Genomic DNA, 529640 nt, shown 5'->3' on the forward strand with positions numbered 1-529640 from the left:
ACACCCTTCTAGTTCTCAGGTCTGGGCTCCCAACCCATATTCTAAGGTTACTGGAGCCAGAGGCCATCCTGCCAATTCGTGAGATACTCAGACTCTTGCAGACAAGGGAACGCAGAAATACAGAGCAAGCAAAGCACTAGCCTGGATGCCTGCAAAGAGAAAGCCGATGTATATTTCAGAGGCAAGGAGTCCTCACCTTTCCAGAGCCCCCAGCCTCCCACTCCCCACAAGGCCCTCAGCCCAACAGGATTTACACTAGAGCCCTTTCACCTGGCAGGTCAGGTCTGTAAACATTTCCACTGCCGACTTCTGAAAGAACACATCTTCCTTCTAAGTCGAGAGGGAACGGAGCCAGCTATCCTTCACACCAGAGCTGCTCTTGAAAATACGAGCTTATTAACCTCTGAATAGGCGAAGGGAAGAATAAAGGGCACCTGGGACAAAACTCAGGCAAGAGAGACTCCAAGGGTAGGTCTTGTTAGCGATATAACCTCTTCCTTCAGGAATCTGATGAGGAGCTGTCGGCAGCAGAGGCCTTGGCAGCAGAAACCGCCCTGCTGATCAGGATCTGAAGGCCTCTGTTTGAAAGCATATTCTCTGCAGGGACTTGATGTATTTTTAAAAAGACAGGCAGGAATTACTTATTCCTCCCAGCATATGATTTCTCATTTTTCTTTCAGCAGAAATGGGGAATGGATTGCTCTGGGATTTGAAAGCTTCCCGAGCGTTCGAGGGGGTGGCAGTTAAGAATGACAGTAATGACTTAGGTCTCCTCTGAGGGTGGTCCCTTCATTACTGGGACAGGCAGGGCTCTGGCTCCGTCATTCACACCCTGCCATGCCACCCACCGCTCTGCTTCCCATTTTGTCCATCACAACTCCCCCTGCAAGCTGGCCTCTCTCCAGGACAGCCTTTTGGCCTCACGGGCCACCCCCCAAATGGGGCCCAGGCTGGAGCAAACCGTACAGAGTGCCATCCCTCTCCTTCCCTGCCGACACACACACACACACACACACAAATGCACAGGTACATGTACACACATGTGCACAGGTGGACGGTCAAGAGACCTTGCACCTAAGTGAACATTGTAAGCTATCCGAGAAGTGAATAATGACTCTTACGGAGAGAGGTGGGGCGTGGGGAGAGCTGGCCCCGCCCACATGAATCTGGGGAGGGGTAAGGAGCCAAGGTAGCTGGTCAGTTAGATGCACCAGGACTGCAGAGCAAAGGAAGGGACTGAGTTTCGCAGTCTACTCGTTCGCATCTTTGCCACATCTTCCTAATAGACAGTCGGAGAGTGACCAGCTAGTGCTACACACAGCGATACAGAAGAATCTCATAGATGGAATCTTGAGCAAAAGACAGAAAACACAAATGAGAGCCGAGTACTCTTTCTTAATGTAAAAAAAAAAAAAAAAAAGGGCGGGGGTTGGGTGGGGGCCGTTGGCCAAAAAGAGACAGGAAGGGCTTCTGGAGGCTGGTCACGTCCTGTTTCTTGTTCCGGGTGCTGCTTACATGAGGGTAGCACATTTGTGAAAATTCATCACTTGTCTGCATGAAACCACAACAGAAAGCTGATCCTGTCCCTCCCCTGCTTCAAGGGATTTCCTGGCTGGCCATGGTGGATATAACAGATTCTAAATACCCAGCTCGCTCCATGAAGCCTTCCTTGATTTCCGTCATCCTTCCTCACTCAGTTATAACAGGGACTCCATCACATGGCTACATGTCTGATCTTTGGGTGTGTTTCCAATTAAACCCTGAGTATCTCTAGGGCAGCAACTGGGTCTCACTCATCTTTTGGGTCTGGGTGCCCAGCACAGGACTTGGCATAGAGTAGACACTCTATAGATAATGTTTGATAAACACATGGATGAACAAATGAATGAAAGTCTTCAGAGTCCCTTAGAGCCCGGCTCGTCTTGGTCTTGCTGCCAGCACGGGGCCACGGGCACGGGGTGGGGATGGGGGGTTAGAAGTCAGCTTCCTATGATCATGGCTCCCTCTCCTTGATGCACCACCCACACCGTTGGGCTCACCCCCATCTGGCCTCTCGCCCCACCACCTCACTGAAAGATCTCTAGCTTCGGTCAACAACAACCTTATAAACGTCAAATCCAATGGACTTTTTTCGAGCTTCATTGTGGGGAATCTCTCTGAGGCATCCAGGGTTGTTGAACGTGTCCTCTTCTTCTGAAAACATCATTCTCTGCCAGCCTCTCTGGCAACGCTGTCTCAGGTCTCCTCCTACCTCACTGACAGTCCCTTCTCAGGCTCCTCTCCTGGCCCCTCAATCTTCACTCCCAAGCACACAGGCCTAAGGCCATCTCCCACCCCTACACGCACACACCCAGCTCCACATGTCCCTGTCTCTCAGCTCTGGGATGCTGAGGTCCCACCTTCTACTGGAGAGCTCTTCCTGTGTGCCCCAGACATCCAAGGTCCAATACCTGACACTGAACTTATCTTTTTCTCTCCTAACCGTATTCCTCTTCTTTTGTGAAGACCCTGTTTTGGGAGAATGGCATCACCAGCCACCTCTACCCAAGCCGTAAACCTGGGGGTGATGTTCCCTGTCCCTCACCTTTCCTAACAAATCAGCTCTGAGTCCTAACATCTCACCTACCTGTCACCTCTTCTTTACCTTCATTATTATGGCTTTCGTTCTGGTCCCTGCCCAGGATTTTGCAATAAACTTGTAATTATCTCCATTTCTAGCCTTCATTCTGCGCCAGCAGGATCTTCCTGAAATGCAAATCAGATCACATCACTTCTCTGCTTCAAATCCTTGTAGAGCCCCTCTACCTACAGACTTATACCAAAGTCCTTAGCATGGACTGCAAAGGCTTTCAGAGATCTGGCCTGGCCTGTGATTTCCTCTCTAGCCTTACCTGGCACCACACTCCACTTCCTCCTCAGCATCTGAGAACTTACTGCTTCTTTTAACAACCCAGAATGATTGGTGTCTCTGCCCCTTTGTTTTTGCTCTGAGTACTCTACGTCTGGTTGGAACACCACCCTGTAAGCCACTCGACCCGAGTGTCTCCCTGCTGAACCTCTACCAACCCCATCTTTCCAGGTTCGACTCAGGGTCAGCTCCCGGAAGATGCTTTTCTCAAGCCTCCACTGCCTTGGCAGACCTGGCCATGCTTCCTCCACCCCGCATTCCCCCGGCATATCTCTCCCACAGCACGAACCATACTGACTGCTGTTGCTGAGTTCCACGTCTACCTTCCCTTCTAAACCTTAGTGGCCATGATGATGTATTTGTGGCTTTGTGTTGCAGTGAATGTCCTCTCCACCTCTGGCCTTACCAAGCCCTCCTGGCTCTGCCGCAGGTTGGCCATCCCCCGAATGCTCCCACATGATTGCTTCTCCCTCTTGTATGACTCTTCAGGGCTACTTGGATGTGGATGTGGCCTCCTGCTTCCTCTCAGACCCCTTCATCTTCCTGGGATCCCTTTCCATCCTCTGAGGCTTTCCTTCCACCTTCTATTCCAACTACCTTCTTTCTTCTGGACGGCAGCATCAGTAATCTTCACCCAACCCTACCCTACCCATCCATTCTCCACCAGAGTAGCACAAATACTCATGCCAAAATGCAAACGGACTGCTCCACTACCCCAAGAATAAAAGTCTAGCTCCTTACCTTGGCTAGAGTTCTAAGATCTGCAGCCCAGGCCCCATCTCCTGCATCCCTGCCCTTTTTCTATGCTCCAGCCATTCTAAATGGCCTCTGCCCAGAACCATTCACACTCTCTTCCTCCCTTTGTCTCCCTGAATCCCCACTTACTTTTCATGACTCAACCCAAGTGTTGTGTCCTCTAGAAAAGCCTCTCTGATCCCCTGATTCTTGTGCATTGTCCTTGATATACGTGCCCAGAGAACCGGGTATCTGTGCTCTACCCTGCTGATAGCCTGTTTCCTAATTGCCTTTTAGTTGTCTGTTCTCTGTCCGTACGCAGGGCAGGGCTTGTAACTCATTCTGTTTGCACCACTTAGGATGCTGTTAAGCTGCAAGTTACAGAAACTACCCAAACAGTGCTTTAAACAGACTAGGAGGTTTGTTTTTCTCATATACCAAGAACTCTGGAGGTCCATTTTGGTGATCTGATGATGCTGCAAGTGACTGATTCTTTCAAGATTTTTGCTCCAACGTCTTTAATATAGTCTTTGCCCCTCATGTTCATTTCACAGTCCTAAGGTGGCTGTTCCACTCGAGCATCCCATCTACTTTCCAGAGATGGGGGAGGATGAAGAGCAAAGGAGCCTGCAGGTCGAGCCAGCCCCCTCCTAGCTGCAAGGAGGGCTGGGCCACGTGGTTTGTAACCAGACATGCTGCTGCCCGGAACAAAATCATCATTTTCTTAACAGCAGAATGGACAGCAAGAGGCCGCTGTTGATGTCTGCCGTATCTTAGAATCCTCAGAACTTAACCGAACCAGCCAAGAGTAGAGCTCAGTAAATCGGGGTTGAATGAATGAATGAGCTGTAATAAATACACACAGCCAGATCATTGGGGACCTAGAAGAAACGCATCAGAATCGGACAGGTGGTGCTGGTGGGGGTAGGGATTAAATCATCCCTGCTTCGGCCGCGAGGGAGACCCTCTCACACTCGCTCCAGGGCCTTCCCTCCAGGTTCCTGCTATCAGGTCTCAAAGTTCTTCCCTCGGCCCTGGGTGCTCACGTGGTGCCCTTCATGGGGCAGCCCTGGGGCTCGATGGTATCTGAGACCAGGATGATCTTCCCAAAGTGCTCTGGGCTCTGAGGTACTCCTCCTCCAGGCTGAAACTATTTCTCCTGTGGGGAAATTTGAAAATGGAAATGTGCAAAAAAGACAAAAGCAGAGACTTCTGCAAAGCAATCAACATTTTGAGGCAGTCTTCTAAACGTTCTCTGTATATAAATTTCATAAAATAAATTTGGAGTACACACTACATACTGTTTTGTAATTTCCCGATTTACTTTATCGTAAACATCTTTCCACGCTAATTAACAAGTCCTGGCCATAATTTTAAGTGTTGCTACCTTGGATTCCATTGTAATGTCTTGTTTATGCTTGATCTTCACTTTCCACCCACAGCTCCATGGATCACCCCTCAGGGCTTAACTCCAATATGTCAGCTTGCATCCTGTGAGGAGCAGATGCCAGGATGGAATGGAAAGGCTGAGAAGTTTCCTGGGGGAAATGCCTGCAAAGAATAAAAAAGGAGAGGGGACAGGAGTAGACGAAGAGAGGCTTCAGAGCAGATACAGGCCTGAGTCCTGTGAAAAGAGGGAGGGAAGCGGAGGGGGTTGGGGTAGGGTGAGCCTCAGACTGCATTGCATCTCTGAGAAAGTCACAGCCAGACCACTGGGGAGCCTCATAGCAAGGGTTGCTCATTGAGAGACCCCTGGCAGAAATGACCTGACTCAAGTACCCTCACCACGTTTCATCATTTGCCGGCAGCTGCATGGTCTCAGCGTGAATACTGAGTGGATCTGAAGTTGCAGCAGCTGGAGGCTCTCAGCCAATAACATTCCTCTCAGGAGGTTCTCTGATAAACACCCTGGATGCCTTAGGCATGCTCTCAGGGATTCAGTTATTTTCAGCAGAGTATGAAAATGGAACATGACCTAATTAGTGTAAAACAATGGGCTAGCCATCCTGTGCCCAGAAATGAAGCTCTTCTGCTGGGGCTCATGTTGAGGAAGGCACCTCCCAACCCCATGCTGGCAGCAGTCAGGGATCATATTGGTTTCACAGTGTTGACTGTGGATGAGCTGTTTGCCCAGCTGATGACAGAGGAAGGACCTCCAAGAGAGGGCAGGCAAAAATTAGGAGGTAAGTAAGCCCATGGTGTATGGGACAAAGAATCATGTTCTTGCTTACAATAGTAACTCTCTCAGGCCACTGCAGGAATGCATTCTGGGTCCCTCCTGATACCCATCAATCTGACAGCCTATATTGATCTCTGAAGCTTGACTGTGACTACTTGAAGCACGCCTCTTCTGGCTGGCTAGGTACTACGGCCTTGCCTGGTAGAGAAGTTCTTTTTTAACGGTTTCAGCATGCTTCAGTTCTCCCTCTAAACCAGGGATTGAAGACTCAGGGGCTTTTGCCCTGGACGCTGTACCTGGTACGGGAATTTTGGTGCATTTGCTTTGCTGCCGGGGCACTCTCAGGAGAGGGAGTGAGGGGGGAAGGGCAGAGCCGGGGAAGAAGCCGAACTGGGTATGGCCTCAGCTGGAGTGGAGCTTCGGCCTGATACCACGGGGAGCTCTGGAGCAGGAAATGTCCCACAGGGCTGGTCCCCCCTTGAGGCAAGGAAGCAGAGGGGGATGGGGTAGGGTGAGCCTTTTGCACGCCTGTGTCAGTCCATCATTAGCTAGGAGAACACCTGATAGGAAAGGGCACGTGACTTCTTAGGAGGCAGCCCCCATTTAGCTGAGAAGAATGATTTGGAGACGGGAAGAGCTGTGAACTGTAGTCTTCACAGGAGGTGGAGGACGGGACACTGGACGGGGTCACAGCCAGCATCCACTACACATCTTTGAGGGAGGTATATCCCCAGTATTAAGAAAAGGGAGAGGTGAGTACTGTGGCAAACAGAGACTACAGGCTCTGTCTGAAGGAGCCACCTGGACCTCGGCTTTGGCCAATTGTGGCTGGCTTGGCATTGCCAGTTATTTGATGACAGCACTTGAAAGTCTGGATTTTTAAACGTTGAGCAAACACTAGGAAGGCAAACAAAACCCTGTGTGGGCCTCCAGGGTACCACTTCTGTGGACTCCTTCCTGCTCAGCACATCAGAGTCCCAGTCCTGATCACGCTTGCTTCGTATCACGGCTAGGAGCTGAATGGGGACACAGGGTCAAACACAGTTTTAGTGAAGCCATTAGAACTCAGTGCTGCTACACGTGGCAGGAAACCAAAAATAACAATGGTTGAAAGAAAACAGAAGTTTGGGGACTGCCCTGGTGGCGCAGTGCTTAAGAATCCACCTGCCAGTGCAAGGGACGTGGGTTCGAGCCCTGGTCTGAGAAAATCCCATGCACCACGGAGCCACTAAGCCTGTGCACCACAACTACTGAGCCTGCACTCTAGAGCCCGCGAGCCACAACTACTGAGCCCGCGTGCCTAGAGCCCGTGCTCCCGCAACGAGAGAAGCCACCGCAATGAGAAGCCCCGCGCACCGCAACGAAGAGTAGCCCCCGCTCGCGGCAACTAGAGAAAGCCAGCACGCAGCAATGAAGACCCAACACAGCCAAAAATAAATAAATAAATTTATATATAAAAAAAGAAAATAGAAGTTTTTTCCTCTCTAATGTAAGTAGAGTCTAGTCTAGCGATGAGGTCCTCAGTGCTGGCGGGGCATCTCGATAATGTTCAGGGACCCAGGCTGTTCCTACTGTGTACTCTGCCATTTTTAAAGCAAGGCTTTTTTCTTCTGATCTGAAACTGTGCCACCCAATGCAGTAGCCACATCACAGAATCTCTGTGGAAGGGTGGCTGGTCCTAACTGATATTTCAAAGACTTAGTATGATGCAAAAAATATTTTATTAAAATTTAATTTGCCTGTTTCTTTCTACTTTTAAAAATGCGGCTGGGCTTCCCTGGTGGCGCAGTGGTTGGGAGTCCGCCTGCCGACGCAGGGGACGAGGGTTCGTGCCCCGGTCCGGGAAGATCCCACATGCCGCGGAGCGGCTGGGCCCGTGAGCCATGGCCGCTGAGCCTGCGCGTCCGGAGCCTGTGCTCCGCAACGGGAGAGGCCGCAACAGTGAGAGACCTGTGTACCGCAAAAAAAAAAAATGTGGCTACTAGAAAATTTAAAATTGTGCGTATGGCTCTCATGTGTGGTTTCTGGTCGTAAGAGCAGGAGCTGCAGCCATCACATCCTCCCACATTGTCCCCAGCAGGAAGGAGAAGGGGCAAAGAAGGGCATGCGCCTGCCTCTTGAGGATGTCTCCTGGGTGCTGCACACAGTAGTTTGACTTATGTCCTATTGGTTAGAACTAGTCACATAACTACAACTAAATGCAAAGAAGGCTGATAAACGTACTACACAATTTGGACACAAGCTACTGTTCCCACTTTATTTTCCACCACCATTGGCGTGAATTTGCTTATTCGCTAACTCGCACACTCACCTACACTTACTCTTCAAAATATGTATTAGTCCCTATTTTGTGCTGGACCTTGTACCACCCATCAGGTTTGCCAAGGTAGGTAAGGGCTCTCACTCTTGAGGAATTTCCATTTAATAGGCGTGGGCAACCTTGTGAAACGAGCGAGAGCTACCAACTATTACAGGCGCTAGGATGGACATTTATAAGAGAGACAAAGGCTTCTTGAGGCAGCCAGAAAATATTCATCAAGGACCTGGCCCTTGAGCTGAGGGTAGGCAGCCAGCCGTGTCCTGGGACTGCTGAGCTGGAGTTACAGCCATCCTGAGACGCCAGCCAGGTTCTCATGCCTCCTCCCTCCCAAGGTAGATGGAGCTGAGAGCCAGGAGTCGCTTCTACCCCCGGGCCATGGGGGAAGGGGGGGCCTGGAGGGCGTCCCTTCTTTATTTACCTTTGTCCACTTGACCGATATTCTTTTTTTCTTTCCCTATAAGCACCTCGCGTTAAAGACAGCTTAGGTGAGCACATCCGTGTGGGCGGGCTACAGAGAACTGAGGCAGGAACACACTGATCTGTTCTGCTCAGTCCCGGCAAGATTCCAATCGCCAGCTTTGAACGGTGCCCCTCAGTTTTCCTCTCGCCCAGCTCCCTCCCTTCTTCCCTCCCCAACGCCATCAACTAGAAAACCTAGGGGTACATTTTAATTTTTATACTTATGTTTTCCACCGTTGGTCTTGTTTAGACAACTTATTAGCTACATGGTTTGTTGGTGCCCTCTAATTTCTTGAATTGGGAACTTAAACTTTTATTCTTCTTTGAATAACTTATCAATTAACATAAATATTTAAGGTTACATATTTTTCTCTGAGCTCTGTGGTTATCCTATATGAACTGATATGTGCTCTTTTGTTATTTTTAAGAAAGAAATTGTGTAATTTTGGTTTTGATTTCCTTTTTGTTCCAAGAGTTGTTAAGGAAGTTGAAAAAATATTTCTACGGTGTTCTTCCCCTTTGGATCAGAGAATTTTATCTGTGCTATTTCGACATCTTGGGATTTGTTGATTTTCTTTTTTGAGGACTAATAGATGGTTAACTTTTGTGAATGTTCCAAGGTTCTTAAAAGGACAATATAGTCACCTAAAACTTGTATAATATCGTAAATAAACTATCCCTCAAAAAAAAAAAAAAAAAAAAAAGGAAACCTGGGGTAGAATCAGGCTGCGGTAGAAACATAACTAACGCAGGCTCTGTACCATCCTCTCCTTGACTTGGGAGGGACCAGACCAGGAGGTAAGAGAGACCTTTCTCCCTACGTGATCCTTCGGTGACCTCCCACGTTTCTGCACTTTCTCACCCCATCCTCGGCCTTTTGCCATGAATGAGAGCTGGCTCACTCCATTCCTCACCATGCTGGACCTTTAAGCCCAGGTTAGCCTCCCTTTCCATCTCTGACTAAAGCACAGGAAAAATCCCTTTTAATTCCTGGGTCAATCAACAACATTAGGATTTTTCAAATGTTGCATTTATGGGAAACCCAAGGAAAATAACGGTGACCAATAGCAAAACAAGGAAATCTAGGCATGAACAAACGTAGAGAAGGCAGCTCTGGGCCTGGCGTGGGTTAGACCCACCGAGTATTGAGGGCTGAGCAAGACCCAGCCCCACTCTGAGCTGCCAGGGAGTTGGGCCAGAGATCCAGAACCAGACTGCCTTGGCTCCAGTGGCCTCATTCATGGGGTCCCAGGCAAGTCAGTAAAACCCTCTTTGTTTGTTTCCTTATCTATCAATCTAGCACCCACTTAGAGGGCAGGTTAAATGAGTTAAGAGTTTAATGTGTGAAGGATTACATAAGCTAATTCACGTGAGAGTTCTTTCCCCAGATCCTAGCCACAGTAAGTGCTAACTAAATTTAGTTATGATGATTATTATTACTAAACATGAGACAGAAGCATGGCCTTGGATCCACCTTGACCTATGCTATTAAAACTTTCTCTGAAGGCTGAGGAACTAGTTGATTTTTTTACACCCCAAGCATCACTGTCAACAGGCTTTGCCCTGAGCCAGTATCAGCCTTTTAAACCTGGAGAGGAAACTATCAGCTTTGTGTGGACTTTTAAGGCAACCATGTCTTCCTCCTTTCCACAGAATCCTTTGGAGGGAATGTGGTCCCCTTCTCACAAAGGAGTTCCTTGTCCCTCTCTGAAGATCAGGGCTGGACTTTGTTCTAAAAGAGATGATGCCCTCATGTGGTATTCATTCTGTCTCTCATCATCTCATGCAGCTGCTTTCTGCAGAGGGCTATGCTGGCTTTGGGCAGCTAGCTCCTTCCTTCCCTCCCTCCCTCCCTGTCTCCCATCCTTCCTCCCTCTTTGTCTGTCTTTCTTCTGATTTTGTTTTGTTTTTGCTTTCACGATTATTCTGTAGGGGAGGAAAAATAACTTTCCTTCTATCCTAAGTTCTTGGCTGAGATGCCCCTCTAATAAAGGATAGATTAACAGGAGAAAAAGAAAAACAATTTTTATTATGTAGGTACAGGAGCCCCACAAAGATATGAGATGGTTGAGGCTTATATACCATCCTGAGCTAAGGAATGGGTTGAGGTCTGGGGCTTCAAATCGGGGGAGGTGAGAAGAGGAAATGTTTAGTAAACAAAGGTTGCCCTGCCATGGCTCTAAGTCTCTCAAGCAAAAAGTTATCTCTGGTTATAGTAGCTCTCTTCCTGGTAATGTAAATTTCCCTTATAAAGGGGTAATTTATACTGTTTTTAGAGCTTCTCCTGTGTCTGCAGTTTCTCAAAATAAGCTATTCAGAATAGTCCTTATGCCTCCAAAGAGACATATTTGGGGATGGCATAATCTATCTTCAGTTCCCAACTTTTAAAAAGCTACCAGAAAAGAGCCAGCAACCCATTCTTCATGCTCAGCACTCTGCCCTGACTCTAGGTGTGGACACCAGGCACTTCTCAAACAACTCAGAACACCACAGAGGCAGCCAACAGCTCATTTGTGTGTGAATCACTCTTTGTGGATTTTTAGCCTCATTTTCTCTTTGGTATTCGGCCCTGGAGTGGTTCAACCCCTCAATGTTTTTTTTCTCTGATTCCCATGGCTCAAAGGGAACTTCTCTAACTTTAGATGAACTCTAGGAGGTTTTAAATGGATGTTTCCCAATGTATATTTCAAGGGTATGCTTTCTAGTAGAGTAATGGACATTCACATAATAGAAGATTCTATGATCAAATAAATTTATGATTACTGTGTTGGACAGAAATTTTAAAAAATTAGCTTGCAGGACACGTTAAAATCTTTAAAAGATTAGTATGCCTTGTAAATCTGCATAGGATTAACCTATAATTTGAATAATTCACACACACACACACACACACACAAATGAGAAATAGTGAACACATCTCAGAGAACCAGTTCTCACTGAACACCCTTTTGAGACCAGAAGGAAGGGAGCAGCCACAACCATTAAAAGAATGAGGAGGAGAGGCTAGAGAAGACAGAAGAACCTGACCACACAAGGCCCTGAATACCTACCTAGCTGCCCAAAATCGACGTGACCCTATCGCACTGGGGAGCCACGAAGGAATTTGAGCAGAGCAGAAATCCCTCATCTCCACTTGTTCCTCTTTTCCCTCAGTACCTCATCCAGTGCTTGAAAATCCCAACACTCCGCCCAGTCTCCTTCCTCCTTGGTTGGGGCAGGGGTGTCTGGTTTAACCTCACGGCCCAGGACTACGTCATCCAGATTGCTCGAGGTGGCATCCGTCTCTGCTTGTCTGGTTTCCAGGCTCTGGACATGCCTCTGCCCACAGGGTCCTTCTGGACCTTCGACGATGTCTTCTTGGGCAGCTAGGTGGCTGTCTTGGACAGTGGCGACAGGAAAGGTGGCACCCCAGAAGGGCTAGCACGCTATCGTGATCACGGAGCAGGACAGCAAAGGAGTGGGTTCTCGCAGGTGCAGTTCTCCAAGTAACGCCCTGGTTAGGCGCATGCACACTGGGTGCTAGCCGAGGCCCTGCTACTCAGTAAAACCCCACTATTTCCACTGAAAAAAAAAGAAAGAAAATTAAAAAACAGGATACAGCAAGAACTGGTTAGAACCAACTACGCCCAAGATGGTGGAGGATTTGACCTCCAGGAGACCTCACGCCTCATTATACGCTCATTGTAATAGATTACCATCTAAATGACACACCCATTGGTGCCATGACAGTTGCAAAGCCAACCATAAAGGGCTAAAAAGTAAGTGTGGCCCAGTTCCTGGAAATCCCCGCCCCCTCCCCCAAAGTATAGATGATGAGAATAATCCTCCCACTCCTTAGTGTATGAAATTACCCAGCCCATAAAAACTAACCACCCACACACCCGGGGCCACTCTCACCTTCTGAGATGGACCACATTCTGCCTATGGAATGTGTATCTCTCTAAATAAACCTGCTTTCACTTTACGATGGCTCACTCTAGAATTCTTTCCTGTGCAAAGCCGAGGACCCTCACTTGGCAGCCAGTCCCAGGAACTCACCCAAGACCTGGAACATGACCGTTCTCTCACTCCCCCTTTTCCTGTACCACTTTGGGAAATGAAGATCTAAACAGTGGAATACCATACAACCACTAAAAAGGATGCAATAGGTTTATGCATGATTTCTTAGAAGGATGCCCATGATACAGTAGACAGAAACAAAAATTTCTCAACAGTATGTAGGTGAATGTAAATATGTGAGTGTCAATATGCTTGATGGGCATAGAAAGGGGCTGGAGGTGTGTCTATCACAGGGGAGAAATGCCGCCCATGGAGTGGGGAGGGGGTTGGAGAGGTGGGAAGGAGAAGTTAGTTTTATTTATTTTACCAATAAATAAAATAATTATGAGAGATTATGAATGATTTTACTCTGTGGGTTTTCTATATTTAAACAATAGAAACCTTAAAAATTCATAACAAACACATCTAGTAGAGGTCCTTGATCACTATACCCTTACACTTCTGCTAATACCAAGGGTCTTGATGAATTGAAAACAATGTACACCCAGTGCTGGAGCTTTGGGCCTTATTTTTATCATGAGGAAAGTTTGTCACTTAAATTTGACTCATTAGAGTTAAGGTTCTCGGAAGACAAAAAAAAATTTACATCATGAGGAATGTTTGTCTGTCACTTAAATTTGACCATTAGAGTTAAGTGTCTCGGCAGACAAAAAAAAATTTACCTTTCCCAGCTTTCCAATTTCAGGTGAGAATGTTGGCCGGAGATAAATACATAAGGGAATAAGTGAAGAATAGGTGTTCCTGGCTGATATCTCATTGCTGCAGAGCTAGGGAGTAGAAAAATGAGAATGTTTCTAAGGAATCTCTTCTTTCTTCCCCCGACCGATCTGTCTCACATCAGCCAAAATGGAACAATTTGTTGGTTTTCTTTCTTAACTGTACCAGGGAGATGTTTTAATGACCCTTTGTTGGTGAGCTCTTGGTACTCCCAGTATGTTTCCCCTATCAGCCAATTTTGTCTCCATTGTTCACAGAACTGCTGCTCTGTCTTCTGAGAAATTGAAAAACTGTTATGGTTAAGTAATAAAGAGATAATGCTGGGTGACAAATGCCTGTGGAAGCAAGAGCCAGAAAGATTTAATAATATCCAGTGAGTTATGACTATAATCATGTTTTCTATTTGAAACAAAGAAAACTGGTAGCAGATGTCCTGCAGCAAATCTATATATCTCTTCTCTTTTTTTGTACCAGTTGCCTGGTTCCCAGCTCTTAGATCATGACAGTGAGGGCGCATGGACCACCCTGAGACTGAAGACATTGCGTAGGTTAGGGTGGTGGCTTCTGTGGAGTTGCCCCCAGTCCCTCCAAGCAGAGCCTGAGATAAGGCTTTGAATGCAGCAGCAGGGGAGTTGGCAAGTAAGATGGGCAGGGAGGGAGGCAATCCAAGGGGTGTTATTTGATCAGGTTGCTTCTCCAGTGAGTGGCTGGGACTCAGTCCTGCTGGGATCATCTGGGAGACTGCGGAAAACATGCCTCAGAATTGATGTACCCAAGAGACAAGGAAACTGGGACATTTATCCTCCAACTCTCATTTCTTTTTGGCTGACAGCTGCTCCTGAGTATGCCCTCAGCACTTCCAGACAGTTCTGTGGGTGGACTGAGCATGCCAAAGGGGAGCCTGTAGTGTGCTCCAGGTGTTTGAAGAGCATGCATGGAAAGGTGAGTGCCAAAGGGATACAGGCAGGGCGGGGACAGCATCCTTCACAGGTTGAATGCACAAGGGGCAGATCTGTGATGCTTTCATGTGATCCCAAAAGTTGGATTAGAGTATCTTTCTATTAACATTACGGTAGAGCTCAGGCAAAGGTATAAAAAGGGAACACGAGAGAAGGAGACAGAAGAGGGATGAAAAAGGGGCAAAGAAAGGTGAGGGGACAAAGAAGAAGCAACATAAGATGGAGGAAGTCCCAAGTGGCAGACGGTGTAGCAAAGTGTCTCTGCACTGTAGGCCAGTTGTATCGTCAACATTTTCACTCAATTACATGGTAACAAAACAGGTAGAGCTGATAAAGGAGTGAAGACAATTCTTGCTACCCCTTAATAAGAACCTGTGTTGCCGTCACTTAAAAAGGACCAGGCCTTGGGGCTTCCCTGGTGGCGCAGTGGTTAAGAATCCACCTGCCATTGCAGGGGACATGGGTTCGAGCCCTGATCCGGGAAGATCCCACATGCTGTGGAGTAACTAAGCCTGTGTGCCACAACTACTGAGCCTGCACTCTAGAGCCCATGAGCCACAACTATGGAGCCCACACATCACAACTATGGAGCCCGTACATCACAACTAATGAAGCCCATGCGCCTAGAGCCCATGCTCTGCAACAAGAGAAGCCACCACAATGAGAAGCCCGCACACCACAATGAAGAGTAGCCCCAGCTCGCCACAACTAGAGACAGCCCACGTGCAGCAGCAAAGACGCAACGCAGCCAAAAACAAATAAATCAAAAAAATAAAAAAGGACCGGCCAGGCCTCATGTTGGTTGTTTCACACAGGTTAACTGTAATTTTCACATGGAGCCTGTGATGTGGGTATTATTGTCCTATTTTACAGTTGAGAATACTGAGGCATGGAGGAGTTAAGGGATTTGTAAGCCATTGTTCGTTTCGGAACTAGCTCCAAAATTTACGTTATTTCCTGTACAGAGTGTTACACTCTGCAAACCACTAAGAAGAACGACTCTGTTTGGCAAAAACTGCACTTGGAGTCAGGTTGAGCACATGGGCTCAAGCAGCCCATCCCTTGACATTTAAGTCTTCGGCTCTGACACACACAGGAACATAACGAGTTTGTTTGGGCCTGATGTGTTAGGTGGATAGCAATTCCCAGGCCCCCAAGGATGGAAGCACCTCGTCCAGGATGGAGGCCCTTCTAGCCGTTCCAGGATGGCCTGTGCATTGTGCTCCGCTCCCCAGCTTCCTGCACAGAGCCCAGCTTCCAGAGGATCGTAAACTCTGAGCACGTCTGGTGCTGCCATACTTAGTGTGGAGACATTTATGGAAGTGGACCCCTCAACAGCAGGTGATGACGGCACCTAACTCCTCTGGGGGCACCTCTAAGGATTCACTTTGACACCTTGTAGAAATAACTGATGTCTTAGGTCAGGTTCCTTAAAAGCAGCGCCTGAGACAGCTTTCAGTTGGAAGGTAATTCACAGGGATGAGGAATAAGGTCTTCTGACTGTAAGAGGTGCTGCTAAGCCAGAAGACATGTTGCCTACAGGAGTCATAAGTCAGCTAGAGCAATCAAAATAATCCTGACTAAAGAAGATGTGGTACATATATACAATGGAATATTACTCAGCCATAAAAAAAGAACAAAATAATGCCATTTGCAGCAACATGGATGGACCTAGAGATGGTCATACTGAGTGAATTAAGTCATACACAGAAAGACAGATGTCATAAGATTTCACTTATATGTGGAATCTAAAAAACAGGGTACAAGTGAACTGATTTACAAAACAGAAGTAGAGTCATGGATATAGAAAACCAACTTATGGTTATGAGGGGATGGGGCAGGGGGAGGGGTAAATTGGGAGATTGGGAGTGACATATACATACTACTATATATAAAATAGATAACTAATAAGAACCTGCTGTACAGCATGGGGAACTCTACTCAGTACTCTGTAATGGCCCATATGGGGAAAGAATTTAAAAAACAACAATAAAAAAAGAGTGGATATATATGTATAACTGATTCAATTTGCTGTACACCTGAAACTAACACAACATTGTAAATCAACGATACTCCAAAAAAAATTTTTTTTAATTAATCCTGAAGCTGGATAATTGAGTCAAATAAATACCTTGAAAAAGATTGCTTGCTACATGACTATCTGTGTATGTAATAGGCAAGAAGCAACTGAACTTCATCTTTGTTTTAAAATGGGGTCTGGGCCATTTAGATTAATTTGTTTAAGGAAGCAGGGAGGAATTCAGGAGAGACCTGACCCCTTGGGATCCCAGAGAAATTTGGCCAACAGGATTTGTTGCACTAACAACCCCATGTAGAACTCCTTCTAGGCAACTCAAGTTATCGGATCCTGCCCATCTCATAGTGACCCAGGGATACCAGGAAAGCACACAGAATATTCTTTCCCCAGGCAGACAGCCAGTCTCAATGCCATACAGAGCAATGTTGTTTCGGCTTTACTGCTCTGTACAATGGATACCAGGAGGAGGTGACTTCCCCATGGAAACAGTACTCTGTCAGATTGCAATACCCAGTCTAATGTACCCACAGAGACCACTGCTTAGCTTGCTTGACTTTTTTCTTATTTAGTTTTAGCTCCTTAAGGACAGGAGCCTTGTCTAGCTTAGTATTTGATCCTCAACACATTTTTGAGGAATGAATGAATGAGGGAGTGAGTAAGTGGGTGCTGAGTACCTGCCTCTGACTGTTGCTAGGCTCTCGGCTCCAGACCCACCAGTCTATGCTCTACCTTTGGATGCCCGGCCCGGTGAACTCCATGGCTCCTAGTCAGCTGGCTTCTGGGCAGGTTCTGCTAAGCAAAGGCTCTAAGGGAGAGTGGAAGGCTGGAGGTGGGGCTCAGCAGGGCAGGGGGAGGGAGACTTCATTATTCCTGTCTTGCTGCTATTCTTGTCAGCGTGGTCCCACCATAGCACTTTCCCCAGGGACACTCGTTAGCTCTAGTTTTCAGCCTCATCCTGCTCTCCCAGAGCCTGCCTCATATCCCCTTAGAAGGACCTGCCACAGCTGTGGTACGCCCACCCTCTTTAAAGATCTGGGTGTAGATCCATGGGGCTCCTCCTCCTAGAAACTCTCAGAACTCTGATTTCTTCCCTTTGTTCCTCTGGCCCTAAGGAGGTAGCTGCTTCCTGCAGTTACTACCCTAGTATTTCCTTTTGCTTTCCTCCAGTATCTGTGTAATTACATTCTCTCTTTTAAAATCCCTTATGTGGCTTCTGTTTTCTAGACACTGACATGATCTTTTAGCAACCCTGTGATGTGGGTATTACTGTCTCCATTTTGCAGATGAAGAAAGTGGTGCTGCAAGGAATTGTAGCATTCCCAAGTATTCGCATCCAGGACATGTTGGAAAAGGCAGTATGTTGTGGTCAGATAATCTGAATTTGAATCCTGCTCTTATGGTTTATATTGATTTTTACTTTTATTATTACTTTTTAAAGATCTATTTATTTATTTAATTTATTTTTGGCTGCATCAGGTCTTAGTTGCAGCACACGGGATCTTCACTGAGGCATGTGGGATCTTTCACTGTGGCGCTCGGGCTTCTCTCTAGCTGTGGTGCACAGGTTCCAGAGTGTGTGGGCTCTGTAGTTTGCGGCACACAGGCTCTCTGCTTGAGGTGCGTGAGCTCAGTAGTTGTGGTACACGGGCTTAGTTGTTCTGCGGCATGTGGGATCCTAGATCCCCCGAACAGGGATCGAACCCGCGTCCCCTGCATTGTAAGGCGGATTCTTTACCACTGGACCACCAGGGAAGTCCCTGTTTTTTACTTTTAAATTTACATACAGCAGAATTCATCCTTTCTAGTGTATGGATCTATGAGTTTGGACAAACAAATATAGTTGTGTTAACCCCTCTGCAATCAACAGAATAGTTCCATCACTCCCCAAAATTCCCTCACACTGTCCCATTATAGTCAACTCTTCCCCCACCTCTAGCTCTTGGCAATCAATGTACATTTTCTATTCTTATAATTTTGTCTTTTCCAGACTGTCATATAAATATGCTCAAATAGAATGTAGGTTTTTGAGTCTGGTTTGTTTCATTTAGCATAATTTATATGAGATTTTGTTTTTGCACAAGTTCATTCCTTTTTGTTACTGAGTAGTATTCTTTTATGTGGATGCATAATAGTTTTTTTCATTCACCAGTTGAACGGCATTTCGATTGTTTCTAGTTTTGGATGAAGACAAATAAAGCAGCTATAAATATTCACTTATGGATTTTTGTGTGGACATAAATTTTTATTTTTCTCGGGTAAGTACTTAGAAGTGGGATGTCTGTATCATGTGCTAATTGTATATTTAACTTTGCAAGAGAAATAGCCAAATTGTTTTCTAAGGGGCCAAATCATTGTGCATTATCACCAACAGTGTATGAGAGTTCCAGTTGCTCCAAATCCTTGTCAGCACTTGGCATCGTCAGTTTTTGTTTTTGTTTTTTAATTTCAGGAATTCCAATAGGTTTGTTGTGATGTAGTACATTATGAAAGCATATGGATGGGACTTTGGACCATGTACATTTACCTTGAAAGGCTGCAGAGCATCGTGGCTAAGAGTCCAGACCTTGCAGTCAGCTTTAGTGCTCACTACCTTTGTAAACACAGGTCTCAGTTTCCTTATCTGTAAGATGAGGATAATAATAGAATATATACTTTAAAAGGTTGTTGTGAAGGTTAAATTAGTTAATATATGTAAAGCACTGGTACAGAGTAAGTACCACCTAAGTGATCATTATTATTGCTATTATTTTACTCAGGGCTGGACCACTGCTTAGCTACCTGGTGCCCACATTTGCACAAAAGCAAAGCTGAGAGGTCATACCTTGGGCTCCAAACAGCAAATCTTGAAGCTTTTTGATTGCATCTTCCATCTTCTCAAGTTTCTATACTACAGTTCTTTTTAGAAGCCATTTTGTGTGTAATGCAATGCCCATCCTCACTTTGCAAAAGTCCAATTTTAAAGCCAGCATTTGAACTTCAGTGATTAAAGAAAGCATTTGAATTGTTATAGATTCCCATCTCCGTCCAAACAATATGCTTTTAATAGGAACACAGCTTGTGATTCACCCTGTTTCACTTTGATCTGCAGTGCAGTATGCATCATCAACATTAAGATGAAATTACTCTGCAATCACACACATGGAGCTCATACTCACAGTAATTGCACAAAGAAAACCTCATTATCCTGCAATATGCGCTTCAAAAACAAACATACAACCTTTTCTCCCTCTAGTGGCACATTTAAAAAGCAACCTCAAGTATCACAGAGGCCAGTCTTGCGCATTAAAATCAAGGGAAGCCAATAGAGAGTTTACCCAAGACTTGGGAGATTCATAATATTTGTTTATTATTGACTGTGGGGAAAAGTTTCATTTTATTTATGCCAGATAATATTGCTGTCAACACAACAGGCTGGATTATAGCCATAGGAGTTTTGTGATTTATCCTCACTTGGCACTTTATTTTGTATTAAAAACAATAAAATAGAAGTCTACAAATATTGGGTAGTCAGGGATTCTGATTGCAGGCAGCCTCTTGGGAGAATGAGATACTCCCCCTGCCCTTTAAATGTTTATCATCTCTGAATAGTGATGCTTCACTGCAGTCAGTTGGATAGTGTCACCCCCAAATTCAGGTCCACCCAGAACCACAAAAGGTGACCTTATTTGGACATAGGGTCTTTTTTGATGTTAGTCAAGATGAGGTCACTCTAGATTTTAGGGTGGGCCTTAAATCCACTAACTAGTATCCTTATAAGAAGAGGAGAGGACACATAGGGAGACAGACACACAGGGAAGAAGCTCGTGTGAAGACAGAGGCAGAGACTGGAGGGAGGCATCTACAAGCCGAGGAACGCCAAGGGTTGCCAGCAGCCACCAGAAACTAAGAGAGAGGCATGAGAGGCTCTCCGTCAGAATATTCACAGGAACCAACCCTGCTGACAACACCTTCATTTTGGATTCTGGACTCTCAAACTATGAGAGAATCCACTTCTGTTGGTTTGAGCCACCCAATTTGTGGTAATTTGTTGCGGTCACCCTAGGAAACTAACACAATTACTCTGATGGGTAAGAACAGGGACCCTTTCCATAGTTACTATTGTGTGCCTAGGCACTCAGAAGCAGTTTATATAATAGATTAACTCATTTAATTCTCATGGTATCACTGGGATAGCTACTATTATAATATGTGGTTTGCACAGGAGTAAAACTGACTCTCTGAGAAGCCACGTGACTTACTTAGGGTCACATGACTTGCTATTGTTTAGATGTGGCTGCCACATGTTCTTTTACGCCTGGTGAGTGTCTGAGATTATTCTTTTACTATTTCACTTAAATCATTCATTTGTTAGTTTTAAACTTTGTTTTATTGAAGAATATATTACATATAGTAAACTATGCAAACTTTATATCTATCTATATCTATATCTAGATAGATAGATAGATAGAGTAGTGAATTTTTACATATGTGGATACCACCCAGATCAGCACCCTAGAAGACCCTGCCATGACCCTTCCCATATAACATTTTAATATTAAATATTACAAAAGTCATATAAATTCTTTATGACTTTAAAATGTAACAAAGCTATGAAAATTAATCATTTCTCTCTCACATTATCCCTTATTCCTACCTCCAGCATATTAGTCATTGTTACTGTGTATGGTGTATATCCTTCTAGACTTTTTCTATGTTATATTTTTATTTATGTATGTGGATACATGCATAGTCTTATATAAGTATATATGTTTTGTACAGGTATATATGTGTGCACACACATGCACAAACACACATTTATACGCACAAACACACACTTATATGCATGGCCACACACATCATTCTCCCAATACGGTATAATTTTATAAATATCCTGTACCTTGCTATCTTTCCACTTGTCAATGAAAATTCAATTAACTATCAAGTTAAGAAGAAAAAAAGAGAATTTTATTCGAGCCAAACTGAGGATTATAACCCGGGACGGAGATTCTAAGAAAGCTCTGAGAACTGTTCCGCCTGTTAGAAGTCGAAGGCACAGTCATATACATTTTTTTAAATAAATTTATTTATTTTATTTATTTTTATTTTTGGCTGCGTTGGGTCTTCGTTGTGGTGTGCAGGCTTTCTCTGGTTGCAGCGAGCGGGGGCTACTCTTCGTTGCGGTGCGTGGGCTTCTCATTGCAGTGGCTTCTCATTGCAGTGGCTTCTCTTATTGTGGAGCACGGGCTTTGGCGCGCGGGCTTCGGTAGTTGTAGCACGCGGGCTCTAGAGCACACGCTCAGTACTTGTGGCGCACGGGCTTAGTTGCTCCGCGGCATGTGGGATCTTCCCGGACCAGGGCTCGAACCCGTGTCCCCTGAATTGGCAGGCGGATTCTTAACCACTGAGCCACCAGGGAAGCCCCATATTCATTTTTGAGACAAAGGATGGTACATCAAAATGACATACTGACATTTTATATAAAGTTCACCAAGGACACATAGTCCTGGTAAGCACATACAAAGCCACCAGCAAGTCACCATGACCTCCTACAGAGCTGGGAACGAATGTTATCCTCTTTTTTTTTTTATTAATTAATTTATTTTTGGCTGCGTTGGGTCTTCGTCGCTGCGCGTGGGCTTTCTCTAGTTGTGCTGAGCGGAGGCTACATTTCATTGAGGTGCGCGGGCTTCTCATTGCAGTGGCTTCTCTTGTTGCGGAGCACAGGCTCTAGGCACGTGGGCTTCAGTAGTTGTGGCTCGTGGGCTCTAGAGCGCAGGCTCAGTAGTTGTGGTGCACAGGCTTAGCTGCTCTGCGGCATGTGGGATCTTCCTGGACCAGGGCTGGGACCCGTGTCCCCTGCATTGGCAGGCAGATTCTTAACCACCGCACCACCAGGGAAGTCCCAAACACTATTCTTTTAAGAAGTTACACTGCTAGCATCAGAAGAAAGAAAAAAAATTGATCTTCACACAAAAAAATTGACCTTTACCGTTGAGCAGGCATTCCCGTCTTTGAGGAGCTCTGGTTAATGTGTGATGCTGATGCACACTGCACATTAGGGAGGGAGGAGGAGGCCCAAACAAACACAGAGAGAGAATGTGATGTTTCATTTTTTTCTTGTCCTGTCTTAAAATATAAATTTTATTTCATCACACCATTAAAATTCCTACCATTTTAAAAATAGACCTACCTGGAAAGAGTAGCACCTGGGCTGCCATCAGCCATTTCTACTTTTGTGGGAAAGAAGTCTCTAAATGAAGACACTGGGCAAGAAAGCAGAGCGGAGCAGATGTTCCAGTCTGGCCCACTCCACTCCACTCCGTTCCACCTCGATAGCCTTAGTGCTAGAGGTTGGAAAGACAAAGCCCACATTTGAAAGACTCCCTTGCACTTCCAGGAGACACCTGCGGTACTTGGAAGGCAGAAGTGAAACAGAGACTGTCCAGCTCCATCTTTCCCTCTTATGTTTCTGCAGAGAGATGTGGTCTTGGCAGTCGTAGCTGGCCAGCCACTGCAGCAGTAGAGGTCCCAGGCTCTCAGAAGGCAGGCCACGAGGGACCCATTTATCAGGATGGGTCACAGCCGAAGGGACATGTTCTTGGCAGTAAGGGTGTGGTGATGGCTTCCTGACAGCAGGTCAGTTCAGAGCCTGTGTGGCCCAGGGACCAAGGGTAGGGTCTGTGGCTTCCTGACCATGGCCAGGAAGCAGCCCCTTTGGGAGAGCTGTTCTGGAAGTCATTCCTGGAAACTCAGCCAAGAGCCCTTCTGCTTCTCCCAATGGATTTGTAGGCATCTACCTCCCTGTAGTAAATCCCTTTCTATATAAAATCGGGTGGCTTCTGACAACCATAATTAAACTACAGGCTCTAGGCATGTAAACAAGAGAAGCCACCGCAATGAGAAGCCCACCCACCACAAGGAAGAATAGCCCCCGCTCACTGCATCCAGGGAAAGCCCGCGTGCAGCAACAAAGAGCCAACGCGGCCAAAAATTTTTTTAAAAAGCATTAAAAAAAAACATAGCTTACTGTATGTTATATGGCAAAATGAAATTTTTAAAAAAAAGAGTTTAAGTGCAGACTCTTCCAGGCCCTACTCCATGAAGACCCTCAGCATCCTCAGTCATGGCAGGTACGAAACATTCCACACTGCCACCTCCGTCCTAGAAATCCACTCCCTTTAGTTTAGTTTCTATTGACCAGAGTATTTAAAAATAAATTTTATAATTTAGAGAGGAAAACTATGACAGGCCAAATTTGGTACAGTCCTCAAACTAATATATATAATATATATAATATTTTAATATATAATATATGTATATGTATATGCAAAATACATTATATAATATATAAAGACATGAATATCTTAGATATATATATCTAAGATATTAGATATCTTAGATATATATATCTAAAAGAGATACATACACTTAAAATATATACATATACCTAAAATATACATATGAAATAGATATATGTATATCTTACATATATACCTAAAAGAGATATACATACTTAAAATATATACATATGTGTAAAATATGTATATGTATATATTTGTATATATGTAAAAATATATATACATACACATATATATGAGACATACACCTAAAGAAACTGAAGGTTTTCAGGACGAGCCTCCCCAAAACGTGCCACTTTGGCACGCAGACTGTTTTGAGATGAAGGCATTCAAGACCCAGCAGATTCAAAGAAAAAAAACAAAAACAGTCTTTCACCCTAAGCTACCTAAAAGAATTTAGATAGGGACCTGGCCCAGAAAGAGAGCTATTACCAAGAGATAACTTTTTATTTGAATGACCCATCTCTATGGCAGGGCAGACATCTAATTACCAAAGCTCTGCTTTTCTTATCATCCTGTGAATCACCCTCCTCCCTTTCAAAGCCCCGAGCCCCTAGCCCATTCGTCAGCTCACGATGGCATATACTTCGCTCTCCGACTCGTCCTTGGGTCTCATAATCCTTGTGCGGTCCGTGTATGTATGTAATTAAAATTTTTTTTTCTCCTGTTAATCTGTCTTATGTCAATTTGATTATTAGATCAGCCAAAGAACCTAGAAGGGTAAAGGAAAAACTTTTCCTCTCCAACTATGTACCTATATACCTAAAAGATAGCCTCTCATGTGTCACCTCCAGTTGTTCGGTAGTGGATGTTTGGACCTATTAAGTTGTGTTTAAGGCTTGGCCTGAATGCAATCTGGAATCGATTAGTGATGTTCCAGTGTATGTCTGCCCTCCTGGACAGACCCTGTGAAGCACATTTATTTGGAAGCTCTTCTCCCCATAGTTTATTTTATGGGACCAGCTGCCCACATTATGAAGGACTGGATGGTGACAGTTGCCTCCATGTGACTGGAGTCGTGGCTCTGAACTCTGTTGGCTCATTTACCTAGGAGAGTGACCAGTATGCACCGCCCAGAGTCCTGGGCTGACCCTGCCAGGATGACGACAGTGCAGGACGTCCAGTCATATGATGCCCGGGGCAGATTATGGAATGCTTGTACTTTTTGTTCTTCTTTTCTTAGTAGGGATACACAGGATACTTCCAGTATCCACCTGTATCCCTTCGCTTTGTATGAGTGGCAGCTTCCTAATTCCGACTATGAGCATGTTGGACTCTTCCTGAGGGCTTTCTGTGAGCCCTTCAGGAGCAGGCTGGGCCTCTGTGCAGGGCAGGGTGGGAAGCGCTGGGGAGTTCATGCCTAGGGAATAACCCAGAGCCAATACATACCCCAGCTTTCTCACCCCTTAGATGTGACATCTCTGATGTGTGTTCTACACAGCCTCCTAGAGTTCACCAGTAGTTTTAAGCTCAATTTTCCCCACCCTCCCACTCTGAACTGACTTCTGTGTTATCCATGAAAATGCACCTCTTAGATCTCTGACCACAGACAGTGTGGAAGACCCACGTCCCACTAATGCGCTCTGAAATCCATCACTGTGTTGGCTCCACGTCTATGCTTCCCATGGGCTGTGTGCTGCCAGGGTCTCAGCACAGCAAGGAAACTGAGGCAGGCCCAGTCTTGGGAGACACGGGGCTCCTCTGACAGCTGACTGTGGCTCAGGGACTTGCCACTAGCTTTGCCAAAATGTCCTTAGAACTCACCGCAGTCTCAGACTTTCCCATCCAACACTTCTTCCTTCCTTCTGCTCTATAGGGGTGATACCTGCAGCTCCATCTGCATTTTTTTCTTAATTGAAGTAATGTTGATTTACAATGTTGTGTCAGTTTCAGGTGAACAGCGAAGTGATTCAGTTACTCTCTCTCTCTCTCTCTCTCTCTCTGTCTCTATATCTGTATATTCTTTTTCAGATTCTTTTCCATTATATGTTATTACAAGATGTTGAATATAGGTCCTTGTGCTATACAGTAGGACCTTATTGTTTATCTATTTTATGTATAATAGTGTGTATCTGTTAATCCCAGACTCCTAATTTATCCCTCCCCCCTCCCTTTGGTAACCATAAATTTGTTTCTATGTGTGTGACTCTGTTTCTGTTTTGCAAGTTCATTTGTATCAGTTTTTTAGACTCCACATATAAGTGATATCATAGGATATTGGTCTTTGTCTTACTTCATTCAGTATGTAAGTAAGTAATGACTCACTTCAGTATGATAATCTCTAGGTCCATCCATGTTGCTGCAAATGGCAATATTTCATTCTTTTTTATGGCTGAGTAATATTTCATTGTATGTATATGCCACATGTTCTTCATCCATTCGTCTGTTGATGGACCCCTAGGTTGCTTCCCCATCTTGGCTATTGTAAATAGTGTTGCTCCATCTGCATTTTTTTTTCTTTGCGGTACGCAGGCCTCTCACTGCCGTGGCCTCTCCCGTTGTGGAGCACAGGCTCCGGACGCGCAGGCTCAGTGGCCATGGCTCATGGGCCCAGGCGCTCTGCGGCATGTGGGATCTTCCTGGACCGGGGCATGAACCCACGTCCCCTGCATCGGCAGGTGGACTCTCAATCACTGCGCCACCAGGGAAGCCCCTCCATCTGCATTTTTAACCTCACAGGTGGTTTCCCCATATATCTCGTGCATGTCTGACCCTGTCTTTCTTGGAGGACCCAAACTAACGCAGCTTCCTTCCCTTCCTTGTCTCGCTCCTCCCCTCCCCTATGGAGGCTTCCTGGGATCACCTTCCAAACGAATACTTACACCTGGGGGTTTGCTTCTGTTGGGGCCCCAGCCTGTATCACACTCCATAAGTGTTCTTCTCATATTGTGTTTACCAGGCAAGCCCAGGCTGACCAATAATTTCAATCTCCTACACTTCAGATGCCCATCCCAGACTTCCTTGGGAAAACCCACATTTTGATGGCCTTGATGAGGGAAATATAATGACAGCAGTCTGAGTTGTAGTATTGTGGTGTTTCAGCATCAGGGGTTCTCACAAACCTATTAAATCAATTGTGGCCCTACGGCCATCTTCTCACTGAACTGAGTATCTAAAAGGCCATCTTCTCATTGAACTGAGTATCTAAAATCAGTATCAGTAGCTTGCAAATTACTCTTCTCTGCGTTACTTTATGTAGATTGAATAACAAGAATCCATTGTCAATATTTGCCCTGCATGAAACTCATCAGCATGGAGCAGAGAAGCAGAAAATATTCCGTACAGAACAGACCCGTAGATAATCAGACCGTGAACATATTCTTTCAAGAGACTCGTGATTATTATTCCCCTTTTAATGGTTCATAGAACGCTAGCTTAATTGCAGATGTTATATAAACTGGCTGCAAAAGCTACTAGTTTAACTGCATTATGTTATTTCCTGTTGACGTATTTTTAAGCTTTCTTTCTCTCAATACTACACCTGTTTGGTACTCAAAAACCCAAGTGTTCTGAAAAACTGAAAGATAGCCAGCAGGAGCATAAATCTTGCATGATATATAACTTTCTAAATAAAAAAGGAGCTGGAATTCATGACAAAATGAATTAGATATCAAAATGTTGTCTGATGTCAAATCTGTAACTTTTGGAGGTATTGTTAATTCTCAAGCAATTATCGTCCTAATTCAGAGAAGTCAATAGAGCTTTTTTTTTTCTTATGTGAGAACCAGATATTTACCTTTGTGGCTGTGTGGGGAATACAAGTCTTAAGATGGCTAGCTTTTTCTCTGTGAGTTGGCAGGATAGTTCAGCCAACCAGCTTCTTGGCAAAGTGGCTGGTGTGCTTAAGAACCAGAAATACTCCATTAGTATTTGTTGGTAGTGTATGAGTGTGTGTGTGTGTGTGTGTGTGTGTTTGGGGGCATTGGTCTTGCGCCAATGTTTGTCAGAATGGCTATGGGCTAGAGAATTACAGTACCTTCCTGAAACACTCCCTCGTCAATTTATTCTTTCATTCATTCCTGGGTGGACATACTTCCCACCTTTAATATCTCTTCTTCCAGTCCCCATTTCCTCTGTCGTGACCTAACCGTAATATTCCACACTGGTTTCAACTTCCTAAAGAAATTGTATTTCTGTGGCTAGAACAACTGGGTGAAAGGCTAAAGGCTGAGGGGACCTTTTATCCTCCAAAGCCACAGGTCTAGCTGGGCTGGGAGAAGATGCGGAATAAGTGTTGGAATGTTCGTAAATATAAATAAATATATTGTTCCATAAGAACATTTTAATAGAGGTTATCACTGAAAAGTAATCCTACCATGATTTTTTTTAATCTGTGGAACGTTAGATTGGAAGGTGTCGTAGAGTCATTAAGTCCTGTTTTTATCTTGTGAGAAAATTTAGGAGTTGTTGGAGTTTGTCTGGGAGGAAGGAAAACTTTCCTACCCTCTTAGGGTTAGTAACGGAAGCCTGCAAATTAAACCGACAGAAGACAGATTAACAAAGAAAACATACAATTTTAAAATTGAGGGGCTTCCCTGGTGGCACAGTGGTTAAGAATCTGCCTGTCAATTCAGGGGACATGGGTTCAAGCCCTGGTCCGGGAAGATCCCACATGCCACGGAACAACTAAGCCCATGAGCCAAAACTACTGAGCCTGCACTCTAGAGCCCACGAGCCACAACTACTGGGACCACATGCCACAACTACTGAAGCCCTCACGCCTAGAGCCCGTGCTCTGCAACAAGAGAAGGCACTGCAATGAGAAACCCATACAATGCAACGAAGAGTAGCCCCCGCTCGTCACAACTAGAGAAAGCCCGGGCACAGTAACGAAGACCCAACGCAGCCAAAAATAAATAAAGAAATAAATTTATTTTTTAAAAAATGATGTTAATCTTTTTTACGTGCATGGAAGATTCAGAGAAAAGAAATAAAAACTCACAGAAGAAGTTAAACCGGGGGTGGGGCTGCTTATATACCATTTAAACAAAGGGTAATAAACTGTGGAGAAGCAACTAGGAAAAGGAAAGAGGGTTTGGGCTCTTAGGGGTGATAAATTGTGGGAAAATGACTAGGAAATATATAAAGAAATGTATTGGAAGAGAAGTGTTATTTTAGTAAAGTCTGTTTATGCAGATTCATCTCAATGTGACCACTCCTCCACCCCATCTCCAGAGATAAGAGTCAGTCTCTTTGTCCTGGTACAGGGGGACAACTTCCTCAAAAAAAAATTAATGCCCTGCTTTTTGGCAGATAAGGAGTGGGTGGAGAACTTTAACCACATCAGTTGCCTTCAGCTCACAATAACCCTTATGCCAAAGTGGCATATTTGGGGGTGGCATCTTCTGATCCCCTTCAGGTTCTAAGACGATCCAAGAGAAATGAATTAGATAGCAGGTAATCCTGACACATAGAACATCTGGTTCAAACCTTGGAATGAAGGATCGGAGGGGAAAGCTCATCCACCTTGAGAGTCCAGGAGATGAAACGCAGAGATGAATTAGGGACTTCTTCATTGTATTCCACAGAAGAGAAATCAGAAACTCCAAATGTCAAGGTTAAAAGGAAAGGAAGAAAGACTTTCCTTCAACTTGCCAACTTTGAAGATGAAGCGATGGGAGTCTAGAGCAATTAAGTGATCTGTCCACAGGGACCTAGACACATAGAACAACTGACTGTAGTGGTAGAACCCAGTAACCACATGTACCAGTGAGGGAGCTTCTAGCTGCAAGAAACACAAAATCTCAATACAAAATGCCTTGAGCAGGGCTTCCCTGGTGGCGCAGTGGTTGACAGTCCGCCTGCCAATGCAGGGGACACAGGTTCGTGCCCCAGTCCGGGAAGATCCCACATGCCGCAGAGGGGCTGGGCCCGTGAGCCATGGCCGCTGAGCCTGCGCGTCCGGAGCCTGTGCTCCGCAACGGGAGAGGCCACAACAGTGAGAGGCCTGTGTACCACAAAAAAAAAAAAAAAAAAAAAAGACTTGAGCAGTGAGGGGATCATTACCTCTCACAAGGAGTGTTGCCAGAGAGTGGCACCAAAGTTGACTAATTCAGTGGTTCCACGAGGTCATCAAGGATCAGATTCCACCCTCTTTCAGATCTTCAGGTTTTCCTTTTTGGTTCCCAAATGGCTCCCCAGTGCCACGCCTTATTTGCAGTTAACTGTTCAATGGAAAGAAATGAGGCTATTTCCCTCTGTCTAAGAATCCTTCCCAAATGACTTCTCTTAGACCTCACATTTTATTAGCCAGGATTCCTTAAATCACACATTTTATTAGCCAGGACTACTTAAATCACTGTCAAGGAGATTCCCCTCCTTCCGACTCCCTGGGGCCAGAGACAATGTCATCAGAGGAAGGTAAATACAGGAATAGATTCAGGAATCTTGCTTCAAGGAAGAGAGGGAAAAGAAGGAATTAGATAAAGGACCAACACCTGGGTCTGGAACCCAGCACCCAGGAACCTTCATGACCCAAACAAAGTTTAGTCTAGAATTTGGGGACACATCCAGCAAAGGTCACTGGACCTTCAGAACAATGTTTTTGGATGATGAAGCTGAAATGTTTCTCGAATTACTGAAAGGGCTCAAGGCTGTCACCTAGAATCTCATCAAGAATATATCACTTTACACTTAATTAATTCGAGATAAACTACATTCTTGGAGACTGTAGCAAGTCCATGCCCAGGGGCTGTTTGGGGCTGATAATAATGCAATGGAAAATGAGAGAGCTGAAATGTTTGCAGTTTCCACCCACATGAAGGACAGGGTGCCTGCCTTATCTGGTCCCAGTTTTGTCCTTCTGTGGCAGAGTAAATCTGCTAGATTCTGCCATGTGCAGGATAAATGATCACACAAGACCTCCCATATCCCTTTGCTCTGACACTCTGCCTTCTCATAAAACCTGCAGGCAGCCTTCTAATGATTGCGTTAGCTTTCCAACTACCTTAATCCTGGGAAAGAGACATCTTGGATGGTGAACTTGTATTGTATGCTCTGAATACTGAAAAGGCATCTTCTCTACAGCAAATTAATAAACTGCATCATTCTAACCTTTGATGGGTTGGGTTTGTGATCAGAGTGAAAAATAAACAAGTCAATCTTGGATGTCCACAGATGAGGACTGGACCACAAGCGCATGTTGTCCACGTCAAGGGCAGACAGCTTGGGAGGTCTTGCTAGGGCAGCCAGCCTGCCAACCCACGAACCCAGCTTGCTGCCCTCTCTTCCTCTGTTGCTTGGTCATCACTGCACTCTTGGGACAGGGCTCTGCAAGCTGACATGTATCAAAACCGAGTTAGCTGGGCTTCCCTGGTGGCACAGTGGTTGAAAATCTGCCAGACACGGGTTCGAGCCCTGGTCTGGGAAGATCCCACATGCCACGGAGCAACTAGGCCCGTGAGCCACAACTATTGAGCCTGCATGTCTGGAGCCTGTGCTCCGCAACGGGAGAGGCCGCGATAGTGAGAGGCCCGCGCACCGCGATGAAAAGTGGCCCCCGCTTGCCACAACTAGAGAAAGCCCTCGCACAGAAACGAAGACCCAACACAGCCATAAATAAATAAATAAATAAATAAACAAACAAACAATAAATTAATAAATAAATAAATAATAAATAAAAAGGCCAAGCATTTGAAGCCCTTTAAAAAATAATAATAATAACCGAGTTGGCTCCTGGGGGGGAGGTTTCCTAATCCGCAACCCCCCCCCAGCCGTATCTCCTCTGTAGTCCTGCTGCCCCAGCTTCAGACTCTCAGTTCCCCCGTCTTCACCGTGGGCTGCTCAGACTCAAAGACTGATAACTTCACTGGGCTGAGGGAAGCTCTGCAGAGCTCTGGCCTCCTGGAGGACATCAATTTGGCCCCCCCATTTCCCTTTAGTGGTAATTGAACGTCAGGATAACAGATGGAGGATCGGGAGAATGAACCAGAGTTTTACTTTCAGGGCTTTGTGGAGGAAGGAAGGGTTAAGATTTCCAGAGTTCAAGACTTTTCAAATTCTAAGTGATTGTGGTGTCCGCTCTTAACAGTTTGGGAAGTAAAGAAAATGCAAGTAATCTCAATTTCTCAACTCTGGTTTCTAAAAATTCTCTTTCTGGGACTTGACATACACCCATCCAAAGAGAGGTCTCCAAGACAGACTGTAGGGAACCAGAAAGAATTCTGAGACAGTGGTTAAAGCAGCTTCTCAGACACGTATTCACCACTGGGAGTCTAAGTAAGTCATCTTGACTTGCCCACAAATACTAAAATGTCCTACCTACAGTACCACGTGGACTTTGGTTAATTTGATATTTCATCTTCATCCCCCTCCAGGTAAATTATCTTTGCATCATGGGTGGAAATAAATGAAATAAACTAAAGTAAGAGAAGAGAGAATGACTGGGGGATGGTTGTGCTATTTTATCCTGTTATCAGGGAAGCCCTCTTGGAGGAGGTGATGTTGAGCAGAGACATGATGGTGTCATCTGAACATTGGTGCACTGACCCAGCTCACACTGGCTCCTGAGAACAGATGGGGCACATCTCTTCAGTGACCTCACATTGGTAGCTTAAAATCAGCCACAGTGGGAGGATTTGCATACCAGAAATCAGCAAATGCTATGAATCAGGACTTTTTTTTTCAGATAGTCAGTCATTAAGTATTTATCAGCACTCAATTGCATGAAATATCCAGGGAAAGCATCTTCCTGGCAGAAAGAACATCCATAAGAAGGCCCTGGACTGGGAGAGTCCTTTATATGTTGAGACATATCAAGAAAACCAGCATTTCTAGAACAATGGTTCTCATCACCTGGGAAATTTTTAGAATTACAAATTCTTGGCCTCTACCTCAGAACTACTGGATCAGAAACTCTTGGGACAGATCCCAGAAATCTGTTTTGAAAAGCTCTCTAGGTCCTGCTACACAGGGACATTTGAGAACCGCTGGTCTAGACTGAGCACCATTATCAGGTAGGAAGGTCGAAGGAAGGAAGCGTGGAGACAGGGGCTGGGATTTGGTGGGAGAGGCAGAAAGGATGAATAACAATGTGACGGGGACAAAATCTGAGCTTAAAGCTGACAGAACTGGTTGATTGCATTAGAATTCTTTTTTTTTTATTTATTTATTTTATTCATTTATTTTTGGCTATGTTGGGTCTTTGTTGCTGCGCTGGGGCTTTCTCTAGTTGCGGCGAGTGGGGGCTACTCTTCATTATGGTGTGCGGGCTTTTCATTGTGGTGGCTTCTCTTGTTGCGGAGCACAGGCTCTAGGAGTGTGGGCTTCAGTAGTTGTGGCTCGCAGGCTCAGTAGTTGTGGTGCACGGGCTTAGTTGCTTCGCCCGGACCAGGGCTCGAACCTGTGTCCCCTGCATTGGCAGGTAGATTCTTAACCACTGCGCCACCAGGGAAGCCCTGAATTAGAATTCTTGAATTTATAAATGAGAGCCCTCCTACTCCAAGAGGCTTCTATGGAAAAGAATTTGTTGACTCGAGTAACAGAAAAGTCAGGTGGCAGGCATGGTTGGATTCAGGAACTCAAATAACATCATCATGGCTCATCTCTCCCTTTCCTCATGGCCCATTTCCCCCCCTCCTCTATGACATAATTCTCAGGTCAGCCACCTCATCTTCAAGCTTACATCCTTTCTTTTTCTTTTTTTTCTAAATTAATTAATTAATTTTTTGGCTGCATTGGATCTTCGTTGCTGTGAGCAGGCTTTCTCTAGTTGCAGCGGGCAAGGGCTACTCTTCGTTGCAGTGCACGGGATTCTCATTGTGGTGGCTTCTCTTGTTGCGGAGCACGGGCTCTAGGCACGTGGGCTTCAGTAGTTGTGGCACACAGGCTCAGTAGTTGTGGTGCACGGGCTTAGTACCTCCACGGCATGTGGGATCTTCCCAGACCAGGGCTCAAACCCGTGTCCCCTGCATTGGCAGGCAGATTCTTAACCACTGCGCCACCAGGAAGTCCCAAGCTTACATCCTTTCTACAGCTAGCAATACCATAGGGAAGATGGTTTCTCTTTTCCAAGTGGTCCAAGAGGAGTCCCAGAATTAAGTGAATGGCTCACTTTGGATCCTGTTCCCATTGCCGGACCAAGTTTGAAGGAAATCAAAATATGTCACCCCCAAATATGTCTCTTTGGTATAAAAATTATTTTCACCTGAAAGCAATTAAGAAACAGTAAATGCAGAAAAATCTCCTCTTTTCTGCCTAAAAGCAGGAAATCAATTCTCCTTTTACTGGAGATAGACTCTTATCAGCCCAGAGATGGCAACAGCGGAATCTGCAAACAGATGTTGTTAAACTTACCTAGTTACTTCTTCACCATTTACTAACCCCAGCCCAAACCCCTGTATCTTATCAATTCTTCACAAATTTATTGTTTCTTTGTCTAAAAGATTTAAAAGCTGCCTGTTCTGTTCACTTCCTCAGGTCTTCATTCTCTTGTGAAGGCTCTCATGCACATATAAAAATTAGAATCCCATTAACCATGGAAAGAAACAAATATTTTAAGTCAAATCTCTGTCCCAGGGTCTGCTCCTGGGAGAAACTAAATGAGCCACAGGGCTAAGGGGTTATGACTATGTGTTTTGGTTGCTGAAGTTCAGGAACTTAACAGTTGGGGAAGCTAAGACCTTCACACAAGTTTTGAGAACGCAAGGTTGATAAGGCTAAATGCCTACAAAAAAGTGTGTATAGCAGATATTTGGAGGGAAAACCAAGAAGTCAGAATTTCACAAAGTGTGCTGAGGATCAAGGGCAGATTCCCAGCTCCCTCTGTGTCTGTAGAGTTGCCATGTCAGACAGTGTCTCTGAAAAGGAGAAGCTGTGGGGGGAGCCTGGTGGGTGTCAGCCCAAGAAATAGGGGTAGTTCATCTGCATATCTTTTAGTGACCTTCCGGAATGACAGCCAAGCCACCAACGCTTCCCTGTTTGCAAATGATAGAGATCTCATTTCTGGGGACATCGGGATTGATGCGGCGGCCACAGTGCCATTAGACCTGGAAGATGCTCTGTTCTCATTACTGTCTCTTGGCAACATAGCACCAGATGCTGCCGTGAATATTAATGATCCTCATTCATGTAACCTTTAGCGCCTTCCTCCAGCTCCTCCAGGCTGCACTGGGGGACCGCTGCTATCTGCTTCTGCGGTCTCCATCTCAACAAATCTTTTCTTCTTCTTCTCTTGTTTGAGAAAAGAAAATATTAATGAGATTTTTATCTAAGGAGAGGGTTTTTACTTCTCTATGGAGACGCTCACTTTCCAAGCCAGATCCCATTTTCTAAGAAAGATAACGGCAGTCCCATTCTGCTGGAGCTTGTCTGTGATGGCTTTCGTTGACTTTATCTGCTGGTTGGAATATGTAATTTGTCTAATATCTTTGCTTCCTCGTGTGCAGGGTTTAAAAATAAATGTGGAATTGGACAAAAGGGGAAATCAAATAGTACTAAAATCTCAATGGGTTTCTTTTTATAAAATTTATTTATTTATTTATTTATTTATGGCTGTGTTGGGTCTTCTTTGCTGCGTGCTTTCTCTAGTTGTGGCGAGTGGGGGCTACTCTTCATTACGGTGCGTGGGCTTCCCAATGTGGTGGCTTCTCTTGTTGTGGAGCGTGGGCTCTAGGCACGTGGGCTTCAGTAGTTGTGGCACGCAGGCTCAGTAGTTGTGGCTCACGGGCTCTAGAGTGCAGGCTCAGTAGTTGTGGCTCACGGGCTTAGTTGCTCCATGGCATGTGCGATCTTCCCAGACCAGGGCTCAAACCCATGTCCCCTGCATTGGCAAGCGGATTCTTAACCACTGCGCCACCAGGGAAGTCCTCAATGGGTTTCTTAGCTTTTATCAGCTTCCAACAACTTCAGGGCTGGAGTGATGTGTGTAATAGTGGTCACTCCAGGCTTGTCTGACTGCTGTCCTTTGGCTTCTCGTGCTAAGGGGCCTACCCTTGACAGCAAGGAATTGCTCCAAGCTGAGCTGCCTAGTTCCTTTAGCTCTTTGTTTTGTTTCTTTAGACCTCTAAAATATTGGCCAGAGGTTGTTCTTGCGAGTAATTCAAGGCACCGCAGAGAGTAGAATCTTTCCCTTTCCTTTCCTTTTCCCTTCTTTGCCCTAATATTTAGTGAGAGGTATAATTAGTGGTTTCAGAACACAAACTTTAGAGGGATCCAGGACAATGTATGGCTCCATGATTTCCTATTTGTGGATTCCAGGGCTTGTTGCTCAATCTCACTTCTCCTCAGTTTCATATCTGTAAACTGTAGCCAAAGGCACCCAAACTCCCCAGTTTGTCAATAAGTTAAATGACATCAGATATGTGAAATGCTTAGCCCAGTGTCTGGCACATAGTAAGGACTCAATAAATGGTAGCCTGGAACTGTTTAATTGTGTAATCAGTGGCCCCCAATGACACATACCTCCTCCACACTCCTCATTCATGAGAGTCTAGAGGTTGGCTGTGTGACTTGCCTTCACCAATGGGACATCAGCAAATGTGGCTGAAGGAGAGGCTTGATAAGTGCTTGTGCACTGGGTCTTTCCCTCTGGGAAAGCTGCCCCCACCATATGAGGAAACCTAGTCTAACCCACTGGAGAAGGAGGGGCCACATGGAGAGAGAGACCCTGCGAACCCTGAAGCTGAATGCAGCTGCCCAAGCGAGACCAGCTCAGGGCAGGAAAACCATGAGGCTAACCATGGAATTTTGAGAAAAAAATTTTTTACTTAAGTTACTAAGCTTTGGAGTCATTTGTTATGCAGCAAAGGCTAACTGATATACCTAAAGGCAGCTGCTTTCATAACTGTTGTCTTATTTAAATCACACAATAATCCTGTGAGGTGGATGATGTTATTTTCCACTTTACTGATGATGAAGTGGAGGCTCAAGGCTCAGGTATGTGTCTCCTTGGTTGTCCAGATCCTTCAGGTAGTTGCTGAGGAAGAAGTGCAAGGTACAGGGCAGATTTACTTATTTATTACTTATTTACTTATTGAAGTATAGTTGTTTCACAATGCTGTGTTAGTTTCAGGTATACAGCAAAGTGATTCAGTAATATATATTCTTTTTCAGATTATTTTCCATTATAAGTCATTACAAGATACTGAATATAGTTCCCTGCACTATACAGTAGGTCCTTTTTGTTCATCTATTTTATATATAGTAGTGTACATCTGTTAATCCCAAACTCCTAATTTACTGGCCCCCTTCCCCTTTGGTAACAATAAGTTTGTTTCTATGTCTGTGAGTCTGTTTCTGTTTTGTAAATAAGTTCATTTGTATCATTTTTTTAGATTCCACATATAAGTGATATCATAGGATATTTGTCTTTTTGTCTGACTTATTTCACTTAGTCAGAAATCTCCAGGTCCATCCATGTTGCTGCAATTGGCATTATTTCATTCTTTTTTATGGCTGAGTAATATTCCATTGTATATATATATATATATATATATATATATATATATATATATATATTTATATATACACCCCACATCTTCTTTATCGATTCATCTGTCACTGGACACTTAAGTTGCTTCCATGTCTTGGCTATTGTAAATAGTGCTGCTATGAACATGGGGTGGATGTATCTTTTCTAATCAGAGTTTTCATCTTTTCTGGATATAAGCACAGGGCATATTTAAATGCTGTTCTTAGATGAAACAAAATCTTTTCACTCAGGTAGGATCCTATGTGGGATCTCTTGGTATTTGATAGCTGTTCTAAAATACAGTTAAGGAAGCATGATTGAGCTGAAGAAATGAGCTTACAAACTAACCCTGCTATACTCTCCTGCCTTAGCAAAGGAGGCTGGCAACAGTTTCTCATCTGACATTGCTAATCACCGTTGTTGGCTTTGCAGATGCACTGGTGTCACTTTCCAGGCCAACAGAGGAATGGAAGATTCCAGTGGCCACTGGTCCTAGGAGCTTAGATGCAAGGTGATCTTTCTGATGGCCTCTCAACCCTGATTCTGGGCTGACTTTGTCTTTCAGTGGAATAAGTTACTGCACACCCAAAATGGCCCCCAATTTCCATCATCAGAAACACATTCCTTTGGTTAAACTTTGTAGTCTCTAAAAGCCTCCTAGAAATTTCAAATCTCCCCAAAAGGACAACACATCAAACCAGTTAATTCCTTACTGTGGAGCAGGACATAGAGTAGATTTATATTCATTGGTGGTCAGTGTTGATGCATTGGTCTAGAGCAGCAATGTCCAAGAGAAATAATGTGAACCACAGATGTAATTTTTAATTTTCTAGTATCTATGTTGAAAAGTATAAAGAAACTGATGGAAGTAATTAAAAAAATTTTTTATCTAACCCAATTCCAAACTCTTTTTATTTCAATATGTGGTGAATATTTTTAAAAATTATTAATAAGATACTTACTTTACATTATTTTTCTTACCAAGTCTTCAAAATCTTGGGTGTGTTTTGGATTTATAGCAGATCTCAATTCCAACTCACTACATCCCCAGTGTTCAGTAGCCACATAGGGCGGGTGGCTACCATGTTGACATCACGGATCTAAAGACTCAGTTTACTGGATTGTAAAGTGGGGACAGTAAGCTGCCCTCATGATGTGCTGTGCAGATTAAATAAGATCATATGTGAGAGTTCTATGTCATTCCTGCAGGACCTCACAGGGTGGCCCAAAAGTCTTCATGCAGTTGTAAGCTTTAACAACCTCAGAAGTATCAATGTTACAACCTACAAAAATCATCCTTTGGAAGTTTGATTGTTTACACTTACTTGACACATTTACTTTCACAAGTTTTAAACAATACATTTTAAATTTAATATTTTTATGCCACGTTTTCTGGGTGACGGTTTTTCAGGCTGGTGGCTGTGTCATCACCTGATGTAGTCCCATTAGGCTGTTTCTTGCGGGAGTCACGTCAAAACTATCATGTATGAAATGAAGCCTCAGTACCGGATGATGACAGAACAGCCACTGATGAAAGTTTACAATGTTCGAAAGTTGACTAGAGCGATACATAGCACAGGATGGTGGGGAAGTTGAATTTAATAGGAACATATGACTATTGTAAAATTTTAATAATTAATCTTTCAGATGCTATTTGTTGTAGGCTTATAGCATTTACACTTCCCATGTAATTAAAGCTTAAATTGGCACTAGCCTTCTGGACACCCTGTATTTACGTTACTCGCCAAAAAGGTGATTAGAATTGTTTCCCCCAGTCAATCCTAGCCTGTCTCCACAGAATGATCCCCCAAAGGGCTGTGCTGCAAAGGCTACTTTGCTAACTCTGAGGGTCAAGAAATCTGTGGTGATGGACAGTTCTTACATGGCCTGGAAAATTCCTCACTCCAATTTGTCTGTGAGAATTAAGACCTACCTACCTCAGCGATCAGGCAGCCATTTTCCCTGCACTGTGGGACAACTGGGCTGCTTTGCATTTTTCTGGAGGCATTGAGGGGAAGGACCCTGCAACAATGCACAGAGATCCTAGGTATTATATACAAACTGCCATATCTTGGTGAAGCACAGTAGTGGAATTGGTAATAGTGAAAAACCCACCAGGAAAGCCTAAATAACTTGTTTTCAAAATCAGAAGAATTCATGCTTTTGGAAGGCTATGGCTAAGATTTTCATTAGTCCATCCATCCACCTCTGTGTTTACTAAGAAAAAGTGTCCCTTCCTCTGAGACAGAAATAGCCCTGCCCTGGAGCACATGGCTTGGTGAGTGGAGTATCGCTGGATTTCAATTCAACTACTTGATTGGGTGTCTTTGTAGACAACCTGTACAACTGTACACGATGGCCCTGGTTACTATCTGTTCACATTGCCTCTCAAGACTGAAATGGTACAACAAGTGGGGCCGCAATCTAGCTGGCTCACAGACCAGTTTGAATAGGCTATGCTCCATTGTTGGGCTATGGTCCATTACCTTACCTTTAAAAATTAATCACATAGAATACTCACCTTGTCCTTTTAAGGACAAGAAAGAAAGAAAAAAAAAAGAATCTAAAAGTCCTTAAGGTTATTTAGAAACAATGGAACTCAACTTCTATCCTAAAAGACCACTAAAAGACATTTCACTTCATTAATATTTTATGCCCTTTTCCTTAGAGCAATTGAATATATCACATATCACAAGACCAAATTACATTTATTCCCAATAATTTAAAACTGGAATTTGAGCCAGGAGAACCCAGAAAGGAAGGAATGTTTTTTTTACCACTGTCTAAATGAGTTGTACTGTTCCTGAGTGAGGCTATGGCCCTTCAGACCAGAAGAGTACACAAAATTACCCAACAAATGAAGAAATAACACTGATATTATGTCTAGTTCACTTTCTCTGGCTTTGATTAGAGACTAAACAATTCCCAAAGAATGGTAAAAACAAGAGAAAATATATATTCCCCATGTGTTGGAGTAGATGGCATAAGGAAATTCAACGAACTGTTGATAAAAATACATACCCATAGAATTGACACTTATTGGTGTAAAGAGAATTTTGAAAATCTAATTGGCCTTGATGGACACACAATCATTTAGCTTTATTATTCTAAATAAGATGGAAAGAGAACTTGTTCCCCAGTTTCAAACAGAATTTTAGCACTACTCAGACACTTCCTATAATTGCACCATTACTTTTGGTGAAAATGACAGGTCAGGAAATCTTCATTTTCTTATGCCATTTCTGGACTGGTGAACACTGCCTTTCCTCTCTCCCTGTCACATACATGCACAAATACACCTGCTTCAGTCCGCCATAATTCAATGTAATGGTTAATTCCTTTCAACCTAATTCTCTCCTTCACATCCTATGGTTATAATCTGAACTCATCCAGAGAAATGGGGAAAGACAAACTGCCTTTTCTTTCAACTTTGCTCTCAGGAGTTCAGAAAACCTCTAATTTCAGCTGCTGTGTGCAGCAGACACTGTTGGTCTCCTGCCCATCTCCTATTGCACTCACCATCCCAATACTTGTTGAGAGCATTCTTCTGCAAGATTGCTACTCTCTACTTGATGGCTTTCTCTCAGCCTGTGTCTGGACCAAGCCAGAAATGCCAAAGAGTTAATGCCATCAAGAGTATCACTTTGTCAGTGACGGATGGGAGCTGGAGGATAAATGCCCCAGCTCCCTCATCCCTTGAACAGGACAAGGTGTGCTCCAGATTGTTTTCTCATCTGGGGGCCTGCAGACAAGGGTCACTGGACAAAATACAGGATGTCCAGTTAAAACTGAATTTCAGTTAAGCAACGAATAATTTTTCAGTTAAGTCTATCCTAAATATTGCATGCAACATTCTTGAACCAAAAAAAATTATTTGTTGTTTGTCAGACATTCAAATTTAATGAAGTATTTTTATTTACAAAATTTGGCAACTCCACCCAGAGAAACTGAACCCCAGTTGCCCACATGGTTACCTGTTGATACTGCAGAAGGTTTTGGCCTCCTTCCCTGTAGCATTTCACCTTTCTCCTACCGATGCTTCCTGGGACTCCCTCCCACCTTCAGTTTCCCTAGAAGGAGAGTGTGAAAAAGGGGTTGTTACACAAGTGTTTTATTGAGGGAGTGCTCCTAGGAGAAACCTGGAAGTATATAGTGAAGCAGGATAGGGGAGGGGAAGGGGCTGAGCAAGGGTGTGGTTTTAGGAGGAGTCTGTCTTCAGCCAGATTCCATGGGGTGCTCTGGAGAGCATGACTGACACCACAGGGTTATTGTACCCTGAGTTACAAGGGACTGACTTTTGCCAACTCCCCATCCCCACCCCACCCCCCACTATTCAGCTGTTGGCTGTTTACCCAGATGAATGCAAGGTAAAAAGGTATAGGCAGATACCAACAACATCTACAATACCTCCCAGACAGCTTGCCCTCACATCTTTGTCTCAGGGTTAATTTCTGGGCAAGCTGAACCTAGAACACTAACTATTAGTAAAATCGTTGATGGTTCCTATTCCTCAAGGATAATCATTTTCTTAGAGATTAAATTATGTAACTCCCTTGAGGGCTGGAACTGCAACTTATTGGCAACACTTCACACATAATACATGGTCAATAAATATTTGTTGAATTGAATTGCACATGGAAGCATAACGGATGGAAAGTATCAGTAACATAACTATTAACAAAAATCATACTTCTGTTTAGTGTCTACTAAACTAAACTAGGCACTCTTAGGTTACTCACTCTTAACAGCAAAAAAAAAACCCAAAAACAAAAACAGCACTGCAATCATGTCTCAAAAATACTCTGGAACTAGCCCCAGCCTTGTTAGATCTTTAGTGAATTAATAAAACATGGGAACTCAGAGTCTTGCTAAATGTTGCTGAAGCACAGATGAAGCAGCTTAGAGATGGGAGTTGAGGGATGATAAAAGATCTGCCTTCCCAAAACATTTCCCCTGGTGATGGTGAGCTCTCCTTTTTGTGTAGGCAGCCAACTATCTCAAGGACATGTACAGCATTGCCAGAGCCCTTGATGAGAACCAGAAGGCCCACTAGTCAAAGTTGTCATTGTCTAGATCTCAAGACACTGCCTCACCCAAAGAAGCCACTCAGCCCTACTGACACTGCTTGGTGGGCACTGAACCTTCAGAGGATGGGTGCCGGGGAAGAAGGAACAACAGATGGGACACTGAAGCATTACATGTTGATGCAATCAGTTTGGATGGGACAATGCAACTTAGCTCTTATAGGGCAGTGGCAGTGGCCCTGGGACACTGGACACACTAGATTTGATGGACCTCAGTCAACACTGGATTGGGTCAGACACAAAAGAGAATGATCAGAACTCTAGGCATGGAGTCACAGCAGGAACAGAGATAACGTGCCATTGAGTCTTTAAGTGCGCTTGTTTGAAGACAGACTTGATCATAGAGGCAATTAGCCAATCATCTTGGGAAATGGAGAAATAGAGGTAGGTTTTCAGAAAATATTTGTTTTTCAAAGGAAAATGTGCAGAATATTTGATATTGTGCAAGGTCAGGGGGTGTGTATATCTATGTAGCCAAACCCTGGGCAGTCAGAGGCATTTGGCAAGCTTGGAGCTCAGGGGTGTGGGATGTGGTGATGGAAGGGGGTGAGGATTAGACAAATATGTAAGAGTGAAGTAGGAATAAGGGAGCATTAAAGAGAAAGCTAATGGTCAACCACGTTGGAAGACTCTTTGGTGGTATCCAGGAAAACTAAGCATTTGAACACTCTATTATCCAGAGATTCCACTATATTGTATATGCCCAACAGAGAATTTACACGTGTTCAGCAAAAGTTAAATACAGAAATGATCAAGGCAATATTATCTGTGACAGCCCCAGACTGAAACAACCCAAAGTTTCATCACAGTGGAATGGATAATTGTGGTATATTCACACAGTAGAATTCTACTAGCTGATAGTATTATCAAATACTAGTAGTATTATCAAAATAATACCTCTAAAAATAGTAGTAATATCAAAAGAGATCTACGATTACAGGCAACAACATGGGTGACTCTCAAAAGCATAACATTGAGTGAAAGAATCCAGGCATCGACAAGTACTTACTTTATGATTTCATTGCTATAAAGTACAAAAGCTCCAGTGAAACTAATTACACTGCTAAATGTCAGAAGAGTGGTGACTTTGCCTGGGGACAGGATAGTGACCGAAAGTGGGCATCATGGGGCAGCCGATGGGGGGGAGTGGTGTTCTATTTCTTGACCTGGGTTTGGTTACTTTGATAAGCTGGTAAGTTCAATTTGTGAAAATTTGTGGAGTTGTATACTTAGGATTTACTCTGTACGTATATTATTCTTCAATAAAATATTAAATGTAATGTAACAAAAGAAAATTATGGAAGGGAGAAGACAAAATTCACCTATGTCCTAACTTTGCCAAGTGGCAAACTCCACCCCACTCTGTCATTGTTTTCTACAGAACATGTGAAGGAGGGATAATGTAGGTAGTTGAATAGTCCTTGGCTTTCAGAGTGTGGAGGGGCAATGGTCAGCTCCTTCTAGCTCCCCTGGGAGCAGACAGCCCCACTATATCATTCCAAACAGGTCATCCTAGGGATGACCTAGGGATGACATTTAGATGTCCTGTTGTTTGAGAGATAACCGTTGTTTGAAAATATGCACAAACAAAAATGCAGATTCATAAGACAATTCCAGAGACACCAGCTCAGGGATTCCTAGATCTTCATGCTGCCATGAATGCAGCTCAGTTACACACTGATGGGTCTACTTTCCACCTCATCATTTTCTTCAGATTGTCTACTCCCTTGTAATCTCTGCTGGAACATGGCCCAGTAAGGCTTCTTTGGCCTTAGTTCTATGATCTAAAATATGTGTTTCTCCAGGGTGATTAATTCAAATTCCCAAGAATCCCTAAGATGAGCTTTTTGTAGGTTGACGACAAACCCATGAACAGACGGACCTTGAATGAGATGGCTTCTCCTCCATGCATCAGCTGGGGTGCTGGTGAGTCAGGGTCACATGATAGAAATCATTTGGCCATTTTAGCATCACGGGACTCAGGGCAGTTTTTTCTAGAAGGGGGTGGTCTTCCCAGGACTCAGACCTGTAACTCCTCTACCCTCCCCTCTTCTTTAGTCTCCAAAGTCAAATTCTCAAAGCAATCGTGTACAGTAAATTTTCTTTTTGCCTGTCTGGTCTGAGTCTTGTCTTACTTCTGACCTATGTATAGTCAACTGTCAAGTTTTCATATGACAGTAATAAGAAGAGCCCCCCAAATTCTCAGAATATCCTGAACCTGCATGTGGGGCATGAGTTTCCACGTCTCTTTCATCCCAATCATTCACCAGGTCTGTTCAGCAGTGGCGACAATGGTGGGTTCGTGGTTCAGCTCCTTCAATTTCCTCTGCTGCCTACCTTCTGGCAGCGATGTTAGCAAGCAGTGAAATGGTCAGAGAGTGGTGGAGTGGAGGCCGGATCCAGGGTGCTGAATAATGAGCTTTTGAGTAGCAAGACTTGATTGAGCCACGGGCTTTCTGAGGAGACTGGAAGGGGAGGATGGGCCCCTCTTGGCTGGGAGAGCGGATGCCCAACTGTGGGGAAGCGCCATGGGATCCACTGGCCTTGGCAGGGTTATAAAGGCTCCGGTTTCACTTGAATAAACTCTTCTTGAACACCATTTCCAGTGTATTTCCACAAATCTGTTTTCTCAGAGTGTTCAGAATTCATTCTTTTTTGGTTCTCCTGCTACACAAAGCAAGTAGAAACCCAAGGGATCCAGCCTCTCAATGTAAGATAAACACAATTCTTTCTGGACCAGCTGAGCCAGAAGAAAATGAGGCCGGAAAATGAATAAGACGCAAGGTTAAAGCAAGCCAAATTGTTCTCAACCTTCTCTCACATGCCTCTCTCTGCCTGGTGAGTGAATGGAGGGACACATCACATCCTCTTTCCCCAGCTGCCAAGAGCTAGTCCACGTGCTCTTACCTATGATGCACTTTCTTATAGTTTTGCTTTCAAAGGCTTTTCTGTCCTGAATCATCGTCCCTTCCCCTTCACCTACACACCTTCAGCCTTCCTCCACCTGCCCCATCCCCTCTAATCTCAGTGATGATCTAATACACATTTGCACGCCAAGATGGCAACGGCTGATGATGTTATAAACGATTACTGCTTCAGGGTCACCTCCAGCATCCTGGCCACTGTCAGCTGCTATTAATGATGGGCCTTGGCTTTCCAGCCCTATTCCAGACCACTCTAACAACTCAGATGTTTTGGACAGAGCCCACTGGAGATGTACTGCCAGCCACAGCTGGGATCCAGACCTCAGCCAAGCTCTGAGCATCCATGCTCTCCTAAATTGGAGCATCTCCCCTCTACCAGAGATAATGCCTGAGGCCCGGCCTTACCTTCTTCTGTTGGCCCCATCAGTCCATTGGAAGCTGCTGCCCTGAATGTCTAGGTGCAGCACACCCAATTTCTGAGCCAGTCTGACCAAAGGCTGTCAGCTTCCATGTCCCACCAGCAGCAGGTGGGTGGTCTGGTTGAGTTAGCCAAGTGTAGCCAGAGGTAGCCCAGAGCCTGAAGGTGGAGCACACAGTGACACAGCAGTGAGACAAGGAGCTGTGCTTCTGCCCTCCCAGAGCTCACGGATGGAAAATTCAGCCAAAACTCCAGCTGGAAGGGAGCTATGTGGCATTAAGAGGGCCTAGAACAGAGGGATTTGACCTGCCCAGGGAGGTCAGAGGGTGCTTGCCTGTAAAACTGGAAATCGAGCTGAGATCTGCAGGGAGAGGGGTTTACAAGGAACATGAGGGGAAAAAGTCCCAAGCAGAAGGAACAGCCTGCCCTGGGGAGGGATGGGCACAGCTATTCAAGGAGTTGAAAGAAACATCGCTGGTTGGTGCACCCGGGGAGAGGGGATGGGGCCACATCTTGGAGGGCCTTTTGTTCAGGACTGGTCCTGATCATAAATGCACTGGAATTTCCAGATGGAAAAAGACAGAGGGACTGGGGAATTTCCAGCACAGCCAAGAGCACTGTTGCAATGATGGGTCATGAGATCTAAAGTGGATAAAAAGGCAATTGAAGCAAAGAGAAGGTTGATAGGAGAAAATGGAAGGGCTGTGGACTTGATGCTCTTGTAAAAGAGAAAAGTGGCCATGGTGAAATAATTCAAGTAGGGAGTTCCCTGGTGGTCTAGTGGTTAGGATTCTGGGCTTTCACGGCCGTGGCCTGGGTTCAATCCCTGGTCGGGAAACCGAGATCCCACAATCTGTGCAACGTGGCCAAAAGAGAAAAGAAGAGCAGGGCATGGAAATGCAGAGCTGGGAAAAGCAGGGCATAGAGATGCAGAGCTGGGAAGGGAGAAGGCAGCGTGGGCAGGCGTGGCTGAGAAGTTAGCACCTAGAAGCAGGGAGGCAGGGGAGTGGGGACAGGGAAGGAGATTTTCACAAGAATCCATTTGCTTGGCTAGCTGGAGCTAGGGACACTTTTTACATTTTGCTTATTTTCCTCTTATTATTATAGAAAAATATAAATATACCTATTTCTATTCACATACTATTCTTGACTAACATTTTTTTCCCTGAGGGAGATTCTTTAAAAAAAAAAACTTTGGAAATAATATCCAATCCACAGTGATGGTCGTGGCAGATACCACGGAGGGTGGGAGCACCCATACCTACAAGGTGACTGATTGCCGAAGTCATCAAACTGAACAGTTGAGGTATAAGCATTTCACTGCCTAGAAATTTTACCTTCAAACTATAAACAAACATTGATGTCTAGCTAGTAATGCTCACACTGAAGTGTTTAAGGGTGACCTGTACTGATATCTGCAACCTACTAATAAATGCATCAAAAGATAAGATGGAATGTTAGATAGGTTAGTGATAAAGCAAATAAAGGGTCAAAAATTGTAGAATCTAGATGGTGGGTGTCTGGAGCTCATTGTACAACTTTTTCCAATTTTTTTTTTTAATGTTTGAAGGTTTTCATAATAAAACGGTAGAAAAAAAACGTAAGCAAAGTAATTACTGTTTCAAATAAAACAGCAGTCCCCAACTTTTTTGGTACCAGGGACCGGTTTTGTGGAAGACAGTTTTTCCCTGACGGCTGGATGGTTCAGGTGGTAATGGGGAGCAATGGGGGGCAGCAGATGGGGAGTGATGGGGGGCGGCAGATGAAGCTTCACTCTCTTGCCCACCGCTTACCTCCTGCTGTGTGGCCCGGTTCCTAACAGGCCACAGACCGGTACCAGTCCACGGCCTGGGAGTTGGGGACCCCGAAATAAAGGATATACCACAGAGGAAATAAAATTATTTTTGATGAATAAAACATTTGGTTATCTACAATAAATGCACACATGTTTATGAAAACAGATGACCAACATTGAGACTAGGGAGGTAGAAAACGTGTCTAAGTGGGTGATTTTTAAAAAGTGGATTTTAGGGCTTCCCTGGTGGCGCAGTGGTTGAGAGTCCGCCTGCCGATGCAGGGGACACAGGTTCGTGCCCCGGTCCGGGAAGATCCCACATGCTGCAGAGTGGCTGGGCCCGTGAGCCATGGCTGCTGAGCCTGTGCGTCCGGAGCCTGTGCGTCCGGAGCCTGTGCTCCGCAACGGGAGAGGCCTCAACAGTGAGAGGCCTGCATGTCGCAAAAAAAAAAAAAAAAAAAAAAAAAAAAAGTGGATTTTAAACAGTGTCAAGAACGGGTTAAGTGGTTATCCAGCGGTGTGGAAGGATGAAGTGGGAGAGGTCTGGTGAGCATGGAGGAGCTCTGGGGCATTGAGGGTAGAGAAGGAAGTGGGTACAAGAAGCCTAACCATTGTAGCTCAGCTTCCTGGTCTGCAAGCGGCAATCCTACCTTTATTTGATTACACTAAAGATTAGAGCAATGGTTCTCCAAGTTGTGTGTGCCTTGCAGTCTCCTGGGAGACTTGTTAAGACACCAGTTGCTGGACTCCACCTCCAGAGATTTTGATTTCGGTAGGTCTGGGGAGGGGGAGGGGAGGCTGAAGATGTTGCGTTTCTAAAAAGTTCCCAGGAGTTGCTGCGGCCTCTGGCCCAGGTTCACGTTTTGAGAACAGGCCCTCAGTAAGAAATTGCTACTATTTTAGTCACTCACCCCACATACACCTTCTCTTTCCATTCTCAGTAACTCCACAAGTAAACAGATCATTTTTTCAGGCAAATATAATTACAGGCAGAGACTCAGGTGTGAGGAAACCTACACAGGATTAATCTCCAAGGAACATGTATATAATAATTTTGGTCATCGTACCTGCTTTGTATCCTTGCATTTCTATTAAAATGTTACAATTTTCCCTTTTCTGAGGAGTACATATAGTATCACTTATGTGAGAAGATACTTGTTTTGTTCTTACCAGATGTATACATTTTTAAGAGCTTATATTTTATATGAAGGCATTAATTATCCATGTTAACTATAGTAAAAGGCATTTTTCAGAGGCTGTAGTTAGTTTTGAAGGGTATGTCCTAAAACTGGCAAAAGGGGAAGATGCCCTAGTGGTGATTATAGCTAATAACTCTGTACTATGTACCTGGACATCGCTAAGCCAGTAGATCTTCAGTATTCTCACCACAAAAAAGAAACGGTAATTATATGACAGGTAGGAGGTGTGGTAGTTAATGGTGATCATTTTGCAATATATACATGTATCAAACCATCACCTTGTACACCTTAAACTTACAGTGTCCCATGTCAATTATGTCTCAATAAAGCCAGAAAAAAAAAAAAAGAAAACCAAAAAAAGGGAGGGGATGCTCACTTACCTAATCTTTCATAAATGTCACATGTAAATAGAAATCCCTGTGTATACATGTTAAATACATGCATGCACACACGAGTGCACACACACACTAATGCGTTACAGGCAAAGGGCCTCCCTGAATTTGAATAGTATGGTTTTTTTCATATCTTAACTTGGAGATTAAAGAAAATGTTTGATGTCGTGCCTATTCCCCCCTCCCAAACCCCACCCCACTAAATAGACAATAGAAGACAGTGGTCACTGCTGACAACTGAATTAGTAGCTGGGAAGGTGAAGCACAAAGTGAAAAAATTGCTCTCAAAAAAGAAAGAATAATACAGAAATAGAAATCATAAGGAAAAAAAAAATGAAAGATTTGGAGGTCAGATCTGAGAGACCTAAACAAGACTAATAGGCGTACCAGATGGAGTAGGTGGGACACACGGGAGGGAGTTAATCACTCACATAATTGAAAACTTTGCTCATTTGACAGAAGACTTGGTTTGCAGGTAAAAGTGCTCACCGAGTTCCAAATGTGATTAATGAAAAAATACACACACTTCTGCACATCCTGGTAAAATTATGAATGAAGGAGAAACAGTAAAATGTTCCTTTTCCAAGCAGAGGGAAAGGATAGCATTAGCATCGTGCTGTTGCCTGATATGGGCCAATCCCACATTGCCTCTGTTTCTGGAACTTTCAGGACCTAAAAGAGAGTCTGCTTTCTCTTCCACTTGCTCCACTTTGTGTGGGAGATTAAAGATGAATGCAGATTCTTTGTCACTTGCTTTTGAGAGGTGGATTTTTTTTCTCCTACCCTGGAATCTGGGCTGGCCCCATGGCCGTTTCAGTGATAGAATGTGACAGAGTGATGCAGGGCCTGTTCCAGGCCTGGTCTGTAAGAGGACCAGCTGCTTCTGCTTCCTGCTTCATAGAATATTTGCTCTTGGAATATTCATTCTCTGAACCCAGGTGCCATGCTGTGAGGGAGCCCAAGCCACATGCAGAGGCCATGAGCAGGCCTTCCTGCTGACAGCCCAACTGAGTTTCGATTCTGGGAAAGATAGTGAGTGGTTGGAATCGGAATCTTCTTTAGTGGACTGGGAGGGAAAATTCTAGAATAGATAGGCTTTAGTAATCCTACCAAACCTTACCTCCTTGGCCAGGCTCAGAGGGGTCCCTTAAAGGAGAGATCTAATAGTTTTTCTATAAGCAGAGAATTTCCTTATCTTCCTATTTCATCCTTTATATAGGAATTATGCATAATTTCCCCCCCCAGTTTTATTGAGGAATAATTGGCATACATCACTGTATAAGTTTAAGGTATACAGCACGAGGTTTGATTTATATACATTGTGAAATGATTACCACAATAGGTTTAGTTAACATCGATCATCTCATACAGGTAACTTAAAAAGAAAAAATTATTCTTATGGTGAGAAATCTTAGGATCTACTCTTAACTTTCCTATACTATATCACACAGCAGTGTTAACAATTGTATAGGTATATGTATATTTTTGGTATACCTCTGGAGCCTTGTGATAGCGTTTAATCCTCTGTATTGCTGAGACCCAAGTCTTCTGCCTAGATATTACAGAATGTAGTTTTGCCAATAGATGTCCCTGATTGTCTAAGACAAAGGAGAGTGTTGAGCTCTTAGGCTATGAAATGGCAACCCAATGAGTGTTGTTACCATAAGATAAGCTGCCCCCCCCCAAAAAAAATCCAACCAGGAAGGACATGGATACTACTGGAGTATTGTATTAACCCTGTCTTTTTTTTTCTGTATTCTGATGCTTTGACATCTGGGGTTTTGCTGACCCTTGAAGTGTTAGCCAATTCCTAGAGCTAGTAAACAACTCACCCAGGAGCAAAACATGCTTTTCAAATGCAAACTAACCAATCTAGAGCCCATACCCACCCCCTCTTTCATCAGGCTCTCACACTCTGGGCCACTACCCATCTGCCCTCATCACCCCAGGACCAGGTACCAGACAACCAGGGACAGCCTCCATGTCCCAGAACCCACTGAAATTATTCAAATTAGCCAGTCCTACACCTGCTTACCCTGCCTTGCCCACTCCTTGCAGTGGAAACCACAGTAAAGGCCCTTGGTCACAGCTGCCTTCTTTCTCTGTATGTGATCAACCTCGTTTTCTTGTGCAGCTCCCCACGACATGGCATGCTACCTCCTCCTGGGAACCGTGAGTAGCAAACTATCTTCTCAGTGACAACTGTCTCTTGATCCATTGTTTCTATATCTCAAAACTTTTATTAATAAATTATATTTTAAGCAAGCCTCTAGACATGGGAGCCAGGCTTCACTTTCTTCTGGATATTGAAAGATTATTATCTTAGTGATCATGCTACACGCTAGTGATAGAACAGCTTTGCCATGGATGATTTTAATCATCATACAAACACATTCTAGGTGGCTTGTGGCAGGTTCTATTTTTCGAAGAAGGCTGAAACACTATCTTCCATTTCACAAGCTTTTCTGAATAACGTGATTTTATGCTCTTCCCACTTATTTCCTCCCCTTGAATCTTGTGATTGTGGCAGAAGTGATGCAATATGACATCTGAGGCTAGGTCACAAAAGACGAGAGAGCTTCTGCCTGGTTCTTTGATGGAGCGGTCACTCTAAGAACACTGCCACCATGCTGCAAGGAAGCTCAAGCAGCCTGTGGAGAGGACCACATGGAGAGTAACCAAGCCTTCTAGTTCAAAACCCTGGCTGAGTTCCCAACCAACAGAGAGAATCACCTTGCTAGCCATGTGAGTGTGCCATCTTGGAAGTGAATCCTACGGTCCCTGGGTGAGCGGTCCCAGCTGATGTTTAGTAGACCAGAGGTGAGCTGTCCTTGCTGAGCCCTGTCAAAATTGTGGATTCATGAGCTAAATAAATACGTGTTGTTGCTTTAAGCTACTGAGCTTTGGGGTTTTGTAACACAGCAGTACATAACTGGAAGGCAGCCACATCACAAAGCCTCCTTTCATCCCTCACTACAATATACAGGAGGTTTATGGCCACATGTCCGTGTCTGGGGCTGAAGGAGATTTGCTAAACAAAAACTCATTCTCAGAGATTCTGATTTAATTCAGATCAAGTGATCCTAACATGCAGCCAGGTGATTCTAACTCACCTGCACCTAGAACAATTAAATTAGAAACTATGAGGTTGGGACCCAGGCATCTGGATGTCTTAAAGCTCCTTAGGTGGTTCAAATATACGACCAGAATTGAGAACTTTATAACTAACCTATCTACTAAGAGAACGTTAGAGCTGTGCTTCTCAAACTGTAATGTGCATCTCAATCGCCAGAGGATCTTTTTTTTTTTTTTCACTAGTTATTTTATTACCAAATCATCTGGTCAAAGCAACATATATTGGGCATTTACTTGTTTCTTACTTTAAACTTAACTAACTACATTTAAATATTAAATTAAACACACTAAGTCTCGTGTCATTCTTCTGGAATGGTGTAGGTGCATTTCTAGGAGCAGTGTATCAATTAAAAAAAGTTTGAGAACGTATTTTGTCTCACAAAACGGGAACTCCTACCGTTGACTCCTAGTTATTACAGTTGATTTTAAGTTATTTTGTAATTTTACCCCAGTAGGTGTCAGTACTGAGTTAAGGCAAAAATCCTTTTTCCAAGTGTAAAATTTTAATTAAAAGACTGTAAAAGGTTCAGACGATGATGAAGAGACTGTTAGTGACATCTTTTATTTCTAGAGGGTTCAAAACTCATTCATTTCTGGGGGTTCAAAAGAGACGGGGTCTCGCTATGTTGCCCAGGCTGGAGTGCAGTGGCTATTCACAGGCGCGATCCCACTACTGATCAGCACGGGAGTTTTGACCTGCTCCGTTTCCGACCTGGGCCGGTTCACCCAGAGGATCTTTAAAAAAAAAAAAAAAAAAAAAAAAGCCAATTCTGACTCAGTCATTCTGAGGCAGGACCCCAGGTCTGCAATTCCATCAAGTTTCCAGGGGATGCTGATGCTGCTGGTCCCAGAACCAACTTGGAGCAGCTAGAAGTTAAAGTGCTCAGGAAGAGGGAAACAGAAACATCTGCAAAGTGTCCACAAAGTGTCCACAGTGGCTTGAGGGCTGAGGGCTCACATTGGCCCCCCAGGCAAGAAGCATAGGCACTGGCGAGGGGTCTGGGAACTCAGTGTTGCCAACTCAAAGGTCACAGTGAATGGAGAGGCTACCTCCTGGCCCCGGGCTTAGAACTGAATGAAAACATCACCATGAGGAAGGGGTACTAGGCTAAAATATACGATGATCTGAAATGAGCCATTTTCCTGTTGATATAATCCAGGCTGTGCTCTGCTGCAGGAAGGCTTTAGGAAAGATATCTTGTGGGTTCTGTGGTCCAGACCAACCTACTATGAGACAAGAGCTCTTCAAAGCCACAGCAGTTGGGCCTCTGGCTATTGATGTCTCTTCACCAATAACCTCACTGAGGAATGTTGGACTGAGAAGCCGGAAAAGAACCACTTTCAAGTCTCCAACAGCATCCAAAGAATGCTTGAGTAAATGGTCCTGTTGAATTTTGCTCCGGGTTATGGATTAGAAGGCAAGCTCTTTCTGTAATATCTCCAGCTCCAGATGAGAAGGATCCAGAGCAAAGTGATTAATGCTCTAGACCAGGGGTTGGCAAACTATGTCCCAGGGGCCAAATCCAGCTTGCAGTCTGTTTTTCTATGGTCCTTGAGCTCAGACAGCTTTACATTTTTAAAGGTTTGTAAATGAACAAACAAATAAAAAACCAAAGATGAATACATGACAGAGCTTGTATGTGACCCACAAAGGCTAAAATATTTATCAGCTGGCCCTTTACCAAAACAGTTTGCTAACGTCTGTTCTAGATTAAAAACTCAAGTCCCCTACTCAGTTGTCTTCCCTGCCACTAGAAGAACAAGGATCCTCCAGGCACATTTTTTAGGAGTAAATAGGAAATCTACCCATGAGAAATCTGGAATAATCCTTGCACACACCATCATCATCAAGTGGGCTAAAAATAAAGATCTAGGAGAGAAGAATTTCTAATTTTTAAATGCGGAGGAAGCAAGAAGTGAATGAACACTTTTCATCATAATACAAACGTGTTTCCCAGTTCTTTCATAAATTCACTTTTTTATTCCTTTATTTATTTTTATTCAGGGGGCTCAATTTTCTTTTCCTATGCTGAATAAATCATTTCCTTAAGTGGGGAAAAAAGAAATGAGGAAAAGGTACTCTTTTGCCACATTGGACTCTCCCTATAAATCTTTGTTTTGAAAAACAGAGAGACCCAGGAACCCAACCGTATCAGTCAGGGTAGGGCAGCTGCTATAACAAATATTCCCCAAGCCCTCATGGTTCACTATAATAGAAGTTTATTTCTTCTGATATAAAGTCAAATGTGGATATCTCCGGTCATGTCTCCCACTTGGTCTGAGCAGTATCTCAGGAATTCAGGCTCCTTCAAGCTTGAACACTGCCAGTCGCCACACATGCCCTCTAGGATCTTCACAGAAGGGTTGGGGACAGTGCGGAGAAGACACACTAGATTCTTACCACCTGTGCCTGGCAGGGACACATATCATTTCTCCTTACATTCCATTAGCCCAAACTAATCACATGGCCCCACCGAGCTGCAAGAGAGCCTGGAAAATGTAGTTCCCAGCTTGATGAATCGCATACTGTGTGAAAGGAGCCAGACACAAAAGAGTACATGTGGCATGATTCCGTTCATATGACGTTCAAAAATCAATAAAAGGAACCTATTCTGCTAGAAGTTTGGATAGTGGTTGCTGATAGGTGAGGTAGTAGCTGGAGGGGCATTAGGGGGCTTCTGGAGGTCTCACAGTCTCTGTCTTGAGCTGGTTTCTAAGAACATGGATGTGTTCGTTTTGTAAAAATTCACTGGGCTGTGCACTTAGAATTTTTGTACTTGTCTGTTATACTTCATTTTAAAATTTGACACTAAAAATAGGGCTACTAGAGAGGATGTTTGGAAAATAAAGGAAAAAATTAACCCTAAACTCACTTTGAACTCTTTTACCATGGGTAAGCCACTTTATGTCTCTTAACCTCAGCTTTCTTATGTGTAAAAAGAGGTAATAATAGTGACTTGGCTTGGATGGTTTGAGGAACATGGGGCCGTGGAAACAGTGCTTACAATACAGTATGGAAGAGATCCTCAGCCACTAGAGCCAGGACGTCTCTTTGTAGGGTTCCTGTTTTGGCTGTGGTTGGAAGAACACTTCTAAGGGCTGCTCTGACATAAAGGGAGGTGAGAATTGGGGGTGGGGGGCTTCAAGGCAAATTGCCTTTGCAAGAATCTTGACTTTGAGGACTTCAAGGCTGATTAAGATTATGTAAGTGCGCTTATAGTCTAAGAGCATAGAAACATATTGTACATAGAACTAACCATGATAATATAGCGCAGTGTATAATAGTATACATCATATTTGCATTTAACTTATATGAGTTCAACTGTACATATTTGGCAAATACACCCACACACAGAGAGCTCTGGAAGGGAGCATGAGTTAGGAGATGTGTATCATACGTTCCCAAGTCCCACTCGGCTCTCTATGTGAGACCTCTCAGTGACAAGTGTCATTCCAATGCTTAAAGAAACACTAATCTTCATACTGCACAGTCCCTAAGTGCACTCTGACTCTATTTCAATCACTCGTGGCCAGGCAGTGGTGCCGAAGTGACCATCACTGTCTGGTGCATGTATTAAGACTTGCAGAACTGGTAAATGAGAAAAAGTTTCCCTTCATAGAAACCTTCAGCCATTAAGTGAAGAGGAATTATAGATTTGGAATATCACCTTTTTGCAACTTCTAGTGAACTAATGGATCCTGGCATTCGACCTCAATGGCTACTAGCATCACGAGAAGAGACAACCAGACATTAGATGCCTCCTGATGGAAGAATCCGGCACCATCTATGAAGTGTTCCTGCCTCAAATTCAAACCTATCTGTGATCAAGTTTTTAGATCAAAAAAACAATTTACAGGAAATACAAGGGGCAAAGGGATATTTTAAATACACCACAGGGATGAAATCCACAAAATTCAGAGGGCGACAAACTCTTCCTGGGCAAACAACCCAATTTCTTCAAGAAATAAATTTCAAGGGGAAAAAAAAGAGAGCATGAAGGGGATCCTGTTGTTTAACAGGAAAAAATACGTATCGAAAAACTACCATGGGGCTTCCCTGGTGGCGCAGTGGTTGAGGGTCCGCCTGCCGATGCAGGGAACACGGGTTCGTGCCCCGGTCTGGGAAGATCCCACATGCAAAAAAAAAAAAAAAAAAAAACTACCATGTGAAAACATAATTTGAATCCTAATTCTTTTTAATTTTTATTTGATATTGGAGTATAGTTGTTTTACAATTTTGTGTTAGTTTTAGGTGTACAGCAAAGTGATTCAGTTATACATATGCATCTATCTATTCTTTTTCAGATTCTTTTCCCATTTAGGTTATTACAGAATATTGAGTAAAGTTCCCTGTGCTATACAGGAGGTCCCTGTTGTGAATCCTAATTATTTTTTAAAAGGTTAAAGGTCCTGACATTTATGAGGTAGTTGGAAATTTGAATCTTGCCTGGATATTTAATTATGTTAAATAATTATTTTCTTTGGGTTTGAAAAGGTATTGTGGTTATGTTAAAGGTAATCCTGTCTTTTAAAGATACATACTAAAGGATTTGTGGATGAATAATATTTCAGACATATGTCAGATTGATGTGTCATATGAAATGATATGTCAGACATTTGTTTCAAAATTATACAGGAGAGGAGAAGGCAGATGAAGCTGTGAAAGAGTGAATGGTGGTTGATGGCTGTTGGGTAATGGATACACAGAACTGCGGTTCATTATTCTATTCTGTTGCTTTTGTATTTGCTCAAAATTCTCCATAATGAAAAGTAAAAAAAAAAAAAATTTTAACCTTATAATATGGTGTCAATGGCTTGGAAGAAAACCCAGTAGACAATTGTGGTGCACACATTTTAAGAAGTGCCTCATAACCATTCTTTTGGCACAAAAGATAATATTGATACAGTCACTGGAGAAACGGAGTCGAAAGTGATTCAGAATTAAACTCCAAATGTGAAGAATTTTTAAGAGTACTATAAACAATTTTTCCTGTATACTTCACTTTTCTACTGTGTGAGAGTAAGACATGATATAAAAAATGCTTAAATGAATCTAATTCATTTAATAGGGCTAAAAAATTCAATAGGGATACAAAAAATTCTCTTTCATCAGGATAAAAAATTCTAACATAAAAATGCATCATGTCTGAGTTGGAATTGGTGGGTTATTTTCTTGAATGGTACATAAAATAATATCATGTTATTGATAACTTTTTAGTTTTGATAAAATTTGAAACTTCATCAAATGGCCTAATTAGCCTCAGTGATTTGTTCCAGTGTCAGATGGGGAAAGAAACTGGTTTTAATGGGTTGACAAATGACACTGTGCTATTCTTACTTGGCAATTTAACAGTTTTTAAGGGATTCTTTTGCCAGTTACAGATTTGAGTATATACAATGATCTTACCTAAAGTCTGGTCAAGATGGGGAAGGTTCTGGGGGACTTTCTGGTGGCAACTTTTGTGGCAGCTTTTACGTCGCTGCTCATATCATTTCTCTTGCTTAACCACTTAAAATAGGAGAAGAAAATACCAGAAAAGGGCCTTGGTGTCAGCTAAGGACTCCAATTCTATGGAGGTAAGCTTTGCAGTGGACGCCTTAGTTACAAAAGAAATATGGGGGTACTGGCCTGGCTAGTCGGACACATGTGGCTGTAGGAGCAGGCTAGAGCTTCAGAGGGCATCTGACGGCCACCATCATTTTAGAGGTGAGGAAAATGATGCCCAAAGGTAAATAGCAAGCTGGACCATGGCTAGAAACTGTGTCTCCTGGATTCTAAGATTCTGATCAGTCCTAAAACTACATGCTTCTAAGTTTCCCTAGAAGCAGAGCCTGGGACGGATATTCTTGTGAAAGTGATTTGTTGAGGAAGACCTTTCAGGAGAAAGGAAGAGAGAGGAGCTGGGCAGGACAGGGAATAGAAGCTAAGCAAGAATGTGGTTTCAGATGCAGACAAGCTTCAGCCTGACCCCACTGGGAGCTCAGGAGCACACATTCACCACCGAGTCGGTCTGACCTTGAGGCAAGACAGCCGACCTTTTGAACTCCGTATCAGCCATTGGCTGTGGGCAGCTGGGGATTGGGTCGCCATGGTGCCCTTTTGTTATGGGCTTAATTTTGTCTCTCCCAAATTCATGTGTTGAAGTCCTGACCCCTAGTCCCTCAGAAAGTGACTGTATTTGGAGATAAGGTCTTTAAAGAGATAATTAAGTTAAAATGACGTCATTAGGGTTGGCCCTAATCCACTGTTACTGGTGTCTTTATAAGAAGAGGAAATTTGAACACACACACACACACACACACACACACACACACAGAAGACCACCAAAGACACCAGAAGAAGATGGCCACCTCCAAGCCAAGGAGAAAGACCTGAGAATGAAACCAATGCTGAGGCACCTGGACCTTGGACTTCTGACCTTCAGAACAATGAGGAGATACATTTCTGTTGTTTAAGCCACCTTCTCTGTAGAACTTTGTTATGTCAGCCCTAGCAAACGAACGCACCTTTGACCAATGGCAGCTCTCTAGAGAAGCTGGACACAGCGTTATCCGCAACCACACCCAGTCCTGGTTGGTAAAGGGATCCACCCTCTTAGGTTATGGAGTGGCACCAAGGGATGTCTTCGAGGATGCTCTGCAAGCTTTAGGAAACCAGCATTTATTTACCTTCTAACTGGGTCACTCTCAGAGGACACAGAGGGACAAGGGGAGGATGGAGATGGATCACCTGATTGCTATGGTCTTATAGACCAATGCTTTCGTCTTTTTCCCAGAGCAGAAATGGAAGGAAGATGGAGCCTGATGTGAAGCAGAGGAGGGGAAGGAAGGTGTGCCTTGTTTTTGTTAACTGGGAAGTGTGGTGGGACCTGCTGGGTAAGGAGGGGCCCCTACAGCAACCTGCCGCCTCTCTTTCAATCACCAGATGAAGTATGAACCGTATTAATGACACAAGGAGGGCATTATGAGACGGGCTGCCTTCCTCGCTACCATGGTCTACTCTTTCCCCTAATGTTTTTTGCAGTACACGGGCCTCTCACTGTTGTGGCCTCTCCCGTTGTGGCCTCTCCCATTGAGGAGCACAGGCTCCTGACGCACAGGCTCAGTGGCCATGGCTCACGGGCCCGATCCTCCCGGACTGGGGCACGAACCCGTGTACATCGGCAGGTGGACTCTCAACCACTGCGCTACCAGGGAAGCCCCTCCCCTAATGTTTCTACCACATCTTTTACTCTTGCTGGCTGGATGAGAAATTTTAAGGAAGGCAAATTAAATAATTGCTGAGGTTTATTGAGTTGATTTTTCCACCCAATCACTTTCCGTGCTTAATAAAGCAAAGTTATTGATTAGAAACTTCTCCAGGACACTTATGAGCAGGGTAGCAAAACATAATTCTTTTTAATAGTCAGAAAGCTGGCTACTTCAAACCTGCAGTATGATTTTCAACAGTGAAACGGAACTCACTTCTTCAAGTATTTACTCCACTTTACTTTCCACCAGCTGTATTAAATTGCTACTAAGCAAGACAAATTCCTTCCATAATTTGAATAGCATATTTTAGGACAAGATCACATAAATCGTGGTGTGACAAGGAAGCTTCCATCACCCTGATATAGCAAGGCCATCATAAAAAAGAAAACAGTTATGCTGCCTGAATGGGGAAGAATGCTAAATGGCTATACTCAGCAGAGTCGAGTCTTCCTACGTGTGAATAAAACAGGCAGAATTCTAAGACTTTGTGTGCACAGAGGCAAATCCACTGTAAAGCAAATGAAGCTTAAACTTAGGGGCCCCCCACTTACATGAGCACTTCCATGGCTCTGTACCTAATACTTTATTCATTGAAGTCTGTATTCCTTTCTTCTAAAATGGAATCCCACTTTTTTTTTTTTTTTTTTTTTTTGGCTTCACCGGGTCTTAGTTGCGGCACGAAGGATCTTTGTTGCTGCATGCGGGATCTTTAGTTGTGGCACGCGGACTTCTTAGTTGTGTCATGCATGTGGGATCTAGTTCCCCGACCAGAGATCGAACCCAGGACCCCTGCATTGGGAGCGCAGAGTATTACCCACTGGACCACATGTGGCATCCCTGGACCCCACACTGAATCCTCTCCAGGCTCCCCAAATCTGCAACTGCCCCTTATTGGATATAATTTTGCCAGAAGAAATTATTATAGGTGAGACACTTGGGCCAACACCTATGGAGCAATACAGCAACAATCTATAAGGGGAAATATTCAGTACACACACCTGCTGCTTTGAGTGCACAGGACAAACTTCCTTCAACAATGATTCCCCAAAGTGAGTATTGTATGGAAACTTCTATCAGCCATTTAGCTGGTCCATTTGGGCAGCCATGCGAAGATGGCACTCCATAAAATAATTTTATGAATACTTAGTCTATCTGTTGACCAGTGTTTCCCAGATGGGGGCAATTTTGCCTTCCACGGAACATTTGGTAATGTCTGGAGACATTTTTGATCACCATGACTGAGAGGGTGCTACTGGCATCTAGTAGGTAGAGAGAAGCCAGGGTTGCTGTTCAACATCCTGCAACACCCAGGACAGCTCTCTGAACCAAAGAATTATCTGGTTCCAAATGTCAGTGGTGCCACAATTGAGAAACCCTGCTAGAGAGAGTAGAGGTGAAGATTCTGGCGTCAGGGTCCATAGATCTGAACTGAAGCCTCAGTTTCCTCATCTGAAAATGGGGGTAATAATTAGTATCTGTCTCCTAAACTTGTTAAGAGGATTCCACAAGGTTAACAGAGGTGAGATGCTTAGCACAGGGCCTCACCTATAGTACTCATAAAGTGCTGGCCACTATCGCTATTATTATATTTAAATCCTAATATTTCATATACTCTGAACAATAATAAATCTTTACTTACTTCCAAGGGTTAACCTCTTAAGAACTGCACTCCTCCGTCTAAAATAAGAAGAAGGAACTTGATCAGTGGTATTTAGACTCAGCTCAAAGGAGTCAAGGGATTTAGTGGTGACACCCATTCTCCCATTACCCTAGAAGCTTCCATGGGGTTCGGGGGTGGGGGCAGGGGGAGTCAGTGTGTGGAGATAGAAACCTCTGCTCTAATTCACGTAGCTGAGCTCAGCTTTGATCTGTTTCGTTTCTGCTTTGAGGAACAGTTTTTTTTTAAAACTTTGAAAAGGGCTTCCCTGGTGATGCAGTGGTTGAGAGCCCGCCTGCTGATGCAGGGGACATGGGTTCGTGCCCCGGTCCGGGAAGATCCCACATGCCGCGAAGCGGCTGGGCCCGTGAGCCATGGCCGCTGAGCCTGCGCGTCCGGAGCCTGTGCTCCGCAACAGGAGAGGCCACAACAGTGAGAGGCCCGCGTACCGAAAAAAAAAAAAAAAAAAAAAACTTTGAAAAATTATTGAGCGAAAAGCTTCGTTCCAACAAAAACATGTCATGATTATGTAATAATTTTAGATACTTTCAACTTCTGTAAGCCCAAATAAAAGTCTGAAGCATCTGGGTAAGACACAAGATATTGAGGGACATCTTTTCCCATGGAACTTTTTATGTGAAGCACAATGAGACCAGAGAGAAAAAGATCTCATTAAAATTGAGTCTGGGAGAGATATTCTTTTTTTTTTTAAATAAATTTATTTATTTATTTATTTATTTTTGGCTGTGTTGGGTCTCTGTTGCTGCACGCAGGCTTTCTCTAGTTTTAGCGAGCGAGGGGCTACTCTTTGTTGTGGTTCGTGGACTTCTCACTGTCATGGCTTCTCTTGTTGCGGAGCATGGGCTCTAGAGCTCAGGCTCAGTAGTTGTGGCACAGGGGCTTAGTCGCTCCGCGGCATGTGGGATCTTCCAGGACCAGGGCTCGAACCCGTCTCCCCTGCATTGGCAGGCGGATTCTTAACCACTGCGCCACCAGGGAAGTCCCTGGGAGGGATATTCTTTACCTGCATTTTCTTCTCTTCATATAGGAACCACCTCATCCAGGTGTCCATGTGTAAACATATGTACAGAGGTCGACTGGCACACGGACTTGTAGTGTGGAGTGAGAAATCTGTGCCTCGCATTGGGTAAACGTATGTGGCACTGAACAGAAAGATGCTTCAGTGGGTTCTGAGATGCAGCTCCCACCTTTAACCAGGGCAGGTAAGGGACATGCTCTAGGGCGGAGCGGGACTTTTTCAAGTACTTTCCTGGAATCACAGGTCTGCTCTGCCCCTGGAACGTCCTCTTTGTGCTGGGTTGGGTTTGTGCCTGTGGCTCCCAGAAGGACTCACTCTGCAGATGCTGACAGCTCTGTGTCTGCTTTCTCTCTGGAGGGACAGCGGTTATCTGGGGCCTGTATCCTCCCAGTGTGCAGTGTCTTAAAAGACCCTCTGCTGGGAACAAGCTCTTGTGCCTGAACACTGGACCGAAAAAGAATCACACCTTTGGGCCGGACTGGACCCCCCTGGGAGGCAGCATGAAATAACTTCCCAGCTGCACTCACTCAGGGTGTCCTGGTCACTGGCCCAATGCACCATGTCCGTGGGCCGCCTGCCTTTCATACTTGTTGGACGCAGCAAGGATGCAGGTGGAGACCCTCAGCCTGTCGTCTGCCTCCTCGGCTTCTCACCCCCGGCCCCATCCTGCACAGCAAGGGACCTTGTACCAGTACACGTGGACACCCGGCCTACACGTCGAAGCCCCACTCATATCCCCCACAAAAAGCCACCCTTCAGGCCTAGGGGTGTATAACTTAGCATAGTCACGCTTGAGAGTAAAGACCAAGGGAAGAGGTCCATGCTGAGGGTCCCAGGGTCTGAATGGAAGCACAGGGTGTCTGGGTGGGTATATTCCCTGAGCCCTGCACACACCCACTCTGGAAAAGGGGCACAGCAAGGCCTCTAAAGTACAAGGCCCAGGGCAAGGGGGCCTCTTGCCTGGGTCCAAGCATGGTACCATATTCCCCACATGGGATGATATTGTACCTATTTTCTGTTTCTTACTTTACTCATTCAATAACACTGTACGGAAACCCTTACACATCACAACTGGTTCTCTTGTAATGCCTGTATACTTTTTCATGGTGTAGACGCATCCTAATGTAGCCTTCCTCTTCTCTGTTAGTGGACACTGACTGACCCATGTCCAGTTTTCAGTTATGAACAACGCTGCTACAAATATGAGTATTTACATAACGATGGTAGTATTTCTTTGGATTTTTATATTTCCAGGAGTGGAACTGATTTATCAAGAATATACAATTTAGGGCTTCCCTGGTGGCACAGTGGTTGAGAATCCGCCTGCCGATGCAGGGAACACGGGTTCGTGCCCCGGTCTGGGAAGATCCCACATGCCACGGAGCGGCTGGGCCCGTGAGCCATGGCCGCTGAGCCTGCGCGTCTGGAGCCTGTGCTCCGCAATGGGAGAGGCCACAACAGTGAGAGGCCCGCGTACCACCCACACACACACAAAAAAAAGAATATACAATTTAGACTCTGTTGGACACTGCCAAATGGTTAACACACATATGAAAAGATGCTAAATTCACTAGTCATCAGGGAAATGCAACTTAACCTAATAACGAAGCATTACTTTACATCCATCAGATTGAAAAATTGTAAAAAAAAAAAAAGAGTTATAACATCAGTATAACTCTGGGGAGAAGCATCATACATTGCTGATGGAACTATGAAGTGCCCCAGCCTTCTTAGAAGGCAGCTCACAGCTCATTTATAGGGTCACAGAAATAAAACAGAAGTCCCTCGTCCTTTCATGTTTCTTTCCACTTCTGTGAATGAATACACACATGATGACACTAAAAACTTCCTCCTTTGTAGATTCTCCCCTCTACCCCTGGGGAGTGGAACAGGAAGGCTGAAGGGTAAGGACCTCGGGTACCTCCAGCAAACCTCAAATGAGCTCTTAGAAACTCATCTCCGGTTGGTGGTGGCCGATGTTGTTCATCTTGGACACAAGGGGATGGAATGAAAGCGTGGGAATGTTGAGGGAAGGAGACTCAACAAGTAAGCACTGTGGACAGCGCCCCTTTCCTCGATTTAGCAAGTTTTCTGTGCAGAGGCCCCCAAACTAGGCTACCTCCAAAGTCGCTGTCTGGCAATGCAGAAGCCCATGATTCTTTTCCAGAGGGTTCTCTCCAGCTAAGAAATTTCTAGCCATAATTCAATAGTGTCCTGTGTTTTCTTCTGGGTCAAAGAGGCTGTGAGCCTTGGTTCTCCACTCCACTCCACCCGTGCGCACACTTCTGGAAACGCTATAGATTTTCAGCATGGTTGATAAAACAGAGAGATAAAAAGCCCAATTTTTCTTTTTATGATAGATATGACTAATTAACTATAAATGTCAAGTATCCGCAACTTAATTAATTCCAGTTCATTTAACGACTGTAATTAGATTTTTTCCCAAACAAAGCAACAGTCTGTTTTCGAAGGTCATAGACTAATACTACAATGAACAAGGCTGAAAGGCATACACTTTGGATGAATGGTAAGTGATGGCTGGTGCCTGTGGGGAAAACAGACCACACAAAATAAAAAATAATTGGCAGGCTGATGAATAGAGTTTGTTTGAAATGTATACATACTGCATCTTTGATTAATAGCACCAACAAGTACTTGAAATTAAGCCTTTAAAATTTTTAGAGACTTTTCATTATAATGAGAAAATTAAAAAAAAAGAAATCTGACTGGAGTTTGAGTCAGAGAGACCCACAAAAGCTAGAATTCTAATTAGTGGGAAATTTCTCTTTTGTTTAAGAAAAGCCATTTTAATGGGCATATTTGGTTATATATACGTCAAGCTCTCCAGGGCATAATCTGGATGAGGAGGGATTTAATCAAGGAAGCGTTAACATGTTTGCCTTAAAAAATAAAACGCTTAAGAAAGTTTGAAGAGGCTGGTAGGGGCTTCTGGTAACTGGGAGAAGGGTTTTGAAGGATATTTGAAAGGAGGGGGGGAAAGAAAAAGGGAAGGAAACCCAAGATACATGGATGGCGTGTATTCATCCATCTGTAGATAATGAAAATCCACCAAAGATGGAAGAAATTTCCCAAGGAGTCAATGTGGTCAAAGTAGTTCAAAATGGAGATTCTACCATTCAATTTTAATTTGTTTTTTTTTGTTTGTTTTGTTTTGTTTTGTTTTTTGTGCTTCCTTCTGCCACCATTTCCCCAAGAATTCAATTAAAGTGTTCCAAATGGAACTGGCTTGTGACAATGATGTGTTTGGGGAAAGAAGGAAGCCAGCATGGGCTGAGAACATGGAAGGAAGGTTGCAGCTGTGGGAGCCTTCCCACAGGAGGAGCTGGGTGTCGAAGGCAACAGTGGGGAAGGAAAAGCATATGGCAGGGAGGATAACTTCGGGAGAAAGAACGCCTCCCCGACACCCCTCAGAGGTGACTGGCCAGGATCTGGACCTCTGTTAGTGCATGGTGGGGGGCTGTTGACCTGAAACAAATAGACGGCCAGATATTCCTCCAGCAAAGATGGGTTTATTCAGGATCAGCAGAGAATTGCAACTCAGGGTCTGCAACCATGATGAGCCATGTGCAAAGTCCCCAGACAACAAGGCAAGGAGAGTGCTTTTATAGAGAGGACAAGGAAGTTGGAAGGGCTGTAGTAAACAAGAACCTATGATTTTTCATTGGCTGAGTTCTTGCCAGGAAAGAAGTCTTTCTGCTTCCTGTTGGGCTCTGCTACCGTCACAGGGTGTGAGAGCTCCCCATTTTTGGTCGCCCAACTCTATTTAATTGAGGTTTCTGTTTGTTTATTTTTTACAGGGCACAGGACTTTTTCATACTTTTTTATTGACTCATTCCCTTTATTTACCAGTTTTCAAAACGGTGTGTTGGTTCACTTCCACCCTTCAACGGTTTCCAATTAAATTTTTAAATGATTATGAACTCATGTATTTAAACAAATTTGTCATGTTATTATATTTGTTATTATATTATATTATATTTGTAGTTATTATCTTTATTAGTGCTCAGATTGCCCCATCTCTGGCCCAAGTGAGCCTCTTGAAATTGCACAAGCCATTCTTAAAAATTTAGATATAATTTACATATAACATTATATTATTTTCAGGTTTACAATGTAACGACTCGGTATTTGTATGCATTGCTGAATGATCACAGCGTAAGTCTAGTTAACATCTTTCACCATACATTGTTACAAATTTTTTTCTAGTGATGAAAAATTTTAAGATCTACTTAAATGATTTTTAAAACATCACAAGGCATTTTTAGTATGAAGCCATTTTTAAGCCTTGTTTTTTAATATGGAGAAAAGGGTAGCTGTAGAAAGCTAGAATCTCAAGGATATCAAGGCAGCAGACATCTGTGAACTGACATTCTTCTGGCTATTACTTCCCTGGTGGCACAGTCGTTGAGACTGTGCCTGCCAATGCAGAGGACACAGGTTCGAGCCCTGGTCGGGAAAGATCCCACATGCCGTGGAGCAATTAAGCCCGCGCGCCACAACTACAGAGCCTGCACTCTAGAACACGTGAGCCACAACTACTGAGCCTACATGCCACAACTACTGAAGCCCGCACTCCTAGGGCCCGTGCTCTGCAACAAGAGAAGCCACCGCAATGAGAAGCCCGCGCACCACAACAGAGTGGTGCCGCAACTAGAGAAAGCATGCACGCAGCAGCAAAGACCCAACACAGCCAAAAATAAATAAATTAATTAATTAATTTAAAAAAAATACTCTTGTCCTCCAGATAAAAATGATCCTGATACCCAATCACTGAATGACTCCCTAGTATTGACAGGTCCCATCCAAAAGTGTCACCCCCAACTTCCTTCAAACTTCCTAGAAACACTCACAACAAGACCAATCCCACTACAATCCCATCCTAATTCCTTCTTACTCAGAGGTCTATGGTTTCTCTGGGGTGTGCTCTCCTTTGCTGCAGGAAACTAAATAAACCTAAACATTTGGACGATGGTTGTATTCCTAGTGGTCTTTGGATGGTGGGCTTTAGCTTCTGCAGCAACTGTAATGTGATATGAAAATACCTGTGTATGTTAAATTAGACACCTTCACTGTTGGAAATATGGATTAGGCGGCTTTAAGTGAATATTGGTTTTCCCTTTGGTATATAAATAAAATTTTATCCAAGTTAAAAAAAAAAGACAATATAACTGTGGAGCTGAGATTCAAATCCAGGCATTCTGGTTTTAGAGATTGAACTCTTAACCTCCATCCTCCATAGCCTCTAGGCATAAAGAATTAGAAAGCACAAAACCTAAGTAGTTACACACCCATGATGGACTTACAGACCTATGATGGACTGTTGCACAAACAACATCCCTAAGGGCATGCACGAGTTAGAAGTTTTAGCTGGTACTAAAATAACAACCATGACAACCAGTCATGGTAGAAAAGGACATAAGTAACCACAACAACAATCTTCCACTTTTTCAGCCCTTTATACTTTACTGGACCATCTGCATATGAGCCCCAGCACAGTGAGGGCAGACCCCCCCAGGCAAGGTCTATTCAGGCATAGCCTAAGTCTTTTCTTTACCTATAGGATCTAAAAAGAGACATAATTCCTGTAGGAGAAGGAGATGGGTCATTCTCAGCTCATCGTCGAAGCTCTACTATTTATATTCAAATAATATTTATTAAATGCTGTTATTGACTGAATTGTGTCCACCTCCCCTCCAATTTCTGTGTTGAAGCCCTATCTCCCAATAGGACTATATTGGGAGATAGGGCCTTTAAAGAGATAATTACGGTTAAATGAAGTCATAAAGGTGGGGTCCTAAACCAATAGGATTGGTGTCCTTGTAAGAAGAGGAAGAGACACCAGGGATGTGCAAACAGGAGAAAAGGCCACGTGAGGACATAGCAAGGAGGCTGCTGTCTGTAAGTCGAGGAGAGAGGCCTCAGAAAAAACCAACCCTGCCAACACCTTAAACTTGGGCTTCCAGGTGCCAGAACTGTGAGGAAATATATTTCTGTTTATTTATTTATTTATTTTATTTATTTTTGGCTGCGTTGGGTCTTCGTTGATGCGTGCTTTCTCTAGTTGCAGCGAGCGGGGGCTACTCTTCATTATGGTGCACGGGCTTCCCACTGCGGTGGCTTCTCTTGTTGCAGAGCACAGGCTCTAGGTGCATGGGCTTCAGTAGTTATGGCACGCGGGCTCAGTAGTTGTGGCTCACGGGCTCTAGAGCGCAGGCTCAGTAGTTGTGGCACACGGGCTTAGTTGCTCCGCGGCATGTGGGATCTTCCTGGACCAGGGATCGAACCCGTGTCCCCTGCATTGGCAGGTGGATTCTTAACCACTGCGCCACCAGGGAAGTCCCTATTTCTGTTGTTTAGTCTCCCATTTTGTGGTACTTTGTTATGACAACACTAGCAAACAAACACCGAATGACTATGCTAGATGTTTTTACACATTATTTCATTGAATCATCACGTCCAAGAGATTGCTGGAACCGTCTTCTACTGGCTTGTGAGAGCCAACTTAAACAATTTTAAGAATTTTGTAAGCTGGTTTTTAAGTCATCCATTATTAAAAATTAAGTTATATACAAACTTAAAATGAAACGAATTGCGTTTTTACAATTTTTACAAAGGGTGATGAATATACAAAACCCATCACTTCCTAACTATTTTACTACATCTTACTGGTATCTATGTCCTTGTAGTTATGTCTGTTGTATCTGAATGATGGAAACACTGCATAATGGCATGCTACCATAGGTTGGTAGTTTGAAATAGGCCAGGGTGGGGGTATTTACACCACGGAAATGGGCAAACCGTACAAATCAGGTTTTGTACCACCCCAGATAGCTAGTTGTTAGACATTTACCTGCATATCCCTGATCATAATAACTTCACAAAGAAGGCCATCTAATTCCAGATTTACAAATGAGGAAACTCCAGCTACTAAAACACAAGACTCAAGCAAGAACCAGGACTCCTGGCGCCTGCACTAAGGCTCTTTGCATGATACCACACTGCCTCTCTATGCACCCGGGAGGAACTGCTCTCGCTCTGCATCTCAGCCAGGCTGCCCAGCAGAAATCGGATTACAATGGGCTTGTGCACTGGGTGAGGGTCCAGACCCCGCCTCCTAAATTTCTCTGCCCAGCATGGGCATTGTGTAATTCTAATACCCAGGAGAATGAAGACCACTTGCTATAAATCCCAAGGCACTGGGAGAAAGCCGTGGGTGGAGCTCTGTTTTACAACCATGATTTGCAGTCTGTTGTAAAGGACTTTAATTGCTACACTGTATAGGACTTGCCTGTGTGTTTTTGCAGCATGGTAAGACCAACGGCAGCAGAGGGCTGAGTCCAGGCACCTGTGGCGTTAGGAGCAGCAGCCCTGACCATTCAGAGATGGGTGTACAGAAATGTGGACTGAAGACCCAGCAGGAAGTCTTCAAACTAACTCTCAGAGAAGCTTCTTTGATGAGCTGAGGCAATTCAGCAGCTTCTGCACCGTGCATTCATGCTCGTAAATCACGCAGCTTTGCAGGCGTTGTAAGACATCTCCACCATGCAGTGAAAAGACATGTGCTCGCAGCAGTAGCACTAATGATCCACTGCCAGTTATTTTGCTCAGGTACCCTCATCTTAAGGGACAATTTGATTTTTGTTATTATTGATTATTGGGTGCACACATGTTTAAAAAGGCTAATTATTGAACCACTCCAAAAAGAATCTTGGGGAAGTCATTTTCCCTGGAGAATATATCCAGGAAACCTTTGAAGGCTTTAAGTGTGCTCTTTTAAACTCTGCAATCGAGAGGATCTAAAGCCCAGTTTACCTAGCCTGTGGGTGTGAACCACCTGTAGAGCTTTAGAAATCCTGATGCCTACATCCCACCACCCAGAGATGCTGACTGAAGGGGTCTGATCTGGATGTTTGGATGTTTTAAAGCTCCCCGGAAGACTCTCATGCAAGGTCAAGTTGGAAACGACTGTTCTAAAACTTTGCATCTCAAAGTGTGGTTGATCTGTGGACCAGCAGTATCAGCCTCACCAGGAAGCCTATTAGAAATTTTGCCCCAGGCACATTGAATCAATCTGTATCTTGATACAAGCTCTAGATGGTTCAACTGTGCAGCCAAAGTTGAGATTGTCTAGAATCCAGAAAAAAAAATGCTAGAATCTGATCTCGTGAAGGACACTGCCCACTTTCCTTAATTCAGGCTAGAAATGGTATTTTTTTTCTCTCATTCCCCATATCTAGTTAGGTACCAAGTCCTGTTGATTTTCTTTTCAGATACATCTCTCTTGTGTCTCACAAACTTCTCCCCCACCAGCCCCTTCTGTCTTCCTTGAGGGTTGGAGCTGAAATAAATCCTTTCACTACCTCTGCTCAAGAAATTTCCATAGACCCCTATTTCCCATTATTTCAGATGCGAATTTCTCCACCTGAATCCAAGGCCATCCCAAGTCTGGCTCCAGGTGACCTGTCTAACCTGATTTCCCCCATGTGTCCCTCTGGTGCCAGCTGGTCTTTTCACCAAGTGACAAGATGCCAGCCAGTTCCTCTGTATCTTGGCTTCTGGAAAACCATTCCCTTGCCATCTTCCCTCTGCCTTTCGAAACCTCATTCATCTTTCAAGGCCACTTCCTTTTGCTCTGAATGCCTCCAGCACTTATAACCTGAAATAATTATTAGCTCATCATCTTACATTGGTCACCAATTTTAATGCACCTAGTACCAGCTGAGCATGGAGCTCGAAAACAGAACTGAATGGGGACTTCCCTGGTGGTCCAGTGGCTAAGTCTCCACGCTCCCAATGCAGGGGGCCCAGGTTCAATCCCTGGTCAGGGAACTAGATCCCATGTTTTAGTTGTGGCACGCAACTAAAGATCCTGCATGCCGCAAACTAAAAAGATCCCGCAGGCCGCAATGAAGATCTCACGGGCCGCAACTAAGACCTGGCACAGCCAAATAAATAAATATTTTTTAAAAAATAAAATAAAACAGGACTAAATGTACCCTGGAGGTGAACTCAGCTTCTCTCTGTTTAGAATAGGCTTGGGTTCCCTCCTTCCCCCCGGGAAGGCACCCCAACTGATGCCGCCCCATGACCACACCTATGATTCCCCTTTGCTCCCAGCACTTAGGTGAGGGCTAGTGGTTTTGCCTCTTCCATCAGACTAGGGGCCCTCAGGTTCAGTCTGGCAGCCTCTCTGGGTCCTTAGCAGGTCACCATGCCGGGTGGTGGTGGTGGAGGTGGGTGGAGAGAGGTGGGGACAGAGATGATTCACGGAGTAATAGCAATAATAACTCTCATGCATGGAGGGCTATCTATCTGCTGAGCACGCTTCTAAGTGTTTTATATATTATTTCTTTATTTTTAAAAAAACCTTTCTACTATAAAGTAAAACAGAGACAGAAAATCAAATAAAACAAATAATGAACTATTGTAAAGCAAATACCCTTAGGAACACCACTCAGCTCAATAAACAGAACCTCACTGGTGACCCTGGATCCTCCCATGTGTCCCATCCCAATCAGAACCTCTTGTTTCCTTTCCCCACAAGACTAAACAATTATTTTAACTTTTTTAAATTGTGGTAAAATACATAGCATGGAATTTATTTTATGCCATTTTTAGCATACAATTCAGTGGCATTAAACACATTCACATTGTTGTGCACCCATCAGCACTCTCCATCCCCAGACTTTTTTCATCTTCCCCAGTTGAAACTCTGTCCCCATTAAACAACACCCCATTTCCCCTCCACCAGCCCCTGGCAACCACCATTCTACTTTCTGTCTCTATGAATTTGACTACTCTAGGTCCTTCATATAAGCAGACTCATACAGTATTTGTCCTTTTGTGACTGTCTTATTTCACTTAGCATAGTGTCTTTAAGGTTCTTCCATGTTGCAGCATGTCAGAATTTCCTTCCTTTTTAAGGCTGAATAATATTCCACTGTATGTACGTACCACATTTTGTTTATCCATTCATTTGTCACTGGACACTTGGGTTGCTTCCACCTGTTGCCTATTGTGAATAATGTTGCCAAAACATGGGTGTACAAATATGTATCCTGACCTTTATAGTAAATACCTTATTAATAGTTTTATCATCCCATTGTACATTTCCAAGCACTTTCATCTGGTCTTGACCATTCCTTGCAATTTGATATTTCTTTTAGTTCTCTTTTAATATACATTTTAAAAATGCTATTTCTTGTCCTGGCAAACCCTGTACAATAGGTATTATTACTGCCCCCACTATGCAGATGAGGACACTGAGGTTTCTCAAGGCCAAAAAGCTAGAAGGTGGTGGAGCCAGAATTAAGATACAAATATATTGATTCCCACAAGTGCCTTTTTAACTACACTGGCCATTTTTTATAACTTCGGGTTCATTACATTAGCACAGACATTCAAGACCCTAGATGCATATTAGCATCACCTGGGCAGCTTTAAAAACAAAATCATGAAAGGGGGCCACCCTAAACCAATTAAATTTTGAACTTCTTGCTTGTGGGGTTCCAATGTGTTTGAAAAGCATTCCAAGGGATTCTAATAATGCATTAGTGGGACTTCCCTGGCGGTCCAGTGGTTAAGACTCTGAGCTTCCACTGAAGGGGGCGCCGGTTCCATCCCTGGTCGGGGAACTAAGATCCCGCATGCCCTAAGATCTCACATGCCGTGCGGTGCGGCCAAAAGTAAAATAAAAGCATTAGTACCTTCCTCATCCACCTGAGAAAGCCTTGATTATTTGATAAGCATGTACATTTCCATTCAGGACTTCCAATAAAAAAATTCAGGAAGTAACACTTGCCTATTTGAAGTTAGAAAAAAATCCCCATCAAAGCAGTCCTCTTGCACTTCAGATATACCCCTGTATATTTGATGAACCTAAGAGTCAGGCTTCAGTTGTCATAGCAACAAGACAGGTGGGAAAGGAATGACCAAATACACCTAGAAGCCTTAACTCCCCTCTGCCATCCTGCAATAAGCTGAGCCTTTGTTTCACCCATTCAGACAAATTATTGATTAACTGAGCTTTTCTAGGGCAGATCCATGGAGACTGCTCTCTGAGGCACTACTTGTTGTGGTTGTCATGACCTGACCAATTAGGGCCACCTGGTCCTGGAGCAGTTGCAATTCTAACTTCTTTCCCTGGAAGCAACAGACTGAAGTGCACTTGCAAGGATGAGGTCACGCTTTATGGGATTTTGTGCAAAAACAGAAAAAGAAGTTAGACTTAGTTGCCTAACTAACATTTTCTGGTTATCTTCTAACTTTAAGCAGCCACATTTCAGAGATGCATTCCCTGTGCCAACCATTACTTATTGCAGTAAATTGTTTGCAAAAATAGCCACTATGATTTCTCTTGCTGTACCCACACCCCCGATGCAATGTGACTTTGCAGCGTCTTTCATCAAGAGATGAAGGCCTTGAGTCTGGGCTGGTCTTGGGACTTGTTTGGCCATTACGAGGTGGCAGAATTTGCAGTGTGCTAGTTCCAAGCCTCGGTGTCAAGGGGCTTGAACACTTTTTTTTGCTCTCTTGGGATCCTTTCCATCATCACCATGATAACAAGCCCAGGTTAGCCTCCTGGAAAATGAGAGATCATGGGAAGCAGAGATGAGCACTTGAAGTGCCTCTAGATCAGCCAACTCAGCAGCTGACTGAGATGCACGGGTAAGCCCAGCCAAGACCAGAAGAACCAACCAGCAGAGCCCTACCCCCAGGGCTAACCCACAGAGTCATAAGCCAAGTATTCATAAATGGTTATTGTCTTAAGCCACTAACTTTGGGGTGGTTTATTACACAGAAAAAGCCATGTGATATGTGTATATGCACTAACACAGTAAAGTCTTCATTTTCTTTTAAGTTTAAGAGACTTCAAACATTTACTGAGTGGATGTCCAGACTGTGATACAGAAAGAAAGCGAGATTTCATCCTTACCCTTCAGAAATTAATGGAATCTTTTGCATAACGAGGCACCCTGGGCCTTTTGCCATCTGGACAAACCAGTTCAGACCTGCTGAGGAGTCCTAAGAAAGATTCAAACTGCCAAAACAATTCCACGTGGCAATGATTTGAAGGTACTAGAGAGAGAAATGTGGGGCTCACCAGTACAGAAGGGGTGGGGAAAGCTAGGCAAGTGAATACATACTCTGGGAGACAAAGCATATACATAATCGGGTTTGGGCTGGAGGCTACGTCAGGTGACATAGCCATAGAAAGCCTCTCTGATGAGGTGGCATCTGAGCTGAGACCCAAATGACGAGAAGTAACGCTCACGGATCAAGCCAAAGAAAAAGGATTCCAAGCAGAAAGATCGGCAAGTGCGGAGGGCCTACGGTGAGGAGGCAAGCTCCTCAAGGAACAGAAGAGTTGGTGTGGCTGCACCAGGCTGATCAAGGGGCAAGCAGGAGAGCCAGTGGAGAGGTGGGCAGGGTCGGTCCTGTTGCCTGTGGTAAGGGCTCTGGATTTTAAGTTAAGTGCAATAAAGAGGAAGTCACTGGGCTTCCCTGGTGGCGCAGTGGTTGAGAGTCCGCCTGCCGATGCAGGGGACGCAGGTTCGTGCCCCAGTCTGGGAAGATCCCACATGCCGCGGAGCGGCTGGGCCCGTGAGCCATGGTCGCTGAGCCTGCGCGTCCGGAGCCTGTGCTCCACAACGGGAGAGGCCACAACAGTGAGAGGCCCGCGTACCGCCAAAAAAAAAAAAAAAAAGAGGAAGTCACTGAACAGTATCAGGCAGAAAAGTAGCATGATGTAAGGTACATGTTAAGGGAATCATGTTGTCTGCCGGGTGAAAACTGGATTATGGGGAGCAAGAGTTCTGGGTGCAGTTAGGAAACAGAACAGTCTTGAGGAGGATGGTGGAGGCTTGGAACTGGGGGTGGTGGGTCATGGAGAGAAGAGGGTGAGCTTGGGAAATAGAAACCAGTAAACAGAGAAGGCACTTTCAGTCTTCAGAACTCAGTATTATGAGCTCCTCAGATGAAACGTAACATAAACACGCTATAAATACATAACGACATGGATATCTTTAAAGGGGACATTTCACCCCATCATTTTTTAAATTTAAGTGGTAAGAAATGGGAAGTTGATTGAATTATTCCAGCTCTTCAAATCCTTTGAAGACTATGATGATTCCAAAGGGAAATGATTATGTTTGGTGATGAAAGTGTCAAAGTTTTCATTTATGGACCAATTGAAATGGGGAGTAATTTTCCAAGTAGAATTTTCCCTTCCTTCTTTAGAGAAATTAATGCTGCTCAGTGATGTCATTATGGTAGAAACAGACAAAGAGATTGGTATGATATGAACTGGGCAGAGAGTGAGTTGCTTTCTATTGTATACTGAATGAGGTTGAAAATGTGGTCAATAGCGGGACCTGCCTTTTGAGTGTGTACTCTCTTCTGGGCTTGCTTTATGGCTAATCTGGTGTCATTTAGCATCGTACTCCTTGAACTCAAGAAACAGCATATCTGACAGGATGAATATCATATAAAAATATTGTGATTAAAGCTATTTCCCTTGGACACAGCCTCACTTTTGTGGTATGCCTGCCATAAATACTGAATGACTCTCATCATGAGAAAACACCAGACAAAACTAAATTGAGGGACGACCAGCCTATCCTCTTCAAAATGTCAAGGTCATAAAGAACAAAGAAAGGCTGAGAACTGTTCCAGATTAAAGATAAATGTCAGCTATATGCAATGTTTGATCGGAGATGAAAGAACATTATTGAGAGAACTGTTGCAATTTGAATATGGGCTGTCTATTTGATCATCACATTTTACCAATATTGTAAAATAACCAGGATTTGATAATGGTATTGTAATTACAGAAGGGAATGTCATTGTTCTTAGGATATGAGGGCTAAAGTTCTTAGGATATGAGAGGTAGAGAGTTATGATGTCTGAAGTTCTGAAGTGGTTCAGCAAGAAAAAAAAACAGGAAAACATACATAGAGATGTGTGGCACAGCACATTTGGTAAATCTAGACAAAGGGTAAACAGGTGTTCATTGTTTCATTTTTGAAACTCTTCTGTAAGTTTGAAATACGTAGTTTAAATAGAACGTTTAAAAAGTTAAAAAAAGAAAAAGCCATTTTCCTTTACAGGTCACCTCACAGACCGTAGTTTCTATGTTGGGCAGACACCAAAATTAGGTATTTCTAACTGCGACTGCTCACACAGAAGGAAACCACAACAGCACAAGGAGAAACTGCTCAGGAATCACGGCAGAAGGTTCTGGGATTGCTCTCATCCAGACCTTCTGCGTGTTGATATCTGAACCTATTCTGTCCCATGTACAGCCTCAGTTCTTCTCCTTCTGGATTTTTTCAGGATCTCTCTGTTCTCCGTCTATGATTGTTCTCTGGTTTTCTCCCCTCCGCATCTCTTTGAACGTCTGATGTCGTGCATTCTGCTCTTGGAATCATCTTTGATTTTAGCACCTTAAAAAAAAGCCACCCGTAGTGAGTCGCTGTGGCACACTTAAAGACACTCCAAGCAGTGATTTACGTGCCGGGGCTACAGGACGTGGAAGCGTGCCCCGCAAGTCACTCCAGAGGGACAGTGCAGCCCAAAGACTTGCAGGGAGTAAGGAGCACTGCTGAGAAGCTGCAGGAGTCATGTCCTCTGATGTTACTTTCTACAGAGCTGCAGTGGGATCCAGAAGAGCTGAGTTTCCATCTTAGCTGTTTCAGGGTCCAGCTCTGTGACCTTGGACTTCTCCCTTAACCTCTCTGGGCTTCATTTTCCTTACCTGTAAAATGAATGCTGAGGCCCTCTCGGGTTTAAATTATTCATTATGACCCTTCAAACTCTCTGATGCAACTCCCTCTTCATGACATCATAGGGTGTTGCAACCTGAGGACTGTCCGTGAGATGTGAAATCATTGATGGATCACTGAGACATGGTGAGCAGGTTCTATGAGCCCAGGCCTCTTCACAGTGGTTACAATTCAGAATCCTGTATCAATCAGACCTACTTTCAAATAGTGGTTCTTCCTGTTCTTAGTTGCTCTCAGAATTTGGACAAGTTATCTACTCTGCCTAAAACCTCAATCGTCTCATCTTTAAAATGGGATCTGCAATGGTACTTATTCTAAAAGGTTATTGAGAAGATTAAATGAGATAATGCATAGAGTGCCACATAATGAGCATTCATTAAAAATCGTATTTCTAAATACTATTAATGATATTCTATTAGAATGTAAGAAAAATCCCTTCCATCCAGGATACTCTGATTGAAGTTACATGATTGAAATTCATTTAACAACCCGACAACAGTGCAGAAAGGCAAGAAATTTAGTGATAAAGGCCGTGTGGCAGAGACAGACAAGATTCTAGTAGGTGAAAAAGAAAGTTTTGGCCAGGATCGGAATTATTCCTGGCTTAAATATTCAAAGTACTACTAAGTACAGAACACCTTAAAAATATATATGTAAAATCTTATTTATTTTTAAAATGTATTAAATATAAAACTAATACATGGATACATCTAACTTGACAAAATAATTTGAAGTAATACAGAGTTAGGAAAAGTCTTCTTTATTGTTAACCAAGTCTCACCCTACTCCCCAGATGTAATCACTGTTATCAGTTGGGATGAGTTTTTTGAAAGATTTTGTCCTTCTATTTATTTTTGTGTAAATATTCTAAAGCTGGGAAATAAAGGGCCTAGAGTTTGTGACTGTTATGTTGGTTAGTTGTCCCCTTTATCTCTATGAAATATCTCTTCGGGACTTCCCTGGCAATCCAGTGGTTAAGTCTCCGTGCTTCCAATGCAGGGGGTGTGGGTTCAATCCCTGACCGAGGAACTAAGATCCTACATGCTGTGCAGTGCGGCCAAAAAAAAAGAAAAAGAAAAAAGAAATATCTCTTGTCCCTTGAATGCTTTTCAATTCTAACTTTGCCTAGAAATGTTGTTTTTCAGTTCTATTTTGGTAGCATTTACCTCCTATAGCTTTTATATCTATTTATTTTCAACCTTTTGACATGCTTATACTACTGATACATCTCTTGTTCATAACACAAGAGTTGGGCCTCTTCAACTTGAGTGATGTGTTTCTTTAGTTCTGTGATTTCTTTTTCTAGTATTGCTTTCAGAGCTCTCACTCTATTCACGCTATTCTCTCCTAAAATTCTTATTAGATGTTGGCACTTCTGACTTGTTCCTCCAAACCCCTTAATTTTTCTTCTATACCCCATAATATTTTTGCTTTTTAAATCCTGCATTCTGGTAGAATTCCTCACCTTAGTCTTCCAGGCCACTGGTTCATGTTACACCAATGTCTATTTTGCTGTTCAGCCCATTACTTAGCTGTTAATTTCAACAATACATTAAAAAAAAATTTCCTAGACCTCTAACTGAGCATTTTTTATGGCTACAATATCTTCTTAGATTTGTCTTAGAATAGGGATTATAATCATTCCCAAACCTTTTTCTGTTTACCGTATTAACTCTGTTTCTTTCTTTTTTTTTTTTTTTTCCGGTACTCTGGCCTCTCACTGTCGTGGCCTCTCCCGTTGCAGAGCACAGGCTCCGGATGCGCAGGCTCAGCGGCACTGGCTCACAGGCCCAGCCGCTCTGCGGCATGCAGGATCTTCCCGGACCGGGGCATGAACCCATGTCCCCTGCATCGGCAGGCGGACTCTCAACCACTGCGCCACCAGAGAAGCCCAACTCCGTTTCTTAATTTGTTGAGTTTGGTGCTGCTTTTTCCACTTGCTGATCCACTCAAATGTTTGCATATTCTTGCCGATTTCCTATTGCCCCAACTCTGTGACTATTTTGTCTTTGCCATGACAGCCCATTCAATGATTCATTCATTATGTTGGGTAAGGGGGATCTGCTTCTAGGTGGGGTGGACCGCAGCCTCTCTCCAGGTTTGGGAGTAGCAGGTGGGCACAGGATGTGTTGTTCAGCAGGGCACGCCACCTTCTGGACAGGAGCAACTTCCAATACATTTGGTCACCATCCTCCTGAGTGTTGGCCCTCCTGTGCCATCTGAATGCCAGGTTCTTCTGCTCAGACTAAGATGGTCCTGTTGAGCACTTTCTAGCTCTGCCAAGAGTTGGAGGGGGAAGACGAGTCAACCGTTCGGTTTGTCTGTTGGTGGCATCCCAGCCAGCGATCCAGAAGCCCCCACACCCCAGGTCCCCTCCCACTCCTGTCTTTGCCACCTCTAGGCTGGAAGCTCCCCACATTGTACAGAAGTCCTCTCCTACATGGGTTTTCACTTTGTATGGTACAATTTTACTTTCCTTCTGATCTACCAAAAAAACCTCTTCTTGTTTTCCATCCTGATTATATATTTATTTTTAAATACATATTTCTCCTATAATTTCTAAGATGGTGCCATGGGAAGAAGTTACAGAGTATTGTCGGGAGACTATCTCTTTCTGAAGCGACTTTAAAAACTGTTTTCTTAAGTTTTATTCTCAAAGAACACAGGAAATAGTGTTGTATTTATTTATTACAACGAGTTATCTTTATATTCTATCAGGGTTATATTTCAACTCCTTGAAAGCATATTCATTATAGAGATGCTCTTGTGAAAAGAGAAATCTTTGAAGAATGTCAAGGGTTATCTTGGCAGAAACCCACAGTAAACAGAGCTCTGGCTCAAAAAAGACCACAATAAGCAGTTTTCCAGATAAATGACCCTGTAAGAGGAGGCACAATTCTGCATCTGACAGTGTTGCGTGTGTGTGTTGCACGTGCATACATACGTGTTTGTGCTCTTAATAGAAAGTCTTATTTGCAATTTCATGTTAATTAGTGACCAGTTATTGGCCAAGACTTGATATTAAATTAGGAAATAAGTGTAATGAGAACTTGTATCCATCCCATGAGGAAGATTCTCTTACGGAGAAAACAAAATATAACTTCTGCCTTTTCCTCCATAAAATAGCAAATTCAGCATTAAGGTTCGGCTCTCTTGTATATAAAGTCTAGGTTTCAAAAGAAACCTCTGGGGGCTTCCCTGGTGGCGCAGTGGTTGAGAGTCCGCCTGCCGATGCAGGGGATACGGGTTCGTGCCCTGGTCCGGGAAGATCCCACATGCCACGGAGCGGCTGGTCCCGTGAGCCATGGCCGCTGAGCCTGTGCGTCCAGAGCCTGGGCTCCGCAGTGGGAGAGGCCACAACAGTGAGAGGCCCGTGAACCGCAAAAATATTTAAAAAAAAAAAAAAAAAAAAAAAGAAACCTCTGACCATTTACTCTGACTGGCAATAGTATGTTCTCCCCTCTTGAACTCACTTCTATGCTTATCATTCATTCTTACATTCACTGCAGTAGCTAATTTTTGCTTTGCAATAAACCACCCTAACTATTATGGGGCTTAAAACAACAGTCATTTATTTAGCTCAGGCATTGACCGGGTGCTCTTCTGTCTGGGTGGGGCTTGGCTGAGCCCAGGTGGCCTCACTCACGCATCTGTGGTCAGTGGGTGATTTGGCCGAGGGCTGCTGGGCTACTGGCAGAGGTGATGGGGATACTGGTCTGACTGGTCCACTCATCTCTCATCAGCTTGCAGCCTAGCTTCCACGCCTTCACGGGGAGGCTGGGACCCAACAGCAGAAAGAGGGTAAAACCGAAAGCATGCGCCCCCCTGAGGCCTGAGCTTGCCTCACACTTGTTAATGTCCCATTGGTTAAAGCCAGTCAGTCACAAGGTAAAGAATATATTCAAGGAGTGAAAGAGGGAAAGAATTTGTGGCCATTTTGCAATCTATCAAGTCACATTATAGTTAATTCTATGAATTCAATTTACCCAGACACATTTAAGATTTCTCTACAAAATTCAAGCGACGAAGAAAAAAATATCATGGGGAAATTACAGCAATTACATAGTAATTTCTTATTCTGAAATAACATGAGATTGGGTAGGAAGACTGAGCTCTAGACCCAGTCCACCATTTTTTTTAAATCAATGTGATTTTGGGCAAATCATGTAGTTTCAGAATTAGATTTTTTAACATTTAAAATGAAGGGGTTGGGACTTCCCTGGTGGTGCAGTGGTTAAGAATCCGCCTGCCCATGCAGGGGACACGGGTTTGAGCCGTGGTCTGGGAAGAGCCCACATGCCGCGGAGCAACTAAGCCCGTGCGCCACAACTACTGAGCCTGTGCTCTAGAGCCCACATGTCACAACTACCGAAGCCCACGTGCCACAACTACTGAAGCCCACGCACCTAGAGCCCGTGCTCCACAACAAGAGAAGCCACCGCAATGAGAAGCCCGCGTACCGCAGCAAATCGTAGCCCCCACTAGCCAGAACTAGAGAAAGCCCGTGCAGCAACGAAGACCCAACGCAGCCATAAATTAATTAATTAATTAATTAATTAATTAATTAAATTTTAAAAATAAATAAAAAACAAAATGAAGGGTTTGGACTGGATTATCTCTGAGGCCTCTCTTCTCACTCCATTATTAATAAGAAGAAATTTGACATAAGGTGTATAAAAGCAAACAAATTCTTTATCTGGAAGAATTTACATAAACAAAAATCCTTCTGCACCCAGCAAAAGTATAGGAATTTCTATTCCAAGAATAGAAGTATTCTATTTGGACATACTTAATACAATAAGTATTCCCAGATTTGGACTTTGGATACTTAATCCCCAAAGAAAAACTTTCATCTCTCTTTCTCCAGCCTGTCCACTCCATCTTTGACCAGATTTCCTATGACAAGATCAAACCAATGGATTTGGGCCTGACCTTCCTGCCTTGCTGTGCTCTCCCACCTTAGGTTACCTTTGACCTCGTTGAGACAGACTGTGTCCTCTACCTTCTTCATGTTCCTAGAAGTTAGTGTCACATGTCAATCATCAATAAACTTTGGTTGAATGAATGGAATACAATTGAGCTGATTTTCCACACTTAGATTCTGCCTATGTTTCCTTGAGGACCAGAACAGCACATTTTGGGGGAAGCTGGAAAACAGTGGCAGCTACATCTACAGGCTCAGTTAGAGGCTTTCTACCACCAACATGAAGCGATTTGCTATGGCCATGGGAGTGGGAATGCACTTTGCTCTGTAAGATGGAGGAGCCTTGCATTCTCCAGAACACGAATCAGAGATCCCATTCTGTTTGGAATAGAAGAAGGTGGTAAGGAACTCAAGGTTCAGCCAGCACCTGGGCATCACTGATCTGGAGCGCGAAAGGCACTTGAACCTCAGCTCTCTAAGGCTGAGCCTAGGACTGGTGCCAGCCCTCTCAGCAGCAGGGAGGCAAGTCCGTTCATGCAGCCCTGTTGTCTACACGTGTATACTCCAGCCCATCTCCCATCAACGGCACGAGCACCAGGAGGGAGACGGGGAGGAAAACAGTCTCATCATATTCTCCCAACAAAACCAGCATTTGGATAATCAGCAGGTGACCAGCGATATTTTTTTGAAAGTCATTGACTTTCCATCCAAGGTCTGTCATTATTCTGTCCTGGGTTTTGGCCAAGATTATCTCTGAAAGTAAAAGATGGAAATAAGCAGACTCATACTGAACAATGGGATTTCTTCCATTTAACTTAAATAAGCAACAAAAACAACAACAAAATTCAGTAGCAAAGGAAAAAAAATCCCGGTCATTTTCATTGACTCACGATAGAGCTACTAAATTTAATGCAAGATAACTTATTGATTAACCCAGTGAAGTAGGTACTAGAAACAAGTCTTGCAGGGGAAACAAAATATCTGATTTGGGAAAAATTATATTCAAGAGATTCATGTTCATCTTAAACCTCAAAGTGTGACTAGTAATGAAAAATTGAGGGCTTAAGCTTGTGATTAAAATTGATTTAGGAGTGGCCTTACCCAAAGCCAAGAAAATGCAGTAGGAGTCCTTATTATCTCTCTTGCATGGCTGTTCTCCAGTTAATTAATTAACCCTTAATTGTTCCACACCATACTCCTGTGAGAGGGAAAGCTGGTGAAGTCCTGCCATCTTAATAAGAAGGAACGGGAGAGGCCTCCCTGGTGGCGCAGTGGTTGAGAGTCCGCCTGCCGATGCAGGGGATATGGGTTCGTGCCCCGGTCCGGGAGGATCCCATATGCCGCGGAGCGGCTAGGCCCGTGAGCCATGGCCGCTGAGCCTGCGCATCCGGAGCCTGTGCTCCGCAACGGGAGAGGCCACAACAGTGAGAGACCCGCGTACCGCAAAAAAAAAAAAAAAAAAAAGAAGCAAGGAACGGGAGGCAATGGGATGTAAAATGATCTCTTAAGTCATAGAAGGATCCATGTTAGAACCAGTGCAGAACACACGTCCTCCCAGCTTCCTCTCCTGTGCAAAGAGGGGCGTCTCTGAGTAAGCAGATGGTTGTCCTTTGTTCTCCACCAAAGGCAGGCTTTTTTTTTTTTTTTTTTTTTTGCGGTTCGCGGGCCTCTCACCGCTGTGGCCTCTCCCGTTGCGGAGCACAGGCTCCGGACGCGCAGGTTCAGCGGCCATGGCTCACGGGCCCAGCCGCTCCGCGGCATGTGGGACCTTCCCAGACTGGGGCACGAACCCGTGTCCCTGCATCGGCAGGCAGACTCTCAACCACTGCGCCACCAGGGAAGCCCTAAAGGCAGGCTTTTTGACTTAAAGCAAGAGGAAGTTAGACTCTGCACCACATTTTCTGCAGCCTTTCAAGACAAGCAGCTATGATGCCATGTACAATAGTACCTGGATTTCCCAGTGTTGACTATTTACAAAGGGTTTGAAAAGGAGTGAGAAAAATGGCTGTATGTAAACATACACTGATCTTTACTTTCTCATGACTGGCTGCCTTCCAAAGGGAACTAGAAATTTAAAGTTGGGAGCAGATTTTCAGAGCACTGTGAAGGTAATGCATTGTGATTTCCCAGCCACATTTACAAACATTTTTAACTGGTTCTTCCTCAATGTCTCGAGGGATGGAAGTAAATAAAGTAAATGTTTTGGTGGATATAATACACTATTGGGTCCTAAAGCTCTTTAGTTCAAGATTAAGAAGACTAAGAGAAATTGTAATCGGAATAAATCCGGAAAACTGGAAGGAGTAGGTGCTCTTAATAAGTTTGCAGATAGACTGTGAAATCCCATTCGAAGAGCAGGAACAACTTGACTCCTAGCGCTACCTTCATTCAAATTCATGGAAGGATAAATCAACAGTGTTTGAAGTGCCTCAGAGGAAGTATGTATGTGACAAGCACAAAAGAATTACTGAAGGCAGGAATCCAGCTCTGTGTGGCAGGTTTACTGAAATCCACTTTATTCACCTTTGAACCATTCAAAGGAAAAAAAAGAAAGAAAGAAAAATATAGTATAAGCAGATGTTTCCTTTTCAATGTTTTTAGCAAACGCTCTGAGCAATTGGACACAGCTGCTTCCTTTGGCCCACACAGGCCACCATTGTACTGCAGGTGGTGGACGGCTGGATAACAAACAACGTGGGGGATGCTTCGGTGTAGTTCACCCGCCGCACTACTCGGGCACTCCGAGTTCAGACCTTCTTGTGAATCTTGATGTTGCTGGGGAAAAGGAACCTTCCAGCCCCAGCTTAGAGGGATGAAGTTAAGGTCCCACTATCTTGGTCAAAGGAATCAAATCGTCTTCCCAGCTGTCATGGGATGACTTGTGTCCATGCCCTTCCCTCTTTCATACGTTCAGAAAGTGACTCTATTTGGAGATGGGGTTTTAAAGAGGTGATGAAATTAAAATTATGCCAAGAGAGTAGGCCCTAATCCAGTTTGACTGGTCCCCTTATAAGAAGAGGAGATTAGGACACAGAGACATCAGGGATACACAGCACAGAGCAAAGGCCACGTGAGGACATGGAGAGAAGCTGGCCATCTGCAAGCCAAGGAGAGAGGCCTTGGGAGAAACCACATCTTCAAGGACTTCCAGCGTCCAGAATTGTGAGAAAATAAAATTCTGCTGTTTAAGCCACCCAGTCTGTGGTACTTTGTTAAGCAGCCCAAGCAGACTAAGGCACCAGCTCTTGATCCTGCACTCACCTGCGGAGGAGCAGACCCCCTATATCCAGGCAAACAATAGGAGAAATGTTTGTTGAATGAATGAATGAATGAATGAATGAAATGGACATGCCTATCCTTCAGTTTCCTTATTTCTCTAAAAGAGGCACAGTCCAGTAACTCCATCACAGTACTGTGGTTGGACATATCAATCAAGGGCTTAGCACATTGTGGCCGGCACATGGGAAACCCATAAAAGTGTTTGCTCTTATGACCTTTACTATTAAGCTTTGAATAGTTTTCATCTTTCGGTGGCTTTATAGACAATGAGCCTTAACGTAGGCAGTGAGATGCATTCTTGAGCACCGGGAGCATTTTACTTCATGCAGTTCCAATAGAACTCGGGCTGTTTTTCTCTATTATGCTCAGTTGGTTTGTGGACCAGAAAAATCACAGAAATTAGAAATGGATGCAACGGGTCCCATCACATCTGTCTCATTCTTTGATGGTTGGATTAGGTTGTTTTATGACTGTTTGGTGTTTTATATCAGGAGTGGGAATGGAGGGAAGGAATGAACCCATATTCTTTACTTTCCCCACTCTTCCACCTCTAGAGTCCCCGCAAATGCACTGGACCCAAAGCAGGCAGAGCTTGGGTCTGGACTGTGCGTTGGGTGGAAGAGGGTGGGGTGGGAGAAAGGCCAATTTCCTACAACAATGCTTGTAGTATAATGAGTGTTAGAACATTCACGATTTTTGTCTTAACGCTTCCAATATGGACTAGATTTTACTTATCCTTACTCAAAACTTTCCTTAGCTTCACACGATTACATTAGTTATCTCCCTCCCTTCTACAGCACAAGCCCCCTGGTTAAGCTAACAGAGCCAACTCTTGGGATCCCTGTATTTCATGATTATGGAGCCAGCCTTCTTCATGCTCCATTAATCTGTCAAACCAGCCTCAGACTTGGGCTGCAATGAAAGTGTTTCCAATTTTAACCTGTCTGCCTGCCATGAAGCTTTGTTTATGCGATGCTGTCTTGGAGGGCCCCATGCCCCTTTTGTGTCCCTGTGTCAACTTCATTTCGTCACTGCATTATTATTAATTTGAGATTTCTCACTGCTGATTACCTATATGTTTGCCCGCATCCGGCATCCCTGTTAGGTCAGGAGCTTGCGGAGAGCTCACCTGGCAGGGTTTGCATTTTCTGTAACCCATGTGTGAGCAGAGAGTGCTTACTAACTAAGTGACGGGATGAGAGGGGCCAGTCACCCATCCATGTCTACCTCTGATCCCCCCGCCCATCTGTAGCACCACGATTGTTTATTTTCTCCCTTGATTATTCTTTTCTGAGCAGTCAGTGTAGTGTAGCACATTGAAATTGACAAGTATTCCACTGAGGGCTAAGGCAGAGAGGGAGAGTGTTTCAAGTTTTAGATTTTGATGCCGTGTGCCTCCAGGAAAAGCTAACAGGGCAGGTTCGGCTGTTAGGTGGGTGGGGAACACGGCACACAAAGGATGCATGAGCTCACAGCAGCAGCCATAATAAGGTGAATCGAGGCAGGTGCCAACAAGGGAAGAGAAAAGGGGGAACTTGTCCCAGCCAACTGTCAGCCCTGAAAGCAAAGGTTGCCAGCCAGGAGAGCTGTTGACAAGGGAAGGGAGAAAGAGGATGATGGACGAGAAGGTGAAGGAGAAATCTAGAAAGTACGGCTGCAGCACAGCCTCCCGCCTCTCACCTCTTCAGGAAAGGATGCTCTGGCCCACCACACACTGCTTGCCCCCCAGGACGTGGGACACATGGATAGTCAGCTCAGGCACAGAGGGCTGGCTGGTCCCAGGGTCCCCTCCCTGGCAATCAGAATTTCCTACCGTGAACTAAAGTCAAAGAATTTTCTTCTAGTCTTTCCAATGGAATCATAGAAGCATAGGATATTAGAGCTACAAGCAAGTTGGAGATTTTCTTATAAACCCTTCATTTCACACTGCCCAGTAGCACACAGGGAAGTTGGAATGGGTGATTACCCCATTTGCCAACCACAGCTTGCCATTTGTGTTTGTTTTCTAGCATGCTTTTTATTGAAGTATAACATCCTCAGATATAATTGCCCAAATCGTAAGTACATGGCTCAGTTTGTGTTTCACAAAGGGAATATATCTACCCATGGAACCAGCATCCAGAGTAAGAAATACAATGTCCCCAGCACTCCAGGGGCCCTCATTCTGACTCTTTCCCAGGGCAACCCCCTCCACCTCAGGCAACCTCCATCCTGATTTCTAATTTCTAATCCATTTAGCAGTTTTTGAAATGTATATAAATGAAACCAAACAGTAAGACCCATTTTATGTTTGGTTTTTTCCACTCAACATTATATTTGTGAGATTTATCCATGTTGTTGCATGTAGCAAGAGTTGGTCCATTTTTGTTGTCATATAATACTCCATTGTGTGAATATATACTTACTCAATGTCTTTAACCATTATACTATTGAAAGACATGTGGGAACTTTCCAGTTTGGGAATACTATGAGTAGTGCTCTGAACCTTCTAGTGCATGTTTGTTGTTTTGTTGTTGCTGATTTTGCATATCTTTATGCATGTCTATTGAGCATTAAACTTGGAGTGGAGTGCTGGGTCATAAAATATTCCTACATTCAGCTTTAGTGGTTACGGTCAAACAGTTTTTTCTTTTGTTTTTTGGGGGTTTTTTTGTGGTACACGGGCTTCTCACTGTTGTGGCCTCTCCCGTTGTGGAGCACAGGCTCCGGACGCACAGGCTCAGTGGCCATGGCTCACGGGCCCAGCCACTCCACGGCATGTGGGATCTTCCCGGACCGGGGCACGAACCCGTGTCCCCTGCATCAGCAGGCAGACTCTCAACCACTACGCCACCAGGGAAGCCCGGTCAAACAGTTTTCAAAAGTGGTTTGCTCTGCCTGGGGAACTCTCCATTGCCTTCCTCCTACTTACTATCTTTCTAACTGCCTGCTCCTTCTTACTTTTAGGTCTATAAAATCTTTCCCTCCACCTCTGCTTTTTTCTTTCCTTCTTCCTCTGGTAGATTGCATTTTCAAAGATGGTCATATAGAAGATTCACATATCACCCACCTTCCAATGGCCCAAGACACTGAAGCTCTGAAGGCAGCCCAAATATCCTCAGAAGAGTCCCCCCAGGAGAAATAAGCTTAACCATGATGGCATCATCAAGTTCCCCCTGACCACTGAGTCAGCCATGTGAAGGAGATGGAAGACAACAACTCACTTGTGTTCATTGGGGATGTCAAAGCCAAAGAGCGCCAGATCATCAGGCTGCGAAGATGCTCTATGACCTTGATGTGGCCAAGGTCAACACCAGATCAGGCCTGATGGAGAGAAGAAGACATATGTTCGATTGGCTCCCTTCTATGATGCTTTGGATGTTGCCAACAAAATTGGGTTCATCTAAACTGAGTCCAGCTAACTCTAAATATAAATTTTTTTCACCATAAAAAAAAAAAGATGGCCATAATGGTAGCCTCCTTTCCACAAGCTTTCTACAGTGTGAATTTACCATTCCTACAGCAAGAAATAGAATTCAGTTTCCTTTCACTTGAATCTAGGCTGGCCTTATGATTCACTTGTAACCAACAAGAAAACGTTAAAAAGTTTTGTTGTGTGATTCTCCAGTCTAGGTCCAAAAAGGCCATGAAGTTTCCACCTAATTTTCTTGGGATGCTTGGTCTGGGGGAACCTGGCCCCTGTGTAAGAAATCCAACTACCCTGAGACCACCAGGCTGGAAACACTGTGCCTCGTCGCTCCAGTTGATGGTCCCTTGTGAGCTCAGTCTTTTAGCCACTCCTGCCCCCAGACACGTGAGTTCAGCTGTTGGGAGCCTCTAGACCAGCCCACCCACCAGCCAAGTCCCACAGAGTGTTTCAGTGGCTCTAGGAGTAGAAGAATCACCCAGCCACACCCTGACTCTGAATTCCTGACCCACAGAGTCCATGAGATATAATCAAACAGTTGTTGTTTTAAACCATTAAGTCTGGGGGTAGTTTGTTATCCACAGTAGCTACTCACAACTCACAAACATTGACTTATTGGGCTGCACCTCCGAGAAATCGGAAGCTCTGTGAGAGCAGGTGGCACATCTGTGTTGCTCACTGCCGCGTCTTCAGCAGTTAACACAGGATGCACAATGTTATAGGGGTTCAATAAAGGTAACAGGGTCCCAAAGTCTTGGTGCACAGACTTCTGGGCTACCCTGCACTGAGTGAAGCAAGGGAGGAGCTCTTGTCTTAGCCACTTGTAATGGAATCTGACATTTGCAATTTCAGTCGTGAGGAGATAACTTAGAACTAATTTCTTTTAGGTTTCTAAGCTGACCAGTCTTATTTAGAACCTTCTACTGAAATGATAAAATGTATTATAAGCTATATTAATATCTTTCAGTAGCTGAAGTAATTTGGTAATTTTAAGTGTCGGAAAGTAGCTTCATACTAAAGCTGAAAAAAAAAGGCTGTGATTAAAGGGAGACTATCCAATATCCATAAGAGATAAACACTATTTCTTATTTTTTTTCACCATCCATTTTAATAAAGTCATTAACCCATGTGATGATGTTTCTGCCAGGGGATATTGAAGAAACTTACACATTCACCTTAAACAAAATAGAATAGGAAGTACCAGCCTCATTTACATAATTGTTTTGGATTCCCCAGATAGAAATAATTTTCAGGGTTGTCTTGTCTGAACATAATCTGCAATTTAAACTGGAGGCTTCATTTTTTTTCTTTCAAATTGTGATAAGAATCCAAACTGTCTCATAATGTTAAATCTTGCATGAAATGTTTTATACATATCCTGGTCCCTTGTTGCAAGATGATTCTGACACCCTAAAATTAGAATGTGAACATGACATCTCTTTATTTCTTCAGAACCCTTCTCTGAAGGTATCTGAAAATGCTACCAGCCACTAATGCTTCTCTCAGCTAGGTTTCAAGATATTTTCTTCTTGAAATTTTTTTTTTCTTGCGGTACGCAGGCCTCTCACCACTGTGGCCTCTCCCGTTGCAGAGCACAGGCTCCAGACGCACAGGCCCAGCGGCCATGGTTCACGGGCCCAGCCGCTCCGCGGCATGTGGGATCTTCCTGGACCGGGGCACGAACCCATGTCCCCTGCATCGGCAGGCGGACTCTCAACCAGGGAAGCTCTCTTCTAGTATTTTTTTAAATATGTGAGTTTTTCAGAAATAGACTCACAGACATAGAAAACTAACTTATGGTTATCAAAGGCAGGGGGGGAGGGATAAATTAGGAGTTTGGGATTAATAGATACACACTACTATATATAAAAAGATAAACCACAAGGACCTATTGTATAGCACAGGGAACTCTATTCAATATCTTGTAATAAGCTATAATGGAAAAGAATCTGAAAAAGAATATGTATATATATCTGATTCAGTTTGCTATACACCTGAAACTAACACAACATTGTAAACCAGCTATACTTCAATTTTAAAAAGTGAGTTTTTGACATCTGACTTCTGATATGACCCTCAAGAGGTGAATTTGGTTATAAAGGAGTGATGCTTGTTTCACAGTTCATCTAACCAAAGTTTGGGTGTTATAATGCTCTTAATATAGCTACGTAACCAGGTTGTGCAATGCTACTCACAAAACCAGAAAAGCTCCTTTCTTCCCTTCTTTTCTTTCCCAGTCCTACTTTCAATGACTGTTTTCTCCAAATCACTCAGGAAACCATTGAGGACCATTAACAGGCTATTGGAAAGCCCAGAGCAACCGCCCAAGGACAGGAAAATGCACGGGCTCTTTTAGAACCTGGGAAAGAGCCTGCAGATCATTGCCACTGAGCTGGCATTAGAAGATTTCCTTCTCACGGTGTAATGTATAGTAGCCATTGTTCAGTGATTAATAGAACACTACAAGCCCCCTGTCTTTAGGTCTCTGCATTTCCTGTGGTATTTTCTGCCCAGGTAGTGTCTTTGCAAAGTCTTACCTTACCCTTTTTCAATAGTTATAATGAGCTCTTAGCCAGATCCACTTATATAATACAGTATTGCCATCCTCATTATCATCAAACAGAATTAATTGATTGCTCAGATGACCAAACTAATGTGCAGGGCAGCTTGTCTTTTGCTATTCAGAAATGTTTTTATTTAGTTTATATTCTCTTTTAATGCTTTAAGGATATTCTCTTTGTATTCTCTCTAACTCCTTAACTGAGGCAGGACTATTTACATTCCTTCAAATTTTTATATCTACATAATAAAATACTGCTTTTCTGTGATTGCTTAATATTATTTCTTACACTTATGTGCATCTTCCTAACACATCACATTTGTTCAGTGTTGCCTAATTATCCATGAAGCTTCATTCACTTATTCAATACATATTTATTATCATCCACTTTTCTGGTTACTGAAGGTACTTCAGTGAACAAAGCAAAGAAATATCCCTACCCTCAAGAAGCTTACATTATTTTAAAGTTGCTGCACTTCTAGGTGATCTTTTAAAATAAAAATCTCCAGCTTAAAAAACAAATCTGTTTGGCCTCTTTATCCACATGTCCAAGCTATAGCTAGCATTTGGAAATAACACTTATGAACCAGTTATTTGGTGCCTGGCAATGTGCTGATTACGTCACATTTTGCTCACTTAATACAATAACTCCAGGAGGAGGTACTGTTATGATCCCTAGTTTACAAATGACGACAGTGAGGCTCAGAGAGATTAGTTAAGGGGAAGATATAAAATTTGATTTTTCTTAGCTCTCAACAACCATTTTACATTCTAGATGATGCTTTACACACATTTCATAAGTGGATGAATGAATGCATGTACATTTTGGAATTCCCGTTCAGCTTGCCAATTAACACCAACAACTTGATGACGTTAGAACAGTCAACCCGTTCTGTGGGGAGAGAAGAAGGTGGGAAGGGTGGTAGGGAATTGATTTTTTTTTCAGTGAGTTTAGGCAGATGATTTTGTCAGTGTTTGGTTATTACTGGAGGTGGTTGCCTTATCAGGTGAGAAGCTGGACAGAGACATCAATTCCCTCCACTTTGGGCCTCAAATTAGCTGCCTCTGGGATTCAAGCTCTTCAGTAAAGCGTTGGAGAAGAGTTCCCTCAGAGCCCCAAGAATTAGAGAAGACTTGAGGGGTGGATACTGGCCACCCTGAAGGTGATGGTAAACTGGGGGCAGCCTGAGCTCAGAGAAGGATGAAACCAGGGCATCTGCCCCTACATTCAGCATTAGGAGCTGCACTTGTAAAACTTTTCAGAGGGGCCCCAACTTATGATGGTTCGACGTATGATTTTTTTGACTTTATGAAGGTGTTAAAGTGATACGCATTCAATAAAAACCAGACTTCAAATTTTGAATTTTGAGCTTTTCCTGGGCTAGTGATATGCAGTAGATACTCACTGTGTCCTAATGCTGGGCAGCAAGCCACAGCTCCCAGCTGAGACAGGAAGTAAGGAGCAGGGCACAACCATTAAAAGAACGACACAGCCATCGAAGAGACAACAAAACTGGTTAGAACCTACTAGACCCAAGATGGTGGAAGATTTGACTTCCAGTAGACCTTGGGTCTTATTACACGCTCATTGTAATACATTAGCATATGCTAAACGACACGATAGTTCTGAGGCCAAGTAAAAAAGGCCCCAAAATGGGTGGTACCCCAAGTCCTGGAAACCCCCACTCGTTCCCCAAAAGAGTCGAAATAATCCTCCTACTGGTTAGCCTATGAAATTACCCAGCCCATAAAAGCTAACCACACCCACACCCGGGGCCACTCTCGCCTTCTGAGATGGACCGCATTCTGCCTATGGAATGTGTATCCCTCTCAATAAACCGGCTTTCACTTCACTGCCACTGCTCTTGAATTCCTTCCTGAGCGAAGCCAAGGACCCTCACTTGGCGCCCATCCCAGGGACTCGCCCAAGACCTGGGACGTGACCATCCTCTCTGGCCCCATTTTCCTGCAACACGGGGCAGCCACGTGATCATGAGGGCGAACTACATTCTGTACCCAGACTACCACTGTGTTTTTCACTTTCAGTGCAGTATTCAACAAATTACATGGGATGTTCAACACTTTACTGTAAAACTGGCTCTGTATAGATGATTGTGCCCAACTATAGGCCAATGTGAGTGTTCTGAGCACGTTTACGATAGGCCCGGCTAAGATGTGATGCTGGGTAGGTTAGGTGTATTACATGCATTTGCTTCTTATAGTTTTCAACTTACAGATGGGTTTATCAGGACGTAAATCCATCATAAGTCTAGGAGGATCTATACAGGATTTGGAAAGATGGAAGGCACCTGTTGTTGCATGGGACAGAACAGCGCAAACTCATGGTGAGGGAAATGACCACCGCCTTTCCCTATGCTCTTACTCCGCGGCCCCAGAATTCCAGTTTAACCCCACAGGATTCCCACAAGCCTCCTTCCCTTTTCTCGGCTCCCCTTCGCACCTGTTCTCGCCGCCCGCCATGTGTGCGTATGCGCGGAGCGATTCTCAACTGCTGCTTTGGAGACCGTGGGGCATCGATCCACTCCGGGCTCGGCTTCTTGACTTGTCGGCCCTCGATTGAGGCGCCTGGTAGCGTCACTTCCGGTGCCTGGCTCGGCTTCCGGCTTCCGGCTTCCGGCTTCCGGCTTGTGAGTCGTACGGGACGCCGCAGACGCCTCCGGTGAGTTGAAGCGCTTTCTTCTTAACTTTCTCCGCTTTCCCGGCTGCGGGTTGTCACTCGGCCATACGCTCTCCTGCGGGAGCTGGGGGTGGGCAGGGCGCGGCGCCGGGGCCGGAACGTATTCGCGGAGGGTCGGCGAGGAAGCGAGGGAGGCATGGAAACTGACGCTCGGGTCTGGCGAGGCTCCTGGACTTAGGAACCTTGTCTCTGGCGGGACGGGTCGGAGCCGGGGATCGTGTGGCCACTTCCTGGGGCTTCGGGCTGGGGCCGTAGGCGAATGTGCCTGCGTCTGGAGAGGCGGGGACCCTCGCGCATATGAAGTTATGGATAACTGGTGTTTTTTCGCTGGTGCGAGTCGTTTACAGCTCGCTCTGAGCCTTCAAGTGCTTGCCAGAGGCTCCCTTTTGCATCCGGGAGGCGACTCCCGGTACCCCAGCACTAATCCAGGCCACCATCAAACCTCGCGTGAGATAAAGCGAGAACTTCCCCTCTGATCTCTCTGCCTTCAGTTTGATGCTTGTCACTTCCTTCTCGTCGTCGTTCGCGACCCCAGTCCCCCAGGTTTCAGTTTAGGGCGTCGCAAGCCTCTGAGAAGCGTTACCTTTCACCTGTTACCCGCACAAGTACAGCCCTTGTCTGTGGGCCCTTTCCTTGTCAGTCATCCTATGCTGTGCACATACTGTGGGTGTAAATGTTCATCGAACGAAGAAATATGCGGGGCACCAAGGAAATAAAGCAAGGCCACAATTTGCAACTAAAACAGTGGGAAAAATGAAATCGTGTGGTGGGTGTGAAAAGTGCAAGACACAGAAAACAAGGGCTGAATTCTCAGGCCTCCTGTTTATCAGCTGTGTAACTGTGGGCAAGGACTTGCATTAACCTGTAAAAGACATTAGTAACAGCTGCTCGAAGTGCTTACTTCTGATTCCAGAGCTGCTAGAACTTTATCTCATTTAGCCTTTCTAGCTCTACTGGGTAGATTCTGTTACCATCCCCGTGTTACAGATTTGGACCTGGGAGATTAGAACTTGCCCTCAGTCAAGCAGCTAGTAAGAAGCATAGACAGATTTGAATTCAGATCCGGCTGGCTCTAGAATCTGAGCTCTTAACCATCAGGCGGTACCGCTCCAGCCTCTCAAGTCCATTAGAGGTGAATTTGGAGTGAGGGCTGTTGGTGATAAATTAAGTAATAGTATGAAGGGGCTTTGTAAGAGTATCCATGAAAGAGTTCTTGGCAAACTTCATTAATGTTCTTTTTTTTAAAAAAATAAGTGTACTTATTTACTTATTTCTGGCTGCGTTGGGTCTTACTTGCTCCACGCAGGCTTTCTCTAGTTGTGGCGAGCGGGGGCTACTCTTTGTTGTGGTGCGTGGGCTTCTCATTGTGGTGGCTTCTCTTGTTGCGGAGCCCTGGCTCTTGGCACGCGGGCTTCAGTATCTGTGGCACGTGGGCTCAGTAGTTGTGGCTAATGGTCTCTAGAGCACAGGCTCAGTAGTTGTGGCGCAAGGGTTTAGTTGTTCCGCGGCATGTGGGATCTTCCCAGACCAGGGCTCAAACCCGTGTCCCCTGCACTGGCAGGCGGATTCTTAACCACTGCGCCACCAGGGAAGTCCATTAATGTTCTATCTTTATGATTTTTACTGGATATACATTTGCTAGTTTCTTTTTTCATTTTTCTTCAAATCTCAATTTTTAAATTTTATTTAAAAAGAAAAGTTATTAGGTAGATGGGAGAACAGTATCACTTGTCATAAGTGAAAGATAAGTATAAAAATAAATAAATGTATGGAATAAAAGAATGTTAGTAAAATCTGACTAGATAATAGTGCCCCACCAAGTTTTCAGCCTGAGAACTGTTCTCCTTTTGTTTAAAAAAGAGGGCTAGGAAGTCCTCGAGAGGTTTTAAAGACTACTGCCAAACTGATATTTTCTGACATTGGGGGTTGAAAGAATTGAAAAGTTAGTTCCCTTGTGCTGTGTCCTTAATGCCAGACTATCATGAATGAATCCTCCCTGTTTAATAACAGAATATTTACTGTCTCTTTAGGCTATTTGAACAGTTTAACCCACAACATGGATATCAGACCAAATCACACAATTTATATCAACAATATGAATGACAAAATTAAAAAAGAGGGTAAGTGCTTTTTAAAAAAAAAGCTAAAGTGTGTTTGCTTACTACCATCTTAAAAATTATACAGCTTCAAAATTTCTCATCTAGTCATCTTTCACAGTGCCTGAAATAATGGTTTATCCCTTATTGTGTAAGGATTTTAAGGCTTTTTAAAGATAAAAATAGGTAGGGGCTGAAAATGTGTTGAATCTGTTTTCACTCATAGATAAATGGTTTCAAAAACTTAAAATTAGACCGCTAATGGGAATAGTATGATGTTTTTATTAAAATATGTAACTTTGTACAAATAAATGAGGGGGGGCACTCAGTGCCGTGTCATTTTATGAAGAATCTTGTCATAGTTTCATTCACAAATAACTGGTTTCCCCTCTAATTTTGTGCAGAATTGAAGAGATCCCTGTATGCCCTGTTTTCTCAGTTTGGCCACGTCGTAGATATTGTGGCTCTAAAGACCATGAAGATGAGGGGGCAAGCTTTTGTTATATTTAAGGAACTGGGCTCATCCACAAATGCCTTGAGACAGTTACAAGGATTTCCATTTTATGGCAAACCGATGGTAAATCAATCTTATTTTGGCATTAATCGCTATTAATGGTATGATAGATTTGTAAATATACCCTTGAAAATATGGCTATTGCTTTTTGCCTTCAGTTAAGAGTGGGTTTGGGTTTATTTTATTTATGTATTTATTTTTATAGAAACACAGTAGTAGAGCTTATAATTCACTTCTTGATTTATGGTAGTTCAAATAGGCAAAAATGTAGATGTAGAGATGTAGAATATTTTAAAAACAATGGCAGTATAGGCAATATTCTCATCTCAAAAGAGCTAGAAATTAGTAATTACTCAGAAGATTAAAAAGAAACCTCTGTAAACTTGTAAAACAACACAAAACAAAAATCGTGGGTCAAAGAGGGAATCCAGTCTGAAGTTTCAGAAAGTAGCATAGTGAAATACTGCATGTCAGAAGCTATGCAGTCAAAGCACTGATCTGAGGACAGTTCACAGATGTAAAGTCATAGGTTTTATTAATGAATAACAATGAAGGGAAATGAAATAGTCACACATGGAAAGTTTTAAACTCAGGAGTGACATGAGATTTCACATTTAGCAGCTGGATGAAGATTGGATTGTGGGAAGGGCAGAAGGGAAGTAGGGAACTCAGGAGGCATTGGTATAAGTCAGGGATGGTAGAGGATTGGATCAGGGTGGAGACAGCGTATATAGCAAGGGGCTCTAGGTGTGTGAATAGGTACCTAGGGAACTCAGGAGGCATTGGTATAAGTCAGGGATGGCAGAGGATTGGATCAGGGTGGAGACAGCGTATATAGCAAGGGGCTCTAGGTGTGTGAATAGGTACGTAGTACCTTGGGTGTGGATTTCAGTGCTTTTCTTCCAGAACTGGAATGTGATGGGAAGGGATGTTGGGGAAAGAGCCGAGGCCCAGAGTGTCAAGGACCCATGTTCTCATTCTAGTTTTGCCATTAACTGGCTCTGTGCTCATGTTCACTTTCACCTGTTAAAAAAAAAAAAAAAATATATATATATATATATATATATAAGCAAACTGGATATTCTTTGGTCTAATTCAGAAGCGAGCAAAAACTCTATAAAGGACCAGATAATAAATATTTTAGGCTTTGTGGGCCACATACGGTTTCTATTGCATATTCTTGTGTGTGTGTGTGTGTGTGTGTGTGGTTTTCTTAAACAATCCTTTAAAAATTGTGTTTAAAAATAAAGAAAAGAAGAAAGAAAAAAGTACTTAACTCATAAGCCATACAGAATCAGGCCATGGGCTGGATTTGGCCCATAATCTGTAGTGCAGACCTCTCATCTGATCCCTTTTTTTTTTTTTTAATACAAATGAAGAATCAGGCACAGAAAGCTTATGTTGCTGTAACCAGTGGCATCATCAGGACTTGAAAGCTAATCTCCTGGACACCCAAAATTGTGATTTTTCCCCCCTAAACTAGGATTCAGCACCCTATCTGTAAAAGGGCCAGACTAAATATTTTAGGCTTTATGAGCCAGGTAATCTCTTTTGCAGCTACATAACTTGCCTTTAGGGCCAGAGAAGCAGCCACAGAAGGTGTGCAGATCGATGAGTGTGCTGTGTCTCAAGAAGACCTAACATACAACATCAGGCAGTGTTGGCTGTGGTCAGTAGTCTGAGGACTTTGGTACCACGCTGTTTAATTCAGGCCTGAGCGCTGTTTGTCTGTTACTGGAGCACATTTTCTTCCCATCCTCCGTCCAGCTCTCCTTTTCCCATCATTTCCCACCTGACTGGGCACCATATATGTGGAAAGTCCTATTGCAGAAAACTGGGGGATAGTACCTGCATACCCCAGTTTTCAGTAAATTGGCATTTCCTGAGACCAGTTTATCTTTCTCAGTAGTGTAAAGAACTAGCATAAGTGAGATCTCAGTTGGCAGTAGCGTAAGACTGGGTTTTAGTTTAAATCTACAATTACATTAGTAGGAAGGAACAGTTTCTTCTCGTAGAGGGTTTTAGGGCTGTTTTGCTAAGTTGGGATGACAGGTTTGCATGTGCCTGTGACTGAGATCCAGGAAAGCTGGAAATTGTTTGCTGCGTTTGGCACTGGCTTCACCTTGCCAGCTAATTATTTAAAATCAATGGAGAAAGCCCATTAGACTGATCTCATATTGAAGGTATTTTAGGAGGTCTGTTCTCTACCTTCACTAAAGTAGTAGATACTGGCAAATCTCCCACATCCTGGAAGAAAGAAAAGAATGTTCCTTGAGCTGTCTTGTTTATACTTACTTAGGTGGTTTCAGTTGCCAACACACCAGATCAGAAATGAACAAAATTTTCTATAACTTGGAACTCAGAACAAAATTATTCTCTGTGATTCAAGGGCATTTGGTCATTAAATTCCAAAAATACCTCAGTAAAGTGGAACCATCTTCCTAAGGACTTCTGTCGTGAAACCTTAGGTATAAATGTAAATCTTGCACCTTCTCTAAGCTGTGGGTGGACTTTTATCCCTGACCAGTATTTAGTCTAGACCAGGGTTTTCAACACTGGCACTTTTGCCATTTTGAACTGAATACTTTTTTATTGTTGGGGCTGTATCGTTCATGGAAGAGTGTTTAGCAGCATCTCTGGCCTCTGCCCTCTTAGCATGACAACACGGTGTCTCCAGTCGGCAGTGCCAGCTGTCTCCGCGTGGGCAGATTCTCCTGTGGTTGAGAACTGCTGCTCTAGACCAGCCAGCCAAGAGCGAGGGCTGAGGTCAGAAATTTTCACAGGTCATAGGGACAAATACAAGATCACCCAAGATCTGTTCAGGTCAGGAAGAAGGGAGTTGGGAGGGAATCCCTGGGAGCAAGTCAGAGTTGGTCCAAAACTCTTTCTTTTGGTTAGATGATGACGTGCAAGACTAGCGGAGTTGCTCGCAGGGTAAATCCACTTGGAGCTGCCATGGTCCAGCAGCCAGAGGAAGCCTCAGGGACTGAGGTATCGTGGGAGGCCTGCCGCCCCTGCCTCGGTTCCCCCGATCATTCAGCTATGCGATAATGCTTTAGGCCAGGGCCATACTGCTCAAAGTGTGGGCCCCACCATCCCCTTTGTGCTTGTTAGACGTGCAGAATCTCAGGCCTCACCAGACCCCCCGCATCAGGATCTGCACTCTTACAAGCTCTCCAGGTAACTGGAATGCACATTGAAGTTCATGAAATGCTGTCCTGGACCAGTGTTTCTCACCGCTTGTTCAGTCGTGTGTGCCGTGCCTGCTGGCCATGGCATATCACTCATGCAAGTGACCTGGTTGCACGAGCTGTGACGCCGTCTTTTTGTTTCCTTTCAAAGCTTTTTAACTTTAAGCGGATGCCACTGTCAGTCATTTCACTTAAAAATAAGAGACCAGATTCAAGGGAAAGTCATTCTCAATCGTTGGTACTTCAACTTTGGAAGTAACAAATTCCACGCATATATGGACTCTCTGTGGAGTGTTCCTGTAAGGGACAGAGAGCTTTCCAATGCAGTTTTCTCTGTTCTTTTAAATGGAGAGGGGCAGGGGTGCAGATATTTCAAAGTCCTGTTTTTCTCATATGAAAATCTATGGCTTTTTCTTACAATAAACACAGTTGAATCTAACTTTGTCTCAGTTGTGAATCATGAGTCACGATTTATTTTCATTCGGTGCTCAGTATATTTGATAGATTTCCTTGAGTATGTGTTTAAAATCAGCTCATATTTGCATAATGAAATTTGAAATATTAATGACAAGTGTAGAAACAGCCTTCAGCATGATGAAAAGTAACTTGTTTTCAAATAATTAAAACAGCGAATCCAGTATGCAAAAACAGATTCTGATATAATATCTAAAATGCGTGGCACTTTTGCTGACAAAGAAAAGAAAAAAGAAAAGAAAAAAGCCAAAACCGTGGAACAGACTGCAACAACCATGAACAAAAAACCTGGTCAGGTAAGATGGGCAAAAGTTCATTTTTTTGTGTGTGTGTTACAAATTTGATAGAGATGTCTGTCTTCCATTTGAGGGGTGATCTTTGAGGCACGCATGTGCACATGTGTGTGTTTAAAGGTAGATTTTTAAGAAGCTGGAATGGTTGAATTCTAAAATTCCAATATTTGTGTTTAAGCAACAGATTAAAATATAAACCTTTACATATGCAGATTTATATTGAACAGTTTTATTTGAATTTGCATGACATTTAGTTCCATCATTCTCCAAAATTTGTTAATTTCTATTGGCTTATTTTTCAAGTTCTGTGTATAAATAATACTGTAGATGTTATCTTTAATGAGTATGCCACTGAAAGCTGCTTTCTTTGAACAGTTCAGGAATTCAAAATCTAATTTAAAATACCAGATAAAGGTGAAATTATCATCCAAAAAGTAGTTACTTTGGGATTGAAAGTGATTAGAAATCAGTTGTACTAAGTATAATGCTTGACTTCTTTCTAGTTGTTTTAAAAAAAGAGAAAGACTGGTCCTTATATTTATATATCTCCATAATTTTAAAGCTTAGAGGTTGAACTTTCTGATCTAGACCTTTCAGAAACATTTGACAAGTTAAATACATAAATGTTTGAGTCAGAGTTTTAAGATGTAAATTCTCAGTGAAAGTAAAGTTAAATAGATTTAAAAGTCTGTCTGTTAATCTTATTTTTATGAAGCAATTTAAAATATAAGTACCTGCTGCTTTTTTAGAGGGGTTGGAAATGTTAACTGTTTCTCTATTTCTTTGGGTTAGGGAACACCAAATTCAGCTAATACCCAAGGAAATGCAGCACCAAATCCTCAGGTAATATTTTTTTCCATGTGATACTTACTTTAAAATAAAATTACAAAACAATAACAATAATTACAACAACATGCATGTCTCCAAAAACTGAAAATGATTCCATGTATAAGCCACAATAACGTGGAAACTCACTCCTCAAAACATTTTAATTTTCTTTAAGAGGGAGAAAACAAAACCTGACTTTATTCCTTGCTTCCCATGGTGAGTCAGTGACAGAATCAAAACGATAGATTCTAAGCTCTGTGAGGTCAAGGAGCAAAATGGTTGTTTTCCGCACAGTACATGGCCCAGAGCTTTCCAGGCTTGTGGCTTGGTATCCATTCCCATTGGCTGAAGCACTAACCCATCTTTTCTGATAGAGCAAAGTTGTTTTACAGTTGCCTTAGCTCTTATTTCCACAGCACATATATATTTAAGTCTCCTGATACAGACTTATCAGGAAACTCTTTACCAAAGAGTTTTAGAAACTCTTTACCTAAGCTTCCCAATGAAGACCTCAAAAAGAAAGCCTGAGTTATGTTCTAATAGTTTCCGATGAGCCCCTTGGGTGCTAGGGTCTGACAGGGTCTTCACATCCAGGGAATTCCTTGCACCACTGAGGTTTTCCTCCTCTGATTTTAAGTTATTTGCATTTTCTTGCATTGTCTACTCTTCTGAAGTCTTTCAACAATTATAGTCCAGTTCACAAATGCCAGCACTTAATTCTCTAAGCCCTAAGTTGGTCTTTACATTTCATCTTTTTTCTTCCACGAAATTAGCCTGAAGACAGAGGCTCTTACATATAAAGACCTTTCCCTATAGTTCCCCATAACAGTGTGTATCCACTTACTGTATGTAACTAGATGCCATGTATATCTCATTTACTCAGGAAAAAAACCATTAAAAATTGCCAAGCAGTGGTTCTAAGTGGAAATCTTTCTATTTCCAGATTTTCTCTCACACTGGGAGGTAGTAAGCGATAGTGCAGAGCATTGAATATCTGAGGGTTAAGCAGCTGAGGATGGGTGACACCGATTCCTTCTCTGGTTTGTTAGGATCGGTTATATAATCCAGACGACAGAATCCTCCCGTTCCGGCTGACCTCCAGATGCTTAAAACTTAAATATTGTTTTAAATACCGTTAATTAAATACTTAAAAACTGTTAACAAGATTTGTAATCTTCCATATATTTATTAAGTGACTTGAATGTCTACCTTGTTTGGTTACTGTTAGGTTTTTGCTTATTTCTCTGGTGTCACTGTTTCTCAGCTTTAGTGTTCGATGTAGTAAGATTTCACAAGCCTTAAACGGTGGAATGTAGTTTTCTGAAGTTTAGATTTTAATATAAGAGCCAAATGGTTTACTGTACTTTTTATATTTACAAACTAACTTTGCCTTTTATTTTTAATAGGTCCCTGATTACCCTCCAAACTATATTTTATTCCTTAATAATTTACCAGAAGAGACTAATGAGATGATGTTATCCATGCTGTTTAATCAGTAAGTGTTTTCATAAACAAGTCTGTGTTCTGAGAGTCTCCTGACTGGACAGAGAGCACTTCCCTGGGTTCAATCCGTTTGTATATCACACAGTAATTCCTTGCAGCTTCATTGAGTTGCTCCAGGATTAATCATGAATTGAAGCCAGTCTGCAGATTTAGCAAATAAAAAGCTAAATTACCTGTAATGTTTGAATTATTAATTCTAGTTGATGAGTAAAACAGGAAACAAAGCTTTGATGAAATGACAAAAACAGAATTAGCTTACATGATTCCTGCAGTTTTTTTCATGGTATTAATTATGTTTTAGGCTCTTTCATCCCACTCAGGATTCTTTCTGGGATATGATACTTTTCCTGGACTCATATCAGGAAGTTGCTTACCAAATTTAAACACAGACATTTACGTATTTGATGTCATTTCTGTATTTACATGTATATAAATTGTTTACATATGTAAAAATTGTTTTAATTCTTTATAGGTTCCCTGGTTTCAAGGAAGTACGTTTGGTACCTGGGAGGCATGACATTGCTTTTGTTGAATTTGAAAACGATGGACAGGCTGGAGCTGCCAGGGATGCTTTACAGGGATTTAAGATCACACCATCCCATGCCATGAAGATCACCTATGCCAAGAAATAAGATTTGGGAAAGCTGCCTTTAAAGGACTTGGTGTTATGTATAGTTTTCGTTTTGATAACATTTGGTCAGGCCATTTTAATAGTTGGGGGTAGGGGAAAGTGTATGTGAAATTTTTGTAAAGGATTTAAAACATTACCTAGTCTTTGTTTAGCCTTAGTGAACTATGATGTGAAGGCCTTAATTTTGTACAATAAATTTTATTTGTATTCTGTATATAATATTTCATTTATTGGCCCACTGTCCTATCATCAAATGCTTATGCTCGTCTAGAACACATCTTAAGGTATATAAAACTGTAATAGGATGCTTTTCTTATGTTATTTTGGAGTAGCTAATGGTAGATGCTTTTCTAGTGTTATTTTGGAGTAGCTAATGGTAGAGAAACATTGAACCACTTTAATAAAAGTAAAGGAGAGTTAGATCAAGCACTTGATTATATTTTCTGTAATGTTTTATGCGTATGAACTACCATCCTAGAATTCATTTTTTCATTTGTTTTTGTTTGTAGGATTTTTGTTTGTTTGTTTGTTTGTTTGCTTTGGGCGCACCACACCGCTTTCGGGATCTTAGTTCTCCGACCAGGGATCGAACCCAGGCCCCCTGCAGTGGAAGTGCTGAGTCCTAACCACTAGACCGCCAGGGAATTCCCTGTTTGTGTTTTTTAATGATTCTTTTACTAATGATAAAAGTGATATCCTGGATATCAGAAGAAGGCGGGACCTGGGCAGGATCTCAATTCATCTTCATATTCAAATACATGAGCATAGTATTTGCTGGTAGTAGACATTTCACAAGTCTTTTCATTCAGTTTTTAATTGAATAAAGGTCATTTAGGAGTAACTGTACTTACTGTTTTCTGGGAAAACAGATGGAAAGGGAATATTGTCTTTAGACTTCACATTTTATGCTCTTACCCTCTTGAGGCAGGATCGTTCCTAAGGAATACCTGCTCAGTTATTAACCTCGTTATTGAACGACCTCCAAAGGAAAGATTTTTAGTCGGTAATCTTTTTGAAGACCAGTAGGCTGACTTGCACAGGTTGCCAATCCTAATCTTGCCGCCTCTTTGTGCTTCTTGAACGCTGATGCTCAGGTATTTCCAAAGCTCATTTTCTGTAGTGTTGGATGTCTACCTAAGGCTATTGATTCAAGTCCCCTGCTAGCAAAACCACAGGTGTCTATAGAAGTGGACGACTTTTTATGTATAGTGCATGGTAAAGTGACTATTAATCACTTCTTGTGTCTCTGTTTTAATATTTCCTGCAACAAGAGTTTTCCTTATCACATATTTCTTTATGTATTGAATATATATGGAATACATATTTATAGGAAGACTACTTTCAGAGTTTCGTAGATTTTTATCACATCACTCTTGTGCATACATAAGGAGGAAAAGCAGAATAATTTTTATCCCTTAACTTTCCACCTGCAGAGTCTGATTCTTATGAATAACTTTTTAACTTAGTTGTCAAGTTCATGTATGTCCATAAAATGTATGAACAGTGAGTTACTAGGAAAAAGACCATGCTGTTGCATGTTGACAGCAAGGCCAAACGCTGATAACATTTTCTAACTGCTTGCTCTCAGTGACTGCCCTTAGCTTGTCTCAGAAGATGTCTCACAGGACTTTCCTGGTGGCGCAGTGGTTAAGAACCCGCCTGCCAATGCAGGGGACACGGGTTCGGTCCCTGGTCCGGGAAGATCCCACATGCCGTGGAGCAACTAAGCCTGTGTGCCACAACTACTGAGCCTGCGCTCTAGGGCCAGCGAGCCACAACTACAGAGCTCGCAGCCCCCGCTACTCTTAGTACTCTTATCAATAGTTGATGAGTTTTGGCAGTTGTATAAGCTGTGTGAGGGTCATGATATAGAGCATTCTGTCACCCCTCAAAGACAAGAGCTGCCTTGTGCCCCCATCCCGACCCCAGGCAGCCACCCATCTGCTTTCTGTCAGTGCGACTGTGCCCTGTCCTAGTATGCTTTTGAGATTCATCTCTTGCGTGGATCAGCAGTTTGTTCCACCAGTGGATGGGCATTTGGGTTCTTTCCAGTTTGGGGCCATTAGGAATAAAGTGGCTCTGAACATTCACATACAAGTCTGTGTTGGACATGCGTTCTGTTAGAAGAAGATTTCAAGCAGAGGAGTGACATTTGATTACCTTTGAAAGCTTTTTATTCTGAAAAGTTTTCCAATTTATATAAGAGCCGAAATAGTACGCAGAGCTCCCATACATATTTTTGAACTGTTGAGAAATTTCCCCCTCCACCCCTCCTGAGTTCTTGTGGCTGGACTAATAATGAAATTGATACAAAACGGATTAACGGGAAAAAAAATTTTTTTAATTCATGCAGACAGAGGTCTCATAGAAATGAGACCTAAGTAGTGGCCAAAGCAGGCAGCTTTTATACCTTCTAGAGAAAGAAACTAGAGGTGAAGTGACGCCGCAAAGAAACAGGTTTGGGGTGCTCAGTAAAGAATCTAAACAGTTTGACCCTGGGGTAGTAAAGGAGTAACAAGGTTTGTTTAGACAAGCTTCTTGACCTGAATTCCCTATCTCTGGTGAAAGGGGTGTCCTACCTCTAGATGCAGGGGGTGCATCTTTCACATGAGAGATTTATTTCCTGCTTTCTGGGAGACAGGAGGGTCAGGGTGTCACTTTTGCATTGGCAGTTTCTTAAGTAACTAATTCAAAATAATCAGTATACCTTATTTCGGGGAGGCCCACCCTGAGCCCTAGCAGAACCATTTGACAGTGTGTTGACCTGATCGCTTGTTACCCCTTAAAACTTCAGTGTGGATTTCCTAAGTACAAGACCACTCTTCCACATGACTTCTAGATGACCAGCAACATCAAGGAATAACATTCATCCAATTTATTTTTTTGTATTTTATTATGTTTTATTCTTGGCTGCATTGGGCCTTCGTTGCTGCGCGGGCTTTCTCTAGTTGTGGCGAGTGGGGCTACTGTTTGTTGCGGTGCGCAGGCTTCTCATTGAGGTGGCTTCTCTTGTTGCGGAGCATGGGCTCTAGGCGCATAGGCATCAGTAATTGCAGCACGTGGGCTCAGTAGTTGCGGCATGCAGGCTCTAGGGCATGCAGGCTTCAGTAGTTGTGGCTCACGGGCTTAGTTGCTCCGTGGCATGTGGGATCTTCCCAGACCAGGGATCGAACCCGTGTCCCCTGCATTGGCAGGTGGATTCGTAACCACTGTGCCACCAGGGAAGTCCCCATCCTATTGATTGATGTCCCAATCATGACCCGAGAATCCAATCCAGGATCATGTGTTGAGTGTAGTTGTGCCTCTTTAGTCTCCTGTCAGTTCCTCAGCCTGTCCTAACCTTTCAGGATCTTAATTTTATATAGAGGTATCACATCTATATATCTATGGGTATATCTACTCAATTATACTAAAAATAATGAATTTGCAACAGTACCTCTGATTGCAACCCAATAGCACTGAGTTTATTCTAGCCTTTCCCCTCTCCTTACTTGTAACTTATTCTTCTCGAGGCCCATTAATCTCCATGTATTTACTAACTATATTTTGAAAAAGATTCGATCAAACTAGGATCTTCTGACCATCCTTAACTTCCTGATCTGTGGGAGTTGCACGGAGGGTCTAGAAGGAGCAGATGTTGTTATCCATTAAAGATAGCAGTTTTCAACTTGAATTTAACTTTCAACTTTGGCTGCATATTAGAATCATCTGGGAGATATTTTCAAACACCCATGCCTAACCTACACCCCAGATCAATTAAATCCCAATCTCTAGGGGTGAAACCCAGTCGTCAATATTTCTTAAGCTCCCCGATTGAGTCCAGCCTGAGTCAAAGTTATGAACGAACAAAGCAGATTTCTACCTTTATGAAGTGGCTTATATGATTAGATTATTAGTTCAGATTATATTTTTCAAAGGTAGTCTATAGAAGATAGCGTCAAAATGGAAACTATTGGGAGAGTCTCACATCTCCATTTTAAACTTAAAGGCTTAAAGTATTTTGTTTGGGTACTTAACAGGCATTTTGTCCCTTGAAAGTGTTGTATCCAGCAGACCTGATGACAAATGTGAAATCCTGGCTAAAAGTCTATGCTGTATTTGATGTGCCGTTGAACAGCACTTCTCAAACTTTAATGTTCATACGAATCACTTGTATCTTGTTAAAAAGTCGGTTCCGATTTAGCAGGACTGGGGTGGGGCCTGAGAGACTTTATGAAGTGATGCTAAAGTTGCTGGTCTGGAGACCATGCTTTGGTGGCAGGACCCCGGCGTCTCTGCCCTAATGATTTAGTCAATGAGTCTTAATTTGAGGGGTGTAATGAACATCTCTTTAGGCCTGATAAAACCTAGGGACTTTCCCCAGAAAAAGAGTACACATGCATGTATACACCTAAGCATATAATTTCAGGGATCATGCAGTCATTCAATGAATACCTATTTATGAGTACCGAGTATTTTTCTGGGTGCTAAAGATAGAGCAGTGGACGTCCCCACCTCGTGGGGCTTTCATTGTGGTGTCAGGGGGACAAATCACCAAGTAAGTAAACAAGGCATGTCAGGTATGAAACGTGCATCAGAACAGGGTCCACTGGTCGAGTGATGGACGGATTGGGTTGCGGGAGTGCGGGGCTGGCTCTGTTAAACTGGTCTGTCGGTGGAGACATCCTGACTATCAGAGAGCAGAAGACCAGTATCTGGAGGAAACGTATCCCAGGCAATAAGCTTGGGCCTAAAGCAGAAATGCTCTTCGCGTTTTCAAGTGCCTGGTGTGCCGGGAACAGAGCCAGTGAGGGGGAGTGACAGAAGGTGACCTCAGAAGGGTGGAGGGGTCAGATCATGCAGGGCCTTGTAGGTCAAGGCGAGGAGGCTGCTTCCACCCCGTCCACTTGTCCAAGACTTTTTTTTTTTTTTTTTTTTTTGCGGTACGCGGGCCTCTCACTGTTGAGGCCTCTCCTGTTGTGGAGCACAGGCTCCGGAAGCGCAGGCTCAGCGGCCATGGCTCACGGGCCCAGCCGCTCCGCGGCATGTGGGATCTTCCCGGACCGGGGCACGAACCCGCGTCCCCTGCATGGGCAGGCGGACTCTCAACCACGGCGCCACCAGGGAAGCCCTCAAAAATGATTTCTAATTCATCCCTTCCTTGAAGTGAAACAGGAAATAAAGAATTTAAAACCCCAATTCTAAGTTGACAGTGGATGCATGGAAACGGCACTGGACCACAATCCCACTGGCTGACGCTTGGAGTGGTTAAGAAAGGCAGCTCTGGTCTCAGCTTCCTCTTCTATAATGAAGATACTGGATTTCACAAGCTTCCACATCAGGGCCAGCCGTGTAAGCGATTCTCCCTTGAAAAGAACACACCACTCCCACCCCTACACCACATACACCCAAACAGTAAAACTTTGTTACATACACACACATCCCTAAAACAATCAAACTTTTTCATTGTACTATATTTTGCTTTCCCAGTTTATCCCTTGAAAAATTGTTTTGTACCTATTTTGTAAGTTGAATGCTCGTCCCTCATTTTGTCAGGTGACAGTGTTTCGGGGGAGAGAAAAGGAGGTTCTGCTCTAAAACTTTATCAGCAACCAAGTTCGACAGGGCAGCCTGACAGGGCCTCTAGTCTAGAAATAATGAGGGGGCGGGGGGCCACCTTATGAGAGAAAAAAAATCCCAAACACCCTACGACAAGCAGAAACCTATTGTCTCCTTCTCCCAATAGAAAGTAAACCCTTGGGCCCAGACCTTTTTTAATTCACGGCTATGTCTCTAGCGCCTACAACAGTGCCTGGCACATAGCAGGTGCTCAGGAAATATTTGTTGACTAGGTGGGGACAGGTATTAGCGCTTCAACTTTGTCCTTTTTTTTTTTGACCACATCACGTGGCACGCGGGATCTTAGTTCCCCAACCAGGGATCGAACCCTCACCCCCTGCACTGGAAGCACGGAGTCTTAACCACTGGACCACCAGGGAAGTCCCAGCGCTTCAACTTTAATGACTTGTAACTGTGCCCCTCTTCCCATGGGAAAGATGCCCTGAAGCAGGCCAGGCAGGCATGGGGGTTCGAGGAGAAACAAACCTCCAGCTTTACTCCCTTCTCTATGAGCCATGAGCATTTTGAGACTGAATTTCAAAAATCTCCGAGAGAGGAGGCAGAAAAAAAGCCTGTTCCATTTTTCCCAACCCACCTACTCCTTCTCCCCGCCACCACCCCCCATTAGTAGGGTCTTGATGTGTTACAGTCCATGCTTGCCCCAACAGACATGACTCCTAAGAATCCTATCGTGAATGAGTTGTAAATGTAAGCATCCTTAACTTATCTATTATATAAATCCAGATGTTTATTAAATGTTTAAATCAAAATTATTTGTATTAAGGGTATAGATCTCACATCTTCAACAGTTTCCTACAGTTAGCACATCTTTGCTCATACATTGAAAGAATATGAGGTTTGAACTAAAAACATTTTTTAAATGACTTAAAATTCTCATAGTTCTTTCAACAGTGTCTTCCTGATACAATAAACCACAGCGAAAGTGACTTTAACAACGGTGGACCATTTTGGATACCATTTGTGTGTAAAAAAGACACAGAGTTTGAGTCTCTTTGGGAAATCAGATGCTAAATAGCCCCTAGAGCCCAGTAGCTGTTATGAAAGCAGAGGAACGGTAGCCACCTCCCCATTGGCCGGGGGACTTACCCAGATGTCTGGCTTTCACATAAAAGACAGGAAGCACTGAAGTCAGTCTCCACTTCCACTCAAAGGGCAGAAGCAAAACCAGCAAAAAAGGAAGATGGCAAGACTATTGTTACTTTTCCTCCCAGGTCTTGTGGCCACATGTGCCGTGCATGGAATATTTATGGACAGACTTGCTTCCAGGAAGCTGTGTGCAGATGACGAGTGTGTCTGTAAGGACTTTTTTATGCCTTTCATTACCTTTCTATTATATAATCAAAAAAGAAATATGCAACAATACCATAAAATCTGATTGTACTTGTAAGTGAATTTTCTCTAATGTGCATGTGATTAGCATTGTTTCTCCTGGCCCGTGCCTCTTGTGTCTTACCATGAAGAATTCACTTGGCTAAGATTCTGCTGGGTGCTGCTTTAATACCTTAGTTATCTTCTGGAACTGAACATGAGCTATAGATTAGGAGGTATTAGTCACTCTGATTTCCTAGTTCTCTTATATGCTCTGCCTTTTTGCTGTGATAAAATCCAGGAGCCAATGTTTTTTTCTTCGAGATAAACATTTCAGTGTTTTTTTCTTCCAGATACTATTTCTCTGGCCCGAGCTCAAGAAGATTACAGTGCCCCAGACTGTAGATTCATTAACGTTAAAAAAGGGCAGTGGATCTATGTTTACTCAAAGCTGGTAAAAGAAAAGGAAGCTGGAGAATTTTGGTCTGGCAGTGTAAGATGAGATTATTTAAAATATATACACATCTTGACATATGTTGCTCTGAATTTTTCCTGTTACCTATCTGCAATGCCTTTTAACATTTAAAACTAGCTGTTAAGAACAATATAGATGCTGTGGATACAAGTGCAAAAATTCATATATATTTGCTTTTATTGCATTTTGAAGAAACAAAGAAAATTTCATAACAAAACCAAATGTAGGTTTATTTGATGGTTTGGCAAGAGATCTAGTCAAACACATGGGGGCTTGAACATCCCAAAGAGTTTGAAACTTATTCAAAAATATATGAGTGGATTTGCCAAGTAAAAGGCATGTGTACTGGCAGTCAGGCTACGTTTCAATATTTTTAAGGAAACTTTAGCACTGTCTTTAATTCCAAAGAATCTGCTTTCTTCAGTTAAAACATGCAGGGGTGGGCCCTAGGGAGGGATGAAGCCGGGTTGATTTACCGTCCTCCACTGCAGCTGCAGCTCCAGCTCCAGAGATAAATTCTCAAGTAATAAAGAATTAAATCTTAGATTCACTTAAGACCCGTTCATTTGAATTTTTAAAAATAGAGAGAGTCCTTTAAAAGTCCTTTAAAATAACAGTGTCTGTTTACCTTTTTAAAAAAGGTACAGCCTTTATTTATGGGTTCCAAAAAAGATTTCAGGCAGCTCACAAGATTGCATAGAGAAATGCTAAAGTAGGGACACAGTAAGATTAGGCCACAAAAGAACACACACACAATTTCTGTGGGTTGACTTAGTTGCTGTGAGCAAACTCCAAATTTGGGTCTGAGCCCCCCAGAATCCAGACTGAGAAGCAAAGCACTGGCAGTTATGTAATTCTCATGGATAGCAAAGAGGATGCCTGAGGGTTTCTAAAAGAGGACTCACATCAGCTTTCCCCTCACTGTTACACTTCTGGGCACTCAGGTTTATGGCGATCACCCTGAGGACGAGATGGGAACTGTGGGTTATTTCCCCAGCAACTTGGTCCAGGAGCAACATGTGTACCAAGAAGCCACCAAGGAAGTTCCCACCACGGTAAGCATCCTGGGGGTGCCAGGGAAGGACTCAGATCTCAAGGTAATGTAGATGTAGGCAGGTGTGAATAATGCATCATGCAACTTACAAGGTGCATCAAGCAAAGCCCCCCGACACTTTCAGTGGTGACATCTCTAGACAACGAGATCTGGGGGAATATTTATACCTACTATCAATGTTGAAAGGTTAGTGAAATTTCTCTACCAGCCCCCTTCGTGTTAGATGCAAGTTATCCTGGAAAGGGCTCCATGTCACAAAGAAAGAAACATAATACTAACTGACTCTTACTGATAGGTACACTTGTTGACTAAAGACTTGGGCTGAGAAAAATATCAGCACCTGTATTTGACAAAACCAAAACATTCTGGAAAATTTTTGAATGCCTACTTTTGTGACAGATAGACTCTACTTATGCATGAAAAAAGAAATTGTACTCTTCCTAATGCCCTGGGGTCTTGTATACCCAGAACAGAAATAAAAGATCCCCTTTGAGCTACTTTGCAAGGTGGTTGTTTTGAAACGATTCTCCTGGAGCTAACTGCTGTGCAAAGTAACTTCAAAACATTGCCCGACCTACATAAATGCGACTCACTTGTCATCATGTCTTAGCATTGAGCTTGAGTGTGTCAAATAACCGTAAATTAAAAGTGTATTTGAGAATCTTCACTTTAAGTAGTTTTTGACTTAAAGTAATACTTGTGTCATACTCTCTGGGGTTCAGACGTTGCTTATTTGAAATCCAAATTTCCCTTTGATTACATATGATTTGAAATAAAGAATCTACATCTGTTTTCTGGCCCTGCATGCTCAGCTCAATCTTTTTTTGCTTTTGTTTTTTTCCAGGATATTGACTTCTTCTGCGAGTAAGAAGTTAGACAAATTTGCAGATAGAAAGGAAACACCAAAAAACAAAGAAAAAAGCGAAAATAACCAAAAAATACATGTCCCTAATTTCTGACTTTTGTTTCAAGGGTTTCGCTTGGGGCTGGAGATGGCAGATAAAGGGGAGGGGAGGGGGGAGGGGAAAGGAAGGAGGGGGAAAGGGCAGGGGGGAGGGGGTGTTCTCCGAGCCTGGTCTTCCCACCCACTGGGACAGGGTGACCTTTGCCTAAGTGGATGAATTGAAAGTAGAGAATTATTTTTCAGCCTAGAGAATCTTCTCTTACACAGGGATCATATAGAAGAGAGTTCATTTATAGTTATTTCTAAATAGTAATTCTTCCAAGCTCTTTGGAGCCCCATATAAACTTAGGTCATAGGTCTTTTCTTTGGACATGATGTTTTCTACTTATTTGTCTCTCTGGCCAGTTGGAGTATTATAATGTACCCAAAGGGGCTATGTCATCAAGGAGTATTCTAGGATTGTTGTTACTTTTAATATTTGATGCCTTTGGGATGTGAAGCTGTTGGGGAAGAAAAAGAGCTGTTTGGACTCATAGATGTTTGGACTATGCCTCTAAATTTCTCTTTAAAAAAATGTCTCACAAATTATTTCAGTTGAATCATTTTACTTTCTAAATGATCAACTTACCTCTTCCCAAATTTTAAATAATTTAAAATTTTAATTTTAATAAATTTAAAAATTTAAATTTTAGTAAGTGGTGGTGGGGTGCTTTATGAAATATTTGCAGTGGAATAGTTTCTCCTTATTATGTGCTGTTACTGGATATTATTCAATCTTCAAGTTGAAATATACAGAAAAAAAAAAGTATATGGGTTATTTTCTCCACTTCTATTTCAACTTCGAATTTCCTCTTCCTGTGCAAATTCCCCCAGTCAAGGGTGATGTGTTAAGAAATCTGGTGAGGGGATACAGGTTTGGTGGTCCTGATGGACCCACAAGTTTTTCTACATTTAACTGGAAATCGGCTTTGATTGTGTATTACTAATGTAATCCTTTTGATGTAGTCATGAGCTTTTGTTTGTTTACATGTAATGTAACATGTTAAAATGTCTGTACTACACTCAAACATTTTTTCACAATTTCTGAGTTTAAAAAATTTTTTTAAAAACACTTTCACCTTGAGGAATAGAAAGTCTGGGAGGTGGGGTTTGGGAATGGGGTTTGTTCCTCAGTTTTCTGGGGTCTGAGCATCCCACAAGCATGAGGAGAAGGGCATTTAGGACGAGTTGGAGGCTTGGACCCCAGAGTCATTTTCCAGCTCTGCCCATTGTGACTTTAGGTGAATATGTTTTTGCCAAACTCTTAGGGAGGTCAGTCAAATAAAATGGTACCCCACCCCCAAGAAAAAGCCCCCTAAACCCAAACCCACCTACTGTTTTTTTTCTATCTCACTTTATTCCATAAAAGATTTCATGCAACATCTAGAGCTCTCAACACAATTTTAAGCTAAGAGACATTTATCCAACCTCTGTTTCTATCTGTCTCTTACTTGCTGGCCCTCCATTCCAGACACCCCATCGCCCCTCGAGACACGCAGCACCCCCATTGTGCCCTCACTTTGTCCAAAGCCCCTACGTGTCTGGCTTCAGGCATCCAGCCTGGAGTGCCCCAGGCACAGGGCTTCCAGCTATAGGCTCCCTCCTGGCCCAAATCTGCTCCCACCCCCAGGACTGGTCTCATGTAGGAGTTCAAGGTCATTGATTGATTTAAATCTCCGGGGGGCTTATCTGCAGTAAAAGAATGAAAGCACTTGCAGGAACTTTAAACACCATCTTTAGGCTCTGGGAAAGCAAAATGCCATCCCTGGACCAGTAGCAGGATGGCCTCACCTGGAAGCTGATTAGAAAGCAGAGTCTCAGGGCCCACTGCAGACCTTCTGAATCAAAATCTGCATTTTAACAAGACCCTCAGGGATTCATGGACCCATGCAGGAAGGGAAAAACTTCCTTCTACTCTTCTAGGCTCTGTGGCTGGACATAAGAGTTAAAACTGGTGTAGGACAGATGAATAGGGGAAAAGCATACACATTTAATTCCGTAAGACTTCTGCTTATGGAAGTATAAGGAAACAATATGGGGAGTGGACATGAGTAGCATAGACAAGTCGATTCCATGAGCCCACTTAGGGCAAGTGGGAGACTGCCTAGAGCAGGGCTACTCAGAGTGGGTACCAGCGCAGGACGAGGCCAGTACAGAAAGCCATCGAAGGAGAAAAGAGTCAGGGCATGGTGGACGCTGGCAGGCAAAAACCTGAAATCTTGTTTAAGGGATGTGTGGAATTGGTGGCTCCGAAAAATTGGGTGATGAGAACAGAGCCCAGGGCACCATGGAAGAATGTGGGATGTACATGTCAGTGCCGCCGTTTCCTAGCTGTGCATGCCTGAAAATGGTTCTAACCTCTCAGGACCTCTGTTTTCTTGACTATAAAAGTCCTTAGGGACTTCCCTGGCGGTCCAGTAGTTAAGACTCCGCGCTTCCACTGCAGGGGGCGCAGGTTCTATCCCTGGTTGGGGAACTAAGATCCCGCATGCCCTGCAGCACGGCCAAAAAATAAAAGGGGTTAATGACAACTTCGTGGCTGAGTTGTTACAAATTTTAAATACAGTGTGTGCAAAGGGTTTGCACATGGTAGGACCCCTACGTGGCAGCCACTATTATCTGACCCAAGAGGGCTGCATGAGAATGGCCGTCACTCCTGGAGCTGTGCTCTAACCCTCCAGATGCTTCACTGATCAGAAACTGCACTTCCCCATCGGACCATCTGGAACGTCTACATCAAAGGTATTTGTAACATTTTCCAGATTGCGTACTTTTTTGTAGTTTCATTTTTTTAAAAAAAAATCACCTGAAATTCTCATAGTCCCAAGTCATTCCACCAGCCATTCAGGGATATGGTATACACTATACGTGTATAATTTAGATTTGAGATCCCAGTTCTGGCCACAGCCCTTCATCAACACCAGCATGTGAGGGTCACCACACCTTATAAAGATCAACATATATAATTTGCTCACCCATGAAACCTAGAGCCAGATGGGTTTCAGCTGTAAACTAATCGTATTTAGGCTCAGCCAATAGGGTTGTCTCATTTGTATATCGCCATCCTAGCAGGGGTGTAAATAACAATGCCTCTTGGGAAATCCACCTCAGAAAGGGGGTGCCCCACCAGAGCGTGAGTACTTCGGGTCCGCACCTTGATGGCACTTGCTGTATCTGCAGAGCCGTACGCTGTCTCTCTGCTCTCTGGATGCTGGAAGTTCAGGTCTCTGGCCAGACATTTTGACCCTCACTCTGTTGAGAGCCTTGTACAAGACCCAGAGCACATGACAGTGCAGGCAGCCTACTGGGAAGAGAGGACGCCTCCTCGGATCACAGCAGAGACCCAGCTGGAGACTGAGGTACTGTGGTTTCCACTCCTTCTTGAAAAATGTATGCATGAGCAGAATGTATCCTAATGAGGAGGTTATTCTGTATAGATTACTAGAGTACATGATGTTATATTGGATACACTTTTGTTATGTCAAATATAATAAATACAAGTAATCCAAACAGGCTGCACTTGGTTCATGCCTCATGTTGTGTCAAAGCCAGTGGAATTCCTGCAATGGGAATCATTGTAGATTTCAGACCCCTTGTGCCTCTTCCATATCGTGTGGGACGAAGGCTCAGACTTCTGTTGTTTGGGTCACATGTTTGTTTCATTTAACCTCTTGCTTCCCAATTTGCACATCTACACGTGGGAATAATAATGCCTTTGAGGATAATAATAATTAACTTTGAAGGTAATTATGAGGATTAAATTAAATGAGATAGTGTTTGTAAAATCACACAGCACAGTACACAGCAGGCGTGTAATAATTGCTAGTAAAATTAACTTTTTTAATTTAAGAGGCTTTTAAAATATTTTTGAAACCTTGGAAGAACTACAGATTTTTTTTTAAGTGAACCGAAAGTATATCTTGAGCATCTTTTCTTTCCAGAACACTTCTGTTTTTCTCCCTAGGTTTTCTGAAGTTGTTTGCAAGACATTCTGCAAATACTTAGCACAAAGATGCAGACACACAGGCACGTGCGCGCGCGTGCACACACACACACACACACAAGCTTGACAAATGTTATATTTAATGTCTGGGATGGTACCTCTTCCCTGCCTTCATGACCAGGGAAATTCTCTGGTGCTCTGGCAAAGAAACATTTAAAAACACCTGGGCACCAGGGAGATATTGTCCCCTTATAAGCCTCAGTGCTCTCTTTCTTCAAATCCTTCCCTTTCTCACCCTCCTGCGTCCTCAAAAGATGTTGCAAATGGCAGGAGGCCATCAGACTCTCCCTGATGTCTGAGGCCCAGCCAAGAGCGACTTCACTTGATTTCAGCCGCTCCTTTTGAGTGCCTGCAATTGTGACGTATCCTTGGGATGACTAATAAGTGAGTGGCTAGAGGTCTTTTGGAGTAAATCCCTGCAGTCCTGCAGAAACTATTAAGGTTGACCTAATTAACGAGTCCATTGTTCTGCAAGGCACCTCATTTTCAGAGTACAGTCTTCAGAATTCCCTCTCTTGGCTATTTCCCTGGAACAAACATTCAGCAAAAGGCAAGAAAAGGCAATTTAAGACAAGGCTTCGATTACCTGCTGAAAGCACCATGAGCTCATCTCTCCCCACCACTGGGCAGCATATTACTAATGTAATAGCGTTCCTTTTTGTTAAAAGTCATACCTCTTGTTCAAGGGGCTGGTGGCTGGGTGAGCTGCTTTTGTTTTTTTAAGTAAGTCTCTCTCTCTCTTTCTCTCTCTCTTTTTAAAAAAATATTTATTTATTTTATTTATTTATTTTCTCTTTTTTTTTTTTGGCTACCTTGGGTCTTAGTGGCAACACACGGGATCTTTTAGTGGCGTGAGGGATCTTCTTCGTTCGGGTGCGTGGCCTGCTCAGGTTTCTCTCTAGCTGTGTAGTGGGCTCCAGGGCGCATGGGCTCTGTAGTTTGTGGCACGTGGGCTCTCTAGTTGAGGCGCACGAGCTCAGTAGTTGTGGCACGTGGGCTTAGTTGCCCACCCTCCGGCATGTGTGATCTTAGCTCTCCAACTAGTGATCGAACCCACGTCCCCTGTGTTGGAAGGCGGATTCTTTACCACTGGACTTCCAGGAGAGTCCCAGGCAAGTTGCTTTTGCTCTCTGCAAACCTGCAAGAGGTAAATCAGAATCCCCATCAGATATTAAGATTAGAGATCCATCTTTTCAATTCCTGGCCGTGAATTCATAAGACCCTTTCCTAACCAGGCCTAACAAGGGTTTTTTCCAACTTGCTATGTGAAATGGCAAAGTGAAATGGAGTAACTGAGGGGACTGACTGTCAGGATGGTCAGGTCTCCAGTCAACTTCTACTACAAGCATCCATATTTTAGCGTCCCCACCCACTTCCCTGCCCCAGTGGCTTTTGTGAAGACACAGTTTGTGCAAAAAATACTTGAGTCACAGTTGACTTGGTTCATCGTTCACAGTGTGGTTAAATTCAGCAGCTCCTTTTGTGCAGTCAAGTTTTAGAAAACCCTAGAATATTTCATAGGCTTAGAAAAAGGCAAATTGAAGGTGTCAGTGCCTTGAGTGTCACGCGCTCCTGACCCTTGATAAGTGTGGGCATTTATTGCTTCTCGTGTTTATTGGCTGTGCCCTCGTGGATCCAGTTCAATACAGGGAGATAGTAAGCTAGTTCATGTAGTATTTAAACAAATCTCTGGAGGGAGTGGGTATTTCAGCTCTGAATGGAAAGAAGACATAGGAGCCAGCACTAGGAAGAAAAAAATCTCATTTCTTCAACAAGCAGACTTATCCATCTGAAATGCTGGAAGAAAAAGAGAGAAAGGAAAATCACACAAACTAATACTATTCCATGTCCTACCCTTGAAATACAATTTTCGTGACTTAAAGGCCTTTCCATGCTACTACGTCTTCTCAGCTGTATCACCTACAAACACCGTGGTGTAGCGGTAATTTAATCAGGAAAATGATCTATTGATCCACACGCTTTATATAACCTACACTCTAACCCATTATTAACAAAGACAGGGAAGGCTCCCCAACCCATGATTTAAACATTTTTCTAAATGGAAATGACTATTCTGTCACATGTGAGCAATTGTTTTAATCTTTTTTCTCAAGAGTATGCTACGCTAAAGTCAGTGTGTTTTGGAGGTAAAAAATGAGCTTGTGTTGTTAACATCTCCCCCTCCTCCCCCACCCCGCCCCCATCTCTTTTTACCCCTTCTCTCCCTTTTTCCTATTTGCTGCAGCATGTGAATTTATTCTGGCCAAATGAGTCAGTCGAGATGGGAATGTTAATTTGTTTGAGCCATCCTATGTCAAGCTGGAAAAAAAAAAAAAAAAAAATCGCATGCCGGCTTTTCAATTTCTACAAACCCAAGACAGAAAACCTGAGTCATGGTCCCTGGACCCACTGTCACTCAGCCCTTGTCAATGCTCTCCTGCTGTTTCTCCTCTCTTCTGCCCCTCCTGACTCCAAAATGACTGAAGGGTCGTTTAATCTGCTCCTGGATCTTTCCCTGAGCCTTAGGTTACTCGTATCAATGCCAGCATAAATGGATCAGCAGACAAAAGCTTGAATCTTGACTCCCAAGGACCACAAGAGACACACTGGTTCCCAGAACCAGCCTCAGCCGGGCTCAGAGGGACAGGAGCCAGAGAACAGGTCAGCTGGATAGACTCGCGATGCTGGTCTTCCTTCAGGAAAAGGCAGCGGGGCGCTGGGGCCACTCTGGGTAATTGAGTTCCCAAATCCCACTGTTACCTGAAGCAGACAGATAGATAGATGATCACGGGGGAAAGGAACCAACTTTTTTGCGCATCAACTGTAAACCAGTGTCTTAGATGAGGTTCCCCAGAAGCAGACCCTGAGATGAGGTTTCACGTACAGTGATTTATGGAAGAATGACTTCCAGGGGAAGCAGGTGAGGGAGACAGGGGCAGCAGGAAGGTGGCGGGGGGGACAGGGGGGACAGTGCGGAGGGGTGCAGTTCAACAAGGAACAAACCAGGCAAGGCCTTGAAGCCATTGCTCCAGCCTCGACCCACCCAGGGCTCAGGTGCAGGAAGTGACATTTCGGGGGCCACCCAGACCGAGTCAAGGAAGCTGAGCATTCTTCTGGCCCATTGGTCATTGCTTAAGGGTTGCAGTGGTGGGACATCATCTCCAGGCAGTTCTGGTTCTCTCTGCCTTAGGGCAAAGCAGACTGGAGGAGGCCATAGGCGCTAAGATGCGTGAACAACACCACAGTGGCGTTCAGGGGCGTTTTGGGGGAGCACCAACTTCAGCTGCTGTAGCCCCAGCTCTGCACAAGGTGCTCCATTTCACTTCATCCTCACAGCATCCTATCCCTACTTTATCCTTTGTGACCAAGAGGAGGCTAATCGTCTCTGATTTCCTCCTCAACCTGCTTCCGTGGACCCTGAAACTTTCTGGTGTGTGTCAGTGAGAAACTTTGGTGGGACCAGGGTGACATCTACTGGTGAACTTGGGATCTACCTACAGAGAGAAGTTCCTAAACTTGAGCCTGCAAGTCAGGGTGTGAGCGTCCTTCACAGCATTCAGAATCAACAGTATGGGGCGCCTCCTGAGATGGACTCTACTATACACTCCACCCCTCCCCTCCATCATACACACTCTAAAAATCTGCTTGTCCCATGGCATAGATCGGGGTATTAATACACCATTACTGCTGACCTTGTAATAAATTCAACTGATTTAAAAATTCACACATTGGGGGAACACTGACTTTTCACTTTCAGATTCACTTTTCATGTTTGCCTTGGATATGGAGCCCTGCAGAGTTTATAGATTGTTTTAGTTGATTTAATTCATTTATATAGGAAAATAGAAATAGCACCTTGAGGCCAGAGTAGAAGCTTCTCTAGAAAACAGTTAATACAATACAGCCCCCTCCAGGGGCTGAAGGCATAAGACTCAGCATCCCAGATCACTTTTTTGTAAAATGTAGGGGCAGGGATCTATAGCCAGACAACCTAGCTTCAAGATCACAGGCCGTCCTCGGCACCACGCTGGAATAAGTTTAAAGGAAAGAAAGTCTGGATTTCTACTTGATCTAATAGGGTGGCTCTCTACTGAGGGTACTTTGACCCCATCCCCCAATCTTGGAGACATTTGACAATGTCTGGAGACATTTTTCTTTTTATCGAAGTATAGTTGATTTACAATGTTGTGTTAGTTTCAGGTGTACAGCAAAGTGATTCAGTTACATATATATTCTTTTTCAGATTCTTTTCCATTATAGGTCACTACAAGATATTGAATAGAGTTCCCTGTGCTATACAGTAAGACCTTGTTTTGTTTTTGTTTTTTGTTTGTTTGTTTGTTTGTTTTTTGCGGTACGCGGGCCTCTCACTATTGTGGCCTCTCCCGTTGCAGAGCACAGGCTCCGGACGTGCAGGCTCAGCGGCCATGGCTCACGGGCCCAGCCGCTCCGCGGCATGTGGGATCTTCCCGGAACGGGGCACGAACCCGTGTCCCCTGCATCGGCAGGCGGACTCTCAGCCACTGCGCCACCAGGGAAGTCCTAGACCTTGTTTTTTATCTATTTTATATATAGCAGTTTGTATCTGCTAATCCCAAACTCCTAATTTATCCCTCCCCCACCCCCTTCTCCCTTTGGTAACCATGTTTGTTTCCTATGTGAGTCTGTTTCTGTTTTGTAAATAAGTTCATTTGTATCTGGGGACATTTTTGATTGTCACAACTGGAGCAGGGTACTACTGGCCTCTAGTCGGCAGAAGCCAGTGATGCTGCTAAACATCCTATAAAGTACAAGAAAGCCCCCAACCAAGAATTATCCAGACCCAAACGGCAATAGCGTCCAGGTTAAGAAAGTCTACTGTAAGGGGTGATATTCATTGATAAATGAAGTTTGAAAGAATAACAAATCCTAGGAAAGCCTAAGCAATTACCTTGGGTTGTGCTTGTTTCCCGAGTCCAATCTAGGTTGTATTTGTTTTGTAAGGAACCATTAGGTAGGGCTGGATACCTGAAAAATGGGTCTGTGTGAACTTATCCTGACACGCATACCCCACACCTTATGACACAGCACAGAGAACATCCATTTTGCAATGGGCCTGTTACAGGTGACCATTGGCAAATCCCTTTCTCCATGATCTTAAGCACAGTCTTTTTGCTTCATGCTCTAGCTCTGCACGCCCCTGCTTCCCATGTAACATTTCACCAAATGACCTTCATCAGCTCTGGGAGGGCTCAGGGCTGGAGAAGGGCTGACACATGATGGGGGCTGCAAGCTATTTGCATTTCTTCCAGCATTTATTTTCAGTCCTAGAGGGCTTGGAGACTGCTTAATTGCTTTTCAAACAGCTATCATGTCCTCCTAGCTTTACAGCTTCTTCCAGAAGATGATTATAATACCCTATTATTTCTCAAGCAAAAATAGCGCTCTCTTACCCTTCAGGAATGCATGCATTGTCAATTTCAACAGCACCAGCTGCCTTTACCTAACGCGGATCTCTCTTCCCCTTTACTTCTCCTCCTTTGCTATTGTCTTCCTGTTTAACCTTTCTCGGGGGAGCTTCCTAGGCACACAGTTATACTTATAGAGTCTTTGTACATTTGTGGCTACAATTAAAATTTAAACACAGCACATTTAGCCTAAGGTTGACATTTCTCATTCCATAGAGGAAGAATTTACTTAAACACTGATAGCTAAATGGGTGATGGACTTTTCAGTGTGCACTTCAATTCTGAGAAGGGGAGAAAGATATCACACAGCTCTCATCTGTTAGAATTGTGGGTTTGTTTAAAAAAGGTATGTAATTGGAGACCTACAGCCGAATTTGAAATTGGTTACTTTATCTCACAGAGGAAGCATAAATGAATGTAGACTTTTGAATGAAATCCAAACTTAACCTCTGCTTGTCATGGCTCACGAGCTTGAACGGGGCTGCTGTGATTTTTTTTTTTTTTTTGGAAGCTGCTATTGAATTTAAGTTTAAAAGAAAGAAAACATTCCTGCCCTTCTCTGTAAAACCTCCTGCCTTCATGTAACAGAATACTATAATTTTCAAAATGGACAATCTGAAAAACAGGAAAGCAAAAGATGGCTAACATACACACTACAGGCTGGAATTTAGGTTTGGGTCCTGCAAATCCTACACTCCATGCCTTCTCCCCTCCTGAGACTCCTGACAAGGGAGGGGCAACCACAAGGTGAAAGAACCAGGTGAGTTGCAAAATATCAGCTTAATTAACCACCAGGCAAGCATCCAAAGATGCCCCCATCTCTAGTACAGGGCTTCTGAGGCACAGGCGGGACAGGAGAGTGTGGCTCAGATGGGAAGTCAGGTTTCTGCATTGCTGCTTCCTTGCATCTCGGTCACCTGGGTCTGTGGCACAGGATTCCACTGACCGTGTGGACAAATGGCGGATCCCACTCAACTACACATGGAGAAGTCCTGCAATAGAGAGAGGAAGCAGAGCAGATGCTCCTGACACCTGACCCATGACAACTGCATCTCTTTGCCTGCTGGCCTTTTTGGTCACTGGAGTTGGCTCTACAAGTTCAGGGCTGTCTGGAAGTACCAGAGGACTGACACCCCCTAAAAGGATACCTTAACAAGTGATGGATGGGGGTTGGTGTTTCATTTATCAGCACTCCACCCTTGGAGGGGATAACTCCTAGATGTAGAGTCTACACTAGATGTCCCAAGTGAAACTGAGGTCCAAGTGCCCACAGGGATGACTCCCTTGATAACACACCCTTTGTGACCATCTTCTCCTCCCTGCCTCACTTTCCCACTTCCCTATCTTGAACCCTGGAACCACCATTCCAAAGAAATTACTTCCACTCTTATCCTGAAACAGGGTCTGTTTCTTGGGAAACCTAAACCAAGACAAAAAGGATGACTGGTTCCATCTTTAACAGGCAGGCCCTCTCCAAAGAAGCTGGAAGCAAAACTGAACATAGGAAGAAGGCCTGGTGTGCAAAGATGCAGGAGGCGAAAAAGAAGGTCGGGCAGAGCTGTATGTCTTCCAAGCCCAGTGGTCCCCACGCACTAGTAGAACTTGGTTTACTGAGCATCTCAGCTTCAGACCAATAAGATTTGCAATTCCTTCTCCACTCAGGGAAGAGATGGTGGAAGGCAGAATGGTAGAAATGTTGGGATTTTCCCCTCAGGCCCCGATCCCAGCCCACCCCCCAAAATAGAAAAAAGCCAAAACAAAAGGATTCCCCTCCCAACAGCTCAGGTTTGTCCCAGGCTACTCCCACTTCAGAGTGGCAAACATTCCAAGCTGTCTATGGTCAGAATCCCCTGCAAGCTCCTACCCCTGCAGGAGGATGGAATAATATTTGACTTCCAGACACCTATCACTTTCAGATTCATTGCAGTGGGACTTACTATTCAAACAAGATAGTTCTTCAATTCCTCCCCTTCCTGGTATGAACAGGATTCCGAGCTATGAAAAACTTCTACTGCAGCCTTTTGAGTGTGTTTTATTAAAAGGTAAGATTATGCTTGAAGCCAAGTTTAGGCAAACATTGGCTTAACGCCTTAGTACTCAACAGGCAGGGAATATTTTCTCAAGTCAGGAAGCTGAATCAAATGGCTGCTAGGTTAAGAAAGGTCTTTACTTAAAGGTCAAACCAAAATATAATGGGAAAGATAAAAACAGTTTGAAATAGGATTATTTTTAAGAAAAAAAAGGGGGGAAACTTGTTCTGGGTGGAGATTTATTTCTTCTTTCAAAGTTTCAAAACTTCATGCATCCGTTTTATTTATTTTTATTATTTTTATTTTTTTTGCGATACGCGGGCCTCTCACTGCTGTGGCCTCTCCTGTTGTGGAGCACAGGCTCCGGACGCGCAGGCTCAGCGGCCATGGCTCACGGGCCCAGCCGCTACGCGGCATGTGGGATCTTCCCGGACCGGGGCACAGACCCATGTCCCCTGCATCGGCAGGCGGACTCTCAACCACTGCGCCACCAGGGAAGCCCCATGCATCAGCTTTAGAAATACAATTATTCTCAAAGACAAATGCGTAATTGCTCCTTGTGCAGTTAAGTTGGTCCTCAGCGCCACCTCAGATTTAAACAGGAGAAAAGCTCCCAACCAACCCCTTTCCGAGCACGACCCAACTAAGTGCCCTGCTTCTTAATGGCACCTGCTCCCGTGTTCCAGATTGCCAGACCTGGATCCCATTTCCCCAGGGGACAGGTGGACTGGGGACCAGAGCAGCCATTCTTTAACCTGTTATGGTCCAGAAACTTGATGTTTCACAGGTACAACTAGCACAGGTGCTTTTCTGCCAGAGGAAGGAATGGCAGAGGCTGGCAGGTTGCTGGGGAGGACACCCAGGTTTGGGAAGCTCCTCGGTTTTCCTAGTCTCAAGTGTACTAGGTCACCAATACTTGGAGCAGGCTCCAGGCAATGCACATTTGTCCTGTGACCAAATGAACGAAGAGGCGGGGATGCTCTTTGGTGCTTTCCTAAGCCTTTGGCCACACTCTCCCATAAGAAGTTCCAGTACCTTTTCTCATCTTCACCTGATTTAATCAAAGCCACTCAGAAATTTGTTGGACTTGTTACCTGGTATAAAAATGACCTTCTGATATACCTGGATTTAACAAATGGTTGTGCCTCTCAGAGATTTATGGTAGGTGATGAACTTTTCCTAGATTCACTGGTACTAGTTAAATTTTTGAAACAATGCTTTACTGGTTGGTAACTAGTCACTGTCCTTAAGCTCTTCAAATGTCCTTTCACTGCCACCCCCGCCTCACAACTCCTCCCCTGGGATCACCAAGACCTCTAACAGTTCCAAGTTTCACGCCCAGAACCGCATCTGTCCTCAGGACTCCGCTCCATTCTGATAGGCTAGTGTCCACACAACCTCAGTTGTACTCATTTAGTGGGACTCCCCTCTCTGCACTTCCCTTCTCTCTGGGATCTGGCTCTTCAAGTCCTCATCGCCTTGGTAGCCCTCTGATGACTCAAACATATTTCATATGTTTTCTCCAGCTTTTCTGGTTGTTCTTGGTGAGAGTGCTGGTGGGCAATAAGCTAGTCTATCACTACTAGAAGCAAGAGCCACCTGTGGACTTTTTATGTGAAACAGATGAATCACTATTCGATAAGCTACTGAGAGTTTGGTTACTTGCAGCCCAATGAATTCCTCACCGATAAGCTTGTTATTGCTAGGACCCTGCCATGTGTCTGATCCAAGCTCATTTGATCTTTGGGACATCTTTGGCATGCGGGCTAAAGGGAGGAGACTCAGCAGGCTGCCTAATTGGAGGAGAGAACCATAAAAAGCAGAATCTTGGAATAAGTAAGTACTTCAGGGTAATCAGAGGAAGATAATTTGGATTTCTTCATTCTGGAAAAAAAAGAGAGAGAGAGAGAAGAGATCCATAAAGTGTACTAATGGGATGAAAGGGTTATTAAAGAGAAAACTCTGGAAACTGCTGAGTGGTAATATTTCTAATGCAAATTAATGATGTGCTGGGAACCCAAGAGGAAGGCATTTCGTCTTAGCTTTGCCATTAAGCACAAAGCCAAAGCTTTTGGCACATGATTTATAACCCTGAGAGTTCTGCAGATTTCATTAAAAAGTACTAAATAAAGCCTGACACCTTCCAAGGTGTCCCATAGCCTGGGATATGGAGAGATAAGGGGCTTTTTCCAAGGTCAGGCTCCAGGCAGAAGGGAGCCCATGGCTATGAGTAGGTTAAAGGAGAAACACAACACACACACACACACACACACACACACACACACACACACACACCACGATATGGGCAGTTGGTAGGAATCTAAGTCTCATGCCCTCAGTGAAGGACTGTATTTTCTAAAGATGGTCCCATCATCATGTCCCACCCTCCCCCATACTCTTCCTTCAATGAGCACAGACTCTCCTCCATCAAGAGGAGGGTCTCTGTTCCTCCTTCACTTTGCATCCTGGTGGTGCTAGTGATGCTATGTGACTTCCAAGGTCATAAAGGGCTGCGTTGCTTTTGCTGGCCCTTTTGGGATCCTGGACCTGAGAATCCTGTCACCAGCCACATGGAAAGGCCACTGTAGATGTTCTGGCCACAAGCCCAGCTGACAGTCAGCCTTGACCACCAATCATCAATATCAGCAGCAGCAGCAACCACCATGTTGATGAGTGAGGCTTCAAAGATTCCAACTTCCAACCTTTGAGCTGCTCCAGGGGAGCAATGTGGAGCAGAGATGCGCTGTCCCCGCCAAGAACTTCCCAAACTGCAGGCTTATGGACAACAAAATGTTGTTTTGAACCATTAAGTTTAAGAGTGGTTTGTTATACAGCAAAAACGAGCCCTCCTTCCCTGCCTCTGAGCGTAATGCTTGCAAGAATTGCTCAGATCTCATTCATGACAGAAAATGTACCCGAAGAGACAGGGTCTACCAAATGCATGAGCTGGTCCAAGTGGATGCATGAAGGCAAAGTTCTGGGTCTTAACAAAGCCTCAAGCTAGCCCGAGATCTTTCCTTATGGGGATGATTGGCAGAAATGCTGGCCCCAGCCTTTTAGTGGTCCTGGGTTTAGCTTCCCTGTTGGTGACTTTATTTTTGTATTTGTATATGAAGTGATATTTCACTGTAGCTTTCATATGCATTTCCCTTATAACTAACAATATTTAACATCTTTCCATGTGCTTATTGGCCATTTGCATATCTTTTCTTTTTTTCTTTTTTTTTTTTTTTTGCGGTACCCGGGCCTCTCACTGTTGTGGCCTCTCCCGTTGCGGAGCACAGGTTCCAGACGCACAGGCTCAGTGGCCATGGCTCATGGGCACAGCCGCTCCACGGCATGTGGGATCTTCCTGGACCGGGGCATGAACCCATGTCCCCTGCATCGGCAGGTGGACTCTCAACCACTGCGCCAGCAGGGAAGCCTGGCCGTTTGTATATCTTTTTTTGAGAAATGACTGTTCAAGTGCTGTACTTGGTTTTTCATTGAATTGTTTATCTTTTTGGAGGGGTTCTTTCTATATTCTGGTTTCTGGACTCTTATCAGATGTATGATTTGCAAATATTTTCTCCCGTTACGCGGGTTGTCTTTAAAATGTTGTAGGCGTGCCTTTTGATGCACAAAAGTTTTCAATTTTGATGAGTCAAATTTATCTCTTTTGTTTGTTACTGCTTGTGCTTTGGTGTCATACTTGAGAAACCATGGCCTCATCCAGGGTCATGAAGATTTATACCCATTTTTTAAAAAGTTTATTATTTATGTATTTATTTTTGGTCGCGTTGGGTCTTCGTTGCTGTGTGCGGCTTTTTCTAGCTGTGGCAAGAGGGGTCTACTCTTCGTTGTGGTGTGCAGGCTTCTCACTGTAGTGGCTTCTCTTGTTGCAGAGCACGGGTTCTAGGTGCGTGGGCTTCAGTAGTTGTGACTCGCAGGCTCTAGAGCGCAGGCTCAGTAGCTGTGGCGCACGGGCTTAGTTGCTCCGCAGCATGTAGGATCTTCCCGGACCAGGGCTCAAACCTGTGTCCCCTGCATTGGCAGACGGATTCTCAACCACTGCGCCACCAGGGAAGCCCTATTTTTCTGTGATGAGAAAACAGACATTTTGAGGCATTTTACGGTATGACAATCCTGCTCACATCCAGAGTCTGGACGTTTAGATAAAAATCTGAGCTTAGGATACCCACCCCAATTTCCCACTTTGCTCTTCCCAGGAAAATTACTAAAAGTGACCACTTAGAGTTGAACCCAAGAAAAGTCTGCCCCCACCAACATATGCTTACTACCCTGCTCTCTATCTCCGGCTCACTTGTAACCTGAAGTGGAGGACTGCCCTTCCCCCAGCTCATTGTGTCCCCCTCCCCCGCATTTCTGGGATTTGTAAGTAATAAATCTTGTAACTTTACTTCCCTTACGTGAGTGTATTGAAACTGTGCCTTCAATGAAAATGACCCTGGGGTTTCATTTCCCCAAAGTGGGAGCCTGGATGCTGAGGGAGCTACTTGCCAACCCCCATGGGTGACTTGTGCCTCCTCATGCAGCAGGTCATGATCTGTGTATTCTTTTCTTTTTTTTTAAGTCTCTATTGAATTTGTTACAATATTGTTTCTGTTTTATGTTTTGTTTTTTTCCGCCGGGAAGCATGTGGGATCTTAGCACCCCGACCAGGGATCGAACCTTCACCCCCTGCACTGGAAGGCAAGTCTTAACCCCTGGACTGCCAGGGTAGTCCCGATCTGTGTATTCTGAATTTAATACACCAGCTATGGGCTCCCTAACACAATTTCCTTCCACAAGTTTTAGTGTGAGGTAGGAGACCAAATTCATTCTTTTGCAAGTGGGTATTCAGTTGCCCTGGGAACATTTGTTGAAAATAATATTCCTTCCCCATTGAATAATCTTGGCACTTTTGTTGGAAATCAGTTGACCATAGATGTATGAGTTTTATTTCTGAACTCTCTATTTTATTCCATTGATCTGTATGTCTACTTTTATGCCAGTAACACAGTTTTGATTAGTGTCTTTACAGTGAATTTTTAAATCAGGAAGTGTGAATCCTCCAATTTTGTTCTTCTTTTTTCAAGATTATTTTAGCTATTTGGGTTGCCTTACAATTTCATATAAAATTTAGGATTAGCTTGTCTATTTTTGCAAAAAAAGGCAGTTGGAATTTTGATAGGAATTAAATTGAACCTATAGATCAGTTTTGGGAGAATTGCCATCTTAAGAATATTAAATTTTCCAATTCGTGACCATGAGTTTTTCCCATTTATGTAGTTTTTCTTTAATTTCTTTAGACAATATTTTGTAATTTCAATGTAAAGTTCTTGCAATTCCTTGGTTAAATTTATTCCTAAGTATCTTTTTCTTTTTGATGTTACTATAAATGGAATTATTCTCATAATTTTATTTTGGTTTGCTCATTGCAAGTAAATAAAAATACAATTGATTTTGTATATTGGTCTTGTATCCTGCAACCTTGCCAAACTCATTTATTAGCTCAAATAATTTTTGCATGAATTTTTAAAAAGTGTTTTCTATGGGAAGGAAATCCAAAAAAGAGGGGATATATATATATATATAGGTATAGCTGATTCACTTTGCTGTACAGTAGAAATTAACACAACATTGTAAAGTAACTATACTCCAATAAAAATTAATTTTTTTTAGAAAAAGGTGATTTGGGACTTCCCTGGCAGTCCAGTGGTTAAGACTTCGCCTTCAAATGCAGGGTGTGCGGGTTTGATCCCTGGTCGGGGAGCTAAGATCCCACATGCCTTGCGGCCAAAAAAATAAAACATAAAGCAGAAGCAACATTGTAACAAATTCAATAAAGACTTTAAAAATGATCCACATCAAAAAAATCTTTAAAACAATTTTTTAAGCTGTTTTCTATATAAGATTATGTCTTCTGCAAAAAGAGATCGTTTTACTTTTTTCTTTCTAATCTGGATATGCCTTTTATTTGTTTTTCTTGCCTAATTGCCCTGACTAGAACTTCTAGTACAATGTTAAATAGAAGTGGTGAGTAGATATTTTTGTCTTTTTTCTGATCTTAGGGGGAAAGCATTCAGTTTTGTTCACCGTTAAGCATGACGTTAGCTGCAAGTTTTTAATTGATACCCTTTATTAAGTTAGTGGCTCCAAGGTTTTTTCAACAATACTGACTGAGCACCTACTGTGTGTGCCAGGCACTCTTCTAGGCCCAAAGAAAATTATGGTGGGAAAAAAAAAAGAATCTAAGCGGGGGGTGGGTTGAAATAGGTGAAGGGGATTAAGAGGTACAAACCTCCAGTTATAAAATAAATAAGCCCTAGGGATGTAATATACAGCATAAGGAATATGATCAATAATATTGTACTAACTTTATATGGTGACAGATGATTATTAGACTTATCGTGGTGATCACAGATGATTATTAGACTTATCGTGGTGGTCATTTCATAAGGTATGCAAATGTCACTATGTAGTACTCCTGAAACTAACATAACTATATTTCAATTAAAAAAACAAAAACAAAATAATGGTGCCCAAGCTGTTCAAGGACAAATTTAATGCAGATAAAATCATGACTCACAAAGAAATATAAAATGAAAATGAGTCTAAGATTTTAACTCATTAGTTAATACGAAAACGAGTAAGAGGCTACAATTTGTTCAAAAGAGAATTCCAAGAATCATATATGTATAGGCAGTAAGTAATACTTAAAGCGAATTTCCAAATGAATGCAAAATTGCTATACCTATTGGGCAATAACTAATTGCATTCTACAGAATATAATTCATTTGCATGTGTATGGCCAAGAATAATTTGCTTTGTTATCAGTTTTCTATAAATTACAGCATTATGAACTAGTTCAAAGTCAGTGAAAGGCAGAGAAAATTCAGAGGCAATCTCTGGAAGGACACTCTAGAAGCCCCCCACCCCCCATTTCAAAGTCTTTCCCAATTTTCTCAAGTAATATTCAATAAATAGTTGTTCAATGAATGGGTAGTGAACTAGAAACAAAGGAAAAACATATTTCAAGAAGAATAGTGTGATCAACTGTGGCAAATGCTGCTGTGAGTATGATGAGACTTGAGAATTGACCACTGGCTTTGGTAACTTGGAGGTTTTAGTAGGATTCTGGGGGTCAAAGTCCAATTAGAGTGGGTTCAAGGACAAACAGAAGCTGAGGAAGTGGAGAGAATTAGGCCACTCTTTGGGAGTAGTTTTGCTATAAAAGGGAGCAGAGAAATAGGGAAAAGTGAGGTCAAGAGAAGATGTTTGTTTGCGCTTTTTTGTTGTCGTTATTGGGTTTTTTGTTTGTTTGTTTGTTTTGATTTTGGGGGCATTTTTTGGCCACACCAAGCATCACGTGGGATCTTAGTTCCCCACCAGGGATCGAACCCGCACCCCCTGCATTGGAAGCACGGAGTGTTAACCCCTGGACCGCCAGGGAAGTCCAGAAGATGTTTTAAAGGATGAAAGATAATGCAGCATTGGCATGCTAAAGGTAACTCAGCAAAGAAGGAACAAAAGAGGGCATAATTGGAAGAGGGAAGTTCAGGAGTATTTATTCATTGCAAGGGGGAAGGAGACCCGTATGCAAGTTGAGAATTGCCTGAGATTGAAGAATAGACAGTTCATCTGTTAAATATCAGGATAGTAACTGGAGGTTTTTTTTTCCTTGCCTCTGAAAAAAACAGGAAATTCCTTGGCTGTCTAGTGGTTGGGACTCCACAATTTTGCTGCTGAGGGCCCGGGTTTGATCCCTGGTCAGGGAACTAAGACCCCTTAAGCTGCTCGGGGCTGCCAAAAAAAAAAAAAAAAAAAAGAAATAAAACAAGTAAAAACCCTAAGTCTGAAGACCATCTAACAAGAGTCACCAGACACACCTCAAAGGAACATAAGAGATAGTGGCCATCCCACCCCTACCGGGCGGCTGTGCTCTACCATCTGGCAGCTACCAGCCACATGCAGCTACTTAACCGTAAACTAATTAAAATTAAATACAATTTGAAAACTTCAGCTCCTCAGGTGCACTAACTACATTGCGTGTACTCAATGGCCGCCTGGAGTTAGCACTACTGCATTGGACGGCACAGACGTAGAATTATTGCCAGCATCGTGTAAAGTTCTATTGGACAGCGTTGGTCTACAAGAATTGGTGGAGGAAAAATAGCTAGAGTAGGGGGTTCTCAGCCTACATGGAGAATGCCGTTACGTTCCCCCACTCTGTTGCCTCGTTGATGTTTTTCCCCCATTATTTGTTTGGACGTGATTCAAATCTGCTGCTCTTCCCTGGGCCGATCTGAGCAGGAAAAAGGAACTGGAAAGAGATGTCGGGTGGTGAGAGGACAAGGAGGAAGCAGCCAGACAGTGATGGAGAGGCTTTCTCTTCCAACTGTTGCAGGAAGGGGGACCCCTTCCAGGGCCCGAGAGTGGGCTCTTGTCTAACACTCGGATATGAATTGTCCAAGGAGACACATGTGCTGACAAAGCAAGAGACTTTATTGGGAAGGGGCGCCCGGGCAGAGAGCAGGAGGGTGAGGGAACCCAGAAGGACTGCTCTACCACATGGCTCGCAGTCTTGGGTTTTACGGTGATGGGATTCTTTTCCAGGTTGCCTCTGGCCAATCATTCTGACTCAGGGTCCTTCCTGGTGGCTCATGCATGGCTCAGCCAAGATGAATTCCAGCTAGAAGGATCCTGGGAGGTTGCGAGCACATATGGACTGGCGTCTCCTCTCCTTTTGACCTTTCCCGAATTCTTCCGGTTGATAGTATCTTCTTAGTTCCGCATTCCTTACCAGGGCCTCCTGCTTAAGATAACTCATGCAAGTCGTTACTATTGGGCCTGGCCAGGGTGGGCGGTTTCAGTCAGTGTTTCCCCTAACGAATAGGGTTTCCTGAGCCACACAAATAAGTAAAAACTGGGAACTAACATTCAAGGGCTAATAAAAAAAAATAGTGATTTTGCTCTGGGTTTAACTTCTAAACTCAGAAAGAAAGTCTTTCCTGAATGCCTTATACAAGCCTTTGAAGGCATGATAAATTAAACTCTGAAGTTCTAGAACATAGAACTCGTTGTGGTCTTAAAAAATGCACAACGTGAGAGTTGTGAGTTAAGTTTTATTTGGGGCAAAATGAGGACTATAGCCTGGGAGACAGTATCTCAGATAGTTCTGAGAAACTGCTCCGAACAGTGGGGGGAAATGTCAGTATATATGTGATTTTGCTGAAGGGGGAGTACATGCAATCAAGCACATATTTTTTGCCGAAGGTTTCTGCTAGTCTGTTGAGGGTTACTGCTAGTCACGAGGAGCAGACATCACCATGAAAGATTTTAGTGCTTTTCTACATATGAGGAGATATAAGAATTGGGCTCATAAAATCAGCTCCTTAAAGTATCTAACTATCTGAAGACCTGTTCTGCCAGTTTTTCCCAAAGCACAGAGGGCCTCCTTTCTGCTCTCCACCCTGAACTCCTTTCAGGGGGTGTTGAAAGTCATCAGCTGCAGCAGCACCTGATTTAATCCTTGTAGAAGTAGGTGGCAAGTGCCAATTTGTAGTTGACATCATAAACTTCAGTTTAGGTAGAAATCTTCTCACTGATATAATATATAGTTGGACAAACCAATGTTTTCGTATCCTTTCGGTGACAGACCTGTTCTTTGGGGAACTAAAAGCAACTGTCTTTCTCTTGCAAATCTCTACAAACCAGAAATGTAAATACAGGCCCAAGGACCTGGGACTGAGCCTCATTAGCTCAGTCAGGCAAGACCTGAAACCAAGAGAAAAAAAAATGACAAAGTGGTAGTTTTAAAATTCAAACCGCTGGGAATGCTACCTCAGCCAAACTTTACAAATAGTAAAGCCTTGGTCATCTGAGCAAGCAACTTTAATGTATTCCAACTGTTCTCTGTAAATTAGTAAGTTTATATTGTAATACCTGATTCATAACTAAGTTGTTTTTTTTTTAAGTGAAGCCATGAGATCTCTAGTTTTGTCTGTTTATATGTCTGTGTGCACATCATACATATGAGATATCTCTACCTCTGGAAGGTATTATCAAAGTTGAATTTATAAAGAGCTCTATTTAATTTAAAAGAAAGCGCTTACAAATTAAATATAAAGAAACCAGCCAGGGGCTTCCCTGGTGGCGCAGTGGTTGGGCGTCCGCCTGCCGGTGCGGGGGACGCGGGTTCGTGCCCCGGTCCGGGGGGATCCCGCGTGCCGCGGAGCGGCTGGGCCCGTGAGCCGTGGCCGCTGGGCCTGGGCGTCCGGAGCCTGTGCTCCGCGGTGGAGGGGGTCACAGCAGTGAGAGGCCCGCGTACCGCAAAAAAAAAAAAAAAAAAAGGAACCAGCCAAAATGACTTTCAGGTTCACATGAACTGGGAAATATTCAATATTAATTTGATACCGGGTATTAAAGTTTGTTTGTTGATCTATTTATTATAGACATGTCTTTAGAGTCATTAACATTAAGTATAATAATTTATTGTACCTAGGTTTAACAGATGTCAAATAAGACCTTATATCTGTTGCAAGGAAAATAACTTGATATGATGAGACTTTATATGTAAATGAGACAAGAGCTTTTGGGTAAACTCTTTAAAACTATATTTTAGAAATGTCTACTTAAGATGATCTTTACAGATATTTGGTAACTTAAAGTTCTAGAGTTGTGCTAATTTAAGTGATGGAGGTTTATTGAATAGCTATATAATTTCCAAAAAAATAAGGTACTGAGATATCAATTACTAAATAGAGAAACTAAAGATATTTAGGACTATTAATGAAAATGTTTGGTGCCACCTTGAGATGTCCTCTATAAGAAAATGAATGTATTGAGAAATTACCACTGGTATTTATGTTCACCAATCTACAGAATGCTAATGTAAAAGAAAGTTCATAATTGCTTACTTCTTTTTTTTTTTTTGTGGTACGCGGGCCTCTCACTGTTGTGGCCTCTCCCGTTGCGGAGCACAGGCTCCGGACGCACAGGCTCAGCCGCCATGGCTCACGGGCCCAGCCGCTCCATGGCATGTGGGATCTTCCCGGACCGGGGCACGAACCCGTGTCCCCTGCATCGGCAGGCGGACTCTTAACCACTGCTCCACCAGAGAAGCCGTGTTGTGAATATTTTTTAAGTCGACAGGTGCCAGGCTGGAAACATCTTACCAACAGGTGGAAGGGGGAAGTGCTCTCAAGCCCCTAGGCTGGGAGGCAAGTTGCAAAAGTTCAAAGATTGGGCTGGGCAGAAACTCTGGGCCAACTGGTTAAGAGCATGGCCTTTACAGTGAGACTTTGGACCTAGGCTCCATCACTTTGAGAAACGTATTTAAACTCTCAGTTTCCTCATTTGAAAAAGATGGGTAAAAAATAACCACTTAATAGGATCATTGTGCGGATTGAATGAGGAAATCTTGTACGACACTGGGAACCATCTATGGTGTATATTAAATGCTCAATACGTGTTAAGTATTACTAATAGTAAAACCTCATTATTCCAGAGGCACAAAGAGGACAAACTTTCTGCTCAGAGTCAGTATCATGTCAGGATAGGCTGTGTTCTGATACCTACACCCTGGGTCTATTCTTAGGAAGCTGCCCATAGTTCTTTTCTTCTCTGACAGGACTAATATATATATTTTTTAAAACAAGAGGAGGCCATTCCCCAGGCTTGGGAATTTCCAGGGACATTCTCAGGATCACACCCTTTTTTAGCCTCTAGTTCTACTTCCTCCAATGCCTTGCCCACCCAAGAGAGGACTCTCTGCTAGGGAAAGGGAGGACAGCCCAGCCTCTGGTGGGTACTCCTAAACTGTTGCCTTCCTGCAGTGCCTTCTCTGCTCAATACAATGGTGGGTGTCCTTCGCTCATGTCTGACATCTCGTGACCCGCACTGTCCCATCTGGGGCTCAGCACCTCAGCTGGTTCTCGGTCAACTAGGCCTCTTCACAAGGAATATTCCCCAGATCTTATGCCCTCATTCAGGACACTTCCAACATTGTCCCAGCACTCCTTCTCTCAGCACTTTATTCAGGCTGATGCACTCCTGGTATAGACATGGTCTTGTGGAAAATGATTGTTAGCATTTACAGAGCAACTGTCCTGACCCAGGTAATCGTTGCCATATTTTACCCTCTCAACCAACCTGCAAGTTAGGATTGGAATCTCCATTTTGCAGAGGAAAAAAATCATGTGTTAATGAGTTAGAATAATTTTTTAAATAAATTTATTTATTTTTGGCTATGTGGGGTCTTCGTTGCTGTGCGCAGCCTTTCCCTAGGTGCGGTGAGCAGGGGCTACTCTTCATTGTGGTGCGCGGGCTTCTCATTGCATTGGCTTCTCTTGTTGCAGAGCACAGGGTTTTAGGCGCATGGGTTTCAGTACTTGTGGCACACGGGCTCAGTAGTTGTGGCACACGGGCTTAATTGCTCCGCAGCACGTGGGATCTTCCCGGACCAGGGATCGAACCCGTGTCCCCAGCATTGGCAGGTGGATTCTTAACCATTGTGCCACCGGGGAATTCCTAGAATAATTTTTACTTTATCTAACATATATGGGATCAGATAGACCAGGTTGTACAGCAAGCTGTTTTTGGTTTTTGTTTTGTTTTAATAATACTGAGGTACGTAACTTAGACATTTAACTTTTAAAAAATAAATTTATTTATTTATTTTGTTTATTTTTGGCTGCGTTGGGTCTTCATTGCTGTATGCAGGCTTTCTCTAGTTGTGAAAAGTGGAGGCTACTCTTCCTTGCGTTGCACAGGTTTCTCACTGTGGTGTCTTCTCTTGTTGTGGAGCACAGGCTCTAGGTGCGCAGGCTCTAGGTGCGCAGGCTCAGTAGTTGTGGCACACAGGCTTAGTTGTTCCGCAGCACATGGGATCTTCCCAGACCAGGGCTGGAACCTGTGTCCCCTGCATTGGCAGGCAAATTCTTAACCACTGCGCCACCAGGGAGGCCCTAGACATTTAACTTTTGCTTATCCTATATGTAACAATGACATCATACTGTAGTTTGGATTTGCATTTCTTAAAATACAAGTGTGATTAACCACCTCTCAAATGCTTATTGGCTTCACTTTTCTATTCTCTGGCCAAGCTAATTCTCAAGGGATCAGGGGAGCTAGCATTTTATGAGTCATCAGCATATAATATATAGATGGTATTCAAAGTCATGCAAGTGAATGAATGAGATTCTCCAAGGCAGTGAGTGTAGTTAGCAGCCCTGGAGCCTTTCTACGAAGTGCCAGATAGTAAATATTTTAGGCTTTGCAGGCCATATGGTCTCACTTGTAACTATGCAACTCTGCTATTGTATGGCAAAAGCAGCAAAAGACACTACATAAATACTATTTATGTACACTAAAATTTGAATTTCATATAATTTTTACGTGTCATGCATACTTCTTTTGATTATTTTCTCAATTATTTTAAAAAATGTTAACAACCACCCTGCTCACAGATCCAACAAAATCTGGTGGCAGGCCAGATTTGGCCGGTGGCCCTTTTCTACCTGATAGACAATTTCTGGTCACTGATGATGACCACATGTCCAAATTTCGGTAAGGTTACCCAACAGAGACAATTTAGACAGAAGATTAGAGATTAGTTCCGCGATCCTTATTCTGCTAACAGCAGGAAGCAAACAAACAACTGTTACTGACCTTCTGCAGGTTTAACAGACTCTCTAGGTACCTCAGCCTCTGGCTATACCTGAAAATCATCCAGGTAAAAAAGACACCCAGAGACCGGAAAATGCAAGGCTTCAGGAAAAGCCATCAAATCAAGGTGGACAAAACATCGGGCAGACACTACGGAGCCCTCGGTCTTCAGGCAGAGCCGTCAAACAACGGCTCCAAAATCCAGGTTACACCTTTCCAACACGTCCCCCAGCTCTGAGCCGGCTCCTGCCATCCAGCGGGGCCGCAGACTCGTAACCACACACACACCCCCGACCCGGCCACGCTCGGAAGCCGCCGGCGCTGCGCGGGCCAGGACATCCGGTCCGACCGGAAAAGCCCCTTGTTCCGTCTCCTCCCGGTCGCCAGAAGGCGCAGAAAACCTCCCGCGGGCAGTCACGACGTCCTCCTCACGCAAGGAGGGCAAAATGAGAAAAGAGATAAGCACAGATAGGCACCAAGAAGGAAGCCTCGCTTCCGACCACCCCTACACTTCAGCGACTCAGACAACCGCTCGCACCGTGACGGGGGGGAGTCCCCGGCCCTCCCTAGGACCACGATTCCGGAGTCTCGCGGGACGTCGCTGTTCCGCACCGCTCAGGTATGGGGACATCTCGCGGGAGTTCCCCGACGGTGCGCAAGGGTCGGGGGGCCTCGCAGCTCCGCCCCGGTATTTCCCGTCCGCCGGCCCGTTTCGCGCAGGCGCGCGCGGCGGCGGCGAGTTGGCGCGTCGCGCAGGCGGCGGCGGCGGCATGGGGCTGAGCCGGGTACGGGCAGTATTCTTCGACTTGGACAACACGCTCATCGACACGGCCGGGGCTAGTCGGAAGGGCATGTTGGAGGTAACGTTCCGGCTACCGCTTCCCTCCGGCGAGCCCGGCGCCCCGCCCCGCGCGCTCTCTCGCCCCCTTGGCCCCCCGGCCCACTGCCCTGTCGGCTCCCTCCGCGCCGGCGCCCCTGGTCCCGGAGGCCCTTCGTGCTGGCCCGCGGCGGCGGCCCCGCTCAGAGAGCGGGGAGGCTGCAACCTGAGGGCGCTCCCAGCGCTAGGGCTCCCGGAAGGATGTCGCCAAACTGCCACGAGGGCAGAGTCGCCTCCGCACAGAAAGGCGGCCGCGCGCCAGGCGCCTGGCTTTCTGCCGGGACAGGTTTGGACCCGCCGGGACGAGGGGGCACCCGGCTCTCCGGGACTGACCGCGGGAGGATGGTCTCCCACCGCGTGCTCTTCGTTGGACCTTTGAGCCTGGACTTTATCGACTCGAGGGAGTTTTCTCCGCAGGTGTTCCTGCCGTGGGTGTGACCCTCAGTAGGTTTACTTTCACGAGGCCTTGCTCCGCCGCATCCTCCCCTTTCTGTACCTACTGATGCTCTTTCAGACCTTTCCCGTGCTGTTCAAGACCCGAAGCCACCCCTGCTTTCTTTCGTCTGCATTCAGCTTTAAAGAGAAAACTAAGGATTACCATATCTGAAAACCCCACTTTCAGAAACTAATCCTTCCAGCCCTGAGTGCCCCGTCTTCTTCATGCTTTATTAGTTAGGTTGTGTCTCCCTGGATCTTCAGCCTCTTCGTCCTCTTTCTTGGTGCATTCCACTCCTGCTGCGTTTTCGGATCTGTCCAATACTCAATTTTTTATTTTTTTTTTTTTGCGGTACGCGGGTCTCTCACTGTTGTGGCCTCTCCCGTTGCGGAGCACAGGCTCCGGACGCGCAGGCTCAGCGGCCATGGCTCATGGACCCAGCCGCTGCGCGGCATGTGGGATCTTCCCGGACCGGGGCACGAACCCGCGTCCCCTGCATCGGCAGGCGGACTCTCAACCACTGCTCCACCAGGGAAGCCCCTCCAATACTCTATTTTTATTTGTTTGATAAAGATGTCTTTACACTCTCTTATGATACTCCATAAGCAATGTAATCAATGTTTAATCATATATAGTCAGCTTGCACATTTCTTGGGTTTGAATCTTGGCTCCACAATTTTCTCTGAGATCTCGGGCAAATAATTCAACTCAGTGCCTCAGTTTCTCATCTGTATTACAATACGACACTAGGGCCAACTTTAAAAGACTGTTTTGGGGCATTAATTGAGATAATGTGTTTAACAGTTTAGCAGAATGATTCTCCAAAATATGCATTGGAAAAATGTTAACGATTATTTTATACAGTTATTGCAAAAAATAAAAAAAGGGCAGCAAACCTATGTCAATTTTTGAGCTTAAAAAAAATAAGCAAATGTGAATAATTCATGCAGAATCTTTTAAAATGCCCAGTACTTTAAAAAGAAAGCTTCTCTTGGACCCTTCTTTCTCCACAAGATATTACCTCTCTTGACAGCCATGTTTTTCAAGAGAAATCTGTACCATTATCTCCATGTTTCTACTACCTGTGTATTCCCAAAACCACTGTAGTGTGTTTCTTTTTTTTTTGCCACTAGGATGAAATAAACTCACCATCTATAGGCACCTCCCAAATTGCCAGAATCCTGGACATCTTAAGTCTGTCTTAATGACTTGACCGAAGTATTATACACTGTTGACTGTCCCTTCATGCCTTTGATCTTGACCTCAGGGGCACCATCCCCTGCTATATTGTCTCCAGTATCTCTAGCTGCAAACTGTACATATTTACCTGTGTGTTTTTGGCAGGCCAAGTCCAGTGTGTTGTCATTAAGTTCTTGTTTTATTCCAATCCTTGCTATAGGCCAAGAGTTTAGGCTTTAAAATTAGACAGTTGAGTTTGAATCACAGCTCTCCCAATACCTAGGTGAAAGCACCCGAACAAGTTAATTAACTGCTCTAAGCCTCAAATCTTTAAGTAGTGATAGTTGAACAGTGAAATTAGTTCTCAAAAACCCTATCAGCTAGGTTTAATGTAATGCATGGGAAGTACATACAGTCCAGTGTTCCAGAATTATACCACCGTCCACTCTGTCACCAAATCTGTCTTCTCCTGCACATCCCCTCTGCCCTTGTCTTAGTTAAAGCTGGACTTGTCTCTCACCTAGACTGTTACTACGGTCTTGATGCCAGGCTTACCATGTCCAGTTCATCCTCCACATTGCAACTCACATGCCCACAGCTAAATAGTGAGCTTCCTAAGAGGGAACAAACTGTCTTATTCATCACCCTGTGTTTGACACAGGGTGAATGTTGAATGGATGGATAAAAGTCCAGTTCTCTAGACTTGGTTCTCTTACCATTTGCTTTATAAATATCCTATGAAATGTGCAGAATTAACTATATGAGGATCTAGGATCGCTTTATCACATAAGAATACAACACCCACAAATGTTAGTCTATTCAAAAGTAACATGCCAGCTTTCTGAATCACTCTGAATGATTTATGAAAGGAGGAAGGGGGAAAGGTCCAGCCATTGCCTTGGGCTTGAGGAAAAGGAGTCATATACTGACTATATATCAGCTTTAATTTTTTTTCTTTTTTCAGCCTCTTTTTTTTTTATATACAATTTTTAAAGATTACTTTCCATTTACAGTTATTACAAAATATTGGCTATCAGCTTTAATTTATTTTTAAATCATCTGGGAAAGCTATTTCCACCCTCTTTCAGTGTCACTACGCAAGAGGAAGCCTTCTCCAGAAAATTGGGGTTTCTCAGAGAACAAAGCAAAAAAGATTTCTGCATTTTTGAGTTTGCTTTCTAATGGGTATGACAGTGAACATAATAAATGTGCTTTTCTTTGTAAGTGTGTCAGAAAAAGTGGAGGGGAGAAAGAATTGCATTTTTAAAATAGGTTGGTCAGATTAGGCGACATAGAGTAGATGATGTTTGAACAAAGACTTGAACTAAAAATAACAGGAGGGCTGCTTGAATTGTTAGTCTGTATGCAGCCATCACGTTTTGTGAGCATGTATTTTTTAAAATAGTTTTATTTAGGGCTTCCCTGGCGCAGTGGTTGAGAGTCCGCCTGCCGATGCAGGGGACACGGGTTCGTGCCCCGGTCCGGGAAGATCCCACATGCAGCGGAGCGGCTGGGCCCGTGAGCCATGGCCGCTGAGCCTGCGCGTCCAGAGCCTGTGCTCCGCAACGGGAGAGGCCACAACAGTGAGAGGCCCGCGTACTGCAAAAAAAAAAGATAAATAAATAAATAAAATAGTTTTATTTAGAATTCAGCCACTTCATATCTTTATCATATGTGTAATATGGTTCCCACACTGGCCCTCAAAAAGTCTTTTTAAATCACAGCTAAACACTAGTACTAATGGTATTTAAGTCTGGGTCCAGAAAGTAGGAAGTAGAACAGAGTTTCCTTTTTGTATGTGTTGAGATAGAGCCTTAAATAGAGTTTTGAAGTAGATGGAATTTGAGTTTATATTGTGTCTAGAAACTGATCTCCCCTCTCTCACTATCTTAGCTCTCCCTTCTTGAGGCCTGTACATGCCTAGTGGTCTCATTCTACTCAGAATCCTTTTCAGGCCTGACTTACCCTTACGCAAAATGTCGTCACAGCTCTAAATTAGAGATCTTTTCCCTCCATCCCCAATTAAATTTAGACTCCCATTCTCTCAGTGCAGGTGTTAGGAGAGTTTGCACCAGTAATGTGGACTGATCCACCTTAGGTATTATTTCTGTTTGAACTAATATTAATATGTGAATGACTGATAAACATCTTTCCCAAAGCTGTTAATATTATTAAAATGCCACTTGTTGTTCCAAATGAATATGTATAGTTTGTGACAAAATGGCAAAGTTAATTCAGGGAATGTAATGGGAGGCAGTTTTGAAACTTGGGAGCAATGTACCTCTACAAGAATCTCCCCTTTAAGGTGAGCTAATCTGCTTTTTCAGATCCCAAGAATGTGCTTAACAAACTGCCAATTGCAGTTTATAGGAAACTGGATCTTTACTGGGAGTTTTCATCTATGAACTGTGAGCCAGTTCCTGTTGAATCTCAAGTACTGTGGAGTCCTAGAGGCCTGTGTCCTTTTATTGTGTAGCAGTAGCGTTGCTAAAACTGTACAGTGACCTTCAGTTATAACTCAGGAGTAATTCAGTTGACATTGCTAGAAAAGATGGTGACATAACTATGGAGATTGAAAAGGCTTGATTTGTTCATTGGAATTTAGCTTTATAAAGCAGGAAATTTCCACGTTTTCCCTTCACCTAAAATTCTGAGGGCTGGTTTATTTTTCTCCAACTAGTAAGACTTTTCTTAACTATTATGTTTTGTGATTAACACAAATACCTTGAAAAATATTTCCTTTACCTTTGGTGTGGTTTTTATACTCTGGAGGAAGAATGTGTCTCTTCAGCTCTTTCCCCTTTTCAGTAGGTGAATTGAGTGTCTGGTGTGAGTAGCAGATCATTTATTCCCTATAGCGTTTAGGGTAGCAATTTAACTTGACTTTGACTGCTTCACTTCAACAACAGAAAATCTTTAGCCCCAGCTGTGTGCATTGCCTTCATCCTCAGAGATCCAAACTTGCCTTGGCATGATCAACTTTCCCAGATGTCCCTGGGACAGGCGGCTTCAGGTGCAAGAAGTTCACTGGGAAGGTGACCCTAGGAAGCACTGTAGGGGGTGGTGGAGTCAGACAGGGAAGGGAAGGAATCTAATACAGGCTGTTTTCATGAGCAGGGAACTGTGTGAACGGTTGGGGACTCTGGGAGACACATGTAGACATACTTTACTTGTCCCTTCCAAGGGGCAACCCACCAATATCTGCTGCTTATTGGTTGAGACCTGCTCCTTGGGCTATACTCTGGCTCCAGCCTATGTGCATGGGTGCCCCTATGGCGAGATAAAGCTCCCAGGCAGAGAAGCCCAAGCACGTGCAGTATGAAGCCTTTGGCATGTATGGGCATAAGGTGTGCCAAAGGAATTTCGGTAGCTACAGCCCACCCAGCCTCATCTTTAGCACTCGCCCTCACTTGCCTTCCATTGTGGCTGAACTCAGCTTCTTGCTTTTCCCAGTTCACAGAATTCCAAGTACTGTGTCTTTGTGCTGTTCCTTCTGTCTAGAATGATTTTATCCTCCTCCCGTCCCCACCTTTGGGCGTGGTAACGCCTTGGTTTAAATGTTCCTTCCTCTGCCCTCCTTACCCAGCAACCCTGGGGTTGCTCCTTACATTTTATTTCCAGTTTTTTGTGTGACTGTCAAGGCACTCAACCCAGCACTTGTGGTGGTTATTTTCCCCACCAGATAAGTTCATGAGGACAAAGGGTCCAGTCTCCAGTGCCGAATACATAGTATAAAGGCAAGCATGTGGCCTGTGGAGTTAGGCAACTATGGGCTTAAATCTCAGCTGGGGCAAGTTATTTATCAGTTCTAAACTTCCATTCCCTCATCTCAGAAAGGAAATTCCCTTGCAGAGTTGTAGGAAAGATTAGAAATAATACATGTGAGTACTGAGCATAATGCCTTGCCACATTAGCATCTTGGTAAGAAGATAGGCCAAAGGGATAAGAACCTAATCTAATAAAAAGTCAAGATAAAGAGCTGTGGGAACATAAGAAGGATTATGATAAGGGATTCAGAACCAGTGTGACCAAGAGGGAGACTCAGAACTACTTGAAGTTTTTTATCTGGAATCCTAAGTTTGGAAGAAGCACCGTCATTAAACGGCTGAGGTCACAGAACATGCCTGATTCCATTAGAGCTACATATACCTGTTTTTAAAAGTACAGAATTAGGTCCCCTTTAGGACCTAATTTAGGCCTTCAGAACGTAAAATGGATAAGATGAGGAAAGGTTATGTGAACTAGCGTTATTTCTGGGAAGAGTCTAAATATCAGTTGTTAGAAATTTTATGTTTTACTAAATACAAGCACAGTTTTATTTTCATGTCTTCATGACCAGAATGAAAGGTGGTAGACTTAAACTGACAAATGAGGGATTTTTATTAGCTATATATATATATAAAGAATCTTCTTAGAAAAAATTGGTTAAAAAATATGAATGAGTTGTCTAGAAAGGTTGGGAAATCTTCACTCTTGTGTTCTTTAAAAATAAGACCAATCCCCAACAGAAATGGTGTGGTAATAGAGCTTCCTTAAGACAGAGGAGTGGAGTTAGAATCTGTCTGTGCTCTGGGTTTATAGGCTCACAGGGTAAGTATTAAAGACATGAAGTATGTTGATGGAGTTGTTTTCCTTTATTTAGGTGATAAAGCTCTTACAATCAAAATACCATTACAAAGAAGAGGCTGAAATCATCTGTAACAAAGTTCAAGTTAAGCTCAGCAAGGAATGTTTTCATCCTTCTAAAAGCTGCATTACTGACCTCAGGACTTCACACTGGGAAGAAGCAATCCAGGAAACAAAAGGTGGTGCAGCCAATAGGAAATTAGCTGAAGAATGTTATTTCCTGTGGAAATCTACACGTTTACAGCATATGACATTAGCAGAAGATGTCAAAGCTATGCTCACTGAACTTCGAAAGGAGGTCCGCCTACTTTTATTAACAAATGGAGAACAACAGACCCAGAGGGAGAAGATCAAGGCTTGTGCCTGTCAGTCCTATTTTGACGCTATTGTTGTAGGTGGAGAGCAGAAAGAGGAGAAACCGGCACCTTCCATATTTTATTACTCCTGTGACCTCCTTGGAGTGCAGCCTGGGGACTGTGTGATGGTTGGTGACACGCTAGAAACCGATATACAAGGAGGCCTCAATGCAGGGCTGAAGGCAACAGTCTGGATAAATAAAAATGGAATGGTGCCGTTGAAGTCATCCCCCAGGCCGCATTATATAGTTTCTTCTGTGCTAGAGTTACCTGCTCTCTTACAAAGTATAGACTGCAAAGTCAGTGTGTCTGCTTAAAGCACAGAAAAGGGTATGCTTACGAATTTTAGGGTCAAATTACCGGGTTTGAACTAAGAAAAGTTAAGTCATTCTATGACCCAGTTCTAAGGATAATTATACTTGTCATGTAATGGCCAACCAACCATTGACTGGTATTTATATCTGGAAATCCAGAGTACATTATTATAAGTTATTTTTAGTAGTGTAACCCAGAAAACTTGAGGAAGTATATTTGTCAATCTGTGGCTTGAGATTTTTTTAAAAAATTATTTTGTTAATCTCTTAGCATCTTGGATCTATGAAGATACCAAGGAGGATAACTTATACATGGATGCACAAATACAGATTTTATGTTTTGGCTTAAAAATAGGTATTTTTTTAAAATAGTTATTCTAAAACATATATACTAGAGATTTATTAGTCTGGTTAATATAAGTACCAACTCGCAAATCAAGGCATTTCACAGTGAAATTATTTTCATATTTTCTGTTTCAAGAACATGCACCATAGTTTTGCCTACTTTGAACGTATACTTCTCTTATGAATCTAATTTTTATGCATTACCTTTGGGGTGGGGGGGGATAATTTTCCTATGGTATGTACATGACCAATAACTTCCTCCAGTAAAAAAGCTGTTAAAATCAGCATATGGTGCTCCTTTTCCATTACATTTTCACACCTTTCCAGGGTGAGCTTATAGGTTCCTGTTAGTCTTTACCTCTTACGGAAGTACTTTTACTATCTTTTCCCAGGTACGCAGTGAGGTTGAGGGACCAGTCTGTCTTGCTGTGGATGAGTGCAAGCCACATGGCCCCAGAAGTCACTTTCCTGGAAGTTGCCTTGGTGTGGCCTAATCATGCTGCCCGCATCTGTTGTCTGCTGACTGGATAGTTTCACCCATATGATGAAAACTAATAGAAAATTAGGTTTTGCTATGAACCATTTCCAGAGTGCCATTTTAATACTTGACTGGCTCTTTTTGGTGTTACCATCTGCCTTAAGTCTCCTGTTTTTCAAATTTTGGGAGCTATGTCATTGTTTCACAAATTTCTATATCCATTTCAGAGTTTGCTTTGAGCTTAGTAATTAAAACTCCATAGGGAGGCATCTTACAACTAGAAAAATTTCTCAAGACCATTAGGCTAGAAAGTCTCTTGATTTCACCAGCCAAACTTAGAGTAAAATGGTTAATTAAGGAAAAAATAAATAATGATTAGGGTTGTTTTTTGGTAGGGTGTTTTTTTTTTTTAACTTTTGTATAGGAAACTACTAGTGTAAGATGTTCGTTAGTTGGGGTATATTTAGCTAGGGCTCCTTCAAGTATTCTACGAAGAACAGGATTCTCTGCCATTGTGCATGTGCCTGTTGCACTTCTCACTCTTAATTTTTAAAAATGTGATTGTGCCCTTGACTGTTCGCTCTGAAGCTGAACGTTTGTGGACAGGGAATGTTTGTGTATAGCTCTTCCAGGTACGGTGTCCATGTGACCACAATTATATTGTAGCTATTTGAAAATTGTTAAGTTGGAGGATGTTGACAGGAAAATAGTTGTGTGCATGATTTCTCCAGTGGGCTGAGTGTGATGCTGAGAGCTTGACCTTTCAGCTCACCCACAGGATGGGTCTAGACATGGCACGTTCACTGTGCTCACTGAGAAGGCTCATTGCTCCCAGATCACGGCAGCAGATCTCCTAGGATGTTATGTGAACAGTTCGTCAGCAAAAGTGATCTGGCGGGGAATGAAATAATTGAGTTTTTTGTAATATAATATTACATTCCATTTGCACTTTTCCTTAGGGAAGAACTTTGTGGTTTTCTGCCTTCTGAGTGGAATGTTACAGAAGATATTAAGAAATCTTGGAATAGACCTATTTTATTAATAATGTTTTTGTTTTAGAATAATATTTTGTTTTTCATAGTTTCCCATACTCCTAGAAAGCCATAAATTCTCAGTTGTCCGGAGGCTCGCTCAAACACTCATTACAGAGGAAGGCCTAGAGTAGACACGAGTGGACGCTGCCCCTGGAACACTGACACAATGATGGATGTTTTCTGGTTCCATACACATGTCCACCCACTGGTGCATGAACATCTTAGATATGGTGGTGCCCAGGACCCAGCAAGTGTGAATATTGTGGGAAAGACAATTTTCTTAGTTACAGAGGTACTTGGTTTAGCACTTTCAGATTTCTTTGCAACCCACAATAGGAAACATTTTCTGTCACAATCCATTAAACACATTTATAGTGAACATTTAGTTAATATCAGTGTGTGTATATTAAATATATATTTAACAAACAAAACTACTTCCTTGCTATGCATGATGCTCAGGTTTTTTTCATTCCATCATTTTTTAAATTGGGGAATATATTTTTTTCATTTTTGAACAAGTACTTGTGGTACTTGTACAAGCATATGTGGTACACAAGTCAAAGAATGAAAACGTGAATAGCAAAAAGTCCGTCTCATCTCTTTTCCAGCAACCCACCTGCCCTAAAGGCCTCTGCTGTCAGCAGTTTCCTGTGTATCTGCATATATAGGTAGGTATGAGTATATAGAATTTCTCTGATTCAGGCAGGTTTTTATTCCTGCTTTTCAGTTTTGGGAGGCAGTGATCTTGCTAAGAAACTGATTTAAAAAGTTATGAAGCTTCTGTGCGTCGTTCATGTTAGGAGCATACATCTTTGATCTCAGCCATCCACTGTTGTTGATAAAGGTGATGGTTCCATTGGCTTTCACTGGGCCAGTTGTTCACTTTGAGGTCAGTGCAGCTGTGAAGCCCTTGCTTCTGCCCCAGTCTCATTGCCCTCTTCTGGTACCTATCACCACCCTGGAGATTCCCTTTGCCTCTTAGGTTGGATGTCCTGTGCCCTGTGTATTCCCTTTTTGATTTGTTCCCCCTTTGGTGGCATGCATCCTCGAGTAGTTTCCCTATAAATGTGAGAGATAAAAATATTCAGATCTTAAGTGTCTGAAAACGCCTTTATTCTCTTCTCCCATCATTGATAGTTTAACAGCATGTAGTTGGATATCATTCAGAATTTCAAAGGCATTGCTCTGTGGTCTAGCAGCCACTTTAAGTGACAATTTTCTTTTTCTCTTGAAGCTCTTAGAACTTTGGCGTTTCCCCTGTGGTCCATAATGATGTATCTTGTTATGCTTTCATGCTCTACTCTTGGCACTCTTGAACCTTTCCCAACAAAACCTTATGCTCTTTGTCCTGGAAAAATGTAATTACTTAATTGATAGTTGCTTCGCCACTGTGTTTCCCGCTTCCTTTTTCTGGAGCTCCTACTATTCGGGTGTTGGACCTCCTCTACTGACCTTTCACTTTCTTTTCTTTTCTCTCCTATTTTTCCATCTCTTATTTAGTTCTATGATGCTTTTTGGAAGGTTTCTTCAACTTTACCTTTCAATCCTATTGAATTTTTTTTCCTGCCTGGCATCATGTATTTCAATATCCAAGTTTCTTCAATTTTCTAAATGTTCCTTCCCTTTTTAAAAAAAAGTTTGTGTTGGAGTATAGTTGATTTACATAAATGTTCCTTCTTAACGGTCTTTTATTTATTTATTTTTTTGGCCGTGTTGGGTCTTCATTGCGCGCGGGCTTTCTCTAGTTGTGGCGAGCGGGGGCTACTCTTCGTTGCAGTGCGCAGGTTTCTCATTGCGGCGGCTTCTTGTTGCGGAGCACGGGCTCTAGGCATGAGGGCTTCAGTAGTTGCAGCACGTGGGCTCAGTAGCTGTGGCATGCGGGCCCTGATTAACATTCATTTTTGTTTTGAGTGGAATATTACCTCTCAAAAATTTTTTTTAAGTTTTTGAAGAATCCACGGAATCCACTGTATCTTCCATGTTGCTCTGATCTGTTTATTTGGGTCTATTTGTTCACCTTCGAGGCTTCCCTTAAATGCCCAGTGAACCATGTTTATCACAAGAGAAAGGATGGAAATGCTGATTGGAAGCTCTGCACGAGTGGCTGGGTCTTGTAAACTCAGAGGTTCCTTTTCTATAGAGTATCTGGGTAGGCAGTTATATGAAGAACCCCTGGGGTCAGTGTCTGAAGGTCTTTCCTCTTGATCTAGCTCCCTAGCGAAGAATCTCTGACTCCTGACTGAGGGTAGAGGTCTGATGTCAGCACCTGGGAGCTGAGTGGGAAGGAGGTGTGTGGTGGGGGGAGAGGCATATGGTCACTTAATCCCTGTTCCTGGTTGTACCTGAGCCCAGTTGTGTGTGCTCTCTCCCGGTCTAGAGACCCTCTGTTTTACTCTTTCCATTGAAGCATTGTGACTTCTGTTGAATGAGGACTTCAGGTTGGAGGGGGCAGGGGTCTAGGGATCTATTTGTATTTGCATGTTTTCTTTCTTTTTCTTTTTTCTTTTGGCCACACCGCGTGGCTTTCGGGATCTTAGTTCCCTACCCAGGGATCGAACCCGGGGCCCTGGCAGTGAGAGCACCGAGTCCTAACTGCTGGGCCACCAGGGGACTCCCTCCATTTGTATTTGGAACACTTTTACCCCATCCTCCTTACCTCAGCTCCCTCTTCTCCTTCATGACTGAGGCATCTGGTGGTATCAGTGCCTGAATCTTTGGAGGAGTCACTGTGCACCTCATGATTTCTCAGCGTTTAGAAAAGCTGGTCTAGACTCAGCTTTCTTGAATCTACTAACTCCTTTGCCACTTGTCCATATGCTTTCTGGCTTCCACAGTTTTGTTGTCAGCGCCTGTTTTCCTGGTTTGTGTGTTTAAATTCCTTTATGATAGTTTCCATGGCGTTTGGGGTAGAAGCAATATTAGATGGGTACTTCCTCTTTTGCCTTTATTGTGGAAGCTGTTCTTTTCTAGTCTGTGTTCCATGTAGGTCAAGTGCCTGTGCCTCATAGTCACTACCCACAGCTTGAGAAAGGCTGCTCATTTGAAATGGAGATTTACAGCATGCCCACAACTTTTTTTTAAATTATATATGCAGCTTATTTCTTAAGATCTTTTCCCGAACTTCCTTATTCTCTGTACTCTTGTATACAGCATTCCTTCTCTGACTTTCATCATCATGGTGGGTCTCCTTATGTTCTGTGTTTCTGAATTTTCAACATTGCTTGTACATAGATATTTATTTTGATTGGCAACTCTGTTCCTATGATCACTTCTAAGATGTAAACTCAGATTTCTTTATAATAAAATCCTTCTGAGTGCAGTACATTCAATTTATACTTTTACAATGAAGTTTAACAGTATAGGGGATTCCCTGGCAGTCCAGTGGTTAGGACTTGGTGCTTTCACCACTGGGGCCTGGGTTCAGTCCCTGGTCAGGGAACAAAGATCCTGCAAGCCTCGCAATGTGGCCAAAAAAAAAAGTACAGAAAAGTCACATGACCTTGATGGGTCAAAGCATATTTTTTTTAACCAGTCTTCACATATGTGACATTGACAATACAGTTATTTCCATGGATTTCTTGGAAGATGTTATGATTTTTTTTTTCTGGGCATCAGCCTGACCTATGGAAAAGATCCTCAACCCAGGCTTTTTTAAAGTGACAGATGATAAATGACTTAATTTACTGAAACGGGAATGAAGAGCGTGACTGCATTATGGATACAGAGTTTCTTTCTGGGATGATGAAACTTTTCTAGAACTAGATAGTGCTGATGGTTTCACAGCATTTTGAATGTACTAATGCCCCTAAATTGTACAATTTTAAATGATTTAAAAGTTAAATTTTATGACGGTTTATTTGTTGGTTTATATCACCCATATTATACTTGCTGAGTTCCTAATAATTAGAGATGTGTGTTTAATCTTTTTGTACATCTCCCAAGTTTGAAATCTGTGCTTGAAAACATAATAAAGTAAATAAAATAATAGTTGGCAAAATACACTTTGAAAATCACACATATGGTGCTTCACTGAGTGTCCAGCAGATGTCATTGAAATAAGATATTTACAGTGCTCCTCTGAAAACAGCGCTGTTGTTACATTTAACTCCTTGGAATGAGCAAAGTTTGTGGAAATTCAGTGGGTTGACTCCTCCCTTAAAGAATGATAAACAACATGGAGCCAAAGTAAGAACAGTCGGTACACTGGGTACACACCGCAGCTGGTGAGACAGCCCGTCTACCACAGCATGAGAGGGGGGCCACATCCAGTCCCCCTCCCCCAGCTCTGCCAGATTCCCTGCTTGCCCAGTGTTAACTCCCGAGTCAAGTGTCGGATAGTGTGGCAGATGAAAGAAAATGCAGGCGCCACGTTTGAAACACCCGGTAGTCAGACATAAAAACTAAAGAACTTAGTAGGAAACATGCATGTAACCAGCATGCTGAGCAAGGAGGACACTGGGATGTAATCATAATGAAACTTCCCTGTCACCTATTGTTCCTTTAGCCTCGACTCAGGGGCGAAGCTTTCTCCCTGCCAGTGGGCAAAGACCAGATGGAAACTCAGACATGAAGAATGTCCAGCCTAACAGATTAGTCCACACTGCCATGTTTGGTCAAGAGCAGGCTGGGGGCTGCAGGATGGTGGAGGAGGATGGTGTGAGGACAGGGTGGTTGTCGCTTAGCTGGAGCCTGCTACCGTCCTGAGTTGGCTCTGAGGCCTGCAGGCCTCACAGATTTTCTCACGTGACTACCTTGTGGGCACTGCCAGGGCCTCTGGAGGCCCTCGCTAGGCTCCTCCAGCTGCTGCTCCTGGGCCCCTTCTCCAGCGGGCTGCCCCCTGGCCCTGGTTATCTGGCAGGCCTTTTCACCACTGACTCTCACCAGTGGGATCCCCTTCCTCTCCCAGGCAGCCCTCCTGGGATGAGAAGGACTCTACGTGGGTCCAGATCAGCCTCTTTCCCATGTCCTTGCCCCAGCATTAGTGAGAGTGGAGTTACACTCCCACCCACATCCCTCCACTGTGCTGGCTACCCTGCTAGGACCCTTGAACTTGCATGCTTTCCACAGTAAGTGCATGTCAACCTGTCTCTCTGAGTTTTATTGTTGGATCCCACTCTCTTAAGTTTGAGGTCAAGGAGATAGTTCCTCTGCCACTCCCCAAGGTGATGGGACGGGCTGCAGTAGCTCTCTCCAAAGAAACCCCATAAATTCCCTTCCACCTCCATCTCTACTTTCTCAACTTTTATGTTTGTGAAATGGGTGAGGGAGCTCAAAAGTCAGGAAACAAGTTCTTGACTAATTACCTTGAAAACTCTTCAGGGAGTCTCACGCTCACTTTGGTGTCTAATATCTACTGACTTAGATCACACTTTCAACTTTAATATCCTGGAACATAAGGAAGAGGGAGTATAGTGCAAAACAGATGAACACTTCCTTTGTTTTTTATATTTTTGGCTGAGCAGCTTGCGGGATCTTAGTTCCCTGACCAGGGATTGAACCGGGGCCCTCAGCAGTGAAAGCGCAGCATCCTAACCAACAGGGAATTCCCAGATGAGCACTTCCTAACAGAATATCAAATAAGGGAGCTACCGTGCGGTGGTTTCATTGAGGATGCGAGCTGGGTATTGTAGGATGTAAAATATTTGGCCGTGCTGCGCAGCATGTGGAATCTTAGTTCCCTGACCAAGGGTCGAACCCGCACCCCCTGCATTGGAAGCATGGAGTCTTAACCACTGGACCGCCAGGGAAGTCCCCTTGAAGGATGTAAATATTTGGGGCGAAGAAAGGAGAGAACATTTACAGAGAGAATTCAGTTCAACACCAAGTTATTGGACCCCTCCTGAGTGCCAGGCACTGAACGCTAAGCAATCGGGAGGAGTTCACAGTCTCCAAAGAAGGAAAGTGATCAACCTGGCTGAAGAAAGGGACCTCAGTAGGGATTGGTTACAAATGAAATTTGGACAGGTAGGAAGGACAGTCCTGGATGTGAGGCTCAGGGGTGGGGAGAGCATTGTCACCAACGTTTTAGAAAAGGAGGGATAAAACTTGTGTGTGTGAGTTTATGGGTTTGTGTGCATGTGTGTAATGGGACAGATGAATGTGTGTGGATATGGGGGTATGACTAGTGGGGTAAAAGTGTATGTGTCTGTGTGTAGAGGTGCATATATGTGAAGTGGGTTGCATATATGTAGTGTATGTACATATATGTAGAAGGGGTGTAGATATGTGTGCATAGTGAGGTGTGTGTGTAGTGGGGTGTGTGTGAGTGGTGGGGAGTGAATACAGTGGGTGAGTGTGCATGGGTGTGTGAGGCGTATGCGTGCAGTGGGCTGTGTTCATGTGTATATGTGAGTAGTGGGGGGGTGTGCAGGGGGTTTTGTGTGTATGTAGTAGGCTGTGTGTAAGCATTGGTAACTGGGGTAGGAGTGTGTGTGAGCACTGTGTGTGCTGAGTACTGCAGTATATGTGTGTGAGTTGTATGTGCAGTGCAGTGCTTATCAGTGGGTTGTGTGAGTAGTGAGGTACGTGCAGTGGGAGGTGCTTGGTGGAATCGTGAGTGGTGGGGTGTGTATGTTTTGGGGTCGTGTGAGGAGAGAGGTTGCAGGTGGGGGTGTGAGTAGTGAGTATGCGTTTGCCTAGTGGGGTATCTGTGTAGTGGGCTTGTGTGTAGTGGGGTGTGTAGGTGGTGTGGGGTATGACTAGTGGGGTGTGTGTGTGTGTCGTGCTGTATTGTTAACAGTGTGTGTGTGGTGGCCGAACAAGAACAACGTGAGAAAGAAATGGTTCCTTTACCGGGTTAATACATGCCTGGGTGAGAGAGACAGACACAGAGAGAGAAAGGCTGGGAATCTCCTTTAAGATGTGGACCAGGGATGCCAATTATTTCTTTGCCAGTCTTTTCCTCTGAACCTCCAAAGCTCCTTCTTACAGGGACTCCTGTCCTTGGCTTCTTCTCTGAACTTCTCTGGCTGGGGAGGTGGGGGGAGTCGGCAGCCACCAAGTGAGCCCAACTGTGAGGGTCAGATTCTTCTTACAATTTGGGACTGAGAGGGTCTAGTTTGGGGGTTCCACTCATGAATGCCCATGGGAGCCAGGCCAGCCTGAGCAGGAGCCAGGGGGGCTGGGGTGAGGGCACAGAGGTGGTGTGGACTGTAGCAAACCCAGAAGGGGGTGACCCGCAGGAGGGCCAAGCAAAACAGGTCTGAGGCGAAACCACGGGCCCCAGGATTGTGAACTCAGCACATTCCACTCTCTTGAGTGAACGCTTAAAAGAGCGAATGAAGCAAAACCACAGAAAAAGAGAAAGTGGGTCCATGGAGAGAGAAGAGAAAGAATTACGTATGTAAGGAGAAGGAGGGTGAGGGACCTGCAGGTGAGGAGCGGTGTCCGCACTGCATTGTATTTCCCCAAAGCCCTAACCCCTAATGTGACTATGTGGAGACAGGGTCTTTAAAGAGGTGATTCAGGGGACTTCCCTGGTGCTCCAGAGGCTAAGACTCTGCGCTCCCGATGCAGGGGCCTGGGTTCGGTCCCTGGTGAGGGAACGAGCTCCCACATGCTGCAACTAAAGATCCTGCCCACGGCAACAAAGATCCCACATGCTGCAACTAAGACCCGGCACAGCCAAATAAATAAATATTAAAAATAAAACAGAGGTGATTCAGATTAAATGAGGTCATAAGAGTGCACCCTGAATCCGATAGGACTGGTATCTTTATAAGAAGAGGCAGGGACATGCATGCCCTCAGAGGAAAGGCCACATGAGGACACAGGGAGAGGACAGCCATCTACGAGCCAAGGAGAGAGGCCTCAGGAGACACCAACCCTGCCAACACCTTGATCTTGTACTTCCAGCCTCCCATAGTTGTGAGGCAATAAATTCCTGTTATTTAAGTCACCCAGTCTGTGATATTTTGTTAACGGCAGCCTGGACAGATTAATACAGGAGGTAATAGCTGTTAGACTTGCAAGACTTGGTTATTGTATCATTCAGCCAGCGAACATTTGAGCAGTGCACACACATACACACACACACACACCAGGTGTGTGTGTGCGTGCAGTGGGGTGCCCTGGGCACTGAGTCCACAGCAGGGAAACAAAGGAGCCCAGCTCTATTCTCGTGGAGCTCACAGGCTTGAAGCATGTGGGATACTTCATGGAAACTTTCAGTATATTCCCTCTGTTACGAAAGCCCCAGTGTGTGAACAGGACTGCGGGCTCTCAGTGATTCCCAGCCAAGACAACAGCCCAGAGGCCCTGGACCACTTCTGGGTGTTCTGTCCAGTGGATGCTTGGGGCTTGGGGCTTTACTCCACTGGGGTGCAATCTAAACTCTTCAGGAGCCAAAACTAACCCAGGGTTCTGGGCCCTCAGGAGCCTTGACTGTAGGCAATCGTACATGCCTTTAAAGGGAAACTTTATTCTAAATGAGAAAATTCCAGGAATAAAAGAAAAAAATCCCATAGCAAGAACATCTTAGACTCCCTCAGTTCTCAATTACTTCCTTTACCTTTTTCTCTAGAAATTAAAGATCTTTAAAATACAATTGAGTAAATTTAATGATTTTATTGGCTTTAAAGTGATTCATAAATCGGGCAGCATCCAGTCCAGCAGATAGAAAAGGGCTCCCAAGTGTTGTACAAGGTGGGAGATTCTTATAGACCAAAGTGAGTGGGAACAAGGAAGTTATCCTGGGCATTTGCTGATTGGCTAAGTAGGGTTCCTTCCTTCTGTGGAGCAAAGGGCAGTCTTGGAGCAGCTCAGGTAACTTGTGCCAGGCAGGGAAGTGTGATTGGTGGACCCAGGCCTGCCTTTTCTGGGAGAGCTGAGCCTTAGCTAAGTTTTGGTTTGCTGATGTGGGGCTTAGCATGAGCAACTCCATCTTGGGCCTAATCTGGTTACTTTAACGCCTTCAAACTGGAGTAATTTCTAAAACATGTTCTTCTGTCAACAGCATTTTGATTCAAGATGATAAGTATCTATATTTTGACTTACTGTGGTTAAAAGATAAACTGAGGTATATTAAAAATTTTAAGTTTATTTGAACAAAAATTGATTCAAATCAGGCATCACCAAACTGGAAGTGGTAGGAGTGCCCCACTGACAAGAGCTGGGGAAAGACTTTTATAGAGAAGATGTGGAAGCAAAGCAAGAAAATTATTTGATTGGCTATAGTGTTAAGTGGTTGACTTATTTGGGAAAGCCTGGTTGGCTGTTTGTGATTGGTTGTCCTTAGGTGTTGATTTCTTAACCTTGAGGCATTTCAGGCTTAGGTTTTAGTTTGTTTACATAGGCTGCTAAGGCATTAGAACCACCTCAGTTTATTTACTTTTATTTAATTTAAATTTAATTTACTTTTAAAAAATTATTTATTTATTTATTTATTTTGATTGAGCTGGGTCTTAGTTGCAGCATGTGGGATCTTCGTTGTGGCATGCGGGATCTTTAGTTGTGCCATGCGGACTTCTTAGTTGCAGCATTCAGACTTCTTAGTTGCAGCATGTGGACTTCTTAGTTGTGGCATTTGGAATCTAGTTCCCTGAACAGGGATCAAACCCTGGCCCCCTGCACTGGGATTGCAGAGTCTTACTCACTGGACCACCAGGGAAGTCCCTTAATTTCCTTTAAGTAGGAGACATCAGTATGAACTCATATTCAGTTTAATAGGTAAATTGAGATAGATAGATAGATAGATAGATATAGATAGATAATTTGTAATTATGTTAGTATGCACGGGTCATTATACTTACATATATTACCTGAAGCTGTGTCCTGAGAGTGCCTAGAAGCAGTGACAGCTCCAATAGCAGTGAGCATACCCTCATCCAGATTTTGGTTTCTAAATACCATTTTTCAATGCAAAGAACCAGGGTTCCTTGGGGACATGGCTGATACTAGGGCTGGGGCAGGCAAAGTATAAACTGAGTCTGGAACATCTTATGGTGCCAGAAGCTAAGGAAGTGCTCCAAAAGCAAAAGGATGGGGGCCTGTCAAAGGGACACAGAAGTTAATCTGAAAGAGCTCCCAGTGGCCAAAGCTGGAAAAATTTGAGCAATGAAATAAATAACATAGCATTGGATTATAACCAAGAGTATAAAATAAATAACACATGAATCCATACTGATATAAATAAATGATCAAATAAATAAATGACGGATCTTCCTTATAAAGAATTCTAAATAGGGCTTCCCTGGTGGCGCAGTGGTTGGGAGTCCGCCTGCCGATGCAGGGGACTCAGGTTCGTACCCCAGTCCGGGAATATCCCACATGCTGTGGAGAGGCTGGGCCCGTGAGCCATGGCCGCTGAGCCTGTGCGTCCGGAGCCTGTGCTCCACAACGGAGAGGCCACAACAGTGAGAGGTCCGCGTACCGCAAAAAAAAAAAAAAAAAAAAAAAAAAACTAAATAAAATACGTAAATACTTCCCTCTCCAGGAGGTAGAGTTTGATCCTCCCCTTCTTGAGTGTAGGATTGACTTAGTAACTTGCTTCCAAAGAACAGAGTATGGAAAGGAGAAATTGAAACTTTGCAGTGGAAAGATCTGGCAGACACCAATTGAACAAAATGATCAAGATTAACAATACCAATAATGTTCAGAGGATGTCAGGTACCCCTGATATGATGCTGTGAGAAGGGTACTTCACCTCTGTGTGTTCTTCCCAAAAGCCACATTACCAGTATAATCATGAGAAAACAGCAGACACAACTAAATTGAGGGACATTCTATGAAATGCCTGACCAGAGCTTCTCACAACTGTCATGAAAAACAAGGAAAATGTGAGAAACTGAAGAAACTAAGGACACGTGATGACTAAATGCCATCTGAGATCCTGAATGGGAGCTTGGAAGAGAAAACGTACATTAGTGGAAACGCTGCTGAAATCCCAGTGAAGTCTGTAGTTTAGCTAACAGTCATGTCTTTAGTAGTTAATTTCCTAATTCTCATCATTGTACCATGGTTAGGTAAGATCTTAATATTAAGGGAAACTGCGTGAGAGGTATATGGGAACTCTCTGTACCATCTCTGCAATTACCCTATAAATCTAAAATATTCCAAAATAATAAGTTCTTATTAAAAGAAAATGAAAGTGTAATTTACTGCAAGGGTTAGATATAATCAGACTGAGTTAACCTGGGCCTATGTGAGTTATCAAGGCTCATCAAAGGGTAATGAAGCAACAATATCCACAAATGAATATATTTTCCAAACGTGCTGAGGTCAGCGCTTAGCCATGACTCCCAGGGAATGTTCTAAGGACCTGAATATGGCAAATCTTTCCTTTACAAGGATAAATCCTTTAAAAGGAGTAAAGGATAAAGTTCTCTGTTAAGTCATCTGATTGTTGTTGTTTTAAGTTGAACTAAGAAAAATCTGTGTGAGTTAATGCTATAAAAACAAATGCAGTGTCTTGTGGCTGTTTGCCAAAGCATAGCCATTCGAGGGTTTGCTGGCCATTCTCAACTTCCTGCATGACACTAGAATTCATAGATAGCAATTTCATGATAGGTTATCTAAGAAAAATTAGGATATCTATATCACAGAGAAAAACTATGCTTTTCCACTCAACATTAATTGATACAATTGCCAGAAACAAAATCAACCTGAGAATCCAATAAAATAATAAACCCTACCACTTACCAGGCTTTCTACTAATGTGTTGTGGGAGATGTAAAGACATAAAAATCATCGTGTCTGACTAGGCGTTTATAATCTAGCTGGGATTTGGATTTCCCTGGTGGTCCAGTGGTTAGGACTCTGTGCTTCCATTGCAAGGGGCACGGGTTTGATCCTCGTCTGGGAACTAAGATCCCGCAAGCCACATAGTGTGGCCAAAAATAAAATAAAAACCATATATATATATCGTGGGACTCAAATAAGAAGGCCGTACCAGTGGAACTTCAGATAGTGACATAAATAGGACACCAGAACAATTGGCACAAAGCAGAATAGGACTATTACTCAATGGCTGGGACAGAGAGGCGGTGCTGGGGGTTTCTCTCTGAAGTGGCCAGGCTGGAGCACAACCTTGACCAATGAATAGACTCAAGCAGATAGAAAGGAGACTTGCATGTCACAAACATGAAGGCAGTAGTGCCAAGGGCACTCTCAGGGGGCTGTCAGTACATGGCTTTGCTGGAGCCAGGGGTTCATGAGGCAAGAGATGGAAGCTGGAAAGGTGGGCTGCGATGTCTGAATGATCCTGCACAAGGGACATGAATCTGGATTCCCTATCTAGTAAATGTGGAGTCACCAAAGGCCTTGAGGAAAGGAATACATGGTTACGGGATGTTTGGGGGAAGACGAAAGTCATTTTGTCACAGCACATCGAGAGATGGGAGGAGAAACATTTGGGAGGTGGGGGCTTTGGGTGTAACCTGGTAAGGCATATCTTATGCTTTTTTTTTTTTAATATATAAAAAACATGTTTATTGGGGCTTCCCTGGTGGCGCAGTGGTTGAGAGTCCGCCTGCCGATGCAGGGGACGTGGGTTCGTGCCCCCGTCCGGGAAGATCCCACATGCCACGGAGTGGCTGGGCCCATGAGCCATGGCCGCTGAGCCTGCGCGTCCGGAGCCTGTGCTCCACAACGGGAGAGGCCACAACAGTGAGAGGCCCGCGTACCGCAAAAAAAAAAAAAATATATATTTATTTATTTTTGGCTGCATCGGGTGTTAGTTGCGGCACGCGGGCTCTTCTTTGCAGCGCGTGGGCTTATTTGCCCTGCGGCATGTGGGATCCCAGTTCTCCGGCCGAGGATCAAACCCGCGGCCCCTGCGTTGGAAGGTGGATTCTTAACTACTGGACCACCAGGGAAGTCCCCAGACATATCTTATGTTGTGAGTGGTCTTCAGAACTCTAGAACCTGGCTTCTCTCTTTCACATCTCAAGTGGGGGGTGACACCCACACCCCATGTCTTGAATGTTCTTGCTCTTGCCTCGTTAGTCTCTCCAGACGTCAAGTATGCTCTAGAGACAGACTAAAACTATTTCTCATAGGACAAGATTTACAAACTACCCAACAGAATTTTCCCAACTTCATTTACTGACCTACTGCCCTCAGTTTTTCTTCTAAATCCAGGCCATGGGCAAGATAATGGGCTTCTAAATGAAGGCACTGGATTCTACCCCTGAGCCTCATCTCTGGTTAAATTTAAACAATACTCAGTTTATAAAACAATTACAGTCAATGTTCCACTAGCAAGTCATGGCGAGAACAGAGCACATAATTTCTTCCTAAAGTGTTGGGCAACACTGCAACTTCATCTTCCACCTAAGCAAGACACCTTGGAGACATTTCTGATTTTTTTAATGTATTTATTTATTTATTTGGCTGCATTGGGTATTCGTTGCTGCACGCGGGCTTTTTCTAGTTGCGGCAAGCAGGGACTAATCTTCATTGCAGTGCACAGGCCTCTCATTGAGGTAGGTTCTCGCTGCATAGCACTGGTTCTAGGTGCGCAGGCTTCAGTAGTTGTGGCACGCAGGCTCAGTAGTTGTGGCACGCAGGCTCTAGAGCGCAGCCTCAGTAGTTGTGGCACACAGGCTTAGTTGCTCCGCGGCATGTGGGATCTTCCCGGACCAGGGCTCGAACCCATGTCCCCTGCATTGGCAGGCAGATTCTTAACCACTGCACCACCAGGGAAGTCCATTTCTGATTTTTTGAATAAGGTCTTCAGTTAATAGTAATGTACTGATGTTAAATTCCTGGTTCTGATAACTATAACATGATTATGTAAGATGTTAATAGTAGGGGAACCTGGGTGAGAAGTATATGGAAACTCTGTATACTATTTTTGCAAGTTTTCTATAAATTTAATGCTAATTCAAAATTTAAAAGAAGTTTTAAAGTAGGAGAGCCACATGGATGTGATGATGTATTAAATATAGGGTAGAAGAGAGGTAGTCAAGAGTGACTCAAAGTTTCTTTCCTGAGCAAATGAAATCAGAATCTCTGGCGGGTAGGACCTACCCACTGGCATTTATATTTTTGATTAGCTCCTTTAAACTTAGTACACGCTTGTGCAGTGGTTTGTTTGTTTGTTTTTGGCTGCTCTGCTTGGCTTGTGGGATCTTAGTTCCCCGACCAGGAATCGAAACCGTGCCCCCTGCAGTGGAAGCACGGAGTCTTAACAACTGGACCACCAGGGAAGTCCCCATGCAGTGGTTATTTTTTATCAATAGATTTCCACTTTACAGATGAGGAAACTGAAGATACTAGAGATTAAGTGACTGGGTGGTCCACAGTCAAACAGCCAGTAAAATGGCACTATGATTTGCATCATCTGACCCCAAATTCATTCTCCAACTGGTGAGTGAAAATCCAAGCAGAGAGTAAGGAACATTAGAGAAAAGACATTCTTCACTCTGGCAGCATGCACCCCTGGGAATTTAATACCATCAACTGCAATCAATCAGGGTCTTGGCAGCTTGACCACCTCTGCATGGTGTGGCCTGCCGCTGTGCCCCTCCCTGGCTGAGGAAGTTTGCAGGCACAGCAGAAGGGCTCCAGCCTCACGCAGAGCAGCAGAGCGTGGTGTGAGCACATCTTCACTAACCCCCTCTGGTTGCCATTCACTCTGTGTGAAGTTTGCTACTTCCCCTTGGTCCCTTGCCCACAGTTTCCTACCCTTTTCCCCCAGCGTCTAGCTTTCTCCCTACCTCCTTCCCAAACCATTTTGCCCTATATCTTCACATCTTTTAAAGTGGAGTCCCTACAAAGTACATACCCCTTCCCCATGCTAGATTACAGCTTATTTCATCATACTGATGTATTATTATGCTACTAAGTCTTCCCTTTCCACATCAGCAGTGGGAGGAAAGAGCAAAGAGTCAGAGGAGCATCACTAACAAGCTCAAAGAGGGACGGTGTCAGCATAGCCCACTTAGCAAAGCAAACAACGCTTGCTGGATTCTAGGCACCGGCGGCAGGCAGAGGCAAAAGATGACTCTTGCCCGCAGGAGCTCAGAAACTGCCAAAAGAGGAAACTGATGTAGAGATTATCGAAGTAAAGAGTGATACAAGTCTGGAAGTGAGCATGGGTGTCCTGGGAGGACCGAGGAAAGGGGCAAACACAGGTGGGGGAATTTCTGGGTTGAATGCTAAAAACTGGCCAAGAGGTTACCAGGGTGTCTGCAACGCCCAGGGTCGGCCTCATTCACAGAGAACCGGGAAGGCCCCGCTGCCTGAAGACTGTGTGAGCTGGGCAGTAATGCTGGAAAGGTGACAGGGCCAGGTCTAGAAGAAGAATTTCAGCAGGAGAACTTGCAGGGCTTTAGGCAGGAGAGGGACAACACAGGTGTAAGTTTTAGAAAGTACATCTGGCCACGGCACGGAGGTGGCACGCACAAAGTGCAGACAGTGTGGTCTTCAAAGCTTTAGCAGTCCTCCTGCGGTGGTCCTGGGAGGGGATCCAAGGGCCTGACACAGGGGGTGGTGTGGCTGGGATTTGAGAGAGAGGACACAGAAATCTATAGGACCCGGCAACCGAGTAAATGTGAGTAAATGTGAATGGCTGTGACCTTCATCAACGTGGGGAACCCGTAAGAAGAAGCATGTTTAAGGCAAAGATAAATATTTCAGTTTGAGACCTGTTGACTGGTTGCGTTTAAACTGTGTGTGGGGCACGGAAGTAGAATATCCAGTTGGCAGTTGGATGTTTGGGGCTTTAAGAGAGAAAGAGAGAAAACCAGAGTAACAGACTATAAAGACCCAGGATGGTGTAACCAGCTGGTCCCCCAGAGTTGTCTCCTTCCCTCACTTCTTCTGGCCTTTTGACCTTCCCACTGACCTTTGCTGGCCAACCTCCTGCAGTCCTTAAGCTCCTCTCCTACTTTGCATTTACAACTATCTAACGTTTTTATATATTTCCCTTAAGTTTTTCAATTGTCTTCTAGCGTGTAAACTCCACGAGGGGCAGGGATTGTTTTTGCCAACGTCCTCCCCCCATCGTCACTGCTCTATTCTCAGCCCCTAGGACAATGCCTGGCACTAGTAGGTGCTCAATAAATATTTATTGATTGAATACATGATGGAAAAACAATAACCGAAAGTTTTATGTCTTCCGGTTTCCTCAACTGCGATTTGGGGTGTTGCCTGGCTGGCCTCCTCGGCTTGTTTCCAAAAGAGGATGCTAGACAGAGACCTGTGAACAACGGTGTATCGCTTACAGAGATCACTAACGCCCCCGGGGTTCATTCCCTGAGGCTCTAAACTTTTCCGAGATGCCCCTGGGGCGGCGGGGCAGCCCCAGCCAGCGTTAGCATCCCTACCCATCATTATTTCCGAAGAGGCCCCACCACTCCGGACCCGCCCACCAGGCCCCACCCACTCAGCACAGACCACGCCCCTCCGACGCCCTTAAGATGGCCCCTCCTCTGTTGGCCCCAGCCCCTCCTGCCTAGCCCCTGGTTTTGTCCCTGCAATGGAGGGTACCCGCGTCGTCTTTGCCCCGCCCACTCTACCGCCTCTCCTCTTCGGCCCCGCCCCTGAGTTCGGCCCCGCGCCTGGTTCAGGCCCCGCCTCCTCTGGCCCCGCCTCTCGGCCCCGCCCCGGGCTCGGCGCTCCGCGTCCCGCGCCTGCCGCAGCCTCGGCGCCTGAAGGCCGGGAGGAGCGCGGCGCGGGGCCCTGCAGACACAAAGAGCGGCTGCAGGACGCGGGTGGGAGAAGAGTGCCCACCCGCTCCCTTGGCCTGCACGCGCGCAGGCGGAACCGGAGACGCCTCCACGCCCAGGTGAGCCGGCCGCGGGGCGTGATAGCGCATCAGGGGGCGCACAAGGGTGGGTTGGTAGGGACCAAGTGCCGGGAGCCCGCGCCTCGCTCCGCCTCCGGGCCTGGGGGCCCCTCGGGAAGTCCGGCGGGACCCCGCTTCTCCTGAGACCCTGGAGCGCGGGGCGGGTCCGGTAGAGCCAGGCCCTCCGGCGGGCCGCGTCTAGTTTGGCGCTCCGGGACCTTGGCTCAGGTGGCCGGCGGGCGACCGGCTGGGGTCGCGAGGCTGCCGGGCCCGTCCTCTGGGCGGCTGCTGGCGTCCAGTTACTGCACGGGATGAGCTCTGAAAACATCCCCCCACTATGCCGAAGCTCTAGAACCTACCTGCTTCTTTTGGTGTATCAGGAGTTTGCACATGGAAAAATTGTTAGAAATAGGGACTCACGCTCTGGGGCGGAAAAGTCTGCTGCGAGTTTTGTCTGTCGTGAGTTGTTTGCAGAAGCGCAGCTTTCCTCCCGCCAGTGCGCTTAGTCGCAGAACCCATAAATCGTGCTTATTACTGGGAGCTCCGCGTAGGGAGCTCCGTGTATTTGCACAGGATGGAAGTGAAGAAGGTCGCTGGGTTCCCTAATGCAACTGGAGACTTAGGCCACGCTGTGGAACAGGGAGGGGTCGGGGGCAAGAACTGTGGAGCTGGAGCGCCGGGAGGGTCGAGTGACGCTCGCACTCCCACAGCCAACACTGTCGATAAGACGGAGCGACTCTTGAGTGACGGTGAGCTGCTCCTTAGAGGCAGCTGCTGTGATTTCCAGGTTTTCCACATCGGACTTAGGATACTTCTAAAAGCAGAAAATAAAAAAAATAAAAAAAAGGGCTTCCCTCGTGGCGCAGTGGTTGAGAGTCCGCCTGCCGATGCAGGAGACACGGGTTCGTGCCCCGGTCCGGGAGGATCCCACATGCCGCGGAGCGGCTGGGCCCGTGAGCCATGGCCGCTGAGCCTGCGCGTCCGGAGCCTGTGCTCCGCAACGGGAGAGGCCACAACAGTGAGAGGCCCGCGTACTACAAAAAAAAAAAAAAAAAAAAAAAAGATAGTTAAAACTGGTCGGTTAAACAGAAGGCTAAGTCAGCAGCCTCTCAGTTTTATGAACCGAGTGCAGGAATAAGTGTATATTAAAAAAAGCTAAGGCGGTTAGGGAAGCGGCTACCACCACGCTGTCCCTTTTCTGTTTGATTTACACATCATCCGTAGTGGTTTTTTTTTTTTTTTTTTTTTTTTTTTTTGCGGTATGTGGGCCTCTCACTGTTGTGGCCTCTCCCGTTACGGAGCACAGGCTCCGGACGCACAGGCCCAGCGGCCATGGCTCACGGGCCCAGCCGCTCCGCGGCATGTGGGATCCTCCCGGACCGGGGCACGAACCCGTGTCTCCTGCATCGGCAGGCGGACTCTCAACCACTGCGCCACCAGGGAAGCCCCGTAGTGGTTTAAGCTATTACAGATTGAACTGGTCTATATGGCAAATAACAAATATATAGCTCAGGTTCAATAAAAAATAGAGGATAATCGTTTTTGCAGAATGGTAAAATAACAAATGGTAAAAATAACAAGCCATCTCCAAAGAACCTGAACTTCAGATAACGTTACATCATCAAATTAGAAAGAGAACATTTTATGGAAAAGTTGGGGTCTTAACATTTTTTCAATTGAGGAGTTTATGTTTTTATTTTTTATTTTGGCCGTGCCGCCGGGCTTGCCGGGATCTTAGTTCCGTGACCAGGGATCAAACACGTGCCCCCTGCAATGGAAGCACAGAGTCCTAACCACTGGACCGCCAGGGAATTCCCTTCAACCGAGGAGTTTATATAAACTTTGATGGAAAGCTGTTTTTCTTTAGCTCATGTTTACCCCAGACATTGCGGTTAGCAGGGCTGCTCGGAGGTGGGCGAGCTGTGCAATTGCTGATGCCATGCTGTGAATCCCTTAGCGTTAGTGCGTCTTGGGTTCTGTGTCCTTAGCCCTTGTAAACATCTGGTGGTGGGAAATAGAGTAACAAAAGAGTTGCAAAGTTCTAACTGTAAGTATTCAGGGTGTTCAGATCCTGCCCTTTTATTATGAGTAGCTTTAGGTGCTGGTTACTGGACAGTTCGTTTCGTGTTTTTTTGGAAGATGGCACACGTGGCGTTTGGGACTTGGGACATGTGAGAGAGCCCTCTGACCACATTCTTTTCACCTTGGATGCTTAGCTTTGGATCTTGCCACAAACAGGTGGTTGCTAAACATCTCTCTCCTTCCCTGACTCAAGACAGATCTAGAAGAAGAAGGCAAAACAGTGTCTGGCGTGGCCTGGAAGTGGACGTTTCAGAGGTGGAGTCAGGGCTGTGGTGTGGCTCCTGACTGGAAGGAGCAGTGCCTTCCGGCCTGGAAGGGTGTTTCCAGTGCCGTGGCCACTTTGCTCTCCGATTCCATGGTCATTCCCTAAAAAGTTGAGTAGCGGTGGCTGTAACTGGACTTTAGATTTGGGCTTAGCTTAGTCCTTGGCTTCAAGTACGAATTAGGAATTCAGGCTCAAGGCCAGCAGTTTGGTTAATCACAAGCAGGAGGCCAAAACTTTGGGTCAGACCCTACCTGGAGCTATTTGGAGGCAGGTGACAGCAGAAGGCTTTCCTTCCCCCACCCTTGAGGTAACCTTGAGCCCCTGGTGAAACCTCTCTACCAAAGGATTCTGACTGTCGTCATCTTTTGGTTTGTGAACCGTGGGACAAAGGAGTCCTTTGGAGCATTCTGTGTTTTTAACCTCTTGATGGAAGTTGGAGTTTGCATCTGCTGCTGGTGGTTGCACTTTTCTGTCTCTCTCGACCCTGGATTGTCCTTCCTTAGACTTCAAGGGATGATGCCTTCTCATTTCTCAAGACTGGTGCATAGTCTCAAATGAACCACAGCCCTGAAGGTGCTGGCACATACCAGCTTTTGTGTGTTGACAGTTATTTTGTATTTCATGAGAGGAAACTGGCAAATCCTTGTGATGTGACACATGCTCTTATAACCCAGTTACCTTGTTTGGGCATCTGCTTTGCTTAATAAGTTAAGATTTTGGTATGTTGGAGTTTCTCAAAATGGTCATCATTTACTGTGATTGTTAAAGATCTGAAGGGAAATCAGTCTTCACAATCTCTAGGTTTTTAAGTTTCCAGTGAAGAATTTTACATTTGTAGGTATACATCAGTTATGTTTTTAGCTGCCTGTGATAGACAGCCTGACTCAGTCTTGGCTTCAACAAATAGAGGTCCCAAAAGGAAAGTACAGGCTTCAGGATGGGTTGTTCCGGTGGCTGAAGCAGCCTCTGGGGCCAGGTTGCCCCTCTTCCTCACAGTGTCATGTTGGTGGTGGCTGTCTCACTCACATCAGGAGAGAGAGGGAGTTTGGCTTCCATGGCTCGCTTTAAAAATGAGGAGTGGGGACTTCCCTGGTGGTCCAATGGGTAAGACTCTGTGCTCCCAATGCAGGGGGCCCGGGTTCGATCCCTGGTCGGGGAACTAGATCCTGCATGTGTGCTGCAACTGAGTCCACATGACGCAATGAAGATCCCGTATGCCACAACTAAAACCTGGCACAGCCTAAATTTAAAAAAAAAAAAAAAAAAAAAAAGAATGAGGAGTAAAATGCCTGTTGGCCTCCGGGCCATTTGAACCAGTCACTGGCTGGGAGAGGACCCCCTCCCCGATCTGCGTCAGGTCCCCCCACTTCCCTGCCACTACTCCCTGAAGCGGGGTGTGTGGGGACTGCAGGGGGCAGGCTTTGGGTGCCTGGTCACCGGAGGGCTTGTGTGGCTCGCCACACAGGTGGCATGTCCCCAGTACCTGAGCTCGTGCACTGGCCAAGCTACTGTTGGAAATGGAGCCCCGGTCTCTTGATGATCTGTGTTTAAATTTTGGCTGAGCACTCACTGTGTGCCAGGCTCTGTTCTCAGTGCTTTGGGTAAATTCCTTTGGGTGGTGCTCACAGCAAGCAGTCGGCTGAGCTGGGGCGTGCTGTCTTCCCCATCTCAAAGACTGTACCTCACTGCCTCAGTGACAACATCATTTCTTTACATTAGAAAGAAAATGAGGAGTTTTCAGTGTTGATACAAACCTGTGACTTACATGATCTGTCTAGACACGTGAAGTGTGGGGCAAGAGAGGAACTGTCCACCCAAATTCCGCCTGTGGGCAAGAGTGTGGATGGCTTAATAAATTGGGCTTTGCCTCCTGTGGGCCTCGTGGCTGTGTGTGCCCTCGGAAGTAACAACGACAACTAACAATAACAACAGAAGAGTCTGATGCTAGGATCGGGCTGAGCCTCTGCCAGCCCCGCCGCGGAGGGCAGTGGACTGGTCCTGCCAGGGCGGATCCGTCGGAGCGCGGTTCACACAGGGCCGTGGGGTCGCTCTCAGGGTCACAAGACGGCATGAACATAAGAGCCAACATCAAGTAATGTAATGAAACATTCACTGACTTGGAGTTTAGTTTCAGGGCACAGGAATTTTGTAAATGGTTGTAAATTCTTTAAAAACCAACAAGGCAGTCTGCTCAGTGGAGAGTTTGACAAGCAGGCTGTCACACCCCAGGGAGAGCTCACCGGATCTAGAGTATGTCCACCTGCCCTGCACTCGGGTGGTCCGAGGAGGGAGGTGTGGCACTGTCCGTCCACGTGGCCTCCTGGCTTCCGGCTCCTTCGTGGAAGTGGACAAAACCAGGCAAAAGTGGGCAGAATCGTCAGTTCTGCAGCTGGGGAGGGACGGCTGAGCCTTGGACAGACGAGACTCCTCCCCTCACACTGGGGAATGTGTGACCCCGTGATAACGGGGAGGGCGGTGCCTTCTGTCCCAGGGGGGTGATTCCTCTGTGCCGACTGCAGCTCCACCGGGTAGCTCCCCGGGCCCAGGTGACCGATTCTGTGGTCTGGCTCCAGTGAAGTCTCCGCTCTCCGAGGATCTAGACGAGGAAAGTGACAGGGCGAGTTTGCCCCCTGACTGGGCCAGAAACATGAATGCCCAATTTCTAAACCTCATAATCTACATTAATGGCCCGTTCTCGCCGCTGGTAGCACTCCTCAGAAAACCTCTTCAAACAGGATGTTTGCAGGGTCCTGTGTAATTCAGACTTAGCCGGCCCTGCTCTGTAGCAAAAGAGTAAAAAAATAGCTGATAGTTCATGCAGCAATGTGGCTTAAAAATTAAGCAGTTCTTGATACATTTTAAATTCTTTTTGAATTTTCATTATTCCAAATTGTATACATAAAAGAAGACTTTGACTGCCCTGCTGTGGACGCCCCTTAACTAAGCAATCAACGTTAAGGTCCCAGTTAACCTCCTGATAAGAGGTACAGACAGGGCTTCCCTGGTGGCACAGTGGTTGAGAGTCTACCTACCGATGCAGGGGACACAGGTTCGTGCCCCGGTCTGGGAGGATCCCACATGCCGCGGAGTGGCTGGGCCCGTGAGCCATGGCCGCTGAGCCTGCACATCCGGAGCCTGTGCTCCGCAACGGGAGAGGCCACAACAGTGAGAGGCCCGAGTACTGCAAAAAAAAAAAAAGAGAGAGAAAGAAAGAGGTACTTGCCTGGGGTATTCCCGCCGTAACCTGAATCTCATTTTGCGGAGACCTGAGACAAACTACATTTGAGCCACATTCTATAAAGTAAGTGGCCTCTGTAGTCTTCAAAACTTTCACGGTTTCAGGGTAAAGAAACACAAAGACTGAAGAACTGTTCCAATTGAAAAAGTGCTAAAGGGATCTGACAACCGTATACAGTGATTTTTTTTCTTTTTTTTTTTTTTGGCTGCACCGTGCGGCATGTGGGATGTTTGTTCTGCCATCAGGGATTGAACCCACACCCCCTGAATTGGAAGCACGGAGTCTTAACCACTGGGCTGCCAAGGAAGTCCTCTGTATACAGTGCTTCACCGTAGACTGGATTGGGGAGGGAGTGACTGTAAAGGACATTATTGGGACAGTGGACAAAATATGAGTGTAAAGGTAGATTGGCCAATAGTATGTTAGCAATGTCATATTTCCCAAGTTTGATCATCATACTCTGACCATGTCCTTGAGTTTGTAAATACATATGGAAGTCTTTAGGGATAAGAGGGCACAAAGTCTGAAACTCAATGGGGGAAGGGGAGAGAGGGTGGGAAAGAAAATGATCACATGGACATGATAAATGGGCCAAAGTGAAAACAATTAATTGGTGAAGCTAGCTGGGTAAAGAGTATTCGAGAATTCTTTGTACTGTTCTTACAACTTCTCTATACATTTGAAATGATATCAGAATAAAAAGTTACAAAGACAAATGTCCACCCTGGATTCACTGCAATCTAAATACCTTCCACCAATAAAAGTTTGCAGTATTTCATCTTTTCTTTTGTTTTTTCAAAGTCTTTATTGAATTTGTTACAATATTGCCTCTGTTTTATGTTTTGGTCTCCTGGCCGGGAGGCATGTGAGATCTTAGCTCCCCAACCAGGGATTGAACCCACACTCCCTGCGTTGGAAGGCGAAGTTTTAACCACTGCACCGCTGGGCAAGTCCCATATTTCATCTTTTCTAAGATGCATTTTTCTTCAATCTTATAACATCTCTGAATTTGGGGTGCATCTTATAATCAATGCTTTCTCAGAATTCATTGTGTCAGGCTTTGACATCAGTTTTTCTTTCTTAGTGATTTGTCTTAGAATCGGTGGCATCGTGGATTTGATGAAATATGGTATTCTCCCTGGCTTTGTCTGAGAAGTGGGAAAAAGAAGACAGTGCTTCGAGTAGCTTCATGTGTAAAGTTTTTTAGTCTCTCAGCTCGCGTCTTTGTTCCAGGCCAGATATCCGGCTGCATTTGCTCATTTCCACCTCCGTGCCTGCTAGATATTTCAAACTCAACACATTCCAGGCTGGATTTCTGTCTTCACCTCTACCAACCCAAACTGCTCTTCCTCTGGGTTCCCTATCTCAGGGAGTGTAAACCTGATTTTTAACCAGAGTTGGCTCCAGAATGGCCCCATGGGAGGAGAACAGGGACCTGTCAGTGCTTATGGAGATGGGGTGTGTGTGTCCCAGTCTCACCTGGAACAGAGGCTGCTTTTTTTTTTTTTTTTTTCTTTTTTGGCTCTGTTGGGTCTTGCTGTGCGTGGGCTTTCTCTAGTTGCGGTGAGCAGGGGTTACTCTTCGTTGCGGTGCCCGGGCTTCTCATTGTTGTGGCTTCCCTCGTTGCAGAGCACAGGCTCTAGGCGCGCGGGCTTCAGTAGTTGTGGCATGTGGGCTCTAGAGCACAGGCCCAGTAGTTGTGGCGCACGGGCTTAGTTGCTCCATGGCATGTGGGATCTTTCTGGACTAGGGATTGAACCCATGTCCCCTGAATTGACAGGTGGCTTCTTCACCACTGCGCCACCAGGGAAGTCCTAGACTGCCTATTTCTTGAAGTGTCTTTGGGCTCCAAACGTCTGTGCCTCATTTTCCCCATTTGTCAAATGAGGATATTTTTCCCAAGTCTGTCAAGATAATGTACAAGGCAAGTTAAGTTACCATAAAACTCTGAAATTCTGTGACTTAAAAGATGAGAGCATTTTAGGAAGACTTTAAATTAGAATCATTCAAGTGTCCAGTTCCCGCTAGGTAGACCCTGCTCTGAGCTCCTGCAAGTGTATGGCCGACCCTGCTGCTCCCTGACTCCTAGCACTTCCTCCCAGGTTTCTTTCCCGTACGGTGTTCAGTTCATGGGTGAGTCGGGTGGGGTTGGTTGTACACCGGGTGCTGGCAGGCTCCATCAGGAGCAGGTGCGTTTTATAGAACTGGCCGTGCCTGGTGCTTCTGGGCTCATCTCCACGCTAGGGCCACTGTGAGTGTGGTTGGAACTTCTGTAGCACCACAGTATCTCACTAGTTCTTGAACCCCTGTGTGTCAGATGTGGGAATGGCTCCATCTGAGTCTTTGTAGCGCCATTTGACTTGGGAAACTTTGAGTCAGCCCAGGATGGTAACATTTTCCTTTATTTTGTTTGGCATGGACTTACTGCAGTAGCAAAATACTGTGATTTCCCCGTGGCCTAGTTTCTCCACTACCATGTTTCATTTGCATTTTGGGTGATTACTTCTTGGTGATTCTGAATCTGCTTTGGGGACCACTGAGTTGTTGGTGTTGATAGTGACCTTCACAGCAGGCTCATTCTTTAGAAGGAGAAACCCAGGGTATTCAGGCCACTGCTGGATTCTGTGGACTTTTAAATATGTGTAGAGAACAAACAAGATCAACAGTTTTGTGTGATGTGCCTTTAGGCTCCTAACTTCATGGCTGGAATTTAAGATAAGAATGGTAGGATAACAGTGAGCAGGGGGCAATTTGTTCACAGGGTTTTCTGAATTGATTTTGTGGTCCGTGTTACTTCATTCTCTTGTTTTCTTTATTATCAACACAACACAAGAAAGGTTCTGGCACAGAGAAAGTTTCCTAACAGATGAATAGAAATGGACTGGGGCACGGAATGTTTGGTTGAAGTACTGCTTTTTAATTTGGGGGACTATCCAAGTTAATGTTCTCTCCTTATAGTTAGGTTTCCTAATACAAAATTCTTGCATAACATTAGGACTTTCTAGTTTGGTTTAGAGCTAGAAGAGACATTTTCCTATCTATTCTGGATTTCAGATTCTTGCACTTATTCATGGAAAAACTTTTTTTTTTTTTTTTTTACTATTCAAAACTGCTTTGTGGGTTTACATGTTATTAGTAGGCATGAGGTAGTATGTTAAGGTTGGTAGCTCTAACTGTGTGATTAGACCTCAGTGTGTGTTCACTTACTAGCTCTGTGACTTTGGGCAAATTACCTAACCTCTCTGTGCCTCATTTTCCTTGCTTTTAATAGAAGGTTGATAATAGTGCCTCCCTCACAAAGCTAAATTCCTCAGTGTTTAGGAATGTGCCCATTACAGGATGAGTGCTTAAGAAATACTAGTTTTATATTGTCCCAAGATTATTTAGCAAAAGCAAGCATCCTATGGAGGTGTCAAAGGTCGAGACATATCTCCAGTGGCTCTGACTGTCCACAGAAAGTAGACTCCAGGGCTTGCACAGCTGGGAGTGGGGTGTTGAGAAAAACTCCTAGAGCCCTTTTCATTTTTCTCTCTCAACCTTTAAGGTCACTTGACTGAAATAAAAATAAATTGCAACAATTATCCCACAAAAAGAAACTACTCAGAATGGCAAACAAAATATACACACATTTCAGAAAATGATAAACATGGGTAACTTCAAGGAAAAGAATATGTTCACCAAGACGTTACCATTACCTTGAAGGTTCTGTTCTCATTTCCTCCCGTGTGGATGAACGTATTGTGTGGAGTTGTAATGTGTGCTAGACTTCTGTCTTTTTCTGCTAATTTCTGTAGTGTTTTATCTTTAATTTAATTTGGCTGCCCCGGTCTTATTTGCGCGGCACACAGGATCTTCGTTGCGGCCTGTGGGATCTTTAGTTGCAGCACGTGGGATCTTTAGTTTCAGCATGTGGACTCAGTTGCAGGATGCATGCAGGATCTAGTTCCCTGACCAGGGGTCGAACCCAGGCCACCTGCGTTGGGAGCGTGGAGTGTTACCCACTGGGCCTCCAGGGAAGTCCCTGTAGTTTTGTAAAAGATGAGCTTTGTGTGTTCATGCAGTTTACAAGTCTGTCCATTTTCACTGCTGTTGAAAACATTCACCTGGTGTGCTGAGCTATTCCCTCTGGTCAGGCTTCTTGTTTTTTTCTGAGCAGTTAGGGACTTTCAGATAACATTCAGTGAAAAATGTCAGGCTTCCTATTTTCTCTCTCTTTGGGTATGAAAGCACGCTCCTCTCTTCTTTCCTCCAGCCCCGCCACTGCTCCTTTATGTGGCTGGTGGGACGAGCGTGCAGCGGGGTCTCTGACCAGAACATCCTCACCAGCTCCTCCCTGCGAGGGGTGTGGGAGAGTCAGCCCTTGACCCCAGAGGGCCAGGCAGCTGGAGTCAGCTCACGTGCACCCTGTGGTGGAAACCTCTTGCTTGTGTTGTTCTAATTTGGTTTCTTTAGTGATTAGCAAGATTGTGCCTATTAAATGTTTGCTTATTTTTGATAAAGAAAAGCAACATCATGCCCTTAGGACTCAGCCTGTGTTCTTGGGTATCTTGACAGCATTGTTCTGGCAGGTGCGGGACCCTGAAGCCAGCAGGTGCCCCTTGCGCTGACCTTCCGGTCTGTTCTCTGACTAATGCGTGAACAAGGAGCCTTCACAGTAACATCCACTCACCTCCAAGTTTGGATCTTAAACATTTTGGAAAAGAAAAAAAAGTTAGTGTTTATGTGAATTCTCTCCTAGAATTTCTAGCTGCGATAGAAAATCAAATGCTCCAGCTGGCTTGCTGATAAAGCTCTAGGTGGTTCTGTGACCACTAATAACATTTCTCTAACGATAAGGGTCATGGGGCTCACAGCCTTGGGTGTCAGTTGTTCATCCCATTTGGGAAAGCCTCTGCTCTGCCTGCCTTCCTGCTGGCTCCAGCGTGCCCTCGCCTCTCACTTCAGGCAGAGAAATGTAGGTTACTCGTTTGTCTCTCAGAATGCATCTGCACCCACATCTCTCCTCCACAGTGGCCTCTAGGGAGAAGGTGACCTGCCCACCTCCATTTACTGGGGCTGGTCCTGTTCCCAGGGTTAGAGACTGGGTGAGAGATGAGAGGGAATTGCAGCTTCACATTCCACACCTTTGCTGCTCAAACGGGAGTGAGGTTGAAACCCGTTGGGAAGTTAATAACAGACCCTCAGAGGAAAACTGAAGTGATTTTGTTTGGTCAGGCTAGCTATACGTGCCTTCGCGTTTGTAAGCCTGTAGCAGGATAATTTATTGAAATTCAATATGTGTTTTAGGGACTTCCCTGGCGGTCCAGTGGTTAAGACTCCGCACTTCCGCTGCAGGGGGCGTGGGTTCGATCCCTGGTGGTCGGGGAACTAAGATCCTGCATGCCATGTGTCCCAAACAAACAAACAAACAAAAAACCCACAATATGTGTTTTATATGTTTTTCCCATTCCAAGATGGTACCAGACCTTGGTGTTCCCTTGCCTCCAGGGGACTTATGTTAAAGGGCTGAAGGCAGAAGTTTCTGGAAAATGACCTCTCTCTCCCTTTAAAAAAAAATTGCTTACACAAAAATTGACTTATATGTGCATGCATGTGTATAGTTCCAAGAGTTTTAACACGTGCAGATTTGTGCAACTGTCACCACAATGAGAACACAACAGCTCCATCACCAAAAACACGTGCTGCCCTTGGGTAGCGCTAACCCTGCCCGTGTTTGCTGACCCCATAGTCTTGCCTTTTCCAGAATGTCACATAAATGAAATCTTACAGCACGTGGCCTTTCTAAGCTGGCTCTTTCTCTCAGCGTCGGTGTGGCTGCACGGATGCTTGTCCTTTCACTGAGAGCAGCATTCCAGGTGAGGGTTACCACACCCGGTCCATCCATTCACCTGATGGAGGACATTAAGATAGTCTCCACTTTTTGACAATTATGACTGCAACTATTGTAAGCATTTGCATTTGTAAACATTTCATTTTCCTAGGGTAAATACTGAGGTATGGGATTGCTGAGTCTCTTTGTTTAATTTCATAAGAAACTGCTTTCCCAGAGTGGCTACACATTTTGCATTTTCAGCACCAATGTGTGAGTTTCATTTGCTGTCCTTGCCAGCTCTGGGTATTGGAATTTCTTAAACATTTAAATTTTAGCTATTCTAATAGGTGTGTGTGGTGGTATCTCATGGCAGTTTAATTTGAATTTCCCTATTGGGGAAAGATGTTGAGCATCTTTTCTTTTCTGTTTTTTAAAAAATTTTTTTCGCTGCACCTTGTGGTGCAGATCCCCTGCATGTGGGATCTTAGTTCCCTGACCAGGGATCGAACCCGTGCCCCCTGTAGTGGAAGCAAGGAGTCTTAACCATTGGACCGCCAGGGAAGTCCCTTGAGCATCTTTTCATGTGCTTATCTGCCATCCATGTATCTCCTTTGGGAGTGTGTCCATTCCAGTGCCTTGCAAGTTTTTTTTAAGGGTTGTATTCTAAATGTTCAGTTATAGGTTGTTTTTTTTTTTCTGGCCTTGCCATGCGGCTTGCGGGATCTTAGTTCCCTACCAGGGATCGAACTTGGCAGTGAAAGCTCCAAGTTCTAACCACTGGACTGCCAGGGAATTCCCCTTAATAGTTCTTTTTATATTATTTGTGCTAGTCCTTTGTTGAATATGTAATTTGCAGAGATTTTCTCCCAGTCTGTGGCTTGCCTTTTCATTATCTGAGCAGTACCTTTAACATCAAAAAGTTTTAATTTTGCTGAAATCCAATTTATCGGTGTCTTAAATGGATTTTACTTTTTGTGTCCTTTTTTTTTTTTTTTTTTTTTTTTTTTTTTTTTTTTTTGTTACGTGGGCCTCTCACTGTTGTGGCCTCTCCCCTTGCGGAGCACAGGCTCCGGACGCACAGGCTCAGCGGCCATGGCTCACGGGCCCAGCCGCTCCGCGGCATGTGGGATCTTCCCAGACCGGGGCACGAACCCGTGTCCCCTGCATCGGCAGGCGGACTCTCAACCACTGCGCCACCAGGGAAGCCCTCCTTTTTAAGAACTCATCTAACTCCAAGTGATAAAGATTTCCTCCCATGTTTTCTTCTGAAAGTGTTGTACTATTATGTTTTATGTATAGATTAATGATAAACTTTGAGTTAATTTTTGTATAAGGTGTGAGGTTTTCGTTGTTTCTTTTTCCTGCATATGGATATTCCATTGTTCCAACAGCGTTTGCTGCAAACACTATTCTTACTCTATCAAATCGGTTTTGCAACTTTATCAGAGATCACATGGCAATATTTGTGAGTCTATTTCTGGATTCAGTTCCATTGATTTAGGTATGTACACAGTTGTCCCTCTGTATCCACGCAGTTTGATCCACAGTTGGTTGAACTCCCGGATGCAGAACCCTGGGATGTGGAAGGCCATGGAGGGTCGACTGGACTCTGCCATTTTATATGAGGGACTTGAGCATCTGCGGATTTTGGTGTCTGCTAGGGTGTCCTGGAACCAATCCCCTGCAGATACCAAGAGAGGACTGTTTGTGCTCATCCCTTCATGAACACCACACTGTCTTGATTATTGTAGACTTGAAATAAGTCATAAAATTAGGTAATATGAATCCTCCAGCTTTATTCCTTTTCTTTTTTTTCGGCCGAGCTGTGTGGCTTGTAGGATCTTATCCAACGAGGGATTGAACCCCGGGCCCTCAGTACAGAGCCCTAACCACTGTACTGCCAGGGAGTTCCCGTTATTCCTTTTTTTCAAAATACTTTGTCTATTCTAGTTCCTTTGCCCTTCCATATGCATTTTAGAATCAGCCTGTCCAAATAAAAAACTCTGCTGGGATTTCTTTCGGAATTATGTTAAATCTACATGTCAGTTTGGGGAGCATTGACATCTTAACTATATTGAGTCTTCTAATGCATGAAAATGGTATGTCTCTTCATTTATTTAGATCTTCTTTGATTTCTTTCATTAGTGTTTTGTAGTTTTCAGCATACAGATCTGCATTATAGAATTATACTTAAATGTTCACTTTTTTTGCAGAGGTGTTGTAAGTAGTATTGTTTTGTAAATTTCAGTTTCAACTCCACTGAAATATGATTGATTTTGTATGTTGACTTGTATTCTATGATTTTGCTAAACTTATTAGCTTTAGGAGTTTTTTTTTGTAGATTTCTTGGGGTTTTTTACATAGACAATCATGTAATCTGTGAATAGGGAGTTTTGTTTCTTCATTTCCAATCTGAATGGCTTTTGTTTCCTTTTCCTTCATTGTACTATGTCTTCCAGTATGATGCAGAATAAGAAGGGTGAGACTGGACGTCCTTGCTTTTCCCAGTCGTACAGAGAAAATATTCAGTGTTTCACTGTTAAGTATGGTGGGTTAAGCTATGGGTTTTTTAATATATGCTCTTCATCAGCTCAAGGAAGTTCCCTTTTATTCATAGTTTGCTGAGAGTTTTTGGCATGAGTGGATATTGAATTTTTGAAATGCTTTTTCTGCATCCACTGATGTGATCGTGTAGGTTTTTCTTTTTAGTCTGTTGTTGCAATGATCAATCATTGTTGTTGGGAGGGGAAGGAGGTGGGGAGGTACTAAATTACTTTATTCGAAGGATTGGTACAAATGAAAGAAGTTAAGTAGATGTTTTGGTACTATCTTTGATTGATTTTTGAATATTAAATCAGCCTTGCATTTCTGATATAAACCCACTTCATAAGTGTATTATTATTCTTATATATTCCTGGGTTTGATTTGCTAATATTTTGTTGAGGAATTCTGCATCTATATTCATGAGAGATATTGACCTAAGTTTTTTTTTTTTTTTTTTTTTTTTTTTTTTTGCGGTAGGCGGGCCTCTCACTGTTGTGGCCTCTCCCCTTGCAGAGCACAGGCTCCGGACGCGCAGGCTCAGCAGCCATGGCTCACGGGCCCAGCCGCTCTGCGGCATGTGGGATCTTCCCAGACCGGGGCACGAACCCGTGTCCCCTGCATCGGCAGGCGGACTCTCAACCACTGCGCCACCAGGGAAGCCCTGACCTAAGTTTTTTTCTCTTGTATTGTCATTGCCTGCTTTTGGTATCGAGATAATGCTGGCCTTGTAAAATGAGGTGGGAAGGGTTGTCTCTTTTATTTTCTGGAATATATTGTATAGGACTGGTGTTATTTCCAACTTAAATGTTTGGTAGGATTTGCTAGTAAAGCCATCTGCACTTGGCAATTTCTTTTTTGGAAGTTTTTAAACTACAGATTAAAGTTCTTTAATAGTTTTAGAACTATCATTTAGATTATCTACATATTTGATCTTGGGGAAGTTCTGATACTTTGTGATTTTCAAGGAATTGGTCCATTTCATCTAAGTTGTTGAAGTTATGTGTGTAGAGGTATTTGTAGTATTCCTTATTATCCTTTTAACATCTGCAGAATCTGTAAAGATATTCTTTTATTTCTAATGATGAAAGTTTGTGTCTTCTCTCTTTTTTCTCTGTTAGTCTTGCTAGAGGTTTATCAATCACCTCTAACAAAAATCAGCTTTGAGTTTTATTGGTTTTTCTCTATTACTTTTCTGTTTTCAATTTCATCGATTTTTCCTTCTTATTATTTGCGCTCTTCTGCTTGCTTACATTCCTTTTGCTCTTTTTTTCTAGTTTCTTAAGGTGGAAGCTGAGAATACTGGTTCAAGACTCTTCATCTTTTCTAATATAAGTATTTAGTGATAGAAATTGCCCTCTGAGAACTACTTTAGCTGCACCCTATAGATTTTTATATGCTGCACTTTCATTTCCATTCAGTTTAATATATTTTAAAACTTCCCATGAGATATCCTCCCTGACCAATAGATTATTAAGAGTATGTTGTTTAATTTCCAAGTGTTGGGAGATTTTCCTCCTTCTGTTACTTACCTCTAGTTTAACTCCATTGTGGTTAGATAGGATGCTTTGTGTGATTTCAGTTTTTTTTTTTAATTTGTTGATGTATGTTTTATGACCCAGGATGTGGTCTGTCTTGGTGAGTGTTCCATGTGAGCTTGAGAAGAAGATGCATTCTGCTATTATAGTCTATGAATACTGATGAATCTTTTTTTTAATTGAAGTATAGTTGATTTATAATATTGTGTTAGTTTCAGGTGTAGAGCAAAGTAGTTTGGTTATACATATGTATGTATATATCTATATTCTTTATTAAAATTATTTTTCATTATAATTTATTCCAAGATATTGAATATAGTTCCCTGTGCTATACAATAAAATCCTTGTGTTTTGGGGGGTTTTTTTGGTCGCTCTATGAGGCTTGTGGGATCTTAGTTCCCTGACCAGGGATTGAACCCAGGCCACAGCAGAAGTGCCAAACCCTAACCATGGGACCGCCACTTTTCTTTTTTTGAATATTGATGAATTCTGATGAAGTATTCTAGAAAGGTTCATTAGGTCCACATAACTGATGATGCTCTTCAGTTCAACTACATCACATCCCTAATGATTCTGTGCCTGCTGGATATGTCAGTTATAGATAGAAGTGTGTTGAAGTGTTGAACCGTAATAGTGGAGGTGTCTGTTTCTCCTTGTAGTTCTATCATATCTTGCCTCTTGTATGTTGTACTCTGTGGTTAGTCCATATGTTCAAGGATTGTTATGTCTTCTTGGAGAATTATCTCCTTTATCATTATGTGATGTCCCTCTTTATCCCTGATAATTTTCCTTGTTCTGAGTCTGCTTTGTCTGAGATCCACATAGCTACTCCAGCTTTCTTTTGATTAGTGTTAGCATGGTAAATCTTTCTCTATCCCTTTACTTTTTTAAAAAAATAAATTTATTTTTTTAAATTTATTTTTGGCTGTGCTGGGTCTTCGTTGATGCTCACAGGCTTTCTGTAGTTGCGGAGAGCAGGGGCCACTCTTTGTTGCAGTGCGCGGGCTTCTCATTGCGGTGGGTTCTCTTGTTGTGGAGAATGGGCTCTAGGTGCTTGAGTTTCAGTAGTTGTGGTGCACAGGCTCAGTAGTTGTGGTGCGTGGGCTTAGTTGCACCACGGCATGTGAGATCTTCCCGGGCCAGGGATCGAACCCATGTCCCCTGCATTGGCAGGCAGATTCTTAACCACTTCGCCACCAGGGAAGTCCCTATCCCTTTACTTTCAATCTATGTGTGTCTTTATATTTAAAATGGGTTTCTTGTAGACTGCATATGATTGGGTCTTGTTTTTTTATCCACTCTAACAGGCTCTGTCTTCTTTTTTAAATTTATTTATTTATTTATTTATTTTTGGCTGCGTTGGGTCTTCGTTGCTGCATGCAGGCTTTCTCTAGTTGTGGCGAACAGGGGCTACCCTTCGTTGCAGTGCACGGGGTTCTCATTGTGGTGGCTTCTCTTGTTGCAGAGCATGGGCTCCAGGAGCACGGGCTTCAGTAGTTGTGGCGTGCGGGCTCAGTAGTTGTGACTCGCGGGCTCTAGAGCGCTGGCTCAGTAATTGTGGCGCACGGGCTTACTTGCTCCACAGCATGTGGGATCTTCCCAGACCAAGGCTCCAGCCTGTGGTTAAGAATCCAGCAGATTCTTAACCACTGCACCACCAGGGAAGCCCCCAGCCTCTGTCTTTTGATTGATGTATTCAGACCATTCACATTGAAAGTGATTATTGATATAGTTGGATTAATATCTACTATATTTGTAACTGTTTCCCATTCATTGCACTATTCTTTGTTTCCTTTTAAAAATATATTCCCCTTTTTTCCTGTCTTCTCTGGCTTTAATTGAGCATTTTATATGATTTCATTTTCTCTCTTCTCTTAGCATATCAATTCTTCTTTTGAAAAAAAATTTTAATGGTTGCCCTGGAGTTTGTAATATACATTTGCAACTAATCTATGTCCGCTTTTTGTTTTTTTATTATTTACTTATTTATTTGGCTGCGTTGGGTCTTAGTTGGGGCACGCAGGATCGTCATTGCCGCGTGCGGGCTCTTCTTTGTGGCACATGGTTGCAGCATGCAGGATCTTTAGTTGCAGCCTGTGGGATCTTTAGTTGCGACATTTTAATTCTTAGTTGCAGCATGTGGGATCTAGTTCCCTCACCAGAGGTCGAACACGGGCCCCCTGCATTGGGAGCGCAGAGTCTTAGCCACTGGTACCAGGAAAGTCCCTATGTACCCTTTCAAGTAACTCTGTACCACTTTACAGATAGTGCAGGTACCTCATAACAGAGTATTCCCGAGTCCTCCTTCCCGTTCCTTATAACATTGCAGTCATTCATTTCACGTATCCATAAGCTATGATCACCCAGCACATTGTTGCTATTTTTATTTTGAACAGTTATCTATTAAGTCAATAAGAAAAATGAGCGAATTCCCTGGCAGTCTGGTGATTAGGACTCCATGCTTTCACTGCCAAGGGTGCAGGTTCAATCCCTGGTTGGGGAGCTAAGATCCCGCAAGCCATGCAGTGTGACCAAAAAAAAAAAAAAAGAAAAAGAAAAGTGAAACACTTTATTTTACCTTCATTTATTCTTTCTCTTATGCTTTCCCTTTTTAAATGTTGATCTGAGTTTCTGACCTATATATATTTTCCTTTTCTAGGAAGAACTTTTAACGGTTTTTGCAAGGCAGGTCTCCTGGCAGTGCATTCCTTCAGTTTTTGTTTGTCTGAGAAAGTCTTTATTTCTTCTTCACTTTTGAAGGATAATTTCTCTGGATATACAACTATAGGTTGGTGGTTTGTTTGTTCAATGCTTCAGATGTGTTATTCCATTCTCTTGCTCATGGCTTCTGAGAAGTCGGATGTAATTCTTTACTTTGCTCCTCTACAGGTGAGATTTTTTTTCCCTCTGGCTTCTTTGAAGATTTGTCTTTGGTTTTCTGCAGTTTGAATATGATATGCCTAGGTGTAGTTTTTTGGATATTTATCCTTGTTGGTGTTCTCCAAGCTTCCTGGATGTGTACTTTGGGATCTATCAGTAATTTTGGAAAATTCTCAGCCATTATTACTTCAAATGTTTCTTCTGCTCATTTCTGTGTTTCTTCTCCTTCTCATTGTTTAAAAAAATATTTTTATTTTTTTATAAATTTATTTATTTATTTTTGGCTGCATTGGGTCTTCGTTGCTGCACATGGGCTTTCTCTAGTTGCAGTGAGCGGGGGCTACTCTTTCATTGTGGTGTGCGGGCTTCTCATTGCAGTGGCTTCTCTTGTTGTGGAGCACGGGCTCTAGGCACGTGGGCTTCAGTAGTTGTGGCATGCGGGCTCAGTAGTTGTGGCTCACGGGCTTAGTTGCTCCGCAGCATGTGGGTTCTTCCCAGACCAGGGCTTGAACCCGTGTCCCCTGCATTGGCAGGCAGATTCTTAACCATTGCGCCACCAGGGAAGCCCCTATTTTTATTCTTATTTTTTTTTTCTTGGCTGTGCTGCACAGCATGTGGGATCTTACTTCCCCAACCAGGGATTGAACCCATGCCCCCTGCAGTGGAAGTGTGGAGTCTTAACCACTGGACCGCCAGGGAAGTCCCTTCTCATATTTTAATTATGCATATGTTACACCTTTTGTAATTGTCTCACAGTTCTTGCATATTCTGTTCCTTTTCCCCCCCTCCATTATTTTTTCTCTTTGTTTTTCAGTTTGAGAAGTTTCTAGTGATGTAAATTAAAGCTCACTGATTTTTCCTCAGCCATGTCCACTCTACTGATGAGCCTATCAAAGGCATTCTTCATTTCTGTTACTGTCTTTTTGATTTCTAGCATTTCCTTTTGATTCTTTCTTAGAATTTCCATCTCTCTGCTTATATTATCCATCTGTTTTTGTAGGTTGTCCACTTTTTTCCATTACAGGTCCTAGCATAGTAATCATAGTTAAACTTCAAGTCTGATAATTGCAAAATCTTTGCCATATCTGAGTCAGGTTCTCATGCCTGCTTTATCTCCTCAAATTCTGCTTTTTCTTGCCTTTAGCTCACCTTGTAACTATTTGTTGAAAACTGGACTTGACATATTGGGTAATAGGAACTGAAATAAGTAGATGTATAGTGTGAGGTTTTGTGCTTTTCTGGCTAGAAGTCCTAACTCCTACTGTGTTTGACGTTTGCTGAAGTGGTAGGGGCTTCAGATTCTTCAAGTGTCCTATGTTGTCTCCCTACTGTCTATAGGTTTCCCCAGAAACTCTACCTGAAATGGAATCTGTGTCTTGCAGCTCTCTTGGCGTAATGAACTGTTTTTCTACTGGAGCCCTGTGCATGTGGTGATGAGTTGCTAGGCGAGGAAAGCACTCTGTAATCCTGTGAGTCAGACTGTTTTTGTGGGCCTGAGGTCCTGGACTGTGCCCTTCAGAAGTTTCTTAGTTTTTCCTTTTTTTTTTTTTTTTTTTTGTTGTTGTTTTTCCTCCCTGTTGTAAGACAGGAAGGCTAGAAGACGCTCCAGTTGTCAAGTTGCCCTTCCCCACAGGTCTGATAAGGCTCTGATAAAATAGTTTTCTTTTGAGGCAAGGCATTTGCTATGGGTGGTTTTTCAAAAAGGTTAGTTTTCTCTGGGTGCATTTCAAAACTGTAAGTTTTCCTCTCCTCCCTGTCCAAATTATGAGAGATTTTTTTTTTCTCCAGTCTTTACCATGAAGACCTGGTGGGGATCCTGGAAGTAAAACTCATGAATGTGTGTCATCTCTTCTCCCTTCCCCCAGCCCAGGAGTTTTAAACTCCATCTCTCCATCTCCAGCCTCCAGCAGTTGTCACCTACTGTTTATGTGTTTCTATCAGTTACTGGCTGCAGAGAATTTTGCCCCAGGAAAGCTGTGGAACTAAAAAAGAAGTTTGTTCTGTCCATTTTTGCTTCATGTATTTTGTTGGTCTAGTTTTGGGTGTATCTACATTTAGGATTATTATGTCTTCTTGGTGAGTGGACATTTTGAAGTCATTTAATGCCCCTCTATATCTCTGGTAATTTCCTTGCTCCAAAGTCTACTTCTGGTGTTAATATAGCCACTTCACATAAAGAAATATTGTTTGTATGGCTTATTTTACCCATCCTTCTACTAAAAAATGAAGTAGATTTCTTGTAGGGAGCATGTATTTGGGTCTCATAGTCCCTCTCTTTTAGTCAGTGTGTTTAGACCATTTACATTTAATATAAACATTAATATGTTTGGATATAGGTCTATCATTTTATTATTTGTTTTCTGTTTGTCCCTGGTGTGTGTGTGTATGCTTTTTGAGGTACAGTTGACATATAACTGTCCTCTATATTTTTATTTCTCTCTTTTCCTTTCCTGGATTACTTGAATGTTTCTTAGTATTCCTTCTTTTTTTATTACTTCATTTTTTTCTTCCAGTTTTATTGAGATATAATTGACATACAAAACTGTGTAAGTTTAAGATGTACAGAATGATTTGACTTATATACATCATGAAATAGTTACCACAATAAGTTTAGTGAACAGCTATCATTTCATATAGATACAAAGTAAAAGAAAATGAAAAAATAATATTTTTTCCTTGTGATAAGAACTGTTAGGATTTACTCTCTTAACAATTTTCATATATAACATACAGCAGTGGGGCTTCCCTGGTGGTGCAGTGGTTAAGAATCCGCCTGCCAATGCAGGGGACACGGGTTCGAGCCCTGGTTCGGGAAGATCCTACATGCCGCAGAGCAACTAAGCCTGTGTGCCACAACTACTGAGCCTGCGCTCTAGAGCCCGTGAGCTACGACTACTGAGCCACATGCTGCAACTACTGAAGCCCACATGCTGAAGCCCGTGAGCCTAGAACCCATGCTCCACAAGAGAAGCTCATGCACCGCATCAGAGTAGCCCCCGCTTGCCACAACTAGAGAAAGCCCACACGCAGCAAATGACCCAACGCAGCCAAAAATAAATAAAATAAAAAATTATTTTAAAAAACACAAAAAAATACAGCAGTGTTTGTTAATTGTGTTTATCATGTTGTACATTACATCCTTAATAATTATGTATCTTATAACTGGAAGTTTGTACCTTTTGGCCACCTTCATCCAATTCCCCCTCCCCATACCCCTCCAATAACCACAAATCTGTTATCTTTTTTCTATGAGCTTGTTTGTTTGTTTTTGAAGTATAATTGACCTACAACACTATGTTAGTTCCTGGTGTACAACATAGTGATTTGCTATTTCTGTACATTTCAAAATGATCACCGTAAGTCTAGTTACCATCTGTCACCATAAAAGATATTACATTATTATTGGCTATATTCCCCTACATTATTATTGACTATGTTATTGACTATATTCTTAGTGTCCCATTTTAATCACTCTTGAAGTTTTTTTTTTACTCTTGAAGTTTTTAACCATGTATCTTTGTATAGCTATTTTACTGGTTGTTCTAGAGATTACAGTACTCATATTTAGCTTTTCCCTGTCTACTTGAAAATAAGATTGTGCCACTTCAAGGAGAACATAGAAACCACACCACCACTTTGTGTTACATCTTCATGCATCAGAAACTGCTTCAGTGTTAGAAGTTTTGCTTTTTGCTGTCATACATCCATCCATCACATGTACATACAAAATAGTCTCATATTTACATAGTTATTTGCCATTTCTATTGCTCCTCCATTATTCCTGAAATTTGAGTTTTCCCTCTGGTATTATTTCCTTCCCATCTGAAGAATTTTCTTTAACGTTTCTTTCGAGCAGGTCTGCTAGAGAGCTCTCCTCTCCCCTTAGTGCAGATGGTACAGAAGGTAAGGATTCAGCTCAGTGCTGCCGAACGGTGAGTCTCCAGGGTGCTCAGCCACTGCTAAACTGTCTTGTGTAAACATCATGGTTAGTGTACTGGAATTGCCTGGTGTCAGCCGCACAACCTAAGCACCATGCAGCAGACAGCTGCTCTGTCCTGCACTAACCAGGCAGAGGTAGCTGAGCCTGGACGAGTGCCGTCTGATATCCCCCTTTGCTCCTCCTGACTCAGTGACCCCCTGTCTTCTTGGAATTGGTGCCCCCCTTCTCCTATGACAGAGCAAAGCCCAGCCATCAGCCATATGCTTCCATGGTCGCCTGGTGACATGGGAGCACTGCCTGCCAGCTTTTCCAAAACCATCAGATATTCCTCTTTGAGAGTATGTAATTAAATAGGTTTTTTTACACCCTCATTAAAGGAATTTCAGGCTTCAGAAGAAGGCAGGGGAATACTCAGGGGTTCAGAGACCTCCTGAAATCATTTGAGGCCAACCTGGCTGGTTGTGAAGCATATGTATGCGGACCAAGGGAGGGAACCTTCAGGCATGCAGAAAGGCTACCTTACAGGGAGGCCTTCCCAGTCCCCCCATTTAAAACTGTGAGCCAACTTCCCCACCGGCTCCTACTTTGTTTCTCTTGTACCACTTAGCACCATCTAAGATAGGATTTGCTTATTTGCCGAGTTGAGAGCATTTGTCTGTTTCGTTAGTTGCAGGGTCCCAAGTGCCTAGAATGGCACATGCTCAGTAAATATTTCTTCTTTTTCTTTTTCTTTCCTGGCCTCGCCGTGCAGCTTGTGGGACCCTGGTTCCCTTGTCAGGGGTTGAACCCGGGCCCTGAGCAGTGAAAGCATGGAGTCCTAACCCCTGGACTGCCAAGGAATTCCCTCAGTAAATATTTCTTGAATGAAAGAATACAGTTTTGCAACTTGCTTTTCTTTCTTCCTTTTTAAAAATAAGCTGTCCCTGACATCCTCCCATGGTGTACATAGCCCCAACGGGTACCTCCTCTTTAATGTTCTCCCTGCTGTACTAGCCTGGTCCCACAGATGCAGAGCAACTTGTATTACCTGCGAGTGGTTTGAGGGAGAGGACGTGCCCTGGGGCCCTTGATCCTTAGGATGGAGGAGCATGAGCCCCCAGCGTGGCCTCGTCCATGTGATGGAGGCTCTCTGGTGTGCAGATGCTCTGGACATGGGGCTGTCTTTTCAGGCCATATGCAGGTCGTTACGTGATAGTCACTTATGTTGAAGGCGGTTGTACGGGTCTCTTGAGGCAGAGCCTGGCGGATAACTGCTGAAAAGCAACAGTGTTATGGAACCTAAGACTCTGGAGAACATCACAAGGCGTTGGCGGTGAAACAACCTCCTGGGAAAAGCAGGAGACTGCAGCTCGTGCCTCAACTCTGCTGCTTGCTGTTAGGAAATGAACAAATGCCTTCCAGGTGTCCGCTGCCGTGTGATGAAATGAGGATACAGGCCAGGTCCATTTTTTGCTGCGTGGTGTTTGCAGCACTCAAAAACCACCCGCCTGGATACCCCCTACCTCTGACTGACCGCTTGTGATTGACCCTCAACAGATTTCTGAAGGGAAGAAGGGCTTCTTATCAAAACCACGTGGGTTCTGGGGAGTAGAGAATTTAAAAGTCTAAGAGGAAAGAATAAGGGGACTGTGCCTTGGGGGAAATGGATGGTTTTGAATGAATCTTCGTGTTTGGAAAAGGATGTTAAGAAGGAAGAAGGCATCAGTGCAAATTACCTTGGTCAGCTTCTTTACGAAGACTTAAAGATTTCAGACTGCTGAAAGATGCTTATACGTTCTGAGGAGAATGACTGCTTAACCACTGCTCACCATACTCAGCATATTTATTTTATGTATGTATGTATGTATTTTTGGCTACATTAGGTCTTTGTTGTGGTGTGTGGGCCTCTCATTGTGGTGGCTTCTCTTGTTGCGGAGCACAGGCTCTAGGCGCGAGGGCTTCATTAGTTGTGGCACGTGAGCTCAGTAGTTGTGGCTCGCGGGCTCTAGAGTGCAGGCTCAGTAGTTTTGGCGCACAGGCTTAGGTGCTCCGCGGCACGTGGGATCTTCCCGGAGCAGGGATCGAACCCGTGTCCCCTGCATTGGCAGGCAGATTCTTAACCACTGCACCACCAGGGAAGTCCCAGCATATTTACTTTTAGGCAAGGTAGTCGATGGTGTTGTGTAGGTCATCTGTATCGTTAGTGATTTTTTTGGGGGGGTGGGGAATCTAGTTCTATCACCTGCTGAGAAACTGGTTTTAAAATTTCCAACTATAATTGTGGAATTGTCTATTTCTATCTTTGGTTCTTTCAGTTTTTGCTTTGTTTATTTTGAGACTCTATTGTTAAGCATGTGGATACTTATGACATGCCTTCCTGCTGAATTATCACTATGAAAAGTCTATCTTTGATAATACGCTGTCTCTAGAAGTCTATTAATATGGCCTCTTCAGCATTCTAATGTTTAAAGTATGCATGGTATGGGTTCTAACCAGTTACTTTTTAAAAATTGCAGCTTTGCTCTAAAAAAATGACAGGCTTTAATGAGATATAATTCACATACCATCAATTCACCCATTTAATATGTATAATTCAGTGGTTTTCAGTATATTCACAGGGTTGTGCAACCATGACCACAACACATTTTAGAACAGTTTCATCATTTCTAAAGAATTCCACATTAGCAGTCACTCCCCATTTCTTTCTGACACCCCACCCCCATTAGCCCAGGGCAACCACTAATTTATTTTCTATCTCTATAGATTTGCCTATTCTGAACATTTCATATACATGAAGTCATACTATATGTGGTCTTTTATGACTGGCTTCTTTCATTAGGCATAATGTTCTCAAGGGTCATAAATGTTGTAGCATAATCAGTATTTTATCCAACCATTTTTTCTGTTTTCTTAAAAAAATTTTTAATAGACATTTTTTTAGAGCACTGTTAGGTTCACAGCAAAATTGAATAAACAGTACAGAGAGTTCCCATATACTTCTCCCACCCCATAGCTTCCTCCACCATCAACATCCCTCACCATTGTGGTTACAGTTGATGAACCTACATTGACATCATTATCACCCAGAGTCCATAGTTTACATTATGGTTCACTCTCTGTGTTTTACATCCTGTGGGTTTTTTAAACGCATAATAACGTTTCCACCTTTACAGTGTCATACAGAGAAGTTTCATTGCCCTAAATTCCCTGTGCTCTGTCTGTTCAGCCATGCTCCATCACCACCCCTGGCAACCACTGATCTTTTTACTGTCTCCACAGTTTTACTTTCTCCAGAATGTCATATACCTGGAATTATATAGCATGCGGCCTTTTTATTTTATTTATTTATTTATTTATTTATTTATTTATTTATTTATGGCTGCATTGGGTCTTCGTTGCTGCACGCGGGCTTTCTCTAGTTGCGGCGAGTGGGGGCTACTCTTCGTTGTGGTGCGCGGGCTTCTCATTGCAGTGGCTTCTCTTGTTGCAGAGCACGGGCTCTAGGCGCATGGGCTTCAGTAGTTGTAGCACGTGGGCTTAGTAGTTGTGGCTCGCGGGCTCTAGAGTGCAGGCTCAATAGTTGTGGCGCACGGGCTTAGTTGCTCCATGGCATGTGGGGTCTTCCCGGACCAAGGCTCGAATCCGTGTCCCCTGCATTGACAGGCTGATTCTTAACCACTGCGCCACCAGGGAAGCCCCAGCATGTGGCCTTTTTAGATTGTCTTCTTTCACTTAGTAATGTGCATTTAAGGTCCCTCCATGCCTTTTCATGGTTTGATATTTCATTTTTTTAAAGTGGTGAATAGGGACTTCCCCAGTCGAAGACTCAACACAGCCCAAAATTAATTAATTAATTAATTAAAGGTGGCAAATAATATTCCATTGTATGGATGTACCACAGTTTATCTATTTACCCTTTGAAGGACATTTTGGTTATTAACAAGTTTTGGCAATTATAAATAAAGCTGCTGTAAACATTTGTGTGCAGGTTTTTTTGTGGACTTAACTTTTTATAATTTATTTGGAGTTAATATTCTTCCACTTTCACATGTAATATAGAAATCCTGCAAATGTATACATCCATCTCACCCATTTTATGATAGTTTAGATTTTATGTGTATTACATCTGCGTATGTTATAAATTTGACAAAACAACGTTATGATTATTTTACTTTAGTTGTTTGTATTTTTTCCAAGTTTAAGACTTTTTTCTCTTATTTTACTCCAATATTTACTTTTCTGGATGCTGTTTATTCCTTTCCGAAAATATGTTTCCATCTGGTATAATTTCTCTTCAGCTAAAGAGCTTCCTTTACCATTTATTTTAGAACAGGCCTGCTGGCATTTCTCTTAGTTGCTTTTTTTAATTCAAAAATGTATTTATTCTATCTTCACTCTTGATGGATTTTTTTGTGTATGAAATTATAGTTGGACAGAGTTTTCCTTTTGTTTTGTTTTTAAGCATGTTAAAGATGAAGTTGCACAGTCTTCTGGAGCCGATTGTTTCTGATAAGAACTCAGCAGTCATTTTGAACTGTTGTGTCCTTATATGTGATGTGTTGTTTTTCTTTGGCTGTTTTCAAGGATTTTCTCCTTATACTGGTTTTTATCAGTTTGACTCTGATGTGCCTGGGTATAACTTTATTAACATTCATCCTAAATGGGGTTTACTGAGTTTCTTGAATCTGTAAATTTTTGTTTTTCACCTAATTTAGGATAATCTATGCCATTTGTCCTTAAGATTTCAGGTATTGTGTTTTTTAGTTCTCAGATTCCCATTTAGCTCTGTTTTATAGTTTCTGTTTCTCTGGTGAGGTTTTCGATATGTGCGTTCATTAAGAGAATCTTTTCTTTCACATCCTTGAGTATAATCATGCTGGCAGAGGATTTTAGAGCAGCTCATTCCAACATCTCATTCATCTTGAGGCTAATCTCTGGTTGTGGTTTCTCTTGAGAATGGCTTACTCTTTCCTGGTTCTTCATTTTTGTGAATAATTTTGGATTGTATCCTGGACATTGTGAAGTTGTGTTGTGGAGAATGAAGGTTCTGTTATATTTCTCTGAAGAGTGTTCATTTGTGTTTGTTTTAGTAGGCAGTGAGATTGGACTCAGACTGAAAACTCTGCCTCTTGAAGCAGCTCAAATTTCATTTCAGTTCTTTTATTCTTGTCTGAGCTGCTTGGAGGCTGCTCCACACATGCATAGTCCATGGGTTTTCTGGAGAGTTAGGTAACATTTGCAGAATTCAGAGCTTTGTCTCTTTGGTGTTCTCCTTTTCAGGATTCCTCGCTCATTTTTCAGTTGCTGTGGTTGCCTCAAACTCTGTAAGCTATCAAAACTGTGTTTTTCTATCAAAGTTTTAGCTACTTCACATGGTGTGGGCTGGAGCTTCCCTCAGCCTAGAAGCTGTGAAAATGGGAAATGGACACAGTGTCTATCACTCCCTTCCTGAATCTCCCTGCTCTTTGTTGCTCTAGCAAATTAAATAAACCCAAGGAAAGTGTCATTAAAACCTCCAGTCTATAACCTCTCAGTCAGAAGCACAGATGATGACCTGGACTTGCATTTGGTGCCTGAAGAAGGTGGGGGGGCCAGTCTTATAGGACTGAGCCCTTAACCTGTGGGGTCTGATGCTGTCTCTGGGTGGATACTGTCAAAATTGAGTAGAGGGACTTCCTTGGTGGCGCAGTGGTTAAGAATCCACCTGCCATTGCAGGGGACATGGGTTTGAGCCCTGGTCCAGGAAGATCCCACATGCCACAGAGCAACTAAGCCCGTGCACCACAACAACTGAGCCTGCGCTCTAGAGCCCAGTAGCCACAACTACTGAGCCTGCATGCCACAACTACTGAAGCCTGCGCGCCTAGAGCCTGTGCTCCACAACAAGAGAAGCCACCGCAATGAGAAGCCCATGCACCACAACAAAGAGCCCCCGCTCGCCACAACTAGAGAAAGCCAGCATGCAGCAACGAAGACCCAGTGCAGCCAAAAATAAAATAAATAAATAAATAAATTAATTTTAAAAAATTTGAGTAGAATTATAGGACACCCAGCTGCTATCAGAGAATTGCTTGGTGGTGTGGGAAAACACACACACAAGCAACACAACACACACACACGTTGGAATTGGGTGTTAGAATCATTTTATTACTTTTGTGGATAATGACTAATGGGGCCTTCTGTCAGTGTCTTCTTATTCTGGATGGTAGTTACATGAGTGTGTTCTCTTTGTAAGTATTCCTCGAGCCATACTTTTATGATTTGTGTACTTTTATCTTTGAATATTTATTCTTTATTTTTTTTGGTCACACCACATGGCAGATGAGATCTTTCCCAACCAGGGATCGAACCTGTGCCCCCTGCAGTGGAAGCATGGAATCTTAACCACTGGACCACCAGGGAAGTCCTGAATATTTATACTTCAGTATAAATTTTACTTAGAAAAAGTGTGTTAGTGTTCTGTTTATCTACCTGGAAAATTATTCATGATATATTGTGAATTGAAAAAAAAGTTGCAGTAATATATATTATATTCTCTTGTCTTGTAATTTTAAAAATCCTAAAAAAAAAACCCAAAAGTATAAATAAAAATACTTGTAATACTGTGTTGATGAGGGTATGAGGACACAAACTGCTGGTGTGTCCCATTTAAATTCGATGCAGAGCATTTGGCTATATCTATCAAAATTGTAAGTGTGCAGATCCTTTGTCCCAGTGTTTTCATCATTTGTAGTAATACATCTTTCAGATATGCTAATGCATGTGCTCAATGACCTATATATAAGATTATTCACTGTAGTATTGTTTATAACAGCAAACTATTAGAAATAATCTATGCTTTGCTCTTGGATTGGAAGAATTAATAATGTTAAAGTGACCATACTACCCAAAGCAATCTACAGATTTAATGCAGTCCCTATCAAACTACCCATGACATTTTTCACAGAGGTAGAACAAATAATCCTAAAATTTTTATGGAATCACAAAAGACTTAGAATTGCCAAAGCAATCCTGAGGAAAAACAACAAAGCTGGAGGCATAACCATTCCAGACTTCAGACAATACTACAAAGCTACAGTAATCAAAACAACTTGGTATTGGGACAAAAACAGACATATAGATCAATGGAACAGAATAGAGAACCCAGAAATAAACTCACACAGCTACGGTCAATTAACCTTTGACAAAGGTGGCAATAATATACAATGGAGAAAAGACAGTCTCTTCAGCAAGTGGTGTTGGGAAAGTTTGACAGCTGCATGCAAATTAATGAAGTTAGAACACTCCTTCATACCATACACAAAAATAATCTCAAAATGACTTAAAAACTTAAATATAAGACATGACACCATAAAACTCCTGGAAGAGAACATGGGTAAAATATTCTCTGACATAAATTGTACCAATATTTTCTTAGGTCAGTCTCCCAAGGCAATAGAAGTAAAAGTAAAAATTAACTAATGGGACCTAATCAAACTTATAAGCCTTTGCACAACAAAGGAAACCATAAACAAAGCAAAAAGACAACCTATGGACTGGGAGAAAATATTTGCAAATACTGCGACTGACAAGGACTTAATTTCCAAAATATACAAATAGCTCATACAACTCAATAATAAAAAAACAAACAAAAAAAGAAATGGGCAGAAAACCTAAATAGACATTTCTCCAAAGAAGACATACAGATGACCAATAGGCACATGAAAAGATGCTCAACACTGCTAATTATTAGACAAATGCAAATCAAAACTACAATGAGGTATCACCGCACACTGGTCAGAATGGCCATCATTAAAAAGTCTACATATAACAAGTGCTGGAAAGGGTGTGGAGAAAAGGGAACCCTCCTACACTATTGGTAAGGATGTGAATTGGTGCAGCCACTATGGAAAACAGTATGGAGGTTCCTTAAAAAACTAAAACTAGAGTTGCTATATGATTCAGAAATCCCACTCCTGGGCATATATCTGGAGAAAACTCTATTTTGAAAAGATACATGCACCCCAATGTTCATAGCAACGCTAGCAGCACTATTTACAACTACCAAAACATGGAAGCAACCTAAATGTCCATCGACAGATGAATGAATAAAGAAGACATGGTATATATATACAATGGAATACTATTAAGCCATAAAAAAGACTGAAATAATGCCATTTGCAGCAAAATGGATGGACCTAGAGATCATCATACTAAGTGAAGTTAAGTCAGAGAAAGACAAATATTATATGATATTACTTATATGTGGAATCTAAAACATGATACAAATGAACTTATCTACAAAACAGGAAGACTCACAGACATAGAAAACAACCTTATGGTTACCAAAGAGGAAAGATGGGGGGAGGGATAAATTAGGATTTGGGGATTAGCAGATACAAATTACTATATATGAAACAGATAAACAGCAAGGACCTACTGTATAGCACAGGGAACTATATTCAATATCCTGTAATAAACCATAATAGAAAAGAATATGAAAAAGAAATATATGTATTATATATATATATATATATATATATCTGATCAGTGTATTCTCATTGATAGGAAATTGGTTAAGCAAATGTGGTACATGTAGCTGTAGCAAAGAACAAGGAAGCTCTTTCTATAACTGAATGATGTTTACATTTGCATCTTAATGTATTTGTGCATACACATATGGAATAATATCCAAGATAGGTTATTCAGTAAAGAGAATTTCAGGTAAAACTTCTGTTTCTAGGTTATTTAACTAACCAAACCATCCCTCATTTTGACTGGGGAATGTAGTAGAAGTATTCCATTTACCTGCAGTGGCTTGTAGTATAATACAACTTCTGTGGTTCAAAGAATTTGAAATCTTGAATGTAGTTTAAGATTTGTCTCAGAAGACCCAACACAGCCAAAAGTAAATAAATAAATTTGTTAAAAAAGGATTTGTCTCAGATTGTTATTGCCCCCAGAAATCTATTGGCAGAAGCAAATTGAACATTTTCTCCAGAGGAAGATTTAATTATCCCATACATCAAAAAATAATACCCCAAGTAATTTTTCATGTACAGTGTTCACAGATAGTCAATTATAACCAGACACACAAAGAAACAAACAAGATACTATGAACCAGGACCAGCAGGAACAAAAGACAACAGAAACAGAGCCACAAAGACATGAGATATTAGAATGATCAGACAGAGACTTTAAAACAAATATCCTAATCATAACGAAAGAAATAAAAGCCAAGCTTGGAAATTTCAGCATGGAATTATTCAGTAAAAAATAATAAAAAGTAACACAGCAAATTAGAAAAGAACACAATTGAAATCCTACAACTTAAAGATACAGTGACTAAAATTAAGCCATCGATATGGACATGCTTCACAGTAGATTAGATGGAGCTGGAGAAAGAATTAGTAAACTGGAAGGTGGGTAAGTAAAAATTATACAGAATGCAGCATGTAGAACTAAAGAAGTGACGGGAATAAGTGACAGAGTGGCTTGTTGGAAAAGTTCTAACACATTTTGATTTGAGTCTTAGCAGGAAAGAGACAACGGTGCAGAGGCAATAATTGAAGAAATAATGAATGAGAATTTTCCAGAACTAATGGTACATCAGCCCACAGAGTCAAGAAATCAGTGAATCCCAGGCAGGATAAATTAAAAAGTACATCATAGTGTAAATGTATTGATAGAAATGAGAGAAAACAAACTAAAATAGAGATTATTAAAAGCAGCCAGAGAAGAAAGACAGATTACTTTAGGGGCAACAGATAGCCCACAACTGTCTTTTCAACAGTAACAATGAACAGAAGATGGATGACTTTCAACATGATAAAGGAAATCTATGTCCAGTGGAAACATCCTTCAAGAATGAAGGTGAAGGACTTCCCTGGGGCCACAGTGGTTAAGAATCCACCTGTCAATGCAGGAGACACGGGTTTGAGCCCTGGTCTGGGAAGATCCCACATACCATGGAGCAACTAAGCCTGTGTGCCACAACTACTGAGCCCACACGCCAGAACTACTGAAGCCCATGCACCTAGAGCCTGTGCTCCACAACAAGAGAAGCCACCACAATGAGAAACCCGCACACTGCAACAGAGTAGCCCCCACTCACCACAACTAGAGAAAGCCTGCACGTAGCAACAAAGACCCAACTCAGCCATAAATAAATAAATAAATTAATTAATTAATTAATTAATTAAGGAAAAAAGAATGAAGATGAAAGGAAGAAAGTTTAAACAGACAAAAACAGTTTGCCACCCGCAGACCCAAAATAAAGTTCTAAGTGCTATACTCCAGGCGAAAGAAAGATAGTTCACAATGGAAAGTCAGAAATGCAAGAAGAGGGACTTCCATGGTGGTGCAGTGGTTAAGAATCCGCCTGCCAATGAAGGGGATATGGGTTCGAGCCCTGGTCTGGGAAGAACCCACGTGCCGCAGAGCAACTCAGCCCGTGTGCCAGAACTACTGAGCCTGCACTCTAGAGCCCATGAGCCACAACTACTGAGCCTGTGTGCCACAACTACTGAAGCTCTTGCGCCTAGAGCCCGTGCTCCACAGCAAGAGAAGCCAGCTCAATGAGAAGCCCGTGCACCCCAATGAAGAGGAGCCCCCACTCACTGCAACTAGAGAAAGCCTGCTCACAGCAACGAAGACCCAACACAGCCAAAAATAAATAAATTAATTAATTAAAATTAAGGGAAAAATATTGTAAAAAGTGCAAGAAGAATGGGAAAACAAAAAAACTAGTGAGTATGTGGGCAAAGCAGTGAGCCTTGACTATAAGTAGGGTTGGGAACTACCTTAGAATGTAATCATGTCGGGCTGGGTCATTTAGATTTCCTGCTGTAGTCAAGTGGAAACATCTGGGCAGACTGCTTTTAACCATCACTCGAAGACCCTGGAGAGCTAGGAGGCAGTAAAACATGAACAGGTCAAGCCCTGGAGGGGGTGAAAGCCCAGGAAGGGCAGTCTGGCCTTTGGGGCTGCATCGTTGTGGGACCGTCGTACATTCTGAAGGACGCGAGAAGGCTGAGCAGCACTTGTGACAGCCTCACGGGGTCGGGTGGACGGACACTGGGGCCCAGACCTCACCATGGTAGAGCACCTGGCAAACTGCTTGCGTTTAGGTTAGGACCTGGAAGATCGTTCCCAGGAGCAGGAGTGAGCTGGAACAGGTTGGCCTTCTCGGGAACCAAACCTCATGTGTATTCATCTCAACCTGTGATCTTGACTTAGGATGTTATCAGAGTGCTGAACTATTCCAAAGGGCATAATAGTTTATAAAAGAATTAATTAGAGAAATTAAAAACTGTAATAACGAACGTTAACTTAGTGGATATGTTTAGAATATGCACCAATGAAGAAAACGTTAGGATCTGGCAGAAAACACCCAGAAGGAAGTATGTAGACAAAAGGAGCAAAAGTGTGGACTAGAGAGGAGTGTTAGGGACACAGAGGATGGCATGAAAGGGTCTGACACCCCTGTCCTTGGAGTCCTGGAAGGAGAGGAGAGGGAATGGAGCAGAAGCAATATTTGAAGATATAATGGCTGAGGATTTTCCAAAACTGGCAAAAGGTCTCAAATCATGGATCAAATCCTATGAGCCTCAAAGGAATATACACCTTCAAATATAGTGAAACCTGTCGTTTCTCACCTGCAAAATGGAATAGGGTTGTATTTAAAGAGTTTCAAACCGTGTAACAGTAATGTGACCTGAAATGTTGATCACATGACCTCCGTCCACAAGCTATGAAACAAGGAAGGACGCCTCCTGCCCATGCCACCTAATGGATTATCGGCATCCACACCCCCAGCCTGCCAGCTGCTCCCCCAGCTATCCCCTCCCCTACTGGTCTCTCTTCCATGCTGCTGCAGAGTTGATCACAAGCTTTGTACTGCATATAAATTACAAACCTTAAATTCAGGTGTGTAGGGAGTGTCATTCTGTCTACAAAGCACCATGGTTGCTTTCACGAGCCCACATTCACCTGTCGCAGGTGTGTCACTGGGATGCTCTTTCCTTCCCCATTGTCTTCCCCGTGGGGAAAGGCGTGGGAAGGACAGTCCTTCTCAACCCAGGCTCACACAATCCGGGGTGCACGGTGTGTATTTTTCATTAAGGGAATGAGGTCTTGTTCAGGCTTTCCTCGTGACCTGTGTTTCCCCACTAACCCAGCTGGAATTTCTTCAGGCCAGTTTGCACCGCCGTTGAACCAGAGGAACGTATCTTCACTGTGGAATGATGATTCTTTTTTTTTTTTTGTGGTACGTGGGCCTCTCAATGTTGTGGCCTCTCCCATTGCAGAGCACAGGCTCTGGACGCGCAGGCTCAGCAGCCATGGCTTATGGGCCCAGCCGCTTCGTGGCATGTGGGATCCTCCCGGACTGGGGCATGAACCCGTGTCCCCTGCATCGGCAGCGAACTCTCAACCACTGCGCCACCAGGGAAGCCCAATGATGATTCTTTTTCTCAAAGTTGTCTCTAACCATAAAGGAAATGAGAAAAAGCCTTTCCTGATGTTGCCCACAGGCCACCGGTTAGGGACGCAGTTGCTCAGAGGAGTCGGGACACCCAGGGCCCATCAGCTCACGGCTCCATTTAAAGTGCCATTCCTCCCGCCTTTGCCTTAGATCACACGCTTCTTTTCCCAAAGTGCTTCTGGGGCCAGTTAAGATTCTAGCATAAAGCAAGGATGAGAGATAACTTCTGGCAGCAGGGGGTGGAGGGACTGCAGGTCCCTGAGGCCTGTGTCCTCACGTGCAGCCGTGGGGAGGTAAGTGAGTGTGCAGCTGCTCTGGTTCAGGGGGGCTCTCGTCAGAGGTGAAGTTGCTCATTTATTGGATCCCTGAGCTAATGGCGCACCAGGGGGACCCATCCAGAACATGTCATCGAAGCTGTGAGAACTGACCAGAGAGCTCATTTGAATTCCTCTGTGTCTCCTTCCTTTTCCCAGGACCTGCTCCGTCCCTCTGTTTCTCTCTCCTGGGCCTAGCCTGGCACCTGGATCTTTCCAGCCTCCCGAGGGGGCGTTTCTAGACCTGGATGAGTTGACTCTACCCGAAGGCCTTGGCCAGGCGTGGAGCCCACCCTGATTCCCACAGAAGATCGTTGGGAGGTGGTGTCTGTCTGCATTGTGTCAGCCTGGCTTGGAACAAAACCTCTGGAATCCACTTCCGTGTTTGATTAATAGGGTAAAGGTGCAGTTGGCCTCACAAGCCCAGAGGATTACGTATTGCAGTTATTTTAGATCTTTTACTTGAGTGGAGGAGGGAGAAAACAAGAGAAGGCTTAAGGGAAATGGCTTCATAATACATTCACTTTTCTATGTCTGTTGGGCAGTCCCTTTTCCTTTGAGTAAATGTGATGTGATCCAAAGTGTCTGGAAAAGAGAGACAAATGCCGTCCGTTATTTTATTTATATGTTCTTTTTCACTGTCCTGTCAGCTTTGAGTCCATTTCTGATCCATGTTATTTTCATCTTTGGCTGCATATTTGTGGATGGCCACGTGTACAGCGAGTTGGGCTAGAGCCTTGTAAATACCGTCTTTCATGTTCTGAGACTGACCTGACTTTCAAGTTTTATGTAGACACATTTTAAAAAACATTTTAGTGTGTTTAGGACATTGTGAAGTTGGAAAGAATGACAAACGTAGTTGTCATTCTGAGTGTCTGAGTGTCATTCCAGAATGTCGATTCTGGAGCTCCAAAGTATCAGGGCGTTTCCCTATTGATGTTTAAGACGGGGTCTGTTTAGCCACCATGCACTGTGCTCCAGTACCTCTGGTTACATAATTAGTGTTCTGCTAATGATGCATAATGAGTTTCTGCCAGTCTTTGCATGGATGTCAAAGAAAAATTCATGTCGCCTTTTCCCCAGCCCAGAGCAGGAGAGGGAGAGAGAAAGTGAGACTCAGCAGACGTTGATCCAGAATCCGTGCAAAGGCCAGAGGGAGACAGGAGACAGTGTCTGGGCAAAACTTGGTTCTGGGAGTTCCGGCTGTGGGAGGCGTGGACCCGAAGGCCCGGTGTCTCTGCGGCCTCACCCCTGGACACCTGCGGAGTGCAGTGGTGAGTGGAGCCCAAAGACATCATGCTGGACCGGAGAGAACTAGGATGTCAGAGCATGGAAGGTGCCTTGGGCCATGAGGTTTGGCCTCCTCATTTGGTGTTTCAGGAAGCCCAGGCCCTGTGAGCTGAAGCACCTTGACGGAGGCCACACAGCTGCTTCCTGACCAGACCTACCAGCCGGGCCATCCCAGGAGCTGCAGCAAAATTCTTGAGGACCTTCTACTTCAGACTTGTAAGATTCTCTGTTCAATAAACCGTGGACGTCTCTGTCGCTGTATCTGGGGTCTTTCTTCAGTCTTGCGGTGGGGCAACTACAAGGCTTGCAGGCCCTTCAGGGGTGCAGCCCAACAGGTGGCTCTAGTCCAGTGTGACTGGTGTCCTTACAAGAAAAAGAGATTAGGATCCAGGCAGACACAGAGGGACGACCATGTTGAGGACACAGCAGGAAGGAGAGATACTCCAGAAGAAACCAACTCTGCCGGCACCTTGGTCTGGGATTTCTAGCCTCCAGAACTGTGAGAAAATACATTTCTGTTGTTTTAAGTCACCCAGTGTATAGTACCTTGTTATGGAGCCCCGGCAAACTAATCCACAATCTGATAAGTGGAAAGTCATATGTCATTGTGCTTTGTTTGTATTTCTCCTGATGAGTAAGTACAGGTAAGCATCTCTTCACATGGTTAAGAGCTGTTTGTGTTTCCTTGTATGCAATGTAGTTCCTTTGCTAGATCACTTAAGATGTAAGTCTTTTTCATTATTGATTTTAGGGGCTCTTTATTAAGTAAATTAGCCTTTTGTTGTGATTTATATTAGAAGTTTTTTTGTTTGCCATTTATCTTCTGATGTTATTCTTTTCATAGAAATTTTGACTTTTAAGGCAAGCTTCCCACTCTTTTAAGGATGATGCAAAAGCTGCATTTCATTCCAGTTGTTTTATAGATTAATTTTTTTTGGTTTAAATTTCTGATTCTTCTGGAATTTACTTTGCTGAAAAGAATGAGATAGGTATCCAAAAAAAATTTTTTTTTGACATATGGCTAATCAGTTCTTTGGGTAGTACTACCTTGTTTAAATTATTGCAGCTTTGTAATTGTTTTAACATTTCATAGGGTTGGTCGTCTCTTATTCTTCTTCCTTTTCAGAAAACCCTGACTTTTCTGCTTATTTATTCAAACCTTGGAAACAATTTGTCTATATCCCCAAAATACCCCATTATATATATATATATATATATATATATATATATATATATTTTTTTTTTTTTTTTTTTTTTTTTTTTTTTTTTTTCGGTACGTGGGCCTCTCACTGCTGTGGCCTCTCCCGTTGCGGAGCACAGGCTCTGGACGCGCAGGCTCAGCCGCCATGGCTCACGGGCCCAGCCGCTCCACGGCATGTGGGATCTTCCCGGACAGGGGCACGAACCCGTGTCCCCTGCATCGGCAGGCGGACTCTCAACCACTGCGCCACCAGGGAAGCCCCCCCCATTACATTTTTACTGCAGACACGTTAAGTGTATAGATGAAGGAGACTTGATATTTATATAGTGAGCCTCCTTATGCAAGAACGTGGTGTCTCTTTGCATTTGTTAAAGTCTTTTCTCTGTGCCTTTCAGGAACATTAAAACATTTCTTCATACAGATCTTGCACATTCCTTAAGCTTATTCCTGTGTATTTATTTTATTTATTTATTTACTTTTGGCTGTGTTGGGGCTTTGTTGCTGCGTGCGGGCTTTCTCTAGTTGCAGGGAGAGGAGCTTACCCTTCGTTGCGGTGCGCGGGCTTCTCATTGCAGTGGCTTCTCTTGTTGTGGAGCACGGGCTCTAGGCCTGTGGGCTTCAGTAGTTGTGGCACGGGGCTCAGTAGTTGTGGCTTGTGGGCTCTAGAGTGCAGGCTCAGTAGTTGTGGCGCATGGGCTTAGTTGCTCCGTGGCATGGGATCTTTCCAGACCAGGGCTCAAACCAGTGTTCCCTGCATTGGCAGATTCTTAACCACTCTGCCACCAGGGAAGCCCATCCTGTGTATTTATTTTAATGTAAACAGGCTTTTTCTTCATAATATCTACTAACTGCTTGTTATTTGACTATAGGAGTGAAGGTTACTAATTTCTTTGTTATTAATTTTGGAACTAGTCAGATTAGTGAATAGTTTTCATTCAGATAATAAAGCATTTGCTAATACATTTGAATCTTTAAAAAAATGTTTGTGACAAATGTAGCAATGAATTGCAAAGCTCTGGGGAATCTAGCAGTGCAGGTCCATGTCTGATTATGGAGACTTTCAAAAATTTAAGACGAAATCTGTGGGGCAGGCAGGGGTCTGCGTTGTTCCTCCTGCCCCGGTGTAGACTCGATGTCTCCCAGCCCCACAGGAGGTCCCATCACAGGCAGTGCCGAGCAGGGCCTCCCCTCCCTCTGCTGACAGGATGCCACCCAGCCTGCACGGCGTAGACCCTGCAGCCCCCATGAGTTTCTGCTCATCTGATAGTTCCCATCTTTGTATCTTCATGGATTTCTAAAATTAATGATTCACCTGGACTAAGTCAAGCATCCGTGCCTGTTCACAAGCCAGTTTTCCTCTTGGTCGGCTGTGTTTTCATACCCAACCAGCCCATCTCACGTGCTGCACAAACTGGTCGTCTCTGCATGACCAGTTCCTACCCGGACATGGTTGAACCTCCCTCTGCTGGTGGCGGTGTCTCCAGCCAAGTCCTTTGTCAAGTTAGAGGCCTTTCCAGTGGTCTCTTCATTTCCATCGATTTCTGCCTTGGAATCATGGCAGCAAAATCCTTGCTCCTCACATTAGTTCATGAGAGCAGCATCTGGGGTCTAGCATATAGAAGGGGCTTAGGAAATGTCTGTTCATGAACCTTTCTTAATCAGTCATTTGGACTTCCCTGGTGGTCCAGTGGTTAAGACTCTGTGCTCCCAACGCCGGGGGCCTGGGTTCGATCCCTGGTCAGGGAACTGGATCCCAAGTGCCACCGCTAAGACCCAGCACAGCGAAATAAATAAATAAATATTAAAAGAATAAGAAGTCTTTTACTTTATTTCCTTCCATATGTGAAAGATGAAATACATATTCTCAAAAGCTATTAAATCTGTATGATTCTGTTTGGGCTGCCGTAACAAGTACCACAGACTGGATGGCTGAAACAACAACACAAGTTCATTTCTCATTGCTGTGGACCCTGCAAGTCGGAGATGCAGGTGTCAGCAGGGTTGGTTCTGGTGAGGACTCTCCCCTTGTTTGCAGACGACTGCCTTCTTGCTGTCTGCTCACATAAATCATCTTAGCTCACCTGTGGGGAGAGAGCTCTCTTGTGTCTCTCCTTGTAAGGACATGAATCTTACTGGATCAGGGCCCCACCCTTGTTACTTCATTTTACCTTAATTACTTCCTTAGAGGCCCCATCTCCAAATACAGCCACACTGAGGGGTTAGGCCTTCAACATATGAATTTCAGGAGACACAAACATTTGGTTCATAATAATATCTTAGCCACTTTACCTTGTAAGCTTTCTTTTCCCTTAAATAAGAGTGCATGGTATAATTCACAAATGGTGATGGCTGAAGAAGTTAGCTTTGGAATGTTGAGGAAGTTCTAGAATTGAGCTTGGAAGATACTCCTGTGGTCTGAGTGTGTGTGTTGCCTAGGTTCATATGTGGAATCTTAACCCCAGAAGGTGATGGTGTCAGGAGGTGGGGTCTTTGGGAGGTGCTGAGGTAGGTCAATAGGGTGGTGCCCCACGAATGAGATTAGTGCCCTTATATGGAGGCCCCACAGAGTTCCCTCATCCCTTCCACCAGGTGAGGACACAGCAAGAAGGTGCCAGTGTAAGACTCAGGAAGCAGGCCCCACCAGAACGTGACCAGGCTGGCGCCTTGATCTTGGACTTCCAGCCCACAGAACTGTGAGCCATAAGTTTCTATTGTTTATAAACTACCGTCTATGGTATTTTGTTATTGTAGCTGTAACAGACTAAGAGAGATATGGTCCCCCATATCCTGTTCCTTACATGCAGGCTATTTTAATATCCCCAAGATTCTTAAGGACAAGCCCATAGCATTTTGTTGACTTTAATGAGGGTATGTCAGAGTCACTTTTCATTTCTTTTTATTTATTCTTTTTATTGCTCCATGAAGAGTACAGCTAAAGTATGATTCACTTTTAGACAATTTGTCAAGTGTGTCCTATTTTTCCTGTCTTGGACAGTGTCTGACTTTGTAGCATCTGTGAGAAGCGGTTTAGCCCACATGATGTGCAACTGTTTACCCAGCATGGACTCCATGGCTTTGCATGTTTTTGGTTCCGTCACACCAGTGGAGTGAAGGAGCCAGAGCTGCCAGGTCTTATGAAGAGTCTTGCAGAAAATACTCATACAGTTTTAGAAATCACCTGGGGGGAGGGGCAACAGGAGTGGCTTTGGGGAAACAGTTTGCAGGTTTGCTTTGTTTTGCTTTATTTTCCTAAGTGCTTCCTGGGCCTTTTGTTTCTCATTCAGGCCCTTTGTTTCCTTTGCCCTTTTGGGAACGTCTGTCTTCTAGCCATGACAAAGCAACAGGAGTCCGTCGTACCTGCCACTGTTCCAGGAGGTGGGTGTGGAAGGTCAGCGTTTTGTTTTTTTCAAATATTTATTTATTTATTTGGCTGTGGCGGGTCTTAGTTGTGGCAGGTGAGATCTAGTTCCTTGACCAGGGATCGAACCCGGACCCCCTGCAATTGGGAGCGAGGAATCTTAACTGCTGGACCACCAGGGAAGTGCCGTCAGCGCTTCTAATACTCTCCCTCTTCACTGTTTGAAGTTGGAGTGTAATGTACGGAAGAAAAATGCACAGAGGGGCTTCCCTGGCAGTCCAGTGGTTAGGACTCCGCTGCAGGGGACGCAGGTTAAATCCCTGGTCAGGGAAGTAAGATCCCACATACCAGGAGGCGCGGCAGGCATAAATAAGTAAATATATATATATATATATACACACACACACACACAGAAAAGTGCACAGATAATGATGAACTGTCACAGTGAACACACCCGTGTAACCACCATCCCAGTCAGAAGCAGAGTATCTCAGGAACCCCAGAACAGCCCCTCATATGTTCTCCTATTTATTATTCCCTCCCTGCCATCCACTATCTTAACTTCTAACACTATGGATTGATTTTTCCTGCTTCTGAACTTAATGCAAGTGGAATCATGCAATATCTGCTTCTTCCATCATGTCTGTAAGATTGAGGTTGTCATTATGTAGTTCATTCCTCTCCATGGCTTTACAGTTTCCCAGAATATGCCACCAATTACTTATTTTTACTACTGATGGATATTTAGATTGCTTCTAGTTTGGGGTGCCATGAATAATGCTGTCTAAGAAAGTGTGTCTTTTGGTACACAAATCCATGGTTTCTGTCGAGTAGGTACCTAGGAGTTGGATTGCCATGTTGTAGAGTGGATATGTATTTAACTTTGGTAGATAAAACTGAGCAGGTTTTTAGAGCTCTTGTGCCATTGATACCCCCACTAACAAGATCTGAGAGTTCCAGTTGCTCCATGTCTCTACCAATACTTGATATGATCAGTCTTTTATATTTTAGCTGTGGTGTAGTATACTGATAAAGCTTTCACAACTGCCCCCCAAGCCCTGAACTGTAGCATTTTCCAACGACTATGTGTAAATAGTCCCACCAGAGCAGATTTTAAGCTACCAACATGATGCCATTGAGACAGAATTGGCTGGAGCTGTGAACAGTCAGTGTGAGCAGCTCTGGCCTCCTGGTTTTACCCATTTGGTACCTCTTGAAAGCCATCAAAGTCTAAGACAGGAGAAGAGGACAGCAGGGAACCCATGGGGGATGCTCCTCAGTTACTGAGCTGTATACAGTGACTGTGTACAGTTATAAGCATCAGCAGGCATTTACATGGATAAAAGGTCTCACCTGGAGATTAAGGAAAGCACCACACACTTGGAATGGCAGGGAAACGTTCCCTTTGCACCCTGCCTGTGCCCTTGTATGCTCCGTCCACATTCTTCAGCTGACTGAGGAAATCCACCTCTGTGCTTACTTATAGGATATCAGGTCCTCATCTGTGAAATGGGTGATTGAATGGCTCTCTTTGGGACCCCTCTTCTGACTCTGATGTTCTGTAACATTATCCTCAGATTGAGAGTCACAGGCAAAGTAAGAAAGCAGCTTATCCAGGGGAAATCTGGATTGAATAACAAGGTTAGAGGAATCACTCGTAAAACATCCAATAAGAGTCCACATGAGGAAAACAGTGAGGGTGGGCCATGGATGCCAGATCTGCTCAGTGTTGAAAATTCAAGTTTCTACTCATTGAGATAATGAGCTGTTACTCATCACCTTGGTTAAATGTCCATCTGCTGTAACAAATGAAGCTTGAAGACAGACTTGTTTGTTTAAAAATTCATCGTGTTGGACTTCCTTGCTGGCACAGTGGTTAAGAATCCGCCTACCCATGCAGGGGACACGGGTTCAAGCCCTGGTCCAGGAAGATCCCACATGCCCTGGAGCAGCTAAGCCTGTGCGCCATAACTACTGAGCCTGCACTCTAGAGCCCGTGAGCCACAACAGCTGAGCCCTCGTGCCACAACTACTGAAGCCCATGTGCCTAGAGCCCGTGCTCTGCAACCAGAGAAGCCACCACAATGAGAAGCCCGCACACCGCAACGAAGAGTAGCCCCTGCTCACCGCAACCAGAGCAAGCATGTGGGCAGCAATGAAGACCCAACACAGCCAAAAAATTTTTAAATAATTAATTAATTAATTTAAAAAAATCGCGTTGAGGGAGATTGGGCAGCAATGATTAAACTGAATAAAAGTTAGTTTGGGGGTGCTTGAGAATCAGAAGTCTGTTTTAGCAAATGCCCTTCCCTTGCACTCACCTTGGTTCCTTTAGGAGGAAAAACTGTTGCTTTGTATTCTATGCAAATGCTATTTAATATTTTGGTAGAAGTGCAGAGAGTTGAATTTATAAATTCTAATATAGGGAATTCCTTGACGTTCCAGCGGTTAGGACTCCATCCTTCCATTGCAGGGGGCACGGGTTCGATCCCTGGTCAGGGAGCTAAGATCTCACAAGCCGTGCAGCGTGGCCAAACATAAATAAATTAAATAAAATAAAACGGACCACACTGCCTTAAAAAAAATGAAATTCTACTGTGAAAAAGACTCCAGCGTGTGTGTTTCTTTGCATGCTTTGTAAGTTTTTGTTGAAATCTAGACGTTCTGATTCTCCCACACCTCAGGGATTAACAATTTTTACTAGTTGAGCGCTGCAGCTGTCTTTGCGATTTTTCCAAGCTGTTTTTGCAAAGTGTATTCTTTGTTGTGCATGGTGACTGAAATTTCCGTTCTGCTATGTCTGCGGTCAGCCAGTGACCTGACAAAGGTCCCCCCAAATGTCTTCTCCTAGATACTCTGAGGGAAGCTGCTGCAGCCCAAGGAGGCTGACCCCAAGGCCAGAATCTGCTCTAGCCCCTCAGTCACCAGACCAACCAAAACACACATCCCCAGATTATGGAGGACATGGTCCCCACTGCCCACTCTGGCTCCAGCCAGACACTCCAGGACTTTGGACCGCTGTCCTCACGGCTGTGGTCCCTGAGGCACTGAGGGTGGTAGATGGCTCCTGCTCGCTGCTCTCTTACAAACATCAGCAGCCTGTTTTCATCACCTTGCTCTAAGTGTCTGATCTGGTTCCAGAGTTTCAATATAGTTCCTTCCAGTCACTCTTTATGGCTCAGTTTTGCTTTGGTGGAGTGTCGTCCCCTGCCACTTTGCATGACGTCACCTCTCCCCAGTGTTTTTATTTTTATTTTTATTTATTTATTTTTTAGGCTGCACCGTGTGGCTTGTGCGAATCTTAGTTCCCTGACTAGGGAATTGAACCCAGGCCCTCGGCAGTGAAAGCACGGAGTCCTAACCACAGGGAATTCCCTCCCGACTGTTTTTTTTCCCTCCCCACTGTTTTTAATCATACATTAATGATCCTTACCCTATCACCTATTACAATGGGGATTCAAAATTGTAATTTTCCAATTCTGTCATTTCTTCTATACTGTTATTGGCTATTTTTAGTAAAGAAGAGAAACTATTGCTTTCTTTATGGTCGAATTTTCTAGTTGAATTTAAGTTAGAAGTTGATATTGATACTGAGAGTAGGTTTTGTACATTTGCATATATGTAATGATACATATAGAGAAAGCTCATTTTTTTGTATGTAGAACCTTATGTGGATAACCTTGTATATGTATAACTAATTATGTATGTATAATATGTATAACTACAATTATGTAGATGTTTTATAACCATTGGGTCTATAGCTATAGTCCTAGCACAAATATAAGTACATGTGGTTATAAAAGTCTTTAGGAGCTAAGAAGATATTGGCCAAAGGGTACAAAGTTATTATGTGAGGTGAGTGGGTCCCACAACGTTTTCTTGAGGAGACCCTAGAAAGCAGGTTTTCTAGGACAATTTTAGAGTTTGATATCCTTATAGTTTTTAGTCTAAATATCTACTGTGTAGGAAGAGCAAATACTATATTGATTGCCAATTAAATGACACATCAGCTTATTTTTATATTGTTGGGATTGGAAAATCCCTTTGATAAAAATGATAGCTTCTCAAGCCTTATCACTGAGATAGTTAGGGCCGACACTGGCAAAGTAAATAAATAGTGTAAGTTTTGAGAAACAAGAAAGAAGCCATGAAAACAGTTAATGCAGAAATTAATCCTGCAGGCTCAGAACTGCTGAAGTATGGAGGTTGATTACAAACCCCAAGGCTATTTGACATGGTGCCAAGACCTGCTCTTCTGGAGCCCAAGGCTGGACTTCAGTGTTTTATCTGGGTCGTAACATCTTTGCAGATACAGAACGCGCCATCTAGAATGCTACCTTGGTGCTGTTCTTTCTGGGTCAGCAGGCTTTTACAGGTTTTTATGGAGGGGCTTGTTTGGAGTTGTTTCTGGGTGCGACGCTCTGGGTCCACAGACATCGGCCCACCCAGCTGCTTGTGAGAGACCACAGTTCTCTGTGGTTCCCTGTCCTTGATACCCAGCGGGTTTCCAGGGCCACAGATTAAATTCCCTCATCGCTGTGCATCAGTTAAATGCAAACCTACACCTCCCCTCCAGAGGGCTGCGTGGTCCTGCAGGGTGCTGGTCAGCAGCTGTTTCTTGGCCCATATCCAGTTTGTTGGAGGGCAGGTTTTTCTCCCCAGGATGAAAACAGTGTTTTGCTTCACCTGGTAGCAAAGTTTATGCTCATATATTTAATTAAGCTTTAGAGCATTAGAATTATTGAGAGTCTACTGATTCCAGTTTCAAAAGAATCAAACCGTAATAAGCCAAGGGCTCCTCTTTATCTGGAACATTGTCCCCTGTCTGCAGTCAGCACTGAACGCAGCAGGGTTTTCTGGTGGTTTCAATATGTGGACATTTATGCATTTGTGGAATCCGGAGAGGATTAAATAATTCAGTTTGGGTGAAGAAGAAACTGAAGAGGCCCTTGGATGTTTATTATTTATAACGACCACTTGGCTGTGAGGCCTGCACTTCGCGTGTGAGTAGGCCTGGGCGCCGAGGATGGGTGGTGCAGGAGGCGGGGCCCTGCCTGAGAGGTCCCCTGTTTCTCTTCTCCTTCCCGGGGTTCTGTGCAAGGATTCTAGGGGATGGCGTTCTCTGCCCTCACACACAGGCCTCAGGGAGTCCGAACAGAGCTACAGGTTCCCTGCTGGGAGGGGCAGGGTTAAGGCCCTTGTCCTGCTCACTGTTGTGTCCTGTGGTTTAGGTTGATTGCTTTTCCCAGTCAGGAGGGAGGGGGGTTTCCCAGTGACACATTTCTGGAAATAGGATTTGAGCAGCTAGAAGGCTGGGAGCCTGGGGACCGGTGTGCGGGATGGTGATTCTACTGTCGTTCGTGGTGTGATGAGTACCAGGGCCTGGAACCTGCCCCTCCCATCAGCAGCCCAGCAAAGGTGGTGTTTTAGACCCAATTTGACAGAAGCTCTGACTGGCCCAGAGCTGAGCTTGGCTGGGGGCCCTGCAGCCTTGCAGAGAGGCATGGGGATAGGGGATGGGTCACCTCAGCTGTGAAGGCAGCGTTGCCCATGTCTGGGGTCTTTTAGGGTGGCCTTTGCACGGTTCAGGAAGATTCTAGTGCTTTAAGATGTTCTCAGGGAGCCCTTGGCCGGTCTCCTTTGACCTCGGCAGCAGGAAGGTGGCCTCTGGGCTCCCCACCCTGCAGTGATGCCACTAACGTGCAGACAGCAGGGTTTACGGGGGGGATCTGGCACCTGGAGGCTTGGGGGGTCAGATCCTGGGACCTGAAGGGAGTTGACCCCAATCCAGTCCATTTCAATGTTGGTTTGTCTTACGTACCCATCGGACACCAAGAGCCAACTTTGCAAACCAGTGTGGAGGGTTGTGCAGCTGCGTGTCCCGAGAGCATCCTCTGTCACCTCCCGCTGTGTCTGAGGCGCGGTGCCTGCTGGGCACCCATCCCTGCCCGCCCCATGCCCACCCAGTGGACCAGCAGCAGGTGGATGGGCCGAGGAAGGAGGTCTGCTGGAGGGAGGCCTTCAGAGCCCAAGGCAAGAGCAGACGCAGGGTGGGGTGGGGTGGGGGGGCTGCACAAGGGTTAGTGTCTTCTTTCGAGGAAGAGCCCAAGTGAGGACACAGTGGTCCCTTGCTTAGCGAGATCGTCCCGCTGAGCAGACCATCTGGGAGGCGGCACCGTCCCCTCCTTGCCCTTCACTCCCAGTTTGGTTGATGCTGCAGTGCTCCCAGTAGAGAGGGTTTGGATGGGCCAGAGCTCAAGTCAGCAACCGCGACCGCTGACCAGGGCGAGTCTCCCAACTCGGGCTCTGTGCGGGCTTCAGGGTCTCACTGTGGGGGGCCGGCGGGAGGTGGAGCCAGTTCCCCGGGTGGGGAGGGCGCACAGCAGCCGTGGAGGTGCTAAATGCCGTTGGACTCCTGTCTGGAGCTGCTTTATGGAGGCCTGAGAAACATCCCCTGGGCCATAAGCGGGCAGGCTGGTACCTCGGGTCACCCTTACCTCGAGACTTCCCTGTCTCTCCCACCCCCCGCGGAAAATGCACTGTCCACCTACCACAGGGATGCTGTCTGGGGCACAGTTACAGTTCCATTCTTGTGCCCAGCTTGGCTTTATGGAGGCTTTCTTGGTTTTTCCATAATTACTTTTTTAACATCCTTATTCTTTTCCAAATGGTCCATCAGCTCTGTCAGAAACCACCCACATTGGGGACTTCCCTGGTGGTCCAGTAGTTAAGACTCTGCGCTCCCAATGCAGGGGGCTCAGGTTTGATCCCTGGTCAGGGAACTAGATCCCGCTGCAACTAAAAGAGCCTGTGTGCTGCAACTAAAGATCCCTCACGCGGCAACGAAGATCTCACATGCCACAACGAAGACCTGGCGGAGCCAAATAAGTAAATAAATAAATATTTTTTTAAAAAAGAAGAAGAAACCACCCATGTTGTTTTCCACGTGGTCCCACGATACGGGACCGTAGGGTCCCTAGTGGCCAGTTTGTGTGGATTGCACTGTGGCCCTGCCCCAGGCCACCCTCCCAGAACGGTGTGCACTGCTTGCAGGGGACCCAGATCTACAACCTGCGTCTTCCTCCTTCTTGGCTGAAGTACCCGTCCGCTAGCTTCCAGGTTGGTGGAAAGTGCCCTTTCCTCAGGAGGTCTTTCAGCCTCCAATACCATTCTTGCTGCAGGAGTCGCGCCTGGCGCTGAGTGCAGAATGCTCTTTTCTTTCTAGACATTTTTAGGACTTGTTTGTTTGCTCTGAAGTTTCTTGAGGATTTACTCGGTCTGGATTTTTTTTTCTTTTTTTTGTGGTATGTGGGCCTCTCACTGTTGTGGCCTCTCCCGTTGTGGAGCACAGGCTCCGGACGCGTAGGCTCAGCGGCCATGGCTCACGGGCCCAGCCACTCTGCGGCATGTGGACCAGGGCACGAACCTGTGTCCCCTGCATCGGCAGGCGGACTCTCAACTACTGCGCCACCAGGGAAGCCCGGTCTGGATGTTTTTATTTGTTGGCCCTCACGGTGGGACTTTGTTGTCTCTCTGCTTGGAAAAGTCTTGTATTTTTCCAGAACCCCCGCTTCCCATCAGCTGGTTGCCTTTCCTGGGCTTTTAGAGGATGCCTGGACTTTGGGTGTTGATTTTGATTTTTTTTTTTTTTTTTTTGTGGTACGCAGGCCTCTCACTGTTGTGGCCTCTCCCGTTGCGGAGCACAGGCTCCGGACCCGCAGGCTCAGCAGCCATGGTTCACGGGCCCAGCCGCTCCACGGCATGTGGGATCTTCCCGGACCGGGGCACAAACCCGTGTCCCCTGCATCGGCAGGCGAACTCTCCACCCCTGTGCCACCAGGGAAGCCCTGAATTTTTTTTTTAAGGAAAAAAAATTCAGGTAAAAGTGCCACAGAACAGAACCAGGCAATTTCAGAAAGCAAGCCACCAAATATTGAACATTTTTTCCTTAAAAAAAGTTTTTTCTTATTTTTAAATTTTTAATTGTAAAAAACACGATGATATAAAATTTACCCCTTGGGACTTCCCTGGTGGTCCAGTGGGAAAGAATCCGCCTTCCAATGCAGGGGATGTGGGTTTGATCCCTGGTCAGGGAACTAATATCCCGCATACCTCAACGAAGATCCTGCATGCCGCAGCTAAGATCCAACGCAGCCAAAAATAAAATAAAATCAAACAAACAAATAAATAATAAATTAAATTTAAAAAATTACCCTCTTAATCATTTTAAAATATACAGTTCAGTAGTGTTAACTGGTATCCACATTACTGTGTAACTGATCTCTAGGACTTTTTCATCTTGCAAAACTGAAACTCTGTACCTGCTGAGCAACCCTTCCTATCCCCCTACCCAAGCCCCTGGCACCCACCACTGTACTTTGTCTCCTTGATTTTGACTAGTTATCTTACGGAAGTGAAGTCATACAGTATTTGTCGTTTTGTGACCGGCATATTCCACTCAACATAAGGTTCATCCATGTTGTGGGAGGTGACAGGATTTCCTTCCTTTTAAGGCTGAATAATATTCCATTTTATTGATATTTTCTTTATCCATTCTTTTGTCAATGGACGTTTGGGTTGCTTCCACCTCTTGGCTGTTGTGAATAATGTTGCAGGGAACATAGGAGTGCAGATAACTCTGAGATCCTGCTTTCAGTTCTCTGGGGTGTATACTTGGAAGTGGAATTTGCTGGATCATATGGTAATTCTATTTTTAGTTTTTTGAGGAACCTCCATACTGTTTTCCACAGCAGCTACACCATTTTACATTCCTACCAAGAGTGCCCAAGGGCTCCAACTTCTCAACATCGTCACCAACACTTGTTGTTTTCTGTTTTTTGTTTGCTTGGTTTTTTTTTTATAGTGGCCATCCTAATGGGTGCGAGATAATATCTCACTGTGGTTTTGTTTTGTGTGTACCTAATTAGAGATGTTGAGCCTTTTCATGTGCTTGGCCATTTGGTGGCCTTTTGTGTATCTTCTTTGGAGAATTGTCTATTCAAGTCCTTTGCCCATTTTTTTAATCGGGTTACTGGTTTTTGTTGTTGAGTTATAGGAGTTCTTTACTTGTTCTGATCATTAACCTCTTATCAGATGTATGATTTGCAAATTATTTTCTCCCATTCTGTATGAAGGTTGCCTTTTTACACTGTTGATTGTTTTCTTTGATGTGCAGATTCTTAAGTTTGATATAGTACCATTTGTCTATTTTTACTTTTGTTGCCTATGCTTTTGGTGTCATATCTAAGAAATCGTTGCCAAATCTAACATCATGAAACTTTTCCTCTGTTTTTTTTTTTTTAAGAATTTTATAGTTTAGATCTTATGTGTAGATCTTGAATCCACTGTGAGTTCATTTTTGATTATGGTTTAAAGTAAGGGTTGAACTTCATTCTTCTGCATGTGGATATCCAGTTTTCCCAGCACCATTTATTGAAGAGATTGTCTTTTCCTCATTGTGTGATCTTGGCCATTTGGAAAATCATTTGACCACATACGCAAGGGTTTATTTCTGGGCTCTCAAGTGTGTTCCATTGGTCTATGTCTGTCTTTATGTTTTTTGGTTACTTTATTGATTTTTAATTTCCTTTTCTTTGTCTCTTTATTGGGGTACACTTAATCGAAGATGTATTTGGTCCTTGTCTTCCAGTGTTGCCACTGAATTTTTTATTGTGATTATCATATGTCAATGTCAGGAAACCTCCCTTGGTGTCTAATCATCCCTATTGTCTAGTAGGCTATCTTGTTGCATGATTTTAATGTTTTTCCTTCACCTCTCTGGGGATATTAGTTTCTCTCTCTCTCTCTCTCTCTCTCCCCCCCCACCCCGCCATGTGTGTGTGCTTGCATGCGTGTCTTGGGTTACTCCCCTCTCCCCTCCCGCATGTATCACCCTCCAAATCAGTGCCTTCAGCTTCCAGCGAATGGGGGTGTGTGAACATCAGGATTCTGAGCCCCACTCAGACTTCTACACGACCCCTGAGACCTTCCATAGTTCCAAGGTGTTTAGAGTGTCCAGTGACTTGTCACTTGAGCCCTTTTCTGGGACTCCAGAGTCCCGGCGAATCCATGTGCATCAGTGTGACTCCAATGCGGTGGTCGTGGTACAGACCTGAGCCCGAGCTGTATTTCCCAGATGAAGGTGCCCTTGGAGTTTTTCCAAGCCTTCCTGGCCCATCTCAGCACTGAGGTTTGTCATGTGGTATCTCAGCTACAGAAAGACCCCCCCAATCCTGGGGCAAGAGGAGGGCGAATTCCATAGGGCACACATGACCAGCAGCAGTGCCTCCTTTCTCCCACTGTTTTTCCCAGGACTTTGAAAGCAAAGCATGGACCTTATCTTGGATGGGGGTTAGGAAGTGCCATAGCAAATGGCGACTGAAAGATCTTATTGCCTGACCTATAGAATGCTGGGCCTGAGTCACACCACTAGCCTGTGCCTGGATGGCCAGAGACGAATCACCTGCTGTCTTGGGACAGTGTCTCAGATTTCTGGGGATGAGGGAAAGGAGAGGAAAAGAAGTGTTTCTGAGTGGTCAGGAACTGACCTGTGTGTTGGGCAAAGCTGGCATGACCGAGGGGATGTGGGCTGAGTGTGCAGGGTCCTCGCCCCTGAATCAGCCCTTGCATGGAGGCAGGGGTCGGGGGGAAGCGGCAGACAGCAAGTTCTCTCAGGAGGGGGCTGGCTTGTCATTGCTCCTGGGAGGGCCCTCGGTGCCCTCTGACCTCCAGCCTGAGTTCTGCCCAAGACTGGAATCCTGGGGCAGAAGTTCGGGCAAGTGTGCCAGGCATCCAGCAGGCCCTGTGTGTATATGTATAGAGAAAAAGTAGAATGTATATCTGCCAAAATATTAAAATGATTTTCAGGTGGTGAAATTTTGGATGATTTTCTTTCTCTTTATACTTATCTCTTTTTTTTCTGATTATTCTGTAATAGATACTTTTTTACAGAACAAAGTAATTCTGGTTCTTTGAGCCAGTGAGGGAGAACAAGCTCCCTGGGAACACGTTTCTGGCCTCTCCTGATTTCCTCCAGCCTCACGTGTCCTGAGACGGCCCTGGTGCCCCTTCCCACACGCCAGCTCCTCCCCTGCCCTGGGCCACACTGCCTGGCGCGTTGGGACCGTGGAGGGAGGTGGGAGCGGCAGTCAGAGGGCACCGTTGTCTTCTTCTCCCTGCACGCAGCCTGCGATGGGATGGACGAAGAGGAAGAGAGCCACTATGTCTCGCAGCTCAGGGATGTCTACAGCAGCTGTGACACCACGGGGACAGGCTTCTTGGACCGGGAGGAGCTGACCCAACTCTGCCTGAAGCTTCATCTGGAAAAGCAGCTGCCTGTCCTTCTGCAAACACTTCTCGGAAACGACCACTTTGCCAGGGTGAGTAACTTCATTGACTTCATTCTCACAAAGAAAAGCACAGAGGGTGTGTGGTTATAGCTGCTGGCATCTGAGAAATACCACCTGACTGGAGATACTCATCAAAGGAAAGTTAGGAGGAAATGGGGTGCTGTTTTTCCTTCTGGGCAACATCTATGTTGTAGAAAGAAGTTCCTTAAGATTGCTTTTTTAAAGCATAGTAACTTCCAGAGATTTGTTTTGTTGTTTTTTCCAGAAAGATGCTTGGGTGATTTGTCCGGGGAGTGGAAGGTTGGTATGGATGGTGCGTGTGGTTCACAAAACACAGTGATCTGTGCGCAGCTCACACACTGGGTCATTCAGAGGCAGCTGCAGAGTACCTCGAAGGCACATTGTCTTGTAAAATTACCCAGCGTGAAATTCATCCAGCAGCTGGGCAGAACATTGCCCACTGCTGTTGCAGGAACCAAGGCTCCCTGTGTTCAGAGTGTATCTCTGTGAGTGTATCTATCCCAGATAGGAAGTAGGCACTCAGAGAGTTCTTTTCTCTAGGAAATTCAAGGTCATCCAGAATGGTAATCTGGAGCCTGGACCACAACTTGCTTTCCTGATTGAAACACTAAGAAGCTTCTTAGTGTTCCTGCTTCTTAAATGTGTCCAGATGTTAACACGTTTGTTTTAGAAACAGTGCCTGGAATTCCCTGGTGGTCCAGCGGTTAGGACTCCGGGGTTTCACTGCCAGGGGCCTGTGTTCGATCCCGGGTCAGGGAACTAAGATCCCGCGGGCCACATGACGCAGCCCAAAAAAGAAAAAAACCCAGTGGCTATAATCTTACCTTTGAAGGAAGGGCATTTTTTCCACAGAACTCAGTAAAACTCTTTTCATTTTGAAGGAGAAAAAAATCTAGCTGCAAATATTCTGAGTTGGCTTTTGGGCAAAAACAAACGAAGAAGAACAACCAAAAACCCCTCCCTGCTGGCCCTGGGGGAGGGTCCAGGCGGATCTGACCTCCTGTCACTTCCCCGAAGGCCGTGTGGCCAGTGCTGTCAGCAGTGCTGCTCCCCCTGCGTGGAGGACTCAGCCTCACAAACCCACTGCACCCTTTTCTGTCTCTTTACTCTGTTCCTGCTTTTTCTTTATGGACTTAAGAATCAGGTGTGTTTTTGATAGAAAATGTCCTAGCGCCTCTTGATATCACCTGGAATTGTATTTGGAGGCTAGATAAGCAAAAGGCACATTTGTGAAAATCAACACTCTGGTTAAAACAGCACATACAGGGACTTCCCTGGCGGTCTAGTGGTTAGGACTCTGCACTTCCACCACAGGGGACACAGGTTCAATCCCTAGTCAGGGAACTAAGATTCTGCATGCCGTGTGTGGCAAAAACAAAACAAAACAAAACAAAACAAAAAACGGCATGAACAGATGGTTTCCTTGATGATTTTTGACAGTTTGGAAAATTCAAAACCAAAAGAATCACTTTTGGGCCCAGATTCATTGTAGGATGTATCATTCCTGGCCTTTCTCTACTTTGTGCTTTGTCTGTGAGAAGGGAGTGTGACCTCGAAACCCTGAGTTACACTTGGAGGAAGGTAAGTGTTGGAGTAGCTGCAAAGGGAAAAGGGCTGTTACCGTTCCCCTGCTTCATCCACAGGCGGGGGATCGCACTCAGCCAGCGTTTAGGTGGAACATTCTGTAGAGGTTTGAGGGACACCAGTGTCAAGCCAGAAGTATCCAGGTAGTTGTCACCATTTTCTGTGACAGAAACCAAATGGTGGAGATTTCAGGGAGTTTTGAAGAAAAACAAGATAAATCCTTTGTCCAGGAGAATGGATTGGCTTTTCAATTCAAATATCACATATTCAGTTTCCTTGCAGGAACCAACATATATGACGCCACAGAAATGTTAGTCATTGATACAGTAATCCAGTTATAATGATGAAGAAACAATATTATAATATCTGAATTAATAAGGTAATTTTTAATGCTATGAGGCTATGCTTGTTTTTTTTTAAATTAATTAATTAATTAATTTGGCTGCGTCGGGTCTTAGTTGCGGTATGCAGGATCTAGTTCCCTGACTAGGGATCAAACCCAGGCCCCCTGCATTGGGAGCATGGAGTCTTAACCACTGGACCACCAGGGAAGTCCCAATATGCTTGTTTATAATTCCTTTTTCCCATTAAAGAAACATCAGGTCTAGTTTCAAGCCAGAAAGTTGACGTGGCCTAAGAGTCCTGTGACTTGAGCAATTTCCATGTGCGTTTTGTTATTTCTCATGTTTCTTTACCAGTGGTGAGGCTCTTACCTCGAGTATTTTAAATTTGGGTAGAAAGAGATTTTCCTCTCAAAAAAAATTGATAACATAGTGTTACTGAAAATAATTTTAAGGTTGAGAGTGATTCTTGATCACAGGGTCCAGCCTCTTCATTTGTGAGGAGAGTCCGTGACCAAGCAGGGATGATGGTGTATCCTGTTGGGTCAAACACCTGATGCCATGGGCTGGCCCTTCCTTCTTTTATGAGCTGTGAGGGGAGAGGGCACAGAAGCACACACAAGCACAGTCAAAATGGTATCAGATAAAACAGCAGCACACTCGGCAATCAGATTGCCTCCTGTTTGATGGATCAGAAGAAAGTCAGCTGATAAGTATCAATATTATCAAAGTTGCAAAAGAAATCTGAGATTGGATCAAGCAAAATGGCCATTTCATTCTGCTCCCATGTAGTCAACAAGTACTTTTGAGCTCTTATTATGTGCGAGGCAAATCTAGAAGCTAGGAATGTAAAAATGAAAGCAATGTCTCTCTTTGTGAAATGAAATCTATGCAAGGTTATTCATTCTAGTATTGATTCACATGGCAGAAGACTGGAAACAGCCTTTTGAATATGAAATTAGTTCAATACATTCTTGTAGATCCAAATGATGAAATTGATGCCTCATCCCTAAAAAAGAGGGAAGAGACTTCAGACATTCTCCTAGTGGCAGGTTAGCAAACTCAGGCCTACCTTCCAGTTAGTGCTACTAAAAAGGCTGAACAAAATAGAAAAAACAAAAGATCTTGAAAATGGTAAAGAGCAAACAAGTCAGGGGGAATTACAAGCTAAAACTCTATGCTAACTCACGTATCAAGAGAAGTTAAGCTCAGCACACAAAACCCCATTTGCCCTGAGAATATTTTCTGGTCTTAAATAGCAACTGTGAAATTGATACGTCATTTGGGGGTTTTAAAGGGCCAGGGAAATGCATGTCTAAACACAAGCTCATCCAAGGAGAAACTGATGAACCAGCCCCCAGTTTAAGGGAGGATCCTGAGGGTGCACCTGTAGGGTAAAGATATAGGGTAAGTGAATCAGCCGTTGTGCTCTTTGCTGTCTGGGCCTGCGTGCGCTCAGGGGTCTAGATGACCTCAGGCCTTGCACTTAGATCAGGTGGTCCTGCACAGGCGGTGCCCTCAGGCACATGGCAAAAGCAAACAGAAGTCCTCTCCTGAGAAAGTTCCCTCATCCTGGGTCTGTAATTCTTCCTAAGTAATAGTCATATACAATAACCAGCATACAGTCAAGGGTAACTAGGCACAAAATCAAGATGAGCGAGAGCCAGAGAAACAACAGGCAACAGAAGCAGAGCACAGAGATGTGAAGTATTGGAATTACTGGGCAGAAAGTATAAGCCAACTATGGTTACTACGGTAGGAGAGATTTAAAAAAAACAAGCTTGAGGGACTTCCCTGGTGGCGCAGTGGTTAAGAATCCACCTGCCAGTGCAGGGGTCATGGGTTCGATCCCTGGTCCGGGAAGATCCCACATGCCCCAGAGCAACTAAGCCCGTGCACCACAACTACTGAAGCCCAAGCTCCCTAGAGCCCACGAGCCACAACTGCTGAGTCCGCATGCTGCAACTACTGAGCCCGCACACCTAGAGCCCATGCTCTGCAACAAGAGAAGCCACTGCCATGAGAAACCCGTGCACCGCAACGAAGCGTAGCCCCCACTCGCCGCAACTAGAGAAAGCTCGCGTGTAGCAACAAAGACCCAATGCAGCCAAAAATTTAAAAAAAATTTTTTTAATTTAAAGAAAACAAGCTTGAAAATATCCACAGGAAAGAGGTAACTCTAAAAAGTGACATAACAAATCTGAATAAAGAACGAAATACAACTTTTAAGAGTTTAACAGCAGATTAGACACAGCTGAAAAGAGCACTGATCCAGGATGCAGCGTGATGTCATAAAGAGAAGGTGAAGACTGGGGAACATCCCTTTGGTTGGAATCCCAGGAGGAGAGGAGTGAATGAGGAGAGATTTTGTGAACAGATAATAGCTAAAACGTTTCCAAAACAGATTTAAGGTTCCAAAAACCCATGGAATTCTGAGTAGCATAAATAAAAAGAAATCCACATCTGGCCATATTATTGTGAAAGTGAAGGGAAACAAAGACATCTTAAAAGCAGCCAGAGATGGGTACACATGATCTCTCTGTATTTTTTCCCTACAACTGCATGTGAATCGATAATTATCTCAAAATGAAACATTTAATAATTTTTTAAAAAGCAGCCAGAGGAGAAAAGACATATCCTGAAAATCAGCCATAGTTAGATTGACTATTGCTTTCTCAGATGTGACCGTAGAAGCCAGAAGCCAATGGAAAGGTGTCTCCAATGTACTAAAAGAGGACTGGTGGCAACCTGAATCCCATACTCAGCAAGAATACCCTTTAAGGGGACTTCCCTGGCGGTCCAGTGGTTATGACTCTGAGCTTCCACTGCAGGGGCGAGGGTTCAATCCCTGGTCGGGGAACTAAGATTTCGCATGCTGCGAGGAGTGGCCAAAAAAAAAAAAAAGAATACTCTTTAAGAGCAAAGGTGAAAGAATGCATCTGTGAGAAGGTGAATTCTGCTCAGTTTTGAGAGGATATAGAGGCAAACACATCCATTAGATATTTGTTGAGTATTTACAGTGTGTCACTGTGAGATCACATGCTAGTTGGGGAGACAGAAAATAAACAAGTAATCCAGTGTCAGATCTGATACGTGTGTAACTGAGGCAGAGGTGCTCCCAAGCCAACAGCTGCATTTAGTGCCCATCGGCGGCAACAGAATGTGCTCATTCAAGTTCTGTGCCAGGTGTGGGAAGCATGCTTGGACCTACAGCCCAGGCCTGCTTTTTCTGCACTTACTGGTGACAGTAAGCTCTTGTGTTGATTTCTTTCTGTGGGACTTCAGTAGAAGTACAGGTAGAGAAAAGAGCTGAAGAGTGCAGCTCAGTGAACAGCCACCCTGAACACACCTGGGCCGCCAGTATCCTGCATCCCTCCTCAGGTGCCCTTGCGGTCCCTCTGCCTCCAATAGTTACCACTGTCCTGATGCCAACAGCATAGATTTGTTTGCCTATTTCTGAACTTTATACAAGCGAAAGTACACAGCATATGCTCAGTGTATACTCTCTGGTTCTTTTACTCCGTATTATGTCTGTGAGCTATATTCACACAATGTAGATATATTGTCTCTGTCAGTGGTTTGGGTTTTTTCCCCCTATTGTCATCTTTCATTGTCTGACTGAATCACAGTTTATTTACCCATTCTCTTTTTGGACATCTGGATCATTTCCACTAGTCTTTTAATAAATTATGTTTTTGCTGAAACAAAAAGCATTAATTGATAGTAAACTTTCAGGCTAAGGATGTGTACTGTCATTTTTAGGATAAACAATAAGAGAATGGAAATAGACTGTATAACTTCTCAATTAATAAGGGGAAAAATGAAGTCCTAAAAGAAAATCAGTAAATCCAAAGAGAGGAAAGAAAGGAGAAAAAGCAGGCAGGTCAAATTGAAAGCACAAATAAAATAGTAGATTTAAATCTAAATATTATGGAAAAACCCAAGCGAACTTTTTGGCCAACCCAATATATCAGTAACGACATTAAATGTAAAATGTTTCAGTTAAAAGATAAAGATTTTCAGATTTGGGAAAAAAATCCAGCTATATACTGTTCATAAGAGACATGTCTAAAACATAGGGATATAAAAATTGACATTATTAAAAGTTTGGTTAAAAAAACAAAGTTTGGTAAAAAGATATAACACGTAAATACTCCATAAGAAAGCTAGTCTTTGTGGTAAAAGCATTACTGAACTAAAGAGGGTCAGCATTTTATAGTAATAAAATATTCAATTCACCAAGAGAATTTAAATGTATATTCTGTGACCCAGCAATCCCATTGTTAGGCGTAGACTCCAAAGAAATGCCTAAGGACACATGTGTAACTGTTCAAAGCTGGGGTTTTTTAAAAATAACTAAACCCTGGAAACAATGGGAATATCCACCAGCAGGAGGGTAGATTATTTTTTATTTTATTTTTATTTTTGTCAGTACGCGGGCCTCTCACTGTTGTGGCCTCTCCCGTTGCGGAGCACAGGCTCCAGACGCGCAGGCTCAGTGGCCATGGCTCACGGGCCCAGCCGCTCTACGGCATGTGGGATCTTCCCGGACCGGGGCACGAACCCATGTCCCCTGCATCGGCAGGTGGACTCTCAACCACTGCGCCACCAGGGAAGCCCAGGAGGGTAGATTAATAAATTATTGCTCAGTTACACCGCAGAGCAGAGAAAATGGGTGGATCATGCACAGCAAGTTACATGAATATTACAGAGGTAATATTGAGTCTAAGACACAAAATAGTGTATACACATGATTCCATTTAGATCAAATTTAAACAGAGGCAGAAGTCAACTGTGTTGTTTAGGGGTGCATGCAAATGAGGTATAAAAGCAACGATGTTATTAGAGTCGGAGCAGGGGCTGGGGGACTTAATCAGGAAAGGAACCGTGGTGGAGGGCTCGCCCAGGTGCTGCCGTTTTCTCTTTCTTGGTGGGTGGTGAGAACGTGGATTTTTCTTTTTCTTTATGTGTTAATGTTTGTGGTCATCAGACACCTCTTTTCTACACTGCTTTCTAATTATGGGGTCTGATTTACTTTTATGGAGTTGTTAATAGTGTTTTTTGGTGATGGGGTTATGGTTCACTTTTACTTGCCTTATTACATCTTCAATTCTTTTAAATCTTAAGTCAGTATTTGAAAAAATGAATGTCCTCAGTGCTGAAGGCAACATAAGATCTTCCATCTGAGAAAAACCAAAAGGCCAGGGTGTTACGTATGTGACCTGTAGAAAGTAGCGTTGACCTCTCTTCTCAAATCCACAGGTTAACTTTGAGGAATTTAAGGACGGTTTCGTGGCCGTCTTGTCATCACAGGCTGGTGTCGGCTCCTCAGATGAAGACAGTGGGTCTTTGGAGCCAGGTAAGAGGCCTTCCCGGTCTCTGTTACGTCTCTTCCCGTGATTCCTTGACTTCTGGAGTATGATGTTCTCACTGAACGACGCAGCAGATCTGTCTCTGCCAAGCTGCGTAGACTGGAACTGACGTTCGGGTTTTTTCTTCTTTTGCTTCCTTATTTGTAAAATGGTGTTGTAAGGGGAAGACTCTTTTGTTTTCCTCTACAATACACACAATCCTCTGAATATACTGGCACTTCTGGTCACTAGATATATGTGGTTTTTCCCACACCAGGCCGTTTTGCAACACCAGCTGGGTGTCCTACAAGTCAACTCTGTTCTGACACCGTCTACCTGGACACGGCGTCAGACCCCACAGGGGAAGGGCTCAGTCCCCCAAGACTGCACCCTCTTCAGACAGCCATCTCAAATCCAGGTTGTCACCCGTGCTTCTGACCCACCTGTAATAGATCAGAGGCTCCCACGACCTCCTCGGGTTCAATGAATTTGCTAGAGCAGAACCCAGGGAAACCCATTTACTTACTGGATCACCGGTTTATTACAAAAGGATGTGACTCAGGATAAGAGGTTTGTGGGGAGGGCCTGTGGGAAGGGGCTCGGAGCGCCCACGCCCCCTTCAGGCCGCACTCTTCCCCAGTCTCCGCATGTTCACCAACTCGGAAGCTCTCAGAACCCCGTCCTTTTGGGTTTTATGGAGGCTTCATTACAGACATGACTGATCAAATGATTGGGCATCGGGGATTGACTCAACGTCCCTGGAGGTCAGGGGGTGGGGCTGAAAGTTGGTTTCCCTGGCAACCAGCCCATCCTGAGGTGTGGTTCCAAAAGTCACCTCATCAACATAAACTCAGGTGTGGTTGCTCTCATCACTTAAGAAATTCCAAGGGTTTTAGGAGCTGTGCCAGGGATGGAAGACCAAATGCATATTTATTATAAATCTCAGTATCACAGATGTCAAGTTAATACCGACTGCTGTCCTTACAGCATAGGGTGTTGACAAGATAAAGTGGGTGTCGGGGGTGGAAGCATTGGAGAATCAAAAGCGCAGGGCAGGTGTGAGGTGTTAGCCAGGCCTTGGAGGCTGGCGGAGCAGGCAGGATGCCACCAGCCGAGGCAGCCCTCAGCCTGTCTTCTGTCTCACACAGTAGTGCTCTGTGTTCCTAGGACTTGTGAGAATCCTGGTTTCAAGCAGTGCCAGTGGGACAAAGGTGATATTTCAGAACAAACGGAAGTGGTGGCTTTGGTCAGGAGGTGGAGGGAGGGTTTTGGAGGGAGGCCCGCTCGACGTGTGGACCGCGGGCTCCGGTCGGAAGGTGATGGTGGACATGCTCATTCGAAGCCGTGCTGGACCCTCGGGCTCGGCTGCTGCGGGCAGCACCTGATGCGCCCCGGCTGGTCACGGCTGCGTTTGAGACGAGTTGGGAAGGAGAGTGAAGTGGCAGCGGGTCCCTCCCTCCCACGTGGGGCAGGCATTTGAGGAGTCTGCCCCGCAGCAGCCCCCTGGTCTGCTCCTGGAGCCCGGGCAGGTCCTCGGTTGGGAGCAGGTGCACGATGATCTGGGCACCAGGGGTACCGTGAGGGAGGCTTTGTGTGCCAGGCTTGGAGCTGATGGACGTTTTATGTAGATTCCAGTGAACCGTCCTAGAAGTCCTGTGGCTGCTCCTGCCTGTTAACTCAGGTGGGGTTTTGCAGCCTGGAGCCAGGCCCCGCCCCCACCGCTGGGGCTGAAGTCAGCTGCCCCACCTCCTCCTGCTGGAGCCACGCCAGAGCCCTGATTCGGGGGAGGAGTCAGCTGGCCAGCAGCCCCATCGCCCTGCAGCTCAGGTCATTGGCTGCTTTGTCTCACACTTGTCTCCTCTGAGATGGGAAGAAGCCCACTTGCCTTTCCCAACTCAGGGTTTTGGAGTGTGATCGTGTGACCGTGGACGTGGATGTGCCCAAGAAAGGCCACACCCATGTCACTGCGCCCCCCTCCATGCTGGAGCACGTGTGCGTCTGTGGGGGTGTCCTCACTTCCTCCAAAGACGGGAGAAGCTGTTTCAGGACTGGTGCTTTTCCACACCAGTTCCGTTTTTGGGTTTTTTTAGTTTTTTTATTTATTTAATTTTTGGCTGCATTGGGTCTTTGTTACTGCTCGCGGGCTTTCTGTAGTTGTGGCAAGCAGGGGCTACTCTTCGTTGTGGTGCGCAGGCTTCTCATTGCGGTGGCTTCTCATGTTGCAGAGCACGGGCTCTAGGCACATGGGCTTCAGTACTTGTGGCATGTGGGCTCAGTAGTTGTGGCTCGCAAGCTCAGTAGTTGTGGCGCATGGGCTTAGTTGCTCCGCAGCATGTGGGATCTTCCTGGACCGGGGATCGAACCTGTGACCCCTGCATTGGCAGGCGGATTCTTAACCACTGAACCGCCAGGGAAGCCCCCCGGTTTTGTTTTGTGTTGTTTTTCTCTTCTTTCGATTTTCAGTGCTTTCCTCAATTACACGGTCGTAAGCCCACCTGAGGCAGCTCGGACGGGGCTTGTGCACAGAGGCAGGGCGCCGGGTGGCCCTGCAGCCGCAGGCTGTGAGAGCTGGGGCGAGCCCTGCCCCGTTCTCCAGGGCTGTGAGTGTTTCAGCTTCTCACCGCAGCCACCTTCCCAGCCTCCCCCGTGCAGGGGCTTCATCCCTCCTTCCCTGGCCCTGTCCACAGCGTCGCTCTCTCCACCGTGACTGGAAAAATGATTGGAGCTTTGATGCTCCAGGGATGAGCATGTCATCAGGGGGCCAAACGCCCCGGGGTTTTGAAGAACATCCCGCTTCCCCGTCATTCTGCTCCTTTCAGTAAAGGCCGTTACAGAACATATAACCAATGTCTTTTCACTTGTAGACCTTGGTATTCCGCTCCTATAAATAAATACGCACACACAGGAGGCACAGCCAGGTGTCCAGCACAGGGCACCGTTGGCCTTGTGCTCTGCGGGCCGTCTGGGCAGCGGGTGGGGACTGGCCATGACCCCCAGTGCTTCCTGCCAAGAGGCCACGGCTCTGTGTTCTGTGGGTGGTGGGAAGCTGCCTGCTTCCTGTCGTGATTTGCCACGTGGACACTCTTTTCTAGAGAAGCGTTTCTCTCTGTTGGAGGGAGGGGAGTGACACGTTTGGGGAACATTATGAAACAGCTGTGTGTTTTCTGGGCGTCTCATTCCTCTGAGGAAAGTGCTGACCTGCTGAAATGATGAAGAACTGGGGCCACATCCAGGGCGGGTGGGACTCCGGACATGGACGGGTCAGGGAGGGGAAGGGCAGGAGCAAGGTCAAGCCACAGGGGGCAGACGTGGTGCTGGGTCACGACCTCCAGGTGAGCCGCGAGCCCGGGGAGGGCCTACGTGCGTCAGGCCCCTCCTTGTCTTCTGCAGCTGGTTTCCAGAATGCGCTGCAGCTGCCCGCTCCCACCTCCCGTGGCTTTCCTCTTCCAGCACCTCCCCACCGCAATGAAGGTGCGGAGCCTGTGTGCCGGCCCCTCCCCCTGGCGTGGGGCACTCAGAGCCTCCTGTTTCCTCCCTGCCAGGGTGTCCGCTCCCTGCTCTCCAGCAGCCCCGGGGTTCCCAGACGGGAGAGATTCCAGGCCCGGGGCAGGGCCCGTGATAACCTCCGAGTGTCCCGGGGACATGGCCAGCCTGCCTTACATGTCCGCTGTCAAGTGGAACTCAGCAGCTTCCTCCCCAAACTCCTCCCTTGTTCCCAGTTTCTGTTGGTCACTGGCACCACTGGCCAGGTTGGACCCAGCCTCCTCCTCTGATGGTCCCAAGGTCAGGGGCTGCAGAGTTGGTGTGGAGGAGAGAAGGGAGGTGGTACTTGGCCTTAGGAAGCGTGACGCATCTGTGTGAAACGGTCCTCAGTTTTCCTGACCTGGCCTTACTTCCTTGGACCCTCTCCCCCAACCTGCCCGTTCTGGTTGCTTCCTTCTGAACCTGCGTCCTCTCCTGGCCGTGGCCCACGTCGCCCTCCCCAGTCTCTCTCCGGCTGCCCAGATTCCCTACAGAGTCAGCATCATTTCTTCTCTGCCTGCGGGGTCCCCACTGCTCTGCAGACGTGGGCAGGTAAGGAGGGAAGAAAAGTGCAAGGGGTTTATTAGGGCTTATGGGATTCTCATGAATCCCAAGCTAAAATGCACTCCTGCCTCTATCCCAGACTTCAGACCAATGTGGAGTCTGAGGCTCCCCAGCTATGCTGAGGTCCTTGCCTACAGCATCCCGTCCGGGGGGCGGGGGGGTCCTGTAGTGAGGGGCGTGGGTGGGACGTGACCTTCTGGTCTCTAGAGCAGTATGTTGCTGGATTATTGGAGGCTTTTCTCCTTGTGTAAAAAGCTAGATTTTTGTATTAGTCTTTTACTGCATAATAAAAGCGTATTTTGCTTGGAAACATTTAAACAGCACCTAGAGTTTAGGATGGAAAGTCCCTGCCTCCCAGCCTGGCTGTCTCAATCCCAGCCCCACTGTTGACCATTCCCTGTGTTCTTCCAGGCGTTTTCCATGTGTGTCCCTGAGAGCCACGCTTTGCGCCCGAACCTGCACCTTCGTAAAGGGCATCTTGGCAGCACATGTGGGCCCAGAGGCTGTTTGAGAGAACACCTCCCGTTTTCATTCCAGGTGCTCCCCGGGCCATCCCCCCAAAGTACGTGAGCGGCTCTAAGTGGTATGGCCGTCGGAGCTGCCCCGAGCCCTGCGACGCTGCGGGTGGAGCCCCGTGTTTACCGGAGCAGCCTGCCAGGCCCAGTGTGAGAAGCCAACTCCGACGCTCCGCGTCCCTGGAAAGTGTGGAGGTGGGTCGACCCCACCTTTGCCCTCCCCCAAGTACGCATGCCCCCCCCCCATAGTCACTGCTCACGTGACATGATACGGGAAGATGGGAGGGGGCATCTATCTTATCGCCAGAGCACTATGGGGAGTGACATTTAGTTTTAAGGTGTCTCTGGGTCTCGCTGTCTGCAGGGAAACTCTGGCCACAGAGCGTCCTCCTTCAGACACGGGGGCCATGGAGAATCCCCTGCTCACCACTACCCCCCCTCCCCTGGCACTGCCAGAGGAGAGGAAGGTTAATCAGCCGAGGACAGAAAAAGCAGCACTGGGCGCAACCGAGGCTCACCCTCCACAACTTGGCGGGCATGTCATGCCAGATGCCTCCAGGGACCCCAGGCTCCCTGAGCTGTCCACTGCAGGAGCCTCGAGGGCTTTGTGTCAGGAAGGACGTGCACGGGGCAGATCCACACCCCACAGGTTGATCGTGGCCCGTTGGACCTGTTTTCGGGGTTCCAGAAGGTTCCTGGCTCCTCTCCATGATGTCCACATCTGTCTGATGAGGCTCTAGGGGGGCTTCCCTTTAATAAGACAGCTCTGGGCCCCCATATTAATTTGTTTATATTTTCAACATTTGTTGAGGCCAAAAGGAAAAGCAAATAAATATGTATTTAGATCCTGGAGTCGCTTCTCTCAGGGATGTGCTGCACTTGGGCGGCACCAATAAATCCTAGGCCTTTGCTGCTTTATTCTCTCTCTTAAATTTGGCCCCAGGGATGGAAGGCTTCATGTGTCTGTGCCATCTCTGTGGTGCCATTCTGCTTCTTAAAACCATCTTTGATCCCCAGAACTAGGACCCTAGGGTTGCTGCCTTTAGGGTTGTCAGCAGGTTGAATGCATTAGAAAAATGAGATATATCACCTGCCCCCATAGCTGCAGCCTCAGTTCAGCGCCATTTCTAAGTGCTGAGTCCTGGTCAAGCCAGTGTTCCTTCCAAAATCAGAAGCAGACTTTGACTTTGTGGTCCGCGGACTCGGTCACAGAAGCATGAGGTTTTACTGGACTTCTTGGTGGCCCAGCCCCTTGGGCACCGAGGTCTCAGCAGATCACCTGCTGTCGCCGGAGCCCCTGGGGGTCAGAGACCTGCTCTTCCTTGACTGTTACCAACAGACATGGGTGATGAGGGGCGGGATGCAGAGGGTGCCGAGTGCAGGCCGCAGCGTGCGGTCCGAGAGAGGAAGCTGGTGTGCATGGGGCCTCGTGGCTGACCACCAGGGCTGCCCTGTGGGCTGGGGCTCCCCTTCCTCAGGTGTCCTCCCACCCCAGCCCCACCAGACTGTTCTGCTTGTTCCCGGTGCTCCATCCGCTGCCCTTTCCTTTGGGGACTCACACGTCCTTTTCTTTCTGTTTTTCCAGAGTCTCAAGTCCGATGAAGAAGCCGAAAGTGCGAAGGACCCTCAGAATGAGTTGTTTGAAGCACAAGGTAAAGCCCGGCCTTGTGGTCGGTGCCACCTTTGGCCAGTGCTAGGCTGCCAGGCAGTGGGCCACCAGCCAAGGACAATTTCCTGGGAAGTGCCCGGTGTGGGTGGTGTCCCTGGGGGGCCCTTCTCCTGGGGGCAGGGTCCCAGCTCTGGGAGACCCCTGAGGTCAGACCCTCGAGCGGGGGCCGCTGGCTAAGGGAGCAGCTTCACGGACTGGGAGGATCAGCATGACCCCAGCCGGCAGGCGTGGGCCTGGGGACTCCTTCCTGAAGCACCCGGCCTGGGCCAGCAGCCTCCCTGCCGCCTGGGGCCCTGTCTGCCCCAAGTCAAGGGTAAGACGTGGTTCTGGTCCTGGAGAGCCTGACGGAGCACCTGGAAGGCAGCCGCAGGCGTGCTTAGCAAATCTGGGCGCATCAGCACATGGGTCTGCAGGTGCCTTAAGGACACCTCCCACTGGAGTGTGTCACAGGGCAGAATGTGCAGGAACATGGCTCGAGGGCGAGACCCGAGCTGACCTTGAGCTTCTCCTGAGTGAGGAGTCTGCACTGGCACTGAGCATTATCCAGACTGTGGTCCTCGGGGGCTGAGGCTCTTGGTGGCTCAGCATTGAGTTTGGTGACATCAGGGGAATGACCGGGGTGCCTGTGCTACTGCACGAAGCAGATGGACGCTTTTGTGTCCGGAAGAGCAGCCAAGTCATGTCCTAAATTCCCTGGACTCTGTAAATCTAGGGGACGAGAGGAAGGGCTCCTGGGGAGGTTATTCAGCGAGTCATTTCGGACTCTGCCCAGAGACAGGTTGGAGTTCTTCTTTCCCTCCAGGTTAGAACTGACTCTGGTGTGTGAACAGTCATGTCAGACCTCAGAGGACTTATTTTCTCCTCTGCCAGCCATGAGAATACACCCGGGTGTCAGAATTGCTTTTCCATTGTTACGTAGAACTTTCAGATGTTTTAAGCTGGAAGGGACCTCGGAGGTGGCCCTTTCCTTGTGTTTTCCTCAGCTCAACCCACAGCGTCATTCGTGAGCACACAGGCCCTAGCTTTCCTTGGCAAGGTGGCTTTCTGATCGTTAGTTGGGTTATCAAAGTAACGCCAAGGTGGCTCCTCTCCTGAAAACTCTAGACCACTGGCCGAGAGCCCAGGTCTGGTCAGGTGCAGGCAGCCCTCTTCCTGTGTTGGGCTGGGTGGTGTGGCCTGGCTGTGGAGGGAACTCTGCTTTGAAGCCTCGCTCATCCGAGGAGAGCTCCTCGTGGGCACCCCCAAGGTCTGTCCTCTTCCAGAGGGTGTCTCTCCGGCAAAGCTTCAGAAACCTCAGTAAGCCACCTGGCTAAAGTATAAAAGTTATGAAACCTGGCCGTCTGTCATCCAGGCTCACTGAGGTGTCTTTGCATCTCAAAGACACCTGTGCCTCCTGCGGTGGGGTGGCGTGGAGAACACAGCCCACCTTGGGTCGTTTTTGCCAGAAAGAAAAAGATAAAAGATAAAACTGAGGCTGAATCCAAACTAGGCTTTGATGCTAACTTCCGGTTTATAGACGATGTTAGTGCTGGAGGGATGCGAGGAAGCAGAGTGGGGCAGGCAGTGAGTTGCTCGTGATCCAAGGCCTTGAGAGGAATAACCACATGCACGGGGAGGATTCTGTGTTGATACTGATTCAAAGAAATCGACTGTCGGGAGACTCTTGAGAGAGAGCTGGGTAAATCATTGTTGGTTTGTCGGGTGATAGTGGCACTGGGATCAGCCGTACGCACGAAACACACAGGGGTGAGAATACAGCAGCTGGCATTTGCTTTCAAATACTTGGGCAAGAATAAACGGTGGGGGGGCTTCCCTGGTGGCGCAGTGGTTGAGAGTCCGCCTGCCGATGTGGGGGACACGGGTTCGTGCCCTGGTCCGGGAAGATCCCACATGCCGCGGAGCGGCTGGGCCCGTGAGCCATGGCCGCTGAGCCTGCGCGTCCGGAGCCTGTGCTCCGCAACGGGAGAGGCCACAACAGTGAGAGGCCCACGTACTGCAAAAAAAAAAAAAAAAAAAAAAAGAAGAATAAACGGGGGTAGATGAAGCTGGGGTGGCCGGCTGCCCAAGGAACAGGACCACTGGCCTTTGCTGGACTGTGCTCTTTACTTTGGGTAGGTTTGAAGAGTTTCTAAAAATTCGTTTTTTAAACCTGGCCTTTTTGTTCTAAGTACAAACCTTGCAGCTATGCTCTCAGTGCTGTGGCTTCGCAGGTTCCCTTCAGAAAATGCTTTCTGGGACTTCCCTGATAGTCCAGTGGGCAAGACTCCGTGGCCCCCATGCAGAGGGCCCGGGTTCGATCCCTGGTCAGGGAACTAGATCCTGCATGCTGCACCTAAGACCCGGAGCAACCTAAATAAATAAATATTTTTTTGAAGAAAGAAAATGCTTTCCCCACATGCAGCAGATTCCTCCATTTGATTGTGACAATGTGCACAGAGTGAAAGTGGAAGGACTGTACCGCGAGCACTGTGTACCCACCACCTAGATTCCTCCTTTGAAGCTTGTGTCTCACATGTGTCCGTGTGCCCGTCCCTCCGCCCAGTCACCACTCCATCCGATTTCAGAGTAAATTACAGCCTTGGTATGTGTCCCCTGCTTCAGGCCAGCTGCCAACCTGGGGTTCTGAGGTCTTCGGGAGCCTCCGGAAGCCCTGCAGCTCCTCCTTCGACACCCCCGAGAGCCGGGTCCGGGGCCTCTGGGAGGAGCTGGGTGTGGGCAGCAGCGGCCACCTCACCGAGCAGGAGCTCGCCCTGCTCTGCCAGAGCGTCGGGCTCCAGGGCCTGGAGAAGGAGGTGAGAGAAGGCGGGATGGACCTCCCTGATGGGCTGGGTCTTTGTGGTGGTCATGGTTGGTGCTGGACCTGGAAAACCCCTTCACCGTCAGACACTGATTCAGTTGTCACCTTCTGGTCTCACATCCTGTGCTGACTCCCAGGGCTCGTGTCGAAGGTCCGTCTCTGGCCGCCTTCACGCAGGATCCTCCTCTGCCGGGGGCACTCCTCCCCCACCCCTCCTCAGCGGCCCAGATCTGCCACCCAGCCCAAGTGTGGTGCCCGCAGCGTCTGGCTACGCTCCCAGCAGCTGTATTCACCCCTTTCCTCCTGCGGGGGCCAGGGGAAGAGGAGGGCAGTGTGATGGGACAGGCCCCTCCTTACTGAAGTGCCCTCAGCCCTGCCCTTGCTGACCCTGAACTGCTGGGGGCCCGGGCCATGTTCCATATGTACATGTCCCTCCATCCAGCAAGCTCCTGGCACGGCAGACACGGGATGGGTGTTTGTGGGTTTTGGGAAGCGCAGGTGGCCATTCACAGCAGGATGGAAACTGACCAGATGTGTGGATTTCACAAGCCAGAGAGGGGAGACCACTGTTTGGATAGGACAGCGAGCTGCCTGCTTGGGGAGGGTGGGGGCCAGGCCTGGGTGGCGTGGGCACAACTGCGGTGGGAGAGCCTCTGAGCAGATGTCTGGGGGCTTTTATTTAGGAACTTGAAGACCTGTTCAACAAGCTGGACCAAGACGGCGATGGCAGAGTGAGTCTAGAGGAATTCCAGCTTGGCCTGTTCAGTCATGGATTCCCTCAACTTCTGGAATCTTCCACACTTGTCAAGCCGAGCGGGTCCTGGTCTCATTACCAGGTAAAATGGGACGATTAACTCTTGAACCCCAGGGCGACGGCCATCACTCTCTGGCCTTCAGCATCTTCTGCAGGCCTGACCTCTCCGCCTGGTCTCCACAGAGGGTGCCCAGGAGTTGCTCGGGGTGTGTACACACACGTGTGCTGTGGGAGGCTGTGCAACCTTGGGCTGACCTGGCATTGCTCCTGCCAAGCTGTGTGTCACTGGTGAGCTACTCGCCTTCTCTGAGCCTCAGGTTCCTTGTCTGTAAAATAGACACACCTACCTCATAGGGGTCTTATGAGGATTCCCTGGCAGTTCCCTTGTTATGCCTCAATGTGGGGTACACTGTGTTCCAACAAGGGCACCCCCTTTCCCTCCTCCCTGGAGGGCAGAGTCACTGACGGGTCCGTGCCTTCCCCAGGATTAACCTTAACAAGCATTCCTGGAGCTGTGCTCTCCCCATCCGGTATTCCTGAATTTTATCCTGTACAAGGCCAGCTGGAGGAGAGCAGATTTTAGGTGGTTATTTAAATTGTGATGTTCGGTGCATTTGGTTTTGCTCAGTCCCAGGACAGTCAGCCTCCGTCTCACACCACAGGGCACGGTTGTCCTGGGGAGTCTTGCTGAGGCTTCTTTGGTGACGTGGCTGATCCCGCAGTTTGTGGGCGGCATTGCAGGAACAGTGACCTTGTTCTCTGCTAGGCCAGGCGCGTCTGAGAATCAGGTTTCTGCACCTGAAGCCACTGAGACAGGGAAGGAACCAGGAGAGATGAGGAATGGTGCCAGGCCACCTGAGGGCAGAGACCACAGTGCAGTCGTGCCCAGAGCCTGTGGGAGGGAGGGCCTTCTCTGAGGTACAGCGGCCCCCGTTCCTGCCCGGGAAGTGCTGACATGGCCATGGGGTTGCGTCCTGTGCATGTGGGTGCCAGCGTGGTTGGAGTGGTGACGTGGGGCCTTGCACCTGGGCCCAGACGGAGATTCTCCTGCTCCATTGGGGAGCAGGTGGGCCTGGTGGTCTGGGGGCCCCCAGCTGCTGCTCCTTGTTCTGGCCCCGACTGCAGACGCGTGTCTGAAGGGCCCTGCCCTCCAAGGGGCAGGAAGCACAGCTGGATTCTTTTTTTTTTAGATGTTGAGGGTGGGGGTAGGAGTTTATTAATTAATTTATTTATTTTTGCTGTGTTGGGTCTTCGTTTCTGTGCAAAGGCTTTCTCTAGTTGTGGCAAGAGGGGACCACTCTTCATCGCGGTGCGCGGGCCTCTCACTATCGCGGCCTCTCTTGTTGCGAAGCACAGGCTCCAGACGCGCAGGCTCAGTAGTTGTGGCTCACAGGCCTAGTTGCTCCGTGGCATGTGGGATCCTCCCAGACCAGGGCTCGAACCCGTGTCCCCTGCAGTAGCAGGCAGATTCTCAACCACTGTGCCACCAGGGAAGCCCCACAGCTGGATTCTTGCAGCACCTCGGCCTCACAGGTCAGCTTTCTGGCTGAGGGATTCTTTTGCCCTTGTCTTAAAACTCCCTGACCCTGAATCCTGAGGACACGCGTCCTCTGCTTGGGCCACCCCCGCCCTCCTTCTGAAGCCCGTCTTGGGTTTCTCTGCACAGACCAGGTTTCCCTCAGCAGGAAGCCATTAGTGGTTTGGGGAGAAATTACCTCGGGGCCTGGCAGGCACTGGGCGTCCCCTGCATGGCCTGGCGTGGACAGCGCTGAGCCCTGGGCTTCGAGTCAGATCCTGCGGGCGCCCCCTTCCCTGGAGCAGGAATCAGCGCTGTTCTCAGGCCTCGGGGAGGCCACACAGGCGGGGAGGTCGGGGAGGGTGCATGAGGAGGCCACAGGGCCTCACAGAGCTTGTCTCCACGTGCAGGTCCCAGAGGAGGGTGGTGGGCAGACCACCACGTCATCCCTCGTGTCCGTGAGCTCGGGCCCGCGCCTCCTGTGCAGCGTGGACGACGGTACCGGCTTCGCGTTCCCGGAGCAGATCGTCACCCTGTGGGCCCAGGAGGGGCTGCGCAACGGCAGGGAGGTCTTGCAGGTTTGGACCGGTCGTGCACGGCTGCTCCAGCAGAGGCATCTAGGCGGTCGGGGCCGCTGCCCACAGGGCAGGCTGGACGGAGCTCCCCCTGTCCCCCCTGCCGCAGACACAGGCCCTGTGTAGGGAAGGCCCATCATAATACTTTTTTCTTTATTTTTTGATATTGAGATATAGGACGTCTTAAAAACATAATAAGTAAAAAACAGAGAAAACCACAGCCTGAAACAAATCTGTTTGAAGCTAGGTTTCAGCATCTTAGACTCTCCTCCCCAGTGCGTGTCAGCCCTGGAGCTGATCTGCTGACCTGGAGGAGGGACGTCTTAGTGGACACCACTGTCACAGACGTCCGAGCGTTTCTACTCGCCCCGGACGAGCTCTGTGGGGAGTTCTTCTCCCCGTACCCACCCTCCGACCTCCCTCCAGTGGTCGCACACGAGGAGGCCTGTGCTCTCCCTGGTCAGTCAGGTCCCCTCTGTCGGGGCGCAGGGCAGCCCTGGGGCTTTGGAGGGGGTTCTGCCCTGGGTGGCAAGTCAGGTGCACACAGGGCGGGCACAGCAAGGGAAGGGTGCTGGGGCAGGTGTGGCGAACTAGATGAGTTCGTTTCATTTCCAAATTTCACTTTCCATTGGAAAAAAAGCTTCAGCTCTACAGAAATCTATAGAATAATAAAGCCTGCCCCCCTCTGCTCCTGGTCTCCAGGGATGGAGACAGGTAAAGGTCTGGTGGGCATTCTGCGAGCTCTTCCCTGGCACAGGAAAGAAATGCATATTTAGACATTCCCATTTAAAAATTTTCTTTTGCAAAATTGGTGTCACACCGTATACCTTGCTAATTTACATTACCCTTTCCCTGTCGTGGGACACGTATGTTTGTTTTCCTGTTATGAATCTCGTCATCTGTAATGCACGTATACCCTTCTGCCTCTATGCTGGTATTTCTCAGTAGGGCGGATTCCTGAAGGTACGCATTTTACCTCTTAATAGCTTCTATTGTATTGCCTCCAAAAATGTCCATATTGGCACAAAACAATAGAACAGGAAGGAGCAAAAATCCAGCCTTGAAGACGATCTGCCCAACTCCTCAGGCCAGACTCTCCTGGACCTAAGCTTAGCCGTTGCTGGGTCCCGCTGCCCAGCAGCCCGGGCGGAGCCCGACACAAGGCCATCCGTGGACAGCTGGCCCACAGGACTATTCTGAGAACCAGAGGCTGAGGCCGGACCACTGAAATTGGCCCCCGGGGAGGGCCAAGAGCAGAGGGGCTCATGGTTTTTTGTTTTTTTGTTTTTGGCTGCGCCACACAGCACGTAGGATCTTAGTTCCCCAACCAGAGATCGAACCTGTGCCCCCTGCAGTGGAAGCATGGAGCCCTTAACCACTGGACCACCAGGGAAGTCCCGGAGGCTCATGGTTTTGAGATTCTCCCTAAGACGCTCCTCCTGATTCCCTGCACTTGGAGGTGGGCTGGCTGCCGTCAGGATCTGGCCAGTGACGAGTCTCACGCTTGCCCCTGACACTTCAGGACTTTTTCTTTTTACTACTCTCTTGCTGTTACAGCATGTTTCCATTCCTTTAGCAACTGATGATTTTCCAGTTGCTCAGGGTTTGATTCCATTGAATTGAGAGGCAGCGATGTTACTGAACTCCCCTCAGCAGGACCCTCCACGTGGCCCCCCAGGCATATCTGTCCCCCTGACACGGGGTGGCTCTTGGGCGAGCTGGCAGGCAGTCGGGGTGTCCTGGTTCAGCAGGTCCATAACTGGTCACCTGTGACACTGGGCGGGACCGCCAGCTGCCCTGAGCACACCTGCCTGAGAGAGGTGTGTTCCGTGGGGGAGGAAGCCCACTAGGCGAGCCCTGGCCTTGGACGTGCTGGCCTCCCACACCCAGCTTCTCAGGACCTCACGCGAGTGTCTGTGGGACCACTGCCAGGGCTGCTCTGTGCGGATCCCTGACCTCCTCAGGAATCGGGAGCCGCGCAGCCGGGTGTTCCTAGCCTGGGGTCTCCAGGAGCCTGCCCTGCAGTCTTCCCGAGGCCCAGCAGGATGGGTAGTGGACCTCATTGGAGGCTGGAGGCCACCCCTCCCTGCCACATGGGCTCCTCCCCAGGGCAGCCTGAGCCTCCTCCCAGCATGGCTCTGGCTTCCCCAGAGCCCCGTCCAGGAGAGTGGAGAGGGGCCTCAGCCTCCCACGCCCTGGCCTGGGAAGCCACACACTGCTACCCTGGCACCATCCTGGGGGTTACGTAGGTCCGTCCCGGTCAGCACAGCAGGAGTACGTGGGCATGAACGCCAGGAGGCAGGCGCCCACGTTGTGCCACGTGGTTTTTCTAATTGGGAAGCTGCTGCTGGGACCACTTTCTGTCCTCTGCCCCCACCCGTGATTTCGTTGCTGGGAAGTGTGCGTTTGTGTCAGGACTTCAGCTTCCCAGTTGCTGCACGTGCTTCAGCTGAGTGTCATTTCTCTCCAGAAGCACTCGCGGCTGTGGGGAAGGACGGAGATTCAAGTCTCCACCTCATAAGTTAAAGGAAGGGCCTCCCCGTGGGCCCTGCCACATGCCTGCCCTGCCTGTGTGTCTGGGCCTTGTAGCCAAGTGCATCCATTGCTGAAAGAGCACACGTGGCAAAAGTGTTCTTACTGGGCAGCCAGCAGGATGGACGGGCGTTCCTGTCCTACTTTCTCTTTCTCTTATTATGGTAAAATACGTAAAACAAAATTTTTCCATTCTTTTAACTGTACTTTTCCGAATCCCGAGGGCGAATGAGTGTGAGTCTCTGGAATGCTGGGCTGTGGCTCATCTCTCTCTGATAGGTCCTGTGTCCACCAACAGAACCCCCATCTGTTCCTGTATCTGTTTGTATAGTTCAGAGACATATTAGTCAGGATTCTTTGAGTCTGAAATGGCAAAAACCCAAGTCAAACTAGCTTGGGCATGAGGAGGACGTTAGGGACCTTCGCGGTCAGTCGGGGAAGGACCTTAGGCTCGGGGGTCCCAGCCCCGGGTGTTGTCTGGACTCTGCTGGCCTCTTGGGGCCTTGGCCTCAGGTCCAGTCCCCTTGTGCAGCTCCCCAGGGCCCACCTGGTTTATACAACACCTGATTTCACAGGGAAAAAGCCCTTCTCTGGCCTTCCTATCAATCCCCAAAGTCCTCTGCTTGGGACATGCCCCCTTCTGTGTCTGTCACTTTGTCCAGGGAGGGGGACTCTGTCCAGCCTGGGTCATGCCCACCCTCGAGGCATGGGGGGACACTGGGGTTGACAGGGTTGGGGGGACCGTAGTGGGGATGGGGGCACCGTAGTGGGGATGGGGGAATGCTGGGGTTGACAGGGATGGGGGGACACTGGGGTTGACAGGGATGGGGGGACCGTAGTGGGGATGGGGGGACACTGGGGTTGACAGGGATGGGGGGACCGTAGTGGGGATGGGGGGGACACTGGGGTTGACAGGGTTGGGGGGACCGTAGTGGGGATGGGGGGACACTGGGGTTGACAGGGATGGGGGGACCGTAGTGGGGATGGGGGGGACACTGGGGTTGACAGGGTTGGGGGGACCGTAGTGGGGATGGGGGGACACTGGGGTTGACAGGGATGGGGGGACCGTAGTGGGGATGGGGTGACACTGGGGTTGACAGGGATTGGGGGACCGTAGTGGGGATGGGGAGACACTGGGGTTGACAGGGTTGGGGGGACCATAGTGGGGATGGGGGGACACTGGGGTTGACAGGGTTGGGGGGAGCATAGTGGGGATGGGGGGGACACTGGGGTTGACAGGGATGGGGGACCGTCAGCGGGGATGGGGCAGGGGAAGGGCTCCACCCAAGAGGCAGAGACTTTGCAGAGAGAAAAGGAAGGTGCAGGGACGATGTGGTCTGGGCCTGACTGTCCTGAGGGAGCCAGGAAGTGTCTGGAGACCCACTCATCCCGCCTGGCTGATGGGCCTTGCTCTTTTCAGAGCCTCGACTTCAGTGTGGACGAGAAGGTGAACCTTTTGGAGCTGGCCTGGGCCCTTGAGAACGAGCTCATGATGGTAGGCGGTGCCACTCAGCAGGCAGCCTTGGCCTGCTACCGCCAGGAACTGAGCTTCCGCCAGTAAGAGCCCCGATGGGGAGGGTGTGTGGGTGCCGCTGGCTAGACCGGCCTCCTTGCCCCCGGGTTCGGGCACCCGGCAGGAGGAGAAAGAAGGATGCTTTGAACACAGTCACAAAGCACAGCACGGCAGTTGGGCCAAGAACACAAACCATTTTAATTGGGTTTGGCTCTGGGTTTGGCTGGCTTTTCAGGCCGTCCGTCTGCTGAGCAGATCGGCACAAACATTGGTTTTTTTGTGTTTATTGATTTTCTGAAGCTACAGAAAAGGCTGGCAGAAATCCCAATCTCGATCCTCAAGACTTTGCATCTCATTAGGTACCAACAGATGAGCCTTCTGTCAGGCAGTTCGGCAAAGGGAACCAGAGAAAGACTGTGCTTTGGGACAGGGATGCCTCTTCAGTGGGAGAAACGGGCACCAGAATAGCTGGTGCCAGAGATGGTTTGCACAGAGGCTTGGGCGGGACCCAGGGTGACCAGGCAGGGACAGGGCCACATACAGGAATCTGTTCTGGGCAACTCCCTGCACAGTCACTCTGATGCCAGGCTGCAGGTGGCAGGGCTGTGGCCAGGCAGGGTAATGGGTGGCCAGCCTTCTCCCCTTTATGAATCCAGTCCCAGGTTAGGTGCTAGGGATCCCTAGGGCCCGAGGCCCAGCTGCAGGCAAGAGGGAACGTAGATAAATTCCTGCCTGTCCTGAGGCCATCTGGAGGAGTGGCATGCTGCACGTTCTAGGCTCAGACCTCCTGGTTCAGAAACCTGCTAGAAACCCCTTTGCCAGGCAGTTGGCCTGTCACTGTACGTGCTTCTGTAAACCGGTCACAGTAACTGTAGAAACGGCCCTGGGAGGAGGTGGGTCAGAGCCCAGCGCTGGCCGCTGCTCGGCGCCGTTAGCCCAGCCATGTTTGTTCCTGCAGACGGGCTTGCTGGGCCCAGAGCGCTGTCCCCTTTGACCCCGCCTCCTTCACGCAGGGGGCAGGTGGAGCAGATGGCCAGGGAGCGGGACAAGGCGAGGCAGGACCTGGAGAAGGCAGAGCAGAGGCACCTGGAGTTTGTGAAGGAGACGGACGACCTCCACTCTGCCCTGGAGCAGCTCGCAGAGGAGAAGGTCAGGTAGGTCCTGCCGGGGTCCCCGGCCAAGGGTGGGCAGTGGACGGGCCGCCGCCAGCTGAGGCCCTGCTATCTCACCTGAGCCCAGCACTCTGCTGACGTCCTTCCTTGAGGGAAGACGGTGCATGTGAAGAAGCAGTCTTGCCCTTCGCTGGGGAGCGCGGCGTCTGGCCGAGTGCCTGTGACGAGCGTCTGTGGGGAAAAGTGCTCTGGGGGCCTCCCTCTCCGCTCCATCTGTCGGGGTCTGTCCCACTCAAGCCGAGTCTTCTGTCCGTGCCTGTGATCAGCGAGACGGGTGGACGTTTTGAGAGGACCAGGGAATGGCTTTGCAGCCTGTTGGCTCCGCAGGAGGGAGCCCGGGGCCCAAAACCGCACACCGGGCATCGCCCATCGGGTGGCCTGAGCGGACTCATGGTGAGCTGGCCGGGATGGTGGTGGACAAACCAGAGGAAAGAATTTCTGACCTTTTTGAAAGGCTTTCCCCCTCTCGTGAGTCACCACCCGCCTCCCGGTGGCTCTTTACCGCGGCTGCGCTCTGCTGCATCCCTGACGTGGGTGGACGTGGGGCTGTGTCCTGAGGCGAGGCCTGGGGACGCGGGGTCCTTGGGGTTCCCTGGTCTGGAGCAGCCTGACCCACACACGTCCTTCCTCTGTGGCCTGTGCTGCCCCCCTCCCCAGCGCCCACAAACTTATGTGTGGATGATTTTAGACGATCTGTCACGGAGCTGAGAACTGATTTGCGCTGGTCTCAGCCCAGTCGGCCTGACTCTCCCAACCGCCCAGAAGGGACTCAGGGAAGTTCGCTCTGGGTCGGAGAACCAGAGACTCGAAGGCCATATCTCAGTCCAAGAATCTGGTGGGGGAACACACGAAGCCTTGAGGGCCACGCGAGTGTTTGGATTTTGCCCAGTGAGCAATGGGGCATCATTGGTATGTTTTGTTTTTTTCTTTTTTTTTTTGCGGTACGCGGGCCTCTCACTGTTGTGGCCTCTCCCATTGCGGAGCACAGGCTCCAGACGCGCAGGCTCAGTGGCCATGGCTCACGGGCCCAGCCGCTCCACAGCATGTGGGATCTTCCTGGACCGGGGCACGAACCCATGTCCCCTGCATCGGCAGGCAGATTCTGAACCACTGCGCCACCAGGGAAGCCCCATTGGTACGTTTTTAGAAATAGTTTTTGTGGTTGTGTTAGGTTGTTTTTATTACAAGAGTAATAAATGATACATGTTCATTGTAGAAAACTTAAAAAATACAAGTAGGGACTTCCCCAGTGGTCCAGGGGTTAAGAATCCACCTTCCAATGCAGGGGATGCAGGTTCGATCCCTAGTCAGGGAACTAAGATCCCACGTGCCGCAGGGCAACTAAGCCCTCGTGCCGCAACGAAGAGCCCACACACTACAACTAAGACCCAATGCAGCCATAAATAAATAAGTAAGTAAGTAAGTAAGTAAATAAATAAATAAATAAAAGAAAATACAAGTAAAAGGAAAAACAAAAGGAAAAGTCTTGCGTCCACAGAGTTTATCACTCCTAACATTTTTTGTGAGTCCCTCGCTTTTCCGTGCACGTCATTACTTACAAAATGGTGTTGTGTTGCACATACTTTCTGATGGCCACAGAGCACCCGTGATGTGGGTCTGTTCTGCCGTATTTTACTGCACCTTTCCCCTTTAAAGAGTGGAGTGATATGATCAAATTTGTATTTGTAAAATTAGCCCCAGGATTTGCAGGCTGTTAGATTCATCACACTCGTCCAACCTTTTCCCTAAGTGATGGCTGCCCTCCTTCCCCTCATGCTCCCTCCTGGAAGCTCTGGGGTGAGGCTGAGGGAGGCCGAGCCCAGTGTTTCTCATGCTCGATCGCTGATGTGGCCAAGCTCTGCCGAAGAGTTTCATTCATCTTCAATCTAGATAGACTGGGTCTGAGAATCCTGTTAAGCAACTGTTTTAGCAATAAAGCTAAGATCTAGCACTGTTTTCCCTGCTGATAGAAATGGTTATTGTGGGGACTTCCCTGGCGGTCCAGTGGTTAAGACTCCGTGCTTCCACTGCAGTGGGCACAGGTTCGATCCCTGGTTGGGGAACTGAAGTCCTGCATGCTGCAAGGTGCAGCCAAAAAAAAACACAAAGAAATGGTTATTGCAAAAGATCACTGCAGTGTCTGAGGGGAAGGGCCTCCGCACCTTTCTCTGGCTGCTTTGGGATTCGCCACGTACTGGTTTTCTGATACCTGTGTCCTCGTGACAGAGGCTGGCTTCTGTGCGCATTTGGTCACCGAAGGCTTTGGTGCTGCCTTTATCTATTGATTCATTTTTTGATGATGTGGAGGAGGTTGAATGGCCGAGGAGCGTCAGAGACCTACCCAGAGGTCACCCGCTAGCTCACCCCAGAGGCCAAGGGACCCGCTGGCTCACCTTGTCTGTGTGGGGTCACCTCCACCAGCCCCGAGGAGGGGTTTAAGGAGGCCCCGCATCCTTCAATGGCACAGCATCTGCAGCTCTCGCATCTGCCGGGGGGACAAACGAGTCCCAGACGCTGTGGCCGAGTGCTCCGGCGAGAGACCCCAGGGAGGGAGAGGCCCAGGTGGCGCCCCTCAGGAGCCCGGCGAACCACGTGCCATGTGCCTTGCAGACGCCTGGAGCAGGGGTACAGGGGGAGGCTGAGTCTCCTGCGGTCCGAGGTGGAGGTGGAGCGCGAGCTGTTCTGGGAGCAGGCCCGGCGGCAGAGGGCTGCGCTGGAGGAGGACCTGCAGCGCCTTCGGGCTGAGGAGGCCAGCCTCCGCCAGAAGCTGAGCCTGGCCCTGAAGGTAGGGGTGTTTGGGGGGGCAGAGGGGTGCCTCCCCAGGGCCTCCCGCCCAAAAAGACAGAGGCGAGGTTGCCTAAGGGTCCATCCTCCACACCCACACCTTCCTGGTCCAGGATTAAACCCTCCCCGTGGGGCTGGGGGTTTCACACTAAAGAACATTTCCTGCAGCCATGGAAAGAGCCCATTTCTCAGCCAAAGCAGAAACGGTCCTGGCTTTTCTGGGAGACACATGGTCCCTCATCTCCAGCCGTGTGGGCAGCAGGATGGGGACCCAAGGGCCTCTGGGTCAGTGGCTGCAGCCACCTCTGCTGCACCCCTGGGACCAGAGCACCAGTGGGGTCAGCAAAAGACAAAAGCATCAGCCTGCGCCCCCAGCCCTGGAGCAGACGCAGTCTTCTGGGCTGTGGAGAGCGCCCCACGACCGGCACCCACCCTGCATTGGCTTCCAGTGCGGTGTCCCCGGCCCCCCTTCCTCCTCCTCCCCTAACCTGGGGCTGCGGGTTCTGTCTGCACCCGCCCTGCCTCTCTTGCCTCCGTCCCCCTGGAGGAGACGCTGGGCGTGCCTTCTTGTTGGTTCCCGTGTCTGAGGACACTGCCTTCCTCCTGGTGGACACCTGGGCCGTCGTGGTACAGCTTTCAATTTGTGTTTTAGAAGACGGCTCGGGAAGGGTTGCCCGAGAGCTTGGGTAGGTGGGAGAAGTCAAGGCGGTGGGAAAGGGGGAGTATCCCCAAGGGCTCCGTGGGGTCCACCTTCCCTGCTCATGAGTCCTGCCTCTCACTCGGAGGGGGCAGCCCTTCCACACAGCTCCCTCCTCCGCCCCCAAAGCCGGCCAACTGCTGGCCTGTGTCTTGTAGGAAAACAGTCGACTGCAGAAGGAGATGATTGAAGTCGTGGAGAAGCTCGCAGAGTCGGAGAAGCTGGTCCTGAAGCTGCAGAATGATCTGGAGTTTGTGTTGAAGGACAAGGTGGGTCCTCTTGCTGACCCTGAGTCTCCAGAGAGGCGCTCGTGGGCGCTGGGTAAAGGGCGTCAGGGTCTTGACGAAGAATACACAGGCGATGGAATTTAGGTTTTTTCTACTAAAATTCTATAATGGAGAGAAAATTATCACGGTGACTTTCCCTGTGTTTTCCTCCCTTCATGCAGTGCAGGGGTGCTGGTGACGCCCGGGTGATGCCCTGCATGTTGGCCTTTTAGTGACAAAGCCTGGAGCAGTCAGCACCCTCTGCACAGACCCCAGTGACAGGGTCTTGGTGGTGGTGGGCACGGAGGAGAGGTTAGAGGCCCCCCAGCTGGCCCTTACCATCACCTTCAGAGGAGGAGGGGAGGGGAGGTGCAGGGTCCAGGCAGGGGGCCTCCCAGGTGGCCAAGGCAGGAAGGCAGCCCAGGCTCCAGGTGGGAGCATGGCCGCCTTCCATAAATTCCAAACACCCTTCTGCCCTGAGACCTTTTAGACAAGGGGCGGGGAGGAAGAGGAGGGATGGGCAGCTGTACCTGCGGATGCTAATAAGCCTGGTGGGGACAGCGGCTGGGGGTGACAACACACCCTCCACCTGGCCTGAGGTCCCGGCCCTCATTTTCCTGCCTGCATCTGGCTTTCAGCTGGAGCCACAGAGCACGGAGCCCCTGGCCCAGGAGGAGCTGTTCTCAGAGGTCCTGAACGAGTACAAGCTCAAGTGCCGGGTATGTGGCCCCCCTACCCGCGGGGTCGTCAGGGTCTGTCCACTCAGACCCTGGTGGTCCCTCCCACCCCCTGGCCTCCACGTGGAGGGTGGTCCAGCCCGGGTCCACAGGAGCATCCCTATATGAGCAGAGCAGGCAGAGCCTCTGATCTCGGCCTGCCTTCTGCCAGCAGGGTCCTCCAAGCCTTGTGTTCTGAAAGGAGACGGGTGGGACTTGCCTGCTCGGCGCGGGTGCCCAGCCCCACACGGGCTGCCCAGGTGGCGAGATGGCCCCTGTCCTAAGGCCCCCTCTGTGTGTCCGGACACCATGTAGGGCTTCATCTTGTCTCCTATGGTTGAGTGTTTGCATTTCCTGGGCCAAATCTACCAACGTGAGCCCGCTCGGCTGGCGCTGCCGCTATGCAGAAGAGGGCGTAGGTGGGGAACAATGTCAGTGCTGGGGAAACAGATCATAACCCATTACTCTCTCGAGATTACCGAGGACTCCAGCAGATAGAACATTATTGTTTGGAGTTAGGGGTCTAGTATCCATTTGCCTCTCAATGATTTCCCTCCCAATTAATGTTAAGAACTGTCTTTCTGCACACGATGCTTTGGCCACACCAGAGGATAAAGGTGAGCCTGTGCTGGTCTGCAGTGTGACGTGACCCTTACCTCCTGCCCTCCACATCCTGAATCCCGGGTGCGCCTGCGTGTGGTCAGCTCTTACCCTCCTTGGGTGCCCGAGTGGTGTGTGTGGTTTGTGGTTGGGGGATGTGGTGCAGCTGGAATGTGCCGCTTGACTTTCTGAAAGGAACTCTCTTTCCTGCTGTGTTTTCTCTCTCACTTTGAGCACCTGTAACTAACCATCAATGAATACATTGCTTTAGTGCACCTGAATTTTTTCAAACAAATGTAACTGCCTTCATTTTTTCACATGACTCTGTCACTTAACTGCTGCTGCTGATTTCACTTTTGGTCCTCAAAATTTTACTTTTTCAAATATCAGCAGAAATGTTTTACATTTTAGTGCTAAGCTACTTATTTAGAAATTTGCCCTCTCTATTTTTGGGGATATTTTTGGCTGTTTCAAACTAACAGAGCATTCAAAAAGCGTTTTATTTGGAAGTAATTTCTAATACATGAAGTTACAAAAGTGAAACTAGCCTGGGGATCACCTGGATGCCTCTGCCCCAGTCCACCTGCTGTGTACGTTTCACCGTGTGCATGTGGACGTGAACGTGTACATCGGAGGTGAGTCAGGCGATCACGACCCTCCACCCCGAACCGGCCCACGCACTTCCTGAGAGCAGGCTGACCCTTCAGCCTCGCAGTGCTGTTCAGGTGCCCAACGTTGATGTTACATGTTCAGGAACTTTGCTGGCTTCTTGTTAAACCTTTGATGGGGGAGTTATTTACACCAAGAAATGTGCAGAAGCTACAAAGCTGGGCTTTTCTTCCTAGAGAGCCAGCTTCCCAACACCTCCTAGGTAGCTGTGGATACTTAGTAACTTCACAATTTCCACCAATACAGTCCTTTAACCTGCTTGTTGTGTTTTAGTTTCGTTAGTCAACCTAACAATGTTCTTTGTTTTTTTTTAGCTGTGCTGCTTGGCTTGCGGGATCATAGTTCCCTGGCCAGGGATCAAACTTGGGTCCCCAGCAGTGGAAGCTTGGAGACCTAACCACTGGACTGCCAGGGAATTCCCCTAACAATGTTTTTTAGAGCATCTTCCTCCAGTGCAGGACCCAGTCTAGGACCAGGGCCCGAGTCTGATGTCCTCTAATCTGGAACATTCTTAGTCCATTCAGGTGGCTGTAACAAAGATACCATAGACTGGGGAGCTTATAAGCCATGGACATTTAGTTCCTTTGTTCTGGAGGCTGGTAGGTCTGAGACCAAGGTGCTGACAGATTCGGTGTCTGGTGAGGCCTCTGTTCTGGGTTGCAGGTGGCCGGCTGTCTTCTCACTGTGTCCTTCTGTGAAGGGGCGAGGGAGTTCTCTGGGGGCTGTTTCATTAGAGCACAAACCCCGTCATGGGGCTCCATCCTCCTGACCTGATCTCCTCCCAAAAGACTCACCTCCAAATACCATCACACTGGGGATCATGATTTAACATATGAATTTGGGGAGACACATTGTCTGTAGCACATTCCCACAGCCTTTCTTTGTCCTCCACGTGGATATTTTTGAAGAATACAGTCTCTCCTTCCTTTTCAATAGAAACGTTCTCATTTTGTGTTTTCGTGATACTTCCTTTGGATTAAATTGAGGTTATGCCTTCTCAGCTGTACAATGTAGGTGGCGTTAATTTTGATCACCTGGTCACAGTGTGGGGTGACACTTTAAGACCATGCAAATGTCCTGCTCTTCATCAGAAGTTTCACTGGATTTAGTATCAGTTAGTGATTCCTGCCAACTCCCGTCTTTGCCCCAGTGGTTGTTGCACAAGGATGGTTTTCCATCATCCACTCCACATCTGTCGGTTGGCACTTGGCATCTGCCGTCAGGCAGAGAAGTCCTGTCTATCTATCTGTGTGTCTGGTTGGTATGGGCTCAGGAATCGCCATTCTCATCAGTGGTTTGTATTGATAATTCGTTACTATGTCGAATTACTTTGGTGCTCAAGTCATGTGAGATTTGGCCAGTGGGAGTGTCTTCCGGCCAGCAGCCATGACCTTGTGACTTGTCACTGTCATGTTTTGTTTTGTTAAGTTGTTCCATACTTTCTAGCACAGTGAGATGCTCCAGACTCATCTTATGCTTCCCCTGCCCTTGCGCTGGAATCAGCTATTTCTCCAATGAGTCCTGGCTCCTAACTGGAGAGAATGGCTTTAGAGACCAAGATCTGCATGCTGCGTGTGCTCAGCCTCCTGGGGGCACTGCCTCGAGCCTAGGGTGTTTCTTATCCTCAGTCTCCAGAGTAGAGACACCTTGAACCTCCCTGCTGTGTGTCACCCATCTTTCCAAAGTCACTGTTGGACATTTCCCCGTGCTTGTAAGCAGGATATTTGCTAGCACAGAAACCATGTTTTCCCTTGTTGCCGAGTTCCCTTCCTATTCAACTATTGTCTTAGCTTTTTTTTTCTTTCTTTCTTTCTTTCTTTCAGCTGTCAGCCTCAGTTTTCTGGGGCAAGGCTGACTTTGGTAAAGGGGAGTGTAAGGACTTCCCTGGTGGTCTGGTGATTAAGACCACGCTTCCAATGCAGGGGGCATGGGTTCCATCCCTGGTTGGGGAACTACGATCCACATGCCACGAGGTGCAGCCAAAAAAAAAAAAAGATTTAAAAAAGTTGGGGGAAATGTAAAATGTTAATCGCTTCCTCCTTAGGGGTTCTCTGTGGTTTCATATTTTCACTGCTCCCTTGGGTGGACACCATAATGGAGTAGCTTGTCCTTGGTCAGAAGTGCCAGATACAGATTTTCTCTTTACCCATTTCCACCCTGGTACATCCTGAATGTGTGTGTCCCCGTAAATCCATATGTTGAAGCCTGTTCCCTCAGTGTGGTGGTGTTCAAAGGTGGGGCCTTTGGGAGGCAGTTGGGTCATGAGGGTGGAGCTCTATGAAGGGGATTAGTGCCCTTATAAAGGGACCCCAGAGAGCTCCGCCATCCCTTCCACCAAGTGAAGACACGGGAACAGACGGCCGTCTATGAACCAGGAAGCTCCCACCAGACACTGAATCTGTAGGCACCTCAGTCGTGGACTTCCAGCCTCCAGAATTGTGAGAAGTAAAGTTCTGTTGTTTATACACTCTCCATCTGTGGAATTTTGTTACAGTAGCCCGGATGGACTGAGACACGCACCAGCCCTGACAGACGTCCCCCGCCACTGCCTGGGCCTGGGCAGTCAGCCCCTCTGTGTGTGCTGACTCAGCACGGACCGGCTCCCCAGCTGGTCTGCCGCCTCCGCCTTCCTCTCCGAGGCTTTTGATGCTTTCCAAGCTGCTGTTGAAATCCCACCCTCCCCTGCTTCCTTGCTGAGCTTGCTTCTCCCGCTAACGAGAAGAGAAGCCTCAACAGGTCCAGAGCCCTCAGAGCCTTAGCGCTACAGTGTGTGCAGTGGACTTGCTGCCTTTCCTGGCTAGCACAGTAACACCCTATGACCCTGTGACCACCCTGGGCATCCACAGGCACCCCCAAATTCACGTGCAGCCCACATGAAAACAGGCACCCTGGCTCCCAGCCGTGGGACACCCACTGTGTAGACTGGCTGGGACCCAGGGCGGCACACGTCACCCTCATCGGTTAGAACCGACAGTGGTGCCTGAGAGCAGAGACGTCTGTGCCCAGCGCGGCACCTAAGGACCTGTTTTCTGGCACTGCTGAATGTGTGGGACATGCATGTGCTCTTAAAATACCCATCTGAGGGGCAGAAAGACCCACCGACGGGGGAGGACATTGGGTAGAAATGATTCTGTCCGTGTTTCCTGCCGGGTCAGCACTGTCAGTGAAAATACCAGTCACGTGTGTAATTTCAAGTTTTCCAGTCACATTAAAAAAGGTAAGAAGAAATAGGTGACATTAATCACTTTAATTACATTTTATTTCCTGTATTACATCCACAATGTCATTATTTCAACATATAATCAATATAAACACACTTTAAATGAGATATTTTACATCCCTTTGGGGGAATCTGGTGTTTCAGATCGGTGTAGAGTTTATGCTACACATACCTCAATCCAGACTGACCACACCTGACATGCTCAGTAGCTGGCGTGGCAACATCGTGGGATAGAGGGGCCGGGGGTGCCCACACCTGCCGCCCCGCAGGTCTACCCCACGGCTCTCACATCCTGGCCCTGCCCTTTCCCCCAGGAAGGAGCTGCTCCCTCTGTGGGGAAACTGTGTATTGGCCCAGGAGTTTCTGAAGGAGGTACAGTGATCCTAGTAAATCTGTGCTGCTTCTGAGATCTGCAGGGCCTTTCCCTTCTCCCACACGGCCTAGAACTGCCGATGAAAGGCTCCTTCTCCAAGGGCGGATGCAGAGACAAGCCAGGCACTGGTCACCGGGGAGTTCAGGAAGATGAGGTTTATTTGACAAGAGCTGCCTGGAGAAGAAACTCAAATAGATTAAAAAATCAGAGAGGAGCGGGCTTCCCTGGCAGTCCAGTGGTTAGGACTCTGCGCTCCCAATGCAGGGGGCAGGGGTTCAGTCCCTGGTCGGGGAACTAAGATCCTGCATGCCATGGGGCGCGGCCAAAAAAAGAAAAAAAGAAAAAAAATCAGGGAGGGAGGTGGGGCCTTGAGGGCGTGCCATGGTCTTGGCTGGTCTGGCTTCCTCCAGAGCCAGTTTCCCGGGAGGAGAAGCTGGGTGGAAATTGCATCACGCATGCCATCCTCCAGGTGGGGCGGCCACAGCGCACCCGGGGTTGGGGGGAAGAGTACGTGGACCCAAAGCCATGTTGCCGTGGTGCCGGCTCTGGGGCCACCTGGGAGGTGGGATGTGAACGCTACCCTTTCTGGCCTTTTGAAAGTCAGGTGACCAATGTGCTTGTTCAGGTTTATTTCATTCGTGGGGGGACAAATTACGCTTGTCACAAACGAGACCCTTCCTCTTTTTTTTTTTTCCTCTGCGCTGTGTAGCTTGCGAGATCTTAGTTCCCCGACCAGGGATCGAACCCGGGCCCCGGCAGTGAGAGCGCCGAGTCCTAACCGCTGGACCACCAGGGAATTCCCAGAGACCCTTCCTCTTAAACCTTCACGCCCCCAAGTGCCCTCTTCCCCTTATGTGCGTGCTTACCCAACCACCTGTGGTTTCTCTGTATTTTCTCCATTTCTCACTTTCACTACACTTTTTATTCCCTGAGTCCCTTCCTTGTATCCCATGGTGGAAGGTGGTGCCAGGCATAAGATGTTGGGAAATGACCCCTGCTCCTGTGTCGCTCACGGAGCAGTTAGGTGCCTGGGTGCAGCTTCGGTGCCCCGTCTGCCCTGCTGAGCTGGGGGCTGACTCCTGGGCCCAGTGGCCACAGCGGCTGGAGGAAGGGTCTGGCTCTGCCCACAGGACCTGCAGGACTGCAATGACGAGCTGCAGGCTGCACTGGAAGGCCTGCGGGCACAGCTGCCCCCGAGTCGGCACGGCCAGCTGCCCCCGGGACATGCGGCAGGTAGGAGCCCGGTGTTCCGAGGTGGTGGGTCGTGTGCTCCTTCCCGGGGCGGGGTGGGGGGGCGTGGGGCTGGCCAGCTGCACGGGTGGTCACAAGCCCTTCTGACCTCTCATGTGGGAGAAAGGGCCTACCTGAGGCCAGGGGTCTGTGCAATCCCCAGAGCCCCAAGGGAGATGGAGGAGGATGAGGGTTCTACCATTTGGGTAGAAGTAAGTGGTGAAGGTTATGAGGACCTTGCCATGACCTCAGGGCAGGCATGTCCCAGGGAGCCTCCTGGGTCCCGGGGAGGTGGGTGGAGTTGGTGATCAAAGGAGATGCTCCACACAGATGGTCCTCTGGGGGAGGGGAGGAGAGAGGAGGCTGGGGGGACAGGGGACAGGCTGGTCTCGGGTCTGTGATGGCTCGTACAAGGCAGGTGCTAAACCGTGTGAACCGAGGCTGGCGGGCCGCTGTGGAAGGGGTCTGAGATGGAGCGGGCCCGTGGCGCCTGGGAAGGGCCCTTCCACCTGCTGTGTGCAGAGCCAATGCCAAAGGCGTTACTCGGAAAATCCAGGCTCCTGCCTCCCAGCCGGGAGGTCTCGACAGGCTGCAAGCACCGAGGGGTTAATGTTCTTGGCTCCTTCTAGAGACTGGGCTGGAGGTTCTGAGGCCACAGCTGTCCTTGAGGAGGACGGGGTTTGGCTGCTTGCGCCCACCCTGGCAGCTGGACCGGGTGGGCACTACAGGTTCACGTGCTCCAGGCTCCACGCCCCTTGCTGCCGTGGGAACCACCGCAACAGCCCCAGCCCAGCAGCCCCAACGCCTCTGTGGTTACACGTCAACACAGACGCAGCCCCAGAGGACGTGTCCCTCTCATCTGTAACCCTGAGAGCGTCGGGCTCCCGTATTGTCCTAAAGCTGTTACTTAAAACAGGAAAGTCAACATGGGAGCCTCCAAGGGAAACCGAGTGGGGTCTGCTGTGCACCTGGGCCCGTAGGGAGCCCCTCAGCTGCAGCTGCATTAGTGGAGCTGATGGCTGCCGAGACCCACAGCCCTTCTGCCCTCAGCCAGGTGTTGGCATGTGGCTGGTGCACTGGTATCATCTGATCCCCAGATGAGTGTCTGGCGCCAGTGTGGCCACGGGGAAGGGGGTTATTGTCACCTTCTCTGTCCCTGGAGGGGACTGAGCTGCACAGAGCATGTGACCTTTGTTGAGAGCCACGATCCGTAACGCAGGGAGTGGGGAGACGGTGTCTGTACCCAGGGTGCCGTGTCCAGAAGTCTCTGAGGTGTGGCACCGAAGGCAGCCCCAAGCTTCGTGTTGGCATTGATACAACCAGAGCGCTCTCCCAGCTGGAGCATTTTCTCTTACACTTTACCCCCTCGTCTGACCGTAGAGGTTCTGTTGGTCCCTTCAAAGGAGGAAGGACAGTCAGGACAGCAGAGTTGTGGTGGCGGGGGCCATGTGGGTCGTGGAGTCAGGGCCGGCAGTGCATCCAGCTGGGGTCACTCCTGACGGGTGCCACTTGGCCAGACCCAGGTGGCGGCTTCCAGTTGTCAGGGCAACGGGATGCTCTCTTTCCTGAGATACTTACTCTGAGTTCTCTCAGGATGTCATTGAGCCTGTCACTCTTTTTTGTGGAAAACAATTTGGGCAAGAGGTCAGGGTGTGTCTGCTCCGTTCACTTTCTGGCCCGTGGACCAGCAGCGGCGGTCACACCCACATTCTGAGTCAAGCCCTGGGTGTGCCCCCCAACACGCACAACGTGGGGGACCCCTGGGCCCAGGAGGGCTGGCCGCGCTTGTGGGTTCATAGGCACCCTTTGGGGACGAGCTGTAAGGACGGGTGATGTTGCCGGTGGGGAGGATCTTCTGGACCAGGTGTAGCTCACACCCTCTTCCTACGATCTGTCAGAGCCTCCACAAGTGCTTCGTTTGCCTGACTTTTTTGTTGAGACCCCCCCACACCATGATTTGTGTGACATAGTAGAAAGTAGGGAGGGCCTCTGAGAAAAGGAGGAAGCCGAAATAAGGAATGAAGACAGAGCTTCGTCATGGCTCATCCTAAAGCACCGTCTGTGCGTTGGTCACTTTTTCCCGTTGTCCCCATCCCTGTGTGTGCCTGCCACGGTCAAGGGGGCAGGACGTGTACCCGATGTGGCATCTTTCAGGGAATTCAAGGGCCTGACAAATTTGCCTGACAAATCTGCAGGGAGCCTCCTCGCCATTCATACCTCTGAGTGATCTGTGTTCTGGCAAAGACTCGAAATTTGTAAAGATGCCAGCTTTGAGAACTCGGCGCAGCGGACGGTCCGTGGCCCACGTCCTCTTACTGCCAGCATCGCATTCCTCTTGCAGAAAGTGCCCGCAGAAGGCCGTGCTTCGTCCAGATGTCGGCTTGGAGGTTGGATCAGACCCCGCAGCGTCCTGGGCAAGACATAAACGGAAGTGTCCTCTTGTTGCAGGCATTGTCACGTTTGTGGGTGATTCCGTCCCAGTGAGTATAGAGACGGAGATAATGTTGGAGCAGGTGAAGGAACGTTACGAAGACCTCGAGATCCAGCTGGAGACCAAGGTCAGGGGAGCTGAGGGAGGCTGGAGGGGTCAGGGAGCTTCCTGCTGCTGGGACGCTTCTGCGCACACGTCTGCCCCATAGTGAGCGCGCTCAGGGGGACGGAGGTTTGCAGGGAACTGTGCATGACCTTGAGGTTCTGCCTCACACCTGCTTCGGAAGCAGGCAGGACAGAAGGTATAACTACTAATGGGAGGGTTGTGGTATCCCAGTGTCATGAGGGCTGCGCTGAGGCCAGACCTCCCTGCTTGCTCTGTGCTGGGGAGGCACAGCTCCCAACTCTGTTCCAGCTGAAGCACCCTGGGACTGCCCTGCGTGGGGGGCTCCTGGGCCACCCTGGCCAGGCCTGTCTTCTTGGGTGAACATGTCTCCAGCTCCGTGACCCAACTGTGGTGGGTTTTGTTGAGGGACGGTACCCACGTCTCGTCAGGTGTCACTGCCAGCGAGGCGGGGCCACCTCTTCCTTGCGGTCCTGCCCCTGGGCCCCTGCTGTGGCCTTGCCCGCCAGGTCTCCAGGGGGGTTCAGAGCCACTGCGGCCTCGCGGTAGGCATTGTCCCCCCTCTGCCCTCCTGCTGCTGCTGCCAGGCACCCAGCCCAGCTCGGCCCCCAGCAGCCTTTCTGCGCCTGCCAGGCCTGCCCCCCTAGGCCTCAGTGAAGGTTACGGGACCTGACAGAAGCAGGCGGCCACACGGGCCCTGGGGAGCCTTTCACAGGCCCCAGCACCCTGTTGAGGCCGGGCCCCCCGCTGTTTGGACGCTGTGCCGGGCAGCCTTGTGTCGTCAGGCAGATCGTGTTTAGGGACCCCTGGCTGACATCCCTCACGCTTCTTTTCCCAGGTGAATTACTATGAAAGGGAGATGGAGGTGATGAAAAGGGCCTTTGCGGAGGAGAGAAAGGAGCTGGAGAGGGCCTTCAAGCTCGAGGTTGGCATGCTGCAGGGTCAGAAGGCTGAGCTGGTGACGCTGCACCAGGAGTCGCAGGAGGTTGTCCAAGGCCTGCGGGACCGGCTGCAGCGGGCCGTGGAGCTGGAGCGGGACCACGCACGGCAGCTGGCCCAGGAGAGGGACCAGCTGGAGGAGGCGCTGCAGCGGGTCAGGTCCGGCATTGCATCCTTTTGGGATTTCGCATCCAGGGTTTCTTGCTCAGAACCTGAATTTGAAATTGGATTTGGGCAAACTGCTCAGAATCACAATGGCTGTTACCTGAGTGGTTCTTGTTGGTGCAGACACGTGAGCCCTGAAAGAACAGGCTATTTTACAAAGATACTGACTTTTCGGGTTTTTGCGCATGCAGCATGCAGGATCTTAGTTCCCCGACCAGGGATCGAACCCGTGCCCCTCTGGTGGAAGCACGGAGTCTTAATCACTGGACCACCAGGGAAGTCCCAAAGATTCTGACTTCAAAAATACGTATTAACTAGAGCTTAGGCCCTGAAGCCCTTTGCTTTGTAGGATTTTGACTCACTTTACCTCCTGCCTCTGACTCGCCTGGTAGCAAGGGCAACATGGTCTCCATCGTCTGTCGTCTCATGGTCCTTGGGGAGGTGGATAAAAGGCCTAAAAGCCCCAAAATAACAGGAAAGGCCATTAGTCTGGGTCAGTGGGGTTCTTGAAAAAGCTGAGATGTGTGAGCACAGGAGAAAAAGGGATAGTTTGGAAAACCGGAACATGGTCTCCTGTGTTACAGGAGAAAGGCCCACACGCCTGTCCTCTGGGCTCCACCGGGAGGCTGGGGGGCCTCAAGATCCCTCAGGGGAGCCTCAGGGTGGGGAGGTGGCCGGAGATGTTGGTGTGTGGGCAGGTGAGGGGAGCGCCCAGGTGTGCAGCTTGGCCCTCCTCCCCGGCTCCCCGGAGGCTCAGGCTGGCACATGCTCCATCTCAGGAGTCGGATTCTAGAAGGGCTTTTCCAGGTGCTGCAGAGGTGATGCAGGCACTTGCAGGCCATGCACAGCCATGTGATGTGGTTACTGCTCTGCGTGCAGTGTCTTTGGCCCCATTAACCCCCGCACAGCACACCTGCAAGGTCCGGTGGAGACAGAGGCTCCGTGAGGTGTCGTGCCACTTGTCCAGGCAGATGACACTGGCTCGCCACAGACGCGGGTGTGTCCGGCTGAGGTGCCAGCTCCTGCTCGCCGGGTGACCGAGGGCAGGCTGCTTCAGTGAATAAAAGGGTTACGTGGGATTTATGAGAAACCAAAAGGAATAAATGTCAGTGCACCTCCCAGCTTGAGAAAGAAAACATTAGCATAACCAGAAGCCCCAGGCTCTGTCCTCAGACACCCTCACTCCTCCCGGTCGTATCTGGACCGTTTACCACCATCTAGACCTTGCTCTGTGCCCCTGCCTCAGAGATGGGTGTCCCAGATGACGTGGAACCTTGGTTGTGGTGGCCTGCCTTCTGAATTCCCTCCACCATGAAGCAGAGCTGGTGCCGGGCCACACAAGTGACAGAGAGCCCGAGGTGAATGTGTGGACACACGTCTACTATCTTGGCTGCTGCTGACAGGCTGGTTTCAGACCCAGCGCACACGTGAGTCCACAGTAGGCTCCAGGCACGCACAGGGGCCTTCGGCACAGACACAGCCCAGAGCCCAGAATCACACTCTGCTGTCTGTCTCGGGTGCTTCCCGGTGGACAGACACGTGAGCTCAGACCTGTGCTGTCCAAATTCTCTACCCCATCCCCAGCCTCGAGGCCCAGCAGGCTGTCCTGGTCCTCTCTGCTCCCCCTGCCCCGCTGCCTGCCCTGGCCTGTTGGCCCCATAGCTAAAGTCACAGTTTGAGTCTCAGTGGGGTCTGCATCACTGGACACCGTTTCCTGGGCACTGCCATGTGCCAGCACAGCCAGGGGTGCAGCCGGGAGCGAGACAGGTGTTTGGAGCTTTCAGCCGTCCCGTCCCCCCGCCCCGCCCTGCCCAGGTGGGGCTCGGTGGGGGCTCCATGCTCTGGCACCTGTAACCCTAGTTACAGGTCTGTTCAACTCTTCCGTTCCTTCCTGAGTCAGTTTTGGTAGATTGTTTCTGGGAGTTCGGACATGGACATTTTTGAAGAATCCAGACCAGGCATTTTGCTTAACGGCCCTCAGCTTGGATGCCTGGTTGGATGCCCTCTTTATGGGACCATCTTCTTTCCTCTGATGTGTGGCCTTTAGTGAAACTCTCTTTGGAGGAAATTCCCTCCGTTTTTTGTTTATCCGAAAATGTCTCAAATTCTCCCCTGTTTCTGAAGGATGGTCTTCCTAGGAGCACGAACTTAGATGAGCCATCAAAGGGCTGCCCTCTGCCCTTTGACCTGGGCAGTCTGCTCCATCCAACTGTGGCTGCCTTGTGTGAGCGTCCGTTTCCTATTGCTGCTGTGATGAATTACCACACAGTCAGAGGCTTAAAGCATCGCGATTTAGAATTTCACAGTGTCGGAGCCGAGAAGTCAGAAGTGGGTACGACTGGGCAGAAATCTGGGTGTCGGCAGCTGCCTTCCTTGCCCGAGGCTCTGGAGGAGAACCTGCAGGCCTTACGTTCCTCGGTCCGGCCCCTTCCTTCTTTAACACCAGCAGTGACTGGTTGGTCCTCCTCCCACTGTCCTGACGCCCACTCTTCTGCCTCCTCTTCCGCAGCTGAGGAGCCTTGTGCCCACCTTGGCCACCTGGACAGGCCAGGACACTCTTCCCGTCTAAGGTCAGCGAATTAGCAGCCTTAACTCTGTTGCGTTGATTCCCCTTTGCCGTGAAACAGCTCATTCTCAGGTTCTAGGGACTGAACCCTAGAACCTGAGAATGGTGATCTGAGTTGTATCCTCTGGCTGCTATTAACTTCTCCATCTCCTATGGTTTTTCTTTGGTAAGTTTAGGTATGTATTCTTTCACTTTAACTTTTTATTAAAGTGTTATACGCACAAGAAGAATACACATGTGTGTGCAGTTGGAAGAATTGTTGATGAATTGGACACATCTGTGTCCCCAGCACAAGTCCCCCAGGGGTCACTTTTCCAAGTCAGGATAGTGGCAACCCTTGGGGGCTTTGGGGAGCCCCATTTTATGTTCTGGGTGCTGGTGTACATAAGAATGGAATTGTTGGGTCGTAGGACATAGGTGTGGTTTTCTTTTTACTTATCCTACTTAGAAAACATTGTCTATTGAATGTATAGATTTGTATCCTATGAAAAACTCTCAGCCACTATTTGTAAAATATTGCTTCTCCCCTCACTGTCCTCTACAACTGGATGTATGATGTTAGGTCTTTTCACTTTTCCTCCATTTCTTTCTATCTATCTATCTGTTTATTTATTTAACATCTTTATTGGAGTATAATTGCTTTACAATGGTGTGTTAGTTTCTGCTTTATAACAAAGTGAATCAGCTATACATATACCTATATCCCCACATCTCTTCCCTCTTGCATCTCCCTGCCTCCCACCCTCCCTATCCCACCCCTCTAGGTGGTCACAAAGCACCGAGCTGATCTCCCTGTGCTATGTGGCTGCTTCCCACTAGCTCTCAGTTTTACATTTGGTAGTGTATATATGTCCACGCCACTCTCTCACTTTGTCCGAGCTTACCCTTCCCCCTCCCCGTGTCCTCAAGTCCATTCTCCAGAAGGTCTATGTCTTTCTTCCCATCCTGTCCCTAGATTCTTCATAACCATTTTTTTTACATTCCATATATATGTGTTAGCATACGGTATTTGTTTTTCTCTTTCTGACTTACTTCACTCTGTATGACAGACTCTAGGTCCATCCACCTCACTACAAATAACTCAATTTTGTTTCTTTTTATGGCTGAGTAATATTCCATTCTATATGTGTGCCACATCTTCTTTATCCATTCATCTGTCAATGGACACTTAGGTTGCTTCCATGTCCTGGCTATTGTAAATAGAGCTGCAATGAACATTTTGGTACATGACTCTTCTTGAATTATGGTTTTCTCAGGGTATATGCCCAGTAGTGGGACTGCTGGGTCGTATGGTAGTTCTATTTTTAGTTTTTTAAGGAACCTCCATACTGTTCTCCATAGTGGCTGTATCAATTTACATTCCCACCAACAGTGCAGGAGGGTTCCCTTTTCTCCACACCCTCTCCAGCATTTATTGTTTGTAGTTTTTTTGATGATGGCCATTCTGACTGGTGTGAGGTGATACCTCATTGTAGTTTTGATTTGCATTTCTCTAATAATTAGTGATGTTGAGCATCCTTCCTCCTCCATTTCTTAACCTCTCTTTCATTACTTCCGACTTCTTTTCTGTCTATGGCACATTCTGCCAGTGAGTTTTTCTTTTGACGTTGGCTTTTTATTTTCCAGAATTCTGTTCAGTTCGTCCTGTCTGATCATTTTTGATAGCTTCTTGTTGCTTGTCCTTTTTTAAATTTCCATCTTTTAGTTAAGTAAACATTTCATAATATTTATCCTTAGTTTGTGTCTGATAATTCCAGTATCTGAGGTTCCTACAGGATCTAATTCTGTTGTTCTGGCTGCTTCTGACTCTCATAGGTGGTCCTTTTCCACATAAATTGTGGTGATCTTTAATTGTGAGCTCATGCTTACGTGATGTTTATCTCTGGGAATCCTGGGAGCTGTAGTAGAGGGTGCTCCCTGCAGAAAGGATGTGTTTTGCTTCTGCCAAGAGTTGGGAGCCTCTTAATCTGAGACCACTTTAACCTCTTCCTGGGAACTGGCCCAGTGCATGTATCCACGGTGTGGTTTCTCCACACTGGTGTAGGTGCTGGCCTCAGGGTAACCCCATTTTTTGTGTTGCTTAATGCTCAAGGCTTTGGTTTCAGCTTCCGGGGTTTTTTTGTTTGGGGACCCCTGGAGGTTTCCATTACCTTCTGTGAGGACATCACACACTAGATGATCAGCTTTGCTCTGGTTATTTGGTGAGTGTGGGCAGCTGGGGTGGAGCAACTGCCATCTTATTTGAGGTCCAGGAAGCTGGAGGCAGAATCCCCTGCCAACCACATACACACACACACCTGCCTTGAGTCCATTTGTTTTCCATCGTGGAGCCGGAATGACAGTTCAAAACACAGACCTCATTTGTGTCACTCCCCTGCTTGAAACCCTTTGCTGCTTTTAAAATTCCGTTGACTTCTATGTCTTTATTTTTCTCTCTAGTTCCTCATGAGGAAAAATGAAGTGGTACTTATGCTTATGAAGGAGATACTTCTGCTTGACATTATAAGAATAATACATAAACTTGTGAGGTCATGTGGCTTTGAGTAGTTTTAGATTGAAAAGAAGCTAATGCCAGGTAGAGACCTGTTTAGGGGAATAAATGTCCGCAAGACCAACATGCGTTAAGGATAGACTCTCTGGGCAGCAGGCGTGGGTTTCAGGCTGCCTCCCCGTGATCTTTACTGGTCAGTTGCTCGTGTGTCACACATCGATGGGGTTACCTTCCCAGGGAGACTCTAAGGGCATCGGAAGCCAGGGGGACTCCGGGCAGACTTGGTCCCGGCAGCCACTGTCGGTACTTGCTTTTCCCCCTGAAGGCTCTATGTTGCATCAGGTCGCCCTCTGTCCACTGACACGGGCATCGTCCCAGGCTCCTCCTGGTACTGACCTCAGGGTGTAGGATGGCAGCACTCTTCCCTTGGGATCCGGCCTCCCCAGTCCTTGTGTTCCTCAGCTTTGTGCTGGAGTCCACTGGGTGGAGGGGGTGGCCACTCTCCTTGCAATGACCTCGCGAGGACTCACCCAGCATCTTGCACTGGTGCCAGCCATGGGCACACTCACATTTCAGTGGAGGTTATAAGATGCAGGAACAGGCCAGCTGTGAACACGAAGAACCAAGGTGCTGAATATACCAAGGAGTTGTTGATTGTGTGGCCGTTTTAGCTAAGAAAGCTTTGTCTTCTATAGCTTATCTCTTGGGAGATGCAAACCAGAGCAGGTTAACACAGGATACAGGAAAGCGAAGGAAGTGGTATCCTGTGCCCTCATCTAGAGAAGGGGAAGTGTGGCTGAAGGGTCACTGCAAGACTGGTGTGCGTGGGGGTGACCAGCTTCTGGAGTTCCCACTCTTCTTCCTTTCTTAAATTTCTCATGCAGAATCAAGTTGGATAGGCTTTCTGAAGAAAACACGTTTTTGAAAAATGAGCTGGCGAGGATCCAGCAAGAGCTTGAAGCTGCAGAAAGGACAGAGGCTGCCCAGAGGTAAGGGCCGTCTCATGGTCCCACCCCGACCCGGGTCCCTGACAGGGCTTGCTCTTCGTAGAGGAAGCTTAGAAGGCGTTGCTGTAGAAAGTGGGACGTGTGCACAGATAACCCGCATTCCAGGAGAGCCGTGCTGCCCTCTGACCAGCCTTGCCAGGCCCAGCGGGGCTTGGGCCTCCTTGCAGATGTCAGCAGCCACCTTCCTTCCTGAGCTCCTGGCTCGCAGAAGTAGGAGGTGCCAGGTCAGCGCCACCGCCACCAGCTCCAGCACAGGCCCGTGTGCCTCTGACGCTACTCTGCAAGCACTGCTCACCCTGCAGAAATACTCCACATCGTGCTCAGGGCTCGGGGGAGGCATCGAGCATTCTCGTAGGGGCGAGAGATACCCTTGCAGCCTTTCTGGGCGAGTAGAATCTGTTTGTTCTTCAGCTGTACTTTTCTCCGAGGTTCATTCCTGGTCTGTCGATTTCAGTGAGTCAGAGTCAGGGGTCGGGGGCCTGAGCACTGAGGCAGGAGTGAGTGAGTGAGTGTGAGTGAGTGTGTGTGTGTGTGTGTGTGTGTGTGTGTGTGTGTTGCGGTGGAGGCTCGGGATGCCTGTCAGTGCATTTCCGCTTTCACCATCAGAGCCTCATCCGAGGATGGTTTGTTTGGCTTTTTTTTTTTAAATGACGTTCAAGATGAGCTCGGCTCTAAACTGCCAAGAATGCGGTGTTGATTTAATTAAAGTGCCTGATGATGAAAGCCTGGGATCCAAAGTGGATGGTCAATAAGCGATCGCTGTTACGTTACAGCAGTTCTGAAATCTGCAAGATTTTTCCCTCCGGGAACCATTTTTCCCTCAGTTTGGTGCTGGGACCCCTTTGACCTCAGATGTCAGTGAATGTGAGCCTGTGTTGGTATTTATGCTGCTGGGTGTGAAGAGCAGTCGCGTGTGCTGGAGAGAGATTAACGTGTGTGACTGAGGAGCGTCATGGAGGGTTTGTTCTTACAGTGCTGTCAGGGTTCCTCTGGTTCCGAAGCTGGGATCCGATTGGACCAGCAGCAGCAATAGCGTAGGACAGTGACGGAGCAGTGGCTGTAGGGTACCAGGAGCAGGTGTACAAATCCAAGCCGCCAAGGTGACCGTGAGCGATGAGTGGTCGGTGATACTGTTAACTTTGCTTCTTCAACAGGAAGGAAGTTGAGGTTTTAAAGAGAGAGAAGGAAAAGGCCTGCTCTGAGATGGAAGAGCTCTGCACACAGGTGAAGTATTGACACCTGGCATGAAGCTGATGCCACCCTCCCTTTTCCATTATTTTGAAATAATTTCAAGCTTACAACAAGGAAGCACAGAACTTTGTTAGGAAAGACTTGAGAGTGAGTTGCTGACCCATCAGCCCTCTCCCACCCCAAATTAGGAAATCAGTGTGACTATGGAACTGCCCCATCAGCCAGCCCAGGACCTCATGTGGCTTCAGTCCACCTGTCCTTGTTGTTAGGACCTGGCACTTTTGAAGATTACAAGTGGTTGTTTCGGTGTATCTGGTGCTTCCCTGTGACTGGATTCAGATTATGTGTGAATATCCCCAAAGTGATGCTGTGTCCTTCTCATCCTATCCAGTCCGGGACACAAGCATTAGTGACGTCAACTTAGATTCTTGGTCAGGTGGTGTTGGTCAGGCTTCTCCACAAAGTTACTTTCCCCTTGGTAATTACTGAATATTTTATGGGGAAATGCTTTGATATGATGTGAATATCTTGTTCTTCATCAAACTCTCACCCCCTTGTTTTAGCCTCCTCTGTTCCTTGGTGGAGTCAGTTGTTACTGTGATGGTGGCCAGTTGGTGACTAATCCCAGCTTCCTTTTATATTTGTTAATTGGTGTTCTAGTGTAAGGAAGAGCTTTTTCTTCTATCCATTTATTTATTTATTTATTTATTCTTGGCTGCACTGGGTCTTCGTTGCTGTGCACGGGCTTTCTCTTGTTGCGGCGAGCGGGGGCTACTCTTCGTTGTGGTGCGCGGGCTTCTCACTGCGGTGGCTTCTCTTGTTGAGGAGCACGGGCTCTAGAGCACGGGCTCAGTAGTTGTGGCACATGGGCTCAGTAGTTGTGGCTCACGGGCTCTAGAGTGCAGGCTCAGTAGTTGTGGCGCACGGGCTTAGTTGCTCCACGGCATGTGGGATCTTCCCGGACCAGGGCTCGAACCCGTGTCCCCTGCATTGGCAGGCGGATTCTTAACCACTGCGCCACCAGGGAAGCCCTCCATTTATTTACTCATCATTATGTTACTATCATAGATTCCTGTTTTATTCAATGGGTTATTAATATGTTACGATCAGTATTTATTTTCATGCTCAGGTTGTCCCAGATTTGTCCAATAAGAGCCCCCTCAGGGTGACTTCTGGGTCCTCCTGACAGGTCCTGGTCACTCTTTGCACACTTCCTCACTTTCTGGTGCCCCACGATATTCCAGGTTCATCTACTACTTCCCTGCCCCAGTCCTGGAAGCAGTCATTTCTCCAAGGAGCCCTTGGTGACTTTTAGTTCCGAATGGTATTTAGAGACCAAGATCTGGGCGCTAGGAGTGCTCACGGCTCCTGGGGCATCGCTATGTCCAGGTGCATTTAGTGCATAGAGCTAGGGAGTGTATACGTATATTTATCATGCTCACATGCACATGGTTTCAGGTATATTTATTTATATATCTCCCTACTGAAAACCATGAATTCAAACTCTTATCTGCAATTCCAACATCACAGGGATAATTCTAGTTTTCTCCCTTTCCATAACTCTTGCCTCTAGCAATGAAAAACCTGGTTTCCTCATCTTCAATAGATTTACTTAACTCTTTGATTCATCCCTTTACCCTGCAGGTAAATGCCTTGTCTCACTCAGCACTGACCTCCACACTGGTCTCCCTTTGCCCCATAAGTAAATGCCTTCTGTACTTGGTCTCACTAACTGGCTTTTGGACTGAAGCACAGAAGCTGGGATGTGTCATTCTTGGTTTTGTTTTTTAATTCTTTTTTTAATTGAAATTAGTATTGATAATTGCAGACTCCCAGGTGGTTATAAGAAGTATATTACAGGGCTTCCCTGGTGGCGCAGTGGTTGAGAGTCCGCCTGCCGATGCAGGGGACACGGGTTCGTGCCCCGGTCCGGGAAGATCCCACATGCCGCGGAGCGGCTGGGCCCCTGAGCCATGGCTGCTGAGCCTGCGCGTCTGGAGCCTGTGCTCCTCAACGGGAGAGGCCACGGCAGCGAGAGGCCCCCGCGTACCGCAAAAAAAAAAAAAAGAAGTATATTACAGAGAAATACACTTTGTCCAGTTTCTTCCAGTTGTAACATTTTATGGAACTATAGTATAATATATCTGTGTTCGTTTGCTAGGGCTGCCATAACAAAGTACCACAGAGTGAGTGGCTTATACAACAGAAGTTTATTTCCTCATAGTTCTCGAGGTTAGAAGTCCAAGATCAGGGCAGGGCTGGTTCCTCCTGAGGCCTCTCTCCTTGGCTTGTATACAGCTGTCCTCTCCCTGTGTCCTCACGTGGTCGTCCCTCGGACGTGTCTGTGTCCTCACCTCTTATTAGGACACCATCATATTGGACTCATATGACCTCATTTTACCTTAATCACCTCGTTCAAGACCCCATCTCCAAATACAGTCACTCTGAGGTATTGGGGGTTTGGGCTTCCACGTGTGCATTGGCAGGGATCAGCCCATAATGAATATCAACAACCAAGATGTCGACCTTGATACACTCCATGCGCCTTACTCGGGCTTCCCCAGTTTTACTTGTGTACTCGTGTGTGTGTCAAGTTCTGTGCAGTTTTATCCCCTGTGTACGTTCGTGTCTCCACGACCATAGTCCAGACACTGAACAGCTCCAGCTGCACAGGATCCTTCACGTTGTTCTTTCATAGCCACACCCACCGCCTTCCTGCCCACCAACCCCAGCCCCCAACCCCGGAAAACCTCTAACTGCCCTTCATTTGCAAAATTGTGTCATTTCAAAATGTGATACAAAAGGAAGACAGAAGGCGAACTCTGGGGTTGCTTTTTCTCGCATATCATAATTCCCGGCTGTGTGTCCCCGGTTAGCTTCCTCCTGTCGCTGGACACTATTCCAAGGCATTGATGTCCCACAGCTTGTTCTGTTTTGTTTCTTAATATTTATTTCTTTATTTGGCTGCGCCTGGTCTTAGCTGCGGCATGTGGGATCTTCGTTGTGGCCTGCGGGATCTAGTTCCCTGACCAGGGATCGAACCCGGGCCCTTGGGAGCATGGAGTCTTAACCGCTGGACCACCAGGGAAGTTGCCCACAGCTTGTTTTAACGCTCACCTTTTATTGTTATTTATTTATTTTTTTGTGATACGCGGGCCTCTCACCATTGTGGCCTCTCCCGTTGTGGAGCACAGGCTCTGGATGCGCAGGCTCAGCGGCCATGGCTCATGGGCTCAGCCGCTCTGCGGCATGTGGGATCTTCCCGGACCGGGGCATGAACCCGTGTCCCCTGCATCGGCAGGCGGACTCTCAACCACTGCGCCACCAGGGAAGCCTAACGCTCACCTTTTAAAGGACGGCTGGGCTGATTCCAGTTTGGGGCTGTCACAGAGGTGCCGTGAACATTCTCAGCCAGGTTTTCATTTCATGGGATAAATGCCCAGGAGAGCAGTTGCTGAGTTGTACGGTAGTTACGTGTTTAGTTTTATAAGAAATTGCCCAACTGTTATCCAGAGTGGCTGTAACAGTTTCCGTTCCTGCCAGCAATGTGTGCTTGATCCAGTTTCCCCACATCCTTGTCCACACTTGTGTTGTCACTCTTTTATTTTAGCCACTCGGATAGCTGTGTGCTGAGTCAGAAAGGTCAGAGGGGGCTGCAGTTGGGTATCCCCTTCCCCACGCTGGTTCTGATCTGGTGAAAAGGCCGTTTCCCTTGAGGGCAGGGGAACAGAACGCTCTGTGTACTTCAAAATGGTCACTGTCTTAGTCTGCTCAGGCTCCATACAGAATGCCACAGACAGGTGGTCTAAACCACAGGAGTTTATTGCCTCATGGTTCTTGAGGCCAGAAGTCCAAGATCAAGGCAAGGCTGACTTGGTTCTGGTAAGGCTCTTCCGGGTTTGCAGATGATGCCCTCTCACTGTGTCTTCTCATAAAGTCACTGTCCTATCAGATTAGGACCCCACCTCGTGAGCACATGTAACCTTAATTACCTGCTGCAAGCCCTGTCTCCAGACACAGCCAAGAGTTTGTGGATACAGTTCCGTCCACAGTAGCCACTTTGTTTCGGGCTCCAGCCATCAGCTCCTGGTGAGCTGTGCCTCTCTTTGCCCGTCTCTCCAGTTTTCAGGGCATTGATCTGCCCTGTGACCTCAGTTCTCTGATGGGTCTCAGAAGAGTGGTTGAGTTTTCAGTTACTCAGCTTTTTCTTGTTGGGAGGTTGGGAGTGATGACTTCCAAGCTGTTTACAGGCCAGACCAGAGGCCAGAAACGGTGTTTTGTTTTTCACATGGGATTCTGTGTGTTCACTGTCAGGACATAGAAGTAGAGTGGATTTTCACCTGCCAACCTTGTGTCCTGACACCTTGCTGAGCTCTTACTCTTTCTGGGAGTGTTTTTATTTATTTTTAATTTTTATTATTATTGTTATTATTATTATTTTGGCTGCACTGGGTCTTTGTTGCTACGCGTGAGCTTTCTCTAGTTGTGGCGAGCGGGGGCTACTCTTCGTTGCGTGTGTGGGCTTCTCAATGCGGTGGCTTCTCTTGTTGCAGAACACGGGCTGTAGGTGCACGGGCTTCAGTAGTTGCAGCCCGTGGGCTCTGTAGTTGCGGCACACGGGCTTGAGTACACGGGCTTCAGTAGTTGCGGCACGTGGGCTCTAGGGCGCGCGGGCTTCAGTAGTTGTGGCTCACGGGCTTTAAAGCGCAGGCTCAGTAGTTGTGGCTTGTGGGCTCTAGAGAGCAGGCTCAGTAGTTGTTGTGCACGGGCTTGGTTGCTCCTCGGCATGTGGGATCTTCCCGGCCCGGGGATCGAACCCGAGTCCCTTGCGTCGGCTGGTGGATTCTTTTTTTTTCACAGAATAAAACACTGCTTTTACATGGGTCTCAATCTGAAATCCACAAATGCTACTAAGTCAGTTCTTAAATGTTTTCATTTGTTTCAAAGTTAAACCCAAGACACATTGACTTCCTAGGAAATCCACTGAGGAGTGTTTTTCTGGGCTGAACACCTCTTTCCCTTTAGTCTCCCCCAGCAGAGCACAGACGTGTTCAGTACTTTACAGCTGTCCCACCACTGTACCAAGCTCACCCTAACTGTGTGTGTAGTGTTCCGAATGGTCTTAGTTATACCCTAATTTCACTAACTGCAAAAGATTTTCTGGGATAACCTGTCATATGAATTCTTTGGCTACTTCTGAAGTCCAAAGAACTCTTAAATGATTCTCCTTTGTGGGGATGGGTGGTATTTTATAGGCATTAGCAACTAGCACCTGGGGCTGTGCTGATCCCATCTGGCATCACTGGGAGACAACCAGAGAATCATATGATGCAACAGCCAACTAAGTGACTCAAAACTGAAGGTTAAATTTAAAGAAAAAACTAATTTAGAGAAAAAAAGGTAATCCTAGGGGAACTCGTTCTAAGCAATCAATCATTATGCCTGTGTGTGTGTGTGTGTGTGTGTGTGTGTGTGTGTGTGTAAGGCACAACCAGATGGATTCAGTGCAGCCTGGCAGGTGGATTCTTAACCACTGCACCACCAGGGAAGTCCTCTGGGAGTGTTTTTGTCACCTCTGGCTTCTCAGACCTCTGCTGTCCCCTGGAGAGACCCATAGCTCTCGCCCCAGCCTGCTTCTTCCTGCGACTGGCTGGTGTGGTGGGAACACCTGGCCCTGGGGCAACAGTGATGCGCCCACCAGCTGTGCGTGGACGCCGCCCTGAGGCACGGAGGGCTGCAGACCCTCGGCCTCCAGAGCGGCTGCTGGGGAAAAGCAGATGAGCGAAACGTGGTTTGTGTGAAGGTGTGTGACACCCGGTTGGAAATAACGAACTTCCGTGTGTCACCTGCTGGCTGCTGTTTCATCCCAGGCAGCACCGCCCAGGGTCCAGCATCCGCTGCCTGCAGAGTGAGCGATTTTATCAGCGTGCTCCCCCCACCGGGAGCCTCAGTTTTTGTGATTAATGACAATGATTTGAGAATCACGTGCCTCAAGTATAACGAGGGGTTTTTTTTCCCTTCAAATTGCTTAAGATAATGTTAGAAATAACCGTGGGAGAAACAAGAAAACCAGGCCAGTTCTCCAGAGCAGTGGTTGGGTGTTGATGCGCTGTGAGCCCCCCTGGTGCCCAGGCTTCTGCTTCTTGGATGGACCAGAGTTCATCCTCTGCCCCGTGGCCAGAGACCCCATCACTCTGGGGACGCTGAGCTCCTCACCCACTAGTTTCTAGTAGTAACCCCGCCCCGCTAGCTGTGATGACCAAAATGGCCTCCAGACATTGCCAAGAGTCCCTCGGGGAGCAAGAGTGTCCCTGGTTGAGAACCACGGGAATGCTGTTGGTTTAAAAAAATAACTGTTTCATCTGTGTTTTATCCCTTTTTGTTCTAGAGTCAGAAATGCAAGGATGAATTGTCCCAGCTCAACCACAGGGTCCTGCAGCTGGGAGAGGAGGCCTCTACCCACCAGGCCCAGAGCAAGAAGAATCACATCACTGTTCAGCTGCTGACACAGAGACTGGAGGAGGCGGCATGCCGGGAGGAGCTGCAGGTGAGTGGCCGGTGGGCCAGAGAGGGGCAGACAGGCTGGCCTGAAACAGATGAGGAACAGCCCTGATGTGCCTGGAGGTAAAGGGAGGGACTTAACAAGCAAGCCCTGAAAATATGTGGACTTCAGCAGCTTTTACAAAGCCTGGTATCTAGAAAAAGTAGTAGAAAGGGATTAAATCCTGATGATAGGAGAGTAAGTTGGTACAACCTCTCTGGAGGACAATATGGCAAAATATACATCAAGAGCATCAAGAACGTCCGTGCACTCTGGCTTCATGGTTCTGCTAGTGGGAACTTTACTTGTGTAAGGACTTAGGTGGAAGTATTTTCATTGCTGTGGTATTTATAATAGCAAAACAGAATTGGAATCAGCTTTGAATCATCAACAGTATTGAATTAGTCAGTAAATGATGGTGCAGCCATTAAAAACCATGTTTTTGAAAAGTATTTAACAGCCAAGATATAATAAGAGGGGGAAAGCACAGCATACGTCTTAGTGACAGAAGCCCGTGCGTGTGGACGGAGGGCCAGGAGATACAGCAGAACGTCGGGTGTGGTCCTCGGGCTGCTGGGATCATGGATGAGTTGAATTTTGTAATTTTTGCTTTTCTGAAGTTTCTGCATTAAACGTGTATCACATTGCTAAGATACTTCTTATACTTGTGAAATTGATTTTTAAAAAACAGGATAACCAAATCCAAAAACTTGAACTTGAACTTGAACACGTGACTCAGGAACGGCAGAGCCTGAGACTGGCACAGTCACAGCTGAGAGAGGCCCTCGAAGAGAGTCGGGACCAGGTGGGTGTGCGCGGTGGTCCCGGCCCGGGAGGGGTCAGCCTTGCCTCTGACAGCCTGGCTGGGACTAGTCCAGCCAGGGGCATCGTTGGTCTGCGTCAGATCACCCGGCTAGTTGGGTACCTGCCAGGCCCAGGACTGAGTCAGGCTCAGTCCAGGGTCGGGTTGAACTCGAGTGAGCCACGTGAAGAGCTGTGCCTGTTCCTCACGAGGGGAGGAGGCCACAGCAGTGCCTCCAGGTGTGCCCTCGACAGATGGAGGGGCCAGGGAACGTGGCAGGTGGCCTCTGAGGTCCAGGCCAACAGGGCAGAGCAGCCCCCGAGGTGACCCAGCTCCGCGCCCCCAGTGGAGCCCAGGTGTCACATACCTGTGGGTGTTCCACCCGCTTTCCTGCCGCAGCATTTGTCCAGCACGCACCAGGCTCGGGAGGCAGGGAGTTCGCGGTGTGGGACACACAGATGTGAGCAGAGTGGGCCCAGGAGGGACGGCGGGTGCCTGACAGCGTGAGGTTCAGGGACACGGGGCTGGTTCTTCTGAGGAGCTCGAGCAGGAGAAGGGAGGTGACGGGGTGAGGTGCCCTGAGGGCCACGGGCCCAGTGTGGACTCAGACCTGGGGTGTGCTTGGAGGGCCAGGGTACGGCAGCGGGAAAAGGGCCGTGGGAGAGGGTCTCTAACCCGCACGCCTCTGCCCAGCCTTTGTACCAGGTTCCCCAGCTGGCCCCTGGCCTGACTCCTGGACTTGGCCGTGGTCACCTGGTGTGAACAGTCATTTCTCAGATGGCCTGGGGCTGCAGAGGGGTCAGTCTGGGTGTGGGACCCCCCACCGGGGCCTTACGAGGTGCTGTCAGGCTCCTGTGGGCTCAGCCCCCCGCTGTAAGCAGGCACTTTCCCCGAGGTGCCGCCACGTACTGGGGGCTCCCTTCTCTGTTTTTAGTGCAAGAGGAACCTTGAGAAATTGCCTGGACTAGATTGAGCCTTCGAGGCTAAGGAGTCAGATCCGTCTGCTGGCAGGAGGGCTGGGCTGCCAGAGGTTTCCGTGCCCGCTGGGATGCCCAACATTCAGCCGCCGTCACAGGCAGGAGATACTGCACTTAAGCAGGCTGCTGTGACATGAGCTGGCGTCCCCTTTTGTGATTTAGACGAGGACCCCCATGAAACACACCTGGATGAAAGTGTGGAGAAGGGAAGTAAGGAGCTTCCAGGGCACCTAGAGACCCTCTGGGTGTGCGGAGGTGAGGTGCACACAGAGCCACGGGGGAGGGCGGGAGTGGCCACCGGTGCACCATGAGTGGTTTCAAGGTCAGAGGTCCAGCAGGGGAGCCAGGCGTCCAAGAGGGCACTTACAGGGGTGCCATGGACTGGGGCACCCGCACCGGCCTCTCCACGGCAGGGGGTTCTCGTGGTGCAGCAACCGGGCGCCCCCAGAAGAGCATACAGGTGGCTGGGCTTCTGAGGCCGGTGCCCAGGAGTTCTGAATATCACTTCCCCACATTCTGCCGGTCCAGCTTGGATTCAGGGCAGGAGGGGCTGCTGTCTGAGGGGCTCGCTGCCCCGCCCCGGCATCCGGAACGCAGAGGCCTTGGCTTCCCGGCTGCAGTGGCCCCACTGCTCTCCTGGGGACGTCCCCCTTCTCACGTGGCAGTTGAGCAGGGCTCTCCGGAGGCAGCCTAGCCTCCACCCGCACCTCACTTCACAAGGAGGGGGCTCGGGGCACTCAGTTGGGCGGTGCTGATGTACCACCCAGCCAAGGGGAGAGCAGGCGGCGTGGAACCTGGGCAGGGGGTGTGAAGAGCCCTTTTGGGTGGGCGGGGGCTCAGACACGGGCCAGAGTGACTGCAGAGTGACCGTCTGAATCTCGAAAGGCGGGAGGAGGCTACATCTGGTGGAGAGTGTGTGAGAACTGTCCTCCTCCCCTCTCTTCATCCCAAAGAGCATGGTAGCTGCCCTGCTGGACCCGTGTGTACGGATGTGTCTCTGGGGGGGACCCGTCCTGGAGAACCGCCTGGGGTGGCCCCTCAGACACGCAGTGACACGGGACAGTGAGGGACGTGGGGCTGCGGGCTCACAGCCTCGCTCCTGCCTGGCGTGGCCGGCGCCCTCCTCTGCAACCTGCCCTCGGCAGGAGCCCTGGCAGAGCTGTTGCCTCTCCTGTCTGTGGGGTCTCAGAGGGAAGTTCTGTGTGTTCCAGACGAAGCCGCCAGAGTCCAAGTGATATAAGTGGTGTTGAGATCTGGCCTCCCAGGTGGTCTGTCAGGGGAAGTGGCCAGGCTCTGGACAGCTTGGTACCAACGACCCAGTGGGTTCTGTGCCCAGGGAGCGGGTGCTGAGGTCCATCCACACCTGCTCCCAGCCCCTCGCTGATCACTGTGTAGCCCACCTCTGGGACCCCGGCCGCAGCCAGGTGTCAGGAGCGTGAACTCTTCACTTAGAGGAAGGCTGCCGTACACAGCTGGCGTGGGTCACAGTATTAAAAGGCATTACACCTCAGTAATGTACCCGGAAGGTAAACATGACAGAAGGTTACGTAATCCGGCGGGAGGTCACGTGGAGGATTACAGGCAGGGCTTCCTGGCTCTCACTGTGCAGAAGCGCCAACAGCTGAATGGAGTTTGGGCGTCAGAATTTAGCTAAACGGGCTCTTTAGGAATCGTGGGTTTTGCTGCAGACACTTCCCTTGTGGGGTGACCTTAAAGGTAGGGATGCAGTCTTCTGTGTCTGGTAGTGACCCGGTAGCTCTGGGCAGTCACCCCAACATTGGGTGCCTTCTCCCCGGGCAGCTGTACGGGGCCACCATGAGGCTGAGGCTGGCCCGGTCCCAGCACGCCCACGCGGTCCAGCAGCTGCAGGAGCAGATGGAGCAGCTGGTGCCTCGGGGCCGCGTGGCTGAGCTGCAGCAGCTGCTGGAAGGGGAGCGGCAGGCGGCTCGGCAGCTCCAGGAGGAGGAACGGGTAAGTGAGGACAGGGGCCCGAGGGCCGGCCGAGGGTGACGGGGAGGGTAAGGTTGGCTCTCTGGTGACTTAGCCAAAAGCTGCCCAGGTGCCCAGGGGAGGATGGCCCCGCAGATGTCCCAGTACGTGAGGACTGGTTTATGGAAGCTATGGGACCCAACTTTCCCTGAGAACTGGGGGGCATTGAGTAGCTGACCCAGAAGGCCCCCCAGTCTGTCTTCCGGGCTGCACGTGTCTGCAGCCAGCCACACGGCCACACACACGGTCCCTGCTTCCAGGCCTGAAAGATGGTGATAGAGGGGCTGCGAGGGAGGCGATGGGCAGGGTCCCAGCCTGTGTAGCCCTGTGAGAGTACAGGCAGGTGCAAAGGTCCTGAGGTGGGCTGTGCTCGCATGTTTAAGGTAGCCAGGGCGTGGGGGGCGGTTGGACAAGACGCCAGCACGGTGACAGCACAGACTTGGGGAGCCCGGCTGTGTGCCACGTGCTGCCCTTAGGCGTCTAGACACATAGAAGCAGCAGAGTCGCAGCCTCAAAGGGCAGCGGGACAGTGGCTCGGAGCACGCACGCAGGGATCTGGATCCTGGCTGCACCACCCCAGCCGAGTGACCTCAGGCCAGTTAACCTCTCTGTGCTTCCGTTTCTGTCAACTTCTGGTGGCAGCGGTTCCCACCTCAAAGCCGCCTCTCAGGCGCCAGTGAGTGAGCACCTTAAAGTGTAAGCCTGCGGGGCACATCTTGTTCCTCAGAGATCGTGAGGTGGGGGCGGGGGGGGCCAGAGGGTGAGGCACCTTCACGAGGGAGGCACTGGCGCAAGCCTGCAAAGGTGGGTGAAATTCGACGTTTGTAAAACAAGTTCTAACGAAGAATAGCATTTCAGCATTATGCAAAAACGTTACGCTGGAGAGAGAGCTAAGCTGTGAGAGATTATTGACACAACAAAGAAATTTAGTCAGAAATCCTTTAGAAAGACTAACGTGTTTGGGGAAACTCACCTTTGAGTCATTTAGGACTCAAAGGACAAATCCTAGCACAAAGCAGTCTGCTGATCTGCTTAGACTACAATGAGAAATGCAGCTTTGTGGCTTGTGAGACATTTCTAACCATCCCTCTACGGACGAAAGGTTATCCACATGCTCAGATTTGCACACTTCAGCTAATTTCCATTCTAAAGTAAATAAACCCGTGATGATTCTTTTTAAAATGTACAGTGTTCGTCTCTAACCTCCTTTTGTGCAGGAAGCACATGAAAAACAGCTGAAAGCTGCAGAAGAGCGGGTGGAGGAGGTGGAAATGATTTTGAAGAACGTGGAAGCGCTCCTCCAAGAGAAAGTGTGTGAGCTGAAGGAGCAGGTGAGTGAGGACGCCTCGTCTGGGCGTTCAAGTGGCTGATCAGGGAGACGTAGCCCAAGAGAACCCCATGTCCTGTGGAATCGCTGAGAGGGGGAGAGGAGAGAGAGAGAGGCCATTGCTGCCCTAAAAGTTCTACTTGGAGCTACAGGAAATGAAGCATGAGAATCTGTAGAAATACTTTTCTTACATAGCAGTCAAGTATGGCTCATCTGCGGCATCCGGAGCTGCAGGTCCCCGGGCAGCGTCACTCTGTGCAGGCCACCCACTCCTGACCACCCCCGCATCTCTGCAGCCCCTCCCCTGCCGGCACTGCCATCCTCCCACCCTCTCTGTCCCTGGTCCTCACGTTCCTTCCCAACAGTCAGACTCGGTGACTCCCCCAGTCACTCCTGGCAAGTCCTCAACCCAAACCCCAGGTGAATCCTGAGGCTCCTGCACGTGGAGGTGCCAGGGTGGCTGGGGAGCTGTCCCAACGACACCCTCGCCCCCACTGCCCTCTCCGGTGGGCCCTTTCCCTCCTGTCTCTGACCTCCAGCACCTCTCCCCTCAGCTGTGCTCTGCGCTTGTTTCACTGGAACACCAGAAGCGCCCAAAGAAATGCATGTGCCTGTGTCCCCTCCCCGCCGCCCCAGCCCCCCCCCTCCTCTGGAGCCTTGTCTCAACACCACCTTCCAGAGCCCTGGTCCTACCAGCTCTCTGCTCCTCTTTACGGGAGTCCCTTCAGAGCTGTCTGTGCTCTCACCTGCCCGCCCAAGTCCAAAACCGTGGCGTCCTGACGGACCCCTTCCCATCTCATCCTGGATACAGAGCCCCCAGCTCTTGGGTCCTAACAGCTGGTGTCCTTGTTTCCTTTGATGTGCTTTCAGCGGCAACAGTCACCTTCAAATGGGACGGAGGTGTTGGCCCTCCTCCGCTCAGAAACCTCGTCTTTCCACATCCCTCAGAGTAAAAGGCAGTTTTTACAGTGGCCTTCAAGGTTCTGCAGGACCTATTCCCCTCTTCTTGGCCCCCTGCCCAGCCAGCATGGCAGCTCTGACTTCCTCACAGGCCTCCTGGCCATTCCTGTCATCCCCACGTGCCAGCTCTGCGTGGAATGTTCACGCCAGACAGCCTGACTGACTTACCTGGTGCTTTATTCAGATCTCCGTCCAAATGTCAACATACAGAGAAGCCCTCTCTGATCACCTCAGTCTCAGCTGTGTGTCCCCTCCTGGGTTTTCTGTTAGCAGGTCCCACCACCCGACACTGGTCCACCACCAGTCCCACCATCCAACACTGCGTGCTTGGTTCTGGTCTGTCTCCTTCCATTGGAATACATGCCCTGTGAGAGCAGGGCTGTTGCCAGGGCAGCACCTGGCCAACGGAGCTGCTCAGTTAACTACTTGAGTGAACGTATTTAGTGCTGACTCACGAAGCGCAAATCTGGGACCCCTGTGTCTTAGCATCCTGACTAGTGTGGCCTGTGTTCCCATCACTGAAGCCCCTACAGCTGCTGTGTGTGTGGTGACCACAGTGCCTCATTGTGTCCTGGGTGACGGGATGGGCCTGCAGAGCACACTGAGATGAGCCAAACATTTTGGGTACTCTTGACAATTTCCTTTCTTTTTGAGGCCTACAGATTTTGGTCTCTGTCTTCATTTTATGGTAAAAATCAATTTGTGCAAAATTGGCTTAAGTTTTCTCTACCACATAGTTCATCAGATTCTCAATTTCCTCTCTCCCGCCAGGATAACAAAAATTGTCATTACATCCAATATTTGTTTCCAATTTGTTAAGAATCCCCAAACTGTGGTTTGAACAACGTGGAAGACTGGGAGGGGCAAGCTGGTAGCGTGGCATTTCTGCATTAGATTCACAGTGCAGTGTGGCTTTCTCCCCTGTCCAGTTTGAAAAGAATACACGATCTGATTTGCTGGTCAAGGAGCTCTATGTGGAAAATGCTCACCTAATGAAAGCGCTTCAGGTCACTGAAGAGAAGCAACGAGGTGCTGAGAAAAAATCCCGATTCTTGGAAGAAAGAGTTAGAGCTCTCAACAAACTACTCAGTAAGATCGCTTCAGCATCTCTCTCTGTGTAGACTGCTTTTCTCCCTGGAGTTCATTTTGAAAGAACATCTTTTCAAAGTAAACCACTGTGATGCCATAACTTCTATGGCTCACTGGCCGCACACCCCCGGACAGATGAGGATTATGACTCTCTGTTCGCCCCACAAGCATTTAATGAAGGTCGACTATGTGCCAGATGCTGGGGAAACAGACATGTTGGAAAAGACTATATATTTTTTTAGTGGTCCCTAGGTAAAATTCCTAAATTTGCTGCTTACTAGTGAAACAGGTTATGGGGGCTCTCAGCAAGGTAAATGGTAAAATAGTTTTGATGTTTTACTTCTGACCTTGGTCACAGAGACTAAAATGCAAAGTCAGGGCTCTGCAGTTCTGCCATTTCACTGTTGCTGCTCTGGTTGAGTCACTGGCATTCTCCATAGTGGGTGGATACAGACACTCCAGAAATGCTTCACTGCCTGTGACTGTCAACTGGCGATGAGGGATAGAGGAGGGGAAGCCCCTTTGTCGGGGTCAGCTCCACTGCAGGGATGTTTGGACAGTGCTCATTATTTTAGGGCTGTGGACTCAGGGAGGATGGTTTCTATTGTGAATGCAATCTTTTCCTCACTGAAGTGTCATCACACTGGAAAGTATATTATATGTAAAAAAAAAAAAAAAAGTATAGTTTTATATCCAAAATATACATAAATTATGGCCATTTGGTTTATCAGAATAAACTACTGTAATATGAAGAGTCACTGTATTTGCAATAAAAGTCCTTTTCTATTCAAATTGATTTCTAAGTGTTTTTTTGTTGTTATTTATTTTTGGCTGCGTTGGGTCTTCATTGCTGCGCTTGGGCTTTCTCTAGTTGTGTCAAGCAGGGGCTACTCTTCATTGTGGTGAGTGGGCTTCTCACTGTGGTGGCTTCTCTTGTTGCGGAGCACGGGCTCTAGGCTCTCGGGCTTCAGTAGTGGTGGCGCACGGGCTCAGTAGTGGTGGCGCACGGGCTTAGTTGCTCTGCAGCACGTGGGATCTTCCCAGACTGGGGCTCGAACCTGTGTCTTCTGCGTTGGCAGGCAGATTCTTAACCACTGCGCCACCAGGGAAGCCCCTAAGTATTTTTTAAACTATAAAATATTTCAAAGATATAGAAAAATAGTTTCATAAGAAACATTCATATGTATTACATAAATATTCAGATGTATTAAAAACATTGTTATGGGATTCCCTGGTGGCGCAGTGGTTGAGAGTCCACCTGCCGATGCAGGGGACACGGGTTCGTGCCCCGGTCCGGGAAGATCCCACATGCCGCAGAGCGGCTGGGCCCGTGAGCCATGGCCACTGAGCCTGCGCGTCCGGAGCCTGTGCTCCGCAACGGGAGAGGCCACAACAGTGAGAGGCCCGCGTACCGCAAAAAAAAAAAAAACATTGTTACAACATTTTGGATAAAAGCGCAGTCCCTGTTCTATTGCATTCAACCTTCCTGGAGGCAACTGCTGTCCTGAAGCTGTTGCACCTCCCCACTATCTATCTGTACAGTCACTGTACATGCTTGAATGAGAAAAACCTTAAACCACTGGAAAAGATGGGAAGATCAGATCCTGGACAGGAGGACTCAACACCATCAAGTGGGTTCTTCTGTCCATGCACCTGTGGTCAATTAATCTATGACAAAGGAGGCAAGGATACACAATGGGGAAAAGTGCTGAGAAAACTGGACAGCTACATGTAAGAGAATGAAATTAGGACGCTCTCTAACACCATACACAAAAATAAACTCAAAACGGATCAAAGACCTAAATGTAAGGCCAGAGAGTAAAAACTCTTAGAGGAAAACACAGGCAGAACACTCTTAGGGAATTCCCTGGTGGTCCAGTGGTTAAGACTTAGCTCTTTCACTGCCATGGGCCCTGGGCTCGATCCCTGGTCAGGGAACTAAGATCCCACAAGCAGCACAGCACAGCCAAAAAATAAATTAAAAAAACAAAACAAAACAACGCTCTTTGACATAAATCGCAGCGATATCTTTTTTGATCCACTTCCTAGAGTAATGAAAATAAAAACAAAAATAAACAAATGGGACCTAATTAAACTTAAAAAGCTCTTGCACAGCAAAGGAAACTTTAAAACAAAAAGACAACCCACAGAAAGGGAGAAAATATTTGCAAACAAAGCGACCAACAAGGGATAATCTCCAAAATACACAAACAGCTCATGCAGCTCTATGTCAAAAAAAACACAACCCAATCAAGAAATGGGCAAAAGATCTAAACAGACATTTTTCCAAAGAAGATATACAGATGGCCAAAAAGCAAATGAAAAGATGTTTAACATCACTAATTATCAGAGAAATGCAAATCAAAACTACAGTGAGGTATCACCTCACACTAGTCAGAATGGCCATCATCAAAGAGTCCACAAATGATAAATGCTGGTGAAGGTGTGGAAAAAAAGGAACCCTCCCACACTGTTGGTAGGACTGTAAATTGGTACAAGCCTATGGAGAATAGTACAGAGGTTCCTTAAAAAACTGAAAATAGAACTACCATATGATCTAGCAATCACACTCCTGGGCATATATCCAGAAAAAACCATAATTTGAAAAGATACATGCACCCCAACACAGCACTATTTACAATAGCCAGGACATGGAAGCAACCTAAATGTCCATCAACAGAGGAATGGATAAAGAAGATGTGGTACATATATACAATGGTATATTAGCCATAAAAAAGAACAAATAATGCCGTTTGCAGCAGCAAGGTTGGACCTAGAGATTATCATACAAAGTGAAGTAAGTCAGACAGAAACACAAACATTATATCATTCATATGTGGAATCTAATTTAAAAAAATGATACAAATTCTGTTTACAAAACAGACTCAGATTTTGAAAACAAACATGGTTACCAAAGGGGAAATGTGGGGGGGTGGAGAGATAAATTAGGAGCTTGGGATTAACATACACACACAACTATACATAAAATAGATAACCAACAAGGACCTACTGTATAGCACAGGAACTCTATTCAATACTCTGTAATAACCTATATGGGTAAAGAATCTGAAAAAGAATGAATACATGTATATGTATAACTGAGTCACTTTGCTGTACACCTGAAACTAACACAACATTGTAAATCAATTCTACCCCACTAAATTAAAAAAAAAAAAAAGTAGGTTCTTCTAAATTAGAATTCAAGACCAGAATGACATCTGGAAAATCCCATCTATTTGGAAATTGAAATTACCCACGAAGCAATGAAGAAATTAGAAATTAGTAAAGGGATAGAAACTGTTCAAGTGTCCATCAATAAGACAACAGATTTTTTTCTCAAAAGGTATTTAACACCCTCTATTAGTTTGCAGGGGCTGCCAAAACAAAATAGTACAGACTAGGTGTCTTAAACAAAAGAAATTTATTTTCTTACAGTTCTGGAGGCTAGAAATCCAAGATCAAGGTTATTAGCAAGTCTGTTTTTCCTGAGGCCTCTGTCCTTGACTTGCAGATGGCTGCTTTCTTTGCTATGACATTTTGTACTATATGAAGACATTGTTTTTTCTAAAGTTACAAAACAGAATAAATTCAACTCATCCAAAAATACTATCAATTGTGAAAAGCAATAGATCATCTGAAATCTACATCTTCCTCCTCTAAATCCTAAAAGATTAATGCATTATCATTACAGATAATTCTTTTAGTTACATAACTAAGACAAAAAAGGGAAGACAAATACATATTAGGAATGACCATATGTAGAGAAAAGAAAACAATTCCTCAAAACATTTCGAAATATAGAATAAAATATTTAGAAAAACATGATTAACTGAAATTTGCTTAAGAAAAAGTAGAAAACTTGACCATAAACTAAAGAAAATAAAAAATTCATCAAAGATCAACATCTCTCTCCAAAGAAGACTCATACTGAGATGGTTCTGTAGGTATTAATGCTATTTTAAAAGGAACATTTCTATTAGAAATAAAGTAACAAGCACCACTAAAAAGAGACACCAGAACACTGACACCCCATCTGACTGTGGGGCCTCTCATTCTGCCTTCATGTGGTTCACGTGGCCTCTTCACTGAATCTGGGCGCCTAGGACTGTATTAATTGACTGGATTTGGCAGAAATGGTACTAGTTCAGTACTAGGCCTAGCCCTTCAGAAAACTAGCAGCGGGACTTCCCTCGTGGCACAGTGGTTAACAATCCGCCTGCCAAAGCAGAGGACACAGGTTTGAGCCCTGGTCCGGGAAGATCCCACATACCGTGGAGCAAATAAGCCTGTGTGCCACAACTACTGAGCCTGCGCTCTAGAGCCTGCGGGCCACAACTACTGAGCCCACGTGCCACAACTACTGAAGCCCGCATGCCTAGAGCCCGTGCTCCACAACGAGAAGCCACCGCAATGAGAAGCCCGCACACCGCAACGAAGAGTAGCCCCTGCTCGCCGCAACTAGAGAAAGGCCGCACGCAGCAACGAAGATCCAACACAGCCAAAAAAATAAAAAAAATTTTTAAACAATTTAAAAAATTAAAAAAAAAAAAAAGAAAGAAAACTAGCAGCACCCACATCCACCCTCTTAACCCTGCAGGAGTCCTAAGCTGCCAGGTGAGAAGCCCAGCCAGCTTGCTGGAGAGAACCACGGGAGAGGCCCACATGGAGACCAGAGGCCAAGCCATCCCATCCAGGCCACCACCTGAATGCAACTGCATTAGGGACCCCAAGCAAGATCTGCAGAACCTCCCAGCTGAGCCCACTCAACCCACAGAACTGGGAGAACTAATAAAATGGTGTCATTTAAAGCCACTGTGTTCAGATGGCTGTTTCATAGGAACAGATTATTGAAAACACAAAGTATAGACACATGTGTGAAGACACACACGTTTCCCTCTTCCCAAACACTATAAACCAGCATCACTCACAGCTGCAAAATTCCACAATAAAATAACACCAAACCAAATCCTGCAGTTCACTGAATGGTTAACACACCACAGCCAAGAAGAATGTTAAAAATGGAATGCAAGATAGTTCAACAGTAAAATTCTCTATATGTAATTCATAAACTTTAGGGAGTTAAGTGAGAAACCATATATGATCATCACTTAAGTTCCCAAAGTGTACTTGGAAAAATCATGTTTGTTAACTACCACTGTTTTATTATGGTATTAAATTTATTTTGAGGTTTCAAGTTGCACTGGCCACAAGTTTTGGTAGTTTTCCTGGAGAAGTATGGGATAGAGAGATTAAGAAGACTGTGGCATTCCAGTCAAGTCAGGAAAAAGATAAGTTGTTAGCTATTACCAGCACTAGTCAATTTTCCTGACAGTTCTAGACAACAAAATCAATGTGAAAAAGAAATGAGTTTATATAGGAATGTGGCCAAATCATAATTTACAGCTTTTTATATGTATCAGCCAAAACTAATTAGAAAATATAATAGAAGATTCCATTCATATTAGAAACAAAAACTAGAAAGTAATTGGGCAAACACTAAAAAGAAATGGGATTGCACTTATACCCGTAACCAGTTAACGGTGGACACACTGGATGGTGGTATTCATTTTTTACACTGTATTTTTTTTAACCTTTTTAACTGTGCATATATTACCTCTATAATAAGAAAAAAACATAAATTTTAAAATTCTAGCCACAATTCTAGGGCCAGTCAACATAAATCAATAAAACCTACAAAATTTTAACTTTTCAACAAGCATACATTCACTTCAAATAAGGAATATATTTATTATTTTATTCTGGGAATTAAACAGAAAAGTACAACATATATCAATAATTTACGTACAGGAATGATGCTGGGCTGGCAACAGGGCAATGGCCTTCACTGCTGTCTGTCCTCACGGCTGATTCACACGGACTCTAGGATCACCTGCACATGGTTCCACATGCTTGGAAGAGCAAAATGCAAGGGAAGGAAGTGACCACTGATGGACAGTTAAAACATCATCCATCCCAATCACTAGGGAAATATTCCATATTGTTTATTACCAGGGATTCAGATGAAAATCTGATGCAGCTACGAACCTATGGGAGGAATTATTTTTTAAAATGAGGGAATTCCCTGGCAGTACAGTGGTTAGGACTCTGTGCTTTCACTGCTGAGGGCATGGGTTCAGTCCCTGGTCAGGAAAGTAAGATCCCGCAAGCCGAGTGGCGCGGCCATAAAAATACATAAACAAAAACAAACAGTCTGTCAAGGGCTGCCTACTGACCTAAGTACGTGTGTTGTGAAAATATGCAGATCCACACCCTAGGTAGAGCCCCGCTATAGCTTGATTTCTTGAGTATAATTTTGGCCAGAAACATTCACCTGTTTAAGACATAAGCTGCACAGAGTGTGTCAGGTACTGTGTTTATCTGGATTTTAAATCTGAATGCCTCTGAGATTATAGCCCAGCATCATTCCTGTATGTAAATTATTGATATATGTTGTACTTTTCTGTTTAATTCCCAGAATAAAATAATAAGTATATTCCTTATTTGAAGTGAATGTATACTAGTTGAAAAGTTAAAATTTTGTAGGTTTTATTGATTTATGTTGACTGGCTCTAGTCACTGGTCATGGAGGGGACTGGTGCGGAAAGGCCACTGACCATCAGGCAAGCCCACTCTGTGCCTCTCCAATGTCTACCATTTTCAGTTTATTAGGCAACAGAAACTGCGCTCCACTTAGTTGACCAGCTCTTCACGTGACTTTCTGGTCACTGTGACTGTTGGGGGGAAACTGCACAAAGTTCCTTTCCTAGCCCCAATTTCAATTTCCCTTTCCAAAGGGGAGATCCTGGTGCTCACCTCACAAGCTTGCAGACAGGCATGAGCCAGATCAGCCACCACTGCTGGAAATGGGCAAAATCCACTGTGTCCTTCCTTTCTTAACAACCAGGTGATAAGTTAACATGTTATTAAACATTAAATACGCTGAAAATTTTATAGGCCATCAGCTCCACCTGCCCATGTGATTTAGAAACATGAATTGCAGAAATTCAGCTCCCCGGCTTGCACAATGCACAATTCCAGCAACACAAGATGCACAAGGACCTCCTATCTCCCTATACAGCCAGGTGAAACTTCCTCATTGTTTAAAAGAGATTAAAATGTAATATTGATAATTTACTTTCATTAAACAAAAACACACTATAGTATTTTGGGAACTGTATATAGTATTTTGGGAATTGTAGGAATGTTGTGATTACAGATACAACTCACCACACAAAGGGGAGAATCCTGTACAATAGAAAAATAAACCACTTCCACCTTGTGAGTACAAAATGAGAAGATGGCAGTGTATGAACTAGGAAGCACTCTCTTTAGGCACAGAATCTGCTAGAGCCTTGATCCTGGACTTGCCTCTAGAACTGTGGACAGCAGATTGGATATGTGGAGTCTCTGTATGGCAAGAATTCAAACTCTCTATTGAGAAATGATGCTTCAAAATGCAAGCATACAACATAGATTAAAAAACATGTTTACCATGGAAGGTTATAGAATTATATTTGGAAATTAAATAAAAGAGAAACTAACGTTCAAATGAAAAAAAAAGAAAAAGAAGAACAAACCATACTCCTTGGCCAAGCATTCCTGGTTAAAGTAAGTCTAAATTTTAAAACCAAAAAGTGGTGGGCCTGGGGGAGGTGGAGAGGGAGGTGGAAAAGTGTCCTTGGTTGGGTCCAGCCTCGAACGGGGGAAGCCTTGGCAGCCATCTGGCACGAGGTCAGGATAGCACGTGCTCCAGGATGCCTTGTCTAATCAGCTGCTCGCACTTCCACCGAGGTAGAAAGTGCTGGGGGAAGAGGGGGAGGAAGAAAAGGGAATGAAAAGAATGTTAAATCACACGACGCATCATTAAAAAGCAGCAGCGCATTATATATATATTTCAAACTCCACCAGCTAAGTAGTTAAAAGCTAAACTAAAGTATTTTTGCTCTTTTAATCAACTGAAATGGATGTCACCTAGAGCTGTACTGAAATCTGAACTTTATAAACAAATTCACGTTTTGCTTAAGTTAAATTTAACTAAAGAGTTTTGAATTCTAGTAGGTATTTTCCTTAATGTTTGCATTTTAAAATTTATGCACAGAAAACCCAGGTAGGTGAGATTTGGGGCACTGGATCACAAGTGGTACAGCAACAGCTCATTAGGAAGGCAAACGGAAGGAGTGTCTTCTCCATTAAAACTTTTCTAGGATCTGAGTCTGAACAGTCATTCTTCTACTAACAGTGCAACTCTTCTCCCATATTTTCCAAGGATTAAAAGTCATTGTAACCTATGACATGGGTGCTGGTCACACGCTGTGTGTGAGGATGCCAGTGCCTGGCTAAGGCTCATCCTCAACGTCTCCTGAGAGGACACTGCTCTCGTTCTGAGGTGGAAAGGAGTCTCCTTGTCTGATTCCCTCTCAGAACACCAGGGCTTAAAACAAAAGTGAACATTTAGTAAACTCTGGAGCGGGGGGGTGCTGGAAGTGAGGCAGGAAGACTTTCCAAGGTCACAAGTGACCAAAGAAATCTCAAAGACGAGACAGAGATACTTGGGTAAAAACAAGAAACAGTACATTAGAAAGTGCAGTGTAGGTAACCCTAGAAAGTAACTGAAGGAGACGGTATGCAAAGTATTCAAGGAAGCGGATGCCACTTCAGTGGCACCGTGCACCTGACAGTCCTCCACAAACTCAAAGGCCTCAGGTGAGACCCATGACCAAAGAAACTCCTCCAAACCAGTCATGAAGACCCATGGGCCAAGGACTGTTTAATTTAACTGAATTTTTAAAAAGCCTTAAGAATAGAAAATGTAAAAAAAAAATAAAGAGAGAGAGAAAAAACTATAGAGTTGTTCATTTAACAATTATTCCAATATCTACTAAAAAGAGGGAGTTCTGATTTCTGGACAACCAGAGAAGCATGCCTACCATAGAGTCAATAATAAAGGAATGTACAGTAGGAAAATGTTTCCCTATTAACATTTTACATTATGTGGGTGATCTACACTATAGATTTTATAGAAAACTGGTTTCAGATGTGCTCAGACATTTTAGAAGCCCCTTAATATCAATTAGAGTAGATTATGCTTTTAAGTTTCCCCATTTTTATAGGGTGATACTGAGAGACAAAGTCTCATTAAGAGGAAGGCTTCTGAATGCGCCACACAGTGAACAGCAATCGTCTAACTGCAGCAGACGGAGGAGGGACTGGGTTTCGGCCGCCCTGGCCCCACCCAGGCCCTCCCTGCTGAGGAGTCTTAGTACACCTGGTGGGAAGACTGGCCACAAAGCTCGATAAAGAAATTCAACCAAGGGACACTTTGGGGTGAAGTGCATTTTCTCAGATCTTGCTTTATAAGGCTAGCTTTGTTCTTGTGAACCCAGAGCTTCACCATCTATTTTCTATTCATTAGTATCCTTGGAAGGGAAACTTTTGCCTTAATGACCAAAGATTTTAGGGTACCCTGAAAATCTGTCTTTAATAATTTCAACTTTGGTTTCAGGAAACTATTTAAAACTCCAAGGGTACTAGTAAAATAAGAGACCAACTCACCCTCCCTTAGAGAAATGAGCTAAGAACCACATAACCAGAACCATCCTTTGGCTCAACAGAACAAACAGAAGTCAACAAAAGTGACTAGGGTCATTAAATACCGACCGTCTCATAACAAGATGGCAGGCAACAAAGGAAAAAGTGGTTTTTACTAGTTCACCTTTCCTCCTGTGCTAATATGACTACAGAAAATAGAGACAGGATAAAATAAATTCAGCTAATGTGAATTCATCTAATGTGAACTTGAAGATTTCTAAGGAAACCATAAATTGAGATTCTTCATAAGGAAAAATTTAGTGAGTTACAATTTCACAATTTCAGTCTTTCCCTATTAAATTCTATTATGTTTATATATTAAATACTTAGAAATTTTTTGATCCATATCACTAGTTGTTAGCTAAAGAACTAAGATTTACAAGGTGAAGAAGTATAGGCAGAAAACTAGTGCTTAGCACCTTTTTAATAAATAATAATTTGAAGAAAGGAGCTAAATGCAACAACTTAATACCCCCTTAACTAGAGTAAGACTCACTGTGGCAACTTCCCAGGGAAATGCTTAGTATTAAATTCAAGCAATACCCTAGTAAATTATAGCTAATGCTTGAGCATGGGTTTGAACTGCATGACTCCACTCAAATATGCGTGTATATATATATATATATATATATATATATATATATATACACACACACACATATATAAAACCTGTATTTTCATTTTACAGATCTTTAAATTGGCTAAGTATGGGGAAAAGTTTATGTTCCATTAGAGATCACAACAGGTGGGATCAAAAGAACTAGGGCTTTGGGTCCTAATTCTATTCAAACTGTTTTAGCTTCCAGCCTTTGGGTGAGTCATTTATCAATCCCTTTGTTTTTGAGGCAGAGATAGAAGTACTCAGATTTCCGACTGTGTGGGGAGAGGGGAGTCTGTAGGCACCCCTAATCCCTGTGCATTGTTCAAGGGTCAACTGTAATTAACCCTTTCTTACTATATGCAACGTTTGCTTCACGTCTTTACATTTAGAAAAAGGACAAAAGAGTATTTTATAATAAACATAATTCCTACGATACAAATGATCATCCCAAGGTGACACTTACCTTGTTACTGATTCCAACATTTTCGTCATTCAACACTCTTACAAAATTTAAAGTATCTTAAGACAATAAATACCTGGCTATTTTTTTTTAATAGGACTGAAGTACCATCATCAACTTCAAATTCTCCATAGTCTTTTAGACACCGCACCTGAAAAGAAAAACTGATGTTTTATCTAAATTACCTTTTAGTATGTAGAAACCATAAAGCAGAAGGGGATTTATATATACCCATATGAAAAGTATTAGGCTTTCTCTTTATTTCTTCTCTGTGTACTTAGGCCTAGTACTCCTTCCTGTGGTATTCTAGTGGTTCCAATTGTCCTGTTTTGACGGAGAGGAAGAAAAATGGCAAATCTCCGAATATATGTGTACATCAGCACTGACAGCAAGGAAACCTAAGGAGCTGCCAAAAAGAGACAATGTCACTGGATTGTTTTCCCTCTGCAAACTGTGAAAAATCAAGCAGTTGAAAACACATCTACAGGGACTTCCCTGGTGGTCCAGTGATAAAGAATCACCCTTACAATGCATGGGACGCAGGTTCAATCCCATGTCAGGGAACTAAGATCCCACATGCCACAGAGCAACTAAGCCCATGCAACTAAGCCTGCGCACCACAACTACTGAGCTTGCGCACCTCAACTACAGAACCCTCGTGCCCTGGAACCCTGCGCCACAGCTACAGAGCCCACATACCCTGGAGCCCATGCACCACAACCAAAGAAGAGAAAACCCACATGCCACAACTACAGAGAAGCCCGCGCACCACCACGAAAGATCCCTCATGCCACAACGAAGATCCCACGTGCCACAACTAAGACATGATGCAGACAAAAATAAAATTAAAAAGAAAACCAAAAAAAACCCATATCTACAAAGAAAAGAGAACATTTTAGATCTACCACAACCGGCCTCTTATAGATTCCTCCCATAAAGTATCAATATCTGAGAACAGGACATAAGTCTATAAGATTTGTTTTACAGATTCTGCCCATCTCCTTTGATTGATTGATTCAGATTCTTTCCCAGTATTACTTAGAAGCACACTAGGAAAGAAAACATATAGACTCATGCTACAAGAATCAGGAGAGGCTCTTAGTTGGAAGGTGGGAGGGGTAAGGAGCCTGATAACCACTTCTGCAACTGCAAAGAAGGAACATTCAAAGGTAGCCCCAGAAATCTCAGACCTGGCTCAGCTTCAAGTGCTGCCACAGGAAGGCGGGAGGGCATTTTCATCTCCTATGAGAGTTCAGACCTCAGTTTATTCTCCAGAGTACTAGCACTGGTGTTAGCAAAGCCAACTCCAATGACAAGTCTCAGATTCCTACTTTTCCTGGATAATTTCATGTCCTGTGATTCCTCTGCAATCCTACCATGACTCCCAAAGTTATTTTAAGTTGGTTTGAGAAATACAAGAAAAATCTCCCCCACCACCAGCATTTTGCTGCTTTAAATAGACTTTTACTGTGGAAAATCTCAAACACATTGAAAAGTAAAAAGGCTAATAAACTCAATGTCCCACCAACTGGATTCAACTACTATCAACATGTGGCCAATCTTGTTCCCTCACCCACTTCTGGGTTATTTTGAAGCAAATCCTAGACATCATTTCATTTAATCTATAATTATTTTAGTGCTTATTTCTATAAAATAAGATTTTAAAAAATCCCAATACCATTATCACATCTTATTAATAATTTTTTAATATTATGAAATACCCAGTTAGAATCCAAATTTCCCCATTTTGTCGCATGAATTTTTTTTTAAAGCTGCCATGCTCAAATGAGGGTCAAACAAGAGCTACACATCACACATTACCAATGTCTCCAAGTCTCCTTTAATCTACAGGGTTCTCCCCCTTCCCCTGCCCCTTGGCAACTTATTTGTTAAAGAAACTGGGCAATTTGGTAGTTTCCCAAAACATAGATTCTGTTGTGGACTCCCATGGGGTCATTTAACACATTGCCCCACCCCTGAATTTCTTATAAACTGGAAGTTAGGTATAGGGGCTGGATCAGATCAGGTTTAGTTTTCTGGCAAATGGTGCTATGATGTCGTGAAGCACAAAATGTCTGGTGTCCCTTTTTGTTTTTTTGTTTTTTTTTTTTTGGCTGTGTGGGGTCTTCATTGCTGCGCGCGGGCTTTCTCTAGTTGCAGCGAGCGGGGGCTACTCTTAGTTGTGGTGCATGGGCTTCTCATTGCGGTGGCTTCTCCTGTTGCAGAGCACAGGCTCTAGGAGTGCAGGCTTCAGCAGTTGCAGCACACGGGCTCAGTAGTTGTGGCACACAGGCCCTAGAGCACGCAGGCTTCAGTAGTTGCAGCATGTGGTCTCAGTAGTTGTGGCATGTGGGCTCTAGAGTGCAGGCTCAGTAGCTGTGGCGCACGGGCTTAGTTGCACAGACTTAGCTGCTCTACAGCATGTGGGATTTTCCTGCACCAGGGATCAAACCTGTGTCACCTGCATTGGCAGGCAGGTCCTTAACCATTGCACCACCAGGGAAATCCTGGTGTCCCTTTTTGGATGTTAAGATTGATCAATGGGCCTAGGTGCTATCCATACCCATCCACTACTAAGGTCTCTCTTAAGCTTTTCACCTAATGCTTTAGCAGCTACTTGCCTCCATGCATTAGGGCTACAAAACGGCATTAATCTAGTTTTTTAATTCCTGCTGCATTTATTAGCTGGAATTCTTCTATACAAAAGAGATTTCCCTCGTAAACAATTTGGCTACCCTGAGATAGAATTTGTGCAGTAACGGCAGATGGATGCTTGACTCCATTCTTTCATTTACCATTTTCCAAAATGAGTTGCATCCTTCATATTCTCCAAGGAGACCCAGAGGTTTCAGTTTTAAAACTGTTGTTGTTAGGTGTCATTATCATTCATGCTTCTAATGCAATTGATGTGATGCAATTCACTGCAGTTTATCATTTTGATGCTCAAATTGTCCTTTCTTTGGCTAATGAGAGCTCCTTCGAATCAGCTCCCAAGTCTTTTCAGCACTCCCCTTGTAGTCCTTGATACTTTCTTTGCTTTCCATGCTCAGCTTGTACATCTTTAATCTACTTGAGACCTGGAATCAGCCATTTCTCCCCCAGGAGTCCTGGTTTCCTTTCACAGGAAATGGCAAATAGACTCAAGAATGTGGATGCTCATGGCTACTGGGTTGGTCCTTGTTTCTAGGCCTTTTCAGTGGACAGAGCTAAGAAATACTTCTTTAGAAGAGATGATTCAACATGAGTCCATGCTATTACTTTTTTGCTCTGTTCTTCAATATATAAACTTTATTAAAGAATATTATATTATTCTTAGGAATATTATTACTAATAACATTATTACGAATAATATGATTACTAAAAACAGGTTAAGATTCTTTGTAATTCTTTTCATCCTTAGTATGTACCTACTAGGGAAATACAATCAATCTATGTGTTTTTTTGTTTTTTTTTTTTTGCGGTACGCGGGCCTCTCACTGTTGTGGCCTCTCCCATTGCGGAGCACAGGCTCTGGACGCACAGGCTCAGCCTGAGCAGCATGTGGGATCTTCCCGGACCGGGGTACGAACCCGTGTCCCCTGCATTAGCAGGTGGACTCTCAACCACTGCGCCACCAGGGAAGCCCAAACTATGTGTTTTAAAGTAATTTAAATAACCCGTTTGACTAATCTACCAACATGAAAACACAAGTTCATTTGTTTCATTTTGTTTTCAAAATGTGTAGGTTGGTTTTCCACTTTGATTTCATTTTGTTTTAACAATATGTAAAATATTTACATGGTTCCAAAGTTAAAACTTTTAAAACAGGTACAGTCAGAAAATTTTAGCTGTTCCATCCTATTCCTGCCACCACCTACAGGTAAAATTTTTGGTTTGAGTTTGTTTCCTTTCTTTTTTATGCTTTGCTTTATTGTGCTTCTCAGATATTGCGCTTTTTACAAATTGAAGGTTTGTGGCAACCCTGCATTGTCAGATGATGGTTAGCATTATAATGCTAATTCATATTCAACAGACTACAGTATAGTGTAAACATAACTTTTATATGTACTGGGAAACCAAAACATTTCCTGACTCACTTTATTGAATATGCACTTTATGGTGGGTCTTAAACCAAACCCATGATATCTCCAAGGTATGCCTGTATAAACTAATATATATTCATATACCCCTTTTCTTTTCTTTTTTCTTTTTTTTTTTTTTGCGGTATGAGGGCCTCTCACTGTTGTGGCCTCTCCCGTTGAGGAGCACAGGCTCCAGAGGCGCAGGCTCAGCAGCCAAGGCTCACGGGCCTAGCCGCTCTGCGGCACGTGGGATCTTCCCTGACCAGGGCACGAACCCCATGTCCCCTGCATTGGCAGGCGGACTCTCAACCACTGGGCCACCAGGGAAGCCCTCTTTTTTTTTTTTTTTTAACATCTTTATTGGAGTATAATTGCTTTACAATGGTGTGTTTGTTTCTGCTTTATAACAAAGTGAATCAGCTATACATATACATATATCCCCCTATCTCCTCCCTCCTGCGTCTCCCTCCCACCCCTCTAGGTGGTCACAAAGCACCGAGCTGATCTCCCTGTGCTAGGCAGCTGCTTCCCACTAGCCGTCTATTTTACATTTGGTAGTGTATATATGTCCATGCCACTCTCTCACTTCGTCCCAGCTTACCCTTCCCCATCCTCGTGTCCTCAAGTCCATTCTCTACATCTGTGTCTTTATTCCTGTCCTGCCCCTAGGTTCTTCAGAACCATTTTTTTTTTTTAAGATTCCATATATATGTGTTAGCATACGGTATTTGTTTTTCTCTTTCTGACTTACTTCACTCTGTATGACAGACTCTAGGTCCATCCACCTCTCTATGAGTAACTCAATTTCATTTCTTTTTATGGCTGAGTAATATTCCATTGTATATATGTGCCACATCACCCCTTAGACAAAAGTCATTACAGTCTATGCATTAAAGAAAAATCCATTTTAAAAAGGTATACTTACTTCTATGTATAGGCTTTTTGGAGGTTTCATATCCTGTGTGATGTCCAAACCTTCATCTCCTCCCAACGACCTCATGTAGGTAGCAAGGGACTTTTTGTAATGATTGAACCATTCCATCTACAAACATAAAGATGGCCATTTGACAAAGCTGTAAGAAAACAAACTTGCAGAAATTATATACTAATCCTTTCAAAAACAGCACACATCCCCACATGGATCATTACTACGACCATTCATTCAAACTACAAATATTAGTGACTGCCTGTTATGAACCAGGCACTGGTCTAGGTACTTAGGATCATTTAACAAAGTGAACAAACATATCTGTTCTTACAGAACTTGCATCCCAGCATACTTAATCACAGACCTAAGGAACTTTCCACCAGAAACCAAATCATGAAAAATACACCATTTCAGTATTATGATCTCTTCAAACTTCAAACTCTGTATTGACAGGTTTTCTGAAAGCTGTAAAATGCTGTTGAGAAAAACACCCAAATGTCCATCAACTGATGAATGGATAAGATGTGTACATCCCTACAATGGGATTATTCAGTCGTAAATCAGAGTGGAGCTCTTTTATGTGTTACCACATGGATGAACCTTGAAAACATGCTGAGTGAAAACCACAAAAGGCCACGTACTGTATGATTCCACTCATATGAAAAGTCCATACTAGGCCAATCCATGAAGAAAGTAGAGTAGTGGCCTCTAGGGCCTGGGAAGAGGGGGCAGAATATGTTCTGGATAAGATGGTGGTGATGGATGCACAACTCTGTGGATATCCTAAATACATTGAATTGTATACTGTAAAAGGATAAACTTTAGGGGATGTAAATTGTATCTCAGTAAATCTGTTTTTTTTTAACTGTTGAGAGAAATTAAAGTAAACCAAAATATGTGGAAGGATATACCACTTTCAAGGATTGGGTGATTCAGTACTGTAGTAACGTCAACTGATCTATAGATTCAATTCGATCTCAATCAAAACCCCAATTTTTTAAAAAATGGAACGTGATAAATTGAGTCTGAAATTTGCAAGGAAACGCAGAAGGCCAAAAGCAGTGAAGATATTGAAAAAGAAGAACAAGATGGGAACACTTACTCAAGACTTATTATAAAATTTCCATAATTTAAACAGTATGAAATTGGTACAAGGACAAATAGACTAAGAAAGAAGAGAAAGTCCCCCATCCAAAATCCACAGATATAGTGACATTCAATTTATGACAAGTGGCACTGTGCACAGGGCAAGGGGAAAAGAGGACCTTTTCAATAAATGATGCCATCTCAATATCCATATTCAAAATGCAACTAGGCTCTTACATTATTGACAAAAATCAATTCCAGTACTGTAAATCTCTTTGTGAAAGGTAAAACAAGATAACTCCTAAAAGACGATACACAGAACCTGCATTAGTAAAGTGTGTGCGTGCGCACACATACACACACCCCTCCCTCAGGTTCAATAATTTGCCAGAATGACTCACAGAACCCAGGAAAGCACTACACTGACAATCACAGTTTTATTGCAATACAAATCAGAACCAGCCAAAGGAAGAGACACCCAGGATGATGTCCGGGAGTCCCAAATGTGAAGCTTCGAGTATCCTCTCCCTGAGGACTCAGGACACACCACCCTCCTGGCACACTGATATGTGACAACACACACAAAGAACTGTCAACCAGGGAAGCCCACACAGCTCTGGGGTATCATTACATAGGCTTGATCGATTGATCAAATCATGGTTGATTGAATCACAGGTGACTGAGCTCTACTTCTAGCTCCCCTCTCCTCTCTCCAAGTTGGACTAATATCAAGAGGCTAAAAGCCCCAAACCTGAGGGGATGGTGGGAACCTCTGAGTTTGTAGCCAGTTGGTCAGAAGGGAGGGTGGCCTTGGGAACCTCAACCTTTATGGCTGGTATCTCAGTCTTAACCTATGAAGTTGGGTCTCACTTTAGGTAGTGTCCGAAGTCACTGCAACACCGTGGGCAGTGTGACCCTCACTCTGTAAATGAGGGGATTTAGGCACAGGGAGAGGTCGAGCCACTTGCCCAAGATCTGACAGTGACAGAGCACGGGTTTGCTTGGCTCCAATCCTGTGCCCTGAAACCCTGTCCCTTAATGACTGGATAAATCAAGAATTCAAGTATTCACATTGATAAGCAAATTATGTATACCCACATATTTTATGGAAAATCCCCCAATAATAATGCCAGGATTTTCATCCTACTGATGGATCACTAACAAGTATCATAATGGGACCCTTTATTTTGTTAAGCAATAGTAGTCTTCCATATAGCATTTAGAATTACTCCTAGAATTCTCATCACAGTATATACTACAGACCAAAAATTACTCAAAAACAAATGTTAAGACAAAAAAAGAGAAATACTCTTAATACCATTACAGAACACTGCCATAACCTCAGCGATTCTCCAAATTCACAAACTTGAACAACAGTGCTGACTTACTTCTTCGGCAGACATGTGAAATCGTAAAGCACTTGGCAAGACACTGCCACATTCCCACCTGAGTGCTCTAATCCGAAGCAATCGGTCATACCTAGGACATTAATAAGGTATTAGATGGCGTAACAGAGGGATATCGGAAGTTGTTTTGATCAAGAGCGACTCCGGACTCAACCACCAAAATTTAACATGTGGACTTTTATTTGGTTCCTGAGGCAAACAAACCATTGTAAGAGGACATCTTTGGGACAACAGGGAGAATAGGAATACAGTATGGATGGATGCTGTGAAGTCGGGTTCATTCCTCTAGGTATGAGAATCATAGTGGTCATGTAAGAAAAGGCCCAAAAGGTCCTTATTTCTTAGAGATGCATACTAGGGTATTCAGTGGTAAAATGCCCGATGTTCTACAATGTTTTAGCATAGACAAATAAAACAAGATGAAGCAATTATGGCAAAATGTTAAGAATTGTTAAGCCTATATGATGGCTCCATGGGGGTTTGTAATATTATTCCTTAATTTTATGAATACTGCAATTTTTCATTATAAAAAATGTTTAAATAGAAAAAAGAGAAGAATTTAGAATGCTTATAAAACAGAGACAAATCTAAGAATTCCTGTTATCCATATAAAATGGTTAATTAGGAAACCACATGGGAACCCTCCACTGCTCCCTGCCACCCCAGCAAACACAGAGAAGCTCACAGGTATGCTACAGTGCAGCGCTGATTTCTTAACAAAGAACAGTGTCGAAACTTGATGGTTGGTATCAAATCACTTCGTCCACCTGACTTCGCTTCATTCCTGGTAAAACATTTAAGGAGGAAAAGAATGTCTATTTCAGTATAAGTCGAATTTTCCAAGCCTACTAACAACTGACTCCATGCTTGTTTTTATCCATTTATGTTAGCAGTTAACCTACCCAAATAGTACCTGCCTCCACATCAGAACTTTTGCTAACATGTTAAAAGATTAAAAAAGCCAAAAGCTAACTAATTTGCCTAGGATCACACTCCCAGTGTTTTGTTTAGCCATGTGGCACTTTGCATTTTGCACACTGATTCATCTCCATTGTCTCCAAAAGACAAATATTGTGTTTCCTCACTTTTTGGAATCCCCTTTTCATGGTGGGATAAGAGACAGATCAAATATCACGGTGCATAAGATTATGGCCTCACATCATGTTCTGATCCTCTGGAGTCCTCTTTCTGTGGTACTTCCAAATCCTCATTCTAATAAAGTGAGCTAAGAATTCTGGAGTCAGATGCTCCTCCACTCATCCAACAAATATTTATTGATCTTCAACTATGTGCATGTTCTGTACTTTAGGGTCCTTCACACAGAGAGGGAGAAAATTTTGGTTTTACACTGTAAAATATATATCTCCTTGGATATCAGACGAGTATTGCACTTTAAAACCAGATGTTTGGGAATTCCCTGGTGGTCCAGTGGTTAAGACTCTGCACTTTCACTGCTGAGGGCACGGGTTCAATCCCTGGTCAGGGAACCAAGATCCCACAAGCCTCGTGGCGCAGCCAAAAAATAAATAAATAAAATAAAATAAAACTAAATGTACAATTGTTTAGTGGGCATAGTGTTTCAGTTTTACAAGATGAAGAGTTCTGGAGATGATGGTGATGGCTATACGACATTATGAAGGTACTGAATACACTGAACTGTACGCTTAAAAATGGTTAAGATGGGGGACTTCTCTGGTGGTCCAGTAATTGGGACTCCACACTTCCACTGCAGGGCAGGGGGCAGGGGACTAGGATCCCACATGCCCCACAGTGTGGCCAAAAAAAAAAAAAAAAAAGTTAAAATAGCAAATTTTATGTGATGTGTATTTTACCATAATAAAAAAAAAACTGGAAACAAAACAAAACAAAGCCAGGTATACAGAATGAATTAGAATCTACTCTGGAGTTTTAAAAGGAAACAAATACAAAATATACATGCCTGCTCCAGGCCCTGAAAATACAGGTAAAATATATGTCCCATTTTACCATGTCTTCTACATTGTTCTATACACTTCTGCCACTCTACAAACATTAGATTTATTCTCCACATTTTTTTTGTTTGTTTTTTGTTTTTGGCCACACCAAGAGGCTTGCAGGATCTGAGTTCCCCAACCAGGAATCGAACCCGTGCCCCCTGCAGTGGAAACACAGTCCTAACCACTGGACCACCAGTGAATTCCCTATTCTCCACATTGTTTACAATGTGCTCTGGATTATAAAGAAATAGGACAAATAAAATACACCCAACCTAACATCAGAGTACTTTATTAGGTACATAAGAACTTCCTTAAAAAACTCACATTTACACATGAGTAATTAAATAGGAATAGATTTCTTCTGACAAATAATTTTAACCAGAAACTGGTCATAGTGACTGACCGCCGAGAACCAAACTAGGAGGATAGGGCACAGAATTTTGGATCATGAATTTCCAGATGGTATGAATATGGGAAAATCATCCTCTTACTGGACCAAGGCCTGTTAGGCCACCTCCTAAATATGTCTATAAACTGTTCACTTTCTCCCTAGTCTGGCTTACCTCTCCTGCCACCTGCATGACCAGCATGCCTCCCTATCCTCTCAGCCCCTCCGTCTACTATCCACACAGCAGCCAGGGTGGTCTTTTAAAACACAAACGTGCCTCCACCTGCCCCACATGCTTAAAAACCTCACCTGGTGTCACCCTTTGCCTGCTCACTAAGTTTCAGCCACACTGGCTTTCTTTAATGATCAGTTCCCTGAGTAACCCACCCTCTTTCATGACTCAGGGTCTTTGCATATGCTGTTTCCTCCACCTAGAACGCTCTCTGCCCCAATTACTGCCTCGCTAAAACCTGCTTCTCCTTCAGGCCCCAGCTGAAATGTCTCTTCCTTGGAGAGAACTTCCCTGACTCCTCAATCTACTAATATTTTCAATTCATTATTCCCTCTCCTAGTCTTGTTGTTTTCCTTCATAGCATGTATTCCAACTTGATGTATCTGTATTTAATATCTGCCTTCTGCCTTACACTGTAAGGGTCACGGGGGCAAAAATCTTGATTATGTTGTTCACAATTGAAATACCAAAGCCATTTATCAGCTCATAATTGTTTAGTACATATCTGTTGAATGAACAAATGAACAGTATGGGAACCTGAGTTCAGGACTTTACATTTCCCTTACATTTACTGCAGACCTGTTGCAGTTCAGTTCCTTGTTCCATCTGTATCTATCCTTAAATACAGTAACTGCAAAATGTGCCTACTGTTCTGTGTACTCCACAAATCTTAACAGCATAGTACTGATTTCTATGTCCAACTAACTGATGCAAACACTCCCTAACAAGGCCAAACATGAAACCTCATGTTGCAGACAGGTTGAGATCTGAATACCTCACCTTTGATCCAGCGGTTAGTACTCTGTGTCTTACTCTTCACCAAATCACAGGACCCTATGAAGTTGGTCATTCAGCCCAAATTCTCCACTGGGCCAACTATCATGCTTGGCTCTAAATAGTCTGTAACTCAAGAACCCTCTCACCTACCAAGCCTTCTGTAGCACTAGTTCTCAGTGAACTCCATTCAAGATATTGTAAGTCACTGCTGCTCCTGCTAAGTTTACAAACTGCCTGTTCTCCTTTTAAACCACTAAGTCTTCTACTGATGAAAACAAGCAGTGGAAACAATACATTTCACTTATTAAGGTTGTTACTTACGCCCGTCTCATCTCTTTTAGGTCCACCCCGATTCCTTTCAAGTCATATCAGTCAAACAACAAATATTTATTGAACATCTACCATGTGCCAAGCACTGTTTGAATCCCTATGGACATAGCAGTGATTAACACAAATCCCTCTAGTTCTGTATAGTTAGGGTATGATCAGGCTCACAGAGAATTAGAAAAAAAAATCATATCTAAAATCTAATGTTGGGACTTCCCTGGTGGCACAGTGGTTAAGAATCCATCTGCCAATGCAGGGGACATGGGTTCGAGCCCTGGTCCAGGAAGATCCCACATGCCACAGAGCAACTAAGCCTGTGCACCACAACTACTGACCCTGCACCCTAGAGCCCGCGAGCCACAACTGTTGAAGCCTGCGCGCCTAGAGCCTGTGCTGTGCAACAAGAGAAGCCACTGCAATGAGAAGCCCGTGCACCACAATGAAGGGTAGCCCCCGCTTGCCGCAACTAGAGAAAGCCCACATACAGCAATGAAGACCCAACGCAGCCAAAAGTAAATAAATAAATAATAAATTAATTTTAAAATAATTAAAAGTTTAAAAAATTAAAACTAATGTTAAGATTATCTGATTTCAATATCATATTTCTTAAATTGTTTTAAAATATCAATCTTATCAACTTACACATCAGATTGGTTTTGTTCATATAAAGCTTTCATCTCCTCCAGAACTTGCCTGAGTCCATCCTCCTAGAACATATAAAATTACACTCATTAATTCCCCCATCAAGTTTGTAGCAATATTTTATCTATGTTTATCTTTGATTTATGTATGTTATCAAAAACCAACAGTACGGGACTTCCCTGGTGGTGCAGTGGTTAAGAATCCCCCTGCCAATGCAGGGGACACGGGTTCGAGCCCTGGTCCGGGAAGATCCCACATGCCGCAGAGCAACTAAGCCCATGCGCCACAACTACTGAGCCTGCACTCTAGAGCCCGCGAGCCACAACTACTGAAGCCCTCGCGCCTAGAGCCTGTGCTCTGCAACAAGAGAAGCCACTGCAATGAGAAGTCCACGCACCACAACAAAGGGTAGCCCCTGCTCGTCACAACTAGAGAAAGCCCACGCACAGCAATGAAGACCTAACACAGCCAAAAAACAAACAAACAAACAAAAAACCAATAGTCCTTCCACACCTACTAGGATGGCCATGATAACAAGTGTTGGAGAGGATGGGGAGAAATTGGAACCCTTGTACAGTGCAGGTAGGAATGTAAAATGGTACAGCCCTGTAGAAAACAGTCTGATGAGTCCACAAAAAGTTAAACACAGAATTACCATATTAACCAGCAATTCCACTCCCAGGTATATACTCAAGAAAACTGAAAACCTAGTTTTTCAAACAGAAACTTGTACACAAATGTTCAGAGCAGCATTATTCATAACAGCCAAAAAGTGGAAACAACCCAAATGATGAAGAGATAAACCAAATACTGTATATCCATTCAACGGAATATTATTCAGCCAAAAAAAGAAATGAAGTACTGATACATGCAACAACATGGATGAACCTTGAAAACATTATGCTTAGTGAAATAAGCCAGACACAGAAGGACAAATATTGTATGATTCCACTTATCTGAAATAGGCAAATTCATAGAGACAAAGTAGATTAGAGGTTACCAGGAGCTGAGGGGAAAGAGGAGTGGGGAGTTATTGCTTAAAGGTTATAGAGTTTGTTTGGGGTTATGAAAAGTTTTGGAAATAAGAGTGATGGTTGCACAACAATGTGAATATAATTAATGCCACTGAAGTGTACGCTTAAAAATGGCAAATTTTGGGGCTTCCCTGGTGGCGCAGTGGTTGGGAGTCTGCCTACCGATGCGGGGAATGCGGGTTCGTGCCCCGGTCCGGGAGGATCCCACATGCCGCGGAGCAGCTGGGCCCGTGAGCCATGGCCGCTGAGCCTGCGTGTCCGGAGCCTGTGCTCCGCAACGGGAGAGGCCACAACAGTGAGAGGCCCGTGTACCGCAAAAAAAAAAAAAAAGGCAAATTTTAAGTTATGTATATTTTACCACAATTTAAAAAAATAAAAAGGAATGAGTTACTAACACAAAATATACAATTAACATACTGATTAAGGATAATCTTGAATATACTGTACTGAGAAAAGAAGTCAGAAAGGAGTACACACTGTATGCTTCCAATTGGCCCCGTCCAGAAAAGTTTGCAACTCCGAGCATGCTGACTCCAGAAATACACTTAAAAAGACAAATATAATCTGTAGCACAGAAAGAAAATCCATGGTTGCCTAAGGCTGCAGATGGGAGGTAGCTAGTAGCTACAAAAGAGAAAAGGGAATCCTTGGGGTGACAGAAATCTTGATTGGGTTGCCGGTTATAAGGATTGTATACATTTGTCAAAACGGAAATGTCTATTAAAATGTGTATTTTGTTGTATATAAATTATACCTTGATAAAACTAATGACCAAAAAAAAAATCAATAGCCCTACAGAAGCAATAATGCATGACAAAAGTACATAAATAATTTATTATTTACTGGAAAATGATCTTAAAAGGTTACTATCAAAAAAAAAATTGCTAGAATAGAAAATAGAAAGGTCAAAGGAGTTTTTCTACTTGAGCAAATCATTAGAGAAATCATTAGGCAAATCATTAGAGACAAGCAAATCAAGACCACAATGAGGTATCACCTCACACCAGTCAGAATGGCCATCATCAAAAAACTACAAACAATCAATGCTGGAGAGGGTGTGGAGAAAAGGGAACCCTCCTGCACTGTTGAGGGGAATGTAAATTGATACAGCCACTATGGAGAACAGTATGGAGGTTCCTTAAAAAACTAAAAATAGAACTACCATATGACCCAGCGATCCGACTACTGGGCATATACATGGAGAAAACCATAATTCAAAAAGATGCACGTACCCCAATGTTCATTGCAGCACTATTTACAACAGACAGGGTGTGGAAGCAACCTAAATGTCCATCAGCAGATGAATGGATAAAGAAGATGTGGTACATAAATACGATGGAATATTACTCAGCCATAAAAAGGAACGAACTGACTTGTGGAAACAGAGGGGGAAGGGGAGGGTGAGACGACTTGAGAGAGTAGCACTGACATATACACACGACCATGTATAAAACAGACAGCTAGTGGGAAGCTGTGGTATCGAACAGGGAGATCAGCTCGGTGCTTTGTGATGACCTAGAGGGGTGGGATGGGGAGGGTGGGAGGGAGGCTCAAGAGGGAGGGGATATGGGGATATATGTATACGTATAGCTGATTCACTTTGTTGTACAGCAGAAACTAACACAACATGGTAAAGCAATTACAATCCAATAAAGATATAAAAGACACATGCACGCAAAATTTTCCCTTGGAAGGATAAAAACATTAGAATTATAAAATTCATAAATGTCACACAATAAGTCTGTCAACAAGCAACCCCTACACCTGAAACATTGTAAACCAACTAAATTGAAAATTTTTTAAAAAGGAGAAAAAAACCACTAATGCTATAACAACAACCAAAATAAAACCCACCCAAAACAAAACAAAGATAAGTAACCCATCTACTTTTAGAGCCAAAATATATGCATTAGCAAAATGCTTCGGCACTACTGGTATAATTACAGAATTACACTTTACTTAACCCTGCTCGAATATAAGAAATGATTCTTGATGAAAAATGAAAGCATGATTTCTACCTTCTCTTTCATCAGGTGGTTAAAGAGATCATAGAAAAGTCTGATTTATTAGAATTCAGTTAAATATTCCATTTATTACAAATATTATTTTAAGGAATAGTTGAAACTCTTGCACAATGAGTAGATCAGCAGGTATACAAAAGACAAGTGTGAAATAATTTTTTAAAGATACCTAAAATAATTTTCCTAAAAACTCACTTAAACGATTACCAGTTCTGCATGTAGAAAGTGCATAATCATTCCAATTTGCTGAACACAGCACCTAACCATGAGGGATTCTGGAATGAACAAGGCAGAGTCCCTGCTCTAAACCAGCCATCATCCGCCTGGGAGGAATAATTCTTGAAAGTCTGTGTGGCCAAGGGTGTGTGGGGTCAATCAGATCAATTCTTGGTCTCAGCTCAGCTGTGCCAGTGGCCGGCTCCGAAGGCAGGCACGACTGCAAGAAAAGGTACACCTCCGCCAACTAAGACCCAGAAAAGCGAGTGATTTTACAACTTCTAAGTCCGCCCCTGAGCCCCCCACCCCGAATTGCGAAACCAACACTTATCCTAAAATGTGAGTGAAAAAGAGAGCTGGACTAAGGGTCTGAATAGCCAGCACCGTGGGCAGTCTCTGAGCCCTTGGGCTGGTTTCCTCCCACGTACCACGACCCCCAAAGGACCTAGTCTTCCGACCCCAGCGGGGCCACATTTGACAGCCTCCACGCCTCTGCATTCCAGCGTCTCTACTGAACCTCCCACTATGGTCTCCTAACTTTTTAGATGAAGTAACTGTCTGAAGTTGCAAGAACAACATACTGGACTCTAGGAAACCTGTATTCAGATTGAGGCTCTGGCTCCAATATGCTGCAACTTCAGGCAAGTTGCTTAACTGGATCCATAATTTCCGCGGCTCAGTTTCCCCATCCGTTAAATGACCTAAGTGTCAAACTAACTTCTCTTTAATGTTCAAAACAAAACTCACCTTCCCCAAACACTCTTCCTGCTGACCTCCGATGTTTACTCCGCTACCAGAGAGAGAAGCCTCCCGAGATGCCGACCCCTCTCCTCCCCCACTATCCATCCCACCTCCAGCCCTGTCCTCGTAGCTACAAGTCCTGCTGTCTCAGGACACGGCTTTCAGCACCCGCTGACCGGGCCGTTCGGACCATACACAGCTCTCGTGTGGTCTCCTGTAACCACCCAGAGCCATTCTTTCTTCTCTTCGATCCACTCCGCAGTGCCGCCACAGTTATCTTCAAAACACGAAGAGCTACCCCATCGCTGCCCTGAAATGCCTTGTGAGTGAACAGCAAACCTCCCGGCCCCGGAGCCCCCGTGCGGCCCGCGGACCCCGCGCCGGTCGCCCTTCGCCGGCGGGGAGAGGGTGTCCGCACCGCCGGCTCCCCGGCGGGGCTACGCTCACCGCATCCTCCCAGGCGCGGCCCTAACGCCCCGCTACCACGGTCCACACCTCCCCAGTGCAACTCACACCTGCGCTCCAGCACCCGTCTCCGGGCCTCTCCGGCGCGTCACCGGGGCGAGACGCCGACCGTCCAGACCGCGCGCGGGAAGCCGCAGAAACCAACCCGGCCACATCCACCGCGGAGAACCACGGGTACACCCGCCGTCCCGTCCCGGCTGCGCAGCCCCCAGAGAAGCCACCCCTGGGAGGCGCCCGCCCGCCCGCCGCCCTCACGTTGAAGGCCGGCAGCCTTCCCTCGGCCGCGCGGTGCAGCTCGCGGACCAGCTCCATGGCTCTCTCGCAGAACATGGTGGACACGCCGGCCCTTACAGACCACCGGCTCTCAGGCAAACGGCCGCCGAACCAGACCCTGCGATTTCAGATCCTACAGGTCCGGGACGCGCGGGGCCGACCCCGCCTCCGCCCCGCTTTGGCGCCCAAACACGCAACCAATAGGAGCGCACTGCCGGCCTCCAGGCTACGGCGGCCGCCAGGGGACATTTGCCTCCGCTCTGCAGCCGCAGTGTCACAGGGAGCCCCACACCTGGGCGGTTGCGGACCTTGGTGTGGCTTCAGCCCAGTCCTCCTGTCCAGGCCTCGGTCTGAGCTCAGGCTGAGCCACAAGACAGCTCCCGCGCAGCACAGCTCGGGATGGACGTACGTCCTCTTTTCCGTTGAATTCATTCATTCTCGTTTAGGTTAACGGGGGCGCGCACGATGCGGTCTAGAAGGCAGACCCGGCAAAGGTGTGCAGTGATGTTAGCACCCAGCGTTGCGTCCGTTCGGTTTTGCAGTGTGGGTTTGTTTGTGTGATGGTAAAGGGAAAACAACTTTTATTGGGTATCTCTTGTGTGCTAGGGACTGTGACATACTTCACGTAATTCTCACGATTATCCTTAAAGTGGTTATTAAGACTCTTGGTACTGATTAGAAACCAGAAGTTAGAGAACTTGCCCAAGGTCACACAGTTCGTAAAGTGACAGACCCTGTATTTAAGCCTTCAACTCCACCGTACTACATTTGATATTAAATCAGTCATTTAAAAACGTGTACAATAACTTACAAGGTGGTGGTGGGGGATTGCCCTAGATTAACATGAATACACATAGCCATATTCCCGCCGAGATGATTACGGAAATTTTCATAACCATATAGAATCAAAGGTGGGAATTACTGCTATGGAAACAATTCGTTTTATTTGGCTTTTTTTTTTTTTTTGGCCCCGCGGTGTGACATGCGGAGTCTTAGTTCCCAAACCCATGCCCCCTGCAGTGGAAGTGCTCAGAGTCCTAACCACTGGACCACCAGGGAATTCCCGTGGCTATTTTTTTTAATTTTTATTTTAAGTGTTACTTTGGACTTCTCTGGAAGTCCAGTGGTTAAGGAGCCACGCTTCTACTGCAGGGGGCGCTGGTTCCATCTCTGATCCGGAACTAAGATCCCACATGCTAAGCGGCCAATAAATAAATAAAACAAACAAACAACGTTACTTGGATCCATTCTATCTTACCCTAGAAACTTTGTTCCTCTTTTGCAAGTATAGATACAGTAGATGTGTGGTCTGAGAAATGAAACTGGGAATGGCCTACAAAGCCTCTGAATCGTATCCTTACGTTGAGTGACCTTTCCTTCCCAGCTCTACAGTAACGGATAATTTAGCTAAGTGTTTTTATCAAATACACAATTCTATAGTGTAATCCAAAGAACACCAGTATCCACAACCTTCCTTCGCCATAAACCTTTTCCATTTCAGACTTCAGGCCTGAGACTCGCTTCCTTACCTATACAGTGGGGGTTTGTGATGATTCATTATTCCTTCAGCAAATATTTATGAAGTGCATATTCAGCATTGTTCTAGACACTGAAGATAAAGCAGCAAAGTCCCTGCTGTCAAAGTCTAAGGTCTAGTGTGGGAATCAGCGATACGCAGATACAGATATACTGATGACAAATATATTGGTGAAAAGTGCTAAGAAGAGTATAAGTCAGGGAATGTATGTATAAAATAGTCAGGGCATGTATGTATAAAATAGATAACTAATGAGAAGCTGTTGTTTAGCATGGGGAACTCTGCTCAATGATCTGTGGTGACCTAAATGGGAAGGAAATCTAAAAAAGAGTGGATATATGTATACCTCTAACTGATTCATCTTGCTGTACAGCAGAAACTAACACAATGGTGTAAAGCAACTATACTCCAATGAAAATTATTTTTTTTTTAAAAAAGAGTGTAAGTCAGGGAAGGTGAACTGTGACGGTGAGAGGGCCTGAAGGTTTTGAGTTAGTGTTCAGAGAAGGCACAGACCTAAGTGGAAGGGAGTTAGCCATGTGGATATGATGGCTCGTGTACATGCCACCCACACGCTGGGGCCCCTGCCTCAGCAAGGAGTCAGTGATGCTGGAGCAGGGTGAGCTAGAGAGAGGCTGGTGGCTGAGAACAGAGTGAGGGCTGGAGGCTGAGGCCAAGTCAAGTAGGGCCCATTGGCCCATTTCATAAGCTTTCGGTTTCATTTTCCACGAGGTGGGGAGCCATTGAAGTGTTTTGAACAAATAAGTGACAGAACTGGATCTAGGGTTTTTAAAAAGACCTTTGTGGCCACTGGATTAAGTAGACAGAAGTGAGGCAGGAGACCATTTAGACTATTACAAAAATCCAAGTGAGGGATTATGGCACTTTGGCCCATGGTGGAGGTGGTGAGAAGTGGTTGATCCTGGATAGATTTTGAAAGGAGAGCTGACCAGGCTTGGTGATAGACCTGCTGTGTCGTGAGAAGGGAGGAATCAAGGATGACTCCGAGGTTTTGGCCTGAGGGACTGTAAGGATGGACTTAGCATTCTGGAGGTGGGGAAGGCTATGGATGGAGCTGGGGTGGGAGAAGAGCTGAGAGCTCAGCTTTGAACATGATTTTAGGTGCATGTAGGATGTCAGAGTGGATGAGTAGACCACTGGATAGAAGAGCCTGGAGTTTAAGGAAGAGGTGTGGACTGGAGATCCAAATGTAGGTGTCCCAATTGTAGGGTGACCTGGATAAGATTAGAGCCTGGATAAGATTACTTATAGAGTGAGTGTGGACCAAGAGTTGAGGACTGGAGGAAGGCCTAATACCAGCAAGAAAGACTCAGTACCCCTTACTCTCTTCTTTGCAGCCCTCCCTTCCTAGCTTTTTTGTTTTTCTATTGATTGGAAAGGATTTAGTGAGTGATAGAGTAAAAAAATGTTTTACTTTATTTTCTGGATTCCCAGTCTCCAGTATGTGCTTCTACATTACTTTAAAGAATTCACCAAAAGTATATTTGGACAAATATGAATGCTGGTTGTGATATTTAGTAATATGGTCAGTGAAATTCTTTTGCAATTTCTAAGTATCATTACAAAGCTAATATAAGGAGCTATTGAATTTCTAAAGACGTTTCTAATTGATCTTAAATTATCAGTTGCCAATAGTTTTCACTGGCACGAGTGTTGAAATTACAAGTTACTTTGGAATAAATAAATAAATAAATCTCTTGGTTGTGGATCATTTGTAAAAAAAAGAAAAATAATGCCATATTAAAGAAAGCCAAAGCTATAAAACTGAATAGGTGAAACTGCTCTTTCCTTTCTGTTTTTAGGATGGGTTGAATTAGTACTTAATTTGTTTCACAAGTGGAAATTTGTGAAATGGATTCTTCCCCCATTAGCTAGTTGTGCTTTATAAAAATCTAAAATCTAGGGCCTCCCTGGTGGCGCAGTGGTTGAGAGTCCGCCTGCCGATGCAGGGGATACGGGTTCGTGCCCCGGTCTGGGAGGATCCCATATGCCGCGAAGCGGCTGGGCCCGTGAGCCATGGCCGCTGGGCCTGCGCATCCGGAGCCTGCGCATCCGGAGCCTGTGCTCCGCAACGGGAGAGGCCACAAGAGTGAGAGGCCCGCATACCGCAAAAAGAAAAAAAAAAAAAAAAAAAATCTAAAATCTAATACTGGTTTTTCAAAAAAGTAAAATTTTTAAGCAGCTCAGTTTTCAAACTTTCGGCCCAAAAGAAAAAAAAAAAAGAAATATCTATACATTTCTGTTTCAAATTAAACAAAACTACCAGATCACATATTTTTTAAAGAAAAGTCCTTGTGGGAAAAGTTATAAATCATTATTAGGACAGAATTGTCATGTCACCTTTTTCTTTTTGTTGTGTAAATTCTTATAAAACCCTTTCGGGGGTTTCCACTGTTGGGGGTAGTCAGAGATCCGGGGATATGAGCGGAGTACCCTTCGGGCCGCTGCAGTGGGCACCAGGCGGCCTCGGGTCTGACCTAGCCCCACCCCTGCCCAGCGCTACTCTGCCAGTCGGCCGCGCCCGAACGGTGACGCGCCTTGCGGCTTCGTTTGCCCGTGTCCAAGATGGCTGCGATCGCCGCTGGGGATGTTGGGCGCGCCGGGCGCCGGGTAGGGGGCCCCGGCCGGCGTACCCGCCTACAGCCACTGAGCGCTGACCAATCAGCGCCGGGAGGCCGCCGGCCCCGCCCCGACCCCGGCCGGCAGGGACGTCTGGGCGGCGGGCTAGAGGCGGCGGCGGCTCACCTGAGCGGCTGCTCTCCTGAGCGGCGGCCGGCGGCGAGGCCCAGGGCGAGGGTGAGGCCGGCGGTGCTGGCCACGGAATGAGGAAGCGGACCGAACCCGTCGCCCTGGAGCATGAGCGCTACGCCGCCTCGGGCTCGTCCTCCGCCGGCTCGGCCGCCGCGGCACTGGACGCTGACTGCCGCCTGAAGCAGAACCTGTGCCTGGCGGGCCCCGGGCCGGCCGAGCAGCGCTGCGCCGCCGACGCGGGCATGAAGCGGGCGCTGGGCAGGTGAGGAGCGGCTGAGGCGGGCCGGGACCCACAATCCTCCAGAGCTACTTGCTCCACCCCGCGTGCCCCCCGACCTTCTCCGGGCGTCCCCGGGTGCCTCCCCCGTGGTCCCCCTCTGGCCCCCGCGCCCCCTTCCTTCCCGGGCGGGCCTGGGCAGCCCCTCCAGCGACCGGCAGGTGAGCGCCTCTCGACGAGGGTGGCGAGCTCCTGGACGCCCGGGAGCGCCGACTCCGCTCCGACCTGCTCTGCGTCCGACTCCGACCCATCGTCCCTCTCGCCGGGTGGGCAGCTCACCGGTGCCTGAGTCTCTGCGGCACCCTCTGCTCGAAGCTGCCGGTTCCTCGGGGACGGTTGAGGGGTCGGCCGTGTCCAGGGGCAGGGGGTGCACCGCATCCTCGGCTGTCGAGGGGGTGGGGGGAAGCCCGGCGTTCGCGAGCAGCTGGCTGGTGGTACGTGGAATGTGTCCGCAGGAGTCGTCTCCTTGGGAATCTCCGTCCCGCCCGGAAGTCACCTGGTTATTTTCGGTCTCCCTTTGGGGAGATGAATGCGTTTATGTTAAATTAATCTCACAGTTGGGATAGGGGCATATTTCACGCGGGCAAGTCTCTCCCCGTAGGCTGGCTGTTTGTAGAATGTATCACTCATGGCAGTTTTGAAGTCTTGATGTTTCATGGTGTTTGAAGAAGTTAGTATGTAATGTTCTCAGGTGTTGTAGCAGAGTCACTTATTTTGGGGTCAACTGGAATGCCCTTAATTGACACTGGCCACTTCCGTGTAAAATATTTATCCAAATAGCCCCTGAAAACATCAACTGCATTGCCTGAAAGATCATGAAATTAAACTATATACTTCTCTAAGTCAGTGGTTCCCAGTCCTGCCAGAAGTTCAGGGACTGAAAATATTTTTGTTTTTGTATAAAATTATCTAGCAACTGGTTAGTATCTTTTGTGAAACTAATCTGTTCTGTGGAAAGGTTTATCTGCGTTAAAAACTCACAATTGGCTTTAATGCACTTTTAGTAACAAGCTTGACATAGCACTTAGATAGGTTGGGAACTCCTCCTCTGAAGAAATCAAGTTGTGATGCACAATGTTTGGGGAAACAGTGCTGGCCTGGCACCTTCCTTGAAAGATGTACTGTATTAAAAGGATCTGATTATTTTTATTTTTGAGTTGAAGACAAAGAGAGACATTCAAGTGGTGCCATATCCTTTGGATAAACAAAAGGCTGTTTCGGGAATAAAAAGAAAAGCAGAGGGCGGGAAGGCCAAATTAGTGTGTCAGCCCATGGCTTCCTTCCCTATTGCCTGAGATGCTCTCCTGGATGTTCTCCTGCTGTGTCTTCTCCTTCAACCAGGTCTCTGCTTTACCGTCACCTCTTCAGAGAGGCCTTCCCAGACCAGCACATCCAAAATAGCCTTCCTGCCGCCCCCAACCCCCCTATTCCGTTTACTTGTTTCTTCATCGCACTTATCCCTTAGCTCAGGGGTCCCCTGTGGTCCCCAGGCCACACAGCAGGTGAGCAGCGCAGCGGGAGAGCAGGCGAAGCTTCATCTTCCACTCCCCATCCCTCCCCGTTGCTCGCATTACCGCCTGAACCATCCCCCCCCCATCACTCACATTACTGCCTGAAACCATCCCCCTCCCTTCCGTGGAAAAACTGTCTTCCATGAAACTGGTGCCTGGTGCCAGAAAGGTTGGGGACCGCTGCCTTAGCTGACGGTGATGGTTGCCTGCACACTTGACTTGCTTTGTGGGTAGTCTCCTTCAGGAGAATGGAAGCCCTCTGAGAGCAGGGACAATTTTTCTCTCAGCGTCTGTCTCCAGGGCCTGGCACATAGTAGGTGGGAGAAAATACTTGTTGGATGAATATCTAGAATAGATTCCTAGAATTGGACTTGCTGAGCCAAGGGGTGTGTGTTTATGACTTTGAAAGCGAAGGCCAAAGTGCCCTCCCGAGAAGTTGTACTGATTTGTACTCCCTCCGGTAGTGTCAGTTGCTTGCCCCCCAATATTGAACATTACCAGACATTTTGATCTTTTTCTACTTGATTGATGAAAATGACATCTGATTTGTCACTTTAATTTGCATTTCTTAATGGTTAGGTGGCAATTTTTGTGTGTTTTTCTAAGCTCATTATACATCTTTGGGATTATTTACGTCTTTAATGATCCGCCTTTGTTTGGGTCCTCCTGCACATTTCTTTTAACTTTCTATTGTGCACGTGTTCCAATATACAAAAGTAGAGGAGACAGTATAATATGATATAATGAATAGTCAATAGTTTTCCATGTTTTGCCGATCTTGAATCATCTCTTCCTCCTCCCCTCCATTTTTAGTCTGGTGGGGGACTAGGCTATTTTAAAGCAAACGATTTCATCCATAAATATTTCGCAGTGTATCATGAACAAATAAGGACGTTTTGAAATATATCTAACCCCAAAGCTATGATCATATTATATCAAAATTAACAATTTATAATCTGTAATTAATTTCATATTATCTAATATCCAGTCTACGTATACATTTCCCTGTCTCAGAAATGTCTTTTTAAGTTGGTTTTAAAATCCTGTACATTTCTTAAGTTTGTTCCTAGTGAGTTTATCTTTCTGTTGTTATTGAAAATAGAATATTTTCTGATATTACATATTGTAACTGGTTGTATTTATTACTTCTGTAACTAGCAACTTACATAATCTTAGTCTCAAGTAGTTTTTGCGGTTGATTCTCAAATTTTCCAGGTATATACTATCATGTCCGCTGCAAATAATAAGAATTTTGTCTCATTTTCTACTTTCTTATGTCTTTTGTTTCTTTCTCTTTTTTGATTACGTTGTATTTCCAGAATGAGGTTGAATAATAGGGATGATACTGGGTATCTTTGTCCTGTTCCTGACTTTAAAGAGAATTCTTTTAGTGTTTGTGCCATGTTAGTTATTTTAGTAAGGGGTGTGTTGCTGTTTTTTCTTTTTTTAAGTCAAAAATGGTTGTTGAATTTTATCAAATGCTGTTTTAGCATCTGTGAAATGATCATATAAACTTTGTCTCTTGACCTGTTAATATGCTGAGTTGTAGTAATAGATTTTATAATATTGAATCATCATTTTATCTTATTGAATCATTATTGAATCATCAATGATAACTCTTATGGTGTAGACAGATTCTGTTAATATTTTACACCATTATTTGTGAGACTAGTCTGTAATTTTCTTGTTCAATGCCGTCTTTACCAAGTTGTTTTAGTGTTTTCTATAGCTTTATTAAAAGTTTTCTCTTTCTCTTCTTTAGCCAGTTTAAATACTTTTGAAATGATCTCTTTCTTTAAATTTTGGTAGAATTCACCTGTAAAACTACCTAAGCATGGTGCTTTTTTTTAGAATACAGCACTTGGATAACTATTATAGTTTCTTAGATTTGCTCTCTCTTTCTGGGTTCAGTTTTGGTGATTTATATGTTTATAGTAAATCATCTTTTATATCTAGCTTTTTCCTCTGTACCTGGGGCTGTTCCCTAGTCTTGTTTCCTATTTTATATACTTATACTTTTTCCCCTTTTTTCTTGCTCTAGTACACACACACACACACACACACACACACACACTAAAAGTGGATTTTTTCCTAAATAAAAAAATATTTTTTCCCAAAGAAAACCTTTTTTTGTTTATTATTCTGGGAGGCCAGGATGGAGAGAATGTGTTCTATCTGAAGGGGGCAGCAGCTACTGCATTCTCTCCTGTTGCTCCCCAGCAGGAATGTGGCTCCAGGACAGCCAGATCTTCCAGTCTTTCCTGAAGAATAGCTGGGTGTAAGCCTGCTTCTGTGATCTCTAACTTTTTAAATGTTGCTGGCAACTAATTCAGATGAAAACAACAACCTTGGAGGGAAAACAAAACCAAAACCAGCTTGTGTGTGTGTTTTTAATTTTATTTATTTATTTATTTGGCTGCCTTGGGTCTTAGTTGGGGCATGTGGGCTTCTCTGTAGTTGCGGCTTGAAGGCTCAGTAGTTGTGGCGTGCAGGCTTAATTGCCCCAGGGCATGTGGGATCTTAGTTCCCTGACCAGGGATCGAACCCATGTCCCCTGCATTGGAAGGCGGATTCTTAACCACTGGACCACCAGGGAAGTCTGTGTGTGTGTGTGTGTGTGTGTGTGTGTGTGTGTGTGTGTGTGTGTTTTAATTGAAGTATAGTTGATTTACAATGTTGTGTTTCAGGTGTACAGCAAAGTGATTCATATATATATATATATATATGTTCTTTTTCAGATTCTTTTCCCTTATAGGTTATTACAACATACTAAGTGTAGTTCTCTTTTGGTTGTTTTAATTGTTGGACCAAAGGGTTATTTTTGAAGGTAAATGTTTATCTGACTTACATGTCAACTGTGTACTCCATAAGAGGAGGGACTGGATCCTATTTTTGCTTTGCGTGTGTCTGGTACAAGGAGGCGAGTGAGGGATTCTGTGGGCCTTTCATTTTCTTTTCTGCAATCTTGGAGTTCTTGGCAATATGCAATAAAGGCATAAGTGGTCTAAATTAGCCCCGAGGAGGCAGTCATGAGATGTGTCGGAGTCAACTAGACTGTCCTTTGACTGTCAACTCACAGGCCAGGTCTCCAGATAACCGAGATCAGTGGACGCCCTGGGAGATATCACAGCCCATGACCTTTGTTTGTAAATACAGAGGAACTCAGGCATCACCCTTGGTTCCTTCTTGATCCAAAAGAAGGAACCTCATGCAGGGCTGCTGATGGCTTCACCACAACCCAGAAAGGCGGGTGACCACGGTGAATGTCTGTCTCGGAGCTAGCTTTTGTCCTTAAAGTCTGCTTTTCTCCATCCCCCTTCTCCTCTCACTCCCCAGAGTAGAGTCTGTGCCTGGACCATGACAAGCAGGGGGGCAGGCTTTGTTATGGTGCCTCAAATGGGGCCCCCAACTGGGTCCCTCTCTTCCCAGTTGTGGTTTATCTTGTCAGGGACACATTCCAGCCCTGGACCCGAGACCCTGGAACTTCGCACCTCTTTGGTGAGATTTGTGTCCTGTGTCTCTGCTTGTTTCCCAGTTCCTTGCAGCCAGCATATACTCTCCCTTCTCAAGGGAGTGTCTGTCTTCTACAGTAATGTTGAGCATACACTGCTCAAATGCAGGAGATTAAAATCTCCAGAAGATACTTATCACAAAGGTAACCTTGGAAAGAGGCTTAGAAGATGGGTCATCTTCTCAGGGTTCTGTTGACAGCAGTGGAGACAGGATGCCTTTCCAGACTCATGATCCTCCTCCTCCTCCCACTAGAGCACTTTTCCTTCCAAAATGCAGTCTACGGGAAAATTTTAACTGCAATATTATCTTGAAAACTGACAGATTAAGTCAATGCTTCTCACCCGGACGTGATGCCACAGAACTTGAGTGTCCACATGGAGAGTGGGTAGGTCATTTGTCTCTTCCTGAACTGAGGACCAGGGTCTGGAGTGTCAGTGAGGACACGGGCTGCTGACACAGGGAAGTGTGATGCCAGGAAACCCAGCCTGAGGTGTCCAGTTAGTAGAAAGACCCGTTGTTTAGGCTTGGTGCCCATCTTAGTATTGTTTGATATTTTAGGGGAAAGCTTGAACGGATAACTGAGTCTCAAGTGAGTGTTTTCAGGTTTGTGGCTTGGGGTGAGTTGCTTAACTATGAGTTTGTTTCTTCCTCTATACTGTGGGGATAAAAATACCTTCCTTATAGGATGGGGGTGAGGGTCCAGTGTATTGAAAGAGCCAGGCCCACAGTGAGCACTCGGTCAGTGGCATCTTGGTCATCCCCAGTATTGTTGCTAGTGTTATTTGTTGGAGTATTGAGAAAGCTCTGTTAACTTAGGTCAAGAAGAATGTACCCCTCCCTCCCCTTCTGCCCCCCAGGTTTTTTTAGTTAGTTAATTAACTTATTATTTATTTATTTTGGCTGTGCTGAATCTTCATCGTGGCACACAGGACCTTTCGTTGTGGCATGTGGGCTTCTTAGTTGTGGCATGCAAACTCTTAGTTGTGGCATGCATGTGGGATCTAGTTCCCCCACCAGGGATGGAACCTGGGCCCCCTGCGTGGGGAGCACGGAGTCTTACCCGCTGGACCACCAGGGAAGTCCCTGCCCCCAAACTATCACAGTATGTCTTCTCAGCCAGTTGTCATGCATGTGGTTGTCATCATGATCAGTTAACACATCTGTTGGGAATAGAACCTTTTAAGCAATACTTTTTGGTTATGCAACACTTTTTTTTCACCTGTTCATTTAGCAAAGTTTGATGTGTGTACAGTAACTCTGCTAAGTGCCGAGGCTGCAGCAGTGGATGTGGGTCATGTCTTGTGGACTTTACCTTCTGGTGGCAGAGGCAGGTGACAAGCGAACAAGTATGTGCTGTGTCAGGTGCTCAGGGCTTGAGGAGGAAAGTAGGGCCAGTAAGGAGCAGCTGAGGCGTGTATACAGGAGGCCCTTCTCGTAAGGGGACATTTGAATGGAAGCCACTGGCTGCTTCAGAGTGGAGGAGTGCCTGGGTATGATGTATGTCACTGACATGTCACTCTGATTGCTGGGATGAAGACAGACTGGAAGGGCAGCAGGAGCAGGGGGACCCGCTAGAAGCCACCCAGGCAACAGACGATGGGGACCTGGGCCTGGGGTAGCTGTGGTTGTGAGAAGTGTTGCATTCTGGATCTGTTTCCAAGGAGGTGTCAACAGGATTTGCTGATGGATTAGTAAGAAAGAGCGAGGAGAGTCACAGGGTTCACCAGTTCTCTTCTGAGCAGTGGAAGAGTGGAGCTGCCATGTGCTGAGATGGGGCAGTTGTGGGAAATGAGTTTGGTTTGGGGCATATGGAGGTGCCTCTGAAACATGCAAGTGGAATAGGTAGGAGGAGTTGGAGTTCAGGGGAGAGCTGGGGCCAACATCTGACGTTAGCCTGCAGGTAGTGTTCAGAGTCACGACAGGATCCCAGGGCTGGACCCTGGGCCCTGGACAGGTAGGGGCTGGAGAAGAAGAGCCTCAAACCAAGGAGACCTGGAGGGAGGCAGCTGAGAGGAGAGCTTGGAGGAGGGGTCAAGGGAGCTATTGGAAGAAAGCCTGTTGCAGAGGAGAGTGTGATCTGCCTTTGGATTTGGAGACATAGAGATCAGTGGTTGTTAGTGTGGTTAATTTGAGTGGTGGAGGCAAGAGCCTGATGGAGTGGCTCAAGGGAGAAGTAGGGAGAAGAAGTGCAGATAGCTTTTCCAAGGAGTTTTGCCATAAAAGGCAACAGAAATGAGGGGGTGGGTAACTGGAGTAGGAGGAAGTTTCTGACCAGTGCTGTAGAGTGCCTTGGTGTGGTCCCGGGGATAGTCCAGGAGGGGAAAGACTGGTGATGCCGAGCGCTGGTGGCGTGGTGTCTTTGGGACCCAGTACCTCAAGGCCAAGTCAGTGGTCCCCAGACAGGGAGGTAGGCCAAGGGTGCTGTGAAGTTGCAGGGAGGTGGTTAGATGTGTTGGGGGAGCACTGGAGGTTCTCTTCTGGGTGCTTCTGTTTTCTCTGTGAAATAAGAGCAAAGCCCTGTGCCGAGGGGAGAAGAGGTACTGCAGGTGTTTCCCTTTCAGTTCTCAACCTGGACTCCGTCTTACCTTTCTATCCTTAACCTAATCAGATGTTTCCTACCATTATTTGCTAAAGTCTCATTAACACGGACAGTCAAGCTCCTTGGCAGAGACTCTTTTTTTTTTTTAAAGAAGATGTTGGGGGTAGGAGTTTATTAATTAATTTATTTATTTTTGCTGCATTGGGTCTTCATTTCTGTGCGAGGGCTATCTCTAGTTGTGGCAAGTGGGGGCCACTCTTCATCGCGGTGCGCGGGCCTCTCACTATCGCGGCCTCTCTTGTCGTGGAGCACAGGCTCCAGACGCGCAGGCTCAGTAGTTGCGGCTCACGGGCCTGGTTGCTCTGCGGCATGTGGGATCCTCCCAGACCAGGGCTCGAACCCGTGTCCCCTGCATTAGCAGGCAGATTCTCAACCACTGCACCACCAGGGAAGCCCGAGACTCTTCTTTTTGACATGTGGTGTTGCAAAAATGGATGACAGAAGTGGTTCTCGTGGGAAGTCGTTTCAGCTGTGACTTGCTGTGTGTCTGAGAAGCCATGTGTGTTCTGCACAGCCGAGTACTGCCTGGTCCTGGGGGGCCTGAGGGCAGCTGCCCCCCGGAGGGCCCTGCATATGGCCCAATGACAGGGGTGTTAAGCTGGGTTTGAGGTGGAGGTGGGGAAGAGATCAACATGAACGGAGGGCAACACAGAGTGAGTATGTGGGACGTGGGCAGAATTCTAACCTCTCAGGTTTTGCTAATACACAAATAGAAGTTTCTAAATAGAATTTGTCTTGAGGTGATACTTATGGGCTTTAGTTGTCTTAACCATGTGTAATCTGTTTACCAGGTATGGAAATGCCCTGAGAAGGTAAAAAGAGAAGGGGGTAGATGAGTGTCAGTGTGAGCAGTTTCAGAAGGAATTTCATTTTGCAAAGATGAAGGCAGAGAAGGAGTGTCAGTGAAGGAATACAAGCACGTCTCGGGAATGCTGCAATTTAGGGTTTGTCCTTAAAGCTTGAAAGTTGTCCTGAGCTTTAGGGTAAAGAAAAGAAAGTTGAAATTATTTTCAGTTCTTACCACACTTTCAGATCTCCACACAAGGTTTAGGGATATATATACATACATATTTTTAAATAAATTTATTTATTTATTTTTGGCTGCGTTGGGTCTTTGTTGCTGCGCTTGGGCTTTCTCTAGTTGCGGCGAGCAGGGGCTACTCTTCATTGCAGTGCGTGGGCTTCTCATTATGGTGGCTTCTCTTCTGGCAGAGCACAGGCTCTAGGTGCGTGGGCTCCAGTAGTTGTGGCTCGCGGGCTCTAGAGCGCAGGCTCAGTAGTTGTGGTGCGTGGGCTTTGTTGCTCCACGGCATGTGGGATCTTCCAGGACCAGGGCTCGAACCCGTGTCCCCTGCATTGGCAGGCGGATTGTTTACCACTGTGCCACCAGGGAAGTCCCAAGGTTTAGATATATTGACTGAACTATTCGTAATGGGAAGGGAAGAATGTTCAGTGTTGAAGCAGGTCGTTTGGATGCCGTAGTTCAGGGTCCTAAAAGAGATATATGCCTTTTAACTTTCAACTGTTTCTTTCTCCTAATAATGTGTACAACACAGACTCTTTACCGTTTCATGTTTGACTTGTGCCATTCCTAGGCCTGGAACATCATGTGGTTCCTACCTGAAAGTGGCCGTGTCATTGTTGGGTGCTCATAGATTATTGTATTCAACAAACAGTTAACTTGCTTCTATTGTTTGTTTGATATCAAGCTAGGCACTGGGAAAGATGAAAGATGGCAGTATCTATCCTCAGGGAGTGTGTTGTCTATCAGTTTTAAGTGTGGCAGCCGTCTGCTCTTATGCTCAAACATTTTTAAAACATTTTTATTGGAGTATAATTACTTTACAGTGGTGTGTTAGTTTCTTCAAACATTTTTATGATGTCTATAGAAGAGACAAAATGCAAGTGTGGCTGGAGATGATTAGTCTGATCTGACATTCATCCTTTGTTGCTCTGACATTTTTTGTGCTGTTTTATCTTCGCAGTATCTCATCTTTTAGGCTCCCACTTCAATGACAGGATATAACTCATCCTGTCAATGCATCCCTGGCATACCAAGCTTTCTGTAGATAAAAGAAAAGAAATGTTCACAGTTTAGGGACACAGCACAACTTGACAAGGCATGTCATGGCAGAACCTACAGGAAGGAAAATAAGACTGCCATTCTAGGACATCGGATACTTGGCTTTGGGTTCCAGAAGGAAGGGACTGTTACACCAGTGGAGGCCAGCTGGGAGCCTGCCAGTACAGCCCCAGGGCCTCAAGAGAAAGCACAAGGGAGATTCTGCAGGGACCAAGGCAGGGATCTTCAGGTATGAGGCCACCACAAGGGATGGCAGCTGCCATGGTGAAAGGCAGCCCTTGAGAGATCCTGTCTCTTTCCCTCTGTTCCTTTCTCATTTTGTTTTTTTCCTGATTACAAAAGTAAAAAAAGATTTCTTAATACAAATTTAAAACAGAGAATATAATTGAGAAAGTGGAATTATCCCCTGGATAATTACTGTTAACAGTGTGACATATATTGGGAAGATTGCTTGCATGTTTATTCTTTTATTCATCTAACAAATACTTGTTGAAGATTTACTGTGTGCTGGAGTCTGTGGATAAAACGTTACACAGAGTCAGACAGGTCCCAACCCTTGTGGAGCTCACATTCTCCTCCTGAAGGAGAAAGAAAGCAAAAAAGGTACATGTAAATACACAGTAAATTTCAAGAGGTGGTAAAGTGCTATAAAGAAAAACAGGGCTTCCCTGTGGCACAGTGGTTAACAATCCGCCTGCCAATGCAAGGGACACGGGTTTGAGCCCTGGTCTGGGAAGATCCCACTTGCCGCGGAGCAACTAAGCCCGTGAGCCACAACTACTGAGCCCACATGCCACAATTACTGAGCCTGTGCGCCTAAAGCCCATGCTCCACAACAAGAGAAGCCACCGCAATGAGAAGCCTGTGCACTGCAAAGAAGAGTAGCCCCCGCTTGCCGCAACTAGAGAAAGCCCATGTGCATCAACGAAGATCCAACACAGCCAAAAACAAAATAAATAAATAAATAAATAAAGCAAGATAGCTTTAAGAAGACGATAACAGACCCAAAATGGAGTTGCTTATGCTAAATAAGCCCACGTCACCAAACGGAGACTTAACTTCATTACAGACTCGGCTCTCCTAGAAATGGGTTCTTAAACCAGTCAATCAGGAATCACCTGGTCAGCACTAATGTGGTCATCTGCCTGATAGACCCCTGTTGTCTCCTAAAGGAAAGTGACCGTGGAATAAATAACTCGCTTCTGTTGTCTCGTAAAACTTCCTTGTTCCCGCTCTCTTCTCCCTGTGAAAGTCTTTCATTTTGTACAGCTCCTTGGTGTTCCTTTCTGTTTGCTACATGAGATGCTGCCCGATTCATGAATTGTTGAATAAAGCCAATAAGATCTTTAAGGTTTGCTCAGATGAATTTTGCTTTTTAACAGGAGGTAAAACAGTTGTGTATGAAGCACTTGAAAACAAGCTATACTATAGTGATAAAACATTGTTGTCACTGTCAGGAGAACAAGGCCTTTTCACAGTAGGTCACCCAGCTGTTAAACTCTGCCAACATCCTCATGACTTTTTGTTTTCTTCTCTGGGAACAAAGACATTTATGGATTGCACTTGTGTATTTTATTAAGGCCTTAAAGCTTTTAATTCTGTTCAGTGAAATTACTCCCAATACTGTGTTTGAATAAGAGTTTGAAGATTGTTCTTAAGGTTTCCACCTATAAACTAGGTAGAAGTCCACCTATTAGTTTTGGGGAGTGAATTTTGGATTTACTCTTTTGTTCCTTCTGAGAGAATATAATGAGATAATAGAATAGAATATATATATGTATATGTATGTACACATATATATGATGGAATATATAATATAAGATGTATTTTGGAATATATCTATTAATATAATGGAATAAAGCCAAAAACTCTTCCTTAATAATTTTGATGGTTACAGTAATAGAGGAATTGATAAAAACTAAATATAGATACTTTTTAATAGGAATACAGTTCTTCCACTTCTGGCCACTGAAGATAGAGTAACAGGGACTGAATTTACCCTGAAATAACTAAAACAACAACAAAATCCAGACAAAATGCATGAAACAAGGTTTCAAAACACTGGCCACTGGCAACGAGAGATAGTAGTCTCTGAGAGGTGACAAACAAAGTGAGCCCTACAACAACTCCAGCTTACTGCCGTGTGAGAGCTTCCCCACTGTATCACAGGGACCAGGAAATTGATGTGGAGCCTGGTGGACTTCCTGAGCTGTGGATAAGGTGCTGAGAGTCTGGGGACACCAACATGCCTACACTTCATAGGACAGAGGACCAGGGAGAGACATTGGTACAGAGAGGACTCTGAAGATCTGCAGAGGAGAACCTGGAGATCTCTACACCTTGAGTATTCAACACAGTGCTGCTCAGCACATGTGTGTGAGGAAACTGAGGCTGGGGAGAGAACTTCCCGAAAGGTTTAGATGAAACAGTTCCAGTTCCCTCTAACAAGACCATAATTCACTGAACATTGGGTAGAACACGCAGGAATGTCATGCTTCAGTAATGGGAAACAATTAGCCCTAGACAGAGTACTGCTCTGGACCCACGTAACAAATCATAAACACAAAACCCAGAAGAATCAAACTGTTTCCAATTCACTGCATCCTGAAACAAGATTCAATATTTATAGGAACATAAAAATATCCAGCACCCAACAAAGTAAAATTCACAATGTCTCATATCTAATCAAATATTACCAGATGTATTAGTTTGCTTGGGCAGCCGTAACAAAGTACTACATACTGGGTGGCTGAAATGAGAGAAGTTTATTTTTTTCACAATTCTGGGTGCTAGAAGTCTGAGATCAGTGTGTTGGCAGCATTGGTTTCTTCTGGGGCCTCCTTGGCTTGTAGACGTCCATGTTCTCCCTGTGTCTTACATGGTCTTTCCTCTGCATGTCTGTCCAAGTTTCTTCTTATAAGGACACCAGTCTTATTGGATTACAGCCTACCACAATGACCAACTTTTCTTTTTAACATTTATTTATTTAGGCTGCACTGGGTCTTAGTTGCAGCACGCAGACTCTTAGTTGCGGCATGCGAACTCTTAGTTGTGGTATGCATGCAGGATCTAGTTTCCTGACCAGGGATTGAACCCAGGCCCCCTGCATTGGGAACACAGAGTCTTACCCACTTGACCACCAGGGAAGTCCTCACTAATGACCGAATTTTAACTTAATTTAACCTCTTAAAGACTCTATCTCCAAATACAGTCACATTCTTAGCACCTGGGGTTAGAATCTAAATGTATGAATTACAGTTGGGGAGCACAGTGCAAGGAGACAGGAAAATGTAACCTGTAATGAGAATAAGCAATCAATGAAAACCAATCCAGAACCGACACAGATGTCACAGTCAGCAAAGGACATTAAAACAGTTATTACAACTATATTCCATGTGTTCAAAAAGTTAAGTAGAGTCATGGAAGATACGAAAATTACCCAAATCAAGTTTCTAAAGATGACAAACTACAAGTGTGTTAAGTGAAAGATACACTGAGGGGCATTAATGGCAGATTAGATGTTGCAGAAGGAAAGATTCAGTTATCCAACATGAAGCATATAAAAAAGAATCAAAAAATTTTCAGAACTAGCACTGAACTGTGGAACAACTTCAGGCAACTTAATATATGGGTAATTAGAGTTCCCACAGAAGCAGGAGAGAAAGAAAAAATAGGTGAAAGAATAATGGCCAGAAACTTTCCAAGCTCGATGGAAACTGTAAACTCAACTCAGTGAATCACCCACACAAAAAACAGGAAGAAAACTATACCAAGGCACATAATAATCAAATTACTCAAAACCAGTGATGAAGAGAAAAATCTTAAAAGCAGCCAGAGGAAAAAAGACATGTACAGAAAAGCAAATATGCAGGTGAAAGCAGATTTCTTGTGAGAAAAAAAAAGTAAGAAGGCCATGGAGCAGCATATTTAAAACACTGAAAAAAAGAAAGAAAACCAAAAAACCTCTGTCCACCTAGAATTTATTCTCTCTTTCTTTTCTCTTCTCTTCTCTTTTCTTTTTTCTCCTTCCTCCCTGCCTGCCTTCTTTCTTTCCTTATAAATGAAGTATAATTGACTTACTATTATTAGTTTCAGGTGTACAACATAGTGATTCAGTATTTTTATACATTACACAATGATCACCATGATAAGTCGCTACCATCTCTCACCCTACAGAGTTATAGTATTATTGATTATATTCCCTGTGCTGTATGTTTCATCCCTGTGACTTACTTACTTGACTGGAAGTTTGTACTTATTAATCTCCCTAACCTATTTCACTTATCCCCCTACATGCCTCCCCTCTGGTAGCCACCAGTTTGTTCTCTATCAGTCTGTTTCCGTTTTGTTATGTTTGTTCTGTTCTTTAGGTTTCACATACAAGACAAATCATATGGTATGTGTCTTTCTCTGTCTGACTTATCTCAGCATAATAACCTCCAGGTCCCTCCATGTTGTCGCAAATGACAGATTTCATTTTTTTTTAAATAAGTTTATTTATTTTTGGCTGTGTTGGGTCTTTGTTGCTGCACGCAGGCTTTTTCTAGTTGCAGCAAGCGGGGGCTACTCTTCGTTGCGGAGCACGGGCTCTAGGCACGTGGGCTTCTGTAGTTGTGGTGCTCGGGCTTAGTTGCTCCACAGCATGTGGGATCTTCCTGGACCAGGGCTCAAACCCATATCCCCTGCATTGGTGGGCAGATTCTTAACCACTGCGCCACCAGGGAAGTTCCCAGATTTCATTTTTTTTTAATGGCTGAATCGTGTGTGTGTGTGTGTGTGTGTGTGTGTGTGTGTGTGTGTATCACATCATTATCCATTCATCTGTTATTTGTTGTCTTTTGATGATAGTCATTCTGACAGGTGTGAGGTGATATCTCATGGTTTTCCTTTGCATTTACTTGATGATTAGTGATGCTAAGCATCTTTTCATGTGTCTGTTGGCCATCTGTGTATCTTCTTTGGAAAAATGTCTGTTTGGGTCCTCTGACCCATTTTTTAATTGGGCTGTTTGTTTTTTGATGTTTAGTAGTATGAGTTCTTATACATATTGGCTATTAACCCCTTATCAAATACACTGTTTGCAAATATCTTCTCTCATTCAGTAGGGTGCCTTTTTGTTTTGTTGATAGTTTCCTTCACTGTGCAAAAGTTTTTTAGTTGGATGTAGTCCTATTCGTTTATTTTTCCTTTTGTTTCCCTTGCCTGAGGAGATATCTATATGTCTATATCTATCTGATGTCAGAGAGCATACCGCCTATGTTTTCTTCTAGGAGTTTATGGTTTCAGGTCTTACATTTAAGTCATTAATCCATTTTGAATTTATTTTTGTATATAGTGTGAGAAAGTAGTCCAGTTTGCTTCTTTTGCATGTAGCTCTCCAGTTTTCCCAACACCGTTTATTGAAGAGGCTTTCTTTTTCCCATCATATATTCTTGCCTCCTTTGTCATAGATTAATTGACCATATAAGTGTGGGTTTATTTCTGGGCTCGCTGTTCTGTTCTGTTGATCCATGTGTCTGTTTTTGTGCCAGTATCATACTGTTTTTTTGGTTGGTTTATTTATTTATTTATTTATTTATTTAGGCTGCACTGGGTCTTAGTTGCGGCACACGAGATCTTTCTTGTAGCGTGTTTACTTGCAGCATGCGGGATCTTTAGTTGCGGCATGTGGGCTTCTTAGTTGTGGCATGCATGTGGGATCTTTTTCCCCGACTAGGGATTGAACCCAGGCACCTTGTGTTGGGAGTGTGGAGTCTTACCCACCTGACCACCAGGGAAGTCCCACTGTTGTTTTTTGTTAATTGAAGTATAGTTGATTTACAGTGTTGTCATACTGTTTTTTTTTTATTTTTTTTATTTTTTTTTTTGCGGTACGCGGGCCTCTCCCGTTGCGGAGCACAGGCTCCGGACGCGCAGGCTCAGCGGCCATGGCTCACGGGCCTAGCCGCTCCACGGCATGTGGGATCTTCCCGGACTGGGGCACGAACCCGCATCCCCTGCATCTCAACCACTGCGCCACCAGGGAAGCCCTGTCATACTGTTTTGATTACTATAGCTTTGTAGTATAGTTGGAAATAATGGCACATGATACCTCCAGCTTTGTTCTTTCTTAAAATTATTTTGGCTATTTGGGAGCCTTTTGTGTTTCGATACAAATTTTGGCATTATTTGTTCTAGTTCTGTGAAAAATTCCGTTGGAATTTTGATAGGGATTGCATTGAATCTGTGGATTGTCTTGGGATTCTTCTAATCCATGAACACGGTATATCTTTCCATTTGTTTCTTTTTAGTTTCTTTCATCAGTGTATTATAGTTTTCTGGGTACAGATCTTTTCCCTCCTTGGTTAGATTTACTCCCGGATATTTTATTCTTTTTGATGCAGTTGTAAATGGGGTTGTTTTCTTAATTTCTCTTTCTGATAGTTCATTGTTAGTGTACAGAAATGCAACAGATTTGTATTATTTTGCATCCTGCAGCTTTACTGAATTCATTGGTGGGTTCTGATAGTTTTTTGGTGGTATCTTTAGGATTTTTTAATATATAATGTCATGTCATATGCAAACAGTGACAGTTTTACTGCTTCCTTTCCAACTTGGATTCTTTTCAGTTTTCTTGTCTGATTGCTGTGTCTAGGACTTCCAATACTATCTTGAATAAAAATGGTGAGTGGGCATCCTTGTCTTGTTCCTGATCTTAGGGGAAATGCTTTCCGCTTGTCACCTTTTTGTATGATGTTGGCATAGGTTTACCATAGATGGCCTTTGTTATGTTGAGGTATGTTCCCCCTATACCAACTTGGGTGAAAGTTTTTATCATAAATGGGTATTGGATTTTGTCAAAAGCTTTTTCTGCATCTATTAAGATGATCATATGATTTTTATTTTTCAATTTGTTATGTGGTGTATCACATTGATTTCTTTTTTTTTTTTGCGGTACGTGGGCCTCTCACTGTTGTGACCTCTCCCGTTGCGGAGCACAGGCTCCGGACATGCAGGCTCAGTGGCCATGGCCCACGGGCCCAGCCACTCCGCGGCATGTGGGATCTTCCCGGACCGGGGCACGAACCCGTGTCCCCTGCATCGGCAGGCGGACTCTCAACCACTGCGCCACCAGGGAAGCCCCTATCACATTGATCTCTGGATATTGAAACACCGTGCATCCATGGGATAAATCCCACTTGATTATGGTGTATGATCTTTTTGATGTATTGTTGAATTCAGTTTGCTAATATTTTATTGAAGATTTTTACATCAGTGTTCATCAGGGATATTGGCCTCTGTTTTCCTTATTTTGTGGTATCCTCATCTGGTTTTGGTACCAAGGTGATGCTGGCCTTGTAGAATGAGTTTGGAAGCACTCCTGACTCTTCCTTTTTTGTGGTAGTTGGAGAAAGATAGATATCAATTCTTCTTTAAATGTTTGGTAGAATTCATCTATAAATCCATCTGATCCTGGACTTTTGTTTGTTTGGAGTTTGTTTTGTTTTTTTTTTGTTTATTTTGCTGATTCAGTTTCATGACTGGTAATCATTCTGTTCATATCTTCTGTTTTTTTCTGATTCAGTTTTAGGAGATTGTACGTTTTTAGGAATTTATCCATTTATTCTGGGTTGTCCATTTTATTGGTGTTTAATTGTAGTAATCTTTTATGATCCTTTGTATTTCTGTGGTGTCATTTATAACTTCTCTTTCATTTCTGATTTTATTGATTTGGTCCCACTCTTTTTTTTATTGATGAGTCTGGCTAAAGGTTTGTCAATTTTGTTTATCTTTTCAAAGAACCAGCTCTTAGTTTCATTGATCTTTTCTGCTGTTGTTTTAAGTCTCCATTTATTTCTGCTCAGATCTTTATTTTTCTTTCCTTCTACTAACTTTGAGTTTAGTTTGTTCTTCTATTTCTAGTTCCTTAGATTTTTCTTGTTTCCTGAGGTAGGCTTGTATTACTATAAACTTCTTTCTTAGAATTGCTCTTGCTGTGTCCCATAGGTTTTGGATCATTGTATTTCCATTTTCATTTGTCTTCAGATATTTTTTAATTTCCTCTTTGATTTCTTCAGTGACCCATTGTTTGTTGAGAAGCATATTGTTTAGCCTCCACATGTGTGTTTGTGTTTTTTGCAGTTTTTTCCATGTAGTAGATTTCTACTCTCGTACCACTGTGGTTGGAAAGGATGCTTGCTATGCTTTCCATCTTAACTTTATTGAGACTTGATATATCTTTTAAGTTCATCTGGTCTAATGTGTCACTTAAGGCCAGTGTTTCCTTATTGATTTTCTCTCTGGATGATCTGTCCATTGATGTAAGTGGGGTGTTAAAGTCCCCTACTATTATTGTGTTACTGTCAGTTTTTCCTTTCATGTTTGTTAATATTTGCTATATGTATTTAGTTGCTCCTATGTTGGGTGCGTATATGTTTACATTTGTTATATCTTCCTATTGGATTGATCCCTTGATCATTATTTAATGTCCTTCTTTGTCTCTTGTTACAGTCTGTTCAAAAATCTATTTTGTCTGATTTACGTATTGCTGCCCCTGCTCTCTTTTTGTTTCCATTTGCGTGGAATACCGTTTTCCATTACCTCACTTTCAGTCTCTGTGTTTTTAGATCTGAAATGAGTCTCTTGTAGTCAGCATATAGATGTGTCGCGTTTTTTTTTTTTAGTCTGTTCAGCCGTTCTGTGCCTTTTGATTGGAGCATTTAGTCCATTTACTTTTAAAGTAATTATTGATAGGTATGTACTTATCGCCATTTTTTAAAATAAATTTATTTATTTATTTTTGGTTACGATGGGTCCTCATTGCTGTGCACAGGCTTTCTCTAGTGGTGGCAAGCAGGGGCTACTCTTCGTTGCGTTGGTGCGGGCTTCTCATTGTGGTGGCTTCTCTTGTTGTGGAGCATGGGCTCTAGGCATGCGGGCTTCAGTAGTCATAGCATGCAGGCTCAGTAGTTGTGGCTCGCGGGCTCTAGAGCACAGGCTCAGTAGTTGTGGCTCACGGGCTTAGTTGATCCACAGCATGTGGGATCTTCCTGGACCAGGCTTGAACCCATGTCCCCTGCATTGGCAGGTGGATTCTTAACCACTGTGCCACCAGGGAAGTCCCTACTTATTTCCATTTTGTTAAATGTTTTCTGATTGTTTTTATAGTTCTCATTTGTTCCTTCTTCTTTTGCTCTTTTGTGATTTGATGATATCTTTAGTGTTATATTTGGGTTGCTTTCTCCTTGTGTGTGTGTGTGTGAGAGAGAGAGTTGTAAGATTTTGGTTTGTGGTTACCATGATGTTCATGACAATTACAGACACCTATGTAATATATGTTAGTAATAACTTGTGTTATTATTTTAAGTTGATGATCTTTTAAGTTGAAATTCAGTCTAACAACCCTGCATTTTTATTCTCCCGCCATGTTTAATTTTTTTGACATCATGTTTTACATCTTTTTGTTTTGTGTATCCCTTAACTACTTATTGTGGATATAGATGATTTTACCACTTTTGTCTTTTACCCTTCCTACTAGCTTTATAAGTGGTTGATGCACTACATTTACTGTATGTTTGCCTTTACCAATGAGATTTTTTCCTTTCATAATTTTCATATTTCTAGTTGTGTGGTTTTTTCCTTTTCTTTTTTTAATCCTGCTTAGAGAAGTCCCTTTAACATTTCTCATAATGCCAATGTAGTGGTGCTGAATTCTTTTAGTTATTGCTTATATGTAGAACATTTTATTTCTTCTTCAAATATGAATGATAGCCCTGCTGGGTAGAGTATTTTTGGTTACAGTAAGTCCCCTATATATGAACCTTCAAGTTGCGAACTTTCAAAAATGGAAGCATGTGCTCACATGTCCAGTCATGTAAGTTAGTTCATGTGTCTGGCATACATTGTCACGTGCGTGCATCCTCTACAAGTGGTTGTCCTTTTGTGTACTTTACTGTACAGTAGTGTATAGAGTACAGTAGTACAGTGTCTTTATTTCAAGCCCAGGATATCTGGAAGGAAGTGTAAAAGCAGTGATGATGTAGCTGGACTTTTCAAGGTGCTGTACTGTAAGATTAAAAGTGTCTTCTTTATTTTTTTTATTTTTTTAAAGAAGATGTTGGGGGTAGGAGTTTATTAATTAATTAATTTATTTTTGGCTGTGTTGGGTCTTCGTTTCTGTGCGAAGGCTTTCTCTGGTTGTGGCACCCGGGGGCCACTCTTCATTGCCGTGCACGGGCCTCTCACTATTGCGGCCTCGCGGCCTCTCTTGTTGCGGAGCACAGGCTCCAGACGCGCAGGCTCAGTAATTGTGGCTCACGGGCCTAGTTGCTCTGCGGCATGTGGGATCTTCCCAGACCAGGGCTCGAACCCGAGTCCCCTGCATTGGCAGGCAGATTCTCAACCACTGCGCCACCAGGGAAGCCCCCTTCTTTATTTTATGTGTTTGTTTTTTATGTATTACTTCTGTGAAAATTATTATAAACCTGTTACAGTACAGTACTATATAGCCAATTGTGTTTGGGTACCTAGGCTAACTTTGTTGGACTTACGAACAAATTGGACTTAACGAGTGGACTCTTGCGATGGAACTTGTTTGTATGTAGGGGACTTACTATATAGATTTTTTTCCTTTCATTACTTTGAATATATCACGCCACTTCCTTCTGGCCTGCAAAGTTTCTGCTGAAAAGTCAGCTGATAGTCTTAGGGAGTTCCCCTGCACATAACTAATTGCTTTTTTCTTGCTACTTTTAAGATTCTTTATCTTTAATTTTGCCACTTTAATTATAATTTGTCTTGGTGTAGATCTCTTTGGATTCACCTTGTTTGGGACTTAGTGCTTCCTGGACTTGGATGTCTGTTTCCTTTTCCAGGTTAGGGAAGTTTTCAGCTATTATTTGTTTGAATAAGTTCTCTGCCTCTTTCTCTCTTCCCCTTCTGGGACACCTATAATGTGAATGTTAGTATGCTTGGTGTGGTCCTAGATGTCTCTTATTAAACTATGCTCATTTTTAAAAATTCTTTTTTCTGTTCAGGCTGGATGGTTCCACTACTCTGTCTTCCAGTTTGCTGATTCGTTCTCATTCACTGTTCATTCCTTCCAGTGTAGTTTTATTTCAGTTATTATGTTCGTCAGCTCTGTTTGATTCTTCTTCATATTTTCTAACTTGTTGAAATTCTCACTGCATTCATCCATTCTTCCCCCAAGTTCTTTAAGCATCTTTATGAATATTACCTTGAACTCTTTGTTGGGTAGTTTGCTTATCTCCGTCTTGCTCAGTTCTTCTTCTAGGGTTTTGTCTCGTTCCTTTATTTGAAACAGATTCCTTTGTTGTTTCACTTTGTCTAATTCTCTGTGTTTATTTCCCTGTATTTGGTAGGTTGGTTACGTCTCCTGATCTTGGAAAAGTGGCCTTGTGTAGGAGATGTCCTGTGTGGCTTAGCAGTCTGCTCCCCTCTGGCCACCAGAGCTATATGCTCTAGGGGTGCCCCCTGTGTTGGCTGCATGGGCCCTCCTGTTGTGGCAGGGTCTACTACTGTGGGCATGCTGGGAGGTGGGCCTGGACCCGGGCCAGGTCGACTGCCAGGTCCTGCCTCGTGTGGTGGCTGTTGGCCCATTGGTTGTTGGGGCCGAGTCCCGGTACATCTAGTTGCATGTCCTGGGGTGTCCTGGGGTTGTTGCCAGCCTGCTAGTGGGCGGATAAGCCCCTGGCCCTAGTAGGCTAGGGAGGAGACTCCAGAATGGTGCTTGCCAGTGCCACTGTTCTTGTGGTAGAATGAGCTCCCCAAAATGGCTGCCACCAGTATCTGTGTCCCCAAGGGGAGTCCCAGTTGCCTCCTGCCTCTTCAGGATGCTCTCCAAGATTAGTAAGTTGGTGTGACCCAGGCTACTTTCAAATTATTGTCTCTCTGCTGGGACTTGGAGCATGTGAGATTTTGTGTGCGCCCTTTAACAGCACACTCTCTGTTTCCTGTAGCTCTCTAGCTCTCCTGTATAGAAGCCCCACTAGCCTTCAAAGCGAGATGTTCTGGGGGCTGATCTTCCCGGTGCAGGACCCCTGGACTGGGGTGCCTGATGTGGGGCTCAGACCCCTCACTCCTTGGGGAAAACATGTGCAATTGTGATTATCCTTCTGTCAGTGTGTTGCCTACTTGGGGTGTGGGTCTGCCTCTCCTACCTGTCTCATTGTGGTTCCTTCTTCATACCATTAATTCTGGAAAGTCTTTTCTGCTAGTCTTCATGTTCTTCTCATAGACAGTTGTTCTGTAAATAGTTGTAATTTTGGTGTGCCTGTGGGAAAAGGTGAGCTCAGGGTTTTCCTGCTCCACCATCTTGGCCACACTTCACCTAGAATTCTTTACCAGGTGAACACATCTTCCAAAAACAAAGAAGTTTTCAGACATATGAAAGCTGAAAGAATTAATCACCAGCAGACCCACACTGTAAGAAACTTTAAAGGATGTCCTTCAGGCAGAAGAAAAATTATACCAGATGAAAACCTGAATCTACACAAATGAATGAAGAACACTGGAAATGATTATGTGAGAAAATATGTAAGCTACATTTTTTATTATTTAAATATCTTTATATTAAAATTGCTTATATAAAAGTAGTAACAATGCTTTGTGAAGTTTATAACATCTATAAAGTAAAATTCATGACAACAAATGGATATAGGCCAGGAGAGAAGAAATGGAAGTAAACTATTATAAGATCTTTATGTTATATGTGAAATGGTATAATCTCACTTGGATGTCAGTATGATAAAGATGGATACTGTAAACCTTAAAGCAGTCACTAAAGTAACAAAACCAAGAGTTAATAGGAACCCAACAAAGGAAATAAAATGCTTGCTTAATTTCAAAGGAAGGCAGAAAAAGAGGAAAAGGGGAACAAAGATAGATGGAACAAATAGAAAACAAAAAGCAAGATGGTCCAAACACCCAATTATAAGGCAGAGATTATTCAGGTTGGTTATAAAAAGCAATATCCAACTATGTGATGCCTACCAAAGAAAGGCATTTTAAATATAAAACAAAAGGGTTAAAATTACATGAATGAAAATATATACATACCATGGTAACACTAGTTAGAAGGTAGCTGGGGTGTCTATATTAATATCAGATGAAGTAGACTTCAGAGCAAAGAATATTACCAGAGATAAAGAAGACCATTTCATAATGACGAAGGGATAAAATAATCAGGGGGACATAACAGTCCTAAACATTTAAATACATAATTGACAGGGCTTCAGAATACATGAAGCAGAAATAGAACTGCAAGGAAAATAGACACATCCACAATTATAATCAGAGATTTCAATAACTGATAGAAGCAGGAGGCAGAAAATCAGTAAGGATATAGTACGCTTGACCAACATTGTTCACCAGTTTAACTTGGTTGACAGTTCCCCCAACAATAGCAGGTACACATTCTCCTCAAGTACACATGGAACATTTACCAGATAGACCACATTCTAGGCCATAAAACAAGTCTCAATAATTTAAGAGAATTTATGTCATGCAAAGTCTGTTTTCTGACCGCAAAGATTTAAATTAGAAATCAGTAATAGAAAGATGTCTGGAAAAATCCCCAAACATTTGAGTACTGAATAACACACTTTTGAATAAGCCACCAGTCAAGGAAGAAATCAAAGGGGAAATTAGACAATAGTTGGAACTGAATGAAAATAAACATGTATGCCCCTAAAGCATACTTGGGGAGTTTATAGCACTAAATACTTACAGTAGAAAAGAAGAAGGGTCTGTAGTGAATGACTTTAGCTTGTTTTAAGATACTAGAAAAAAAGAGCAAATTAAACCCAAAGTAACCAGAAAGAAGCATATGATAAATACCAAACAAATCAGAAAAATAGAAAACAGAAAAACAATGTTTATAGCAGGTTTAATGTATAACAAGCAAGTATTGGAAACAACCCAAATGTCCAACAAGTGAATGTAAAAACAAATTATGTATCCCCACAATGGAATATTACTCAGCAATCAAAAGGAATGAACTTGGAACATAGAGGATATATTGGGCAGTGAAACTACTCTGCATGGTACTACAGCGGTGGATACATATCATACATTTGTCCATACTCTTAGAATGTACACGGTGAGTGAATCCTAAAGTAAGCTGTGGACTCTGGGTGATGATGTGAAGTGGAGGTTCATCAGTTGTAACAAATGTATCACTGGTGGGGGATGTAATAGTGGGTGAGGGGACTTCCCTGGTGGTTCAGTGGCTAAGACGCCATGCTCCCAATGCAAGGGGCATGGGTTCTATCCTTTGTCGGGGAACTAAGATCCCGCATGCTACATGGTGTGGCCAAAAAAAAAAAAAAGTGGGTGAGTTTGGTGGGGGGGAGGTGTTGTATGTACCTTCTGCTCAGTACTGCTGTAAAGCTAAAACTGCTCTAAAAATGTTTTTTTAAAGGAATGAACTATTGATACAGACAGGAGTAAGTGAACAAATGAATCTCAAAATAATTGTGCTGAGTGAAGGAATCCATTTCATTTAAGTAAAACAAGCAAATTCAAACTAACCTGTAGTGATAGAAACTCTGTGGTTGCTTGGGGGTGGGGAATGGGGACCAGAGAGGGGCAGGAGGGAGGAATAAAAAGGGGCAAGAGGAAACTTCTGGGGTGATAGGTATGTTCGTTATCTTGAATGTGGTGATGGTTTCACAAGTGTTTAATAGGTTAAAACTTATCACATTATACACTAAATATGTGCAGGTTATGTCAATTGTACCTCAATAAATGTGTTTAGAAAACAAAATAAATATTATTGAGCTTTTACATGAGCATTTTGAAAAAAGTTTTCCCGCAGCTTTCATTCTTGTCCACGTTGTTGTCACCACCTGCTCAGTGTAGAACTTCTTTTGGTTTTATTGCCACCAGCCTCTGAAATTATGGGCATTGTCAGGTGAGCTGAAACACCAAGGAGAAACCCATGTAAGCTGAGGGTCAAGTTACTTTTTGGATTTCTAGCAATGTTTAATTCGTTCCCAGTGAGGATTTGGTGGAATGGAAAGAGTGGGCCAGACTGAGAGGCCCAGGACACGAGCTCATCCTCAGCTGAGGCCTTACCTTGAGCAAGTGAATTAATAACTGTGAACTTAGTTTTCATATCTCTAAAATGGGAGTGTTACCTATTTTACCTGCTTCATGGAGTTGTAGTAATATCTCAACAAGGTTTATCAGTATTTTACAAGTATAAAGTGAGTGGTATAATGTTTTTTTTCCCCTGTCCACTTACCCCATCTACTTTTTCTGTTAATTTAAAAGAAGTTTGCCAGAGACACCTGTTTTGCATGTTAATTTGTTTTCCTTGTTTTTATACTTTTTTGGGGGAGATAATTAAATTACCTGTATTGTTAAGTCCTTATTTTTTTGCTTTGTATTGCTACAGGTTTCAGAACTTTCTCAGATACTTTTTGGCTATGAAAATAGCACTGGAGAGTAAGTAGTTTCTAGTTGGTAGGGTGCTTACTACTTTGCTTAGAGACTTGTATTGTCTCTTACTGACAATTCTAGTGCTAGGCAAACAATGCTTCTTGAGTGAAAAGGGAGTTATAATAATTTCCCAAATGAGACAGCCTTTTAAAAAAATTTATTGTGGTAAAATATACAAAGCAAAATTGACCACGTTAACCTTTAAGTGTATAGTTCAGTAGCATTAAACACATTCACTGTGTTTAAATGTCTGTGTTGCTGAGGGGGCCTTTGTTAAGAGCCAAGGCTACACTCAAGGTCTTGGTCTGCAGTCCCTCAAGAGCAGGAAGGCTGTGTTTGCTGAGCTTTTAAAGCAGCACTCTTGTATCCTGGATGCCCCACTGTCTTTCAAAAATAGCATCAAGCAAGTTGGTGTTTGCTGAAGATGGGGGTAAGGAAAGTGAAGGAGAGTGGTAGAGACAGAACCATCAAAAAGAAATGAAGAGAAGGAAAAGGAAAGAATCAATAAAGATAGTCACAGAAGTAATAAAAATAACATTGAGTGCTTTGTACCAGATACCATTTTCTTAAGCACTTTACATGTTTTAACTTTTATTTTTATCTATTTAAAAATTATTTTTGGGCTTCCCTGGTGGCGCAGTGGTTAAGAATCCACCTGCCAATGCAGGGGACACGGTCTGGGAAGCTCCCACATGCCATGGAGCAACTAAGCCTGTGCGCCACAACTACTGAACCTGCGCTCTAGAGCCCGCGAGCCACAACTACTGAGCCCATGTGCCACAACACTGAAGGCCGCATGCCTAGAGCCTGTGCTCCACAACAAGAGAAGCCACTGCAGTGAGAAGCCCGTACACCGCAATGAAGAGTAGCCCCCACTCGCTGCAACTAGAAAAAGCCCATGTGCAGCAACGAAGACCCAACGCAGGCAAAAATAAATAAATAAATTTAAAAATAAATTAAAAAAAATAAAAATTATTTTTTATTATTTCTTTTGGCTGTACCACGCGGTTTGCAGGATCTTAATTCCCTGACCAAGGATTAGACCTGGGCCACCACAGTGAAAGCACTAGTCCTAACCACTGGACCGCCAGGGAATTCCCTGTATTAACTTTTAAATGTTCACAACTACCTCACAAGGTACTGTAGTCCCCATTTCACAGATGAGGAAATCAAGGCACAGATAGGTAGCTTGCCTAGGGTCACACAGCCACTGGAGGCAGAGCAACAAAAATTGGCTGTGAGATACAATGGAAGAGAAGACCAAATAAAGTCAATAACAAAGAATGCCTCTAAGGAATAACGCCTTGGAAAGAAGTATGCAAAACCTGTAAGAGGAAAACTTCAGACATTCTCGGAGGACACAGAAGTAGACTTGAACAAATGTAAGGACCTACTTGTTCTTGAGTTGGAAAGTTCACATCATAAACTGCCTAATCTCCCGAAGTTTGATTATTCATTTAACAAAATGCCACGTAAAAATGCCAACCTGGTTCTCTCGGGTTCCACACGAGCTGATTCTGAACAAACAACATACAGGAGTGCCAGGAGCCCTGTGGAGGGGAGTGTGAGTAGAGACTGGACCATGCTGCCGTGTTCAGGTTCTGCAGGATGGCAGCAACCCTGAGTAACAAGCCATTGAGACAGGACGGAAATTCCAGAAACATGAATAGAAAGAACATCTGCATGATATCACTAATGAAAAAAGAAAAAAATATTTGCAACTCATTTAGATAAGGAGCTAATTGCTCTAATAGATAAAGAGGTTCTGGGAATTGAAAAAGATCAAAACCCAATGAAAAATGTGCAAAGGGCATGCATAATTAATAGAAAAAAAATACCATATCCCTTCAGTATGTGAAAGGGTGCTCAACCATACTTATTCATAATTAGAGAAATCAGATCAAAACTACACCAAGATGCCATTTCTCACCTATCAGATTGGCACACATGCATCTTAGACAACCATTTTGCTAGTGAGGCTTTGAGGGAAGCAGGAATTTGAGAGTAATCTCTTAATCACAGATGCATTTACTCTTTGATCCAACAGTTTCCATTCTGGGACTATCCAGTGTGCACTTGCACATACAAAATTGCACTTGTACAGATGATTCGTGGTGCACTGACTGCTGGAAACAGCCTCAGTGTCCAGTGGTAGGAGACTGGTTTAATGCCCTAGGATGTATCAACCCAGTGAAATATTGTGGGGCTGCAACATAGCTGTGAATTAACAGGGAGAGACTGCCCGGGTATATTGTTGAGAGAGAAAAATCAAGGAGTGAAACAGTTTACAGTGTGTAGTGTGCCCCCTTTTGTATGGGAAAAAGAAGGATGGGAACACGTACATGTATTTGCATAAGGAAACGCTGGGAGGATAAATAAGTATCTAATAAAAGTGGTTATCCGAATGCATGGAGGCGAGTTGTCAGTGAGACTATGTTGGTTTACTTTTTGAAATATGTAAACATGTGGCCTTTAAAAAATTTATTAGTAAACAAAAAACAAAAATAAGCATGTAGAATATAAGCTCATGTCAGCATTGATACCAGCTACTTTACCAAATCAGTACCGACAACTACACGCACATTGCCAGAATCACATTGCTCTGGTGAGCCTGCTCCCTCAGCTTCGCCTGCTCCCCAGCTGGGCTGGAAATGTAGTCTGACTGGAAATGTAGACACTTCCCATCATCAGCTCTGCCCTAGGGAAGGGCGAGTACAGACTTCTGGAGATCTGCTAGCCATCTCCACCACAGATCCTAACTTTATGTGGAATCGAGTTTATAAGAACATACTATGCTAGTATATTAACAGAGGCTCCTATAGGATCATATGATTTGGGGGTGTTTTTATTCTCTTTCCAATGCTTTTACGCAGTTTGCAAGGTTTCTACATTTGTCTGTTACCAGAGAGGGCACAAAGCTATGAAAAAGTAATCCCTGTTGCATATTGCGAGCATATTCCATTTTCCTCTCACGGACTGTGTTACAGAGAGGACATCTGTGCAGAGCCTTCCTGACATGCTAGGATGCTCACCTCCTTTGTGGTCAGTCCTTCAGAGTGGATGGAATTGCTTGGTCACAGAGCAGGGCCCTCTGGCAGTGGGTAGGGTGTTTGCTCATACTTACTGTTTTGGTATAGTCAGTATTCTTTTTTTTGCCACTGCACAGCTTGATGGATCTTAGTTCCTGGACCAGGGATCAAACCCGTGCCCCCTGCAGTGGAAGCGAGGCGCCCTAACCACTGGACCACCAGGGAATTCCCTGTCAGTATTTTTTTATACATATAAAATTATTTATTTATTTTTATTTTCGGCTGCGTTGGGTCTTCATTGCTGCGCGCGGGCTTTCTCCAGTTGCGGCAAGCGGGGACTGCTCTGATGCGGTGTGCGAGCTTCTCTTGTTGCGGAGCATGGGCTCTAGGCGCGCAGGCTTCAGTAGTTGTGACATGCGGGCTCAGTAGTTGTGGCTCGTGGGCTCTAGAGCGCAGGCTCAGTACTTGTGGCGCATGGGCTTAGTTGCTCTGCGGCACGTGGGATCTTCCCGGACCAGGGATCGAACCCATGTCCCCTGTGTTGGCAGGCTGGTTCTTAACCACTGCGCCACCGGGGAAGTCCCCCCTGTCAGTATTCTTATTCTTTGCCAGTAACATAGGTGAAGATGGAACTTCATTGTTTAATGTGTATTTCTACATGTGCTACGTGTTTCAATAACAGGAAATGTCACAAAATACTGTAGCTCTGTAGCCCTTTGCACTGAAGATAAATTCTCACAGTATTGTCTCATTGTGAGTCTTTGTTTTGGTCAAATGAAAATGGAAGGAGAATAAATTCAAGAGCTACTTCAGTAGAGTCTCAGAATGGCCTTGACCCAGAGGGCAAGATGGCATGGTCCTGGGACATTTGGTCACCCTGTTTCCTGCTGCGGTGCAGCAGGAGGCTTTTCTACTCCATTCGCGGCACAAGAAACCCCAGGCTTAGAGATTCTCAAGTGGATGGAAATGCAGATGCTTATGTTTGTTTTTTCTAAAGCTGCCTTTTGTACCTTCATATTCGACTGTTTCATTGACAAGTCTGCTATCTATTACACTTAACATTAAATATTGATCAAAGACATCTATCTCATCAACCAACATTGTAATGAAAAGTAAAATGTCAAACATTTTATTTACTGCCTGGCACATAGTAGATACCTGATAAATATTTGTTAGATGAATGGAAATTCAAGTGAAGAAGCAAGACTTTTCATCTGTACTCACTGCTACTGTAAAATATTATTCTGAATACTCTAGATATTATGGGAAGTTAAGAAAATGTTAAAAGATAAACCTATAAAGAGGAGCAAAAATTTTCATTGCTTGCTTGCAGATAATGAATTTTTAACTGGAAAACTCCAATAAAAATCAACCAAAAAATTCTCAGAACTAATGGAGCTCAGTTAGATTTTCAAATGCAAAATAAATATACAGCAATTAATCACTTCTTTATATACCAGTAACTAGCCAGCTAGAAAAATGTAACAGGATAAGCTCTATTTCACATTAAAGATAAGAACTGTATAATATCTAAGAATAAATATATAAGAAATACATAGCATCTCTATGAAGAAAATTATTCAGCTTTACTGAGAACATAAAATAATACTTGTTTAAGTGGAGAGATACATTTGTTTTTAGATGAGAATCCATTATATTGAGAAGATGGTGTTTCTTTCCCAAATAGATTTAATGCAATTCTGCCTGGGATCAGTCTGCCTCAGTTTTCCTTTAGGGAAGGCAGGACACAAGGTCATGAGTAGTTCCGAGGAACACACGCCTCCCAGGGTTGCAAACAGGAAGCCAGGGACCAGGGACTGGGAGGTCAGCAGAAGGGTAGTCAGAGTGCGGAGGCTGCCCTGTGTTTTTGGCTCCTGAACTCACCACCTCTCTGGGAACTGAGGAAGAAGACTGGGATTCTCTGCATTCTAAACTTTCATGTATTTCTTCTGTTTTTTTAGAGTATCTGGCCCTCTGTAGTCCAGAAACCTTCTGTTTACCTTTTGCAGAGAATAAACCTTCAGTCTTTTGGTGGGGTGGGGTAGTGGCCCCATCAGTGAAGTAGGAGTCTGGAGGGATTTTTCACATTGTCCTCCTGATTTGGGTCCCAGCCTGAGCCCCTTCCACAGGCACTGGAGCCACCTGTCACGTGCCTTATCTCTTTGCATGCTGGATTAGGACTCTCCTGGGGGTGTCAACTAAATTTGGAAGCTTTCCAGCTTCTAAAATTTGGGTGTCTCTCCTCTCATCCTTTGCCCCTAGGGTTTTATGCTTAAAAAAATATTACTGTCATTTTTGTGGGGTTTTGAGAAAGAACAGTTAAATCTACCATCTTTAGCCTTGTATATAAAATTTTAATGTCTCTTCAAGGAGGCATTTTAGATGGAGAGAAACTTTTGGGTAACTATTTAGGAATATATAAACTCAACCCTTCTTCCCACCATATTCCAAAATACATTCCAGGATTAAATGTAAAATGTAAAGCTCTAAAAGAAAAATAAAAATTTTTTGATTTTTTTTTTATTGAAGTATAGTTGATTTACAGTGTTGTGCCAGTCTCTGCTGTACAGCAAAGTGACTCGATTATACACATATATACATTCTTTTTTTATAATCTTTTCTATCATGGTTTTATCACAGGATATTGAATATAGTTCCCTGTGCTATACATTAGGACTTTGTTGTTTATCCATTCTAAATGTAATTGTTTGCATCTACTAACCCCAGCCTCCCAGTCCATTCCTCTCCCTCCCCCCCCCATTTGGCAACCACAAGTCTGTTCTCTATGAGTCTGTTTCCATTTTTTAGATAGGTGCATTTGTGCCCTATTTTAGATTCCACATATAAGTGATATCATATGGTATTTGTCTTTCTCTTTCTGACTTCACTTAGTATGATAATCTCTAGTTGCATCCATGTTGCTGCAAATGGCATTACTTCATTCTTTTTTATGGCTGAGTAATATTCCATTGTATATATGTAGCACATCTTCTTTATCCATTCATCTGTCAGTGGACATTTAGGTTGTTTCCATGTTTTGGCTATTGTGAATAGTGCTGCTATGAACACAGGGGTGCATGTATCTTTTTTTTTTAATAAATGTATTTATTTTTATTTTTGGCTGCCTTGGGTCTTCGTTGCTGCACACGGGCTTTCTCTAGTTGCAGTGAGCAGGGGCTACTCTTCGTTGTGGTGCGTGGGCTTCTCATTGTGGTGGCTTCTCTTGCTGTGGAGTACGGGCTTCAGTAGTTGTGGCACGTGGGCTCAATAGTTGTGGCTCATGGGCTCTAGAGCACAGGCTCAGTAGTTGTGGCACGTGGGCTTAGTTGCTTCACGGCATGTGGGATCTTCCCAGACCAGGGCTTGAACCCGTGTCCCTTGCATTGGCAGGTGGATTCTTAACCAGTGCGCCACCAGGGGAGTCTTGCATGTATCTCTTTGAATTATAGTTTTGTCCAGGTATATTCCCAGGAGTGGGATTGCTGGATCATATGGTAATTCTATTTTTATTTTTCTGAGGAACCTCCATACTGTTTTCCATAGTGGCTGTACCAACTTACATGCTCACCAACAGGTGGGAGGAGGGTTCCCTTTTCTCCACACCCTCTCCAGCATTTGTTATTTGTAGATGTTTTAATGATGTTTATTGTGGCCAGTGTGAGGTGCTACCTCACTGTAGTGTTGATTTGCATTTGTCTAATGATTAGTGATGTTGAGCAGCTTTTCACGTGCCTACTGGCCACCTGTATGTCTTCTTTGGAGAAATGTCTTTTAAGGTCTTCCGCCCATTTTTCGATTGGGCTGTTTGTTTTTCTGTCGTTGAGTCGTAGGAGCTGTTTGTATATTTTGGAGATTAAGCCCTTGTCTGCCGCATCATTTGCAAATGTTTTCTCCCATTGCCATAGGTTGTCTTTTCGTTTTTGTAAAAAATATTTATCCAGTGTCAAAAGGTCAGAGAAGAATGTATACCCGTAGAGGAAGAAAGCATAAAGAAAAAGACTAATACAATAAGAACAGAAAAAAATTAAAACTTCTCTTATAATTACAAAGATTACCAAATAAAAAGACAAATGACAGAGGGAAATATTTTAGAAATATATAAAATGTCAGACAGAGGGACAATATCCTTAATATATAAGTAATTGTAAGAGGAGAGCACAAGTAGTAGATTGAACAGCCAGGGAGACTTTGGAGCAAACAGCGGGGAAGCTGAAACCTGGAGGAAGCACAGGGCTGGGGACATGAACTGGTCTCAGAGGTGGGGAAGCATTAGGCCCGTGCAGGTAACTGATAGCTGGAGGGTCAGAGGTGGGCATTCCCCCTGGGACCTGTTTCAGATGCTCTTGCATGTAAAGGTTTAAGTGAGACAGTGATATGACCAAGTTTGCCTTTGAAAAGAGTCTCTCTGGCTGTATAGCAGGCAGGTGGAGGTTGGGGGTTCCATTTAAGAAGTCTCTCCAGAAGACCAAGGTATTGATCTCCAAAATGGGATGGGTTCACCCAGGAGGTGGGTGAGACACAGTCCTTAAGATATGGGAAGGAGATATTGGGACTTCTAATTATATTCATATTCAGATATCAACCACCCAGTTATACATGTGTTTAATTTAAAACGAACGTGTATATTGAGGGCATGTTCCAAAAATGTTACTGATTGAATGTGTAATCAAGAAAGTGTAGGGCTGCTGGTCTAGGCAAGATATGTGGCTGGCCTGGAGCAGAGAGACAGCGGACGAGGTGACTAGAGGTGTACAGGTTTGAAATGTTTCGGAGTCTTGGTGTGCATTGGAAGTGGAGGTGGGGCAAGAATGGGTATCAGGAAAGACGCTGAGGGTCTGCCACGGGCACAGGTATTTGCTGAGATGGAGAACTGGAGGGGAAGCAGGTGGAAGCAGAGGGGGAGAGGGTGGAAGATCAAGCATTTGGTTTTGGACATGGTAGTTTTGATTTGCCTGTGGGACTCCACGTGGAGACACTGAAGATAGCTGGGTATACAGCGCTGTACCTGGAGCTCAGTCCTTTGAGGCCTGCACGTTGTTGATCTGACCTGAGTGTTGGTCAGGGCAGACCAGGTCATGCAGCAGAACCCCTGGGTCACTGGTGTATTTCTTACCCCACTGTGTGTCTGGTATGGCCTCTGCTTGTTGTGGTCACCGAGGATCCAGGCCAGCAGGGCCTCCAGCTCCACACACCCTCCCTCCACCTTGTGGGCCGTTGCTGCTCCTGAAGCGGAAGGGACATGGTCTCTCTGCTCACGTTTCCTTAGCCAAAGCAAGTCACTTGGCCGCCCCTAACTCTAAAGGGGAAGGGGGATGTGCCATCCTGCCCTGGGCCCAGGAAGGCACAGAGGCAGAGAGAACGGTGAGCAGCACCGGCGACTGCCATGTGTTCTGTGCAAGAGCTGATGGGCTCGGCTGTTTTTAGCAGATGACAGTCGAGTAGCACTGGGCCCACAGCCCAGAGCACTGCTCCCCTCTTCGCTGCCTTAGGGCATGTCCTGCAGGCCTAGGGCAGAACACCACTCAAGCTGAACAGGGAGGTCCTGTGACTGCTAGAAAACGCAAGTGTCCTGGGGACCGAGGGCCACAGAAGTGAGGTGGGTCTGCCTCTGAGCTGCCAGAGCCGGGTGGGGTCCACCCCGGAGGAGGCTGGCAGCCCCACCACCGTGCACCCGCGCTTCCCGCTTAGCTTCCCTTCTGATGCTGCATGCCACGTTACTGGCGTCATTTCTGAAGCATGAAACTACTGCTTTTAAGCACTAACGTGGTTAAAGAGTAATTGTAATTTAGGATGCCAGAGCAGGAAATTAGAGCTCAGCTGGGTAGTTCGACCAAGCAGGGCTGGACAAAGCCAGCCCAGGACAGAAGCTCTTTCAGTTCAGCTCAGTGTTCCTTCTCCATGTGCGAGACCGAGCCCATGACCGTGCTGAGCATTTCATGTCCTTGTTCGTTTACTCTGCACAACAGGCCTTTCAGGTAGATTCCATTTAGAGTGAGGGAACCGAGGCTCAGAGAGTCGGGCTGTGAGGAGTGACAGGCCATCTCTGTCTTCACTGCTATGCAGAGCCCAGGTTTGGGAGCACGATGCCTCGCACTTTACAGGTGCTCCCGCTGGAGGGAAGCACCACAAGGGCCCCAACTGCCTGAGGGGCTGTTTTACTGGATGGGGGCCTTGCTCTGAGTCTTCACCCAGCACTCTGTTCCCTCCCCTGGCAGAGGAATCAGGCAGGTTATTGAAACATCTAACTCGGGAACAGTAAGGTGAAAAGCAAATCACTATCAATTTGGAAATCGGAGGGGAAGCGGGTGCCATTCCTGCACCTGCCTCCTCACACATTTTCCTAGAACTGCAGCCCTTCTGCCTGTCTGGGCGCATCTGAGGGTTGCTCAACAGGGCTCGTGGAGGTGGAATCGGTCCCCAGGTTGGTCCCTGAAGGGCTCCAGTCCTGGTGCTAGAGAGGTGGACACGTCCACAGCAGCAGTGGGTATGCTGGCTGAGGTCACACGTCCAGGAAAGAGAGGGTGGCCAGTTCCCAACAGTTTTAAACCATTGGGTGTCGGAGCAGTGCATGGGAAACGGCTGTTTGGAAGCTGATAGGCTTAGTTGCATAGAGAATCTTGCAAGCGCTGAGCATTTATTGCCTAAGGGAAGTCTGAGGGCTTGTACCAGCTGCCCTGCAGAGGGCCTGTGGGAAACGAAGCCTCCACAGCGTCAGGTGCTGGGAGCAGGCGGACCAGCAGGAGTTACTGTGGGGGCCTGGCCTTAGGTATCATTTCTCCTGTTCAGTTTGGCAGGTGCTATTTGACTGGAACACGCTACTTTTGTTTTTCATCTCCACAGTGCAGGAACTACATTGATATAAACAAGCTCATTCACTGATGTTTTCCTCAGTAAAGAGCATCTTTTGGGCTTCCTTGGTTCCTAGATTTGGCTTCTGTTCTTTCAAGAAAGGTCTCTCTCTCTCTCTCTTTTATTTTATTTTATTTATTTGGTTGCACCGGGTCTTAGTTGCAGCAGGCGGGCTCCTTAGTTGTGGCTCACCAGCTCCATGGTTGTGGCATGCGAACTCTTGGTTGCGGCGTGCATGTGGGATCTAGTTCCCTGACCAGGGATTGAACCCACCCCCCTGCTTTGGGAGTACAGAGTATTAACCACTGTACCACCAGGGAAGTCCCAAGAAAGGCCTCTCTTTATCTCCCCATCAGTGCTTCATATTATTGCCCTAGTTTCACAGCTCAAAGTGGGGAAAAAGAAGACAGCCTCCTTAAAGTATAAATGACAACTTTCATTTGGTGGCATGCAATGAAAAATCTTTAAAAATATATACCTTCTCAGTTTGCTCAAAGAAGGGCTTTTGCTCTTTTGGCAGGAAATGGTTAAAAAAAAATTTTTTTTTTAATGAGAGCTCCATCCACAGGAAGTTTTCTTAGGCTGAGCTTAGAGACACAGCCTTTCTCATTAAACATGATGAGTGCAGCCTCATTCTTATTTTCTGTCTTGACCTTAAAATGGGGACAGGGCTTTGTTGTTTAAAATCTTCATTTGTTATCTGCCTGTTTTCCTTTGTTAGCAGAGAATGAGAGTGAACCCCTGCTAGTCTTGATGTCCTGCATGAACTGTTCTCCAGCTGCAGACTGACAGAGTATCAGACAGGGTTCACTTCTTAACACCTGCTGGTTCCATATAATACAGAATTTCCAGCTCTAGCCTCGCAGAGGACATGGTAGTGTTTATATGAGGTGGGGGCCTTTGGGGATGATTGTACTGTTATTTTTCCCATTTCCTGTTCCAAAGACAGACTTTGACAGCTCAGACCTCTTACAAAGAAATAATGCTTCCATTGTTCAAAGCAGTTTAACTATGTTTGAGTATCTCTTTAGAAGGCACAGAAGGAGAAGAAAAAGAGAGGTAGGAAAGGGAAAGCCCAGGTCAGATAAGCGAGCAGACAGAGAAGCGATGGGGCCAGTTTCTTGGTCTGAACTGCTGGAGGGGGTGTGAAGACTGTTGTTCTGAGAAGATGGGACGGATGGCCAAGAGCTGAGCAGACCAGACAAGTTCATTTTTCTTCTAGTGTAACCTTGATTAATTTTTTCTGACAGTACAGTCCTGTCTTGCATAGGATTTTGCGGACTCAGTAGTTTGGCTGGATTTGGTTTGGTGTTGTCATGTTGCCCAGGTCGCTTGGGATCCTCTGTGTCTCTGAAGGGTCGGACCGGAGAATGTCTTTGTCTTGGACATAAGGAAAGATGGCCTGCGTTCAGTTCCACGTGGACCGTGTGCTCGTATATGAGCCTCAGTTTCTCATCTGAAACCTGGAACTTATATACAACATTTTAGCCCAGAAGGCATGAGGCCTGGCAATTGATGCCGAAAAGCCAGAATGCTTAAAAAGTCAGCCATAAATGTGAATGAACTTCTGTGGAAGGACCTATTTTGGCACCAGAGCTGAGGTCTGTTGCGGGAGAGTCCTCCCACTGTGGGCACTGTGAGCCAGTAGGTGTCCCCTTCACTGCCGTTCCTGCCCACTCCCATCCTGCTTCTGGGACAGCATGTACCCCTGTGTCTGGCTTCCACCTCCCACAGCGGTGAACTGGCACTGCAGGTAGGAGCAGTCCTTAGGGCCAAATTCTGGTTATTGGTTTTTTGCTTACTGCCGTATGCAGTTTCCTGCTTCATTGAGCTTATTTGATCTGTTGAGGCCAGAAACTCCTTTTTGTTTGTTTGCTTATGAAAGTGGTTTAAGTCTTAAAATTAGAACCTTCAGGTCCTGTCCTGAGAGATTGAAGGGCTCCTTTGGCCACTCCAGGGTGGCTTCCTTTGTCCCCAGTTCTCTGTCCCTCCTAGGTTTTTTGTTGTTTGTTTTTTTTGTTTGTTTTTTGTTTTTGCGGTACGCGGGCCTCTCACTGTTGTGGCCTCTCCCGTTGCGGAGCACAGGCTCCGGAAGCGCAGGCTCAGCGGCCATGGCTCACGGGCCCAGCCGCTCCGCGGCATGTGGGATCTTCCTGGACCAGGGCATGAACCCGTGTCCCCTGCCTCGGCAGGCGGACTCTCAACCACTGCGCCACCAGGGAAGCCCCCTCCTAGGTTTTTACAGAGAATCTCAGGAAGGATTCAGGCATGCTCAGCACCCTTACTGGTCTGTTCCAACCCCAGGGGAAGGGAGATGCCATACAAAACTCTGAAGTGCGGGTGGTGGCACGTTAATGATCTTGGGCATTGAGTCTGGCTCGGCAGGGACAGAGGGAAAGGCCGTGAAGGTGAAGTAAGTGGCAGTGTCGCAGGAAAGAAAGAGTGGGGCCAGAGACGATGGTCATGTCCCAGGTCTCAGGTGAGTTCCTGGGACGGGCGACGGCTGCCGAGTGTGGGTTCTTGGCTTTGCGCAGGAAAGAATTCAAGAGCGAGCCATAGTAAAGTAATAAGAAAGTTTATTCGGGGACTTCCGTGGTGGAGCAGTGGTTAAGAATCCACCTGCCAATGCAGGGGACGTGGGTTTGAGTCCTGGTCCGGGAAGATCCCACGTGCCACGGAGCAACTAAGCCCGTGTGCCACAACTACTGAGCCCACATGCCACAACTACTGAAGCCCGTGCACTTAGAGCCTGTGCTCTGCAACAAGAGAACCCACCGCAGTGAGAAGCCTGTGTACCGCAACAAAGAGTAGCCCCCCGCTCGCCGCAACTAGAGAAAAACCCGTGCGCAGCGACGAGGATCCAATGTAGCCAAAAATAAATAAATAAATATTTTAAAAAAGGAAGTTTATTTAGGGAGATACACACTCCATAGACAGAGTGTAGGCCATCTCAGAAGGTGAGAGGCACCAGGGTACGGGGTTGTCAGTTTTTATAGGGGTGGGTAATTTCATAGGCTAATGAGTGGGAGGATTATTCCAACTATTTTGGGGATTTCCAGGAATTGGGCCACCGCCCACTTTGTGACCTTTATGGTTGACCTTGGAACTGTCATGGCGCCTGTGGGTGTGTTATTTAGCATGATGTATTACAGTGAGCATATACTGAAGCTCAAGGTCTAGTGGAAGTCAACTCGTCCACCATCTTGGAGCTGATTGGTTCTAACCAGTTTATGTTGTGTCCTTGATGGCTGTCATTCTTTTAAAGGTTATGCCCTGCCCCCTTCCTGTCTCAGCAAGTGCCGAGGTGCTCAGGGGCTGCTGGGTGGGCAGGCGGCTGTGGTCTCCTCAAGTGTGGTCAAGACATACTTCAGACCAATAAAACTAGAATTTCTTTTTTTTCTTTCTTTAGTTTTATTATTATTTTTTCTTTTTCTTTTTTTGGCCACGCTGCACGGCATTCAGGACCTTAGTTTCCTGACCAGGGAGCAAACCCATGCCTCCTGCAGTGGACCGCCAGGGAAGTCCCAAAACTAGAATTTCTGAAGCAAGTTCCAGGCATTGATATTTTGTAAATTTCTCCAAAGATTCTAATACACAACCAAGTGACTGTCAACCAGAGTAACTTTCAGTGTAGATGCTTGGTTGAAGACACAAACTATGAAATAGAAAAAAACTGTGGAACTCAAGTGTAGTGGGAGCCCAGAGAAGTTGGTGGTGGTTCTGATAATTTTCTGCATTAATGATCATGGGGCAGTAATTCTTTGATCAAACATTCACTGAGCACAAACTGTAGGCGTGGCATTGACTTAGCTACCACAGAGACAAAGTTGAAAGACAGGGTCCCTGCTGGAAGGACTTCATCTGTTGGAGAAAGATGGCCAGACCCGATGATTATGCTGCTGAGAGAAAAACTTTTCCAGCATAAATTTAGATCTGAAGTAATTGACAATAGACAGATTAACAGGAGAAAAGTTTATTATGCATGTGGGAGTACTCTATAAAGAGAGTAGCTACCCAAACAGCCAGAGGGAAAGGGTTTATACTGCCAGTGTCATAAAGGGGAGGGGCAGGACTGAGCCTTGTTGATACGGTGTTTTTGGATGTCCTGTGCCCAAGGTCAGTCACCTCCCTGACTGGAGACCTCCCCAAGGGCGGTTTGTGGCAGCTGCTCTTCTAGAGCTCTGCCTTAGGCAGAGGAGGGAATTTCCAATGAGATTTCTTTCTGTTAGAAATTAGATGTTTTCATTTTGAAGTAATTTTGACCATTTCTTTTGGGTTATCAGTCCCCACATTCCCCCAGTTGAAACTTCCCAGGAAGTTTCACAAGCAAGGAGCTGGTTGATTGCTGCAGAGAGACGACTCAGCTGAGAAGGTGAGAAGTAGGCAATCTGCAGTAGGAAAGAAGACCTTGGGTTAGAACAAGCAAACAAAAAGAAAAACAAAGATTAATGGTTGGAGCAGATTCTAAACCCATTTTCTGAGTCCAGAGGGCAGTCAGTCGAGAAGATATTTAAACGTTTGAGTTTGAAGCATTTTTAGGTGGTGGAGGGAGGATGGCAATAAGATGGATTTCCTGGCTTGCAGTTTGAATGTCTTTGGTAATGGCATCCCACACGTGATCTGCTGTGGTGAAGCCTCAAAAAAGTTTACATCAAGTTGACCAGCTTCATCCGGAAGGACTTTTCAGACCCTCAGGGAAGGGGAAACTGCACGACAGCCTGGAGTCCCATTGAGGATCTGGGCAGTCAGGTCACCTCGAGTCCGGAGGGTGTGAAGAAAATTAGAAATGTTAACTTGGAGGGTTGTAACCAGGCATTGAAGGAAACCCAAAGCATTGAGAATTTGGTGAAGACTGATAAAATGTACAAGAGGGCAGGATCTAGACCAGTTTACAGATAGATAATAAAACCTCAAAGATAATGAACAGGACTAGAAATCTGAATAACCCACAAGGGTGTGTTACAGTTTTCTGTTGAAACATAAAATTTCTCTCCACAGTTGTGTCCTTCTTTGATCAGAGATACTCAAAAGTAAGATTATTTTTCTTTATTAAAAAAAAAAAAGATTTGGCCTAATCATTTACATAAGTGCAGCAAGCATGCCAGTTGACCACATAGGCCTCTTAAAAGTTTGCTTTGCTGGAACATTTAATAAGGAATCTCAGACTTTTAAAAGTCTTTCAAAGCTAGGAAGCCAAGCCAAGAACTGCAGTAGCTATAGATTTGGATGAATTCCTATCTTCCTGAAGTCCTTCAAATACCTTACAGTTTTGGGGCCTGCCAGGAAGTGACGTGTAAGTAAGGCTGGGAACTATGTAAATTAGGTAGCAGGCCTGTGTTCCTAAGAGGCATTTCTAAACATTGGTTCCATAAAGTCAGGCTTATTTCCTTAAAGCTGTCTGGTCGTATACAGTTCTGTGAATCATTTTTAAATATGCCACTCCAGTCAGAGCCTTGGTTATGTAATCAGTGTTTCCAATTGTGTCCTGTACAAGGAGGACGGATTCTTGCTGAACTTACGCAAGTAACGACATTGCCATGAAAATAAGAACAGTCAGTCAGAGTCTCTGAATTCTGGAAGGATCAGGCAGAGGGAAAAAGATAAACGTTTGTTACCAAAGTTAGTGTGCCCAATGCACAGTGAGGCCAAACAAACCAGAACATTGGAGTCTGGAGCAGAGAAAGGTTTATTGCAGGGCCAAGCAAGGAGAACCGGTGGCTCGTGCTCAAAAACCCCTGATGGTTTTGGCGGAAAAGTTTTTATAGGCAAAATTTGGGGTGAGGGTTTCAGGGTGTGTAACTTTCTTCTGATTGGTTGGTGGTGAGGTATTACGGTGGTGCTACAGGAATCTTGTGCGCAGCCTGAAATTACCATCCTCCACCTGGGTGGGGGCCTTAGTTCCTGCAGAAGAAAGTCAAAGATATTGTTTTGTATATCCCTTGAGGAGGAACCAGGACCCTGCCCCAAGGGTGCACTGTTGTTCTTGACTGCCCCTCCCTTGTTTCTCATTGCCTCCCTTCCCCAGTTAGCAACTGTTTGAATCTGCCCTTTGGAAATCAGGGAAGGTCAAGGAGGCTGAGTGAAGCCTATCTCCTAGAAACGGGGTGCAGAAGGGCTTTTGTGCCCAGGAGGGCCCTGTAGAGTCCTGCTTGGTTTCAGCTATTGTTGAAAAATCCATTCATAAAACTTTTATATCACGTCAGCCTGATACACTGGTTGGTTGGTTTGCTTATTGATTGATTGATTGATTGATTGATTGATTGATTGCCGCATTGGGTCTTTGTTGTTGCTCACGGGCTTTCTCTGGTTGCAGCGAGCCGGGACTACTCTTCGTTGTGGTGCACGGGCTTCTCATTGCAATGGCTTCTCTTGCTGTGGAGCACGGGCTCTAGGTGCGCATGCTTCAGTAGTTGTGGCTTGCGGGCTCTAGAGCGCAGGCTTAGTAGTTGTGGCCCACAGGCTTAGTTGGTCCGGGTATGTGGGATATTCCCGGACCAAGGATTGAACGAACCCATGTCCCCTGCATTGGCAGGCAGATTCTTAACCACTTTGCCACCAGGGAAGTCCGATACACTGGTTCTTAACAGTTATACTGGGATTGTTCATGAATGCTGTAAGCTAGCCATCATCAAGTTATTTCCCTGTTTATTATTTTTATAACACGTGTGTTAGGCAAGTTTCAAAAAAAAAATCACACAATAAAAACCTTAGTTAAATACGTGGGTTTTGTTTTATTGCTGCACTTGATATACATGAAATAATGGATTTCAAGCAATTTTACTGCATATCTACTTGTACTTTTATTCTTAGATTGAGTTTATAATTTTTATAATCTTAATAATCTAGTAGATTATATTAGGTTGTTATTCTACCTGGGTTTATTAGCCAAATAATGTGTGCTCATATTATACTTAATGCTGATAACTCAGAGTGAAACCATGCACTTCAGGTGGGACTTGAACCCACATGCCGGGAGTTGAACCCGGTCAAAACCCACTGTCTTTTAATTGAGGTCACACACCTGGTCTCAGGACTTAATGAAGGTGAGGTTCTTTATGTCTTGTCGAATGAGAGACAAAGTGATAGGTAGAAGTGGATTTATTTAGAGAGAAACACACTCCACAGAGTGTGGACCATCTCAGAAGGTGAGAGTCCCCGAAATGTGTGGTTAGTTTTTATGGGCTGGGTAAATTTCATAGACTAATGAGCAGGATTATTCCATCTATTTCGGGGGGAAGGGGCGGGGATTTCTAGGAATTGGGCCACCACCCGCTTTTGGCTGGTTTTGGTTGGTCTCAGAACTGTCATGGCACTGGTGGGTGTGTCATTTAGCATGCTAATGTATTACAATGAGCATATAATGAGGCTCAAGGTCTACTGGAAGTCGAATCTTCCGCCATCTTGGATCTAGTTTTTGTCATGTCCTTTGTCTGTGTCATTCTTTTAAAGGTTGTGCCCTGCCCCCTTCCCTCCTGTTTCAAGAGGACAAGTGCTTTTATTAAACTGACACCACTAAACTGGTTTTATTTATACATGAGCTTGAAAAATATTTGGGTTCTTATACTTCTGGGAGTTTTAGGAATATTTAATTTGCCACTTACTTCTCTTTAAGCCAGTTGGAACAGAGCTCCTTAAAGGGGTTTTATAAATTAATTTGGTAATACCATCCAGGGCTAGGAAAACATCACAAATACAGTGGTCCCTTGAACGACATGGGTTTGAACTATGTGGTCCCTTGAACAACATGGGTTTGAACTATGCGAGCGGGTCCACTCATAAACAGATTTTCTTTCACCAAAGACGTACCACAGTACCACATGATCCACAGTTGGTTGAATCCACAGAAGCAGAACTGCAAAAATGGAGGGCCAACTTTAAGTTATACTCAGATTTTCAATTGCATGGAGGGTTGGCACCCCTAACCCCTTTGCTGTTCAAGGGTCAGCTGTAGCTTATATACATACACACATACACACACATATGTCCATACATATGTAAACAGACAGTCAGATACAAAGAGAGATCTTACTGCACTCGTCCTGACAGCTGAGCCACCAGTCTGCATAATCACAGTCACACAAAACTCAGCAGCTTATGTAACGTAAGAGTTGGTTCTCGTCTTTGCCCTGCTTTATTTATCTTTTTATCTGAATTTAGTTTTGGGGAAATGGAACAATTTAAGGTAACCTGCTCAAGATGAGGACTAATGCTTTTTTACTATATTTAACTTTTAAGATTTTCATTTCCCATGATATGTAATCCTGTGGAGGCAATGGACTAACTTTCAGGTGAGGGACTTTTTGAGAATACCAAGCAGCAGTCTGGGTGTTTCCACAGCCCAGCTGCGTGGGTGAAACACCCGACCTGTTTCCACTTTGTCATTTTTCCTTTTCATCCTCAGGTAGAGGCTGTGTGGAGTCCCTGAGTCCCTTAACAGCCCCCCATGGAGGCAGGGGCCTAAATCTCTAGTGGCTGTAGGGAGGTGGGGCTGGGGTGGGAAGGCAAAGGCCTGGCAGGGTGGACAGAAGGAGCCGGTAGAAAGGTCAGGCACGCATACAGCCCTCTCTGGGATGCCTTCTGAGGAGACGGCTTGGCATTTCCAGACAGAAAGTAGAGTTAGGGGATCAGGGGATGAAAAATTACTGAGGAGACATCAAGGGTGGGGGATGAGGGACTTGATCAGATATCAAGGTGGGGGATGACTTAGCAGGATTCTTGCTTAAGGCAGGTCAAGGTCAAGGCAAGAGGGTTCAGTTCTTGGTAAAAGCTGAGAAACTAAGTGAATGTCTAATGACCGCATAAAAATTGTACAAGTCAGGTGGTGTCACATTCTTAGCTGTCAACAAAAATGAAAAGGGCTTATTTGAGTTTTTTTACTGTGTGATTTTGAGCATATAACCCTGAAGAAGTGGCGATACTAGTAAACTTCCATTCCCTTTTACTGATATGAACAAGTTCTCAATACTTATATTTTTAAAAACCAAAAAGAGAAATAGAATTAATGCTAACTCCCCTCTTTTTTCTATCAATAAGTAATATAGAGAGAGAGACATGATGCATTTGGGCAAGTAGTGGAATCCATCTCATTTAAAGATGTATTTTCAATAAAAGTTTACTTTGCATGCTTAATAATAATTTACCACAATTATAACATATTTGTCGTTTTGATTAATGTGTATGATAATAATTACAATAACTCAATCCAGAAGAAAATAATTTTAATGTAGAAGAGCCTTATTGCTACAGGTATATAATTTTTTTTTCATTTCTATTTATATATATATTTTTTGTTCAAGAGGGATATGAGAGCTAGTAAGTGGTAGATTGGATGCTGGACCAGATCATTTGACTTCAGAGCCGGCACCGTACGCCTTTCCTCGGTGAACGGGTAGCTTGTGCATGGAATTTCAGATGCCCTTTTGAACTTCTCCTGCATCATCTAGTTGACTCCTGTATTCCTGACTTAGTGTTCCCATCAGTGGCCCTTTGCCTGGCAGCCCAGACTAGGTCAGGTCACCCTGCACCAGATGCCTCTCTCACAGCCCTTTGTCTGCCCCGCTGAGCTGAGAGCACATCCTCTGCTGCCCCAGGAGTGCCCAGTGCTCAGTAACGACCGGTGGTTGAGCCAGGTGAATGAGTGAAAGGAGTGCATTGTCAGATACGCATATTTTTCATCAGCTTTACTGAGGCATTATTTACATCAGCTTCGTTGAAGTATTATTTACATGCGATAAGATTTACCAGCATATACATTCATGTGTCCACAACCACAGGCCAGGTAAAGAACATTTCCATCACTGCAAAAGTTGCCTCATGCCCCTTGCAATCTCTTCCCTCTACTCCCAGCCTCTGAGGCCACTGTTCTGCTTTTCTGTCTCTGTAGTTTTGCTTTTTCTGGAATTTCAGACAAATGGGATTATACAGTATGTAGTCTTTTGTGTCTGTCTTATTTAACGTAGCCTAATGTTTTTTTAAATTCTTTATTTATTTTATAAATTTATTTATTTATTTTTGGCTGCATTGGCTCTTCGTTGCTGTACGTGGGCTTTCTCTAGTTGCGGTGCGCGGGCTTCTCATTGCGGTGGCTTCTCTTGTTGCGGAGCACAGGCTAGGCGTGCGGGCTTCAGTAGTTGTGGCACATGAGCTCTAGATTGCAGGCTCAGTAGTTGTGCATGGGCTTAATTGCTCTGTGGCATGTGAGATCTTCCCGGGCTAGGGCTCGAACCCGTGGTCTCCTGCATTGACAGGAGGATTCTAAACCACTGTGCCACCAGGGAAGTCCCTAGCCTAATGCATTTAGATCCTTCTGTATTGTTGCATGTGTCAGCAGTTCAAGGTATATTTTTTTAAACCACCTTACTTTTTTTTGAAATAGTACAGAAATAAATAACTAAACCCATTGAGGTTGAGACTTGATATGCTGAGATAAGCAGCAGTTTCCATGTGTGCTTGGGGCTCATGGGGTCCCCAGAACCCTTCAGCATGTCCGTGAGGTCAGAGAGATTTCATGGTAACACTGAGATGCTGTTTGCCTTTTTCACTTTCATTCTCTCATGGGGTTTCAGGAGCTTTCCAGATGCTGCATGACGTGTGGGATTGCAGCAGGTTGAATACAGAAGCAGATACGAGAACCCATCTGTCTTCTTTTAAGCTGTCTGACTTAAAGAAATTTGTAAAAATCTCCTCACTAAAATTTTTCGTTTTGGAAAATATCATTTTTTATAACAGATGTTAATTATATTAACATGTAATGGGTTGTTTATTGTTATTAGATGACTTAATAGATATTTTAAATTTTTCTTTAGTTTCTCATAAAACAAATAGTAATAAACACAAATCATATGAACAGAAGCTCTTTTGGGCCCTCAATTTTTCAGTTGTAGAGAGGCCCTTAGTCCAAGAAGTTTGAGACTCTCTGGGCTAGGGACATTTTTTAACAGGGGATCAGGAACAGGATGAGGAAGTCTTGGAGCTGGTTGTGGATTAGAAGCGTCTTGAGACCTGGGATGCTGACCTGGCCCGAGGTCCCCGGAAAAGGGGCCTCTGGAGGGTATGCGGGCAGAAATATGAGAACATGCAGTGATGGCCAGAGCCTTGTTCTCAGCCCCTGCTGCCTTCCGGGACCTGGTGTGGCAGGTTCTGTCGCATACGTGCTTCCTCTGATGGGTAGCCCACGCTTGCTTGCAGGAGGGCAGTCAGAGGCTCAGAGGCAGCCACTCTCCTGAGGTGAAGTTGCAGCTACTGTCTGACATGAAGTTGGGCACTTTCTGAGAATCTGATGGCTGTGCTGGGTTCTGATCCCAGGGCACACAAAGGAAATCAGCAGGACTGTTTCTTGGGCTTTCAGGAAACAAATTTTACCCTTCTGGTAGAGTTCTAAGCGCAAATTAAAAGGCAAAAGCAGGTGGGAGGCTCCTCTTATCATTGGTGATATTCTTGTTGGAAACAATAGGTGTGGATCCTGGTCAGTGATGCTGTTACTAAACCAGGCAGACTCATTCCTGCCTTTGACCTGCTCACTGCTTTTCTCTTTCAGGCGAAAGGGCCTGTGCTTCCGACTGAGGAAGATACTCCTCTGTGTCGTGGGGTTGTACGTGGCCATTCCATTTCTCATCAAACTGTGTCCTGGGATACAGGCCAAACTGATTTTCTTGAATTTCGGTAAGTGCTGTGTGTCCATTTTTCCTTTCATTTTAGTAAGAGTTCATTTTCATGGTGATTTATGTATGTATATATTCACTACTGAGATCAGGAAATAGAGCCTTTTTATTGTCCAGAAGGTTCCCTTTGCCCCTTCCCAGTTAAAAGATGTTTGTAACGAGGGCATTGCTCTTCAGGGTTGGCATTTGTGTGCACAGGTGACTACTGCGTGGTGGCGGGGTCTTTCTTCAGCTGAGGTGGGTAGAAATGTTGATAACATGAAGAGTCTTCTGAAGCTGTCTTGTTGGGGATGCTCTGTGCCTTGTGCAGTCTAGGAGGTTAACTGTCCTTGGAAAAGGTGACCACTGAAAATAGTGCCTTAAAAATAATTAGGCCTTTTTTCTTTAAACTAAAAAAAAAAATCTTTTTTTCCCCCTTTAAAAAACCCTGACATACTTTGGTTTCTGTGGAATTATATGCTGGCTTTAGAGGTGTTATAGTCTCCTTCAGTTAACTTGGACCTGGTGTGTTCTAAAGTTTTTTTTTTTTTTTTTTCATGCTATATGTTTACTTTTGGGCAAGTGGGAGGAAAAAGGGTAGAGAAGTATCAGGTTTATGAAGTGGAAGGTATACGGTTGCCAGGAATAATCCCTTTATGGAGCATCCTTTTACACCTTCAAGATGAGGCCAGGCAGGGAGGGGGGACTGCGCCTGCGGGCCTTAGAGGTCGGCGGATAGAACCTGGTGCTTGGCACACAGCAGGTGCCTCATGAGAGGTGGCCTTGCAGTCGGGTGTCGGGAGCACTCAGGGCAGATGGGGCAGGCTCTGCACGCTCTTGGCTGTGCTGGTTTGCAAAGAGTGGGTTTGAACTTGTGTGTGTCGGAGCTGGAGGCTTGGGAAGCTGGGCTGGTGCTATGGAGGCAGCGGGGGAGCTGGTGAAGAGGAGGTGGGGGGAGAGGACAGACAAGAGGTGTTGAGGTGTCCTGTGCGACTGGCCTGGGGCAGCAAGGCAGGGGGTGGGTGGCCCCTCGTCTGGAGTAACACCAGTGCTGCAGACTCTGCAGAGGCCCGTGTGCATTGGGGCACGTGAGTTTGGGGTGTTAAGTCTGCAGTAGACTTGATCACAGAAAAGTGGATGTCGCTGCTAAAAGGGAATGTCTGCTCTAAAGAGGCGCAGGAGGAGGAGGAACAGAAACAGTGAGGTGGATATTTAATACTTCATAAACCTAAAATGCGTTTTTTATTTGGGTGTCATAAAGTAAGTGTAAAACACATGTAGGTACACTATGAAACATTTGATTTTTCTAACATAAACGTGGCTTAACTTCCAGGAATTTATCATCCCTGAATTTTCACCGCTTGTGAGAAGCACAAACTTAGAAGGAACTCACAACCTATTAAAATCAAGAAAGTTTTGGTTTTTTCTGACTGTAATGCCCCTTAAATGTCCACAGTCAGTCTAGCACAGAAGAGAGTTTGGGTTACACGCAAACACGAAGCCACAGGCTGCAGATTTCCCGATAGCAGACCTTAGAGTCAGCCCTGCACAGCTTTCCCACAAGGCAGGCCTCCGGACAACTCCAGGCCCTTTGGGCAGGTGTCTTGGCAACAGGTGGCCTGCTGCCCTCTGGGCTGCCACACCGTGGGGTCCCAGCAAATATTTGAATTGAGTTGATTTTCTTTAGGTCAATCATTGGGGTAACTTTAGACACAGCCCACAAATTTTGCACTGTTGATTTCCTAATGAAATGGCAGGATGTTCCTGGGTTCTCTGGGTTGGGCTCCATGGCACAGAAGAGGAGGGCCAGGCTGGGCCGTGGGGCCGTCCTGCACCCCCCAGAGAGACACCCGTCCCCAACTCCTTGTTTCCGTATGCCTACTGTGTGGAAGTGGGGTAGTTGTCTGTGCCCCTCCCCTGTGGAGGAGATGGGGATCTCCAGGCTGTCTTGCAGTGTGACGTGGCAGTTTCATTTCACGCTTCTGGAGGGCCTGCGTGTTTGGGGGGCATCTTCATTCTTATCTCCTCAAGATGTGAATCGTGAGCTGTGGATTTCCATTTGGATATTGAAGGAAGTGTAACAATCTTTTGGGCCCCAAAACATGATTAAAATAGCCTTAAGTTCATAGCAATTCTATCTGAAACTAAATGTATAACTCAGATAAATAAGCATTAGATGAAGGATAGCATCTATGATTTAAGGCATTATTCTACTTAAAATATATTTTCATAAACAAAAAATTACATGATCTTTCTAAAAACAAAAGATTAACTGAAAAACTCTGAATGGCTTGAAGAAGAAAATGAAACTTGTTCAGAGAAAATCGCTGTCACATTGTTTATTTCCTGCTGGTCTTTTTCTGTGTGTCTGTACATGTAAGCATAAATATATGTGCTTTTCAGTACTCACATTCAAAAGACGGTACCCCTGCCCCCAGCCCAGCGATGTTGTGGTGATACCAGCCCCCTGTCACAGTCTTTGCCCTGGGATTTAGAGCCGTCTCCTGGTGGGAAGGAATGTTTGAGTTCAGAGGCTGGTGTAAAACTGCTCTTGTCTGCACACTGCCTTGGGCCTTTTTTGGAGATTAGGGTTAATATATGAATTGCTCATTTGTTGTTCAAGCCGAAGGCCAGCCTGTCCACTACAGCTTTCACGGGATGGCGGTCCTTCAGCCTCCTCTTTTTCCTTCCCCTTAGCAGTCCCTGTGACCCCTGATAGCTTTCTTTCCTTATCCCTTTCTTCTTGTGGAAGCCCAGAGCCTGTCGGGGAGCTGGAGTTTGATAAAACCCAGAGGGCCTTCCCAGCCCTTCCCTTGTTGGTGGCCCACCTCTGCCCGTATATCAGGGTGGTCTTTACTCAGTGCCTGGGATGGGGCATAGCCCCGCTGTTCACAGTTCTCAGGCAGTCAGACGTGTTCTCTGCAGCCCAGGAGTTCTGGCCTCTCACCCCACCAGTATCTTCTAGATTGGCTGAGGAAAGGATGGCAGGCTCCGTTGTTTTCTGTTCATTCTTGTGTTTGCTCACTGTTCACCGAGCACCATCTCTCGAGGGTCCTTTCTAAATCACTCCCCATGATGTTTGTGGTTGCTGATAAATGACAGCGAGGGCAGAGGGTGGATAATACACAGCTGGGGAAGCAGGAGAACCCAGAGGCCTGGTCCTGACAGCTGCATAGGCCTGTGTGCTGGGTCCCTGGGCTGTGCACTCAACTTCTGTGTGAGGCGGAGCTTGTAATCGATAGCGATGAGGAGCTGGGTCACTGTCCCCGGCTCCCGATTCCTGCCCCTGCCACCTCAGGGGACTGCTGGCGGGCTGGGTGCTCTCTCCATGCTTCAGCCCTGCGGTGGAAGCAGGGGCCAGGAGGGTGGGCTCCAGCCTGCATCCCAGAGTCACGGGCCAAGGGCTGTGACCACACGAAGGCCAGCAGGAGTGAGCCGTGTTCTGGTCCAGGCAGATCCTGGACCCTCCTCAGGCCAGCCTGGGGCCCTGCACCCCTTGACTCCGTTCCTTTGTCTTGCAGCAGTTCTGCTTGCTTTTACCAGTGGTGGCCAGGTGGTTCCTCTGGGGCTGTCTCACCCCCCGGGACTGACCAGGCACCTCTCGCTAGCTGGAGGGGAGGCACACAGGCAGCACCTGCTGCACTTGGTGCATTAACTACATCCTTTTCCACGGTTTCTAAAACAGAAATGAAAGTGAACCAGAGGATGGGCTTGGTGGGATGAGTCTGTCCTAGAGCAGGATTGAGTTTCTTGGTTCTAGATTTCTCAGGCTTGGAAGCTTTAGGATTAACTGCTAATCCTCGGAAGATGCTTTTCAGTGGTAGGGGCCCTCTCGGAGCTCTGGGGCAGCACGTAAGCCGCATGGCTGCCTTTTCTGGGAGAGAGCCCGTGAGGCCTGACAGCAGTGCCCTCAGCCCTCGATGGTGCCCACCTTCCCTTTGGCACGGGCACTCCAGCCTCAGGAGCAGAGTTGATTGAATCAGCACTTGTTGGACATATTCAGAGTTTTACTGACAAAGTCGTTTCCCCTCAGTGGTCAGATGATGAACTGCCATCTGACGCTGCAGCCGCAGCTTCCCCAGCACGGAGCAGTCACCAGGGAGGGCAGGAGCGGGCACCTCTGTCTAAAAGAGACGCGTCCAGGGGAGACCTTTCTAGGCCTGCTGGTCAGGAGCCCTCCCTGAGGATGTTGTCAGAGTGAACTCTGACTCCACAGCACAACAAACACCACAGACGGGGTGGCTTAAAACCACAGAAATGTATTCTCTCCCAGTTCTGGAGCTTCGAAATCCCAGTGTTGGCAGGCGTGGGCTCCCTCTTCCTTGCCTCTTCCCAGCCTCTGGTGGTGGCTGGTGTTCCTTGGCTTGTAGCTGCACCACTGCTGCCCCTGCCTCCATCACACGGCTGCCTTCTCCTGTGACTTCATGTTGTCTTCCTTCTGTCTGTCTGTATCCAAATTCCCTTTTGATAAGGACACCAGTCGTATTAGATCAGGTCCACCAAATGACCTTACTTAAGCTTGATTATCTCTGTAAAGACCCTGTTTCCAAACAAGGTCACCTTCTGATGTGCTGGGGGTTAGGACTTGAGTATATCTTTTGGGGGGACCCAATTCGAGAACATTCAGGGCCCACCAGGATCAGAGCCAGTTTACCTTCCTCACTTCCTGTCCGATTAGTCAAGAGTGTGGGCTATGGAGTCGGGCTGCCTGGGTGCAAATCCCAGAATCATCACATGTGACTCATGGTTGAGCAAATGCTGTGGTCACAGTCGTACCAGCCTGTTTCAGGGACGGTGTTCAGAGTACTGGGAAGGTGCACCAGTAAATAAGATTCCACCTCCTTTGAGTGCCGGTTTTCTGTTGAGAGAAAATAATTAAAGTTTTTAAAATGTAGCCTGCTGCTTGGAAAAGAGATGGATTAAGAAGCTGGAGGTTCAAAAGCAGCCCTGGTGGGAGGATTTGTCTTCCCCGTGGTTTGAAATGCTCAGGGAATTCCTGGGGAGAAGGAGCGTGTGCGTATCCCTATGTCCTCGTGAGTTGGCTATTTCATTTCTTCAGTGAACGTTTACTGAGCTGTGGGGACATTTGACGAAGTAAGAGTTGGAATGTAGGTATGTGGGCGCAGAGTATTGGGGGGCCAGCAGGTGCAAAGGCCCTGGGGCATGAGGTGGGCATGCAGGGCTCTGGTGCCGAGAGGCCGTGTGAGTTACACAATGAAACTACTCTCTTCACCAAAGAAAACCAGAGTTGCATGACTTCCTTGTTGAAGGCGGGACTGGCTGGAAGTCAGGGCTACACTGCCCTTTGTCCCCACCCGCTCTGGAAATTGCCATTTTATAATGTGAGTAAATCCCATCTCAAGGTTTGGTTTTTTGTTTTTCATTTTTCAACTAAATATAACTTCAAAAATTGTGTTCATCTCAAGCAATAAAAGTGCACTGGTATACAAGGGGAAAATTACACACTCGCCTCCACCCCCCACACACACTTTAAACCCATGTTCACAGCCTGGTGTGTCTCTCTGTATTTCTTTCCAAGCCACACTCGGTGTTGGTGTTGGTGTTGCTTGCTTGCTTGTACAGTGACGACATGTGATTACGTAGCAGCAGCACAGTGATCTTACCCTCCTTCCCTGCTCTTCTCACCTGCCTGTAATTCACGGAGGTTCCCCCAGGTCTTTCGATATCGGCTGCCTCTGTCTGAAGGCCCAAGGCTTCCCATCGTTGGGTACACTGCAGTTTATCAGCCGTTGCCCTGTCTACAGGTCACCTGTTAAATTCAGGGCTGAATGAGTAGCTGCTGTCTTGTTCCCATGCCTTGCGTCGACTCTGTGTGGCTTGTGGGTTCTGTGGATTCCTCCACCTCTAGCACCCACTCCTCATATTTGGCCTCACTCTCTGTTAAATGACAGCACTAGGAACCTCAGAATCCCACTTACCTGGCCCGCACCCACATTCAGGTGGTCATCAAGCCCGTGGCCCCAGGTCCAGAACACACGTCCATCTGTCGCCTTTCCCACAGTCCCTCCCCCAACACCCTGGCTCCAGCCTTCAGTCGTAGCCTCCTTGTCTGCAGCCTCTCTCATGGCCAGGCCGACCCTCAGGTCTCCCAAGGATCTTTCCTTCCCTCCTTCACATCTTCTCACACCTTGAACAACCTTCAGTGGGTCTCTGCTTAGACCTCGTCCTTGCCGAAGGATCTGTAGATACACCTACCTCCAGCCCCACCTGAGGCTGGAGGGCCCGGTGCCCCAGGCAGTATAGCGTTGGGAAAGTACTTGGCACTTTTTGAGAGCTTCACCTCTGCTGTGTACGTGTGTGTCCGTCCACGCTCACTAATCCTGGTTTCCATCTCTTTGTCCCCCACAGTGCGCGTTCCCTATTTCATTGATTTGAAAAAACCGCAGGATCAAGGTTTGAATCACACCTGTAATTACTACCTCCAGCCAGAGGAAGACGTGACCCTTGGAGTCTGGTGAGTGTGCAGCCTCAGGGCTGCAGGGGTGGCACCGGCTCTGCAGCCTGTCCAGGAGGCAGAAGGCCTGTGAGGTGTGGCCACTGCTGTCCTGACAGCGGAGCCGTCTCTGAAACTCTTGCTTGTCCATTTTTATCTTTTACCTGCTGTTTCCAAAGGAAAGATCTCAACTAAATTCCTTGAATAATGGGGCACGAGATGGCCGGCTCTGTTCTGAGGTTTTCAAACCAGATTGGTTTTTGCAGAAAGCCTCGTTTCCAGGGGAGAAGAAAGCCAGAAACAGAGAATATATCACAGAATCGTGAGCGCAGGCTTGAGCCACACCTGTCTTGCAGAGAAGGGCCCACCCAGTTGTTGAAAACAGCTGCATTTCTTTCACACACAGCACTCAGCTCTTGATAGTGGTGGCGTTTGCTCTCTTCTTAGCGTTTACTTTTTTAGCCATAAATTTAGGTTGGGCCTAAGTTCTGTGACTTCTTGGCATTTCTGCGGAATATGATTTAATGCTTTTACTGCGGACTAGTTGGTATTTACAAACAACAGAACCAGAGTGGACTGGCTTTCCTGTGGCGTCCTCTCTTTCTCTCAGAAGCAGCTCTGAATTGCTGCCTTTGTCTCAGTAGAACTGCTGTGGACGTGAGAAGCTTCTGAGTGAAGTGCTCTGAATCGCTTCCCTGTGCTGTGCGGAGGGCAGGGGGTCCTGCGTAAAGACCAGAGGGTGAGAGGGAGGTTCTGGTTCGTAGTGGCTGAGGCTGGGGCTGTCATGGGTCATTTCTGGTTTGTTTTAACGGAGCATTTACGACCAGTGTGTGCTTGCGGGCTGCTGTGCATTTTCATTTTCAGTCAGAAGCCTGACATGTTTTGCTCAGAGGTGTTTGGGGGAATTGGTGGCTCTCCTGATGGTTAAGAGGGTCTGTGCTTTGAAGATGTGGGCTCAGCCAGGCTTCTTCCTCGAGCAGAGCAGCCGTGATACAGGACAGGTATCTGTGGACAGTTACCTGTGAGGGTTGTGTTGGTGATGACCACATGCGTCTCCGGGAAGCGACAGCCGTTGTGTGCTGGTGGGGGCACCACAGCCCGCCCAGGTCTGCACCCTGCGCTGTCTTGATCGCAGTGCGGGCCCTTGGCTGGCAGCAACTCCCTTCACCACCTGCCCTCACTGGCACCTCTCCAGGTCCTCCTGCTGCAGAGGAGCTGGGGGGGGCGGTGGGAGGGCAGCTCCCCTCTGCCTGGCAGGGGGAGGAGCCCAGGGATGGAGAGCTTAGCTTGCCTGGGCCTTCGTCAGGAGCTCCGAGTTTGGGAAGGCTGGCTACTGGAGGCGTATCAGCTCCCAGCACCTTCCAAATGTACCTTTCCGTCTCATAGGTTTGTAATTGTGGGGGAGTGATCATTGCAGCTGTCAGAACCACCCAAAATGCAGTCCTCTGAAATGGGTCAGAGAGACTACGTCAGCAACGAGATGTAACACTTAGAAAAGAAGAAATCGGCCACGTAATGTTTTTAAAACTTCCCAAGAATGAAGTTGAATAAGTTTTACAGATGAAAGGTATTAAATCAGACCTTCCCCAGTGATGAACAGTGACTTCGATGTGTCCTGAGTTAAGATGAACCAGAGCACCTCTCTAAGGGAGGGTTTGGCCACACAGACAAGTGTCCACCTGCCTGGCCAGGCGTGGAAGGACTGCCCACGTGGGCCTGTGACGTCTCCTGCAGCGGTGCATCTGTGCCCAGACGGCTTGTGGACAGGCTCTGTGTTAGAAATTGTGCCTTAACGATGGCCGGGCTTCCAGTCCAGCCCATAGCCCCGTGTTGCTGAATTAGTACATATAACAGCACGATATGTCTTACGTCGTGAGTTAAGTTACGTACTTAAAGACATGGATGAGTTTGAGGGGACATGGCGTTGCCCAGTGTCCATTCAGTGCCCATTCTGTGCTGGAACCCAGCTGGAAGGGGTCTTAGCTCACATAGCTTCCCCTTTATACAGGAGGAGCGGCTGTCGCCCCACCCCTAGTAACTGCTGCCGGGGCAAGCTTCTGGGGCCCAGAGAGGCCCCATCCGCGAGTCAGCAAATGACCTGCCTCAGCTGCCAGAAGCTGTCCTCACAGCTTGCAGTCAGCCCACCCAGCCTCCTGCTCTCCGCTCAGTTGTGACTTGAGCCGTGGGCATCCCGTCTGCAGGCGCGTCACCTGCCGCTCCCCTCTGCTTCTGCTTCCAGGCACACTGTCCCCACTGTCTGGTGGAAGAACGCCCAAGGGAAGGACCAGATGTGGTATGAGGATGCCTTGGCTTCTAGCCACCCGATCATCCTGTACCTGCACGGGAACGCGGGCACCAGGTGAGGTGGGGCCCATCGCAGTGAGAGAGTGGGTGCACCTGGGACATGGGCGTCCTGAGAACACACGAAGAGGCAGGGTTTGTCTGGGGTTTGGGAGAAGCTTGCATGAAGTCGTGTTCCCACAGGCCCAGAGCAGAGCAGGGCTGTGTGCAAGGTGGACCGGGCCTGCTTGCTTGGAAACCACCTGCTGAGCAGATGTGGGCAGCTGTGTCCAGAAACCCCTGGTCTGAAGCTCGTGCCTGGGGTGGGATGGAGGTTGCTGCATCTGTCAGAGCGACCCAGAGCCTCAGCCAGAGGGGTGTCCTTCTTCCTGGGTTAGGGAACAAGGCTTCTCAGTGGGCAGGAGGCATGGTCCCTCAGCCGAGGTTTGTTGAGACCCTGCAGAGCCACCGTGTGCCCAGGAAGTCGCCTCTGCTCACCCAGCATCTGCTGTCTGGTCTGAGGACACTTTCTTGCCGGCAGGTGTGCCCTGCTGGAGGGGGAGGCATGCTTCCTGGGGAGGGGCGAGGGTGACGTTGAAGGTGGGGGAGTCCTCATGGGACTCAGCTGAGCATGCAGGGACAAGCTTGTCCTCGGGGGGCTGCCATGCCACGCTCTCAGGCCAGGGTACTTCCAGCCCTGAGCCGGCAGTGCCAGCGCATTCCAGTGGGCCATCAAGGAAGCACCTACGTCTGTGCAGATAAAGCCCTCGCCCAGGTTTATCCCAGGTGCTGTTCAAGAGTAGGTTTAATGGATGTCTTTCAGACAAGCGGGGATTGGAGCCGTTGTTTAAAGAGGGCTCCTTCCAGCCCACACGGTCAGCCTTGTTGAGAAGAGTCTGCAGGAGAGCTGGTGGGGTGAGAGGAAGAGGGGTGTTTTCTGAACAAGCGTTGCCTGAAACCCCTGGGAGGGTCCCTGTTCCTTGGGTCTCGTGAGAGAGAGCCAGCAAGAAGCAGCAGGAGGCCGGGCACCGCGGGGCCTGGCTGGGGTCAGTCAGTTCACAGGCAGAACCGGCGAGGAGGACAAAGCAGGCCACAGCGGGCGTCTGGGCAGAGGGGCTGCACAGAGGGGGCAGCAGGATGTCCAGGCAGTGGGGCCCGCAGGGACACGGAGCCGGGAGAGCAGCGCGCTGCGCCACTGACTCAGCACACTCTCGGCAGCCTGCTTTCCCCTCGTCTGGGACAAGCTACAGCGGGTTTCTCTTCCGCTTTTCAAAGAGCAAGTGAATACAAACAGCTCCTGTAGCCTCTTTCTGTAAATGAGGCAAGTTTGGAGTTCTTTGTGAGCAGCGCCAATCACATGGTAAAGAAGACAAAGTCTATCTGTAACTTCAGGATGGAAGGAATCTTGTGACTTTGAAGGTTTGCTGCCCACCCCCACCCACCCCCCTCCACGTCCCCAAGGACTACTCAGGCTGCAGATATTGGCGGCCACCCGGCCGGGCAGGACAGCAGCAGCCTCGGACCCCCAGGACGCCCCCAGCCCCATCACGCTCTAAATTCCCCCTTCTTGCTCAAGGTAGCGTATTGGGAACATTTAGAAAAGAGCCGTGACAAATTGTTGCAAAGGTAACTGAAGACACTGCAGTATTTCCTTCTGGCCTTGAAGCTAAGTCCTTTGAATGTTTGTTTCTGGGTTATATTGGCTTTCCTCCTTCGTCGTGTTCTCGCCTCCCCTGAGGACACTCGCTCCGTGTACACACACCCCGGAAATTGGCCAAATGCTCCTCATAAAGAAGGGAAAGAGCTGAGAAGTCTGGTGAGGGTGAGCCACCTGCTGAGGTGCTTCCCTCTCCCGAGGCAGCTCTGTCCCCACTTGGGTGTCTGTGCACGGTAACAGCCAGCCAGCATCTGGGCAGAACGTGGGAGAAAGAGGTGGACAGTCCTTGGAGAGAGGTGCAGGCGTGAGGTGGTGCCACTGAAGCTGGAACCTGCTGGTGAGGGGCTGGGAGGCTCACAGTGGTTGTCAGATCATGATGGCACCTTCGACCCAGCATCCACCCGCAGACACACGTGTGTGGAAGGACATTAGCGGGTGGCCGCAGCAGCAGAACCTCCGTTAGCAGCAGGTGGGAAAGAGCCAAAGTGACCACGAGGGGAGGGCGTGAATGGCCGAGGAGGAGAGTTCTGAGAGTTGGCTCTGGCTCTGTAGGTGAAAAGGTTGGGGCGGGAGGTGCCTGTGGCCTGTCCCTGTGGTGTGTGTGCCAGCAGGGAAGTGCTTCCCTCCTGTTCATGGGTGGTCCTGGACACTGGGGAGCTGAGGGGCCCTTTGTGTCTTCTGGGGTTTGTACTGAAGGTATGTATGGCCTGCTCAAACCAAAGGTGAGGTAATAGTTAAGAAAGATCCCCCAAATGCTCAGACTGTCCCTTGTTTGGCACCATACTGTGGAGGCAAACTGGGAGCCACGTAGGTGCCCTGAGGAGGAGGTGACCTGTCCCCCACCCTCCCGTGTAGGTTTGGGGGCCAGGCCCTAAGGGCCCAGATGCTACAGTGTTGATCCTGGGCCCCCTTTCTGAGAAGATGCACTAACAGCCATGCTTGTTTCCTTTCCCTGATGATCTAGAGGAGGCGACCACCGGGTGGAGCTTTACAAGGTAGGTGAGGACGGCACACAGTTTATGATGGACGGAGCGGTGCCCTTAGCTTATGACAGACAGAAGAGGCCACACAGTGGGCAGGTGGATGGAGCAGTGCCCATGGGGTGTGACCCACACGGTCTGCGACAGATTGGGCGTCGCTTGCCGCCTGCTTCTGGCTGTTCTTTCCAGGACGCGTGAACAGAAGGGGGTCCCCCTGATAATTTTGAGTTAATAATCATTGTTGATCTTTTTAACACTGCCTGTTATGGACGTCTCCCCATGGAATGCTTCCCATTTTGCTGCCTCTGGGGATAGTTTCCAAGATCAGGATGAATGGACTTTGTGGATCATATGCCAGAAATTGGCAAATTACATAAAGTCACTTGGAATTGCTTGGGTTTAGTGGGTTTAGTCAGAGCCATGTTGCCCAGGTGTTTGTTTTTCACTTCCAGGTGCTGAGTTCCCTTGGCTACCACGTGGTTACCTTTGACTACAGAGGTGAGGGCTGTGTACTTGCCCCGCTTCCTCCAGGTCGGTGTGGGATATGCAGGTGTTGCTCTGGGAGGCTCCTGCGCGGCTGGCGGCTCTGCCGTGACCTGTGGCAATTGTGAGCACGTGGACGTGGTGGAGGGTCAGGGTCTTCGGAGGTGTGTCCTGCGTGCATCCGCCCCTGTAGGGTGTCTGGAACCCCAACACACACCCTCTGTCAGCCACATTTTAAAAGTAGGAAGTACTGTCTTTATTGGACTCAGACTTTCCCCACAGCTGGGCACGTTTCATGCTCAGCACAGCTGGTTTTGTTGACGTTATGGAGACAGGGAAGAGAGAGACTCATCTTCTCGCCCCTCAGTATTTCTTCTTTCTGGCCTCCCACAGTTTGATGCGTGAGGAAAATGCTTTGTGTTGGCAGGGAGCAGCTGTGTGGCAAGCGTGTGCCTTGGACAGTCCTTGGGGGGAGAGGTCAAAGGGCTAAAGGCCTCTTGTCCAGCTCACCCTGACTGGGGGTAAGCGGTTGTGGGGGGGGGTCCACATCCGCAGACCCAGGAGCCAGTTGACGTCACCTGGATGTGAACTTTGGAAGAGTTTCCTCTTGCTGCTGCAAGAAGTTACCACAGATGTAAATGTCTCGAAACGGCACGGACTTATTATCTTGAAGTTCTGGAGGTCAGGAGTTCAAAGTCTTTAGCCACTGGGATAAGTCAAGGTGTGGGCACGGCTGGAAGCTCCAGGGGAGAGTCAGGTTCCTGGCCTCTTCCAGCTTCTCCAGGCCACCCTCACTCCTTGCCTGTGGCCTGAGTCTGCATCACTCTGGCTCTGACTTCTGTCTCCCTTCTGATCATAAAGACCCTGTGATTACTGGGGGCTCACGCTGATCAGGATCACCTCCCATCCCAGGGTCTCCTGATTTGCAGCCTCTTTCCTCCTGCACCCTTCATTCCCCTTGCCGTGTGAGGTACCAGAGGCACAGGTTTCGGGCTTGGACATGGACATCTTTGGGGGCCATTATTCTGCTGACCATAGGGTGAGGGATGGTTCTTTGGTGGAAGAGTGTTCCATCAGGAGGAAGGTGCTGCGTTGGAGAAACTCTGAAATGACGCCCATCCTTTCCTCGTGCTCCTGCTGCTGGAACCTCAGGGTAGTGAGAGGGGTGGCCTCTTCCTTGTGCACCTTCTGGTGCTTCCAACAGAAACAAGATCCCATCTAGCACTTGCTCTTTTCATTTCCCATTGAGTCTCTGCCTTTCTAAGCCGTACAAGAGCTTGTCCCTGTCTCTGTCTCTCTGTGTCTCCCCCTGTCTCTTTGTTCCTGCCGCCACCAGTGCCCCGAGCCCTCACACTGGCCTTGTCCCTGACATTGGCGCCTTCCCTCATCTGGGTCTGGGATGCCCCAGGGAGGTGGCCTGCGGTGCCCCTGCCTCTGGGTTTGGCTTATGTAGCAGGACTTGGTCTGTCTGAGCCTTGGGGTGCTTTCAGGTCTCTGATGACGACTCACTGCTGCGCTGCTGGAAATGACAGTCACGCTTGACTTTGCTGAGAATCTGGAGGGAAGGTCCCTTGGGAGGTCAAGGGTTAGGGGCCGAGACAGTTGGCTTTCCTCTGTTAAGCAAACAGGATGCTAAAAGCCCCTTCCTTTCTGGGTCAGAGTTGCCCTGAGCCTGCAATCTGCCTGTCTGGGGACCTCTCCACGCCTGTCCACAGCTGGGCCACAGCTGGGCCATGGAGTCAGGGCTGGGCTCAGGGGCCCCAGGGCGGACTGGACTCTCCCTGGCTGAGCCTGTCAGTGCCTCATCCTGGTGGCAAGCCCCAGGTGTTGGGGCCGGCAGGGGTCTGCGTGTCCGACCACCCCGTCTGCTCAGCTACCTGCTCATCGAGACTCAGATGAGGGCGGGTGGATGGCCGTTTGGGTTCAGAGGTTGTGACGGCTGAGGAGGTGGGAGGAGAAGAGCTGGCTTGGCCGAGACCTTGAGGCCCCAGACGTTCTGGGCCTCCTGCTGAGAAGGGGGAGGAGGTGGGCTTGCCCCTCGAGGTCCCCTGGGCTGCATGTGACGTCCTCCCCTTGCTGCTGCTTTCCCAGGTTGGGGTGACTCAGTAGGAACGCCGTCGGAGCGGGGCATGACGTACGACGCACTCCATGTTTTTGACTGGATCAAAGCGCGAAGTGGAGACAACCCTGTGTATATTTGGGGCCATTCCCTCGGCACCGGGTAAGAATTCCCCGCGTGGCCTTTGCAGGAGCAGGTCTTCACGGGCGACTGTCCAGCCCAGGCTCTCCTAGGGGCCCCGGTGTCCTCTGGACCCTGTAGCACCATTAGTGCTGAGATGGGGGCAGGGGATGAAGCACCACAGAGACCATGAGGGGCTTGAGATACTTCAGCTCCTCGACCCAGGAAGTGACGGGAGGTACAACAGCAGTCGTGGAGGTGCCGTCTCCTCCGCAGGGAGGATGCAGACGCGCCTCAGCAGGACTGTGCCCTGAGGAGGGGGGTCCGAGCAGAACGGGACAGGGCACTCGGGCTTCCCTTGGCCTGGCTGAGGACGGATGTGCTGCCCAGCAAGCCCAGGAGCCGGGGCCTTGACTCTGTTTGCGAACAGTGGGCCCCTTAGCCCACGCTTGGCGTCGCCACCGGAGAAGTTGGGGAGGCATCAGTGGTGGTTCCCTTCCTCCATCTGCCAAGACAGGAAGCACTTCGATGTTCCACGTGAGCTGCCTCCATCGCTTCCACGGGCGTGGGGGCCAGTGTTTCTAAAGGAGCCCAAGACCAGCACCTGCTGTTCTGCTGCTGCCTGTCCTTTGGACGCGGTGGCCGCAGGCGGGTTGGGGCCGCAGGCTGGGCGGTGCCCGGGACAGGGCCTCCTGGCCCGCCCTCGCGGGGGGACTGAACCCTGGACAGGAGAGCAGGCCATCCTGCCCTGGGTGTCTGCATGGGACCCACCCAGGCTGGTCCTGGGAAGGCAGGAGGCCCCCAGGCCTGGCAGACTGCAAGTGCTGCCGCCCCCAGGAGCTGTGCAGGCAGACTGCAGCCTCCTCCCTGCTGGCGGGGCGGCCCTGGGCCCTGCTGTCCTCCTCTGTGTCCCGGCGGCACCCATGCGGACCGGGTGTGAACTGGGGTGCCGCTGTGTGGCCTGAAGGGGCTGCTCCAGGTGAGGTGCATGCCTCGGGGACATGGAGGTGCCCTGTCAGAGGGGCTGGCTGACGGCTGGGGCATCTGTGCTCCCCCCGCCCAAAACCCCACGGGTCACTTCGCAGATCCCAGCTTCCTCGGTCACCTTTGAGTATTAGGAGGATCTCATCTGAAACAATTTTTGTCATAATTCAGCTGAACTTCTTTTTTCTTTCCAGAGTGGCCACAAACCTGGTGCGGCGCCTCTGTGAGCGAGGTAGGGGCTCGTGTGGGGTCACACGTCGTGGGGACGGCCCGGCTCCCGTGGGCGGGTGGAGCGTTGGGGAGCCGGCTGTGCTCCAGGCCCTGGGGCTTCTCGTGAAGTGGGTGGTGGTGGACGCGCCGTACGGTGAGACGAGAGCCAGGCGCTAAGGTGGGGGCCTGAGCAGACCCTTGAGGGCCCACCCCCATTCCCCCAATCCGCCAGCGGCTGGCGAGGCGTCACCAGGGGCCGGGCTCCGCTGTCCTGTGGAGGGTGCGTGGATGGGGAGCGGAGGAGTGTGTCTCACTGGGGCTTCTTGCTCACCTCCCAGTTCCCCGTTTGTTTATCTAGAGACACCTCCAGATGCCCTCATATTGGAATCTCCATTTACTAACATCCGCGAAGAAGCTAAGAGCCATCCATTCTCAGTGGCAAGTACAGATCTTATTAAAAACGGACTTATTTTTATAATGAAAATAATTGCTATAAAATATAAAAATGACTGTAAGTGTATAATAAATAAATTTAAATATCATAAAATTATTATTTAAATAGTCTAATGAATACAAACTTTATTAAAAGTTAATTCTCATTTAGTTCTGGGCACTGGCCTGACTGCAGAGCCGCTCAGGATGTTTATAACTTTGTGCCAGGTAGAAGGATGGGGTCACAGCCAGGTTGCCTGAGGGCGGCTGTACCCACAGGAGGCTTTGCCCCCCTGGCATTGCTTGCCCATGGGGCTCAGTGCAGGCTGAGGGCGCTGTCCCGGCAGCCTCCCCAGGAGTGGAGCTGGTGGGCACCCCAGGGAAGGCCTGGTGGGGATTACATGCTGTTGGGCCGTCACTGGCCGGATTTGAGGCCTTGGACCCTCCATTTACAGGCCGGGCCCAGAGGAGGGTCCTCTGTACCCTGTCGCTTCCTCCTCCCACTGCTCTGTGTGTCCAGGGGAGCCGTGTCGGCCCCACCCGACCTCATGCTGCTCCGTTGCAGACAGAAGAGTCCTTTGTTGGGTCTCCTTTGATGTTGCTCTTCTCCCGAGTCACACGGACCCCATTCCTTGGGGGTGGCAGCCTGTTGTGTGTGAGAAGCCTGGTCTCCTAGTCTGAGGTGTGGGAGCCCTGTTTGCGGGCAGCCCCCCTGCAGCCGGTCTGGGGGCCTCTTGAGCAGGGAGTCTGAGGGCAGGGGCCAGGAAGGGCAGGGGCGCCCCCCCACCCAGCTCCAGGGGGCCCACAGGTCAGCCTGCTCAGAAACAGGAGTGACCCCCGGGCACACGGCACCTCTGTCTGGACCCTCAGCCCTGCGGGGGGTGTTTTAATTGATCCTCTGCTTGTTGTCTACATGTTGCCTCCAGATCTATCGATACTTCCCTGGGTTTGACTGGTTCTTCCTTGATCCCATCACAAGCAGTGGAATTCAGTTTGCAAATGATGAAAAGTGAGTACCATGGAAGAGAATTTAGAAAAACCCCAAGAACCCCCAGAATAAGTGTCTTGAGTCACATTAACCAAGTGGGATAGGATTCTGAATACACGGGGATCTTTTGTAAGCAACACATCTCTGTAAAGGGCATGTCAGTTAGAGAAGGAGAACCAGGAGTGTGGAAGGACTGTAGGATTAGATTAAAGAGATAGGAAGACAACATATTTTTGGTCCATAACGCTGTTTTGTTTGAAAATTATCTGTCAAAACCAGAACTCCTGGGCTTCCCTGGTGGCGCAGTGGTTGAGGGTCCGCCTGCCGATGCAGGGGACGCGGGTTCGTGCCCCGGTCCGGGAGGATCCCACATGCCGCGGGGCGGCTGGGCCCGTGAGCCATGGCCGCTGGGCCCGCGCGTCCGGAGCCTGTGCTCCGCGACGGGAGAGGCCACAACAGTGAGAGGCCCGCGTACCGCCAAAAAAAAAAAAAAAAAAACAAAAACCAGAACTCCTAAACAGGTATTAAAGCAGTAATAGCAACTGTTATTCAAAAAATGACTTTGCCTCAGCCATAGGTTTTGTGTTTGGTTATGGAAAGATGTGACAAAGTTTTATATTAAAAGTATTTCTCGGGCTTCCCTGGTGGCGCAGTGGTTGAGAGTCCGCCTGCCGATACAGGGGACACGGGTTCGTGCCCCGGTCTGGGAAGATCCCACATGCCGCGGAGAGGCTGGACCCGTGAGCCATGGCCGCTGAGCCCGTGCGTCCGGAGCCTGTGCTCCGCCAACGGGAGAGGCCACAACAGTGAGAGGGCCGCGTACCGCAAAAAAAAAAAAAAAAAAAAAAGTATTTCTCTGAGGTAAACCAGCAGTTACACGTTCTATTTAAGGACTGTTCTTTGAACAACGTTCAGATTCTGCTGATGTTATCTTTGTGATATCTTAATTTCATGGGGTTTAATTTCTTCAAAAAAAAAAGAAAAAGGAAAAATCCTTATCTGAATATGCAGTTAACATTTAAAAATCTACATTTTTAAGAGAAGAATTATCTGAATAGCCTGGGTTCCCTCTAAACATGACAACGATGAGAAAGCCACCTTTGGCTGCCCCCCAGCTAAGCCTGTGTGAGTGCTGGTGGGCCGGCCGGCCCTCACCCACTGCAAGTCAGGAGCCCCAGCTTGGTGGGCAGGTCTGTTCCCGAATATTTGGTAAAGGTGACAGCATGTGAGGGGGGCCTCCAGGGTCAGAGAGGCTACGGAGCAGCTTCGTGGGTGGAAGTCCAGAAAAGCCGTAGCCGTCAAAGCGTGACGCACACACCAGCAGCGCCCCACCCTGGGGGTGGAACGCGGTGGGCGGGTGAACTTGCAAGCCACTAGCAGCAGTTGCAGACGGCCAGAGTTGGGCCTCTGAGGGGTGGCGCGCCCCCAGGCCTGGTCCTGCCAGGTGCCAGGCTCGCCCCGGGGCTGCCCTTGTGAAGCCCCCAGATCAGCATGGGATCGCCAACAACAGGTGTCTGCTGCATCCAGCAGCTCCCCGTGAGACCCCAGTGAGGGGCGCCTAGGAGACCCCGGGCCCATCCAGTCCTTCTGTTAGGTGCTTTGCTGAAGGATAGGATCCTGTGAATCTGTTGAGACTGTTAATTTACTTGAAACTCTCCGGAGTGACCTTAAATATCATGTACACGACAGGTAAGTTAGAGGGTGGCTCTGTTGCCAACAGATGTCCAGTAAAGTTCATTTGAGTGAGTTTCCTGGCCCACCTGAATCACTTAGTTTGTAAATATTGTTTTGTAACTTTGTAAGAGTAGTCTACTAGCAAAAAAAAATAATTTTTAATTTCCAGGAAATATTCAGGGACCCGATTTGGTGAATGAATTGATCTCTAGATTTGGCTGACACCTGTCACCTAGAATAGATATTGATGGAAACATCTAAGAAATCAACTGCTAGTTCTCTATTAAAATGCCCATAGTTTGAGGCGTTCCACACCACGGTGAAGCGCTCCCTAAGCCAGGTCCCTGCTGTGGGCAGGACTGGGAGCCCAGGAGACCCCAGCTCCTCCTGGGGGCCAGTCCAGCGCCTTTCTTCCTCCCTGCAGCGTGAAGCACATCTCCTGCTCCCTGCTCATCCTGCACGCCGAGGACGACCCTGTGGTGCCCTTCCAGCTCGGCAGAAAGGTGGGTGTCTGGCGGGCGTCGGGCAAACTCACGTTTGGTCCAGGCTAGGCCAGGCAGGTGGGGAGGAGGGTCCTGCTGCTGGCAGGGCCCCTTGTGAGGGAGAGGGCAGAGGAGGTTGGCAGCAGGGGCGGGGCGGGGCTGGACAGCTGATGCCGCCCCAGAAGGAAACGTGAAAATAAGCAAATGAATATCTCCTGGGTCCCCGTACAGGGGACTCAGCCAGGAGGGCTTGCCAGTTACTGGCTGGAGGGAAAGAACCCTTGATGGCGAGGCTCCCCCAGTGGCTGGAATTGGTACAGAACTCTCACCTGTTCTCTTGCCTCTGGGATGGGACTGACGGCAGAGGGTGCCATGTTGCCTGTGTGTCTGCTTTTGCTGTATTTGCTTTGCCTTTGCTGCCAGGAAGCCCGATTAGATTTGTAGGTGGGGGTAGGGTGGGAGAGAGCACTGTCTGGCCATGGCGCTGGCCTGCTAGAGGGCGCGACGTCCAGGCCACATCAGACCAGGCCTGAGGCAGGTGTGCGGGGGCCAGGTCCTTCCCTCCAGCTGCTCCGGGCACGACCTGGCCATCCCGGGCTGGGAGGAGGGGGCTGAGGTGGCACAGGTCCTGAGCCACCTTGTTGGCGGGCCTTGACCCAGGCACACGGCAAAGTTTGAGGCACACAGCCCACCCAGCCCCAGGGACTGAGCCATCGGGGCTGCTCCTGGCACTCAGGCCACCACCGCATCCCGTAGCAGGTGGCTCTCTGCGGTGCTGCAGGCCCCCGAGGAAGGGCGGTCTGCAAGACGGGCGTGAGGACGGAGAGGGTCTTGAGTGGTGGCCCCGAGGGTCCCTGCTGTGGCTGAGGCAGGCTGTAGGGTGCTGGGCACGGGGGTCTTGGGCTGCTCTTTGGAGACGGCGGCCACGGGCTGCTCTCTGTGGCAGAGGGAGGCCAGTAGGCAGGTCACCCCCAGGCGCTGACCCGCCTCTCCCTCCCCAGCTCTACAACATTGCTGCACCGTCACGCAGCTTCCGAGACTTCAAGGTTCAGTTCATCCCCTTCCACTCGGACCTTGGCTACAGGCACAAGTACATCTACAAGAGCCCTGAGCTTCCACGGATCCTGAGGTGAGGCGCCCTCCTCTCACCCGCGATGCCGTCCTGCGTGGCGATGGCTCAGGCAGGCGTGTGCGGCCGCAGCTACAAAAGCCATTTCGGGGCCGAGTCACAGTGAGGGGTCAAGAGTGTCACCCCTCCCTCCTGGGCCGTCCCCACCGTCAGTAGGGCTGTGATCTCCCTGTGGTGCAGGTCGTGCAGCACAGACACCACAGCTGCTTCGGGTCAGGCCTCCGTCCCTTCCCACAGGCCCGTCAGGTTGCTGCTCGTGCGCGTGGGGCACAGGGGGTGCAGGTCTGGGCCAGCTCCTCAAAAGCCTGTTTGTCCCCAGCTGCTTCTGGAAGGGAGGCTGTGCCCCTGGCTGCACTGCGCTGGCCGAAATCCTGGGCCAGGACGTGGGCTGCTGCCCTGGGCACCCATCTCGAGCTTGGGCGCAGAGCCTGAGGATGAGGGGTGCGCTGGTGGCAAAGCGAAGGGTTTGGATGGACCAGGCGCTCTCTGCCTCCCGCTGGAGGGTGCAGGCAGCCCACACGTCCTGGCTGGGGGGCCTCTGTGGAGCCTGGGGTGCTGGAATCAGCCCTTGGTGAGGTGTGTGCCAGGTGGTTCCACTTCGCCCTTGAGGTTGCGGGGGCGTTCCTTTGCAGTTTCTTGCCTCACGGATGTGGGTTGCTGCGAGGGGACAGCGATGAGTATGGGTTTGCTCTGGGACTGTGGTTTTTCCCCATAAAAGGAATACATTACGTAAAATGTAGACCAGAGAATGGCTCCAACATCGGGGTGCAGTTAGTGACCCCATCCTTGCTCCTGTGTGTCGGGACTTGACTTGGGCGCTGCCGTTGGCGCCCTGCTTGTTTAACTCACAGGGTTTTCTGAGCGGAAGTGTGGTCCTCCAGGCTCCTTTGCGGCCTCCCCAGGTGGGCTGTAGGAGGACCACAGGAGGTGGGGTCTCATGTTTGGCCTCAAGAGGTTTGGCCGACAGGTGTCCTCCTCTGGTCCAGGGAGTTCCTGGGCAAGTCGGAACCGGGGCGCCAGCACTGAGTGTTACTCGCCACCTGAGGGAGCATGAAGATGTCTGCCGTTGTCTCCCCGCTTCCTCCGGCCAGCCCGGCACCCTGGAGATGCGCCTGGAGAGAACTCGGATGCCAGCGGGCCAGGCAGAGGAAGCCCTGGCAGACCTGAGGCACCCGCCCCGGGTGGCTGGGAGCACAGGTCTCTGTGGACAGCTTGGGCGGTGGGCACGTGGCCCTCTCTCCCTCTTGCTGCCACTCAACCTGAGGTCTTGCTGGGAAGACAGTGACAGCTTTCTGGCCATCGGCTAGTTGATCCCACACTTCCTGAGCTGGGCACCGGGAGCCTGGGGCAGGAGGCGTGGGGTCTTGGGACCACGTTGAGCTTTCTGGCACCACTCTCGAGAATGTGGGGCAACATGGGTTCTTTCTGTCCCTCCCCAGAACGGACTCCAGTGGTTCCATCAGCCCCTCCCACCCTGTGCACCCGGCTTGCCTTCCTTGGTGTCCCTGCCTCCCTGGGCGGCCCCATTGCTCCCAGCGGGGGAGGTGCCCGTGGTCCGCCTTCCTGCGATTTCCACCCACCTGTCTACCTAACCTGGCCTTAGACTGAGCATTTATTTAAGAATAAAATCATGGTGGTGGTCTGTCTGTTTTCTCAGTGACGCCTCCAGGCCAGGCCCTACCCACAGCCCCAGGCCATTCTCAGGACCCGGCCGTATGGGAGGTGGTGTCGCCTCTGTAAGGCCGAGGATCACGGGCCCTTCTTTCCCGCTTCCTCCCAGACACTGAGGCCCAGCACGGAGGGACATTATCTCTGGGAAAGGTATGTTCACGGTGGGGAGGTGGGGACGGCTTCTCCAGGTGGAGATGGCATTTTTCTAAAAACCAGGCCTACACAGGTGGCCTTTCCAACCTTACAGTTAACAAGCTCGTTGAATGTTGCCGTGTCGATGGACAGGTGGTGGGTGGGGTTTAGGCTGCTGGAGTCCAGGGACTCTTCTGGCCCACGAGCATCGCCCTGTTCACTTACTGGTGGTGGCGCTTGTGTTGTTTGGCTTTTTGCCAAACCAGCCTCCCCTGCACGTGTGCCGCTCCCAGCCAGCGCCTGCCAGCTGTCCCACTTCTCACCTCCCCATTAAGTGACCTCTCTCCCAGGAGAGGGTGTGTGGCTTAATAAGGGGGCTTCGAGCTGTGAAGCACAGGGTTTGTCCCAGGTCGGAGGACTTGAGTCCACCTAAGCTCTCCTGATGGCAGGCCTTCCTCCCCTAGGTCGTCAGGCTCTGGCATTTTCCAGTCTCGGCAGCGCAGAAATTCCCCAGGGTGGGAAGGGGCTTGTTTACCTGCCCCCCTTGTGGCCTGTTAGCAGCTGTGCCCTGGCTGGAGGCCCAGAAGCAGGTTAGGTTACACCCTCTTTCTGAAGCACCTTAGACCTGCCCACGGTGATTCTTGTATCTGGAAAACCCACGTCTTTCTTAAACCGGGTTTGAAACGGAACAGACCCTCCTGAGGTCAGTTTGTCAGTTATCTTCTACTGGACAGGTTTGCTCTGTGCTCCTGGTATCTAATTCAGGTGTGAGCACGGCCTGCAGGGCCCCACCCCGTCCCCCAGCTTCATGTCTCCTTGGATTTCCATCAGAGCTGGACACCCATCCCCACCTGACACCGTCTTCATGTAACTAAAGCACGAAGTGCCCACCTGGCCAGGGCAGCCCCTTCGTGCTTTTCTCAGTCACTGAGGCTCCTGGAGGCCCTGCAGCTCAGAGCCACATCCCCAGCTCGTCTTGACCAATGAGGCCGTCTAGACCTGGCCTGCTCTGCCTGGGCTCAAGTCTGCATCTTGTTTTCCTTAAAATTTTGTCTATGTAAGTTGCCTCAGAGTTTTTTGGGGGGAATAAGGTAAGCTATAAAGTAAAAATACAAGCTGTTAGTGTTTTTACAGGTGTCTGACAGTCTGAAGATAAGGAAGCATAAAAAGGGATCGTGGGGCTGGTAGCTGCCGCCCTTGTCAGCTGTCAGATAATTAGTAATCAGGTCTACACATCTCTGCCTGGTGGCATCTCAGCTTATTACCTCTGTCTGAGCGACTAAGCTTAAACTGTGGGTTAGGACTGACCCTTTAATGGGTCATAGAAGTCAGTCGGTGGTCAGGAACAGCAAGAGATGTGCACAGCTGTGAACTGTGGTCATCAGATGCATGTGTCCCAGCAGCTGCCCCAGACCTGAGACCAGGAATGTGCATCTCAGGTGCCCCCAACCAAGGGGCATCTCGCACATCCTGCCACCAGCAGGGATCCACAGCGTTCTTGGGTACTTTGGGTAACAGTGAGCCCCAAGTCACATCCCTCTGGGTTTTTTATTTAACCTGCAGCCATACAATTTAGGGTGGTGGGGGAGGAGTTTTGGTCCCCAGGGCGTTCCACTTCCCAGGACCAGGAGTGGGTGGCAAAAGATGGGTGAAAAAAACAGTACAATTCACACCAAAAATGCCAACACCCAGGAGCCAGTTTTCCAAGTGGCTGGGTTTAATGGTTCAGGCACTCGTGGCTCGAAGCCCCACATGCAGCTGAGGTGAGAGAACTTTCTGTTCTCAGTCCCGGAATGACAGACCATAATTTAGCCTGGCTGGGACATGGGACTACCCTGGGCACAAGAGTGACACACAGAGGCCAGATCAACTGAGCACAAGCAGGAAGGTTTAATCCGTGTCTCACACGAGGCAGTGACAGCGAGGGGCACAGTGATGGTTACACTCGGCCTAAGGGACGGGCAGCAGAGGGCGCTGGGGATGCAACCCCAAACCCTCATGCCTCTGGGGAGGTGAGCAGTCAGGATGGGGATGAGGGCAGGACCCTGTGCCACCCAGGTCCAGCATTTGAGGAGACAGCCTCCGGACGCTTCCGCCCACAGCTCCTGCCTGCTCCCTGGCCCTGTCCTTCCCCTCTGCTCACCCGCTCTCCCCAGCTCCAGCCTGCTCTCTGGGCAGAATGGAAAGTGGGCTCCTCTCTGGGCCCACTCAGTCCTTTTCCAGACCAGGTTGTCATGCTGCTGGGAGGAGGGAGGCTGGCCTCCTGTGAGACCGGAAACGCACCCTCCTGGACTCGACGGGCACAGACCTGCAGCGGGGGCTGGGTGTTCAGCTTCACCCAGCAGAGGTGGGGACCCCACCTGGGTCCCCAGGACCAGGTGAGAACATCCCAGCATTGCCTCCCCAGGCACTAAACTTGAAAAGTGCTATTTTTAGTTGCTAAAACAAGGCTTCAGCTAGTTTCATTTCCTTATGAAAAAGCAAAACCAAATCAATTCTGCATCAGCCAGCCTTGTCCCAGCCAAAGCTCCCTAGATGCTGGACACAGGTGTCCCCAGTGTCACTCTCAGTTGTCCTGGGGCCTGTTTATCTGATCAATCTGGAAACCCCGGGCTGGGTGCCCACACAGCAGCTATGACGACATGGCCTAGCACACTGGACCCTCCCTGCATGGCCAGGAGGCAGCGCTGGGCCAGGGAGAACTGGGGCCACACTGGATGAGGCGCTGCAGAAACATACACCACCCCAGGCTTTACCACGGCTACCTGGCCGGACCCCAGAATCCAGAGGCTCAGAACTAAAAACGAGCTCACATAAGGTGTGTGCAAGGCTACGGGGAGCCCAGCAGACAAGTCCACCTTCCTCCACCTCCGAGGGGCAGGTGGGCAAAGCAGCAGGCCAGCTGCCCTGCTCAGTGCTGTGGGCTCTGCTTTCCTGCAGGAAACGGGGGAGCATCTCACCTCAGCATCTTCCCCCAACCCAATCCCTGAAAGCCACCACCCAGATCCCCATGGCCGTCCTGGAAACAGCACTGAAAAAAGCAGGGTGCTGGCAAAGTGCTTGGAAATGGGCAGAGTCAGCAAGAAAACAAACGCCTCTGGTCCCGTGGGGGAGGGCGGGGGCCTAATCCCTGGGGAGGCTGGGGGGTGGGGTCTGCAGGGCAGAGGGCTCCACGCCCCAGATGTCCCGGGCGTACTCCGTGATGGTCCGGTCACTGGAGAACTTGCCCGAGCAGGCGATGTTCCTGATGACCTTTTTGGTCCACTCCTTGGGGTTCTGCAGAGGGAAGCGGGTGATCGGTGACCTTGGGCTGTTCCCAGATGCACTTAGGCCCTGGCTGCCAGCCTGACGGATGACAAGCACTCTACAACCAAGAGTTCCCCAGGGAGAGGGCCCACCCACCAGGAAAGTTTCCAGATGACTAGACAGAGGTCCTGCTGGGGTGCGGCGCACACAATGCACAGACACCCCACCAGAGGAGTATGCGCCCCCAGGCTGCAGCCAGCACCGAGAGGGGCCTCCCCGAAAGGAAAGCAAAGTCCCTCCCGGAGCCCAGAAGATCATTCCGTGTTTAGGCACCCTCCTGTTCTGTCACAGGAGGGAACATCAGGGGCTGTTTCCTCGAGTGGGGGGGGGGGCGGGAGGGGTGAGACGTGGGCAACAACTCAGACACACGAACCCCTCAGGCCGCGTCCAAGCATCTGCTTTAACGACCTGGGCCATGAACCATCTGACCCAACAACTGCGCAGTCACACCCCCATCGCCAGTGTCCCCTCCTGCTGCCATGCTTGGCTGGGTGCACAGGGTGGAACACCCTCCCTTCCCTCCCCAGGTTCAGGAGCTGAGTCTTCCCAGGAGACCCCACTGGACATGCACGCTCTCCGGGGGTCACGCCAAGGCAGGGACACGGGGCCCCAGACTGGGGAGCTGGCTCCCGCAGCCCCACCTCAGAAACTCCACTCCTTGGAGCTACAAGTCCTTGTTCTACTTGCTGTCAGAGATCTGTCACGTCTACAAGGAATCATTCATCTTCTCATGTTAAGCACAGAAAGGTCTTCACTGCGCACAAGGCCCATCCCTCACCTCAGGCTCTCCTCATCACACCCACATGGGCGGTCAGATCGCAGGCCAGGGTGTGCAGAGCCTCCAGAAGGAAACTCCTGCCCTGCTCACCTGTGCTCCGTGGCAGCTGCCCAGAGGCTGCAGGGGAAGGTGCACTGGTGTGGACAGCAGCCTGGGCAGAGGGCCAGCTGAGTCAGTCCCTGAGCAGGAAATGAGGAAGCCCAACCTGCTCTGGGCCACTAGATGAACTGTGACCTCCTGGGAGTGGCCCAAGACAGCAGGACACAGCCACGCCCTGCTGCTTCCCTGCCAGGGCCCAAGGACCTTACCCGGTACAGCTGGTCCACCCGGGCCTGGCACTCCACGTATGCCTCATAATCCGCAAACACCTTGAACCTGAAAGGGGAGACAGGAAGCTGGGCTGGGTCGGTGACGAGTGGGAGGTCAGGAAACGGGCCTGGCTGGCTGCGTCCTCATGCTCTGCACGACAGGGGTGGCCACGGGGACTACTCTGTGAGCAACGCTTTTGTCCTAGGGACCCTATTCTAGAAAAACCTTATTTTAACCCAGTGTTCTTTAAAGAACCTGTGCACGTGGGTTAGAGCTGCATAGGCTGAGGCCTCCCACCAATTTCACCTCCAGGGGAAGGGCACAGGGTGACCACAGGCTCCATCACCATCTGTTCTCAGATCTCACGGGCTGAGAACTGGTGGTGCAGGATTTATGGACACAGAAACACGTCTTGTTTACGATTGAGTCAGAAACACAATTCATAAAACCCTGTAAAGTCCCTCCTTGATCACAGACCTCAGCAGGGCCAAGCTCCCAGCCCCGGGCGTGTGTGGAGTTACGATCGGGTCTGACAGAAGCCAGCTGACAGCATTCATCAGAAAGTGACAGACTAAACCAAAGGAACTGAAAGTGGAATAGAGGTCGATTCTCGGCCTTTGACAGACTCAGCTTTTACCACCTGGGTGAAGAAGAGGCCTGTCGTCAGAGAAGGCACTGCCGACCTATAAAAAGTGCTGTGCAAGGCTGTGCCCCAGGGAGCAGAACCCCGTGTCAGCGGCCTCGTCATAAAACATCAACCATGTGGTAACTCATGGCCTCACAAGCTCATTCCACCTGAACCACTCCTGGGCTCCCCATTAAACCCAGGCTCCCTCTGCCCTGAGGAAGTCGCCTCCAACCTGCCCAGGCGACGCTTGTCACTCCCGTTCAGGAGGTCAGCTGGTGCCGGGGGCCTGGGGCTGGACCTGGCAGCTGGCAATCCCATCACCAGGCCCCCAGGCTCGCTGAGCACCATCAGAAGCCCCACAAACCCCGGTCCCTGGGTGCAGCCGAGCCTCTGGCCGTGGGCTGAGGTGGGGGTGAGCCTCACCGAGGCCCAGGCTTGGCCCCAAACAACGTGCAGTTTTCAGCCTGCCAGGGGGACACTTTGACCCATCGGAGAGGGACGAGGGGCTGTCCCACCTGTCATGGTTCAGCAGCATGTCGACGACACCCTTGAAACAGTCGGGCTCCCTGGGGGAGAAGAAGCCGCTGCCGATCTGGTCCACAGCCTGCCGCAGCTCGGGCAGGCAGTCATAGTACTCCCGGGCGTTGTACCTGTGGGGAGATGGCAGTCTCATGGGCAGGTGCTGGGGCCGTTTGTGCCTCGGGCCCAGGACAGCCAGGTGGGGTTGGCAACCACAGGCACTGGAGGTGGACATGGGCCGTGAGCACATCAATTCCACCACCTCCTTTTACTGTTACAGACCCGTGGTTGCTAGAGAACGTGCAAGTCACACGCATGGCTCTGCCGCAGTCCTCCGAGGGGATGCTCAAGCAGCCCCGCCCCCGGCCCGCCCCCAGTGCCAGGATGTTGCAGAAGAAAATGACGTGTGAAACCAAGCTGGAGAGACACCCTGTGGCCATTAGGGAGTCCAGGGAGAGGGAGGCGTGTGGCAGACATGGGATGGGGCCGAAAGGGCCAGCGCTCAAAGGCTGACAAGGTTCTGACTGTTTGGGTTCAGCAGCTGGTGCCTGAGGCCTCAACAACTCCCCTGAGGGATTTTAGGCAACTAGGCAATTTCAGTTGCACAGAATTAGGCCGGGCTGGGACCCCTCAAGGTATCCAAGGGTGTGAAAAACAAGTAGAGGAGATCTGAGGTCTTGAGAGGGACACACACCCTTTACGGTCGAGGGCTTCCACGTCCTCCACCCGCAAGCCAAAGATGAAGAGGTTCTCGGCCCCAGCTTCCTCAGCCATCTCCACGTTGGCTCCGTCCATGGTGCCGATGGTGAGGGCCCCATTGAGCATGAACTTCATGTTGCCTGTGCCCGAGGCCTCGGTGCCCGCGGTGGAGATCTGCTGTGACAGGTCGGCGGCGGGGATCACTGCAAGGGGGCGAGAGCAAGACCCGTCAGCCATGAACCGCTCAACACGAGAGCAATGGGAACAGCACAGAAACACCACGCACTGACCACGCGACCTGTACGGCTCCCTTTTCTGACCTAGGGCAGCCTGAGGCAGAGGATCCAGTGGAGATGCCTGAGAAGCCCTGCAGGTGGCAAAGGACCTTTGTTCTGGAACCTTCTGCGGACCAGGGCCAAACCAAAGCCTGGTGTTGTCATCGTTCCCTTGTATCCTGACATCACTGCTGTCTTATTAGATCAGCCCCGCAGGCTCCTTAAATGGCTTAAAGAGGAACCCGACTCACAGCACCAGAGGACTGGGGACAGCGGGGGGACAACCTTCTTGTGGCCACACACACCGAAGTCACTCTGTGCCGTTTACAGACTGGCAGAGCGGCCAAGACACGACCCCATCCACGGCCCTGCAGCTTCTCCCAAGTGTGGGTTCCCTGCGTGAGTTTCTCCACGTGGCAGCAGGAGCGCAGCCTCCGTCCTGCCTGCCTTGGCATCCCTGCTCCCACGTCCTCAGCTTGTTCTCAGAGCTGATGCTGCTTCCCTAACCCAGCTGAAGGGCACTCGGGGTCACCAGGCCCTTCTTCAAGGTCAGGTCCAGGCGCCAGGACAGAGACACAGGCCCCCCCGGCCCCTCAGGCAGAGGGGATGGTGGACACGTTACCACGGCCAGTCCAAGAGCTGGGGGAGGGTGTGGGGCCCAACTCCAGGCTGGCTGTCCCCAGGGTCAGTTCTAAGGAAGCGCAGGAACTGGCCCGGGAGTGCCAGGCAGCGGCCGCAAGTTGCTTTAGAAGCTCAGTGAAACACTAACCCCAACCCAACCCCCGAGCCACACATGGTCCATGGCAGTGGCAGGACCACAGGGATGGTCCTGATGACCCGTCCACAAGGGAGGAGGAGGGAGTGCGTGAGCCTGCCGTTCACTCAATGCCTGGAGGGCAGCGCACAGTCTCGTGGATCAGAGGGGCTGCTACTCAGGCCACAATTCCAGGCTCAGTTTTCCCAGCACTTCCTGCCAGGTCTCTGGAAGTGGCCGGCACAGAAAGGCCTGTCCAGCTCAGACAGCTATGCTCCGAGGCACATTTGGCCACAGGCCCTTCTCCAGATGGCAACACATACCCAGTACCCACAAAGTGGAGTGGCCCCAGGCTAGACCCTCCCAGAGCAGGTGCAGGATGCCAGGCCAGAGTGAACAGGTGGGGACGAGCAGAAGCATCCTCTGGGGGACGGGGAGGGCCAGCAAGAGGGAGCCCCGGGGCAGAAAGGCCAAGCTGAGGGGCAGAGGAGGGGGAGTGGCGGCAAGTTCAGAGACCAAGGGTGTGTGAGGCCGAGGACGACCCACGCGCTCGGCGGCAGCAGGGCTCCCCCAGAGCCAGACCAGGGGTGGGGGGCCCTCAAGCTGTCTGAAAGCAAGACAGGCCCTGACCACAGAGGACCACTGGCTGCGCCCGGGTAGGGCAGGCTCACCTTTCTCGGCCAAGGACACTCTGTAGTTCTCCAGGAAGATCACTTTGAGCCTGTCGCCCACAACCGGATCGTGGTTGACAACGTCGCCGATGGACGTGACCAGCTTGATGATCATCTTGGCCATGTGGTAGCCGGGTGCTGCCTGCAACCGGGGAGGGGCGCTCAGCAGACACCCTGTGCTCAGGGGCAGGGCAGGGTCGCAGGAGCCGGGGCTGGGCGTGTCCAGCCCAGCCGAGTGGCTCTGCCAGCGGGGGAGGGGGGGGTCACAGGGCACAGTGCCCCACCCGCTTCCTTGGCTCCAACCGAGCGCCTCTCATGATAGCACCTCACCCACGTGCACAAATCTGTCAACCTCAAGCTTGGTTTTCTGATTCTAGTTGGTTTTTTCAAAAATGGAGAAAGGGAACAAGGACCTCTGAGAACTGACTACCGACTTACAGGAAACGCAGGGAACCAAGGAAGGTACTGGGAGATACCAGAGGGACGTGGTTTGGGGAAGACACACAACCCGATTTCTGTAACAAATTGCAGGGGAAAAAAGAGGGGGACATGGAGAAAAACCTACAGATGAAGAGATTTAAGAGACACAGCCGCCTGTCACCTTGTGAGAACCTTGCTGGGTCCTGATTCAAACAAGCTCAAGATATCTGTAGCTGTCACAAGACGGCTGCATGTGGCCCTGGCTGGATATTTAACGATGTGGAGGAATTCTTGTCAAGTGTTTTAGGTGTGATGGTGGCGCTGTGTGGTTTTGCAGGAAAACATCACTGTGAAGACAACTGATTAAGTTCTTAGGGTTGAAGTGTTATAATGTCTGTAATCTACTATGAAATGGTTCAGCAAAAGTCTGGGGGACAGGTTTGTGGATGTTCTACAATTCTTTTTTTCTCTTTTTAAAAGCGTTCATTTTTTAAAAAATTTGAAAGTCCACATCTCTAAAATGCATACGGAAATACTGACAAAACAGCATGCTGGGGTGGGGTGGTGGTGGGATGAATTGGGAGATTGGGATTGACATATATACACTGATATGTATAAAATAGATAAGTTAAAAAAAGAAAAGAAAAGAAAAGAAAAAACCCCCCAGCATGCTGTCTGGAGTCTGCTTTAGAAACATCAGGAGTCGGGGGGCCGGGGGACGGTGCCTCCACCTTCACATGTGCTCAAGTAAGGGGCGAGGACAGTCCTGGGCCCACCCACAGCCCCCGTGATGCAGCTGTGCCCAGGCTTCTGGGAAAAGTGGGGACGCGGGCCCTAGAGCGCGGAGCCCGATGATGGGACCCACTGATGCCTGCTGGCGATATGCTGGGACTCTGAGATCCCATGTCCAAAAGCACATGTAAATAAAATGAATAAGGCCAGGCTGAGCCGAAAGCAGGCGCACGCCTGGCGGACGAAGCAGCCAGCGACTCATGTCTACTTGGCACACAAGTGCAGGGGAGCATGGAAATCCGGCAGTTACACAGAGAAATGGTGCTGCCCCATGAGAGGCAGGGGCCAGCAAGCCCAGTAGAGACTGGCCCTTGGGGCTGGGGACCCCACTACCCTGGGCCGGGCAGGCAGGGGCCCCATCCAGCTCCCTCCTGTGGCTGAGCTGATGGAGCCTGACCTGGCCCAGAGGCACACCTGGGGCCAGGACCTCTGGGGCTGTGTGTGCAGGTTGGCGCCCGGCCACCCGCAGCATCCAGCCCCGATGCAGAGACACTGCTGAAAAGCACGGTGGTTTGTGCATCCCCGACCAATGCCAAGCAGGAGCAAAGAAGACATCATCTCACCTTGCCCCCGATCATGACAGTCCTGGGCACAAAGGTCTGGGCTGGGTCCTTCTTTATTCCTGCAGGACAAACAAAAAGAGAGCCACGTGAAGCCCCTGGAGCCAGACATGCCTGAGCCCTGGGACAGGCCTCAGTGGCAGCGTCCTCAGAGGCCAGCCCGACACAGGTGCTGCACTGCCAGGAGCTCCCGTTTACAGAATTCTACACTTGGTCCAGGTTGGTTTGGAAGGCCAGCCAGGAGCAGACTCTTCCAGAAAGTTCAGTGGAAAAGCTGTGCCTTTGTGTCCAGAACAGCCCAACACAGGAGCTTCTCTGGGTCTGGTCACCAGGACTGAAGGCCCTTGCATGTGATGGGTACTCAAAAGTGGGGTGACCTTGGGATGGTGATGATTCACTGTCAGCCTGCGAGGGGTGTCAGTGAGACCCCAAGCCCCCTCCGTCACTGGGACAGAAGGTAGGAAGCCCCCCAGACCTTTTCTGCACCGGAGCAGACAGCTCACCTCCAGCCCCAGCAGGATGAGGTGTCCTCACCAGGCCACCGGTTTCCAGATTCCAGCTGGGGGTGGGGGCAGGGAGTGTCTATAAAAGTGACCGGCTGCCCGAGATGGCATTCACCAGAGTCAGGAATCGGCCGCAGGATTTACAGGAGCCACTAAAGGGTCGCGGCTGACCTTTAACCTCTGACTTCAGGTTCTAGTAGGAACATGACCAGCCCTTAGTTCTGAATCTTCCCGCTTCCAGATTGTGGACAGAGTAACAAAGAGAACAGGAAAAAAAAAAAAAAAACCAAAACCCCACAAACTATATTTTTACTAAAACTAGTAAAGAAAGAAAAATACGCTAACTCCAGATCATTGAGCAAGTCCTGCTGGGTCATGGGATGGGTGGGAGACAGGACTGTGAACTCAGGGTCTCAGGAAGCCCAGCCTCCCGGGGGCTGTGAGCGGGGGAAGGGGAGGCAGGAAAGAGCCCCGGGGGGCCGGGCGGGCAGACCCTGTCGGCACCCCTCCTACAGAGAAACCTTGGAAAGGGGGTCTGGACATCCTTGTGGACAGAGGCCCACAGGGCCACGACGCCTCCTGAGCCAGACTGGACTTGGAGCCCCAGAGAGGCGTCACAAGCTGGGGAGGACTGCGGCTGCCTTGAGCTCACGAGGTCCCGGCCAGAGTCCCGGCCAGAGTCCCGACGCAGCTCCTGAGACACGAGCGACCAACCCGAACACACAGCTTTGCCACAGACGAGGGAAGTGGAAGCAGCCTCCCTGTGAGTCTCCGACCTGTGAGGACTGTCAACGCGGACGGGAGACCACAGCACTGAAATGCAAGACCCCGGGAGAAGGCGACACACAGGCGACAAGGCAGAACCGCCCCCCAGAGTGCAGCCCGATCACAGAAGCCAGGAGGGAGGGGAGACGCGCGGAAAACACAGTAGACACACAGAGCGTGGAAGCGGGACCAGCAGACAACACGGAACAGAACAGGAGGGAGAGCTATCGACAGGCAAAAAGAAGGTGGTGGAAGAAACCAACCACACACCTCACTGGAGCCCCAGGAGAAGAAAGCCAAACACACGTTTTAATGTATTTCAAGGAAACTTCCTAGAAATGATACAAGATATCAACCACCATCCTCAGAGTGCCCGTGCATCAGGAAAACTGACCCCCAACAGCCGGCACCCAAGACACAGCCGAGCAGAATGAGCACAGGCAAGAGAGCAGCTCACTCCGGACCCGCCCTCCAGATGCTGCTGCTCAAGGAGCGAACAGGAGCCTGAGAACATCGCTTCAGCGGGACCACCCTTCCCGCAAAAGGCCACAGACTGCTGTGGATGTGGAAGAGCTCGGGGCACAGGAGCTGGGCAGAAGGCGACCAGACAGCCCTGTAAGAGGACTGGTGGGCGTCTCATCGCAGACGGAAACCCAGGTCAGATCGAGGCGAGGACGGCAGAGCAGCACCACGTTGTGCGCTGCATACACGCAGGTGGACGAGCGGGCGGGGGGCGGGTGACACGTGCCCTGATGGCCCCATCGGAATGCCGCAGGCGCCCCGGACGCTCACAAGCCGAGCAGAAGCAGCACCCTGGGCAGCAGGAAGGCACCGGCCACAAGAGGTGACGGGAGGAAGGGCGGGCCACCCAGCGACTGGCCCTGCTGCTCACAGGCAAGGGACTCGGGGACGCCGCCGGGGAAACGACAAAGGAAATGCAGAAACATCACAACTGCAGAAGAAAACCACGGCAAGGAGCACAAAACAAAGTCTCCGTGAACTGCCGTTTCTGGCCCGGGAGGCGCGCCTTTCAGCCAAACGCACAGGAGGGCCCACACCTGGGCCTTTTCTGAGGGTCGGGTCAGAACCACTCAACCCAACTAGCATCCGTCCTGACACTTCACTGTCTCACGAGCGAGTGGATCCCTCAAGACGGAGTCTCCCTCACTGGCAACTGGAGAGCTGATGTTCTCGAGGGGAGCTCTGCGTCTTGGAAAGTATTTGGTTCCTTCATCTTCAAAATTAGTATTTGCTTTACTACATTACAAGATCTTAAGGACCAAGTTTTGGGCTTCCCTTGTGGCGCAGTGGTTAAGAATCCACCTGCTAATGCAAGGGACACAGTTCGAGCCCTGGTCCGGGAAGATCCCACATGCCGCAGAGCAACTAAGCCCGTGCACAACTACTGAGCTCACGTGCCACAACTAACTGAAGCTGGTACACCTAGAGCCTGTGCTCTGCAATAAGAGAAGCCACCAAAATGAGAAGCCCGCGCACCGCAACAAAGAGTAGCCCCCGCTCGCCCAACTAGAGAAAGCCCGCGTGCAGCAACGAAGACCCAACGCGGCCAAAAATAAATAAATTAAATAAATAAATTTTAAAAAAATGAACCAGATTTTTCCTTGAGGCTTTATTATCTTATTTATAGAAGTAGCAAATGTTCATAGTTACTTTTAGGTGGGTCTTTGATTCACATGTGCTTCAAAATCAAATGCCACTTAAATAGTTTAAGGTGTATAGATGTAACATACTATTTCACCTTCTATGAGTATACTTCAAATGCCTCACCTGCTAAGTATAATCTCTCCAAATAACTTCAGAGGAGTCTAGTAACGATAAGTATGAAAGAAATGCTACACCAGACCTAGAACCCAGCCTCCAAGTACCCCCAAGCCTCCACTCTGGAGGAGGTGCAGCCCCTGGGCCTCAAGCTCCCCAACCTCTGAGTTCACGTCTCACTCCTTGTAGCTGCTCTGTTCTGAACACAGAAAACCAGAAGGCGCCACTCAAAATGAATGTGCAACGTCCTCCCCAGTGGCCACATGAGAAAAAGGCCTGGTGGAAGGGTGGGTGGGGCGCGGGGGCGGGGCACTCACGGTTGTACAGGGTGATCACGTGCAGGCAGTTGAGCAGCTGCCGCTTGTACTCGTGGATCCTCTTCACGTGCACGTCGAACATGGACAAGGGGTTGACCTTCACCCCGTACTCCTTCTCCAGGAAGGCAGAGAACTTCGCCTTGTTCTCCTGGGAGAACAGAGGTAAGGATGGTGGGATGTTCACAGGGCCGAGCCCCCAGGGCTGGTGTCAGAGACGCAGCAGGGAGGGGATGCCCAGGACACGCTGCCACCCCAGGTTAGACACAGAGGGACACAGGTGGTCACCGGAGCCTGGTGGGCAGAAGGGGGAAGCCTGATCCTGAAAGTGGATCCGCAGGAGAGCGTGGAGATAAACAGGAAGGTAGACATGCAGACCCAGGAAGAGGGGCAAAGGAGACCCGGGGCGGGGGCGAGACTCCAAAATGAAGACTATTTCTGGGCCCCCGAGGCCAGGCTGTTGGCACAGTGGAGGGTCAGTCTCGGTCTTCAAAGGCCGCCCAGTGGGCCAGGCCGCCTGGTGGTGCGGTGGCCACAGGGAGGCCCTGGTGTGCGGACAGCATGTCAAGTGCAGATGCGAGACCTGCATTGATCCCCACTGCTTCCCTCCAGACGAGCTCTCCTCCGGACCTGGGGCGGCGGTGCGCTCAGGGGTCAGCGGGGCCCCCTCTGCAAGGCTGAGTGGGGGGGTGGGCCCCCCACCGGGCCTACCTGCTTGACCTGGGCCACGTCCCTGATGAGTGCCTCGTCACTGACCAGCTGCAGCAGTTTCTTCAGTTGGCTCAGGTCCGTCAGGAAACCCTCCCCGATTCTCTGCCGAGTCGTAAGGGAGACGCGGTTTCTGCACCCCTTCTCCCCCCGCAGCCCCAGGCCGGCTCCTCTCCCACGACACCCCCTCCCAGGAAACACCGCACACCTGGCGCCGGTCAAGCCCCGACCACTGAAACGTGCCCTCAAATGCATGCGCCTCCCCCGGCTCCCCACAGGCCTGAAACCTGGGGGCCCGTCTCCGCCCACCCCCAAGGCCTGCACCCGCCAGAACCGCAGATGGATGGAGGCCTTCCAGCGGCTCCCACCCGGCCTGGGCACCCTACCCTGCCCCCGACACCGCAGCACAGCGCTGTTTCCAAACGAACCCCAGCTTCAGTCTCCCCGTTTCTAATTCAGGACCGAGAGGAAAACTCCTGGCCTCCAGACACCTGGGCCGTCTCCGTGGCCTCACCCTGCACCGAGGCCACACCAGCCAGGCTGCGGGTGGTCACATCCCTGCAGTGCTGCTCCCGGGCCTCCCAGTAACTGGGCAGGCAGACCTCGGCTCTGCCGTCCCTTTCCAGAGAAGCCTCCTTGGCACACAGCCCGCCCCCCAGCACCCCCGCTGCATCCCCATGTCCAGCATGCGGCCTGGCCCCTGCGTGACTTGTCTCCTTCCTCGCTGAGCGTGCGAGCACGGGAACAAGTCAACAACGACCGCGTCCCTGGCTCACAAACCTCTTCGGGGGCAGCTGGGCCTGAAGCCTAGGACGTCCCCTCTGAACTCCTGCACCGGCCACCAGGGCTGCTGACCGACCGCCCAGGCCCCCACACCCAGGGCGACAGTGGGTCTCCACCGCCCGCACCCGTCCAGGAGCCGTCGCTGTCCACACGCAGAGGAGCGGGTCGCCGCCCACATGGCCCCAGGTGGCTGCCGCTCACTCTGCCTGCCCACAGCTCGGGGTGGGCTCAGAGGCGCTGGCCTCACCTCCACGATGGTGTCCGCCAGCCCCGGGTTACACAGGAGCAGCCACCGTCGGGGCGTGATGCCGTTCGTCTTATTCTGGAACTTCTCTGGCTCCAGCTCGTAAAAGTCCTTAAAGCTAAAAACACAGACGACGGGCAACTGTCACAAGCGCTGTTTCAAACAAGGTGAGCGAGAGGCACAGGGCCCTCTGAAGGGAGCCCCTGGGCGATCCAGAGCCCAGCCTTTCTGTTCCATCCCCCAAGGAGCCCAACTCCACAGCTGGAGCCTGGCCTCCTCCCAATGGTCGTGACAGTGGAGGGTGGACGGACAGTGGGGATTAAACAGTACATCACACAAAGCCTCAGGCCAGCACCGAGGACCCGGAAGCCTCCACACGGACAGACCCGTCCAGGGCTGCCGGGCGCTCACGCGAGGCGCTGCACAGGTCTGGGGCGAGGATGCAAAGGAGGAATTCCAGGACCACAGCCCGCAGAGAGGCGGCAGACAGGGGACCTGACCGAAGGCTCCTCCTTCCTCTCGGGGACGAGCCCCAGCCCGTCACACCCTCACCTCCACCCAGGCGGGGCGGCGAGCCCCACAGCCAGCGGCACGTGCTCCAGAAGGAGAGCCTCTGCCTGGATAGACGGAGAACGCAGACGACGGGAAGGGCTCCTGGTGACAAGAGGGCTCGGCCCCCTAGCATCGTCCACCGAGTGAGAGCCTCACCCTCCCACCGCCGCGCTCTGGGCAGTTCACTCGCCCTGGCGCGGGCAGGCCAGGCCCCACTCACACTGACTGCTTCACGATCTCCGAGTGGATCCTCGCCACGCCGTTGACCGCGTGGGACCCGATGACACACAGGTGGGCCATGTTGATCCGTTTGCAGTCCCCTTCCTCGATCACGGACATCCTCCGCAGGCGGCCCACATCCCCGGGGAACAGGGCGGCCACGTGCTGCCGGGACAGAGCCGTGAGCAGGAGGGCGGGGGCTGCGTTCCCCAAGGAAGGCCCAGCCTGACGGGGCCCCGGGCCAAGGTCCGCCTCGGCCTGGGGGCAGCGGGCCCGGCCCGTGGGCTCGGGGGAGCTGAGGAGGTGCCGTGTGATGTACAGGAAGAGGTGGGGATGCTGTCCCTGCTGGCCCAGGCAGGGTGTAACCGCAGTCTACCAGTGAGAATGGCTACTCTTTCACCGAAAGATTAAAAAAATGAACGATAATCACACCTGCATGCTAAGTGCCCCTGTGCCTGTACCACTATCCTTTCTGTGGGTGACAGAGGAAAGACAAAGGTGATTTGTTTCCAAATCACCCAAATGCTGCAGTGATGTCGCAGGACAAAGGCCTCTGGCATTCCAGGGACAGACACTCACACCTGAACCTGCTCAGAAATGAGAAGAAGACTCCCCCCGACGCAGCAGGGGTCCAAGCGTGGGGACCAGGCAACAGCTCTGCCAAGTGACAGCCCCAGACCCCAGAGTCCTCTTCCTGAACGGCTATTCCCTTCAAGAAGTAAAGCACCCGTCCCGGGCCAGACGCTCTGACGTGGAGGGCCGCGGGGGGCCCGTCAGCGCGGGGCAGCCCTCTCCCCTGCCCGCGTCACCACAGGAAGGGCGAGCTCACATCCAGGTGCCTCTGGTTGATGGCGTAGACAATCTCCAGGTGCCGTGGCAGCAGCTGCTCAAACATGGACACAGGCCAGCGCTCCAAGGCCTCGGGCAGCACCGTGTGGTTGGTGTATGCACAGGTCTTCCTTGTGATTTCCCAGGCCTACGACATTCCAGAACACCCCCATGTTTTATTCAGAAAAAAGCGGCTCGTGGCCAGACGCCAAGGTGAGGGGAGCGTGTAGGGTCAGAGGCAGGTGTTCAGATGCCACCAGGAAGGGCCCCGCACGTCTCTGCTCTCCGGAGCCCAGAACTTCCTAAACCCACAGGGAGCCCTGCGCCCTTCCCTGTCCTGACACGCCCACGTGCACCTCACATCCTGACCCAGAGCACACGCAGAAATGAGCACCTTACCTGCTACCTGGGAACCACTGCAACTTTCCTCTGTCAACCAGACAGAGCTCCAGGCAGCTTTGCTTTATTGCCACCAAACTGACTTCACACCCACAGTCCAGAGGAAACTGGTAAAGTGCCTGGCCCTGCCCTCCGCTGGCCAGGGGTGAACAGGGTCTGCCCAGCCCCACCCAGAAGTGCAGCCCCAAACCAGAAAGGGGCTCTGGTGCTAAAAAATGGGGTAAAAATGGTTTTATATGTTGATTTAAGTAAACGAGATCAACAAAACCCCACTAAAGAATCTCAGACCAAAATAAGTGAAGCAGGGAGAACAAGCCTATAAATGTGTAAACGATGCATTTCTTTAAACTGAACACTTCTGGGTTTTTCGCCACAATTCTAAGATGAAAAAATATAGGTGAGAAGCTCTCAGAAGTGTCAGAATCCTTTTCTTGTCTTCCAGAAAACCACCCTTCTCTGGCCCTTAGACTGCCGCGCCCACTGTGCCCTGCCCATGGGAGGAACCCCAGACCCGCTCCTGGAACGTCCTTCTCCCCCATAGCCCCGTCTTCCCAGGGACAACTTCCTTCTGTTCTCCCGAGGCCACCAGAGAGGCCTCCCGCTGCGTCCCAGGACCAGCTCAGTACTCACCCCTGCTGTCGGGAGAGGCGGCGAGGTCGCCCCCGTGCCCAGGTGTTCGGGGACACTGCGCTCGGGCCCTCGGTGCTCACCTTGTCCCAGTCCACCTTCTCCACGTCCACCAGGATCCGCATGAGCTCAGGGATGGCCAAGGCCGGGTGGGTGTCATTCAGCTGGATGGCCACCTGCGTTTACACGGGGTGACCCCCTCAGTCCCTTGCCCGCGTGTGCAGAACTGGGGTCCTCGGCCGCCTGCCCCGAGGAGCCTGGTCATAGGGCTGGCAGCAGGAAGCGGATGGCGCTGCACGGGCTCCGGGCCCAGCATGGAAAGCAGGGAGCAGGTCAGGGTGGAGGACCCGCAGGCCAGCCCCGCAGCACCGCTGCTCCTGCCTGACGGACACTGGCCGGTTGTGTTCAGATGACTGAACTGAGCCTGCAAACTGGCCGCTTTGCCCGACGGAGCCTTTCACAGCGATCCCTGCTGCCTTGACGCCTCCTGAGGCCCAGGGCAGCCCTGGTCGAGGAGGAAGGCGGCCTGGTCCCCGGGCACGAGGAGGCCCAGGCTGGGGGACGGCTTCCCGCCCCGCCCCCACTGCAGCCGGAAGGAGGCGGCCCAGCCCGGGAACAGCCCGTCGCCGGCACGGCGCTCAGCCCTCTACACACGCACCTTGTCTGGGAACGTCTCGAAGGAGGTCCTTACGGGGTCACGGCAGCCGAACTTGGACGACTTGAAGCGCCGGATGATGTCCTGGAGGGTGGCGGCCACCACGAAGTATTCCTGCTTCAACCGCAGCTCCTTCCCCTCAAAGAACTGAGGACACGCCCGGCTCAGCCTCCGCTGCATGGGCCCTTGGGGCCCCCGAACCCAGGACAGGGCCCAGCCTGGGGTGCGGCACCTCGATCCCCGGTGCTGGGGCCGAGGCCAGGAAAGCAACCTGCCGGGTGCCTCACGTTCCAGGAGGCCTCATGCCTGAAGCATGAGTCTCTGTTCAGAATCTCGGGGGCGTGCTAGGGGAGGGCATTTTCTTATGAGCCTTTCAGCACAGGGCCCTTTGCTGCTACGTGCATGTATTTCCCTGATAAAATAAGAAAAACACACAACCCACAAAGATGGGCAAATCCTAAGGGCTCGTTTGGTGGCAGTGGATCATGTGGCTGAGGCCCCCGCCTCACAAGTGGGGACACCTGCTAAGAGCGTTCCAAAGCATGACCACGTGGCATCTCAAGGCACCCCTGCAGAATAGGGACTGCTGGACCCACGCGACAACACGACAACCAGCTCTTGGGGAGCTGGCACCAGGTGCTGAAGAGCAGAAACGGCTGGACGTGAGGTCTGAGGTCTCCGTGGCCCTGCACTCGGCGGCCGTGTGTTTATGGGGAGCATAGGTGTGAGGCCAGGAACCTCCTAAGAGCTCCCCTGGGCAGAGGGCAAAGGAGGGGCTAACAGCACACAGGTGCTCCTGGACCCAGTCAGGGATGCCGTGTCCGCCCTCACTCTGAGGAGGTCGCTCTAGTGGCCTCACCTGACAAACCTGAGGGCAGCACAGGGGCCCTTCTGGAGCCCAGCCCTGCAGGGGTGCTTCCTACACTGGAGGAATGGTGTGGACGAGGACAACCCACAGCAGCTACTCACGTTGTCGTTGGGATACAGGACTCTGGAGATGTTCTCGGCCAGGTTCCGGTCCAGGACCGCCTCGATGTAGCCGCCCACGTTGACTGAGGGCAGAGAGCGGAGTCAGGACCTGCATGCCTGCCGAGGCTCCCGTGTGCCCTGATCGGTCTGAGGACAGCGTTCCCGAGCAGAAGGTGTCCCACAGCTGCTACGCCGACCGGCCCACACCCCGCCCCAGACCCCTGGCTCTTTCCGGAGGGCACGGGGTCCCTGGGAAGTCCAGGGCTCACAGGAAACCCGCCCTCAGCCCTCCCGCAGTGGGGAGCCTTGTGGGCTGTGGGTGCAGACGGGGTCAGTCTGGGATCAGCCACCGGATGGGGACAGGAGAGGACGCACAGTCATGGAGCTTGAAGTCGTTGGGCGCCTTGGCGGACCACAGTCTCATGGTGTTGACAGTGTCGTTCTTGTAGCCCGGCACCGGGGTGTCGTACGGCATGGCCAGCACCACCTGCCGAGGGAAGACACGGTCCCCAGGCCTGGGCCACCTCCCCCCACGGGCTGGGGCAGCTCGGCCTCGCAGGAAGCGGCCCACCGGCCCGCCCTCCTCCGGCTTCATTCCTTCCTCCTCAAACACACCCAACCTGCCCCGTGTCCCTCGCACCTGCAGCCCCGGCTCGCACACGTCCTGAGCCGGGAGCACCCGAGGCCGCCTCCGGCGGGCCCTGACCACACGCCAGGCCCTCTCGAGCTTTACCTTCGACACCGGCGTCGACTGTCACCTGGCTCCTCGGGAGCCCCTCCTCCCGTGTCCTTGGCCTCCCCCTCCACGCCTGCCCTCTTCTCACTCAACTTGGCGTGGGCGATGTCGGGACTCACCTAACCTCTCCCCACAGACAGCCGCTATTTCAGACCATCTCCCAAGTCTGCGGTGAGGCTCCTCCTGTTGCCCTGACCTCGAACTTCAGCAAAACCAAGGCAGCCTGCACACTCCCTCCCGACAGAGAACACTGGGCCTGCCCCCCACCCCGTCCCAATCCGCGTCTGTCCAGAAGCACCAGCTCTGCTCTTGCCAAGCACAGGAAGAGGTGCACGAGCCTCGGGTCACTTCCACCCACAGATCCTCCCACGGGCTTCTCACACTCAGGCCTGCTTTCGGGGGTGCTTCGTGTGCGGCTTCAGAGGTGAAGGCAGCTCCAATGGCCACGAAGGACTACGGGGCGGGGCCCCCGGGTCAAAGCCCCAGCATCACCCTTCCCTTCCCGTCCCCCCGCAGCCCCGCTCCCCAACCCTGCCCGGCCTTGACAAGCCCTGCAAAGCATCCGCAACCTGCTCCTTCCCTCTCCACGGCCAGTCCCCCAGGGGAAGGCCCTCACTGCATGGCGCCTGGGGTGCCGAGTGGTCTCCAGGCCTCCTTTCGTTCATCTTCTACAAGCACACGCACCTAGAAAACCAGACCCCCTTCTCTGCTTTTCCAAATTAAATACAACTTATTCTGGCATCTTAGGCTGCCAGCCAGCCCTGGCTCCATGAGCCCCAGTTAAGGCTTGAGTCTGGATGACTCACTTGACCCCTGTGACTCAGGGGCTTGCCCTGTTTATGATCTACGGCCCACATTGCTGCCGTGGCGTCTTTCTTATGTATCGTAACCACCACCCATCCCCACCCCCAGAAGCTCTCCTCCGCCTCTGCGGTCTCTGAGCCCGGGCTGGACTCCGCGTGTGCACCCGGCGGTACGGCACCGCGTTCCGCCAAGCACTCGGTGCTCCTGCCCTGGTACCCCAGGGCCCAGCTGGGGGCCGGGGGTGCCGTGCTCCATTGCAGGGCATCCACCCAGCCGCCCCGCATGCCCAGAGCTCCGACCGCTCAGAATAACCCGTGAGCTGCACTGAGAGCCGGGGCCACACGCGGGACAGGGAGCGAGGGGTGAGCGCCTGCCCCACAGGGACGCGCGGCTGGTCCCACCCCCTCTACTGGGGTCGGGCGGCGGTGGTCAGTGCCCTGCCCCTCCCAGCGCTGACCCGCTCACCACGAGACACTGCCAGTCTCAGCCGACGTGGCTCCCATTAAACTATAGAGTGTAGCTTCACAGTTGGTGTCTGGACAGTCCCAACCGAGCGTGGGGAGGTGGGTCCCACAGGGAAGCCCCAAGGGAAGTGGACGCGACAAGGCGAGTCGAGGGTCCCCGTGCTCAGCCCCCCACCCACCAAGAAGCGCCCGTGGTACCTGTGTGTCCAGCCAGCACACGCCCTCGGGGCTGTGCTCCACTCGCCCGTAGAAGTGCACAGGCAGCATGTACTCCGGCCGCGCCTTCTCCCAGGGGTTCCCGTAGCGCAGCCAGTCGTCCGCCTCCTCCACCTGGAAGGGCGGCAGGTGAGGGCGGGGGAGACGGTCCCGGGCACTGGCGGACCCTGCCCTCCGCCCGCACTGACCACGCCATCCAGACGATGCTGCCCGGCACGGAAACAAAACTGTGGCCTATTTACAGCGCAAAGGTTTCCAATTCTGGTCAAGGCTCTGTTTAAAAATGAACACTTTGGACTGTTAAAGAAAAAACTCATATAAAATTAGCAGAATAAATCAAAGTAAAAAGATGTTAAGAACTGCTTGCATTCAGCAGTAAAAGGAAGAAGTCCTGGGGCACATCAACGAACCTCAAGACGTTACGCAGAGTCCACACACCGCATGACTCCATCCACGTGACGTGACCTGACCAGGACGGCCAAGTCACAGACAGAAGGATGGCCCTGTCTACACCACACGTCCAGGACGGCCAAGTCACAGATGGAAGGATGGCCCTGTCTACACCACACGTCCAGGACGGCCAAGTCACAGACGGAAGGAAGTCAAGTCCCCAGAAAGAGCATCTGGGTCATGCTTTTAGGACGGTGACGTGGCTGAGGTTACTGCTTCACTGTGCCCGTCTCCACAGAACTCCCGGCAAGACTGTTCTGCCTGGTGCAGGCAGATACTCATCACAGGACTGGTCCTGCCTTTGACCTCCTGTACGTTAGTGAGATTCCAACATCAGAGCCTGGCTGTCTCCACAGAGCAGTTCAATGAGCTGTCTGCAGAAGCAGCATCTTCCCAAGTACATGAGGCAAGGGGGTCTCCCTTCTGGAGCCCCTTCTCTGATAGGAAGGCTGGTCTGTGGCCCCCGTTGGCCACCAATGATGCTTTGTGACCACTGCCCACATTTACTTGTGCTATAGCTAAACTCCACTAAAAGCATTCTGACTGAGCAGCTCCCTTGACAGAAGCGTGGGAGTTGGCAGGTTTACCGCCAGCCTATCAGCCTAGGACTGTCTTTAAACTGTTATGCATGACGGCAAGAGGCACAGGAACAGGGAACCAGGAGGAAGAAGTGTCTGTGGTCAAACGGACAGAGACAGAGACCACCACCAAAACTGTAACACCCACCAGGCAGGGAGGAGCCTCAGAGTCTCTGTCTTACAAACACACACATCGCCTCGACCACAAATGAGCTAGAATGGGCCACAGACCACACATGTACAAAGGCTGGCTCACATCTGACAGAGACACACATATAAATAACTGTGACTAGGGAATTCCCGGCGGTCCAGTGGTTAAGACTCCGCACTTCCAATGCAGGGGGTGCAGGTCTGATCCCTGATTGGGGAACTAAGATCCCATATGCAGCGCGGTGTGGCCAAAAAGGAAAAAAAATTAAGAAAAAGAAAAAAAAAGGGCTTCCCTGGTGGCGCAGTGGTTGAGAGTCCGCCTGCCGATGCAGGGGAGACGGGTTCGTGCCCCGGTCCGGGAGGATCCCACATGCCGCGGAGCGGCTGGGCCCGTGAGCCATGGCCGCTGGGCCTGTGCGTCCGGAGCCTGTGCTCCGCAACGGGAGAGGCCGCAACAGTGAGAGGCCCGCGTACCGCAAAACAAACAAACAAACAAAAAAACCTGTGACTAAAATCACCCAGAAGGTGGCAGGAGGAAAAGTGCATTTCTCCTTTCAAGGTCCGAGGGAGTATTTCTATAAATTAGCCAGTGGCTACAAATCTGTTTTGTTTCCTTTTACTTTTGGCCATGCTTTTCTTGGCTAACGTTTTGTTATGAGCGTTTTCAAACACACAGAAATGCCAAGGAATTGACAGTGAACTGCACACCCTCCACCCAGGCTCTGTCACTGCTGCCATCTGGCATACCTGATAACGTCCCCTCCCACCCATCCATTACTTTTCTGGTGCATTTCAAAGTGAGCAGTTCATCCCAGCTATCCACTTCTCCCCTGAACCCTTCAGCAGGCATGTCATTAAGGACGGTCCATCACAGTGTTTATTTTTTAGGTTAACAGACACACAGTGAAATGCATAAATCTTAAGGAGAACATTGGTGAGTTCTGACAATTGCACACACCTGTGTGACCCAAACCCCATCAAGACAGAGGACATTTCCATTACCCTGATCATTAGCTTCTTCGTTCAGACTGTACGACTTTCCTGTTACCAGCTTTCTGATCCTAACTCCAGCCCTGCTTTATCTGTGACTTTTAGACCCCAAATTATTTAAACTATTCTCCACCCAAGTGGAAGAGTGCTGCCTTCCTTTCTCAAATGCCAAAGTGAGGGGAAACGCCCACCTCACCTAAGAGAAGGAAGGTGGGACTGCGTTTTGAGTCCCCCCGTTTACCAGCAGGGTCTTGGCCATGTTACTTCTCTGCCTGACGCTTTAGAACTGAGGCTCATTCTTCCTAAGAGCCACATTACTTCGCAGAGGCCGGCCCCTAACCCCACAGGACGCCACCACCTCGCTGGTGTCAGAGAGCGAGGGCAGGTGGGAACAAAGCCTGCAACAGCTGTTCTCCTAGCGACTCCAGGCCAATCCTCCTCTGCAGTGGGGCTGGGCTGGGGGGTGCCTTCGCTCCGTGAGAGATGACAGAAAACAACACCCGCTGGTGGCGTCCTCAACCCACAGTGTCTCCTGTGAGGCCCAGCTGGGCTCTGGCCCCAGCCCACCAGACGTCCTGTTGCCACACAGAAGCCGGGTGCAATGAGCACATGTGGGCGATGGGCACTGCCGGCCGTGGGGACAATGTGGAACGCACGGAGTGCCCAGAACTCCCAGCACTGCCCACCTGCCCCCGCTGCTCTGCCAAGGACTGGCACACAGCCTCTCCAGGAGGAGCAGGAAGTCCGAAAATAGAACTGACAATGCCTGGCTATCCTCTCGCGTGCATGAGAGCCGCAAGTGAGCAAAGGAAGGAGATCGCACCCACCTGCCAGCCATTGACAATCTTCTGGTTAAAAATCCCAAACTCATAGCGGATTCCATAGCCATACGCCGCCAGGCCCAAGGTGGCCATCGAGTCAAGGAAGCAGGCTGCAAGGCCAAACACAAAGAACTTCTTGGGATCAAAGACAATCAGCAGACCCAAGGCCTCTGGAGCCAAGGCCCAGACGCCAAGTCAAGTAGGCGCCAGAGGGCCGGCCCCCCGGGCGTCAGGCAGTGGCCCAGTGGTGACTGGTCACCTTCAGGTCTCATGAAAAGGAAAATGGAACCCCACTCTGATACCCTTCGGCCTGAGAGCCCGGGGCCAGGACAACACCAACACGGGGGCTACTTGGGGGTGTGGGAAGAGGGACGAACCCCCCAGAGGACACTGCCAAACTCAGCTCATCCCAACACACTGTCCCCTCCTGCCAACGTTCTCTTAGGGACCCTCACTCAGGCTGCAGGCCTCCCCACCCTCGCACGTTCTACTTGAAATCCAAGCAACATCACAAAACATCTCCCCACACACGGGTAAAGAAGGCACAGAAGTGGGGCCTGCAAATGTACATTTCAGCACCCACAGCACCAAATACCCAGGTGCCAAAGTGCCACCAGGGCCCCCGGAAGGTGCCGCCAAATGGAGCCCTCGTTCCGGCCAAAATGTCTTGAAAGCAAACCACCATGATTTGAATAAAGATTCAGAAGGCAGCCTTATTAAACTTGTGGATTTAAAAGAGCACAAAATTTTAACAACGAAACACCAGCACATAAGACACATGCCAATTTACCAAACATGCACAGACCTGGGGGTGTCAGACCCTCTGCTGAGGAGGAACAACAAGAAGACCCACAAACTAAGACCTGGGCTCTCGCTCTGAGGAAATCGTTCTCGCAGGAGGGACGCCGCACACGAGCTACCGCAGGCTGGGGGCGGCCCAGGTCTGCACGGCGAGGGGAGCCGTGGAACCAGAGGGGCCCAGACGAGTCCAGGGGGAAGGCCGGTGGCGCCGCCCAGTGGCAGGAAAGGTGTCTGGAGTGGACGCGAAGCAGCCTGATGCGGCCCGGGGAACGGCCCACGAGCTGACACGCCAGCCTCACGGTGGGCGGCCTGGAGCTTCCCTCGAGCTTCGGGGACAGGTTCAGTTTTTACTGACTGAGCAGGACTAAGTGGGGGGGTGACCACGCTCAACGGGAAGCCGCCAGGGCGAAGGTGACCGAAGCCCGCGGGGCTGCCTCTGCCTGCCGGCCTGGACGCTGTAACGCCGTCTGCGGCGGGAAGCGACGGCTTAGCGTGGTGCGTGTGACCTCACCTTTGCAGGCCACACAGAGCCCACACCTGCCAGTGGGGCACAAGTGGTCTTTCCCCTGGAGGCGGGGCACGCCTGGCCGAGGGTTAACCTAGAGCCGGGTGCTGCTGTGTTGGACAGAAACATACGCTGCGCTTATAATTTTTGAAGAATTTAACTTAAATTCTGAAAACATAAACACATACACACAACTCACCCAGATAAATTTTAGGGCATTTGCTCCCTTTACAAAATGACAGCTCTCAAAAGGGGCAGTAATGCAGAGTGTATCACTTTAGGGCCCCGTACACACAAGGGCAGCACAGAACTTGATCATCTCTGCTCCAGAAGCACTGTGCCCAAAAGCCTCGAAGGACACAGTGACATCAAGTCTCACTGTGACTGCTGTTTCCACTTCCAAGCTCTTAATCCAGCTCCTTCCCCCCCATAAAGGCTGGCGAAAATAATTAAAACAGAAAAAAACCCGACAAACTTCAAACTGGGTATATTCTCAAATAGGGTGGCCCAAAGGAGCAGTAGCTCCAAGAGAAACAGCTCTGCTATTTTACAGCAATCTGTTTACTGTACTAAAGCAGGAACAGTTGCTTTAAGCTGGGCTACATTCATAAATTGTGCGTGTGTGTTTCTAGCCCTCTGTCTTTCTCCCAGTTACTGGCTGTGGAGGTGGTTCGTATCTTGCAAACCCCTCCTGGCACCAGTTCCCCAATACTGGCAAGGCTGGTCACCATAATTAGGAAGCGCCCTTTGTGTGAAAGAGAATATATAATGTGCATTTTTTCCCCTACTGGTGGCAAAGATTTTGACCCGGAGGACACACTGTCCCATCCACTCTGAGGGACCAATCTATCCCCACGGACCAGTGCTGGGAGCATGGCTGATCTTGGCCTTGCCAGGTGCTGCTCTCTGACCAAGGCACTGTGTCAGGAAAGGTCTGTCCTGGACAGGAGCCCGGGGTTACCTGCCAGCCTCCCCAAGCCTCCGTTCCCCAGGCCAGCATCCTCTTCTATTTCCTCCAGTTCTTCCAAGTCTAGCCCCAACTGTGAATAAAAAAAGGTAACATTTTAATATTACTTAATATTTTCCCTCAGCGATAGATGGAAAGATATTTAAATCTTATAAGCTTATATCAATCAAAGGTTAGAGTCTGCCTTGTTTTAGACTTGCAAATCCAACATTAAAATCTGGTATTAGGATGTGGAGAAAGGGGACCCTCCTACACTGCTGGTGGGAATGTAAATTGGTGTAGCCACTGTGGAAAACAATATGGAGGTTCCTCAAAAAACTAAAAATAGAGTCACCATTTGATCCAGCAATCCCACTCCTGGGCATATATCTGAAAAAAACTCTAATTGGAAAAGACATATGCATTCCAATGTTCACTTCAGCACTATTCACAATAGTCAAGACATGGAAGCAACCTAAATGTCCATTGACAGATGAAGAAGATGTGGTATATAATCTACTATGGAATATTACTCAGCCATAAAAAAGAATGAAATAATGCCATTTGCAGCAACATGGATGGACCCAGAGATTATCATACTAAGTAAGCCAGACAGAGAAAGACAACTATTTTATGATATCACTTATACATGGAATCTAAAAAATAGTACAAATGAACATATTTATAAAACAGGAACAGACTCACAGATATAGAAAACAAACTTATGGTTACCAAAGGGGAAAGTGGGGAGGGATAAATTAGGAGTATGGGATTAACAGATGCACGCTACCATATATAAAATAAACAACAAAGATTTACTGTGTAGCACAGGGATTATATTCAATATCTTGTAATAACCTATAATGGAAAATAATTGAAAAAAAATAAAACTGAATCACTTTGCTGTACACCTGAAACCTATAACACAATATTATAAACCAAGTATACTTCAATTTTTAAAAAATCTGGTGTTTAATCAGTGCATGAAAATGAAAGCTTCCAGGTATTTCAAAAGCTGCTGAATGACTTAAGAATTAACAGTCAAAATGAGACATGGTTTATTAGCCAGAGATACTGACTGCCGTGTTATTAACCTACTTACAGTGGACAGATTATAACGTGTATCCTAAAAAGAAGCCAATGCTTTTAGTAACTCTCTACTTTCCCATGGTCTAATGATATTTATATGACATCTTTTTTTTTTTTTTTTTTGCGGTACACGGGCCTCTCACTGTTGTGGCCTCTCCCGTTGAGGGGCACAGGCTCCGGACGCGCAGGCTCAGCGGCCATGGCTCACGGGCCTAGCTGCTCCGTGGCATTTAGGATCTTCCCGGACCGGGGCACGAACCCGTGTCCCCTGCATCAGCAGGTGGACTCTCAACCACTGCACCACCAGGGAAGCCCTACGTGACATCTTTTAAAGCCAAAACCTAAAAGCACTTTTCCTATCTATTCCAACTGCATTCAAACAATCTTGTGAAACAGATATAGTAGGTTAAACATCAGAGAGAAAGCACCTGATTTAAAACCATTCAAGAGGGCCTCCCTGGTGGCGCAGTGGTTGAGAGTCCGCCTGCCGATGCAGGGGATACGGGTTCGTGCCCCGGTCTGGGAGGATCCCATATGCCGCGGAGCGGCTGGGCGCGTGAGCCATGGCCTCTGGGCCTGCGCGTCCGGAGCCTGTGCTCCGCAACGGGAGAGGCCACAACAGTGAGAGGCCCGCATACCGCAAAAAAAAAAAAAAAAAAAAAAAAAAAAAAAAACCATTCAAGAATACAGATCTTGGGGCTTTCCTGGTGGTGCAGTGATTAAGAATCCGTCTGCCAAAGCAGGGGACACAGGTTCGAGCTCTGGTCTGGGAAGATCCCACATGCTGCGGAGCAACTAAGCCCGTACACCACAACTACTGAGCCTGCACTCTAGAGCCTGCAAGCCACAACTACTGAGCCTGCGTGTCACAACTACTGAAGCCTGTGCGCCTAGAGCCCATGTTCCGCAACAAGAGAAGCCACTGCAATGAGTAGCCCACGCACCGCAACGAAGAGTAGCCCCTGCTCAGCACAACGAGAGAAAGTCCGCGCAGCAACGAAGACCCACCGCAGCCAAAAATAAATAAATAAACAAACAAATTAAATAAAAGAATGCAGATCTTAAGGCTCTCAATTAGGACAGCTGGATAATTGTTCCATTAATCTGTCTTTAGTGTATTAAACTTGACAAATTGCTTATTAATTACTTTTTTTTTTTTTTGGCCACGCCACATGGCTTGTGGGATCTTAGTTCCCCGAACAGGGATTGAACCCTCACCCTCCACAATGAAAGCACAGAGTTCTAACTGGTCCGCCAGGGAATTCCCTCATTAATTACCTTGATCAGTGGTTTCTAAACTTTTTGATTTCAGGAAGACCTAAAGAGTTACTGTTTATTGATATTATATCTATCAATATTTATCAAATTAGAAATTAACATGGAGAAATTTTTTGAAGTATATTTGAATTCATCTTAAAACAACAAACCCATTACATATTAACACAAACAACACTGTTTAATGGAAAATAACTACATTTTTAAAAACAACCAAAAAAATAATGAAAAGGGTGGCAGTGTTTTACATTTTTATAAATCTTTTTAATGGCATTCAATCTGTGAAGATATCACACACAATAGAGCCTCTGGAAAGCCTACCGTACATAGACTCATACGAATAAGAATAAATAGTTCTGACTCAGAGGACCCCTTGAAAAGGTCTCAGGGACCCCGGGGGTCTCCAGACCACACTTTGAGGACCTGACAAACTGCAAAGGGTGGAAGCTAAGTTGTGAGAAAATTAAAAACATTAGTCATAAAGAAATGATTTAGTATCTATTAAATCAAATGGTATTAACACATATAACAATCTGATTAAGATTTCAAAATACTGACTTCCAAATTTCAAATTTGAAATTTCAAAATACTGACTCCTACAGCAATTTCAAAGAGTGTGTTCCACCAAAACATTTTGGGTGTGTGGGGGAGATAGGATGTACCTAATAACACGTTACCACCTCAACATTAAGAAACGTGTTTAACTGCCACATTTTCCAAACCTGACACTGGAACCTCTTACTCCTGACACGTCTCTTAGCTCAGAGACCAGACACTCAAGGAAGACAGGCCCAGGGTGCATGTGGCCAAGATGTTTTGCTCCTTTACATTTTTACCTGGAATGCTGTAGGCACACCTCAGCCTAGGAAGGCAAATTTTGCCTTGATTTTGAGAGCATTCAGAAGAGGCACAGAAGTAGCTAATTGACACAAAGTCTAAAACCTTCCTGGGACTTCCCTGGTGGCGCAGTGGTGAAGAGTCCGCGCTCCCAATGCGGGGGGCCCGGGTGAGATCCCTGGTTGGGGAACTAGATCCCACATGCATGCTGCAACTAAGAGTTTGCATGCCACAACTAAGAGTTCACATGCCACAACTAAGGAGCCTGCCAGCCGCAATTAAGACCCAGCGCAACCAAATAAGTAAGTAAATAATAAAAAAGGAAAAAAAAAAAACCTCCCTAAACTGGGCTTTGGAAACAAAGACGGAAACTGAGCACAACAGAGCTCTCTTAACAACCTGACTTTTTCTTATTGAGTTATAACCCACAGACCGCAAAAGCGAACAAGTCGATGGTTTTCAGCATATTCCCAAAGCTGTACAACTATCACCACTCTCCAGCTTTAGAACTTCATCCCCCCAGAGAGAAACCCCCTACTCAGCAGCAGTCACTCCCTATTTCTCCCTCCCTCACTTTTCTACTTTTTGTCTGTATAAATTTGCCTGTTCTGGACATTCCTTGTAAATGGAGACATACAATATGTGGCCTTTTGTATCTGGCTCCTTACAATTAGAATACTATTTTCCGGGTTTACCCATGTTGTAGCCTGTGTCAGTACTTTTATCACTGTGTAGCAGTCCGCTGTATGGCCACGCCACACTGAAAGACACCTGGTTGTATTCACCTTTTGGCTATTATGAATAATGCTGCTAGGAACATTCATGTACAATTTTTTGTATAGATGTATGTTTTCTTTTTTTAATTTTAATTTATTCGTGTACAGTTGATTTACAATGTTGTGTTAGTTTCAGTTGTACAGCAAACTGACTCAGTTATACATATATTCATTCTTTTCTGGATTCTTTCCTCATATAGGTTATCACAGAATATTAAGTAGAGTTCCCTGTACTATACAGTAGGTCGTTGTTGGTTATCTATCTTATGTACAGTAGTGTGTGTATGTTCATCCCAAACTCCTGATTTACCCCTCCCCCCCCACTAGAAGTATGTTTTCATTTTTCTCAATATAAACCTTGGAGTGGAATTGCTGGGTTACACGGTAATTCTATGCTTAACTTTTTGAGTAGCTGCCAGACTGTTTTCCAAAGTGGCTCCACCATTCTACTTTCCTACCAGATGTGATGATGAGCTGCCGCCTCGGCATTTTACAGTATGACAGCCCTGCTCACGCTCAGACTCTGGGCATTTAGATAAGGACTCAAGCTGAGGATTCCCAACCCACGTCCCCACTTTGCTTTTCCCAGTAAAAATAACCTTTTAAAATAACCACTTAGAATTGGGCCTGAAACCACCTCGTAAGTACTAAGTGCTTACTGCCCTGCTCTCTATCTCCTGCTTGCCGGCAACCTGTGACAGAGGACTGCTCTTCCCCCCAACCCCCATTTCTGTAAGCAACAAGTCTTGTGACTTTACTTACTTTATATGGGTGTATTGCAACTGTACCTTCAATCGAAGTGATCCCAGGGTGTGTCTTTCCCCAAAGTGGGAGCGTGGATGCTGACCCCACGTGGGTGGCTTGTGCCTCCTCTTTCAGCTGGCCATAACTTGCATATTCTTAATTTAATACCCTAGCTTCTCAACATAGCAGCATATGAGGGTTCCAGTTTCTCCATATCCTCACCAACACTTGTTCTCTGTCTTTATGATTACAGCCATTCTGGTCGGTGTGAAGTAGTATTTCACTGTGGTTTGATTTGCATGTCCCTGATGATTAATGACGCTGAGCAACGTTTCTGTCATTCTGTTATTTGGATGTAGGAATTCTTAATACATTCTGGATACTAGACCCTTATCAGATTTATAATTTACAAATATTTTCTCCCATTTTGTGGATTGTCTTTTAACTTTCTTCATTATGTCCTTTGATGTCCTTTGGCCAACTTACCTATTTTTTTCTTTTGCTGCTTGTACTTTTGGTGTCATTTCTAAGAATCCATTGCCAAATCATGAAGACGTACTTGTATATATTCTTCTAAGAATTTTATATTTTTAGCTCTTACACTTAGGTCTCTGATCCACTTTGAGTTAATTTTATATGTAGTGTGAGGTAGGGATCCAACTTCATTCGTTTGCAAGTAGATGTCTAAGCGTCTTAGCACCGTTTATTTATTCTTTCTCTATTGAATTGTTTTGGTGCACTTTTCCTTTAAAAAAAAAAATCAATTGACCATATATGACACCAAAACCACAGGCAACAGGGACTTCCCTGGCGGTCCAGTGGTTAAGACTCCACGCTTCCAATGCCAGGGGTGCGGGTTCGATCCCTAGTCGGGGAACTAAGATCCCACATGCCGCATGGTGAGGCCAAAAAACATAAATAAAAAATAAAAAAAATAATAATGAAAACATTTTTATTAAAAAAAAAGCACAGGCAACAAAAGAAAACTGGACTTCATGAAAATTAAAACCTTTTGTGCATCAAAAGACATTATTGCAACTTCCCTGGTGGTCCAGTGGTTAAGACCCCGCGCTCCCAATGCAGGGGCCCCACGTTCGACCCCTGGTCAGGGAACTAGGTTCCGCATGCCTTAACTAAAGATCTCGCATGCTGTAACGAAGATCCTGCACGTGGCAACAACGATCCTGCGTGCCGCATCTAAGACCCAGCACAGCCAAATAAAAAAATAAATAATTTTTTAAAAATCTACTATCTTAACCCTTTAAAAAATTTATTTATTTATGTATTTACTTTGGCTGTGCCAGGTCTTAGTTGTGGCATGAGGGATCTCCATTGTGGCATGAGGGATCTTCAGTTGCGGCATGTGGGATCTTTTTAGTTGCAGCAAGCAGACTCTTAGTTGCATCATGCATGAAGGATCTAGTTCCCTGACCAGGGACAGAACCCAGGCCCCCTGCACTGGGAGCACAGAGTCTTACCCACTGGACCACCAGGGAAGTCCCTAAATAAATATTAAATAATTTTTTTAAAAAAGACATTATCAACAGAGTGAAAAGGCAACCCACAGAATCGGAAAAAATATCTGCACAAACTACATATCTGATAAGAGATTAATATACAGAATAGATAGAGAACTCCTAAAACTCAACAATAAAAACACCAAGCAACCCAGTTCAATAATGGACAAACTACTTGAATAGACATTTCTCCAAAAGAAGACATATAGATGGCCAATAAGCACATGAAGACACTCAACATCACTAATCTTTAAGGAAATGTTAATTAAAATCACAATGAGATATCACCTCACACCCATTAGAATGGCTACTATTAAAAAAGAAAGAAAGAAAGAAAATGATAAGTGTTTGTGAGGATGTGGAGAAATTGGAAACTTTTACACTGTTAGTGAGAATATAAAGGGGTGCAGCTGCTCTGGAAGACAGTATGGTGGTCCCTCAAAAAGCGAAACAGAATCACCTTATGACCCAGCAATCCCACTTCTATATATACATACACAAGAATTGAAAGTAGGGCTTTGAAGAGATATTTGTATACTCATGTTTAACACCCTTATTCACAGTAGCTAAAAGGTTGAAGCAATCCAAATGTCCAAGGACAGATGACTGGATAAACAAAATGTGGTATATACATACAGTGGACTATTATTCATCCAGCCTTGAAAAGATTCTGACATATGCTACAACATAGATGAGCCCTGAAGATATTAAGCCAGTCACAAAAAGACAAATATTGTATGTTTTCACTTATGTGAGGTACCCAGAGTATCAAATTCAGAGACAGAAAGTAGAATGGTGGTGGTCAAGGGCTGGGAGAAGGGGAGAATGGGGAGTTAATATATAATGGATATAGAATCTGTTTTTCATTCATTCATTTATTCATTTATTTGTGTGTGGGGGGGCACTCCTCATCGTGGTGCGTGGGCCTCTCACTATCATGGCCTCTGGGGGGTTAGTATATAATGGATATAGAGTCAGTTTTTCTTTAAATTTTATTTATTCATTCATTCATTCATTCATTTATCGCTGTGTGGGGGCCACTCCCCATCATGGTGCGCGGGCCTCTCACTATCGTGGCCTCTCTTGTTGCAGAGCACAGGCTCCAGACGCACAGGCTCAGTAATTGTGGCTCATGGGGCTAGTTGCTCCGTGGCATGTGGGATCTTCCCAGACCAGGGCTCGAACCCGTGTCCCTTGCATTGGCAGGCAGATTCTCAACCACTGCGCCAGCAGGGAAGCCCTAGAGTCTCAGTTTTACAAGATGAAAGAGTTCTGGAGATGGACGGTAGTGACGGTGGCACAATGATATAAATGTACTTAATACCACTGAACTGTACACTTAAAAACAATTAAGATGGTAAATTTACATTATGTGTATTTTACCTCAATTTTTTTAAATTGGGAAAAAAATCAATTATAAATGTGAGGGTTTATTTCTTGATTCTCAATTCTATCCCACTGCTCTGTCTGTCTGTCCTTATGCCAGGACCACACCTGTAGCTTTGTAGTGAGTTTTGAAATTGGAAATGTGAGTCCTCCAACTTTGTTCTTCTTTCTCAAGATGTTTTAGTTAATCCTGATCTGTTGCAACTGCATCTGGATTTTAAAATCAGCTTGTCAATCTCTGCAAAGAAGCCAAATGGAATTTTACAATGGCAATGAGTCTGTAGATCAGTCTGGGGAGTCTCGCAATCTTTATTTTTTTGGCAGCGTGGGTCTTTGTTGCAACACGTGGGCTTTCTCTAGTTGCAGTGAGCGGGGGCTACTCTTCGTTGTGGTGCGGTGGCTTCTCTTGTTGCAGAGCACGGGCTCTAGGCACGCGGGCTTCAGTAGTTGCAGCACATGGGCCCTAGAGTGTGTGGGCTTCAGTAGTTACGGCGCATGGGCTCAGTAGGTGCAGCACCTGGGTTCTAGGGCACACGGGCTTCAGTAGTTGTGACACACGGGCTCAGGAGCTGTGGCTCGCGAGCTTAGTTGCTCCATGGCATGTGGGATCTTCCCAGATCAGGGATCAAACCCGTGTCCCCTGCATTGGCAGGTGGATTCTTAACCACTGCACCACCAGGGAAGTCCCTGCAATCTTAACAAGCCATTAACAGGGGATGTCTTTCCATCTTTAGGTTTTCTTTCTCTCAACAATGTTTTATAGTTTTCAGAACCTAAGTTTGTGTCTCTTTTGGAAGTTTGTTCCTAAGTATTTTATTATTTTTGATGCTATTTTAAATGGAATTGTTTTCTTAATTTCATTTTAGGATTGTTCAGATTGTTCATTGCAGGTATATAAAAATACAACTGATTTCTGTATATTGATCTTTATCCTGCAACTCTGCCGAACCCATTCATTTGTACCAATACATTTTTACTAGATTCCTTAGGATTTTCTAGGTCATGTCATCTATAAGTAGAGATAGCCTCCTTTCTTCCTTTCCAATCTGGATACCTCTTATTTCATTTTCTTGGCTAAATGCCCCAGCTCCATCAGTACAATGTTGAGTAGAAGTGCTGAGACATCCTTTGGACAAAGCAGCAGGTTATACACAAGCTGGGGACACTCTACAGAACAAACCCAGTTTCAACAAATACACTGCAAGGCAGACAAGTTAAAAAAGAGGAAACGCTCATAGATTAAGAGAGATTTAAGAGATATATTAACCAAATGCAACTAAGTTTCTGAACATACTATTTAAAAAAATTTTAAGGCGATCAGAGAAATTTGTACACTGCCTGAAAAACTGATATTACAGAATTGTTAAGATTTTAGAGGTCATAATGGTATGACCCTATCTTTAAAAATATCCACTGAAATATTTACAAGTGAAATATTATATTTGACATCGGCTTAAACAATCTGGGAGTGGTGGGGGCATAAGAGAAACAAGACCGGCCATGACTTGGGCTTGAGGACTGGTGAAGCCAGGTGATGGTATGTGGAAGAAGTTCATCATAACAGTCACTCCATTTCCATATATAAAGTTTTCTACAATAAAAAAATTTTAAATGTGTCCCTGATAGCTCAACCAGGAGATAGTGGCTTCTTCTGAATTTCTAGTTTTTAGAGTAATCTGCTCCCAGAACTAGCCCTGGGTGATGCAGTGGCAGCATGTTTTATTTCTGACACTGCACTGTAACTGGGGAGCCTGGAGGGAGGAAGCCTCCAGCCCTGCATCACTGACAGTCCCACCCACAGCGTCTGGTACCTGCCTTGTGCCTGGAAGGAAGGCAAACGTGTGCCCGAAGATGCTCAAGGTCTGTCATCGGGGAAACGTTTCAAACACGAGCTTCATTAAAAGCTAAATGGCGGGCTTCCCTGGTGGCACAGTGGTTGAGAGTCCGCCTGCCGATGCAGGGGACATGGGTTCGTGCCCCGGTCCGGGAGGATCCCACATGCCGTGGAGCGGCTGGGCCCGTGAGCCATGGCCGCTGAGCCTGCGCGTCCGGAGCCTGTGCTCCGCAACGGGAGAGGCCACAACAGTGAGAGGCCCGCGTACCGGAAAAAAAAAAAAAAGCTAAATGGCAAGTGAAATACCATTTTTAGGGAAAAAAAATGTACAATGTTTAAAAAGATATATGCCTCCCTGTGTTTTCTAAGTTTCTACAATTAACATCTTATTTGTGTAGTGAAAATTATAAACAGGGAATTCCCTGGTGGTCCAGTGGTTAAGACTCTGTGCTCTCCTTGCCAAGAGCCAGGGTTCAATCCCTGGTCGGGGAACTAAGATCCCACAAGCCTGTAGTGCGGCCAAAAAAAATTGGCTTCAGGAATAATAAACAGCCATTTTAAGTAAATATTTTAAAAACATTATAAACAGATAATGCATATTTATGGTCTAAACATTCCCTAAAATATTTACTATCTGTAAGAATTATATACAGAGAAAATGTTTCAGAAAATGAAATGCTTTATACGACTGTAAAATCCACTGTTCTGTGGTCCTTATAGACATGTTCTAACATTCACAGTCAGTAAATGAAACTCAAATGACAAATCACCTGGGAGGATAACCTCCATCTTTTTAGATAACTGTGAGCCTAAGGTTCCTATTTGGGGGAGTCAATTTTTTTCCAAGTTTTTATTGTGCCAACTGAAACTACCTGCCCCAGATGCTTGGCTCCCCTAAGTCCTGGAGGGGAGACAGGAGCCCCTGTGATGCCAGGGCCTGACAGCCACAGGAGGCTCACACCACCCTGCTTCCAACAAAGCCCCCAGAGCACCTCCCACCCCAACACCAAAACCAAACAAAAGCAAAGGCAGGGGCAAGTGCTGGGGGAAGGAACGACTCTGGTGAGGACCCTTCCACATGCGTGCAGAGGGCAGGGGTGCTGCCCATTCACACTCTAGAAATCCTACACTGAGCGTCCGGTGCGGGAGGGAGACAGTGTCTACAGAGGGGGTGCACTCACAGTAAACAGACACGGCCATTCCAGCTCTGCCCTAAAACTGCACATCAACTGTGAAAGGGTGGGGCCTCTGAGTGAACAGCTGTCAAAGACGAAGCTCAGGCAAAGGCAGTGTTTACTCTGAGTAGGGGAGAAAGGGCAATTTTATAACTAGATGGCGCGACCAGTGTCTTGGGGTGGGAGAGGGGAGCTGGCGGTGGGTCACTGGCTCAATAAAGTGGAGAGAAATGGGACAATACCAGCCATTTCTGCCACGTGGTAAACCCGCCTGGGGTTGGGGTACGGAGTGCAAAGGTCTAGAAGCGTCAAGCCTTGGGATCACAACGCACCCCAGTCCTTGCCCTCCAATGCATTAGCTCCCATCCACTTGTGCTTTCTCCCCTTGAGCAGGAGTGTCGCCCACCAACCCATTCTCCCCGACGCCCGAGCCACTTCTCCCGTCCCAGATGGCAGCGCTCACCTCTGCAGGGCCTGGATTAAGACCCAGTGCCCACGAGAGGCCACCTAGCAGCCTGGCCCCAAGGACCCATACCTGATAGATGGCTTCGTCACAGGCGTTCTGAAGGCCCAGGTTCACCATCGTGTTCTGTAGCGTGCGGCCCATGTAGAATTCCAGGGAAAGATAGTAGATGCGCTGAGGAAGCAAAAGGAAGCATCTTAGATTGTGCATTCCACCCCACACACGAGAAGAGTCCGGTGCCGAGAAGACCTTCTTAGGGACTTCGCTCAGTCAACCCTACACTTACCTGCACATCCCTAAAATGGGCTCACTCCCTTCAGCCTTGGCCAACCTCAGCTTTCCAGGCGCAGCCCCCCTAGTGGGGGCCCCTCGAAAGTAGTCTGTTCACTGCCCTTCTGGGGGTTTTGGAAATGAACCACTGCCTGAGGTAGGGAGGCAGGGAAGGGCAGTAGTGGGGAACAGACTCCCAGGACAGACAGAGCCAGGTCTGAGCTTGGCGGGGCCTCTTCCCAGCCACGCCCTCGAGGAGGAGACCACATCGCTCACACGGGGAGAAACAGCCCTGCAGGATGAACAGCTTCTGATACCTGCACTAAGTACTCAGTGCAAACAGCACGGTCAACACAACAGGATAGACGGATGGACACGTCTACTTCCACCTGCTAACTGTCTGCTGGCTTTAGGGGGCTGAGAGGTAAACCTCCGTGTAAACGAGGTGACGACCACCAGCACTCGCTGGGGGCCACGCAGGGTTCAACACTTCCCGCGCCTGGTGCCATCTGCCCACGCGACCACCCAGTGGGCCACGGGAGGCACTGGCAGAGCTGAGATCTGGCCCGCAGAGTCCTGCTCCCATACAGGGCTCCATGCTGCCTCCAGCTGTCAAGAGTAAGGCCTGGGGACTTCCCTGGAGGTCCAGTGGTTAAGACTCCACGCTCCCAATGCAGGGGGCACGGATTCGATCCCTGGCTGGGGAGCTAAGATCCCTCATGCCACACAGCACGGCTAAAAAAATGAAATAAAATAAAACTAGAACTCTCAAAAAAAGAAAAAAAAAAGAGTAAGGCCTTGATGAGAGAAGGGAAAAACGCTTCCCTACAGAAGAATTCTGATTAATAAACGCAGAAGGAATGGGAGGAATGGAAAACCACCATGAGAACAGCACAGTAACAGCTGCTCAGGTGACCACTGAGGCTCTGGGGACTGACTGGATATTCTGCACAGCCCCCCAAGTGTCTCCCCCCAGATAATCCTAGTCACCGTGGTGGTTTTAGCAGATGCCCCCAAATTCTCTGACAGCCTTCACTCCGGGAGGTGGTGTGCTGCTCAATCCCCCTCCCGCTGAGGGTGGGCTGCTCATGGCAGCTCCCTTCCGACAAACAGTCTGCAAAGGGAAAACTGCAAATTCACAATTCTGGATTGTGACGACACCTTCCCCACATGATCAAGGTTAACTTCACCAGTAACACGTCGGGTGATACGCTGTCATGAGAAGGGGACCTCGCCTCCACGGTTTTCTTTCCAAAACTCCCAACCCCAGACTGACGGTGAGAAGCATCGGTCAGACCCAAAGTTAGGGACATCTGTGGAACTGCCTGACCAGCACCCGTCAGATGTGTCGAGGTCACAGAGGACAAGGAAAGACCAACCACCACTGCAGATAGAAGACTAAGGAAATAGGACAACTAAATGCCCTGAGGACCCTGGATTAGGTCCGGGACAGAGAAAGGCCATCCGAGGAAGGACTGACAGCAAGTGCTGAGCCAGCGCTGACTTCTTAGTTTTGATACCTGTGCTGTGGTCACTCAGGATGTTACCATTGGGGGCAGCCGTGGAGGGCACGTGGGCATGCTACACTCTATTTGCAACCCTCTGTCAATCTACTATTGCCTCTAAGTAAAACGTAAAAGTGCAAAACCAGGCCTTGAAAAGGTTTGTGTCTGTGAGCTGTGCACGTGCACGATGACAAGAGAGGTCTCAGTCTCAGGTGTGAATCAGAGGAGAGTGTTGGCTGTGCTACGGTTTTACCTTTCCTATAAAATTTCCAAAATATGCAATCTAAAACATCTATTTCCCTATGGGCTGCAGAATGCAGGAAGAAAGGCCTGTTTTCCTTCTCCTCAGGTGGCGAGAGGGCTGCTGGGGCCTGTGCACTTCATGGAGACACCTGCAGAGGGCGACCTGCTGAGCCCCGCACCAGCAGCTTCGGAGCCCACCATATGGGCAGAGACACGCTGAAGGTGCTTTCTTACACCTTGTTTAGAATTCTGACCAGCAGCTGACCAGAAACATCTGAGGAAACCTGGTGACCGTCTGCCAGCCAACAGCCGTTTTAGTGGTGCTGCCCTTTGGGTTTTTCCAGCAGCATTCACACCATCACTTCACACTTCACTTTAGTTGTTCTTAAACTACTCTCCTCAGAACCAAGAAGCAGCCTGAAAGGATGGGCCGGGTAGAAAGAGGCTCCCAACTTGCAAAACACACAGGCAGGGGACCTACGTACATGGAGAGACATCCCATATCAATGGATTGGAAGGCTTAACGCTGTGAAGATGGCAATAATCCCAAAATGATTTACAAATTCAACACAATCCCTGTCAACATTCCAGCTGGCTTCCTTGCAGAGTGACAAGCTGATCCTAGCATTCAGATGGAAATGCAAGGGGTCTGGAATAGTCAAAACAATCTTGAAAAAGAAAACAAAAGTGGAGGACTCACAGAAATCTCAAACCTTACTACAAAACTACTGTCAGTGAGACTATACTGGCATAAACGACACACAGAGCAATGGAATGGCACAGAGTCCAGAATAAACCCTCACATTTGTGGTCAACTGACTTCCAACAGGAGTGCCCAGATAATTCTGTGGGGAAGAACAGTCTTTTCAACAAATGGTGCTAGGACAACTGGATATCCACAAGCAAAAGAATAAAGTTGGACTCCTCTTTCATACCATATGCAAAAAATTAATTCAAAATGGATCAAGAACATAAATGTAAGAGCCAAAACTATAAAACTCTTAGGAGAAAACATAGGGGTAAATCTTTGTGACCTCGGATTAGGCAATGGTTTCTTCTGACATGACATCAAAAGCACAAGTGAAAAAAAAGATAACCTGGACTTCATCAACATGTAAAACATTTGATACAATTAAGAAAGTAAAAAAGACAACCCACAAAAAGGGGGAAATTTTTAAAAATTGAAGTATAGTTGATTTACAATATTATATTAGTTTCAGGTGTACAACATAATGATTCACAATTTTGATAGATTATACTCCATTTAAAGTTATTATAAAATATTTCCCTGTGCTGTACAATATATCCTTGTAGCTTATTTATTTTATACATAGGGGTTCGTACCTCTTAATCCCCTACCCCTATCTTGCCCCTCCCCTCTTCCCTCTCCCCATTGGTAACCACGTTTGTTCTCTGTATATTCAAGCCTATTTCTGTTTGGTTATATTCATTCATTTTATTTTTTAGATTCCACATATAAGTGATAACATACAGTATCTGTCTTTCTCTGTCTGACTTGTTTCACTTAGCATATAATACCCTCCAAGTCTATCCATTCTTCTTTTTATGGCTGAGTAATATGCCACTATGATATATACATATCACATCTTCTTTACCCATTCATCTACTGATGGACACTTAGGTTGCTTCAACATCTTGGTTATTGTAAATAATGCTGCTATGAACAGTGGGGTGCATACTTTTGAACTAGTGTTTTCATTTTCTTTGGATGTATATTGTTTTATGACTAGTATTCCAGTGTATATATTGACCACATCTTCTTTATCCATTCATCTGTTGATGGTCACTTAGGTTGCTTCCGTATCTTGGCTATTGTAAACAGTGAAAATATCTTTTCAAATTAGTGTTTTCATTTTCTTCAAATATATACCCAGGAGTGGAATTGCTGGGTCATAAGGCAGTTACACTTTGAGTTTTTTAACGAACCTCCATACTGTTTTCCATAGTGGCTGCACCAATTTACGTTCCCAGTGTAGGAAGGTTCCCTCTTTTCCACATTCCTGCCAACATTTGTTATTTATGGTCTTTTTGATGATAGCCATTCTGACAGGTATGAGGTGACATCTCACTGTGGTTTTGATTTGCATTTCTCTGATGATTAGTGATTCTGAGCATCTTTTCATGTGCCTGTTGGCCATTTGTATGTCTTCTTTGGAAAAATGATTATTCAGGTCTTCTGCCCATTTTCCAATCAGTTTTTTTTTTGATATTGAGTTATATGAGCTGTTTATATATTTTGGATATTAACCCCTTATTGGTCGTATCATTTGCAAATATTTTCTCCCATTCAGTAGGTCTTGCCTTTTCGTTTTGTCAATGGTTTCCTTTGCTGTGCAAAAAAAAGCTTTTAAGTTTAATTAGGTCCCATTTGTTTATTTTTTATTTTGTTTCCTTCGCCTTAAGATTAAAAAAAACTGGCGTCTGGCTCCCGCTCTCACAGCCATTGCAGTACATTGAGCTCCATAGAGACAGCGCCGGGGCAAGTGAGAGCCGGACGGGCACTGCAAAAACAACGGGAACTACGAATCTGCAGCCGGCAAAAAGGAGACCCCAAACACAGTAACATAAGCAAAATGAGAAGGCAGAAAAACACACAGCAGGTGAAGGAGCAAGATAAACACCTACCAGACCTAACAAATGAAGAGGTAATAGGCAGTCTACCTGAAAAAGAATTCAGAATAATGATAGTAAAGCTGATCCAAGATTCTATTTCCATGATCCATAATCTTGGAAATAGAATAGACAACATGCAAGAAACAGTTAACAAGGACCTAGAAGAACTAAAGATGAATCAAGCATCGATTAAAAACACAATAAATGAAATGAAAAATACTCTAGATGGGATCAATAGCAGAATAACTGAGGCAGAAGAACGGATAAGTGAGGTGGAAGATAAAATAGTGGAAATAACTGATGCAGAGCAAAATAAAGAAAAAAGAATGAAAAGAACAGAGGAGAGTCTCAGAGATCTCTGGGACAACATTAAACGCACCAACATTCGAATTATAGGGGTTCCAGAAGAAGAAGAGAAAAAGAAAGGGACTGAGAAAATATTTGAAGAGATTATAGTTGAAAACTTCCCCAATATGGGAAAGGAAATAGTTAATCAAGTCCAGGAGGCACAGAGAGTCCCATACAGAATAAATCCAAGGAGAAATACACCAAGACACATATTAATCAAACTGTCAAAAATTAAACACAAAGAAATCATATTAAAAGCAGCAAGGCAAAAACAACAAATAACACACAAGGGAATCCCCATAAGGTTAACAGCTGATCTCTCAGCAGAAACCCTACAAGCCAGAAGGGAGTGGCAGGACATAATTAAAGTGATGAAGGAGAGAAACCTGCAACCTAGATTACTCTACCCAGCAAGGATCTCATTCAGATTTGATGGAGAAATTAAAACCTTTACAGACAAGCAAAAGCTGAGAGAGTTCAGCACCACCAAACCAGCTTTACAACAAATGCTAAAGGAACTTCTCTAGGCAAGAAACACAACAGAAGGAATATACCTACAATAACGAACCCAAAGCAATTAAGGAAATGGGAATAGGAACATACATATCGATAATTACCTTAAATGTAAATGGACTAAATGCTCCCACCAAAAGACACAGAGTGGCTGAATGGATACAAAAACAAGACCCATATATATGCTGTCTACAAGAGACCCACTTCAGACCTAGAGACACATACAGATTGAAAGTAAAGGGATGGAAAAAGATATTCCATGCAAACGGAAATCAAAAGAAAGCTGGAGTAGCAATTCTTATATCAGACAAAATAGACTTTAAAATAAAGACTATTAGAAGAGACAAGGAAGGACACTACATAACGATAAAGGGATCGATCCAAGAAGAAGATATAACAATTGTAAATATTTATGCACCCAACATAGGAGCACCTCAATACATAAGGCAAATACTAACAGCCATAAAAGGGGAAATCGACAGTAACACAATCATAGTAGGGGACTTTAACACCCCACTTTCACCAATGGACAGATCATCCAAAATGAAAATAAATAAGGAAACACAAGCTTTAAATGATACATTAAACGAGATGGACTTAGTTGATATTTATAGGACATTCCATCCAAAAACAACAGAATACACATTTTTCTCAAGTGCTCATGGAACATTCTCCAGGATAGATCATATCTTGGGTCACAAATCAAGCCTCGGTAATTTTAAGAAAATTGAAATTGTATCAAGTATCTTCTCCGACCACAATGCTATGAGACTAGACATCAATTACAGGAAAAGATGTGTAAAAAATACAAACACATGGAGGCTAAACAATACACTACTCAATAACGAAGTGATCACTGAAGAAATCAAAGAGGAAATTAAAAAATACCTAGAAACAAATGACAATGGAGACACGACGACCCAAAACCTATGGGACGCAGCAAAAGCAGTTCTAAGGGGGAAGTTTATAGCAATACAATCCCACCTTAAGAAACAGGAAGCATTTCGAGTAAACAACCTGACCCTGCACCTAAAGCAATTAGAGAAAGAAGAACAAAAATACCCCAAAGCTAGCAGAAGGAAAGAAATCATAAAGATCAGATCAGAAATAAATGAAAAAGAAATGAAGGAAACGATAGCAAAGATCAACCAAACTAAAAGCTGGTTCTTTGAGAAGATAAACAAAATTGACAAACCATTAGCCAGACTCATCAAGAAAAAAAGGGAGAAGACTCAAATCAATAGAATTAGAAATGAAAAAGGAGAAGTAACAACTGACACTGCAGAAATACAAAAGATTATGAGAGATTACTATAAGCAACTCTATTCCAATAAAATGGACAACCTGGAAGAAATGGACACATTCTTAGAAATGCACAACCTGCCAAGACTGACTCAGGAAGAAATGGAAAATATGAATAGACCAATCACAAGCACTGAAATTGAAACTGTGATTAAAAATCTTCCATCAAACAAAAGCCCAGGACCAGATGGCTTCACAGGTGAATTCTATCAAACATTTAGAGAAGAGCTAACACCTATCCTTCTCAAACTCTTCCAAAATATAGCAGAGGGAGGAACACTCCCAAACTCATTCTACGAGGCCGACATCACCTTGATACCAAAACCAGGCAAGGATGTCACAAAGAAAGAAAACTACAGGCCAATATCACTGATGAACATAGATGCAAAAATCCTCAACAAAATACTAGCAAACAGAATCCAAGAGCACATTAAAAGGATCATACACCATGATCAAGTGGGGTTTATCCCAGGAATGCAAGGATTCTTCAATATACGCAAATCAATCAATGTAATACACCATATTAACAAGTTGAAGGAGAAAAACCATATGATCATCTCAATAGATGCAGAGAAAGCTTTCGACAAAATTCAACACCCATTTATGATAAAAACCCTGCAGAAAGTAGGTATAGAGGGATCTTTCCTCAACATAATAAAGGCCATATATGACAAACCCACAGCCAACATTGTCCTCAATGGTGAAAAACTGAAACCATTTCCACTAAGATCAGGAACAAGACAAGGCTGCCCACTCTCACCACTCTTATTCAACATAGTTTTGGAAGTTTTAGCCACAGCAATCAGAGAAGAAAAGGAAATAAAAGGAATCCAAATTGGAAAAGAAGAAGTAAAGCTGTCACTGTTTGCAGATGACATGATACTATACATAGAGAATCCTAAAGATGCTACCGAAAAACTACTAGAGCTAATCAATGAATTTGGTAAAGTAGCAGGATATAAAATTAATGTACAGAAATCTCTGGCATTCCTGTACACTAATGATGAAAAATCTGAAAATGAAATCAAGAAAACACTCCCATTTACCATTGCAACAAAAAGAATAAAATATCTAGGAATAAACCTACCTAAGGAGACAAAAGACCTGTATGCAGAAAACTATAAGACACTGATGAAAGAAATTAAAGATGATACAAATAGATGGAGAGATATACCATGCTCCTGGATTGGAAGAATCAATATTGTGAAAATGACTCTACTACCGAAAGCAATCTACAGATTCAATGCAATCCCTATCAAACTACCAATGGCATTTTTCACAGAACTAGAACAAAAAATTTCAAAATTTGTTTGGAAAAACAAAAGGCCCCGAATAGCTAAAGCAATCTTGAGAACGAAAAACGGAGCTGGAGGAATCAGGCTCCCTGACTTCAGACTATACTACAAAGCTACAGTAATTAAGACAGTCTGGTACTGGCATAAAAACAGAAAGATAGATCAGTGGATCAGGATAGAAAGCCCAGAGATAAACCCACGCACATATGGCCAACTTATCTTTGATAAAGGAGGCAGGAATGTACAGTGGAGAAAGGACAGCCTCTTCAATAAGTGGTGCTGGGAAAACTGGACAGGGACATGTAAAAGTTTGAGATTAGATCATTCCCTAGCACCATACACAAAAATAAGCTCAAAATGGATTAAAGACTTAAATGTAAGGCCAGAAACTATCAAACTCTTAGAGGAAAACATAGGTAGAACACTCTATGACATAAATCACAGCAAGATCCTTTTGGACCCACCTCCTAGAGAAATGGAAATAAAAACAAAGATAAACAAATGGGACCTAATGAAACTTCAAAGCTTTTGCACAGCAAAGGAAACCATAAAGAAGACCAAAAGACAACCCTCAGAATGGGAGAAAATATTTGCAAATGAAGCAACTGACAAAGGATTAATCTCCAAAATTTATAAACAGCTCATGCAGCTCAATAGCAAAAAAACAGACAACCCAATCCAAAAATGGGCAGAAGACTTAAATAGGCATTTCTCCAAAGAAGATATACAGACTGCCAACAAACACATGAAAGAATGCTCAACATCATTAATCATTAGAGAAATGCAAATCAAAACTACAATGAGATATCATCTCACACCAGTCAGAATGGCCATCATCAAGAAATCTAGAAACAATAAATGCTGGAGAGGGTGTGGAGAAAAGGGAACACTCTTGCACTGCTGGTGGGAATGTGAATTGGTACAGCCACTATGGAGAACGGTATGGAGGTTCCTTAAAAAACTACAAATAGAACTACCATATGACCCAGCAATCCCACTACTGGGCATATACCCTGAGAAAACCATAATTCAAAAAGAGACATGTACCAAAATGTTCATTGCAGCTCTATTCACAATAGCCCGGAGCTGGAAACAACCTAAGTGTCCATCATCGGATGAATGGATAAAGAAGATGTGGCACATATATACAATGGAATATTACTCAGCCATAAAAAGAAACGAAACTGAGCTATTTGTAATGAGGTGGATAGACCTAGAGTCTGTCATACAGAGTGAAGTTAGTCAGAAAGAGAAAGACAAATACCGTATGCTAACACATATATACGGAATTTAAAAAAAAAAATGTTATGAAGAACCTAGGGGCAAAACGGGAATGAAGACGCAGACCTACTTGAGAATGGACTTGAGGATATGGGGAGGGGGAAGGGTGGACTGTGACAAGGCGAAAGAGAGGCATGGACGTGTATACACTACCAAACGTAAGGTAGATAGATAGTGGGAAGCAGCCGCATAGCACAGGGAGATCAGCTCGGTGCTTTGTGACCGCCTGGAGGGGTGGGATGGGGAGGGTGGGAGGGAGGGAGATGCATGAGGGAAGGGATGTGGGAACAGATGTATATGTATGACTGATTCACTTTGTTATAAAGCAGAAACTAATTAAAAAAATAAATAAATAAACTTAAAAAAAAAAAAAAAAAAAAAAAAAAAAAAAAAAGATTAAAAAAAACTGCTAAAATTTATGTCAAAGAGTGTTCTGCCTATGTTTTCTTCTAGGAGTTTTATAGTATCTGGCCTTACAGTTAGGTCATTAATCCATTTTGAGTTGATTTTTGTATATGGTGTGAGGGAATGATCTAATTTCATTCTTCTACATGTAGCTGCCCAGTTTCCCCAGCACCACTTGTTGAAGAAACTGTCTTTTCCCCATTGCATATTGTTGCCTCCTATGTCCTAGATTAACTGCCCGTTAAGTGGGTGTGTTTATTTCTGGGCTCTCTAGTCTGTTCCACTGATCTATGTGTCTGTTTTTGCGCCAGTACCATACTGGTTTTTGTTAGTTTGTTTTTGTTTTTTTATTGGAGTATACTTGATTTACGATGTTGTGTTAGTTTCAGGGTGATTCAGTTATACATATATATATTCTTTTTCAGACTCTTTTCCCTTATAGGTTACTACAGAATATTCAGTAGAGTGTCCTGTGCTATACAGTAGGTCCCTGTCGACCATCTATTTTATATGTAGTAGTGTGTGTATGTTAATCCCAAACTCCTAACTTATTCCTTCCCCACCCCCCTTATCCCTTTGTTAACCATAAGTCTGTTTTCTATGTTTGTGAGTCTGTTTCCTTTTTGTAAATAAGTTCATTTGCATCATTTTTTTTTAGATTCCACATATACGTGATATCACATGATATTTGTCTTTCTCTGTCTGACTTACTTCACTTAGTATGATAATCTCTAGGTCCATCCGTGTTGCCGCAAATGGTATTATTTCGTTCTTTTTTATGGCTGAGTAATATTCCATTGTATATATGTACCACATCTTCTTTACCCGTTCATTAGTCGGTGGACATTTAGGTTGCAGTATCATACTGTTTTGATGACTGTAGCTTTGTAGCTTTGTGACTGTAGTCACAGCGTGATACCTCCAGCTCTGTTCTTCTGGGAGAAAATATTTGCAAATCACATAGCTGGTAAGAGATGTGTATAAGGAATATATATAAACAATTCAATAATAAAAAGACAGCCCAGTGGTAGGTTGGGCAAAGGATCTGCACAGACATTTCTACAAAGAAAATACAAATTGCCAATAAGCACATGAAAAGATGCCTAACATCATGAATCATAAGGGAAATGCAAATCAAAAGCACAATGAGATGCGACTTCACATCCACTAGTACAACTATGATCAATAAGCCATCAGATAATAACAAATGGTTAGCAAGGATCTGAAAACTAGCTGATGAAAGTGTAAGATGGTGCAGCTACTCTGGAAACCAGTCTGGCAGGTCCTCAGAAGTTAAACAGTTTACCATTTGGCCCAGCAATTCCACTCCTAGACATATACCCAAAAGAAATGAAACCCTGTGTCCACGAAAAGACTTGTATTTAATTGTCAAACGGTGAAAACAACTCAGATGTCCACCAACTTATGAATGGATAACTAAAATGTGATATATCCATACAGTGGAATATTATTCAGCCATAAAAAGGAATCAAGTACTGATAAAGCTACAATGAGAATGAACCTAGAAAACATTATGCTAAATGAAAGAAGCTAGTCACAAAAGACCACATATTGTATGATTCCATTTATATGGAATATAGGTAAATCTACAGAAACAAAAAGTAGATTAGTAGTTGCCTAAGACAGGCGGACAGGGAGTTTAGGGTGGGTAACAGCTAAAAAGCGTGGGGTTTCTTTCTGGGGTAATGAAAATGTTATAAAACTGACTGTGGTGATGGTTGCACAACTCTGAATATACCAAAACCACTGAATAAACTGTACACTTTAAATGGGTGAATTGTATGCTATCTGAATTTTATCTCAATAAATATTGTATGTAAGATAGAATACTTCCAGTTGTAAAGGTGGTAGGATAAAAATGTCTCTGTCCACTTCTCCCTAAAACTCACTGACCCTAGGAAAACAGAGGTGGAAACAGGGAGGCAGAACTCAGCCAGAAACTGCCCCTTGTACCACTTCACCACCAAGCTGCAGGGGAGGGATGAGGGTGACTGTCCACTGCTGGTCTCTGCCTTCTGAGCCCGATGAATCACTTTACACTCACATGTGTGCACACTCACACACCCACACGTGTACATGCATTCACACCCATTGCGCACTCGCTCACACTTGTGTTGCGTGCACTCTCACACACACACACACACACATCACAAAACTGGGAACCAGGAGGGGCTGCTCCCTCCATGCTGCACACAGCAGGCCCTGAACCATCATCCAGCTGCAAGCAACTGGCTCAGGAAGAATCCCCACCACTCAGAAATGGAGCTCAGGATCTACACCCTGAGAAGAAAAACAGAACAGACAGGAAATACAACAGGCAAAGAACACCCAACATTTACCAAGGGCCACATGAAATCCATAAACACAGACCCATCTAAGACATCAAGAAACACTGATAAGGTAACAAAGGGACTCAACCAAGCACAGGAAAGAAGTAAAATAAATAAGAGATAAAACCACCACAGAAATGTAGGCAGCACTGAATGCAAAACAGCAGCACAGCTGAAAACAAAAAGCTATCTGGAAAAGTGAGCAAAGTGGGGGAAAATCATGAAGAGGACTGGAGAGAAAAATACCCATACAGAAGACAAAGAATACTTAACATCTGCATAATTAGTGTTCCTGAAGAAAGCAAATGAATAAAATGTTAAAAATTTTTTCAATATGTAATTTAAGAAAACTTTACATATGTATTAAACCTACAAATTGAAAGAACATGCTTACACACAAAAAAATTCCAGTGTCCTTTAAATCACAAACACGTGTCAGTGTAACGAGTGATTCTGCAGAGCTGCCCGCTGCTCCACCACCGCTGTCACTGCTGCTCACGGCCCATTGCTTCCTCCTGACTTTTCAGTGTCCTGGACGCTATTTACTCTACACATGAACTGATTTATTATTATATGGGGTTCCCAAAGCACGGTACCACTCCTCCCTCTAGATGGGGCCTAGTAATCAACGTGAAAACACACTGAGACGACAACACCCAGCTGTCCGAGAGAGTGAGTGAATGTTTTGAGCAGCCATTCCTTTCTTCTAGGCACACATGAAGGCCATGCCCATTTATGGGGTTCTCCCAAGAGGTTTTATAAAAAGTTGGCAGGGCATAGAGCAACAAAGCCCGTGAGCCACAACTACTGAGCCTGCGCGTCTGGAGCCTGTGCTCCGCAACAAGAGAGGCCGCGACAGTGAGAGGCCCACGCACCGCGATGAGGAGTGGCCCCCGCTCGCCGCAACTAGAGAAAGCCCGCGGGCAGAAACGAGGACCCAACACAGCCAAAAATGAATGAATAAATAAATAAATAATCAGATTTATATTTAAAAAAATAAGTTGGCAGGGGACTTCCCTGGTGGTCCAGTGGTTAAGAATCCACCTTCCAGGACTTCCCTGATGGCGCAGTGGTTAGGAATCCACCTGCCAATGCAGGGACACGGGTTCGAGCCCCGGTCCAGGAAGACCCACATGCCACAGAGCAACTAAGCCCGTGCGCCACAACTACGAAGCCTGCGCTCCAGAGCCTGTGAGCCACAACTACTGAGCCCTTGTGCCATAACTACTGAAGCCCGCACGCCTAGAGCTCATGCTCTGCAATAAGAGAAGCTACTGCAATGAGAAGCCCATGTATCGCAACAAAGAGTAGCCCCCGTTCACCACAGCTAGAAAAAGCCCGCGTGGAGCAATAAAGACCCAATGCAGCCAAAAATAAATAAATTAATAAATTAATTTTTTAAACACTTTTAAAATAATTAAAAATAAGAAGAAGAATCCACCTGCCAATGCAGGAAACACGGGTTCCAGCCCTGGTCTGGGAAGATCCCACATGCCGCGGAGCAACTAAGCCCGTATGCCACAACTATGGAGGCTGCACTCTAGAGCCTGAGCCACAACTACTGAGCCCATGAGCCACAACTACTGAAATCCGCATACCTAGAGCCTGTGCTCTGCAACAAGAGAAGCCACTGCAATGAGAAGCCCGTTCGCTGCAACTAGAGAAAGCCCACGCGCAGCAACGAAGACCCAAAGCAGCCAAAAATAAATTAATTTATTAAAAAAAAAAAAAAAAAGAATCTGCCTTCCAATGCAGGAGATGCAGATTTGATCCCTGGTCGGAGAACTAAGATCCCACATGCTACGGGGCAACTAAGCCCGTGTGCTGCAACTACTGAGCCCACGCGCTCTGGAACCTGCACACCACAACTAGAGAGAAGTCTGTGCGCCACAATGAGAGATCCCGAGTGCCACAACTAAGACCCAACACAGCCTAAAATAAATAAATAATATTAAAAAAAAAAAGTTGGCAGGTCAGGGATATGATTAAGATGTTTTTATTTTGCCTTATCTATATGTATTTTAAAAGTTGTAGTTCGATCTTTCTACTAAAGTTTCCAACTTTTAACTAGCACTATGAAAATAGCTTGATTATCTCTTTTTCTAAAAGATGGGTGCTGAGGGATAAAATGCTAGGCCCAGTCTTAAAGCCTCTGAATCTCTTTCATTTTCCTCCCAAGTTCAACATGGGTGTCCAGGGTTCACCTGTGTATTTAGTTCTGTAAACCTGCCCGGGCAGCCTCCTGCGGCATCCTGAACAAGAGGGCAGCAGGAGCAGCATGGCATCCAGGGTCCCCCCAGCACTGTCCACTCAGAAAGAACCGACCACAGTCAGCTCTGCGTCAGGCACCGCTGCAGGCTGTGCTTGGCTGGAGCTCTGGACTCAGGGTTTGTGCCTTGTTTTCTGTTGCTGTTTTTGTCTGTGTGACTTGAGAACTTTTATTGTTTCCTCACATATGTTGATTTTGTTTTCCCCAGTTTCCTTAAGATGGTTCAGTGTGAAACCATCAAGCTGAAGAAGGCGCTTGAGAAACCGGCCAATGACATGCACAGATTTTGAACCACGCGGACTGGGTCCCATCCCGGCTCCTGCAGCGGCCGGTGGGGTGACCTGGTCACTTTATGTCTCTGATAGCACCATGCCTACCTGGGACTTGGCAATGCTGGTCCCCTCACCTGGCCAGATTTTCAGGGAGGGGTGTGGAACCTAAAGAACAGGGTGACAATTCTGGAAAAAAAACACCTGCAAAGGGCCAGCTCCTTGCCAGGCCCAAACTCTGCTGCTGCAGGCCCAAGGCCATCGCAGGCCCGGCCCAGCCCCTTCCTACCTCTCCAGCCCCTCCAGCCTCCCCGGCGCCATCTGTGCAATCTTGGACAGGGCCTCTCGGCTCAGGGGTGCCAATCGAGAACCAGATGTTCACCTGCTTGAGCCTGAGAACAGCAGGGACCCCTTAACCTTGCCACACAGCTCTGGGGGGCCGTCTGCAGGCCTGAACTAGGTCACTGATCTTTCTTGCAGAGTCCCTTCTTTGCAATATGGCTGTAACAAGTGTTAAATGGCCTAGAGGCAGCCTTAAGTTTTTTATAAATTGAGTTTATTTATTACATGCAAAGCCCACACCAACAGGTAACATCACAGAAAAGCATAAACAAAGCTCTTCGACACAGATGAAAATGTGATCAACACAAACATTATACAACATATTACTCTCCTGAAGAATCTTAGGAGTTAATGAACTCTGTGAAAATGGAGTTTAATGTCAATAGGTAGAGCCTCATTTTGCTCTCTATACAACCAAGATTAATACATAGAACAGGACTTTCAGAGACCTCCAATTTCTTTTCCCTCTCCTAAAAGTGTGTTTAGAGTCCTTGTTTACTGGAAGGGTCTGAACACTCTGCAGGAAAAGGAAATAAAAAACTTTCAACACTCAGGGCACTGAAGCACAGACTGGGGCAATCGACTTCATCACCAGCAAGAACCTGATTCTACAGGCAGATCTGGCCAGGAAGGTGTCTGCCTGCGCCAGGAACACGCAGCCTCACTCCTCTTGTCTATCAGATTCTGTCGGTGCCGCAGCGGCGTCTTAACCCACGAGCTGCCCTCTCGCAGCACAGAGTGGCTCCCGCCAGCCAGAGCTGGCCCTGACATGACACAGGGACACTGACCACTGACCCAACACAGAAGTCAGCTCCGCTGGGCCCCCCAGCCTCTACAAAGGCACTGAGGCCACCTCCAGCCTGCCGCCCTGCCCGAGCAGCTCAGTGCGAGGAGGGCTGCTGGGGGGAGGGGCCCTTCCACCCCTGTCCTCACGGAGCATGTCCCCGTGTACATGCGTCTGAGGGGCTTTTTGGAGGAAACAGCTTTATAAAACCACTACTGTGCTTGTGTGAGGATGCTGAGCGCTATCTACCACACCTCTTAAGGCCCAACCTATGAAGTCACACTCGCACTTTCTTTCAGAGCGAAGTGCCGAGGAACCTTGGCTTCCCCTAACTGGTGGGCTGTGTCTCAACGTGGACCACTAATTCTGTTTTTTATTTTAGGTACTGGTACCGAGGAGTAGAACACAGGTCTGTTTGCGCAAAGTCAACTTGGAAAATGTAAAATATGATAAAATTACAGTATTTTATCCCTGTAAAATCTACAGGGACTTTACACTCAGAGATCACTTAGTTCTGCAGGAAACAAATTCACTTTGTGTTACATGATGTCAGTGTCACAGTCTTCTGCCTTCCACCTTATGTGCCATTAAGCTCTACAAAGCGTCTACTCACCCCATCCCAGAGCCAGATAATCATGGAGGCCACCTTGTCCCTGACAGATAGCCAGAGCCTAATCAATTTATAGTAAGTGATCTGGACCATGTCAAACTACGCTTGTGACTCAGTGTTATAAGTCAGTGTTTTCAACAGAGCTACTTTCACCTTTAAAAAAAAATGGTGTTTCAAGGCTGAGAAAAGACACTCAGCTAAAACTGAAATTACATATAATTCCTATTCCAGAAGATCCTGTTGAAGGCATTGTTAACCAGACTTTTTTTTTTTAACATCTTTATTGGAGTATAATTGCTTTACAATGTTGTGTTAGTTTCTGCTGTATAACAAAGTGAATCAGCTATACATAGACAAATATCCCCACATTCCCTCCCTCTTGCGTCTCCCTCCCACCCTCCTTATCCCACCCCTCTAGGTGGTTGCAAAGCACTAAGCTGATCTCCCTGTGCTATGCGGCTGCTTCCCACTAGCTATCTATTTTACATTTGGTAGTGTATATATGTCCATGCCACTCTCTCACTTCGTCCCATCTTACCCTTCCCCTCCCCGTGTCCTCAATTCCATTCTCTATGTCTGCATCTTTATCCCTGTCCTGCCCCTAGGTTCATCAGAACCTTTTTTTTTTTAGATTCCACATATATGTGTTAGCATACAGTATTTGTTTTTCTCTTTCTGACTTATTTCACTCTGTATGACTGACTCTAGGTCCATCCACCTCACTACAAATAACTCAATTTCATTTCTTTTCATGGCGGAGTAATATTCCCTTGCACATACGTGCCACATCTTCTTTATCCATTCATCTGTCGATGGACACTTAGGTTGCTTCCATGTCCTGGCTATTGTAGATAGTGCTGCAATGAACACTGTGGTACATGCCTCTTTCTGAATTATGGTTTTCTCAGGGTATATGCCCAGTAGTGGGATTGCTGGGTCGTATGGTAGTTCCATTTTTAGTTTTTTAAGGAAGCTCCATACTGTTCTCCATAGTGGCTGTATCAATTTACATTCCCACCAACAGTGCAAGAGGGTTCCCTTTTCTGCACACCCTCTCCAGCATTTATTGTTTGTAGATTTTTTAATGATGGCCATTCTGACTGGTGTGAGGTGATACCTCATTGTAGTTTTGATTTGTATTTCCCTAATGATTAGTGATGTTGAGCATCTTTTCATGTGTTTGTTGGCAATCTGTATATCTTCTTTGGAGAAATGTCTATTTAGATCTTCTGCCCATTTTTTGATTGGGTTCTTTGTTTTTTTGATATTGAGCTGCATAAGCTGCTTGTATGTTTTGGAGATTAATCCGTGGTCAGTTGCTTCATTTGCAAATATTTTCTCCCATTCTGAGGGTTGTCTTTTCATCTTGCTTATGGTTTCCTTTGCTGTGCAAAAGCTTTTAAGTTTCATTAGGTCCCATTTGTTTTTGTTTTTATTTCCATTTCTCTAGGAGGTGGGTCAAAAAGGATCTTGCTGTGATTTATGTCATAGAGTGTTCTGCCTATGTTTTCCTCTAAGAGTTTTATAGTGTCTGGTCTTACATTTAGGTCTTTAATCCATTTTGAGTTTATTTTTGTGTATGGTGTTAAGAAGTGTTCTAATGTCATTCTTTTACACGTAGATGTCCAGTTTTCCCAGCACCACTTATTGAAGAGGCTGTCTTTCCTCCATTGTATACTCTTGCCTCCTTTATCAAAGATAAGGTGACCATATGTGCATGGGTTTATCTCTGGGCTTTCTATCCTGTTCCATTGATCTATATTTCTGTTTTTGTGCCAGTACCATACTGTCTTGATTACTGTAGCTTAGTAGTATAGTCTGAAGTCCAGGAGACTGATTCCTCCAGCTCCATTTTTCTTTCTCAAGACTGCTTTGGCTATTTGGGGTCTTTTGTGTTTCCATACAAATGGTGAAATTTTTTGTTCTAGTTCTGTGAAAAATGCCACTGGTAGTTTGATAGGGATTGCACTGAATCTGTAGATTGCTTTGGGTAACGTAGTCATTTTCACAATGTTGATTCTTCCAATCCAAGAACATGGTATATCTCTCCATCTGTTTGTATCATCTTTAATTTCTTTCATCAGTGTCTTATAGTTTTCTGCATACAGGTCTTTTGTCTCCTTAGGTAAGTTTATTCCTAGATATTTATTCTTTTTGTTGCAATGGTAAATGGCAGTGTTTCCTTAATTTCTCTTTCAGATTTTTCATCATTAGTGTATAGGAATGCAAGAGATTTCTGTGCATTAATTTTGTATCCTGCTACTCTACCAAATTCATTGATTAGCTTTAGTAGTTTTCTGGTAGCATCTTTAGGATTCTCTACATATAGTATCATGTCATCTGCAAACAGTGACAGTTTTACTTCTTCTTTTCCGATTTGGAGTCCTTTTATTTCTTTTTCTTCTCTGACTGCTGTGGCTAAAACTTTCAAAACTATGTTGAATAATAGTGGTGAGAGTGGGCAACCGTGTCTTGTTCCTGATCTTAGAGGAAATTTAACCAGACTTTTCAGTTGTCCAATTACCTTTCTAAATTTCTGTGTTCATTTCTCTTCCCTTTGCCATATCCCAACAGCCCCATTCTCTACAATGCAGAAAAGAGCCAGCTATCTGTTGCCTGCTGTTTACCTGCTTCATGTCTTAAAATGTGTGAGTTTCCATATGGGTTAGAGCCTGCTCTGTTTAATGGGCGGGAAAAAAGGAGGTATATCTGGAAAGATGTGTAAAGTTCTCTCAGTTTTCTTCACTGTATTTCTTATCAGCGGCACAGCTGACAAAGCTGAGTACGTATGCAGGTGACAACACCATGTTGGTGTGAACACCCTGAGTTTTTTCCAAATGCTCTGGTTGTATAAGGGAATCTCCTTGATTTTCCGAGTCACACATTTGAGTTTTCAGGGGTAAAGGGGTATCAAGTCTAAAACTTACTTTCAAATAGTTCACAGAAAAAATGTATTTATACAGAGAGAAAGACATAACAAACATGTTAAAAATGTTTCATGTTTGGGGAATCCAGATAAAGAGCATATGGGAATTCTTTGTATCATTCTTGCAACTTGTAAAAGTCTGAAATCACATAAAATAAACGTTTAAAAAATCATCTATAAAGGGCTAGGATGCAGAAATGAGATCGGTTACAATATTTCATAAAGATACAGAGGGTTAGCCATCCACAGCACCTGGGTATAAGTCAGGGTTCCCCAGAGAAACAGAATCAACAGGATATATACACAGAGATTTATTTTAAGGAATTGGGTCACATAATCATGGGGGTCCAAGACCAAAATCTGCTGGGGTGAGCCTGCAGGCTGAAGACCCAAGAAGGAGCGGCATTTGGAGTCCAAAGGCCTTCTGCCGGAAAATTCCTTCTGGCTGGGGAGGGATGTGGAGAGGAAGAGAGGGGAGGTGGCTATGGTGGGGGTATCAGTCTTTGTTCTGTTCAGGCCTTCAACTGATTAGAGGCCCATCTACATTACCAAGGGTAATCTACTTTCCTCAAAATCCACTGACTTTAATGTTAATCTCATCTAGAAAACACCTTCACACAAACAACCAGAAAAATATTTGACCAAATATCTGGGCACCATAGCCCAGCCAAGTTGACACACAAAATTAACCATCACAGCCTGCAGGAGGAGAGGCTAGACTGTCTTCTAAGAAAAATCACGGCACACACCCAAAGCTTCCTAATCTCATAAATGACGGCTTCAGCCTACCTTCCATTTGGCAAGCTGTCAGGGTAATCAGCAACACGAAACATCGGCCCCTCCCCAGCTTCTGGCTAGAGAAAGTACTCTGAGCTCTCTGCTATCAGGGAAGCTTGCCCATGGGATACAAGGTCAACTTCACACAGATGAGGGCAAACACATCAGAACAGTTGAGTGGGTCAAAAAGATCCCAGTGTTGGACCCACTCCTGCCTAATTAAAACAAAATTTCAGAAGTAGGGGTTGTGTGCAGCCAAGGCAACAAAAAACTGCTCTAGATCATCTTCCTCTAACTCCCAGATCCAGCCAAACCCTAAGATTAATTGTATTCATCATGATTATCTTACTAGAAATATTTAGGACAGCTGTTTGGACCCAGTGGTAGAGCTCCTTTCCTTAGTCCACCATTATGGTTATGCCAAGAGCTCATGGGGAAGAGCCGTGGTAAACTGGCCAGTCCATCCACTACAAGGATGCAATCAGGCCAGCTGTCCGCATCGTACAACGTCTGCTTTAAAGATCCATGGAAGAAATCTCGCACCTACTCATTCTAGAATTTACTGCAGAGATTCCATGACTCCCATAACTGGGCATGATCTGCAATTTGCTTTGGTTGCCAGAACTTACATCTGCATTTTGTGTCCTGACCGTGTATCTGAACTTAACCCACTTCCCTACCCTTACTGTCTTGCCCCAACTTTCTCTTTGAGGTCTTCTATGAAGTTGAAACTTTTGCAGCATATCTTGCTTAAGCATTCTCAAATTCTTTTTGGAATGTTAATGTAAAATGGAAACATTTTATCAGCAAACACAAAGCTATAATGTTTTAGAACGGCAAGGTACTCAGGGATGGATTACCTAGCTTGAACTTCCTTATTTTAAAGATGAAGAAACTGAGACCAAGAAAGGTTAAGAAATCCACCCAAGCCCAAGGGTCAAACAGGCCAAATGGTAAAGCCAGGACTTGAGGAGCCTGGATTTCTGTGAGCCATCCCTCACCACCCAGCTCTTTTCCGTCCCTGAGTTTGCAGTGGAGTCCTGACCTTGCCATCACTTCAGAGACTCCTGGAGCCATCTTTAGAACTAAGTCTGCCTCCTGCCAAGAGCAGACTTCTTAATTTTAGCCAGATTTTTTGACTCGCTGATTTGCCAGGCAGCTTACTTGAAAACTCTTCCTCTGAGCACTGAGCTTCAACTGTTTCTACCACTACCAAAAATAGAGTGCTTGAGAGTTATGAAACAATAGGTGCAGCACAGCACTATACTATTTTGTGTAATAAAAACAAATGTTTCTACCTGCACAGAAAAAGAGATGTGGAACACAAGATGTTTGTAGCATTTACAGTGTTAGCACTAGGTGGTGAGATTACAGTTAATTTTTTCCTTTTTGGCTTATCTGTGTTTTCTAATTTTTTCTCCAATAATCAAGGACTTGCATAACTATTTTAAAGTAAATAAAAATATTAAATAAAAGCACTTTAACTTATTGTTTAGATCGTCAGGCTGCCTAAGTCTGCAGTGCAGTGGCACACATCCTTGAAGCCGTTCTTAGGCTGGGGATGTGGCTCTGCAGGATTATTATTGGGAGACCTTCCACGTCCTGTCAGCTCTGATCCTCCTGGGGCTTGTTTCTTGTCCTTTACAAGCAAACATGTAACTTTTGCAGAAAAAGGAGATGATGAGCTTATTTTCAACGTGAATTAGCCAGACGGAAGCACTCAAATTCCAAGTTGCCACTTTCAAATGACCTTCCTATCCAGGACAAGCAAACAACCTTCCATTTACAGGCTGTGTGGCTTTAAAGAAGACAAAGGTTTACACCTATAGCCACCATAGCAATCAGTGGGGATGAGCAAACCTGTTTTGTTAGAGGGATTTAATCCTGTTCATGAAAGGTTATTTCCATAATCCCTGAGCCCATCACTAGCCTTTTCAGGATCTAAATATAGATAAACACTCTAATGGGACCCCACGGTGCTGCCCTTGAATGTGCCGTCAGAGATGCACCTGCTACATGAATAACAATGATATTGCAAATCAGAGCTCGCCATCAGCGGGGAATTCTGGGGGAGCCACTGCCTGTTGGCCAGTTTCCCTGGCAAATTCATCCCAAGCCCTTGCTGAAATAACCTGTTTCAGCCATTTGGTGCCACTTCTCTCTTCACCGTCTTGCATACTAACTATGAAGATCCTAGTTGGTATTCTAACAAATCTGTCCCTTTTACCACCTCTCTTTTCGAAAAAACAGAGTGCCCCAGAATAAGTTTGGAAAAGCAACCAATCTTAGACTTAGCAATTATTAAACATTTCTTAACGCCCTACAAAAATACTGTAAAATACTATCAACAAAGCAACTGCCCAGTGCTCAGGTGTACACCGCAAGTCAAATCTTTGCAAATTGGCTTCAGGCCTGCAAGTGTGTGTCCTTTCCTCACCAGTTTTCACTCTACATTAATATAGTAGAAAGGAGAGAACTCTCCATGGTCAAGAGGAAAAAAACAAAAACAAACAAACAAACAAACAAAACTGGTAGCAGGGGCCTGGCCAAGCCCATACCCATCAAACTGAAAACTACCACTTTGGAGAATCCTATTTACTGACTTGGAAAGCTGTTGAAAAAGCTACAAATGTTGATGAATGAACCAGAAGAGCCACAAAATTGCATATACAACATGCTTTTTAAAAGTGTGCGTATACATTCAAGAACGGGAAAAGATGTAGAAGGACATGCACCTATATTTTAACACAGTGAACAACGGACGTGATGAGCAAATTTTCTCTCGTATATTTTGTACTTTTCTACCATAAACCTACATGTGTGTAAAATGTAAAAAGAACAAACAATTCCTTAACGTCGGCCAACCTTTAGCTAAGTGAAGTTCTTCAAGGCAGGTGTGAGCGCCTGGAAGGCAGAGCCCATCACTGCGGGCTCCTTCTCCTCAGCAGGCTTCCCAGTGACGCCCCCCATCTCTGCCCGCCCGGACAGCAGGCCCCAACCGCAGGGCTCCGGGCCGCCCAGTACGCGAGGTGAGGGTTAGGCGACGCCGTGTGCGGGGCCGCCTCACCCGGTGGTCTCTCCTCAACTGCGGGGCGGGGGGAGCGGGGTGTCGCTCCCCATCTTAAGGGGCCTCTCTTCACCCGTGGGTCTATCCTCACTTGGGGGGGTCTCTCCCCATCTCGCGGGGAGGTCCCTCCTCAGCGGGGGTCTCTCCCCACCCCGGTGCCGCCTCACCTTGGGGTCCCGCTCGTAGTAGTGCTGCTGCGTGCGGATCCAGCGGCCCACCAAGTGGTCTCGCACCGTGTGCGCCAGCGCCAGGTAGTAGTCGCGGCGCGTGGCCACGTTGCGGTCCTTGACGAGCGTGAAGTGCAGGTGCCGATTGAAGCTCTTCCGCACCTCGGCCACGTCGCCCAGCCCCGCCAGCCCGCGCACGCTGATCTGCTTCCGCCTCTCGCCGTCCGTGAGCGGCTTCGCCATCGCGCCGGTAGTCCGAAGAGGACGAGGAGGGCAAGATAAGCCGCGGGGACACGCCCGCACAGAGGATGCTGCCGCTTCGCCGGTTGCCAGGCCGCGCCTGCGCACTGCGCTGCGGCGACGAGAAAGGGAGGTGCTGAGAGTGCGCCTGCGCGCTGCGGCGGACAACGTGAGGGGCGGGGCCTGAGGAAGGGCGGGGTCGCAGGGTGGGAGGGGCCTCCTGGAGGGGCTTGCACCTACCCCTGGGTGAAGGAGTATTGCTGAGTTTCTCAACTCCCAGAGCTGAGGATGAGGTCCTGAGCTTGTGGCCCATTCCTGCCAGCAACTCTCTTCATGTCCACTCCCTGAGACAGTGTCTCCTCCTGCTCGTCCCCCTCCCTAAAGCTGCTCACCTGGTTCCTACCTGCAGGTCCTCATCTGGGGCCCTCTTGCTCACTCTCACCAGCAACCCTCCAGTCTACACCCACTAGCACCACCGCTGCTGTTCCCTAGGGCCATCTTCGGGTCCCCGGCTTCAGTGTTGCTCCCACTGCTCCTCCCTGATCTTATCTTGGCCTCTTGGGGTCTCTGCATCAAGGAGAGTCCTTACAGGTTGGTTTAACATTGAAAAACTGGCAGTATTCACTGAAGGTAAACAAACACCTACTTCTGACCCAGCAATTCTAGTCCAAAGAGAATACCCAACAGAAATGAATGCTTATACCAACCAAAAGGCACGTACAGAAATGCTCATAATATTCATATATTCAAAACAGTCCCGGTCTTCCCTGGTGGCGCAGTGGTTGAGAGTCCGCCTGCCGATGCAGGGGACACGGGTTCGTGCCCCGGTCCGGGAAGATCCCACATGCCGCGGAGCGGCTGGGCCCGTGAGCCATGGCCGCTGAGCCTGCGCGTCCGGAGCCTGTGCTCCGCAACGGGAGAGGCCACGGCAGTGAGAAGCCCGCGTACCGCAAAAAAAAAACCCCCAAAAAACAGTCCCAAACTGGAAACCACGCAAATGCCCACCAATGCTGGACTGATAAACTGTGGCGTATTCCCACAGTTGCATAGTCCCCAGCCGTGAGAATGATAGACCACATCCAATACGCAGACGAACAGTGCTGAGTGAGAGTAGGCAGCGCTAAAGAGCACAGCCTGAAGGATTCCACTCACGTGAGTTTCTGGTGCTGAGCCTTAGAGGTGGACATAGCTGGGGGGGAGGGGTGGGCAGGGAGGGGGAGTGGGTGAATCCGTGGCATCTGGAAAAGCTCTGATTACATGTGGTGTGCAAGCTCACCACTGCACACATGGGAGCTACCCCATGTGGGGAGTGTCTGTGGGTGGGGTCCTGGGGCGGGGCCGGGGGAGGCGGTCACAGGTGCGGCCCAGGGCCTTCCACCATCTTTCTCCACAGCTCATTCTGTTTCCTTGCCCTCCCTTCACACCCAACGGGGCTCCAGATCCTTCTTTAGGCCAAAGCCTTCCTGCTTGCTCACAGATCCAGTGCCAATAACATCAGGCCTGGTGGGCCTGCCTTCTCTCCCAAGCTCCCAAGGACTCTCTCTCAGGAGCTGATCCTCCAAGATGAAGTCTGGGTCCTCCAGCCATTTTATTCCCTATGTATCTAGTCCATCCTTAGCTGCTCTTTTGGGTCCTCTTGCTGGGATTCCTGTGGTAGTTTCCTCATGGGCTTCCCTGCCTCCCAGAAACTCCCCAAAACCATCCTACCCAGGCTACAGACTGCACAGCCCCTCAGCAGAGGGCTGAGCCCAGCACAGCTCCTACAAACCACAACCCCAGCCAGGTAAGCTTGCTAAACCAGCCTCAGCCCCTCCCTAGCAGGTCCTCAGGCTGGGCCTGGGGGACTTGAGGGGACAGGTGAAGGCAGGCACCCGACTGCAGCAGGCAGGCATTCTCATGTGTCCCATCCCAAAGGGACCAGGCAGAAGGGGAAGTGGTCAGAGCTGGGGTCAGTGAGAGAGCTGGGGGTGGGGAGAGAGAAGGAGCCCCCAAACTGTGGAGCCTGTGGGGCTGTGAGGGGCGGCGAAGGACAACAACCAACATCCACAAGCCTCCCTGGTCTGGATCTTGCCCTCTGCAGCCCTCACCCCTGGGGAGTCCCTCACTGGAGAGGCAGATTTGCAGTGAAGGTCCTGTGGCCTGGTTTTGAGCTGCATCTCGGGGGGCTGCCTCTGCTCACCCTCAGCCCAGGCTGGCCTACCACCTGTTTTTTTTTTTGGCGGTACGCGGGCCTCTCACTGTTGTGGCCTCTCCCGTTGCAGAGCACAGGCTCCAGACGCGCCGGCTCAGCGGCCATGGCTCACGGGCCCAGCCGCTCCACAGCATGTGGGATCTTCCCAGACCGGGGCACGAACCCGTGTCCCCTGCATCGGCAGGCGGACTCTCAACCACTGCGCCACCAGGGAAGCCCCACCACCTGTTTTTATATGGCCCTCAAGTTAGGAACGCTGTCTACGTTTTTATTTTTTTTTTTTAATAAATTTATTTATTTATTTTTGGCTGCGTTGGGTCTTTGTTGCTGCGTGCGGGCTTTCTCTAGTTGTGGCGAGCAGGGGCTACTCTTCGTTGTGGTGCGCGGGCTTCTCATTTGTGGTAGCTTCTCTTGTTGCAGAGCAAGGGCTCTAGGCATGCAGGCTCAGTAGTTTTGGCACGTGGGCTCAGTACTTGTGGCTTGTGGGCTCTAGAGCACAGGCTCAGTAGTTGTGGCACACGGGCTTAGCTGCTCCATGGCATGTGGGATCTTCCCGGACCAGGGCTCGAACCTGTGCCCCCTCTATTGGCAGGTGGATTCTTAACCACTGTGCCACCAGGGAAGCCCTACATTTTTAAATGATGGAAACAAGTGAAAATAAGAATAATTCATGATGTACGAAAATTACATGAAATCCAAATTTCAGTGTCTACAAATACAGTTACACTCATTCCTTTATATTTTCTCTAGGGCTGCTTTCACACATCCATGGCAGAGCTGAGCATCGTGACAGAGACTGTATGGCCTGAATCTGCCCCTTACAGAGGGTGCTGCCCCTGACCTCCTCCTGGGGGAGGGCCCCATGTCCCCAGCACTGCCTCACACTCGCAGGCCCCATGAATGTACCTCAAATAGAGCAAATCCCCATGGTTCTAGGTGCTGCATTCCAGGCGAGGGTGGACTGAGGTGTGGGAGGTGGCTGGCCTGGGCAGAATTCTTGAAGCCTCTTTAAAATTCACTAGATCACATTGGGAAAACGCACATTAAAACCCCAGCATGGGCCTCCCTGGTGGCGCAGTGGTTGGGAGTCCGCCTGCCAGTGCAGCGGACACGGGTTCGTGCCCTGGTCCAGGAGGATCCCACATGCTGCAGAGCGGCTGGGCCCGTAAGCCATGGCTGCTGAGCCTGCGTGTCCGGAGCCTGTGCTCCGCAACGGGAGATGTCACAGCACTGAGAGGCCCGCGTACCACAAAAAAAAAAAAAAAAAAAAAAAAAAAAAAAAACCAGCAGGCAGCAGGACTTACCTGCTACATACAATGGTCAACATGAAAGTGACCGACAGTGACTTCCCTCGTGGTCCAGTGGTAAAGAATCCGCTTTCCAATGCGGGGGACGCAGGTTCGATCCCTGGTCAGGGAAGTAAGATTCCACATGCTACGTGGCAACTAAGCCCGCGCGCCACAACTGCTGAGCTCTCACGCCTCAATGAGAGAGCCTGCATGCTGCAAACTACAGAGCCCACACGCTCTGGAACCCGTGCACCACACTAGAGAGAAGCCCGCGCACCACAAGGAAGAGCCCGCATGCCGCAAGGAAAGATCCCGTGTGCCTCAATGAAGATCCTGCGTGCCAGAACTAAGACCCAACGCAGACAAAAATAAACTAACTAAATAAATAAATGCTCTTTTTTTTTTTTTAAAGCAGCCTTTAAAAAAAGAAAGAAAAAAAGAAAGTGACCAACAGCACAGAGTGGTGGTGAGGTGGTGGAGTGCTGCTCAAGGGAGTGTAACTAGTACAGCCATGTTGGAAACAGTGTGGCAGTTTCTTATAATAAAATAGTCAATAGTTAAACATACTCTTACTACGTGGCCCAGCCATTCTACTTTTAGGTATTCATCCAAGATAAATAAAAACCTATACCCACAAAACAACTTGTGCAAGGATGTTCACAGGAGACTTATCACTAATGCCCCAAACCTAAACTGGAAACAGCCCAGGTGACTATCAACAGGAAAGTGAAGAAACAAAGTAAGATATTGAAATAGTGGAATACTAACTCAACCATAAAAAGGAATGACACTGGTGAATCTCACAAACATTATGCCAAGTGGAAGGCCAGACACAAAAGAGCACATATTGTACAATTTCATTGACATGAAGTTCCAGAACTGGCAAAAGTAATGTGTTGTGATGGAATTCAGAACAGTCCCCCAGGGGCCAAGGATAGGGGGATTGTCTGGGGAGTTTCTGGGGTGACAGAATAGGGATATGGGCTATATGAGTGTATCTGTCACAGTGGTTTGAACTCTATTCTTAAGATCTGTGCATTTTTCTATATGAAAATACCTCTATAAAGATATTCTTAAAAAAAAAAACTCACTAGGTCAGAAGTAAAAGGTAGAAAGAGCTTAAGTACCAAAAACAGCCTCCATCAAACAAGAAGCCTTTGCAAATCCAAGCCTCTAGGAAGCAACACTGAGTTCCTCCTGAGATTCATTTTGTGCAGAGACATTCCAGCTGAAGCTTTGAGCTGAGTATGAAGAGTCCATCCAAGAGAGAAGTGAAGGAAGTCTTCTTGCTGAAAGCCTATTTGCATTGCTAACCCTTTAGCCCTGCTGTTTGGTTTGGGTGGAGTCCTACCAGGAACTTCCACTGGGAAAACAAGAGGATATTTGGCTCCACAGGAAATTTGGGGGGCAGAGAGGGAAGGTCAGTGTCCCTGTTCTCCGGATTTTCAATTCTCCTGCTTTCTTTTAGGCAACCTTTTGTGACTCAGTAGGCAGTCGAGGACCCCTCCCCATGAGCCCAGCCCCTGCAGGACCCAGGGCTTCACCAGGAAGTAACAGACCTGACCCTCCACCTGCCCCAGGGGGAGAATCTTCTCTCACCCCACAGGCCTGAGGGGAGACCATGAGGAGACTGAAAAAATCTAAGGGTTGCCTTTTCAATTTGTTGATGGTGTCTTTGCTGTGCAGAAGCTTTTTAGTGTGTAGTGTTTATCTTTGCTTTTATGGCCTTTGCTTTTGGAGTCAGATTTAAAAAAAATTGTTGCCAAGACTGATGTCAAGGAGTTTCTACCTATGTTTTCTTCTAGAAGTTTTACAGTTTCAGGTCTCACGTTCAAGTCTTTAACCCATTTTGAATTAATTTATGTGTATGGTGTAAGATTGTGGTCCAGTTTCTTTCTTTTGTATGTGGTTGTCCAGTTTTTCCAGTACCATTTATTGAAGGGACTGTCCTTTCCCCATTGTATATTCTTGACTGCTTAGTTGTAAATTAATTGACCATATATGCATGGGTTTATCTTTGGGCTTGCTATTCTGGTCCATTGATCTATGTGTCTGTTTTTATTATTATAGCTTTGCAACATAGTTTGAAAGCAGGGTGCATGATGCCTTCAGCTTGGTTCTTCTTTCTCAAGATTGCTTTGGTTTTTCAGGGTCTTTTGTGACTCCACACAAATTTTAGGACTGTTCTATTTCTGTGAAAAATACCATTGGAATTTTGATAGGGATTGCATTGAATCTGTAGATTGCTTTGGGTAGTATGGACATTTTAACAATATTAATTCTTCTGATCCATAAGCATGAAATATCTTTCCATTTATTTGTGTCTTCTTCAATTTCTTTCATCAGTGTTGTATAGTTTGCAGTGTACAAGTCTTTCAAAAGCTTCTGCACAGCAAAGGAAACCATCAACAAAATGAAAAGGCAACCTACTAAATGGGAGAAAACATGTGCAAATCACATATCTGATAAGGGGTTAATATTAAAAATACATAAAGAGCTCATACAACTCAATAGCAAAGCAAAAACAAAAACAGAAACAAAACAAGCAACCTGATTAAAAAATGAGCAGAGAATCTGAATAGACAATTTCCCAAAGAAGACATACAGATGGCCAAGTGCATGAAAAGACAAGCGTTGGCAAGGACGTGAAGAAAAGGGAATCTTGTGCACTGTTGATGGGAATGTGCAGCCACTATGGAAAACAGTATGGAGATTCCTCAAAAAACTAAAAAGAAGGACTTCCCTGGTGGTCCAGTGGCTAAGACTCCACGTTCCCAGTGCAGGGGGCCTGGGTTCAATCCCTGATCAGGGAACTAGATTCCACATGCCGCAACTAAGAGATTGCATGCCGCAATGAAGATCCTGCACACCGCAGTGAAGATCCCACATGCAGGAACTAAGACCTGGCACAAAAAATAGAACTACCATTTGAACCAGCAATTCCACTCCTGAGTATTTATCGAAAGAAAACAAAAAAACTAATTCAAAGATATATGCACCCCTATGTTCATTGCAGCATTATTCATAATAGCCAAGATATGGAAACATCCTAAGTGTCCATTGATGGATGAATGGTTAAAGATGTGGTATGTGTATACAAGGAAATACTGCTCAGCCATAAAAAAGAAGGGACTCTTGCCATTTGTGACAACATGGATGGACCTAGAGGATGTTATGCTAAGTGAAATAAGCCAGACAGAGAAAGACAAATACTGTATGATTTCACTTGTATGCGGAATCTAAAAAACGAAACAGACAAACAAGCCAGAAAACCAAGCTCATAGATACAGAGAACAGATTGGTGGCTGCCAGAGGTGGGGGGTGGGGGTGGGTGAGATGGGTGAAGGGAGTCAAGAGGTACAAACTTCCAGTTATAAAATAATAAGTCCTGGGGATGTAATGTACAGTATGGTGACTATAGTTAATGATACTGTATTGCATATTTGAAAGTTGCTAAGAGTGTAGATCTTAAAGTTGTCATCACAAGAAAAAAAAAGGAAAAAATTTTGTAACTATGTAAGGTGGTGGATGGTAACCAGACTTGTGGCGATCATTTCACAATGTATACAAGTATTGCATCATTATGTTGTACATTTGAAACCAATATAGTGTTATATGTCAATTAAATTAAAAATGAATGAATTAATTTAAAGAAATCAATTTTTTTTTTTTTTTTTTTGCAGTATGTGGGTCTCTCACTGTTGTGGCCTCTCCCGTTGCGGAGCACAGCCTCCGGACCCGCAGGCTCAGCGGCCATGGCTCACGGGCCTAGCCGCTCCACGGCATGTGGGATCTTCCCGGACGGGGGCATGAACCCGTGTCCCCTGCATCGGCAGGTGGACTCTCAACCACTGTGCCACCAGGGAAGCCCATGGAGCTAGTTTTTATTTCTCTTAACTCTATAACTATTTTTCTAAATATTCCACGCTTGGACTTCCCTGGTGGTGCAGTGGTTAAGAATCCACTTGCCAATGCAGGGGACACGTGTTTGATCCCTGGCCCAGGAAGATCCCACATGCCACAGAGCAATGAAGCCCGTGAGCCACAACTACTGAGCCTGCGCTCTAGAGCCCATGAGCCACAACTACTGAGCCTGCATGCCACAACTACTGAAGCCCGAGTGCCTAGAGCCCGTGCTCCACAACAAGAGAAGCCACCACAATGAGAAGCCATGCACCGCAATGAAGAGTAGTCCCCACTCACTGCAACTAGAGAAAGCCCGCGCAGCAATGAAGACCCAATGCAGCCAAAAATAAATAAATTTATATATATATAAAAAAGTATTCCATGCTCATTATGATCGTGATGATTGATTCTTCAGCAGAGAAACCTGCTTTTGATAAATAGCTATTAACTTGGGAGGCACACCAGCTTGGGGTTTGGAAGCCTCCAGACCTGGGTCCTAGTGGGGTCCTTCATCTCCTCAGCCACTGACCTTGAGCTCAGACAGTCCCAGCCTCTGGGCTGCGTGACAGAGATGACGGGTACCTGCCCGTGGCTGCTGTGATGATGAAATCACTGGCTCCATGCCTGACACCCAGTAAGCTCTCCATCAGCACAAGCCATTGTCATTACTGTAGCTCAAAATAGAGAGATGCTGCATGTGGTATGCTTATCCCGCCACGAACTCAACATATTTTTCAAGGTGAATCCAAGGACCTTGAGTGTGACGAGGCCTTGGAGGTGCCCGATTCTGACCTCTCACCCCCAGCAGGGACCCCCTTCTCGGGCACCCCTGAATGCTGACGTGCCGTCTTCTTTCAGGACATCTTTCCTCGTCAGCAGCTTCCCTGTGAGTCTGAGCTCCAGCTTCTGGAGCCACACAGGCGGGGCCAGGCTCTGATAATCCTTACAGTATTTTTTTGGCGGTGGGGAGGGCAGGCGGATTGCAGGATCCTAGTTCCCTGACCAGGGATTGGACCCGTGCCCTAGGCAGTGAAAGCGAGGCGTCCTAAATACTGGACCACCAGGGAATTTCCAACCCTTACAGTATTGAGGACGGCTGTCGGAACCCCACCCACCTAAAGCCTCTTTCCAGGCCTGTGATGTCATGATTTATAGTACGAAATATATGTTTGGTCTTCATCCCTGCTCCTGGCTCACAGCTCCCCGAACCCTTGGGATTTCCTAAGCATAAGAGCAATGGGAGCATCTTTTGTTGCATTTGGTCTTTTGTCCTCAGTCCTATTAGCCCTTTCAATCATACTTGAATTTGCATTAATGAGAGGATCTTTGGAAAGCCTCTAGGTAACCACAGGGTGGGGGCTGGTTGCCAGGGGAACCAACCAAGTGATTAGAGGGCTCAGAGATTCCGCCTTTCCTAGGCCCAACCTCTGGGGTGGGGACAGGGGCTGGAGATCAATGACTTAATCAGTCAAACCTACGTAATGAGGCCTCCATAAAAACCCCCAGAGCACAGGGTTTGGAGAGCTCCCAGGGTGGGGAGGGGTCGGGAGGGTGGTGCGCCTGGGGAGTGTGGGAGCTCCGCACCCTCCCCGATGCCTTCCCCTCGTGTCTCTTCTGCCTGCCTGTTGGTTTGTATCCTTTGTGATAAACTGGCAGTAAAAACTAAACTGTTTTCCTAAATTCTGAGAGAGTCTCTCTAGCAAACTACAGAATCTCAGGAGGGGGGCATAGGAACCTCTGATTTACAGCTGGTCCATCAGAAGCCCAGCTGACTACCTGGACTTGAGAAGGGCCTCGGAAGGGCGGGCAGTCTTGCAGGACTGAGCCCTCACCTGTGGGGTCCGACGCCGCCTCCAGGTAGATGGTGTCAGAACGGAGCTGAATGCTGTGCACCCAGCTGGTGTCTGAGATTTGCCTGGTGGGAAAAGCCCCACATGTCTGGTCTCAGGGTGGAGCACTGAGAGCAGAGTGAGGGGTGAGTGGAGGAGTAGACGGAGAAGATCCTCTACAAGGATGAACACTCCTCACATTTCACGGTCTCCCAACAAGTCATTGAAAAACAACTTTACCACAAGTTGCACACCCAAGTGTGGCTTTTCACAGTTCTTACCTCGGGAGACTCTGTATTTATATTACCGACCTGTGATGATTCTGCACCCTTCTGAAAGTTCCCTTTGGGAATTGCCTCATGATTTTATTGCCGTCCTTGATTTTATCCAAAAATGGTATTATCCCAGTTCGAATATCATATTTGCCTTCCAATGATTCTGAGATTGTTCTAAAAATCATATCCACCCCGAAACAATGATTTGCTGTGCCTGAGAGTATTCAAAAGCATGTGCGGGGGGTTCTTAAAGTAATGTAAAAACTAAGACTGTATTTAAAAAAAAACTGTTTTGGGCTTCCCTGGTGGTGCAGTGGTTGAGAGTCCGCCTGCCGATGCAGGGGACACGGGTTCGTGCCCCGGTCTGGGAAGATCCCACATGCCACGGAGCGGCTGGGCCCGTGAGCCATGGCTGATGAGCCTGCGCGTCCGGAGCCTGTGCTTTGCAACGGGAGAGGCCACAACAATGAGAGGCCCACATACCGCAAAAAAAAAAAAAAAAAAAAAAAAAAAAAACTGTTTTGTTAGCTTTTAAAACTGCCTCATGGGGGAAGCCTTTCTAATTATGACACAAACCCCAGAATTCATCAAATAAGATAAATTGTATCAAAGTGTAATAAATTAGATACATTTAGGAAATTTCTCTGGTGGTCCAATGGTTAGGACTTGGTGCTTTCACTGCCGGGGCCTGGGTTGAAACCCTGGTTGGGGAACTAAGATCCCACAAGCCTCACAGCACGGCCAAAAAAAACCCAAACAAACAATTAGATATATTTAAATACATTAAAATAGTAAAATAGTGTATTGAAAAAATATTGTAAAGTCGAAAAGTAATAATAAAACGGGGAAAAATTTGCAACACATTCTACCACGATAGCTAATTTCCTTGATATATAAAAATCTCTTAAAATCAGTAAGAAAAACGACCATAATCTTGCAGAATAACTGGCAATGGACATGTACAGATGTTTCACGGAAAAGTAAATACTCAGACACACGCACACAAGATGAATTAGATCAGTGCCTAGTAAAAGTATCAGTTCTCATTTTGTACCTGACAGAATGGCAGAGCAAACAGCTTGGCCAAGGCTGTGTTGATGAGGGCTTGGGAAGCAGGCACCAGAGCTGCCAGTGGACGTGTAGGGAAATCTGGCAAAGCAGCCACAAGTTAAAATGTTCCTGCCCTGCATAGCAAAGCAAACCATCAACAAAACAAAGAGGCAGCCTACTGAAGGGGAGGAAATATTTACAAATCATATATCTGAAAAGGGGCTAATATCCAAATTACATAACAAACTCATACAACTCAATAGCAAAAAACAAAACAATCTGTCTAAAAACGGGCAGAGGATCTGAATAGACATTTTCCCAAAGAAGACATACAGATGGTCAACAGGTACACAAAAAGACACAGCACACTCATCATCAGAGAAATGCAAATCAAAACCACAATGAGATATCATCTCACGCTTGTCAGAATGGCTATTATCAAAAAGACAAGAGAGGGCTTCCCTGGTGGCGCAGTGGTTGAGAGTCCGCCTGCCGATGCAGGGGACATGGGTTTGTGCCCCGGTCCGGGAAGATCCCACATGCCGCGGAGCGGCTAGGCCCGTGAGCCATGGCCGCTGAGCCTGTGCGTCCGGAGCCTGTGCTCTGCAACGGGAGAGGCCACAACAGTGGGAGGCCCGCGTACCACAAAAAAAAAAAAAAAAAAAAAAAAGACAAGAGAGAAGTGTTGGCAAGGAGGTGGAGAAAAGGGAACCTTTGTGCACTGTTGGTGGGAATATAAATTGCAGCAGCCACTGTGGAAAACGATATGGAGGTTCCTTAAAAAATAGAAAATAGAACTACCGTATGATCTAGCAATCCTACTTCTGGGAATATAGCCAAAGGAAATGGAATCACTAATTAGAAAAGATACATGCACCCCAATGTTCATAGCAGCATTATTTACAGTAGCCAAGGTATGGAAGCAACCTAAGTGTCCATTGCTGGATGAATGGATGAAAAAGTGTGAAATATTATTCAGCCATAAAAAAAGAACGAAATCTTGCCATTTGCGACAACGTGGATAGACCTAGAGGGCAGTATGCTAAGTGAAATAAGTCAGACGGAGAAAGACAAATACTATATGATCACACACGTGGAATCTAGAAAACGGAAGTCATAGAAACAGAGATCAGACTGGTGGTTTCCAGAGGTAAGGCGTGGGGGGTGTGTGTGAAACAGATCAAAAGGCACAGACTTCCAGTTATAAAATAAAAGCCCTGGGGATGTAACGTACAGTATGGTGGCCATAGTTAAGAATATTGTACTGTACATTTGAAAGTTGCTAAGAGAGCAGATATCCCAAGAAAGAACATTCTATAACTATGTATGGTGACAGATGTTAACTAGACTTATCAGTGATCACCTCACAACATATACAAGTGTGGAATCATTATGTTGTACACCTAAACTGATACAATGTTATATGTCAATTGTACCTCAGTTAAGAAAAGAACAGTTCAAGACATGATGTCGTGTCTCGCCTGGGGAATCTGTTCCCGTTCTGCATGAGGTGGCATAACAGCAGCAGGCAAACCCTTGGGGGTATTTCAAGTGAAGTCCTTCCCGAAACTCCTCCAGGGGTCTCACAACTCTGTCTTCTGGAAAAGTGTTGCTTCTTAAAGGACTTCGCTCCCACCAGGGCCCCGATCTTCACAGGTGCTTGTCACCTCGAGCGGTTCCCTAGATCAGCAAGGCTGCCCCTTCAACCACTCCATTTGTATCACCCTTAAGACTCGTCCATCTCCTCCAGGAGGGCAGGGAAAATAGACCTCAACTCCACACAACACCCTCTCAGAACTGGACCCCAGAAGTCAAGGCAGGGTCTCCCAGTGGGACGCCTCAGTGAGTCACCTAAGACACAGAGCTCCCAGCACATTTTCTATTTTCTCAAGATACTTAACCCCGTGAAGACAAAGGGGAAGTAGGTTGAACTATTCTGAGTGTCGAGAGGGTACATTACATATTAGGGAGTAAAAATCAGTTTAATTCCATTATTTTCTAATTTATGTTGATCCAAGCCTCTCCACCATCATTCAGCTTAAGCGGTAATTTAATTTAGATTTTAAATTCCTTATTAAAATACCCTTCTAAGAAGCACCCTAAAACAAAATAAAGCACGTTCCTGCAGTTGGGTCTGCAATGTCAGGCCAGCTCACGCACATGGGTGTGGGAGTGCAAACAGCTGGACACCGTGGGGTTGTCATCCAGACGGGGCAGCTGTTCTGAGTGAGGGCGGGAAGGTGGGGTGCGGGAAACACGGGCAGGGCATGTGGGTGGGAGCCTCTTGCCCATGCATATGCATCACTCACGTGTTGGGATGTGCACGTGTGGCTATTTTTAAAAAACAAGAGCCTACCTCATTATCACAAAGACACTCAGTGAATGACTTGCATATTCTGCTCAGCTCGAAAACATTCCATGACTTATTTGGGAATCTCTTGGGAAACGTCCAGTTGTTTATTTTTTCAGATGTGAGATCACCAACCTATAAACAGACCAAATCAATTTTCACTTCTGCCTTCATGCATTTTTGATTCCTTGCCTCTGGAGTCTATTAAGTATCTAAACTGTAAGGTATCATGGAACGAAGGGGCTGGGAGGCCCACCAAGGCGTGGGTACTGGGTGGAAAGTAGAGCCTGGAGCTTTAGTGCTGACGTGGCTAAGCATCTTCCTGCTCTGTCTTTTCCTGCTGTGTCGCAGGCAGACCTCTGCCCCCTACCCCAGTACTGACACTTCAGGCAAACCACCGGGCAGAGGACAGCTGGCTCCAGTTTCCAGTGTTTGCATCCTGGTGGCCTCCCTCCAGCCCTCTAGGGTTGGGGTTCTGGCGACGCCCCAGTCCAGACTGGGTCAGGACACCCAGGAGGGGGTGGGGACTCCCCATGTGGCTGTCCTGCAGGCTCAGCGCTTCTCAGGTTGTACACTTGCATCCCTCTCCTGGCCCTGCCCACTCCGGGGTCAGGGATCCGTGCCCATAGGCCTAACACGTGGGCTTATTCAGCAGTCACATCACTCTGGACCCGCTGCAGCCCTGGGAGGGGTCTGTCCAGTCTTTGTCCGGCCCGTGACCCGCTTCCGACTGTCCTGGATTAAAGCCAGATCCTTGCTGAACACACTGCAACCTGGAGCTCGGCGCTCGCTCCAGGCCCCACGGCCGCCGGAGGTGATGAGCCCGGATCCTCACCCGGCAGTGCCGCGAGCCACAGTCAAGGGGGCTCTGCCCTGCCGGAGCCCAGAACAGCCTGGGCCTCCACAGGGCCAGTCCCGGACAGGGGACACCAGGAGGGCCCAATGGGGGCTTCTGTGTGTCCTTCTGCTGTTGTCTCCCCAAGATGTACCGACACGATTTAATCCTGCCATCACGTCACCCACTTGGGCAGGTTTTTGTTTAAACTTTGGTGAACAGGGACCCCAGGTGCCTGACACCTGGGGTGGAGGGACATGGCTGGCGCTCACCGAGAGGGATCCAAGAAGCAGAAACCCTGGAAAACCCTTTATTTCAAGTGGAACACATGAGGTTCAGCTTATTCCGTGAACTGTGCATATGCCACAGGAAGGGCTGCGGGCCTGGGACGCATAGCAACCTGTGCACAGCTCAGCCAGCATCCTGCGAGCCTGCGGGGACGGGCCGTGAGAGGGCCCATCTGGGGCTTCGGCCCGACTGACACTGCTTGGCTGCAAATGGCTCAGGGCAGCGATACATCCACTGGGCTCAGAACACAGCTGCTACGCGAGCACGCAGCACCACACAGACATCACTCACTCACAGACACAGATATCTCACAGCAGCTCACGCTCACGTTTAGACCGCTTCGAGAAGCCAGGGCACACGGGCCACAAAGAGGCATTTCCTCCAGCCCCTCTTTCCAGTCTCAGCGCCAACCCGCCAGCTAACCCTGAGCCACCCGAGGACCCAAGGAAGCGGCTTCTGGACGACGTCACAGTCCACACCCACAGAGGAAGACGCCTGGTCCGCCAACCCAGGGGGCTCCCGCTGGGGGCAGTGGGACAAAACAAGACTCCCGTCACAGGACGTGTGTCACAGCTGCCCCAGCCCTGCGATGGGACGGTGGGGACAGCAGCTGTGCCACCCTGGCCTCGGCCTGTGCCCCTTACCCTGTCTGGTCACTGCCCACCGGGAGCTAAGGCCTGGGCCGTGTTCCAGCACGTCCAGGGGCCGGTCTGTGAGGTCACGGGGAGGAGGGTCTCAGCCTGTGCCGTGACCCCCTCCCCGCACACTGGGGGTCCCAAAGGGGCCTATTCTCGCTGAGACAGTGCTTCTACGGGGACGGCTGGCAGCTGGGCTGCTACAAGGTGGGGCTCTTCTGTCGGCTCAGGGAGTCGATGTAATGAAAAGTGGCCCCCAGAGCCCAGCTGGTCTCCACGTTGTCAATCTTCCGGGTCAACTTGAAAAGACAAGGGGCGGGGGGGGGTGGAAGCGAGCACGTGCGTGTGAAAGGTGGGCATGTGCTCGCGATGGGAGGGGGCTGGGGGCACCGGGGGAGTCCCCACCTTCAGCACTTTGTCCCCCGGGAAGCCGAGCCCGTGGAGCAGTGAGCTGACGTAGGTGAGATCCAGGCACAGGAAGGGGCTGCGCAGTGGCTGGGTCTCCGCCGTCCGGCACACTGCGGGGGAAAGGGCTCCTGGGTGGGGGAACGTGGAGGTGGGGGAGCACGAGCAGCCGGACTCCACCAACCTGGGGCACCCCCCCACCCCGCCAGGCCCTGTGTCATCCGGGGCCTCACTGCTGGTCAGAGCACAGCACAGACAGGGACTTGAGGCCAACCCAGTGCCCACTGCCTGCCTCCAGGCCCATCTCTGCACCGTGACCCCCGACACCTCTCCTAGGTGTGGACCTGGGCCTTCTGGGGACTGGAAGGACCCACCAAGCTGGCACAGAACACCCCACCCCTGTTCACGACGGGGACGGACAAACCAACCCACAGCCTCTGCTCGGAATCTTTTCTGGCTGGTGTCTGGGAGACAAACCCAGAGGCGATGAGAACGATTTAAAAAAAGCCTTTTCTGACGGGAGGGAGAGAAGGTCTTTCTATGGAGAAACATACAGCGTTTAACCCCTTTGACCCGCAACTGGGAAAGGCAACCAAAGAGCATAATCTCCAAGCAGCCCGTACACCCGGCCATGGCGGAGTGAGGGGGGTGGCAGCCACCGGGCACACCCCGGGGGACAGCTCTCCATCCCCCACACTGGACTCTGCGGTGCAGGGGTCCCTGGCAATTGTGAATCTGCTGGGACACTTTGGGGAGTTGAGGTCACCCGAGTCACAGAGAAAGAGTCAGAAAAAGTGAAATCAAGGGAGTCTCTTCCTCACAACCCTGGGACTAAAAACCCCCGCCTCCACCGCCCGGGCCACACAGGGCGCAGTGGGCCTGCGGTCTGGGCTAGCTCAGCGGCCCCTACACACTCTCACACCCCCGAAGGCTCATCCAGTCGACAGTCAGGTGCCGACCAGGAGCTCTGGGGCCAGCACCTGCCTCACGCCCGGGCCAGCGTCCTGCCTCCAGGCCACTCACCGTACTTGGCCGCAGTCTCGAAGTCTCCGACCACGAGGCTGCCTCCCTTCTCTGCATCTGTGGAGGAGACAGGGCACCCAGTCTGCACCAGCGCCGTGGAGCCGAGACAGCACTGAGGCCCCCGGGCCTGCGGCTGGGGTACCCTGGGGGTGGGGGTTCAGATGCGGGCGGCCGCACGTCTGGGCATCGGCGTGCAGACGAGGGTGCCCTGGCTCCAGCTACAGGGAGCCCACAGACCAGGCGGCCGAGGGACAGCTGCTCGGGTGCCCCAGAGGGAGGGGCCTGGGCCTAGGTGAGGGGTGAGAGGTCACCTTCCGCCTGGACTGGCTGGCTGCCGTCCACACTGGGCCCGACAGTGTAGCCCAGCGGGGCCCAGGGAGCCGGAACCTGACGGCTTCCGTCTCTCCAGGGTGGCTTTCTGTGGACATTAACGTTCTCACCCTTGCCACGGGCAACACGTTCTAATATCCTCAATCTATTTCATCAAAAGACATGTCCGGTCACGACCCACTGAAGTGACCTCACAACCCTCTCGAGGGTTTCCAGTTGGTCTGACCAGCACCGGTCCCAGACTCACGATACCGTCTTCTGTCCTGATGGCACTGCGGGCTGGGAGGGGGTCAGGGTGATACCCCCAGGCTCCTGAGGGCGATCTGAGGGGTGGGCTGAGCCCTCCTGCTGGCCTGGGTGCCAGCGGCTGACAGTTTGAGAATCACACAGGTGAAAGGAGAATAAACCGACAGCGAGGAAGCCTTCCTGCACGGAGAGCCTCAGAGAACTGACTTATTTATAAAAAGGGGGCCTATTACTCTCTACTCAGTGACACGTCCCCCGCCCGCCCTCCCTCTATTTCTATCACCCTGATGTGACTGACGGGCCCTCTGCCCGGGGACCCACACCCAAGTCCCTGCACAGCCCAACCAAGCCCCACCCTTACCTATGAGGCCCACGTTTGCAGCAAGGTCATAATAGTAGAAAAAGGCATAAAAATCCACGTCCTTCACTTCCTCCGTCCTGTGCACCTTGTTTCGGAGGATCTCGGACACCCGGCGGGCGCACAGCTGGTAGAGGCTCCCCGCTGGGGCTAAGGGAGAGCAGACTCAGTGGCCAGTGGGCTCTGGGCGCCTGACCACAGAGCCCAGGGTGACTGCGACCTGGGGGGTGCCCACCAGCAACTTTTCAGGGGCCACGTGCTGCGGCCAGCTCAAGGGGCGAAAGTGTGAGCACAAAAGGTGGCCGGAGAGAGTGTGGCCCGACCCTGAAGGTCACGCGCCTCCAGCTGCGTGCCTGCAGCTGCCGTGACGCAGCCCAGTGGGTCCACCGCACACTCACCCTGCCAGCCCTGTGCTGAGCTCGAGTGTGCACTGTCCCACCCCATCTCACCAGCTGCCTGGGTGGGGCCTCCACCTCCCTCCTGTCACGGATGAGGAAGCTGGGGCCTACGGGCAGCTTGCCAAGCTCACAGGGCTGGTCACTGACTCCTGCTCAGAAGGACAGCGACAACACAAGACTGAGTCAGTGGACATGGACGGCCCACAGCCCACACCTGGACCCAGTTCTGATCTTGCCCCAGCCCTGCTCCACGTCTGACGGCAGCTCCATTTAGCTCTCCCAGGGCCCTGAGAGCTGCACCCTTGCACTTGGGACCTCATCTCCCTGCACTCTCCCTCGTCTGACCCGTCACACCACCTCTTCCGTGTTCCTTAAACATAGCAGCTGCCTCTGGCCCTTTGCATGTGCTGCTCCCTCGGCTTGGAGCTCACTTCCCATTTCTTCACGTCTTGTCTCAGGCATCACCCCATGAGGCCTTCCCTGGTCGTCTTTAGACCGCAATCCCCCCCTGGCATCCCCAGCCCCTTTCCATTTATCACTGGATAGTAAGGAACATGCATGTGTTCTCCACCCTGGGTTCCTGGCACAGAGATTGTAAAGCCTTGTAAGACCCTGAGTGGTGAGAGTGAGAGAGGCGTTTTGTGATTCATAATAAGCCCCTTTCAGTCCACCTAGGTTGTGCTAATGAGGTGACTCCGGGTGGGTCCTGATGGCTTCAGGATGGGGGCTGGTGATTAGAGGGCTGAAACTTTCAGCCCCACCCCCAAGGGAGTGGGCAGGGGGCTGGGGATTAAGTCAGTCACCAGCAGCCACTGAGTTAATCAGTCCCTCTGCCATGAGCCTCCTAAAAACCCTACACGATGGGGCTCTGAGAGCTTCTGGGTTGGAGACATGTGGAGGTGCTGCTCCAGGGGAGAGGGTGCTCCCGGGGGGAGGGCGCTCCCAGGGAGAAGGGGTTGCTGCCGGGGAGGGGGGCTCCCGGGAAGAGGGGAGCTCCCGGGGAGAGGGGGGCTCCGGGTGCCCTCCCCACACGCCTGCCTCGTGCCTCTCTCCCATTTCACTGTTGCTCAGCTGTCCTTGATAAGAAACCAGTGATAGGAACATGTTCCCTGAGTTCTGTGAGTGCTTGCAGCAAATTATCAAATTTGAGGAGGAGGCCGTGGGAACCCCTGATTTGTGGCCGGTCGGTCAGAAGAACCGGAGGCCCAGCACTTGCAAAGGTCGGAGGGGGGCCTCATCTGATGGGGGCTGCACTGACTGCGGAAGTCAGTGTCGGAACGAAGTGAATCGCAGGACACCCTGCGGCCGCCAGAGAACTGGCCGCTGTGGAAAAAACCCCACACGTTTGGCGTCAGAAGGGCTGTGAGTAGCAACAGCCCTGTCACCAGAGGCAAACCTCACGCCCACGTGCCCAGCCTGGACACAATGCTTCAGCACCTCTTTTAGAAGGAACTCAAAGAGCACAGAGCCACGGGACCCTGTGGGTGAGAGAGGCCCGGGGCTCTGCGGCCTCTCCCGCCCTCCCCAGCACAGGCGGCGGGTGTGGGAGGAGAAGCCATTTCCCACAGAGCTGCCAAGCCCACAGCCGCGCCTGGCCGTCTGCTCGAAGCCGAGGGACGTCCAGATCCTCCCTCACTGGAGGCTTGCTGGGAAATCGGGTCCCTGGAAGAGCGGCAGACAAGGGAGCCCTGTGCAGGGACCCCGCAGGAGCCGGGGGTTCCAGAACCGTGTCCAGCTTGCGGGCAAGTACACACTTGTCTGAGAAGGAGGCTGGACGGTCCCCCTGCTTCTCTGAGGTGTCCGGAGGGAAGGGGCTGCCGTCGACCCTCACGAGCCACCCACGGAGGATGAACGTGCCGTACCTGCCTGCTGTCCTGAAACTCTGTACGTTATTTCGGCGTGTTCCCACTCTCCTCTGAAACCGGGAGGCAGACAAGGGCTGGCCAACTGTGCTCCATCCTCAGCTGAAACAGAAAGAGACAGAGGCGGATAAAGAGCACTGACCGCGGTGGGGCGAGGGCAGGCCTGGAGCTGAGACGGGGCCCGCTGAGGGGAGGCCGGCAGCACTGAGCGTCTCAGGTCAGCGCCGAGGGCCTTGGAGGGTCAAGGGAACACGCTTCCTTTTTGCCGCCGGATGGACTTGCAGAAGCGTCCCGAGTCAGCTTCGGGAGGCAGAAGCCCCAGCAGAGCCACTCCCAGCTCACAGCCACAGAGGGGCTTCGGGGTTCCAGGCGATGCTCATGACAACCCCAGTGGCTCCCCGTGGGGCAGCCTCCAGAGCCCCAGGACGCCAGCCCTTGGGGACACGCCTGCTGGCGTCCTGCCGAGTGGGTCCCTGTCCCCGCCCGATTCTGGCCTGGGCCCGCCTGCACCAGCGGAACGTGCAGGACACAAGGCCGTGGGACTTCAGGAGGCTTTCCTTCCTCTGAGCCGCCAGGGAGAAGTGCAGGCTGCTCTGCGGAGTAGAGGCCAGACACACGCCCAAAATGCCACCTCACAGGACCCCGGAGACCCCAGCAGAGGGACCGCCGAGTGGATGCCTGTGCAATCCTGAGATAAGACGACTGCTGTTTGCAACTACGCAGGGCAGTGGGTGGTCTGCCGAGTGACAACGGCTCTCACGGCGGAGACGCCTCCCTGGGGCAGCGAGGGGTCTGCATCCCTTCTGGCGGCTGTCACAGCCCCACATGAAGACACACGGCTCCCCGCCGCTCTGCCGGGTCGGGGTGCAGGAGGGACAGGACCCTGAGGCCGGCACAGACGGGCAAGTGGGTGCCTGCCGTCCTCCACTGGCTAACAGGTGTTTTCTGGCCCAGAGTGTGGTCGTGGGTGTTTCTGAGACGTGGACGCGTTTTTGGTTTGCAACAAAGGGGCCACTGTTACGAGGTTAAACAGCAGGATTCGAAATAAAGGAGCTGAAGCAGGATGTGAGTGGAGAACAATTCCAGTGGAACATTCCCGCTCTGTCAGAACAGCCAGGCCCTGGAAGAGGCAGCGGAAGTGCTGGGCCGGGGGGGTGCGTGGCCGAGAACACGCGTGGGCTTGCGCACGTCTGACCGAGGCCTTCGGGGGGACAGGCCGAGGCGGCCTCAGAGCAGGGCCCCCGCTCGCCTCGGGCATGTGGTCCCCTGAACGTCCCAGGGGCTCAAGCGCCCGCCAGCAACACCTGGCTTGTCCCAAGCCAAGCACGTCAGGGCAGGATGGCGCGGAGAGCGCCTGGGAACAGACACAGGCTTCGTCCCCAAACGCCATGTCTGGAGGAAGGCAGAGCCCGTTCCAAGTCCCCTCGAGAGCAGAAGAACACAGGGGACGTTCTCAGGAGCCAGAACCTCCCCTGAAGCCCCCCTTGGAGCCCCTCCCGTGCGCCCCGTGGTAAATCCTTACGAACAAGCCAACTCTGATCACACCCAGTTCCTTGGGTTCCTAAGAACCCCCTGCAACTCGGTGATTCAGAAACCGCTTCACTAGCATCTTTCTTTAAAAGTAACTGAGAAGGTCTTCAGGGGCCCACCAACAAGGTCGGGGGGGGCACCCTCTGGGGCTCCCAAGTCCTGCTGGCCGGGAGGGCTCTGAACACTGCACCCCACTCACCAGGCTTTCCCTCCTCGCCGCCTAGAACGGCCAGCCGCGCCGACATCAAGCCGAGCCCCAGGTAGCTGCGGAGAGAGAACCCAGGTGAGCGGAGGCCGCCCTCAACTCCACCTGCAGCACGTTCACCAGCCTGGATCCAAAATGTGAGGGAGGGGAAGGAGGAAACTAGGGGCAAGGCAGCAGCTTCCTGCTTCTTCCAGGAGCTCCCTCAGTGGGGTTCAGGGCATCCAGCTCCTCAGCTCGACAAGCGAAGGCTCTGACTTGGTGGGAGCTCGTCCAGGAGCTGTGGACACCGGCGAGGGTGACACACAGGTCCCCAGCTTTATGGTGTGGACGAGCCTCACGGAAAGAACCTATTAAAGGCGCCAGGTGGCAAAAAAGATGGCCCAGAAACTTCCTGCACCATCTGTGGGCTCTCCCCCACTTTCCCAAACACCTCTTCCAAGGCAGAAGAGAATAAGTACAAAAGAAGAAATGTAATCTTACTACAGGTGAATTAAAACAGGAAGAGGAGGAGGAAGAAGAGGAAGAAAGGAGGAGGGAGGGAGAGGCTGCAGGGGGGTCCACAGCAGGGATTCTGGGACCGAGTCTATGGCCCAGCACCCTGGTTGCTCCCCAGGCGGGAGGCGGAGGCTGGGGGAGGCCTGCAGTGCTAAGCTGAGCCACATGCCTGGACAGTGGACCTCTCCAGCCTCAGTGCTGAAAACAAACCTGTAGGAGTAGAGACTGTAGGTCCTATTAAACATCTGGAGGGACGTGAGGAAGCCGGGCGGGGAGGTCTGAAGGGTGCCCTGGGGAAGAACACGAGGGTTAAAGCACCTTTCCTGCTGGCCTTTCTAGAAAATTGTCCCCCACTCCCTCGATTCATTTGAAAGAACAGGGGTATGCACAGATGTATTCAATTAAATCAGCCTTTCATCAGATCACATGCTGTGAAACAGCTTGGAGCAAGCACTGAAACAGTGTCTTTCCTCTTTTTTTGGCTGCACCAAGAGGCCTGTGGGATCCTAGTTCCCCGACCAGGGACTGAACCCACACCCCTTCCAGCAGAAGCGTGGAGTCTTAACCACCGGACCACCAGGGAAGTCCCGTGTCTTTCCTCCCTGTGAGTAACATTTACCCATTCTGGGAAATACAGCCCAAGCAGAAGAGTTATGCGTAAATTTAAGGCTATTCCATTAATGCTAAGTTTTAGATTTATTTATTTATTTATTTTGGCCATGCCACGCGGCATGCGGGATCTTAGTTCCCCAACCAGGGATCGAATCCATGCCCCTTGCACTGGAAGCACAGAATCTTAACCACTGGACCGCCAGGGAAGTCCTCTTCCATTAAAACTAAAAATAATAGTAATAATTTAAAAAGTGGCAGATGAGGAAGGTACTTTTTAAAAACAGCACGCAGTCTCAACTGGAAACGTTTTCGTGTCCCTTAGAACAGCGGTCCCCAGCCTTGTTGGCACCAGGGACTGGTTTCATGGAAGACAAGTTTTCCACGGACAGGGGAATGGTTCAGACGGTAATGCGAGCTACGGGGAGCTGCAGGTGAAGCTTCGCTTGCTGCCCGCCGCTCACCTCCTGCTGTGTGGCCCGGTCCTACCAGTCCGCAGCCCAGGGGTTGGGGACCCCTGCCTTAGAACATCCATCCTGAAAAGGCCTGCGGCTCCGTCCCATCTGAGTCAGACTCCGGCCCCTCCCTGGAAGCCCTTGCGGGGGCGGGGAAGAACCCACCCCACACCCTCTGCCCCAAGGTCTCCAGGTAGTATCTAGTTTATTATCACCCCGCTGAAGACCAGATTTCTATTTTCTTTTTTCCAGGCAGAGTTAAAATCAAACTAAGAAGCATTCACTGCGGGTGATCTGACCCTCAGGAGAGAAGCTGAGTGCACAGACCTCCCCCGGGGCTGAGGCTCCCCCACGGGGCAGGTGGCCTTGGGGGTGGCGGCGGGTTACCTCGAATCTCGGGAGGAAGGTGATCTGGGTGGACCCTCCGCCCAGGTCCAGCATGCCCACGTTGCTCCTCCCGGGGGTCTTCAGACTGCCTGCAGCACCGGGAGTAAAATCCACACAGCAATGCCCGTAAGTAAACAGACAGAACAGCAGAAAAGGGGAGGTTAGAAGCCAGGCCCTTCCGTGGAAAGAGAACAAGACAGACAGAAGCTGTGGCCACTTGAAAATGTCCATGTGTATTTGGGGGTGCATGAAGGACAGCTGCCCCGGTGGTGGCTTTCATCTGAACGAGGGACAACCCGTGCTCCTGGGGCCTGGGCTCCTGATCTGTCACCTGACATGGCTCCACATCCCCGGGGCGGCAACTCCTACAGTACACTTCCTTCTTTCTCATCCATGTGTCAGACACACTGGTCTTGTCCATAATTACAACAAAGGGACAAAACCCCACATCCTGAGAGTAATCTAAGAAAAATGACTCCTCGCCACCTGTTCCCTGTTCTACCTACAGCAGGACTTCAATTATAAGGTGATCAGCATTCGCGTCACGTCCGATATTGACTAGTGTGACTCAGGGCTTCTCTCAGGAATGAGGACCAGGGGAGGCTCCGGTGGGAGCAGAGGCAGAGCTGAGCCTTTGGAGAAGGACCCCCCGCATCTCCAGCAGTTGCATCTGCAAGCTTGGTGCCCGCCCCACCCATCCCAACACCCTACTTCGGGTCAGCAACCGGAAGGGGTTATTTTAGAGTGGAAATGAGGCCCCTGCTCTAAAGACCTGTGTCTGTGAACTGCCGGCTTTATGATGAAGGGAACCCACCTGTTAGGAAGTTCACGGTGATCCACGCGGCAACACCTGCAAGAGAGGGTCACAAACAGCACCTGAATCACCTGAGATGCTGTAAACAGCAATGGGGACTCACGACAGCTTTCCAATTTCAGGAGCACAGGGAGACCACTTCCTCACTACGCTCAGCCTCCAGATCAGCTACAGAAATGGGCATCACTCCATAGAACCATCCAGCTGCTTCTGGCAGACTGCTCTAGAAGACACCACACTAAAAATCAGAGTGCTCAGCCAAATTGTCACATCTCTTGGTCACACTCTTTATCAGCTGCCTCTTTTTGGAAGAGGTGGGATGAGAAACAAATGTTCCCTTTCCCTCCACCCAAACAAACTCTTAAGGTCACGTTTAAAGTCAGGGGCTGGTAAGGAACCTTATGAAGTGACTCACCCTTAGAATTAATGCAACAGCAACGTTCTAACGCATCAGCAACTGGGGATTCTCTCTAAATGTTCTTAAAACAGAAAAGATGGGACTTCCCTGGTGGCGCAGTGGTTAAGAATCCGCCTGCCAAAGCAGGGTACACAGGTTCGAGCCCTGGTCCGGGAAGATCCCACGTGCCGTGGAGTAACTAAGCCCGTGCGCCACAACTACTGAGCCCGCACTATAGAGCCCGTGTGCCACAACTACTGAGCCTGCACTATAGAGCCCGTGTGCCAAAACTACTGAACCTGCACTCTAGAGCCCGTGAGCTACTACTACTGAGCCTGCACACCACAACTACTGAAGCCTGTGCGCCTAGAGCCCGTGCTCCACAACAAGAGAAGCCACCGCAGTGAGAAGCCCGCACACCGCAACGAAGAGTAGCCCCTGCTCACCCCAACTAGAGAAAGCCCACGCGCAGCAAAGAAGACCCAACATAGCCCAATTAATTAAAACTAAATCAGAAAAGATGATTTGTTTTCAGAAACGTGATCTATGCCAGGCTTGGAGCCAGTCACAAGGAGAATCTGTCTCTATCACTGGCCCCAAGAATACAGTGCTCTGAGACGGTCAGACTGCGGACTGGGGTGGGACCGGCACTTTGGTGTCTGTGCCTCCAACCAGGGAAGGTTCCCAGTGCAATTCTGACAGCAGCCCTGCATGCAGCCTGCCTCGAGGGGCAGCCTCATGGCACATGGCGCTTCTGGCGACTACCTTCGTCCGTCCCGTTCATGATGGAAACACAGTCGTCCCCTACGAGGAACGGCGACGCCTCAAACACTTCTTTCACCTAAATGTAAAGAGAGACAAGCCTTTATCGTTTAGAATCTAAACTCACAGTCCCAATCACTGCCCTGCTTTAGGACAGGACACGAGGGGTGGGAAGCCCCACAAGGCGGATCCCAGCCCTGGGCCACCACGTGGCCCGGTGGGCACGTTCCTGGGAGAGGACCTGGCACAGGGGAAGCGAAAGCGGTGAGCAACTGTGTTTGGCTTTATTTCCTTCTCCAATTTTTTTTTTTTTAGCAATTATTGTTACATAGAAACTTCAGTACGTCTGCACCTGTGTCCCACAATCCAACTTGAGCATGTGAAGCTATTCAGTAGTTTTTAAAAGGGACCTTGACAAACCTGCAACAATCTGTCATTTAGCAGCTAACAGGTTCAGAAACAGTGCGGAGGAGGACTACTTTGCTGAGAACACTCTCCCTGATTCCTGATGGTAAGAACCCTGCAAGCACATGTCAAAGAGGCTCCAGAGCCGCCTGCAGGGAGGTGCAGGGGTTGCGCAGACACAAAGGGGCCTCCTCAGCAGTCACATCTGAGCATCAGACCAAGAGCGGAGCCTGCACTTCCCACGAGGACGAGGACGGCTGGCTTGAGCCGAAATGTCAAGAATTCAGGTCCCACGGCTTTAGACGCTCAGCAAGTTCTTGGATGGAAGGAAGCCATTCAAAAGCACAATATATTTTTAACACGAACTTGTTCTTTTTATAAAACAGATTCATTCTAGAAAACATGAATAGCTTTAAACATCCTGAGAAAGAAAGCATCATTCATCCACAACCCCTCCACTGAAGGTGACACTGCTAACATTTCGACATGCTTCCCTCCTTGGGGAGCTTCTGTGTGGCCTGTCTGCCTGCTTGGACGTGGGCTGATGTTCCATGTTTTCAGTTATCACAAGTCACCCGCCCCGGGGGAACTGGATGAGCTCACCTTTCGCAGTAACTTCTGAGCCTTTTCTCCTGGTAACAGACGTAAACCAGCTGTGGCCTTGAGGACCAAGGGGGTGGCCTTCCAGAAGTCAAAGGGTATGTCCTGTTTAGCAACGTCCAGTAACTCCTGAATTCCTGGGGCGCTCTGTGAACATGGTGGGTAGAGCAGGGTTTGCGCTCAGCGTGCAGGGTCACAGGTGCTCCCCACCCTTTTGGTTTTATTAATTTATAAATATATCTTTTCTAATTTTCCAAATCAGCAGAAACAGCGACTCAAGTGGTGCAGGCAGGAGCGTGGGGTGGACCCTCGGCAGCGGAGCGGGCCAGGGTTCTACACGCCTGGCAGCCAGAACCCCGCCAGCCCCGCCACCAGCCCTGGGCAGCCTCAGATGAGCTGCGACGCCCCTGGACACCATGAGTGAATTCTAGGGTCCCTCACGGCACTAAAACCCGTGAAGAGCTACACCGAGGAATCACTTCACCTGCCGGAATGCTGAGCTCTCCATGCTGGACCAGGGCCCGTGGGGGGCAGGCTGGGCAGGGCGGGGGACGACTGCCGTGAAGCCTCGCCGGGCGTGTGGAGGGTACGATGTTGGGGGGGGGGTTAGCAATGTCTGCAGGGGACACGCGCGCCTCTCACTCAGAAACCCCCCAAGAGTTCACCCAGGCGACGCCTTGGCATGTGAGGGGAACGAAGTGCACGTGAGGTGACACAGAGCAGCCTTTCCCAAACCGTGAGGAGCGAAGGGAGGGGGGTCACCTACAGGCCCCCGGAGGGGCTGGCTCTCCAAGTGCACCGTGCACACGCACGGCAGGACACAGCGCTCTACTTCCTGAGGGGCCACGATCTCCAAGGCACACTGCGCAGCCCCGGGAGCGAAGCGCATACAGTGTGAACGTGCTCCACCGTGCGTGTGAATAGAGGGGACGAGAACACAGAAGGACAGCGAGAAACCAGGGACACTGTCCTCCTGGAGGAAGTGGGAGGGGTTCGCTGTCCGCTGGGAAGCTGTACAAGTATCCCCACGTGAATGCGTGCTGCCTGCTTGAACCAGTAAGATTTAAAAAGCCCCATGAGGGGCTTCCCTGGGGGCGCAGCTGGGTTGGGAATCTGCCTGCCAAGGCAGGGGTTCAAGGTTCAAGGTTCAAGCCCTGATCCGGGAGGACCCCACATAAATAAATAAAAGGCCCCATGAGTTTATGCCAAGATATATCATTTAATCAGGTTTAACCTGTAGAGTCACTCATTTTGATTTCTGTTTTCAATTTGTTTCTTAACCAAGCTACAGGAAAGCAAGGCCGTGACTTCACTGTCTGGGATCAGGATGCACCTGTGGCCAGAATGCTGCGTCAGCTTCTGATTCGAGACGTGCTGGGGCCACAGCCACATGAGGGGCTGCTTTCGGGAGCCCCCTGGAACGCAGGTGCCCTGTGTTCGTGCAGCTCAGCAGTGTAAACGCCACCAACTCACCAAAGCCACCACTTGACAGTTCAGCTAAATTTCTTTTACACTTATTTGGTTTTGTGGAGTTTGCAAAATACATTTTTTTGACTTTAATTGTTTTAGTGAACATTTGTCACCTTCAGTCAGAGAAACCGAAACAAAAAAAAGTTCAACTTTCAAATAATGCTTTTTCTAAGTTTGTAGCATTTGTGCTTTTAAATCACACCGTGACTTCTGGGCGGCATGCGGGCCAGCTGGGGGATATATGTGGTGTGTGTGTGTGGTGTATATGTATGTGTGTGCTGTGCATGTGTGGTGTGGTGTGTATGTCGTGGCTGTGTATATACGTGTGGCTGTGTGTGTGTGTATATGTGTGTGATATATGTGGAGTATGTGTGTGTGCTCTGTATGCGGTGTGGTGTGTGTGGCTGTGTATGTGGTGTGGTTGTGCATGTGGCGTGTATGTGTATATATGTGCAGTGTGTGTGGTGTGTAGTGTATGTGGGGTGGTGGAGGGACCTCCCGCGGGTACCAGTGTCCTCCACAGCCTCTCCTACGCAGTGAAATGTCCCAGGTCAGCACAGCAGAGACGCTGCTCTGGCAGGACGGCTCTGCATCTGAGAGACAGAGGGTCACTTTAACAAATCGACAGAAGGCAAATTTGATGAGCAAAGGGAGATGAGAGAACACTGTTACCTTATCAACGTCATCAGCGTAAGCAGAAAGACCTGGCTTCAGTGCTTTGAAGGTTTCATGGGTCAAGGTGGGAGTTTCTAAAGGAAAGTCATGTTTTAAAACAGGTACAAGTGTGAATACAAACACAAATACATGAATCTATACAACCATGATGAGCCACACTTTCAAGGCAGACTTCTGAAAACAGACCTTCATTGTTTCTCATCTAAACTCTGCCACTTTAGTTTGGCTACACAATGAATATTATACTTAATGTTTTGGTCAGAACTTTTCCTATTTAGAAAAAAATCAACTTTATTGAGGTATAATTTAAATACCAAAAACTACCCATTTAAAATGTTAAATTTTAACACAGTTCATTCTTGCTGATTCAACAAATAAGAGAAGCAGGGAATTCCCTGGTGGTCCCAGGGTTAGGACTCTGTGCTTCTGCTGCAGGGGGCATGGTTTGATTCCTGGTTGGGAATTAAGATCCTGCATGAAGCAGCGTGGCCAAAGAAACAAACAAACAAAAAAAACAAACAGAAAAAAACCCAACAGAGGAGCAGGGCAAATGATTCCAAACTGCAAATGTGAAAATCGTTTTCTTAATTCTAGATAGGACACATTATACATTCTAAAGAATATTTCATTTTTTTTAAAAAGAATATTTCAGCCTTCTTTTTAAAAATTGAGTGTTTTAGATTATTAGGGGTCTGGACTCATGTGCTTACGGGAAGGGAGAGTATTCCCAGGCACACCGAGACCAAGGGGTGCTGTCCGAATGCAGACACATAGATCAAAGTGGAAAAATCAGCGACAAACTTTCTGTAAGGAGGTCTCTCCAAAGAAAACACGCCAGTGCATGGCTACTGAAGGATTATATGCCAACACACGTTGCCTTAAACTTAGCTTCAAAACCAATTTTGGAGGTAGGTTAAGTCCAGCATATAAATATTTAATTATTACAACAAGTTTAAAAATAAAGCAGATGAAACGTAGATAAACGTGCCATGAGAAGTTTGAAGAGAACTACTGAAGGCATCCGGAGCCACCAGTTCAGTTAAACGCCCAGAAGGGTCAGCGCCGAAGTAGAGGGGAGGGACCCCAGCTGTGAACACCGACCCACAAGGGGTGGAGGGGGGACTGGGTGGCGCTGGGGGTCTCCCCACGGGAGAAGCCCGCTGGTGAAGATGCCCAAACTCCACCCTCACTCCTCCCAGCACCCCCCTGGGAAGCCAGGCCCGCAGGCTCTGGTCCCAGCTTTACTCTCACTGAGGCCACTGCCATCTGTAACCCCTTGTTGCCTGGCCCCACTGGGCAGGCAGTGCTGGCCTTGGCTCCAGGTCTTTGCTCATGTATCTGACTTTCCTGGACTCCCGGCTCCCACTGGTCTGAACCTGGGGCTACTTCCTTCCTTAAACTCACCCCATGTGACCTCTGACCTAAGTCATGGTCCTAGCCACGCAACCTGCCCGGGATGCTGGGAGGAGACAGGCCACCCCCACGCCCTCTGGGATCTCAGCTGCCCTTAGGTGGTCACCAGATGCCAGTGCGAATGCGGACATCTGGGACTCCTGGGAAATGGCACTGTCGACAGGCTCCCCGGGGAGTCCCAGGCCAGGGGTCCAGCCCACCCTGAGGGCCCAGGCTTTGCTGTGAGACGGAGGATAGGGGAGCGTGGCCAGGGCTTACTACCCGGTACCTCCAGGCTGCCGGTTGAACTGGAAGATGTGCACTCGGGTGCCAGTGCTCCCCGCGTCAAACATGATGCCGTAGAAGACCTCAGGCCCGCGGGCAGCTGGCCCCGGGGGACTGCGGGACTGCTGGCCCCCCCGGGCCCCCGTGGCCACCTCGGGGATGCTGAGGAAGCCCTGCGTGGCGGAGGCCCAGTGCCACTTGATGTAGGCGATGTAGATGAACAGGCACACGAACAGTCCCAGTGGGTACGCCACCTTCGTCATCCTCAGGTTCCCATTGTTTGGTACTTTTCTCATTTCCTTGTCTGCTGAGGACTGTGCCACAGTGGCTGGTGGAATGGGAGGAGAGGCAGGAAAAACCCGTTAGGCTGCGAGGTTCTAGGGCAAGTCAGAAATCCCTGCGCTCAGGGACAAAAAGTTCCTTCAACCAGAACTTTTTCCACAGGTCTGCATTTTTCCTGTGGAGTCAGAAGTTTCATTTGATCCTCAGAATGATTCTGGAAGGTGGAATCCCCATTTTGCAGAAGAGGAACTGAGGTTCGTAGAGACTAGACAACCTGTCCAAGGCTGTCGGTCCTGCAGGTGCTGACCTGGGCCATAGCCCCACAGACCGAGTATCCCCTCTAGGTGCTAGTCCAGGCAAACGGCTCTAAACTCACTGCTATTTTAAAAGCCATGTGGGCATGGTGTCCCCAGACCTTTCAAGGTAACAGAGATGTATATGCAGTCCATTCTCTCCACTCTCAGTTTTTCTCCCATGTTGATAACTTATTTTTAAAGGTTTAAAATCCTGTCCCTTGGGGACTGCAGAGCCACAGACAGATCAGAGAAACGGCTCAGTCTCCTGGGAGTTTCACAACAGCTACCTCTTGTCATTCATATACATGTTCCTGCCAAGAAGGAAATAATGCCCATGTGCTTTCAAAGCCCAGAGCAAAATAAATCAATTCAGCACCCCTATTTTTGGTTCATTGCACCCCAAAATGGAGGCACTTGCTCAGCGGAGGCACCGGGCGGGAACCCGAGACTTCAGAGGATGAGAAGCGAGGAGCCTGGTTCTCGGGGCTCCCCCTACCCTTGGGGACGTCCACCATCTGTCCACCCTGGCTGTCAGTGTGGGAGGCGGAGTGGACGTCCCAGGGGGAGGGAGACAGGCACGTGCCGGGTGGGAAGCAGGGCGAGTGCCTGTGGACCAGAAGAGCCCTGGGGGTGTGTGGGCCGTGCTCAGGACACAGGGATGGTGGCGGGGGAGGAGGGCTGGAGGACAGCGTAAAGGCCCTCACAGGGGAGGGCGAGCGGGGGCCAGGCCTAGAAGCGCAGGGGGCAGCCTGTGGTGGCCTCACGCCAACCCCAGGCTGTCTGAGGGTAGGAGAGACGAACAGTGGCCCTTGGGGAGAATCCAGCCCTACAGCCACACCTGGATGCCCGCGGCCCCTGGAGCACTGTCCAAACCTCGGGCCAGCCCTGTGCCCCTGCCAGGGGAGGGGCCCTCCCAGAGGCTCACCATCCAAGCTCGGACGGGGTGGGGTGGGGGCAAGACAATGCACCCCTCCCTGAGCACAAGGGGCCTCAGGGAAGCCTCTCTCAGCAACTCCCTCCCCAAGACTCACCCTCCCCAGCTCAGGCCTCACTTCACTCTCAGAATAACATCATACCCCTGCCCAGGCCTGGCCCCCATCGGCCTCTGTGCTTAGTCCCTACCTCTCCTGCCCCTGCTCAGGTGGGCCAAGCTGGTCCTCATCCCTAAGCCTCAGCTGACAAGCTGTCATCCCCACCTTCCCTGACCACCTCCACCCACTATGTGCTCCATGACTCCCTGGCCCCTCCTGACCAAGCACCACCATTATCTGTGATGATGATGAGTCTGTGGGATTTGTTCCTGAAGGTCTATGTGCCCTCGAGGCCATCAGCCCCCAAGCGCAGGCACTTAGCCTGTCTTGTGCTGCTACAGCAGTCTGGAACACAGGCCTTTATCTAGGACAGCCTTAAATATTCTGTTTTTTTTTTTTTTAAGCATCCTATTTCTTTGGTCCTTTGTCCACACCCCTGCAAAACCTACCCAAGATGCTATGCTCACTGCCGCTCTGAACCCTGCAGCCGGAGGCCCCTCCTTTGTGTTCCTTGGTGTTCCCCATTCTCGTTCCCTGAGTAAGCTGCATGTGGAGTTGTTCATTTGTGTCTCCCTTCCCTCCGGTGAGATGGTGCCTCTCTGGAAGCAGGGACCAGCCCAGTCATCCTGATCTCCCACCCACGACACAAGGCCAGAGCCCAGCAGCTGCTCAGCCATCACTTGCTGGTGAAGAAAGCAAGCTGATGATATAGCAATTCACCAAGAGGCATGGATGATGCTTCAGGACCCATGTGATGGCCATGTGGGATGGGGCAGGAGACAGCACTGACCAGGTTTTCTACACGTCGAGTTTGAAATGACCACAGGACATCAGTCAGAAACAGAACTGAGCCTTGTGAAAGATGACAGGTTTGGGGTTGGCGCTTGAGGAAGCCATCCCCAGGCAGCCGGCTCTCACCCAGCAGCAGGCCCTGTCAGAGGTCTCCTTTGGTTAGGTTATAGTAACCCAAAGTTTCCCACTGCTAAGTGATCATTTAACAAAAAAGTACTTCTAGAGAAAGTCCTAAAGCTACTATTTCCAAGGATGATTAGTGAGAACACAAAAACAATACTAACATCTTACAACTCTGAAAGCGTTCTATAAAATCCTTTTACATAGTCAAATTTTATCATGTCCTATGTTAGTCTAAGAAGCATAACATACATGATCAGACTAACAGGTGGTATATTAAATTTCGAGGCAAAGGTTGCTCTTAATTAAATTTGTCTACCCATTTAAAAAATACCCCTTTAAATATGCTAGATCCTGTTACCAGAGGCCCACAGGCTGGCACTTATGTATCACACGACATATGTTGACTTACTTCCATACAACAGGACCAAGGCCCGGAAATGTCTGTAAATGGACTTGCCTGGGATCACACAGCTGGCACGTGGCAAGGCACAGGAGTTTCTGGCTTCTGTCTCCAAATCAAATGTGCTTCATCACTTCACTTTCCCTATTCATATAAGCCTACTTCAGACGACCAAAAAAACACTCATGTGAAATTACATACATATAACCATTCAAGTTACACACCAAGTTCAGGGTGACATAAACAGAGGCCAAACAGAACATAACCCTGAGGGGGCACAGAGCCAGGAACAGCCTGGCCCACAATCACCTCCATGGCCCTGAGACCCGAGCCCAAAAGCCAGTTTCATTCCATGGGGTAAGGTGCTTGTCCAGAGCTAAGGAGGGGCAAAGCACATTTCTGTGACACCACTAACACCACAGTGGCCCTCCCCAGAGGATCACCAAGGAAAACAATTTTAGATGAGTTTTGGTCTTTAAAAGAGAGTCTAGAACAAAGCTGTAAGGAAAGGTAAGCCTGGAGGGAATGAGGAGTAGGCTGGGGGGTGGGGCAGGATGTAGGTGCACAAAGGCAAACAGAGGTTTGGCTGAGCTAACCTTGCTCTCAGCGGGCTCCTGGGGCGGGGGTGCCTCCCTCTGTCAGGGGGAGACGGGGTCAGAGAGGAGAATCTCGGTGTGGGGCTGTGGCAGTGATGTCCGGACGGGGCCCGCCCCATCCCCCGGCTAGCTTCCTAGGAGCTGGGGACGGCAGCTCGGCTCTCGAAATACAAGTTCTATCCCAAGGTTAAAATACCCCAAACGGCCGTGCGTGCAAATGACTGCCGCACATGCTTAAAACCTATACAAAATTAAAGCACATGAACAAATACTAAGTCTCTTGGTAGGTTTAAACGGGCTTTTCTCCCCTGCCTGTCCTGCGCCTATTGGATCTCCTGCGCCCCGCACAGAGCTGGGAGCAGGTCAGCAGACCCTGGCTGAATGAATGAAGACAGCAGGGCTCCAGGCTCCCTGGGGGTGGAGACTCCGACTGTCTTGCCCACCCGGTGCCAAAACACCGACCGCGCCCCTCACCGGTCAGCGGAGTCCTGGCTGCCAGTGACCCTGAGGCCGCCTCCAGGCGCTGCCGCTCAAGACCGGGGAGTTGCCAGGCGCTGGGTCTGCGCCCCGGAGGCCCCCGGCCCTGCTCCGCCCCGGCCCTTCTCCAGGGCGCAGCGCACAGTGCCCGAGGGGGCCCACGTGCACAGATATCCCGGGCCCGGCGGAACCCGCCGCTTACCCTGCAGGGCCCTGTGCCCCACCCACGGAGCGAGGCGCCAGTTCCCGGGGAGTGCGCGGGCCGCGGAAATCGCTTCCCCGCGCTCCCGCCCCACCGGCTAGAGCGCGGCCTCCACCCGCGGGCTGCGGGAGGAGGATCTGGAGGCGGGGCCCCGCCCACGTGCACCGCGCGTCAGCCCAGTGCGCAGGCGCGGTGGTGCGGCCCACTGCACAGGCACCTTGACTATTCCCGCCCGGGTCCGGCGGCGGTTCCCTCTAGCCTGGAGCCTGGCCGGTGTTGTGCGGGAAGCGGGGTCTCGGCCGTGTGGCTCCCGCTCCTGGCCCCGCTTATAGGGTCCCCCGCGGCATGGCGGAGAGGGCCATCGTCGTCCCTGGCCGAGGAGTCAGTCCCGCAACCTCACGACCTTGACCAGCTGTGGAAAATTTGGTTTTCCTTGGGCTCCCCACCCCCGCCGCCCACCTAAAGTCCCTCTTTTCCCTTAAGGCAACGCACGATAGAAAATGCCACCACAACAGGACAGGCAGTGCCACCAAGCCCCTCCTGTTGCTGACCCTCATTTTCTCGTCTCTTCCTGGAAGCCGCCAAGGTTGCCGGCTCCTGCCTGGGTCGGTGGTCCATGCGGCCCCGTTTACTCAGGGTCCTGCTGGCAGGGCAGCCCACGTGTCCCCTCGGTCAATCTCCTCTCCTCACCAGAAGGCAGCCCGGCTTCCACCTTCCCTTGCTGTGGGTGTGCGCACGTGACGGCGTCTGGCCAATGGGGTGTGGGTGCGTCCCTTCCAGGCCTGGCCCTCGGAGAACCTTGGTGGTTCTTGAACCCCACCCCACCCCTCCCGGTGGCCTGAGTTTGTTGTTGAGACACGGACACTTGAGAGTGCGTGGGTGCTGACAGGTGGGATGTAGGGACAAAGTACTAGGCCAGGACTGGGCAAGGCGAGCGTGTCATCACTGCCAGCACCTTGGTGGGACTCTGGCCTCGTTTATCAGGTGAACACTGGCTCTGTTTGGTCAGCTCCACCTTGGGCCCACAGTGCTACCGCTTTCCTTATTCTGGGTGACTGAACTTTAGCCTACTCACAAGGAATGAGCCCAAGCCAGTTAAGCTCCCATCAACTTTTACCCTGGCCTCATCTGATGTGAAAACTGGAAGAGTGCCTTTTGCTGATGCAGACGGTTAAAGGTCGAGACCCTCCTCCCCAGCAGATTAAAAACCTCTGGTTCCCATCAGTGTGGATGTGCTTCTCTCCAGTAGTCAGATTCTACTTTTAGCTTTGGTCCCTTTAAGTTTTCCTGTACCCCTTTGGCAGCAAGGAGTGCAGTTGTGAATGCCTCTGGGTCGTCCCTCCACCCATCTGCCTGTGTATGTTACCCACAGTAAACTCCATAATGGCACTATAGAGTTGCCACTTCATCTTTCAGTCTCAAGGTTCCTTCTCAGGTCGGAGGACAGTATTCAATGTCTCCGCCACCCAACACAGGCCAAACCGGGAGATTTGGTTGTTCAGGCAGCAGTTAGCCAGCACTGTCCCTTGTGCCACAAGTTTGCTGTCATGAATAATGCTACGGGATCCCGAGGACTGTCTCTATGCACGTGTGGAGGTATATCTGTGGGGAAAATGCCTAGAAGAGGAATTGTTATGATAAAGGATATGTCCTTTCCCTTTTTTTTCTTTTAAAAATTGGATCCATATGGCTAAATTGCTCCTTACATACTGTACTAATTGACATGCCCACAGTAGCGTATAGGAGCGTGGGTTTCCACATTCTTTTCACCAGTGGAGTCTTTCCAAACCTTTGGATCTTTGCAATCCAATTGTACACAATTCTTTCTTACATACAGTCATAAAGCTTTAATTTACATTCTAATGGTTTGTAATCATTGATTGTGGAACTATGATGGCTCTGCTTCAGTCTACCTCACTCACAACATCACTTTCACAATATTTCACTCTTAGAATTTCTAGAATTAGTCAGTTTTACTTACACAAGCTTAGCATATGCTATTTGCTGCTTAGAAATCTCCTCCCCCGGGGTCTTTCCTTAGTAAAATGCTATGGTCTGAATGTTTGTGTCTCCCCAAGTTTATATGTTCAAATCCTAACCCTCAAGGTGATGGTATTAGGAGGTGGGGCCTCTGGAAGTTGAATGGCATTAGTGCCCCCCTAAAAGAGCCCCCAGAGAGATCCCTCACCCCTTCTGCCACGTGAGGTTGCAGTGAGAAACCAGCCCTCACCAGACCATGAATCTTTGTTTTATATTTCTAAATTTCTCTCATCTTCATTATTTTCTTTCTACTTTTTTAAAGTGTATTCTGTTTTTTGTTTTTCTAACTAATTATCTCATTAATTTTCAGCCTTTTTTTTTTTTTTTTTTGGCGTCGCCGTGCAGCACGTGGGCTCTTAGTTCCCTGACCAGGGATCAAAATGCCCCTGCAGTAGAAGCATAGAGTCTTAACCACTGGACCACCAGGGAAGTCCCTTAGCCTCCTTTTCTAATAAATGCACTTAAAGCTTTCAATTTCCCTTTAAGTACCACTTTAGCTTTATCCCACAAATTTGCATTATTGTCTTTTTTAAATTATCAATTTGAAGTTTTTTTCTAAATTCCATTATTATGTTTCTCTGTCCCATGAGTTACTTAGAAATGTTTTAAATTTTTGAATTAATTAAAAAAATTAACCAATTACTTAGTAAATTCTCACTTGATTGCATTGTGGTCTAGGGATATAATCTCTGTAACACTCATTCTTTGAAATTTGTTGACACATGCTTTGTAGCCCCATCTGTGGCTACTTTTTGTAAATTTACCATGTGTACTTGAGAAGAATGTGTGTGTTTCAGCTCTTGGGTGAATAAAATACCCATTAGGTCATACTTGTGAAGTGTCATATAAACTAGGATAAAGCAAAGGGCTGAAACAACGATACCCCATCGTAGGTTTAAGCAAACAGAAGAGGATAGCTCCCCATCTCCCTGACCCAAGGCTGGGAGCTCCGCTCCACACCGTCAGTCATCCGAGGACCCAGGTTCATGGGGCTCTGCAACCTTCAACATGTGCTGTCCAAGGCCATCCTCTCAGAAAAGTCTAAATCTCGGGAGGGCAGGAATGTGTCAGTTTTCTTCACCTTTGTTCATGCAGATACAGAGTAAACATTCAGGAAGTATTTGTTAGGTATATGAATCAATGAATGAAGAAAAGATGGCCTCCTTGTTAACATACTGAAATTTAATAAACAGATCTTTTTCTTTTTGGACTTGATTTTTTTCAATTAGCAACATGTTGTTATGGCTCAAAATTTTAAAGGTATAGAAACAATAGGGACTTCCCTGGTGGTCCAGTGGTTAAGACTCTACGCTTCCAGTGCAGAGGGTGCCGGTTCGATCCCTGGTCGGGGGCCGGGGGTGGGGGAAATACAGTGATAGTGTTCCCAGGCACACTGTCCCTCTTCCTGGAGACAACCACTGTTAACAGCTTGTTTGTATTCTCCAGAAGAATTTCGTACATACACAAGTATCTCTGCATCTTTGTGGACTGATTTCTAATATAGTTTTCAATTACAATAAAACGGCTTATTCTCCACCTTACTTATTTCAGTACTTCTGAATTCGCACTTCTGAATGTGTTTGGTGTCAGTTTGTTGAGGGGACGCCAGGTGGCAGTATACTACCAAGAGATGGAGGCCAAGGGCCGGGGGGCCGGTGGGGGGTGGGGAAGGGGCTTCTCTTTCCAAATATTAAATAGTGATTTCACGTGGTTTTCCTCTGCCTAACGGACCTTGTAAGCTCTCTGGCTGTGAGTACTGTGTAAGTGTGCAGGTAAATGCCTGCCCGATTTCAACAAATTAAAGAGGACTTGGTTGAGTTGAAAAGCTAGGGCAAAATTGAGCTGTAGGATCTGACCTAGGACTCAGTTATGTTTAGTTTATTGAGAAAAACACAATTTTGAAGCTGCTCCCAGTCCAGACTCCCTGAGCAGGCTTCCTATATCATGTATCTGCACTCACCTCCTCCCTCAGACTGGGAGCTTCCAATGACTTAAACGCACACTACAACTGTCATCTGTGGGGTTAAAGTAACGAAGGAAGCCCTCTTAACTTCTCCAGATTTCCCCTCGCTTTAAAAGATTAATTGGGGCTTCCCTGGTGGCGCAGTGGTTGAGAGTTCGCCTGCTGATGCTAGGGGACACAGGTTCGTGTCCCGGTCCGGGAAGATCCCACATGCCGTGGAGCGGCTGGGCCCGTGAGCCATGGCCTCTGAGCCTGTGCGTCCGGAGCCTGTGCTCCGCAACGGGAGAGGCCACAACAGTGAGAGGCCCGTGTACCGCAAAAAAAATAAAATAAAAGATTAATTGACTCCTTCCCCACATGAGCACCTACCCCAGGCCCAAGGCCACCCGGTTCTCTCTTCTCCTGGAGACAACGCCTTACCCCTTTCTCCTTCCTTCTAGTGACGGACGTTCTGGGTATAAGTATATATTTCCTTTATCGAAACCCCTCCCCCCAGCAAGGAGTGCGTTCACTACAGCTTGAACTGTACGCATTTTCCATTTAACAATATACCCTTGGAGATAATTACTGATCAATAAATACAAAGAGAATATTTTTTTGAGGCTTAAAAAAATTGAGCTAGGGCTTCCCTGGTGGCGCAGTGGTTGAGAGTCCGCCTGCCGATGCAGGGGACACGGGTTCGTGCCCCGGTCCTGGAAGATCCCACATGCCACGGACCGGCTGGGCCCGTGAGCCATGGCCGCTGAGCCTGCACGTCCGGAGCCTGTGCTCCACAATGGGAGGGGCCACAACAGTGAGAGGCCCGTGTACCTCAAAAAAAAAAAAATTGACCTATAGCTTATTACAGCTGGTGAACAACACGAGTCTTGTGTGGGACCTGATGCTCTTTTGCAGACGTTCACAACAGCGTCACCACCGACCCCTCATGATGGAGAGCACGCTTAGCTCCCAGCAGCCCCCTTGCCTCTTCCAGTCACACGCCCCTCCCAGTAACCACAATGGTGACTCTCAGAGAAGAGATCAGCCCTTTGGGCGGCTGCGTGGTATCCCGACGCACTGATGTGACATGTTGAGCCACGTGCCTCCAGTCTTTGCATTAGAAATGGCGGTACCCTGACTGCCCTTGCACACATCACTTCATGTCTTCTCGCCTCTACCCACAAGCCCAAGCTCATCTCATAAAAAACACAAAAAGTAATTTAAACAGGGGCTTTGGATCTTGCTACTTCTTCCGGTCATTTCTATCTTCCTTCTGAACAGATTCCTCTCCCTCCTTTGAATTCCTTTTGTTCTTCTCATTTGACCAATCAGTGCCCACTCTTTGCTCGTCCCTTGAAGGCATCTTTCAGCTTCTCCCACCAGAACAGACACCCTGAGGGCCTGGACCTGGACTCGACTCCGCAATCCCAGCTTGGCACAGAGGCTAGAAAATCCAGATCTGGTTCAGCGTCTGTTGGATAAACAAATCTGTGTGCCAGTATCTTAGACCTTCTGAGTGTTAAGTATACAGGAGGCCTCAAGGATGAAACCTCCGTCTGCTAAACAGTTAAGCAACGAAACTATCCATAGTAGGCTGTGGAGCAGACTCTAATTGCTTAGTTTAATAGCTGTAATTAGTCTCTTCCCAAGGCTCTTGCTAAGACACTCTCCTGTGTAGCCACAGTGCACTTATCACAATCAGAAACTTAATACTGATTCTACATGGACCAAGGTTCACCGATTGTACCAAGAGAGTCTTTGTAGTAAAACGAAACAGAACATAAACTCTCTCCGTTACCTTCCTTCCTTTCCAGCCCATATCTTTTATGTACTGGTCTCTGTCAGTCTCTTTCAGTCTAGAACAGTTCCTTAGCCTTCTTGTATGTCACGACCCTGTCATTTATGAAGTGAACAAGCCAGTTACTTTGTAGAATGTCTCCCAGTTCGGGTTTGCCTGACGTATCTTCACAGCAGCTTAGGAACTTAGGTGGGTAACACCCCAGGTGATGTCACGTTCTTGTCAGTGCTTCACGTCAGGAGCCCATGATGGCTCATGATGGGTGATGCTAATTTTACTCACTTGGTTGAGATCAATCTGCTAGGTTTCTTCACTTTGGTACATGCACCCTTTAAATTAATTCCTGAGACAATTATGATTATCTTCATTTTACAGATGAGGAAACTGAGGCACAAAGACATAGATAACTTGCCCAAAGTCATAAGAGCCGTTGTGGCTCCAGAGCAAACACTCTTAGCTGCCACACTGGAGAGATCAACTTGGGGCTGGAAGCCTGGATGAACTTGGCCTGTGGAGGACCCTCAGAGGACGGGGGATATTTGGATGGACAGAAGGTGAAGGGTAATGGGCTAAGTCTGGAGTTTCTTTGCCAGCATGTCTGGCTTGGGGCTTGGTGTCTCTCTGGACACCAGCATTACTCTGTGGATTGTTTTGTTAAGAATGGCCCGAGGTGGGAATTCCCTGGCATTCCGGTGGTTAAGACTCCGTGCTTTCACTGCTGAGGGCTCGGGTTCGATCCCTGGTCAGGGAAGTAAGATCCCACAAGCTGCGTGGCATGGCCTAAAGAAAAAAACAAAAAGAACCTTAAAAAAAAAAAAAAAAGGTCCGTTGTATGGTTTGTGCTGATCTGACCCTCCTTCTCTGGAGTGTCAGGGCTGGACTTGCTGGAGATGACCACCACTCCAAATGCCTATTCTGAGGGAAAGTTCCCTGTAGTTGTTTGAAGATCATGATGTGCCACGAATCTTGAGCTTCTTGACTACATCTGTGGCTTCATTGTACAGTATGGTGAGGAAGTGTCCATTATTTAAAAAAAAATTTTTTTTAATTTAATTTTATTTTTTATACAGCAGGTTCCTATTAGTTACCTATTTTATACAAATTAGTGTATATATGTCAATCCCAATCTCCCAGTTCATCCCACCACCACCACCCACCCCTGCTTTCCCTCCTTGGTGTCCATACATTTGTTTTCTACATCTATGTATCTCTTTCTGCCTTGCAAACCAGTTCATCTGTACCATTTTTCTAGATTCCACATATATGCGTTAATATACAATATTTGTTTTTCTCTTTCTGACTTACTTCACACTGTATGACAGTCTCTAGGTCCATCCACGTCTCTACAAATGACCCAATTTCATTCCTTTTTATAGCTGAGTAATATTGCATTGTATATATGTACCACATCTTCTTTATCCATTCATCCGTCAATGGGCATTTAGGTTGCTTCCATGACCTGGCTATTGTAAATAGTGCTGCAATGAACATTGGGATGCATGTGTCTTTTTGAATTATGGTTTTCTCTGGGTATATGCCCAGTAATGGGATTGCTGGGTCATATGGTAATTCTATTTTTAGTTTTTTAAGGAACCACCATACTGTTCTCCATAGTGGCTGTATCAATTTACATTCCCACCAGCAGTGCAAGAGGGTTCCCTTTTTTCCACACCCTCTCCAGCATTTGTTGTTTGTAGATTTTCTGATGATGCCCATTCCAACGGGTGTGAGGTGATACGTCATTGTAGTTTTGACTTGCATTTCTCTAATAATTAGTGATGTTGAGCAGCTTTTCACGTGCTTCTTGGCCATCTGTATGTCTTCTTTGGAGAGATGTCTATTTAAGTCTTCTGCCCATTTTTGGATTGGGTTCTTTGTTTTTTTAAGGAAGTGTCCATCACTGAGTCATGAACAGAAAGAGTTGACTTGTGCCAGCTACAAACCTGCTTCACAGATAAGTCTCTGTGTGTTAGTGTCCACACTCACCTCAGGCTAGAGACCCCCAAGGCTTCGAGGATTTGTCTGAGCAGAACCATCCTGCTTCTTTGCTCTTCCCTCTGATTCTTTGACCCCTGTCTTCCCCTCAGCCCTTGCTGACCCTTGAAAGCCTCCTAGTCGCGTGCGCCTTTACTCGGCCACACCTGGCTCAGCTCCAGATCACTCAGCCAGCCGTCCTCTGCTTCACAGCAATATTTCCAGGTTCACACTACCTTAATTTGGGTCCCCCAGAAGAAGAGCTTGAGGCAGGAAGGAACTGCGGTGTTTATCTATCAGCTCCTATCAGCCATCGGTCGAATGTTAATTCCCCTGCGTGTCTGGCCTCTTGTACGTGCAAACCCTGGAAAGAGACCTCAGGCATGGAGATCAGATACTGGCAGCTGGAGCCGACCATAGTCAGTGCTGGAAAGATAGGGTCTGAGGGCTACGGGCCAGGGCATTGGCAACTTCATTCATAGAATCTTAGGGTTTTAGAGCAGAAAGGGAGTTCAGAGAGAATCTAGCCCACTTCTCGCTGTGTGGAGTCAGGGGTGAGCACTGTGTCCTCGGGGATGAAGAGAAAACTCAAACGGGAAAATTTCCTCAATTTCTCTGAGCTCCACTCTTATCACGTATAACGCAGGAATTAACAACAATATCTACCCCACAGGTGGCACAGAGTAAATGACAAATGTTAGATGTTATTTTGGGAGAAATAGGCTTTGCATACAAGGTAGCTATTGCCACAATAGTGCTATGTAACAAACCATCAAGGTTGTTTTTTTAGGGTTGTTCTCTATACCTCACAGAGTTCGAGAGAATCCTGGGCCACTTTTATTTATTGAGGTTCCAGGAATATTAAAATGCAAATTGCAAAAGTAAGTTGACTCTAGTGGGAAAAATCACTAGTTGTTGCCTATGGGGTGGGGACGGGGGTGCCCTGGGCATGGGGCTGGGTTGACTGGGAGGAACCAGAGAACTTATTAAGGTGATGGAATATTTTGTGTCTTGATGGGGGTTTGGCCATGGGTGCACACTTTTGTCCAAACTCTGGAATGGGGCACTTTGGAGTCAAGAGTGACATTATATACGTTTTACCTAAAAAAAAAGCCCACAAACACATGTTGACCTCTGGTTAATGACGCACGTGCTGAAGCGCCTAGTGGAAGGACATGGATGTCAGCAGCTTAGATGTCAATTTAGATGGATTGATCGCTGGACAGAGGGTAGATTTGTGATGAGGCAGATGTAGCTGTTTTAATAACCGGGGAATGAATGTGGTGGCTAAATGGGGGTTCGCTTTGAACTTTTCTGTATATTTGAAACTTTTCGTAATAAAATGTTGGGGAATAAATGGGTTACCGAAGAGTTATAGTATGTTTCAGTTGTTTGCATTTAACAAGTAGACGCCTGTTATATACCAAAATAAAGTGCGGTGGAGCTGTGCCCTTCACAAGGTAACTGTTGAATTCATGGAAAATATGAATTTATAGTGTAAAGATGTGGTCTCATAATGGGACACAAGTTAAAATTAGTATGGGGGCTTCCCTGGTGGCGCAGTGGTTAAGAATCCGCCTGCCAATGCAGGGCACATGGGTTTGAGCCCTGGTCCGGGAAGATCCCACATGCCGCGGAGCAACTAAGCCCATGTGCCACAACTACTGAGCCTGCGCTCTAGAGCCCGTGCTCCACAACAAGAGGAGCCACCGCCATGAGAAGCCCATGCACCGCAACAAAGAGTAGCCTCCGCTCACTGCAACTAGAGAAAGCAAAGACCCAATGCAGCCAAAAAGAAATAAAAATAAAATAAATTTATAAAAGAATAGTAATAAAAAATAAAATAAAATAAAATTAGTATGAAGGACTTTTTAACTCTTAATGTCTGACAGTGTAAGTCAGAATTACACTCTTTTGTAAAAAAACAGAGACTTGTATACAAACTCCGTCGATCTGTCCAAAGTCTGAATTTGCTGGGGCCTCAGATTACATGGCCTTTGTCTCCCCAACCCCAGAACAACTCAGTTGGTACCCATGGGATCCCTGACTTGCCCCCCCCACAGGCCTCTGGTTCTCTACTGTGCCCGTGAATAACAAAGCTTTAACATTTACTAAGCAGGAGGTGACAGGTCCTTCCCATCTCTTTCTATTCATGGCTTCAATTAATAATTAGTCCCCCTGCAGAATGAGACAATCTGTTTTGTGGAGGGAAAGAACCATGAGCCAAGCCAATTAGCATCTTGGTTCTGGCTGCCTTGGGAATTTAATTTAGTCTCACGGCCCATTTAAGTTCTGCAAATATTGTTGCCTCCCCAAGATCGAAGTCATGATAGTTAAATGAGCAAAGGCCCTGGGGACCCATATGCTGAGGATGCCCCGCAAAGCGGGCTGGCCTGGGCACGGGGCCAGCGGCTTTTGTCCAGCCCACATGCCCACACCATTCTTCTCCCAGGACTCGGCAGCTGGCCCCGGGCAGTGCCGACCTTAACCACCCGCAGAGGGAGTGGCTGCTGCCCCCAAACAGTTGCACACTTGAGTGGGTCTTTTGTCTGCTCAGAAGACATTCCAACTGCCCGTTAGCAGTTTGCCTGTGCACAAAAGGGGGTGACCGCCGGACGGGGCAGTCTGTCTGTGTAGCGTATTGTTGAGGGGCGGCGAGTCTGCAAACAGGCCGTCCGAGTTGTCCCCTGCATGGAGGGTGTGTGGGGAACAGCCAGGAAGGACAGGCCAGGGCAGGGCTCAAGGAGCAGGATTAGTCAGACAATTTAATTAGGGACTGTGAGGAATCATGGAATCAGGATGTTGAGGCTCCAGGGGGAGCTTGAGGAACAATCTAGATCTTTTCTCTCTCAGGAACCAGCCAAGCCTAGCAGCATGGAATCCTCTTTTAAAAGGAATGCCAAGGCCTCCTGAATTTCACAACTGTTGCTGGAAGAAAATTCTTTGCATCATGCAGATTTAAAATCTACTCTTCTTTCTTTTTTTTTAAATTTCTGAATGAATTTTAGAATTACTTTAATATATACACTAATAAAAACAACAACAACAACAAATCCTGTTGGGTTTTTGGTTTTTGCATATAACCTATAATCAATATGGGAAGAATGGACATCTTATGATATTGAGACTTCTGTGAACAAGGCATATCTTTTCATTAATTTAGATATTTAACATCTTTCAATGACACTGTATTATTTTCTGTATAAAAGCTCTTATATGTGTTTTGTTATATTTATTCCTAGCTACTTCTTATTTTTGATAACGTAAATAATAGCTTTAAATTTTTTTGCTTGTTTTTGAATAGATATTTTACTAATAATTTTGTGTCTGGCTTCCTTGCTAAACTCTTACTTAGTTCTGTACGTTGTCCCTCTTCTTTTTTTTTTTTTTTTTTTTTTTTTTTGCCGTACTCGGGCCTCTCACTGCTGTGGTCTCTCTCGCTGCGGAGCACAGGCTCCGGACGTGCAGGCTCAGCGGCCATGGCCCACGGACCCAGCTGCTCCGCGGCATGTGGGATCCTCCCGGACCGGGGCACGAACCCGTGTCCCCTGCATCGGCAGGCGGACTCTCAACCACCGCGCCACCAGGGAAGCCCTGTTCCTCTTCTTATATTTGTTTTTCTTCATCTTCTTTTTGATTCATTGGGTATGTTTTTATAATGTTACTTCTCCCCCTTTACTAATTTAAAGGTTACACACACTGTTTCCATTCTTTTAAAGGTCAGCACAGCATATTTAATTCATCAAAGCCCAAAGTTAATCATCACCTTTCCCTCCTCCCTAATGACTGGGGAACTTGGGACACTACTTCATTCACCATTACCACCTCTCACCTCCAGATTTATACCCTATATTTAAAATTTTTAACCTATACTATATTACACAATTGGTATTTATTTAGATTTGTCCTTTTTTTTTTTCTTTTGGCCAAGCTGCGTGGCTTGCAGAATCTTAGTTCCCCAAATAGGGATTGGACCCAGGCCCACGGCAGTAAAAGCACAGAGTCCTAACCACTGGACCGCCAGGGAATTCCCCTGCCCTTATTTTTTTTTACCATTTTCTGTGCTCTTCATTCTTTTTTTTTTCTTGCACCTTTCTGCTCTCCTTCCTCAAGCGACACCAGTAACAGCTGGCTTTCTGCCTCAGAGGCATCAGAGGTGTGAAAACGGTTGTAGATGAGCCTGCGGCCCTGATTGCAGGGCTCGCCCAGGCGGCTGTGCTATGAGCCTGTGCCTGGCTCTTTTCACGCACAACGGCCTGGGCACTTGATGTTATCACCCACATTTCAGAGAGGAGGGAACTGAGGCTTTGAAAAGATGAGGGCCCAGCCCAGTGGGGCTCAAACCCCGAGGGGCCCAGCCCAGGCAGCACAGGCAGGTCTCAGAGCCTCCTGGGGGCCTCGGGCCGGCGGGGAGCTGGGGTCTCCATCCGCCATAAATCCTCTGTGGGTGGCTAGGGGCCGCCCCTGCAGATGTTGGCTCCTGGGCCCCTCTGCCTGCCCTGATGTGGGCTCAGTAAGGACCTCACGGGAGTTCTGGTTGGGAGCTGCTGGGGCTGAGAGGAGGGGACAGGGCCTCTCCTCCTCAGGACGGGCTGGATCCCACCTCCTCCACCAACCGTCCTCTTGACCCCTCCTCTTACCCTTCCCGACGCTGCTTTGCCCAGGAATAATCTGGTGGGTCGGCCCTGGCCCGGCCCTGCATCTACCTTCTGGCCTGGGGTTCCCCAGACACCGGTGTGGGTGCCCATAGGGAGGTGACATCTCCTCAAGGTCCCTTCAGACACGTTGACCAACCCAGTAATGCTCCCCAGCATCGGTCCCCTCCTCCCCCAGCCCTCGTGCCTGCAACCCGGGATCACTCCCCAGCCTGCATCAGGCTTTGCCTTCTGGGGACCAGCTGTCCCCTCGAGGCTAGACTGAGGGACCCTATACACGCTTGAGGGTGCGCAGGCGGGGACTTGGCTGTGTGGTCTGTCAGAAATCTTCATGGGAAGGATGGTGGTTCAACACGTCAACACTGGGCTGCAGGGCGGGCAGGCACTGGCGAGATGGTCAAATCTCTGAAACGAGTCAGCCATGTCCCCATGTTCAGAAGGGGACAGAGAGCAGGGCAGCACTGGCCTGCTGCTGGAGGGCGTTGCTTTCCAAGGGGCAGAAACAGTTCAGGCAAGTCTCACTCCTTTATTTTTCCTCATCCTCCTGGAATTCAGGGCCAAGGTGTGACATAGCCCCGGAGCTGCTGTCCATCCCTGGCAACAGCATCCAAGGGACTCCGGCATGTCCGGGGGGTGGTGGTAGGGGGACATACATGACATGTTACATTGTCAAAACGGACACTACACTATTTACTACACCACAGACTTTATTTGGATTTCACCAGTTTTTCCACTAATGGCATTTTTTCTGTTTCAGAATCCAGTCCAGTAAACCATAATGGAAAAGAATTTAAAAAAAAAGTCTATATGTGTATAACTGAGTCACTTTGCTGTACACCAGAGACTGGCACAACACTGTAAATCAACTATACTTCAATAAAAATTAAAAAATTAAAAAAAAAAAATTCAATCCAGGACTCCACGTGGCATTTAGTCATCATGGGTCCTTAATCTTCCATCTGTGACAGTTTCTTGTCTTTCCTTGTTTATCATGACCTTGAACTTTTGAGCAGTATGTTTACTAATTTTTTTTAAAACGAAGCTGGCTGACAACTGGGGGCTTGCAGACACAGTGACGGTTTTGGCCATCCTGATCCAGGAGACCTGACTTTTCACCCACCGAGGACCCTGCCGTTCTCTCCGGGTGGCTGATCCTCGAAGCCCTTCAAAACCGAGTGGAACCTCGCCCATCTCCTGCATATGTGCACTTTGGTGCACTCTTGTTGTTGCTATCGGAAGGGTGTTCTTGTGAAAACGGGAGTAGTAGCCAGTGTTTGGACATGGTCGTGACATCGTGTTCCTGCAGGCAGGGCAGCCTGTCCCGCAGGCCGCCTGCTCCAGCCTGGAGACGAGGCTTGCTCTGCGGGCACCTGCCTGGTCTGGCGCCTCACCTCCTCAGGGAATTCCCCAAGCAGATGTCAGACTCTGCCGGTGGTGGCTCCAGGCCAGTCTGAGCTGCGAGTGAATGTTCCTCGACCCTCTTTCCCACACAGGGCCCTCCGTTGCCCCTCGCGTATAGATGCAGCCCTGATGTACTTACAGAGACAGGCTCCTTGGGAAACAAATGTTCTGGACTCGGCCCCTCAGGACCTGTCTCTGCAGTGAAATCATACAGTATTTGTCTTTCTCTGACTTATTTCGCTAACATAATGGACCTCCAGGTCCATCCATGTCCATGTGTTTTTGGTTTTGGTATCTAATTGCCATATTAATTTTGGGTAGGATTCAAAGAGATTCAAAGGCCCTTAAATCCTTGTGGATTTGATGACATAGGAGCATTCCTGAAAGCCATCCCCAAGCTAGGACGGCTGCAGTAACTTAGCTGCGACCAGAAGTGGTTGCATCCTCAACTCAACTTCCTCCCTGCCTCTGACCTCCTAGCAAACTTGACACACAGGGCTGCAAGGGGGTCAAGTCGGAACGTCTTAAATGCCTGTGGTCATGGTAGTTGTCTGTTGTGGATTTTACAAAAACGTATGGCTACATGAACTCATCGCTGGCCTTGGAAAGGGCATTTAATGTCCACCATTTGGGTGAAGATTAAGTAAACCAGAGTGTATCCACAAGAAGAACTATTGCACAGCCAAGGGGAAAAAAAACTTTTCAAATTTAAAAGTAATCTCATAATAATAAATGTGCATTAGAATAATAAATGTGCAATGAATGTGTAGGAAATGAGAAAAATTAGAAAAAAATACACGAAATAAGAAAATAAAAACATCATATTCCTACCACCCAGAGGTTGTCACTGTTTCTACCTTGGCATATATCCCTCCAGATTTTGAAGCATTTTGACGACAGTTAAAACTGCAGGTAAATCATGTGAAGTGAAAAAAAGAAATCAGTGGGACAAGCTGTGTGTACTGTGACACTGAGTTGTAACATTTTGTGTGCGTGGAATATACCAAAGATGTTAATGGGACTTATTTGTGAGTCATGGGCTTAGGGTGATTGTTACTTTCTTATTTCCTACAACAGGCATGAAGACTTTTATAATCAGAAAAAGGAGTCATTTCAGAGAGTAATTTACAGTCATTTCAAAAGTGAGATGGCGATTGTGAGCGTATGTAAAATAGGATAAACAGCTTATTTTGTGTCTGATGATGATGTGGTTTCAGGTTCTCCTCCCTCAAAAATAATCAAATCAGATTGTGATTTTGTTCCCTGACACTAACACGTGGGCATTACAGGAGCGTGTATGTCACGTGGTCAATTCATCGGCAGAGGATTATGTCGTCAGGGGAATAAATGCGAAATTCTCAAGGTACTTTGCTCCAGTAATCAGGACTTTATTTATCTCTAAGCTAAAAGAGGGGATTGAAGTCTTTGACAATGATCAGAAAATGCTTTTAGGAAGATTCCTTTCCTATTACAATTTTTCTTAAAGTTGCAGTGCACATAGTGTGACTTGCCATGCAGAGGGCTTGATGGGACCGTTTCCTTTGCCTTAAAGGCACAAGAAGGGATGTCACAGGATTCCCGCAGAGAAAATAATTTGGAAGAGGAAAAGGTTGAGAGCAGGGGCAGTCAACATTACTGGCAAAGTTATTGGCAAGGCTTCTTGGCCCAGTCACCTAGGGGGACTTTGATTTCCCAAGCAAGTGTCACTTGGTGATGAGACTCCCACCATTGGCCACCAGAGTGTCCCCTAAACTATTTGAGAAACCGAGGCCTTAAAGTAAAATCAGATTCAGCAACTTAATTGTATCTCAGCAGTTTGATTTAAGTGCAGGTTCTGTGTTTGAAATGTGAGTGTGTTGGTGGTTTGGTCATGTAAGTGGGAACAGCTGGTACCTACGAGCTGGCCCAGCCCCTGGAGACCTGAGGCTTCCAATGAGAAGACGCTAGACCACAGCCACTTACCCCACCCTTTCTTTGGGGCTGCCCAAGATACCGGGATATTCCCCTTGACTAGTGCCATTGCACTTACACCATTGGAACGTGACCGCAGAATCGCCATGCCCAGGCCACGCCCAGAGGAGAGGACCCACTTCCCTGGAGCAATGGCCACCTCTTCTCCTGGCCAGGAGGCCAGCAGGAGCCCTTGTCAACATCAGCGGAGCTTAGCTAGGTGTCTTCTGTGCTCCTGTCCTGTGCTTCTGGAGGGGCTGGGAGGATGGGGGGATACTCCTTACCTGGGTCTGGGTGCAGACCCACTTGGAAGAGGAATAATCTACTCACGGCTCCGTGTTCAGAACCACAGACCAAGAAAGTGGACAGCTGCAGCTTTGACCTGAGAGAAAGCCGCAGTTCCCCCACCACCCAGCGATTCTTCTGCTGGGAACCTGTGCTCACTGTCCCCTCTGGCGGTGCTACATGTAATAGTCCCAGCTGGAGAGACCCCAAATGCTCACCCACAGCAGAGTGGATGTGTGGGTCGTGAAATACTACACAGCAGCAGCAATGAACACAGTGCACATGGTCACGGGTGAACTCACAAGCGTGATGCTGAGTGGAAGAAGCCAGGAGGTAAAGGAGTTCACGTTGTAACTCTAAAGAACTCTTTCAGTAAATATAAACTTTCCTGCGGCTCAGAAGGCAGAGTGTCATAGGAACTGGTAGCTTTTCCCCAAGTGGTGTGTGGAGTGAGGGCGGCGCTGAGGTGACAGGGGTGAGAACCCATGTCCTGGTGGCAACGTGCAGGGTTCGCTCTGGACTCGGCTCCTTTCCAGGGTGTGATCCCCAGCGCCCCTGTGCCTTGGGTTTTTCACCTGAAAAGCAAGGATGGTAATGCCTCCCTCCCTCTTTGAGGGAGAAAGGAGGTAATAACATGGGGAAAGGCCTCACCACTGGGTCTGACAACAGCTGGCGGTGAATAAACATGAGTGACTTTTATATAGAAAATTAAAGCTGGACTTCCCTGGTGGTGCAGTGCTTAAGAATCCGCCTGCCAATGCACGGGACACAGTTTGAGCCCTGGTCCAGGAAGATCCCACATGCCACGGAGCAACTAAGCCCGTGAGCCACAACTACTGAAGCCCAAGTGCCTAGAGCCCATGCTCAGCAAAAAGAGAAGCCACCACAGTGAGAAGCCCGTGCACCGCAACGAAGAGTAGCCCCGCTCGCGGCAACTAGAGAAAGCCCGCGTGCAGCAACCAAGACCCAACACAGCCAAAAAAAAAAAAATAAGTTTATAAAAAAGAAAATAAAAGCTGACAGAAACACAAAGAGAAATTTAGAAATCCACTATTTTGTGTGAGATTTTTAATGGACATTCTCAAAACTGACACAGAGCGAGAAAATGAAGATAAGCAGAACACTTGAACAACACAGATGACAAGTTTCCTATAATAGGTAGTAGGTCTTTTGACCCATCAGAGAATATACATTACTTTCAATCATACAGAGCATGGTCACAGAAACTGGGCATGTGTTAAGCCATGAAGAAGTTTTCAATAAAATAAAAAAAAATAGAAATCATGATATAGATCACACTGATCACAATACAATAAAATAGAAACTGATGATTGAATATAATATAAATATACTCAGAAATGATAAATTACACAGAAGTAAATGTACAAAGATGAATATACAAGGTTCATCATTGTTAGTAAAAGGGAAAATACAGACAACCTAGCTCTCTTTCATTAGGCAAATAGTTACAACCTTGGTACATCCACAGTATGGAATCCTGAGCAGGAGTTACAAAGGATGAGGTGGACTTATACACAAGCATGGAATGTCCAAGACATTTTGATAAGTGGAAAAGTAGTTTGAAGGGCAAAGAGACACTGTATGATATAATTTATGCAAAAGACCCCTGAAAAGTAGACACCGCCAAGTGTCTCTGTTGATGCCAGCGCCTGGCCGAGGGGTCGGCAGGCAACAGCCATAAAGGTCAGCCAAGTCCCAGGCCTGCAGGGAGGTCCCCCCTCCCACTATCACCCCCCAGTGTCCCCAGGGAAGCCCCCTGCCTTTCAGGTAGTTGCAGCTGCTCTGGGTTTCCCAGACAGCACTGCTTTCATGAAAGTTGACACTTTTCAGTAGACTGGGGGCATGAACTGTATAACTAAATGTGATTTATCTGTATGTAATCCTTTGTAAACAATGTTCCCTGGGAACACAAGGATTGGATCAGAGACTCTCCTTTGCTAGATCCTGCTTTGACCTTGACTCTTGGTCCTTTTGCACCTTCTAGCTCCTTGAACCTTCTGTACTGAGTCCTTGGACCAGCTCTGGCTTACTCTCTAGAGCTTTAGGCCACTGTAGTGTTACCAACTGGGGTTTTAATCAGCAGAAATTGATAAGAGGCCAGACGAGGAATTCAGGCAAGGCTTTACGGGGACTTGTGCTGCAGCAGGAAGGAGGGAGGACAACAGGTACCCTTGCTCACTCGCTGAGGGAGGTGCGAGCTGGTCTCGGGTCCAGAGGTCAGGCCAGAGGGGCGACTTGGGTGGTCTGCGCACCCCCTTGGTGGTGCCGTGGGCAGTACCCTGCTTTTGCTCCTGCACCTCAAAAGTGGCAGCTGGGTTTTGGGTCTTCTTGTTCCTAATTTGTTCATATCTTGCTGTTCATAGTTTGCCCCAACTGCGTGCAGTCATTTTTAGTCCTTTATAGTTTCTTTGTATTTTGTTGCTTGGGGAGATGTCTGTCCAGGTGCCAGCTCTGCAGCCAAGGGTCCCGGGTCCCAGGTCCCAGCTGTGTCGGTAGCAGATGTTTCTAGTGCTCTGCCCAGAACCCCCCCCATCCCCCCACCCCGTGTCCTTTTCTGGTTAGAGGGTGTGTCCTCCCCAGCTGCTGAGGGGCTGGAGCCCGCTCCTGCCACCTGCTCCTGGACGCCTCTGGGGAGGGGAAGCCACCTGGCCCAGAGCTGCGGCCTCCACTCCCTGGCACCCAGCCGCCTGAGGCTTCTGACTGCCTGGCCAGGGTGAGGACCTTAGGGTACCAAGCCCCTGCCTCCTGTCTCAACAGGACAGTCCCTGCAGTGCCCTTGAGCTCCAGAACTCCTGCGGGATCCAGCTGGAGCCAAACTTCACCTGAAAGCGCGTTCTTGCCTTGCTTCCTCCTTCTTCATAGGTGTTGCCTTTCAGTGAACCAGAGCTTGTGAACCCCCGTCTGGGCTCGGCTTCTGTGGGCCCCAGACTGGGACCCCTATTCTGAGTATCCTGGCTTCTCCAGCTCCCTGAGGACGGGGATGAGGACCGGCATTTTGGGCATCTCTTGGGGGTCAGGCACAGTGTGGGGCTCCATGGCGCTGGGATCATGTAGACACAGTTAGACAGCGGCTGCCCCTGCTTGGGGAAAGCCCACCAGGATGAGACAGCCTCCCCCGACTGTGTGCACAGCAGCTCTGCTGACGGTGGCCAAGGTAAGTGGGTTGATCAAATGTGGTCGATTGGTGGCTGGGCAGGAGATGCCAGCTAAACGTGAAGCTGGAAAAAAAGCGGAGGCAACTTACGGGGCTCAGCGTTGGTGGGAAGTGGGAGGTGGGGCTGGGACAAAGGAGCCACCGCCAAGTGTCTCTGCTGATGCCAGGACACCTGAGCAGGGGAGTGGAGGATGGGGCAGGCGGGGCGTTGCCTCGGTGGGCTCTAGGGACCGGTGAGCATGGACTCGGGGCATCCCACCTGAAGGCCGGGAAGCTGGAGCCATGGCTGTCAGCTCCTGCCTTCTGGGTTGGGGTCGTTTTGGGGCATTGACGCTCTGGTGTTCCCAGCAGTCGGGTGGAAGGCAGAGTGACAGGCGTTCGCAGGAAGCACCCACGGCGTGTCCAGGAGGACGTGAAGGGGGCCTGGCCGGTGAGTCTCACCTATTGGGCTAAATGCTCTCCCTGCCCTGTGTTAAAAGATAAACTGAGGGGCTTCCGTGGTGGCGCAGTGGTTGAGAGTCCATCTGCCGATGCAGGGGACACGGGTTCGTGCCCTGGTCCGGGAAGATCCCACATGCCGCGGAGCGGCTGGGCCCGTGAGCCATGGCCGCTGAGCCTGCGCGTCCAGAGCCTGCGCTCCGCAACAGGAGAGGCCACAACAGTGAGAGGCCCGCGTACCGCAAAAAAAAAAAAAGATAAACTGAGGCATATTAAAGGAATTCCCTGGCAGTCCAGTGGTCAGGACTCGGCACTTTCACTGCCGTGGGCCCAGGTTCAATCCCTGGTTCGGGAACTAAGATCCTGAAAACCATGCAGTGCAACCAAAAAAAGAAAAAGAAAAAAAAAAGTGAAGCATATTAAATAAAAATTGTAGGAGTTTACTTGAGCAAAAAACGATTTCAATCACGCAGTGTTCAGTCCAGCAGATAGAAAAAGCTCCGAGGAGCTGTACCAAGTGAAAAACTTTCACAGGCAGAGGGAGCGGGAACAAGGAAGTTACATGAGACAAAAAAGCATGTTGTTTATAGCAAGGTCACTTCCCTTTAGGGGACGGCAGGGGTAGATCAGGCAGATGACCTCATTAGCACTGATAGACACGGTTACGATTCCACTTCTGGGGCAGGCGAGACTGTAGTGAGGTGGGGTCTGGGTTTGGTGACACAGCATAAGCAACTCCTCGTAGGCCTGTTGTCTAGTTTTTAACGCCCGGTTCCGTCCGTCCTTCCCACCCCCGTGGAGCACGCACTGTTCTCGCTTTACAGACGGGAGACTGATGAGAGGCCACACCATTGCTGAAGGTCGCACAGCTGCCAGGTGGCAGAGGGGAACCCAGGCCAGCCTGGCCCCGGGCTCTTAGCTGACCATCCGAGCTGCTTGGAGTCTAAATTGGAGCTTCCTCACGTGTTACGAAGACCGGGGCAGGTCCCTGTCTCCCGTGGGCGTCATCCTGTCCCAGGGCCCATGCAGCTCCTGGGGCTCTGATCCTGGGCTGAGTGTCCCCACGCCCTCGCCTTCCCCCCACCAGGTGCCAGGAGGCCCTCCTGACTCGCTGGCCTCACACACAAGCTGTGAATCTCACTTGGGTTTGGGAGCAGAGGCCGGTGACTGCCACTCCTGTTCACGTCCATACAGGAGTGCAATGAAATTCCCCTCTAGGAATTTCCTCCTTGCCTTGGGGAAGGGCAAGACCAAACACAGAAGGGTTAAATGCTTTATTTCAATGGCTGTGCTTGTTCTGGAGTATTAATGGAAGATAAGCTAAAAGTTCATTTATAAGAGTATTAAAGGATAATTATGATGGAGTAAGTGCAGAGAGTCAAAGGGCATTATGATAAACAGACTTAAAACACAGAGCTGGGGAAAATAGGCTAAAATATATTCAGTAATGCAGTACCAACATTTCCCCACAAATTCCACTATCCGTGAAAATCCATCTTTCTCTCTCTCTCTCTCTTGCTCCCTTTTTTCTATTTTAATTAAAAGTATAGTAATTCAACCCTTGGTTAGGTCATCTATGAACTTATAATTATAAATTCCATCCCAGGAACTTAGAGTTTGAGGCAGATCCACATAGGTGACCTTTTAATAGCAACAAAATTAAAAAAAAAAAAAGATTTTGTGCAAAATCTGCTTCGATCAGATTAGATGGAAAGTGGGTAAAGCTGATTACAATCCTACTAAAGACAGTATTTGGGCAGTATTTGTTCTAAAACAATAGTATTAATTCTTCTTTAACAAGTATTATCTGGAAGAAATCAGTAATTAATGGGCCCTCAATATTAACTCACAGTGAATTAAGGGAAACTCAGTATGAACTCCCCATGCGGCTCACGACTCAGGAGCAGGAACGGATGAGGCCATGGGTGCTGCCTGACCTGCCGTCAGTGGACAGCGCCCCAGCTCCTCAAGTTCTGGGTTAGACTGGAGCATGTTTGGCCTTTTAAAAACATAGTAACTTTACTGAGGTATCATTCATGCACATAAAATTCACCCTGTAAGTGTATAGTGCAGGGTTCTCAGGAGCGAGATGCCAGATATTCTGAGCTTCCACGCAGACACGACAGCAGAAATGGTGGGGGCTTTGCTGTGGTCTTTAGTGGCAGAGCATGGGTGTCTACACGGGGGTTGGGGGGCACAGTGATTTAAACAGGATGATCCGTCCTTTCACCAGCGGCAGCCCTCAGGTCCTGTGTGGTTTCCAGGGAGGTTTTGTTTGGCCCAAAGATGATTAAAACAAAACTTTGAGCTACATTAAAAAATAGGTAGATTTTACATGAAAATCTGGATTTCTGCATTTTGCTGAGAGATCAGAAGATCTACAGACTCCAGGCCTTGTTCCCACATGGCTGTGATGAGCTGGTTTTTACAATCCAAGATTTAGTCAACGATCATGCATTTCATGTGGTGTTTGTGCTTTTGAATTTGCAATCCTCACTTCACACATTTAGATTTAAAATCCTCTGACGTTTAGCCTGGCCTTATCCATGCCATTTCTTAGATGTTTCATTTAATTTGTTTTATCGCTGATGACAAATCTTTTAGGTGAGTAGGCTAATTTCCATTTTCCTCTCTGCTTTCTGTTCCCTCTTTCTGGAACTCCTATCATTGGGTGGTGGAACTTCCTTGTTAGATACTCTAAGTTTCCTGTCTCCTATTTCTACCTTCTTTTGCTCTATATGTTGGAGGAAGATTTCCTCATTTTTAGCTTCCCAACCCTTATATTGAGTTTTAAATTTCTGCTACCACATTTTTGAAATGCCAAGAGCTCCTTTTTGTTTTCTGTTCCTTTTGATAGCATCCTGTTCTTGTTTCATGAGTGCATTCTTCCATCCTCCCCCTGCACGGGGGAAATTCGTAGACAGGGAATTTCATTACCCTCCTGTATGGATGTGGCATGCTTGTCAAAGATCATTTGACCATACATGCAGTGGTTTATTCTTGGGTTCTCCATTGGTCTACATGTCTGTCTTCATGCCAGTACCACATTATTTTGATTACTGCAGCTTTGTAGTAAGTTCTGAAACTGAGAAGTGTGAGTCCTCCAGATTTGTTCTTTTTCAAGATTGCTTTGGCTATTCCAGGTCTCTTGACATTTCATATGAATTTTAGAATTTCTATTTCTGCCATAAATATCTTTGGCATATTGATAGGTGATGCATTGAATCTGTAGATAACTTTCAGTAGTATGAACATCTTAACAATATTGCCTTCCAAACCTTGAAAACAGGATGTCTTTTCATTTATTGGTGTCTTCTTTGATTTCTTTCAGCAATGCTTTGTAGTTTCAGCATACAAGTCTTTCACCTCTTTGGTTAGGTTTATTCCTAAGTGTTTTATTGTTTTTGATGCTATTATAAATGGAATTTTTTTTCAATTTCCTTTTCAGATGTTCATTTTTAGTGTATAGAAACACAGCTGATTTTTGTGTGTTGATTTTGTATCCTGCTTACAGTGTGTGTGTGTGTGTAATCTTGAGGGTTTTCTACATATAAGATTATGTTATCTGTGAACTAGCCCTCGTTTTTGAAAGATAATATCAGTTGTATATAATGCTAGGCTGACAGTTGTTTTCTCTCAGCTTTTGAAAATATTCTACTGTACTGTATTCAGGCTTCCATTGTTGCTTTAGATGGAAAGACAAGTTCTTCTCTTCCGGGATATGTTCTCGTGTGCTTTGTCTGATAATTCTCTCCATTTTTTCCTGCCCTCTCTTTCTAGAACTCTCATCAGCCATGTGTTGTATCCCTGAAGTGATTTGCTAATTTTCTCACATTTTTTCCTCTTGTTATTCAACCCCTTGCTTCTCTCCACTTGTTTTCTGAGTGCTGTCTTCTACCTCTTTTTTTTTTTTTTGCAGTACGTGGGCCGCTCACTGCTGTGGCCTCTCCCGTTGTGGAGCACAGGCTCCGGACGCACAGGCTCAGCGGCCATGGCTCACAGGCCCAGCAGCTCTGCGGCAGGTGGGATCCTCCTGGACCGGGGCACGAACCCGTGTCCCCTGCATCGGCGGGTGGACTCTCAACCACTGCGCCACCAGGGAAGCCCCCAACCTCTTTTTTTGGCTGTGCCGCATGGCGTGTGGGATCTTAGCTCCCCAACCAGGGATGAAACCTGCATCCCCTCCATTGGAAGTCTTAACCACTGGACCACCAGGGAAGTCCCCCGTTTTCAACCTTATCTTAAACTCCTGCTTTTTTTGTCACATGTTTAATTTCCAGAGGTCATTCTTACTTTTTAACTGTTCCTTTTTTTTAAAAGCCTGTCTGTTCTGATTTCATAGACACAGCATCTCTCATCTCTTTGAGGATATTAACTATAGTCCTTTTAAAGCTGTGCATTCTATGTTTTCCCTATCTCCACTGTGTTTCCCTAGTTTTCCATGATTTATTTTGGTCTTTGTCTCCAACATTAACGGCTGCCTCCAGCTACCCTTTCGTACTGAGAATGAGTAACTAAAACCAGATGGAAGTTCTGTGTGTGAGTGTGAGTTTGTGAGTGTGCGTGGTGGGTTTCCCTGCAGGTAATCAGACACCAAGCTGGTGCCCTGGGCCTGGAGATGGCAGGGGCCGGGCAGCCGTCTCAGTATTTTTTCTCACAGTTGCCACTTTCAGTCTGGTGCCTCAGCCCCGCCTGCCACTGTGCCCGACGCCTTCACCTCTGGAGACTTTCTGGAGGGTGGGGAGGAGTGCCCCGTTGTGCAAGGGGCTGGCTCCCTGGAAGTCACCTTGTCCCTCCTGAAGACTTTCCCCCTTTTTGCCCCAGGCTTCATCCTGCCCACACCGGGAATTGGGGTCTCCAATCCTGGAAATTTCTGGGTCCACATCCTCACCAACATTTGCTATCTCTTGTCTTTTTGATAAAAGCCAGCCTAACAGGTAGGAGGTGATATCTCGTTGTGGTTTTTAAAAAATTTTTTTTGCGGTATGCGGGCCTCTCACTGTTGCGGCGTCTCCCGTTGCGGAGCACAGGCTCCGGATGCGCAGGCTCAGCGGCCATGGCTCACGGGCCCAGCCGCTCCGTGGCCTGTGGGATTTTCCCGGACCGGGGCACGAACCCGTGTCCCCTGCACCAACAGGCAGACTCTCAACCACTGCGCCACCAGGGAAGCCCTCGTTGTGGTTTTGATTTACATTTCCCCCCATGGTTAGTGATGTTGAGCATCTTTTTTTCTGTTAAATTACTTCCTTAGGATAACTTCCCAGGAGAGGACTTGTCACCATCTTCACGAGCTTTTTCCCCTATTGCTTTTCTTGCCTGTAGCCATGCTCATCTGAGGATGTGTCCACACTGGCTTTTATTTTCAATTGGCAGCAATGGTGCTATTTGTCCCCAAGTGTCCTCTGTGCTCAACATGGTGTCCCAGGATCAGGCCAAGGATGGGGCAGGGAAGGGCACATGGGTTCACCTCTGGAGAAGGCTGGCAACTTGCAGGGAAATGTGGGTTTCTTGACAAGCAGTGACACTGGCCTCAGGAAGAGGGGAACAGATTGTGGATGAGGGGAGGGGCCTCTGCACCATGTTTGATCGTTGGACATGAACGGGGACATCTGTCACCACGCTCACCGGGGAGGGTGGCCTGCAGCCTCGTGTGACAATACGTTCTGGGCCTCATAATCACTCGAAAAATTCCACGTTTGCAGAGGGTTCTTCTAGCGTTTGTTGAAGATCCCTCTATTTTATTACAGAAATCCCAGCAAATCCTTCAGCAAGGGGGACTTTCTATTAACACACAGATGTTAAGTGAAAATTAAAACAAACAAGAGAAAAACCAAGCCAGACCCCAAATAATGACACGCTGGCCTGTAGAGCCTTGAGCAGCGCTCTTTTGAAGGGAAGAGCCCTGACCATATGATGATTCCCAGAGGCCTCTGGAGGCCCTAGGTCCACGCCTTCCCTGCCTGCCTCTCCCCTCTCTTCCCTGTCTCCTGCTTCCTCTTTTTCTCCCAAGAGGGAGATTTTCATCCCATGCTTGCCCTTGGTCAGCACCCTGGACACCGTGGGAACCACCCATCCCTTAGCTCAGTCCCCCTCCCCTCCCGAGAGATACTGCCCACGGGGGCGGCAGGAGAATGTTTCAAATGCAGGAAGCGGGTCCCTGGCCATGCTTCCCTTTGCTTTTCTCGAGTTTTTTCTTGGTTAACATGTTGTAAACAGACATCTTTTCTCCATGCAAGGTGCAACAGCAACTCTTTTCCCATGGCGGTTCATCTTTTTTTTAGAAGGCAGGTTTATGGAGGTAAAATTGAAGAACAGTAGCACACACCCTTTTTCGTGTAACAGTCCGAGTTACAGTCACCAACCCTCAGAAGCCTTGGAGGCCCATCCTTCAGGAGCCGCTTGGCTTGGGTGGGTTTCTGGGGGGCAGAGCCTGAAGCAGGGGTTTGCTGAGGGAGGGGCCCCAGGAGGAAGGGCTGAGGAGGTGGGATGGGGCAGGGGAGGGGCTGACTTGTACCACCGTGAGCCCTTCTTGAGGGAGGGGTCACCCCTGAGGACCCTCTGTCAGCCAGTGGCTGTCCTGGGGGAAGCTGAGCCCCGGGCACTTTGGGGCAGGTGGCTCTGGCCCCTTGGGTGGTTCTCCAGGGAGGGGACCCCTGTGAGCCCATCATCGCTGCCGATGCTCACAGCAGCGGGGGGAGGGCAGCACTAGCCCAGAAGTCACCTGGGCAGGTGGGAAGCATCCGACTGCACTTCCTTAGAACCAGAATATTCAACACGTACAAAACCCATCTTGGGAACACCATGTGTGAGGAAGGGTGCCAGCTCTGTGCCCCCAGCCTTCTCAGTTATGGGGAAGCTCGCAGAGGGAGTGTCTCTGCTGCACATTTTGAAGTGGAGGCAAAGGAGGGACATCGTCACCTTTACTTCTGACTGATCAACATTCTATCCACACGGAAACAAAGAAGATGTATGTTAGAAATATGTTCCTATTTTATAAATTTTTAAAACATTCATCTAGGCTCGTGGGGGAAGTACTTTCGTTGACGTTTACCAAAAGGTTGTTGGGTACTGGAAATCCATGTAATATAAACTATAAATGAAAATATATTTTAACTTGGGCACAAGTCTCAGGAGCTCTCGCTCTGTCACTGCTGGGGGGTGACGTGGGACGCGCTTAGAGGCGACTGTGGCCATTGGCGTCTAAGCCGGAATTACAGCACTCGCCCCCAGCAGAAACAGCTTCCTAAAGCATCATCTAGGAATCAGTTCTCTGAATTTGAGAAAACCGGCTTCATTTGAGTAGGATTAACTCCTCCCTCTCAGCCTGGAGGGGCTGTGCTAAATCTGTCATAAAAGTAGCTATAGAGTCAATTTCTATGTGTGTTTATATACATGTGTATCTGCCTCTCCATCCATCTGTCACGCCTTTTATTTTTAAGCACTTTAAGATAACATATAAAATGGAAATTGATGGACTATGTTGGTTTTTATTCAGAGCTGCCAGGAATGTTTCTAAAATGTATGTTTTCCAATTTTACCTTGATTTCACAGTTTTGTTCCTGTGACAGATTTTTGTTCCTGTAAGAAACAAGATGAAAGGCTTTTCATCTCCAGCCTGGTGGGGTCCTCACACACACAGGGTATCACACTGACCCCCAAAGCTCTGGACGGTCCACAGGGCCGGTGGTGGCCTTGGCACAGTGTGTGGTCTAGGTGAGGAAGGGCCAGCTGCGCCCAGGGGTGTGGGCCAGAGGGAGAGAGTCCCCAGGGGTTCCTGCAGGGCCAGCTGCACCCTGTACCCTCCCCCGTCAGTTATCAGACTTGGTGTCACATTTCACAAGCCAGTAAACTTGCCTTTTGCCTAAATTGATTCATGTTGGTTTTGACATTTGCAACCAGAAGAGCCTTGAAAATTTATCTGAAGCAAAGCATTCGAGCTCTGTTTCCAGCAACAATTTGTGAACTGATTAAGTGGAAAACCTACCCTAGAAATAAAATATAACACGCATCCTTTTAGAGTCATAGCTTCCCTCAACATTTAGGGGGAATTTCCAGGGACCAAACATGAGGGTGAGAACCAGGGGCATGAGGAGAGCTGGGAGCCGGCTTCTGTGGGCCTTGACAGCTTCAATAATTAGACTCTCCCCACTTCTCTTTATTTTAAAAAATGGAGCAGAAAGTACAGAGAATTCCCATATACACCCCTCCCCCCCACCGTTTCCTCTATTATTAACAACTTGCATTTTATGGTACATTTATTACAGTTGATGAGCCAGTGTTGATGCATAGTTATTAAGAAAAGTCCGTCGTTTACATTAGGGCTTGCTCTTTGTGTTGCCTATTTTATAGATTTGACAAACGCATAATGTCACATATACACCACTACAGCATCGTGCAGAATTGTTTCACCTCCTGGAAAATGCTCTGTGCTCTACCTTGCTATCCCTCCCTGCACCCCACCCCTACCGCTTGGCAACCACTGATGGTTTTACAACTCCACAGTTTTGGCTTTTCCAGAATGTCATAGAGTTGGGATCATGTAGTTCATGGAGAGCATGTAACCTTTTCAGACTGGCTTCTTTCACTGACAAACACGTATTTGAGTTTCCTCCATGTCTTGTCATGGTTTAACAGCTCATTTCTTTTAAATACCAGATAATATTCTATCGTCTGGACCTGTGACTCTGTTTACATATTCACCAGTTGAAGAGCCATCTTGGTTGCTTCCAGGTTTTGGCTACTGTGAAAAAAGTGGCTATTATATTCATATATAGGTTTCTGTGAGGGCATAAATTATCGACTCAGTTGGGGAAATACCAAGGAGCATGATTGCTGGATTGTACATTAGGATTATGTTTAGCTGTGTCAGAAACTGCCAAACTGTCCTCCAAAGTGACTGCACCAGGTTGCATCCCTAACAGCCGTGAACAAGGGTTCCCACTGTTCACCCACATTCGGGCAGCAACTGGGGTTGTCAGTGGCCTGGATTTAGTCCAGGTGTGTAGTGGTATCTCATTGTTGTATTAATTTACAGTTCCCTAATGACATATGATGTTGACCGCCATTTCATATGATCATTTGCCACCTGTCTTCTTTGGCGAGGCATCTGTTCAGATTTTTGCCCATTTTTAAATTGGGTCGCTTGTTTTCTTCTTGTTGAGTATAAAGTGTTCTTTCTATGTTTTGGATACAAGTCCTTTAAAGATATGTCTTTTGATCCAGTGCCCCCTCCAAAAAAAAATGTGTCTTTTGTAAATATTTTCTCCTAGTCTGTGTCTTGTCTTCTTGTTCTCGTAACAGTGTCTTTCACAGAACAGACATTCTTAATTTTCATAAACTTCAACTTATCATCTTTTTCTCTCATAGATAGTGCTTTGGGTGGCGTTTCTAAAAATTCACTGCCAAACAGAGTCACCCAGGTTTTCTCCTATGTTATCTTCTGGAAGCTTTATAGTTTTCTGCTTTACATTTAAGTCTTGATCCATCTTGAGGTAATTTTGGGGTCAGGTGTAAGGTCTGTGTCTAGTCTGTTTCTTTTCTGTCCTATGAATGTCCGATTATTCCAGTCTCAGTTGTTGAAAAGACTGTACCTCTTACAGGAGGGAGTGGGAAGACCCTCAGTTCACCTTCTCCCAAATTACAACTATTTACAGAGCAACCATTGAAGAGACCAACTTGCAGACTAGCAGAAAAGATCTCCTACAACTAAAGATACAAAGAAGGAACCACAATGAGACAGGTAGGAGAGGAAGATGCAGTATAGTCAAGACTCACACTCCAAGTAAGCGACCCACAAACAGGTGGACAATCACAATTGTAGAGGTTCTCCCCAAGAAGCGAGGGGTCTGAGCCCCACATCAGGCTCCCCAGCCCGGGGGTCCTGCAGCAAAATGATCATCTCCCAGAACATCTGGCTTTGAAGGCCAGTGGGGCTTGTATATAGGAGAGCTGGAGAGCTGTAGGAAACACAGAGTGTACTGTTAAAAGGTGCACACAAAATCATATACACTCCAGGACCTAGCGTTAACATCTTACATAACCACGGTATGTTTATCAAGATGAAGAAATTAATACCAGCACATTATTATTAATTAACCCCAAACTCTATTCAGATTTTCTCAGTTTTTCCACTAATGTTCTTTTTCTATTCTAGAACCCAAGCCAGAATACCACATTGCATTGAGGGGATTTTATTTTAATAGAAGGAAAGGACTTAGGTCTGTATGAGGCAGTATAAGGGTAAATAAAACTGAATGAAGGGGAAAGAGGCAGTTTTCTCACTCTCCCCGTCTTAGGGTGTCTCTTCAGGGGACACAGGGGCTTGAGTCATTTCTCTAACCTTTGGAATGTAAACAAGTCTCTCTAGGGACCAGAAAAGCCCAGGCCTCAGTTTTACAACGCAGTCACTTCTGCTGGGTCATGGGCCTCATAATCCACTTGAAATGCGGAGTTAATATATAGTAGCCTATCTTAAGGTGTAAACATTTGTCTTTTGGGAGATAAGAGAAGTTTTATTATTCTTTTCAGAGGAGGTCAGTTAGCTAAGCAAATACTGCCTTGATTCCCAAGTGGACTTTGAACCTGCTATGCTGTATAAGTTGTGTGGGATTTTATTCTGACTTTGTACTCTCTTGCGAGCTACTTACACGCTTGTATTCTGTTAGCTTATCCAGCAATGAACCAGTTATCTTTCTTTCGCTGTTGATGTGGCAAGGTCTCTGTTTTGGCTGCATTTTTTTTTTTTTTTTTCTTTTTGCGGTATGCGGGCCTCTCACTGTTGTGGCCTCTCCCGTTGTGGAGCACAGGCTCCGGACGCGCAGGCCCAGAGGCCATGGCTCACGGGCCCAGCCGCTCCGCGGCATATGGGATCCTCCCAGACCGGGGCACGAACCCGTATCCCCTGCATCGGCAGGCGGACTCTCAACCACTGCGCCACCAGGGAGGCCCTTGGCTGCATTTTTACTCCCTAACATAAGACACTTAGAACCCGTTTCTCCCTTAGGGGGTGATACCCTTGAAATCCCACTCTGGGAAAGACCATGAACAAAGGGGGGCTGTGGAAGACTGTCTGTCCTGGCCTGTCTGATGAGGCCCTGGGTAGGAAAATGCCTTCCTTGATCATATGTAGCCATAAGCCTGCCATCATGTGGGCCTGGCGTTCTAATTTACATTAACTCATTGGTCCAGGAAACCTCCAAGCCTAAAATTAACAGGGAAAGTGGTACCTGGCTGATACCAGGTGGTATCTTCTTGTCAGCTAGAAGTAAACACAAATGGAGGGTCAGGAAAACTTATGTGAGATGACCTCAGCTGAAGTCCTACAGAACATGGGACGACCCTTGATCATTACAGAGCACATGACAAAGCCCCAGGACAGCTGGTTTCTGGTTCCACATGTAAGGAGTTTGGAAGTTGCCACTCCATCCTAACAGCAAGTGAAACACTGAACAGACTGAAAAAATCAACCACTCTTCTTAGATGCATAAGAGAGGTGACCACACTGCTGCCCCTAAGTTTGGAAAGAATCAGGATTTACCGGAGCAGAAACAGGGGTAGAGCCTCTGTGGGAATCGGCCCCAGGGGAGGGAAACCCGACCTGGGACTGACAAGCTGCTGGAGGCTCAGTGTGGACAAGCCTGAAAGTGAAAACTCCAGGGGGAACCTGGTCATAGGGTGTCTGCCTCAATTCTGTGAGACTTCCCTCCAAGAGCCCCACCAGGTTCCCACAGTAAATATCAGAGAAACCCCCCCAGGAGCTTCCTGCAGGGGGTAGGGACCAGGAACCATTTTGAACACATTGTACTGCTCTGTTAACAAGGCCTGCCCTCGGGAGAAATCATTTAACCAGAGACTCACCAGCTGGGGTATTATCAGGGCCTGGGGGAGGGGCTTAGCCAACGCTAGTCAGCCCTAGCCTTCCACTGCATAAAGGGAAATACCCAGCTTCAGCCTCCTCCAGCCATCCTGTCCCACCTGAGGGGGAGAAAAAAACAGAAGCACCTGTGAAGTTCACAGCTAAGAGGCACAGGCACTGAAAGACTGAGGCTTTAATCATCGGACTATAGAATGCCTCCCCTCCCCTCCCCCCATCTCACCACCACATTGCTAAAGGCCTATTTACATCATGTCTGTCTAACAAGATAAAATTACAAGGCACACCAATAGGCAAAAAACACAATTTGAAGAGATAGAGCAAGCATCAGGACCAGATATGGCAGGGATGTTGGAATTACAGACTAGAAATTTAAAACAGCTATGATTACTATAGTAAGGGCTCTAATGGATAAAGTAGACAGCATGCAGGAACAGATGGGCAATGTAAGCAGAGACATGGAAATCCTAAAGAAGAACCTGGAAGAAATGCTAGAGATAATAAATGCTGTAATAGAAAGGAAGAATGTCTCTCATGAGCTTATTAGTAAACCGGACATTCTCAGAGGAAAGAATCTCTGAGCTTAAGCCTACCTCAATAGAAACCTCCAAAACTGAAAAGCAAAGAAACTGACGTAAAAACAGCCCAGAATATCTAAGGACTGTGGGACAATAACAAAAGGTGTAACATACACATAATGAGAATACAAGAAGGAGAAGAAAGAAAGGAACAGAAGAAATATTTGAAATGAAAATGGTTGAGAATTTCATCAAATAATTTCAAACACCAAACCACAGAGCCAGGAAGCTCAAACAGCAAGTAGGATAACTTCCCTCCACAAAATGAAACATAAGTATATTATTTTCAAATTACAGAAAAGCAAAGGTAAAGAAAAAATCCTGACAGAAGCTGGGGTGGGGGTGGGGAACACTTTACCAATAGAGGAGCAAAGTTAGGAATTACATCCGACTTCTCCCCAGAAACCATGCAAGCAAGAAGAGTGGAGTGAAATATTTAAAGTGTTGAGAGAAAAAACCCTACCAACCTACAGTTCTGTACCCTGTGAAATTATCCTTCAAAAGTGAAGGAGAAATAAAACAAACACAGACAAACACAAACTAAGGAAATGTATTGCCAGTAGACCTACCTTGCAAGGTAATGTTAAAGAATTTCTTTAGAGAGAAGGAAAATAATACAGGTCAGAAACTTGGCTCTACATAAAGAAAGGAAGAGTATCAAAGAAGTGAAGGTAAAATAAAAACTTTCATGCAAAAAATTCTTAATTCATCTAACAGATGACAGCTTGTTCAAAAAAAAATAAGTCAATGAAATTGAAAACAGGAAATCAATAGAGAAACCCAATGAAACCAAAAGCCAGTTCTTTGAAAAGATCAATAAACTCAATAAGACTTTGGCAGGTAAACTAAGAAAAAGAGAGATTTACAAATGACTAATATCATAAATAAAAGAGGGGGACATAGATCCCATGGATATTAAAAGGATAATAAAAGAATACTATGGCAACTCTATGCCCACAAGTTTGATAACGTAGATGAAAAGGATCAGTTTTTTTTAATTAACTTTTTTTTTTTTTTGGCTGTGCTGCACTTCTTGTAGATCTTAGTTCCCCCACCAGGGATGGAACCCGTGCCCTCAGCAGTGAAAGCAGTGAAAGCGCAGAGTCCTAACCACTGGACTGCCAGGGAATTCCCCGGATCAATTTTTTGGAAGGCGTAATCTGCCAAAACTCATACCAGAGGAAATGAACAACCTGAATTGGCCTATATCTGTCAAATAAATTGAATTGGCAATTAATATCCTTCCCAAACAGAAAGGAGCAGGCCCAATGGATTCAGTGCCGATTTCTATCAAACACTTAAGAAGGAATGTATACTAATTCTCTTCAATCTCTTTCAGAAGATAGACGCGCAGGGAATACTTCGTAACTCACTCCCAGCATCGCCCTACTAACATAACTGAGGAGTGGCAATATTAAAAAGGATAAAATCTGATAATTTCTCAGAACAAATGAAATGCAGGGGACCTCGGGCCAGGGAATCACAGCGAGCGCCCAGCAAGCGAGGAGTGTCCCTCCAAGCGCGAGAGGACCAGGAGCAGAAACCGCTAGGAAGGCTCTTCCCCTTTGGGTATTTGAAAGCCTTGCCGGTAATTGCGCTTTACGAATGAAGTGTCTCAGTGTTTGCCGTTTCCTCTCTCTGGGGAGCTGCCCTCTGAACAGAGGCATCTTTGTTGCGCTCAGGAAGCTGTTTAACTACTGCGCGGCGGCCAGCGCCCGCGACGGTGGATTTTCAGTCGTACCTTCTCCTTTCCCGCTTCCTCCTCCACTCTTTAATGGGGATTCCGCCCGTTGATTTGCGGGTGCCATTAATTAGCGTGTTTGGTGGGGAGTGAGCCAGAACGAGCAGGATTCCGCAGTCAGACCCGGTCAGCCGAGCGCACGGTCCCGGCCCTGCGCGCAGATGGCCGGCTCCGCCAGGTCCCCGCGGTCCACGCACCCAGCCCGGCCTCGGCCCCACGGCCCTCAGGCTTCACCAGTGAAAACCCCACGCGAACGAAACACAGCTGCAGGGTGGCTGCTCTGCGGCACGCATCTCAAAACCTTTGTTGGAAGCAGTGAACCAAACAGCTTTGTAAAAAGAGGTACCAGGCAGGAATAAAACGCACAGCCCGTCCCTGCGATGGGAGGGCCGGTCGGAGGGCTGGGCTGTGACTCGGATGTGGGGCTCCTTCCTGCCCCTCCAGCCCTCGGGTTGCGCGGGGGGAGCTGTGCTCTCAGCCCACCCTCCTCCGACCTGGCCTTGGGAGTGGGGGAGGGGCTCTCGAGGAGAAGTACCGAGGCAGTGCCGCTGAAGTTCACGTCCATCCGCCGCAGATTCCTTCCCTCAACAAATCCTGGCCGTGCGCGGAATGCCGGGCCCACGGACGCCAGGACGGCCCGGCCCTTGTCTTGTGGAGCTTACCGATTGTCTAGGGGTGGGTTCCCCCAAAGCAGACCCTGAGGACGGGGATTGGGTGAAATAGTTCGTCTGGAAGTTGAAACTAGGCAGCCCTGATGAGGGGGCAAGACACAGGGAAGGCGGTGATAATGAGTGGGGTTTGCGGTTCTCCATCCTGACCGGGTGCTGGGAGCGACTGAGGCTGAACCCATCTCAGCCCAAACCGACAAGGATGCTGGGGTATTTACCCACCAACTCCCAATTGTCCTTGGAGGGTTGCTGCTGGGGCCGTTACCTCCCCAGGCCCCCAGGCCCGGCCGGTGCACTCCCGGGGCCTGTGCACATCGTCAGGCAGAGGGGCAGGTGTTGAGGTGTTTGGGAACTGTCTACAGGTGCTGCAGGTGACCTGGGCTGGTGGGCAGCCAGCAGTCAGTGCCAGCTTCGGGGTCTGATTAGGGGGCCAGGTAAAGCGCAGTAAACCAGCAGGCAAATGAGTAATTACAATCATGGAGGTGTGTTGCGGGGAGCGGGCAGGAGCTGAGTGCAGTGGGGCAAGGGAGGACCTCCTTCAGGTGGGAGGCGCCTGTGTCTCTGGTGAGGAACCTGCAGCCCCGCCTCCCCGGGAGAACACATCTCACCCTGGCCAAGAGCCTGGGTGGCTACACGTGAGTCAGGGCGGTGATCGTGTATTCACTGCCACTGCGAACTGGCTAAAAGCATGTTATTTGCTGTTAGATAGTTTTCTCAATTGCCAGTAGATGACCTAACACTTCGACACTGGGAATGAAGGTCACCCACAGCACCCACCTGCCCTTAGTGACCCCTTCCCATGACCTGTTGGCCGACATAGCCTATGTCACCACTCCTCACCCTGCTGATGCCCAAGCAACACACCTGCTTCCATCTGCAGGTCCCTGAAGGGGACAGGCCATGCAGGCCTTCCCGGAGTCTTCCTCTGCTCAGGGATCCCCGCTCGGTGCTGGGTGCTGTGCTGGCTCCTGCGTTTTGTCTGGTCTTGGGGTTCGTTGGACTTACAGATGGGACTTGAGGAGTGTGGCCATGAGCTCTTTTGATGAGCTGAAGTGAAGGAGGCGCTGAGGAGGAAGGGGGTGGGGAGAGGAAAGAGGACAGAGATAGGTGGAGGTCAGGGAAGGAAGAAGGGAAATACAGTCCCAGGGGCCAAAGTGTTACCTGGGTTCCTACTTGGGGTTTCCCTGTTATCTCAGGACCTAAAGAGAAGAGACGGAGCATGGGCACTCGAGCCTCCTGCAGAAATCTGCCTCAAGCCCACAACACCGCTGACTGACAGCACCTGGAGCAGTGCAAGACTGAGGGCTTTATAGGCCCTCAGCACCTAGAAATTAAAAATAAAACCAATGCTGAACTTCAGAAAAGTGTAGGGAACCCCTGACGTTGTCATTTTCCCCATTGGGACTTCGCTGCTTCAGGCCCGACAGTCAGGCTTTGGGTCTCAACCTCTCCAAGGCCTGCCAGGCTAGTTGCAGCTCTGCCCCTCAGTTTTCTCAACCACAAAATGGGGATAATAAGAGGCCTCCCTCGTTAGGTTTGTCACATGTATTAAATTAATTGATGTGTGTCTAGCGCTTAGCACAGCACCTGGCCCAGAAGAGATTTTTACGGCTGGGTGAGGGGAATCTGGGAAGGACTCAGCCAGAGGAGCCCTTTGGACTGGGCCTCCAAGGCGGGGTCCCTGTGGCTGTGGAATAAAGACGGATTGCTGGGGGCGTGGGAAGGGGCACAAAGATGGGGGGGGAGACACCAGAGGTGGAAGGAAGCCCAGTGCCCAAGACAGCATCTTGGATGCAAACCATAGGAACCACAGCCAGCCAATTCATGCTGCAAAGAAGTTTACAGGATGGCATCACTTTTTTTTTTCCCCAGACTGATGAAAGTTTGGAGAAAAAGAGCAGGGCCGTGACAGGCCAGGCATCTGTGAACGAGGCCAAATTATTCAGGGAACAGTGGGGAAGCGTCAGGGAGTGCAGAGTAGCCACTGGACACTCACCACTACTCCTGTACAAAACCCAGAGTGGACTCTGAGCCTCCAGGATAAGTCGTTCATCTGTGAGGGGATTTCAGGCAATGCCAGTAGGGGAGTTCAACAGTGAGACAGGAACAGGTCTCTAGAAGCAGAGCCCAAAGCACGGTCTGGCTGCATGAGCTTTATGGGGGGAGGGAGGGGGAACTCAGCAGTGAGGGGTCCAGAGAGGAGGGAAAGGGTGGACGAAGATGAACACTTGGGTCCAGATGAGCCTTGGCCTGACCCGTGAGCCGAAAGGGGTTTGAAGCAGAGACGGCTCTGCACAATTGTCCTTCCGAGGGTAAGGGGGCAGCCTCCTACCAAGTCATATCAGTTGATCAACCATTGTGTATGTGGGTGTGGGTGTGGGTGTGGCCTGGGTTAGAGGCTTTTGTCAGCAGAGGGCAGTTCTCCTGATTAGGGGCAAGAGCCTACATTGGGGTGGGGTGTGAGGTGTGAGACTGGGTGGTGTAGGGATAGGGTGGGGGGCGGTGCAAGAGCCCAGGAAAGGGGCTCGGGGTGGGGCACCCATAGCACTTAGGAAGAAAGCAATATGGGATGTGGTAATTAGTGATAACTTGAGCAAACCCGGCTGGGGACTTCTGGAAGGCCTGAGTTATCCCACTGAAGACCTGGGGCCGTGTTTATACTCCGACTCCTGCCTTCTTTGGTCCTCGGCTTCTCAGGGCATGTACTCCTTGGCCCCTCTGGCCAGAGGACTCTGCAGACCAGAGAAAGCCCCCAGGCAAAGACGTGGGCCCTGGGCACTGGAGGCCCTGCAGGCTGCAGGCGGAATGGTCAGGGCACAGATGTGGACAGGGCAAAACAGCATCTGCTACAACAGCCTTTAAAGGGGACACAAAGGCAACCGAGAAGGAGCAGACAGAGGCAGGAGGAAAATCCAGAGAAGCAGAGCCATAGGGTTCCAACGTGCAGACACACGCGATTCTCTATTCGCGGTGCGCATCCCACTCCTAGCGCATATGCGCTGTATACTACCAGCCTGGCCGGGGGCGGCTCCGAAAAGCCCGAGACGGCTGTCGTTGAGCCACTTACACCCCGGCCAGCCTCAGCCTGGCGTGGCGAGGAGCCGGGACGCGTCCAGGCGGGGAGAACGAGGGAAGCGGAGAGCACATTCGTGGCTGGCCACAGACAGGGGCTGGAAACCTTCCCTGGAAAATACTGAGCGGAGAAACCTTTACTGATTAGTTAAATCCCAGATAATCCTGGTTGATGAAGGCAGATCCAGACCCCTTAACGGATTTAGGGTTCCAAAACGACTCCGGGGGTTGACCCAGGCGGGGACGCGCTAGAGGGCTCTGGCTCTGAACGCAGATTTGTATATGTTGGGAGGGGGGCTGGGAGGCGCCTACCTTCCACCCCGCTGGCGGCCGAGGGGTTCCCCAAAGCTGTCGCCCACTTGCGTAGACTCGGCAACCGCCCGGGCGCCCGGAGGGACGCGCGGAACGTGGGTGGGCTCGGAGCCGGCTCGCTCCATTTCCAAGTCTCCTAAAGCACTGGACGCGCTTCCCCCACTGGGCGGGAGCTGCGCAGAGCGCTCGCCGGCTCCCCAGGGGTGGGGTCTTCTGAGCCGATCCCTCAGAGTCGAGGGGCGCGAGTGGACCCGCGATCCACCGCAGGAGCTAGGGTAGGGAGTGGTGGGGGGATTAGCGTAGCGGGGCGGGGCGCTTCTTACCCGGGAGGGGGCAGTGAGAATGCCCGCCCGCGCCGCGCTCCCGCCGCCGCCACGCTGCGGAAAGGAAGGCGCCCGGGGTTCAGCTCTCCCTCCATCCTGGTCCCTCCCGCGGTGTGGCTGGAGGAGGAGGCAGTGACTCTTCAGTCCGGGAATTGCAAGGTCCCCTTATAGCTCCAAACTCGGGGCTCTCGGGGTCTCTCTCTGCTTCGCTTTGCTCTCCCGATTTCTCTCTCCGTGCCAGGTGTGAGCGGGTTAATACACCTCAGTTTCTCTCATCTGCAAAATGGGTTTTATAATATCCTTCCGAAGGGGTTGAAAACCAGTGTGCTGTTGGCATTGAGTGGAGGTCACCGTGTGGTGCTGTCCAAGTTGGCCTCCTCCCGGATGGCCTTTTGGTACCTCTGGGTCCCTGGCCATCTACTCGAGGCCTCCTCTGACAGAGGCTGGGGGACAGAAACTTCGAGACCCGGGCCCAGGCGAGGGGGCGCCATCGGCCCTCCAAGCCGCAGGTGCAGCGCACACGTCTGCCTCTGAGACCGGCCCTTGCAAATGCCCCGGGCGGGGCCACCTCAAGGCCAATTGTCCAGCCTTCCTGCTCCGGACGTCTGCAAATGTGTGCATCGTTAGCTGTCTTCCTTAACTGCGGCCCCAAATTCTGATTTACAAACTTCTGCTCTGCCGGGCCAAGAGCCAGAGCATCTTGGCTGGATCCTGTACCCCTAACACCTTCCCCTAAACCCAGAGATAAATTTAGGGAGAAATTCCTGGCGGAGCCAAAAACGACGCTGGCGTCGAAAGCCGCCCCCGACCCCGAGCGACTCAAAGGACAATTATCCCAAAGGAAAGTTATTGTTTTGCTAATCCCGGGAACAGCTTGCGAGGGGGAGATTTGGGTCTTCTTTTAATAATGAAAAGTTAATGCGCAGCCTCTTGTAATTATCTTTATCGGAAGCCTCTCGTTTAATCCTCAGGTTTGCAGAGGACCCACCCCGAGGCGCAGCCAGCTGTAGATCCACTTTGCCGGGTTCGGCTCCAGCTCGGGTTCCTCCTCGGCTCGGGTTCCGGTTCGGCTCGGGCTCTGGCTCGTCCCCGCTCGGCTCGGGGTCTGACTCCGGCTGCGGCTGTGCTGATGGTGCGCGCAGAGACCCGTGGGGCGTCCGCGCGGCTCTGTGAGAGCTGCCGCACCCCTCGCTGGGCGCCCGCCTGGCCGCTCGCCCTCAGGGGCGGGACTGAGAGATTCTGCTTCCCGGGTTCCGCGTTGGAGAAGGGTGGGCTCAGGGCTCCGAGCGATTCAGGTTGGGTGGGCTCAAATTTTCGGAGTGCGAGCCAGGGGAGGTTTACCCACGTGTTTTGTTTCACGCCCACTTTAACAAATATGGGCGCTGCACGTGAAAATCAGGCTTTCTTTGAATAGTCATAAAATCTGACAATAATGTGTTAGCCTCCATGAAGAGGGGTGGGTCCCAGTAGACAGGCCCTATTTTCCAATTTACCATCCCCACTTAGGGGTCACCAGATAAAATACTGGTACACACTTATAATGTAAAAGAATCACGGTTCATCTGAAATTCTGATTTCACTGGACCTCCTGTAATGCAGTTTGCAAAACCTGGCGCCCTTCTCCGACGCCCTGGCCCGGCCCGGCCGCTCCCGCCTCTCTCTTCTTCTTCTTCAGCTCCTTCAGTGTGTGAATTTTGCGACCCCGACGGCTCGGCCATTAGAACGCTGGGGTGGGTTTGGCTGGAGGTGGAGTGGGCACGGGTTAAATGAACGTTTTCCACTCCTTTCCCCTTGAGGATTTTCGGGGAAGGCCTTGCCTCCGGCGGTGGTGTTGGAGGGCTGGAGGGGGTCATATTGGTGGTAGTGTTGAGAGTGTGGCTGGGAATGGGGCCTTGGTCTTAATGGGCGACTGGATGCGGGGAGGGAGACTTCAGGGAGGCTGCGAGCAGGGCCTCTGCCGGAGTATCAGGAAGGGGAGAGAAGAGAATCGGGATCTGGAACCTGCGGCTTTCAGAGTAGAGGTTTAGGGAGGGGACGACTCTATGTTAGGAATAGAGTTGTCTGCTGCCTATTCTCCTCCCACCGAGAACGGGAGTTGGGGTGGGCAGGGGGACAACTAGAAAGGAGAGGGGAGAGGGAGCTGATTGAGGGGACCGCAGCTGGGAGGGCGGCGACCGAAGGGAGGGAAACTGGTGGCGTCCCCATCTCGCGGGGTCCAAGGCGTGACGCATCCGCGCCCCGCTGATTGGAGCCCTCCTGGCGCCCGACTGTATAAATCGTCCTCAGAGCTGCGCCCCCTCCGCAAAGGTGACCGAGAGAGGGTCCAGCCTCGCCGCCTAAGAAACCATGACCGGTCGGGACGCGCTTTCCGACGGGCGTGCCAGGAGCAGGGCACTGGTGCCCGGAGGCCCGCCCACCGGCTCGCGCCCCCGGGGCTTTGCCATCACCGACCTGCTGGGCCTGGAGGCCGAGCTGCCCGCACCTGCTGGCCCCGGGCCGGGATCCGGCTGCGAAGGCGCCGCGGCCGCGCCCTGCGGGGGTCCAGGGCTCTGGGGCTCCTGCTTGGCGCGCGGGGCCCTCCCTCTGGGGCTCGGCCTCCTCTGCGGCTTCGGCGCGCAGCCCCCTGCGGCCGCCCGGGCGCCCTGCCTCCTCCTCGCAGACGTGCCCCTCCTGCCGCCCGAGGGCCCTGAGCCCAGCGCCCCGCAAGTCCCCGGCCGCCCACCGACCCCGGCCGCCCGCCAGAAACGCAGCGAGAGCTTCTCGACGTCCGGTAAGGCCAGTCCGTGCCGCTCCCGTCCCTTCCCTCGGCTCAGGCGCGCAGGGTGACACTCCGGGGCCCCGCCAAGCCCAACGCAGTCCCCCAGATCTAGGGAAGTCGGAACCCCAGAGCGTGGCCTCGCCGGGGAACGCATTCTCGCAGCCGCGCCCTCTGCCCCTGGCCTCTCCTCCGAGTCTGGTCGCCGCTGCCCCGCGGACACCACCACCGGACCCACCCTGGGGTCTCAGCGACCCGGCCGCGGTCTCTGGGGGCCTTTCCCCCGTGCCCGCGCGAGGCTCGGCCTCTGGGAACGGCGGAGGGCAGGAGGCCTGGGCCTGCCTCGTTTGTCGGTGGCACAGAACCCGGTGCCCGCCAAGCTGGAGGGTTCGCTGAATTGACTGACGAATTGTCCGGCTCTTGGAGAGCGCGGGGCGGAGACCTGGAACTGTCCTCCTCCCTGTGCTGAAAAGCCAATCTGGGTACCCCGCTTCTCCCCTCCTCCCAGCACGTGAGGAGCAGGCTCGCCCGTCTTATGGTAGCTGTGCCCAGCTCCTCAGAGCAGTCGGGGTGGATTGCGGGGAACAGAAGGGAGCAATGGAAATCTACAAAGACAGGGCCGAGAAATCCAGAGGTTTGGGGTGTGGGGGAGGTGGACGGAGAGAAACTATGTAGTGGACCGCAGAGCTGAGCATCCAGGCAGCAGAGGCAGAAACAGTGCAGTGGTCTCCACTGCTGATTAAAGGAAGCAGGCGGGGGACTTCCCTGTAGGTCCAGTGGTTAAGACTCCGCGCTTCCACTGAAGCTGGTATGGTGGTCCGGGAATAACTAAGATCCTGCATGCCCCGCAGCGCGGCAAAAAAAAAAAAAAAAAAAAAAGCAGGCGGGATCAGCAGGCAGGCCAGCGTCCACCCAGGTCTAAAAGGACTTTGTTTTATGAGTGTCTAGGTAAGATCAAATGAACCCCACTATTAGTTTCACTAAAAATGCAGGAACCACTTTCATAGGATGGGCTCTTTCCGTGTGAGGACCATAAAACTAAAGGCAAAATGCAACTGCATCCTAGCCTGTGAGGGCGTTTCTCAAGACCAAGACCAACACTGTCCAGTAGAAACATCATGTGACTGCGAGTAATGAAAGTTTCTCAGAGCCACGCTAAAAAGGAAAAATAAATAGTTGAAACAGATTTAAATACTCTATCTTATTTAATCCAATACATACAAAACATTGTCATTTTACATATACTCAATATAAAAATTATTAATATTTTACTTTTGGGGGTATTAAGTCTTCAAAATCCACTGACTATTTCACATTTACAGCTGGTCTCAATTCAGCTTGGCCACATTTCACATCTCAATAACCTTATATATCTTTTTTTTTTTTTTTTTCCGGTACGCGGGCCTCTCACTGTTGTGGCCTCTCCCGTTGCAGAGCACAGGCTCCGGACGCGCAGGCTCAGCGGCCATGGCTCACGGGCCTAGCTGCTCCACGGCATGTGGGATCTTCCCAGACGGGGGCACGAACCCGTGTCCCCTGCATCGGCAGGCGGACTCTCAACCACTGCGCCACCAGGGAAGCCCACCTTATATATCTATTGGTATACCAGATTGGACAGCATGGATAGCATAATATTATACTCCAATTTTTCTGGTGAAGTAATTGATGTAGGAGTAAAACTGACATTATTTTACTATATTTGCTTTTCTTAATTCGCTTTTTAGTGTTTTGAAGCAAATATGCTTTTTAACAATGAACCTGACAATAGTTTGGTCTTCTAACCTTCCTTTCAACCTAGATCTTTTGATGTAATGGATTTTAAAAGATAAAGCATAGTGGAGTGGGTTCTTAAAATTATTTCACCTGCCATCTATGAATCATCTGGGCACATTTGCCAAGAATGAATTTCCCAGATCCCACTTCCAGAGGTTTGGAATCGGTACAGCAGGGCAGGGGGCCAGCTCTGATGAGGGTCTGATGTCACAAACCTCCGTCCTCCCTTTGAGAAATGTTGGTGTATTGGTTAAGATGAGGAGGGTGAGATAGAGGCAGAAGGAAGTGGATGAATTTGGAAGCTGAAGGGACAGGAAATGCAATTAGTGTTCACGTAGCTTTGGCTTCACAGAGTCTGGGATTTGAATCCCAACTTCACTGTTGACTACCTGTGTGATCTTGGGCAAGTTACTTAATCTCTCTGTGCCTTGGTTTCCTCCTCTGTAAAAAGAGAATAATAATAGCAGCTGCCTTGGAGTTCTTTTAATTTATGGAGAATAACGGTGATAATGCATGAGCAGTGCTAAGCTCAGCACCTGGAGCATGGTGTGAAAAATGCGAGCTTGTAAGTATTCACATCCCCAACAGGTTCATAGCGTCAATCCTCAAAGTAAAATCCAGAAAACAAAGTGCTCACCTTTAAAGTCCTCCCTCTCTCCTTGTGCTAACAGATGAGGACAGCCCATCTGAAGACAGGAGTGACCTGAAGGCATCCCCCGCCCCCGGCAAGAGGAAGAAGCGGAGGCATAGGTACCTGCCCTCACCCCTCTCCTTGGGACACAGTGCCTGAGAACCAGCTGGCCCTGCGTTAGGGCAGCAGCGGGAAGGGCTCAGTAGCCGTTTGGGAATGTAATTCTGCAGTTCCCAGGGGGCTGGTCAGCCTTGGTAGCATTTTAAAGACACAATTTTGTGGGCCTTTAGAATGGGTCTTCTTAGAATGAGTTGATGGAATTCATTGAGGAGAAAAAAAGACCTAAAGAACTTTGTTTGGTCTGAACTAAATTGTGGACTTTCCAGAGGCTAATCATTCAGAGGTGGGGCATCCAGTTTTCATGAAGTGGACAAAGAGGGGCCAGCCATGGGGTCCTCTGAGGCTGGAAGCCTTGCAGCCTCCTGTGGACATGTGCCCACGTGTGTGTTCGGGCCTCCCTCCAGGACCGTCTTCACCGCCCACCAGCTGGAAGAGCTGGAGAAGGCCTTCAGCGAGGCCCACTACCCTGATGTGTACGCCCGGGAAATGCTGGCCGTGAAGACTGAACTCCCCGAAGACCGAATACAGGTGCAGGTCCCACCACCCACAGACACCACAGAGAACATGCTGTCCTTACATGCAGTGAATCAGCCCATAGCCACCTCTAAACAGCCCAGCGCTTCCCCCTCCGCACCCAAACTGAAGGTTACTTAGATGCCAGAGCTTTCCTTTGTGTTCATTTAGAGAGGATGACCCCTGTAACCTTCAAGTCTTTTTTCCTCTTATTAAATCATTCTTAAAAATACACAGTGTGTGCTGCATCTAGAAACCATGTCAAGATATCAATAAAAAACTGACTATCACTCCATTGCAAACCCTCAAAGAAGCCAGTGTAAAGAGCCTGACGAGGCTTTTCTGCAAACTGCCCCCATGCCGTATGCACATCTGGCCCTGGAACACGCACTCACAGGCACACAGGAGTGGTCTTTGTCTTTACAGAAAGCCGTCCCGTGTGTGCCTCAGCCTCTGTGCTGACAGCAGCCCTCGCCAGGTGAGAAGATATGCTACTCACGCACTCTTTTTAAACAGCTTAACAATAGTCAACACTATTATTAAGATAAAGCAATCCAACAACCGAGGTTAGAAGCGACCATTGCCCTGGTGACCTGCTCCCATCAGTGTAAAAATCGACTTCTTTACGCACTGTGGGATACTCTGATTTTGTTTTGTCATCCCTGACTCCGTGGAAACCTCAGTGGAAGCTGGTCCCGATCACCCAGCACGACCAGTCCTGCGAGCCACGAGAAAGGCCTGGGTCCCAGGTGCCCCCAAGAGGGTGCACCTGAGCCCCTCTGCGCTGGGGTCTCCTCCCGTAAGCCCTCTGCTTCCCCTCCCGCCTCAATCCAGGTCTGGTTTCAAAACCGGCGGGCCAAGTGGCGGAAGCGGGAGAAGCGCTGGGACGGCAGCAGCGTGATGGCTGAGTACGGGCTCTACGGGGCGATGGTGCGACACTGCATCCCGCTGCCCGACTCAGTCCTTGGCTCCGCGGAGGGCGGCCTGCTGGGCTCCTGTGTGCCCTGGCTCCTGGGTAAGGAAGAGGGTCCTGTGGCCGCGTCCTGCCACAGATGTTGGGGGTCCCCATGCCCGGTGGCCATTGCCAAGCCAAGCAATGTACATTTACTCAGATTCAGGCCCAGAATATCACATCCGATTTTTAATTAATTACAAGCCTTGGACTCTGATCAGTTGCCTTATTTTTCATTGGAACTATGTAGGCAGTGGGTAGACAGGTCCAATCAGGCCCTGGTTTTATGAGTGGAATGACACACTTTCATTACATGAAATATGTTTCCCAAATGTTGAGAGCTGTTAGAGGTTTTGGAAACCATACAGTTCAGAGCTCATGGTAATAGGAAGCGGGAAGGCGCAGGCAGTGAACCTGCAGACTGTTAACCCCTTGCACCCTGGACTCAGGAGGTCCAGTTCCTGGTCCTGGCTCGGCCATTAATAATCTGCCGCATAGCTGTTCTGTGCCCTACTTTTTGGTGCTGGAACAGTCTTCACCGGTGAGGTCCAAGCTTTGAGGCTGGTTATTCTGAGGAGCTGGCACCCTTAATGGTCTGTTGGCTGTTACCAGAGACACTCTCGGGCTTGGAGGAATGAGTGACAGACAGCACGCTGGGCAGGGTGTGAGATTAGGATTAGGGGGCCCAGGGGGCATTTTAGGCTGGGGAGGAGGAGGGTTTTTGTTCAGCAAACACTTTTTGAACCCCTACCCACCTGACACTGTGCCGGGACTGGAGAAACCAATTGTCTTTGCCCTCAAGGGTTGGAGAGCCTGGAGGGAACTTTTGGGCAGGTAACCGGGCCCACCCCTCCGAGTTTACACGAGCAGGTGGGGTGGAGCTTACTGATTCCGCAGGTCTGTGGCCGAACAAGAAACTGGGCCTTGTGCTGCCAGACATCTGACTTTTTGAGAGAAGCTGGAAGTTTGACTTTTGATGTAAATCTCCTGATATTAAAATGTTGCCAACAAGTTTTAAAATAAAAATTGAAAAATCACCATATCATCCAAACAAGGCACTTTGTTGGCTGTGTCCAGCTGGCAGACACCAGTCTACAACCCCTGATGTTGAGAGTTACCTACGAGACTCTCCTGCAGGCCCCAAGACAGGTATCAATAAGGGAAATTCTAATGGGATTTAGAGAACAGTGACATGGAAGAAATTTACTTAATTGCTGTATTTAGAGATACCTGTTTTTATTTATTTTCCTTTTTTGCAAGGGATGCATAAAAAATCCACAGGGATGATAAGGAAAGCAGAAAGTGAAGAAAAGCTGGCAGGACTCTGGGGCTCTGACCATCTCAAGGAAGGTTCTAGCCCACATCAGGCAGGACCCCAGAGGGCCTTGGAGGAAGGCAGCCCTGAGAGCGGCTTGGAAGACGTGGCCATTGATCTCTCCAGCACTACACGTCAGGAGACCAAGAGAGTGCAGCAGGGGTCTGGTGCCCAAGGATGTTCAGACTCTGAGTGGCTAGAGGGGCTCCAGCCAGGGAAGGAGGGGGCCTTATAAGGCTGCAGGTCCCCTCTCCCCCACCAAAGGCTGGAAATGTGCACATTCCTCACCAGCTTTTTCCAAAAGACAAAAGTTGTCGAAGACAAACACTCTCAGTTGGATTTTCTTCTTCCGATGTCAGGATGAAATGCAATGCCACTTGCTTTAAGAAGACAAATGGTGACTTATGGAAAATTCCATTTCATTCTAGAATGGAAATCATTCCTTAAAGGCACATGAATCAGTTAATTTGGTGTAAAACTTTTATTCTCTTCTGTAGAACTTGAGGAGGGAGGATATTAAGTCCAAAACCCATTTTCACTGCCAGACATCCCAAGATTTGGTCCAATATACTGTGTAGACTCACAGGTTAAGTCTGCTGTCCTTACTCTGAATCCAAAAATACAAAATTATTTAACCTACAGAGAATCATATATCTTCATAGATACTGAAGACTTCATGCAGACCTCATATGAATGAAACATAACATCTTTACCTTGAACTTGGCTTTGGACTTTTCCATTTTCCTGTTAGGCAATGATTCTATGTCCTCCTGAGTGTCCTTTGATCGGGTCTGTGGATCTCTTCCAACCAAGAAAGCCCTTTCTCCCTTCCCTTCTGAAACAGCACAGGACCATATCTGAACAACTGCTGAATATCTATGAACAGTGTTTTAAGTTCAGACCAGGCTTCCTGTTTTTTTAAAAATTTATGTTTAAGAGCACTTTAGTGACTTGATTTCATGAATGTTTCCTTGCCTGTATTTCCTTTCCTTTATTTATTATTTAAAAATAAACGTTTTGTGGTGTGCTGGTGTTTCACACACCCCCTCTGTCTGCATGTGCACCTCATGCTGCCCCTGCTGAGGGCGCCTCCATTAGCCTGGAAACATTATACCCCAAGCGCTTCACGCTCGGGCTGCAGCACTTACCCTGTGTCGCTCTGTAAACTCCTATGGGGCAGCGTCGGTGTCTAACTCTCTTTTCTGAGTTCAGAGTCCAGAGCTTGCACCTTGTTGATGGGGAGGCTGAGGGGGAAACACGGCTCTTCTTGAAGAGGAAGGCGTGGGAAGGAGGGTGAGGACCCTCTAAGCGGGTGGCTTCCTCTGGGAATGGGCGCCGCCGCCCTTCGGGCTGGGCCTAGCTCTCCCGTCTCTCCCGATGAGAAAACACAGTTTCCTTCCTTTGGTCTGTTTCTCTCATCCTGTGATTGTCCCAGACTATTGTGAAAATTAAATGTCACCTATCCTTACTGCAGCAACAGCAGCTAACAATGAGCCCCACCTTCTCTCATTCATTCTGGCACCAAGATCTCAGCTGAAGCCTGGGGCTGACAGCGGGAGGGCAGGTGCTGGGAAGACTCTGGAAGTCACCTTCTCTCCCGCTGGACCCGCAGAGCAGGCCCTGAGCGATGTGGCCACACCTGTTCTGGACCCTCTGCTGCCTCAGGCCAGTTCTCAGATTCTTGCCTCCATCTCTCTTCCTAGTTTATCCAGGGTTGAGTTTGGGGGAGGGAGCTAGTAACCTGTGCAACTTACATACAGCACACTCATAAAATAAATATTATGCAGCCACTAAAAATGTAACAATGAGGCATACTTACGTGGAAAGGTGTTCATGAAATGTTGCCGAGTGGGGGCTTCCCTGGTGGCTCAGTGGTTAAGAATCCGCCTGCCAATGCAGGAGACACGGGTTCGAACACTGGTCCGGGAACATCCCACATGCCACGGAGCAACTAAGCCCGTGTGCCACAACTACTGAGCCCACAAGCCACAACTATTGAAGCACGTGCGCCTAGAGCCCATGCTCCACAACAAGAGAAACCACCGCAATGAGAAGCCCGTGTACTGCAGTGAAGAGTAGCCCCCACTCGCCGCAACTAGAGAAAACCCGTGCGCAGCAACGAAGACCCAACGCAGCCAAAAATAATTTTAAAAATTAAAAAAAAAATTAAACGTAATTATAAAAAAAGTTGCTGATTGAAAACTCCTAAACGAACCCAAAAAAGGATACAGGTAGAAAAAAATATGTAAAGCAGAATAAAAATGAAATAAAGAAACAACTGCCATAGAACTACACAAATAGGGGACAAATTTCTAGGCAAAATTATCTAAAAAAAGGAGAAAACAGGAAGAGGTTAAAGAGAAAGGGACTAGAACCAGTAATATAGACCATTTAAAATGTATAAGGACACTAATGTCTCCGTTTTTTCAATCATAAAATGGGGATCGTAATAGAACACCCTTGTTTTCGTGGAGATTAAATGGAAGGATGTGAGTAAAGTGCTTACCTCGGTTTCCAGCATGGTAGAGAAAGAGCAAAATAAATACCATTGTTACACTATTACTGGCATTCCTGTTAGTATCAAGACCCCAGTGAGAACAGTTGTCATCATCATTATTTAACAACATGGGATCCACTAAGTAAATCATGGGATAATAACTGGTTGGAACACTGTGCAAACAGCGTTTAAGAAGAGCCCCAGGGGCACAGCAGAACTCCACCCGGGGGCCGCTGGGTGCAGGAGAGGGACATGCCCAACGTGGACAACCGTGCACTGTCCGGTGAACTTAAATCTGGGCTGGGCCTTCCAGCAGCTGGGGGACCCAGGTAGGGTCTGTCTTTCTGCCTCCTTCGCCTGCCCTGTTTGTCCAGGCCAGGGTGCTGGGCGCTCGACAGGCTTCCTCACTCCCCATTGGTCAGAACTGCTGTCACTCTCGGGCCTAAACCAATCGTGAGTCAAGGGGGCAGAATTCCTCGTTGGGCTTAGACCAAAAATTCACCTACGTTCCCCAAGCTTCTCTCGCCCTAAAACTAAGTATAATTGGGCTCCTTCCAGCAAAGAAGAAAAAGGAGTGGCCACTGACCAGCCAAGGGACAGGCTGGCCACAGGCAGAATGTGAAATAGTATATGTGACACTAAAAAAAAAGAAAAGAAGGCAGATGAAATTCCTTTGAAACGTTCAGAGCATTTATCTTTGGATCATGGGTAAATGGATACTTTTGGTCTTTTTTTCATATTTTCTAAGTTTTGTAAAGTTAGTATGTAAAAATATAATAAAATAGTGATTATTAATATTAATAATATTATTAAAATAGAAATTCCTCTTTCTCAATTTAGGGCTAAGCACACACAGGACAAAATCTCATTTAAAAATACAATGAGAACGTTTAAGGATAGAGTCCGTATTTTGCCTGCGTCTCCTGTCAGGTCAACACAAGTGCCAACTTGACAGGAAACACACAGTCCCCTTCAGCCCTTACTCAAAGCATGCAGCAAATTGGAATCTGACCACTGACAGCAGGACTGAATTGTTTCCAGCTTTCAAAATTGCTTTCCAGCTGAAATGTGGCTATAAAAGCCTAAAAGGAGATTTTTAAAAAATTATAATTTTAGCAAGGCCAATTTGGACAGATTCCTACTAAGAACCAGTGTCACCCCCACTGCACTTTGGTGACAGGAGCAGCACATCAGTGCCTGAGAAACATGCGTGACTCCAGGAGATATTTTCAGAAATGACAGAAGAACAAGATATAGCAATCAGTGTCGTTTTCTGAAGTTTACCAGTATAAATACAATAAACTAAAAGTATCATTCTCTGTGGTCTACAAATCATGACCATATTGTCTTTTTTTATTCTCACAGCAGGTGAGAAACGGAGTTGCGGAGAAATTAAGTGAACTTGGTAAGCTGATTCTCAAGTTTATAAGGCTCAGGGCCAGAAGAGCTAAGCCAGCCTTGAAGCAGACGGAGGCGGCGACTTGCTCTGTCATATGTGGACACTTGGGTGAAGCTGTATGGTCAGGCCTGAGAGTGCTGGCTGGGGAAGCAGACAGACCCAAGAGCAGGGAGCATACGCGCATGCGGATACAGAGGTGGCAAGGCCAGCCACGAAGGAAAGGGCTCACTGTTTGATACGTTATTGGGACAATTGTTTATCCAAACGGGGAAAAATGAAATGGACATCAGTTTCACACCTCACATGAAAATATGTCCAGGCGGATTAGACAAATGTGAAAGGCAGAACTATAAAGCTTTTAGATGTTTGGGTCTAGAAGATGCTTCAGTTGCCCCAAGGCTGTGGTTCAAAACAACCATTTTATTTTGCTGACAGTTTTGTGGGTCTTTCTTCAGCGAGGCTTACCAAGCCTCAGCCCCTCTTTCCAGCCATCTATCGTCTCATCTCTCTGTCCACACATTATATTTTTCTGAACCATTTGAGATTAATATGCATGCACCACCAGACCCCTTATCTCTGTTTTTCCAGCTTGATTGAGATATAATTGATATACCATTGTGTAAGTTGGAGGTGTACAATGCAATGATTTGACACGTGTGTAATGGCAGCCAAAGAACCCCGGGCCATTGATCTGATATTGCTCTTGGGATTCTTAGAGCCTCACTTTGGAAGCTGAGTAGGGATTGCCAAGGTTTCAGAATCCTGGGAATGGGACCAAGAATTTGGTCTTGGGTATAGCTCTAGGGAGACCTGCTCTCAGAGAATTACTGTGAAACTCTCTGTTTTCCAATGTTAACTTCTGCTCATCCAGGTCCCGTTCACAGGATTTCATCAGGGACCCCACAGGCTGCTCCATACCCTGTTTTGGTGCATGACCACCTTCAGCTACACCCTCTAGTGTTGCCAAAGTTTGCTCCTCTGGGGAGCTTCTCACACAGCTGTGTTCTGCCCAAAATAAGCGTGCTGTGTCCCTGTCACCACTGATGGTCCCTGTTAGTGGACGCCTCACGTGCAGGGCTCCCTGATGATGTAAAGGGTTCAACAACCTTAGGACAGAAAGCACTGATCTCCCAAGTGTATTGTATTCTTTGCCAAATCTATTACCCGGATGGTGAGAGCAGAATCACACCCATGACATCCGAGCCCAAGGAAAGGCGCGCAAAGCTGTTTTTACAGATGCGCCCTCCAAGTTAAGGCTTCCACACAGGTATCTATCAAGGGACTTTCCTGGTAGCATAGTGGTTAAGAATCTGCCTGCCAATGCAAGGGACACGGATTCGAGCCCTGGTCCGGGAACATCCCACATGCCACGGAGCAACTAAGCCCGTGTGCCACAACTACTGAGCCCGTGTGCCACACTACTGAAGCCCATGAGCCTAGAGCCCGTGCTCCGCAACAAGAGAAGCCACCACAATTAGAAGCCCGTGCACCACAATGAAGAGTAGGCCCCGCTTGTGGCAACTAGAGAAACCCTGCGTGCAGCAAAGAAGACCCAACGCAGCCAAAAAACAGGTATCTATCAAAAGGGAACGGTAGGGACCCATGGTTTCGTTCTGACTTCTTTGGATCCTCCCCACTTCTTAAAAATTCATCCAAGGCTGGCTGCCTTTTCGCCCTTTCCATCAAAATAAACGGATAAATCATCACCAATAACATGCTGGCGCCACCTGTTGGCAGGCATGTGGCTGTGTTCTGGCCTGACTTGCGGGTCAGACATCTAAAAGCATAGCTTGAACACGTTTGTGTAGAGGAATTTGTTTTTCTACCCATCCTTCCAACCCACCCACTGAGCCACCGGCGGTGGTCGTCTCCCCTTTGAAATGTCTACAGTCATGTAACTGTCTCGTTAGCCACCCTTTCCGTGGTTAAACTGCCCAGTTTATGATACTTTGTTATAGGAGCCCACACGGACTCAGACACAAAGGCCTCATCTTTTTTCAATTTATCATCATTTAAAATAATTCCCGCTATCCCTATGCCCAGTCCACCACCTTAACCTCTCTGCCGTGTACACTAGATCTCTCCTCTCCTTCCCCAGAGTGTCTGTCCCTCAAGTTCAGGGCTGTTCTGGACGCAACTAGCCTTTGTTGATCAATTCACTAGAGAGACAAAGACTGTTCTGAGGGCCTCATTGTTCAGGGGATGCTCCTGGACTTCCCTTGATGGAGACGTGGCTTCGAGGCCCGCGCTGTGTTCTTCCGGTCCACTGGTCCTGAAGCAACTTTAAAGTTAAAGGCAGAATCCATCACCAGGTGGCAGTGTTGGCCAGCTTTAAAGTTTGTCAAAATGGGCACCGGGTACTAGAAATTTGATTGTTTTGTTTTCTATCCCTCATCTTCCCATTCAATCAATCCAAAATCAATCAATCAATCAATCCAGATTCATTGGGCCCAATCCACACACACCCTCCTGGATTCTCAGCTGGTGCCTTCAGGGTTGGGCTCTGTTTAATTTCTTTGGGACCCCCCAGGGGCCAGCCCCAGAGGAAGCGGTGTCCACCCCAGGCGGTCAGCACATGTTTGCTGGCTGACCCTTCCCTGTCGTGGCCTTTGTCTCAAGGTCGTGCTCATATCATAAACCCTCACGTTTGGGTTGATTGAGCTGAGAGGCTGGGGAGCCCCAGAGACATTCCTGAGGCCCCAGGTAGGGACGGTGATGTGTTTTCAGCTGCCTCTGCTATCTCAGGCAGAAAAAGAGGCCGATCTCTCAGACCAGCCCAGAAGCTGCTCCCTGGTTTCACTCCGTACCTCTCATCCTCCTCTGACCCTGAGGAGCCCAGCATCCAGGGCGATCACTGCCAAACGAGCGTCTGTGCAGGGATTTCCACTGGCCTGAGACCATGAAGGGGACAGGGCAGCCACTGCTGAGCATCGGGACCTCGGGTTCCGAGTGAGGGGACTGCACAGGCCTCTGCCAGACGACGGACCTGCAGGATGAACCACGAGGACAAGTGGCCACGGGGCCTTTCTGGCGTGTGTGGGAAACCCACAGGCTGTTCAGGATGAGGTCTTGGTGTGGGAGCTGGCTCTTCTGAGCAGCGTTGCCCTTGGCCGTCCTGCCCCCTTGCCCTTGGCAGTAGAAGCATCCTCCTCCTGTACCTGCCCGCTGCTCGCGGTTCGGTCTCAAAGGCAACTCCGAGACTCAGCGGAGAGCACCTTCCCTAGCTGCCCAGCCCCTCAGTTTTTAATTTTCTGCGTGTCAAAATACAGATGTTCCCAGCCAGAATTGCTGCCATTCTCAGAAGCTGTTGGACCAAAATCTGTTTATCCCTGGTTGCACTTGAGTCCAGGATACAGTTGGTTCTAGGGGGACCGGCTTCAACAGGAGACTGCAGGAAGTGAGCTGGGGTTCGGGGGTAAGGGGAGGGAGGCATGGTGACTTCACTGCTGGAGCCCCGAAGTGGGAGGAGAAACAGCAGCTGCCGACTGAGGGGAACAGCAGCCCTCTGGCTGGGAGGGGGCAGTCCGCTAGCTGGGAGCCAAAGAAAGACGAGGGAAGGGGCGGGGAGGGCATGAGATTTAAGCTCATTAGCCCTTAAATACGCCTGTGCAGCCCCCATGCCTTAGAAGCTATGATTTTACGGAAACAGAAAACGCCGGATGCTCTGTCCGCCATATCCCCATTGGGATGAACGCAGCACCTGGCGTTTGAGAGCCGAAGGATTCAGGGTCTGGCTCCCACTCATTTATCTTGCACATGACAACACCGAGGCCCTTACTGCACGGTGGGCTGGGGGCAGCGCGAGGGCCTGGTGCGCTTGTCCTGGCTCCCTGACAGCGCCCTCTGTCCACCCGGCTTCCTCGAGGTGGACGGAGGAGGAAGCCAGGGCTTGATCCACGGGTGACGGTGGCCACAGCTCACAGTTCCTAGAGCTCGGCCCTCAGAGGGATGTCCTGTGTCTGGTGAGAGGCGGGAGGGGCCGTGGCTGTGAGGTCCCTGTGGACCTGGGCAGCGAGAGAACCGGTCCCTGGAGGTACCAGAGACACATCACAGGAGATGCCGCTGTCTTCTCTGACGGCGCTCTTGGCCACTGTGGGCTGTGGGAGTGTCTCCTGGGGGCCACGGAGAACTCAAAGTCCTACCTGTGGTTTGTGGATGGATGACACCTCAGTCTTTCCTGCTCACAGAGGGCTAGAGGGAGTTAAGGGGTTCCAGGATCTGGTGTTGACGGCATTTAGGGAGCTTGTTGCAAGAGCTGCCTGAGAACAGACCCATCCCGAGGTCTGCTGGCTCCACATGGCCCCATCCTAAGCAGATGGGGGTCCCCAGCTCTGGGAGGACACCGTTGCCAGCCCTGTGCCACCTGGAGTCTGTTCTGGTTTTCACATCTGGTGTCTCCCACTCGTTGGTGGTGAACCCTCCTGCCCTGGGGCTGCTGTGTGCATGCTCCCTCCTGGGGATCCTGTGTGCAGTGTTACAGGGCACTGTGTGGGGGTCCTGGAGACCCCACTGCTGAAGCCATGGATACGAGTGTGCCCACACGTCATCGCTGCCACTGAGGTCATGGGGACATCGGGGAATGCGGCCCTGGGGGCAGGGAGCCTGATACCCTTGTGCAGCCCATCCCAGACCCCCAGCAGCTGCATCCTCTCCTTCCTCCCACCCACTTCAAGGCTCTTAGTGTGGATTTTCTGTATTGGTTTTGCTTTGCATTTCAGTCATTTGACTTGGTGCCTGTCTCCCTGTCTCCCCCTTTCCTTGGTCGTGCCCTTGGGCTCAGGGGCTGTGTCTGGTTCATTGCTGTCGAGCTGACAGCCCCCACGCTGGCCCGTGCACACGGGATGGGTGGTGGTCCACAGATCCCGTCACTGAAGGGAGTTGTGGGAGTGAGGAGAACGGGGGCCAAGGAGCAGGGAGCTCTGGTGGCTCAGTGCTGGGTCTGCTGAGGGGGACAGGTGGGTCTCCCGGACCTGTATCTACAAAGCTGCTTCTTAGGAGGGTCCAGTGCTGCAGCTCCGAGCAATGTGGGAGGTCGGGCCTAAGAAGGCAAACACCCTAAAGCTGCTAAAGCTGTGAGCACTGGGGGCTGAGGCTCCCCACTTGACAGCTGTGCTGCCTTGGGTGGGGGTTTCCCCTCTCTGTGTTTGCTTTTTCATGTGTAAAGTGGGGACCAGGGCATCCTTCTCTTAGGATTGTGAGGGTCGCTCTCTCCGAGTTGAACATCATGCCTGAGACGTAAAGTGATCCCAGCTCCCCTGAAAACCCTCCCAGGCCTCCCACATCTGTGCCTGCCAACTTGCAGCCTTCTGCAGCAGAGGGTCCTGCCTGTGTTAAGGGCAGGGGCTTTTGTGACCCGCGCTGCCTGGACAACCGGCTGCTCTCAGAACTGCCGAGGCCCCATGGGAAGCTGCTCTGTGAATGTGGCCAGACGGGCGGTAGGGTGTGGCTCCACCTGCTGTAGTTCCCAGACAGCCGCTTCCAGGAGGCAGCTGGCGGCCTTGGTGGTCTCATCCTGGGTAAGCTGGGCTGCAGGAAGTGCAATTCTGTACCACCTGATTGGCTCAGTAGTGTTTTCTCTACCCACAATCACTTCTCTTCACCCAGCCTGAAGGAAACACCAGCTTTGTACTTCTTTCTTTTTTTTTTTTTTTTTTTTTTTTTTTGCTGTACGCGGGCCTCTCACTGCTGTGGCCTCTCCCGTTGCGGAGCACAGGCTCCGGACACACAGGCTCCGCGGCCATGGCTCGCGGGCCCAGCCGCTCCGCGGCATGTGGGATCTTCCGGGATAGGGGCACGAACCCGTGTCCCCTGCATCGGCAGGCGGACTCTCAACCACTGCGCCACCAGGGAAGCCCTGTACTTCTTTCTTTAGAGTCAAGTCCATGTACATTGCCCACTGTTCTTGTAATAGGGGTGGGGCCGGTGAGCCGTCTTTATGTGGCGGTTACGGTCAGCTGGCGGGGGTCCTGGTGGCAGAGAGTGCATTGAGAGGCGGGTTGCGGCCATCTACCCTGGGGGGCCTGGGGACAGGCTGGGGGCTGTGTCCCACGGAGCTCCAGAGCCCTGGCCTTGGCTGCCCACTGGCCAGACCCAGGCCTTGAAGCAGAACGAACCTCTCCCCCATCCCCACCTCCGCGACCTGATGGCGGCGGCGATCTCCATTGGTCGCAGACTGAGGGACCTGGCCCCACTCTGGGTGACCTGAGGGCCAGCTGGGTCCTGGGCACCTGGCTCCCTCAGTGATGACGGCTGGGCAGGGTCTGGGGACTTGGCCATGAGGGTGCCGCCAGCTGAGATCTCCCTCTTCAGTCGGGCCTGGGCACTGGCAGGAGGAGCCAGACTGGGTGCTGGTCGAATGCTCCCAGGTGAGGTAACCGGCCGGCGCATGCACCCCCTCCTTTTAGCCTTGGAGGGTGAAAGTCGAGCCGTGGGACCTTGAACAGTAAAATGAAGGGGAATGATGTTACTTTGCTTATGGGATTTGTTAAGTGTTAAAAGCCGCAAGGAGGCATGGAGACGGAACTAAATGCCTCCCCGTCCCTTTCTTGTCAGAACAGAGAATAACATTTGTTTTGGTGGAGGTTTTATAGGAACATCGTCACCTGGCCACGACCTAACCTCAAGAACAAAGGATCTGACACCAAGAAGTCTGCAACAACTAACCACGCCCCTCCCTCACCTTTCCTATAAAAGGGCTTTGCTGAAAGCTTTTGGGGAGTTCAGGGTTTTTAAGGCATGAGCCACCTGTCTCCTTGCATGGCCCTGCAATACATGTTTCTCTGCTCCAAACTCCGATGTTTCGGTATTGTTTGGCCTTACCGTGCATCAGGCACACGTACTAGCATTCAGTAACATTCTCTCCATGGGGTCTCTTCCTCCAGAAGGCTAGAGCTTACAGTAGGGCAGCTGGGCTCCAGGAGAGCAGGGGCTGCAGCTGTGGCCTTGCGGGGCCTGGACTGGGACAGTCAGAGCAGCACTGCTTGCCCACTTGAGGGGGAGCTTCTCACTTACACAAGGGGGTGAAGTTGATGGCCATCTTTGGGGCCCCCAGCCACAGTTATGGTCTTTCCCTCTTTCAATGTTATTTATTCTATTAAAAAGGTGATTCAGGCCAAGTGGTGAAGCAGAGATTGAGGTGGGAGGAGGGTTCTGCCCACCGTGTGCCTACTTCTTAGGGCTCAGTGCCCTCATTTGTTCCACTCAGGAGTTGAGAGTGGGCGGCACTTGACAGCATTAGATAATTTTTAAATTAAGTGAAAAATGCAGGTCGAGCACTTGGCACAGAGCAGGGCCCATGTCTAGTGCTAGTTGTTATCACTGGTTCCCCAGCCTTAAAAAGCAGGCACCACGTGCAAGCACGTGCGTGCACGCGTGCACGCGCACACACACACACACACACCCGGGGCTGACTGACGGCAGAAGTTCCTCTTACAGCTAATAGGAGGGGATGTTTCTAAGCCCAAAGAACTCAACCAACCAGTTTTCAAAACTACCCTTCCTTCTGTTTACCTTATTTATTATGTATTTAGTTTGTGGGTGCTGTAATATTTAAGAGTCTGGTTGAGACAACTTTCTGTGGGTTCCCTTCTATCTTTCCTGGCTTGACAGCAAGAACACCGCTTCCACTACTGGGCTTCCTGGGTACAGCCCAGGGAGGGAGGCATCACTCCTGTTTCCCTCTCCTCAGGGCTGCATGTCTGAAACATGCAACCTGGAAGGGGCACTCAGTGAGTTCAGTAGTGGAGGTGGTGTAGGCACAGAGACGTTAAGGAACTCGCCCGAGGTCACAGAGCTAGAAACGTCGGGTTTTGAACCCAGGCCACAGACGCTGGAGCAATGAGCGAAAACCCCCCAGGGTTCCCGATCAGCTACGGTTAGTGGAGCGTTTACTTCTCTGCCACATGAAAGCACTGGACCCCAGACCACCGCCCAGGTCCCCACAGCCTCCTGCGCCCAGGACCCCTGACCAGCCCATAGCCCACAGGGGCTGCTTATGTGTGTGTGCATCTTGGCGGGGGGCGGGGGACGGGTACAGGCCGACCAGGCCGCTAGAGGGTTCACTCGCAAGGGTGCCCAAAAGGATGAATAGTTTGCCTTCAGCCTCTGAGACGTTGAACTGACCTAACTGGTGGTCCTCGGACCCACCTA

The 529640-nt window shown here is 47.2% G+C and overlaps 9 protein-coding genes and 1 long non-coding RNA gene across 16 annotated transcripts; 6 read left to right on the top strand and 4 right to left on the bottom strand.

Moving 5' to 3' along the window:
* Positions 1–10652: 10652 nt before the first annotated feature.
* On the bottom strand, positions 10653–93545 carry LOC308629372. 2 transcript variants are annotated; one of them, XR_014017667.1, is made up of 6 exons: positions 93448–93545; positions 88224–88323; positions 41094–41189; positions 29718–29875; positions 18899–18994; positions 10653–12162 (listed from the first exon to the last, which is right to left on the bottom strand). It is a non-coding gene; the product is annotated as an uncharacterized lncRNA (long non-coding RNA). The 2 variants fall into 2 exon arrangements; XR_014017666.1 differs by lacking the exon at positions 29718–29875.
* A 71-nt stretch (positions 93546–93616) lies between these two features.
* SNRPB2 (small nuclear ribonucleoprotein polypeptide B2) lies at positions 93617–103640 on the top strand. The gene is made up of 7 exons (XM_081258004.1): positions 93617–93666; positions 95715–95804; positions 96185–96357; positions 100115–100255; positions 101045–101095; positions 102487–102575; positions 103056–103640. Exons 2-7 carry the CDS (start codon positions 95741–95743, stop codon positions 103213–103215), a joined length of 678 nt encoding a protein of 225 aa, XP_081114130.1. The 5' UTR covers positions 93617–93666; positions 95715–95740; the 3' UTR covers positions 103216–103640.
* A 6368-nt stretch (positions 103641–110008) lies between these two features.
* Positions 110009–112667, top strand: OTOR (otoraplin). Its single transcript, XM_081256727.1, has 4 exons — positions 110009–110128; positions 110495–110634; positions 111561–111671; positions 112515–112667. The coding sequence occupies exons 1-4, from the start codon at positions 110014–110016 to the stop codon at positions 112536–112538; spliced, it is 390 nt and encodes a 129-aa protein (XP_081112853.1). The 5' UTR covers positions 110009–110013; the 3' UTR covers positions 112539–112667.
* A 25791-nt stretch (positions 112668–138458) lies between these two features.
* NANP (N-acetylneuraminic acid phosphatase) lies at positions 138459–149036 on the top strand. Its single transcript, XM_081255965.1, has 3 exons — positions 138459–138603; positions 144878–145547; positions 146269–149036. Exons 1-2 carry the CDS (start codon positions 138514–138516, stop codon positions 145532–145534), a joined length of 747 nt encoding a protein of 248 aa, XP_081112091.1. The 5' UTR covers positions 138459–138513; the 3' UTR covers positions 145535–145547; positions 146269–149036.
* Positions 149037–163941: 14905 nt separating this feature from the next.
* NINL (ninein like) lies at positions 163942–276718 on the top strand. The gene is made up of 23 exons (XM_081255557.1): positions 163942–164117; positions 216203–216396; positions 223575–223671; positions 228287–228459; positions 229850–229916; positions 232535–232725; positions 233414–233566; positions 235411–235578; positions 239528–239664; positions 240634–240774; positions 243403–243577; positions 244432–244542; positions 245178–245258; positions 251248–251350; positions 253796–253905; positions 254740–254999; positions 260947–261051; positions 262224–262293; positions 268649–268807; positions 269493–269606; positions 272381–272551; positions 273787–273900; positions 275786–276718. The coding sequence occupies exons 2-23, from the start codon at positions 216214–216216 to the stop codon at positions 275975–275977; spliced, it is 3075 nt and encodes a 1024-aa protein (XP_081111683.1). The 5' UTR covers positions 163942–164117; positions 216203–216213; the 3' UTR covers positions 275978–276718.
* A 2116-nt stretch (positions 276719–278834) lies between these two features.
* On the bottom strand, positions 278835–303331 carry GINS1 (GINS complex subunit 1). 2 transcript variants are annotated; one of them, XM_081255430.1, is made up of 7 exons: positions 303150–303331; positions 298418–298482; positions 294761–294859; positions 294058–294148; positions 291581–291697; positions 286671–286745; positions 278835–283746 (listed from the first exon to the last, which is right to left on the bottom strand). In XM_081255430.1, the coding sequence occupies exons 1-7, from the start codon at positions 303222–303224 to the stop codon at positions 283678–283680; spliced, it is 591 nt and encodes a 196-aa protein (XP_081111556.1). In that variant the 5' UTR covers positions 303225–303331; the 3' UTR covers positions 278835–283677. The 2 variants fall into 2 exon arrangements, with proteins under 2 accessions (XP_081111556.1, XP_081111555.1); XM_081255429.1 differs by lacking the exon at positions 303150–303331 and adding an exon at positions 302945–303139.
* A 4082-nt stretch (positions 303332–307413) lies between these two features.
* ABHD12 (abhydrolase domain containing 12, lysophospholipase) lies at positions 307414–377229 on the top strand. 4 transcript variants are annotated; one of them, XM_081258006.1, is made up of 14 exons: positions 307652–307738; positions 329805–329993; positions 354315–354439; positions 360787–360892; positions 363111–363230; positions 365773–365803; positions 366241–366286; positions 368363–368492; positions 369629–369666; positions 370003–370082; positions 371003–371085; positions 373163–373241; positions 374222–374349; positions 375336–377225. In XM_081258006.1, coding segments are annotated over exons 2-14 (1008 nt in total). In that variant the 5' UTR covers positions 307652–307738; positions 329805–329991; the 3' UTR covers positions 375376–377225. The 4 variants fall into 4 exon arrangements, with proteins under 4 accessions (XP_081114131.1, XP_081114133.1, XP_081114132.1 ...); XM_081258005.1 differs by lacking the exon at positions 329805–329993 and having other exon boundaries at positions 307414–307738; positions 375336–377221; XM_081258007.1 differs by lacking the exons at positions 329805–329993; positions 374222–374349; positions 375336–377225 and having other exon boundaries at positions 307414–307738; positions 373137–373184.
* Positions 377230–378018: 789 nt separating this feature from the next.
* PYGB (glycogen phosphorylase B) lies at positions 378019–437471 on the bottom strand. The gene is made up of 20 exons (XM_081255558.1): positions 437124–437471; positions 413838–413939; positions 402685–402763; positions 400424–400527; positions 397411–397542; positions 395584–395695; positions 395209–395291; positions 394243–394386; positions 393668–393760; positions 392560–392706; positions 391732–391895; positions 390963–391077; positions 389936–390037; positions 389228–389375; positions 385867–385925; positions 384092–384233; positions 382387–382594; positions 381689–381823; positions 380545–380611; positions 378019–379428 (listed from the first exon to the last, which is right to left on the bottom strand). The coding sequence occupies exons 1-20, from the start codon at positions 437364–437366 to the stop codon at positions 379276–379278; spliced, it is 2532 nt and encodes an 843-aa protein (XP_081111684.1). The 5' UTR covers positions 437367–437471; the 3' UTR covers positions 378019–379275.
* A 12863-nt stretch (positions 437472–450334) lies between these two features.
* On the bottom strand, positions 450335–471576 carry ENTPD6 (ectonucleoside triphosphate diphosphohydrolase 6). 2 transcript variants are annotated; one of them, XM_081256150.1, is made up of 15 exons: positions 471314–471576; positions 470096–470182; positions 467119–467442; positions 465435–465511; positions 463296–463439; positions 462291–462366; positions 461129–461164; positions 460315–460403; positions 459074–459153; positions 458363–458427; positions 456634–456735; positions 454377–454523; positions 453440–453496; positions 452417–452529; positions 451392–452310 (listed from the first exon to the last, which is right to left on the bottom strand). In XM_081256150.1, the coding sequence occupies exons 3-15, from the start codon at positions 467408–467410 to the stop codon at positions 452212–452214; spliced, it is 1377 nt and encodes a 458-aa protein (XP_081112276.1). In that variant the 5' UTR covers positions 467411–467442; positions 470096–470182; positions 471314–471576; the 3' UTR covers positions 451392–452211. The 2 variants fall into 2 exon arrangements, with proteins under 2 accessions (XP_081112277.1, XP_081112276.1); XM_081256151.1 differs by lacking the exons at positions 451392–452310; positions 452417–452529 and adding an exon at positions 450335–450388 and having other exon boundaries at positions 471314–471575.
* Positions 471577–511883: 40307 nt separating this feature from the next.
* On the top strand, positions 511884–517831 carry VSX1 (visual system homeobox 1; the record flags this gene model as incomplete). The annotated part of the gene is made up of 5 exons (XM_081256516.1): positions 511884–512307; positions 514737–514815; positions 515221–515344; positions 516164–516344; positions 517542–517831. The coding sequence occupies 5 exons, from the start codon at positions 511884–511886 to the stop codon at positions 517829–517831; spliced, it is 1098 nt and encodes a 365-aa protein (XP_081112642.1).
* Between the last annotated feature and the right edge of the window lie 11809 nt (positions 517832–529640).

Source organism: Mesoplodon bidens (assembly GCF_964165515.1).
Source record: "Mesoplodon bidens genome assembly, chromosome: 15".
In the NCBI taxonomy this organism is placed as follows: domain Eukaryota; kingdom Metazoa; phylum Chordata; class Mammalia; order Artiodactyla; family Ziphiidae; genus Mesoplodon; species Mesoplodon bidens.

Coding starts and splice junctions, on each gene's coding strand:
- SNRPB2 (XM_081258004.1), top strand. CDS start 95,741: ATGGATATCAGACCAAATCACACAATTTATATCAACAATATGAATGAC. Junction 96,358..100,114: donor CATTTTATGGCAAACCGATG/GTAAATCAATCT, acceptor TAATTAAAACAG/CGAATCCAGTATGCAAAAAC. Junction 102,576..103,055: donor TTATCCATGCTGTTTAATCA/GTAAGTGTTTTC, acceptor AATTCTTTATAG/GTTCCCTGGTTTCAAGGAAG.
- OTOR (XM_081256727.1), top strand. CDS start 110,014: ATGGCAAGACTATTGTTACTTTTCCTCCCAGGTCTTGTGGCCACATGT. Junction 110,129..110,494: donor TGCAGATGACGAGTGTGTCT/GTAAGGACTTTT, acceptor TTTTTCTTCCAG/ATACTATTTCTCTGGCCCGA. Junction 111,672..112,514: donor CCAAGGAAGTTCCCACCACG/GTAAGCATCCTG, acceptor GTTTTTTTCCAG/GATATTGACTTCTTCTGCGA.
- NANP (XM_081255965.1), top strand. CDS start 138,514: ATGGGGCTGAGCCGGGTACGGGCAGTATTCTTCGACTTGGACAACACG. Junction 138,604..144,877: donor GTCGGAAGGGCATGTTGGAG/GTAACGTTCCGG, acceptor TCCTTTATTTAG/GTGATAAAGCTCTTACAATC.
- NINL (XM_081255557.1), top strand. CDS start 216,214: ATGGACGAAGAGGAAGAGAGCCACTATGTCTCGCAGCTCAGGGATGTC. Junction 251,351..253,795: donor GCCCCCGGGACATGCGGCAG/GTAGGAGCCCGG, acceptor CTCTTGTTGCAG/GCATTGTCACGTTTGTGGGT. Junction 269,607..272,380: donor TCGAAGAGAGTCGGGACCAG/GTGGGTGTGCGC, acceptor CTCCCCGGGCAG/CTGTACGGGGCCACCATGAG.
- GINS1 (XM_081255429.1), bottom strand. CDS start 303,049: ATGTGGCCGGGTTGGTTTCTGCGGCTTCCCGCGCGCGGTCTGGACGGT. Junction 294,860..298,417: donor GAACAAAACCAATCTGATGT/GTAAGTTGATAA, acceptor ATGTTTTACCAG/GAATGAAGCGAAGTCAGGTG. Junction 294,149..294,760: donor CGCTGCACTGTAGCATACCT/GTGAGCTTCTCT, acceptor TTAATGTCCTAG/GTATGACCGATTGCTTCGGA.
- ABHD12 (XM_081258005.1), top strand. CDS start 307,548: ATGAGGAAGCGGACCGAACCCGTCGCCCTGGAGCATGAGCGCTACGCC. Junction 368,493..369,628: donor GGCCATTCCCTCGGCACCGG/GTAAGAATTCCC, acceptor TTTTCTTTCCAG/AGTGGCCACAAACCTGGTGC. Junction 371,086..373,162: donor CAGTTTGCAAATGATGAAAA/GTGAGTACCATG, acceptor TCCTCCCTGCAG/CGTGAAGCACATCTCCTGCT.
- PYGB (XM_081255558.1), bottom strand. CDS start 437,366: ATGGCGAAGCCGCTCACGGACGGCGAGAGGCGGAAGCAGATCAGCGTG. Junction 395,696..397,410: donor TGTGCTGGCTGGACACACAG/GTACCACGGGCG, acceptor TTCCCTCGGCAG/GTGGTGCTGGCCATGCCGTA. Junction 395,292..395,583: donor CGACTTCAAGCTCCATGACT/GTGCGTCCTCTC, acceptor CTCTGCCCTCAG/TCAACGTGGGCGGCTACATC.
- ENTPD6 (XM_081256150.1), bottom strand. CDS start 467,410: ATGAGAAAAGTACCAAACAATGGGAACCTGAGGATGACGAAGGTGGCG. Junction 462,367..463,295: donor CTCAGAAGTTACTGCGAAAG/GTGAGCTCATCC, acceptor CTTTACATTTAG/GTGAAAGAAGTGTTTGAGGC. Junction 453,497..454,376: donor TGCAAACGTGGGCCTCATAG/GTAAGGGTGGGG, acceptor TCTCCTCCACAG/ATGCAGAGAAGGGAGGCAGC.